Source organism: Scyliorhinus canicula, chromosome 20 (assembly GCF_902713615.1).
Source record: "Scyliorhinus canicula chromosome 20, sScyCan1.1, whole genome shotgun sequence".
Classification (NCBI taxonomy): Eukaryota; Metazoa; Chordata; class Chondrichthyes; order Carcharhiniformes; family Scyliorhinidae; genus Scyliorhinus; species Scyliorhinus canicula.
This window is the reverse complement of record NC_052165.1, coordinates 31,056,005-31,632,720: the sequence shown is the minus strand read 5'-3', so window position 1 is coordinate 31,632,720 and position 576,716 is coordinate 31,056,005.

Here is a 576,716-nt window from a genome sequence, read left to right as displayed (position 1 = left end):
CTTGCCCCTTTTTTAGTAGCTGGTGGAGGGGTTCTAGGATGGACGCCCTATTTTCAATAAATTTTCCATAATAAGTTACCAATCCTAGAAATGATCGTAACTCCTGGACCGTGGTGGGAGCTGGGGCTTCTTTTATTGCCCTTACTCTGTCTTCTAATGGATGTAAGCCTGACTCGTCTACTTTATATCCCATCCTCGTCGCCACTGTAGTAATACACGGGAGGCAGGAGTTCCGTCACCAGACTAATATTTATTAACAGTAACGATATTACAGGAGCAGCTACAAACAGTGCTGCTAGCAGTCCAGTCAACTTAAGACTGGCTCACAAAGCCTGCACAGGTGATTATATGGGCCCCCTCAATGAGCTATCATTGAGGGAGCTCATACTGCAATTGGCCAACCAATAAAGCCAATTGGAGTTCATTACAGTGTGTTACAAATTATTTAGAGTAGACAAAAGCGCCCATGGCAGATCTGGCTGATTGGCAAGGAGGGTATAAGGACAGAAGGTAGTGGGTAGAGGGCGTGAATTGCAACTAAATTTTGCATGGGGGCTATAAGAGGGCAATTGGGTGGACACAGGGTGTGGGTTGGCATGAGCTGGCAATATGTTGTCAAAGGGGACCATAGGGGCCATGCAAGAGGGAGGGGTCATGTGTTGGCCCTCAGTTGGTATTGGAGCTATAAGGGGGCCATTGGAGTTAGTGCAGACAAAGGCTGGCATGAGTTGGCACAATGTTGGCATGGGGCTATAAGTGGTCAGGGAGGTTGGTGGTGTTATGTGTCGGCACTAAGTTAACATAGTGGCTATAAGGGTGGGGGCATGGTTTGCCATGGATTCACATGTTTGGGCTTGAGGAATGGTTGGCCAGGTGAGGGTATGTGAGGGATGCGGCCCAGAGAACCAAGGCAAGCCCTTTAACTATCCCATTTTGGCATTCAGCAGCCTGTGTGACCACCTCCAGTCTGTGTCCAGGAGTGGCAGACCTGACTCCATCCCACACCCATGCCCCTCCTACCTTCTCCACACATGAAGGTCCCGCCGTTCAGGCCACATTTTTCCTGGCGGCAGTGGAGCAATTGGGAAGATTTTCCTGTCCTGCACACCTACCTCAGGAGTGGAAATGCAGTCCTAAGTATCTGATAAAATATGAATAGAAAGACCTGAGATGAACCACACTTTGGCGTGGGTTTGGGTTTTATTGCTAACTCTCAAAGCCCTTCACAGGTTAACTGAAAGCTCAGCATTTGGTGATTTCTGTTCACTTCGAAAATATGTAACCTGGTGTGAATTGTATTTGCACTGCCTAATTTGTATTCAGATCAGCCATGATCTAATTGAATGGCAGCACGGGTTCGATGGGCCGAATGGCCTTTTCCTGTCCCTATGTTCCATGACTTGTAAATTGGGCTCTTCACACTTATTAACTGTATACCAACCTTATTCATAAAGTAACGGTCATGGTTGCATGGTTGCTGTGTATATCCTACACAATATGTCTGCCAGTGAGTCATAAGGATAGTAATTCAACTGAGTCCTACTGATAACATTATAAACTAGAGATTGAAGGTTGAACACTTTATGAACATCAGTCAATCCCTGAGACTGAATTACATTCACCGTGAGACATTTGTTGTTCTTTATAAATCTACTGTGTATATTTTTTATTAAATTAAAATGTTTACATTTCATTTTATTGCCTTTTTTCAGCAGGACTCCTAGAATTACAGTGATATATATGGAATTATGATAAAGATAAAGATGACTAGTTGCAGATGAAAGTTGCATAACTAGCTCTATAGATTATTCCTCTTTCGTTAAACATATGCCATTCATGTGACATTGTTTATATGCCACCCAAAGCTGTTATTACCCAGAGGGTGATTGTTGGCTCGTGACTAAGGTCAGGGCATGTGGAGTCAGGGGACAGGTAGCAGAATGGATAGGAAACGGGTCACAGGCCGTGAAATGGAGAGTAGGGGTTAAGGGCAGCTATTCGATTGGCCAAATGTGCCAACTCCACAGGGATTGGCAATGGGATCACCATGATTTATATTCACGATATGAATCCTGTAATAATAGGTACATTTTCTAATTTTGTGGACAACATCATATTGGGAGGTGTCCAAAAGAAGAAGACATCAATAAATTGCAGATTGGGAGCTTAACTGGCAAATAAATTAGTATTAGTGTATTTTAGTACGAAGTATAAGAGAGCTCAAACTATCTGGATAATAAGTGCCGAAGTGGGTTGAGGAGCAAAGTGTTCCAGGGATACAGATACATAAGCCACCAAAAGTAGTTTCTTGGTTTAATAAATGCATTAAAATTTTCAAACCAAACTCTGGGATTTATTTTGAGAGGGATAGAAGTCATGTTAAATATGTACAGAACATTTATTTGACTACACTTTGAGCACAGCTCTTGTCTCCACATTAGAAAAAACGAATGGAGGCATTGGAGAAGGTGGATAGAAAATTACTAGAATGATGCCAGAATTGAGAGATTATAACAGGGAAGACTGAAGAGGCTGATGTTCTTTTCTCTGGAAAAAAGCAGGCTGAGAAGTGACCTGCTGTAAGCCTTTAAATATATCAAGTGGCTTGACAGTGTAGGTGTAGAGATATTTCCACTTGTGAGGGATTCGGAAACTGGAGGCCATAACACTAAGATAATAATGAATAAATTCAGTAGAAAATGCACAGGCAACTACTTTACCTAAAGGGTAGTAAGAATGTAGGACATCTTATCTGAAGGGGATAGATGCATTTAAGAGGAAGGTAAATAATATACAATCAGCTGGACTCCTGGTTGGGGGCGATGGTTGATTTTCCGCCTCCGTTTTCGATGGGCGGGAATGGCGGAGGGCGTGGAGAATTGGGCGGGAGACCTAATACAGCGTTTACGCCAGCGGGATTTCCCTGCTCGATTGTCCCTGCTCCGCCAGTGACGTAATGGGTTTTGCCATCCAGTGACAGGAACCCAATTATAATACATTTAAGCAAGATTAATGGGTCTTGCCGCTGTAACATCCCTCCCTGTCCCCCATCCCTGCGGTGTGACATCACGTTGGCGTGGTTTACAACAGACCCGCGGGTCTGTGCCACCAGCATGTTGTCATGGAACCCGTTGCCAAGATTTATTTTTTTACAGGCTACATCCGCCTTTGACAAACAACAAATATGTCCACACTATATGTATTCTGTATGTTATTATAACAGCAACAATTTCCATTTATATAGCACTTTCAAAGTAGTAAAACCTTTCAAAGCACTTCACAAGTGCATTAGTGACAAAATCTGACTCCATTAGATAGGTGGCCGAAAGTTTTGTCAAAGTGGTTGACTTTAGAAGGTCTTAAAGGAGAAGAGAGGCTTGGGGAGGGAATTCAAGAACTTAGGGAGCTGAAGATGCGTTGTTTTAAGTTATAGGGGAAAATGTTGTATTATTGTTTCAATTGACTGTACAATCTATAGGTTGTGGTTGAGATTTTTCCAACTGGGCAGTTAGCTGAAGGAATGCCTGTGTGTGTTGCTACAAGAGGCACAGTCCATTTTAATGGCTGCACCTTGGTGAACCTATATAGCTGTGGCGTGAGCTGCCTTACCGAAAAGGGCATAGTAACAAATGGCAATGGTATTTTCATCAAAACTTGTGGCTGAGACTTGTGACGGGAGGAATTGTGGTATCAGCAGTTTGAATGAAATACAGAGTGCTCTGCCATATTGTTAACTGGTATTCCTGCCAAGCAAGGAGAGATAGAGGTATAGTGGTGATGTCACTGGACTAGTAATCCGGAAGCCCAGGCTAATGCTCTCGGAGCACGGGCTCAAATCTCACTACGGCAGCGAGTGGAATTTATGTTCAGTCAATAAATCCAGATTTTAAAGGTCTATAATAATTGTCATCAATTGTGAAAAAAAAACCTATCTGCTTCACTAATGTCCCCAGAGGGAAAGAAATCTGGGCCAGAATTATCCAGCTGTTGCGATTCACTTTTCCCTCCGGAGCGCCCCCCACCCTTGTGTTTCCCGGCAGAATGCGGTGGCTTCAGTGGGAAATCCCATTGACAGGCAGCGGAAAGACAGAATCCCACCGCCAGCGGACAGCATGCTGCCTGGAAACATGCGGCTGGGCACCTGGAGAGCACTCCTTACCTAAAGTGACTCCAGATCCAGGCTGACAGTTAACTGCCCCCTGAAGAAGCCTGGCAACTCAGTTCAAGGGCAGTAAGATAGCCAGAGATGCCCACATCTCTTGAAAGATTTGTTTTTTAAACTGAGTAAAGGCACCAAAGTTTAATTCGAGTTTTGAGTGCTGCATCCCTTTATTTGATGGGAATACCAGTTAGCAATAGAGTAACATATGTACAATGTTACATACTACAATGCTGAGTGGTTCCAATTGGTGAATATTTTTGCAGCTCCAATTGCAGTTAGTCAAATGGTTGGGGTATGGGAGAGAAGGGTGGAGATGATGAGACTACCTCAGGGCCGGTTTAGCTCAGTAGCTCGTTAGCTGGTTTGTGATGCAGAACAAGGCCAACAGCGGTGGTTCAATTTCCATACCAGCTGAGGTTATTCCTGAAAACCTGCCTTCTCAACCTTATCCTTCACCTGAGGTATGGTGACCCTCAGGTTAAATCACCACCAGCCAGCTGTCCCCCTCAAAGCAAGGAGAGCCTCTGGTCAGCTGGGACTACCATGACTTTACTTACTTAACTTAAAAGTACAAATGCACCGTTCAGCCATGTATTTCATTCTGCCTCACAAAAATCCAAAGTTTGATTGCTTCAATAAATCATTACAAGTATAAAGACTGAAGTGTAAAATGTGCAGAAGTTACCAAGAAATTAACTTTTAAACAAGTTTTCCAGACAAGCTAGTTGAGCAAACATGGATGTAATTCTTTTTAAAATGTGCAATTAAACCTTTGCTTCTTATAGTGAAACTTGGAGATACAAGCACGGTTATATCCATTCTAGGGCAGTAGAATTATACATCAATCTTGTTAATGCCAGGAATGGTTGTCCCATTGAATGCGGATGTACCAATTTTCTCCTTTGTTTTATTACCTACTATTTCTTGTGTCCAGGAGTTTCATTAATGTATTTGCCTGTTACCTGGCTAGTTAAGTGGCTGTTAAATCATTTGGAAAGTAGCAAATGACTGATCTTGCAGACCATATTTTTGCTCCTAAAGGTAATGGAATCATACAGAACCAACTCACCCAGCGGAAAATTGAAGTAATTAGAATTTCTATTCATCACCCTGATAATAAGAAGAGAAAATAGCAAGATCAACACACTGATTAAAGTGGAAAATATCCCCATTATAACCTTCGGTCGCATTTGCAACAAGAAATTGATTCAGCTTTCTTTAAAATGGGTTAAAAGCAGCATTAACTACATTTATCTATAATCTGTTTCACTCTGAGTGGAAAATAAATTATCCATCCACATTTTCTAGGACGACATTTGCTTTTGCACGATTTCTCCCATCTTCCGAACTTCCCCACACCTCTGATTTTGATCATGTCAAAATGTAGGAACTTAAGCCTTTTGAAAAAACAGTCACAGGGCGAGGCCATTTCCGGGACCCGACAACGCCTTGCTGGCAGCGCACCTAATTGGCAGCATCTGTGACTGCCTTCCAACCAAGGATGGCAAATGGGTTCCTGAGTCTACAGGCCCAATCACAGCCTTGGAAGAATGAAAGCCCAACTGGCAGGGCTGGAATTTGCCGCTGTCGGATAAGGACGATGAGGGTGCCTCCATCTTCAGAGACTTGCCAAAGAGTTTTATATCTTGTTACAGTCATGTCATATGTCCGTAAGGCTGACTGACAGACGGACACTTTGGGCTGGATTCTCCAAAAATGGTGCTATGTCCCCCATGTCGGTGTAAAAACGCTGGCGTTTCACGTCAGACTTTCCATAAAAAGATTTACAGCTATTCACCTCCCATGAAGGGGCTGGCAGGGCCTCGGAGAGCATCTCACAGCTTCATAGAACCTAGAACATAGAACATCACAGCACAGTACAGACCCTTCAGCCCTCGATGTTGCGCCGACCTGTGAAACCAATCTAAAGCCCATCTACACTATTCCATTATCATCCATATGCTTATCCAATTACCATTTAAATGCCCTTAATGTTGGTGGGTCCACTACTGTTGCAGGCATGGTATTCCATGCCCTTACTACTCTCTGAGAAAACAACCTACCTCTGACATCTGTCTGATATCTATCTCCCCTCAATTTAAAGCTATGTCCCCTCGTGCTAGCCATTACCATCCGAGGAAAAAGGCTCTCACTGTCCACCCTATCTAATCCTCTGATCATCTTGTATGCCTCTATTAAGTCACCTCTTAACCTTCTCTCTAAATAAAACAGCCTCAAGTCCCTCAGCCTTTCCTCGTACGATCCTCCCTCCATACCAGGCAACATCCTGGTTAATCTCCTCTGCACCCTTTCCAATGCTTCCACATCCTTCCTACAATGCAGCGACCAGAACTGCACGCAATACTCCAAATGCGGCCACAGCAGAGTTTTGTACAGCTGAAACATGACCTTATGGCTCTGAAACTCAATCCCTCTACCAATAAAAGCTAACACACAGTACGCCTTCTAAACAACCCTATCAACCTGGGTGGCAACTTTCAAGGGTCTATGTATATGGATACCGAGATCTCTCTGCTCATCCATACTACCAAAAATCTTACCATTAGCCCAGTACTCTGTATTCCTGTTACTCCTTCCAAAATTAATCACGTCACACTTTTCTGCATTAAATTCCATTTGCCACCTCTCAGCCCAGCTCTGCAGCTTATCTATGTCCCTCTATAACCTGCAACATCCTTCCGCACTGTGCACAACTCCACCGACTTTAGTGTCATCCGCAACTTTACTCACCCATCATTCTACGCCCTCCTCCAGGTCATTTATAAAAATGACAAACAGCAGTGGCCCCAAAACTGATCCATGTGATACACCACTAGAAACTGAACTCCAGGCTGAACATTCCCATCAACTACCACTCTTCTTTCAGCTAGCCAATTTCTGATCCAAACCGCTAAATCACCCTGAATCCCATGCCTCCGCATTTTCTGCAATAGCCTACTGTGGGGAACCTTATCAAACGCTATTTACTGAAATCCATAAACACCACATCAACTGCTTTACCGTCGTCCACCTGGTTGGCCATCTTCTCAAAGAACTCAATAAGGTTTGTGAGGCACGACCTACCCTTCACAAAATCGTGTTGACTATCCCTAATCAAATTATTCCTTTCTAGATGATTGTAAATCCTATCTCTTGTAATCCTTTCCAAGACTTTGCCCACAACAGAAGGCTCACTGGTCTATAGTTACTGGGGTTGTCTCTACTCCCCTTCTTGAACAAGGGGACAACATTTGCTATCCTCCAGTCTTCTGGCACTATTCCTGTAGACAATGACGACATAAAGATTAAAGCCAAAGGCTCCGCAATTTCCTCCCTAGCTTCCCAGAGAATCCTGGATAAATCCCATCCAGCCCAGGGGACTTATCTATTTTCACACTTTCCAGAATTGCTAACACCTCCTCCTTATGAACCTCAAGCCCTTCTAGTCTAGTAGCCTGTATCTCAGTATGCTCCTCGCCAACATTATCTTTTTCCTGTGTGAATACTGACGAAAAATATTAATTTCCGATCTCCTCGGACTCCACACACAACTTCCCACTACTGTCCTTGACTGGCCCTACTCTTACCCTAGTCCTTCTTTTATTCTTGATATACCTATAGAAAGCTTTAGGGTTATCCTTGATCCTACCTGCCAAAGACTTCTCATGTCCCCTCCTGGCTCTTCGTAGCTCTCTCTTTAGGTCCTTCCTAGCTAACTTGTAACTCTCAAGCACCCTAACTGAACCTCCACGTCTCATTTTTACATAAGCCTCCTTCTTCCTCTTGACAAATTATTCAACTACTTTAGTAAATCACGGTTCCCTCGCTCAACCACTTCCTCCCTGCCTGATAGGTGCATACTTATCAAGGACACGCAGTAGCTGTTCCTTGAACATGCTCTACAGTTCAATTGTGCCCATCCCCTGCAGTTTCCTTCCCCATCCTATGCATCCTAAGTCTTGCCTAATCGCATCATAATTGCCTTTCCCCCAGCTATAACTCTTGTCCTGCAGTGCATACCTATCCCTTTCCATCTCTAAAGTAAACGTAACGAATTGTGGTCACTATCACCAAAGTGCTCACCTACATCCAAATCTAACACCTGGCCTGGTTCATTACCTAATACCAAACCAATGTGGCCTCGCCTCTTTTTGGCCTACCTACATACTGTGTCAGGAAACCCTCCTGCACACATTGGACAAAAAATGATCCATCTAAAGTACTCGAACTATAGCATTTCCAGTCAATATTTGGAAAGCTTCAGCTGCATGAACGAGCCCCCGCACTTCCAGTTGCCAGTCCGCACATACGCACGATGGCGGCCTGCAACGGCCGCGCCGAACATGATGGCGGACTCAGCCGGCGGACCTGGAGCAACAAAGAAGGTCCCAACAATCTGCCCCGCACTGCTTGATCTATCCCGCCCGATCACCACCCCGGCTACTAATAAGTCCCCCCCCCCCCCAGCGATTCCCCAGCCCGCGATCGGCCGAGTGGCCACCCATTTTCGGTGGGTCCCGCCGGCGTAAATCACAACAGGTCCTTGCCGGTGAGAATTGGCTCCATGGGCAGCCGCAGAGTCCTCGGGGGGGCTCAGGTAGATCTAGCCCCAGGGGGGGTGGCTCCACGGTGGCCTGGCCCGCAATCGGGGCCCGCTGATCCGCGGGCGAGCCTGTGCCGTGGGGGCACTCTTTCCCTCTACACCAGCCGCTGTCAACCTCCGCCATGGCCGGTGCATTGGGAGGACGCAAGCACCCACTGACGCTCCCGCGCTTGCTCCAACTCGTGCCGGCTGAAACCCTTCGGTGTCGGTTGGCATGGCGCCAAGCCCTTCCGTGCTGGCTGGCGCTGCGCCAAACACTCCGGCACCAGCCTAGCCCCCTGAAGGTGCGGAAGATTCCGCTCCCTCGGGGCGGCCCGACGCCGGAGTGGTTCACGCCACTCCTCGGAGCCCACCGATCCACGGGTGGGCTGGTGCCGTGGGGGCACCCCCCGGGGCCAGATTCCCCCGCGGCCTCCCGAGGACTTGGCAGGCCGCCCGTGGAGCCATGTCCCGCTGGAAAGGACCTGTTGTGATTTACGTTCGCGAGACCCACCGAAAACAGGCGGCCACTCGGCCCATCGCGGGCCGGAGAATCGCCGGGGGGGGGGGGCACTGCCAGCGTTCGCTGACTGGTGCGGCACAATTTCCACCCCCGCAAAAACCCGGCGCCAGAGCATATGGTAGCCGGTGGGAGCGGGATTCATGCCGCCCCCCCCAGCGATACTCCGACCCAGCAGGGGGTCGGAGAATCCCGCCCAAGATGTCTAATCAAGAGTCCAGAGGCACATTGCTTTCACCAGGAATGCCAGACCCGAAGTTGACCTCCTTCCCCTGTCACATGCTCGCTGACACAGTTGATCACGTTTGCCACAGCTTGAAGTCCTATCTTAAACAATTCTCAAATGAATTGGCCAGGGGCTGGGTGCATCAAGATCTTGCTCTAATTTCTGGTTCCTCTGCTACACTCTCAAGTGGGTTTATGGTGGGTGTTCTGGATTTTTGGTAATTTTTATTTCATTTTCAAAAAGAAAACTAACATAGTGTATTGGTTTCACTATTCATGTCAAAGCTGTAAATCATGCCACTGTTGAGTATAGTTAATCTGCGCTGTTATTTTCTATTTGAAATCAAACAGAACCAATTAAACAGTAGTCCTGTTATAAATGTGTACTATTTACATGTGCATTGCCTCTGCTATGCGTCCTGTGTGAAAATCAATGAAGTTTAATTACAAAAGAAAATACCTTGGAATAATTCAACCCAAGAAAAATGAATCAAATTAGGCAAACAGAAAGTGTGACCGAAATGTTATTTAATGGAAATCCTTGTGGCGTGACTTCCTCCAAGGCAATGTCTGACCCCCTCGCCCATCCCAACCCTTTTTGATTCACAATGTTGAATGGAGTTTTGGACACAGTGAGATAAAAGCAGTCGACTTCAAAGCCCAAAGTTGACTATCACTCACTTCAGCAAGACTATGTGCCACGCTGGAAGACACTGCAATATATCATGCTGGAAGCAATCTCGACAAAGCATATAATGAGGTGTGTTTCATTGAACGTGATGCTGGAGAGAATTAAACAATGTAATTCGAATGATTACATTACAAGCTTACACTTCAAAATGTTCTTCATTAGCCGCAAAATGTTTTGTTTTTAATTATTTCATGGTAAGTGGGAATTGCTAGCAACGCCAGCATTTGTAGCCCATCCCTACTTGCCCTTGAATGCTAGGCCAGTTTAGAGTCAACCGCATTGCTGTGGCTCTGGGGTCGCATGTAGGCTAGACCAGGTAAGGATTTTCTTCCCTAAAGGACATGAGGGAACTAGATGAGTTTTTAACGACAATGATTTCACCTTTATCATTAGACTTTTAATTCCAGATCTTTACTGGATTCCAATGTCACCATCTGTGATGGTGGGATTTGAACCCAGGTCCCAGAGAATTACCCTGCATCTCTGGATCACGACGATACCACGCCTCCCCCCACCCCCCCCCCCCCCCCCCCGGGATTTCCTGAGATGCAATTCCTATCCTTCTTTTATTGTCACATGGAAGAGCTTGGGATTATTTTTAAAAAAATATATTTTATTAAGGCATACATAATTTTAACTATATTCAAGAGGAAAAATAACAAAGTAAATAACACCCAACAATCAATCGCAGCCAACATGGTTTACAAACATAATTCCCCAATAGAGAATGGGATTATAACCATCTGTCCTCTCTGAATTGTAGCTAATAAGGTAGATCTAGAGAATGCAGATAAAAACAGTGAATGAAAATCCTGGACTCTCTGAAGGATCTGAATTTAGTAGATGAAGCAAACTCAGTATTAGGTGCAGTAACCTGCGGTTGGATGGCCATTTCAAGGAGGCAGCTCGTCATTCCCAGACCTGAGCTCATCGCCCCCAAAAGGTACAGCAGGGAATAGATATTAATAACAACTTGAATTGATACAGCACCTTAATTCATTAAAATGTCTGAAGGTACTTCAGAGGTGCGTTATAATATACATTTTGACACCGAGCCACATGATTAGGGCAGATCAAAGAGATAGATTCTATGGAGTTTGTTAAAGAAGGAAAAAGAGGTAGAAATGCAGAGAGGTTTTAGGGAGGTTTGGTGGTTGCCTCTTTAAGGGCAGCACAGCACAGTAAGGGTCACCTGGCCTGGGTGAACAAATGGGATTCAGAGTGGGGAGTCTCTCCAGTGGGAGAAGCTCTGTTAGGCAGAGGAATTCTGGGACTAGCTGCAGACATGCTGCTGCCCTTGTAGATCCCTGTAAATCAATCCATTGTTGTTCACTAATGAAGTTTCATTACAGAGGGATATGCAGGGGTCAGTAGTTGAAAGCACAGCTAGAATGCTAAAGAGGCTAGAATTAGAGGAACGTAGATATCTCAGAGCGATTTTGGGTTGTTGGCCTGGAGACGATTGCAGAGATAGGGAAATACAAAGCCCTGGAGAAATTTGAAAATAAGGATAAGGATTTCAAAATCAAGACACAGCTTGACTGGGAGCCAATAGAGGTCAACGAGCACCAGCGGTGGTGGATAAATTGGACTTGGACCAGTCAATGGAATTTTAGATGACCTTAAGTTTATGGACTATGCATTGGAACAGATGGGTCTAAGAGGCAACAGAGGCATGGATGGGGGTTACAGCTGCAGATGAGCAGGTGCAGGGGTGAAGTCGGGTGATGTTCTGGAGCTGCACATAAATGGCCCCAGTGACAGAGCTGGCATATGGTGAGAAACCCAACTCGGGGTCAGATGTGAGACCAAAGGCTGTGAACACCCTGGTTCACCCTTCGCTGATTGTTGGAAATGACAGGTTAGATACTGAGAGACTCATGGCTGAAAAGTCCAGAAATAGAAACTTAGTCACAGGGGTTGGTCATTTAGGACTGATCTTCATTCTTTGGAATTCTCTACAGTGAGTTGTGGAATCTCCATCTTTCAATACATTTAAGATTGGCATAGACAGAGTTTTGATCTCTCTGGGAATCAAGGGATGTGGGTAGCAGATGGGAAAATAGACTTTAACCCTAAGGTCAGCCTTATTGTATTGGATGTGGAGTTTGCACATTCTCCCCATGTCTGTGTGGGTTTCACCCCCACAACCCAAAGATGTGCTGGATAGGTGGATTGGCCACGCTAAAATTGCCCCTTAATTGGAAAAAAAATAATTGGGTACTCTAAACTTATTAAAAAATACAAATACAATAGTTGTATTGGATGGCAGATTGAATGGATATGGTGACAGGCAGTGCTTTCGTAGAGATCAAACATAATCTTCTTGATGGCGGAGCAGCTTTGAGGAGCTATCTGGCCTCCTCCTACTTCATCTGTGCAGTGTGAAATAGAACTAATATTACAGGCCAGTGACCCTTCATGAGAACTGAAAAGTATTCGAGAAGCAACCACCAGTAAGCAAGTTCAAAGCCAGGGGAATCAGTGAGAGAGGAAGGAGCGAAAGGTGACATGCTCTTTCTTGACCTTCGATTGAGTTCAGCAGAACAGCAGAGGAGGCTGATGATAGTGATATTGGAGTGGAGTGTAAAATTAAAATGGGAAGCATCTGAAAGCTCAGAGTCATGTTTGCGGACTGAATGGAGAGGTTAAGCAACGGGATCACCGAATCTTCACCATTGCTAGTGCAGTAGAGATCACACTATGAGGAGCAGATAAACAATGCTCCCTCCCTCTTTAGGATCCTATATCATCCTCTGCTTCAATTCTGCACCTGGAGATTTGGCCTTTCGAGTACTTTACTGATTGAATAGATAGCAGATCTCACTGAGAGAGAGTATACTTCACTTTCAGGATAGATTTGACAACGTTCCACATGAAAGACTTCCAAATAAACAGAAATAACCCCCCACATAAATCCAGCATAGAACATGGAATATAATAAATTGATGAAAAAATAGGGAATGGAGACTAATCCGGGGAGATGTAATGAGAGTCTGGAGGCAAATGTTCAGTGGGGCTCTGGGCAGGCTAATGCTTAGACTGCTGTTGTTTCTAATCTATATTAATGACATGCATGTTGAAATGAAATGCAAATGAACCAAGTTTGCTGACAGCACTAACATAAGAAGTGTGTTTGAGATAGAGAAGGCAGTAAAGATTTGCAGGAGGACTTAAATCAGCTGTGCGTGCACTAGGGCATAAGTTTGGCGACTGAAATGTAACAATACTGCATAGAGAGCAGTGCACCGTGTGTGGATGAAACATGGAAAGTAAATAGATAGATAGATAGAGAAATACAGCACAGAACAGGCCCTTCAGCCCACGATGTTGTGCCAAACTTTTGTCCTAGGTTAATCATAGATCATAGAATATTGGACACTAAGGGCAATTTATCATGGCCAATCCACCCAACCTGCACACCTTTGGACTGGGAGGAAACCGGAGTACCCGGAGAAAACCAACGCACACACGCGGAGGATGTGCAGACTCCACACAGACAGTGACCCAAGCCGAAATCAAACCTGGGACCCTGGAGCTGTGAAGCAATTGTGCTATCCACAATGCTACCATGCTGCCCTTAAGAACAAATTAATCTACACTCCATTATTCTACCCTAATCCATGTACCTATCCAATAGCCGCTTGAAGGTCCCTAACGTTTCCGACTCAACTACTTCCACAGGCAGTGCATTCCATGCCCCCACTACTCTATGGGTAAAGAACCTACCTCTGACATCCTCCCTATATCTTCCACCATTTACCTTAAATTTATGTCCCCTTGTAATGATTTGTTCCACCCGGGAAAAAAGTCTCTGACTGTCTACTCTATCTATTTCCCTGATCATCTTATAAACCTCTATCAAGTCGCCCCTCATCCTTCTCCGTTCCAATGAGAAAAGGCCTAGCACCCTCAACCTTTCATCATAAGACCTACTCTCCATTCCAGGCAACATCCTGGTAAATCTCCTTTGCACCTTTTCCAAAGCTTCCACATCCTTCCTAAAATGAGGTGACCAGAACTGCACACAGTACTCCAAATGTGGCCTGACCAAGGTTTTGTACAGCTGCATCATCACCTCACAGCTCTTAAATTCAATCCCTCTGCTAATGAACACTAGCACACCATAGGCCTTCTTCACAGCTCTATCCACTTGAGTGGCAACTTTCAAAGATCTATGAACATAGACCCCAAGATCTCTCTGCTCCTCTACATTGCCAAGAACCCTACCGTTAACCCTGTATTCCGCATTCATATTTGTCCTTCCAAAATGGACAACCTCACACTTGTCAGGGTTAAACTCCATCTGCCACTTCTCAGCCCAGCTCTGCATCCTATCTATGTCTCTTTGCAGCCGATAACAGCCCTCCTCACTATCCACAACTCCACCAATCTTCGTATCATCTATAAATTTACTGACCCACCCTTCAACTCCCTCATCCAAGTCGTTAATGAAAATCACAAACAGCAGAGGACCCTGAACTGATCCCTGCGGTACGCCACTGGTAACTGGGCGTCAGGCTGAATATTTGCCATCCACCACCACTCTCTGACTTCTATCGGTTAGCCAGTTCATTATCCAACTGGCCAAATGTCCCACTATCCCATGCCTCCTTACTTTCTGCATAAGCCTACCATGGGGAACCTTATCAAATGCCTTACTAAAATCCATGTACACTAAATGTAGAGAATAGAATGGAATTCAAAGAATAGAACTGAAGTGAATGAAGCTGAGAAGTAAAAGTGTGCTCAGGCGAGGTGGGCCTCCTGGACTGGCAACGCCAGGTGTCGGTGGAGCCTCTGGAGCTCACTCCAGCCTCACCTACGTCCCTTGAAGTAGCCCGGGAGGCCATTGGGCCAAGGAGGAGGAAGTGATGGGGCCAATGCTGGTGCCTCTGGCAGGGGAGGTGCTGGAACTCGTCAGCATTTCCAAATCCCCCACCCCCGCCCGCCAACCTGACACTGGGCTGCGGGGAAAGGGTGGCACATGGTCACCTGTGACACTCAAAGGTTGGTTGGAAAAATCCAGTGCCAAGCTATCCAGAGGACGGTCTCCAAAGGCATCTCAGGTCAGAGAGCGAGACACGCAACAAGCCACCTCCCCATCTGCTGTGCTGTCTGGGGTAAAATGAGCATTAGAGTATAAAAAATTAGAAAATTAGACACCACTTAATTTGGCACAGTGTAAGGGGTCAGGGCACATCAATAAAATAGTCACCCCAAACTACCTCTATCCTCTGATGATCTAGGGATGGTCTGCGGCTGTGTGCGGAGGGTGGGCCAGGTTGGGGGTGTAGGAGGTTGGGGGGTGTTGGGGTGATCTTGCGAGGGGCAGAGGGGGTATGCTTTGCTTTGTGATGAAGGGTTAGGTTTTTTTTATTCGTTCATGGGACGTGGACATCGCAGGCTGTGCCAGCATTTGTTATGAAATGAAATGAAATGAAATTCGCTTATTGTCACAAGTAGGCTTCAATTAAGTTACTGTGAAAAGCCCCTAGTCGTCACATTCCCATCCCTAATTGCCCTTGAGGTGGCAGTTAAGAGTCAGCCACATTGCTGTGGGTCTGGAGTCACATTTAGGCCGGACCAGGGAAGGATGGCAGATTTCCTTCCCTGAAGGACATTAGTGAACCAGAAGTGTTTTTATGACAATTGACAATGGTTTCATGGGGCGGGATTCTCCGACCCCCCCGCCGGCGTCAATCCCGCCCCCGCCGTGTCCCGAATTCTCCGTCCCCTGAGATTCGAGCAGGGGCAGGAATCGCACCGCGCCGGTCGGCGGGCCCCCCGCGCAGGTCAGCGGCCCCCCCAGCGGCGATTCTCTGGCCCGCGATGGGCCGCAGTCCCGCCGCTGACTAGCCTCTCCTGCTGGCGTGGATTAAACCACCTCTCTTACTGGTGGGATTGGCGGCGCAGGCAGGCGCCGGGGTCCTGGGGGGGCGCGGGGCGATCTGACCCCGGGGGTGCCCCCACGATGGCTTGGCCCGTGATCGGGGCCCACCGATCGGCGGGCGGGCCTGTGCAGTGGGGGCACTCTTTTTCTTCCGCCTTCGCCATGGTCTTCACCATGGCAGAGGCGGAAGAGACCCCCTCCCCTGCGCATGTGCCGGTATGATGTCAGCAGCCGCTGACGCTCCAGCGCATGCGTGGGTCATCATTCGATTTTTAATGAATTCAAATTTCACCATCTGCAATGGCGGGATTTGAACCTGGGCCCCCAGAGTACATTGGACCTCTGGATTACTAGTCCAGTGACAATACCACTATGCCACTGCCCCCCTGGGGCGGGGCAGGCCCCCCAAGACACTTGAATGTCCCACTGGTGTCACCCTCAGCGAGGTGTGGCAGGGAACAGGACCGGACGTGTGAGGCCACCTTGAGTGACAGTTTATCCAGTGCGTGAGCCCTAACCGCTCATCATCTCCAGAATCCTCACCCTACCCCCCACCCATCCATCCATCCCAATCCTCCCAGATATATGGGCCTGTGAGATGGATTGGCCAGCACACAAGAAGGGATTACCTGGGTGGACAGTGGAAGGGGATCCTAAATGCAGGTGTCAGACTTTAACAAATGATAAGGAGCATTGGAGCTCCTCTCCCAGCGAGTCATCAGGATCCTCCATCCCATGGACAAGACCTGCTCGCTGATACAGCTAATCCAGGGCCAATACCCTGTGGTGATGCTGGGAGCTGGGCTAGTTGGAAGAATCAAAGGGCTGTGGGCAGGGAAGGAGGAGTGAAATGATGTGGGACAGGGAAGGTGGCGTGAAGGGAAGAGGGACATGGAAGGAGGAGTGAAGGGAGGAGGGACAGGGAAGGAGGAGTGAAGGGAGGAGGGACAGGGAAGGTGGACTGAAGGACTGTAGGACAGGGAAGGAGGAGTGAAGGGAGGAGGGACAGGGAAGGAGTGAAGGGAGGAGGGACAGGGAAGGAGGAGTGAAGGGAGGAGGGACAGGGAAGGTGGACTGAAGGACTGTGGGACAGGGAAGGAGGAGTGAAGGGAGGAGGGACAGGGAAGGAGGAGTGAAGGGAGGATGGACAGGGAAGGTGGACTGAAGGATTGTGGGACAGGGAAGGAGGAGTGAAGGAAGGAGGGACAGGGAAGGAGTGAAGGGAGGAGGGACAGGGAAGGAGGAGTGAAGGGAGGAGGGACAGGGAAGGACGAGTTAAGGGAGGAGGGACAGGGAAGGTGGACTGAAGGACTGTGGGACAGGGAAGGAGGAGTGAAGGGAGGAGGGACAGGGAAGGAGGAGTGAAGGGAGGATGGACAGGGAAGGTGGACTGAAGGATTGTGGGACAGGGAAGGAGGAGTGAAGGAAGGAGGGACAGGGAAGGAGTGAAGGGAGGAGGGACAGGGAAGGAGGAGTGAAGGGAGGAGGGACAGGGAAGGACGAGTTAAGGGAGGAGGGACAGGGAAGGTGGACTGAAGGACTGTGGGACAGGGAAGGACGAGTTAAGGGAAAGGGACAGGGAAGGTGGAATGAATGGAGGAGGGACAGGGTAGGTGAAGTGAATGGAGGAGGGATAGGGAATGTGGAGTGACGGGCAGTGGTACAGGGAAGGGGTGGATTAAATGGAGGAGGGATAGGGAAGGGGGCTATGGGGAAGGGGGTTCCATTTGGAAGGTTGGGGGGTTGGAAGGCAGAGATGGGAGAGGGCGACAGAGCTGCTGGTGACCAGGCCTCTTATTTTCAATATTGAGAGGTGATGAGCCCAGTCTCAATGCTACGTACTTCATGGACACCCTCCTCATCCTCCTCGTCAGGTGAGGTCAGTTCCACTTGATGGGCTGAATGGCCTCCTTCTGTACTCTAGGGAGTCAACGATCCCGCCATACTAAATACTAATATTTCGCTGACGTGACATCATGTCGGGAAGATTTATAACAGCTTTTTAAATACTAGATTCAGTCGAGGGGGTCCCTTGGCGGCACAAAGGTAAGTATAGCCTCTGGAGGGAGAGGGTCATGCCTGGCATAGTTTGGCACTGTCAGAGGCGGGCAAACTTGGGAGTCACATGGGGGGTGGGGTGCTGATTTCAATTTATATGTGTTGGAGGGAGTGCGGACAGTAAGAGGGGGACTTGTAGCCATGGGGGCAGTGGCCACTGAATGGGGAAAATATGGGTGATACACCCGTAATGTGGGGGGAGCCACTGATGATTATCCAAGATGGGGGGGGTGCCCCAATGATTACCTCGGGACGGCGGGGTGAGAGTAACACTTCAGTTCTGATCAGGCCGCTCTATAAAGATGGCGGCCCAATCTCTGTGGGTGCTGGCTCGAACAGGCCCTGCCCCACCAGGGAGCAGCATAACGAACATCCATTCATCTTTTTTCTTCAAATTTGTTCAAGATCTGGAGAGAAAACTTAATGCTTGAGACGTCTCACGAGATTCATCTGAACCTTGCGAGACCTCATGATCTGGATATCGCCAGGGTTCGGGAAGCCTGAAAAGGAAGGGGGCCTTCAGCGACCAACAACGGGGTGTCCGCATTTAGGAGGCTGGTGGGGTAATGCCCTTGTGTGTGGAGAGATATATTGCCCTTGGGTAGGGAATGTGGGGGACCCTCAAGCTCACTTAGTGGGCGAGATTCTCCCAAAACGGGAGAAATCGTAAAGCTGGCGTAAAACCCGGGCGGGTTTTACGGCAGCGCGCCCCTTCCTGACCGGGGACCGATTCTGGTCCCCGGTCGGGGCTAGCAGCCCGACGCCGTAGGCTCCGGCAAGACGGGCTTAACGAAAATCGTTAAGCCCGCTTGCCGGAGTTAGCGCCGGCTGACGCGTCATATGACGTCAGCCGCGCATGCGCAGTTTGGAAGACTCCAACCCATGCATGCGCGGGTGACGTCATCGCGTTTTTGCGCGAAACCCGCGCATGCGCGGGCCGGGTTGCCCCTCAGCCGCCCCGCGAATGGATACTGCGGGGCGGCGGAAGGACAAGTAGTGCGCGGGCATCGGGCCCGCTGCCCGCGATCGGTGCCCACCGATCGCGGGCCCATGGCACCCTTGGCACGGCCGTGGTACTGCCGTGCCAATCGGTGCCATGGTTATAAAAATCGAGTTTGTGACGCCGTTTTTACGAACGGCAAGACCAGGTGTGTTTGCCGTTCGTAAAAACGGCGGAAAGGGCTGGGACTTCGGCCCATCTAACAGCTGAGAATCGCTGCCGGCCGTAAAAAAACGGCGGCAGCGATTCGGGTCGGGACTTCGGGGGGGGGGGGGGGGGGAGAATAGCGGGAGGGCGGCAAAAATGTCGGGAAGGCCCTCCCGCTATTCTCCGACCCGTCGTGGGGGTCGGAGAATTTCGCCCAGTGATTGGGGAACCCTTTCAAAATGGCGGCCTGATCTCTAAGGAGCCGGCCTCGCTGGCCAGTCTAGCTCCCAGAAATGAAATGATGGGGCCTCACGGTAGCAGGGGCCTCACGGTAGCATGGTGGTTAGCATCAATGCTTCCCAGCTCCAGGGTCCCAGGTTCGATTCCCGGCTGGGTCACTGTCTGTGTGGAGTCTGCACGTCCTCCCCGTGTGTGCGTGGGTTTCCTCCGGGTGCTCCGGTTTCCTCCCACAGTCCAAAGATGTGCGGGATAGGTGAATTGGCCATGCTAAATTGCCCGTAGTGTAAGGTAATGGGGGGATTGTTGGGTTACGGGTATTCGGGTTACGTGGGTTTAAGTAGGGTGATCATTGCTCGGCACAACATCGAGGGCCGAAGGGCCTGTTCTGTGCTGTACTGTTCTATGTTCTATGTTCTATGATTGTATGTGCTTGACCAGGGAGAAACTCCCCAAGACCCCTAAAAATTATGAAGGGCGCAATCTAATGGCCTCATTGGGCCCAACCCGGAAAGCAACGCAATGCAGCCAGTAAATCTCACGGTAGATCTAGCAGAATCTTGGGAGATGTAATGATCCGTACCTTGCACAGAATCGGCAAGACCTAATTTTGCCACCAGAGCTAATTGCACCTGGAATCTTACAGCCTTATCGAGATTACTCCAGCTGGGAGGTTGGCCTCTCGGCAGGGTGGCACCCTGGCACTGTCAGCCTTCCACACCAAGGCCCAAAAAAATAAGAGTCTGTTCAATAGCACCGGGAAACACACGCCAACCCTCCCACAACGGGAAGTAGTTTGTTAAATTGTGTCCAAAGTGTGGTTGAATAGTGGTGTGGGACTCACCCAAAAAGCCAGTGAGAAACACCCGCCAAACTCACCCAACGTTTTGCTTGAATCGAGTCCAGAGTTAACGTTTCGAGTCTGTATGACTCTTATTCAGAGGGTTAAGAAGACTCTGTTTCTTTCTCCACAGATGCTGCCAGACCTGCTGAGTTTTTGCAGCATATTCTGTTTTTGTAACCGATTAAAGCTTCTCTACTGTCATGCCAAAATGAACCAAACTGCAGTATTACCAGTTTTATGGATGGTGATTCGCTTGGGCACAAGGTTTAATGGTTGTGCTTAAATATGATGGATACTTGGCTGTGCTGGACCTGCTTATTTAACTCGCTGACGCCCAATTTTCTGCACTTTATGAAGATGTGTAATTGTGTATCTGGGTGCCAGTCAGAATAGCAACCCCAATATTAGTATAAGTTACAGCAGACGTAACGTTATGGTCAGGGATTGTTCACCTGAAGTAGGTGATGAGTAGTGAATCAGTAGGAACTAGTTCTGGGAGCCATGGAGTTAGTTTTGATTAGATGAACATTTGTTAAAAAGCAGGGAACTTAATGAGTATCCTGATGAGTATCATTACAACCTTTTACAAAAAATCGGTAGTCTATAAACGAGGAAAAGGGGGCAAGGTTTCCTGCGAGTGGTGAATATTTGCATCATTAAAGAGCTGAATTATGTTTTCACCACCTTCAGAGGCCAGTGTATCTTTTGTATGCACCACTGGCAATCAGACATTTGCATTATTAAAACCACTAAACTTCATAACAGCTCCCTTCTGCGAGGATAAATATATCTGCAATAGAAATCTAAGATGTTCATTCTTTTAATAACCCTGTCAACCAACGTCGAACTATTATTATTTCATACCTTTTTTTTTGCTGGGTTTCAGATGTTAGAGCAGCTTTAGCGTTGAGCGTGTCTCATGCTTCATTTGAATTTTAATAACATTAATGTAATTCATTACTGTTACAATTGCTGGTCAATCACTCTGACTGTTAAATTTTACATGAGCAAAAATGATGAATTTGAGAAAGTAATTCAACACACAAAACTGATGGGAAATACAATATGCCCTTAACTTTGGAGAAGGTTGGACAAATCTCTTGCAGTTTCATAAGTGTTTGCCTTAAGGTGAGATCCTTTTCAGCATCACGATCAAGTTTAATTTTTCTTTTTTATTCGAATCTTTGTCTACTTATGCTCAACTATTCTGAACATTAATAATTTAGCCTCCAGTTGCCTGTGGGGACATAGGATTTTGTTACACAGTTACCCTTACAATCTGTGTCAATGCAGAGATGCCATTTTCTCTTTTCCCCTTTTTTGAAATAGTCCTGAATTTCACGGTGACAGCTATAGAAGTGACTGCTCCCACTGATGCCTACGTGACCCACTTTGATTTTTATTCCACAGTAGAAAGAACAGAGCTCCCCTTGTTGAAGGCTTGACAGTGAAACGTTACCTCATGAATGGAATGGGTGCCCAATGTTTTAAAATGCTCGGGAAGAATTGTCTCAATCTGTGATAACAATGTTTTTTGTTGAAAAATAGCACCATACATTGTCAAGGGTTTTTTTTTTCCCCAGGTATGGTATAATTTAAATGCAAACCAGCTTTTCTGAAATATTTAGCTCATAACTTGACTTTCAACCGCGTGTTTGATTCCTGCCTGTTCAGTAATGACTTTTCCATCAAACGAAAAATTGGAATAGGTTGTCAGGTAGCGCAGATTCAACTCATCCTCAGATAATGTTCTATGTGCCTTGGAGGTTTATTTTTCCTGAAATGTAAAATGATTTAGAAATGATAGCCACTCCTAAAATATCTAAACGTTCGTCTTCTATTTTTGACAGTGAATTATGGATTTTTTTTTGTTCCAAAAAAAGCTCTGTTTGCGTTTGTCTGATTTTTGCTTTGAGTGATGGCATGACCAACATTCAGTTTAACAGGGTATTCAGCACCTGGCTGTCGAATTTGAAGAATATCCAGTGAACAACAATAAAAGTCAGGCCAGAAAAGGGTTATTTTTTCTCTCCCCAGGAGTAAGATACATATCACGTAACTAATGGCAGCCGACCCTCTGCTCATCTTGAATAAGATGTGAGAATATCAATCTTTTTGCAATGTTCAAGTGCAGATTGAAGACGGAACAGCTAATTAAGGTGAAACCACATAAGCAGGGTAGAATTCGTTCAAATTGGGCTGGATTCTCTGTACCCCGACACCGAAATCACGACGGGGCGGAGAATCCATTTTCGCGGACGAAATCGGCGACAGTTTTACAATTCTCCGCCTGCCCTGAAAATCGGCGTCCTCATGGAGTTTGAAAAATCGAGGTTTGCGCCTGGCGCCGATTCCAACGCCATGTCCGGTCCCTCGCGGACGGCGATATCGAAGTTTGTGCCCCGCACCAGCAGGTCCATACAAAACCATCATTTGCATGAATTATAATATCATTAGCGGGTTCGACACATTAGTCTACACAGTCCGCGATGCTCCTCCCCTCATAAGTCACGGGTGCGTGAATCGGAGCAAGTATTTACAAGCGGGTCCTGGGCACCATGGCTGTCGAGGGGGAGCGAGAAAACTTTTTTAAAACTGTCCAAAATGGTTGGTCTTTCTGGGGGGGGGGTGTCTACCTGAGTCGGGGGATTAGTGAGGAATGACAAGTCTGTGGTCTCGGGGTGTCTCCCTTGGGATCAGGATGGTCTGGCTCAGACTGCCATTGCTGCAATATGTGGATTAAAATGCACCCTTTGATGCTACTTACAGGCCCCTGGCTGCTCACTCAGTTGATTGCTCACTGTGTCCTGTAAATGTTCACAAAGCATCTGGTCATCTGGGAGCCCACCCAGGCCACCCCTACGGCAACTCTCATACCCCAGCAGTATCATCAATGGGATTGACGTGGCCAAGCTCAATCAGTGGCCCACCACTCCTCAGTGCTTTCATCAGGAGCTCAGCCCCACTGTAGGGGAAGCAGGGGATTAGCAGTGCTCACCCCAAACAAAGGACACATGCACCATGGCCGTTGGCCCCCCCCGGCACACTGCCCCTCTCAGGGAAGAGGCCTCACCAGTGACACTATCAGTTAGCCCACCCCTCAGGACCATCAGCTGTCTCCAAGCTCTGCCTGCCCACTGCATTCCTGCTCCCATCCTTCCTGCTGCTGGTCAGGTTGTCACAACCTGTGTGTCACACCCAGGACCCACATCACACTGCAGCTACACTCCCAGTAGACACACACTTCCCTGACTCACCCCCATCTGTGGAACCTGCCCACACATAAGCCTCTGAGCATGGAGGCGATTGGCGACATATGGTCACCCTCTCAACCACAAAATCAGGTGCCACCCTGCTGGCAGGATGACACATGGCGCACCCAGTGAAGAACCCCACAGTAGACCCAACTGAGGGATCGGGGACACAGAGCCAATTGCTGACATGGGTTGCGGCAGCCACCTGTACCCCTGTAATGATAGAGGATCCCGACATCTCAGGCTCCGAGCCATTGGGGTTCAGGGGTGCAGTGCAGATTGCAACATACGAAGGGGGCCGGATGAGGGGCGGGTTTGGGGGAGACATCATGTTGAGGGTGGCGATGTGGTACAACTCAGGGTGAGTATGTAATCCGTTGCCGTTGTGTGGGCAAGGATACTCATCAAGTCAACATGACTTCTCTTTTCCTTGCAGGGAATAATTCTGGAGTACAGCCAGCTATGCTCGCCATCTACCTGTCCACAGCTGCTGTTGCAGATGCTTAGAGGCTGAAGGAGCAGGACCAGCTCAGGAAGGACCCTGCACAAGGGGAACCTGCCCTAGGATAGCAGGGGCCAGCCAGTCAGGCATCAGCCTACATGTATACGTCAGCACCTGTCCCTTGAGGAGGTGCTGGACCACGTGTGCCATCAAAGATTTCAGCTAACCATGGACACCTTGCGCCACCTGTGCCAGTTGGTGGTGCACCTGGCACTGCAGGATTTGGAGGAGGAACCCCGCTCGCAGTGGCCATCAAGGTAGTGGTGGTCCTGAATTTTTACGCCTTTGGGGACTTGTGCGGGATCTCGCAAATGTCCGCACACAGGTGCATCCATGCTAAATTGCCCCTTAATTGGAAAAAAAATTGTCAGGAATTCCATAGATTCAAGACCCTTTGGGTGAAGAAGTTCCTCCTCAACTCAATCCTAAATCTGCTCCCTTTAATTTTGAAGTTATACCCCCTAGTTTCACCCGCGAGTGGAAACAATGTCTCTGCATCTATCTTATCTATTCACTTCATAATTTCATATGTTTCTGTAAGATCCCCCCTCATTTTTCTAAATTCTAATGAGTATAGTCCCAGTCTACTTAGTCTCTCCTCATAAGCTAATCCTCTCAACTCCGGAATTAACTTAATGAATCTCCTGTGCATACCCTCCAGTGCCAGTACATCCTTTCTCAAGTAAGGAGACCAAAACTGTACACAGTACTCCAAGTGTGGCCTCACCAACACCCTATACAGCTGCAACATTACCTCCCTGTTTTTAAACTCCATCCCTCTAGCAATGAAGGACAAAATTCCATTTGCCTTCTTAATTATTGCTGCACCTGCAAACCAACTTTTGCGATTCATGCACAAGGACACCCAGGTCCCTCTGCACAGCAGCATGCTGCAATTTTTATCATTCAAATAATAATCCATTTTGCTGTTATGCTTACCAAAATGGATGACCTCACATTTATCAACATTGTAGTCCATCTGCCAGACCCTTGCCCACTCACTTTAACTCTCTATCCCTCTGCAGACATTCAGCATCCTCTGCACACTTGGCTCTACCACCCATCTTAGGGCCATCAGCGAACTTTGACACATTACACTTGGTTTCCAACTCCAGATCATCTAGGTAAATTGTAAACAATTGCGGACCAACACTGATTCCTGAGGCACATCACTAGCTACTGATCGCCAACCAGAAAAACACCCACTTATCCCCAGTCTTTGCTTTCCGTCAGTTAACCAATCATCCATCCATGCTAATACATTACCTGTAATGCCATGCATCTTTATCTTATGCAGCAGCCTTTTGTGCGGCACCTTGTTGAATGCCTTCTGGAAATCCAGATACACCACATCCACCGGTTCCTCATTGTCCACCACATTCGTAAGGTCCTCAAAGAATTCCACTATTCAAACATGACCTGCCTTTCATAAACCCATGCCGTAACTGGCCAATGGGACAATTTCTATCCAGATGTCTCGCTATTTCTGCCTTAATGATAGATTCAAACATTTCCCCCCACTACAGAAGTTAAGCTCACTGGCCTATAGTTGCCCGCCTTTTGTCTACCTCCTCTTTTCATCAGTGGTGTCACATTTGCTGTTTCCCAATCTGCCGGAACTACCCCAGAGTCCAGCAAATTTTGGTAAATTATCACGAGCGCATTTGCTATTTCTCCCACCACCTCTTTTAGTACCCAGGGATGCATTCCATCAGGGCCAGTAGACTTGTTTACCTTTAGCCCCATTAGCTTGCCCCACACTACCTCCTTAATGACAATGATTGTTTCTCTGTCCTCACCTGACATAGCTTCCTAGCCAAAAATTATTGGCATGTTATTTCTGCCTTCCACTGTGAAGACCGACACAAAATATCTCTTCAATGCCTCGGCCATTTCCTCGTTTCCCATTATTAAATCCCCTTTCTCATCCTCTAAAGGGCCAATGTTTATCCGAGCGGTTCTTTTTCGATAGAGTGTGCAATGGGGGGGAGGGGAGGGATTCGGAAGCACTGAGGTATTCCAGCACCTCTCCTGTGGAAGACACTGGCATGGCCCCCATCACTTCCTCCCTCAGGGTGCTCAATGGCACCCGAGCTACTCAATGGGATGGAGGGTAGGCCAGAGTGAGTTCCGAAGGCTTCACTGTCATCTGTGCTGCCAGCCCTGGAGGCCAACTCTCATCTGAGTCATGGTCTCGATTAACTCAACCAATGAACACTCAGAGTGAGACAGGTCCTTCAGCGAGTGAGGCATGTTCATCAGTTCCTTGGTCATTACCCTCTGGAACTGTTCAATGTCCCTCTAAGACTGTGCTATGTCCCTCTAAGATGGTGCCATGTCCCTCTGCACCTCAAATGCCCCTTCGTGTCTGACCAAGGACAGTCAGCGCCTGGCCAATGCTCTCAATGCCCTCAGCCATGGACCTTTATGAATTGGCAAAGCTCTGATGTGCCTCAGCAATGTTCATGTGGGCCCGAGACATGTGTACCTGTGACTGGGCTCCACTGTCCTGCGCCTCAGCCATCGACAGCAGTATGTGCCCCAAGCCTTCGATGTCATGACCCATTGGCTGTGACCTCTTTTCACAGACCTTCCACAGTGGAAGCCACCCGTTTGATGCTGACCTGGGTACAACACATTGTTGGCACCATCTCCTGCACCTGAAGATGGTTGAACTCCTTCAGCTGTACACAGAGGTGGTGACTCGCCCAATTCGCCATAAGGAGTTCATTCATCTTTTTCCCGCACTGGCTTCCAGTCCTTCTTGTGAGGCTGGCAGCACCTACCACCTATGCTATCTCCTCCCAGGCTCTGTTGACAATGGCAGGCTCTAGTCTATTGCCCCTCTCCTCCATTGTGGCCAGCATTCGATTGAGCTCCCTCATAGAATCTGCGGGAAGGTCTCCTCTGAGCCATCTTCTTAGCTGGAATGAGAGTGCGTGGGGAGTGAGTGCTTAGAAGCAGTTGTTATTATATTGTCAGGCTCTCCAGTCCCAATTCCGGCCCCAGCGAAACAGACGCCAAAGAAAATGGGAATAGTTCTAAATTCACGTGGGCAGAGCGCTGATCCATTTCCATGTCCTGCATGGAAGCACGGATCGTACATAATTCAGTCCCGATGGCAACACTTAGGGCTGGATTCCCCGATTTTCAGGCTATGTCTGGAGGATGTGTCTGGTTTTATGACTAAAAGGTTGCTGCCTCCCTCCGAATGGTGAGGAGCTAGAAGCTGCGCCATGTAAAACACACGGCCTTACCGATATAAATACCTGGCGAATTGCTGGGTCCATGTCTGAGCATGCGCACGGTGCCACCCCCTCGCCAGCCTACACCAGTCCCCCCAGCCCTTGCTGAAGCCCCCCAGCCAGCAGCACTGCTCCTGCCCGACTGTGGCAGCGCTCGACGCAGTTCGCAGCCGCCATGCCGGGTTCACGAAAACTGAGGACATGCGTGCCCCGCGCAGTCGGGAACTCGGCCCATCAGGGGCAGAGCATCGGAGGAGGGCCTTCAGGTAACGTCCTGAGGCTACCCCAACGCCCTGCGGCATACTCCTTGATGAAACCATTTTGGAGGGGGCGGGGCATCTGAAAACAGGCACCACCCTCGATTTGGTCGTAAATAGGGATTCTCCTCCTGATCGCCAATTACGATATCGGCGTCAGGCAATGGAGAATCCCAAGGTCTCCCAAATGGAGAATCCTGCCCCTTATCCTTTGATCAGAATAATCCTTCTGGACAAAATTGTTCAGGAAGAGCAAAGATAGACTTAGCTCACTGCAATATTGATTGGGGACTTTGAGCAGGTTGTCTGCAACCCGTCATTGCAGCCATCAATCTGATTTGTTTTTCAGTGTGGACAGTAATCACCAAGCCGGACATCAAATTCCTGAGTGGCTAAACAGAGCTCTCTGAGTCCTTCGCTCAATTTTGTGAGGGGGTGGTCTTCAATGTGAGTCTTCAATGGGATGTGAATCAATGATTGGAGGCATCACAGCTGCAGTCCAGATTCCCTGCAAGGCCCCAAAACCGGCACCAGTGGCCTTTGACGCCTGCCGCCTGGCGCCGGGGCTGGCCGAAAGGCCTTCGCCGGATCGCGCATGCTCCAGTGGTGACGTATGCCACTGTATCGCTGACGTCACCACCGTCACATGCGCGCTGGGGGATTCTCTTCCACGTCTGCCATGGTGGAGGCCGTGGCAGCGGCGGAAGGGAAAGAGTGCCCCCATGGCACTGGCCCGCCCGCAGATCGGTGGGCCCCGATCGCGGGCCTGGCCACTGTGGGGGCACCCCCCCCCGGGGTCCGATCGCCCCGCGCCCCCCCCCCCCCCCCAGGACCCCGGGGTCCCGCTCGCGCCGCCGATCCCGCCGCCACCAGAGGTGGTTCAAACCTCGGCGGCGGGAGAGGCCTCCCAGCGGCGGGACTTCAGCCCATCGTGGCCGGAGAATCGCCGCAGGGGGCTCGCCGCTCGGTGCGCCGTGTTTCCCACCCCCGCCAATTCCCCGGTCGCGGAGAATTTCTACCACGGCGGGGGCGGGATTTTCGGCGGCCCCGGGCGATTCTCCGACCCCCAGCAGGGTCGGAGAATTTCGCCCCTGATTTCTCAATCTGATGACCTAAGGATCGAAAACAAGCAACAAAGTTAAACTCTGCAAATATTAGGCAATGAATGCTTGTTTGTAACTTGGTATAGAATCGCAGAACAAGGCTTCACACAATTAGAAACGAAGAGGTACCATTTCCATTTGAGAATTATCTGGATAGACAATTAAAAACCGAGTCTACATAACCTCAAAACATTAACTCTGTTTCTCTCTCCACAGACGTTGCCCGACCTGTTGCGTTTTTCCAGCATTTTATGTTTTTAATTTAGATTTCCAGCATCTGCAGTATTTTGCTTTTATTGACGAGATAGGAAAGTTCCTCACATGAAAATTTCTTAATACAAGCCTACATTTACTGCTCTGAACATGATACATAAAATCCCTGCAGTGCAGAAGGAGGCCATTCGGCCCTCTGAAAGACTACTCTACCTAGGCCCACTCACCTGCCCTATTCCTGCAACCCCACCTAACCCGCACATACTTGGACATTAAGGGGCAATTTAGCATTGTTAATCCTCTTAATCTGCACATTTTTAGACACCAGGGGACGATTTATCATGACCAATCCACCTAACCTGCACAAGTTTAGACTGTGGGAGGAAATCGGAACACCCGGAGGAAACCCACGCGGACACAGGGAGAAAGTGCAAACTCCACACGGACACTCACCTGAGTTCGGAATTAAACCTGGGTCCTTGGCATTGTGACGCAGCAGAGTTAACCACTGTGCCACTGTGCCGCCGTGAATGTTTTGAAACAATAATAAATTAAGCTAATTGTCAAAACTGTCTCCAGTTTTTGTTTTTAAGAGAAGGAATATCCGAACACCACAGGGAATCGAGCTCACCTGCTATATTCTTCACAGTGGTCTAGCAATAGGCGAAAGATTGGTGTCTCAAGTGATAGGGAGCAGCAGTGAGAAGTAAGATTGCTGCTTGCACAAGACTTTTAATGGATTAATAAACATATGCATACTACTACTTGAAAAAAATTATTCTCGTCATATGATTTAAAACTGAGAGGGAGAAAAACAATTTGCTGACCGCACACTCCAGCACAAATCTTCACCCTTTGGAAGCACATTTCCCTGGTCTCAGCCATGGCTCAGTGCTAACGCCCTCTCCTCTGAGTAAAGGAGGATGAAGGTACAAATCTCACTCTTGAGGCTATGATCTAGACTCTAACACTATAGTGCAGTACTGAGGGATTGTCATCATTTGGATCAGAAGGCAAATTGATGGTCAGTCTGCCCTCTTGCATGGGCACAAAATATCCCATGGCAGGAGTATGAAGAAGTGATGGGGAAGTTCTCCCTACTGTCCCAGTAAATATTTTGTCCTAAGTAAGATTTGGTCCTTTATTGCACTGCTGTGTGCCATGCTTCCCCACATTACGAAAGCTTCAATTAGCAATAATGCACTTCGGGATTCCCTGACATCATGAAAGGTGCTATATAATTCAGTTTTTTTTCTTTTTGCAGATCAGTAAACTGCATGTGCGCTCTGGATTTAACGGGAAAAATGTTAGGCATTGAATATGCAAGAACGCTGGATTATACCAAGTGTGATGTGTCAGTCTTGTGCCATCAAGGGAGGCACCATTTGAAAATTTGCCCAGAGAGATTCAAGTTCCTATTTTCCTTCACTTTGGAAAACGTGATCAATAGCCGGCATGACCTCGTGCATGCGTGGACCGGCCGGTGTATTTCCGCCCATGCGCGAGCGTTCTCTTCTCCGCGCCGGCCCCCAGGCAATATGGCAGAGCCTGACAGGGGCCCGCCGTGGAGGAAAGAAGTCCCCCCACATAACAGGCCCGCCCGCAGATCGGTAGGCCCAGATCACGGGCAAGGCCCCCGGGGTCGGATTTCCCCCCCCCCCAGGACCTCCCCCGCACACTCACCTGCCAGGTCCCGCCGTGCGTGAGGTGAGGAGGTCACGCCAGCGGGACTGGCCAAAATTGGTCGGCCGCTCGGCCCATCGGGTGGGGACGCTGTCAACGGCCCCCGACCAGCGTGGCGGGAATCCCACCGCCCGCCGCCCGAAAATCGGCGGCAGAGAATAGGACAGGCGGACGGCAGGGCGGGATTCGTGCCTCTTCCCAGGGATTCTCCAACCCGGCGGAGGGTCGGAGAATCCCGGCCCTGATCTCTGCCCTTAGCCCCATCAATGTTGGGTCAGTCAAGAGATGGGCACAAATGCCTTCAGCAGACTGGTGAACATCTGGGCATTTCCCTACCCAACAAGCTAGAGAATCTGAAAGAAATGTCAAGCTGCAGGGGTGATTCAGTACTCACCCATCCCACCACCGCCCCCAAAGGAAACACGAAACATCCTGTGGCGTCACCCCTTACAAGAAAATTAAGAACACAAGAGATAGAACAGGAGTAAACTGCGCGGTCTGTTGATCCTGCCCTATCATTCAATGCCTTAATGGTTGATCTTCTTCTTCAACTGCATACTTTCCCACCCACTCCCACATCCCTCAGGTCCCTGAGGAACAAAGGATATGTCTATTCCTGCCTTAGTATAATTAACGGTAGAGCATCAACAACCCTCCGGCATGGAGAATTCAACAAGTCCACACCACTCTGGGTGGAGAAAGTGCTCTTCCTCTCAGTCCTAAATTATGAACCCTTATCCTGTGTCTGTGCCCCTGTGGACTAGGTTTCCCTGCGGGCAAGGAACAACCTTTCCGTATCTTTCCTTCCCTGCGAAATCTTGTTTTGCAATGGGTTCAGCTCTAATTTTTCTGAATTCCAGAGAATATGGACTCGATTTACTCCGTGGGTGGAATTCTGCCCCCCCACGCCGGGAGGGAGAATCGCCGGGGCGCCGCGCAAGTCCCACCACGCCGCCCTGGCACCCGCATGCGATTCTCCCACCCATCCCCCCCCCCCCCAAACCGGCGCGGCGAGATTCACGGCTGGCCGGTGGGGTAATCGCCGCTCGCGGTTTGTAACGGTCGAGCGGCGATTCTCCGATCCCGGATGGGCCGAGCGGCCTGCCCAACATGACAGGTTCCCACCGTGCACACCTGATTGTTGCCGGCGGGAACAGCCTGTGGGGGGGGGGGAGAATCGCATGCGGGTGCCAGGGCGGCGTGGTGGGACTTGCGCGGCGCCCCTGCGATTCTCCCTCCCGGCGTGGGGGGGGGGGGGGGGGCAGAATTCCGCCCACGGAGTAAATCGAGTCCATATTCTCGGGAATTCAGAAAAATTAGAGCTGAACCCATTGCAAAACAAGAGGTGACACTAGATTTTAAGTGTGCAACAGGGTAATTTACCAGAGTTTTTAAGTATCTGTGAAATCCCAAAATGTCTGCACTCATGTTGACAGCTCAGCTTCTAGTAGCTTCTGCTGTGTTTGTTCACTTTAGGTCTGAGTCAACACCGAAGCTTAATTAATCAAGTGTGGTAAACATAGATCAGTTACCACACTCGCATAATCAAGCATAGAACAATTGAACCATTGAATGCTGCAGCTAAAATTTTACGCAGTTGGGTCCGAGCCAGGTTTTTGAACCTGATACAAACATTCGAAGGAGGAGCAGAAGTAGACCATTTGGCTCCGTGAGCCTCCTTCGCCATTTGATACGATAATAGCGTTTGTTATGCCTGCCAAAGTTCTGATGGGTGTCCACTGAAAGACCTGCAGGTTTTCAGATAAAATTTTATGAACGCAAAATAGTGACTGGGCACGATTTTCTTGCCGGCCACTTCACAAAGCCTAAATTCATCCATGAATTTGATTACAAACCAGTAAATCATGGTAAATTTGTAGTAACGTATGCTTGGTGTTTCCCAAACACAATAGCTACACTAACCAATAACTGATAAAGAGTTTTACCCTCAAGCCTTGTACTCAACTGAGGCTGCAGTATTATGTAATGAGGTAGCATAAAATGGAGATAGCCATTTACTCAGTCAATATAGCACACAATAAGAATCGCAGTATAGTTCTCAAGCAAGGCCATCTCCTCTCCCACCCCCCGTCTATGTCCTCCTAGTTCTTCATCACCCTCCGATTCTTTCTGTACTCCATTCATTTCTCACCCTTCCCTCCCACCTACTTTATCTCTCCTTTCTGATCTCCTCTCCTCTCCTACACACGGTGGACTAGTTTTATAAACATAAGGGATAGACAGTACAATATGGGAATTGAACGGTGGCAATGCAAATGTTTCTGCCTTGCACCATCACCACTTGATTCATTTCACTCCTATCACAGACTTTTCCTTATTGCACTTTGCTGCCCACTTTTCCCAGGCTTGCTTAAAGTTTGTTCATGAATCTCTGACATTTGTTAGTTTTGGTGAAAGGTCATTGACCTGAAACATTGATGGGAATTTTTTGTCCATCAGGTGTGCGCACTCGGTGGGCATGGGAATGGACATGATGCATGTCCCCGGCCGCAGTACACCACAACCACAATTTCATGTGAGCTGGCCAATCAACGGTCATCCAGTGTGAAATGAGCTCTGTGAAAGGCTAAGCACTGTCGGGGTGGGTGGGAAGAGACCGGGCACCAAGGAAAGAAAGGGTGGGCGGGCTGGCGTTTCTAACGTGCTCCCTCAGGGGGACAGTCACTGCGAAGCTGTCTCAGGGAACTGCTGCCGTGAAACAAAAATTGATATCAAAACTATGCCACGAAGGTCAGGGCAGAACATTCAAGCACAGACCTCAGGCCCTAGGCACATTTGTTAATTTTATTTCAGCCTTGGCAGTTCATCCTGCCTTGGATCGAGGTTGCAGCCGAAATGTAAAGACTGCCTGACCAATCGGTCAACCATAAAAGTTGAGCGAGTGAGCGATGAGTGTGGGACACGCGGTTGACGTTTTCTCAAATCATTTCACACGCTTGCTGGTCGGGTGGACTCCCGCCCGATCAATGTACAATTTTGGTCATTAACTCTGTTTCTCCCCGCGTCGATGCAACCTGATCTTTAAAATCATTGTTCCCCTTTCTTTATCTCACTTTCAGGTTTCCAGCATTGTTGCTAATTTTGCTAAGTGTGCTTTGCACTTAATTTGCTCTGTTTAATCACCTTGCCCTAGAGTCGCCAGGTATCTTTATGATACCACCACGAGGTTCAAGTTCAAGTGCTGATCAATAACTCAATACACCAGTTAGTAAGGTTCAAATCAAAACACATTTATTATATACACAGTCAATCGCTACTCATGCATAAAATACAACTCACTAGACTATATCTAACACTAACAGGCCAATATTTAGCTTTTGAAAAGGGACCCACTAGGTCAGGGGAACAATTGGCCTCTCGTTCGATCCTGAGTCTGCAGGCTTCCAGCTGGTATGGACTAATGGTTAGGAGCGCCTATCTTGTAGCGTGCGTTGACTGGACACTTACTTGGTTGGTGCAGCTGCTAGACAAGTCTCTCCGAGTTGAGAGTCACGGTCAAGAGTTCTTTGAGAGCTGCCAAGAAGAACAAATTGAACTTGGGGACTCTACTTTATAGTCCCCAGGGGCTTCGCGCCCTTTTGGGTGGACCCCTTCCTGGTTCCAATTGATTGGACTGAGTTCTGATCACTTGGATTGATTTCTCCAATACTGGAGCTGTTCCCTGATCGCTGGGCGGTTCCTAAGTGTCCGTTGGCCTTCCTTTGTCTTGGCTCCCGCTGGCGCCGAGGAGTCTGGTTTGGTCTTGATTACTCTTAATGTTACCAATTGTTCCCGGGGATCACTCATTACTATGCAGATGGTTTTTGGTTTTGCGTCTGTCTGCGTTCTGCAAGTTCTAATATACAGGAAACTTTGCACCTGCTTGTTTTCCTGTCCTTGGCTGAATTTCCCTGCATTCTTAGCGAATCTCCATTTTAAAGTCGGGAAGTGGCCAACCCAGGTGGCTACAGAATCTAGTGTTTTGCTTTTGCAGTATCCTGTCTTAACCTAGTCGACCTCACGGATTTGTTCTCCTCGTAATTGGCCAACTAATTGCATCGGTCTTGCCTTTGCATGTGCTGCACTGAGCCACAGTGGTCTTTCAGGCCTTTTGGTTCAAATGTCGGCTAGGTACAGATGGATTTCACAAAGCCCATAACAGCAGTTTACCATATGCCAGCTCCCTGGATAAATCGAATCCGCAGACACACCTAGTGCGAACCATTCTATTCAATGGGAATGTACAAAAATTATACACAGGGAGCAATCCATGTGCATCCAAACAGTGAATGTGGGAACGAGCAAATGAGGGAATGAGACACATGTTGGTTTATGTGAGTAATAATAGGAGTCGTTTGCATTTACAGAGGATAATAATTTGGCTGATGGCTAATAGAGAAATGTAAGCATTCAGAATCTAAAACAGATTTCACAATTTTCCTGAAAACTGCACAGCTAGTCAAACAGTACCGTTTTTATTTCACAACTTTGGAAGTAAAATTCCTTCTGTTGCTAATTTAGTGAAAAATTCAGATTTTTTGGCCAAATATTAGTGAATATGCTAAACAGGGAAAATTTCATTCTCATTCATTTATGCACACAGGCAAATTACTTGCTTAACTACTTGAAGAGGGCTGCTGTAATCATCAAGAGTAAGAGCTGAGTTTCCTTTAATTGGTCTGTAAGAACAATGTTAAAACACACTGTTGGCTTTTAATAGCAGGAAATGTGGGGCGGGTTTCTCCGACCACCCGCCGGGTGGGGAATCCCCAGTGGGAGGCACAAATCCCGCCCCGCCGCCGTATTCTCCAGCGACGTTTTTCGGGCGGAGTTGGGATTGCCTCCACGCTGGTCGGGGGCCATTGACAGCGGCCACTCCGGCGATTCTCTGGCGCACTAATGGGCCGAGCGGCTGTCCATTGTTAGCCAGTCCCGCCAGCGTGAATCACTCACCTCACACACTGGTGGGACCTGGCAGGTGAGTATGCGCGGGGGAGTCCAACCCCGGGGGGGGGGGCATGGTGGCCTGGCCCGTGATAGGGGCCCACTGATCCGCCGGGTGGGCTTGTTCCGTGGGGGCACTTCTTCCTTCCGTGCAAGGCCCCTGTAGGGCTCCGCCCTATTGCCCAGGGGCCAGAGCGGAGAAGAAACCCCCCCCTCGCCAATGCGGGAGAATACGCCGGCCTGTCCACATATGCGCGGAATCACGCCGGCCGTTCTGCGCATGCCCGAACTCGCGCCGTCCCTTTGGCGCAAGCTGGAGTGGCACCAACCCCTCTGACATCAACCTAGCCCCCTAGAAAGGTGAGAATTCCTCATCTTGGGGGGCCGTTGACGCCGGAGTCATTGGCACCGGTTTTCCCGCCGGCGTGGGGACTTAGTCCCCAGAAGGGAGAATCCCGCCCGTGGTTTCCTAACTTGCTGAAAACCACCAATGAAAGTAAATTGTAGAAATTTCCAGGGGTGGGAGAAGGGACAATATTTCAATGCCCTCTGTATCTGTACTCAAAGGTATTTTCTTACGTATTTGCGAGAAAGGGTTCATCCAGTGGCCTTGCTGTGAGCATGTTGTGCTGTTCACGACGTCTTCGATTCAGGGCAGCACGGTAGCATAGTGGCTAGTGTGGTGATATGCATCATTGTAGATACACAAGGGGTTAATGTAAGTACACGTAGACTAGCTAGACACTAGAGGGAGCACCAGAGACATGACACACATGTCTTGTTATGCTCTTGGCATAGCATAAGCTGCTTCCTTGATGTGCACTCTGACAAAGGAAGGTTCAGTCGTGGAGATAACTTCAACACATTTATTAAACTGTTAACAATTCTCCTACTCGGATTCACCTCTACTGTTAATCCTTCAATAGCTACTCAGACTGACAAACCAGTCTGCTACAATCCACGTGGTGGGTGTGATGTTCAATCAACCCTGTGTCTGTACTCACTGAGTGTCTCCACTGGAAAGAGGAAGATCATGTGTGCTGTGTCCTTTATACCCTGTGGTAGTGTCACCTCTGTGTGTATCGTGAATGCCCATTGGTCATGTCCTATCTTACTGACCTATTGGTTGAGTGTCGGTGTGTTATGTCTCTGGTGCCCCCTCTAGTTACTGAAAGACTTCATTAAAACAGGGACTGGCTTGTTCATTAATTCATGTTATCCGTGCCAGTAATAAAATATCGGCTGGGATTTCCTGCCGCCTGCCAACCATCCACCACGGCAGGTCTTCCGGTGGCAAATGCGGCGAACCGTTGGCCATTGGAGGGATCTTCTGCTCATACCAAAGTCATTGGACTTTTGCATGGCTCACCCGCCCTGCCATTGGGGAACCCACCGCAAAAGGTGGGCAACGATGGCACCTGATGATCCTGCTGGTGGGAGAGGGCAGAAAATTCCACCTGTTGATATTTTTTCATGTCAGTAACTTCTGGGAAAGTCACTTAATTTCAAAACTATAGCCATGCTTCCCTCTTGAAAAACAATGACTGACATAGACTAGATGGGTCAAATGGGCCTTCTTCTCTGCCCCAATGACTCCATAACTCTGTTTGACGTTGCATCTTCACTCTGTGGGCCTGGCCACAACCAAATCACATACATCAGCAAATGGACATTTAAATCACACCAATCTCATGCCTGCACCTTATTCTGAATATAAAAGACATTTCCCAAAATCGCAATGCAATTGTGAACATCCATAAGGCGAGCAGAAGAGTTTACATGCTTCCACCATGACACGAAAATTGAAAAAAAGACAACTGTGTTCCCGAAATGGCATCTCTCTCTTTGTACTCGCATCTTTCTTTTCTAAAATTAGCGAATGGAGGAAATGGATAAGCCATATTTTTTAATTGCAATCCGCATCTACTTGTTGCTGGGATGTTCACTGCAGAACCCTGGTGGCTGTCTGCGCTTCAGTGCACGCACGGCCTGCGAGTCGCAGATAAGGATGGGGTTGCAGCATGCGTGCCAAAAGTGGAATGCTTGCGGTGGCCAAAATAAATAAAAAAACACCAAGCAGCTGCTCGCTCAGGCAGAACGTCATCTCATTTCATCCAGGACGGACGCATCATTCATTCTGAACAGGTCTTTATCCCAAAGCCTTGTCCGATTGTCAACTATGGAGAAAAGGAATCATCGCTATCGTGCTTTCTCAGAAGTGCCTTACAGAATTGGCGGTGACAGTTGATATGGCGGAGAACATGCACAGCGGGTGGTTCTTTAGCAATGATTAACAGATCTATGCAAGGTCAATTTGTCACTGCCTCAACTCCCTACCATTGCCATCCTTTTCCTACTCTGCCCCCTTTATGGCCTCATTATAGAGCTACATAGATCTAGCACAGCAAAAGTAATTTGGGGATTGGCAATATTGGAATATATGGGACTAGGACCCATTCCAAATACAAAAGCCGCTTAATCTGATCAGATACACTATTTTCGCAACATGCAATATTATTTATTCAGCAAACAAGTTATAAAAAATGAGTTACAGTGAGTGACACATTGGAAAACCTATAAATCCCGTACATTACATCTGGCAGTGATTTAAAACTCCCATTCATTGTTATCAGCACTACATTCTCCTCTTGTAATTCTATTATTTTCAAGCCTCAGGCTAAAGAATAGATGCAGAATCAATACGTTTCTTATTTGTTCATTTTGTCCTTATTAAGTTTGTTCTGCTTCGTGTGAGACCAACATGTATATTATTTAACGCGTTGCGCCAGCGAGGACAGTCAGAAGGGTCACAGTCCTACCGATCACAAATCCAAGGTCACCGTTTTCAGATTGAAAAAGTAAATGACCCATTTCTTTCCCGTGTTAGTCTTGCAGATACAGTTAATCATTCTGCGCTGCCAGCGTTTCTTGTGCCGGTGCTTTTCTTTCCTTTAAAGATCTTGGAAGATGCCAATGCCAGTGATGTTGGGGGTTGTGGGGGGAGGGGAGTTGGGGGGGGGCGGGGGGGGGGGGCGGTGTGAGGGTGGAATGTCAGTGCCATAGATGCACAGGGTGGTGAGTCTGCCAGGGATGTCAAATGGTACGGCAGCTTTCGAGCCAATGGAGCCGGAAGGCAGAGATGCTCCAGTCTCAGCTTCAGCCCAAAATAGGCAGAGGTCTCTGCCATCAAGCGAGAGCTGCCTTCCTGGATGTGGTACACAGGATGATGTTGCGCCCCGCAACCAACATCAGTTAAAAAAAAAGATATTATTTGGCCATTATCCTCCTGCTCTTTGAGGGATCTTGCTGTGCACGAAATGGCTACTGTCTTGCCTTTTTTAGTAACCTTTATTGTCACAAGCAGGCTTACATTAACACTGCATTGAAGTTACTGTGAAAAACTCCTAGTCGCCACATTCTGGCGCCTGTTCCGGTACACAGAGGGAGAATTAAAAATGTCCAAATTACATAACGGCAAGGCCGGGATTCTTCAAAATCCCAGCCAAGTGTTGACGCCGGCAGCAACACCGGAGTGTTGCACGCCGGCATCAACGGGCCTCCTGGTCCAGCGATTCAGTAGGCCACAGGGGACGAGCACCGCGCTGGAGTGCTGCGCGCTGCTCCAGTGCCGATACGCAGCCCTGCACTGCCGGCGCGGGTCTGCGCATGGGTGCGGTGGCCATTTCCGTGCTGGCGCATGCGCGTGGTGGCTGTTTCTGCGCTGGCGCCGGGCAACATGGCAGAGCCACACAGAGGGCCCGCGCGGAAGGGTCTCGGCCCCCTCCAGATCACATGGGCCCGCCGATCAGTAGCCTCTGATCACGGGCCGAGCTCCCGCCGGGTGGCACCAGGTTGGAACCCGCTGGCGGAACTCGGCGGGAACTCGGCTGGTTGACTGTGGAGAATACAGCCCCTGACCGGCGTCGCATCGACTACGCGCGCCAGACTGGCACCGATTCTCCAGTCGCCAGAGAACCGTGCCCGGCGTTGTCATAATATACATACAAGTATATAATGGTGCACAGACAGACATCGATTGACACACAGGATGACCAATAAACACACAGAACACAGCAGTCAATCACCAGACAGGACACGGCCACTATAAAGCCAGAGGGCACTAGTTTTCCCGCTCTCTTGGGATGCAGCCTCTAAGACAGCCAGAGCCTGTGAGCAACAACTCAAACATCCACCATGTGGTAGTAAGATAGTCTGGTCAGGTTAGCCTCAGGTCTCCAGTCAACTCAGCATAGTGTCAACCTACAGTTAAGCATGTAATATAGTTAAGAGTTCAATAAAATAGAGTTGCATTTCTTCAAGTGTTGGAAGCCTGTCTCTCTCACTGCTATGGTAAATCCAGTCCTCGCAGACCCAGTGTACCCAACACATCAGGCGTCGGACCGGCATGGCGGGTATTTCCAGACTGGCAATTCTCCGACCCGGCGCGGGCTCGGAGAATCCCAGCCCACATCTTTCAGGACTTGTGGGAGGAAACCGATGCACCCGGAGGAAATCCACGCAGACACAGGGTGAACGTACAGACTCCGCACAGACAATGACCCAAGCCGGGAATTGAACCAGGCACCCTAGAGTTGTGAAGCAGCAGTGCTAACCACTGTACTACCGTGCCGCCCCTCACATGACCGCAGTAGATTTAATCAGCTGTAAAGTGCTTTGGGGTATCTTGAGGTGGTTCCTCATTTCCGCCAATGTTACCGTAGGACAACCATGTGAAAACGCCAGCAGCCAGGGGCTGAATGATTATTCTGCAAATGGAAGCCATGTTCTTGCACTCATTAAAGGCACAGGAACTACATATTAGATTGTCCGTAACACTGCTCTTGATAAATAATTGAAAGCAGGAAAGATGTAGGGGTGTGGGTCAAAATGGAGATTTACTCTTCAAAAAAGGATTTCTCTTCAAAAGAGCTGGCATTGACCTGACGGGCAAAGTGGTCTCATTCTACGACCCGTCACTCCATGAATCCATGATAGCCCTGGAGTTGAGAGACAGGCCTTTGAACTCCTTATGACCAGAGTCTGCAATTAGCCCAGCGCAGCTGAATGGAAAATATTGATAAAGCAATTTACCACTGCAACTGTTGATATAAGTATCTCAACAAAAAATTCAATCACAAACGGAAGTAATGTTTGCAGACAAAGTGCAAGCCGAAGACTTATTAGGTGTTTTATTAAATATGCAATTTGTCGTGATATGCAAACATACAACCAATGAACACTCAGAATAGGACACAACCAATGGGCAGTCAGGACACTCAGAGGTGGCATCACCACAAGGGGGCATTACATAAACACTATAAAAGGGATGAGGCACTCACACCCTGCCTCTTTCCACAGATAGACACCTAGAGAGTTAGACAGGATTGATCAGCGGCATCACATCCCAGCACGTGGCTTAGAGCAAGTGGGTACAGTTCGACTGAGTTACTACAGTTAGATTAGCAGAGAGTCGAACTCATTTGAGAACTGTGTTAAACCTCAATAAACACGTTGCACTCATTTCAGAGTCTGGAGCATCCTTCAGTTAAGATTGCATCAAGTAGCAGCCTGTGTTATCTGAAGCAGCATAACACAACAGAACTCAGGCTGAACGAGTTAATACGATAAGAACCAATGGCATTACCACTTGTATTATATGGACATGGAGCATACTCTACTGGGTGGACAGAGGCCTCACGAGCACTTGGGTGCCTTTTTGGTTCATGGTGCCAGGCACATGGCAATGATCTATCAAGTCAATGAATATGAATGTTTTGTGAGTATTGTTTCCTCTGGAATCTAGTGCAAACTGATTCCCAAAGTCCTAGTGTGAATAGAACTGCACATCATGTTTTAGCTAGTTTCTTTCTATTTAGGGTAATAAAGGTTGGAGATTAGAAAGTGCATTGCAGAAGCAGCAGAGTGTGCAATGAGAGATTAAAGGTAAGGGGTTAGGAGATTTCGAGGGGATTTGAGGAAAAGCTTTTTCACCCAGAGGGTGGTGGGAATCTGGAACTTACTGCCTGAAGGGGTAGTAGAGGCAGGAACCCTGACACATTTTAAGAAGCATTTAAATGAGCGCTTGAAATGCCACACCATATAAGGCTATGGTCCAAGTGCTGAGAAATGGAATTAGAATGGACAGTTGCTTGATGGCCTGTCCACACACGATAGGGCGAATGGCCTCTTTTTGTGCTGTGTGACTATGACACTGCCGGCCCAGCAGAGCCTCATCAGTATTTACAGCCTTGATTCCATTATTCTCTCTGCCAATTAGTCCATCACGAATTAGAACATTGCTCGGGTTTCTTTCTAGCAGTTTTTAATTAGGTTGCTTAATCACTTTTATCAATCAGCACTCCAATTTTCATGATTACCGTGCTTATTGGGTTAGAATGATTTGAATAAGAAATCATTAGAGGGCTATGGTCAGCATCCTGGAGGATCACTAACCTAGCCTGGGAGTAACAGGCCCTTGGGGGTGATTCACCCCAATATTTCTGTCATTTTGGGCGGGTTTGGAAGAGTGTTTCCCACCGGCTTTTTGGATGATATCTAGTCCTGGATTCACCCACACAGTAGTCATTTTTGTGGGGGGGGGGGGGGGGGGGGGGGGGGGGGGGGGTCTTGGGGAGTGTCTCCCCAGCTTAACCCATGCTCAGGAATTTTTTCTGCAGTGAGGAGCTGAACGCACCAGTGAGACCGGCTCCTAAGAGATTGGGGCGCCATTTTAAAACCCTAACCAATCTCTAAATGAGTTTGAGGGACCCCCATGGACAATGTCACCCCCCAACCCCGCCCCCCCACCCCCCCGGAGACATGGGCATTACTGCCCCCCCCCCAAGGGAGGACACCCCGCTATGGGGTCGCTGAGGGACCCCTTTTCAGGCCTCCCCAGTCTCCTTTCAGGACCCCTCTCTTTATCCCCCCCACCCTTCATACCCTCCTCACCACACTTTTGTGGGAATGGTCCCCCTCAGATGCCAACCTAGCACCGCGGCGGTGCCCCAAGTTGGCACTGCCAAGGTGCCTGCTTGGCACTGCCAGGGTGCCGTGTACCAGGGGGACTGCCAGATTACTGCCCTTCCCTGTCCCCGATCACCCGGAGGCTCCAATGGTCCCCGAGTGGCCATCACGCCTGGCCTCCGCTTGTGGATCGGCACCCGGGTGAAGACTCGCCTGTGCAGTCGTTACTCCCAGACGCCGGGAGAATGTGGCCTCAAATAGGCTACACATATTTAAAATGAGCCTAATGGAGATTTTAAATATGATTATCTGGAGCACACCCAATGAGGGTGGTTTTTGGGTCTCTTCGCACAAAGTTGCTTATAATTTGATTTACTGGATAATTTGGGTTTTTTTAAGCGCTGAATTTTCACTTGCCGAGCTATTTATGTTGACAAATTTAAATTACCGATTGATTTGAATTCTTTCATGAATGCATTGACCCAATTAGCAGGAGCTGGCAACGCAATGCAATTACCACAGAAAAGGGTGTCTTTCTTTTCAGAATGATTTGTTGCTGATCAGCTTGGAACTATATTTTTGCCGCACATGTTATTCTGTAAAGGAGTAGTCCATAACCTCTCCCCTGCCTTGTGTCTGTTATGTGAAGCAAAATGGATTTCTATTATGCAGAAAAAATTGTGTATCCAAAACCCGCATAATATAAGACAATATACTCCCTCATGACCAATCTTCACAGCATCGAAATGGATTCTGTGTTTTTTAAATGGGGATGATGAGGCACTCACAGCCAGGTTTGGCTTACTGGGTGTCATAAACAACACAGAATGGTTCCAGAGTATTGGCTTTTCTCTGGAATATCAGTCTCACAGGCCTTGGGAGGACAGTGAATTGTATATCCCCTTACATTAAATACAGAATAGATCATTCTGCCTTCTTACGGAAATGACATTTTGTGTCCAGTTTTGGTTGAGAGAATGATAACAGAAGCATCACAGTGGGAGTAATGTGTTACTGCCATCAATAATTAAAGTTACAGTGGGCTTTTACAGCGCAGAACAGAATCTGATAAAAGCCTTGTTGTACGCCTGTACACGTTTCCAAAAGCTTCATTTGTATAGGATTACTTAGGATCTGTCTCTATCACGGCTAGGAAATGTATTTTCAACACTCTCATGTTGAGAACGTTTCAAGTTTTGTTTTATTTTAGCGATATTCCATTTAACGGAATCTAATCATTCTCTAATGCAAAACCAAAACGCTGATGATGCTGGAAGCCTGAAATAAAAAGGGAAAGTGCTGGTAATGCACAGCAGACCTGGCACCATCTGTGGAGAGCACAGTAGAAAGTCTTACAACACCAGGTTAAAGTCCAACAGGTTTGTTTCAAACGTAAGCTTTCGGAGCACTGCTCCTTCCTGAGGAAGGAGCAGTGCTCTGAAAGCTCGTGTTTGAAACAAACCTGTTGGACTTTAACCTGGTGTTGTAAAACTTCTTACTGTGCTTACCCCAGTCCAACGCCGGCATCTTCACATCATCTGTGGAGAGAAAGAGTTAATGGTGACCTTTCATTAAACATCAGAAGCATAATCGGTGTTGTGATGAATTTGCATAACTGGACGGAAGGAGACCATTCAGCCCATCAAGTCTCTTCTTTCCTTAAATTCAATTTTACTGGATGTGTGGGCGTCACTGGTTAGGCCTGCAGTTATTACCCAGTTATTACCAGTTATTACCTAGTTGCCCTTCCGAAGGTGGTGCGTGCGATGCCTTCTTGAAGCACCCTGCGGTGTAGGTACACCCACAGTGCTGATAGGCTCAGAATTCCAGGATTTTGACTCAGCGACGGTGAAGGAACGGCGATATATTTTCAAGTCGGGTTGGTAAGTGACTTGGGAGGTAACCTCCAGCTGCTGGTGTTCCCAGGTAACTGCTGCTCTTGTCCTTCTGGGACCTCATGGGTTAGGAAGATTCCACCTAAGGAACTTTGGTGAGTTCCTACAGTGCATCTTGTAGATGGTACATCCTATTGCCCTGTTCATTGGTGGTGGAGTGATTGACAGCAGGATTCTCCAACCGCCCCCCCCCCCCCCCCCCCGCTGGGTTAGATAATCCCGGGGGGGGAGGGGGGGCGGGCGATTCCCTCCCCGCCGCCCCGCTGCCAGCTGCCGTATTCTCTGGTTTTATCGGCCTTCAATCTCATCAATTTCCCCAACACCATTTATCTACTAATAGCGATTTCCTTCCTTTCATGTCCAAATGCAGCATGATCTGGACAATATCCAGGCTTGGGCTCTCACTAAACCCTGTGTTTTCTAACACTTCTAGTATCTTATGTGTGTCCTCCTTTGTTAAGACAGAACCAAAGTATGTATTTAGTTAGTCAGCCATTTCTTTGTTCTCCATTAAAATTTCCCTGTTTCTGACTGTAAGGGACCTACATTTGTCTTCACCAGTATTTTTCTCTACACATACCAAGAGAAACTTATACAGTCAGTTTTTATGTTCTCCGCAAGCTTCCTGTGCTATTCAGGTTTTAACTTCTGAATCAATCCCTTTGTTCTTTTTTGCTGAATTTTAAACTGCAGCACGGTAGTACGGTGGTTAGCACTACTGCCTCACAGTGTCAGTGACCGGGTCCAATTCCCAACCTTGGGTGACCATCTGTGTGGAGTTTACACATTCTCCCCATGCCAAGTTTCCTCCGGGTGCTCCATTTTCCTCCCACTGGCCAAAGATGTGCAGGCTAGGTGGATTCGCCATGCTAAATTGTCCCCTCCTGTCCAAAGTTTAGGAGGTTTACAGGGATGGAGGGGGGTGTGGGCCTAGGCAAGATGTTCTTCTGGAGGATTGGTGAAGACTCCGGCTGAATGGTCTCCTTCTGCATTGTAGGGATTCTATGATTCAATGCTCCCAATATTCAGGTCTTTTGATAATTTCTGTGCCTCTTTCTTGGATCTAACACTACCTCTAATTTTCCTTGTAAAACAGGGTTTGGTCATCTTTCCCATTTTACTTTTGCACCAGACAGGAACGCACAATTGTTGCATTTCACCAATGTGAATGTTTGCCATTGCTTATCCACCGTCATTCTTTTCAGTAACTTTTCCAATTGATTATAGTCAACTCGCACCTCATACTGTCAGAGGTTCCTTTATTAGGATTCAGGACCCTAGTCTCAGAATCAACTATGTCACTCTCCATCTGGATGAAACAAATCTATCATATTATAGTCGCTCATCCCAAAGAGTCTCACACAGCCAGTTCAGTTCCTGGTCAATTGTAACTCCCAGGATGTTGATAGAGGGGGATTCAGTGATGGTAGTTCCATTGAGTGTCAAGGGGCAATGGTTAGATTCGATCTTGGAGATGGTCATTGCCTGACACTTGCTTGGCGTGAATGTTTTTTGCCACTTGTCAGCCTAAGCTTGGATATTGTCCAGATCTTGCTGCATTTGGACATGAATTGCTGCCTCTTTGAAAGCACTATCCAATTAGTCCCACTCCCGTTTATCTTCATCTGTAGCTCTGCATTACGATGGTTCTGACTTGGCATGTCAGAAGTCCGGAGAGGCACCAGGATCAAAGCAACCCAAAGCCTCAGGTTATTTCTTCCACGAATGAAAATATGGGATTTTAGTTACTGGGGAGTCGACACACCAGGGTTATGTATTTGTCAGTTTCTGTGTAGTTCATTAATTTTTCAAGTGAAGTCCATCCAATGCTATGCTACTGAGAAATGGTGTATTGTCTGTCCTTGTATTCACACTGAGTGCACCACTTTAATAAAAATAGTCTTGGCAACATCCAAGCTCTCTGTTCACATGGCCCTCAGCCACTCACTCCTGGCACTCTGTAATAGACATGCAATGTCATAAATTGAAAAGGAAACGGGATAAAGCGAATCACTCCAGCGTTTATCTGTGAGCTGTAAAGAGAATCTGACAATTCTGTTTTTGGTGAAGCAATTAAAATATGATCAAACACTCTCATTCAATTAGGAGAACAAGTATCTTCAAATGACATTGAGCATAACAGCCAAAAACCTCAAAAATAGAATGACCTTTTTCACAGGGGCCGGTTGAATTGGTCAGAAATGGAATCCTCATACCAGATGAGATTCATAAGTCAAATAAAAGGGGAAATCTTCAAGTGCTAGAAATCTTAATTTAGAATCATAGAGTCACTACAATGCAGAAGGATGCCATTCAGCCCATTGGGTCTGCACTGACCCTCCGAAGGAACACTCAACCAAGGCCAACTAACTCCCTAGCCCACCCCTATCCCTGTAACTTAAGCTGCCCATCCCTGGATACCAAGAGGCAATTTAGCATGGCCAATCCACCTAACCTGCACACTGTGGGAAGAAACCGGAGAACCCGGAGGAAACCCACGCAGACACGGAGAGAACGTATAAAACTCCGCACAGGCAGTTACCCAAGGGTGGAATTAAACCCGCGTCCCTGGCACTATGAGGCAATATTGCTAACCACTGTGCCACCAATTAGAACAGAAAATGCTGGTGTGATCTCACAAAGAGGATGAAGCATTCAAAATGCCGTCACCATCCTTCTTCTTTACTGCCTGGCTGTGTAGCTCCATGCTTTTCTTCTGATGTTCATCAGTTCTAGGAGAAAGCTCAGTGAACTTTCATGCTTCATCGCTGCCCAACCAAGGAATGATTTATGTAGGACTAGCTACAGGAAGCAATGTCCTGTTCAGTTTGGGGCCTTGTGGTGGGCAGCCGCAGCTCGCCAGGCCTATCAAGGTGGAACATGTTCCCAACTGTACCTCAGGCCAAGACCGTGGTTGTTCCTCGTGCCCAGTTTGCTGTGTAAGAATGAACCAATTCCTACTTGTACATTTTATTTTTAGGGTGGTTAACTCACATTGCTACTTCATTGAATCAGGAAAGGAGGAGGCTATTTAATAATAATAATAATAATAATAATAATAATCGTTTATTGTCACAAGTAGGCTTCAATGAAGTTACAGTGAAAGGCCCCTAGTCACCACATTCCGGTGCCTGTTCGGGGAGGCTGGTACGGTAATTGAACGCGTGCTGCTGGCCTTCTTCTGCATTCCAGCTGCCTGTGCTAAAGCAGCCCCTAGTTGGTCACTAGTACCTGTGCCAGGGTCTTCACGTCATTTTTACAGCCCTGTATTTCATTCCCTTTCAAGCACTTTAATTCGCTTTTATCAGTTACAATTGAATCTGCTTCCACCAACATTCCAGATCATAACAACCCGCTGCTTAAAAAAATATTCTCCTCATCACGTTTCTGGTTACCTGTCCTCTGGTGACCCTCGGGCATTGGAAACAATTCCTCCCGATTTACCCTTCATGATTCTGATCACCTCAGTTATATCTCCTGTTTAGCTTTCCTCTTTCAGAGAAAAACTTAGCTTCTGTCATCTTTCCATGTAACTGAAGGCCCTCATTTCTGATACCTCTCCAGCAAATCTCCTCTGCACCCTCTGTGAGGCCTTGACATCGTTTCTATAGCATGGTGCCTGGAATTGGGCCAAATAGAACAGTACAGCACAGAACAGGCCCTTCGGCCCTCGATGTTGTGCCAAGCAATGATTAACCTACTCAAACCCACGTATCCAACCTATACCCATAACCCAACAACCCTCCCCCCTTAACTTTACTTTTAAGGACACTACGGGCAATTTAGCATGGCCAATCCACCTAACCCGCACATCTTTGGACTGTGGGAGGAAACCGGAGCGCCCGGAGGAAACCCACGCACACACGGGGAGGACGTGCAGACTCCGCACAGACAGTGACCCAGCCGGGAACCGAACCTGGGACCCTGGAGCTGTGAAGCATTTATGCTAACCACCATGCTACCGTGATGCACCAGTTTAGGCTCAATCTGTGATTTATTAAGACCAGTCCAGTTGTATAGATCGGGCTGGGCATCTAACGTTAGATCCCTTTTGTGACTTCAATGGGAAATCCATACTTTCTGTTTGGATATTTTCTCAATCTCTTTGAAGTGCCGGCACTCAGATTGAGTGCCAGATGTGACAAAAAGTGTTAATCTCTCTTTATCTCTCATGAGAGATGGTGGGGTTTAGGGGGAGATGAGGATGCAATGGCATCATCTCTGGACTATTAATCCAGAAACCCAGGTTACTGCGCTGGAGACATGGGTCCAAATCCCACCATGTAGCTGGGGCTGGAAAGGAACTTGCAGTGGGAGGGGGAGGAGCCAGTCATCATGGTCCATGTAGGTGCAAACGACAGAAGCAGTATGAGGGTCTTGGCACCAAACTAAGAAACAGAACTTCAAAAGGTCATTACCTCTGGATTACAGCCTGAGCCATGTTCAAATTGGCTGAGCACAAATTAGATTAGGGAGATGAATGTGTGGCTCAAAGACTGGTGTGGGAGACAAGGGCTCGAGTTCCTGGGATACATAGGGAAAGTGGGATCTGTTGGGACAGTCTGCACCTGAACCATGTTGGGACTGTCCTTGCCAGCCGCATAATGAGGGAAGTTGAGAGGGTTTTAAACTAAATAGTGGGGGCAAGGGATCAAATTTGGAAAGATGTGGTCAATCAAAGAGTAGAGACAAGAGTAGAGAAAGAGAAAGATATTCATGATAAACAAATGATAAACAGACTGTGACAGAAAGGGATAGACAGTACAGACATGATCAAGTGGCCCGGGTCACCGTGGGCGCAAATCCCGTTATGCCTGTTAAATTTTGAGAGCTGCCAAAAATGTCCGATGAAGGTGTGCTGTTCAGACGCAATCGATGAGACCTGCTAAAGGTTCCACTTCCAATGTTAAATCTACATGACTCACTCACTCGACAACACTTGACACCATCAGCTGGTGAACAGACGGACATTAAAACCTCAGTGTCTCCATGCCCACTCAGGAGATCAACTCGAATCAGACGCAAACCTAACCGTCTGAACCTGTGAGCATTGGACTGATGTACTCATTGATTTCTGTAATGCATTTACTCACGACATCAACTATATTTGTTCCATTTTCTTAACAACACTGAAACTATGTAACACAAAAAAGGGGGATGTTTTGATCTTTGTATGGGTATGTACATAAGGGGTTAATGGGAAACTGGAAGATCACTAGAGGGCAGCACCGGTGGGTATAAAAGCCAGACGCAAGCAGCCCCCCCTCTTGGTGATTAGACTGTGACGAGAGCAGGAACATTGATCTTGCTCAGGGTGACTAGTGTGGTCAGACATAGCTACTGTATATAAACTTGTAACCTTTTTACTGGTATTGATCTTAAAGTAAAGAGCTCATGCAGTTGTTAACTTTGTTACTCAATAAACCTTTCAATACCTCTGGACAACTTTGAGCCTTCTTCATCAAGGCACAGAAAGCCTCTACAAAAACTGGATTGAGTAATGGATGTTACGCACAGTAGTACTACCAAGCACACTACAGTAAGGTAATGGGCAGCACAGTAGCATAGTGGTTAGCACAGTTTCTTCACAGCTCCAGGGTCCCAGGTTCGATTCCCAGCTTGAGTCACTGTCTGCGCGGAGTCTGCACATTCTCCCTGTGTCTGCGTGGGTTTCCTCCGGGTGCTCCGGTTTCCTCCCAGGGTCCAAAGATGTACAGGAAAGGTGAATTGGCCATGTTAAATTGCCCTTAGTGTCCAAAAAAGGTTAAGTGGGGGTTACTGGGTTACGGGAAAGGGTAGAGATGTGGGCTTGAATAAGGGCTGCTGCAGACTCGATGGACCGAATGGCCTTCTTCTGCACTATAAATTCTGTGAATTCTGTAACAAAAGATTACTCAGAACTTCCAGCACATTATTCATGTCTTCCTTTGTGAAGGCAGAAATAAAGAACAAATTTAGTTCCTCAGCTATTTCTTTGTTCCCCATTACGAATTCCCGTGTTTCTGACTGTAAGGGGGCTACATTTCTTTTTATCAATCTTTATTTCTTTACGTACCTATAGAAACTTATACAGTTAGTTTTTATGTTCCCCGCTAGCTCACTTTCATATTGCATTTTCCCTTTCTTAATCAATCCCTTGGTCTCCTTTACTGAATTTTAAACTGTTCCCAATTCTCAGGTCTATTGCTTTTTCTTGCTAATTTGTATGCCTATTCTTTGAATCTAATTTCCCTTGTAAGCCATGGTTTGGCCACAGTTCCTTTTCTACTCTTGTGCCAAATCGTAATGAACAACCTTTCGAGTTCCTCTCTTCGTTCGTTGAATGTGTGCTATTGCCTGTCCACTGTCCTTCCTTTCAGTAATATTTCTCAGTCCACCATAGCCAACTCATGTCTCATAGTTACCTTTACTGAGATTCAGGACCCTGGTCTCAGACTACCTTACTATCCAGCTTGATAAAGAATTCTATCATATTATGGTCAACCATCCCCAACGATTCTCTCACAACTGGACTACCAACGAATCCTTTCTCATTGCACAACACCCAGTCCAAGATGGCCTGTTCCCTTGTTGGCTCCTCAATGTATTGGTCCTGAAAACCATCCCTTGTACACTCCAGAATTTCCTCCACTATTGTGGCCGAAGCCAAAGGGTGGTTGTGGAGTGTTGTTTTTCAAACTGGAGGCCTGTGACCAGCGGTGTGCCTCAGGGATCGGTGCGGGGTCCACTGTTATTTGTGATATATATTAATGATTTGGATGAGAATGTCGGAGGCATGGTTAATAAGTTTGCAGATGACACCAAGATTGGTGGCATAGTGGATAGTGAAAGGGTTATACAAGATTGCAACAGGATCTTGACCAATTGGATCTTGCCCAAATGGGCAGGTGAATGGCAGATGGAGTTTAATTTGGATAAATATGAGGTGATGCATTTTGGTAGATCAAATCAGGGCAGGACCTATTCAATTAATGGTAGGGAGTTGGGGACAGTTATAGAACAAAGAGATCTAGGAATACAGGTTCATAGCTCCTTGAAGTCACAGTAGACAGGGTGGTGAAGAAGTCATTATATTGGTCAGAATAATGAACACAGGAGTTTGGGATGTCTTGTTGAAGTTGTACAAGACTTTGGTAAAACCATACATGGAATACTGTGTTCAGTTCTGGTCACCCTATTATAGGAAGGATATTGTTAAACTAGAAAGATGGTCTGAGTTATAAGGAAAGGCTGGATAGGCTGCAACTTTGTTCCCTGGAGTGTAGGAGGTTTAGGGATGACCTGATAGAGGTCTATAAAATAATGAGGAACACCGAAAAGATAGATAGTCAACATCTTTTCTCAAAGGTAAAGGAGTCTAGAAATAGGGGACATAGGTTTTAGGTGAGAGGAGGGAGATACAAAAGAGACCAGAGGGGAAATTTCTTCACACAGAGGGTGGTGAGCATCTGGAACGGGCTGCCAGAGGCATTGGTAGAGGCGGGTTCAATTTTGTCCTTTAAAAAGCAGTTAGACAGTTACATGGACAGGGTGGTTATAGAGGGATATGGGCCAAATGCGGGCAAGTGGGACTAGCTTAGTGATAGAAACTGGGCGGCATGGACCAATTGGGCCGATGGACTTGTTTCCATGCTGTAAACATTTATGACTCTATGACTATGACTCTATGTACTCTGACTAATTTCACTCATCCAATCTATATGCAAATTATATGTGAATCACTACTGGTTTTCAAAAGCAAAAAACAGTTGTGATGACCACACCAGGGTTGCGGAGATGCCTGTAGGCCTCGGGGTTTAAAGGACAAGGCTGAGCATTGCCCTCTGCTGGCAGGATCCACTGGCAATGCCCAAGGGGATAGTGCCAAGGGGACAATGTCAATGGGGCACATGAAGGGGCAGTGCCAAGGGGGCTCTGGAGGAGGAGGTATTATTTGTAGTGGGGGGAGAGGGGAGAGCTTCAATGCGTGCAAGAGGAGGGGGAAGAGGCGAAAGGCCCAAGACCTGCGAACGCGGGGAGGGGTCGAAGGCTGTGAATGGGGAGGGTGACCCCGTTACTTGTGTGAGGATCTGGGGAGAGTGGGGTGAGAGTGCTTGCATTACTTCCCTGGTGGTGGGGTTGGTCCATCGGGGGAACTATATTTTAAACTCAAATTGGGGTGCTCCTTAAAGATAGCACCCTGATCTTTGTGGAGCCAACCTTTCTGCCTCTATCAGGCCCGGCCCCGCCACAGTGACGGCATAAACCGGCTCCCAGATTTTCTGTACAGTAATTACCAGAATTCCTGGTCTGAAAACACAGCTGTGTTATGGAGAGAAACAGCCTGACACTGACAGGTTTTGAGAAAATTCCATCCTATAAATATAACAGTAAATCAACAGCTGAGACTACTAAATTTATAAAAAGAATAAAAGGATAAAACTAAAGATTCTGGGCGAGTTTCTCTGGCCAGATTCTCCGACCCCGCAGGAATCGTGCACTGCTGCTCGCTGGCTTCCCGATTCTCCCCGCCGATTCTCAGGCGCCCACGGGATACCTGGCGTGCTGGCCCGGCGATTCTCCGGGCCCCGATGGGCCGAGTGGCCACCGAGTTCGGCCGTGACCCACTGGCGTGGATGACTCAGGTCTCACACGGCGGGACCTGGAAGGTGAGTCTGAGGGGGCCGTCCTGAAGGGGCGGGAGTGTCAGACACTGGGGTTGGGGGGAGGCCCCCAAGGTGGCCTGCCCCACGATCAGGGCCTACTGATCAGCGGGCGGGCTGGTTCCGCAGAGGCCTATTTTACTCCATGCTGGGCCCCTGTAGGGCTCCACCATATTGCCCGGGCGCTGGCACGGAGAAAGGAACCTCCGCGAATTGTCAGAAATACGCCGACCATTCTGCTCATTCGCGGAAATACACCAGCCGTTCTGCGCATGCGCAAACTCGCGCCAGCCGTTCTGCGCAGGCTTGAGCTGTAGGGACCATTCCGGCACCGACCTAGCCCCCTAGGAAGGGGAGAATTCCTCACTTTTGGGAACCGTTGATGCTGGAGTCGTTGGCGTCAGTTTTCACGCCAGTGTGGGGAGATAGCCCCATTATTAGAGAATCCCGTCCCCGTTTGGCAGATTATGGGATGGATTCTCCATTCCTGCGGCTAAGTGCCGATGTAGGCATGGGACCCATGGTGTTTCATGACCGGCAAATTGCCACCAACCTCTCACCAATTTTGGTACCAGTGATGGGCTAGCACCGGCGCCACGTGACATCCCGGTGGATCGCGCAGACAATGGCTGGAGAATGGCCGATCCCGGACCGTGCATGCGCATTGCTGACGATCTGCAGCGGTTGCACCGTGCAACATGGCACCAGCAAATCGCGATCTCTGGCCCCTGAATTGCTTCCTGATTTGTGCTCCCGGGGGAATGTAAATCGGTGGCAGTTCTCCTCTGGCAGAAGAACATCGAGCTGGATTGTCCATAGCCCAATGCCGAAATCATCTTTGGCAATTGCCGGAGAATCAGCAGGCTGTCCTGCGATGCTCCTCCCCCGATGGGTCCAGTTTCTGACTGCGCGGGATACGTTTTGGTCTCAGCCATGCAGGAATCCGGCGTGTCGGCTGCAGACTGTGTCCAGCGCTGCCATACTCGACCGGGATCTGTGTACGGCATGGCCGTTGCAGGTCATCACCCGTGCGTATGTGGGGCCAGGAACCCGGCCATTGTCCAGCCGTTTTCGGCGTGGGAGCTGGGAGATTCACCCGATGTTGGCCCCTGACTGGTCCCGGAATCGGTGAGGGCTTTACGCAGGTTTTTGGTCATTAAGGACCACACGTGCACCGCTGGCGCCAGCACTTAGCCCTCGAAACGGAGAATCCAGCCCACCATCTGTGGTGAACAAGAAAGGTTAAAGATAGTAACAAAATTAAAGGAAAACATTTAATTGAAGGCATTATTCAAAAAGGAAGGAAAACAGAAAGTGGGAAACTGCAGGTCAGTTAGCTTAATATCTATTGTAGGGAAAATGCCAGAAGCCATTATTGAAGAAGTTATAGCAGGGCACTTGATAAGTTGAGAGTAATCAGGCAGTCTTCATGCTTTTGTGAGAGTGGAGTTCTGCATTCTGGAGACAGTGGGCGGGATTCCCGTTCCCCAATGTCGATTTCGGAATCGGCAATTGGGTGGTGAATCCCTTTTTACGATGAAATTGGGGGCAACGCTTGTTTTCAGATCCTCAGCCCCCCTCCAAAACGGCGTCATCATGGAGCAGGCTGCATGCTATTGGGATCAGCCTCAGAATGCCACCTGAGGCCCTCCCCCAATGCTCCGCCACTGATGGGTCAAGTTCCTTACCGCGCGGGGGACATGAGGGGCGGGATTCGCCGACCCCCCGCCGGGTCGGAGAATCACTGGGGGTCAGCGTGAATCCTGCCCCCACCGTCCGCCAAATTCTCTAACCCCCCCAAAATTTGGCGCCAGGTGAATCGCGCCGTCCGTCTCGGAGAATGGCAGGGACTGGCGCGACGCTATGGGCCCCGGGGCTGCCCGAATCCTCCCGGCCGGATGGGCCACAGTCCCACCGATGTGACCACGGGTCACTTTGGCGTAAATTAAACCACCGATATAACACGTCAACCAGTGCTGATGGTTGACGCTGGACAGCACTGAGGTAGGTCACGGCGTGGGGTGGACGCAGGAGGAGTGATGTCGCGGCCGCAATTGGTGTGGAGGGGGGGAGTGTGTGTGTGGAGGGGGGGAGTGTGTGCGTGGAGGGGGGGTTGTGTGGAGGGGGGAGTTTGTGTGTGGAGGGGGGGGTTGTGTGGAGGGGGTGTGTGTGTGGAGGGGGGTGTGTGTGGAGGGGGTGTGTGTGGAGGGGGGTGTATGAGGGGGCGGGGTATGTGGAGGGAGCGGGGTGTGTGGAGGGGGGCGGGGTGGGTGGAGGGGGGGCGGGGTGTGTGGAGGGGGGGCGGGTTGAGTGGAGGGGGGGGCGGGGTGTGTGGAGGGGGGGGACCGGGGTGTGTGGAGGGTGGTCCGGGGTGTGTGGAGGGGGTGCGGGGTGTGTGGAGGGGTTGTGTGTGGAGGGGGGTGTGTGTGGAGGGGGAGGGGGGGCGAGTGCCGGGGAGGGGGGAGATGGCGAGTGTCAGGGAGGGGGGAGAGGGCGTGTCGGGGAGGGAGGAGAGTGCGAGTGTCGGGGAGGGGGCAAAGGGCGAGTGCGGGTTGGGGGGAGAGGGGGCGAGTGCAGGGAGTGAGGGGAGAGGGCCGGGGATAGGGTAGAGGGTGAGTGCCAGGGAGGGTGGGGGGGGGGGCGAGTGCCGGGGTGAGGATGAGTGCCGGGGAGGGGAGGGCGAGTGCCGGGGAGGGGAGGGCGATTGCCGGGGAGGGGAGGGCAAATGCCGAGGAGGGGGGAGAGTGCCGGGGAGGCAGGCGAGGGCCGGGTAGGGGGGGGCGAATGCCGGGGAGGGGGTGCGAGTGCCAGGGAAGGGGTGTGAGTGCCGGAGAGTGGGGAGAGGGCGAGTGCTGGGGACGGGGAAGAGAGGGCCAGTGCCAGGGTGAGGGGGCGAGTGCCGGGGAGAGGCGGGGGTGGCGAGTGCCGGGGAGGGGGAGCGAGTGCCGGGGAGGGGGGGGGGGGGCGAGTGCCAGGGAGGGGGGGGCGAGTGTCGGGGAGGGGGGGGCGAGTGCCAGGGAGGGGGGGATAGTGCCGGGGAGGGGGGCGAGTGCCGGGGAGGTGGGGGGGAGAGTGCCGGGGAGGGGGGGGCGAGTGGCGGGGAGGGGGGGGGGGAGTGCCAGGGAGGGGGGGATAGTGCCGGGGAGGGGGGGGCGAGTGCCGGGGAGGTGGGGGGAGAGTGCCGGGGAGGGGGGGGGGGCGAGTGGCGGGGAGGGGGGGGGGGGAGTGCCAGGGAGGGGGGGCGAGTGCCGGGGAGGGGGTGCAAGTGCCGGGGAAGGGATAGAGGGCCAGGGAGGGGGGAAAGGGCTAGTACCGGGGAGGGTGGGGGAGGACATTCTCTCCCCGTGCCCGTCAAGGTTACGGTGGCCCTGAACATTTACGCCATGGAGTCATTCCAGGCGCCGAGTGGGGACCTGTCCAGCATCCCTCAGACATCGGTGCACCAGTGCATCCGGGCAGTGACAGCCCTATATGCCATTGCGGACCGCTACATCCAGTTCCCTGTGGACCAGGCCAGCCAGGATGCCCGGGCCGTGGGCTTCGCTGCCGTGGTCGGGTTTCCCATGGTCCAGGATGCAGGTCGCTGTGCGGCCACCTGCAGATAACAGGGCCGTGCTCACCAATAGGAAGGGGACCTATTCCATGAACATTCAGGTGGTCTGCGATCACCGCATGATGATCCTGCACGTCTGCGCCCGGTACCCGGGAAGTGTACATGGCTCATTCATATTGGCGAAGTCTTATATCCCCGGCATGTGCGAGGGACGCCACCCCCGGCTGAGGGGCTGGTTGCTGGGCGACAGGGGTTACCCATTGTGGTTGTGGCTGATGGTGCCTATACGGAGGCCACAGAGTGACACGGAGGACAGTTGCAATGATGCCCATGCAGCGACAAGGGGTGTGATAGAGAGGGGCTTTGGGCTGCTCAAAATGCATTTCAGGTGCCTGGACCGCTCTGGAGGGGCCTTCCAGTACCCGCCAGATAGGGTCGGCCACATCATTGTGGTGTGCTGCGTCCTGCACAACATAGCCCAGCAGAGGGACGATGTGCCGCAGGCAGAGGAGGGGGGAGAGGAGGAGCAGCAGGGCGAGGCGCAGTCCTCCCCAGATGAGGAGGATAGGGGCAATGGTCAGGACAGACGGGCTGGACATGGACGGGAGGCTGCCCACCGTTACCGGCTGGGCCAGCAGGCACGGGATAGGCTGACAGCCGCCCGGTTCACTGACTAGGGGGGCATGGGAATCGCCGGGTATGGGCACAGACTGCACACCACGGCACCAACCGAACACCCTCACCCCCCCCCCCCACCCACCCACCCACCACCAACCACCCCCACCCCATCCACATGCGCACCACCACTCCATTGCACATCCACCTGCGGCACAACGGGCCGGGCTCACACGGTGGAAGCGTGTCTATTGCAGGCCATGGAGGATGATGACGACCCGCTCTGCGGTGAGCTCCTGGCTCCACATCATTGGACTATGTCTGACCCATGGCCACAGTACCACCATCCACCTGCATGCGGCAGTGACATTGCAGCGCACGGTCCCATCCTCTGCCCGGGGGGATGGCGAGGGCGACCCGGGGGGAGGGGGGTGGACACACTCACTTGGGGCCGACGCAATACCACCCTTCACACTGGCGCTCACCGCACATAGCCCCGCACGTTTCGGACAGAGCACAAAGGCAGCTTCTGAAGGTGTGAAAGTGATTTTAATAACTAACAGTCCATACACGTGCTCTCGCCCCTAAAACTCGTCTGTGTCCTGCACCTGTACCAATTTACTCAGTGACTAATTGTTTGGCCTTATGGGCCCCTTGACTATGTTTAGGTGGTTCCCTAGATGGTACAGCAGAACTGGAGGTGGACTCCTGTGATTCCTGCCCTGTGACTCGGGATCCCTTTGGCAGCCGTTTCCTGGGGCGGCCTGGCCTAGATGGGCCAGGCTGCGGCTCGGGCGACTGGGATGGCGAGCTGCCAGCCTGTCCTGCCTGCTGCCCACCAGATGCACCTAGGACGGAAGTGGGAGGAGTCCGAGGTGCCACGGTGTTCCGGGACCTCCCCTGCAGGGGGACCCGGAACAGGCCACAGCTCCTTCTCCTCCCTCGGGGTGCCCGATAGCCCCCGGGCCTCTCCATGGGTCGGGGGTGCGAACGGACTGACCATCCGCTGCCTCCCCGACACCTGGCACTGTCAGTCCTGGAGGCTCGCCCTGGTATCGACAAGGGTCTGCAAGTTGCAGCCATGGAGCTCAGGGAGTTGGCCATTCCTGTCTGTGTCTGAGCGACACCGGCCAGCACCTGGGCAATGGCGCCGATGCCCTCAGCGATGGCTGGCTGAGACTGGGCCACGGCGTTGAGCACTTCTGCCATCTGCCACTGGCTCTGGCTCATGGCTTCCTGTGAGAGGGCAGCCATGTCCTGGGCCACAGACGCCGCCTGCACGGAAAGCCCCAGGCCTTGCATACTGCTCCTCATGTCTGACACCGTCTCACCCATTGCCTCCACCACGGATGCCACCCATGCGGTTTCAGCCTGCGTGGCATGCATGACGGCACCACTCCCAGATCCTGGATGCGGGTGGACTCCGCCACAAGCCGGCCATCACCCCCTTCGATCGTCCCTGGTTCCGTGACTGCATCGGATCTATGGGTGGGTGTGGTAACTCCAGGAACCCGGGACCAGTCTGAGCGGCTGATGTTTGCTCGCGCCGGTCTGCCCTCCGACCTCCTGGCCCCTCAGCTGCTCCTACCTCTACCTGCTGTACCGGTACGGCTGTGTAGTGCGCACCAGTGACTGTACCAGAAGCCTCATCACTATAGTGCCCAACCGAGGTGAGTGTCTCTGCGATGGTGGAGGGTGTTGGAGACAGGAGTGGCGTTGTTTTCGTGCTCCTCGTCTGACCCAGAGTCCATGGTCCCCTGGGGTGGCGGTTCCTGCCCACCCATCCACTGTGTGTCAGTGTCCTGTGTGTTGGTGTCATGTGTGTCAGTGTCCAGGGTAGGAGTGTCCTGGGTAGGGGTGTCCTGGGTAGGGGTGTCCAGGGTAGGGGTGTCCTGGGTAGGGCTGTCCTGGGTAGGGCTGTCCTGGGTAGGCGTGTCCTGGGTAGGGGTGTCCTGGGTAGGGGTGTCCTGGGTAGGACTGTCCTGGGTAGGGGTGTCCTGGGTAGGGGTGTCGTGGGTTGGGGTGTCCTGGCTCGGCTGCGACGGGGGGGCTGTGGCTGTCTCTGGGTGTCGCCGCACTCGCATGAGATGGGGGCATCGTCTCCCTGTTGCTCCGGGCCTGTCCCTGTCTTGTGGCCGTTCTGGGGCGTCCTGGGGGCAACGCATGCCGGAAGGGCCGGGCCACTCTCTCTCTCGTGGCTGCCCTGGATCGCTCTGGGGGTGGTCGGCATCTGCGGGGACGGGTGCCTCGACGTTTGGTCTTGCAATACACAACACAGCAGCATGGTTATCCACACAGGCGGTGATCGGGGGATATGGGGGAGGGGGGATCTGGGGGATATGGGGGGGCGGATATGGCAGGGGGGATATGGGGGATATGGGGGGGATATGGGGGAGGGGATATGGGGGAGGGGGATATGGGGGAGGGGGAATATGGGGGAGGGGGATATGGGGCAGGGGAGATATGGGGAGGGGGGATATGGGGAGGGGGATATAGGGCGTATGGGGAAAGGGGGACGGGCTGTGGGGGGTCTCACTTGGTGGTGCGCCCCCCGACCTCTACATCGGCAACCTCCCGGTCCTTGGGTCCGCCTGCAAGTTCCAGGGCCCTCTCCTCATGAATGCTGAGTCGTCTCTCATCCGGTCCCCTCACGCTTCCTGTTGTGTGTGCGCGTTTCTCCTATGGGGGTGCGGGCGGGTGGGTAGCAAGGATAAAGGGAAACAGTGTTAGGCAGGGATATACATGCAGGCCAGTGGTTGTCCGTATATTGGCAGAGGCACGCAGCACATTAAGGTTAGGGTTAGGTTTAGAGTTAGGCTTAGGGTTAGGGCTAGGATTAGTTGCACCTGGGGCTTATAGTTTTATAGAATTTCATAGAATTTATAGTGCAGAAGGAGGCCATTCGGCCCATCGAGTCTGCATTGGTTCTTGGAAAGAGCACCCTACCCAAGCCCATACCTCCACCTTATCCCCATAACCCAGTAACCGCACCTAACACTAAGGGCAATTTGCACCCTGAGGGCAATTTAGCCTGGCCAATTCACCTAACCTGCACATCTTTGGACTGTGGGAGGAAACCGGAGCACCCGGAGGAAACCCACGCACACACGGGGAGAACGTGCAGACTCCACACAGACAGTGACCCAAGCTGGGATTTGAACCTGGGACCCTGGAGCTGTGAAGCATTTGTGCTAACCACTATGCTACTGTGCTGCCCTTAGTTGCACCTGAGGATGTGCCGCACATGGCTGGGGGGGGGGGGTTAGGGTTAGGGTAAGGGCTAGGGTTAGGGCTAGGGTTAGGGTAAGGGCTAAGGTTAGGGTCAGGGTTAGGGTTAGTTCTGGGGTTAGGGTTAGCGTTAGAGTTAGGGTTAGTTGCACCTTGGGGTGTGCCACACCTGGGGGGTGGTAGGGTTAGGGTTAGGGCTCAGGTTAGGGCTAGGGTTAGGGTTAGGGTTAGGAGTAGGGTTAGGGTTAGGGTTAGTTGCACCTGGGGATGTGCCGCACATGGGTGGGGGGAGCGAGTTTAGGGTTAGGGTTAGCGTTCGGGTTAGGGTTAGGGTTAGTTGCACCTGGGGGTGTGCCGTACATCGGGGGGGGGGGCGAGTTTATAGTTAGGGTGAGGGTTAGGGTTGGGTTAGTTGCACCTGGGGATGTGCCGCACATCGGTGGGTGTGGGGGGGGGGTAGGTGTGGTACTCACCCTGGCTGCCCTGACAAGGTCATTCACCTTCTTGTGCTGGCAGAGCACAGCGCTGGCAGCCTCTGCCACCTCCCTCCACAGGCGCCATCTGATGCCATGTTGCATGGCGCGACCGCTGTAGGTCGTCACCATGTACATGCCAGGGGTTGGCCAGCTGCTGGCCTGGTCACTGCCTGATTGGCATGCGGTTTGGAGGGCCCTCTTGAGTGGTGGAAGCGTGGATTTCTCACTGACTCTCCAGTCAGTAGCTGAGATCCCCGATGCCTCAACAAGATTTTGTCCCATGAAACTATCATTGATTGTCGCAAACTTCCATCGCTGTTGTCCTTTAAAGGGGGAAATCTTCCATCCTTACCTGGTCTGGCTTCCATATAACACCACACCCACAGCAATGTGATTGATTCATAACTGCTCTCTGAAATGGCTGAGCAAGCCACTCAGTTCATGCACAGTTCGGGCTGGGTACATCCTGACCAGCAATGCCCATATCTCACGAAAGACTAAATAAAATGTCACCGTCAGTTGGGTAAACAGAACAATAGCAGTATTCTATTTCCATCCATAAAATGTGTCTCCACATAATAAATGAAATTGTTGTTACACCACTATAATCAGTCATGTGAGTTGACAGAATGTCAACTTCCCATTTTCCAGCCTCTTCCCATCCCTTTGTTGTCTGATTGCCATCTCTCTGACTTTTCTCCACTTGAATGAAGCATGCATGCGGACTTCCATACCGTCAATTCACTGGGAGACCGTGAGAAGGAATGAACGTTAGGCTTTAATATCCATGAACTCGCAGCCAGAGTCGGCTGAACCAATGAGTGCCACCCACAGACGGCCGGACTATATATGGCCCTGGTGAGGGCGGAGCCAGAGGCGGAGCCCACCGGGGTTCTAATACAGTACCTGGAAGTAGCCTGTATCACCACTTCCAGGTCATGGGTCACATCATTATACAGACAGTACAGACAGCTCATGCATTCGGTGAAGTACATTCACCACACGGACATTTTAGCCAAATTGACTATGTCGCCCTCAAGAGTGGAATCTACTGGCCCATCCTCGTAATGAGAGTTGCTGAGTTTACTGGTTCCCAGAGCATCATGAGTCTTTGGAACTCTCTTCCCCAGAAAGCTGTGGAGGCAGGGTCATTAAATATTTTAAAGGGAGTGGTAGATAGATTCTCAGCCAAAGGGAGTCGAAGGAATGTGAGGGTTGAGGTTACAATCAGATCGGCCATTATCTTGTTGAAGGAACAAAGAACAAAGGACAATACAGCGCAGGAACAGGTCCTTCGGCCCTCCAAGCCCGTGCTGACCAAACTACAATCTTCTACACTTCCTGGGTCCGTATCCCTCTATTGCCATCTTATTCATGTATTCGTCAAGGTGCCCCTTAAATGTCACTATCGTCCCTGCTTCCACCACCTCCTCTGGCAGCGAGTTCCAGGCACCCACTACCCTCTGTGTAAAAGAACTTGCCTCGTACATCTACTCGAAACCTTGCTCTTCGCACCTTAAACCTATGCCCCCTAGTAATTGACCCCTCTACTCTGGGGAAAAGCCTCTCGCTATCCATTCTGTCTATGCCCCTCATAATTTTGTAGACCTCTATCAGGTTGCCCCTCAACCTCCGTCGTTCCAGTGAGAACAAACCGATTTATTCAGCCGCTCCTCATAGCTAACGCCCTCCATACCAGGCAACATCCTGTTAAATATCTTCTGCACCTCTAAAGCCTCCACATCCTTCTGGTAGTGTGGCGACCAGAATTGAACACTATACTCCAAGTGTGGCCTAACTAAGGTTCTATACAGCTGAAAAATGACTTGCCAATTCTTATACTCAATGCCCCGGCCAATGAAGGCAAGCATTCCGTATGCCTTATTGACTACCTTCTCCACCTGTGTTGCCCCTTTCAGTGACTTGTGGACCTGTACACCTAGATCTCCCTGACTTTCAATACTCTTGAGGGTTCTACCATTCACAGTATATTTCCTACCTGCATTAGACTTTCCAAAATGCATTATCTCACATTTGTCTGGATTAAACTCCATCTGCCATCTCTCCGCCCAAGTCTCCAAACGATTTAAATCCTGCTGTATCCTCTGACAGTCCTCATCGCTATCTGCAATTCCACCAACGTTTCTGTCGTCTGCAAACTTACTAATCAGACCAGTTACATTTTCCTCCAAATCATTTATATATACTACGAACAGCAAAGGTCCCAGCATTGATCCCTGCGGAACCACCACTAGTCACAGTCCTCCAATCAGAAAAGCACCCTTCCATTGCTACTCTCTACCTTCTATGTCGAGCCGGCTCAAATAGGCTCGAATGGTGAGCAGGCGCGAGACCCGAATGGTTCACTCCCGCTCCAAGGGCACGATTCTCACAGCCACGCGCCGGGCCGGGGAATTGCCGCAACCGAGCCACGCCGCCTCGGCGCGTGATTCTCTGAGGTGCGGAGAATTGGCGCCATTTGCGCCGGCATGTTTGCCGCGGCGGGGCCGCTGATTCTCCGACCCGCATGGCCGCGCAGAAAAAGCTCTGCGCAAAGGGTCGGAGATCGGCCTGTGGGGGGGGGGGGGGGGGGGATCCGGGGGTGGGGGGGCCTCCGATGGTGTCTGGCCCGCGATCGGGGCCCACCGATCGGCGGGCCAGCCTCTCCCCCTCAGTCCTCCAACTTTGTTGCGCGTCTGGCCCCAGAACGCCCATGCCACGTTGCGTCGGGGCCGGAGCGTTCAGTAAGGCCACCGCGTATGCGCGGGTTGGCGCGTCGCCACTGCGCATTCGCGGGTTAACGGGGCACTAATTTGGTGCCGGGAAGTTAGGCTGAACCGCTCCAGCGCCGTGCTGGGGCCAGAATAGGTAGTCCCCACGCCCGTTTTGCGCTGTTGTGCACAAACACTCTGGGCAGGATTCTCCGACCCCCCCCACTGGGTTGGAGAATCGCCGGCGGTCGGCGTGAATCCCACTCCCGCCGTCCTCCAAATTCTCCAGCCCCCCAAAACTCGGCCCGGCATAAATCGAGCTGCACGCCTTGGAGAATGGCGGGTACCGCAATTGGCCGAATTCCCCTCCCGTTTTTTGCCAGTCGCGCCGGTGTAAATTAGAGTAGGTCCCTTATCGGCGGGACCTGGTGGCGCTGGCGGCCTCCGGAGTTCTTGGGGGAGTACGGGGGCATCTGGCCCCGGGAGGTGCCCCCACGGTGGCCTGGCCCGCGATCAGGGCCCACCGATCCGCCGGCGGGCCTGTGCCGTGGGGGCACTCTATTGTTCCGCACCGGCGGCTGTAGCAGTCTGCCATTGCCAGTGCGTAAACAAAGCCCTCTGCGCATGCGTGGGGATGACGCCAGCACACGCTGGTGCTCCCGCGCATGCGCCAACTTGCGCCGGACGACGGAGGCCCTTCGGCGCAGGTTGGCGTGGCGCCAAGCCCCTTTCCCGCCGGCCGGCGGGGCTCAAACCACTCCGGGGCGGGCCTAGCCCCTGAAGGTGAATCCCGCTCTCTGTCTCCATTTTGGATAATCCTGCCCCTAATATTCATCTGATGAAATCCTGGAACCTTCGCCCTTACAGCACTGTATGTGTACCTACACCACATGTACTGCAACAGTTCAAGAACCTGGGAAGGCAATTAGCAATGGGAAATAAATGCTGTCCCGGCCAGTAATGCCCACATCCCTGGAATTAATTTTTAAAAAATTTAATTGGTGCAGGAACAATGGGCTGGATTCTCCGCCGGCATGATTCTCTGTTTTGCCGGCGCCCGGGGGTTTTCCGACGGTGTGGGGCTGCCCCACAATGGGAAACCCCATTGACCGGCCAGCGTAATGGAGAATCCCGCCGGCGGGTCGGGGTAGAAATGTGGCGCAGTGGGGCGGAGAATCCAGCCCAATAGGTGCGCAAAATCTCCGGAATGGCAAACCACCTTTCACTGGGGGAAAAGTTTAAATTTGGCCAATAGTGTTAACTGGGCAACAGCGAATCATCAGGCCTGCTGTACAATTCTCCCAAATTTTAATAATCTCCATTGCTGTCAATGAAAGTCCCATTGAGAAGTGACGTAAAATGGCTGTTGATTGACTGTCATCCATCCTGCAACATCGGCAAGTCTATCCTATTTTCTCCATTGTTGGTTATGATGCCTCATCTGCAATCTAATTGACATCTGCAAATCTAAGCCGTTTTGTGAATTTAACCCCCGGACGACTAAGTTTGATTCTGCAGTAGTATTTCTTAATGTATATTACCATAAGATCTTCAGAGGGCTGTATTGTCAGAAATCCTGACACTGGTCCCTGGGTAAAGTGTACAAGCATTGTGCAAGAAATAGACTTTTAAGCTAAATGCTCTACACATCCGCATAAAGAAGTAATAATGATATTACCTTTCACACTCATCAGTCTGTCGCCTATTTATTCCTTCTGACAGTATAACCCTGAAAATTCAGTTATACACTTAGCAGGAGTTCAGTGTGTGAATAAAAAAAACACAATTCGACAACCTCCACAGCAAAGAGGTTAAGTATTTGCTGTAGACTTATAAAGAAGGTTTTCATTTACAAATCGACTGTAGTTCTGAGGAGCAGGTTGAGATCAGTAGAGAGCTGTGGAGGAAGACAGCTGGGATATGATGAAAGAGACAGTATTCTTTCTGAAGGTCTACGTGCCTGGAAATGAAATTTATTCAAAGGAATTTTTAAAATGTCCATTATTAAATTCCACATGATAAGATTATTGATCATTATCCAGTTTTTTTCAAGCTCTTCACAAATGCTCTTCCGCTGACGTAAAGCAAATGTGTTAGGGACCTGGCGGTTAAGTGTTAATAGTAGATTTTCTGCCCACCTTGGGTTTAAACCATTCTCCAGAGAGTTAATCAGTACAACGCATAATAACAAACAGAGTTGTTGCTATTAGTGGAATTGTGGTTTGTTTACAATAACTTGCCTCTACATGGTGCCTGGAATGACCATGGTACTTAACAGCTATTCAAACACAAACCGACACTAAAACAAAGGAGACATGAACACAAGTGGGCAAGGCTCCATCAAAGCAGTAGGTTTGGAAGATAATTTTAAGGTAATGAGATGGAGACCGGGATTTTCCTTGACATTGGTAAAGTCCAATAGTGGGATGAAAATCGGCATTGCACTCACTGACCGCAGTGGCGAGTTTTGGTGCTGTATCGGCATCACACCTGGATGTCCATTGCGCTCCTCAGATTGCAATGCATGCTGTCCGAGGTGATAGCGCTGGCATGCCAAAACACCAAAGTCAACACTGGTAGGAAGGTGGCTGACATGGACCTTGGTCCAGGATATCAGTCCTGCACTCCATCATTGAGGTCCCTGGTGACATCCATCAATATCAGCTCGAGAGGGAGAAGGGGCACCCCCATCTCACTCCACCTGCCCCTTCTCAGGAAGTCAGCCTGGGACCTTCAGGGGACGAGCAACTCGACACCCGAGGGCCATTCTCCCAGTTGACTCTGGGAATGTCCGACTGATCCAAATCCCCTCTTCTTGGGACCCCATCAGCTCCAGCTCCACGTGCAATTGGCCCACAGCAGACCCCAAAAGCAGGCTGGAGCCCTCCAGAGGATGTCCGCCAAATCATCACAGGCAACAGAGTGTAGCAGTCAGCAGGTTACCCCCACCCCCACTGTGAACGGTGGGGAGCATCAAGGTGTAGCAGCAGGCTAAGGACAGTGGAGAAGATGTACTTGCACAACATGGGCAAACACTTGGACATAATGGTCACAAATATAAATACACTCCCAATCATTTCATATCTCCTTAGAACATAGAACAGTACAGCACAGAACAGGCCCTTCGGCCCTTGATGTTGTGCCGAGCAATGATCACCCTACTTAAACCCACGTAACCCGTATACCCAACAATCCCCCCATTAACCTTACACTACGGGCAATTTAGCATGGCCAATCCACCTAACCCGCACATCTTTGGACTGTGGGAGGAAACCGGAGCACCCGGAGGAAACCCACGCACACACGGGGAGGACGTGCAGACTCCACACAGACAGTGACCCAGCCGGGAATCGAACCTGGGACCCTGGAGCTATGAAGCATTGATGCTAACCACCATGCTACCGTGAGGCCCCTATTAAACAAGGAGAGATTTGGTCACCATTACCGAGACTATATTCCAGATTCATTAATTGAATTAAAACTCCACCAGCTGGTCCATCCTTCTTTCTTATGATGTGCTAGGTTGATGTCAATCCAGTGTGAATCCTTGTTTCTTGCACACACTAATGGCAATTGCTTGTGTCCTGGGCCTCTCTTTTGTGCAGTACCTTACCTTCTCACCACAATGAATGCTCTGTTTGAACCTCACTCTCCAGATCAGTAATGCCTGCACCTTAATGTAGTGTGGGGTTGCTGTGAAAATCTCATACCCATGCCTCGCAGGGTCCTGTGATGTGCTATGTTGGCTCTACACAATTGACACGGAGATGTCCCCCTATCTAATCTGCACTCTGAGAGGCGAAGGTGTGGTTTGAGAGGACCAGGTGACCATGCTTGCAGAAAGCTCACATACTCTCAAAGTCCATGGGCCAGATTCTCCATTTATGGGACCACGTCCCCACGCTGTCAGGAAAACTGGTGTCAAAAGGCCACTGATTCCCCGATTTGCTGGGGGCTAGCAGGCAGCTGTCGTGCAGCTCTAGCTGCCGATACGGCCCCCCCCCCCCGCATGAGTCAGAGGCCGCGCATGCGCACCGCGGACTCAGACCGCGGACCTGGAACTTGGAGATAGAACCATCAATCAGCCGCTCGCCCGACCTGGACCACCCGCACACATTGCCCCCAGCCCCTGCCCGCCGATCAGCCCTCCCCCAACTGTGGCGGCTCTGGACTGAGTCCGCAGCTATCAAGTGAAGATCCTGGATGGTGAGACCACACGAGTACCACGCAGTTGGGAATTCGGCTGGTCGGGGACCTCAGACAATGGCCTGAGATGGTGGATACACGGCGTGGCGAATGAGAAACCGGCGCTGCTCTGATTTCATGCGCCAAAGCGGATTATCCGCCCCATCACTGAACGCGATTTTGGCGTTGGGGGAGCGGAGAATTCAGCCCATATGTCCGCTATCTCTCAGCAGCCTCATCTTGACGTATCTTCTCAGAGATTATGGGCAGGATTTTCCGAGCCTCTGAGCCAAAACCGCGATTGTCGTGGGGGCGGAGAATGGGCATCAAACTCGAGATCGGGTCCGATGTCGCTCCCGCGATTCTCCGGTCCCCGGACAATCACCACCAATCGGGCAAGTGCGGTCGACGTGGCAGCAGTCGGGGGCTCCAAGTCGGGGGTCAGTTCTCCAAGTGCAACTGGCCGGGTTCCCGATGGCATGGTTCTCTCGTGGTTCGACCCATTGAGACCATGGCCGCCCTGGTGGGTGGAAGGTGGATCATTCACTGGGGGGGGCCTCCAGGACGGCCAGGATACCGATCGGGGGTCACCGATCCGTGGGCGCGATCTGGGGGGGGCCTTTGTTTTCGGTGCCGGTCCATGGTGTGGGTCGGCTATGTCGCGCGGGGCCGCCGCCATGTGCATGCACGGACCCCCCCGACCGGAAGTGCAGTGCCCCGTATCGGCAGCTGGAGCTGCAACGACTACTCCGGGGCCCTGCTCGTCCCCTGCAAATTGGAGAATCACCCTGGACTTTCTCCAGGTAAGTCCAGAGTGATTCGCGCAAATTTTTCCGCAGGCATGGGGACATAGCCCCATTATTTGAGAATCCCGCCCTACAAGTGTTGCCCTCAGCCAGATAGATGTCCAATTTGTACAGATGCAATATGCTGATCTCAGCTAAACGTCAGGGCACCTTGCCACCTCAAGGTGTTGAAGCAATGGCGCACTTGTGTGCAGTCACTGAGATGTCCAACTTTGAGTGTCTGTGACCTTGAAGTTGTGACTATTGCAGTGAGAATGGTCTCTTCATAAAGTTGGTGGACAGTGATATTTGGCCCATCACCGTGACTCCCCAGTAGGGTACTGATGCTGCTTCCAAATGGTGATCTCTGTGGGCTACATCAGCCCTTAGACCTGCACTGGATCATCCATCAGGTAGTTTCAGTTCGGGTTAAATTCACTTTTCAAAATGTTCTGAGGCCCAATGTGAGAGCACCGAGTATCCAACGAGCTAGAACTAGGGGCGGGATTCTCCGACCCCCGCCGGGTCGGAGAATCGCCCGGGGCCGGCGTCAATCCCGCCCCCGCCGTGTCCCGTATTCTCCGTCACCAGACATTCGGCGGGGGCGTGAATCGTGCCGCGCCGGTCGGCAGGCCCCCCGCGGCGATTCTCTGGCCCGCGATGGGCCGAAGTCCCGCCGCTGTCAACCCTCTCCCTCCGGCGTGGATTAAACCACCTACCTTACCGACGGGAGCAGGCGGCGCGGGCGGGCGCCAGGGTCCTGTGGGGGGCGCGGAACGATCTGACCCCGGGGGGTGCCCCCCCGGAAGCCTGGCCTGCGATCGGGGCCCACCGATCGGCGGGTGGGCCTGTGCCATGGGGGCACTCTTTTTCTTCTGTGTTCACCATGGCGGAGACGGAAGAGACCCCCTCCCCTGCGCATGCGCCGGGATGACGCCGGAACCCCCCCCCCGCCCGGCCGGGTAGGAGAGAATCCCGGCCAAAGTTCCTCATAAGTCAAGATGTGTACCCTTGAGGGTTTCATGTTGTCTGATCATCTTGCAGTTCACAACGGAAAGATCTGGCCATGAGGATGCACTGCTTGTGTGTCAGAGCAGGCGTCTCAATGTTATGCAGCGAACTATCTGGCCTTGTCATTCTCAGGTGTTTCGCCAATGTTGTGATTAATGGAACTATTTAACCCGAACTGAAACTATCTGATGGGAATCTGTCATTTTGGAAAGTATGCCAGAGCTGACTGAGTCATCTGCATGTGCTTTCATACCAGCGGGATTTCATCAGGGCCCTTGTTCCAAGTGCAATGTTCATCTCTCACTAACACATTGTTCTTAGCTGCCTTGGTCATGGTGGATCTCACTGAGGAGCCTTGTCAGATCGAAGGCATGGAGTAATTAACACACTCATGATCATCCCCAAGTCTGCCTGCTCAACTAGGGTGTTGCTGTGATTGGGCTGCTGGATGAACGTGTGAGGATGGCGCAGTGTCTGATGTAAGAAAAACCTCCGCCAGGTACCGCCTCATCTCAGGGCTGACACATGACCTCAAGGTGCCTTCATCCGTCAATGTATCATGGCGATGTTAGCAAGCTGTGCAACGGTGCAGTGCCGTCTGAAAGTTCATGACTGAAATGAGAGGAGTAACAATGATCTGTTTTTGCTGGTCCTTGATGGAGGAGGATTGTCCAGGAGTCTCCTCACTGCATCTCATCATCCTCCTGCTGGAATATTCTGGCAATGAGGGTTTCACAAGCATGCCTGCTGAGTTTGGCCAGGGCAATGGCCTCTTTACCTGCCTTCTCGGCTTCCAGGCCCTCATCACCATCATCCCCTTCGAAGTCCTCCACATTGGAGGAGGTGTGTAGCCTCTCCATCTTCGCATCAGTGAGGTCATTTGTGGGTGGCCCTTGGTGTCGACACGTCAACCGTGTTTCCTGTTTGCTCCCGAGAAGATGTCACGGATTTGCGTCCAATGAGGATGTAGGTGTTGTGGGCGCATCCAGGTTATCTTGCACAAGCCTGCATGATACGCTTGTTATGGGCTCAGATCAGCTGAACATTGAGAGTGAACGCCTTTGCGGCCGATGTATTGGGCTGCTTGTTGCCAGTAAGATTTGCCATTTGAGTTCAATTCTAAATTAATTTATAGGATATGGAGATTGTTGGTTAGGCCACCATTTATTGCCCATCCCTAACTGCTGTTCAGAAGGTGGTGGTGAGCTGCACCATGTACACCCACCATGCTGTTAGGGAGTGAGTTCCAGGATTTTGACCCAGCAACAGTGAGGGAACAAAGATATATCTCCAAAGCATCCACATCCTTCTGATAATGTGGCGACCAGAACTGCACACAGTATTCCAAATGTGGCCTAACCAAAGTCCTATACAACTATAACATGACCTGCCGACTCTTGTACTCAATACCCCGTCCGATGAAGGCAAGCATGCTGTATGCCTTCTTGACCACTCTATCAACCTGCGTTTCCACCTTCAGGGTACAATGGACCTGAACTCCCAGATCTCTCTGTACATCAATTTTCCCCAAGACCCTTCCATTGACCATGTAGTCCGCTCTTGAATTTGATCTTCCAAAATGCATCACCTCGCATTTGCCTGGATCGAACTCCATCTGCCATTTCTCTGCCCAACTCTCCAATCTATCTATATTTTGTTGTATTCTCTGACAGTCCTCCTCGCTATCTGCAACTCCACCAATCTTAGTATCATCCCGAAACCTGCTAATCAGACCACCTATACCTTCCTCCAGGTCATTTATGTAGATCACAAACAACAGTGGTCCGAGCACGGAACACCACTAGTTACCCTTCTCCATTTTGAGACACTCCCTTCTACCACTACTCTCTGTCTCCTGTTGCCCAGCCAATTCTTTATCTATCTAGCCAGTACACCCTGAACTCCATATGACTTGACTTTTTCCATCAACCTGCCATGGGAAACCTTATCAAACGCCTTATTTGACATCTACAGCCTTTCCCTCATCAATTTACATTTGTCACTTCCTCAAAGAATTCTATTAGGTTTGTAAGACATGACCTTCCCTGCACAAAACCATGCTGCCTATCACTGATAAGTCTATTTTCTTCCAGATGTGAATAGATCCTATCCCTCAGTATCTTCTCCAACAGTTTGCCTACCACTGACATCAAGCTCACAGGTCTGTAATTCCCTGGATTATCCCTGCTACCCTTCTTAAAGAAAGGGACAACATTAGCAATTCTCCAGTCCTCCAGGACCTCACCCGTACTCAAGGATGATGCAAAGATATCTGTTAAGGCCCCAGCTATTTCGACCCTCGCTTCCCTCAGTAACCTGGGATAGATCCCATCCGGTCCTGGGGATTTGTCCACCTTAATGGCTTTTAGAATACCCAAAACTTCCCCCTTCCGTATGACAACTTGACCTAGAGCAGGGGTGTCAAACTCAAATACACCGTGGGCCAAAATTTAAAAATCGGGACAAGTCGAGGGCCGGACTGGTTCAATGTTTTTTTGCAAAACTTATTGAAATTAACTTATTGAACCTGGAACTAATAAAGCTTAGGTTATTGCCTATAAAAACAACATTAAATATTAAATAAATAAAAAAATTAGTTGCATTTATTTCTTATTGCTTTATCTGGAGCTTTTCCAGAGTAATTTCTAATGAAAACATTTTTCCACAGGCCAACACTTTGTGATTCACACTATACCTGAATAAACTCGGCATCAGCCATATCACACGCCATAGGCACTTCAATTGCTGGGGCCAGCTTTAATAGTAATTAGATATTATTAGGGCAGCATGGTGGCCTAGTGGTTAGCACAACCGCCTCACGGCGCTGAGGTCCCAGGTTCGATCCCGGCTCTGGGTCACTGTCCGTGTGGAGTTTGCACGTTCTCCCCGTGTCTGCGTGGGTTTCACCCCCACAACCCAAAAATGTTCAGAGTAGGTGGATTGGCCACGCTAAATTGCCCCTTAATTGGAAAAAATAATTGGCTAATCTAAATTTTAAAAAAAAAATTAAAATTAAAAACAAAAGTAATTAGATATTATCTCGCGGGCCAAAGATAATTCCACCACGGGCCGGATTTGGCCCGCGGGCCTTGAGTTTGACATATATGACCTAGAGTATTTAAACATCCATCCCTCGCCTCAACATCCGTCTTGTCCCTCTCCTTTGTGAATACCGATGCAAAGTACTCATTTAGAATCTCACCCATTTCCTCTGATACCACGCATAAATTCCCTCTTTTGTCTTTGAGTGGGCCAATCCTTTCTCTAGTTACCCTCTTGCTCCTTACATACGAATAAAAGGATTTGGGATTTTCCTTAACCCTGTTAGCCAAAGATATTTCATGACCCCTTTTAGCCCTTTTTATTGTGCATTTGAGATTCGTCCTACTTTCCCGATATTCCTCCAAAGCTTCATCAGTTTTGAGTTACCTCGATCCTATGTATGCTTCCTTTTTCATCTTAGCTAGTCTCACAATTTCACCCGTCATCCATGGTTCCCTAATCTTGTCATTTCTATTTTTCATTTTCACAGGAACATGTCTGTCCTGCACTCTAATCAACCTTTCCTTAAAAGATTCCCACATTTCAAATGTGGATTTACCCTTAAACAGCTGCTCCCAATCCACATTCCCTAGCTCCTGCCGAATTTTGTTATACTCTGCCTTTCCCCAATTTAGTACTCTTCCTTTCAGACCACTCTTGTCCTTGTCCATGAGTATTCTAAAACTTACGGAATTGTGATCGCTATTCCCAAAGTAATCACCGACTGAAACATCAACCACCTGGCTGGGATCATTCCCCAATACCAGGTCCAGTATGGCCCCTTCCCGAGTTGGACTATTTACATACTGCTCTAAAAAACTCTCCTGTGTGCTCCTTACAAACTCTGCTCCATCAACGCCACCAACACAACACGAATCCCATTCAATGTTGGGGAAGTTAAAATCTCCCATCACAACCACCCTATTGCTCCTACATTTTTCTATAATTTGTCTGCATATTTGTACCTCTACTTCATGCTCGCTTTTGGGAGGCCTGTAGTAAAGTCCCAACAATGTTACTGCACCCTTCCTATTTCTCAGCTCCACCCATATTGCCTCAGTGCTCGAATCCTCTATTGTGCCCTCCTTAATCACAGCTGTGATATCATCTCTGACGAGTAATGCAACTCTTCCACCCCTTCTACCTCCCTCTCTATCCCTCCTGAAGCATCTTTACCCTGGGATATTCAGTTGCCAGTCTTGCCCTTCCCTCAACCAAGTCTCAGTAATAGCAATAACATCATATTCCTAGGTACTGATCCAAACCCTAAGTTCATCTGCCTTCCCTGCTACACTTCTCTCATTAAAACAAATGCACCTCAAACCACCTGTCCCTTTGCATTCATCATCTCTTCCCTGTCTACTCTTCCCCTTAGTCACATTGAGTTTATTGTCTCGTACCTTACTGGCTTTAGTTGCTGCTTCTTTACTTACCTCTAACTTCCTAATCTGGTTCCCATCCCCCTGCCAGATTAGTTTAAAACCTCCCCAACAGTGTTAGCAAAAACACCCCCTAGGACATTGGTTCAAGTCCTGCCCAGGTGTAGACCATCCGGTTTGTAATGGTCCCACCACCCCCAAAACCGGTTCCAATGTCCCAAAAATCTGAACCCCTCCCTCATGCACCATCTCTCAAGCCACGTATCCATTCTGACTATTCTTGAATTTCTACTCTGACTGTCCTGTGGCACTGGCAGCAATCCTGAGATTACTACCTTTGAGGTCCTACTTTTTAACTTATCTCCTAATTCCCTAAATTCTGATTGTAGGACCTCATCCCCTTTTTTACCTATATCATTTGTGCCTATATGCACCACGACAACTGGCTGTTCACCCTCCCCCTTCAGTATGTCCTGCAGCCGATCGGAGACATCCCTGACCCGAGCACCCGGGAGGCAACATACCATTCGGGAGTCTCGTTTTCGACCACAGAAACGCCTGTCTACTCCCCTTACAATTGAATCCCCTACTATAGCTCTGCCTCAAGCAGCCTCAATCATCTTCCTTTGTGCCAGGCATGGCTCTAACCAATGGAGAGCTTTCTCCCTCATTCTCATGGGCTCCAGTTTTGCTAGGGCTTCTTAATGCCACACTTGGTCAAAGTGTGCCTTGATATCAAGAGCAGTCACTCTCTCCTCTGGGATTCTGCTCTTTTGTCCATGTTTGAAACAAAGTTGCATTGAGATCAGGAACTGAGGATGTAATTCAGCCATCGCATTCTGCCCGGCACTGAGCCGGGTGCGGCATGTGACTCCAGGGAGACCCCAAATTGCCTGCAAAATCTCGCCAGGACACTGTTTAGTCTGGTCTACACAAACGTGGATCTGATGTCACAGCACCACAGGGGATCGTGCAGAGCATTAGAGACCTCCGGGTAGTCAGGGACAGGGTAGGGTACCTTGGCACTCCCCCTGGCCTCCGGGCCCATAGGCTGCCAGTTCCAGGTTGCCTGGGTACCAGATTGTCACTGCCAGTGGTGGAGCCTGGGGAGAGTTTGCAAATTGAAGGGGGAGGTGAGGGTTGGTTCCCAGCGGCCTCGGCAAGGTTCGGGAGCAAGGGGGTTGGGGGGGGGGGGGGGGGGGGCAGAGAGCAGGTGGGCATGAAATTGGGTGGGGGGGGGGGGGGGGGTGAAGATTGGGGCTGCCGCTCAAAATGGTATCCCCATCTGAGAACAGCCATTCCTGTTGACGAGATCAGCTTGCCAGCAGGAAATCTATTCGGACGGGATTCTCCGGCCCCGTCCGCCCGGTGACGGGAGAATCCCATCCGAGGTCAATGAAGTTCCCCAAGATACGCGGCTCGCCCGTGCCGTTATTGCGGTGGGCGGGAACAGAGAATCCAGCCCTCTATGTGTGGGCTCGACAGGGAGAAATTCACTGAGGCCAAAAAAAGCAGCAAAGTGCCGTTGAATAGTGGGGAGAATCTTGGCCCTGTAGCTACCGATCGGGCTGCCATTTTTAAAGGGTGCCCCAATTTAAAAAAAATTTAAATAAAAACACAAACCTCCCACGGAAGCCCCAACCCCATGACACTCGACCCCCATCCCAGTCACCTTGAACCATACCAATGGACGCCCCCCCCCCCCCCCCCCCCCCCCCCCCCCCCCCCCGCACTTCCTCCTTGTGCTGCACCCTTTCTCTTCTGAGTGCTGTACTGACGTTTGCGCTCCCCGGCGAGGCATTGTCCCCAGTTCCCCATTTATCAAATGCAGTTGCAAACCTCGCCAGCCTGACATCACGCTGGCAGGGAATGGAAATTCTCCAAGTGGGGAGATGTTGCAGTGGGCCTCCAGCTAAGTGCATGGAATTGGGTTCCCATCATTGCATGGCGGGATCTCTTGCATCAACGGGATAATTGATGGTCGGCAATAATCGATTTCCAGGTCGCCCGCTGACATTCCCACCTGTCGGAAATCCTACACCCCCCGCCCGATCCCAACATGCTGTGTCCACACTCACCTCCACACAATTGGCCAGAGTTGGAGGAATTCAGGTTTAAAGATCTCAGAGGGTTTCAGAGCAAGACAAGAGTTAGGGGAAAAATGGAGGCCTTGGAGGGATTTAATTCAATGTGAGTTAAGCATGCACATTACTGACAGTGAAACAAATGTGCTGGTAAAATAATAAAAAGACTCAGCAGAGGTTCATTACCAAGCAGAGAATAATTTTACAGGAGATTTGTGTAACCCACACCAAAATGTGACTTTATCTTAAAGTTTGTTTTCAAGGGTTTATATTCACAAGCCAGCTGCCTGCTGGAGATAGAAGCCACAGCATTGACACAACATCAATAATGACATGTTTAGCCTTTGAAATATCCCCACAGAAAATACAGTCAGCATTTGAATTTTAAAAAAGCCAATGTTCCCATTACATTCTCTTTGCAAATGTTTAAATGTTTTAAAATGGTTTAGGTTTGTTTTCAAATGTTTGGATCACTTCCACAGCTTTGTAGCTGCGTGTCTGCTTGACTTCAGAAAGGCTTGACGTCAAATGAGCTACATTGAATGCCAAGAAATTTGAGCACAGTAAGAAGTCTTACAACACCAGGTTAAAGTCCAACAGGTTTGTTTCAAACACGAGCTTTCGGAGCACGGCTCCTTCTTCAGGTGGCATCTCCACATCAAGAAATTTGAGGGCTGAGTGGATTTATTGGGCCTCAGACATGATAAGTGGAAGAGAAATGGCGTTAATCATGTGCCTATTATTCGCATCTTTATGAGTAAATTCAGGAAACTGCATTGAAGAGTTCCTGAGTCAGAGAGAATCAACTTTACAGCGTTGTTTCTCCAACCAATAACACACTTGCACCTGTTGGGAGAGAAGGGGGTCAGTTTGAAAGAGTAAAGAGAGCGCTATTAAATCAGCTGCTCATTATACATGCCATCCCAAGGACGGTACATGGCACAGTGGTTAGCACTGGGACTACGGCGCTTAGGACCCGGGTTCGAATCCCGGTCCTGGGTCACTGTCTGTGTGGAGTTTGCACATTCTCCTGTGTCTGCGTGGGTTTCACCTCCACAACCTAAAGATGTGCGGGTTAGGTGGATTGGCCAAGCTAAATTGCCCCTTAATTGGAAAAAAAAATTGGGTACTCTAAATTTATATTAAAAAAAATACATGTCATCCCATTTTTGATTCCATTGGCTGCGATGAGGCTGTCATGGTCTTTGCTGCCTTCTTGCAGATGGATTATTTTTAAAAATGAGTTTCTACTGTTATGACGGTTAATTTCACAACTAATTAGCAGATAGGGCATCAATAAATGATCTACTTTGATGGTGTTTATTGAGGGCAAATTATTCACCAGGACTTTGAAAGAACCCCCTGGGATCTTTTACACTCAACTGAATAGGCCAACAGACCTCAGATTAACCTCTCACCTGGAAGTACTGCCTCCAGTCATGCATTCCATTCTCCTTGTTCTGAGTGTTGATTTAGATTATGTGTTTTAATCCTAGAGTAGGGATCGAATCCCCAATTCTGTGACTCCAGGTTCTACCACATAAGGCAACCTGATTATGAGGACTGGTACAGATATGCAAAAGCTTCCTGCAGCATAGGAACATAAGAACATAGGAATTAGGAGCAGAAGTAGGCAATTTAGCCCTCCGCGCCTGCTCCACAATTCAATCAACATAATGGCCCTGGACCTGTTTCAAGTACAGGAACGAGTTGCTGAGGGAAGTATCTGGTACATGAAATGAAGTTAGGTTTCACTTTTTATTTACCCTCACAAGGGTTGTGAGCATCACTGACCAGGCCAGCAGTTGTAGCCCACCCCTAATTACCCCAGAACTGAGTGTATTTTCTCAGCCATCCATTGCAGAGGGCAGTTGAGAGCCAACCGCATTGCCGTGGGTCTGGAGTCACATGTGGGTAACTGTGTAAGGATGGCAGATTTTCTTCCTGAAAGGACATTAGTGTTTAACTGAGACTTGCTTTCAATTTCAGATTTTTTATTAATTGAATTTAGATTCCACCAGCCGCTTTGAACCCTTGCCCCCAGAACACTGCTGGGCCTCTGGTTTATTAGTCCAACGGCATTTCCATTACATCACCTGCTCCCCTTCAGGGAATGACTGGAAGCTTTCAGGATCCTTTCCATGAGGAAGTGGGTCGAATGCATAATGAATCAGATTAATAATAATCGCTTATTGTCACAAGTAGACTTCAATGAAGTTACAGTGAAAAGCCCCAAGTCGCCACATTGCGGTGCCTGTTCGGGGAGGCCGGTACGGGAATTGAACCTGCGCTGCTGGCCTTGTTCTGCATTACAAGCCAGCTGTTTAGCCCACTGTGCTAAACCAGCCCCTGGAGACATTTCGAAGGAAGGAGGCCTGTTGACTGAATTCTCACCTTTAATTTTCCTCTGTTGTTGGATATGGTACTACACTCGCGATACCAATGGAAAGTCACTGAACCATTTTATCCCAGCCCTGTGCCATGTTTTGGGTGACAAGCTAAATGGCTCAAAGTTGCCCAGTTGTCACGAAAGACAAATAATACACATTCACATGAATATTTTCTGATCATAATGTGACATTTGTTTTAGTTTTCGTCAAAGGAAGAAAACTTTGTCTTATTCTTGACCTTCTCCACAGCTGCGATACTAATACATAATATATTTGAATGACATTTCCATCTTTCAGACGCTGTGTTTTTACTTACAAATTAATATCCACCGTTCCAAAGCTTTCTTTTGTTTCATTGTGAAAGCTGTTCTCTCATTTCCTGGTCCCTTCATAGTGCAATCTGAAAAATGTTGATTTGACAACAAATTGACACAGATTTGATTGGATTCAAGTAATTTGGGAGCAACCGATGTTTAAATAAAGATAGACAAAATGGAAAAGGTCAGGCTTACCGCTTGAGTAGATGAACATCTATGTACTTTTATTTCTCATTGTAAGTGCATTATACTACATCCTGCAAGAGGATGTTGAGGTTCTTTCACAATACGTCAATTTATTTTTCCAAATCTATTCTTCCATTTGCACATCCCAAATCTGTATTCGCCACGTAATTCTTGCCTGATCCCTTGTGGGTCATTTTCATGCTTGACAGCTCAGAGCCTCTTATTTTTATCCACATTCACTCTTCTGGTGCAGGGGGAATTTTAACTCTCCCAACTGGCAGTAATCAGGTTTGGGGGATAGGGTAGGGGTTTTTGCAGTGGAAGTAGAAGGGTGCAGGAGGTCAGTAAAAATGTAATGGATGAGGAGAGGTTTAGTAGATTTAGATTTATTGTCACGTGAACCAAGGTACAGTGAAAAGTATTGTTCTGCGTATAATCCAGGCAGATCATTCCATACATGAAAAACAGTGGACATACGATAAATTTAGAAAAACAAATTTAGAATACCCAATTATTTTTTTTCCAACTAAGTGGCAATTTAGCGTGGTTAATCCACGTAACCGGCACATCTTTGGGTTCATAGATCATAGGATTTACAGTGCAGAAGGAGGCCCATTTGGCCCATCGAATCTGCACCTTGGAAAGAGCATCCTACTTAAGCCCATGCCTCCACCCTATCCCCGTAACCCAGTAACCCCACCTAATCTTTTCGAGCACTAAGGGCAATTTATCATGGCCAGTCCACCTAACCTGCACATCTTTGGACTGTGGGAGGAAACCGAAGCACCTAGAGGAAGCCCACGCAGACACGGGGAGAATGTGCAGACTCCGCACAGACGAACCTGGGACCCTGGAGCTGTGTAGCAACTGTGCTAACCACTGTGCTACCATGCTGCCGGCGGAGGGGGGGGGAGGGGGGGGGCTTTGACAAAGAGTCATCGGACTCGAAACATTAGCTCTTTTCTCTCCCTACAGATGCTGCCAGACTTGCTGAGATTTTCCAGCATTTTCTCTTTTGTTTGTGTAAATTCCACACAGACAGTGACCTAGGGCCAGAATAGCACTGACCACTGTGCCACTGTGCTGCCCAGGACATATGATAAATACACAATGTAAATACATAGGCATTGGGTGAAGCTTACGGAGTATTGTGCTACAACAGGGTTGGTTAGTAGACTGGGCCTGTACCCATTGGAATTTAGAAGGACGAAAGGTGTCCTTATTGAGACAAATAGGATTCCCAGGGGGCTTGACAGGCTAGATGCTGAGAGGTTGCTTTCCCTTGCAGGAGAGTCAAGGACCAGAGGGCGTAATCTCAGAGTCGTGGGTCACCCATTTAAGACAGAGGCCCAACATCGCCATCCATTCGCTGGCGACGGACGTCCCGGCAGCTTGGGGTGGCTTCATTGGGAATTCCCATTGGCTGCAGTAGGAGCAGAGACTCCCACCACCACTGAACAGCCCACAGCTGAGGAACACATGGCAGGGAGACCAGAGAACCTAGCCCAGCAATGAGGAGTTTCTTCTCTCAGTGGGTAGTGAATCTGTGGAATTTTTTTACCACAGAGAGTTGTAGATGTTGGATTGTTACGTCTGTTCCAGTCTGAGATGGACAGATTTTTAATCAGTAAGGGAATCACGGACTAAGGGGATAAGGCGGGAAAGTAGAGTTGAAGATTATCAAATCAGATCAGTCATGGTTTAATTGAATAGCGGAGCAGACCTGTTGGGCTGAATGCCGCACTTCTGCACTTACATCTTATCGCCTTATTCTCTTGCTACTTGATTGTCATTTTTCAAGTGCTTGGTACACACATGCAAATTAGGAGGGAACCTCTTATATTTATGCAAATCAAGGGCGTATTTCACCAATAGGGTGACCAGCAGCACATTAATCAGGAAGGAAGTAGGAAGGCCATAGTGACCACCCCGACAGCAACAACCTGGTCGGTCTAATAAAGATGCCTATCCAGACAAGGTTTTAAAACTTCCTTTAAAATGGCCCTCCACCAGCCCTTTGAAAATGAAAACTATTCCAGATTCTGTATAATTCCACCATGTGCTCCTGCCACCAGCACATCTTCTGTATCCAACATGGCGGGTGGCACACTTCAATCTGAAAATAGACCTTACTGGTGTCTTCTCCTGACAGGGCCTTGAACATTACGTTCTCTTTCCTGCTCACCATATTGGTTCTGAGGAGACCAGTTAGCCCCTGGCATGGGCCAATTTCAAGACCTGTATCCTTAATGGAAATAAATACGATTAAATGGATCTGCTTCAAATCACAGCCTGAAAAAGCAGTCCCGACAGTATAAATTATGGAGCCTAACTGTGGTGAAGGTCTGGATTCTCCGTTTAGGAGACCCGTTCTCCTGCCAGAGCTATTCTGTTTGATGCTGGTGCCAGGAGTGATGCCCAGAAGTGATTCCCTCTCCCTTGCCATGCAAATTGCTGTATGGCGGGGATCGAAAAGCATTTGTTTCCGAATCCTGTTCCCATGCCACATTTTGAGCGGCCGGCTGAATTGCGATGTCTGGCAGCTGGCATTCCTCCCCACCCACCATCAAATCCTGCCCCCCCCCCCCCTCCCCCGCATCATGGAGGCATGGAGAATCCGGTGTCTGGCCCTTTAATGAGTTGCAATGACCCATTTGCATCCTCTCACTGGTGCTGGATGTGAACCTCAATGCTGTCACCAGTGAGGGACCAGAGCATTGCAATGGGATCAGTGCCTGGCGTCAATCCTATTTTTTGCCTGACACGAGATTCACCATCGCATCAGGAACTCCGCTACCGGCGCCCGATGGCAGAGAATCCCCACCACCCCCGCGAAGTGTGACAAAGATTCTGCAGTTGCGGGAAGATTGACAAAAAGTACATAGACATTTGTACCGAAGGCACATTGGTGCACAGACTCAGGCCAGGGTGCTGAAATACACGCCCGCATTCTTTGCAGTAAAATTTGGTTAGATACATACGCACAATAGTCACTGTCCCCATGATTTACTGCTACATGACAGCCCCTTATTAATGCATGACATTTCTTGAACAAAAGCCATTGTGTTTGTCTCTGTCAGATTGGCCAACAAACTTCACGTGAATGGACCTTGCTGGTGTCCTCTCCTGACAGGGACCGGCACGTTACGTTCTCTTTCCTTATCTCGTCCTTATTTTCTTCTGAGAGTGGAAACATCCTTTTGTTGATTTGACTGCTCTTGTCACTGGCTGAGGATGATTTAAGAGCTTCTGCTCCTTTACAATTTACCCAGAGCACATACATCTTAGTTTGGGCTCCGTTTCTAGAAATAAACCTGTCAGGAGTACAATGCATTTTGATCTACATTTGTAGCTCTTGCATTTGAGTCGTGTGTGTACATGACAAAAATATTCAAATTGCTGCAAAACATATGAATAAAGTCAAAAGACTGTAGCAGAATTGCTTTATCAAAGACACATTAGTTTCCTACTAAACAGTTGCTCCGATGCACAGTCCTTGCAACCAGTGGGGATTAAGTCCGTCAAACAGGCAAGCTTAAAATTATTCTTGCCTGCCAAGCCTAAAAGGATTTTTTTTGCTTCTCCTCAGTTTGTATGCTGCAACTGCAAACACAATCCTTCCCATCCTGGTTGGTGTTGTGTTAGGTACACTGGTCTAACACTGGCTGCAACTGGATGCAGTTTAGATCAGGAAGATACTCCAGACCTTGAAGTTAGTACAAACAGTTAGCACAGTTCTCTGTGAGTTTGACTCTCTGCTAACTTAAGTGTGGTTACTCTGTCTGACTGAACAAGACTAGCTCTTAGCCACGTGGTGGAGGTGTGTGTGATTGTAACAACACCCTTGACTGACTCTCTAGATGTTCATCCGTGGAAAGAGGCGGAGTGTGAGTGCCTCGTGTCTTTTATAGTCAGATCCTACTCCTGAGTGTCCTGCCTGCTTATTGGTCATGTCCTGTTCTCTGTGCCCATTAGCTGCTTGTCTGTATATCATTATGTGTGTGTGTGTGCCTGCATTTCATGACAACTGGGGGTGTAGCAACAGCCAATATCTATGGGATTGATTCTAATGCTGTGCAAGTGGATGAGTTTTGAATAGGTTATAAACTCATGCTTATTTACCAAAAGGTTTCCATCTGCCGTATGTCTGTAGGGTGGAAGAGGTGTTTGCATGACGGGAAGAGGTAGCGTTTTGGTTTTGTCTCTTCCTCCCTAAGGTTAATCAGAGGTAAAGGTAAGCCAAGGCTGGGAACATTTCTAACCAATTGGCTTTAACACACTAAGATACAAGAAGCTTTACAGATTAGAGTTTCAAACAACTTTAATTAAAAGTATTGTTCAAAATTCAGAATTTTGCAATTCTTCTCTTTCGGTCTACAGCGTAGCGTTCTTCTGGTTGGTCTCTGCTCTGACTGAGGTCTGCGGCGTGGACTTTCTTATTTTGGCCTCTGGGGCGCCTCAGGTCTGCGTGGCGGAAAGACCTGTCGTCCAGCTGTCTCTGTACTTTCAAAAACATGCAATTACCGTATATACTCGCGTAACATGCGACTTTTGAGCACCTAATTTGAAGCCTAAATTTCGGGGGTCGCATGATACGCGAGGTACAAAAATCGTGGGTGTGAAGTGCTGGCCAAGATAAGTCACATAGCATCCAGCTGGCTTTACTAGCGTCGTTCAGCCACTTGCCGTTTCCATTCATAAAAACATGAATGGAAACGTCAAGTGGCTGAACATCTTCCCATCAGAATACTGTGGTCAAAATCTGAAGAGTAGTATTCTGATGGGAAGATGTTCAGCCACTTGATGTTTCCATTCATGTTTTTATGAATGGAAACGGCAAGTGGCTGAACAACGCGAGTATAGCCAGCTGGAAAGCTGTTCGAATCGCGAACAGCTTTCACAGCAGAATCAACTCTGCAGAAACCACACACAATGATACCATTTGGAAGTTTTAGTTTCCAAAATTAATTTCCAAAAAAGTCACTCGCATGATACATGAGGTATACCATAAAAGCATGTTTTTGGGCCGAAAATTTAGGGGTCGCATGATACGCGAGATCGAAAGTTACGCGAGTATATACGGTAATACTTATTCATGCAATCTCTCTCTTGTTGTTTCAAACAGTTTTGATGCAACAGTTCTGAATTTTCCAACAGTCCCTCTCAGATTTACAAGTTTTTGCTGCTGCATTGCCTTCCAAGCAATCTGCTGAGTAAGAATTTTTGAATGTGGCCAACCTTCCCAGCATGCCATTGTACAACTTTGCTGACTTAACGCAGCACGGTGGCACAGTGGTTAGCACTGCTGCATCACGGCGCTGAGGTCCCAGGTTCGATCCCGGCTCTGGGTCACTGTCCATGTGGAGTTTGCACATTCTCCCCGTGTTCGCGTGGGTTTCACCCCCACAGACCAAAGGTGTGCAGGGCAGGTGGATCGGCCACATTAAATTGCCCCTTAATTGGAAAAAAATGAATTGGATACTCTACATTTATTTAAAAAAATAAAAAACTTTGCTGGCTTAACACTTAGAACCAATCTTAGCTTCTTTAGCGGGTAATTATTCCCTAATAGTCCCTAACCTTTTGATAGTAGGCATTAAAATTAGCCTATATTGAAGTCAGATTTTAATTAAGTGTATAACATGAACTAATCAGTATGCGGGTAATGGCAAAACTGGTTAAAGAAAGGAGATGCTCTTAACACAGATTTCATATATCCGCAAGCTCTGGAAGTACTTGGCATAGCAACAAACTGACATTTGGCCCAACTTTTAAGAGAGACTTTAATCTTGATAGTTGTAAAGATAACAAGAGGTCAAGATACTAAATGAATAAAAAAAGACTTGGCCAGGAAACCCACTTCAAATACAACTTACACTATCATAGAGCTGGATTCTCCGACCACCCGCCGTGTCCCGAATACTCTGCCACCGGTCGGCGGGCCCCCCACGGCGATTCTCCGGCCCACAATGGGCAGAAGTCCCGCCGCTGTCAAGCCTCTCCCACCGGGGGGAATCAAAACACCTATCTGACCGGCGGTATTGGCGGCGTGAGCGGGCGCCGGGGTCCTGGTGGGGACGGGGGACGATCTGACCCCGGGAGGTTCACCCACGGTGGCCTGGCCCGCGATCTGGGCCCACCGAGAGGCGGGCGGGCCTGTGCCGTGGGGGCACTCTTTTTCTTCCACCTTCACCATGGTCTTCACCATAGCGGACGAGACCCCCTCCCCTGCGCATGCGCTGGGATGATGCCGGACCTACGCCGGCCGGGGAAGTCCTTTCGGCTCCGTCTAGCGTGGCGCCAAAGGCCGTTCACGCCAGCCGGCATGATGGGAACCACTCTGGTGCGGGCCTAGCCCCTCAACGTGAGGGCTTGGCCCCGAAAGGTGTGGAGACTTCCGCACCTTTGGGGCGGCCCGACGCTGGAGTGATTCATGTCACTCCAAAACGCTGGAAAATCCCGGAGAATCCCGGCCATGGTCTCTTTATGTGCAGAGGCAAAGAGAGAATTGAAGAATTGAAGGTGAAACTGCCAATAAGGAAAACTCTGTGAAATACCTCAATGCAATGAAACTCCATGGCCGGAATTCTCCTATATCCGGCGGGCGGGCCTCACTGGCGCCAAAGAGTGGCGTGAACCACTCCGGCGTCGGGCCGCCCGGAAGGTGCGGAATCCTCCGCACCTTCGGGGGCTAGGCCGGCGCTGCAGTGATTGGCGCTGAGGCAACCGGCGCCGAAGGGCCTCCGCTTGCCGATGCGAGTTGGCACATGCAGGAGCGTCAGTGTGTTCCCAGAACTGCTGCCGTGATCCCAGTGCATGCTCAGGGGGTTTTCTTTGCGCCAGTCATGGCGGACCTTTACAGCGACCGGTGCGGGGGGGAAAGAGTGCTGCAGGCCCCCCCCCCCCCCCCCCCCCCCCACAGGGCCACATCCCCTTACGCCTCCACGAGGATTCCGCAGGCCGCCCGCAGGCCGCCCGCAGAGCCAGGTCCCGCTGGTAAGAATCTTGTGTAATTTACGCCGGCGGGACAGGCTGAAAATGGCCGGCCGCTCGGTCCATCACAGAGGAAAATCGTCGGGGGGGGGGGGGTGCAGGGGTGGTGCAACAGCCCCCGACCGGCAAGGCGCAATTTCCGCCCCACAAAAAATCTGCCGCCGGATAATTCGGCATCCGGCGGCGGTGCGTGATTCATGCCGCCCCCCGGCGATTCTCCGGCCCGGCGGGGGATCAGAGAATCCCGCCTCATGACATTGACCTAATGGCCACTATTCTCCGATCATCGGGATTATCTTTTCTCGCTGGCAGCCCACCCCTGCCAACGGTTTTCCTGGAGGTGTGGGGTGACTTCAATGGAAAATCCAAGTGACAAGCGGCGGGAAGAGAGAACCCTGCCGCTAGCAAATGACAAGGCCGCTGAGAAACAAGTGGCTGGGGGATTGGAGAATTCAGCCCAACACCTTAATTTAACTTTTTCCTCCACGGCTGGTTTGATTCCAGAGATATCATTGCCACGGTCAAAACTGAAGTAGAGTCAAAGTATTCTGTGAAGTATTTGATCGTTTATGCCTATACTTATCCCTATAACCTTCAATCCCATTCATAACCAGATACTCATCGAGCTCCCTTTTAAATGGGTTAATCAACATAGTATTCAATGCTTTAATGGCAATCTATTCTACACATCCTTTACTCTATGGGGAGAAGGATCATGTAATTTCCAGTCTTGCTTGAGGCTGGGCAATTTCATATCCATGTCCTCTAATCCTGCATAACAGTTAAAGTCAAATCACCTGCTTATACCCACCTTATCCATGCCTTTCAGCAACAGAAAGATCTCGATCATGTCTCCTTTCAATCTATTCTCAAATGAGAACAAGTAAAACTCTGTCAGCATATCCTCGTGAATTCTGATGTGAAGTTCTGGATTATCCTCCACACTCTTCTCTGAAATAACCCACTGTAATGCTGTTCACTTATTCAAACCCAAACATAACATTTCAACTGCGGCATGAAGTGGTCCCCTCGACAATGGGGAGACAAAATGCAAACTGCGTGACCCCTTTGCAGGAGGCCTCTGTTCAGCCTGCGAGGGCGACTCAGCTGACTTTCCAGTCCCTGTCATTTTATTTCTCCACCTTGCTCCCACTCTGACCTTCCTGTCCTTGGCCTGCAACAGTGCTCCAATGAAATTCAGCACAGTCACAGAACCTCAACTTTCAACTAGGCACTTTACACACTTCTGGACTCAACACTGAGTTCAATATCTCTTTGCCTCCATTTTGTTTCATGTTTCTTTGCTGGTCTCTCTCCTATTTCTCTCTTATTTCCCTTACCTTGAAATCAGATAGACATAATCTTCATGAGGAGATACTTCATCCATTTTGACCAGGATGAGGCAAGGGCAGTGGGATTTACACAAATCTCTGGGTTTCCACAGGTCCACTGTGCCATCAATTGCATTCACATGGCACTCAAATCTCCGTGGCATCAGGCTGCAAACTATATGAACTGGAAGGGTTCAGCTGTTCTATGTCCATACCAAATACATCCTGCAAGTGTGTACCCGATTCCCAGACAGTGTGCACAACCTCTACCTTCTGGTCTACTCTCAGATCCCATGATGGGATAGAGAGGCACATACCTAAGTTTGTTGATGAAACAAAGATAGATGATAATATAAGAAGTGCAAATGAAATCATAAAATGACAAAGAGATGTTAATACATTAATTAATTCATCAAAACATTGAAAATGCATTCCATTGTAGCCATGTGCAGGGCCATCCATTTTGGACCTAATAATCGATAAATCTTTTAGTCTTTTTGTCGTGCAGAATTTGAGTATTTCAGAAAAAAGAAACATGCTGTCAAAACTTTTTGTCTTGCACTCATCAAGATAGATGTGCAAAAACGCTAGTAGTAAAGGGGACAACAACTTATACTGCATGAGAAGAGAGTGCTGATGTGTTGACAAGTAGTGGTAGAGGCGTTGCCATGGAAAATGCACCAAGGAATAGTTAACTACTAAACATTTGTTTAAATTCAAACCAGGCAGGTAGACTCTGTTTGATCAAGGCATTGCCCTGGGGAATGAACCAGGAAATGGATGTCCCATTGAAAAAGGTACAATGTGTGAACATACTCCTTCTGTCTGCAAAGGACAGGGCCCTGTGTGTGAATATATGAATTTATGATAGATCTTTCTAAATGCTGAAAAATGAGAAAAATGGAGGTCTGTAGACACCTGGAAGGCAAGGTGCACAGATCGTTGCAATGTCATGGATAGATACAGAAAATATTCAGAAAGGAAAATGGAGCTCCCTGGCAAGTTTTCGGACAGAGGGGAATAGAATCTATATCACCCATGTCTGGCAGTAAGTGGTCTGTGCATAATTCTTGAAGTCGGAAACAAGGCCTTCACCATATACTGCACCATTCACTATAGATTTCAACAACTTTAAATAACAATGCAAACCACTAAGCACATTTACTAACTCAGCAGTAGAATCAATCAGAAAATATTTTTAAAATGTTTCTTTAATGTTGATCCCTTTAAATAGCAATGTTGAGGGTGGGCTGGGAGAACTGAATGCATCCTCATATCAGAGGACTAGAAAACAATGGGGTAGAAGATATGTTACAGCTCTACAAGCTATACAAAGTATGGGTGGGTCACATCTGAAGTACAATATTCAGTTCTGGGAATTAGACCTTTGGAAGCATTCCCATTAAAACTGATAAGGGCGATAAATAGATAATGGCACGTGATTGCAGCACATCCCAGAATTTCCATCTGTAATGTGTCTGTGTTCAGTCAAAGGCACCTTTCTGTCAGGACATTGGGGTTTTGTACCCCTTTAAGGTAGGAACAGACGGTGTCAGGAATATCTCACAAACGACCATCTGATACCGAGTAGAATAAAAATAATAGGCGGATTTACCGACCACCCCACCTCGTGTTTTTCAACGGCGGAGATGGCCCACCAACGGCATCTACCAGCACCCCCCATCACCGGAAACCCGTGTGCCGTCTGGGACCAGAACTTTCTGCCGGTGTGAACAGCCAGTAAGTCCCACCCAGTAAGCGGTGGAAAAAACGTTGGCAGGTTGAACTGAGGCTCCAAGAGTGCATTAGATGGCTATTTTGATAGAAACAAGGAGCAGGAATATGGGGAAAGGGGGGGGGGGGAATGGCATTAAGTCATAATGCTAATTCGGAGAGCTGATACAGACATGGTAGGCCAAATGGCCTCCTTCTGTGCCATAACCATTCTATGAGATCCCGCCCTCAATGGGAACAAAATCCCATAACGAACACATTTAGCTACGTGTTCCCGGCGCTTACAGCACCGAGAAACACATGGCTATAAAACATCACTCGTGATAAATAAGCGATCTCAGCAGGGGAGCATGCGGCCGAGGTCGCACAAAGCCCCATGTTCTACACTGAGGAGCTCCGCTCCCCAGAACTCTTCAGTATAGCGAGAACTCAGGACACAATTTTTTAATGGCATCCCAATCTCTGAGGCCCCCAACCTCCCCCTCCCCCCCCCCCAACCCCCCCAAAGTGCCCGCCCCCTCCCAACACTTGTGGAGGGCATCCCCAGCCCAATCGCCAGCACAAAAAATGGCAGTGTCCCTGCCAGCTACACCTGGGCACTACCTTTTCAAAGGTCCTTCAATCCCCTGGGAGACCCCTGTCATAATATACACATACGTAAATGATGGTGCACAGACAGACACTGACTGACACACTGAGTGACCAATCAACACACAGAATACAGCAGCCAATCACCAGACAGGACACGACCACTATAAAGTCAGAGGGCACTAGTTTTCCCACTCTCTTGGGACAGCCTCTGAGACAGTCAGAGCCCGTGAGCAGCAACTAGAACATACACCATGTGGTAGCAGGATAGTCTGATCAGGTTAGCCTCAAGTCTCCAGTCAACTCAGCATAGTGTCAACCCACAGTTCAAGTATGTTTAACAGTTCATAGTTCAATAAAATAGAGTTGCATTTCTACAAGTGTTGGAAGCCTGTCTCTCTCACTGCTATGGTGAGACTATCTTCGCAGACCCAGCATACCCAACACATCAACCCCCACAAGTGCTGATGCTTTTAGTCACGTTGTGGAGATGAGTACTGTGGAGATGCGTTTGTGGTGATGAGTACTGAACGCCGAGGTCTGCAAGGTGAGGGAGATTGATCCCATGCCTCAGGTAACTCAGGAATCTGGAATTAAAGTGAGACTAGCTGTCTTGCTCTAATATGCAAATATGCTAAAAAGAGATCACGCCCTCAATGGGCGAGATTTACATCTCAACGTCTCGCAAGATTGCGATAAATCTCGCAAGGTGCTGTGAGCTGGGTAGATCCCGGGGGCGGGGCCTCCTGGCTTCTGTTGTCCATGTTGCACCGTGGCGAACTTGCCTTTTGGGTGCAGCGTGGTCGTTGGATCGCGCCCAATGTTTTCAGTGCAACACGGCATGTTATTTGTTGTAAATAGACATTATTGAGACAAAGTCGGGACAAGTTTATTAATATCTCTGATCAATTCTGTCAATAAACTGGGCTGATGATTTACAGTTCAATGTAGATTATATACACATATTGAGATTTGGGCCAAAAAGTGCACTCATGGTTTATTTTGCAGTTTCTTTCGGTCTTCCAGACTCTCCTTCCCTTTCTTACCATTGTATCTTGTCTTGTTTGTTCTGTTTTTGGATTGTCACCTTCTCTCCACGGCACAAAGTGGACATCTTTTGTTATGACATTTATCCAATTAACCCCTCCTTCAGTCCAATCATTTTGGCCCTGTGTGTGAGGATGCTTTCCTTGACCAACCAAGAACAGTTCATGTGGCTGTTGCTATTCTTACACATTTAATGATGTGGAGATGCCAGCGTTGGACCTGAGGAAGGAGCAGTGCTCTGAAAGCTAGTGTTTCAAACAAATCTGTTGGACTTTAACCTGGTGTTGTAAGACTTCTTACATTACAAATTTATGTAAGTTGTGTCCTTTTTCGGTATTGCTCTATCTCAATATATGCTGTGCTTTCTCATAATGAGAGACATCAGCGATTCATTCTCACATAAATAGTTGCTCTCAGATGGCCTTCAAGATACCAGTCTTTTTTGCTGCGAGAAAACTCTTAAAAAAGTTGACACCATTTTCCCAGCATACCCCTGCCCTGGCATATTTTCTATTTTTTTAAAAATCAGTCAATGGGTGTGGGCTTCGCTGGCTACGCCCACACCTCATTGCCTTCGAGAAGGTGGTGGTGAGCTGCCATCTTGAACTGCTGCAGTCCCTATGCTGTAGGTACACCCACAGTGCTGCTAGACAGCGAAGTAACAATGATATATTTATGGGTGATGAGTGGCTGGGAGGGGAACTTTCAGGTTGTAGTGTTCCCAGGCATTTGCTGCTCTTGTTCTTCTCGATGGTGGCGGTTGTGGCGGTCTGGAAGATGAGGTCTGGAGCCTACTCTTAAAAAATTACTCCTAATTGTTTCCAATTTACTGTTAGAAAAATAAATCTAATAAAGATGAGTGTAGGTAAACTATAAGGTTATCCGTGTTTTTTTAATAATAAAGTGAATTTTTACGATTAGTATTCTTGTTAGCAAACTAATCATCTATCATTGCAACATGAGGAAGCTCTCTGTCCTGACAAAGCTGCAAAATTGCTCTGTTTTCTCCTCTCTGACAAGAAAGAATTAAGTTTCTTGGAACACAGAACCTGTGCGTGTGCTCCCAGACGTAACAGCGAATGGTGAACTGGGAAATGTTGCAAATATTCCCTGATTCAGGATGGAATCATGCCAATACATAAAGATTCATTGGTCTTCGTCATTTTGTAGTCATTGGCAATGCCGTCCTCACCCTACGGAGGCTGCAGTTGGGGCTGCCCTTTGTGGCATTATTGGCGAAGTGGATATGTCCAGCACAATGTTCATTGCTGGGGTTGATACAGGAGATATCTTGAAGATCCTGGGTGCATATGGTTTTCAATTGAGAGCTCTTCTTCCCCTTCCTCCTCCTTGCTCTTGTCTTCTTATGCAGCACCTCTCCTCGTTCTTCATGCGTTGCTGCCAAGAGGAATAGAAATAGAATTAGGAATAGAAACTACAGCCCCCATATGAAATGAAATGAAAATCGCTTATTGTCACAAGTAGGCTTCAAATGAAGTTACTGTGAAAAGCTCCTAGTCGCCACGTTCCAGCACCTGTTCGGGGAGGATGGTGCAGGAATTGAACCGTGCTGCTGGCCTGCCTTGGTCTGCTTTCAAAGCCAGCGATTTAGCCCCTGTGCTAAACCAGCCCCTGGTATCTGGCAGCAAGTGTTCTGTGCACAACCCTTGAAGTTAGAAGTAAAGCCTTCGCCACATGCCGCAACATGTAGACCATCCAATTTAAATAACAGTACAATCACTGAACACATCTACTCACCTAGAAACATAGAAAATAGGAGCAGGAGGAGGCTGTTGTACCATTAATTCACTACGAGATGAAGAGAGTGAGTGAACAAAGAACAAAGAAAAGTACAGCACAGGAACAGGCCCTTCGGCCCTCCATGCCTGCGCCGACCATGCTGTCCGTCTAAACTAAAATCTTCTACACTTCCAGATGCCCCTTAAATGTCACTGTCGTACCTGCTACCACCATCTCCTCCGGCAGTGAGTTCCAGGCACCCCCTACCCTCTGTGTAAAAAACTTGCCTCATACATCTCCTCTAAACCTTGCCCCTCGCACCTTAAACCTATGTCCCCTAGTAATTGACCCCTCTACCCTGGGAAAATGTTTCTGGCTATCCTCTCTGACCATTCCCTTCATAATTTTGTAGACCTCTATCAGGTCGCCCCTCAACCTCCGTCATTCCAGTGAGAACAAATTGAATTTATCCATCCTCTCCTCATAGCTAATGCCCTCCATACCAGGCAAAATCCTGGTAAACCTCCTCTGCAGCCTCTCCGAAGCCTCCACATCCTTCTGGTGGTGTGATGACCAGAGAACTTAGGCTTTATTAACCAAGAATTAGCCTGACTGTGCCTGCTGTACAAATGAGTGCGGCCCCCAGGCGGCCGGTCTATATACCGTCCGAGGGGGGGCGGAGGCAGAGCCCACCAGGATCCAGTACAATGCCTGTGAGGAGATCACATTACTATTGGGCCACAGTGCTACATAGACAGCTTATACAGTGGTGAATACATTCACCACAGAGGCTTTTTGGCCCTTCGAGCCTGATCCACCATTCATTATGATCATGGTTGATCATCCAACTCAATAGTCTGATCTCACCTTACCCCACATATCCTTTGATTCCCTTCGCACCAAATGCCAAATCTAACTGCTTAATAGAGTCACACAATACAGAGGAGGCCCTTCAGCCAATCATGTCTGCACTGACAAAAAATAACTATCTAATCTGCATTACTCCCACTTCCCAGAACCTGGCCCATAGCCTTGAACATTATGACATTTCAAGTGCTCATCCAAATACGTCTTAAAGATTGTGAGGATTCCTGCCTCAACAAGCCTCCCAGGCAGTGCATTCCAGCTTCCCACCACCTGCTGGGTGAAAAATAATTTCCTAAAATCCCGTGCGGGATTCTCCATTCCGGCGCTGACGCCAGAACAGGAACGGTGGACTTCCACAACAGCAAAACCAGCGCCACCCTGGTGTAATTCAACTAATGGGTTAGCACATGCGCCACACGGAACACGATCGACTCTGATAAGAAATGGTGTCGGACACGCCGGAGTCGGGAGCGACACTCAAGAGGCTGACAAGCCACAGCTGCACAGTAACACTCCATTCCCCACACGCACTCATCCCAGCCAAGAAGACGGCAGCACGGAGAGCGGCACCCCGTCCCGCGGACACAGAGCCGGAGATCTGTGGAGGAGAGGCAGGCCACCCTGCACCCCAGGATGGCAGCAGGCCATCATCCGCCACCGCACACCGGGCACGGGCACAGGCAGTGGTGGCCGCGAGCGATGTGGGCCCCACCGCCAGGACTGGACAACAGTGTGGTGAATTCATACTGTATTGTAATTCACACTGTATTGTATTGCATAGTATTATGTCCTTGTGGGCTCTGTCTGTGAGCCGTTGCGCGGTTCTGCCCATAGGGGGAGATGAGGAGCTTATACAGGGCTCCACCCTTGGCTCCGCCCATGGCTCCACCCATGGCCCCTCCCACTACCGGAAGTATAAATTGCTGCAGCGGTGAACCTGCCCTCAGTTCTTCTGGTCGCAGGCAGGCTCAGTTGTAAGACTATTAAAACCACAGTTTACTTCCAATTGTTTTCCGAGTGAATTGATGGTCACATCAAACAGGGTCGCAAAAAAACTGCACAACCTCCTCAGGGCGTCCAGGATTAGCAGCCAATACAGTGCTACTGACACCAACCCCTTAGCAATAGCCATTAGAAATCAATCAGCAAATAATCTGAAAGTTGGTTATTTCATTAAATAGCAATGGTGGGGATTCTGGGGATAGGCTGGGGGTGGGCAGGGGGTTATTTTATTTTACTGCAGAATGCATGTTCAGCTGTTAAGAGGACATTAGCTGGAGAGTTGAGGTCGAAATTAGCACCATTATGAGTGAAGTCAGTGTTACAGCTGCCTGCCGTTACAATCCTACTACTCTGCAAACTACCAGCACACTTTGCCTGCACCGTCGCACTATGCCCTTACCAAAATGGCATCCGGTACTGCCAGCACCAGAGGTGTCCACGTGATGTCACCATTTTTGCATTCAGAACATCACTGTAGCAATTAAAATATATGTGTTTTGTAACTGAATTTTGTGGACCGTATATTGGCTTTGGATGGAGTACAATCTTATCAAGGGTCAAAATACGAGGAGGCCTTATACAAAAATGAGGACTGGAATCCTGGGATTGAGAAGGTTAAGGGTGATTTGATCAAACTTTAAAAACTATTAAAGGTAACATTTTAGAGTAGTCTGATTCAAATACTTTCAGCAGTTTGGGCATGATCAATAAATTAAAGCCAGGTCTTCCAGGAGAGAAGTTGGGATGCTGCTTTACGCACAAAAGAAGGTCAATGCTTGAAACTCTTTTCAGCAAATGGCAATTTATTCTAGATCAGTTTTTAATATAATGGCTAGAATTCTCTGGCCATTGGGATTCTCTGTTCCCGCTGGCAGCGCACTCCCGCACTCCGGCGGTGTGGTGGCATCAATGGAGTAGAGATTTCCACCACCAATGAATGGGATGCCACCGAGAGACACACAGCTGGGGATGGAAGAATCTCGCGCTATATTTCAGATTGATGGATTTTTCTTATCCAAAGGAATTAAGGGATATGGGTAATGGTGGGCACATGCAGATCATCCTTAATTACATTGAATGTTGAAATTGGCTCATGGTGTTAAATGGCCTCCCCTGTTCCTCTGTTCCAATTTCCAGTAAACTGACTCACATTGCTCACTTCTTTATCATAACACAAATCGATGCTATGGCTGCTCAGTGGGTGAAATTCTCCGCCTCTGGCCCCGTGGGGGTGGAGAATCCAGCTGTCGCGAAGGAAACAGGATCGACACCCTGCACAAGACCCCTGCTGAGGTCATCATCGAAGTTCATGGAGGGCCAAGGGGGTAACTCTTTAAGGCGTTGCCCCAAACTCCATTTGAGGGCCACCATCCCACCCACTATGCAGGACCTTCCCACCTCACCCCCATCAGATCCCCCCCCCCACAACATCCCCATCAGAGACCCCCTAATAAAGAGATTCCCAGAGACACCCGAATGAGAGAACCCCCCCCCCCACAGAGACCCCCAAAATAAAGAGACACCCACAGAGACCCTCTAAATAAATAAATTCCCCAGAGACCGCCCCATAGATCCCCCCAAAAAAGTGACCCCTGTCAGGAAGCCTCCCAGAAGAGAGACTCCTGTCAGGAATTCCCCCAGAAAAGAGACTCCTTTCAAGTTAGCCCCCCGGAAGAGAGACCCTTGTCAGGAAGCCCCCCCAGAAAGGACACACCTGCCAGTAAGCCTCCCAGAAGAGAGACATCTATCTGGAAGCTACAGGGCAATACACCTGCTGGCTCAGACAAAGGAAGCAGCACCTGTCAATTCCTGGAAAGAGAAAACCAGTCAACTGTGTTTAAACCCCCTCAGATTTTTCTGCTGGAAGCCATTCATTCATTTCTCTTTGATATTGATTTTACTAGGCTGTGATTGACAGCTTCCATTAACCCCCAGGTGTCATCTTTGATCCATTCATCTCCCTTCATGGTTGAGTAACTCTGAAGTGCTCTCACCGCAATGTTTAAAACATTAAGCTTTAATTTACAGCACCTGGACCACTTCAAACAGAATTACGTGCTTTCCAATCATCACGCTTCACATTTGAGTGATGTAGAAGTGGTCAGCTAGAATTTGACAGAACTGTCAGAAAGCCCCAGAAAAGAGATCCCTGTCAGGAAGCCCCCCAGAAGCTAGAGAGCAGCCCAGACAGAGGCAGTGGCAAAAGTTTGAAGTGGTCCAGGAGTGTCAATCAAAGCTTGATGCTGAAATTTGAAATCGACAAAGATCTGGAAATAATAGTCTAATTATGGCCATGAAGCCATTGTTGATTGTCATGAAAATCCACCTGGTCACTAATGTCCTTTATGGAAGGGAAACTGTCATCCTTACCTGTTCTGGTCTACATGTGACTCTTAAGTGCACTCAGGGATAGGCAATAAATGCTGGCCCAGCCAGCCATGCCCAGATTCCATGAACAAATTTTAAAAACTAGCACAAAGAAAGGTTTAACTTTCTTTCAAAAAAGAGCTCAGGCAAGTAGTTAGCTGTGGTCAGAAGTTAATGCACAAAACAGACCAGTAGTTTATGGGCTCAGTCTGTCTTGTAGCCACCTGGGTTGGCCACTTCCTCACACAAAATGGAAGAACGCAAAGGTTACAGGGAAAAATGGACATTGGCAAAGAAACAAGCAGTTTGCAGAATCCCCTGTATTCTAGCTGCTAAAGAAACCAGACAGAATTGTAACTAACGAGCTGTGCATATTAAGTGAGCGATTCACGGTGATTCCCAGGCACAATGGACACAACAGTTAACTGCAATCGCTACATTCTATAGAAGGTCAGACATTCCGGCGCCAGTGGAGTCTGAGACAAAGGACCCAAATAAGGTGGAAGGAACTGCCCAGTGATCAAGGAACAGCCCCGTTATTGGGGAAATTCAAATCAATCGATTGGGAAGTGACCCAATCGATTGCAGGTTTAGAGAGGGTCCATCCAGAAGGACGCAAAGCCCCGGGACCTATAAAAGTCAGGTCCCAGGACTGATTCTTTCTTCTTGACCAGCCAGCCCTCCCAGCAGAACACCTTTGCAGCAGAAGACCTTGCGAAGGAGAGGCCTGGTCAGCAGCCGCCATCAAGTAAGTATCATACAACGCACGCTATGGGAGTAGATACTCCTTACTCCTTTAGTCCACACCAACTGGAAGCCTGCGGATCCAGGACAAAGCAAGAGGCCATTGTTCCCTGATCTGGCAGTTCCCTTATTCCAGATAAGTATTGGCCTGTTAGTGGTAGGAATAGCCTAGTCTTTTAGTTTTATGTGCATAAGTAGCAGATAACTATTATAATAAACGTGTCTTGTTTGAACTTACTAACTGGTGTATTGAGTTATTGGTCTGAACTTGAATCTTGTGGCGGTATCATAACGATACCTGGCGACTCTAGAGCTAAGGAATAAAACAGAGCCAAATTGAGCGTAAAAGCACACTCACCCAGAACGAGCAACAGTCTGCATGATGTTCAACTGAGATAGGCAATTGCCAAACTCACTCTTTGTTTACAGGGAGCAGAACCAAGATAGGACCAATACAAGACTTTCTGGCTACATAACCACTGCAGCAGTGATATGTGTCTGAATATCTTGCCTTGCTCAGGGCCTACAGTATAATCACCTTCTCCGTTATCTTTGTTTGAAAACATGTTACAACTATGCTGTAGAACTTGAAAAAGTAAAGCATCAGTAAAGCACATGTGGCAATGCAATGAAGTCGAGGCTCAGCCAAAACAGGATTGGTGACCCCAAAGCATTTGCTTAAATAATTTTCGTGGTGCTTTCCTAATCTCAGAAACTGCCAAAGCACTTTACAGTCCAGAAAGTATTTTTAAAGTGTGCTCAAGTTGTAATTTAGAAAACGCAGCATTTCTTTGAATGGTAGTGTCCCATGAACAGCAATCTGATAATAGAACATAGAACAGTACAGCACAGAACAGGCCCTTCGGCCCTCGATGTTGTGCCGAGCAATGATCACCCTACTCAAACCCACGTATCCACCCTATACCCGTAACCCAACAACCCCCCCCTTAACCTTACTTTTTAGGACACTACGGGCAATTTAGCATGGCCAATCCACCTAACCCGCACATCTTTGGACTGTGGGAGGAAACCGGAGCACCCGGAGGAAACCCACGCACACACGGGGAGGACGTGCAGACTCTGCACAGACAGTGACCCAGCCGGGAATCGAACCTGGGACCCTGGAGCTGTGAAGCATTTATGCTAACCATCATGCTACCGTGCTGCCTTTAATGTAACCTTTGTGTAATGTAACAGCAACCATCTTCAGTTGTTTCATCAATGACTATCCTTCCCCCATAAGGTCAGAAGTGGGGATGTTTGCTGATGACTGCACAATTTTCGATTGCAATTCCTCAGATGCTGAAGCAGTTCATGTGCAAATGAAGCAAGCCGTGGACAATATTGAGGCTTCGGCTGACAAGTGACAAGTAATATTCATGCCACACAAGGGTCAGACAATCTCCAACAAGAGCGGATCTCACCATTGCCCCTTGTCTCTCAATGGCATTATCATAGCTAAAACTCCCACTGGCCTGGGGGTTACCACTGATCCGAAATTGAACTGGAATAGCCATATAAATACTGTGGCTACCAGAGAAGGTCAAAGGCTAGGAATCTTGGATTGAGTAACACACCTCCTGACCCCCAAAGCCTATTCACCATCTATAAGACACAAATCATGAGTGAAATGTAATAAACACCACTTACCTGGATGAGTGCAGCTCCAGCAACACTCAAGAAGCTCAACACCTCCTGGGCAAAGCAGTCTGCTTGATTGGCACACCTTCCACTAACATTCACTCCCTCCACCACTGACAAAAGTGGCACCTGCATGAACCAACTACAAGGGGTATGCAGGGGCTCACAAAGGTTTCTCAGACAGCACCTTCCAAATTCATGACCGCTACCATCTAGAAGGACAAGGGCAGCAGTTGCATGGAAAGGCCACCACCTGGAGGTTCTGCTCCAAGTCACTCACCATCCTGAGTTGGAAATAAATCGCCGTTCCTTCACTGTCACTGGGTCAAAATCCTGGAATTCCTTCCCTAACAATTCTGTGGATGCATCTGCACCTCAGTGACTGCAGCAGTTCAGGAAGACATCTCACCCACCACCTTCTGAAGGGCATCTAGGCATGGGCAATAAATGCTGGCCTAGCCAGTGACAGAAACACTCCATAAACTAAAACTAGAATAAAAACAGAAAGTGCTGTAAAAACACAGCAGGCCTGGTAGCATCTGTGGAGAGAGAAACAGAGTCAATGTTCTGTGTCTAATAAGTTTCAGAATTGGCAATAACTAGTATAGTGCTATTGGTTGAGGGGTAAATAGTGGAGAACTCTTCTTTAAAATAGTACCAGGGTGCCTGAGAAGGCAGACCAGGAGACAGTTATTAAATATGGCACCTCAACCAGTGCAGCATGCCTGATGTACTTCATTGGAGTGTTGGCCTCGATTTTCTGCTCATGTTCTAGACTTGGATTTGAACCCATGATTAGGTGAGTGAGCTATTAGGTGACCCACAGCTGACAGGATTTGCTTTAATGAACAAATTTCCACAAAAAAGGCACACAGGGAATTTTTTACAAAACTGCGTCTGCCTCATTTGCCACCTGAGAAGTGATTACTGGCAAAATCCATCATTTAATGGTTCTCAGGTTGGGAAGTGGGGAACACCTGACTGGCTCTATTATAACTCGTCAGATGCGTGGATGCCAGGAACATTACGAGTAGCACAATATTCGTTTCCAGGAATCTCCTCCAAGATTGCTGCAATAGTGTGATTGTTAAAATCAATGCCAAAGTTTTCTGGAGGGAAACCATCTCAACAGATGAAATGAAATGAAATGAAAATTGCTTATTGTCACAAGTCGGCTTCAAATGAAGTTACTGTGAAAAGCCCCTAGTCGCCACATTCCAGCGCCTGTTCGGGCAGCTGATACTGGAATCGAACCGTCCTGCTGGCCTGCCTTGGTCTGCTTTCAAAGCCAGCGATTTAGCCCTGTGCTAAACAGCCCCTGAGCCATAATGATGCTCGCAATTAGTGAGCATGCACCATCAATGAAATGGTTGTCCCTGTTGTAATGTACCTTTAAGGGATATCAGCATGACATCATCGAGAAGGAAATGTGTCATGTGATCCAGTCTTAGTTTCATTTTCCCTTTGAGCAGAGCACACACAGCTCTGATGTCATCAAGTTTCATCCCTATCTATAACTGTTCTCAACTACCTTGTCTTACTAAATGAACCCACTGTGTGTTTACCCAATTTCTTATGAGCAATTGGTGCCTTGTGTCATGTACAGTAACTGAGCTCAAGTATTGTATAATTCGAATAGCACAACAGTCCCTTAATAATAAACATGAGCAGCTGGGTCCATCGAAAAGTGCTATTAATTTAATAAGAATCAACAGTTGCAATCAATCAAACAAAAATAATTACCTAGGCATAGATTTAACCCGTGTTACCTTCACAGGAGTCTGAACATCCTCTAAGGCAGTTTGCCTCTATTAATATGGTTTGCCACTATACTTTAGGACTTTGAGTATAATTACATTAAAAGGCAAGTTGAATGTTGGTATTTATTGCAAGGGGGATCGAGTTTAAAAGTAGGGAGGTCTTCTTCCAGTTATAGAGGTGAGACCACAGCTGGAGTGCTGTGCACAGTTTTAGTCTCCTTACTTAATAAATGATATAATTACCTTAGAAGCAGTTCAGAGAAAGTTCACTCGTGATTTCTGGGATGAAAACTTTATCTTATCAAGAAATATTGAACAGATTGGGCCTTATCCATTGGAGTTTAGAAGAATGAGAGGCGATCTTATTGAAACGCCCTCTCGCAAGATTTACCAACCCCATGAGATCTATCAGAGTCTTGCAACTCGTCGTGATCTGGATCTCAACCTTTGAGGTCAGGACCAGGTTTGTATATTTAAATGAGCAGTTAGTCTCACTTAAATATGTCTGCTCTGGATCTACCGAGCGCCTGGGATTAGACGGCCTTGCCTCAGAGGCCCTGAGCAGCGAGTATCAGGCATACAGGGAATTGGGGGCATTTCCCAGATGATCGAGGACCCCGAGTGGCTGGGCTCTGGGAAGGTCCCCAATTCCACCTGGTACCCTGAGAGTTCCACCCTGACCGAGGTGGCACTGGCAGGCTGGTGGTTCCAAGGTGCCCAGGTGTGTCAGGGCCAGGGGTGCTTTGATCTTATGAGGTGAGGTACAGGGGGCGTGATGACTTCTTATGTGTGAGTTGGGTGTTTGAAGGGGGTCCAAGACCGAGGTAGGGGGTCAAGAGATCAGGGTGTCATTTCTCTTCCTGCACTGGCGAGTGGAGCTCACTAGTGCAGGAAATGGGACGAAGTGCGGCCTCAGTAGTGCATTCCTCGCTGAGGCCCCGAAATTAAGTAGAGTCCAGTTTAATATTGGGGTCGGTTTCGGAGCTGCCAGCACCAGGAAATACCGGCTAAATGCGTTTGACACTGGACTTTGTTTCATTTCCGTTAAATCGCGCTCTAGAGCTAGCAGACAGTTCAGGAATGAGGGGTCTCCCATTTCAGGTGGAGGGGAGGGGAATTTCCTAATCTCCGAGGGTCATTAGTAAGTGGAATTCCTTTCCTTAGAGAGCAGTGAAGGCAGCGTCATTTAATATTTTTAAGGCTGAGTTCGGCATTGACCCTGTCAAATCAAATCTCTTTAGGATCTTATATGGGATTCGGCACTTTCCAGATTTCAGACTCAATATTGAATTCAACAATATCAGGCTAGAACCTCTGCCCCATTTTTTTTACTGAGAGTAGCAGTTGGCGAAGATTCTGCCACTCCACCGGGCCCATCTTTTGTTTCTTTATATGTCTGATAAACTCTCATTCTCTTGCACGTCGCTGTGTCATTGAATCACTTCAACCTTCCGCCCTATAACAGAGCTTCTTTTTTGATCCATCTTCCCCTCCTCCTTTCTCTGTCACTATACTTACTTCAAATCCATTACATCTGTAACTTTTTCCAGTTCTGAAGGAATGTCATTGGCATGAAACATTGGGCTTGGTTTTTAACTGTGTATAAGGGAGTGGTGATGTTACCTGTCCTCTGGGTATTTCCAGCATTTTCCATTTTTATTTCAGATTTTCAGCATCTGCAGTATTTTGCTTTCCTAATCCCTGTTAGTTCTGTTGGCTGAGGGATAAACATTGGCCAGGCCACAGAGGAGAACTCCACGCTTCTGCTTAGAATATTGTCATGGGAGTTTTGACACCCCCCTCGAGAGGGCATAATCTCTGATGTTTACTGTGCTGCGCCTGCAGCCTCAAATTGACAGTGGCTTTCTGATCCATATAGCACAGCAAATTGCTCAATCGATATATCACAAGATTGACACAAGATAAAGTCATTATATATATATTGCTTTGTCCTGAAAGATGTAGGGTCTCAATCTTTGCTATATATTGACCGACCACGGTGCCAAGCTAGGAATTTTAGTGCTTTCAACCACAAAACAAATTTAACTGTAGTTACTTACATTGTCATTTATTTTGCATTTACCTTCTGTGGTAAACATGCAATATTTGTTTAAGATGCTTATTGTTCCGTCCTTAAGCAATGACCGACTTTTCCTTTCTTTCCTTTATTTGAGTGATTGAAGAAGGAAACGTTTCCTCTCCCTTCATACTGCGGTAGAATGGCAGCTCTTGCTGATGTTATTGTTGGCATAAAGCTGCCCTGAAAGTATTTTTCTCTCATCAAGCCTCCACTGCCGGAATGCGAAATAGATCATCGTTGCGTGGGTTTTGAAATGGAACCAGCCTGATCGACAGCTCAGGCTTTCCATAGTCATGTGGCCGTGCCACGAGTCTGCCTCGAGAGGCTGACATCTTAAGACTAGTTCAATCAAAGCCTCTCACCGAAGCACACTGAAGAAGAACTTATACATAGATACAGAGAAGATAGGAGCACGAGGCCTATTGGCCCTTCAATCCTGCTCCACCATTCATCACGATCATGGCTAATCATCCAACTCAATAGCCTAATCCTGCTTTCTCCTCATAGCCTTTGATTCCATTCTCCCCAAGTGTTATATCTAGCCGCCTCTTGAATATATTCAAAGTTTTACCATCAACTACTTCCTGTGGTAATGAATTCCACAGGTTCACCACTCTTTCTGTGAAGAAATGTCTCCTTCTATCTGTCCGAAATGGTTTACCCTGAATCCTCAAACTGTGACCCCTGGTTCTGGACACACCCATCATCAGTAACATCTTCCCTGCATCTACCCTGTCTAGTCCTGTCAAAATGTTATAAGTCTCTATGAGGTCCCCCCTCATTCTTCTGAACTCCAGTGAGAACAATCCTAACCTAGTCAATCTCTCCTCATATTAAGAAGACTTACAACCAGGTTAAAATCCATGTTTGTTTCAAACACTAGCTTTCGGAGCACTGCTCCTTCCTCTGGTGAATATTGTTTATATTGCTTTGGACTGTAGAAGTCCACTCCTCATATTTTTTAACAGAGGCATTAACACAGAGATTGTAGACTTGGCTCAAAATGACAAACCAAGGAATGTGATCATCATAATAATAATAATCGCCTATTGTCACAAGTAGGCTTCAATGAAGTTACTGTGAAAAGTCCCTAGTCGCCACATTCTGGCCTGTTCAGGGAAGCCGGTACGGGAATTGAATCCGCACTGCTGGCCTTGTTAACATAGAACATAGAACATAGAACGATACAGCGCAGTACAGGCCCTTCGGCCCTCGATGTTGCACCGACATGGAAAAAAAACTAAAGGCCATCTAACCTACACTATGCCCTTATCATCCATATGCTTATCCAACAAATTTTTAAATGCCCTCAATGTTGGCGAGTTCACTACTGTTGCAGGTAGGGCATTCCACGGCCTCACCACTCTTTGCGTAAAAAACCCACCTCTGACCTCTGTCCTATATCTATTACCCCTCAATTTAAGGCTATGTCCCCTCGTGCTAGCCATGTTCTGCATTATAAGCCCACTGAGCTAAACCAGATATAAACATGCGAAGCATTTATATACCGATCTTCATACAAGATAATTTCAAAGTCATTATGTCTTAAGTAATTTCTGACAATGTAATCCAGTCTCTGCATTATAATTGGTCTGCAATTATGCCGTACAGTACAATTGATAGTTTGAAATTGCTTTTCCAAACCGACAAAGCGCAATTGGAATGTAACCTCTGTGTTCAATAAAGTTTTTTCACATTACGGGCAACAGCTAATTTCAACCAAATGTCCTGCCTTTAATAAAGGACTTTCCAAATCAAAAGCATACATATTCTAAAGTACTCTGACTAGCTGCATCACAGCCTGCAATGACAACTGTTTGGTCCAAGACCATAAAACATTACAGAGAGTCGTGAACACAGCCCAACCATCACGCAAGCCCACCTCCCACCCATTGACTCTGTCTACATCTCCTGCTGCCTCGGGAAAGTGGACAGCATAATCAAAGACCCCTCCCACCTGGGTTAATCTCTCTTCCATCCTCTTCCATCGGGCAGAAGATGCAAAAGTCTGGGAACATGCACCAATAGATTCAAAAACAGCTTCTTCCCACTGTTACCAAATTTCTTAGTCACCCTCAGGGTCAGAACTGATCCTTTGGCCAGGACTGACCTTTCTACGCACCTTCTCTACATTTGAAGCACTATATACCGTATATTTCATTCACTGTCTATGTTTATGTATTTTCATTATGTGTCCTCATGTATTTATCGTATGTTTTATGTTTCCATGTATGGAGCTATCTGCCTAGACAGTATGCAGAAGAATACTTTTCACTGTACCTCGGTGCATGTGAGAATAAATCTAAATCCAAGTTAATGTGAGACGGAATTTGCTCCTCACAACTGTACCCAAAGGCAATTTGGCAAAGAAATCCCAACATATGGCAAACTCTGGACGAAGATGTGCATTTTGAATCCAAAAAAAATCTCTGACACTTGGGCTTTTTGAGATGCTGCTCTCAAGGTCATCTAATCAGTTCCTTTTTTTTTTGCTGAGTGTTTGAACAGAACGCCACGTTTGCAAACATTCACACTCATCGCATTCCCATTCTCCTGAGAGTCCCTCATGCTGACTCTTTAACTTAACATGTAACACAATCACCAATTAGTGTCAAAGTTACCATAGCCAACAGACTTAAATTTGCATTAACCTTACATGCTCTTTCATGGAAAATGTAATCAATTCACTTGAAAACTAATTACTAATTTTGAACTTGTTATTAAATGATTTGGTCGAAAATTGACTTAAATTATGTAGATAAGTATCGGCTGAGCTGTCAGCTGCAAGCTAAGAATGTTAACCTCAAGTTCAGGTGGTCACACAATGTCCTAGAGTTCGAATTGTAGGAATGCTTTGAAGTCACCACTATAAATTTACACAAGAATATTACATGACAAAAAGAATTGTGAATTATAATTGCATTGAACTCGGTGAGCAATTCATATAATTCCATTACATATTAATTAGCAAAAGGACTTGGCCCTTATGTGGCTAATTTTAAATATGATATATTTTTGAGATTAGAAAAAGGACTGTTTTAAAGTTAAATTAATTAACTGCACCCTGACTCACAAGATTTAATAGAAGTGCTCTCCATTTAATGCCAGTAATGTGAAATATAAAATGGCTTCACTGATTGAAGCTGTACATAGTCAACATAGTTCCCCATTGAATTTTAACTCATTTAGGTTGAACTGGAAAAGCAGACTGGGTTGTAATAAAATATATAGTGATTAAAGCTCGCTGAATGATAGCTAGGTCGTTAATGTTCTGAAATTACTTCTTAAATTCAGGAATGGATGTGCTATCACTTATCAGATTAAGCAGAGAATCCTTCATCTTCTTAAATATTCACATTATCTTTGTTTTAACGTTATTTTTTTCCTTTTTAAGTGTGTCACAGACAAAAGACTCAACAGATAACCATCCCAAAGCCTCTGACAGATAGCTTCAGGGTATGTTGGAATTTTGATTCAGCTGCCGTAGTTGGTATAACACAGAAGAGTTTTGCAGCTATTCTTGGGTAAAGTGGAATCCATAGAATCCCTAAGTGCACAGGAGGCTATTTGGCCCATTGATTCTGCACTGATCCTCCGAAAGAGCACCCTACCTGGGCCCACTCCCCCACCCTATCATCATTTAAATATGATATATTTTTGAGATTAGAAAAAGGACTGTTTTAAAGTTAAATTAATTAACTGCACCCTGACTCACAAGATTTAATAGAAGTGCTCTCCATTTAATGCCAGTAATGTGAAATATAAAATGGCTTCACTGATTGAAGCTGTACATAGTCAACATAGTTCCCCATTGAATTTTAACTCATTTAGGTTGAACTGGAAAAGCAGACTGGGTTGTAATAAAATATATAGTGATTAAAGCCCACCAAACTTGCATGTCTTTGAATGCTAAGGGGCAATTTTAGCATGGCCAATCTACCTTATCTGCACTATCTATGGACACTAATGAGACATTTTAGCATGGCCTATCCACCTAACCTGCACATCTTTGGACACTGAGGAACAATTTTAGCACGGTCAGTCCACCTAACGTGGACATTTATCCGCTTGTGCACACTACTCTTTAGCAATTGGATTTTAGACCGATGTACTTTCATGCTGGCATGACGCAAGATTGCCAGGCTTTACTGGATGCTGGCGGGCAGCTGTTTTAATGAACGTTCATGTGACACAAATGAATGCAAATCGTGTTCACACCACCATTCACAGCCAGCAGGAAGACTGACCCATTATTAACCCGCCATTGGGAAAATTGTAATATACTTTTGTGCCGGTGAGACTCTGACCTTTTTAGGCACTCGTGAGGATGCATTCCCTGTTTAAAAAGGCAGACGTGTGGAGATGTAAGGACCAAGGAGTTGCCAGGATACTGTAATTGGCAATCTCACACCTCTTTCCCAACCCCACCTTCCTAACTACCCCCACTCTCTACACACACACACCGATAAACAACACAGATGGAAAAGGGTGGTGAAAAGGGAAAGAAAATATTTTTAAAAAATAAAAGGATAAGGATCTTTGATGCAGGGGCAGCACGGTAGCATTGTGGCTAGCACAATCGCTTCACAGCTCCAGGGTCCCAGGTTCGATTCCGGCTTGGGTCACTGTCTGTGCGGAGTCTGCACATCCTCCCCGTACGTGCGTGGGTTTCCTCCGGGTGCTCCGGTTTCCTCCCACAGTCCAAAGATGTGCGGGTTAGGTGGATTGGCCATGATAAATTGCCCTTAGTGTCCAAAATTGCCCTTAGTGTTGGGTGGGGTTACTCAGTATGGGGATAGGGTGTTGATCTTGGGTAGGGTGCTCTTTCCAAGAGCCGGTGCAGACTCGATGGGCCAAATGGCCTCCTTCTGCACTGTAAATTCTATGTAAAAAAAAAAATATCTGGTTAGTGTCTTTCTGTAGTTCAGTTTCCATTTTGACACTCTTCCTTCGAGGCGCGAGATGGTTTTCTCTGGCAAGGTTGTTTACCTTCTCTGCAGACTCCATATTATTTCAGGTTTATGGTAAAGGATGTGCCAGGGACTCACTTCTTTCAGAACAATAGAGCAGTTCTTTCCTTTAGCAAGCAGGAGAGAAAGAGAGTGTGTTCATTTCACTTCCAAGGTCGAAAACTTCTGCCCAGGTCTCTCAGAAAGCATCACGCAGGAGCTATTCATTGACAGCTGTCAGGCAGGACACCATCCCTGGCCAACCCACCGGTTGCGAGGCAACCAATCAATCCAACTCCCTCCAAATCGGGTTCCTAAGGTCCACTCGATGCTGAGCAGTCTGGCTTCTCCTCTCAAAAATAAAACCTGGGAACATAGTGGCCCTGGCAAGCAGGCTGCTTCAACTTTGACACTTCTGCTTAAAGGCACATTCCAATTATGGGTCCACGGACCAAAATAATAAAATCACAAAAAAGAAATGGGAATAAAGGCAACAAACTGGAATTACTCTTACAACCTGTTCAAGCTGGTGGGCGCTTGCATAAAAGGCTTTCTCCTTGCTGCGAGTATGCTGTAATGATTATATGTGGCTTGGGACTTTTGGTTGTGTTAATAAGTTAATGCGGAGTATTTTTTCTGTCTTTCAGTGCATTATTACCTACAAAATAATTTTTAGCCCATATTAATTTAGTTTGTTTGCTAAAAGTAAAGTCTTAAAACCTGAATTCTTGTGAACCATTGTATTGGTCCCTCAGAAATTCATATCCCTTTCAAACAGTTATCAGTCTCTATGGTGGTGGTAAAAATACAGTGATACTATTTCCTCTGGCAAGGAAGATCAAGAAGATGGGGGTTGTGGAAGGTGGTGCATTATCTTATCGGAGTAATTAGAAGGGAAATCAGGAAGCATGTTTTCATAAGAAGGATGATGGGAATCTCTAATTCTCTCCTGCAAAAAGGTTTGGAAAGCTGCGACAATTGAATCTTTCAAGATTGAAATTGAAAGGTTTGTTCAGTAAAGTTTTGACGGATGTGGAGTAAAGGCAGAAACTCAATTTTGAGGTCCTGGTCAGCCAGGATCTAATTGAAGGGCAGAGCAGGGTTGAGGGGCTGAATGGCCTCCTCTTGTTCTGATATTCCTTTTTCATTTCTGTGCTCTCATTTATATGCAAGTAATGAAAAATGATGCCATTGCTAAAGGGGCAAGCTGCACTTTGCCTTGAGCGATACACGATTGCATTATTTCCACTATAGATACTACTACCTACAAATTATTGGTCTGTGTTTGTTCTAAATGCTGCTTTGGGAATGAATGTAAGTGGCGTTTAAAAGGCCCAGTGTGCATAACAATCTATAAAAATCGGGATTCCTAGTATTGAACATACAAATCAGAGCCACCAACTGAAAACCAGCTTTATTCAGGCACTTCTCAAATGAAATAGTTCCAAAAACAGATGAGCATACGCAACTTTTCCAATACCAGTCTTCAACAGTACTGAAGGCCATGATTTCCTCATTAGGTCTCCTGAAGCAGGAGCTAAATACTCTACTTGTAAATGACCTTCTCCCCACTCAAATCCATGCGGGCCTGTGCTTCCCAGAAATAGTTCTTGGATCGCACAACGAGTTCCTTAACTTCCATTCAGATTTCTCTGTGTTTCATTGACGTGAAGAGAACAAGCTGAAGAATAGACACAATGGACAGGATTTCTGGTCCTTCCCACAGGCAGGAGCTTCCAGTTTCCAAAGGCAACTCCCTATGTGGGTACCCCGGTGGCATGACAGCACGGCACCATAGTGGTTAGCACAATTGCTTCACAGCTCCAGGGTCCCAGGCTCGATTCCCGGCTGGGTCACTGACTGTGCGGAGTCTGCACGTCCTCCCCATGTGTGCGTGGGGTTCCTCCGGGAGCTCCGGTTTCCTCCCACAGTCCAAAGATGTGCGGGTTAGGTGGATTGGCCATGCTAAATTGCCCTTAGTGTCCAGAAAGGCTAAGTGGGGGTTGCTGGGATAGGGTAGATACGTGGGCTTGAGTGGGTTACTCTTTGTAAGGGCAAGTGCAAACTCAATGGGCCGAATGGCCTCCTTCTGCACTGTAAATTCTATGAGCCATGCAAAATGCCGCAGACATCGGTGGGACAGGAAGGTCCCACTGGCGATCAATGGCGATCCTCTGCCGCTGGAAACATGCCGTGGAGGGGGCCAAGGGGGACACCAAAATTCATGCATTTCTCGAACACCTGTTATAATCTCAGGATGCTCTAAAGATCTTGATTACCAATGAATTATTTATGAATAAAACCATTGTTGCAAGGTAGGAAATTCTTCTGTTCATTTTATAATCCCATAATTGACACAATCTTGTCAGGCACGCCTGTGCTGAGCTAAGGGATGCTGTGACGGTGCTAATTCAAAGACAATCAGGGAAGTTCTTCCTCGTCTCCTGCCCAATATTTATGCCTCAACCAACACCATTAAAGTAGATTATCTGGGGCAGCACGGTGGCCTAGTGGTTAGCACAGCTGCGTCACGGCACTGAGGTCCCAGGTTCGATCCGGGCTCTGGGTCACTGTCTGTGTGGAGTTTGCATATTCTCCCCGTGCCTGTGTGGGTTTCGCCCCCACAACGCAAAAATGTGCAGAGTAGGTGGATTGGCCATGCTAAATTGCCCCTTAATTGAAAAGAAATAATTGGGTAATCTAAATTTTTTTAGAAAAGTAGATTATCTGGTCATTATTCCATTGCTGTTTGTGGGAACTTGCTGGGCTCAAATTTCCTGCTCCATTTGCCTTTTTAAAGCTGTGTAAAATGCAAGCTTTTTTTAAACAATTAAGCATTCATACTGAGAAAGCATGAAATGGAAAATATAATTCAATAGATGCTGTTTCAGCTCAATTCACAGGATACCCTGATATATTTACAATTCATCCTCATTATTTCCAACCCTCTGCTGTCTTGCTTCTCCTTACAGTTTACGCTACTTTTCAATCTGTTGTTAATATTTGGCCATCAAACTGCACTTCTGGATTTATTCTGAAGCCTGGATTTTCGCCCCGGTTTGCCAACGTGCCGAAAATCCCGGATATGGCTAAGGGGGGGGGGGGGGGGGGGGGGGGGGGGGGGGGGCAGGGGGAGGGTGCGGAGCAGCCTGGTGCCTGTGAGACAGTGGAGCTGATGCCTGTGAGGGGAGAGTGCCCTGATGGAAGAGTGTGAGAAGTTTGTTTGGTGCGGAGGTTCCCATTCTGTCTACCGTGGTTGGGGGTTGGGGGGTTTCCCTTCTCTGCTGGGGTCCCGATTACCGCGGGGGAAGGGGGTGGTGGCAGTCCTTATCTCAGAATCCCGGCTTTGTCATTCTAAAAGGCCGCACTCCCTCCAGCTGCCTGACAATCTTAGCCACAACTTTGAAATTGCAGAGTGCTGTTAAACCAGGCGAGAAAAGGTGTCTGTGAAGTTGGTGAGTTTTGTGAGGGCCACGAAGAATCCAGCACGAGTTTTCAGGATACAAAGGGATAACATTTATTTACAATAACATATATATACAACAGCAGCAACAACTTCCCTTGCTGCCAACTCCACTCTCTCTGGTTCCAAACTGGCCAGCTCTATGTATGCAGGGAGTCTGCTAATGATTTCTCCGCCCCCCTCATTGGGGAAGCTCACACTCCCACAGGATTGTGGGATTGTCATTAGTCCCCAGCCAATGGTAAGCAGGCAGGTTATAACATCCCCCCCCCAAAGTCCAAGGAATCCACCGAAGACCCTGGCGAAGGAGGGAGTCGGACTCGTTTTGCCGCAGGCCGGACACCATTTGCACAAGGCGCTGGATCGAGCGGCATGTAACGAGATGGAGACCGGCGCTTACGTGATGAACGGCATAACGGTTGTACATCCACGGCCCGTGGGCCTGAGGATTCCCCCTCTGAGGCGTCTTGTGTCTCCATCTGGGAGTCAGGGTCTGCTGCCTCCGTCATCTCGGTGTCTTTATCTCCACGCGGTTCTGTCACGACCTGCGCAGGCTTTGAGTGAGGCACCAGAGGAAGGTCGTGAGGAATACTTTCCATTGTGTCTGGTCTCTGCGGCTGTAGAAATGAGCTCCTGGGGCGGACAATCATTGGCAGAGATAGTCTTCTGGACCGAACATGGTCTACATGTTTGCACTGGAGACGCCCCTGGGCTTGTAACTGGTAAGAGATAGGGCCCGTTTGGCAAACGATTACGCCAGGGACCCACTGGGCACCACCAGCAAAATTCAGAACGAACTCTGGGTCACCGGACGTAAACTGCTGTATCGGCCGATGCCCAGAAAAACCATGTCCCTGCCGTTCTTGAGTGCGGCGTACTTTTGCGGCAATGTCCGGGAAAACCATGCTAAGGCGGGTGCAAAGTCTCCGGCCCATTCGGAGTTCTGCGGGAGCTATCCCAGTCACCGCATGGGGGGTGGTCCTATATGAAAACAAAAACCGAGCCAGTCTCGTGTCTATCGACCCGGAAGACTGCTTCTTTAGGCCTCGTTTGAATGTCTGCACTGCACGCTCCACCAACCCATTTGAAGCCGGGTGGTAAGGGGCAGTGCGGATATGGCGTATGGCATTCATCTTCATGAGCCTTGCAAACTCCTCACTTGTGAACGGAGTGCCATTGTCCATGACCAGCACCTCGGGGAGGCCATGCGTACTGAAAGACAAACGCATCTTCTTGATTGTTGCGCAGGACGTTGTGCCTCCCATCTTATGCACCTCTAGCCATTTAGACTGAGCGTCGATTAATAACAGGAACATGGATCCTTGAAAAGGGCCCTCGAAATCCGTATGCCAGCGCGCCCAAGGCCGCCCTGGCCATTCCGAATGATGTAGGGGCCCGGCCGGCGGAAGCTTCTGATGCTCCTGGCAAATGGAGCAGTTTTGGGCCACCTTCTCAATGTCGGTGCCGAGGCCTGGCCACCAGACATAACTCCGGGCCAACATTTTCATTTTGGTCACACCTGGATGCCCATTGTGCAAGTCTCTCAGTATCAGCTCCTGTCCTTTTTCCGGGACAATCACACGCGTCCCCCACAAAAGGATGCCGTCTTCCACGCTGAATTCGGACAGCTTGGAGGAAAATGCCCGCAACTCGTCTGGGAGCTGTCTATGCTGCCCACCATACAGGACTATGTGCCGAACCTTTGACAGGACAGGCTCCGTCTGGGTCCACTCATGGATCTGTGATGCCATGACAGGCAAGGTGTCCATAAAATTTAGGGTTGCAACCACCTCACCGGTCGTGGGGGTCGACATTGGGCCAGTCGATAAAGGCAATCGGCGCAGTGCATCGGCATTCCCTATCTGGGTTCCTGGTTTATGCTCCAGAGAATACTCGTATGCAGCGAGCAACGAAGTGCAGCGCTGGATCCGTACGGAAGCAATGGGCGGTATTGGCTTATCCTCTCTGAAAAGACCCAGCAGAGGCTTATGATCAGTCACGATAGTGAAGTGGCGGCCATATACATACTGGTGGAAACGTTTCACCGCAAAGACCACTGCCAGGCCCTCCTTCTCGATCTGCGTGTACTTTTTTTCCGTTGCAGTCAATGTGCGGGAGGCGAAAACTATTGGCCGCTCGGCCCCCTTCTCCATCTTGTGGGACAGGATGGCCCCAATACCATACGGGGATGCATCACATGTATCGAGCAAAGGCTTTCCAGGATCATAGTGGGTTAGTAACCCAGACGACGCCAATTGTTGTTTTACCCGCCGGAAAGCGGTTTATTGCGGCTGACCCCAAACCCAGGTGTGATTCTTCTTTAGCAGAAGGTGCAACGGGGCCAGCATAGTTCCCAGATTGGGGAGGAACTTTCTGTAATAGTTTACAAGGCCGAGAAACGAACGAAGACGCAAAGTGTCAGTCGTGGCGGGGGCCTGTTGAATCGCGCGCACCTTTTCTGCGACGGGGTGCAAACCTTCGCGGTCTACCCGATAACCCAGGTAGACTACTTCCTTCGCCTGAAAAACGCACTTTGTGCGACTTAAAAGGACTCCAGCCTCCGAAAAGCGCCTAAGGACAGCCTCCAAATTTTCCAAATTTTCCTGCTCCGACGTCCCTGTGATCAAAACGTCATCTAATTAGACAGCAACACACGGTAAACCTCTCAAAATGCCCTCAATAAAGCGTTGAAAAATAGCGTAGGCAGAGGATACTCCAAAGGGCAAACGTGTATATTCATACAGGCCCCGGTGTGTATTAATCGTTACATATGGCCGGGAGGCAGGGTCCAGCTCCAACTGCAGGTAGGCGTGACTGATATCTAATTTTGTGAACGAGAGTCCGCCTGCAAGTTTCGCGTAGAGATCCTCTATGCGAGGCATTGGGTATCGGGCGAGTCGGGAAGCCGTATTCACTGTAAGTTTATAGTCTCCGTACAAGCGAATGGTGGCATCTGGCTTTATTACAGGTACAATTGGTGCTGCCCAGTCAGCGTAACGGACGGGCCTGATGATACCCAAAGTCTCCAAACGAGTGAGCTCCCCTTCTACCTTCTCGAGCAAGGCGTAAGGCACCGGGCGCGCCCGGAAATAGCGCGGCGTGGCTCCTGGTTCGACTTGGATACGGGCTCCAGCCCCTTTTATTATCCCCAAACCAGGCTGGAATACATCTGGGTATCGTCCTAGCACCTCAGTCAACCCTCCAGAAACTGTTTGGAGGATGAGCTGCCACTGCAACTGCAAATGGTGCCACCAGTCCCGACCCAACAGGCTGGGCCCATGGCCGCGCACCACGTGGGAAACGCCCCTCCTGGCATCCATAAACAACTGAGGCCATCGTAGTTCCTGCAATGTCCAATGGTTCGCCCGTGTAGGTGGCCAATCTGGCCTGTGTGTCGGTTAATGTAAGGGTCTGTATACCCTGCTTGATGCGGTCGAATGACCTCTGGGCGATCACGGAGACCGCTGCGCCAGTGTCCAACTCCATCTCAAACGGGTGACCAATGACCCGTACTGTCACTTTAATGGGGGCCACACGGGGAGCTGCCACACAATACAGCTGCAGGCAGTCATCCTCCGTCTCCACATCCTCGGGAGTAGTCGCCGCAGGTTCATCCAAATGAAAGGTACGGCTCCTGGTCTAGCCCCAGTTTCGGGTGGAACGACAGCGCCTCTGGCGCCCCCAGGACCGGCGTCCACGACGGGGTCGGCGCCTACAAGTCTGACATGGACATGGTTCCTCATCCATTGGTTCTGGAGAAGGCTCCCTTCGGGGAGGAATGTCTGATGACCATTGGTGTCGATCCGGACGTCGCATCGCCCAAGGTACCGCAGGGGTGCGGGGGGATGCTTTCGGACGGAAGGGGTTGCGCCCCAAGGCATGCACCTCCATTCCCTGTAGCTCCTGCACTTCCCGTTCTGCGCTCTCTCGGGACAATACTATTTGAATGGCCTGTTGAAAAGTCAATGTTGGCTCGGCTAACAACTTTCTCTGGGTGGCCGCATTGTTAATACCGCAAACCAAACGGTCGCGTAACATTTCTGACAAGGTCTCACCATAGTCACAGTACTCCGCAATCCTGCGTAACCAGGATAGAAAGTCGGCAAGGGATTCTCCTGGAGTCCTCTCAGCGGTATTAAACTGGTAATGTTGGACTATCATGGATGGGGTTGGGTTAAAATGTTGCCCCATTAAGTTCACAAGTTCATCAAATGTTTTGGTGTCCGCCGCAGCTGGGTATGTAAGGCTCCTAATCACCCCAAATGTATGCGGGCCGCAGGTGGTGAGCAATATGACCACATGGCACTCGTTTTCAGTGATGTTGTTTGCCCGGAAATAGTAACGCATCCTTTGTGCGTACTGGTTCCAGCTTTCCAGCGCAGCATCCAAAGCATCCAAACGTCCATATAGAGGTATGGTGTAATAGAAAACAACTTCCAACCTGTATCCAACAAAAATCCAGGGAGGTGGCTTCAGCAGTGTAGATAGCTATTCACTTTAACCCTCGTCGCCAGTTTTGTGAGGGCCACGAAGAATCCAGCACGAGTTTTCAGGATACAAAGAAATAACATTTATTTACAATAACATATATATACAACAGCAGCGATAACTTCCCTTGCTGCCAACTCCTCTCTCTCTGGTTCCAAACTGGCCAGCTCTATTTACGCAGGGAGTCTGCTAATGATTTCTCCGCCCCTCTCATTGGGGAAGCTCATACTCCCACAGGATTGTGGGATTGTCATTAGTCCCCAGCCAATGGTAAGCAGGCAGGTTATAACAGTGAGCTTCGCACATCTTTCCTTGCCTGATGCAAAACTCTGTCAAAATTTGGGAAAATTGCACCCATAATTCCCTCTGGCGCAGGGGCAGAGAATGGGGCCTCCGACCCACGATCGGGTCCGACGGCAAGATGCGATTCTCTATGGACCAGAGAATCACGGTTGGCGCAGTGCCGGTCAGGGGCTGTTGAAAGAGCCCGCCGCAGCGATTCTCCGCGGTCGATCGACCGAGTCCCCGGCGAGTTCTGCCGGCTTGGTTCTATCATGATTCCACCCGGAATCGTGATACGGTACCAGTGAAGGGGATATAGGTGGGGGCGGTGTCTGTGATGCAGATGAGGTTGGTGCCAGTGAGCACCAACTCGCGGGAATTCTTTGGCCCGGAATCGCGACCGTGATGGCCGTCCTGGTGGGGGGGGGGGAATTAGACTTGGGGTGGGGGAGGGGGGTGGCATCCACAACAGCCAGGCCCGCGATCGGGGGTTACCGATCGACGTGCGCGCACGATCCGAAGGGCCTATCTTCTTCCACGCCCGCTCTGTGGCTCCGCCATGTTGCGCAGGTCCAGTGCGGAAGCGGCCGTCGCGCACATGCGCGGACCTGCGGCCCAGAATTGCAGGGCCCTGTATCAGCAGCAGGAGCTGCATGGTGCATGCCGGGGCCCTGCTATCTCTCTGAAAATCGGAGAATCACTCCGGACTTTTTATAAAAGTTTGGAGTGATTCGCGCCCGTTTTCTGGCAGGCATGGGGGACATAGCCCTGTTATCGGAGAATCCCGGCCATTAGCTTAAAATTAGAGTCAAGCGTGAAATCAAGAAGAATTTCTTCAAACAAAAGCTGAGAGAAATCTGAAACTCATTCCACGAAAAGGCTGGTGATTCTAGGCCAATTGACTCATTGAAATTGTACATAAATGGATTTTTGTTGGGCCAGCGTACAAGGGATTGGAAGCAAAGGCCGGTCAATAGAGTTGAGATGCAGATCAGCCATGACCAAACTACATGGCTGAACAAGGCTTGAGGGGCTGAATGGCCTATTCCATTTCTGACATTCCTATTTTTAGCACCGAGTTTTAAATTAAGTTACTATCCATATTGACAATTTAGACGTCAATTGGAATGATGCCATAACACAGCAAATCATCGCAGCAAATGCCTTTGAATGCTGCAGAGGGAGAGATCAAAGTTCAAGACTTGCAATTTCGTTCCATTGATTGGCGGGAGCTATTTGGTGCAGACTGCAGTTGTACAGTTGACGTAAAGTGAACAAAGCAAATCATTAAGGTGAAGTGACAATTTATAACTGGGAAGAACACTTTTTGTTTTTCCCCTGAAGGGTCATAAGCAATACTGCTCATGTAGAGGCAACGGTGTTGTTACGATTAACCATTAGTCAACAGCTCCATTATCATTGCATCATGTGGCTAACAGGCTGGTAGAAGGTGAACTAAACAGAGCTCAGTCTATTTTCATCGAACTGTGTTAACAATCCACAGAGCAGAAAGCAGCTGCTTCTCCTTCAGATTAAATATGTACACTGTCCAACTGTGATCTATGTACCAGCTAAAGTCACCAGATACACTGCATCACGTATAGCTGTGCATGTCACAGGCCAAACACACGAGGCAGCTGTGGTCAGTCAACGTCAAATATGACGGTCATATACTCCAGCACTGCGAGTGCCACTGTTCATTGGATGAACTTGCTCGGTTGAACGTATCAAGAGAGGATGAGTTTTAAAACTGTATCACCTTTACAATGTCAATCTACGATTGTAATATTGCCCTGGTAGAATCATGGGCCCAGACTTTTCTCGGACACCTTGCCATTCTGTGCCGGGCCAGAGAATTCCCGTGACCGGCGCAAATCGCGCCACGCCGCCCCGACGCTGTAGTGATCTGTACATCTGTACATACACTAGGGACTGTAGCACAGATGTAACAGTCACAGCACCACTTGAGGGCAGCATCAGAGACGGGTATAAAGGGTCGAGCCCAAGGTAGGATCCACCTGTTTGAGAAGCACAGAGCTAGAGAGCAGAAGCACACAGAGATAGCTCAGCATAGACAGTTTACCTTAGTTTCACTGGTCATACTCCTTGAGTGTTTTACATCTAGTTGAGCTCTGGAAGCAGAACGAACCCTTTGAATTAGGGTTAGGCTTGTGTTAACTGTAAGTCTTCAGTCTTCATTCGGACCTAGAGAATAACATAGACGCCAGGAGACAATTCTCTCCAGAGTGCAGAATTGGTGCCATTGGCACCGGAGTGGTTGGCGCGGCGCCGGTCGGGGGCCACTCTATGCAGCCCCCCCGCCGATTTTCGGGATGGGCCGAGCGGCCATCATTAAAAACCCGTGTCCCACCGGCGCCGTTCACACCTACTCCCAGCTGGTGGGACCTCGGCATGGGAGGGTCCGGGGATGGCCTGTGGGGGGGGAGGGGGGGGGGAAGCGGGGGGGGGGAGGGGGGAGGCGGGGGGGGGGGGGGGCTGAGGGGGTGTCTGACCCCGGGGGGGGGGGGGGGGCACTGATGAAGCCTGGCCCGTGATCGGGGCCCACTGATCGGCGGGCCAGCCTCTCTGGCTGGTTGCCTCCTTTCTTCTGCACCGGCCCCTGTAGCCCTGTGCCATGTTGCATCGGGGCCGGCGTGGCGAAGGGAGCCACTGCGCATGCGCGCGTTGGCGCTGGTGCCACTTTGCGTGCGCGGACCCCGCGGTGCCCAGTTCATGGCAGAATCAGCAGCTGGAGCGGAGTGAATCGCTCCAGTGCAGTGCTGGCGCCGTCGAGAAACGCGACGGCGTTTCTGACGGCGTCAACACTTAGTCTCAGGCTCACAGAACCCCGCCCTGTATTTTTGACAAGGATGAATGGAAGCCAATGTTGGGCTATCATCAGGCTACACATAATCTTCGCTCCGTTTGTGCTGGAATTTTCTGTGAGGATTGAAACAGGGCCATTTACCAGTCAGAAGTGCAGTGGAATACTGTCCACTTGCCTGTATGAGTGCAGCTCCAACAACGTTCCAGACGCTCAATACCATCCGAACAAACTTCCCCGCATGATTGTCATCACATCCAGCACCTTAAACATTCACTCCCTCCACCACTAGTGAAATGTGACAGCAGTGTGTACCATCTATTAGATTTACTGCAGCACCTCGCCAAGACTCCTTCGGCAGCCCTTCCCAAAACTTGGACCCCTATCACCATGAAGGACAGTAGATCCATGGGGTCACCACCACCTGCAAGTTCCTCTCCAAGTCACTCACCATTCTGACTTGGAAATATACCGCCGTTCCTTCACTGTCACTGCATTATAATCCTGGAACACTCTCCCTAACAGCACTGTGGGTGTACCTACAACACATACACTGCAGTGGTTCAAGAGGTGACTCGCTACCATCTTCACAAGAGCAATTGGGTATAGGCAATAAATGCTGACCTTGCCAGCAATGCTTGCATCCTGTGAATAAATTTCTTCTTGCTTTCAATTACTATCCCTCAAAATGTAATATAGTCGATGGCGCAGTTCAGACCTGAAGTACGCATTGACACCAGGGACACAAAATCCAAATGTGTGGTTCCACTAAAGGTCTCCATGGCTTCGGCTGCACTACTGACCATGATGAGCATGACCTTCATGCTGTTCTACAGGTATATGGGCACACACAGGTGAGTCCCTGGTGCCGAAACACATTGAATTGGTGCCATACTGATATAACACAACTGATATGGTACCAGGATAAGATTAGAGGCCACGATGTTGGAGGTAGTATATTGGCCTGGGTAGAGAATTGGCTAATGGGCAGGAAACAATGAGTGGGAACAAGGAGTTCTTTTTCAGGATGGCGACCTGTAAGCAGTGGAGTTCCAGAGGGATAACTGCTGGGACCGCAACTATCGACAATATATACGAATGACTTGGAGGAAGGAAGCAAATGTACTGCAACTAAATTTGAAGATGACATAGAAATTGGCGGAAAGGCAAGTTGCGAGATGGACACAGTTTGCAAAGAGATATCAATAGGTTAAGTAAGCGGGCAAAAAGTTGGAGTATAATGAGGGAAAATGTGAAGTTGTTCATTTTGGAAGGGAGAACAAAAGAACAGAGATTTATTTAAATGGAGAAAACCTGCAGGAAGCTGCAACACAAAGAGACTTGGAGGTACTTGTGCATGAAACACAGAAAGCTAGCACACAGGTGAAGCAGGTAGTCGGGAAGGCTAATGGAATGTTGGCTCTTATTTAAAGGGGGTTGGTGTATAAGAGTAAGGAAGTCTTGCTGCAAGGTAGTGGTGAGACCACATCTGCAGTACTGTGAGCAGTTTTGCTCTCCTTGTTTAAGGAAAGATTTTGGGTCTGATTCTACCACTGTGATGGTTGAATTATGGGAGAGGCTCAAATCAGGCTTCGCTTTGGGCGTGAAACCTCACTCAAGTCGCCCGACTGGTGGTGCCCTGCGTGATCTGTCCCTCATATGAACCTTCCCTTTCTGGGCTCCTTCCTTTAGACACTCAGGAACTGTTAGCTACCCAGACATGGGAGATGAAGAAGCACCATCCCTTAATCTGACACTCACAGCTACCAACTCGGATATTAGAACTGCTCTTCCCCTGGGGATCTGTATCGATTTGGAATCACATGGGGAGCAGCTGCGCACAAAATGGATTGTAAGCAGCCCAGGGGTAAAGATGATTCATTTGCCAACTCACTGGAAGAAGAGTTGAAAAGTTTTGCTTCAGGGGACACAGGTATGGACCTAAAAGGAGCATGACACAGGAGAGTGATGATGGACATGTATACCAAGCCTGGTACATTGACAGACCTGCAAGAATGTCTCCTGCCACTGTCAAGGAGCATGGAGGAGTCTAGCTCCAACCTAGAAGAACAGATGGCAGAGCTAGTTTGCCCTCTTCGCAGCCTCCTACAGACCCTGAGGAGCTGGCACTGCTGCCCTCATACATGTAACAGCTTTTGTGCACGCAGGTCATATACTCTTCTGTATCGATATTGAATCCCTGTAAGGATACAGGAACTCAACGCAATAAAGGGGCTTTGTAAGAGAAACAGATTACTAATTCATCTGAAATCAGCGTACCTCCTTGAAGAACATCATTGCGAGGCTTATGTTGCTGCTTCGTGCTGCTCTTTTTACAATTAGACAATGCAGGCTTTGTCCAATTTTGGTATCATAAGACCACAAGAAATAAGAACGGGCCTGTTCTGCCATTCAATAGGATCATGGCTGATCTGACATTTCTCCCATCCACTTTCCTCCCCTTTTCCCATAACCCTTAATGATTAAGAATCTATCTATATCATCAAAGCAGGGTAATGTATTCAAATGTGAAGGAAAAGATAGATGGGGTTGTCTGATGGTGGATCTGATGTTGGGGTTTGATGGGGTTGACTGATGGGGACCTCTGATGGTGGTCACTTATGGACGTCTGATGGGTGGTTCTCATGGGGGTCTCTGATAGGGGTTTGGTAGGCTCAGATGGGGGTTTCAATGGGTGGGCAGGATGGCCCAGCACATCCTCATGCATACATGCTGTGTTGCGGGTGTGACCTGTTATTCTCATGGTGGGGAAATGGGTACCTCTCCTTGTTAGCGGGGGAAGGCAGAATTAACATTGTTGGAAGGACGGGAGGCGACTTTGGACCCCGGAATTGGACCACCCACTCAAATGGCGGTCTGATACCAGGATTCCAACAGAATCCAGTGAGCTCTCCCCGCTCCCCCATGCATATATTTGCATGGTTAAGGAGAGAGATTCACACCTGGGCACCACTCCCAGTGCAGACCAGTCCAATTCTCTACTGGTGGGACCACTTATTTTCAAGAATGGAGAAGCCAGGCTGAGGTTTCAGTCATCTCAAGCAGCTACCTCCCATATTATTGGTCTGGAGTCTTATTTATTAGTTCTGGTTGTCATTTCTGCTCGCGATCCTCGTACCTGCCCAGATCAGGTGGAGCCTGTTCCAAGAGTACAGCTTCTTTCCATTCGAACGCTGGTGCGAATATCCCATTAATTGGAACTTTTCTTTTCCTCAAAACTCCTTTCATTACATGTTAACTTTCCTAATCTATTTCTCCCAACGCTATTATGGATTTGGCTCAGGTCATAATCAGAAGATGATTGGCTGTAAAGTCTGTCTTTTCAATTTAGCTCCTAACTCCTGATGCTGCCTTAGCATCACCTCTTCAATAACCTTTCTTACATCACTGGTTCCAAGATGGGGCACAATTCTCCTTCCTTCGCAGACCTCTTTCGACCATTTCAAGATGCTCTTATCCCTGGCACCAACTTGGAAACATATCCTTCAAGACTCTGAACCTGGATGCAAATAATAATATTTTTCTCTAATAATAGAATGTTCACAGCTACTATCTTCCTTTTCTTTGTCTCTGCCTCTTTGGCGGGTTCCTGCTCCATAGTGTCTTGTTCAGCATTCTGACTGCCTTTTGCTCACAGAGATAAACTCCGCTGATCTTGGAGTACAGGAGCTGGATTTCCTTCATTAATTTGTGTATATTTCATTTTCTCCAGTTGGCTGACATTCAGACTCTATCCTGTATCTGGCATGTCACTGCACGCTGGAATACATTATCCAATAATTCTTTGAAGTGGCATAATTATGATCTTTCAGTGGCTCGTGGTCAATGAGTAGAAACCATTGATGAATGGCCTTCATTGTTAACCTGTGCCTGCCCTTCACTGATGGGATATTTTGCAGCTTATGCCCTTCATTATTGCTTTCACTCTTTAAGGCTGTATTGCTGTCTTCCATTGTTGATGTTGAGATACTTATGGGAAGCTAGTGAGTTCTGTCTATCCCTTTAACAATGTTGAATGAAATTATTGGCTTTCTTTTGCTTCCTGGGCAATGAAGTATCTCTGCTTTATAACTAACCTGGACCCTGTCCTCCATAGTGGCACTAACAAGTGAGTGTGTATCCCAAGAAGGAACTCCATAGTCCAATGAAGAGGTCCTTCCACTTTGCCTCATACCCCTCCCAAACAGACCTGATGTTACTTTCATTTTTTGCATGATGCCATTGTTCTGGGATCTCAGTATGGTGCTACCTGTACTTCAGGACCAGATTCAACCCTCCCTCCCTCATTGTCAGCATGTCTCTAATTTATCTGGAGCCTCCCGATGTGCAGGTCGAACTACCTCCTGTTATTCTCCAACCTTCCCCATTAATACTGGATGCCATCATTATCATAGTGGACATTCCAACCTTCTCCCCTGAACCCATCATTTGCGATGCGCCCATGCCCCATGTGGACCTCCACCCACCCCAACTCTGGGTTTTGTGTGCTGTTACGCACAGAGGTACCCCCCCCCCCCCCCCCCCGCACCTCCACGGCCACCTAAGAGCTCCATGGAACCCCCCCCTCTCCCCCTCTGTATTATGTCTGTCCTATCTACAAACTCTCCAGTGACCATCACCATTCCCCTTGCAGCCCAGTACCGAGCCCTCTATGCCCATTGATAGTAGGATGGCCCAGCACACCAAGCTGTGAATTTTTCCTTTGAAGCACCCAGCTCTTTCCCCTCCCTGCAGCTAGGATACACCATGCTTCCAATAATTGCTCTTTCTGCATGGACACTGCTCTTCTGCACTTTCTCTGACTTCATATTGAGGTCTGGTGCTGGACTGCTTAACATCTTTGAATCTTTCAATTTTTCAGCAGGAATGTCTGTGCTCTCTGACTCCTGTCTGCCAGCTCCTGAATCTAAATGGGAGCCTTGACGTAGTTCCCATTTCCAAAGAGGACAACAGCGACCCTCCCAAAACCACACCATCCCCGACTTCAGAGTGCAGGTCCAAACCATCCCTAATATGCCATTATTTGCCCTTCAGCCCCTGCCCTTGTACATCCCTCCATCCACATTGCCCCCCCTTGTCTTCATCAGCCCCACCCTCACCTTGCACCACATCCCTGGTCGAACTTCAGCCACTCGAAGTGGAGGCTGTATGAGTCCCGCAACACAGTGCTGTCCATACAGACAATGATGTACGGCACCAGGGGCAGAAGACCCCTGCACACCCCAACCCTGGGCCCAGTACTGATTTGAGTGGGTGAAAGAGGAGGGTTCATGAGTACAGCAGCACATCGCTGTACATTTAGGCAAACCTGGCATGGAGCTGGAGGGCACAAACAGGTCTGCCCCAGCAGATTAATATTCAGCACATCAGGGGCGGTGCAACACTACGGCAAGTAGGCTATGTGCATTACACTCAACTCAAAGTCACGAGTGAACTGAGGTCCAGCTTGCACACACCACTCTTTTCAAATTGGTCTGAGGCCAATGTAATTTTCCTCGGGCACGATGCAAGATTGGAAGATGTGGGGAGATTCCGCGAGCAGCTGTTTTAATTTACATTCATGCGATGCAAAGGGTTGCAAATTTTGTTCACGCCACCAGGCAATGTGATCACCGCCCCGCCATTAGGACAATTGCAATGTGTTTATACAGTGGCAGGTTTTCGACTTTTTGGCTCCCACTAGATTCTTCGCTTTGGTCCACCATCAACCCGCCGCAGGCTGATGTGACAGTCTGGAAGATTCTTGTTAAAATGGCCACGTAATTCTGATTGTCTGCACTGCCATGTTTTTAATTAATGAATTTACTTTTGAGTAATCTGTAGTTTAATCATTGAAATAATTGGTCACTTGAGAGCCAGATTTATTAAATAGGTGGACTTAACTTGATGTAAAATAAATTTGAAATTACTTCCTGTGATTAATTACTCTTGCGATTTGACAATTATTACTGTCTTTCAATGCAGTTTAATCACTTTGACTTGCACTAATATTAAATTCTTACAACCTCAAGTTTAACACTAACCATTAAAGATACCAAAGGGATATCTGGGTCCCTACCTGACCTTCATTGATCAGATTCTCCCAGCTCTGTGCACTTTGAATCAGTCCAGCCATCCATCACTCCTCTCCATGTGGTCTAGCTTCTTTGCTGGCGTGACTTCCCTTTCCTGCAGGATTGGACAGGAGATGGGAACGTTCTCTGCTTAGGCTACCTTGAACCACGTCAACCTAGAGATCATCTTGGACATAGTTCAACAAGCTGTGTTCTCATGCTCGTCCTTGCTGGAGCAAAGAATGCCTGCTTTTCGAACTGTGTCCAAGCTGTTCGTCTTTTGTTTCACAATGGGCGACGAACTCAAAGGCGGAATCTCCCACTCCTTAGTGATGTCCACTTTCCACTTCATGCCATGGTTTTCCACTTGCTACATCAAAATGCTGTTCTATCCGATCAACAACATTTTTCATTTCCCACAGCTTTAGCCATGCACATTGGCTTTACAGATCATTTCACACGAGAGATCTCAATGTCAAATGACGGCTTGCCCAGCGCTCTACGCTTTTGTGTTCTTCTGTGGTCTAACTTTGCTCTAATTGGTCAATTCAGTCATATGACAAGCTCAGATATTTGGTTAATTTTAAGTTACCGGTGCTGAAGTTCAGCTTAGCACAGGCAATGTTTCTGGGATTTGCACTTCTGCCAGTGGGAAAGGGCAGTCTTGCTACAATTGTAGAGGGAAATGAGGAGACCACACCTAGATAGTGTGTATAGTTTTGGCCTACTTATTGAATGAAGGATGGAATCCATAAAATTCCAACAGTGCGGAAGTAGGCCACTTGGCCCATCAATTCTACACCGACCCTCTGAAAGCGCACTCCACCTAGGTCCACTCGCCCGCCCTATCCCCGTAACTCCACCTAACCTGCACATCTTTGAACACTAAGGGGCAGTTTTTAGCAAGACCAATACACCTCACCTGCACATCTTTGGACTGTGGGAGGAAACCGGAGCACCCAAAGTAAACCCACGTGGACACGGGGAGAAAGTGCACCCAAGGCCAGAATTGAACCCGGGTCTCTGGCGCTGTGAGACAGCAGTGTTAACCAATGTGCCAACGTGCCGCTCGGATATACCTTCATTGGAGATGTTTCAGACAAGATTCACAAGACTGATTCCTGAGATGAATGGGTTGTCTTTTGAGGAAGAGTTGGGCAGGTTGGGCTTGTCAGTGTGGATGCTGAGGTGATGTTTCTCCTGGTGGGGGAATCTAGAACTGGAGGGCACAGTTTCAAAGTAAGGGGTCTCCCATTTAGGGTGATTAGGAGGAATTATTTCTCTCAGAGGGTCATTCATTTTTGGAATTCTCAACCCCAGGGAGCAGTGGAGGTGGAATCTTTACAAGACACCACTGAAACTCATGTTGAATTTCATTGAACCACATTAACTAACGGCCTGCAACGTCCTCAGAGTGGCAATTAGAGCCGGATTGCCATTCCGTAGTGACTTACCTTCACTTGAGCGTGCTCCGGTTCCCTCCCACAGACCAAAGTGCCTGCCTCGCCCAACCGTCCTGACTCAGGCCGGGTAGGCGGAACACAGAAGCAGGTCAGTGGCTCCAGTAGTGAAGTGTAAAAGGAAGACACATCCCCCTTTGTACAAGTTGCCGTAAGCAAGTTAGCTTAAAGGGACCATTGAAAGAGAGAACGTAAATTTCAAGGGTAAGTGAATGCGAATGGTTCATACTTTGGCGAGGGAGTGGGGGAGGGGGGTGGCGGATCGGTGGGAGAACAACATGTTCTTCCTCTGGTACATATTTTACCAATACGCTTTCTTTTCTGGATCACTTAAATGCCCTTTCCTTATTTTAAGGAAAGGGTTTATTAGGAATAACCAACAACCAGTTAAGAGTACAAATGCCTGGTAAAGCATCACTCACAGCACACCAAATAAGACGCAGGGTGATAGCTCCATTCTGCAAAATCAATAACGAGATAAGAAACAAAGTAACTGCATTAGTTAATAAATTGCATGGCAATATTAATGAGAGGAGAGGGGCGCTCTTGTGGAAGATCCCCTTTCTGGGGAAAAGCAGGCACAAACTCAACGAGAAATGTTTCTCCCTGACTTCTGTTCACGAGGTATAGGCATCTCAGTAATCCCTGCGTCATCGCGAATGTAAATACACCAACATGCACAGGGTTGATTTGAAAAAATAAGTAGCTCCTGGTTCCCTGATGTACAGCTGCTTTATTTATTGTCATCATCTTAATGTCTTCATTTTCTCAATCTAGACCAAAGGGTGGTCAAGAGGGAATTTGGTTTCACTTAACGAAGGCAGAGGCTATGCAACATGTTGGCAAGTCGATGCTTTGTTACACAAAAGCCTCCAAAATCTAGGCAGAGAATATTGAGTGATTTCTTCGGAATGCTAATTCACATTTGATGTACAATTTCCCTGCAACTTTCCACATTACATAGATAATACCAGACAGAATCACCCATGTCTTGCGATGACAATGCCTTAATGTAGGAAGCCTTAATAACACACAATCCCCATTTCTTCTCTGACGACCATTAAGAAAGCAGCCTATTGCATGCTCAGTCAATTGTATTTGACAAGCGACTTTCGGAGCTTGAACTGTCTTTTAGAAGACAGATTGCTCTGCTTGTTTGTTCAATTTCCTCTTTTTTAATGGAGCAGCAATGTAGTGACATAATATTAATCATCACACTGCAGTTTCTTCATGTAGCAGACTGCACAGCAGCTAAATGAGGCACTCAGAGTATCACCTTAAATGCAATGTCCTACCTGACCTAAACAGAGTGCCTATATTTCTCAATTAGAAGAACTCAAAAATTGAAACATGAAACAACTTTAATAATTGGCCTATTTCCCAATGATAATCTAAGAATGGCCCCAAGTATTTGATCAGCTGATGATGTTTCCACTCTTATGTTACCCTGGGCTGGATTCGCTGAAAACCGGCGCGATGGCCGGGACCCGGCGCCAAAAACAGCGCGGATCACTCCGGCGTCGGGCCCCCCAAATGTCGGGAAGTCTCTGGGCCCAAATAGGCTAGCATGAGGCCGTTCGCGACCACGTCACCCACCGTGGATGCACCGCGTCACAGCACAAAAGACGTGCCCCCCACCCCCCCCGGAAGGCCCACTAATATGGACGCCCGCCGCGCAGCCCCGAGTTTCCAGGAGCGTGACATCGAGGCGCTCCTGGAGGCAGTACAGGAGAGGAGGGAGGCCCTGTACCCCGGACATGGCCGCAGGGTCGCCCCACGCCTCAGCCGGCGCCTGTGGAGGGAAGTGGAAGAGGCCGTCAGCGCTGTGGCTGTGATACCAAGGACAGGCACCCAGTGCCACAAGAAGGTGAACGACCTTGTCAGGGCAGCCAGGGTGAGTACCCCCCCCCCCCCACCCCCCGCCCCTCAATGTGCAGCACACCCCCAGGTGCAACCAACCCTAACGCTAACCCAACCCTAACCCTAATGTGCTGCGCACCTCTGCCAATATACGCGCAACCGTTAGCGTGCATTCATATACCTGTCTAACACTGTTGCCCTTTACCCCTGCCACCCACCCACCCACCCCCCCAAGGGAGAAGCGGCATACAACAACAGGAAGCATGAGAGGACTGGAAGGGGCCCAGCTGATGAGAGGACACTCACCGTTCATGAGGAAAGGGCCCTGGAACTGGCAGGCGGACCTGTGCCCCGGGAGGTTGCCGAAGCAGAGATCGGGGTAGTCAGCAAGTGAGCCATCCACGGCCCGTCCCCATTCCCACATACCCCCCTCCCCATACCCCCCACCCCATATCCCCCTCCCCATATCCCCCATATCCCCCTCCCCATATCCCCCACATCCACCTCCCCATATCCCCCTCCCCATAACCCCCCTCCCCCATATCCCCCCTTCCCCATATCCCCCATATCCCCCTCCCCATATCCCCCTCCCCCATATCCCCATATCCCCCTCCGCATATCCCCCATATCCCCCTTCCCCATATCCCCCATATCCCCCCTTCCCCATATCCCCCATATCCCCCTCCCCATAACCCCCCTCCCCATATCCACTCCCCCATTTCCCCCTCACCCATATCCCCCTCCCCCATATCCCCCTCCCCCATATCCCCCATATGCCCCTCCCCATATCCCCCTCCCCCATATGCCCCATATCTCCCCTCCCCATATTCCCCCCTCCCCATATCCCCCACATCCCCCTCCCCATATCCCCCATATCCCCTCTCCCCCATATCCCCCATATTCTCCCTCCCCATATCCCCCCCTCCCCCATATCCCCCATATCCCCCGATCACCGCCTGTGTGTATAACCATGCTGCTGTGTTGTGTATTGCAGGACCAAACGGCGAGGCACCCGTCCCCGCAGATGCCGACTCCCGCAGGACGCCCCAGGGCGCCACGAGAGAGAGAGTGGCCCGGCCCTTCTGGAATGCGACGCCCGCAGGACGCCCCAGGGTGGCCATGAGAGAGGGAGAAACCCGGAGGAACAGGGAGATGACGCCCCATCTCGTGCGGGTGCGGCGACGCAGGCGTGTGATACCCAGCGACGAGGGGAGCAGCTACAGATCCCAGGACAGCCTACCCAGGACACCCCTACCCAGGACAGACCTACCCAGGACAGCCCTACCCAGGACACCCCTACCCAGGACACCCCTACCCAGGACCCCCCTACCCAGGACACCACTACCCAGGACAGCCCTACCCAGGACAGCCCTACCCAGAACCACTACCCAGGACAGCCCTACCCAGGACACCCCTACCCAGGACACCCCTACCCAGGACAGCCCTACCCAGGACACCCCTACCCAGGACAGCCCTACCCAGAACCCCTACCCAGGGCAGCCCTACCCAGGACACCCCTACCCAGGACAGCCATGCCCAGGACACCCCTACCCAGGACACCCCTACCCAGGACAGCCGTGCCCAGGACACTCCTACCCAGGACACTCCTACCCAGGACACCCCTACCCAGGACAGCCCTATGCAGGACACCGACACACATGACACCGAAATACAGGACATTGACACACAGTGGAAGGGTGGTGACGAGGCGCCACCCTAGAGTACCATGGATTCTGAGTCAGACAATGCTCACGACACAACACCACTACTGTCTCCAACACCCTCCACCATCGCACAGATACTCACCTTGGTTGGGCACTTTAGTGATGAGGCGTCTGGTACACTCACTGGTGCGCACAACACAGACATACTGGTACAGCAGGGGGAGGTAGGAGCAGCAGAGGTGCCGGGAGGTCGGAGGGCATCCTGGCGCAAGCGAACATCTGCCGCCCAGACAGGTCCCGGGTTCCTGGAGTTACCACACCCACCCATAGACCCGGTGCAGCCACCAAATCTGGGACGCAGGAAGAGGATGATGGCTGGCTTGCAGCGGCTGCAGACGCAGGTGGAGGACTGCGCCTGCATCCAGGCGTTGGGAGTGGTGCCAGTCATGCGTGCCTCCCAGGCCAAAACCGTATGGGTGGCGTCCGCGGTGGAGGCAATGGGTGCGACGGTGTCAGATATGGGGAACAGGATGCAAGGCCTGAGGTGTTCCGTAAAGGCAGCGTGTGTGGCCCAGGACTTGGCTTCCCTCTCACAGGAAGCCATGAGCCAGAGCCAGCGGCAGATGGCAGAGGCGCTCAACACCGTGGCCTAGTCTCAGCAGGCCATGGCGCAGTCCCAGCAGGCAATGGCCCAGTCTTTGCAGGCCATGGCCCAGTCTCAGCAGGCCATTGAGGGCATCGGTGCCATTGCCCATGTGCTAGCAGCCTGGCCCATCTAGGCCGGGCCGGCCCAGGAAACAGCCGCCAAAGGGATCCCGAGTCAGAGGGCAGGAATCACAGCAGTCCACCTCCAGTTCTGCTGTACCATCTGGGGAACCACCTAGGCGTAGTCAAAGGGCCCGTAAGGCCAAACAATTAGACACAATGTAAGTTGGCACGGCTGCAGGGCACAAACGAGTTTTAGGGGCGAGGGCACGTGTTGATGGAACCATCAATTCTACGGACACGTGCTTGTAGGATTAGAATAGCGATTTTAATATACTTACAACAGAGCCAGCCTGTTAGCCGTTGAACTTTCGATGAACTGGCTGGCTGACTCTGTGGCACGGATCTTTATACAGCAGCTCCAGGGGGAGGAGTTCTGGGCGGAGCCAAGGGGGAGCCCAGTACAAACTCTCTTGTACTCCCAGAGCTATTCCCCCTGGTGGTCAGGTAGTGCAACTGCACTTACAATATCGGTACATATATACAATGGGAACAGAGTGACATTGGTAACTTATAATACCGTGTGAATCTCATTCACCACATTCACGCCCTGTGAAAAAAATCAAGTCCGGTGGGGGTGGTGGCTCACAGAGTTAGTCTGTCCGGTGGACGAATTGTTCGTTGCGACCTGCGGAGCACCAGGGTTGCAGCCTCTTGCGGTGGCTGGGTGGGTGTTGAGAGCTGGGGTACGATGGCGGACTCCGGGGCGGGTCTCGTCCAAACTTCATACACCTCTGGCACGACCGGAGACTGGGGGCGCCGGGGGCGGGCTGGTGCTGGCGCGTGGAACCGGTGGGGCGTGCTTGCGGGATCGGGGGCGCGAGGGGGCGGCAGCATAGGGAACGGGGTAAGGGGTTCCTCAGTGGGGGTAGGGGGGTGGCTGGATCCAGCAGGGGTGCCAGGTCCCGTACTCCACGAATGCGTACTGGGGGTTGGAATGGAGGAGACGCACCTTTTCAACAAGGGGGTCAGTTTTGTGCGCCCTGACGTGCTTCCTCAGGAGAACCGGGCCTGGTGTCCTCAGCCACGCCGGAAGTGAGACCCCCCTGGTAGTGCCCCTAGAAAAAATGAAGAGCCGCTCGTGAGGTGTTCGATTGGTCGCTGTACAGAGGAGTGATCTAATTGCGTGGAGCGCGTCTGGGAGGACTTCGTGCCATTGGGAGACTTGAAGTTTTCTAGACCAGAGGGTCAGTAGGATGGTCTTCCAGACCATCACGTTCTCCCTCTCCACCTGCCCGTTCCCCCTGGGGTTATAGCTGGTAGTCCTGCTCGAGGCAATGCCCTTGTCGAGCAGGTACTGACGCAGCTCGTCGCTCACAAAGGACGAACCCCGGTCGCTATGCACGTAGCTGGGGAAACCGAACAGGGTGAAGACACTATGCAGGGCCCTAATGACTGTGTGGGAGGTCATATCGGGGCATGGGATGGCGAAGGGGAATTGGGAGAACTCGTCTATGATGTTGAGGAAATAAATGTTCTTGTTAGTGGAGGGGAGTGGCCCTTTGAAATCGATCGCAAGGCGCTCAAAGGGCCTAGAAGCCTTGACCAGGTGGGCCCTGTCTGGTCTATAGAAGTGCGGTTTGCACTCCGCACAGATCGGGCAGTCCCTGGTGACCGCTTTTACCTCCTCGTTGGGGAAAGGCAGGTTTCGGGCTCTAATGTAGTGGGCGAGCCGGATGACCCCTGGGTGGCAGAGGTCATCGTAAATGGCTTTCAGACGGCTGATCTGCGCGCTGGCGCATGTCCCACGGGATAGGGCATCCGAGGGCTCGTTGAGCTTCCCCGGTCGATATTTAATATCGTAACTATAGGTGGAGAGTTCGATCCTCCACCGAAGGATTTTATTGTTTTTTATTTTGCCCCTTTGCGAGTTGTCAAACATAAAGGCAACCGATCGTTGGTCGGTGATGAGGGTGAACCTCCTACCTGTGAGGTAGTGCCTCCAGTGACGAACAGCCTCCACGATGGCTTGTGCTTCCTTCTCGACTGAGGAGTGTCGGAGCTCTGAAGCGGATAGGGTACGGGAGAAAAATGCAACGGGCCGCCCTGCCTGATTTAAAGTGGCTGCTAGCGCTACCTCTGAGGCGTCGCTCTCAACCTGAAAGGGAGTGGATTCATCCACTGCCCACATGGCTGCTTTGGCGATGTCCTCCTTGATGCAGCTGAAGGCCTGGCGCGCCTCAGCAGACAGGGGAAATCGTGTGGCCTTAAAGAGTGGGCGGGCTTTGTCCGCATATTGAGGGACCCACTGGGCGTAGTATGAAAAGAACCCCAAGCACCATTTGAGGGCCTTGGGGCAATGAGGGAGGGGGAGTTCTAAGAGGGGGCGCATACGGTCCGGGTCTGGGCCCAGGACTCCGTTCTCCACGACGTAGCCGAGGATGGCCAGTCTGTTTGTGCGGAAAACACATTTCTCCTTGTTATAAGTGAGGTTTAATTTCTGTGCCGTTTGGAGAAAACGGTGGAGGTTGGCTTCGTGGTCCTGCTGGTCATAGCCGCAGATGGTAACATTGTCCAGATACGGAAACGTGGCCCGCAGCCCGTACTGGTCTACCATTCGGTCCATTGCTCATTGGAACACCGAAACCCCGTTAGTGACGCCGAAGGGAACCCGGAGGAAATGGAAGAGGCGGCCATCGGCCTCGAACGCCGTGTAGTGGCGGTCCTCCGGGTGGATTGGGAGCTGGTGGTATGCAGACTTCAGATCCACCGTGGAAAATAGCCGATATTGGGTGATCTGTTTAACCATGTCTGCAATTCTGGGGAGGGGATACGCGTCTAGGAGCGTAAAGCGATTTATGGTCTGACTATAGTCGACGACCATGCAAAATATTTCCCCGGTCTTGACGACCACCACCTGAGCTCTCCAGGGATTAGTACTAGCCTCTATGATCCCCTCACTGAGCAGCCGTCGGACCTCCGATCGGATAAAGACCCTATCCTGTAGGCTGTATCGTCTGCTGCGAGTAGCTACTGGCTTGCAATCTGGAGTGAGATTGGCGAAGAGAGGAGAGGGGGAGATGCGCAGCATGGCTAGGCTGCAGATAGTGAGTGGGGGCAGGGGCCCGCCGAAGCTGAGGGTGAGGCTCTTGAGGTTGCACTGGAAATCCAGGCCTAATAAGAGTGGCGCGCAGAGGTCAGGTAGGACATAAAGTTTAAATTTTGAATAACTAGCGCCTCGAATTGTGAGCGTAGCGATGGTGCGTCCTTGGATTTGGACTGAGTGGGAGCCCGAAGCGAGGGCGATAGTTTGGCTCACCGGAAAAATAGGAAGCGAACAGTGTCTTACCAGCTCTGGGTATATGAAGCTCTTGGTGCATGCTGTACCCGTTGATCGGGACCACCGCCATCGAACTTCGTAGGTGCGTGGGGCGGGATTGATCTAAGGTGACCACGTTGAGTTGCGGGCCGCGTAATGGGTGCCCGGGGAAGTCGTAGTCTTCTGATGAGCTATCTGAGCATGATGCAGATGGGGCCCGTGGATCGCACGTGGTGAGCGGCGAGGAAGATGGCTTCCAAGATGGCGGCCCCCATGAGTCGCACGTGGCCGGCCGCATGGTGGGGGTTTGCCAAGATGGCGGCCCCCATGGATCGCACGTGGTGGGAGGGGGCGGAGTCGGGGCGTAGGCCACAGCGATTCTGGCCCCGCGGCCCCGCTGGTGCTGGGAGCGATTTGTTCTCTCTACTGGGGAGTTAGAAACTGGGGCCCTTTTCACGAGGCACTCTCTGGCATAGTGGCCTTTCTTCCCGCAGCTGCTGCAGGTCGCGGATCGGGCTGGGCAGTGCTGCCGCGGGTGCTGGCTTTGGCCACAGAGATGGCAGGCTGGGCAGCTGAGTAGCTGACTGGGGCAGCAGAGTAACTGGCTTTGGCAGCGCGGTAGCTGGGGGGCCGTGCGGCTCAGGCCTGGGGGAGTTGTTGGTCGGGGGCCCACGATGAGGTTGCGGGGTCCGCGGGAAACGAGGTGAGGCTGCAGAAGGAGACTTCCATAGTGGTAGCAGCCTCCACAGTAGTATCTAAGTCCTGGGCCCCCTTTTCTAGCAGTCTTTGGCGCACATAGTTCGATCTAAGGCCCGCTACGAAGACGTCCCGCACAGCAAGCTCCCTATGTTCAGCCGCGGTAACGGCTTGATAATTACAGTCATTAGAGAGATTGTTCAGTTCACGTACAAACTCGGCTAGCGTTTCTGTAGGCCACTGACGGCGAGTCGTAAACACGTGACGTGCATAAACCTCGTTAATGGGCCTAACATACATTTTGTCCAATATCGCCAGTGCTGCGGTGTAAGAACCGTCCGGATTTAGCTGTGTGGAGATTCTGTGGCTTACCCTCGCATGCAGTAGGCTGAGCTTTTGTTCCTCCGTTGTTCCAGTGGTGCTGGCTTCTGCCAGGTAGGCCTTAAAACATCTCAGCCAGTGGGAGAAAATTTCTTTAGCCTCTGCATCCTGCGGGTCGAGTTCCAGGCGTCCGGGCTTGAGGGCTGCTTCCATGATTTACTTCGACTGTTTCGTAAGTATATTAAATTGATGGAACCATCAATTCTACGGACACGTGCTTGTAGGATTAGAATAGCGGTTTTAATATACTTTAAGCAGAGCCAGCCTGTTAGCCGTTGAACTTTCGATAAACTGGCTGGCTGACTCTGTGGCACGGCTCTTTATACAGCAGCTCCAGGGGGAGGAGTTCTGGGCAGAGCCAAGGGGGGAGCCTAGTACAAACTCTTGAGTACTCCCAGAGCTACTCCCCCTGATGGTCAGGTAGTGCAACTGCACTTACAATATCGGTACATATATACAATGGGAACAGAGTGACATTGGTAACTAATATCGTGTGAATCTCATTCACCACACGTGTATGGACTGTTTGTTATTAAAATCACTTTCATACCTAGAGAAGCTGCCTTTGTGCTCTGTCCGAAACATGCGGGGGGGGGTGTCATGTACGTTGAGCGCCAGTGTGTGTGAGGGGTGGTCTTATGTCGGCCCCAGGTGAGTGTGCCCTCTCTCCCCCTGGGCCGCCCTCCCCATCCCCCCGGGCAGAGGACGGGACCGTGCGCTGCAGTGTCACGGCTGCATGCAGGGATGGTCCGGGTGGATGAGGTACTGTGGCCATGGGTCAGACATTGTCCAACGATGTGGAGCCAGGAGCTCATTGCAGAGCGGGTCGTCATCATCCTCGATGGCCTGCAATAGACACGCTTCCACCGGCGACTGTGTGAGCCCGGCCTGTCGTGCCGCAGGTGGATCTGCAATGGAGGGGCGGTGTGCATGCGGGTGGGGTGGGTGTGGTTGGTGGGTGTGGGGGGAGGGGGTAAGAGGGGTCGGATGTTGCCATGTGTGCGGTATGTGGCCATACTCGCCGATTCCCACGCCCCCTAGTCAGTGAACCTGGCGGCTATCAGCCTGTCCCGTGCCCGCTGGCCCAGCCGGTAACGGTGGGCAGCCTCCCGTCCATGTCCAGCCCGTCTGCCCTGACCATTGCCCCTATCCTCCTCATCTGGGGAGGACTGAGCCTCGTCCTGCTGCTCCTCCACTCCCCCCCTCCTCTGCTTACGGCACATCGCCCCTCTGCTGGGCTATGTTGTGCAGGACGCAGCACACCACAATAATGTGGCCGACCCTATCTGGCGGGTACTGGAGGGCCCCCCAGAGAGGTCCAGGCACCTGAAACGCATTTTGAGCACGCCAAAGCACCTCTCTATCACACCCCTGGTCGCTGCATGGGCATCATTGCAACTGTTCTCCGTGTCACTCTGTGGCCTCCGTATAGGCATCATCAGCCACAACCGCATCGGGTAACCCCTGTCGCCCAGCAACCAGCCCCTCAGCCGGGGGTGGCGTCCCTCGAACATGCCGGGGATGTAAGACCGCAACAACACATATGAGTCATGAACACTTCCCGGGTACCGGGCGCAGACGTGCATGATAATCATGCGGTGGTCACAGACCACCTGGATGTTCATGGAATAGGTCCCCTTCCTATTGGTGAACACGGCCCTGTTATCTGCAGGTGGCCGCACGGCGACGTGTATCCCATCGATCGCCCCCTGGACCATGGGAAACCCGGCCACGGCAGAGAAGCCCACGGCCCAGCCATCCTGGCTGGCCTGGTCCACAGGGAATTGGATGTAGCGATCCGCAATGGCATAAAGGGCGTCTGTCACTGCCCGGATACACCAGTGCACCGATGTCTGCGAGATGCCGGACAGGTCCGCACTCGGTGTCTGGAATGACCCCGTGGCATTAAAGTTCAGGGCCACCATAACCTTGACGGACACGGGGAGAGGGTGTCCTCCCCCAGTGCCACGCGGTGCCAGGTGTTCCAGCAGGTGGCAGATGTGTGCCACCGTTTCCCGGCTCATCCGGAGTCTCCTCCTGCATTCCCGGTCCGTGAGGTCCTGGTACGATGAACGGGGCGGGTACACACGGGCCCTCCTCCGGCGTGTCCATCACCGTGGCGCCACAACGTCCTCCACCCTCTCCTCGTGCTTCTCCTCCTCTTCATGCTCCCCCGGCTCCTCCTCCTCCCCCAGGGCAACATGTAGAATAGCGGCTGCTGCCACGGTGGCCAACATCGCTGGCTGATCAGAAAACATGACAGCCTGCGGTGGGGGTGGGGGGGGGGGGGGAATGACAACATGTCATCATTGCCCGTACCCCCCCGCGCAGCCAGGTGCCATGGGCTGCATGGGCGTGACTGTTGGAGGATGGCACCTGGCCAGGCGGACGACCTCCCTTGCTCCCCCCCCCCTCCCCGGAACTCCCCCCCCCCTCCCCGGCACTCTCCCCCCCTCCCCAGCACTCAGCACTGTCCCCCCTCTCCCCGGCACTTTCCCCCCCTCTCCCCGGCACTCGCTCTCTCCCCCCCCTCCCCGGCAATCGCTCTCTGCCCCCCTCCCCGGCACTCCTCCCCCCCTCCCAGGCACTCAACCCCGCTCCCCGCACTCTTCCCCCCCCCCCCCTCCCCAGCACTCTCCCCCCCTCCCCGGCACTCTCCTCCCTTCCCCAGCACTCTCCCCACCCCTCCCCAGCACTCACCCCCCCTTCCCCGGCACTCTTCCCCCCCTCCCCGGCACTCTCCCCCCCTCCCCGGCACTCTCCTCCCCTCCCCAGCACTCTCCCCCCCTCCCCGGCACTCTCCTCCTCCCCGGCACTTTCCCCCCCTCTCCCCGGCATTCGCTCTCTCCCCCCCTCCCCGGCAATCGCTCTCTCCCCCTCTCCCCGGCATTCGCTCTCTCCCCCCCTCCCCGGCAATCGCTCTCTCCCCCCCTCCCCGGCACTCTCACCCCCTCCCCGGCACTCTCCCCCCCTCCCCGGCACTCTCCTCCTCCCCGGCACTCTCACCCCCTCCCCGGCACTCTCCCCCCCTCCCTGACACTCTCCTCCCCTCCCCGGCACTGTCCCCCCTTCCCCAACATTCTCCTCCCTCCCCGGCACTCTCCTCCCCTCCCCGGCACTCTCCTCCCCTCCCCGGCACTCTCCCCCCCCTCCCCAGCACTCTCCTCCCCTCCCCGGCACTCTCCTCCCTCCCCGGCACTGTCCCCCCTCCCCAACATTCTCCCCGGCACGGTCCGCCCCTCCCTGGCACTCTCATCCCCTCCCCGGCACTGTCCCCCCTCCCCAAAATTCTCCCCGGCACGGTCCGCCCCTCCCTGGCACTCTCCTCCCTCCCCGGTACTCTCACCCCCTCCCCGGCACTCTCCTCCCCTCCCCTGCACTCTCTTCCCCTCCCCGGCACTCTCCTCCCCTCCCCAGCACTCTCCTCCCCACCCCGGCACTCTCCTCCCCTCCCCGGCACTCTCCTCCCTCCCCGACACTGTTCCCCCCTCCCTGGCACTCTCCTCCCCTCCCCGGCACTCTCCGCCCCTCCCCGGCATTCTCCTCCCCTCCCCGGCACTGTCCCCCCCTCAATGGCACTCACCTCCCCTCCTCGGCACTCTCCTCCCCTCCCCGGCACTGTCCTCCCCCACCTGGCACTCTCCTCCCTCCCCGGCACTCTCCCCCCCTCCCTGGCACTCTCCTCCCCTCCCTGGCACTGTCCCCCCCTCCATGGCACTCACCTCCCCTCCCTGGCACTCTCCTCCCCTCCCCGGCACTCTCCCCCCCTCCCTGGCACTCTCCTCCCCTCCCTGGCACTGTCCCCCCCTCCATGGCACTCACCTCCCCTCCCTGGCACTCTCCTCCCCTCCCTGGCACTGTCCCCCCCTCCATGGCACTCACCTCCCCTCCCTGGCACTCTCCTCCCCTCCCCGGCACTCTCCCCCCTCCCTGGCACTCTCCTCCCTCCCCGGCACTGACTCCCAGCACCCCCACCCACAGAGCCACCCCCCACAGCCGCTCCCCTCCCCCCCACAGCCCCCCCCCCCCCCCACAGCACCCCCCTCCCCTACACTCACAGTCTGCGGCCACGCCCCACACCGTGACCTACTTCCATGCTGTATGGCGTCAACCATCAGCACTGGTTGACGCCGTTATATAGGTGTTTTGATTTACGCGGACGTGACTCATGCTCAGGTCGGCGGGACATCGGCCCATCCGGCCGGGAGAATACGGGCAGCCCCGGGGTCCATAGCGTCATGCCGGCCCTGGCCATTCTCCGAGGCGGGCGGCAGGATTGATGCCTCGCCAACTTTTTAGCGTTCGGAGACTTCGGGAGACGGCGGGGGCAGGATTCACACCGGCCCACGGTGATTCTCCGACCCGGCGGGGGGTCGGAGAATCCAGCCCCTTGTCTTTAATGAGGGTCAAATGTGATAGAATGTCCAGGGTAATTTGGGGAAAAATAACATCCATTTAGCTGCAAGCGGTCTTTATTATTGTCCACCTTTGAAAATACAACCTGCTCCAGTGCTCGAAACAATGAAAAATTGCTGGAACTGTGGGAATTATTTCTAAAATGAGAATGCAGATCTCTAGAGCGGTTATGAAGGGGGTGGAGTGTGGGGGGGTGGCAGAGAAGCGGGGGGAACGGTGACGGTAGTGTGGTCAAGTTAGTTGTGGTTTAGAACAGCACTGGCAGCACATCGTTCAATCCCTGTTCTGCCGAAGTTCGACTTAGGGCCTGGCTCTGAAACGCGGCCTGAGCTACGGTTCAGCGACACTCAAATATTTGATGATGCTACTTGGGGATGAAGAAGACCTGTAAAAATCCAGCGTCAGCCATGGCATCTTGTTTTTGGTACGCACTGTTGCCATTATGCAGTAGTAAGTGATTGTTCAAGGGGGTGGGGTGTCAATCTAACAGGTTGCTTGGTATTCAGGATCTTGAGGGTTATTGGAGCTATAGTCAATAATACTGAAGCTGTGGATTTATACCTCACTTCAGGACTTGAGCACAAAAGTCCAGGCTGGTTCTCCAATGCAGTACATGTTGCCTTTTGGAGGAGTTAAACTGAGGCACTGCCAGTCGGACGTTAAGCACCTGGCACTATTTCAAAGCAGAGGGGTTTTTCTTGGTTGCCTGGACGATATTTATCAGTCAATTAAAAAACACAGAAACAGACTTGTTATCACATCACTGCTTATGGGAGCTTGCTGTGTGCAGAATTGGTTGCCATGTTTCCCCCGTTATCGCATAAATGACCAGGCTGCAAAAAAATTACTTAATTGGCTCCAAACCACTTAGGATGTCTTCTGGTCACGAAAGGTGCGATATAAATGTATATCTTACTTCCTTTACCGTATATTCTAATCCTTGCTTCAATTTGTAATATTAAATTTTTGTTGCACATGTGGACATGCAAAATGTGGTTACAATTTGTGCATTTTCGAATTGGTTGTTTCAAAACAATGCTTGCAGGGATAGGTAATAAATTGATTGACCATAGAATCTCTACTGTGCAAAAGGAGACCATTCAGCCCATCAAGTCTATACCAACCCCTTGGAAGAGCACGCTACCTAGGCCCACTCCAACACCGCATCCCCACAACCCCACGTGACCTGCACATCTTTGGACACTAAGTAGTAATTTTTAGCATGGCCAATCCACCTAACCTGCACACCTTTGGACTGTGGGTGGAAACCGGAGCGCCCGGAGGAAACGCATGAAGACACGGGGAGAAGGTGCAAACTCCACATGGACAGTGGCCCAAGGCGAGCATTGAATCTGGGTCCCTAGTGGTGTGAGGCAGCAGGGCCAACCACTGTGCCACCATACGACTCCCGTGGAACAATAAATGGCTGTTTATGAACTAAAGGTTCCTCAACTGTACAGTGCCATTCTAGTTTTTTCTACATTCATTAACGGAATGCGGGCATCTCTAGCTCGGCCAGCATTTATTGAACATCCCTAGCTGCCCTTCAGAAGGTGGTGGCAAACAGTTAAAGGAAAAATGGTGATATACTCTATAGTTAATTTGTAACTAGATAGATAATGCATTATTCTAATGTTTTCCCACACTCTATTATGGCAATAACTTGATAACTTTACAGTTATGTCACTACTTTTTGCACACTTTAACTTTCAAAAGTAGGCTGGTAAATAAAAAGGCTTTGTCATTGCATAAGGACACCATTTATTTTCACATAACCTTTGCACAATGAGTGACAGAAATATTGAATGAAAATGAGGCGCCACTGTCACCATTGTCCCCTTTTCTATTTAAGTAGTTACAAAGAGTCACATTTAATATCGTTTTGTTAGGGCTGCCTTTTTGTTGTTTCTTTCTGAATATTGCTGTTTAAACATGAAAGCGATTATACTCGCTGACAGTCTGTAGGAAATAAGCAGGCAGAAGTGGAAAATTCAGTAAGGTGTCGAGGCTTCCACTGTGTTAACTCAGCTCATGTTGAGCTGTTTAAGATCTCCTTCAAGTCAATTCTCCGTGTCAGCAGCGGCTGTTAAAGCAGCCAGTAAAAAATCAACAGATGTAAGTTAAATAATGAAGTGATTGCTTATTTGAAACTCATTTCATTTTATCAAGGGATTCTGGTAATAATGTTCATTGTAATTCAGCTGACTCAGAAAGGAAACCCCATTACTGGCAGAGATGAACTTTAAATTCTATATGAAAGGAAACAGACATGGAATTTTTATTTTCAGATATGACCGCAGCGAGGCTTGGGGCCTTATGATTGACATTTGTGAATGAATAATGAGAAAAGAGAAGAAAGGAGAACATTAAATCCTAAATAATTAAACCAGAGTGCCATAGAAACTGGACTGCTCTAAAATGGCTGCCTAAGGGTCCAATATGGTGGGCAGCGGGTGCACACTGCGGCAAGAGGGCACTACCCTACCAACCATCTTGGTTAGGAATTCTCAGTATCCATGCCTTAACCAGTGTGTGTCCACATGTATAATCGGGGGGCAGGGGTGGTCTGGAGGGTGGGGGGGGGGGGGGGGGGGGGGGGGGGGGGGGGGGGCTTTCCCCTTTTCGGGTCCCCTTTTCAAAATTCAATTGTAAATCTCTGTGGCCTGTGGTTAATATTTTCAGGCAGCTAAACCAGTGACCATCAAAGGGACAGATGGAGGCTGCTACATGACAGGTGAATTTAAACAGAGGGGTATGCTTACATAGAACATACAGTGCAGAACGAGGCTATTCGGCCCATCGGGTCTGCACCGACCCACTTAAACCCTCACTTCCACCCTATCCTCATAACACTTTGTGCAATAGTTCACCTCCCTTTATACATTGAATCAGAGGGCTTCTGGCGACTGTCGCCAGGTGATAACTCCAACCCAGGCTTGGTTGAGGATATCGGCAGCCTCAGACGCTGGCTGAATATACCACCATTTCACAACCAGCGCGCTGTCACTTGTACCCACAGAACATGCCCACAGCTTGTACCAATTCAAATCGCATCCCATTCATAGGCCAGTGGACGAAGGTCAGGTCGGGATAATGGAAAGGGTCGGGAAGACTAACAATAATCTAGCACTGTTTATCCAGGACTCTTAAAACATACCCATGAGGCTGTTTGCCATTGGTTTGCAGAGTGGATTGAATTTGTGGAAAAGTGAAATGGTTTCCTTGGTGGCATAATTTTATTTAATGAGAAGCTTTATTTGGTGCATCATGAAACTAAAATGTCCCATAGCAGATTGTAAAAAAAAAAAAAAATCCATTTCACAGGTCACTCTAGGTAAAATCACTTAATCTCGCTGGAACCTGACCCCATTACTTTCTTTTGGTTGCTTTTGTGTAAATGTCAAAACCAACAGAGGCCTCTGGAAGAGGAGCAGTCCACTGAGAGGAATAAATATTTTTTAAAGGCATGCCTTTCAGAATCCATGTAATTGTCCATATTGTCTAGTGACTGTGCCAGTCACCATGCTCTTGACCGTTGACCCTGTTGCCCCATAACCCTTCCAATTTATTTCTGAGGGCCTATGATTGGAAAAATCAGATCATATTTTTTTCCAACAGGGGCTCGGTTACCATATTAAGGTACCTGGAATTAAGTTATTGTGTGCACCCTAAAGTTTTAACATGACAAAGCATTGCAAGAGATAAATCAGACTGTCGGACATGAGATTTATTACAAACAGCAGTAAATTCATTGAAGTCTACTTGTGACAATGAGCAATTATTATATTATATTATATTATATTAGGGGCAGCACGGTAGCATTGTGGATAGCACAATTGCTTCACAGCTCCAGGTTCCCAGGTTCGATTCCGGCTTGGGTCACTATCTGTGCGGAGTCTGCACATCCTCCCCGTGTGTGCGTGGGTTTCCTCCGGGTGCTCCGGTTTCCTCCCACAGTCCAAAGATGTGCAGGTTAGGTGGATTGGCCATGATAAATTGCCCTTAGTGTCCAAAAATTGCCCTTAGTGTTGGGTGGGGTTACTGGGTTATGGGGATAGGGTGGAGGTGTTGACCTTGGGTAGGGTGCTCTTTCCAGGAGCCGGTGCAGACTCGATGGGCCGAATGTCCTCCTTCTGCACTGTAAATTCTATGATAATCTATTACATTCACAAATCCATTTAAGCCTGGGAACAGTTTATTTTTCAGAATGTAGCAAGTCAAATTGGGTTATGCATTCAATCCAAAGGTAGTAAAGGTCGTGACATGGTGCCTTTTAATTTCGTAGGTAGAGGTCATAGCGTAATGGTATTGTCGCTGGACTTGTAATCCAGAGAATTCTCTGCAAGGCCGGCGCCGGAGTGTTTGGCGCCATGCTAACTCGCGCTGAAGGGCCTCGCCAGCTGGCGCGACTTGGCGCATGCGTGGGAGTGCGAGCGTGTGCTGGCATCATGCCACCGCATGCGCAGGGGGGTTCTTCTCCGCACCGAGCATGGCGGAGGTTGGCAGCGGCCGGTGCGGAGGAAAAGAGTGCCCCCACGGCACAGGCCTGCCCGCGGATCGGTGGGCCCTGATTGCGGGCCAGGCCGCAGTGGACCCCCCCCCCCCCCCCCCCTCCCCCCCCCCCCCCCCTCTCCCCCCGGGGCCAGATCTCCCTGCGCCCCCCGAGGACTCTGCAGGCCGCCCGTGGAGCCAGTTTCCACTGGTAAGGACCTGTTGTGCTTTACGCCGGCGGGACCCGCCAAAAACGGGCAGCCACTCGGCCCATCGCGGGCCAGAGAATTGCCGGGGGAGGGGGCACCACCAGCGGCCGCCGACCGGCGCGGCGCGATTCCCGCCCCGCCAAAACCTCGGCGCCGGAGAATTCGGCAGCCGGCGGGGGCAGGATTCATGCCGCCTCCCGGCAATTCTCCGACCCGGCGGGGAGTCGGTGAATCCCACCCCAGGGTTCAGCTCTGGGCACCCAGATTCAAATACTACCATGGCAGATGGTGAAATTTGAATTTAGTAAAAAAATCTGGAATTAGAAGTCGAATGATAACCATGAAACTTGTTGGCGATTGTCGTAAAAATCTGTCGTTCAATAATGTCCTTTCGGGAAGTAAATCTGTCATCTTGACCTGGTCTAGCCTATGTGTGACTCCAGATTACCCACAGAATCCCTCAATGCAGAAGGAGGCCATTCAGCTCATTAAGTCTACATTGACCCATTGAAAGAGCATCCTACCTAGGCCTACTTCCCTGCCCTATCCCCGAAACCCCAACTAATCTGCACATTTTTGGACACTGAGGGACAATTTTAGCATAGCTAATCCATCTAACCTGCACATCTTTGGACTGTTGGAGGAAACCAGAGCACCCGGAGAAAACCCACGCAGACACGGGGAGATTGGGAAAACTCCACACAGACAGTCACCCGAGACCCAAATCAAAGCCGTGTCCCTGGTGCTAATATGATTAAATGCCACAGGGAATGGACAATAAATGCTGGCCCAGCTAGCGATAAGCCCACAGCCCATGAATGAATAAAGAAAAAAACAGTAAAGGGTTTGCAGTTCGACAGGTTATAAATATTAATATCAAAACATAATTATTTAACCATTGGTAGGAAAACAGTTGCAGGATCCGGCAGAGTCAGCTTGGATTTCTGAAAGGGAGATCATGCTTGACAAATCTACTGGAAATCTTTAAGGGTGTAACTCGTAGAGTTGACGAGGGGGAGATAGTGGATGTGGTTTATATGGACTTTCAGACGACTTCCGACAAAGTGCTGAATTAAAGCGACATGGGATTGAGGTCATGTATTGAGATAGAAAACTGGTTGGCTGACAGGAAACAGAGAGTAGGAATAAACCTGTCTTTTTCCAAATGGAAAACCCTGACTTGTGGGGTACTGCAGGGATCAGCGTTAGGTCCGAAGAAATTCACAATGCATATTAATGGTTTAAATGAGGGAACGAAATGTAATATCTCCAAATTTGCAGATGACACAAAGTTGGGTGCAAGTGCCAGGTGTTGGGAGGATGCAGAGATGCTTCAGTGTAATTTGAGCAAGTTGAGTGGGTGGGCAAATGCATGGAAAATGCAGTATAAGTGGATTATTGTGAGGTTATCCACCTTGGTAGCGAAAAGAGGAAGGCAGATTATTATTGGAATGGCTATAGACTGAGAGAGGAGAATGTGCAATGAGAACTGGATATCCAGTTGCTGAAAGTAAGCATGCTGGTGCAACAGGCAGTAAAAAAGGAAAACGGTATGTTGGTCTTCAGACTGAGAGAATTGAATGCCGGAACAGGGACGTCTTGCTTTAGTGACACAGAGCCCAGGTGAGGCCACACCTGGAATATTTTGTGCAGTTTTGGTCTCCTTATCTGAGGAAGGATGTTCTTGCTCTAGAGGGAGTGAAGTAAAGGTTCACCAGACTGATTTCTGGGATGGCGGGACTGATGTATGAGGAGAGATTAAGTCGGTACCGATCATATTTGCTGGAGTTTAGAGGAATGAGGGGGGGGGGTATCTCGTAAAAATCCATAAAATTCTAACAGGAGTAGACAGGGTAGATGCAGGAAGGATGTTCCCGGTGGTGGGGAATTCCTTAACAAGTTGTCACAGTCTAAGAATATGGGGTCGACCATTTAGGACTGAAATGATGAGAAATTTCTTCAGCCAGAGAGTGGTGAGCTGTGGAAGTCACTACCTTAGAAAATAGTTGAGGCTAAAATGTTTTCAGGAAGAATTTATATATAGCTCTTGGGGGACCAAAGGTTACAGGAGAAAGCGGGAACAGGTTACTGAATTGGATGATCAGACATGATCATAATGAATGGCAGAGCAGGTTCGAAGAGTTGCATGGTCTCCTTCTGCATCTATTTTCTATATTTATTTTCTTTTACTTTATCCAATCTTTAGTGAAAGGCTCTTTTATGAAATTATGAATTCAAAGAAGAAGGAGAGCATACGTTAAAACAGGGAAACCCGATTATGGCGAAGACCAAACAGAAGTATCCCACTAATATTGTCCTCATTCTGCTTCAACCGCCTTGATTGGCCCATATCTTCCCTTTAAGATACATTTTCCTCTCTGCCGGATCTTCACCTCTCTGCTGTCACCTTGGCATCCACCTGGAGTACCAGTCGAAAAGGTCACTTTCACCTTCACCCGTTCAGGTGGCAAACTGGTGGAAAGGAGTGCCTACCCGGCATACAGCCTGACTGCTTTCCCTTGCCTTGGATGACAATGAGAAGGGAAATCATGCCACGTGCACAGTGGGGCAGGTCCTCTGAGAGTGCCAGATGACATGTCCCACCGCCTCACCCCAGTTATCTCCGATGGGAATGAAATTCAGATCAGTGATAACATGGCGTTTGGCATTCATCTCAGTCAGCCCACTGTCCAAATGGGGCAAGTGAAATTCTCCACAGATATACAGAGTACAGCAGAAACTAATTAACACTATGGGCGGGATCTACCAACCCCGCCATTGCCAAAGGGATTTCCCAGTGACATCACCCCTCGTCACGGGGAATCCGTGTGCCGGTGTGGGACCAATTTCCGGCCAGTGTGAACAGCCGGTAAATCCAACCCACTGGGTGCCTTTGTAATTCAGGATACAGAGCGGCAGAAAGGTATAGTGATATTCCCCCAAGTTGAATGCCTTAATTCCACTCACTTTAGTATGACAAAGTAACAAAGAATGCCAACAAGATAATTCACTGCTCAAAGTTTTCTTTTGCTCCATTATTTCAGTGCCTTGTTACACAAAAGCTCCATTAAGATTTCAGCTCATGCAATATTTACCGTTTCTGCCTCAGCCAAGTTAGGCTGCAGTACTAACTCAAAGAGTGCTGGCAGAACATTGCCTTTACAGGTCAATGGATAACAGTAAATCAGGCCACAGCAACCCTCTGGAATTACTATATCAGGGAGCCACTTAGCAACTGTCATCAGTAAACAGTATATGGTCCAGACCACAACTGCTGAGCTTCTTATGAATTTCAATTTATTCCGTAAGCAAAAAAAAATAATTTCCTAAATTGCAAGGAAGAAAACAGTATTACAGTAATGGTAACTTGAATATATATTTTGTAATATCCCTCATTGAAGGAAATGTGCCTGGCATGGCCTGAATGGGTTGAATGGCCTACTTCTGTTCCACACTGATTCTATGACAGGTGACCAAATGGGAGCTGGCACAAGTTGGAAGACTGAATATATTGCTGATGATAGGGTCAAAGGACCTTTCGCAGGAGAACCAGCAAAGTTAAGTTCTTGAAAGATAAATATTTTTATTACAAATTTCCCGATCACTGAGCAGGCCAACCTACATCCAACAATCTGCTCTGAAAACGCTGCCCATGTTTTGACAGCTCTGACCAATGTTACCATAGCAACTGAGACAATCCAAAGCATTCTAAAACAATCAACAAAATAACCCACAGCATGCAAAAACAAAGGGCAGGTATCTCCACTTCCCCAGCCGGGTGTTTCGCTGGCAATGGAATTCTATCTTCCTGCCGCTTGTCAATAGAATTTCCGATTGAACCACCCCAAATCATTGAGAAACCCAGAGGTGAGGGGTGAGCTGCTTGTGGGAAAAGTGAATTGCAACAGCCGGAGAATTCCGACCAAAGTCAATTCACCCTATCTGTCAATGTTAATGGATTAATTTACAAAATCTAGGATCTGGATCCACACCTTTGCTAAAAACTAGTCATTTCTTTGCTCCATACCCTGTCTGTGTAACAAGTTTCATGGAAACCTGCCCAATAGATTTTGAGATCATTTATAGACAAACATCCTGACCAACAAACAAGCACTGCTTAGACATGGCTTTTTAAAAGTTACAATCCAGATACCAGCATCATTGGTGAGGCTGGAATTCGTTGCCCGCCCATAGCTGCATTTGAAAAGGTGGAAGTGACCCCGTGACAATGAGGGAATGGCTCGAAGTCAACCCATTTGTATATGGGCCACACCTCAATTATAGCTTGGGTAATTCAGAAGTTTTATATTCTACAAAAACAGAATCGTACAAGCAAAGATTGCAAATTATTTTTGGCAGCTATGACTGAAAATAAATCAGCTCTATTTGAACATTGCTAACACAAGGAACACCAAGCTGTAGCAACAACAGGCTTTTACAGTTTTATAGTTAGAACCATAGAAAAGATACAACACAGAAGGGAGCCATTCATCTCAGCTTGTCCATGCCAGCCCAAAGACACCCATGTGCCCTTTCTAATCCCATTGTACTGCACACGGCCCATAGCCCTTCAGTTTACAGCAGTTAACAATGTTTCTACCCTCCCAGCTCCCCCAAACCGCCAATATTCCCTCTCAGTTGGTAACTTATGTTGGAATGCTAGCAATTCTTTACTACTTCAACTGTGATCAATGAATGCCAGACAGATATTTGACCACGAGGTGCTTCTCGACTGACTCTCTTCCTAATGAACTTTCCAGTCGCAGGAGAAGAAACAGTTCCAGAGGAACATAAGAACTAAGAGCAGGAGTCAGCAAATCAACCCCTCGAGTCTGCTCTACCATTCAAGATGATCATGGCTGATCTGATCTCGCCTCATCTCCAGCTTCCTGCCCACTCCCCATAATCCTTCATCCTGCTACGATTTAAAAACGTATCTATCCCCTCCTTAAATTAGTTTAACTTTCTTTGATCGCATCCCTCCTGAACCAGAAACAGTGAGGTCAAATAGAACAACATGTTTAAAACATCTACCCTATTGCTCAAACTGGTTAACTCAGCACAATACCAAAATCTGCATCCTCTATTTTCATAAAATCGGTAGAACCCCTACAGTGCAGAAGGATGCCATTCTGCCCATCGAGTCTGCACCCCCCCCCCCCCCCACCCCCTGAAAGAGCATCTTATCTAGGTCCATTCCACCACCCTATCCCTTTAATTCCATCTTTGGAGACCATGCCATTTAGCATGGTTAATCCACCTGTTTATCTACTGAGTTGTTTGGAGACTATTTTTCTCGCAGATATGTAAAGTTCTTTCTTAAGTAAGCATTTGGGACACTTTAAGGTGTCACAAATACTCACGGAGGTTCACAGTGTGCTAAAAATGAAACCTTGAATGTGGATCAGTGATGGGCACCCTAGACTAGTGACTGGGCCGTGTGAATTGCCCTCCTTCATCTCAGTGGTCCGCAAGATTGAAATCGAGCATCTTCACTATCCATGAATAAGACTAAATATATTTAATACACACCAAAATTCAACAAAATGCCTCATGGGCCGCGCTCAGTATCCTGATAGGACACTCGTTGTCCACCACTGATTTGGGCCAATACTGTTGTTGGAATTTTAAAAAACAAAGATGAAAAACCAAGTTTCTTTTGGCTGTCAAACAGACCGCACTTAAACAGCTTTCAGCACTTCATTATCACTCATGGAAGTCGTGTAAAAATGGATGATTACGACCTGCATTGGTAAGTGTTGTAATTGCTAAATGACACCAAATAAACAGGCGTGAGAGCAATTTTTAAAAATACATCAGAGTCTAATTCTGTTCTAGCTCGGTAACCTCTTCCAGCCATAAATTCTCCACGAGCTTAAATTCTGGCCCCTTGCGCGTCCCTTACTTTTCATCAATTCACCATTGGAGTCCATTTGCGTCCAGTTACCTGGGCCAGAGGTTTTGGAATCGCCTCCCTGCCTTTCTAATGCTCTCTCCTCCTTTAAGATGCTCCTTACGACCCACTTATTCAACAAAACATGAGGTTGTTGTTCTCCTCGCATGGTTTGGTCTCAAATTTTGAATAATAATCCTCCTGTGAAGCGCCTACGGTTGACTTACTGAGTGTTTCTGTTGTTGGTTCCCATAATGATTCGGAGGTGGATGCAGTGCCGCACTTTGACCTTTCCGTTTCTGGCTTGGGAAAACTTCACATTGCCCCTTTTGAGCAAATGATATTATACAAATCTTAGGATCTAAGCAGTTTTGCATTCCTTTAGCAGAATCAAACCAACTGGGTCCCTGATTCCAATACTATCAGCTCCTTCCACAATTGAAATAAATGAATGGGTTGGATGTGAAGCATGTTAGGCTAAAACATTCAAAAACGCTCCTTTCAGATATTGTCTTTAGATTTGCATTACATACGACATGAAACAAGGCATTTAGTTTGTCATATCTGGAGACCTTTTTTTAAAAGATTGGATTTTGCAATTCAGATAAACCAGGTCAGTCAATCACAAAGGTTTATTCTTCAAACCCACATCCATAAAGAACGTTCAAAGATATTTTGGAAGACTTTCTACCCAGGAATCAGCCCCACCAGGTTTAAGTGCGATAGAACTTGGCATTGATAATAAACCGAAGGTCAGAGTACTGTAACTTGCGGGAATCAATTATGCAATGCTGTGGATTTGCTTTTCCCTGTCACTTGACCACCAAGTTTTTCAATACTTCAGAGGTGATTTTTTGATTTTCATCTTTGGAAACTATCAAGTCATTCATTACATAAACAACAGTGTGTCTGGCGAAACTCCATTCTTGTTCCCATGTATTCCGGTGTGAGGCAAATTTATTTGAACGAGTTGTAGTTTTTAGGTTTGCAGGCCAGCTGCTCCGAAAAAGAATAAAGCCAACAGTTTTCTTTTAAAACTTGGCTGGCTTGATAAGTGCCCTTTGCAGAGACCCTGATATCTCTCCTTCCAAGCAGTTTACAGCCATTTCCAAGGAAAGATTCGCCTCGGAAGATCTTGCTGCGGGGCAGCAACTGTGGTAGATCTTATCGTCGCTTCAACTCTGAGACTCTAATTGAACCAGTCAACATCTGTTAGGGAATGATTTTTCTCAACTACTCAGAAGTACTAATGCACCTTGCAAAAAAACCCTTATCTCGATAAGCTTTGCAGATAGGGGTGGTTTAGCTGAGCAGGTTGTGTTTAATATCATGCTATCTATGTGGCTAAATAAGACGCCTGCTACAGGGTATCTTTTATTTAATTAGGACACTTTACAGTCTGGAATGTGTAACAGTTTTGTGTGGAGGGTACTGGAGTGTCGTCAAATTCATGATTTTTTTTCTTCGGATAGTTTTTGCAGGACGCTTTTTATAAAAATAATGGTCTCACTGTACTGTGATAATGCTCATGTCTTCCCACTCTCAGTCAGGATAAGGAAGAAACTTCCACAGTCAAAGTGAAGAGTAACGTTCATGCCAAAGACAGACATGAGATGAAAAAAAAATACAATTTCATAATTTTTTATGTGTTCAGAATATTGGGCAGAATTTCATCTTGGGGCGGAGGCAGATTTGAATGCGGGCACATGCCAGTAATTTCTTATTACTGGCTGGCATGCCGATCTGCTGAGTTATTCCCACCTATAGTAAGAAGTCTTATAACACCAGGTTAAAGTCCAGCAGGTTTGTTTCAAACACGAGCTTTCGGAGCGCAGCTCCTTCCTCAGGTGAATGAATACCTCTTCTCTTCACCCAGAATCCACTCCCCCCCCCCCCCCCACACACTCAACGCCGTCCAACCAATGAAAGAGTACCGTATGTGATACCCAAGAGTTGTAAACCCCTCCCCCCCCCCCCCCCAACTCCTCCCGCCCACTGCCTCTTGTAAAACTCCTTCCCCCAACCTTGGTTCCTTCCCCCCAACTTTCCACCCCGGCCAGCGCGGAGGCCCCCGCCCGGGTCCCTTTCTCTCTTGCCCGGCCCAAGAAAGCCCAGAAATCCCCTTTTAGCATGCACGCCCTGCATATCCACCTACACCCCAAAGAGCCCTCGCTTCGAGTGCAAATCCCATCACTTCCCTTGTTCAAATATATACACCATTGGCTCCTTTAGCCCATACACCCGGACGCAGTGAAACAAAAAAAGAAGAGACAAAAAAGAAGAAAATACAGTCCTGAGGTTACATCGGCACATGGCCATTTCTCAATTTCTCAGTTCTGCCACAGTCTTTCTGCCTTCGCAAACTCCTCAGCTGCTTCCGCTGTTCCAAAATAAAAGTCCTTGAGCTTATAAGTCACCCTCAGCTTCGCTGGATATACAATTCCGCACTGCACCTTGCTGATGTACAGTGCCCTCTTCACCCGGTTGAAAGCAGCTCGCCTCCTCGCCAGCTCCACCGTAAAGTCCTGGTATACACGTATACCAGCTCCAGCCCACTTCACCACCCGCCTCTGCTTGGCCCAGCACAGGACCTTCTCTTTCACACAGTACCTACGGAAGCACAAAATCACTACTCTTGGTGGCTCACCGGCCTTTGGTACAAGCCTCCCCTACCGATGCGCCCGATCCAGTTCATATCGGGAGGGATCCTCCCCCTGCCCCAATAGTTTCGCCAGCATCGCGGCAAAATACTCCGTCGGCCTCGGCCCTTCAACTCCTTCGAGCAGCCCCACAATCCTCAAATTCTGTCGCCTGGACCTGTTTTCCAGGTCTTCCAATTTTCCTTGCAGATCCTTGTTCACCTCCATCGCCTTCCGCATCTCCTTCCCCATCGAGGTAAGTTGATCACCGTGCTGCGCCACCATCTCTTCCACTACCTTCAGCGCCTCCCCTTGCACCCACACCTCCGCCATTGCACTCGCCACTGCCGTCGTCACTGGGGAAATCGCCTCCTTCACCAGCACACCCAAAACTTCCCTCATCTCCTTCCTCATCGCCTCCAGGTGTTTTGTAAACTGCCTTTCAAATTCTGCAGCCATTACCTTAGTCATTTCTTCAGCCTTCAGCAATGCGGCCTCCCCTGGTGCTCCAGCCTCCTTTTTCCTTGGTGACCCCGTGGTGACTCCTCTCCCCAACGGGCCCTCAGCTGTTCTTTTACCGGCCTTTTCTTGCTGATCCTGGACATCTTCTTCTACTGTGCCTCCTCCGTGCCTCCTCCGTGCCTTCTCCCTGCCTTTGACGCCTCCGTGGACCCTGGGACCGGGCTTAAGGCCCCGAAAATGCCGTTCCCGATCGGGAGCCCTCCGTTGCACGGCCGCCTCCCGCCCGCCGTCACCGGAAGTCGGGCGAGCACATATTTAAATGAGCGTTTAAATGAGATACAATCTCGACCAGCAAATGTATCCAGGAGGTCATAGAGACCATTTTTCCCAAGGCCTACTATTTTTTCATGTTGACAGAGACGAGGCAAACTAGGACACAAGAATACTGGGTTTTGCTAAGACTTCTGGATTTTCACAGGGGCAGAGTGCCATTGATTGTGCTCAGGTGGCCATAAAAGCTCCCTGGCAACAGGTTCTGATGCCTGGACAGATTTGGCAAAGCACTACAGTGACCTCCACAGGGGGTGCCATGCATCATCATCACTTGCTGCATGCTACAAAACTTTACGGTGCAAAGGAGGGAGGACCTGGCAGATAAAGAGATGGAGAAGCTGCACATTTCCTCCGATGAGCAGGACCTCAAAGGGGATAAAGATGATGAGGTCTTCAAAGCTGAGGAGGCAAATGAAGGAGCCACTGCACTGGCCTGATGAGACAGGGATGTGGGGTGAGCCACGTATGGCTGTTGTATACAAGTCCAGGACACGGGCAATTGCCATTAATGTGTGCAGAAAACAAGGGGGGCACTTTTGAGCATGTGTTAGCTGTCAGCGAGTAGTGACATGAGCACAAAATCCCACGAGTGTCGCGATTTTCGCTGGTGGAATCCCGTTTCCCAATTTTCCATGGCCTCTCGGCAATAACGTAATGAGTTTGATGCCCAGGAAGGTCGGGTACCTCATTCAAATACTGCATGATATCCTTGGCGAGCCCTCCTGCTGGTGCTTACTGCTCGCTAAATATCTATTGTGCACCAGCGTGATGTCACGCAGATGTGATTTATAACAGCTTAATAAAAACAAGAGCCTAGCGACTTCACCTCCAAGGGATAATGGACGTGAGGGCTCAGCTCACCATCACCCTCCAGGATATAACTTGGAGCAGGTCCACCGGAGAGGAGGCAGAGGGACCCAGATAAGTGAAACCTGGGCCCAGCAGGGTAGAGGTGGGGAGTGTGAGGGGTTTGTGTCTTAGCATTCTGGGGGGGAGGGGAAGTGGGGGGAGGGGGTTTCTCACGGGCTTTCACTGCTTTGGTCCTCCAGGTCTAAAGGAGTCTGGTGGCAGCTGTGCATAGTTTGGCTTTGCGTGTGCCCCTTGCTGGACTTGTGGCTGTTTCTCTGCTGAGGGATTTTCCTTCCAGAGTGACAGCTGGAGGAGGGTGGCATCAGGCACAGTCACTGGGTCAGCACAGGGGGCGACTGTGTGGTCCCTGGGTGGGGTTGCGTGATATACCAGGCTGCATGGGCAAAGTGGGGGGACTCTGACAAGGGGTGGTTTCCAACCTCATGAGGGCAAAGACCCTCACACAGGGGGTGGATAAGTGCAGTCAGAATGAACCCCCGACCCTCATGCTGCAAAGTGCATCCTCAGGTTATGGGTTGTCTGGAAGGGAAAGGCCACTGGATTTGGAGGCCAGGCCATCAGGGGACAATGTCTGGGTGGCTGGTTGTTCAAGGCGGGAGGCTCGTTTAATCTGCAGCCCGTGAGAGCTGGGGGAATAGAGGTGCCTCTAGGATGGAGGTGACTGCAGACTGCTGTCTCACCGGGAATCAGGTCTGCCGCGCCTGCACAGGGGAAGCCAGTTGCTAATTAGCTCCAAGACCCTTCCTTGACGAGTTAATTGTGCTAATTCAATCAGCCCTGCAAAGCATGTGTGTGCCACTGATTGGCACCGATGGTTAACCCTTTGAGAACTGAGCCCCAAAGCACTGAACACTAAGGGCGAGATTCTCCGCAAATGCGGAGAATTGTAAAGGCTGCCGTGGGACAGGTTGTGACCCACGGCAGCCTTCATGGCCACTTCCGGGGCCAATTCTCCCCCCCAGGCGGGGCTAGGAGTGCGGCCCCATGCATCACAGCGGCGCGGCCTTGACGACGGTCATCAAGGCCGCATGTCAAGCGTCACAGCGGGTGACGCGGCCAATCCGTCAGCTGCACATGCGCAGATTGGACAACGCCAACCCGCGCATGCGCAGTTGGCGTCTTTCTCCTCAGCCGCCCGGCAAGACGTGGCGGCTTGATCTTGCCAGGCGGCGGAGGGGAAAGAGTGCGTCTGTTTTGGACGCTGGCCCGACGATCAGTGGTCACCGATCGCGGGCCTGTCCCCTCCCGAGCACAGTCGTGGTGTTCCCGTGCCAATCGGGCCTCTAGCGCCCGTTTCACGATGGCAGCGAGCAGTTGTGTTTGCTGCCGTGGTGAAACGGGCATGAAGGGCCGGCTGCTCTGCCCATCGGCCTCGGAGAATCGCCGCTCGCCGTAAAAAATGGCGAGTGGCGATTCGTGGCGTGGGTCGGGCGTGGGGGGGGGGCATAATAGCGGGAGTGCGTGAAAAATGTCAGGAGGCCCTCCCGCTATTCTCCCACCTGGCGTGGGGGGGCGGAGAGTCGCGCCCTAAGGCTTACATCCACCTATCCATGACAGAAAGGTGTCAAACCTGACGTATCTAAAGCAAAGTGGGGAGGCTAGAGACGCTCTTGAGACACCCTGTTCAGGACATGACAGGTGGTCGTGTCTCGTTCCTGTTCTCTTTCACCCGTGAGATTGGAATGCAGGTCTATTGAACGCAGCCAACTACCCTCAGTCCTCACTCTTGGGTTGGGGCATGTAGCCTATTGAGGCTCTGAAGTGTCGAGATGCTTCTGCCAGGCGGTGGGAAGAACAACTATGGGGATATGGCCATTGTGTGAGAGAGGAGGGAGTGGACATCATTGGAAAGATGCTCACAGGGTGGGATGTGTAGATGTGGATGTCCCACTTGTGCCTTTTGCCCTGACCGCACTCTCTGCACAGGAGCAGTCCTGCTCTTCACCAGCTAGCTTAAAGGCTCACTCCTCACATGTGGTTAGTGTTTTGAGCCCTGGCATCAATCTTGCTGGCTGCGCTTGCTCAATGCTGTTGTGCTTGAGTTTGTCCTGCATCGAGAAGATGGGGAGAGTGTAGGTGGGAGTCATGCGAGGTTAAATAGGAATGAAGTCTGGTATGTGTGAGAGGTGAGTGGGAGCGGACATTTGAGGGTCACCAGCTATTAGGGGGAACCATGGGGAGGGGGAAGCACATGACAAGTGCTGTGATCCCATGAGGTGACTGGGAGAGAGGTTACCATGGAGGTGCGAGGGGTGTGTGAAGGGGTGCAGCGGGAGACAAATGGAGGTAGACTTACCCTGGCTGCATGAAGAGGTTCATTGATCTTCTTTCGGCACTGTAGTTCCGCCCTCTTACAGAGAGAGCTGGCACTCACTATTGTGGCCACAGCCTCCCAGGTGGGGTTGGTGACCTTGCTTGCTAAACGTCTAGCCAATCGCAGTTATAGAATGTTGCACCGCTGCTGAGGTCCTCCTCCGTGAAAGGTGGTGCTGTCTTCCTGGTAGCCATCTCCCCGACTGGAGTTGGAACATGTGCTGGGGACTCGCTTAAAAGGAGCGCCCCACTGATAGCAGAGATTAGGTTGTAGATTAAGAGAGAGCGAATCAGATGCAGGTCACCAGTGGCGCGAAGCTCGTAAAAAAAATGTTCTCCAAATGCAGCAGAGTATGCAGCGATTATGCTCGCTGAAGGCATTCTCCTCTGTTTAGGTCAGGTTTAGTATTTAAGTTAATTGTGGGTTGTGTGTTTTTGTTTTACCTTTATATTTGATTGTGATTTTTTATTCCTTTTGTATTCTGGTTTGTATTGATTATTATTAAAATATTTGAATAAACATTATTGCCGGGATTCTCCGATCCCGCGCTGGGTCAGAGAATCACCAGGTGGTGCGCGAATCGGACCACGCTGCTCCGACGCTGGGCCGCTGATTCTCTGCCGACCAGAGAATCGGCGCCAATCACGCCAGAACGGTTGCCGTGGTGCCGGTCAGGGGCCGTTGAAAGCGCCCCCGCCGATTCTCCGCACTCGATGTGCTGAGTGCCCACCGGGTTCCGCCGGCGTTGTTTACGTATGGACCTACCCGGCAGGACCTCGGCATTCTGGCTGCGGGGGCTGTCCTGATAGGGGGGAGGGGGGGGGGAGCCAACACCGGGGGGCCTCCACGGTGGCCAGGCACGCGACCGGGGGTAACCGATCGGCAGGCGGGCTCATTCCGAAAGCGGGGCGTGCTATGTTCCTCTGCGCTGGACCCCTGTAGGGCTCTGCATGTTGCCCGAGGGCTGGAGCGGAGACGGCCGTGGTGCGCATGCGCTGACCCATGCTGGGCATGGTACGCATGCCGACCCGTGCCGGCCGGCTATGGCGGGCCGGCTTTCGACGCCGGAGCAGCGCACAGCACTCTGGCGCTGTTCTAGCCCCCTAGGAAGGCGTGAATGCCTGGGCCTGGAGCCCCTTGAATCCGGCACCGCTCGCGCCGGTTTTGACGCCAGCGTCAACACTTGCCTGCCATTGTCCGGTGGTGTGATCTTCTGGTCCCGCTGATGTCAATGGAAGTATCTCATTGTTTGCACCCTCCTGGGGAACCCATGGTGGGGAAGGGCGGGGGGGGGGGGGGGGGGGGGGGGGGGTCGCCTCGGTGGGACAGGAAGATCCAGCTGGCGGGAACAGCCAAAATATCCTGCTCATCAGCTCTGGTTCCCTCTACACAGATGTTACCAGACCTGCTGAGTATTTCCATTTAGGATGGTGATAAGACATTTTGTTCTCTCAGAGGGTAATGAATCTTTGGAAATCTCTTCCTCAGAGAGTGGTGGAAGCTGGGTCAATTAATATTTTCAAGGCAGAAGTAGATAGACTCTTGAGTAACAAGGAAGTCATAATTATCCTCCGGGTGCTCCGGTTTCCTCCCACAGTCCAAAGATGTGCAGGTTAGGTGGATTGGCCATGATAAATTGCCCTTCGTGTCCAGGGATGTGCGGGTTAGGTGAGGTTATGGGGCTGCAGGGATAGGGCAGGAGCCTGGTTCGGGTGCTCTTTGAGAGTGTCGGTGCAGACTTGATAGGCCGAATGGCCTCCATTTGCATTGTAGTTATGGATAGGTAGAATGTGGAGCTGCGCTCACAATCAAATCAGATCTTATTGAATAGTGGAGCAGGCTTGATGAACCAAATGGCTTATTCCACCACCTAATTTGTAAGTTTGTATGTCCATCATTGGCTGTTTTTAATTCAGCTTTCCAGCATCCACGGTATTTTGCTTTTCAAACTGTGGCATCACTTCGGATGACATTCATTGACTGCAAAACATTTTGGCGTCTGCTGAGGGAGTGAAAGACTCCATACAAATGCAAGTTCTTCCTTTATTCTTTCTTGCTATCTCTTTTTTTTGCAAGAGAAAGGTGTTGTTTTCCTTAAGGTGGACAAATTTCCCAGTTCCTTCATCTGCCCTTCATTCACTCATACCCAATCCCTCATTGGGCTTTTTGTAACACATTTGTCATCTAAAAATGGTTTAACGTGTTCATTAAGAAACAGAATCACACGGGCCATGTTCAGTATAAGCACCGTAACCAATTGTACAGAAACTACATTCAGTTGGAACAATATCTCCAGAACATATTCCAGGTAACTGACATTTGATTGGCTGTAATGTCATCCCACGGAGTTATTTTGCAGCAAATAAGAGAGCAAAGTGCAAAGATTGATGTGATCAGGTTACAAATGTGACAAGGTCAAACAAGGACGTTTAAGAATGTGTCAAATCCACTGAAGCACCTTCTGAACAGGTAACTTCAATTAGGTTGAACGTACAAACTGAAAAATTGATCTAATTATCCATGAACAGTCATAGAAATCCAAATGTAGCTGTCCTACTTACAGGCTGGTTTCACTTATAGGATGGTTTCACTTATGTAATGAGTTATGGGCATCGACCCTTTGACATTTTACCTCTGCGTACGAGTAAAGTTAATCGGAGTTGGTTAATATCTGTTCTAGCTCAATTCCACAGAGGCTTTGAAAGGCTTTAAATTGCAACATTCACAGTATGGGCTGTGGGTGGTGGAGGGAAAGCGATTCCACTTCGGAGCAGAGGACAATTGACAAATTTGAAGCGATAGTTCTCTCTCCACTCCAGCACAGAACCCTTTGCTTGTGTGCTGCAGCCTAACGAAGGGAAAACGCACTTTAAGAAAGTGGAGATTTATTAATAATATCAGAATCGTGGCACCTGGCAAAGCTAATTACTACTTGCACGATAAATTCTGCTTTGTGACAGTTCCATGAAGTGTCAGGGCTGGTGAGGATTATACGTTGTTTTCAAGCGTCAAATAATGGGGTAGGAAAATGTAGTAATACCACACAAACAATTTTTTAACCTTCTTTCCAGGATAAAACCAACTTTGACATCTAAAAAATGTAATTAATTGTATTTTTAAAAAGCCTTCCACATAGTGTACTGTTGAATTGTAAATTACCTCAGCAATGCTATTGATGCCAATGGCGTATGCAAACATGTTGAGGTTTTATTCACTGTGGTGAGGCTTTACTTTACTCTGAAAGCATCTCTCCTGTTCCCAGGTTATACACTGAATGGAACTCACATTTCCACTGTCCTGTGTCTATGATTAATTCCTAGCTCACAACGCTGCAGGCAAAAAGCAGGAACATTAATCCAAGGTCAGATAGTGGCAAAAAAATTAGAATTGCCAATTGAATTCATTTCATAGTCCTTTTGCCAGAAATGAATGAAGGGTTTTTGTCTGCCATATCCATTATTAATTTAAAAAAATGAAAGGATAATGGTGTGACACCTCGATTGTGAAGGCTCCGTTCACAGGAACTGTTGCTGACTTTTATAATATTCCGGTTTATGAATGTTTTTTTTTACGGTAGGCTTAGAGAAAGTGTTTCGACATCGAGAAATTGAAACACTTGCAGCAAAAAGGAAGGTTATTCGGCCCATCGGGCGCAATTGTCCCACGGGCTCACCGGTGGGTTCAATGAAAGGTGGGGCGGGGGGTGGTATTTGAACCCATTTACATCCTATTAATGGACTGGACATAGAATTCTCCACACCTCCATGATGTTCCAGCCCTCTAGGCCGGGATTCTCATGGGCGTGGGTTGGTGTAAGTATTTGCCAGCCTGGCCCTGAGGCAGTGGACCTCGCAGTGGGCCAAGGGGGTAAATATTTAACGTAGTTGTCCCCAAAGTCCATCGGAGGGCTCCCTCATGCTCACAACGCAAATCCCGCCACCACACGCTCATCCGCACCAACAGCAGACCTCCTCACAAGAGATCCATGAGACTGCCTCACCAGAGACTCCCACTGGAGACATCCACCAGAGACCCCATCAGACCCACCATGATCGTTCCCATTTGAGACACCCACCCAACAAAGAGCACCCATATCAGAGACCTCTCCCATAACAAAGATCCCGCATCAGAGAGCGCTCCCTCTCCATATCAGAGAACCGCACCCCCTTCCATCAGTCACCCCTGCCTGGGAGCTAAAAAGCAGGCCAGGCAGAACAGTGAAAAATTACTGCTTTTTCACCGAACTGTCCCTCCCATCTGCTGTCTCAGACAAAGATGGTGATAGCAGCAGCTGTAACTTCACAGAAAGCCAAAACCACACCAGAAGGCTGTAATCCCCATCAGATCCTTTGATCTGCAAGGCCTTTATTCAATTTCAAAGAGAAATGGATTTTAGTAGGCTATAATTGACAGGGTAATAACTTCAGACAGCCAGGTGTCTGGATTGTTTATTTTAATTTCTCTCCATGCTTCAATGCACCTCCTGCATCTTGCTTTGACCCTTACCTCAATATTTATAAACATTTTGGAGTTAACTCCTTTCACTTCCTCTTTTTCTCTGCAGAAAGCAGTTAACTGCTTTTTATTTGGTCAGGAAGTGTCAATCATAGCTAGATGTTTATAAACATTGAGGTTAGTTTCAAACCAGGGTACTTGAGATGCATTCAAGCATGAAGGAAAATGAAAACAAACAATCGAGACAGCTGGTTGTCTGGAAACTATTACCCTGTCAATTGTAGCCTCCAAAAAACTTTTTCAATTTGAAAGCAAATAGATGCCTTGCAGATTGAAGGATCTAGGGGCTTTAAAGCATTGTGACGTGGGTTTGGCTTTCTATGAAGTTGCAAATGCTGCTTTTTACATCTCTGTCTGAGGCAGCAGGTGTAAGGGATAGCCCAGTGAAAAAGCAAAGGTTTTTCACTGTCTGCCTGGACTGCTTTTTAGCTTCCAGGCAGGGGTGACTGATGGGGAGTGGGTTCTGAAATGGGGGACCTCTAATATGGGGGAGTTTCTCATTTGGGGGTCCCTAATAGTGGGTATCTTATATGGGAGGGGTTTCTGATTGGGAGTCTCTGATATGGGGTCTTTGATATGGGGGTTTCTAATATGGGAGGGGTCTCTGATTGGGAGTCTCTGATATGGAGGATCTCTGATGGGGAAATCTGATATGGGAGGGGCTCATGGGGGTCTCTGGTGAGGATCTATGGTCGGGAGGGTCTGGTGCGGGGTCCTGATGGGGGGGATCTGATGGGGTGTCAGATCGTGATCTCTGATGGGTTCTCTTGTGGGGGGTCTGATATGAGGGTCTCTGATGGAGATTTCGGATGTGGGCATCTCTGATGGGGGGTGTCTCTTATATGGGGGTCTCTGATGTGCAGTGTCTGATATGGGAGGTCTCTAATAGGGCATGTCTGATATGGGAGGTCTCTAAAAAGGCATCTCTGATATGGGAGGGAGTATCTGATTGGGAGTCTCTTACTAGGGGTCTCTGGTGAGGGTCTATGGCCAGGGGGCCTGATGGGAAGGTCTTGTGGGGGGATCTGATTAGGGTGTCTGATACTGGCCTCTGATGGGGTGCCAGTGGGGGGTTGGATCACCCACATTTTGTGCGATGGGGGGGGTGGTGACTCAGCAATTCCTCTGTAGTGGAGAATGCCCGCAATTGTCAGTGGGCAGAGCAATATTTGCATTGTGGGAGAGAGGGGGGGGGGGGGGGGGGGGGGGGTGCAGACCTCGCTATTGGGCTGCCTGTTCGAAATAGCGGCCCAATAGCGGGATTCAGAACAGAATCCCTTGCGTACCCCGCCATGCATACATTTTCATGGTGTGGGGCACTACTCCCAGCACCAGAGCAGACCAGAAGCTTTTCAACTCCGACAGGAGAACGTAGTTTCCCAAATATAAAATACAGGTCCAGAACTCCAGGACAGTGGACTGGAGAGCACTTGACTTCAAGTATGTCCACCTTCCAAGCTGAGTGTCTTCCCAGAGATCCATCTCGTTTCTCAGGAGGTCCATCTTCTTTCTTCAGTAGTGGGTCAGTGATGTTGGGTGCTTTTTCAATTACGACGGTGGACTGTACACCAATGGGCCTGCTCCGCCACAGAATGCGGTGCAAAACCCCGGTCGCATAATTAATGAGGTCCGGCCTCCAGAGCGGAAAACATTCCACGTTCCAGATGGAAGAACTCCGCCCGTCGTGTGACTGTTGGCCTTGTAGAGGAATCCAAACTGGGAGTCATAAATATTAAGATAATCACCAAAACATCCAATATGGAATTCAGGAGAAATCTCTTTACCAGAGGGTGACTAGAATGTGGAACTCACTACCACAGGTGAGTAGCACTGTTACATTTAAGGAGAGGCTAAATCAATACATGAGAGAGAAAGAAATAGGCAGTGCCTTCCAAAACCCGGCCTCGACCACCGAGAATGACAATTGTAGTAGATACATGGAAACATTACCGCTGGCAAGTTCCCCTCCAAGCCACACAGGATCCGGATTTCAAAATTTATCACCGCCTTCACTGTTGCTGGGTCAAAATCCTGGTATTCCCTTCCTAACAGCACAGTGGGCGTACCTACACCACACAGAGGCACCTCACTACCACGTGCTCAAGGGAAGTTAGAGATGAGCAATAAATGATGAGCTAGCCAGCGATGCCTTGAAAGAATAAAAACAAAAGATGAAGAGGTTCGGTCAGAGGGTTATATGGAGCATGAATATCAGTATGGATCTATTAGACTGGCCTGATTCTGTGTTATCAATGCTGTGCAATGTGTTCCAATTCCACTTCCCACACCTAATGGTGCACTAAGGCAGACATTTGCTGTTTCCATAGCTAGTAATTCCTGGGACAGATCACTATGTCTGTCGCCAGAAGCTTATAGCTTGAGGGGCTCCCCTCCGCATCAAGAGCGGCCAACCAGGAGTCTCTTCCACTCTTCACATCAGCCTTTGGTGTGTCTGGAAGGATGTTCAGGTTGACACGCTGAACATGACACGCTGAAGGGCAGCACGGTAGCATTGTGGATAGCACAATCGCTTCACAGCTCCAGGGTCCCAGGTTCAATTCCGGCTTGGGTCACTGCCTGTGCGGAATCTGCACATCCTCCCCGTGTGTGCGTGGGTTTCCTCCGGGTGCTCCTGTTTCCTCCCACAGTCCAAAGATGTGCAGGTTAGGTGGATTGGCCATGATAAATTGCCCTTAGTGTCCAAAATTGCCCTTAGTGTTGGGTGGGGTTACTGGGTTATGGGGATAGGGTGGAGGTGTTGACCTTGGGTAGGGTGCTCTTTCCAAGAGCCGGTGCAGACTCGATGGGCTGAATGGCCTCCTTCTGCACTGTAAATTCTATCTATCTATGTTTGACCTTCATCGGTGTTTCTGGAGTGGGACTCAAACCAGGGGCTCAGAGGCAGAGCCCCTGCCTACTGCACCACAAGAACTCCAGTGTTACCTATTGAAAACTGAAATCTTCCACAGTCTTGGATTCAACCCTTTGTCCAAAATAAAGAACCAACAGTCCGTTTAATAGCATTATTAAACAACATGCTTGACAAAAACACGACTCTGAAAGTTTTATAAAAAAATATTTTCAGAGTTCTCCTATGTTTAATGCAATAGTTACTTGTTTGTGTTTAATCTTACGAAGACAGAGACTGAAGAATTTTTGCATTTTAAAATCTAGTGTAACATTTCATAGGTAAAAAAAAATAATTGGCAGCCTGTCTGATGACACAGCATTTGTCTCCCCTTCAGGCTCTCTCTCGGTATGTATCCCAGTCTCAGGCTCGATTATTACTCTTCCATTTTTCAGGGGCGCAGCTGGATTTCCTGAACAAGCATTTTGGGGTCATGGATTATTCGTTCATGACAGGAAATGTATCCCACTCCATTGAGCAGCACCTCCCGCTGTTCAGCAATGACAACAACTGCACGCAACTCTGTGACCTAGCCGCTTCCAATCGGGAGGGGTGGAACAAAAAAATCGCGGAGAGAGAGAGGAGGGGAATAAAACAGGATCTAAATGAGGAGACTGAAAGGTAGGGAGTTATCAAAGTTTCCTTTTCACTTCGGAGAGTTAGACATGAGTGCAACCGAGAATGATGGGATGGTTAGAAGGTGTCTGAATAGTCTCAATCCAGTTAATTCTTGACAGATTGCATTTGGAGTTGGTTTATCTTTGACTTAAAGTGCATTGAAGAGAGAGCTTTGCCCTGGATATAACTTGTAAGTAACCAGACCAAATAACCTTTTGAAAATATATATATATATCCACATGCCAGTGTTCAGAAGCACTTGTGAAGAATTTCCAAAGTTGATAAACAGCCTCAGACATTAAAAGCATGCACAATAAACTCCAGCAGCCAAATTGATGTATCAAAGCATATACTACATTATCAAATCCATAAAAGTTGCAAAAAGCTGGAGCTCACAAGGAGTTCCAACCGAGTCCAACCCACACAGGAGGTATGCGGGATTTATTGTTATAACTGGTAACTGTAATTCATACACACTGCAAACAAGGGGATTATTATGCCATTTAATTAATTTGATAAGATAGCACTGCATTTGTATGGTGCCTTTAACATAATTAAACACACCAAGGAGCTTCACATGAATGTTATGAAGCAAAATTTGATGTTGAGCCGCATGAGATGATATTAAAGCAGATGGCCAAAAATGTGGTCAAAGAGTTAGGATTTAAAGAGCAGTTGAAAGGAGAACAGCGTGGTAGAGAAGTTCAGGGAGACAATTCCAGAGGTTAGAGCTCAGGAACTGATGTCACGGCTGCCAATAGTGGAGCAATCCCATAACTTCCTCAGATAGGAAATCACTGGTGAATTGCCACTCTGGAGGGACTTACCCTCGTTTTAATTCCAAAGCCAATGGAGAGAATTCTCCGTGGGCTGATGGCGAAATTCGGAAAGGCGATTGGGCGGAGAATCGGTCGTGAAGCCAAAATCGTGGCGGGCGCCGGGTTCACGCCAAATTGCAATGCTCTGGTGCCTCGACGGCGGCGTCAATGCATTCTACTCCACATGTTCAGTAAACGCCATTTGCACAGATTAGCATATCATTAGTGGGAGGTGACTGGGTGACCAAGGGATGGGCCATGGGGCCGAAGTCACCTTCCATGGGACTGGGACTGAGCGTAGACTGCCATTACCGTGGCCTACAAGGCAGCCATCTTGCTGCGCACCCCAGTGTCGTGCAGTTTCTTGCGGCATTGCTGACCAGTCCTGGTGGTGTTGCCCACGGCGCTCACAACCTCTCCCACCTGCGCCCACCCAGGCTCGGTGCATGATGGCAGGTGGTAACCGCCTCCCCATCCTAGGGTACAGGGTCACCCGCCTCTCCTCCATTGCATCGAGTAGTGTCTCCAGCTCGGTGTTGGTGAACTGCAGTGCCGCTCTCCTTGCTGCCATCTTGTTGGCTGGGATGGTGCCTGTGGGGAGTGGAGTGCTTATATGTTGCTGCAGTTTGCCAGCCTCTCGAGTGTCAATCACGAATCCGGTGAATTAAATACGATTTTTCACTGGAATTGGTCATGTTCCACGTGGCCCCAGTGCTAGCCCTTAACAGTTGGTGGAATGATATGGGAATGGTGCCGATTTTGCTATCGTAGAACACCATCGATTCAGTCCCGGTGTCTGAACTTAGTTTGTGACACAGAAAAGTCCGCCGCCTGTCTCACCCTCAGGCTGTGTGAGAAAAGAGCAGTGAAGTGTGCCCACAGCTGCATCGGCGCAAAGTAACTGGACACGGAGAGGTAAAACACGCCCCCTTTTGGGCACCTTCTGCCGTAAAGCAAGTGTTTACAGGGACTAATTAAAGGGAGAAGGAAAGTTTGAAAGGTAAGTGAGGGTTCGGATATCGGGGGACACCTGGTGGGGGGCCGGGACTTAAGGCGGAGTCAGAACAAGGGGGAGACATGGGTTCAGGGTTGAGCTGGGGGCTGTGGGGAAGTGGGTCTGGTGCCAGGTTGGGTGTTGGCTCGGGTCATGACTGGCAGGATGCTTGTTTGTGGGGACAGTGTGGGGGGTGGCGGGCAGGGGTGGAGTGGGAGTCCTAGGGAGGTGGGGAGGGGGGGGGGGGGGTGTGGGGGTGACCCATCCAGGGCTCGGTCACGGTGTTTAAAAGAGTTACTCTGGAGTTAGAAGTGTTTTTTTCCCTTCAAACTCTTTCAGAGTAATTATCAGGAGAAAACTGGCAGAACCATCTGGTTGGCGATTTAAGTCAATTTTGTAAGATGGTTCCCATCCCTGTGTGATTGTCCTTCCGTGGGATCTTCCTCGAGAGATTCCCCAGGAGATCTTTGGGGTACCCACCAAATCTGACTCTGGGGAACCAGGAATTTATAGGCCAAACTTTTATAAACTCAACACATCTTCGATTCACAAATGATAAATAATCAGGGTGCAGAGTAGTAATTTTAAAAGCAATATGCAGTAAGTCTCTAAATTGTTCACTATTTGGTTACTCATCTGAGGAGAAGCCATTAACCTCATGGTAACGACGCATGACCTACCGAAGCAGGGGATGAAAAAATATTGCAAATTTATTTTCATCTGATTTTAAAAACACACACAATCAGCTTTATGGATTCTTTTCTCCTTTCACATCAGCCATTGTAATTTTCCAGGCGGCTAATTTTTAAAGATTTCACATGATGACAACAGGCCCATGATGCACAAGACTGCTATGGAAACTCTGATCACAAGGAAAGAATGCAAGCAACGAGCAATCGCTTCATTATGCGACAAATCTCTGGAGACCTGAAACTTGGCAAGATGGCATATAAGCCCACACAGTGGCGAGAAAGAAATGAATGGTTTTTCTCACATAAAATGCATTTACTACCCAACAATCCGCAATTGGGCTTCATGAATAATCTGCAAGGTAGTATTGTTCAGTATTTAGTATTGAATCCATTATCAAATATAGGAACAACAAATAGACTTAATATGTTCTGTAATGACTATGGACATGAGAGATATAGCACCTTATCAAACCACAGGAAATTAAGCCATATAAATATCTTGGGGTTATGGCGCATGAGAAAGAAAAAAAAACAAGATAAATTGCAGTTCCAGTATGTGTGTTGCCGAATGTGTTACAGTCATTATTGTCTACCCAGCGACCGACTGACAGAGCATCTGTGATAATATTAAATATCTTTGCTTCCCTCTCAGCTATTGATTGGGTACTCAAAGCTGTCGGTTGTGTGAGAGTGACAAAGCACTGATGATTTCATTAGATTGGATGTGGGTGTGTGATTTTTCTCCCCTCAAGTAAAATTACATACTTTTGAGAAACCAACGTTAATAAAATCAGTAGTCAGTGGGATCGGGAAGCTGACGGATGCCACACTGTTACTTGAAGCAAAGAAATAATTGTGGTCTTCCTTCACAGGCCAGAGGAAATATGCAAATATTTTTATATGCAAAATGATTGGGTGGCAGATAAATTCAATAGTTGACATTAAATTTGACCAATGGTGTTTCTTTCAAGCCTAATTGCTACATTCCATGGGTTAAGGAGAGAAGTAACCTATTAAGATATTAATAGTTTTGCATCTGTGATCACCACTCATTTGAATAATTCTGACTTATTCAGTGGTTCGAGGGGGAAAATACTCTTTCTGTTTTCATTTGCTGGCGGGTTTAATAAACAGAATCAGCACAATAATGCAATCACATTTAATCACCCTGACTCTTTTTTTCACTGAGCCAGACTTGCAGTAACTTGTAGGCCATTTTATTGATTTTAGCCCAGCGTATTATTTATATTCACGGCAAAGGAGAAAAGTACCCGATTGCATGACAATTGCAAGACTTGATCCTCAGGATATCTGATTGGTTACAAGTTGGAAATGCACTGGTCAGCAAGACACCCCAATGGCACAATGGTTAAGTACTGAAGCAAACAGATCAGTGTCCATTGTCAGTGCTGGATAATTTTTTTTATTTGTTCATGGGATGTGAGCCTCGCTGGGTGGGCCAGCATTTTATTGCTCATCCCTGAAGGCTTTTAAGAGTCAAACACATTGCTGCTGGCCTGGAGTCACATGTAGAGCAGATCAGGTAAGGATGGCAGATTTCCTTCCCTAAAGGACATTAGCGAACCAAACGGGTTTTTAACCACAATCGGCAATGATTTCATGGTCACCATGATACTTTTAATTCCAGATTTTGTATTGAATTTAAATTTCGCCATCTGCCATGGTGCATCAAACCTGGGGCCCCAGAGCATTAGCATGGGGTGTCTGGTTATTAGTTCAATGACAATACCAAGACGCCACTATTTCTCCTTATCTCAATCATAACAACAGTTAATCATTATAATTGACTTTAGTGGCCACTGCCATAAGGAGAAGTTGATATCCGTTTGCTATGTAATGATCTCCAGTTGAAATTATGTGAATGAGATAGAATATGGCTTGACTGAAATCCCTTATGTTGTAGAGTAGCACAATGGTACTCATTGGGGTACATTTTTGAATTGCCGTTGGTGGGACAGAAAATTTGACAAGCCATTTAAAGGTCCGTTGACCTTGGGCAGGAACTTCCGGTTTCAGGGCAGGTGCGACCGGAAAACCCCGCCCATTTTGTCTATTCTCATGTATGAAGAATGGCCACTTTGATAAGTTATCTGGAAGACTGCCCATACCTCTTGCCCCAGTGTGACCGTGTTACAGCGGTGGCTTCGCCTCAAAAAGTACTTCATTGGCCTTCAGCATTTGAGACTTTGCAAATCAAATAAAAGCAAAACACTGCAAATACAAAAAGCAAAATCTGCTATCTGACCTTTATGCCACTATTTGCACTTCTTCAGTCCTTAATGCCACCATTAACACCGCCTTTTTCTTCTGTCCATGCCAACTTTGTCAGTCTTTCCTCAGGTCCGACCTATTCCTGGCCTACTATTCCGACGTACCTCCTCCACCCAGCTCTCCAATTATATAATTCATCACATTTTTATACCCCCCAATTCTGTAGAAGAGTTGTCCAGACACGAAGCATTAACTCTGTTTCTCTCTCCACAGATGTTGCCAGACCTGTTGGATTTATTCAGCATTTTCTGGGACTTTGCAATGTTGTGAAAAACACTGTATAAAGGAAAAAGCGTTCCTTTATACAGTGTGCAAGGAATAAAGAGAAAGAGAAGGGGCGAGATTCTCCATTTGGGAGACTCCGCTGAAGAAGAATTGGTACGGATTTACATTCCAATCACTAAGGGCATTTCAATCACTCAAGCGTGTGATTGCAATGCATGTACCTCTCTTTGACGTGGTTGATGTTTGTAAACATTGGTGTTTCAGTACTTAGGGTCACTCACCCATGAAGGGAGATGAATGAATGAAGGCTGTTTTGTGGAACCTTTCAATCACAGCCCACTACCCAAAATGAATGAATGGATTGCAGCTACAGGATCTGAGGGGTTTAAACACAGGTTACAACTACTCTCCTTCCAGGAATGGACATTGGGGATGACGTCAGCAGACGCTGACGCTCCCACGCTTGCGCGGACCTGCGCTGGCTGGCGGAGTCCCTTCGGCCCCGGCTGGCATGGCACCAAAGGCCTTCCACGCCGGCCGGTGGGGCGCAAACCACTCCGGCGCCATCCTAGTCCCTGAAGGTGCGAAGGATTCCGCACCTTTGGGGCGGCCCGACGCCGGAGTGGTTCCCGCCACTCCACTGTCACCTGGCACTGCTAGTCCTAGAGGCCCACCCTCAGCCATGGAGTACTGACCCGCAATTCTCCAACCGTTTATGTTGAGAATGCCGGGAATTTTACGTGGTGTGGCTTCTATCCCCCCACCGGGCGGAGCATCGGTGCGGGGGCAACGCCGACATTTTCATCGTATAACTAGACACTTCCTCCGGACATAGCCTCAAAATTGGAGAAACCAGCCCTTTATCTGTTGATGCATTTGTCTTTAAACTTTGGATTGAAATAACAATTTCCAGATGATTCAGTTTCAGAAATTGAACGACATTTCAATCAAGTTATAACTCAGGAGGACATTTGGAGGAATAACTACGGCTGCCTGTGAGTGCCAAATTCAAACTCTCAGCCATAAAATCAAAGTAACAAAATAAACGACATGCAACTCAAACTTAAGATTCATTCCTTTAAATGAACATTTTGTATTGTGCAATGCATAAACAAATCCACAACAAGTCTACAATCTATTAAGTCCACAAATACAAAGCACTGCTCTCGAATTAAGTACCAATTAAGTTGTGAGAATTTTCTTTTACATATTGAGAGGTGCATGGATTGATTTGCTACATCAGGTGGTTGAGGTCAAAATCATTGGAGCTTTTAAGGAAAAATTGGACAACAACTTGAGACTAAGAAGATATCGGGGCCCTTGGGAAAGAGCAGGGCAGGAAGATGGTTATGAATTCCTTTAGCAAAGGTTTGGTGCAAAAATGGTGAGCCGAATGGCCTCTTTCTGTGCTGCAGACCTCCATGAATCTGTAGACGATACGCTCAAGTCCTTGAATGAGGCTTGAACCCACAACCTTCGAAATCGGGACAACAGTGCTACCAACTGAGCGGAGAAAAAAGGGCTATTATGCTGCTCAAGGTGATTATGGTTACACCACAGAACAGGTTGACAAATCAAGAGGACAGAAACACAAGAGCATAACTGCATATTTTTAGCATTTTCTCCCTTGGTCATTTCTAAGGCAGATGTCTTTCATTGTGATTTGTTGGTAAATCCCTGGATATTTTCAAGTTATCTCACACTGTGCAGTGCTGGGTATTACCGGATTTTTTCTGCACATTGGACAGTGGCCACTTTTGCTGAGTATAATGGCTTTATATATTCACTGACACTCGACTCCTGAGTGTATAAAAATCTGTGATTGATTTCAGATTTCTGAAACAGATTTGAAACTGACAAGGAGATCGTTAGAATTTGATACAGCTGGGTTAACCTCTTCCTGCTTAATTTAGATCCCGGAGATTTGGGGAAAAAAAATGCATTGACATTAATAGATTAGCAAGGGTCAAAGTATCATTGAATACAGCAATCCAAAAAAAAGACTACATTGTTGATTCGGCTGAATTTCCTTTAATATTTCATTGCACAGAAATGTTGATCTCCCTGACTGTCAATGTATTAAAAATATTACAGCTGTGCATACTTCCAATCAACTTTTTTTCCACTTTGGCTTTCTATGTCCCATATGTATAACGGAAACTGCCTCTGTAAACTTGCCATGCGGTAGATACACCTTCCCATTAGCCATGGCAATATCAGGGAGGTAATTACTGAATGGCAAGTTCATACAGGCTTATAATTGTGAGGGTAGAAACATTACAATGGAAAGTTTTAAAAGTATGGACATGGCAAATGACTTTAAAATACAGACTGAATTAGCATCTTTCTGCCCTGGATTTCCTCTTCATGGGAAAATGATTGGGCTAGACAACATGGTCAAAATTTCTCTCTGGTTTAAATGGGGCAGATTTGACCAATGCAATATTGTAAGCTGGCAGCCCATTTTCCTCCCCTTCAATTTGTTTCTATTGACTTGCTGTTTACCCAGCGTCTACCCTGAATTTCTATTGATCTTCTGCTGAGACTACAGACTGGTATAACCCCGCTGAGAAAATTCCCATTTCCTGGTTACGTTTTGACTTTAGTCGGTGAGATTGGCTTGTATTGAGAATGATGCAGTTTTCATATTCAAACTCCAAATCATTCATACTGAGGCATGATTGTGGACTTGATTAAGGCTGCTGAAGATGTCCTTGAATGGAGGAAAAAATAAACTTACCCCTCTGCGGCTCAAAGGTCATCAAATTAGGAAAGTTGCTGGTTAACCTGAGAGCGGGTGATGACGACTAAGTGTTGTCGTTTGCCATAATTGTTTTAACTGGTGTCCATTCTTCCTTCTCATACCTCCGTAAAGCATGTTGTTATACTTTTCCACATTAATGGCGCTATTGTTTTAGTGATGGTTGCTGTCACTGAAGAGCAAGATATTTGATTAAGCTATTTGAATTGTATTACGGCTGATTTGAAAATATACTGATAACCTCGGCCAGAAGGTTTGTTTGTTCAGAGTGATATGTGATAAGCATGAAAGTCCGATGATGTGCTTCCCAATGGAGCAAAACCAACAATGTTAGTGACTAGACTGATGCTGGAAATGGCCTTATGCACTATTCCTGTGAACGGCTTTCTGCTCCAAGTCCTCAGTGGGATGAGCATTTATCTGGAGGTGATGCTCTGGTATCGTTTCCTGTGTATGTGCAATTTTCAAGGACAGACAGGAGGCACCTGTCAGCAGGAAGTAAAAACAACAGGATGAAGGCTGCCTGCCGCCAGAAGCCTGGCTTTGATTCGGAGGGGGAAAATAAATTCCAAGCTCTGCGGACCTCTCTTGTGAGAAAAATGACGTGCGTCTCACTCTTAAACTGTCACTTCAAGAATAAGGAGGAAGCCGTTTTCTCAGATTGGACGTGCTCCCCATCTTGTCACTGCTCCAGCTGTGTGTTGTGTAACTGTGAACAACATTTAAAAGACTATCTATATCAATAGTGTCTACACTCTTCAGTCAGTTTCTTCACTCATGCCGTGGCCTATCTGGGTTGATAAACCTGCATTGATCTCAAAAGGTCAAATCATTTCTATTTGTCTTCCATAAATGCAGTCAAGAGATGAGCACGTACCAGTTTTATCCCTTATATTCTTTTTCAATCATGAACTAGTCATATATTAATGAACATATGGGGCGCGATTCTCTGATCCTGAGGCTCCCCTACAGGGGGCCAGCATGGCACTGGAGAGAACCACGCCACTCGCAGCTGCTGATCTCAGCGTCGATTGGGCGCCGTGGGGTCCGCGCATGCGCAGTGGCACCGGCGCCAAGGCGCGCATGCGCAGTGGCTCCGGCGCCAACGTGCACATGCGCAGTAGCTCCCTTCTCTGCCCCGGCCCCAAGCAACATGGCGCAGGGCTATAGGGACCAGAACGGAAGAAAGTAGGCCCCCAGTCTGAGAGGCCGGCCCACCGATTGGTGGGCCCCGATCGCGGGCCAAGGCACAGCGGAGGCCCCTCATCCCCCACAGGCCGCCCCCGGACCCTTCCACGCCGGGTAAGACCACACGTGGATGACGCCGGCGGGACTCTGGTTCTTTGTTACGGCCGCTCGGCCCATCCCGGGCTGAGAATCGGCAGGGGGGCCCCAGCCAGCACCATGCCGACCATGCTGATGCCAATAGGGCTGATTCTCCATGCTGCAGAGAATTGCGTCCAGGCAACGGGGCGGTGTGGCACGATTCCCGCCGGTTGGGGCATTTCAATGGCCCGGCCCCGGGCTGAGAGAATTGCGCCATGGTTTTGATGTTAATAGTGCCTGGTTGATTGTAATTTATTGGGTTGCAACGTATTTTTCTCATAATCAAAATTTTCATAAATTTTGCCCTCTTTTAGTTTATTTAATTGTGTTCTTGCCTCTTTAATCAGATATCCATTGGGATTTGGCTGGGAGGGTGAGGGATGTGTATATAGGTCTTCATCAATGTGACTCTTGTGGCATTGATGGTAATTATGGTGGAGCATTAACTGATCTTGCTATGTACCAGCAAGACTTGCTTCTTTTAACTTCTGCATCCTGTGGTGAAGGTAAAATAGGTGGGGAAGCATCTGCAACCAATCCCAAATGCAGCTATTGGATGAGACTGGAATTCAAATTGGGAAAGTACATCTTACCGGCTATGTTAAAATGAATTAACATGTTGGACTTGCAGGATTTCTGACCTTTTCATTTATTTATCTGATAGTGTCAAAACTTACCTCCTGTCATTACACTTTAATTATTTACTTTGTCACAATGACCCAGGTACAAGTGCTCGCAGGTGGACAGTGCCCAATATCAAACTGCAATAGCAGTCAAGGTAACAGTATTTATCCATTTTGTAGAAGAGTCATTACATGACATCTCGGAGGAAAACATCAGGGGCTGGATTCTCCGGTTCTCCAGCCATGTGTTTCTCAGCAGCGTGCCGTTCGCTGGCGGCGGGATTCTCTCTTCCCGCCACTTGTCAATGGGATTTCCCATTGAAGCCACCCCCACGCCATTAGGAAACCTGTGAGCGAGGATGCACTGCCAGGGGGCAAAGAGAATCCCGACAAATGGAAAATTGTTGCTCCTATTAGGAGGGAGACCCACTTGTGCCACTGTATCTTTTATTAGACTTTATGCTTTTTGTCAGTTTTCAGTTCTACACACAGAAATCATCAGTAATTAAGATATTTCCCAACAATTACAACACTTGGAAATTGGACCTGTCACTGAGAAAAATGCAATCATACAGTAAAATCATACAGTTGCTGCAAAGTAGATTACTATCATATTTGTCTTTCTACCATTATAAATATACAGTGCTCTTTGTCTGTAATAATAGTCATAAACCTATAAACTATAAACATCTATGTGAGTATAGCATTTTCCGTTTAGTTTTCACTTTGCTGCATTCAAAATTTTTTTGTTTTAGAAATTTAGAGTACCCAATTCATTTTTTCCATTTAAAGGGCAATTTAGCGTGGTCAATCACCTAGCCTGCACATCTTTTGGGTTGTGGGGGCGAAACCCACGTAAACACAGGGAGAATGTGCAAACTCCACACGGACAGTGACCCAGAGCCGGGATCGAACCTGGGACCTCGGCACCGTGAGGCAGTAATGCTAAGCACTGCACCATTCATAATATTTTGCCTTTGTTGCAGGCTGTTTCTATATCTTGTCACCTCTGGCAATTGATGTTATTTATTCTGGGACATCACACACCAATCGTCTTCATCATTGCTGGCCACTAGAAAATCAACAAAAATAATAACTTGCATTTTAACATCGTAAAACATCCCAAGGTACTTCACAGGACTGTTATCAGAACAAATGTGGCATTGAGCCTCATGGTTAGGTGTCCAGTTCTGCTCTGTAAGCTACACAACAGTTTATTTCATAGGGGCCAATGCAAGACAGTTAAATCTCACTCTCACACTATATAGTTCATCCCCGACCCAAAGGCAACTTCCAGAAAGTAACCCTTGTAGATCATAACCTTGGAAACAAAAATAACTATGGTTGAATGTTAGTGTCTACTTTCTGCTGCTCATTTATTGATATCCTGGTTCTTTTTTTTCACATTATGTGAAATTATTTGGATAGTGCAAAGTACACTTTGATCCTTAATAACTGCATTTTGGTAAATATCATGAAAATGCATCATATTTCAAGCACAATTGCATTTCATTCACTCCGCCTACTGTTGGGGGACATTTATTTTTATTTTTTTATAAATTTAGATTACCCAATTATTTTTTCCAATTAAGGGGCAATTTAGCGTGGCCAATCCACCTACTCTGCACATTTTTGGGTTGTGGGGGTGAAACCCACACAGACACGGGGAGAATATGCAAACTCCACACGGACAGTGACGCAGAGCCGGGATCGAACCTGGGACCTCAGCGCCGTGAGGCGGTTGTGCTAACCACTAGGCCACCGTGCTGCCTCTGTTGGGGGACATTAACTTCAGGTGACTGAAATAAGACTGCCAACATATTACACATATAGAGAAGAAAATTGACAATATTTTGGGTTGATTAATCAGGGAAGCCCAGAAGGAATAAACAGTTTGGACCAGTATTCGTATTTGAGGAGGAATGCAGTTGCATTACAGGCAGTTCATAGGAGGTCCACTAGATTGATTCCAGAGATGAGGAGATTGTCTTATGAAGAGTGATTGAGCAGTTTAGGTCTATGCTCTCTTGAGTACCTAACTGAGTTATATGAGATGATTTAGATTTAGATTTATTGTCACGGGTACTAAGGTACAGCGAAAAGTATTGATCCGCATACAGTCCAGGCAGACTGCTCCATACATGAAAACATAGAACATGCGATCAATACATGAAGATACATAATGAAAATACATAAACATAGACAGCGGGTGAAGTATACGGCAAATAGTCCTACAACTGTAGAGAAGATGAGTAGAAAGATCAGTTCAGCCCATAAGATCAGTTCAGATCATAAGAGAGCCATTCAGTAGTCTGGCAACAGCAGGGAAGAGGCTGTTTTTGAATCTATTGGTGCGGGTTCTCAAGCTTTTGGATCTTCTGCCAGAGGGAAGAGGTTGGAAGAGAGAATAACCCGGGTGGGAGTGTTTTTTGATTATGCACCCGCTTTCCCAAGGCAGCGAAAGGTGGGTGTAGGGTAGACAGAGTCAATGGATGGGAGGCGGGCTTGCATGATAAACTGGGCTGCGTTCACGATTCTCTGTAGATGATAAAAGGCATCGACAAAATAGACACAGAGCAGATGCCTCCTCTTGTGTCACAATCTGGAACAAGAAGTCATAGTTTTAGAATAAGGGTAGCAGATTTAAAACAGAGATGAGGAGAAATTACTTCTCTCACAGGATTGTGACTCATTGGAGTTCACGGCCCAGAATGAGGTGAATACTGAGACTTTGAGTAAATGTAAGAAGGAGGTAGACAGATTTTTATTCAGTAGTGGGTTGAAGGAATATGGAGAATGGGCAGGAAAGTGGAGTTGAGGGCTGAGAGGAGGTCAGTCATGATCCTATTGAATAGCGGAGCAGCCTCGAGGGGCTGAATTACACACCTTCGCTGAGGTAAAATGACTTATTCGTGAGTAAATTTTCCAATCTGGAGAATTTGCACCTCATGCTATTAGATAGTTCGGCTCGTTTCTCCAGATAGATTTCAAGTCGCTCCCCAGAAGACGAGCAGAATTATCAAAACTTGAGTACTTGAGTAGAGTTTCATTTTGTTCCTTGCAAATGTCATCCTGCGACCTCAGATAACCGTATTCTTTTGTCATTTTGCCCGCTGATAATTTGTTCAATTAAAGCAAATGTCTGCTGGCTGGAGCATTAGGAGATAATCGTTAAAAAAAAAATATGTTTTGACACGTGACCTCCTTCCAGCCACTGACATTTAAGATTCTTGCCCAAGGATGTAATAATGTGTAATAACACTCAAGGTTGCAGTTTATTGTCAGTTAGCCTGTGAGCAACTGCATCTGTGCTCTAGTAATATTATTTGTTTGTATGATTTTAAATACTGACAGAAGACATTGCTTAACCACATGTTTTTAATCTGAAATTTTATGATCCTCGAAGCACATTAGGTTTTTTCTGGGTTTCTTCACGTTTGTCTTGGGCAGTTCCAATTAGGGCAAATTTTAATTAGTTTTGCATCATGACAAGAAGTTTAAATGGCATTCATCAGATATCAGATTTTGTGTCCTTGAAATCGTTAATAATGATTTTTGGTGGGTGCACAATGGGAGTAATTAGGACTCAGTCAGTGGATATCAGGAGTGCTAATTTTGGGATATTTTCATATTCTCCGGGCCTGTTCTGGGGTACCTAGATGTTCAGACAGTTTTGACTATTGTATTGCTTCAATTACATAATTGGCTGTAGGTTGGGGTGGATTGTCAGGCACAGAAGCCTATTAAAAATGCTGATGCCTCCAGCCTCATCGAGATCCAAATGCTGTTACGAAAAGAGTCCCTCATCTCTTGCAAATATAAGACGCACTTGCTCGAACCTTAATGATGTCTCAAGGAGTTTGTCCCAGAAACACCTTGTCAATTTTTGCCAGCTTCACCTCAGACATCACTCCATTAAAACCTAACAGCTGCCATTTCAAAACAGCTTAAGGGGCAGTTAGATAATGTATTCAGAGTCATCGGGAATTTCATTCTTTTTTTAACATCAGGATAGTGCCACTTGATTTGAAAAAAAAAACATACCTTAAGAGAAAATAAGCACGACATTTGATATTGAGATTTAGATTCCTGGTTTTGCTTACACTGTATTCAGTTGCAATCACAAGTCAAGCCTCCTCCTCTGCATTTTTGCAGAGGAATTGATCAGTGATGCTTGGGGGAATTGTTTCTGTGCCATGTATCTGCAAATGCCAACGTTTCTTGAGAACCAAGTTAATTTAAATTGACTGCTTGTTTAAGACTGGAGAAACAAGCTGCATTCTAGATCCTTCTGAAGGGACACGGCAAATACATTGCAGCCTGATTGAAAAAATAAAGAGTTGACATCTTGCCTTTGATTGATGTTTTACTGACATACTCGGGGGGGGGGGGGGGGGGGCAGCCCTAAACAGTGGCAGAGTTAAGGGGGGGTCATTCCCCCCAGTCGTGTGCTTGTGATGATGTTATATTGGATGTACAGTGCAGAAACAGGACATTATCAGCACAACCTCTTTATCCAAAAGGGGTAAGAGTGTGGAACTCATTACCACAAGGAGCAGTTGAAGGAAATGGCATAGAAAGGGAACCAAGTTAATTGCACGAGTAAGAAAGGAATAAAGATTTGCGCTGATAGGCTACGAGGAAGTGGGATGGAAGGTCCTCATGTGGAACATAAATCGACATCGACATATTGGGCCAAATGGGGCGGAATTCTCCCATTTTGGGCGACTAAGGACATGAATTTCCCATCCCGTTGCACCCAATGTCGATCCCGTTGTGCTGGGTCAATAGCAGGAGAGGCCAAAATCGGGATTCGCGCCAGACGTGAACCATTTTGTAATTCACCCGCCCGCTCCTGATGGCGAGACCCTGATCTTGCCCAAAATTGGCGAACAGGTCATTAAGCCTAAATTGCATTCATTTCAATCTCAGTAACGAGATTGAAGTCGGATACCGTGGCCTCCCAGAAGTCACCAGACTCCGCAATGAGAAGTCACGCCGGCATGGTTTAGTACTCCTGTACAAAAACGAGAACCTGACTCAATGGCGATTGAGTAGAAGTGAGGAGCCATCTCCAGTTACTGGCATGCAGCTCAATGGCGGTGGAATTGTTTGGGGGGGGGGGGGGGGGCTGGATAGGGCCAGGTCAAGGGTCACCGGGGGGGGGTGAGGGGGTTTGCATCTGTGAGGCGTTCCAGACATTTTATAATATTGTGGACACCCATAACAGGGGCAACCAGAGCTGCAGCCTGTCTATCCTCCCAAACTCTCCCAGTACAGAGCCCTGCTGCAGCTTCTCCCATGAAAGACAATTTCGCCCCTTTGACTGTGAGCAGCTGGTAGCTTCACAGCTGAAAGTTATTTCAAAGGAGGGATTGGCCTTGTTAGTTGTGATAGCACCTCATGCTCCTGCACTCTCAAGTGCCTCCTTGAAGGAACAGGTGCCCGGTCTGATAGGATGATTAGTGGACTGGATATCCAGCAAGCTTTGATGCCTGCACAGTGTGTCTGTACTCTAGGGGTGTGAGCACCACCGAGGCAGCTGTCAACAATCAAACACAAAAGAACAGGACTTCACCACTGAGGAGCCTCTCGTGGTTAAAGCTAAGTGTCTGAATGAGCGGAGGACAACTGAGCATGATCTCCCGAATGTTGCTGGCAGATGTCTGGGACCTAAAGGCTCCTGATCTGATTGGGAGTGAGTGTGCAGAGTGAAGTTTACCAGCACAAGTGGCTCACTGAGAGAAGGCGGCACAGTCATGGTAAGGGTGGAGGAGCCTTGGGAGATATGAGGGTCCCGGGATGGAAAACCAAACTGATTGCTGGTCTCTCTCCTTTCACAATTCCTTCCAGATACAAAGATTATTGCTGGTGTTGATCGCGTGGGAGGTGCCCTCACTGTCCCTGTCATGGCCCCGTAGCGGGCAGATGCTGAAGAATACTGCAAAATCAATGCACCACATGTGCAGAGGTCCACGCTCACCCTCAAGACCCAATCGCCAAAGGCTGAGATGGGGTCAGAAGGGGAGCCCAGTGACGTGCCAGGGCGTACAGGAGTTGTTGGTCACTCAACGAGACAGCATATGCTGCAGAAGACCATGTCTCAACTGAAATTTTGATTCCTGGCTTGGGTCACTGTCTGTGTGGAGTCTACATGTTCACCCCGTGTCTGCGTGGGTTTCCTTTGGGTGCTCCAGTTTCCTCCCACAAGTCCCAAAAGACGTGCTGTTAGGTGAATTGGACATTCTGAATTCCCCCTCCATGTACCCGAACAGGCGCCGGAATGTGACGACTAGGGGATTTTCACAGGAACTTCATTGCAGTGTTAATGTAAGCCTACCTGTGACAATAAAGATTATTATTATTTATATAACCAGGTGCCTCACGCCATATGCAGCATTGCCTGATAGGACGGTGGACTACACACCATCAGGATGCTATATTGAAAAGGCGCACAACATCACTGACCTATCATTGAAGAAAGAAGGTGGACTGCCTGAGAAAGAAAATGGATCTCCAGGAACAGTCTGAGGCTGGAATGTGCCCTCCAGGACACCAAATCGAGAAGATCTACCTGCAGATGCTCCCTCCACCCATGGGCATTGTGTTTTAGGGTGCTGGGTTGCCGGCGGCCTCCATCCTGCACTCCGAAGGCAGTCCTAGACATTGTTCAGGTGAATACCGATGTCTGCACACCTCATTATTCCAGACATGTTTTCTCATTGATGCCACAGAGAATAGGGAATGGGTGGTCAGGCCTTCAGCTGCATCCATTAGCCGGATGCAAATGAGTTTCACGTTGGCTCCTGGTGGGTTTCTTGATCTGCCATGAGGAAAATCTTTCCTTGGAAATCCATGCCAGTGTAAAACTGACTTTTGGGCCTCTAGCCAAATTCTCCTCCCTTCCCCAATATTGACTCTACTAACGGGACCTTGGAAGAATTACGCCCACTGAAAGCTAACAGACAGGTGCAGCAAACAATTAGGAAGGCTACGTTAGCCTTTATTGCACCAAGGAGTAGTCACAGAGTAGTTGACTGGCTGGGAGGATAGTTTGGGTATTTGAAGGTGTGGGGGGCTAGTTGAGGGCATGAGGTTGGGTATTTAGTCTGGGGGTGGGGGTAATTGCAGGGTAATTGGGTGGTTGAGGGGGTGGTCTGGGGGTTGGTTTAGCTCACTTGGCTAGACAGTTGGTTCATGATGCAGAGCAAGGCCAACAGTGTGGGTTCAATTCTCGTACCGGCTGAGGTTATTCATGAAGGTCCTGCCTTCTCAACCTTGCCCCTCGCCCGAGGTGTGGTGATCCTCAGGTTAAATCTCCACCAATCAGCTCTCCCCCCTCAAAGGGGAAAGCAGCCTATGGTTATCTGGGATGATGGTGACTTTACCTTTAGACTATGGGTCCAGTGGGAGTAGGGCTTGGAGTAGATTTGGTGGGGGAGGGTTTGCTCTCCAACCAGTGGGTATTATAGTTACCCAGATATCAGAACTGGTTTTAAATTCTGTTAAGAATAAAAGGTAATGGGAATCATCCAAAATCACCAATTTAAATCATCACGTGCCACTATTGCTCCAGGTTCAAAGTATTGTCTATAAGTATATCATCAGGGAGGCGGCGGACTAGGGAAGGAAACCGGAGCACCTGGAGGAAACCCACGCAGACACGGGGAGAACTCCACACCGGCAGTCACCCAAGGCCGGAAGAACCCCGGTTCCTGGTGCTGTGAGGCAGCAGTGCTAACCACTGTCCCACCGTGCCACCCTTCGTATAAGACTTTGGGTAAATATGTCCTGTGATGAAGTTCCCACTTTTGAAATTGCCAAAAGCCATCCTTTTTAAATATTGCCCTTTTTCCATTTTAGCTTCACATGCAAGCTGGCCTTGGGAGACGGGGACTCGGTTCGGAATGTAAATCCTTCCCACAACCAATCTTAATGTCATTCCTAGGTTGAAGTAGCAAGCTATGGCCTTGAGTTTCTTTCAGCCTATTCTATTTTCACCCCCTCCAACCCCCCCCCCCCCCCCTCCTTACTAGTCCTGTCAGCACTGACAGCTTATCTTCAAGGGAAATTTGATTGGAAGGCCATGATTCAAACAGAGGGTCCTTTCTCCAGAGCACCCCACATCATACAGCACGGTATCTGCTGGGCTCCCTCTGCTAAAGTTAAATTGCAGAACAACTAGCATCTCTACCATGAGTATAGGCTGCTTGTGATATTATTGAGCAGAGCTTTTCTGTACACTGTGGCTTTCACATGTCATACTGTGACTGATGCAGTGCTAAGTACTGTTATTACACTGTGGTAGCAGATTAAGCTGGTTTGAGCAGTTACAAACAGCACATTACCTCTCCACACTTGATATAAGGTAATGTACCCACTTTAACAACAAAAGTCTAACTGGGAACTGTGAGATCTGTTCAATAAGCCTGTGATATTGAAATAACAAATTAGTCTGGACTTCTATTTAAAACCGGGCATTTGAAGAGAAATAGAGTCTTAAATATACTTCTATAATTTTATAAATTGTCGCCTGTTTGTAAAAAAAATTGGATGCTGTATAATTTGTCCTCAAATGAGAAATTAGCCACTGGCACTAAGTGACACATATTCAAAAGGCTGAGCATATGGAACATAGAAACAGGAGTAAACCACTCAATCCCTTGCGTCTATTCTGCCAATCAATTAGATCATGGCTGACATGTATCTTAACTCCATTTGTCTGCCTTAGTTTTGTGCAAAAATAAATCGAATAAACTTAAGGATGGTATGTTAAAAACAGTCACTATAAATGCAAAAGGGAAAGATCCTCAGCTTTTTTGGCAAAGGGACAATCTGAGTGGACTAAGTCAAGTGACTTAAAGAATTGTAGAATTGACAGTGCAGAAGGAGGCCATTCGGACCATCGAGTCTCCACCGGCCTTTAGAAAGAGCACCCCACCCAAGCCCACAGCTCCACACTATCCCCTTAATCCAGTAACCCCGCCTAACCCTTTTGGACACTAAGGGCAATTTAACATGGCCAATTCACCTAACCTGTACAACATTGAACTGTGGGAGCAAACCGGAGCATCCAGAGAAAACGCACGCAGAGAACGTGCAGACTCCACACAGACAGTGACGCAAGCTGGGAATCGAACCTGGGACCCTTGGAGCTGTGAAGCGAATGTGCTAACCACTGTGCTGCCATGCTGTGGAAAGACTTGCATTTAACACTTTGCATGACCTCAAAAAGCTTTACAGACGATGGAGTTCTTTTGAAGTGTAGTCACTGTTGTGACGTAGGAATTTCTGCACAGCAAGCCCCCACAGCCAACAACACGATAATGGCCTGATAATCTGTTTTTGTGATGTTGTTTGAGAGATAAATATTGCCCTGGAGACCGGGGATGTTTCTCCTGTTTTTCTTTGAAATAACACCATAGTATCTTTTACATCCACCCACATAGATAACTGGCACCTCAGTGTACCATCTCATCCATAGGAAGGCACATCCAACAGTGTAGCACCCCCCTCTATTGCATTGGAGTGCATTGGTTCTACTGCGTCTATTGCATTGCTTACATCCTGGAGCAGGGTTTATTCAGGCCGACGGGGGTCTTACCTGCTGGAGAATCAATGAGGAACCCCAGTGTGGTAGCATGGCCCCTTTAAGGGGGCGAGCTTAGCGCACCATGTGACCATTTCAGGGCCAAATGTGTGGGAGCACGTGAACCCCGGACAATAGTGAGTATGCACGGGGCCCTGGGATCAGGGACCCAGGAAGTGGGGCCCTGGAGCTGGTGATAGGACCCATCCAATTGTCTTCTGGGCCTGTATATACATATACACAACAGTCTTTGCCTTTCATTAATAAACCCTTTTGTTACTAGCCTCCAGAGTGCTTTTCAAGCCATCACATTAGTGACAAGGTAAAAGGTTCGATTGTGTTCTGCAGGACTTAGCGATTTGAGGGAGGAAGAAAGGAGCAATTGTAAAAAGGAAGAAGGACCAATGAAGCAACCATCAAAAATCCAAGTGTAAATGCTTATCATTGGTAAACTAGACCTGTTTAACCAAATGGCTGAAGTTTGGAATCAGTACATCAAAAGCCTCCGCCACTTTTACACCAGGAGCAGGATCATACGGACCCAAATGTATAATCTGATTAGGAACATCATGTCGTTGAAAACACCAGTAGTTTATAAACAGCAAAGTCAGTCTACCCCTGGTTGTTGTGGAAGGGCACAGACCCTGCCCCGTGGGAAGGGACTGATTACAGCGAATCAACCTTAATTGGCTGGAAATGTTATTAATATCTAGTGTCCTACAAGATGTCCCGAGAAGATTATGAGGACATTTTTCCCAGTGAACACGGCTAGATCAAAGCAAGCCAAAATCTACGTCAATCCAGATTTGACCCCCAGGTTCATTAGAGCCAGACCATTCCCCTGTGCCCTCTATCAGAAAGTTGAAACTGAGCTCAAGTGATTAGAAGAACTGGGCATAATCAGACCGGTTCAGTTGTCCGAGTGAGCAGCTCCCATGGCCACTTTCTCAAACTGGATCATTCCAAGATAATCTGCGGGATTACAAATTAACTATAAATCAAACTGGCTAGGTGGATAGCTTCCCAATTCCCCCTGGATCAAGGACCTCTACACCAAGCTGGCAGGAAGCCTCCCCTACTCTAAATTAGATCTCAGCCATGCAGACCTTCAATTAGAATTGGACAAAGAATCCCAGAGGTTTGCCACTATCAACACCCATAAGGTTGCCACTTGGTATTGTGCCAACCTGCGCACAATGTAAGATGTTCCAATACGATGGAAAACCTCCTCCAAGGAATTTTCAAGGTGATGATCCGCCGTGATGGCGTTTTGGTCACCGCCATCACCCCTGAAGAGCACCTATCTAGCCTGGAGGGAGATGTTAACATGAAAAATGCATGTTTCAGGTTTCAGAAGTGCCATATTTTTTTCCCAATGCTTGGTTGCTTTGATATGTGATAGAGCACCGGATAGTGTGGGATTTTCCTGGGAGGTTGCTGGAAAACCCACTGGGCGCGATTCTCCCAAAACGGGAGAAATCGTGAGGCTGGCGTCAAACCCGGGCGGGTTTGACGCCAGCCCCCCACTTCCCGACCGGGAACCGATTCTGGTCCCCGGTCGGGGCTAGCAGCCCGACGCCGTAAGCTCCGGCATCACGGGCTTAACGAATTTCGTTAAGCCCGCTTGCCCGAGTTTGTGCCGGCTGACGCGTCATATGACGTCAGCCGCGCATGCGCGGATTGGAAGACTCCAACCCGCGCATGCGTGGATGACGTCATCGCGTATTTGCGCGAAACCCGCGCATGCGGGGGCCGGGATGCCCCTCAGCCGCCCCGCGAATGGATACTGCGGGGCGGCGGAAGGAGAAATAGTGCGCGGGCATCGGGCCCATGGCACCCTTGGCACGGCCGTGGTACTGCCGTGCCAATCGGTGCCATGGTTATAAAATGCGAGTGTTTACGGCCGTTTTTACGAACGGCCAGACCAGGTGTGTTTGCCGTTCGTAAAAACAGCCGTAAAGGGCTGGGAACTCGGCCCATCTATCAGCTGTGAATCGCTACCGGCCGTAAAAAAAAGGCGCCAGCGATTCGTGTCGGGAGTTGGGCGTGGGGGGGGGAGAATAGCGGGAGGGCGTCGGAACAGCGTGGCCGTAAAATTTTACGAGCCACGCTATTCTCCGCACCGTCGGGAGTGCGGAGAATCTCGCCCACTGGGTTTTCTGGGCGACCTATAGGAGGTCTGGGAAAGTCATGCAGCCCCCATTTAATCACTGAGCCACCACTAAATTGTGGTAGGCTGAGGGATAATGGGTGTTAATTGGGTCATTAATGAACCTACTTGACATATCACCACTGGGTGAGGTAGGCACTCAAGGACTGTAAGGCTGCTTCAAAACACAGCATAAATTTAAACTAGAAATCTAAGGGACTAAAAAGGCAGGTCCATGAAGCAGAGGGGAAATCCCTCCAGTGATATCATTTGGGCCATAGGTGTTACCTTTGTAGTCAGCAGGGTAGATGGATTGGCCACACTGAATTGCCCATTGGAGGGGAACATACAGTTGGTGATGATCCCATATATCTGAAACATTAAGAATTAATAAATGTTTTTTAAATGAATGTTTTTTCTTTGCTGTTAAAATTAATTAGTAGTCCTGTGACTCTGTTCCTCCATGTTTTATTAAAAAAAAGGTAAAAGTTACGGTCTTTTGAGCCAGGTTTCCATTCTGGAATTTTGCCGTCCAGTCATAACATCAACTGGGATCATGCCAGTGAGTTCCTGCACTGCTTCTTGTAGAAGGTGCACACTACTGCCACAGTTCCTCGGTAGTGGAGGGATTGAATGTCTATGAAAGGGATAGCAATCAAGTGGGCTGCTTTGCCTTAATTTTTTTTAAATTCCAATTAAGAGGCAATTTAGTGTGGCCAATCCAATTAAATGGTCTAATGGATAAATTTGGCTCAACTGTTTGTACTCTTTCCACACTCCAAAGCTTGTGAGATGAAGCCCCAAAGCAGTTGAAGGAGATTGTCCAGGTTGACACTCTAGTGCCGTGCTGAGGGAATTCTGCATTGTAAGCAGTTTGGGGATATGTTGAATAACATGATAAACTGAGGATATATCTGCCGACTCAGGTATTTGTAGAGCATCCCATGGTAATATTCAAAAGAAGAGCAAACGGCTTTTCCAATGGTCTAGCCAACAACAAAAGACAATTTGGTCATTGATGCATAACAGGGTTTGGACACCATTTCTCACTCGCAGGACAACAGTGACTTTGCTTCAAAGGTTATCCACTGATTACAAAGCACTTTGGGATGTCATGAGGTCATCAAAAGTACTTTGTGAGCAGAATTTCTTTCTTTAAAAGCTGGGCCAGGCTCCTGCACCGAGCAGCATTGGGGGCATACCGTCAGCACATGGACTACTTCATTCACCAACAATCTCAAGGGCCTCAGGGAAGGGCGATAACTGCTGACATTTCCAGCGACCAGAAGGAACGGAAGAACAACCATGGTCTTGTTCTATGAAGAAAATCGCAGGATTTGTTTGTACTTGGAGAGCTTGCCCTTAATTTGAACCTTACTTCACATTTCCATGCAAGAAGTTTTTTTTAAAAAAACTTGTCATCTTTAGGCAGTGACCTCCTGACGCACCATTTTATTTTCAGCTTGACTGGGAGAAATGTAATTCCCCATGTAATAAAAACGCCATACACCGTTACCTCCAGCTCTGAAACCTAAAGACTACACAAGTTAAATATAAGATGGACACTAAGCTGGCAAACACTGCAGGCCGACTCGTCGGAACCCTTTCGAGTACAACACTGATTTTGGCGGAGGCTACAAGTGCTGCATTCTGGAAGCATGTTTGTGCAAATTAACAACAGGAGATGGCTGCCAAAAACAACCTGGCAAAGAAAAGCCTTTATGCAGCCTTTTATTTTTTTACCTTTTAACACAGCTTCAGGCATTGTACTGCTTTTTTTTTTGCTAATAATGTGAAGAGAAATTCTGCCTACATTTTCTAGGCTGGCTGATCTTCACTTAATTTATTGAACTACCATGTTGATTAATAAGCCGTTCTTTGATTAATAAGCTTTTATTTTGAATGAGGGTTTTTATTTTGTTCAGTGGAATTACGAAACCTTCTTTGCATACATTATGTGACTGACATGGAGTCTATGGATGGAATCTCATGCAGGTGGTGTTTGGGGTGAGGAACACCATGTGGGAGTGGGGGGGGGGGGGGTGTTGGGTGCAGGTGAGTGTGGTTGGGGTGTTCACTGTGGGGAAGGCAGTTTGTGTGTGGGGTGGGGGGGGGGGATCCTGTGCGGGGACTTTTCTGGGGGTTTAAAGTAGTTACATAAGAACATAAGATCTAGGAGCAGAAGTAGGCCATCTGGCCCCTCCAGCCTGCTCCGCCATTCAATGAGATCATGGCTGATCTTTTGTGGACTCAGCTCCACTTTCCGGCCTGAACACCATAACCTTTAATCCCTTTATTCTTCAAAAAACTATCTATCTTTACCTTAAAAACATGTAATGAAGGAGCCTCAACTGCTTCACTAGGCAAGGAATTCCATAGATTCACAACCCTTTGGGTGAAGAAGTTCTTCCTAAACTCAGTCCTAAATCTACTTCCCCTTATTTTGAGGCTATGCCCCAGTTCTGCTTTCACCCACCAGTGGAAACAACCTGCCCGCATCTATCCTATCTATTCCCTTCATAATTTTAAATGTTTCTATAAGATCCCCCCTCATCCTTCTAAATTCCAACGAGTACAGTCCCAGTCTACTCAACCTCTCCTCATAATCCAACCCCTTTAGCTCTGGGATTAACCTAGTGAATCTCCTCTGCACACCCTCCAGTGCCAGTATGTCCTTTCTCAAGTAAGGAGACCAAAACTGAACACAATACTCCAGGTGTGGCCTCACTAACACCTTATACAATTGCAACATAACCTCCCTAGTCTTAAACTCCATCCCTCTAGCAATGATGGACAAAATTCCATTTGCCTTCTTAATCACCTGTTGCACCTGGAAACCAACTTTCTGTGACTCATGCACTAGCACACCCAGGTCTCTCTGCACAGCGGCATGCTTTAATATTTTATCGTTTAAATAATAATCCTGTTTGCTGTTATTCCTACCAAAATGGATAACCTCACATTTGTCAACATTGTTTCCATGTGCCAGACCCTAGCCCATTCACTTAACCTATCCAAATCCCTCTGCAGACTTCCAGTACCCTCTGCACTTTTCGCTTTACCACTCATCTTAGTGTCATCTGCAGACTTGGACACATTGCCCTTGGTCCCCAACTCCAAATCATCGATGTAAATTGTGAACAAATGTGGGCCCAACACGGATCCCTGAGGGACACCACTAGCTACTGATTGCCAACCAGAGAAACACCCATTAATCCCCACTCTGCTTTCTATTAATTAACCAATCCTCTATCCATGCTACTACTTTACCCTTAATGCCATGCATCTTTATCTTATGCAGCAACCTTTTGTGTGGCACCTTGTCAAGGGCTTTCTGGAAATCCAGATATACCACATCCATTGGCTCCCCGTTATCTACTGCACTTTTAATGTCCTCAAAAAATTCCAGTAAATTAGTTAGGCATGACCTGCCCTTTATGAACCCATGCTGTGTCTGCCCAATGGGACAATTTCTATCCAGATGCCTCGCTATTTCTTCCTTGATGATAGATTCCAGCATCTTCCCTACTACCGAAATTAAGCTCACTGGCCTATAATTTCCTGCTTTCTGCCTACCTCCTTTTTTAAACAGTGGTGTCACGTTTGCTAATTTCCAATCCACCGGGACCACCCCAGAGTCTAGTGAATTTTGGTAAATTATCACTAGTGCATCTGCAATTTCCCTAGCCATCTCTTTTAGCACTCTGGGATGCATTCCATCAGGGCAGGAGACTTGACTACCTTTAGCCCCATTAGCTTGCCCATCACTACCTCCTTAGTGATAACAATCCTCTCAAGGTCCTCACCTGTCATAGCCTCATTTCTATCAGTCGCTGGCATGTTACTTGTGTCTTCCACTGTGAAGACCGACCCAAAAAACCTGTTCAGTTCCTCAGCCATTTTCTCATTTCCCATTATTAAAACTCCCTTCTCATCTTCTAAAGGACCAATATTTACCTTAGCCACTCTTTTTTGTTTTATATATTTGTAAAAACTTTTACTGTCTGTTTTTATATTCTGAGCAAGTTTACTCTCATACTCTATCTTACTCTTCTTTATAGCTTTTTTAGTAGCTTTCTGTTGCCCCCTAAAGATTTCCCAGTCCTCTAGTCTCCCAGCAATCTTTGCCACTTTATATGCTTTTTCCTTCAATTTGATACTCTCCATTATTTCCTTAGATATCCACGGTCGATTTTCCCTCTTTCTACCGTCCTTCCTTTTTGTTGGTATAAACCTTTGTTGAGCACTGTGAAAAATCGCTTGGAAGGTTAAACATAGAATTTACAGTGCAGAAGGAGGCCATTCAGCCCATCGAGTCTGCACCGGCTCCTGGAAAGAGCACCCTACCCAAGGTTAACACCTCCACCCTATCCCCATAACCCAGTAACCCCACCCAACACTAAGGGCAATTTTGGACACTAAGGGCAATTTATCATGGCCAATCCACCTAACCACATCTTTGGACTGTGGGAGGAAACCGGAGCACCCGGAGGAAACCCACGCACACACGGGGAGGATGTGCAGACTCCGCACAGACAGTGACCCAAGCCGGAATTGAACTTGGGACCCTGGAGCGATTGTGCTATCCACAATGCTACCGTGCTGCCCCTCAACAGTTATCCACTGTTCCTCAACTGTTCCACCATAAAGTCTTTGCTCCCAGTCTACCTTAGCTAGTTCTCCTCTCATCCCATTGAAATCTCGTTTTTTTAAACACAATACACTAGTATTTGATTTTACTTTCTCACCCTCCATCTGTATTTTAAATTCCACCATATTGTGATCGCTCCTTCTGAGAGGATCCCTAACTATGAGATCATGAATCAATCCTGTCTCATTACACAGGACAAGATCTAGGACCGCTTGGTCCCTCGTACCTTCCATTACATACTGTTCTAGGAAACTATCGCGGATACCTTCTATAAACTCCTCCTCAAGGTTGCCTTGACCGACCTGGTTAAACCAATCGACATGTAGATTAAAATCCCCCATGATAACTGCAGTACCATTTCTACATGCATCAGTTATTTTTTTGTTTATTGCCTGCCCCACCATAACGTTACTATTTGGTGGCCGATAGACTACTCCTATCAGTGACTTTTTCGCCTTACTATTCCTGATTTCCACCCAAATGGATTCAACCTTATCCTCCATAGCACCGATGTCATCCCTTACTATTGCCCGGATGTCATCCTTAAATAACAGAGCAACACCACCTCCCTTACCATCCACTCTGTCCTTCCGAATAGTTTGATACCCTCGGATATTTAACTCCCAGTCGTGACCATCCTTTAACCATGTTTCAGTAATGGCCACTAAATCATAGTCATTTACGATGATTTGTGCCATCAACTCATTTACTTTATTCCGAATACTACAAGCATTCAGGTAAAGTACACTTATGTTGGTTTTTTTACCTCTGTTTTGAATCTTAACATCTCCAGTTTTATTCCTTTTAGTATTACTGGGCCTATTCACTGAGCTCCCCTCAGTCACTACCTTGTACTGTCGCCCTTTTTGATTTTTGACTATGTCTTCTCTGCCTTGCACTTTTCCCCTTACTTCCTTTTGCTTCTGTCCCTGTTTTACTACCTTCCAACTTCCTGCATCGGTTCCCATCCCCCTGCCACATTAGTTTAAACCCTCCCCAACAGCTCTAGAAAACATCCCCCCTTGGACATCGGTTCCAGTCCTGCCCAGGTACAGACTGTCCGGTTTGTATTGGTCCCAGTTCCCCGAGAACAGGTCCCAATGCCCCAGGAATTTGATTCCCTCCCTCTTGCACCATCTCTCGAGCCACGCATTCATCCTATCTATCCTGACATTCCTACTCTGACTAGCTCGTGGCACTGGTAGCAATCCTGAGATTACTACCTTTGAGGTCCTACTTTTCAGTTTAACTCCTAACTCACTTAATTCCGCTTGTAGGACCTCATCCCGTTTTTTAAATCTTATATCGTTGGTGCCTATGTGCACCACGACAGCTGGCTGTTCGCCCTCCCCCCCCCCCCCCCCCAGAATGTCCTGCAGCCGCTTGACCCTTGCACCAGGGAGGCAACATACCATCCTGGAGTCTCGATTGCGTCCACAGAACCGCCTGTCTATTCCCCTTACGATTGAGTCCCCTATCATTATAGCCCTGCCATTTTTCTTCCTGCCCTGCTGTGCAGCAGAGCCAGCCACGATGCCATGAACCTTGCTGCTGCCTTCCCCTGGTGAGCCATCTCCCTCAACGCTGATATTAGGAGTGGTTTTATTTCTCCTAACTCTTTCAGAGTAACTTTTCATATAACACTGGCAGAACCACCCAAAGTTAATGATTTAAATCTCCTTGCCAGATGGTTCCCAGTGCAATGCAATTGTCCTGGGGAAGTTAGCCCTTTCTGGACAAATGCTGGATAAACCCCTTGCCCTGAAGCCTCCAAGAAGGATCCCCAGTGCATCTTTAGGGGTACCCCCAAATCCAGTGCTGGAGCACCAAGAGGTTACAGTTTGCGTCTCAGAGATTCTCTGGGCGACATTCACCGCCGTCAGGATTCTCCATTTTGCCGGCAGCCCGGGGGTTTCCCGACGGTGTGGGGCCGCCCCACAATGGGAAATCCTATTGACCAGCAGGCGAAACAGAGAATCCCGATGGCGTGCCGCACTAGAAATCTGGTGCGGCGGGACAGACAAACCCACTCTCTGCCTTTGTACTTTAATGTTGCACATTGACTTTGTAATAACTCCATTGGAAACTGTCATAAACATAAGTAGATTTATTGATACACATATATATTATATGTGTAAATATGTGTGTGTATAGCACTAGGTGCTGGGTCTCTGCCCCTACCTGGGGAGCTCGTATTCAATACGGAAGATCAGTAATTATTGTCTCGTAATCCTCACTGGGGTATAACAGACTTTTATCCTGATTCCTCCTGGACCTTTTAAGTTTGATTGATGAAGGTTTCAAAGAAACCTGTTGCAGCCACTTAACTCCATCGGACATAACGGAGACTCCAGTGCCCATATCTAATTTAAATTCTGTATCGTGTCTGTTGACTTCGATGTTAGCACTCCAGTATTGGCTTTTGCTCTCTTTGATTTCATCGAGGAAAGTGGTTTCCGGGCTGTCTGGTTCCTGTACTATGCTTCCTTAAAAAGATCTTTCTTTTTGCTTCGCAAACACAGGCTTTTCTGAATGACAGACTGTTCTAAAATGACCGACTCTGCTGCATCTGATACGTTCTGTGGCTGGGCGCGGAACATTCTTCACCACTGTGGACCCTCTTCCCACCACAGCGGGAATATCGGAATCAGCTTGGCTGTTTGCTACCACAATGCACATTCTGTTTTGTCGCCATAAACTGAATGGCTGAAAATGGCTTTTCCCATGGGAACTCTCACTCAACCCTTACAAACCCTCAGTTTTGCTTTCACATTTTGGGCTACCAAGCCAGTTGTATTGCTTTGCTCCAAATCAAATCTTCTTTAGTTTGCAAAATGTCTGACAGGGTTTCTTCCAAGACATCGACAATTATTCTGGGCACGATTCTCCGGCCTTCGTGCGCCTTGCTCAAGCACTCCAGTGCTCGTTGGGGATGTGGGACCCTTGGCTGGGGGTGGGGGACCCTTTGCAGGGGTGATCCATCATGGGGGGTGGGGGGGGGGGGGGTGGGGGGTTGTGCTGGAGGGGGGCAACTGGGGGGCAACAGCTCGTAACATCACCATGGCAACCCCTGGATCGTGTGCACCCATTCCTGGGCAACCCTTGGCCCTGCCCGTCTGTCCCACTGACCACCCAAAAGCCCACTGATTGCTGAGGCCTCTGGCTGCGTGGCTGAAGGCTATTGCTAATAGGGAATTGGCAATCATGGCTAAGTGAGCACTTCACACATGCCAAGTGGATTGTCATGGTTAGACGGGCCATGTAGCATGCGGAGTTCATTGTCCAGCATCCCTATCACATCCTGGTGGCTGGACATTGTGCTTGAACACTGTGGGAGGCAACAGGCACACAGAACAACCAAACACCCAGGCGATGGTACACAGTGTGGCATTATGTGTAATGTCAGACACATTTAAGGGCGGCGCGGTAGCACAGTCGCTAGCACTGTTGCTTCACAGCTCCAGGGTCCCAGGTTTGATTCCCAGCTTAGATCACTTTCTGTCCGGAGTCTGCACGGTTCTCCCCATGTTTGCGTAGGTTTCCTCCGGGTGCTCCGGTTTCATTCCTTAGTCCAAAGAAATGCAGGTTAGGTAGATTGGCCATGATAAATTGCCCTTAGTGTTCAAAAAGTTAGGTAGGGTTACTGGGTTACATGGATAGGGTGGGGGTGTGGGCTTAAGTGGGGTGCTCTTTCTGAGGGCCGTTGCAGACTAGATGGGCTGAATGGTCTTCTGCACTGTAAAGTCGATGATTCTATGATTAAGAGTTAATGTGACATTGTATTCTACCACTAGATGGAGCTGGGTAGCAGATCTATAAAAAGGAATGCTTCTCAGGCTTCTCGAAGAGTGGAGGCAGACTAGGAGCAGAGCAGAGAACAATTTAAGATAGTGTGCATGAGACAAGTGTTAGTATAGTGTAGATTGTAGATTTAGATATAATACAGTTCAAACTGTATAATAAGTGGTGCAATAAATTTAGCTTTGTTTATTTGACTTAGCTTTTTGTGGTCATTGTGCACACTACAAATCCATCCTGAGTATTAACAACACAAAGAACACCATACACAGCTCCGGGGACATGTTCAATGCCGGAGGGTGTCTCCTCAGGAAAAGGTCTCCCGTCAGGGGAGGGCCCAGACTTGTGGAGGGGAGCTGGACACTCCTTTGAGGAGCCTCCAGGGCCGGGCACTGTGAAATGTTATTGCCTTATTGACTGACCCATCCCCAGTGTGAGTGCGCTGGTGTATAATGTGATTGCTTGAACCCAGTCCCGCATTGAGGGCACCTGAATGGTCCCTTGTCAGTGTGACCACATGTCCATTCTCCCACAGGTCCTCCAGCTGACGACGCCGGCCCATCCTGGATGACACTCTCTCCTGACTCCAAGGAGAACTCCTCGGATGAGAGCTCTGAGAATGCAACTGTTATAGTCGCGGCACAGCTGTCACCCGCACCCTCCATCAGCGCACCTCGGTGGGACATGTTAGTGGATAGGCTTCTGGGGCATACTCTGGTGTGCACCGTACTGTTGCTGATGCACATCGGACCGAGGCAGGAACCCCCAGGTGAGACAGCGGTCAAAGGTCTGCTGGGTCCCAGCCTGATGCTGAGCCTGTAGTACAGAGGTACTCGGAGCTGATGGAGATGATGGGGACCAACCTGGCTGTTCAGAGGGCGATGTCAGCGTCACTCCAGCAGATCCAAGCTGGAGGAGTCCCAGAGGCTATAGATGCAGGATATGGCACTGGCAATGCGTGGCACCGAGGCCAACACTGCTAGGGTGGCGACCATAGTGGAAAAGCCTGGTGCACGACGTCGGCATCACGAAGATGTCTAAGACGTCGTGCAGTTGGTGACAGCCATGGCTGAGGATCTCGGCAGACTGTCTGACTCACTGGGGCATGTCACCCAGTACCAAGCCAACTTTGATGAGGTTCTGTAGGACATGTCCTGCTCTCGGATGGGATTGGCCGAGGCGCTGTGGAGTTTGTCTCAGTCGCAGGTGGTCATTGCTGAGGTGCTGCAGAGCATGTCACAATCACTGAGGAGCATCGCTGAAGGCGTCAACACGTAGGTGTAGATTATAGGGAGCCACCAGGGCTGGCAGAGCCAGATGATGCAGGGGCATCCGGGGCTTGAACCAGCTGCCCCTCCGTTCCAAGGTGAACCCCTAGATCCTATGGACACCAACTGGGAGGAGGGGGCGCTGAGTGCCAACCCGGATACGTCCCATGGTGTGGCGATGGTGGCCACCAGCTCTCCCCGAATTCCACCCTCTGATGAGGCTGCATCTCGAAGTCAGCATATGGGACAGGGCAGCACAGCTGTGCCTGTACTGCGACAAGTGTGCCGGGGCCCTCGGGCCTCAGAGCCACCAGAGGATGCCCGCCAGGGACATCGAAAGCCATAGGACGAGGTAGGTAGCTGGCTGCCTCCACCATAGATGTGCCTAGACGTAGTGATAGAGTTAGGATGATCAAGCACGCAGAGGATCACTGAAGGCACCGCGAGAGGGGGTAGGGGGTGGGGGTTGGTGGTAGGTAAGGGGTGGGGAGGGGGTGGGAGTTTGGGGGGTGGGGGAGCAGCAGCTTCAGAAGTGGTGGATTGTAAAACACATTAAACACCTTTTTGCACAACCATTATAATACCTCTGTCACTTGTTTCTGCAATGCAGGCTGCTCATCTCTCCGGGCATCCCCCCAACACCCCTCCCAGTGGCACTCACCCGCCCTCCAGCCATAGACATGTCCCCGGAGCTGTGTTCCATCCCCTGAGTGTTTGGATGTTGTCTGCTGTGTGTGTGGTCTTGCCTCCTGAAGTGTCCAGGTATCAAAGTATGATTGGGATGCAAGGCAATGACTCCCACATGCCCGATGGTCCGTCCACCCATGGGGATCCACTTAGGATGTGCGAAGTGCTCACTTATCTATGATTGCCAATTCCCTATCAGCAATAGCCCTCAACCGCAAGGCCAGGGGCCTCAGCAATCGGTGGAGTTTATGGGTGGTCATTGGGGCACTTGGGCAGGGACAAGGGTTGCCCGAAGAATGGGTACACACAATCCAGGAGTTGGCATAGTGGTTCCACGAGCGTTTGGCCGTCAGTTTCCCGCCCCAACGCCCCTCTCCCCATTCTCCTATGACGGCCCACCCCTGCAGAGGTCCCTCACCCCCAGCCGCAGGTCCCTCACCCCCCCATCAAGCATTAGGGTAGCAATCCCAGCACCTCAAGACTTTGCCTGTGAGCAAAGATGGCTACTCACCTCCTTGGCTCTCCAGAAGCGCTTCTGTCGGGTTCCAGTTTTCAAAAGGAGTACTAAACATCGCCAGCATGAGCACTTGTTGGGGAAGCCGCTGAAAGACAGGAGGGCGTTAATTGTATGGAAATTGCGCATACGTGGTGATTATTGCTTCCTCGCCTCGCTATGGCAAGATCCGGATTTCACCTACGGGAGTGGGCTGGTTGCATCACAAACTGTCTGGCACCAGGCCCGGTTCTCGGTTTTGGGTTCTCCTGCTATTCACCAGTCTCGTTTCACTTGACCGAGAACGTAGCGAGGCCGGAGAATCGCGCCCTTCGTCATTACTTGGGTGAATAGGCAGGAACTGAAGAACCTAGATTGGGGGCAGATGTTTGAGGGTAAATCAACATCTGACATTTGGGAGGCTTTCAAAGGAATTAAAGACCAGCATGTTCATGTGCGGAAGAAGGAGAAATACGGCAAATTTTTTAGGCCTCATCAAAAAGAAAAAGGAGGCATTTGTCAGGGCTAGAAGGCTGGGAACAAATGAAACCTGTGTGAAATATAAGGAAAGTAGGAAGGAACTTAAGCAAGGAGTCAGGAGGGCTAAAAGGGGTCACAAAAAGTCATTGGCAAATAGAATTAAGGAAAATCCCAAGGCTTTTAGATAGCCTGGGTCACATTGAGATCCAAAAAGACGAGGTGTTGTGCGTCTTGAAAAATATTAAGGCAGATAAATCCCCAGGGCCTGATGGGATCTATCCCAGAATACTGAAGGAGGCTAGAGAGGAAATTGCTGAGGCCTTGACAGAAATCTTTGGATCCTCACTGTCTTCAGGTGATGTCCCAGAGGACTGGAGAATAGACAATGTTGTTCCTTTGTTTAAGAAGGCTAGCAAGGATAATCCAGGGAACTACAGGCCTTATGTCAGTGGTAGGGAAATTACTAGAGAGAATTGATCGAGACAGGATCTACTCTCACTTGGAAGCAAATGGACGTATGGACGTATTAGTGAGAGGCAGCACGGTTTTGTGAAGGGGAGATCGTGTCTCACTAACTTGATAGAGTTTTTCGAGGAGGTCACAAAGATGATTGATGCAGGTAGGATAGTGGATGTTGTCTATATGGACTTCAGTAAGGCCTTTGACAAGGTCCCTCATGGCAGACTGGTACAAAAGATGACGTCACATGGGATCGGGGTGAGCTGGCAAGATGGATACAGAACTGGCTAGGTCATAGAAGGTAGAGAGTAGCAATGGAAGGGTGCTTTTCTGATTGGAGGGCTGTGACTAGTGGTGTTCCACAGGGATCAGTGCTGGGACATTTGCTGTTCATAGTATATATAAATGATTTGGAGGAAAATGTAACTGGTCTGATTAGTAAGTTTGCAGACGACACAAAGATTGGTGGAATTGCAGATAATGATGAGGACTGTCAGACGATACAGCAGGATTTAGATCGTTTGGAGACTTGGGTGGAGAGATGGCAGATGGAGTTTAACCTGGACAAATGTGAGGTAATGCATTTTGGAAGGTCTAATGCAGGTGGGGAATATTCAGTGAATGGTAGAACCCTCAAGAGTATTGACAGTCAGAGAGATCTTGGTGTACAGGTCCACAGGTCACTGAAAGGACAACACAGGTGGAGAAGGTAGTCAAGAAGGCATATGGCGTGCTTGCCTTCATTGGCCGGGGCATTGAGTATAAAAATTGACAAGCCATGTTGCAGCTGTGTAGAACCTTAGTTAGGCCACACTTGAAGTATGGTGTTCAATTCTGGTCACCACAATACCAGAAGGATGTGGAGGCTTTAGAGAGGGTGCAGAAGAGATTTACCAGGATGTTGCCTGGTATGAGGTGCGGTTGAATAAACTCGGTTTGTTCTCACTGGAATGACGGAGGTTGTGGGGCAACCTGATAGAGGTCTATAAAATTACGAGGAGCATAGACAGAGTGGATAGTCAGAGGCTTTTTCCCAGGGTAGAGGGGTCAATTTCTAGGGGGCATAGGTTTAAGGTGCGAGGGGCAAGGTTTAGAGGAGATATACGAGGCAAGTTTTTTACATAGAGGGTAGTGGGTGCCTGGAACTCGCTGCCGGAGGAGATCGTGGAAGCAGGGACGATAGTGACGTTTAAGGGGCATCTTGACAAATACATGAATAGAATGGGAATAGAGGGATTTGGACCCCGGAAGTACAGAAGACTTTAGTTTAGATGGACAGCATGGTCGGCACAGGCTTGGAGGACCGAAGGGCCTGTTCCTGTGCTGTACTTTTCTTTGTTGTTTGAATTACAGCCATGTTCTTTGTCACACTCCACAACTTAGGTCAGTTGTAAATGGTAGCATTGTCTGGTTTAGCTCACTCAGCTAAATCGCTGGCTTTTAAAGCAGACCAAGGAGGCCAGCAGCACGGTTTGATTCCCGTACCAGCCTCCCCGGACAGACGCCGTAATGTGGCGACTAGGGGCTTTTCACAGTAACTTCATTGAAGCCTACTCGTGACAATAAGCGATTTTCATTTCAATTTTTCATTTCATCCTGGAAAGGTAATGGAGTAGTTCTGCATCAACTGTCCCTATTTCTCAGTGAAAGTACTTCAAGTTGCAGCTAAGAAGAAACAATTTGCACTTGTTTGGCACCTTTCACGGCCTTAGGGCACCCAAAGTGCTTTACATCCAATGATGTACTTGTGAAGTGTCGTCAATGTTGTAATGTTGGAAACTTGACAGCCCAGCAAGTTCACACTTGCACCACCTAGTTTATACCAGTTAATCTATTTATGTTTTGTGATGTCAGTTGAAGGATAAGTATTGGGAAGAGCATCAGGGAGAATTCAAAGAGTAAAGAACAATACAGCTCAGGAACAGGCCCTTCGGCCCTTCAAGCTGTACCGGTTATGATACCAACCTTGGCCAAAGCCCTCAGCACTTCCTTGTGCCGTATCCCTCTATACCCATCCTATCCATACATTTGTCAATGGCCTTTTGAATGCAGTTAATATATCTGCTTCCACACCCTCCCCTGGCAATGCGTTCCAGGCACTCACCACCCTCTGTGTAAAAAATCTGCCTCGCACATCTCCTCTGAATCTTGCCCCACGAACTTTAAACCTATGCCTCCTGGTGACTGACCCCTCCACCCTGGGAAAGAGTGCCTGCCCATCTACTCTGTTCATGCTGCTCATAATCTTGAAGACCTCTATCAGGTACCCCTCAACCTCCGTCGTTCTAATGAAAACAGTCCAAGTGTATTCAGCCTCCTTTTCAATTCCTTGAATTTATTTCCAAGCGAGAGGGTAGGTGACTGTGATGAATGGTATCGGTAACTGCTGTAACTGTACCTTGCCTTTAATACATTGGCCCTTTAAGACCGGGCTTGGAACCCTGGGGGACTCCGCCTCTGGCTCCGCCCCCAGGAAACGGTATGTAAGGTGATGCTCACTGGGCAGCATGCTGTGACCACACTTAGAACATAGAACAGTACAGCACAGAACAGGCCCTTCGGCCCTCGATGTTGTGCCGAGCCATGATCACCCTACTCAAACCCACGTATCCACCCTATAACCGTAACCCAACAACCCCTCCCTTAACCTTACTTTTTAGGACACTACGGGCAATTTAACCTGGCCAATCCACCTAACCCGCACATCTCGGCAGTTGTCTGGTTCTCTGGTAATTAAAGCCTTTGAATTACCAATCTTCTCTCCTGTGTCGTAATTGAGGGTGTCTCAATGACATCTCAGCTTAATGTGCCTTTAAAAAAGCATCACCTCTGACTGCGCAGCCCTCTCTCAGTTACTTCACTGGAGTGTCAGCCTGGATTTTGCACTCAAGTGGTAAGAGTGCTGTACCAACTGGAGAACAACCTAAACCACCTTTAATCTAACAAAAAGGTTTAAGGTGCTTCATATAAAACAAAATAATAAGTAAAGTCACGGTAGTCCCAGATGACCATCGGCTACTTTCCCCTGTGAGGGGGAATGGTAACTGATGGTGATTTGACCTGAGGATCACCACACCTCAGGGCAGGAGCAGAGTCAGGTGATGGAAACAGGCATTCAAGGGGAAAGATCCGTACAGCTCATGAATTAGTCATCACACATATATGACTTCTGATGCAGGATTTTACGGTGCAGTTTTGCAGCCGAGAGCGGTGGCCATAAAATCCCTCAGTTGGCCTGCCCACTGCCTTCCTGCCTGCCCCGACCCATCAGCAATTTTACTCGGGGCTAGCGAAGCCTAGGACATTCAAATTGTCCAGCGCACATCTCCGACGCAGGATCTCCTCCTGAGTGCGAGGCAGAAGTCCCATTTCCAGCTAATTCACATTCTCGGAGATTTGAGACTGCTGTGATTAGTGCGAATGCGTTCCCTGCCGACTCGTCAGGTAGCAGGGTGAGAACCCCACCTTCCGAAAAATTCTGCCCCTGTTATTTATAACTTTGTACCCACACGTAAAATCTTCCTTTTCGCTTTGCAATCTCTTGCACTGCCTTCTGCATTAACCTTATTCTCTTCCAAGTGGAAATGAGTCTCACTTTGTGGGTGACGATTATAGCATCAGCATTGCGACATCTGATGATAATTTCCAAGAGATTCATCCTTGAACTGTAATATCAACGATTATAGAGATACCCACTTAAATACATCGAAAATACTCTCCTAATAAAATCATATCACCTCTTTATCATTCTTAGCGTAATCCTTTGTGTTCTCACCTTTGCACACTTGTAGCATTCATCTGAACTCTTTGGGGCCTGTGTAATGAAATCTCAATTGTTGATTGAATTACTTCCGTTGAAACTCTACCTCGGCAATCACTATTGTACGAGACAAAAGTGTGTCTTGAGCTTGTAATCACCTCTGAATTGTTGGATTGGGTTCAATAATAGCTAGGACCTTGGAGGGCAGCAATGAACCATTCTGTGAAAACCCATCTAATGTGGTATCAGTTACAGGAAGAAAACTATTATTTCTTGGGTGTCGGAAGAATTTGATTCTTCAGCACAAAAAAAATCGCCGTCTTCAAAGCGACAGTGGCTCCATTAGAAAGACCAGTCTGAGTACAGACAATTGAGTTTGAGAGTGACCCTGAGGATTCAACATCCTGAAAACAGTTTTAAAATTAAAGGATTGTTAAGGGTTATATGATGTGAATATAAATTATGGCAAGCTGCAATAAAGCTCTTTATTGCTGAAGTATTTAATTGCTTTACGCTATGGAAGCTCTCACTGTCACAATGGCTATTTCTTCCTCGATTTGGAAACAAGAAAACTTGCATTGATAGAGCACTTCTTACAAGTGATCAGGGAGTGGATTCTCCGATTGCTGACGCCGAAATCGCGTTTGGTGATCTGCCAGAGAATCCATTTTTACACTGGAATCGTGGGCCGGTGCCATTTTTCGATGCTCCGCCCCCTTTAAAAAGGCCGTACTCGAGGAGTACGCCACACGCCGTTGGGACAGCCTCAGGACGTCACCTGAGGCCCTCCCCCGATGCTCCGTCCCAATGGGCTGAGTCCCCGACAGCGTGAGACACGTGTCCTCACAACTTTCGGGGACCTGGCGTGGCGGCTGCAGACTGTGTCCAGTGCCTCCATAGTCGGGGGAGGGGGGGGGGGGGGGGGTGATGAGCCATTCCGCTGGCAGGGGAGCAGGGGAGGCTTCGGCGGGGGTGGGGGGACTGATGGGGGGTGACGCGAGGGGCTAAAGGGAGGGCAGTTTTTGGAGTCTCCGCACGGCAGATGCCATGCTGTATGGCGCGGCTGCCGCAGGCCGCCACCAGGCACATGCGCGGCCACGGACCCGGCCATTCTGCTGCCATATCCACAGTAAAGCTGGGGGCTTTATACCGGCGCCGACTTTCTGGTCGTAAGACCAGACGATCCTGAGGACATAGCTGCAGATTCAGAGAATCCAGACCCATATCTTTTCATTGTTTCAGAGGGTAGTGAGCACTGATTAATATATATTTTTAAAGCATTAGACTTTTCCTGTAAACATCAAACCATCCAAAGACTTGCATTTATTGAGTGTCTTTCATGGCCCCAGTTTATTGCAAAGCAGTTAACAACCAAAATAACACTTTTGAAGTGGAATCACTGTAGGAACAGTGGCAGTCAATTTGCACGTAGCAAGCTCCCACCAATAGCAATGTGATAATGACCAGCTACTATGTTTTAGTGATGTTGATTGAGGAATAAATATTGGCCAAGAAACCTGGGATAACTGCCTGGCTCTTTGAAATACAGTGTCAAAGTAAGCAGCATCTGTTTAACATCTTGCGTGGGGTTGTCGGTCTCAACCATAGTAAGAAGTCTTACAACACCAGGTTAAAGTCCAACAGGTTTGTTTCAAACACGAGCTTTCGGAGCACGGCTCCTTCTTCAGGTGAATGGAAAGGCTTGTTCCAGAAATGTTTATATAGACACAGTCAGAGATGCCCCGGACTGTGACTGTGTCTATATAAACATTTCTGGAACAAGCCTTTCCATTCACCTGAAGAAGGAGCCGTGCTCCGAAAGCTCGTGTTTGAAACAAACCTGTTGGACTTTAACCTGGTGTTGTAAGACTTCTTACTGTGCTCACCCCAGTCCAACGCCGGCATCTCCACATCAGGGTCTCAACCATAGCTTTGCGAGTGACAGCGGAAAATTTGGCCTTCCAGCCAAAAACTCCATTCACTTGCAGCAGCACCTGAAAGTCCCAGCTGTGAGCAAGAACAGAATATTTTGGCCTTTATTGGGAAGACGGCGCGTCCAACAGTGCTGCAACTCCTCAGTGCTGCACACCCTCGGTATTAGAGTGTCAACCGAGATTTCGTGCTCAAATCTTTCGAGTAGGACTTAAACCCACAATCTTCTGACTCTGGAGATTAGATTTCTGCCAACTGAGCCATGGCTTTAATAACTCAATGATATATCCTGGCCAGTAGTGAGATATATTATACATCTTCACCATAAGGGCTGACAAGATAAATGCAAAGCAACAAATTCTTGCATATATCATTGTCTATTCATGAAGATTTACTTCTTTTTCACAATTGACCATGCTCATTATTTGTATTTTTGAAGTGAATTAAAGGCGAATATATGTTTTATAATTTTGACATAGTGATATTAGAACATAGAACATAGAGTGCAGAAGGAGGCCATTCGGCCCATTGAGTGTGCGCCGACCCACTTAAGCCCTCACTTCCACCCTATCCCCATAACACAATAACTCCTAACCTTTTTTAGGACTGAGGGCAATTTATCATGGCCAATCCACCTAACCTATACGCCTTTTGTTTAGCCCCAGATATTCCCTGTGCTCAGCTGAGTAGGGACAATAACAGAACTGCAGGTTTCCTGGTGGCAGGAGAAGGGGGTAGGGGGGGTGGGGGGTGGGTACAGCAGGGAGTTTCCACCTCTGGTCCTTATTGCATGACTCCAGCACGTGTTAGACGTTGAAATGCAAGATGAAGGCAAGTTACCAATGCTCTTTTCTGTGTCCTGTCTGCTCTACTGGCCTAGGTGCACAAACGAGAGAGGCAACAGCTGGCAGAAACCAGCGGAAGAGCAGAAAGTGGGAGTGTGTGGAAAAATAAACATATTCTGCACTTTACCTTCCATGGCCAAAGCTGCACCCGAGACCACCCATGCTCCAATCCCTCACTGCGAGTGTCCAATCACAAAATAAGTGCTGCCAAATAATTTTAATGGTAGGGTATCTAACAGTGCCTACGCTTGCCCTTGCATCTTCAGGTTTTTAAAATTTGTGTGTGGCACATTGCACATTTCCTCGGATGGTGATGGCTAGCACGAGGGGACATAGCTTTAAATTGAGGGGAGATAGATATAGGGTAGATGTCAGAGGTAGGTTCTTTACTCAGAGAGCGGTAAGAATAGTAGTAGAAATTCCCTGCCTGCTTTAGTGGACTCACCAACATTAAGGGCATTTAAATGGTCATTGGATAAACAAACATATGGATGATAATGGAATAGTGTAGATGGTTTTTAGATTGGTTTCACAGATCGGTGCAACATCGAGGGCTGAAGGGCCTGTACTGCGCTGTAATGTTCTATGTTCTATGTTCTTTGGGCTGTTGGAGGAAACCGGAGCACCCGGAGGAAACCCATGCAGACACGGGGAGAACGTGCAGACTCCGCACAGACAGTGACCCAGCGGGGAATCGAACCTGGGACCCTGGCACTGTGAAGCCACAGTGCTATCCACTTGTGCTACCATGCTGCCCATATTAAAAATAATTTCTGAAGTTCATGATGACATAACGAACTTCAATTCGTGATACATCCACCAGTTATTCTGAGCAGATATTTTGGCGCGTTTTTCCCCTGAATGCTGCCTGACCTAGTGACATGATTCCCAAATCCTTAACTTACAGACAAATATGCGCATCATGTTTGCCTGGTTTTGAAAATATTTTAAAGTGGACCAGCTCCATAATTGTAGAATCATTGAATGATCCAACATAAAGGAAACTGATTATGGGCAGCATGGTAGCAACAGTGGTTAGCATAGTTGCTTCACAGCTCCACGGTCCCAGGTTCGATTCCAAGATTGGGTAACTGTCTGTGCGGAGTCTGCACGTTCTCCCCATGTCTGCGTGGGTTTCCTCCGGGTGCTCCGATTTCCTCCCACAGTCCAAAGATGTGCAGGTTAGGTGGATTGGCCATGATCAATTGCCCTTAGTGTCCAAAAACAAAAAAGGTTAGGTGGGATTATGGGGATAGGGTGGAGGTGTGGGCTTAGGTAGGGTGCTCTTTCCAAGGGCCGGTGCAGACCCGATGGGCCAAATTGCCTCCTTCTGCACTATACATTCTATGATTCTATGATTAGTCTGATGAGCATGTCCTGACTCTTAAAAAAAGCTATCCGCTTTGTTCGACTTGACTCTGCTCTTTTACAAAAGCCCTACAAGATCTTCTCCTCGGATAGCCCCTGAAAACAGGCCTGGTGGTCACAATATGCCATTAACCCCTGTCCGTTTGGATAGAATGTAAGCAGGATGCTATCTTTGTGCTGCCTGCTTATTTCTATGTTCGCTGCATGTTTGAAATTCCCTATTCATCCAATTCCTTTTTGAAAGTTATTGTTCAAAATTGTTCACCTTTTATGCAGTGCATTCCAGGTCACTATGCCAATGTTATTTTTCCTCATGTATACTCTGTTCCTTTTTCAATTATCTTAAATTTATGACCTCTGGCCACGTACGCCACTGGAACGAGTTTCTCTTTATCTACACTTTAGATTTCCAACACCTTAAATTAATCTCTGCTGTAAGGAGGGAAAGCCTGGTTTCTCTCAGCTCCATTTCATTGAAGTCTTCCAAACCAGGCTGCTAATTTAATACATCTTCTCCACATCCTCTCTGAGGCCTTGACATTCTTCCTAAAGTGTGGTGTCCAGAATTGTTCGTAATACTCCAGCTGGGTTCTAATCAGTGATTTATAATGGTTGAGTTTAAGTTCATTGCTTTTGCACCATATGATTCGATGTATAATCTGTTAGAACAGAGGAAGCATAATACTGTAGATTTGCACTGTAGTGGAAATGTGTCAAAAGCTATGAGGATTAAATTGGATAGCCCCTGAAAACGGGCCTATTGGTCGCAATATGGCATTAACCTCTGTTCATTTGGATGGAATGTAAGCAGGATGCCATCTTTGTGCTGCCTGCTCATTTCTACGTTCGCTGCATTTTCGAAATTCCCTATTGATATGCTGCATGCATCAGCAAGGGGCCCAAAATCAATATGTGCTTGCACTATACTTAAAGCAGAACTGTGGGAAATGTAATGACCTCACATGAGTATCAAGGTCAGTGAACATATCGTCAAATGTCACAACCTACCAGCTGCACCAAGACACTCTGGCACTGCCCGATCCATCATAACTCCATCATTTACCTACCAACAATCACCATTACTCAGGACTCATGGCAGACATGCACTTCAGCTCACCCTCAGATAATTAGAAATGTGGTAAGACTAACTCCTACATCCCACAGCTACCACAATTACCAGTTTTATTCAACCTGTGGTGAATGGAGGATTTGAGGAAAATTGGATTGTAAATGTATTGGGCAATTTAAAGATGAGGGACACGCCTGATGTATTAATCCTCATGGAGGAGACATGCTGGTCATCATTGGAAGGCAAGTGCTGGGACCATTGGCAGGGGCAGGGCTGAAGCTATTGACCACATCGAATTTCCTCCAGTTGAATATTGGGAAGAGTTGAGCCATTACTTATGCACCCCCCCACTCCAACACCACCAAACTTCGTTCCCTAGCTACTTCCTCCATCCCTCTCGCTGGCAACAGTCTGAGACACACTGGGCTGGATTCTCCATTATTCGGACTTTATCCCCACGCCGGTGCCAAAACGGTTGAATTTTACGGCTGTAAAACATAGATCAAAGGGACACGAATTCCCAGCCCTGCAGGGGCTAGCAGCAACCCGGAGTAGATCTCGCAACTTTTGCTGCAGATATGGGCCCCCGCACTTCCGGGTCGGAGGCCGCGCATGCGCATGGCGGTGGCCTCCAGTGGCTGCACCGTGTGCCATGGTGGACTCGGATCGCGGAGCTAGACCCACAAAAGAGACCCCCTGATCGGCCATGCGCCCGACCCTCAACCCTCGTGCAGGCATCCTCCAGCCACCTATAAGGCCCCCACTGGCCCCCGATCAACCCGCCCACAACCAGGATGGCTGCAGACAGATTCCGGTTGGGGACGGGAAATGGCCGAGCGGGCCTCTGGCAATGGCCCCGGGTAGGTCCCAGGCAGCGTGGCATACTCCCAGAGTACGCCTCTTTTCGGGACCCGCAGAATCAGTGAACTGGCGCCGGACCCGATTTCTTGCTGGAACATGGATTCATCGCCCCCGCGCCAGCCGCGATTTCAGTGTTGGGGTTCGGAAAATCCAGCCCACTGAGTTTCATCACCCAACTTCGCCCCTGCCTCATCATGTCTGCTGCAGGAACCTGAAACCTTCATGCCTTTGTTACTGCTAGACTTGACTATTCCAATATGCTCATACTGGTGTTCCACATTCTACTGTCGGTTATCTTGAGATCATCCAAAACTCTGCTGCCCTAATCTTAACTCATAACAAATCCTGGAAAGTCATCATCTCTCTCTTTGCTTGCTGACTTACATGGGCTCCCAGTTAAGCAGCACCTTGATTTGAAAATTCTCATTCTGTTTTCAAATCCCTCCACGGCCAGACTTTTTAGGATGGCAAGGGTCCATCCCCGCCATCTGAAGAATCAGCGGGAAAACACATCCCCGGAGACTACAGCAACTCACTACTATTTTATGCTCTAACGCATAGTAATTGGCAGTAGGCCAAACGTCCGTCCCTCACTCAGCAAGAAGCCCCTCCTCAGAGAACTGTCGGTCAATTACAAATTCTGGTCCATGACCTCACGCTCTTCATCTCTGCTAACTCCTCCAGCCCCATTAACATTTGAGATATCTGCTTTCCTCTAATGGTGGTCTCTTGAGCACCTCCAATTTTAATTGCTCCACTATTAGTGGCCATGCCTTCAGCTGCCAAGGGTTAGAAGTTCTGGAATTTCCTCCCTGAATTTGTTCACTTCTTTCCTTCCTTAAGATGCTCCTTAAAACCTACTTCTTTGGCCCTTATTTCAACATGTACTGTGTTTCCTGAATAGTTCCTGCACTGCCACGTCACTCGGCCATGACATCTCCTTGCCAGGGAAGGAAAATTGGAATGGTGATTTACCCCTCTAGAGTAAGGTTGGCTCCTTGCATTCTTTAGCAGGAGGAGAGTGAATGTCAAATGGACTTCAGGACAAGGAGAAATAAAATAGGAAAGTTGCAAAATATCAATGGACTGCTTTACATGTCTCAGGCCGAAAAGATGAGACTTCAACAGGGTCAAGAGATTGAACTTCCTCAATGCCTACTGTAAATGTACAATACTTGCAATCCCACAAATGCGCTGGAGCTTCAACAGAGCGGTCGGCAAACTGGTCTTTAGCACATGATTGTATCAGTTACTTTATAACAGCTACTCAGGAAATCTATAAGATTAAATTGGTTACATTTCACAACATTGGCAATGTCATCGAAGGAGAAAAAGACAGGAATGAGAAATGGAGTGGGCTTATTTAAGTGTTTGATAAGCCAATGAAGCAACACAGCAGTGTATTCATTTTCATTTTGCAATACGTAACGCTTCATGTGAAACTGTTGAGGGCAGAATCAGACATTCAGCTGTGTAGAAGGGAAGCAAGGGCAGAATACAATCGCTACATAAGCATGGCCTATTTTCTTCAAGTCACCTGGAAGCATGCCATGCTTGTGCAGTGCCAAAACGAGCCTTGTCATGCAAAGCTGGCTCTGACAGTTGTCACTTGTGCTGCAGAGCGCATCCTGAAGAACTGATGAGGTGGATTTTTTTGAGTTGTCACTAAAGCGATGATCGTTACCCTGGGCTTTCGTTGCCATTGATTAATGTTCTCAAGAGAGGTTATTCAAATCGGAAAGAAAGCTGGTTGTACTTGCCAAGTATAAGCTGTCAGTGGAGAGACTCCAGCCAGGCAAAATTAGAAGAGTAATTATCGAAGTCCTGAACATTCTGACTGTCCCTGTCTTTTACCTAATTCCTCCCTGCCCCAGATCGGAACAGGCAGAATAATTTCTGTACATATTGAAACTAAACATGGCACCTGACTTAGATTAACCTTGTCAAACAATGCTTCAACTGTATCATCGATGCACGATTGCATTGAGATAGTGTAAGGAATTTATTAAATTCTTTATGATCCGGCAGATCCCTTAGATTCAGTATGCTCTGTGGCATGGCCCGTGATGTCATTTTGATGGACTCGGCGTCCAGCCAATCACCTCTTCTGTTGACTGGTCAAGCACTTTGGAATGTTCTGGAAAACACAGGCAAGCCATTTTTTAAATTAGTTTCACTGTTGAGGCTTAAACCCGGAAGGCAGCACATAGCAGATCTCTCTCTCAGTTCTCAGCACGGCGAGTTAAATTGGTTCCAGCCAGGTCTGTGGAAGTCCCTCCTGTTTAAAAGCCTGCAGGCTGTAGTCAGAACTGAGAATTTTTAATTTCTGTTTGGGAGGGCTGGTGATCTTTCTATCAGCTAAGGCTGGCAATTACAGTACCCTCAAGCCGGCCTGTGAAGGTTTCATGTCTGAATAAGAGACTGAGGAACTAAAACTGACTTTCCTCAACTGATGACCTGTGGCTAAAGACCTTTCTGCCTGCAGTTATTTCTATCTGTGGAAGAACCAGTCCAGCACCACCTGCAGGAATAAAGGGTTATTTAAAAACCGAGGGAAATCCTCAGGTGAACAGTAGGTCTGAGGGTTAGAATGACAGAGGTCCTATCAATCCAAGTGATTCTCTGGAGGGAATTCTGCCACCTCCATCTTCTAGTTGAAGGCAACCATTAGAAGAGGCAAACCAACTGGGGAGTTCAACACTTCACATCCTTGGAAGATTACAAACGACACAATCTCAGCAGCGGGGATCCTCAAATCTCACATACCTCTTAATACTGTTTTTTTGAACCTTTCCTACCCCTTCACCATGTGTCTGTCCTGTGTGTGTCTGGGTGGAGGGTGGGATAGGGTTTTGGGAATAGTTGGTACATTTATCAAACAGGAATGGTACACATGATTGTTTCTAGTCAGGAAATTCATCTTGTAGCTACCTTCCCAAATTTCCTACATTAAAAAGTTTCCTGTGAGTTTTATCACACTCTTTGAGCTTTTCCATCATCAGACTGCCAAGTTGCTACTGACCTAATCTGCCGATTTCTCATAAGATCCACTGGTGAATTTCCTGGGCTTGGACAGTGTTACGAACGCAAGATTTTATAAGGTGGTTATATCTTAAACCTTCTCTTTTAATGTAAGGAAAAACAAGATGTCCTAGAATGTTGAAATCAAATTCAGATTTTCGGGGAGGCAGACCTAAGTGAGTTGGTTGCGATGAGGACAAAGGCCCATGTCAAAGGCCATGTCAAAGTTCATAGTAACTCAGGTGCCAGTTTTCACACCGAGACAAAATGGTTTCTTAATTATTAAGTCTACTGTGCCTTTCTTTGCTGACACTGTTTCTTCTAAGCTATATCGAACTGCTACAAAGTCAAAAAGCAATGAAACTGGACCAACCAGCTGGCATTGACCTTTGCACCAGAAATGACAACACACCCAAACCCTGTTGACCTATTTTAAAAATCAATTTACAGGATGTGGGCATTGCTGGTTAGGCCAGCATTTGTTGCCCATTCCTAGTTGTCCTTCAAAAGGTGATGGTGAGCTGCCTCCTTGAACTGCTGCAGTTCCTGAGGTGTAGGTATACCCACAGTGATGTGAGGGAGGGAGTTCCAGGATTTTGCCCCAGTGGCTGTGAATGAACGGCCATATATTTCCAATTCAGGGCGGTGAGTGACTTGGAGGTGAACCTCCAGATTATGGTGCTCCCAGGTATCTGCAGCTCTTGTCCTTCTACATGGTAGCAGTCGTGGGTTTAGAAGGTGCTGTTGAAGGAACCTTGGCGAGTTACTGCAGTGCATTTTGTAGATGGTACACATGGCTGCCACTGTTGGTCGTAAGAAGTCTTACAACACCAGGTTAAAGTCCAACATGTTTGTTTCAAACACTAGCTTTTGGAGCAGTGCTCCGAAAGCTAGTGTTTGAAACAAACATGTTGGACTTGAACCTGGTGTTTTAAGACTTCTTACAGTGCTCACCCCATTCCAATGCCATCATCTCCACATCATGGCTGTTCGTCGTGGTGAAGGATTTGACTGTTTGCGGAAGGGGGAGCAATTAAGTGGGCTGCTTTGTCTTGGATAGTGTCAAGCTTCTTGAGTGCTGTTGGAGCTGCACTCATCCAGACAAGTGGAGAGAGTATTCCATTGGACTCCTGACTTATGCTTTGTGGATGATGGACAGGCTTTAGGGGGTTCAGGAGGTGAGTCACTCGTCGTAGGATTCCTAGCCTTTGACCTGCTCTGGTAGCCACAGTAATAATGTGCTAGTCCAGTTCAGTTTCTGATCAATGGTAACCCCCAGGATGTTGATTGTGGGGGAATTCAGCGATGGTAATGTCATTGAATGTCAAGGGGCGATGGTTATGCAGGAAATGGTGTTGTAGGATATGGTCATTGCCTAGCACTTGTGTGGTGTGAATGTAACTTTCCACTTGTCAGCCCAAGCCTGGATATTGCCCAGGTCTTGCTATATTTGGACATGGACTGCTTCGTTATCTGAGGAGTCACGAATGGTGCTGAACATTGTGCAGTCATCCGCAAACATCCCCATTTCAGACCTTATGATGGAAGGGAGGTCATTAATGAAGCTGCTGAAGATGGTTGGGCCTAGGACCCTGCAAAGTTCTCTTTAATTACACCTGGAGTCTTATTCCAAAATTGGGAGATCTGTCCCACAGACTAGACAAATAACAGCCTGGCATAGTCATTCTCATGGAAGCATACCTGACAGGCAATGTCCCAGACACTACCATTACCAGCCTTGGCTATATCCTGCCCCACCAGCAGGACAGACGCACCAGAGGTGATGGCATGGTGGTGTACAGTCATGAGGGAGTCTCATGCTACGAAGTCAAATGTAGGTAAGGAAACTTCCGACTGATTACCACCTATCACCATGAGCCATCTCCTACACCCCCACCCCCCACTCCATCTAATGAATCAGTCCTCCCTCATGTTCACCATTAACTGGAAGAAGCACTGTTGGTGGCAAGGGCACAAAATGTAGTTTGGATGGGGGACTTCAATGTCTATCACGAAGAGTGGCTGCGACCTGAAGGACACAACTGCGAGGCTGGGATCTGCAATAGGTGGTGAGGGTAAACCTACTTGACCTCATCATCACCAATCTATCTATTTTAGGTAATTGCCTATATTTTAAAACCCAGAACCAACATAAGTTAAAAATTAATTAGCAGTCAAATTGAAATGAATGAAAATTGCTTACTGTCACGAGTAGGCTTCAATGAAGTTACTGTGAAAAGCCCCTAGTCGCCACATTCCGGCGCCTGTCCGGGGAGGCTGGTACGGGAATCGAACCGTGCTGCTGGCCTGTTGGTCTTCTTTAAAAGCCAGCGATTTAGCCGAGTGAGCTAAACATGCCCCAATTGTGGTTGATTATAGACTATAAATTACACATTAAATGGCAGATTAGACAGATCTTCCAAATTGAATCAGGGGTCCACTCAGCATATATGTCACCAATCTCAGTCGCAATTCCTTCAAAATCTTGGCTGGGATTTTGCACCCCCTTTTTTCAGGGAAGCGGCTAAGGTGGCAGGGATAAAGAATCCCGCAGGAGTCCCAAAACAACTTTTACACTGGTGGGATTTCCCCGATTGTTTGTCTCCACCAGTGGCATGATGGGGATCCCGATCTTCAATGTTGGGATCTCCATTTGAATACATTTAAATTACATCATCAGACCTTTATACCTGATAGTCCCTTCCCCATGTTAAATAGTCCATTCATGTCAGTGTGAGGGCATGTCGCCCTGTATCAGAACACAACCCCACAACGAGCACCTGGTGAGCAGAATCTGCCGGAGGTGCATAGATGAGTACAGCAATCGGGAGGAGGAGGAGGGTCATGCTCATGGTGTGTCCTGGCACTGCCCTGGCACTACTTCCTGCCACTTCCCCCAGTATTGCCCGGTCTGGACAATACCAGGGGCGTGTTCTGTGGCGGAGGGGGCGGGGTTGTTATTCCCTGGGAGGGTTATGTTGCCTTGGGGGGGGGGGGGGGGGGGAGGGATCCATGGAGATGGAGAGGGTCGATATTCCATGGGGAAAGTGCTGGGGGGGGGGGGGGGGGGGGTGGGGGCGGGCGTTCTGTGGTGGGGGCAGGCTGGGGGTTCCATGGTAGTGGATGGGAATGGTTTCCATTTCCTTTTGGGGAGGCTTTGTGCATGATATGGGTTGGAATTCATTGGGGAAGTGCCGGAGGGAGAGAGTAGGAACTGGGGGAGGGTGTTAGTAATGGTTGGGGTGAACATGTGGGTGGGGTGGTTATATTTTTACTCTTTTACATTAAGGCACTGCATAAAAGGCATCCCGACCTTTTAAAACTTTAAGTTGCTGGCAAGAAGGGCTCAATGAGAGCTCGGCCCACCACCGTTCCTTTGTTGCATCCACTCTGACGATTGGTTACCCTCACCTTTTCCTGCCTGAAATTACACTGCACTAAAAATGGCAAAATTCTACCCTCTGCCTTCTGCACAATGAACATTAGCTCACCTTCTCCTACTGCTTAAACTGATCAAAACTGAATGCAGCACACAACCAGCCCAGGTCCACTGGACAGGATCTTTACCAAAAATATCTCATACCTGCAGAACTTCCTCAACTCCGCTTACGACGATCTAGATGATGTACCAATGCTGGACGGGATCCTCTGATCCTGAGGCTAAGTTTTGATGCCGTCGGCCCACACCGCTCCAGCTGCTGATTTGAAGTCAACTGGCTTTGTGGGGTCCGCGCATGCACAGTTGCACCGGCACCAATGCGTGCATACGTCGTGGCAACGGCACCAACCCACACATACACAGTGGCAACGGCACCAACACATGCATGCGCCGTGGCAACGGCGCCAACGTGCGCATACGCAGTGGCTCCCTTCTCCACACTGGCCCTTACACAACATGGCGTAGGGCTAAAGGGGCCGGCATGGAAGAAAGGTGGCCACCAGCCCGAGAGGCCGGCTCGCTGATCGGTGGGTCCCGATCGCGGGCCAGGCCACATCGGAGGCTTCCCCGGGGTCAATCCCCCCTCCCCCGCCACAGACCACCCCCTTCCACGCCGAGGTCCCACCGGCTAAGAGCAGATCAGAACGCTGCCGGCGGGACTCGGGTTTTTTGTTATCCCGGGCTGTGAATTGGCAGGAGTGCCACATAGAGTGGTTCCCGACCGGCGCCGCGCTGACCACGCCAGCGCCAATGGCGCCGATTTTCCACTCTGTGGAGAATTGGGTCCCGGCGTCGGGGCGTGATTTGTGCCGGTCAATTCTCCGGGCAATTCTCTGGCCCGGTGTCGGGCTGAGAGAATTCCGCCTGCCATCTTCATGCAACAGATGTAACTGCAGCAACTGTATATTTGCCTAGTCTGGGCTTCTGGCTCCAGTCCCCATCATCTTCAGCCTGCCTGTACTGCACCATTGGAATTGTCATCTGAGCTCTGATAGCTTTGTATTCTTTTACAGGTTTTGACCAGTTTCAGTTTCCAATCTCAGTTTCAGGCGTAGATTCCGCTGAAAAAGAACGCGTCAGTTTCCTTTCAGTTTTCTTTTTAAATTTGGGTCTGTCTCTAAATGAATTACAACCTTTGAAACCACAGATTCCAAGACTCCCGAGAAGCCCCATGGACTAAAAAATGGTCCATTGGTGTTTCCACTACTTTGTGGCTCTGATTGTAACATGTCAGAGGCGAAGTGAGACCAAGCAATAAGGTCTCCTGGAGTCCAGCACTACGGATTAATGGCAGTTTTAATATCAAATGACAAGCAATGACATGTACAGTGAGTCTCTGCAAAATATGGATGACTGTGAATCTTTCAAAATGTCAATGAGTTAATGTTCCATTATCATGCTATAAAAGCTTTCTGGTATAAATTCCATTATAGCCTGTTTAGATATTTAAGAAACCACATCCTAAGGAAAGTACAGAGAATTAATGGAGTGCAGTGAGGCTAATACAATGAGCACATTTCTGTGCAAGATGAAGTTTATTTCACTCAGTTAAGATTTGAAAGAGAAATAGGTCGTTATATCCAGCAAGAACAGTTCTAAGGGCAGTTATTGCAAGGGCTTTACACATTACATTATTCTTTTATATTCATTCTTGTGTTGTGGTAATGGTAGTGAGGCCAGCCCAACTTTTTTTTGATCTATCCCTAGTTGCCCTGGAGAAGTTGCTGGGAAGCCTTCCGCCTAACCTTGCAGTCCATGTAGTGAGATGCTCCTATAGTGCTGTTTAGAAGGGAGGAGTTTGAGTTAGTGATGGTGAAGAAACCGGTGCTATGTCTGAGATGGAACAGCTGGAATTGGACAGATTTTGACTGACGAGGGAGTCAGGTCTTGTGGGTGGTGATGCAGTAAAAAAAGCCCCAATCAGATCAGAAACAATCTTATTGAGCAGGCTCACGTGGCCGAATGGCCTACTTCTCTTCCTATTCCCTATGATGTGGAGATGCCGGCGTTGGACTGGGGTGAGCGCAATAAGAAGTCTTAAAACACCAGGTTAAAATCCAACAGGTTTGTTTCAAATCACTAGCTTTCAGAGCACTGCTCCTTCCTCAGGTAAATGAAGAGGTAGGTTCCAGAAACATGTATATAGACAAAGTCAAAGACATCAAACAGGCATGATTTGTACATTAAAGAACATTGATATAGATTTTCCATTGCCGACAGCACATTAAGCTATGGGTGAGCTGACCAATTTGCATTGATTTTAATGGAAATAAAAAGTAGGCAGTCTCTACTAATGGGTGGCAGATCTGCAACTTAAGTTAAAAACCCTGAAGGCAAGTTCAAAATCTACCATGCTCGTCTTGAGACCAGAAGACACTCAGGCATCAGGCTTGCTTTGCACACTCACTTAAAGAGCATTCCGTTTCCATAGCGACATTCGGCAGCCACCATTCATCACGTGATTCCTTCGCTTCACCACGTCGAAACGTTGAATGAATTGAGATCTTGGGAATATGAAGCCACAATCCTAAGTGTGAGAATGATTCAGTCGTAAAACTCGCACCAGACTCAGAAGTTTGGAGTTGCCTGTTGAGTGAAAGCATTCCTTACCCAAAGCCTTCCTGTTATTTATCTCCCAGTCTTTGCCACCAAGCTGGCATCCAGTCCTGATGAATCCCATTGCGAATCACCTTGTCACTCTTCCCCAATGAACAGCACAAGTTGTTGTAAATCATAAACAGCCAATTTGTTCTGTTGAGACGGGCTGTTCTCCCTCATAACCTCATTCATATTCAGTTTTTGAAACTTGCCAATCCTTACGTAACAGTAGAGTTGATTTTGAAGTGCGAGTGATCTTAATAAGACCAGTGTTACCTCACAATCTAGCTTGGAGGTGTTTGTAGTAATGACTATCAAAACCAAACCAGGAGAAAGGAGTAATACCTGGTCCTGACGCTGATTGACAACTGGTGACATTTATCGCTTCACATTATTCAAGGCAGAGTAAACAGGCAGAGAATTTAGCAGAATTGTGAATTTTGTGGTTTGCATCTCAATGGGATGTTCAGGATATGGTGAGAGCCTGTTCCTAACATCTTTTGTATTGAACATAAGTGTATTACGCAGCGTTTTCACCACAGATCAGCCAGAATAATCCTACTCCACCCACGCACTTGACTGCGTATCATTTCTCTGTGAGAAAAAGGATGGTACATGGCAGTGTATTAGCAAGAGCAAGTAGCAAGTAACACAATGCAACTAGTGCTAAATGGCAAGATGCAGAACGTAGGGATAAGGAACCGTTGTTTGAACCCCATATTAAATTATATTTTGATCATATTTTTCCTGGACCAAAATACAAATGATGACTATTATGGCATAAATAGCAAATAGAATCGTTTGTCGCTGTTGGATATTGAATTTTTACTTGTAACATTACCATAACTCATTTGTCCACCTTCAGTTATATATCTGTGATAACAAGATCTCCGGTCACGCTGTCCCGCATTGAAGTGCCCTCCATATATTTTGAATACATCACAATTATGCCATGAAATATGGACAGATGTGGATAAATGCCCTGCACAATTGCATACTGCTCCAACTGCATCAATGCTTTGTTGATATTTGCTGGCTGAATGTATTCTTTTCATTTGTGGCCTTTACTTTTTAAAAAGGTTTCTTTTTGCCACACGGTAGTTGAATGCTCTCATTGTAAATTTATTGACTAATCATAAAAACATTAACAAGATGCTTAAGTATATGCCACAGTCAATAAAATACTTTTGAAGTCGTTTCTGCAGCTTTACTGCCAATAGCTTCTGATTTTAAATAGGGATGCGTGTATTTTCATTTTGGTTCTCTTTTATTGCTCCCTGGGGACCAGCCTAGCGGGCAAAATCCTCCTCAGTGACAGAGTATTGAAGTGTTTTCTAAACTGGAAAGACTGTATTTGTCATCAGTGTCTTAGAGGTGGGAAAAATATACACAGTTACAGTGAACAACAGTTAAAGAAATAATTAATTCTGACCCACAGGATCACTGCAATCACTTCACATTCGCGAGAAGAACGTCGCTGATAGTCAAATGCAGCAACAAGCTTGCATGCAGCACGCCCTGGCGATTTGGCGAGAATGGCTGTGTAGGTCGGATAGTGATTATGTTGCCGGACTAGTAGTCCTTTGACGCATTAATCCAGCAAACCTGTGTTCAAATTCCCCCACTCCTGTGGAAATTAAAACGTGACTCTGAAGCTCTTGTTTGCCTTATGTTACAAATCTTAACTGCTTCACTAATGCCCCTATTTGACCAGTTCATATGTGACTCTAATCTAATACCAATCTGGTTGACTCAGAGGTGCCTCGCAAGATACTGTTTTCCCGCGGCGGCATCAAAGGCACTCCCCCCCCCCCCCCCCCCACTGCAGCAGGTTCTCCGATGCCGCAGACGGCGAGCAAAGTGAATGGCCACTGGCTTCGGCAGAACCTTCTCAGGGCAACCAGGGCTGGGCAATAAATAAATGCCAGCCTTGTCTGCGAAACCCACATCCTGACAATTAATTAAACACAAGACAGAGGATGGAATGTATGATGCATAGAATCCCTACACTGCAGAAGAAGGCCATTCAGCTCATCGAGCCTGTAACGACCCTTCAATGAGTTCTCTCTCCATTCCCATTTCTCCCCATGTTCCCGTCACCCCATTACCTAACCTGCACATCCCTGGACACCAAGAGACAATTTAGCATGGTCAATCCACCAAACTTGCACATCTTTGGACTGTGGGAGGTAACACGGGGAGAACGTACAAACTCCATACAGACAGTGACCCAAGCTGGAATTGAACCGGGGTCCCTGGTGCTGTGATGCTGCAGTGCTAACCACTGTGCTGCTTTCAGGATTGATATTTGGAAACATTTTTACATACAAAGGTCATAGAAATTAGGATCCTCCTTCCACAAACTGGAGTTGAGACTGGATCAATTGTTAATTTAAAATTTGAGATTGATTGATTTCTGCTAAACAATGGTTTCAAGGGAGATGCTGCAAAGGTAAGTTTGTGGAATTAAGTCACAGATCAACCATAATCTCACTGAATGACATGAAAGGCTTGAGGAGCTAAATTGTCTACTCCCGATCCTGCGTTTTGATGTTTTTGGTTGTATTAATCAAACTTCTGCATTTCAGAAACCTTCCACTTTAAATAGTATCATCTGGGGTGGGATTCTCCTTTCCGGGGACTAAGTCCCCACGCCAGCAGGAAAACCGGCACGAACCACTCCGGCGTCAACAGCCCCTAAAAGTGCAGAATTCTCCGCCGAGGGGTTGGCGCCACATCAGCCGGTGTCGAAGGGGCTGCGCGAGTTAGTGCATGCGCTAAAGGGCCGGCATGATCTCGCGCATGCGCAGAACCGTTAGTGTGGTTCTGTGTATGCGCAGACCAGCCGGCGTATTCTGGCAAATGCGCATCTTCTCAGCTTCAGCCATGGCGGAGCCCTACAGGGGCTGGCACAGAAGGAAGGAGTGCCCCCATGGCACAGGCCCGCTCGCAGATCGGTGGGCCCCGATCGCGGGCCAGGCCACTGTGGGGGCCCCCCGGGGTGGATCCCCCCACGCTCCACCCGAGGAGCGCCCAAGACTTACCTGCCAGGTCCCACCGTGTCCCACCCATGCCAGTGGGATTGGCCAGAAATGGACGGCTGCTCACCCCATCGGGGCCCAGAGAATGGCAGGGGGGGCCGCTGCCAACGCTCCCCGACCGGCATGGCGTACACCCCATCCCCGCCCGAAAACCACCACCGGTGAATACGGCAGCCGTTGTTGAGGCGGCAGAGTGGGATTTGAGCCGCTCCACCACCCTCACCCCCCCCCTCCCCCGGGATTCTCTGACCCGGCGGGGGGTCGGAGAATCCTGCTGCAGATCTTTTTTTTAAATCAAACAATTTTATTGAGGTATTTTCGGCATTGTAAACAGCTACAGATAACAGCAAAAAAAAAGCAAAAAAGGCATAATTGTGCAAACATCAATGTAAAATCAATACTTCAATCAAACCATACTGCACAAGCCCGCTCCTCTCCCATCAACACTACCCGCCTATTTATCCCTCCTACTCTACTCTAATCGCCCTCCTCCACACCCCCCCCCCCCCCCCCCCCTGCTGACGCTCACTCTCCCACGAAGAAGTTGATGAATGGTTGCCACCTTCGGGTGAACCCCAGTACAGATCCCCTCAAGGCGAACTTAATGTTTGCCATACCCAGAAAACTTGACATGTCCGAAAGCCAAAGCTCGGTCTTCGGGGGCTTTGAGTCCCTCCATGCCAGCAGTATTCATAGCCGGGCTATCAGGGAAGCAAAGGCCAGAACATCGGCCTCTTTTTCACCCTGGACTCCCGGGTCTTCCAAAACCCCAAAAATTGCCACCCCTGGACCCATCACCACCCTTGTTTTTAGCACCCGGGACATGAACCCCGCAAATCCCTCCCAGTACCCCCTAAGCTTAGGACATGCCCAAAACATGTGAACGTGGTTTGCTGGTCCTCCCCCGCATCTAGTGCACTTACCCTCTACCCCAAAGAATTTGCTCATCCGAACTACCGTCATGTGGGCCCGGTGAACAACCTTAAATTGATTCAGGCGGAGCCTGGCACATGTTGCGAGTTAAGCCCTACTCAGGGCTTCTGCCCACAACCCGTCCTCCATCTCCCCGCCAAGCTCCTCATTCCATTTGAGTTTCAGTTCCTCCGTCTGGGACTCTTCCCCCTTCATGAGCACCTTATAAATATCTGAGACTCTACCCTCTCCTCCTTCTCCTCTAGACACTATTCTGTCTTGGATCCCTTTTGGCGGGAGGCGTGGGAAGGATGGGACCTGTCTGCGGACAAAGTCCCGCATCTGTAAGTACCTGAAATCATTTCCCCTTTCCTGACCAAATTTCTCCTCCAAGCCCCTCAAACTCGCAAAGCTCCCCTCCAGGAACATATCGCACACCCTCCTCACCCCCGCCCGCCGCCATGTTCGAAACCCCCCATCCATGCTACCAGGGACAAATCAATGGTTATCACATATTGGAGCCCAGACAGACGCACCCACCTCCCCTACATGCCTCCTCCACTGGCCCCATATCCGCAGGGCCGCCCCCACTACCGGGCTGGTGGAGTACCTGGCCGGTGACAGCGGTAGGGGAGCCTTGACCAGGGCTGCCAAACTGATGCCCCTGCACGAAGATGCCTCCACCTGCTCCCAAATAGACCCCGTACCCACCATCCACTTCCTTATCATAGCTATGTTAGCCGCCCAGTAGTAGTTGATCAGACTCGGCAATGCCAGCCCTCCCTCGCTGCGGCTCCTCTCAAGCATCGCCTTCTTCACCCACGGGGATTTTCCCACCCAGACAAAGCTCATGATGATTTTGCCAGTCCTTTTGAAGAAGGACTGTGGGATAAAGATCAGGAGGCACTGGAAGCTGAACAGAAATCTAGGGAGGATTGTCATCTTTACAGTCTGCACCCTCCCCGCCAGTGACAGCGGGAGTCCATCCCATCTCCGAAACTCCCTCTTCATTTGTTCCACCACCCTGGTCAAATTTAACTTGTGCAGCCTGCCCCAGTCCCGTGCCACCTGTATCCCCAAGTACCGGAAACTTTCCCCAACCAGCCTAAATGGCAGCTCCTTCAGTCTGTTCTCCTGGCCCCTTGCCTGCACTACAAACATATCACTCTTGGTCATATTTAAATTGTACCCTGAAAACCGGCCGAACTTCCTCAGTGTTTCCAGTATGTTTTCCATCCTGGCCAGAGGGTCCAACATGTACAGGAGCAGGTCATCCGCATAGAGAAACCCTATGTTCCACCCCGCCCCTGACCATTCCCTTCCATCCCTTTGCAGCTCTGAACGCAATCGCCAACGGCTCTATGGCCAGCGCAAACAGCAACGGGGAGAGTGGGCATCCCTGTCTGGTCCCGCGATGTAGTCTGAAATAATCTGACACTACCCTGTTCGTCCTAACGCTAGCTTTTGGGACCTGGTACAGTAGTCTGACCCAATTCACCAGTCCCTCCCCGAACCCACCCGGTCGAAGGCCTTCTCAGCGTCTATTGCCACCACTACCTCCACCTCCTTGCCCATCAGGGGCATCAGGATCACATTAAGCAATCTTCTCAAGTTAGCTGTCAGCTGCCTGCCTTTCACGAATACTGTCTGATCGTCCCCAATCACCTCCGGTACGCAGTCCTCAATTCTAATCGACAGGACCTTTGCCAGGAGCTTGGTGTCTACATTGATCAGGGAGATTTATGACCCGCAAGATTCCGGGTCCTTGTCCCGCTTCAATATCAGCGAGATGGTGGCTTGCGACATCGGCGGCGGCAGGGTCCCTCTGTCCCTTGCCTCATTAAAAACCCTCGTCAAGACCGGTCCCACTAACTCCGAGAACTTCTTGTAAAACTCTACTGGGTATCCATCCGGCCCCGGGGCTTTCCCCGACTGCATGGCCTTTAGGCCCCCCAATACCTCCTCCACTCTAACCGGGGCCCCCAGCCCATCCACTAGTCCCCCACCTACTTTTGGGAATGTTAGCCCGTCCAGGAACCTTTTCATCTCCTCCGGCTCTTCCGGGGGCTCCGAAGTATACAGCTTACTAAAGAAGTCCCTGAATACCTTATTCAGTCCTGCCGGGTCCTCCACTCTGCTCCCCTCCCCATTAATCACTCTACTTATTTCCCTGGCCGCCTCCCTCTTCCTGAGTTGTTGCGCTAGCAATCTGCTGGCCTTCACCCCATGCTCATACACCACTCCCCTCGCCTTCCTAAGTTGTTCACTGCCCTACTCGTGGATAACGCCCCCAGTTCTGCCTGTAATATCCGCCTCCCCCGGGGACCCCGCATGCCCCTCGTCTATCCAATACATTTCCCTAACCAATCTGTCCATTTCTGCTCTGTCTGCCCTGACCCTGTGAACCCGAATTGATATCAGCTCCCCCCTCACTACTGCCTTCAGCGCCTCCCACAGGGTCGCTGCTGAAACCTTCCCCGTATCGTTCACCTGCAAGTAGTTTTGCATACACTTCCGAAGTCTCTCACATATCCCCTCCTCCGACAACAATCCTACGTCTAGCCTCCATTGCAGGCGTTGGTAACTCCCTCCCCCCCGACCTGCAGGTCCACCCAGTGCGGGGCATGGTCCGAGATAGTGATTGCCAAATATTCCGTATTCTTTACCTCCCCTACACAGTCCCTGCTCAGGATGAAGAAATCAATCCTAGAGTATACTTTATGAACATGTGAGTAAAACGAGTAGCCCCTTCCCGTCGGCTGTCTGGCTCTCCCTGGGTCCACTGCCCCCATTTGCTCCATGAACCCTTTCAGCGCCCTTGCCATTGCTGGGAGTATACCCGTTCTGGGACACGACCGGTCTAGCCCCGGGTCAAGAACCGTATTAAAGTCCCCCCCCATTATCAACCTCCGTGAGTCCAGGTCCGGGATCTTCCCCACCACTCTTTTGGTAAAGTCCACGTCGTCCCAGTTCGGAGCATACATGTTCACCAGCACCACTCTTCTCCCCTCCAGTTTGCCCCTTACCATCAGGAATCTGCCCCCCCTGTCTGCGACAACGCCTTCCGCCTCAAATTGAACCCGCTTATTAATCATAATTGCTGCCCCCCTGGACTTAGAATCCAAGTCAGAGTGGAAGACCTGGCTAATCCAGCCCTTCCTTAGCCTAGTCTGGTTAGACACTTTCAGATGTGTCTCCTGCAACATAATTACGTCCGCCTTCAGAGCCTGCAAATGCGCGAACACACGTGCCCTTTTAACTGGCCCATTTAGTCCCCTGACATTCCAGGTGATCAGCCTGGTTGGGGGGCACAACCCCCCCCCCCCCCCCCCCCCCCCCCAACGCCGGTCAGCCATAACATTTCTCGAGCCCGCCCCCGGCCCTTGCGCCGCGCCATTCTTGGCTCGCCTCTTGGCTAGCCCCACCCCTGCCATCCATTGGCTGTATTCTCCCCCCCCCACCTGACTCCCTTGACTAGCCAATCTGCTGCTAGCCAGGTGACTCATCACTCCGGCACCCACCTGTCTCATTCCCATTGTTTCCCCGACTTTATCCCCACTCCCCAGCACACCATCCCCCCCTCTAACCCACTGGAGCAATCTCACTAACACAGGAAGGTCAAACAAAATGTAAACCTCAAACCGCCCCGCGAGGCTGCTCCAGGTACAATACAGTTCCCGCCGCGTACACAGAAAAGTGTTAACCCACGTCCCTTTCCGAGCATTAATAAGATAACCCCGCAATATCCCATTACCCATACAACCCCCACCCGAAACAAACCTAACAAACCATAAACATAAATAAAACGAAAGCCCCCAAACCACGGGCGAAATTCTCCGACCCCACGCAGGGTCGGAGAATCGGCCGGCAGCGGCGTTAATCCCGCTCCCGCAGGGTTTTTAAATCTCTGACCGGCCAAAAACCGGCGCTGTGCAAATCCCGCCGGCAGCCTCTGAAAACAGCTGGCGCCGGCGGGATCTCATTTTTTTTTTAGTTTCCACAAATCTCCGGCCCGGATGGGCCGAAGTCCCGCCGACGTGGCCACGGGTCACGTCGGCGAAAATCACAGTTGCTTTAAAACGGCGTCAACCATTGATGATGGTTGACGCCGTTCAGTGTCGGGGGGGGGGGGTGGGTTGCGGCAACCGGGGGGGGGGGGTGGGTTGTGGCATCGGGGGGGGTTGCGGCATCAGGGGGGTTGCGGCACCGGGGGGGGGGGTGGGTTGTGGCATCGGGGGGGGTTGCGGCATCAGGGGGGTTGCGGCACCGGGGGGGGGGGGGTGGGTTGCGGCATCGGGGGGGGGGGTTTGCGGCATCGGGGGGGGTTGCGGCATCGGGGGGGGTTGCGGCATCGGGGGGGGTTGCGGCATCGGGGGGGGTTGCGGCATCGGGGGGGTTGCGGCATCGGGGGGGGTTGCGGCATCGGGGGGGTTGCGGCATCGGGGGGGTTGCGGCATCGGGGGGGGTGGGTTGCGGCATCGGGGGGGGTTTGGGGGCAGCGGCGTGCAGAGAGGGGGGGGGCGACGGATGCCCGGGGCCAACGCACCGTCGCTCCCCCCTCTGTACGCCGCTGCCCCCTACCCCAACCACCCCCCCCTCACCACCCCTACCTCCCTCCAACGCCCCTACCCCCCTTCCCACCACCCCTACCCCCCTCCCCACCACCCCTACCCCCCTCCAATGCCGCCCCCCCATCTCTCGCAACGCCGCAACCCCCCACCCTCAACGCCGCAACCCCCCCTCATCGCCGCAACCCCCCCCTCTCAACGCCGGGTCCCACCCCTCTCCTCTCAACTCAACGCCGCAAACCCCCCAACGCCGGGTCTGTCTCTCTCCTCCTCCCCCCCCCCCCCAAATGCCGGTCTGTCCTCTCTCCTCCTCCTCCCCCCCCCCCCAAATGCCGGGTCTGTCTCTCCCTCTCCCTCCCCCCCCCCCACAATGCCGGGTCTGTCTCTCTCTCCCCCCCCCCCCCCCAAAATGCCGGTCTGTCTCTCCCCTCCTCCTCCCCCCCCCCAAACGCCGGGCTGTCTCTCTCTCTCCCTCCCCCCCCCCCACAATGCCGGGTCTGTCTCTCTCTCCCCCCCCCCCAAAATGCCGGTCTGTCTCTCTCCTCCTCCTCCCCCCCCCCAAAACGCCGGGTCTCACCACTTCCGCAGCTGGTGAAACTGACGCGTATCGCGTCAGTCAGCTGCTGGCCCCTCCGGGAACGGAGAATAGTGGCCTAAAAGAAGGCCCCGACGCCGGAGTCATCTACACCGATTTTTCTCGCCGGAAATCGGCTTTACGACGGTCTGCAGAGAATTTCGCCCCACGTCTTTAATCCCCATTGCTGACTGGCCACCTCTTTGTTGCAATACCAGCTCCAGTGCACTCAGCGAGCCCAACAAAAGGTACCCATCACAGCAGAAAGACCCAGGAAAATAAAATAAAAGAAACAAAAACAGGTAAAAGACCCTACGAGAGGGGGGTGGGGGGGGGAAACTCCCCTCTCCCACACCACCCCGCCCCCAGGCAAAAATTGCCCACACAAAAAAACAGAAAATAAAACCCCAAATACCCCACATGGCAACTTTAAAACAGTAAACAGTTGACCAACAGTCTAGGCACAATCGGCGTCCCTTCAAACGGTAGTTCTCGGACCCTAGTTTGCGTCCGTGGAAAGTCCCTCGTAAAGTCCATCGCTTCTTCGGGCTCGGAGAAGTAGTGGTGTTGACCCTGATGCATAACCCAAAGACGGGCCGGGAACAGCAGACCAAACTTCACATGCTTCTTGAACAACACCTCCTTAACTTGTTTAAAGGCTGCTCACCACCTAGCCAGGCTTAGGTCCTGGTATATGCGAAGAACACTGTTATTCCACGTGCTGCTCTTGGCGCTCTTTGCCCACTGCAGCACCCGTTCCGTTTCCACAAACCTGTGGAACCTAATCACCATCGGACGGGGGGGGGGGGGGGGGGGGGACCCACGGCCGCCCCTGCCTCGCCTGCACTCTGTATGCCCCCTCCAGCTCCGGCGGTCGCGGAAAGGCTTCAGCCCCCATCAGCTGCATCAACAGGACCACCACAAACGCTGTGGCATCAGCTCCCTCAGTCCCCTCCAGGAGGCCAATGATCCTCAAATTTTGTCTGCGGCCTCTATTTTCCAACTCCTCTACTCTGTCCAGCAGTCTTCTCTGCCTCTCCTTCAACCAGTCGACTTCTAGCGCCGCAATCGGCTGCGCATCCGCCTGCTCCCCCACCGCCTCTTAACTTTTTCGTCCTGGGCATCCAGCCTCTGGTTCAGCTGATCCACTGCCTTCTGAAGTGGGTCCAAGCTATCCCGCTTCAACGACTCAAAACTGCTTTTAATGACCTGCAGCATACTTTCCAGCGCTTGCTGGATTGCTGGGTCTGAGGTCCGCAGGTCCGCCATCTTGGGTCCCGGGTCAGCTTCCCCTGCACCTTGCCTTTGTCCCTTCCTCTCCCGTTTCCGTAGCTTCCTGCTCTCCCTCGGTTCCATACAGCGCTGCCCGCTCTTCCGCACCTCCGTGGCTGTCCTTTTGCCGCTCCACAATCCCGCTATCTCGGGGAACCAGGTCCTTAAGCCCCGCTGGAGTGAGAGCCCCCGAATGTGCGGCTCACTCACTCATTACCGCAACCGGAAGTCCTGTGTGTGTGGGTCTTTTACCTGAACTGTTCAGGTCAGTGTAAACCTCTGATCTGGCTCCAAAATTCAGATTGGGCCTGATGTGTAAGTGAGGCAGCTCACCGGTCAATAGATCAGAAAAGGGATCCGAACTCAGCGGATGAGATTGTCCGGTTCCCTAGCTGCCCATTTCTCAGTGGTGTGCCTTTCATTGTCATTCGATACTCCTGCTGCTTGTCAATGGGATTTCCCATTGTAACCACCTGATGCCACTGGAAACCCCACGGGAGTGGGTGTGTTGCCGGTGGGAAAAGTGAATCGCAATGACCAGAGCATTCTGACAAGTGTTCAATATTCCACCTCGTTTCTCAAATTCCAGTGCAGCAGCAAATCTTCTGTCTTCAAATCATGATGTAAACCCAAAGGCCCCATGAATTTCTGTCTGCTCCTAAAAGGCTTTATCAATATTCTTGTCGATGTGAGAGCTCAAGTACCAATGAGGACCAAGAAATGTTCCTTCCAGCTATAGATGGTTGGAGGTGGGTTCATATCGATGAATCATGAAACATCAGGGCCGAGATTCTCCCCCAACCGGCGGGCGAGCAATACCGGCGCCAAAGAGTGGAATGAACCACTCTGGCGTCGGGCTGCCCGGAAGGTGCGGAATCCTCCGCACATCCAGGGGCTAGGCTGGCGCTGAAGTGGTTGGCGTCGTGCCAACCAACGCCGGCGATAGTTGCCGCATGAGCGGGAGTGCCAGCGTGTTCTGGCGCATGTGCAGAACAGCTGGCGTGATACCTGCGCATGCGTAGGGGGTTTCCTCTCCACGCTGGCCGGCGCGGAGGGAAAGAGTGCCCCCATGGCACAGGCCCACCCGCAGATCGGGCCCTGATCACGGGCCAGGCCACCATGGGGCCCTCCCCCGGGGCCGGATCCCCCCCCCCCTCGAGGACTCCGCAGGCTGCCCTCAGAGCCGGTATGGACCCTGTCTAATCCACACCGGCAAGACTGGCCGCTCGGCCTATCGGGGCCTGGAGAATCGCCGGGGGGGGGGGCACTGCCAACGGCCCCTGACCGGCGCGACGTGACCCCCGTCCCTGCCAAAAAAACGACGTCGGAGAACTCGGCAGCCGGCGGCGGAGCGGCGGGATGGGATTCACGCCTCCCCCCCGGCGATTCTCCGACCCGGCGGGGGGGCCGGAGAATCCCGCCCCAGGTTCTGAGTTCATCATTTAAGCATTTTACTATCAAATAAATGGGAATTGTCCACATTCTCGCTGTCTGAGCAGGAAAGGCATCCTGGCAAAGAGAAAATAAACCAAACTGATGAATGCAGTGCCCAAGAGATAAGAAGCTTCATTGCTGCCATTGATCCTCCATTTTCACCACCAACACGACTGACGGTTTGAATGTGCATCAAATGTGACAGGGTTACATCCAGTAGCTATTCCACATGCCTGAGGCCCACCTGCCTTGGGTGACATATAACTCAAGCATGGCGAATGTGTACCATGTATAAATAGATATGTACCATTTGTAAAGATGCCTGAGATCCTGGAAAAGCAATTACCAGCTCCCGCTTCACCAATGAATTGTGTCGTCTGTTCAAATAGGCTTTCCTACTGTTTCCTCATCGCTGTGCATGGGGAGGTCGGCACTGGGGTAAGAGCAAGTCCTCCACAAACAGCTGTGTGTGAATTACCAAAATGTCTATGGACGCTTGTTTGATTAAGTTTATAATGAGAATTAATTTTCCTTTTAATTGTACAGGTTTGCAGCCTATATACAGAATATGCACTGAGGAGGCAGATTAATTACTCTGCTCTACATGCCCACCATTACTAAAATCCCATCATTCTCATCTTTGAAAATGCTCATCTATTAACCGTTCCTTTAATGGACTGGTTTGACATGTAATTATTCACTAACTTTAATAACATGGCCAGTATTTTCTTTTTCATTAGCAATTTTGCACCCTTTTATATTACAGAAATAAGATTGTGCGAATTAGGAGCAGGAGTAGGCCACTCGGCCCAGCGAGCCTACTTTCTCATTCAATAAGGCTGACATGACTGTGGCCTTAACTCCACTTTTCTGCCTATTCCCATAATCTATGTCACTCTTGTTGGTCGAGACTCATACAGTGAGACAACAACTATGGCAACACTTTAGCCTGGACTTTTGCTCCTGGGTCAGGAAATTGCTTGGCTCACCACACCAGCTTTGAAAACTAGCTGCTGAATGTTGGGATCTTCATTTTGGGGCGGGGCAGTGGAGTCTGGCTTATTGCTCCCGGGCACAAGTAGTCGGCAGCCACAGGAGCTGTTGGGTGCAAAGGTTGTTCAAACCTTTTTCTCTGGGACTTTTTCCCAATTGTTTCCTTCAGCATCAAGCCCTCTAGCTTTTAACCTTCACACTCTTCACTTTGCACTGCCTCACCCACTCCCCATGTCCATACAAACCAACCCAATGCCCCCATCCACCTCCATGGCCCCATATAGCACCTTTGTCAACTTAGTGCCAATTTATGCCAATTTACTGAGTATCTCATGCTACGTCCAACTATTTAGTTTGGTATTGTATTGTGTTAGTACGCAGTATGCAATTACACAATTGAAGGTAATTGGCAAAGGAAGCAATGGTGAGAGGAGGAAAACCTTTTCACACATTGAACTGTTGAGACCTGGGATGCCCTGCCTGTAGTGGAGGTAGGTTCCATCGGGGTATTTAAAAGGAAATTGGATTGTTATCTGAATAGGAAGAATGTACAGGGCAAGGGGGAGTAGGCAGGTGAATGGCAAAAGGTAAATTGCTCCGATAGAGAGCTGATGAGAAGCTTCTTTCTGTAGCTGTAACATTTCTATGACCCACCCATTACCTTACACCTTCTATTCCAACTTCCCAAGTGTCACCATGCGCAGACATGCTCAGATGAAATAAAGCGAAGTTCTAAAAATCTGTTGCAGATTTCACTCAATACAAAAATCACTCAATATATTTAAACTCCCTCATGTACTGTTAATCAGTTATTAAAACAAATGATTGCAATCCTAACCCCACATCAAATGCATCGGCCAGAATACTCCAGCCATTCGCTGGCAAAGGGTTTCGTGGTCTGGCTGGCAGCATGTTTTGCCGCAGTGTGGCGTTGGCTTCAATGGGAAATTGAATTGACAGCGGCGGGTGTGCTATGCTGCCGTCCTGCTAACCCCCAGCAAAATCGGGAATCGGTGGCCATTTTGCGCCAGTTTCCCTGCAATAAAACACCACCGTTCCCACAACAGCGTGGGGACACAGCCCCAGAATCGGAGAATCCAGCCCCAGGTCTTTGTGTTCCTTTTCACTCGCTATCAGGAATTTGACTGTTTTGTCCAACTTCCCTTTCCACTTACCCAAGGATGGGAGGAACTAAAATTGTACCTCGCAGTCACTGAGAATGATTGCTTTTGTTGCTTTCTTTCTGACCATGAGACATCCCCCTAGACCTTCCAACCCATGAACAGCAGAATCTGTGCTTTCTTTCATACTAGCACCCTTGTCTGTGGTGCCCCGGAAGTACTTGTGTAAATGATTTTTTTCTTCAGTCTCAGAGGTTGTACCAGGTCTGGGCTGCATTGGCTATAATGTAATGAAGCAACTGCAACATTGATTAACTAATCAGGCTCTTGCCAAGGTATATGATGCTCCTATTTGAATGCATATATTGGAGAAATGTGCAAAATCTATCATACATTCAAGGATGAGCATTGTATATCACATAATGTGTTGTTGAGTTCTAGTATTGACTGATCAGTGGGTTTGCTATCCCATAACTGAACTCTGAAAAGAGTTATACTGCCAGCAGCAATTTGTTTGGAATCCTCTTAGCTGCCAAAGGTTTCACTCTTCCTGCTTTTGGAGAGTCAAATTGTAAAATGTAAATTACACCACCTCCGCGAGCACATAGGAAGACAAGTACAATGTTGGCTCTTATAATAAGGTGTTTGGATGACAAGAAAAAGGAAGTCTTTTTATTCATTCATGGGATGTGGGCATCGCTGGCTAGGCCAGCATTTGTTGCCAATCCCTTGTTGTCATCAAGAAGGTGGTTGTGAGCTCCCATCTTGAACCGCTGCAGTCCATGTGATGTAGGGAAACCCACAGTGCTATAAGCGAGGTTGTTCCAGGACGTTGATCCAGCGATAGTGATGGAACAGTAATATATTTCCTGGGCAGGATGGTGTGTGGCTCAGAGTGGAACTTCCAGCCAGTGGTGTTCCCACACATTTGCTGCCATTGTTCTTCTCAATGGCAGCAGTTATGGGTTTGGAAGGTGCTTTCTAAAGACCATTTGTGAGTCCATGCATTGCATCTTCTACATGGTAGATTGTTGCCATTCTGCATTGCTAGTGGAGGGAGTGACTGGGTGGAATTCTCCGCAAGGCCTGACGCCGTCGTGAAACCTGGAGAGGTTCACGACGGCGTCGGAAGCCTCTCCCGGCCCCCTATTCTCCCCTCCCCGCTGGGATAGGAGGGCCGTACCGGGAAACTCGGCGGCCGGGCCTTGTCCCTGGCTTCAAGGCCCGGCCCGCCAAGAATGACACCGCGGCGGCGCCTAATAACGCCAGCCGCGCTGGAGCGGGTTGGACAGCTCAAACTCGCGCATGCGCGGTTGCCGTCTTTCCCCTCAGCCGCCCCGCAAGACGTGGCAGCTTGATCTTGCGGAGGGGAAAGAGTGCGTCCCCTTGAGACGCCGGCCCGACGATCGGTGGGCACCGATCGCGGGCCAGTCCCCTCCCGAGCATGGTCGTGGTGCTCGATCCCCGATCCACCCCCCCTAGGCCCCACACTTACCTGGCGCGCCACGTTCACGACGGCAGCGACCAGATGTGGTTGCCGCCGTCGTGAACAGGTCGTGAACGGCAGGCCACTCGGCCCATCCGGGTTGGAGAATCGTGGGCCGCCATGAAAAACAGCGGCCCGCGTTTCTCCGAGCGGCGTGTCGGAAAACCGGACATGCCATTTGGGGGGTGGGGGGGGGGGGGTGGGAGAATAGCGGGAGGTGCGAGAGAGGACCTCCCTCTATTCTCCCACCCATCGTGGTTGCGGAGAATCGCGGCCAATGTCTGTGGATGGACTGCCAATCAAGTGGGCTGCTTTGTCTTGGATGGTGTTGAGCTTCTTTAGTGTTGGAGCTGCACTCAACCGGGCAAGTGCAGAGCATTCCATCATTCTCCTGACTTGTGCCTTGTAGATGGTGGGCAAGCTGTGGGGAGTCAGGAGATACTCACCAGAGGATTCCTAGCCTTTGACCTGCTCTGGCAGCCATAATATTTATATGGCCAGTCCAATTCAGTTTCTGATCAATGGTAACACCCAGGATGTTGATAGTGGGGAATTCAGCGATGGTAATCCCATTGAATGTCAAAAGGCAAAGGGTAGATTCTCTCTTGTTGGAGATGGTCAATGTGGGCACTTGTGTGGCATGAATGATATTTGCCACTTGTCAGCCCAAGCCTGGATATTGTCAAGTTTTGCTACCTTTGCACATGTACTGCTTCAGTATCTGAGGAATCACAAATGGTGCAGTCATCAGCCACTTCTGACTTTATAATGGAAGGAAGGTCATTGATGAAGCAGCTGAAGGTGGTTGGACCTGGGACACTACCCTGAGAAACACCTGCAGTGATGTCCTGGAACTGAGATGATTGATCTTCAACAAGATCTTCCTCTGTATGATGACTCCAACCAGTGAAGAGTCTCCCCCTGATTGCCAGTGACTCAAGCTCTGTTCTGGCTCCTTAATGCCACATTCAATCAAATGCTGCCCTGATGTCAAAGGCAGTTACTCTCAACGTACCTTGCTACAATTGCACAGATCATTGGTGAAGCTACACCTAGAGTACTGTGAGCAGCGATTTTTAAGGAAGGGCCGTGGGGATTGTACAGCGAAGTTTCACTAGATTGGTTGCCGGGATGAGAAGGTTGTCCAGTGCTGAGGGGCTGAGTAAATTGGGGCTATGCTCTCTGAAGTTTAAAAAATTGAGAGGTGATCTCATTGAAACATACAAGATTCTGAAGGGTCTTGACAAGAGGCACTGAGGTTGTTTCTGTTGGCTGAGAAACCTAAAACACAGAGGGTCCAGTCTCAGGATATGGAATCAAGAATTTTGGACTGAGATGAGGAGAAATTTCTTTGGAAATTCACTACCATCGAGATTTATGGATGTCCAATGATTATGTTTAAGGCTGAGTCAGACAGATATTTGGGTCTTTCCGAGAATGGAGGGATATGAAGAGTGAATAGGAAAATGAAGTTAAGGCAGAACATTAGCCATGATTGTAGTGAATGGCAGAGAAGGCTAGGGGCCATCTGGTCTATGCCTACTCCTATTTCTTACATTGTTACATTACGTCCTTATGCATTTGATTTACTTGCAAAGCAGAAATTAACTACAGTGGGCGAAACCTTAACAGAATTTGGTAAAGTGACAGGTTCAATCAGAAAACTGACCTATAAATCTCCAATTGAACAGACCAGTTTTCACACACAATCTTGAACCTCTTTGCCAAAAGAAATGAGTGGGCGTGGTTTATGTCATCACTCTGGCGGAGCCTCATAGAGCCAGGAATCGTCTCCAAAGAGGTCGGGGTACCATCTTTAAAGGGCATTGTGATCAGCTCTAAATATTCCCAGCCCACATCATAGAGGTATTGGTGGGGGCTCTCCCTATACCCCAACATTCATCACCGGCAACCTGCCACCCCCATCACCGACAATCCTCGCCGGCATCCACCCCTCCATTCAGTTTCCGCTCTACCTCCCACCCCTTCCTGCCAGTGCCATGGCATTGCTCGGCCGTGTCCCTCTACCCATCGCCCCACCCCCAGGCTCTATACTTCCCTCTACGCCCTGATGGATACCACCCCCCCCCCCCCACACACACACACACACACCCCCCCACCCCCACCCCCCACACCCTGACTGCCTCAAACCTGGCCAAACTTGTTGTAAGCCTTACCGATGTCATGTGTGAATATTTACTGAGGGGGACCTCACATTTCCCGAATCGCGTGAGACCATCGTCGATCCCATGATGGCGAGTGCGGGCTCAAGAACGTGCCCAGTAAGTGTAGGGTCATAGAGGTCTACAGCACAGAAAATGTCCTTCGGCCAATCACATCTGCGCCGGTCAAAAACAACCTCCTAAGTATTCTAATCCCATTTCGCAGCACTTGGCCCAAAACCTTGTATGACATGGCATCGCAAGTCATAGCAACAGAAAAGCTCCAGCCTAAAGGAGGTGGCTCTCATTCAAATCCTTTGCAATTCACCTCAGAAAAAGCAACTGCAGAACAAAAGAAGAAAAACATTCCTTGCCAATATTTGTTCAACTGGAGAAATTTGCCAGCAGCATCTTTTCAGGGTCACTGCTTATCGTGCCCTGCATTCACTGAGGGAAACGGGACAACCAGAAGGATCAGGATTTCACACATCGCAGACTGAAGCAAGTTCATTCGGAATTGGAATGCATGTGATCACCTGGGCACAGTTTGAGACTCAAAAGAACAGGAATGGGACAGCATAGTATTTGAAAATCCTTTGAGTGCTGCTGATGTTCAGCTGACCACGTTTACAAGGGGCGGGTTCTGCTCAGGTTGCAGAGAGAGTGAGAAAGCTCCAATCGGATGAGCATTTTCAGGCTCAAACACTTCACCATTCACCTCCGGAAAATGAAAGGAACAGGAAATCAGGAGAACATTTCACCCAGCTGTTTCCAGAATCGCAGAAAGGCCAGGAATCAATGGACATTGATAATTGGCAAAAGCACCAAATGACATGAAGAGAATTCTCTTTTCTTCTGGAATCCACGGCCTGAAACAGTGGTCGAAGCAGATTCAAAGGTAGTATTCCAAAAAATCATTGGATAAATAATAAGAAGTGGCCAGGAGCTTTGCACAAGAGGTGGGACAGTGCTTCATGTCACTTTGAAGTCCAGGGCATGCTGGTTTGCACATGACAGTGAAAATTGGCAGTAGACAATGCAACAAACAGACCTCCAGATGAAGGGCATCTAGAAGTCCTGGACATTTTAAGGGATGGTATCAAGGCTTTTCTAGTCACTCCTGTGGTCACATCCGAAATCTCTGCGAGAGAGAGGTCGGCAAGCACAATTTGTCAGAAGGCTAGGGCTCCTGTTGATAATGGATGTGCCAAATGACATTGTCTGGTGACAATGCAGTAAGATGTGAATGGCTGTCTAACCTTATTCTGGAAGATTTATCAGAATATCCCAGATCACAGCACCTCTTGCTTCACACCATATTATATGAAAGAAGGCATTGGGTGATTGAGAGCCAGTGTTTCCTGAACTTGCTAAGATTTGGTCAACCATTTCTCCAGGCCCCAGCCAATAGAACTGGTTGGCAGCTCTGGAGTCCCAGCAGAGCCAGTGGCAGCAGTAGCCAGGACTAAAACTATAAGCAGCTGCCTGATTCTGAGTACAGGATTCCAGAACCGGGTGACTGTGAGGGTCAGGGAGATCTCATTTCAGGGAGGGAAGATGAGCCCCCAGTGTAGCGAAACAGGGATGGGGGTCTTGGTGGAGAGGCTTGAGGCAGAGCACCTGCAGAGGACAGACTTGGAGACAGGCACCCAAAATGGAAAGAGGGCCCTTGATGGAGGTGTCTCCACTCATTTCCACAGGGAGACTAAGCAGGTGACCTGTTTGGCTTCCTCTGCCCCTGAACTCCTCCTGGCAGTCTCAAATTTGAGACCACGGGGGAATTATTGGCCAGTTAAGGGCCTTGCATACGAACATCCTAATAGGTAGCAGGAGTATGCCATTAAACCCCTCGAGCCTGCTCCATCACTCAATGCGATCATGGTTGGTCAATTTGTGGCCTTAACTGCATATTCCACCTAATTCTTCACAACCTTTGACTCTATTGTTAGTCAAGCATCTATCTCTGCCTTAAAAATATTCAATGACCCTGCCCCCACTGCTCTCTGAGGAAGATAGTTCCAGAGACTGTCAATCATCTGAGAGAACAAAATTCTCCTAATCTCCACCTTGAATGGGAGACCACTTATTTTTAAATTGTGTCCTGTAGTTCTAGTGTCTCCAACAAGAGGAAACATCCTTTCAGCATCGACCATGTCAAGTCCCCTTGGGACCTTATATATTTCAATAAGAACATCTTAGGGCAGCACGGTAGCACAAGTGGTTAGCACTCTGGCTTCACAGCGCCAGCGTCCCAGGTTCGATTCCCTGCTGGGTCACTGTGTGGAGTCTGCACGTTCTCCCTGTGTCTGCGTGGGTTTCCTCCGGATGCTCCGGTTTCCGCCCACAGTCCAAAGACATGCAGGTTAGGTAGATTGGCCATGATAAATTGCCCTTCTTGACCAAAAATGGGTAGATGGGGTTATTGGGTTACGGGATATGTTGGAAGTGAGGGCTTAAGTGGGTCAGGGCAGACTCGATGGGCCAAATGGCCTCCTTCTGCGCTGTATGTTCCATATCTATGTCTAAGAGCACCTTTGATTCTTCTAAACTCCAATGGATACAGGCCCAATGTGGCCAACCTTTCCTCATAAGATAACTCCCCAACCTTAGGTATCAGTTGAGTAAAATATCCCTGAACACATTTATAGCTCTTCTTAAAGAAGCAAACCAAAATTGTACACAGATGTGGTCTCGCCAACATCCTGCTCAACTATAGCAAAACATCTTTATTATTGTAGTCCATTCTCCTTGCAGTAAATGACCAATTCCACTTACTGTGCCTGTGTACTTTTAGTGATTCCTCTGTATCTCAGAGTTCTTCAATCGCTCCCCATTTACCTAACACACTGCTTTTCTATTCATCCTGCCAAAGTGGGATAAGCTCACATTTTCCAACATAATACTCCATCTGCCAAATTTATGTCCACTCATTTAACTTATCGATATTCCTTTGTGTTCTCCTAATGTCCCCTTCAGAACTTATTTTCCTGTCTATCTTTATGTCATCAGCAAATTTAGCAACTATACATTCAGCCCCTGCATCCAAGTCATTAATGTAAATTGTAAATATTTGAGGCCCCAGCACTGATCCCTGTGACACCACTCATCACATCTTGCTAGCTCGAAAATGACCCGTTTATGCCCACTCTCAGTTTCTTGTCAGCTAACCAATCCTCTATCCAACTGAAGATTTTACCTCCTACACCATGAGCCCTTATTTTGTGTGGCACATTGTTAAATGCCTTCTGCAAATCTAAGCACAGCACCGTTAGTTCCTCTTAGCCAAGCAAGCCATTCCATTCAAGGGCAATTAGGGATGGGAGTAAATGCTGACCTTGCCAACGACACGCACCTCCAATGAAAAATAACTAAAGTAAAAAGGTCAAAATTACATTGCATTTAGTTTTGAAATGGAAACTAATTTCTGTGGCACCAAGCGTTTGCTCAGCAATGTCATCATCATCACAGCCAATCTGGTTAGAAAGCTGGATGGGCAATTTACAAAACTCTTTCTCACTTAAGTGAAATCCTAGCTGCTCCTTCGTAAAAGATAAATTCAATTTACTGAAGAATTACTTAACCACACGTATAGAAGTGTCGGTCAATACTGTCACAGCCAACAGTGCAGACTGTTCTCTTTATACTTCTTTGTAATTGAGGCTGACGGAATTAATAATTCACATGCCTATCAGAGTAAATTACATCTCAAAGCGGCCAAGGAAAGCACAGCAGCTGTCTTTGCTTTGCAAATAATGGGAAAGCTTAGACCAGGATCATGCAAAGCAGCCAACGAATGGCTAGTCAGAAAAGACCCACTCACCATTCGATAAATTTGATGAATGGGCTCCAGAGGGTTTTCTTTTTCTCGTTAATGTTACATCCCGTGGTTTGCCATAAGGTGTCCCCGGGTTTCTGGCCTCACACTGTTTGAAGTGAGGTCGGATCAAAGGCCGTTTTGCATACTGGGAAATTAGCATATAAGAAATTACCTCTTGTGCAGCAGAGTCAGCTGTTGACAGCAACCTGGAATGGCCCTGTCATTTCAACTTAGCTCCTTTTTTCTGTAATGACACTTCTTTCATTTTAACCGAGCACTGGGAAATGCAACACCTTTAATCTGCTCGCCCTCAATATCTACTACTTCTGCTTCTAATGCGTTCTGCAAAAGATCCCGTCAATTTGTCTAGCATCAGTTCAAAGTAGTGAGGCCAGGTGGGTTAACTACGATGCTCTTTCATACATATTCGCTCTGTCGGAAACCGTGCCTTGAAGTAACACTGGCAGTCGGATTTTTGGCTCTTCAAGAAACTCTTGTATTTGACACTTCAGAACAGAGGTGTACAATGTAAACAATTTTGGAGGGCTTGGACCTATGAAATGTCCTTCTGAATGTCGGGCTCAAGAACCGAAATGGTGACTTGAAACTATCACCCTGTTCATGTGCTGACAGGAAATGGGCTTTGGAGATTAAAGGTCAGTCTGGCAAAAGGCTGATGGCTTGCGTTTGTAAACTGCAGGATAAAAACTTGGTGGCATAATGCCAAGATTTTTCAGATGTTTACCTGATATACGGCACAGAAACAGGCCATTCAGCCCGATCAGTCCATGCTGGCGTCTATGCTTCACTCAAACCTCCTCCCATCTTTCCTCATCTAAATCTATCGACGTAGCCCTCTCTTCACCTCTCCCTCAATGCACGGCTGGCTTCCCCTCAACCACTCCATGCGGCAGCAAGATCCACATCCATTTAAAAGTATTTTACAGGGCAGGGCACTGGAAAGATTGCTCAGGAGCGGAATTTATAATGGATAAATTCTGCTGTGAAAGAAAGGTTAGTTACATTTGTAACTAATGTGCAAATTAGAACATTATTTGTGTAATAATGAGTGAGCAATCAAGTAATCTGTTTTACTATAGTGTTGTTAGAAGATAAATGTTGGCCGGTGTATCGCAGAAGAATTCACGTTCTTCATCAAAAAGTGCAATGAAACTTTAAAAGTCCACCTTAGGAGGTAGGCAATAAATCAGTGTAACATCTCTTGCAATTGGCAACATTTCCAACAGCATTCCTTACACTGCAATTGCACTGAGCTGTCAGTTTAGATTATGCATTTGAGTCTCCGGAGCAGGGTTTAAACCCACAACTCCAAGGCTCAATGGGTAGAGGACAACCATCGAAGCAAGGCTGGTCCTTTCTTGCCATTTTTGATCCTACCTGTTGTCCGCGGTCGCAAAGCCCACAACTTGTACCCTGATTGACATCCAACAAAACATTACAAAAGCAAAATACAACTGGAATTCCAAAATAAGAAATGAAAATGATGGAAAAACTCAGCAGGTCAGGCAACATCTGTGGAAAGAAAATAATAAGGGTTGACATTTCAGGTCGATGAACATTACAGCTAAGTCTGGAAAATTTGTGAAGGAGCATGCTGGGAGCTGACAGTGAGTCCTCAATATCAGAGTGTTCACCTTGGTTTCCCGTAATAACAGAGTCCTCAGTCTTATGGTTCCTGTAAGTTTGAAATAACCACACTTTGAACTCAAAATGCTGGATCTTCATTTCCAACAGCTCTCCATGCGACTGCTCGACTAATACATTGTTGCTCACTCCAGACTGAAGTACAGCAATAAATTGTGGCACCCTGGTATACATTCTCATACCAATTAGTTCCTATCTCTTTACAAGAGATCCTTAAAAGAGCGGCATGGTAGCACAGTGATCAGCACTTTTGCTTCACAGCTCCAGAGTCCCAGGTTCGATTCCCGCTTGGGTCACTGTCTTTGCGGCATCTTATGAATAGCTGCTGACTTGAGAAATCCTACCCTGTACAGTAATGAATGTAGAAATTGTCATATATTATATTTCATTTTTGTGGCAGTAATGTTGTTAAAAATGCTGGTTTAACATACACACAAGCAGTGTGTCTACTAAACCTGTAATTAAGGTGTTGTAAAATGTGAGGTAATTATTGATTTTCACTATTTACTATTTACAGAGAGATGGCTAATGGGATATTGTTTTGATTGCCAGAGATTCCCTGAAGGGTAGATAATTTATGAGTGATTATATTTAGCCCTAGCTAAGCAGGTGATGGGGCATCTTAGTAGGATATAGATGATGTAATTAATGTGTGGAGCCAGGTCTATCTGTAGTTTGTAATTTTGCCAAATGTTGTTAGGTTGAGCAGAAGGGTCTGACAAGACCGAACAATTTTCAGATTGTTCCTGAAAAGGTCTCTCTCTCCAAAGATCTGCACAGATAAGCAAGTAATCTGTTTTGCAAACTTGATTTATAAGTGGCACTTGAACTGTATTGGGTTGCTCAATCGGAATTAGTGGCAGGTGTAGATAGTAAGTTAAGGTTTTTCCTTTTATTTAAGAACTGTTTGACTGATAACTGTAAAGCTATTCCTTTGATATTAATGTGGTTAATTCTGTGTTTAAATTAAAGTATGTTTTCACATAAAAGATATCTATTTGTCAGAATCATTGGATTGGATTGGTTTGTTGTCACATGTACCGAGGTACAGTGAAAAGTATTGTTCTGCGTGCAGCTCACAGATCATCCTGTCCATGAAAGGTAAATACATAATAGGGCAAACATAAAATACACTATGTAAATACATAGACACAGGCATCAGGTGAAGATGTATGAAGATCAGTCCATAAGTTCGTCAGTCCATAAGGGGGTCGTGGTAACAGTGGGGAAGAAGCTATTTTTGAATCTGTCTCCCCATTACTCCTGGCATGAAGTATCCTTTCCTCACAGTTTTACAAATAGAAAAATTGTTTGAAGTTCTCATCTGGCATCCTAACAAAAGTTAGGGTCTGGTCCGGAATCTTAACACAATTTAAGGTCTGGATTGGTATCCGAGCACTGACCTCTCACCACATGTGCCCGAGATCAGTTTTAAAAATGAAAACATTAAAGTTAAAAATGATCTGATGTTATTTGAGGGATTTCAATCGCTTAATTCCAATGCATAATCAGTCCCCAAGATACAGTGCGACGCCGGTATTATTCACCCTGCCATTCTCATATTTTATTTATTTTGCTTTTGTTTGTTTTGCTTTTGTTATAAATTTGGGGTTTTGATCACGAGTTTGAGGATTAACTGGTCTAAATAATGCATTGCAAAACATCAAAGGCATTGAAATGGAATAAATAATTCCTTGTTATTTGAAATCTCTCGGACCTGTTCTCCCTCCCTGTGCCATATGTTTGAAAAACTGCACAGCGGCACAGCCCCTGTCAGGTAGAAATGACTGCCAGCTGTTCACACAAACAGTAAGCATTATGGCCACATGTCACTGTACTATATCCCGGCATGTGGTGGCGAGGCGAGTTGGATGTTAGTTGCAGGCAGTTTCAACAGAGGCATGAATGATGAGGAAGGGCTGTCCTTGGAGTATGAACGGATTACTGGCAATTTAAGGTCACAAAGGAAGACAGAATTAATGCCACAAGCTGCTCCAGACACCAATGGCAGCTTGCTTCTTCAGATGCTGTAGATGGGGCAGCACAGTAGCATAGTGGTTAGCACAATTGCTTCACAGCTCCAGGGTCCCAGGCTCGATTCCCGGCTTGGGTCACTCTCTGTGCGGAGTCTGCACATTCTCCCTGTGTGTGCGTGGGTTTCCTCCGGGTGCTCCGGTTTCCTCCCACAGTCCAAAGATGTACAGGTTATGTGGATTGGCCATGCTAAATTGCCCTTGGTGTCTAAAATTGACCTTCATGTTGGGTGGGGTTATGGCGATAGGGTGGGGGTGTGGGCTTGGGTAGGGTTCTCTTTCCAAGAACCGGTACAGACTCGGTGGGCCAAATGGCCTCCTTCTGCACTGTAAATTCTATGATTAATTGCAACTATTGCAATCATTTTGCTTTTCAAAATCTTTTAATTGAAGAGATGTGGACTTTCTTGGCCAGGCCATCCCTAATTGCCCTAGAAGGGGTGGTGGTGAACCACCTTCTTCACCTGCTGCAGTCCACGTGATGTAGGTCCACCCACTGTGCTGTTAGGGAGGGCGTTTCTGGATTTTGACGTGGTTATGATGAAGGAATGGCAATATTGTTTCCTGTTACGATGGTGTGTGACTTGGAGGGAGCTTAGAGATGGTCCTGTTCCCGTTTTCCTGCTGCTCTTGATCTTCTAGGTGGCAGAGGTCACAGGTTTGGGAGATGCTGCCAAAAAGCCTTGGTAAGTTGCTGAGAGATACGATTACACACTGCAACAATAGTTCATCGATAATCGAGGGAATGAATGTTAAAATGGTGGCGGGGAAGCTAATCAAATTGACCTCTTTGGCCTGGATGGTACTGAGCTTCTCGAGCAGTCGGAGTTGTGCTTCTCCAGGTAAGTATTCCTGCCTTGTGCCTTGTCAGACAGGATTGGGGAATGGGAGGATGAGCTGACAATGATACAGAAACAAAATGCTGCAGATGCGGGAAATCTAAAATAAAAGCAGAAAATGCTGGAAATACTCAGCAGATCAGGGAGCATCGGTGGAGGGCAACAGAGCTAACCTTTCAGAACTGTTCTGATGAAATGTCTTTGACCTGAGAGGTTAGCTCTGTTACTCTCCATAGATGTCGCCTGACATTTCCAGCATTTACTGTTTTTCTTGAAGGTTGTAAGAGTGAACACTGGCCCAGCAACATCTCCAGCAGTGACTGCCTCTGCCTCTTACTTCCCAAGCATCTTAGTAGCCTGAAAATTGTGTTGTGCTTTTCCTCTAACTTGAATAGCATTCGGTGAAGTTAATCGTCTGAAGGATATCTCTGAGGTGGCAACAGACAGGTGACATAGTAGGAAGGCATGAATAATCCACTAACTGGAGAGGCCAGGATTCGAAGGGATTATATGCAGGAAAAGGCTTTATAATGAGAATTTCAAATATCAGAAGTGAAAGATGGTCATTTTATACAAATAGAATGTAAACTCAAACAGTAGCAAATAGCATTTAGAAACATCTTTAAAATGGTAAAACATCCCTAGATACTTTGCAAGAGTATTATCAAACAAGATTTGACCATCCAAAGAAGGTGATGTACCATCAATTCGACTCAAGACACATTTAGGATCCGAATAGTGCCTTTAATCTGCTAGTTGTTAGCCCGGTGGTCGACTACAGAGAATGGCCGACCGCCGGGAACTCTGGGTACTTATACCCCACCTCAGAGGTGGGGCCTACTTGCCTCTCGACCAATTGGAGAGTAGTCACATGACTAGTCCCAACCAATCGGATGAGAGGCACATGACCAACCAGAGCCAATGGGAAGCCAGTACTCTGCACCAATGGCAGTGCTCATATCCATACCACCACAGAAGGTTATCATGATAGATAATCAAAGGTTTGATCAAAGAGATCGGTTATGATGAGCATCTTAAAGGAGAAGAGAGAGTTAGGGAGGAAGAGTATAAAGGGTTAACACATGGGATATACGAATCGTGCATGACGTAGATAATGACATATGACTGGTACCAATCAGCCATGTGTTAAATTCTCTCTCCCTCTCTCTCTGCCCTTGATGGAGCGAGAGAGGGGTAAAGGATTTGGAACACAATGCCTAGGAGCAACATACCTATTTTGTAAATGTTTAGGTTCAGTACTGTAATGAACAAGTGTTAAGCAGATACCAGAATATGTCCACAGCCTGTCGAAAAACCAAGTCCCACATCTAACGCGGGATTCTCTGATCCCTCCGCGGTGAATTTTCTGGTGGCATTGGCCACCCTCCATTGGCTGGTGGCAGGATCTTCCGTTCTGCCAATTTCTATGGGGCTTTGTGCGCCCCACACCCTCTGCTGCTGGGCAGCTCAGTGTAGAAGGTCGCCATCCCTAGGAATGGAAGATCCTGCCGGAGGGAAAGGCCAGAAAATGTTGGCCCCAGTGTAGGAGACAGAAGGACCAATCTCAGAGCATGGTGGTGGCAGAGGAGACATCGATGTAAAAAACATAACAATGTTACCACAGAGAGAAAGCACCTTGAAAGCATTGTGGAGGAAATTCCAGAGGTTGGTCCTTGACAGCTAAAGGTATGGCCTTTAATCGCAAGCCCTGAATTGGAGGAGTGCAGAGATGATGGAGGGTTGTAGGATTGGGGAATGTTGGAGAGAGAGAGAGAGAGACTTGACATTCAATTTTAGAAATGAGGATAACAGTGGAAGAGCATCCACAGTTAAAGTAAAAAGGTGAAGGCCTCTGTATTGTGCCTTCTCCTCTCAATAAATCATTAAACGTTCTCGGGCACTGGCCTTTTGCCCTGGGGTCGAGACAAGAGACTCTATTGCTATTGCCACCTCCCTCGTAGCATTGTCCCTTATCTAGTGGATCTCATCCCGGAGCACCTGTAAACCCAAAGATCCAAATGTCACATGCCAAGTCTTTCCTTATGTTAACTAATACCTGGTGCAGATGTCATGGTGAAATCTTGAGAAAGCAGAAAAGTGAATCGATTTGCAATTAGAAATCGCTGAAGGCAAACATCCTTGTCAAGCTTTTAAGAACCAAACAGATCACCTCACCTCGCCAAAGTCTTCAGAAACCTACTGCCACCTTAACTCATCATTGCTGGTTTATTTCCATTCTGCGGCAGCAAGCTTCCATTTCCTCTCATGCAAAGATTTATTACCATACTGGACAAGAGTATGCTAAAAGCAGACTTGACAAATTCTGACTAGGTCAATGGAGCCCTTCACTGCAAGCAGGATTTCCGCCCCATTGGTATTAAAGCAACATGAGCAGCTTCATAAATCTTCAGACCCATTAATTTTTACCCTTGCTACTGAGTAACTTATGTTTCAACATCCTGGCAGGAAGACTGAAAATGTCTGCACCATAACTCAAGAAGCAGGGGTACGAGATATTTTGGTGGGGGGTGTAGGGGCACTCTGATCACCTGATATTGTTAACGTAAATGTATGTGACTTCAATTGGCCTGTAATTTACACTGCTTTGTCCTCTCAGACGCAACAAGCAGTCAAACCATGGAGAAAGTTGAGTTGGCAGTGCCCCAGGCACACAATACGACAGAAGGATTAGTGCCAATGCTTTTCTCTGCATTGCATCCAATCTTTTAAGCTCCGAGTAAGGAGGCGGGTAGAGAAAGATTTACTCCACTGTCTCTAGCTGCAACTGAAGTGTCAGGTACAACAAGTACCTCGCGATCTTCACCCTCATTTGTTTGATATGTCACTATTGCAACACTGTCAAAAACTAAGACTGCAATATTTGGATCTAGAACACATTGTGTACGAATTTCAAATTAGGCAGAGCTGTCTAAAGGTAGACATCCCTGCAATCGCATGACGTGCCTCAGATCTCCTTCAGACTAACTTGCAAATGCTGATGTTGCTCTGTCTTGTCAGCTTATCAGAAATTACATTATTAGTATGAGCGTCCTTGAGTTCCTTTTGTTTATATTCGATGGATGCAAAGTTTTGGAGCCATAGAGCTGACTTGAGATATTTGACTATGTTGTAAAGGTGCCATTGGATGTTTTACAATAACTCGAGAAGCAGGAGTACTAGATGGCTTCACAGAGTTACTTCAGTACAGTAAAATGTCGCAGGCAACATCACAGGAGTTTTATCATTGATCCACATAACGAGATAGTAACCAAAGGTTTGGTCAAAGAGAGGCAGATAGGTTTAGATAGGGAATATACTAGATAAAAGGGCTATTGGGACAGTTTATAGTTTTACAATGGGCTATGTAAATGCAAGTTCTTGTTGTCTATTTTCTGCTGATTGCTGCTGATTGTTCTGCATTCCATGCAAAGCAATATAATTTCCTCACATGTATGACTGCCTGAAGGTGCTTGTTATAAGATTTCTCGGATCATCATGTAACGTCTCAAGTATCGAACAAAACAAAGACGTTTCTTACTGACATTACAGAAGATCCTGCATGTATGGTGGTCAGCTGTTTACTATTTTGAAACAGTTATAGACCCATACTGCCTCGTTTCGAGAAGGCCTGCTGAACTCCAAGCAAACCAGGCAGTGGTGAGGCCAGTGCTGGGCCTTCCCCTGGGACAAGAACCGGAGGTGAAAGCCTTGGCTCTACCGAGAGTTACCGGCCTATATGAGGCCAGAAGCTCTTGTGCTCAACAGTGCCACTGGAGAGGCTGTGTCTGCTGCTGGAAGGACAGGCACCAAAGTCCCAGAATCACAGAGCAACCCGGGAGTGGGAGGGGGGGGGGTTTATTTCATGGGGTGGGTGTCATGAGGAGTGGGGAGGGGATCTGCAGAAAGGCCACGTTTCTGGCTTTGAGCAGCCCCCCTCCGCTGCTTCCTGATGATCAAACACTCTGGCTTTGATTGAGGAACCCCACTCTAAGAGGTGACAAGCTGGCTGCACAAATCTCTACCAGCGCACCAAAAAGACCCCAATATCTCAATACGATTCTGACCTTTGGGTCTGGGCACTATTTCATTTCCCCGGGACTTGGCCTTTGTTCGCCACATGGTTACAGGCCCACCTTTAGAAGGTAGCAGGCTGAGGCCCTTATGTAATCAACAATTGGCCACTTAAGGACCTTAATTGGTGGCGGGAAATTTGACCATGAATCATCCTCTCCAGAATGTACCTCTGGCAGAGGCAGGAAGGAAGTTGGACTCTGGTACACCACCATCCTGCCTAATTAAATTCCCTTCCGCCTCCAAGATTATCACCAAAGAGAGAAGGCTATTTTGCCCAGTGTGATGGGGGAAGAGTAGGATTATTGAACTTTAGTTGGCATCATCTTCAACTGCCCAGGCACTGCAAGATCAGCAATCTTCATCATTAAATTGTGTGGTGGTTGTGCACAGTTCAGATGGGGAAGGTTTGTGGTTGAAAATAGAACCTCAGGAGAGATAAATGGGAACATGTTAACTACGACAATAGATAGTATTTGTATAGCAACTTTAACACAATACAAATTCACAATGCAAGAGAATGAATATGCAAAATTTGATACCAAGCCATGTAAAGAGATTTAACGTCAGGTCTCCTGGTCAAAGAGGTGAGTCTTAAGGAGGATAGACAGGTGGAGAGGTGGATAGCTTTGTGCATGAATTCCAGAGCTAAGGACTTAGCAGCGGAAGGCCCAGCTATCAATGATGGAGTGATTCAAATTCAGTCTGCTCAAGAGACCAGAATTACAAGATTGCAGATACCTTAGAGGGTTGTAGAGCTTGGGGAGATAATAAAGATAGTAAGGGAAGGAAGGGAAGTGGTGTGGGGTGCGAGACTGGAGAGATTTGACAATAAGAATTAGAACTTTAAAAAGCATTGCTTAAACAGTATATGTCAATGAGCATGAGGGGATGGGTGAATGGGACTTGCGAACAAAGACATAGGTTGCAGGGTTTAGGATGAGCTCAAATTTAGGATGAGGGTAGACTGTGGAAGGGCAGTCAGGAGTGTATGGGAATAGTCAAGTCTAGAGGTAACAGACATCCATAAAGCTTTCAGTAGCAGATGAGGCAGGGGCGAAGGCAGCTGAAATCACTGAGATAGAAAGAGGCTGTCTTAATGATGGTTCAGATTTGCGGTCGGAAGTTTATTTCAGAGTCAAACATGTTACCAATGTTGCAAACATTCTGGTTCAGTCTCAGAAAGTTGCTAGGGTAAAGAATGGGGTTGGTAGCAAGGGAACAGAGTTAGGAGTTGGAAGCGAGGGAACAGAGTCGGGAGTTGGTAGCGAGGGAACAGAATTGGGCTCATGACAGTGGCTTCTAATCTAGCAGAGCTGGCTTGAAGGGCCAAATGGTCCCCCTCCTGCTTCTATTTTCTATTTATGTTTCCTGATATTTAATTGGAGGAAATTTCTGTTCATCTAGCACTGGGCAATTTCATTGGAAATTCTGCAAAGAACTCACCTCCAGACATCCCAAAGATTGTCCACCACCTCCAAGACACAAGTCAGGAGTGTGATGGCATACTCTTTACTTTCCTGGATGAGTGCAGCTCCAACAACAGTCAAGAAGCTCAACGCCATCCAGGACAAAGCAACGAGCTTGATTGGTACCTCTTCCACCTTCAAGAGTGAAGAAGAGTTGGTGCCGAGGAGATGAAAGCTATGAAATGGTTGATTTTAAATGCACTTTTCCCCTTCCTTTGCAAACAGGGTGGAAAAGACAAAACAGCACCAGCTGTGCCTAACAAAAAGAAAAATATTTTGTATTTCTCAGCAACAGCTCAAAAACTTTGTTTCAAATTAATTCTGCTGTGCAATGACTGCTATTATGTTTGGTAACAACAGCAACCACTTTGCACACAGCAAATTCTCATTAACAACAATTTCTGTCCATGTTGGATGAGGAAGGGATGGGATTTCAGTTATGCCTGGGATCGCTAATATTGAACAATACCACTACACCAGGTGGATAAGGCCTCAGGTTAAAGTCTCATTCGAAGGCGAATAATGTCAATGATTACAGTACTTCCTCACTGCAATGCCGATGTCGAACTAGATACTGTGCTCAAGTCCCAATGTGAGGCTTTCACTAACATATCTTGCTCAGGGATAAGAGTGCTGAAATGTAGAGATGGGAGTGGTTGCCCCTCCCTCCTGCCAATCAAACAGTGGGCAGAGCTAGTACTGTGCCCAAGGGTAGTAAAACGGCATAAGCCTCTCGATGTGTGTTCCCAATAAATTTTACATTTGTTGGCATCAAACCCGCTCCAGCCTCAAGAACCACACTGGCTAGAAGGATAAATCTGACTGTGGTAAAATAATTGGTAAACATGCCAAAGTAAATACAGCACCAGCAGAAGCAAATAGAAAAAGGAAGACTTACTGATCATGCCATGTGATGTAGATGCTGAGGACTGGAGCTAGTACGTCGAGAGGCTCAGTTGCTATTTCATCGTGAATCAAATTACTGACAAAATAAACGTGGAGCTATTCTGATAAGCATGTGTGGAAGTAAAATGTATAATTGTGTGAGAATCCTAACTGACCCGAATGCACCTAGAATTAAGTCATCTAATGAGCAAGAGGAGAACGTGTAGTCCCATTTTCAGTCAAAACCATCCGTAATTATGCAGACCTTCAAGATCAACATGAGAGTTTGTGCTCCAGGATAATCTATTACCTTTGTGGTGAGTCTGAAACAGCTCACTGAATATTGTGAGTTTGGGGATTTCCTGAATGATATGCTGCATGACAGGATGGTATGCGCGGTGAATGACAACATTATGCAGCACCCTTTGCCTGCTAAACTGGATATTGATTTAAAATGCACTCTAGAGCTTTCTCTCCCCATAGAGAGTGCCACAAAAGATTTTCAGGATTTACAGCACGCAAATGGAGCACTGCTAATTAGCCTGCCATAGAGCACAGTGTAAAGGGCAGTATATAAGTGTTGAGTTCTAACGACTGGCGACTAAGGACTTATAACAACAATAGTTTATTCATTACTATGAGAGGTTCTTACATGCTTCTAACCTGCCTGTTCTCCAGGGAGAACTCACATGCTTCTGACATGTGACCCTTTAAGTAGCCATATCATCATTTCATCACTTGATCACTCAGTCTACATTTTCCCCATTTACGTTGGCACAATCGGTGGTACTGAGATATTACAACATGAGTGAGCCTTAACTGTTTTCAAACCATTTTATAACATACAGATTGAACATGCAAACAACACTTAACTATTTACATGGGGTGAAACATGGATTCAGCTGCTGAAGCTGGTGCATAGCCCATCAAATCTCCTTTCCCCACCCCCTATTAAGTTGTTTAAAAGATTAAGGCCAATTGTCGACTAGATTGTTAAGTAATCCTGGAACCTTGTATTTGATTTGGTCATACACCATGAGTATGTAATTATGCCAGTGGGTTGTACTGGAGATGTTGTTGGGCTGGTGTCTTCAGTGCAGATGACCAACGGTGTTCCTTTGGTATATCCGGGGGGTGCAGGACTTGCTGTGTAGGCCTCTGGAGGAGCCTCCATTTCCACTGGTGTAGGGAGCCTTTATTGCAGGCTGGATGGCTGGGGAACTGTGTCATTTGCTGGTGCGGTTCCGATACCTATTGAAGGCGACGCAACTTTGTACATAGTGGGCACTGTCTGAGGTCACCACATAACTGTTTGACTATGAGGCATGGCTGTGTACCACCACCAACCTGTCATCGCTGTGTGGGGTCTGGATCCTAATAGTTTGACCATGTGTTAAAGGGCCGAGTCTGTGGCAATTACGAACATCGTACATGTCCCCTCTTAGTCAGCATTTTATGAGGGCACCAATCACATTGGTTTCGAATATTGGGCTGCAAGAGGGTCTTGGCAGTAAGAATTTTGGTCCTGGTGCACCTTGAGAATAGTTGTTGTGCTAACGAGGGCAAATCCCATCTCGGAAGATTTTGCAGGCAGAGGAGTATAGCATAGTAATCTGTGTGATCTCGGGCACATTACTGTTCTTCATAGGGTGATGAGGTCTGAGCAATGCCTTGTTTAAGTGCACTGAATTAATGCAAATCCTGAATATGCTATCTTTCTTCACTGCAGCCACCATTACTGCAACCCATTCTGTGGTCTTGTAGATGGGAGTTATGCCACCCAGTGTCATCATCAGATGTATCTCATTGACTACTTTCTGCTTCATAGTTATTGATACTCTCCTCGCAGCACAGACTGTTGGTGTTATGGAGTCATCTAGCCTCATATTACAGGTAGTTTTCCAAGGATGTCGCAGTTGAAGAGATATTTGTATGCTATCACTTGCAGGGCCTGGTATTGCAGAGCAGTGCTTAAAAAATAATTGGGAGGATCAAGTGGGGCTACATAATAGCATTGGTAGATAGAATTAAGGAAAATTCCAAGATCAGGGAAACAGTGGGGCCCATTAAGGATCAAAGGGGCAATCTATCGGTGGGGCCAGAGGATGTGGCTGAGGTCTTAAATTAACATTTTTCATCCGTATTCACGAAGGAGAAAGGTATACTAGCTGGAGATTTCAGTTGGGACGGTGAGGTTCTGGAGCACTTTAAGATTAATAATGTTGGGCAACACGGTGATGTAGTGGTTAGCATTGCTTCCTCATGACGCTGAGGACCTGGATTCGATCCTGGCCCTGGGTCATTGTCCGTTGGAGTTTTCACATTCTCCCCGTGTGTACGTGGGTCTCACTCCCACAACCCAAAGATGTGCTGGGTAGGTGGATTGGCCACGCTAAATTGCCCCTTAATTGGAGAAAAAAATGAATTGGCTACTTTTAATTATTTTTAAAAATATTAATATTAGGTTTTTTAGTAGACATAAAGGTCCATAAATCCCCAGGGTTCTGATAAGATGTATCCCAGGCTGCTATGAGAGGCAAGGGAGGAAATTGCTAGGGACTAATGGAGACATTTAAATCTTCGCTGGCCACAGGTGAAGTTCCAGATGACTGGAGGATCGTCAATGTGGTACCTTTATTCAAGAAGGGCAGCTGGGACAAACAAGGAAATTACAGGCCAGTTAGTCAAATATCAGTGTAGGGAAACTATTGAAAAAGATTCTGATGGACAGGATTAATCAACACTTGGAAAGATAGGGATTGATCAAGGATAGTCAGCATGGATTTGTTGGTGGGAGGTCCTGTCGAATTAATTTAATTGAATTTTTTCAAAAAATTGTAAATCTTATTGACTATATTGATGGGGGTGGCAGTTGATGTGGTTTACATAGACTTCAGTAAGGCCTTTGACAAGGTCTCACATGGAAGGCTGGTCCAAAAGGTTAGAGTCCATGCGATAGAAGGCAAGTTGGCTGATTGGATCCAAAACTGATTTGTTAATAGGAGGCAAAGGGTGATGGTGGAGGGTTGCTTTTGTGATTGGAAACCTGTGACCAGCTGTATACCACAGGGATCGATGCTGAGACCCTTGCTGTTTGTTACACACATAATGACTTGGATGTGAATGTAGAAAGTATAATTACTAAGTTTATAGGCTGCACAAAAATTGTTGTTGATAGTGAGGAGGATAGTCTGATGCTTCAGAATGATATTGATCAGCTGGTAAGTTGCCATATTGGCTTCTAAAGCTACAGAGACAGGATCCACTGATATTAATAATCAAGATGTGGAGATGCTGGCGTTGGACTGGGGTGAGCACAGTAAGAAGTCTTACAACACCAGGTTAAAGTCCAACAGGTCTGTTTCAAACACAAGCTTTCGGAGCACTGCTCCTTCCTCAGGTGAATGAAGAGGTATGTTCCAGAAACATATATATAGACAAAGTCAAAGATGCAAGACAATGCAATGCGAGCATTTGCAGTCAATTAAGTCTTTACAGATTCAGAGATAATCAAAAGCTTGAAGTAAAAGAGTGTATTCAAAGCTACATACAACTACAAACAACCGCATTGTCCTCAGGAACACCGTTATAAACAGCCAAGGGCTCTGATACTTAATCCATCAAGAATATTGAAGACTTTCAATACCAGATGGAAATTAAACCTGATAAGTGTGAGGTGATGCATTTTGGTTGGTCTAATAAGGGTAGGATATACACAATGAATGGCCGGTCCCTAGGGACTATTGAATAACAGAGGAACCGTGGTGTACAAGTCCATGGATCCCTGAAGATGTCAGCACAGATTAGTAGGGTGGTGAAGAAGTTATACGGAATGCTTGCCATCATTCTTCGGAGCATAGACTATAGGATCAGGGCGTTCTTGGTACAACTTTATAAAACATTGGTTAGGCCACAGGTGGAATGGTGTGTGCAGTTCTGGCCACAACACCATCAGAAGGGCATCATTGTACTGGAGGGGATGCCGAGGAGATTCACCAGGATGTTGCCTGGGATGGAACGTTTCAGCCATGAGGAGAGACTGGATAGACTGGGTTTGTTTTTCCTGGAGCAGAGGATGCTGAGGAGGGATCTGTTAAAGGTATACAAAATTATGAGAGGCATATACAAGATAGATCATACAAATCTTTTCCCCATGGCAGTATCTAAGATTAAAGGGCATAAATTTAAGATGAGGAATAAGTGGTTTAGAGGGAACCTGAGGAAACATCTTTTCACCTAGGGGGATGGTGGAAATATGGAATGCGCTTCCTGAGAGGGTGTTGGAGGCAGATACTCTCACAACCTTTAAGAATGGATGAGCACTTAAATCAGCAAGAAATTGTAGGCTATGGGTCAAGTGCTGGTTAATCGGATTCGTATAGATTTGTATTTGATGGTCAGCATAGACTGAAGGGCCTGCTTCTGTGCTGTATAACTCTATGTCTCTATGTACCTCTGGAGCAAGTTGGAGACCCCCAGTGTGATGCTGTCTCCAAGACCCAAGAGTGGCCTTACATTCTGGTCGACTACATGAAACCTGAAGCTGCCTGTGTGCAACGGAGAGTGACCAGACCTTCTGTGTGGATGGTTTGTCCCACATAGGTATACCTGGTGTTGGGTTTGGTGCTGCATATGGGTCTAGTTTCTACAAGAATTGCCTGTGCAGTACTGCTTTGCTGCAGTGTCAATCTTTACCTTTAGTTTTGCATTCCAGCAAACAATGTTCAGGGTGGTGAAGTTCTCAGCCTTTCTCTATGATGGTGTCGACAGTAAAGTGTTGTTGGAGGCTCATTGGTTTGGTTGCTCTGACTGAGTTCTCATTTGTTTACCTTGCTTGTGTGTCAAATACTGCAGGAATAACTGGTTGCAATATGGCTGGTAGCAAAAGAAGGCTGTTATGGCTTAGATCAACAGCATTTTGCAAAATGGTTCCATTTGCCACATTTGTTGCGTTTACCAAATGTCAAACCCGATGCTCCGCTCTGAGTGTGATGGCCACCACAGTTGGGGCAGACTGTGCCCTGTGCCGCAAAAGCTTCTGTTTCCTGCCTTAATTCCTTGCTGTTTTTTCAAATTAGCTCGCTTAGCATGCAGTTGCTGATGTCTGATTGCAATGTTGAATCCTTCTCTTGCGGCAACTGCTTGCGAATAAGATAGCCCCACAAACTATGCAATCCCTGACTAACTCATCGGTAATGCACATTTTTTGTTAAAGTCTTGAAAGTTGCTTTAAATTACTGTATCAGCTAGCCAGATAGTTTTAATAGTTTTAATAGAATTTACAGTGCAGAAGGAGGCTATTCAGCCCATCGAGTCTGCACCGCCTCTTGGAAAGAGCTCCCTACCCAAGGTCAACACCTCCACCCTATCCTATAACCCAGAAACCCCACCCAACACTAAGGGCAATTTTGGACACTAAGGGCAATTTATCATGGCCAATCCAGCTAACCTGCACATCTTTGGACTGTGGGAGGAAACCGGAGCACCCGGAGGAAACCCACGCACACGCAGGGAGGATGTGCAGACTCCGCACAGACAGTGACCCAAGCTGGAATTGAACCTGGGACCCTGGAGCTGTGAAGCCATTGTGCTATCCACAATGCTACCGTGCTGTCCTAATCTTTGGTTTGTAGTGTTAAATTTATGCCTGTTGAGTATTAAGTTCTTAACTGGCAAGAAAATGTTCTCAAACTTTTTAACAGTCCTCTTTCTCCTCCTCGATTTGGAAAATAGAAAGATTCAATCTTCTTAACCGCTTTGGGGCCTACTAAATTAATGTAGTAGATTTTGGTGCCCGTCTCTTTAAGACAGCACAGCAGAGGAGGGTCACCTAGTCCCGAGGACCAATGGGGGCTGAAAGTGGGTGATCACCCCAGAGGTGGAGTCCCCTCCCGGGCAGAGCAAGGATATAAAGACTGGAGTAGCAGCTCTGTGCTTCTCTAGGGCAGCAAGGCCAGTGGCCTCTGTACCATTATTTCTTGTTATCAATAAACTCTGTTTGTTCATATGAAGAGCCTCTGTTTCATAGCTGCCAGGCCGCCACATTGGTGATGAGGATAAAGTCGATCACAGGGACACAACCAACCTGTGAATATTTGGTTAAATTGAAGCCTGATGGAAGGAAAGTCTAACCTGAATGCTGTTGGGCGAATAGATAGCGTCGGACCCTGAGGGACAGGTATGTGCAAACGTGAATAGACTAGGACAGTCAGACGTTTGGGAAAATGTAAAAAAGAAAGCAAATTAAGAGAAAACAACTGTCAGAAGCAAGAGCTTGTGGTCCTGAGTTTAAGAAAAAGGGAACCGAAGTTAAAAGAGAAAAGCAAAGGAAGGAGAACACAGGGAGCAGTGTCAAAATAAAAAGGGAAAATGCCCCAAGGAACTGCGGAACGTGCCCCAAAATCACTGGAAAGTGAAAAGGCTGAGGCTCCAAGCTCGCAATCTGAGAGGCGCCTGTGTGGGGGAGGCGGTCTGGGTACGTTCCCTGCATTAGTGGACTGCAGGCAGCGGGGTCTGAGGTTTACGGCAGAGAAGAACTCCATCTGTTCAGGAACAGTTTTTTATGACAGCCCTGTGGATTTCATGAATGCTGGATCCACTAGTGTAACTGCCAACAAATAAAACAGCACATCGGGAGAAAACAGGCGTTTTGTTCAGGTAGCTGAGAGGCTCAGAAGAGAGCTGTGGAAATCATTGAGAAAGTTTTCCATCTAAACAAAAAGAGGAACAGAAGTGAAAGTTGAGAAGGGTGTCCATAAGGAGGAGCTGCAGGATCCCACCAAATCTCCAGAAGTGCAGAAAAGCACAGACCGAGAGAGAGAGAAATAACAGCTGTGAGTGAATTTTTAAAAATGGTTTTGACAATCTTAAAGCGATAAGGCATTTAAAGTTGTACAACATTAATGCAACAACCACCTGAAGGAACAAAGGACCAAGGATAGGAAAATCAGAGAAGACCCCTGACAGAGGGCAACTTTAAAATGTCCGTAAGCAAAGAATTACTTCCGAGAAGGGAATGAAGACCTCGAGGAAGAGGCAACGCTGGGATTCAGAGGCGATATATCCTCAAGAGAGAAACAACGCAGACTCCAAGTCGGCAGTCAAAGAAACCTCGGAGAGGGTGGAGCAGTGGAAGACCCCAATGTCGGAGGGAGGGGGTGTGGGAGAACCCATGAAGTGGGCAACAGAAGACTCAAAAGATTAAATGAAGAGCTGAAGACAACGGGGCTCAGTTGCATTCCATCCCTTTGGATCATAATGAGTTCCTTGGAAGTTTTGGCAAAGAACTACAAGCAAATTATGAAGCTGTAATCAGCCAGAAGGTAAGACAAGCCACAGCAGAAGAGCTAAGAGTTGGGCAAACTTATCCGAAATCTACAGCAAGAAGGCAAAGAGTTAATGGTTTGTAACCCTGGTCTAAACGAGAATTAGCCCAGCTATGGCCTCACGGTAGCATGGTGGTTAGCATCAATGCTTCACAGCTCCAGGGTCCCAGGTTCGATTCCCGGCTGGGTCACTGTCTGTGTGGAGTCTGCACGTCCTCCCCGTGTGTGCGTGGGTTTCCTCCGGGTGCTCCGGTTTCCTCCCACAGTCCAAAGATGTGCAGGTTAGGTGGATTGGCCATGCTAAATTGCCCGTAGTGTAAGGTTAATGGGGGCATTGTTGGGTTACGGGTATACGGGTTACGTGGGTTTAAGTAGGGTGATCATTGCTCGGCACAACATCGAGGGCCGAAGGGCCTGTTCTGTGCTGTACTGTTCTATGATTCTATGATTCTATGTCAAAGTCCAGAAGAGAAAAAAGAAAGCCACTAAAAGAAAGCCACAGAGGGCAGCACGGTAGCATGGTGGTTAGCATAAATGCTTCACAGCTCCAGGGTCCCAGGTTCGATTCCCGGCTGGGTCACTGTCTGTGCGGAGTCTGCACGTCCTCCCCGTGTGTGCGTGGGTTTCCTCCGGGTGCTCCGGTTTCCTCCCACAGTCCAAAGATGTGCGGGTTAGGTGGATTGGCCATGCTAAATTGCCCTTAGTGTCCTTAAAAAGTAAGGTTAAGGGGGGGGTTGTTGGGTTACGGGTATAGGGTGGATACGTGGGTTTGAGTAGGGTGATCATTGCTCGGCACAACATCGAGGGCCGAAGGGCCTGTTCTGTGCTGTACTGTTCTAATTCTAAGTCTAAGCTAAAGGTGGAAGTGGCTAGGAAATCTATCAAAAGTCTGTAATAAATAGGCCATTTTCCAGCCAGCAGAAGGGGAACCAGAGTTCGAGCCAGAAGATAAAAAGGGATTAAGAGAAAAAGCACAAGCAGAACCCAACAACAGATGTCAGAGAATGGAACTCGAATAGAGTGAAGGAAATCCCATTGTAATGGGGGCTATCAGGCATGATGAGTGAGAGAACTGTGCTCAGAGTGAAACAAATCAAAGATGTGATCCATGGCATGCATGTGGAACATCCTGTATCATCAACTACAAGTCATTCAAAGTTCATAAAGTAAAATTGATCAGTCAAAACAGAATTTGTCCAAGAAGGAATCCGAACTCCTTGCTTTACGAATCAAGCTTCAAACATTAAACAACCAGAATTCTGATTGTAAGGGCGGAATGGTGGTGCAGTGGTCAGCACTGCTGCCTCATGGCGCTGAGGACCTGGGTTTGATCCTGGTCCCGGGTCACTGTCCGTGTGGAGTTTGCGAACTCTCCCCATGTATTCGTGGGTCTCACCCCTACAACCCAAAGATGTGCAGGGTAGGTGGATCGGCCATGCTAAATTGCCTCTTAATTGGGTACTCTAAATGTCAAAAAAGAACATCCTGTTTGTAAACAATACATTTGGGGTCACCCATATGACCCGTGGCCCTAAGTTCACAGTGTGCTGTCAGTGGCTGACTTGCCGACTGCGGCAATGGTGTTCTGTGCCGGCCACGCCAACCTCCTGGCCACCCCCCTCGCTACCACTCCAGCCCTGGCAAAAGCCCCCCGGCCAGCAGCACGACAGTCAGCAAACTATGGCGATGTTCAATACTTTCAATACCACCTCTCTCTCCCTCAGCAGCCACGATGTCGGGTTCATGATTATTAAAAGCACAAGTGAGTCTCGCTGTCAGGAACTCATCCCACTGGAGGCGGAGAAACGTAGAGGTCACGGAGAATACTGGGTCAGGCCTGCTAATGATATGCAAACAGTATGTGTGTTCTGGACCGCATTGAAGCTGCTATCGAGGTGACGGAGAATTGCGTTTTGGCATCAAATTGCCACCCGCCACGATTTTTGCATCGGAACCTATTCTCCGCCCAATCGCGTTTCCCAATTTCGGCGTCGGCCAACAGAGAATCCTGCCTCCTAAATATTCACTTCCACTCACACTGATGCACAATGGCAACAATGTATGTCATCTACAAGATACACTGCAGCAATTCACCAGGCTCCTTTGACAGCATGTTCCAAACCTACAATGTCTGCAACCTAGAAGGACTAGGGCTGCAGATGCAGGGAAACACCGTGACCTGTAAGCTCCCCTTCACGTCTCTCACCATCCTGATTTGGAAATATATCAGCCGTTCCTTCACTGTTGCGGGATCAAAATCCAGGAACTCGCTCCCTAACAGCGCTGTTGGTGTACCTACAAAACATGGATTGCAGCGGTTCAGGAAGGTGGCTCACCCCCTACCTTACCAAGGGCAATTAGGGAAGGGTATGTATCTAGCAATGCCCATCTCCCATAACAAATATATTTTAAAAAATGGAACAAGCTGCCAATTGAAATAGTCACAGCCCACCACTTGAAATCTTGAAGACCCATCTTTAGATTGTTGGTAAATTTTCAATATCAGGATTACCTCTCAGCAGGTCAGGCCTGGTTTTGTCAGCATTACCCATGTAAATGTTGGTGAAATGCGGATACTAAAATGGGATGACAACACAACCAAAGCAAAAGTTAATGGCAGCTGAGCAGAGTTAAGGTCAGGTCAGTCACAGTCACTTCTACTGTACCAAACTGGTGGGAGAAACAGGCATGGTTCATGAGAATCCTTGGTGCTGATCCTCTTTACTGACTAAAGTCGAAGGAGAAGAGGTTCAGGATTCATATAATCAATAAGGTGTGAGGGCTGTGGCTCCATATAAGATTGTGCACTGACCCGATGCAATCAATCATGTACACTGAGCCAGCAGAATGGGGAGCGCGAGCAAGCGAGTCAGAAGGAAATAGTGCTCTTCTGACCCTGTATACTAATACACAGCAGGACAAGATATATATGGCTATTGAAATGATCTTTGTCGTGAACCTTACAGTAAAGAGAAAGGACAGCAATCATAGGAACCTTTTTGTGCGGATCCTATTCACTGAGTAAACAATCAAGGCACAGAGCAAGTTTCAGAGGGAATCATCTTGCACTGCGCATGCAAAACAATTGCAACGTGTGTTTCCAACATCCTGTAAGAAATTGTAAGAAATATTTAATGCTTTCGGGGCCTTATAAGATCCAAACTTTACAGTTTGCTTATCCCGATAAACTTCAGTATGATTTGTCCTAGTGTACTCCATAATTATTGAGAAATATCAGTGGTACAAAATACCTTGTGGCGGGTTGTGTATCATACTGCTATTGATAGCTGCTTTCCAACCCAACTCTGAAAGTCACAACTATGCTGGAGATGATTGAAAGGTCCTCTTTGGAGGTCCAATTATGCAGTGTTTCAAAATCACAAAGCTTGCATATTTTAAATCTGGAATCATCTCATTGTTAATTGTTTCCACTTTTGGGAATTTTTATTGCACCATGGTACTTTTAAGTTGTTGTAATTGATTGTAAATGTTTTCAGCGTATTGGATTGGATTCGATTTGTTTATTGTCACGTGTACCGAGGTACAGTGAAAAGTATTTTTCTGCAAGCAGCTCAACAGATCATTAAGTACATGGAAGAAAAGGGAATTAAACAAAATTCAAGAAAATACATGAGAATACATAATAGGGCAACACAAGATATACAAAGTAACTACATAAGCATTGGCATCGGTTGAAGCATACAGGGTGTAGTGTTAATGAGGTCAGTCAATAAGAGGGCCATTTAGGAGTCTGTGACAGTGGGGAAGAAGCTGTTTTTGAGTCTGTTCGTGCGTGTTCTCAGATTTCTGAATCTCCTACCCGATGGAAGAAGTTGGAAAAGTGAGTAAGCCGGGTGGGAGGGATCCTTGATTATGCTGCCCGCTTTCCCCTGGCAGCGGGAGGTGTAGATGGAATTAATGGATGGGAGGCAGGTTCGTGTGATGGACTGGGCGGTATTCACGACTCTCTGAAGTTCCTTGCGGTCCACGGCCGAGCAGTTGCCATACCAGGCTGTGATGCAGCCCGATAGGATGCTTTCTATAGTGCATCTGTAAAAGTTGGTAAGGGTTAATGTGGACATGCCGAATTTCCTTAGTTTCCTGAGGAAGTATAGGCGCTTTCTTGGTGATAGCATCGACGTGAGTGGACCAGGATAGCTTTTTGGTGATGTGCACCCCTAGGAATTTGAAACTGCTAACCATCTCCACCTCGGCCCCGTTGATTCTGACAGGGGTGTGTACAGTACTTTGCTTCCTGAAGTCGATGACCAGCTCTTTAGTTTTGCTGGCATTGAGGGAGAGATTGTTGTTGTTACAGCACTCCACTAGGTTCGCTATCTCCCTCCTGTATTCGGACTCGTCGTTATTCGAGATCCGGCCCACTATGGTCGTATCGTCAGCAAACTTGTAGATGGAGTTGGAACCAAGTTTTGCCACGCAGTCGTGTGTGTACAGGGAGTAGAGTAGGGGGCTAAGTACACAGCCTTGCGGGGCACCGGTATTGAGGACTATTGTGGAGGAGGTGTTGGTGTTCATTCTTACTGACTGTTGTCTGTTGGTCAGAAAGTCAAGGATCCAGTTGCAGAGTGGAGAGCCAAGTCCTAGGTTTTGGAGCTTTGATATGAGCTTGGCTGGGATTATGGTGTTGAAGGCGGAGCTGTAGTCAATAAATAGGAGTCTGATGTAGGCGTCCTTGTTTTCGAGATGCTCTAGGGATGAGTGTAGGGCCAGGGAAATGGCGTCTGATGTGGACCGGTTGCGATGGTATGCGAATTGAAGTGGTTCAAGGCGTTCCGGGAGTATGGAGGTGATGCGCTTCATGATCAGCCTCTCAAAGCACTTCATTACAACTGACGTCAGGGCCACCGGGCGGTAGTCATTGAGGCATGTTGCCTGGTTCTTCTTTGATACCGTATGATCAGTTAATTAGCTGTCTAATTATTCATAAAGTACAAGGTACATATTATAATGTCCACAACCATGCCCCAATCTGTCAACACCCCCTCCTCAACCTTCTGATTGCAAAATCCAAATGTTTCTAAAACAATGTATGTTTATGTGGCGCCTTCAACATAATGAAACTTTTCAATACGCTTCACTGCAGCATTCTAAAACTATGACACCGATTGCATAAGGCAATATCAGGTCATGTGACTAAAGTCTTGGTCAAAAAAGTAGGTTTTAAGAAGTGTCTTCGAGGTGGGATGCAATGTAGAGAGGTAGAGAGATGGAGGGAGGTAATTCCAGGGTATGGGGCCTGGGAAACTGAAGGCACGATCAGCAATGGTGGAGCGATTGTGACTGGGAATGCAGGAAAGGCCAGAATTCTAGGAGCATAGATATCTCGAAGGGTTGTCGGAGGATTGGAGGAGATTACAGAGATTGGGAGGTGATAAACTGTGGGATTGGGTTGAAAACGGGGGTTAGAATTTTAAAATCAAGATGTTGCTTGACCGCGTGTCGATTTAGGCCAGAGAGATACAGGGAACGGGACTTGCCACAAATTGGGACATGTCAGCAGAATTTTGGATGACCTCAAGTTTCAGAAGGTAGAATGTGGGAGACCGACCAGAGGTGTATTGGAATAGTTGGGTCTGGAGGTACTGAAGTCATGAATGAAGGATTCAACAGCAATTGAACTGACACCGACAAAGCTGAGTGATGTTACAGAGGTGGAAATAGACGGTGTTAGTGATGTAAAGTTGAAAGATCATCTCAGGATCAAAAATGACACCAAGGTTTTGAACAGACTGGACTCATTTTAGACTGTTGCCAGGGAGAGGAATGAAGTTGTAGCTATGGAGTAGAGTTTGGAGAGGGACCAAAAACTGGCATTAGTCTACTACTTCAATATTCCACCAATGGGTCCATTCCATCTCCTTTGCCCTGTTCTTGATGGCTGCGCCCTCTTGAAATTCCTTCTTTAACCTCTCCACAACTACACCTCTCTTTCCTCTCGTGAGTCACTCCTTAAAACCAAGATTTAGACCATCTATCCTAAATCACTTCATGTCACATTTTCTTTGATAGCTCTGACGTATTTTCTTTGATAGCTCTTTTGTAAAACACCTTCCGAGAAGGGAAATGAGGTAAAACTTGTGAAAAGACTGGTTCTGGTCTGAAATGGCCCTGTATGCCGTAAAATGGAACCAGTTCGAATCAGTAGCAGTCCTTTCCAAGTTTTACTGTTTTTGTTCTTCTGGATCGGAAAAGTCGCAGTTATGCAAGTTGTTCTTGATCACTCTTTGAGCAATAACTTCCTAACATTGACCTTGACATTTCTCTTTACTAGTTGTGGTCTGTGTCTAAAGGAGATTAGTCTGAGGTAGTGATGGGTTGGTGTGAGGCTGTGGGTGGGGTGGAAATTGAAGCTGAGTAGAGCTGCAAATTGAGCAGGAACCTGTTACTCACCCCACTTGGGTTTTCTACTGAACTGAAATCAATTGGGTCAGTGCTCCAGATCTACCTTTTCAATGCTCTTTGTCATCTTATGAACCTCAGCAAAGCCTTTCAAAATTGAAGGGGCCTTTCGCTTCCCTCATCATTCTGCACCTTTCGGACCTTGTATATCTCCCCTGTTTGTCAGTGAGTAGAACTGCCTCAAGACGTGGTCTGATCAGAGAATTACACCACGTGGGCCTAATTTCTTGTCACTGGCATTCCATTATGAAGGGAATTGTTGAGAATTAGTTGTCGTTGGGATGTTCACATGCACATGATGCCAGCCAGGGCAACGTTTCTTTTTTTTTTGAAATTAGAATGAAAAACCATCAAATGAAACAAGTTATCGAATGAAGCCTTGAAGTAAGACACTGGTAATTGCTGTAATGAGGTAACAGTTTTCAGGATGGTGTTACTGTCTGTTTTTATTCTTATACACCACACTCACAAAGCAGTTCTGTGGAGTTACTGTTGATCAAATGTGGAGTTGGCCACCATATGGAATAATTGAGGTGAATTCAGGGGAAGCTACTTAAGTACACAAGGGAGTACCTAAGAATCTAAAGATCTCTGTCTTGAATATACTGAATGTTTGAGCACCACAACCCTCTGTGGTAAAGTACTCCAAAGACCCCTGACCTCTCTGCTAAGAAATAGCTCCTGATCTCAGTCCAAAATTGCCAACCCCCTTCTCCTGCAACTGTGACCCTATGGTGTGGACTCTCCAACAAGGGGAGGCATTCGTCCAACATCTACCCTGTCAAACATCTTAAGAATTTTATGTTTAAATTAGATGACCGCCATCCTTCTAAACTCTAGTGAATGTATGCCCAATTTACTTGATCTTCCTCACAGGAAAATCCTCTCATATCCCAAGCATCAGCGTAATAAATCTTCGTTGCACTGAGTACTCTAGATGTGATCTGTGTAATCACAATAGGCCTTATTTCCTCTCATACTCCAATTCCTTTGTGAGAAAACATATGTGTCATTTGTTTCTTTAATTGTTTATTTTAGACAAAATGTATTGTTTTGACTTACCTTTGTGTTAACCTTCTATGATTCATATCCAAGGAGATACAGATGCCTCTGAATATCAATGTTTCCCAGTCTTTCATAATTTCAAAAATATTCCAGTTTTTAAGTTTTTCCTACCACCTCACTTAATCTGTTTACATCCCTATTGCAGGTTTACAAGTATCCTCCACACCCCTTACCTTCCCACTGGCTTTGTCCCATTAGCAAATACGTTTCACTTGGTCTCCTCATCTAAATCATTGATAGGTTGCGTATAGGTGAAATCCCAGCTCTGGGGAGAAATTCTCAGACCCCACGCAGGGTCGGAGAATCGGCCGGCGGCGGCGTTATTCCCGCTCCCGCCGGGTTTTGAATTTTCCGAGCGGCCAAAATCTGGTTAGAATGCAGAGGGAAATGCTGGGATCCCGGGGTGGGAGATGTGTCTGGATTTGTCTATTTCAGCTTCAGCCTCTGCGATTTCAGGTGAGTTTCACAACAACAGGAAAAACACGCGGAGAGAGAGGGAAAACTTTTGGCAAAGTTTCTGGGTTCTGCCTTTATAATTCACAGCGCAGAAAGTTTTCTGCGCTGTGAATTATCAAGGCACCTTTTCTAATCCTGGGGAGAAACAACCTTTTGAAAAGTCTGAGGAAATAAGCAGGAATTTGGATTAATTCTGCCTCCCCACCCCCTGGGCCTCTTTCTCCTTTCTGCGCTGTGAATTATAAAGGCAGAACCCAGAAACTTTGCCAAACGTTTTTCCGTCTCTCTCCGCGCGTTTTTCCTGTTGTTGTGAAACTGACCTGAAATCGCAGAGGCTGAAGCTGAAATAGACAAATCCAGACACATCTCCCACCCCGGGATCCCAGCATTTCCCTCTGCATTCTAACCAGGCAATATTCCTGGGTTTAGGCAGATTGCAATACACTCACCAAAGCCCTGCTCTCAGTCAGAGGACGGACGGGACTCCCTCTCTCTGTCTCTCTCTCTCTGTCTGTCCCCACAATCTCCCTCTCTCTCTCTCTCACAAACAAAGACAAGGCAGCTGGGAGGAAGGGGAGCCTTGAGGAAGATCTGCTGATGCCCCCATCCAATGGATGCCAGGGGCCAACGCACCGTCGCCCCCCTCTGCACACCGCTGCCCCCTACCCCATCCCCCTACCCCTACACCCCACCCCTACCCCCCCACCCCTACCCCCCCACACCCCCCCCACCCCTACCACCCCACACACCCCCACCCACCCCTACCTCCCCCACCCCTACCCCCCCACACCCCCCGCCACCCCTACCCCCCCACACCCCCCCACCCCGCCCACCCCTACCCCCCCCCACCCCTACCCCCCCCTACCCCTACCCCCCCCACCACCACCCCACAAATGCCGGTACTCTCTCCCCCCCACCACCCCCCCACAAACGGCGGTACTCTCTCCCCCCCACCACCCCACAAACACCGGTACTCTCTCCCCCCACCATCACCACCCCACAAACGCTGGTACTCTCTCTCCCCCACCCCCCCCCCACAAACGCCGGTACACTCTCCCCCCCACCACCCCACAAACGCCGGTACTCTCTCTCCCCCCCACCACCCCACAAACGCCGGTACTCTCTCCCCCCCACCACCCCACAAACGCCGGTACTCTCTCCCCCCCCACCACTCCACAAACGCCGGTACTCTCTCCCCCCCACCACCCCACAAACGCCGGTACTCTCTCCCCCCCACCACCCCACAAACGCCGGTACTCTCTCCTCCCCCCCCCCACAAACGCCGGTACTCTCTCCCTCCCCCCCCCCCCCCCCCCCCCCACCCCCCCATTCTAACCAGGCAATATTCCTGGGTTTAGGCAGATTGCAATATTGCAATATACTCACCAAAGCACTGCTCTCAGTCAGAGGACGAACGGGACTCCCTCTCTCTGTCTCTCTCTCTCTGTCTGTCCCCACAATCTCCCTCTCTCTCTCTCAAACAAAGACAAGGCAGCTGGGAGGAAGGGGAGCCTTGAGGAAGATCTGCTGATGCCCCCATCCAATGGATGCCCGGGGCCAACGCACCGTCGCCCCCCCCCCCCTCTGTACCCCTTGCCCCCTACCCCTCCCCCCTCCCCCCACCCCTACCCCCCCACCCTACCCCCCCATCCCCCCCACCCCTACCCACCACCCCTACCCCCCCCCACCCCCCACCCCTACCCCCCCACCCCCCACCCCTACCCCGCACCCACCCCCCCACAAACGCCGGTACTCTCTCCTCCCCCCGCCCCCCACCCCCCATTCTAACCAGGCAATATTCCTGGGTTTAGGCAGATTGCAATATACTCACCAAGCCCTGCTCTCAGTCAGAGGACGGACGGGACTCCCTCTCTCTGTCTCTCTCTCTCTGTCTGTCCCCACAATCTCCCTCTCTCTCTCTCAAACAAAGACAAGGCAGCTGGGGAGGAAGGGGAGCCTTGGGAAGATCTGCTGATGCCCCCATCCAATGGATGCCCGGGGCCAACGACCGTCGCCCCCCCCTCCTCTGCACGCTGCGTGCCTCCTACCCCGACCCCCGCCCCCCACCCCTACGCCCCCCACCCCTACCCCCCATCCACCCCCACCCCTACCCCCTACCCCTACCCCCCTACCCCTACCCCCCAACCCTACCCCCCACCCGACCCCCCCCACCCCCCACCCCCCACCCCTACCCCCCACCCCTACCCCCCCCACCCCCCACCCCCCCACCCCTACCCCCCCACCCCTACCCCCCCCACCACAACCCCACAAACGCCGGTACTTTCTCCCCCCCACAAACGGCGGTACTCTCTCCCCCCTCTCTCCCCGCTCTCTCCCCCCCTCCCCCCCTCCCCTCCCTCTCTTCCCCCTCTCCTCCCCCCTTCTCCTCCCCCTCTCTCCCCTCCCTCTCCCCCCCCCTCCCCCCCTCCCCCCCCCACACAACCGCCGTACTCCCCCCCCAAACGCCGGGCGATGTTGATGATGTCGCCCGACGCGCCACTTCCGCAGCGCGTGAAAATGACGCGTATCGCGTCAGTCCGCTGCTGGCCCTTTCGGGAACGGAGATTAATGGCTTAAAAGAAGGCCCCGACGCCCGAGTCATCCGCACCGCTTTTGCCCGCCGGAAATGGGCGTCACGCAGGTCTTTGGAGAATTTTGCCCCTGATCCTTGCCGTATCCCACTAGTTCCAGCCTGCCAATTGGAAAATGAACCATTTGTTCCTACTCTCTGATCTTTGTCCTTTAACCAATCCTCAATCCACGCTAATATATTACGCTAATATATCAGCTCTTGCGTGTTTGTGGCTCATTTTGCGCCATGGTGGCACAGTGGTTAGCTCTGCTGCCTCACAGCTCCAGGGGTCCGGGTTCAATTACGGCCTCGGTGACTGTGACAAGTTTGCACTTTCTCCCCGTGTCTGCGTGGATTTCCTTCGGCTGCTTCGGTTTCCTCCCATGGTCCAAAGATGTGCCGGTTAGGTGGATTGCCCATGATAAAATGCCCCTTAGTGTCCAAAGATATTCAGGTTAGGTGGGGCTGTGGGGATAGAGTGGGGGAGTGGGCCTAGGTACGGTCCACTTTCAGAGGGTTCGTGGTAACTGGATGGGCCGCATGGCCTCCTTCTGCACTGTAGGGATTCTATGAACATTGCACCCAATGGTTTCCCCCTTATCTAGCCTGTAGATGTTAAAAAAAAACTCTAATTGAGTCGTTAACCATGATTTCCCTTCCTTAAATCTGTTAGTTAATTTGGACAGTATTCTCAATTCTCCCTCCGTGCACCCAAACAGGCGCCGAAACGTAGCGACTAGGGGCTTTTCACAGCAACTTCATTGTCAATGTCAACCTACTTGTGACAATAAAGATCATTATTATTGTTATTATGTTCATTCTGCCTGAATTTTGTGTATCTTGCTAGTTTACTCTCATTCTATGTTCTGTCGCTTTGTTAATTCTTGGTGATCCTTTGCTGAATCCTAAGACCCTCTCAATCACCAGACTTACTCTTTTTTGGCAACATTATAAACCTCATCCTTTAGTCAAATGACATTCATTTCCAACTGCCTAACTGAATGAAGAAGTTGCCTTTAATCATAAGGAGATGATTATGTGCATGTTTGTGATGATGTGGATTTAATAACTGTTGAAAATAGTTGTAATTAACAACAGAATTGAAGTAGGAGTTATGTAGGAGGGGATGGGAAAAAAACTTGTTTTAAATCTTCTAATTTAACAAGCTGATGAAGATGTAGGTGAGTAGCAAAGAACATGAGTTTAATTCTTAAATATGTCTATTATTTGGCAGTGATTTTTACATTTGAAAAATATATTAGAATTTCAGAATATCTGAGATAGTGCGAAACTCTTACACCGTATATATTAAGCTAGATCTTTGAAACAGGCTGTGAGAATGAAGTCACATATCACTACAGTATGAATCATGCAGTGTAATGTGTTAGTGTGAATCATATGGTTTTTTACTGATAACCTATAATAATAATCTTTATTGTCACAAGTAGGCTTACATTAACACTCCAATAAAATTACTGTGAAAAGCCCCCAGTCACCACACTCCGGCGCCTGTTCGGGTACACGGAGGGAGAATTCAGGGTGTCCAATTCACCTAACAGCATGTCTTTCGAGACTTGTGGGAAGAAATCGGAGCATCCGGAAGAAACCCACGCAGAGACAGGGAGAACATACAGACTCCACACAGACAGTGACCCAAGCCGGGAATCGAACCTGGACCATGGATCTGTGAAGCAACAATGCTAACCACTGTGCTACCATGCCGCCCATCTAGGGTCTGTTCAAACTATTTCATTCAATTAATGTGTGCAACCTCAGCCAATTTGTCCAACGTATTAAGGAATTCTCACTAAACTTGGGAATTTGTTGCTAAGTTTATGAAGATGTCATATCCCTGATGGGGGTTTTGTAGGTACAATTTTGTGACATTCTTGGCCGAGAAATTCATCCTGGCAATGCTCATTTTACAGACAATAAATGGACTCCTAAGCCTCCAACGTGGCAGGTAGGACTTGCATGTTTAAGAGCTGGAAAGGCATGATTCATCTTATTAGTAAAATCTAAATCATCTGCTTGGTTGCCCATACCTGAATATTCATATTAAAGGGCGTAAGACTAATTTGAGGCCCACACCATAGGATTAGCTTGCCTTGATACACTCGGGTCAACGAAGCCAACCTCGAACTTAACAGTCTGTGAAAGGTTCATCTTTGAGGCCACTATCAATAGGTTTATAAAATGTACAGGTATGTTCCTCCTGACCTCACAGGAATAGGGTGCAGGTGGTTGCTGGGTTATCCCTTCCCCCAATCATCAAAAACCCACCTATTTCCCATCTCTAATCACCATTACCTCTCCATCTTTGGGAACAAATTCCACACACAGAACACAGCAGCCAATCACCAGACAGGACACGGCCACTATAAAGCCAGAGGGCACTAGTTTTCCCACACATTCGGGATGCAGCCTCTGAGACAGCCAGAGCCCGTAATCAGTAGCACGAACATCTACCATGTGCTAGCAGTATAGTCTGGTCAGATTAGCCATAGGTCTTCAGTCAACCTAACATAGTGTCGACCCACAGTGCAAGTATGTTTAACAGCTCATAGTCCAATAAAATAGCGTTGTACTTCTACAAGTGTTGGTAACCTGTCTCTCTCACTGCTATGGTAAATGCAGTCCTCACAGACCCAGCTTACCCAACACATCAACTCCCTGCATCCTTATTTGCCTGAGAGCCATTACAATAGCCTGATTTTCCATTGTATTTCTCAGCACAGTTTGAGTACAAAACTCCTGGCAGATATTTCAGTGTGGTGCTGAGGGAGTGCTGTAATGTCCAAGGTGAAGCCTTTCAGATGAGATATTAAACCAAGGCCCCATTATGCGCTGTCAATATTTATCACTCATTCAAAATCACAAAAATAGATTATCTGGTGATTTGAACATTGCTGTTTGTGAGAGTTTGCTGTGTGTAAAATGGTTGTTGCCTTTCCAACATTATAATAGGATTATACTTCAAAACTGTCTTCATTGGTTGCAAAGCACCTGAGGACATTGTCATTGACCCCATGAGGACCACGGTTAAACCATTGCTGATCTCCCCATTGGACACATGGAGTACGAGCTTCCCAGGTAGGGGGTGGAAGCCACCCAGCTGGAGATCGTTAGACCTATATATCAAACCGGCACATGCAGGGCCCAGAGCTGTTTATTACTATCCCAGAACATGTGGACATAAAAGTTCAAGATGGCATTGCTCGGTAAGCTAGAAGCCTTCAATGCAGGCCTGGAAAACTGCAGCTAGTCTGTTAAATGCATGAGGTACTTCTTCAAGGTTAATTTGATGAAAACCATCAGAAAGTCAGCCTCCTGACGCCTGCAGGGTCCCAACCTTTGGAATTATAAAGAGTCTCACTTACCCGCTGCACTAGACTGCAAATTGTTTGATGAGCTCGTCGCGTTGGTAGTTGAACATTATGACCCTAAACCTTCCGTTATCGTGCAGCCCGACAAAGGTTTTTATGCGGCCCGCCAATGAGGTGCCCGGAATCATAACCGGCATTTTTGAAAAGCCGCCGGGGAAAAGCCGCTGAAGTAAATGCGCTTTTTCAATAAGCGCATTTACTTCAGCGGCTTTTCCACCGGCGGCTTTTCAAAAATGCCGGTTATGATTCCGGCCACCTCATTGGCGGGCCGCATAAAAACGCGCGTAGTGGGGTGGATGAGTGGGGCTGTCTCATTGGTCAGTTTAGTTGGGTGTGCGACCAATAGGAGTCCAGGTTACAAACAATAAGCCTTATTATTGTTTGTAACCTGGACTCCTATTGGTCGCACACCCAACTAAACCGACCAATAAGGCAGCCCCACTCATCCACCCCACTACGCGCGTTTTTATCGTTGACTCAGGTAGGCTGTGCTTCTGCCAGTGTTAAGGATCAGCACAAGCAACTTGACACCTGATTTCAACAAACTGGTAAAAGACTGCAGTCAGATGCATCATTCTCATTGACATGGTTCTGTTACTTACTGAGTTACTTTGTTTTTCAAATAAATGTGCTTTTTTATCTTTAAAGACCTTTTATTTTGGCTATTTAAAATATTAATTATTTTACTTAATATACTATGCAGCCCTTTAAAATTGTGAATTTCTGAATGTGGCCCTTGCACGGAAAAGTTTGCCCACCCCTGCTCTAGGTGCATCGGTCACTGACTTTTTGACCTGCCTTAGGCGACTGGCATAGTATTGCGAATTTGGGCCATTCCTCTGCAAAATGTTGGGGGATCGGCTGGTTTGTGGAATAAACATGGCCACTCAGAGGAAGATGTAGGTCGAGGCCACCTTAAATTTAAAATGGGCCATTGTGCTGTCACTGCCGCGTGAGCACGCAGAGAAAGGAGTGTAGGAGCTGCAGAGGTCCATGCACTGTGGCGTCCATAGTTAGCCCCACCCTCTGTTTCAAACTCCCAATGCATCATGGGGCAATGCCAGTCAGGCCAGATCACCTCCCAAAGGGAAACTCCAGAGGCAATTCCACAGCCGGGCCAAGCACCCGGGAACCACTTACGGCCCAAGGGATACCGCTGCTGAGGGCGAAGGGGAGAGCCGACCACATTGCCAAATTTGTGATCGGGGGACATATGATGGGCACAGCCACCACGTTTGGTGCAGAGAACACCATCCAAGGCAGCTACCGAGATCACCGCGAGCCAGGGCCTTGCACAGTCACACCCCCTGCCCCGGATGAGGAGGACATTTTGCTGCAGCTGAACAGCGTCATGGCCCCGAAAGGTTGTGCCTATTCGAGTCACATTACAAGTAAATGGTCTACCTGTAGTGATGGAAATGGACACTGGAGCTGCTGTCTCCATCGTGGACCATGAGACGTTTCAACGACTTTGCTCAGGATTCATGCCGCTGATGTTGCGTGACACCAAGATTAGGTTGATGACCAATACTGGCAAGCCAGTAAGCATCGTGGGGACCACCGTAATTCTGGTAATACACGGGCAACAGTCTGTCCGAATTCCCTTGGTTTTGGTACGGGAACTGTGGCCCAATGTGCTGGGGCATAACTGGTTGTGAGTCCTCTGTTGGTCAATTATTATGACAGGTTCATTCTGATTTTAGCCACTATCCTGGCACTTCATTTACTTTTCAAGAAACATCAGCCTTGGGTGTGGAGAAAGGCCCTGCATGAGGCATTTAAGGAATTGAAACAGCGGTTGTTCTCTCCGGGGGTTTTAACACATTTTGATCCTTCAAAGCCATTATTCATCATATATGATGCATCACCCTACTGGATTGGAGCAATCATGTTAAAGGACCTTCACAAAGGCCACCCCAGAGTCTCCAAAATGAAGATATTGACTGGCTATATCTTACAGCCAGGTTTGAACACGGATATTGAGACTTTGGCTCAACAGTGCTCCATCTGTCAAGAGCACCAGAGGCTCCCTGCGGCAGCACCCTTACAGCCTTGGGAGTGGCCAGGCACCCTTGGGCTCTCATACAGGCCGATTTCACTGGTCTGTTCCTGGGTTCGATGTTTCTCATCCTGGTGGGTGCCCAACCCAAGTGGCAGGAAGTCCACAAGATGACAACATTTCTTTTTCCAACCATGGAATCCTAAAGGTGTTTCTGATAGATAATGAGGCCTCCTTTACAAGTGAAGAATTTGCCACATTCATGAAAAGCATTGTGATTCAACAGGTCCGCACTGCCACATACCATCCGGCATCAAATGGCTTGGCAGAGAGGTCCTTGCAGACTTTAAACTGGGGCTAAAGAAAAAGACTTGGAGCTCGATAGACACCGGGCTGCGTGTTTTTTTAATCTCACACAGGACCATGACACACGTAATAGCTACGGTGTCCCCTGCTGAGATGCTAATGAGTCGTAGGCCTCGTACCCGACTTAGTTTGATTCTCCCGGACATCGGCACAAAGGTGCGCCGCCACCAGGATTTGCAAGGGCATTGCCTGGTTCAACATCAGCCTCTCCGACTCTTCACACCTAGCGTCGCGATGTTCATCTGCAACTTCAACGCCGGTGCTCGCTGGCTCTCTGGGATTGTCGACCGTCAAATGGGACCAATCGTTTGCCAAGGGGTAACAGATGAGGTGGCATTTGGATCATAGTCACTTACAGAGGTTGGCGTTTTGTGAGGTTCCTCGGAAGAACCCTGTCCTGGATTCTCCAATCCATTGCCGAACCAGCCTGCTGTGATGCCTCCAGCCTGTCGACATGCTCAATGTTGTATCTTCCGATTCGGAAATGGAGACATAAACGTCTGAGGCCTCGGACGCCAATTGAACAGTTGAGCCGCCTCCTGCTGATTATACACCAAGACATTCATGCTGCAGATGCCGTTCACCTCGAGGTATATGGCGACTGATCTGGCGCACCAGCTACATGGTGACTTACCGGAATTGAAGAGAACCCAACATCCTCCACCTGCTCTTCCTTCTCCTCAGCGGTTGTCGAGGGGGTCTTCGGACTTTCAGGGGGAGGAATGTAATATTCCGCACAGGTCTTATGGGGTGGGAATGATTTTTTTCACTGTTCTCGCAGAGTACGAGCTCCCCCACTGAGGGGCGGGGAACTCCATTAAGCATTGCATAAACGGTCGGCAAGTAAGGCACCGATAGAGAGAGACCCATAGGGATCTCCTGGGAAGAGTACATATCGTTATTGTGAATATATCAAAGTTCTTTACTCGGTGTGGACTCCCCGTGTCCTTATTAAACCTCTGACAGCTGACTGCCTTGGATGTTCCTGCCGCCACCTGATGTGCATAAGCATCTGTGTGGTGCTCAGCAGATTATTCCCCACAAGCCTGTCCACTAATGCCGCGCACAGAGGTATGTATCTCTGCACTGGCGGAAAGTGGGGGAAATAGCTGTGGCACCTCAATGGTGGTCTCCTTGGAGCACTCCTGTGACGTGGCCACTTGGGTGTTAGGGGAGGATGTGTTGTTGCCTATCCTTACTGATTGTAGTCTGTGGGTTAGGAAGTTCAGGATCCAGTCACAGAGGGAGGAACCAAGGCCCAGGCCATGGAGTTTGGAGATGAGTTTCGTCGGAATAATAGCAGAAACATAGGAAAGGTTCCACTTTCTTATACCCCTCTGTACATGTGTTCAAAATATGTGGCAATCAGGGATTGGTTACTCCTTACATGGCCAACTCTGTGTGTGGTCAAAAGCAATGTCACCCCTCAAGGACAGAGTCGCTGTGAACTGCTTCAATGTGCCCTCTTTGACTGTTACACAATGCCCAAAATCTCCACATGGTTGATAACCATCCCACAGGTGACTCCTTCCCACTATTTCAATGGCTCCTACTCCTCTGCCACAATGATGACCCTATGAAATCAAAGGCGGGATTCCCCCAATTCGGCGTGGTAGCCCGACGCTGGCATAAAAAACGGCGCGCACCACTCCAGCGTCGGCCCGGCAGGAGGTAGCGGAATTCTCCGCACTTCCAGGGGTTGCCGCCGCACCAGCCGCGCTGAAGGGACTGCGCGAGTTAGCGCATGCGCAGAACTGCTGGCATGGTTCCGCACATGCGCAGACGGCCGGCGTATTCAGGCGCATGTGCGGGGGGGGGGGGTGTGTAGGGCTCTGCCATGCTGGCGCGGAAGGAAGAAGTGCCCCGATGGCGCAGGCCTGCCCGCAGATCGGTGGGCCCCGATCGCCGGCCAGGCCACCATGGTGGCCCCCTCGGGGTCGGATCCGCCCGTGCCCCCCCCCCCCCCCCCCTCCCCGAGGACCGCACCAGCCAACTTACCTGCCAGGTCCCGCCGTGTGGGACCATGTCCAATCCACACTGGCGGGACTGGCCAGAAAACGGACGGCCGCTCAGCCCATCAGGGCCCGGAGAATTGCCGGGGGGGGGGGCGCTGCCAATGGACCCCGCCCGAAAACCAGCACCGGAGAATACAGCAGTCGGCATCAGAGCGACAGGGTGGGATTCACGCCGTCCCCCGGGTATTCTCCAATTATGCGGAGGGACGGAGAATCCTGTCCCATAAGTTTAAAAAAACTTTCAATAATACACTTCTCATGAAAGTCTTGATTATAATAGGCATTGAGACACTTGGCATTCTTCCTGAACCTTTGGAATTCTCGGCTTCTTCGCCATTTTATTGCCTACATCCTATTTAAGATATCACGGGTGCGATTCAGCAGACAAACGATGAAGTCAACTTTTGGGTTCGTTTAGCGGAGTGTTCCCCGGCACTTTGCCGTTTTGTTTGCCCTTGGGGTGTTTCGCCCCTCCGAGGCCGCACTTTGAGTGATTTCCTGCTGGCGAACTGATCTCGCAGTCACAGATCGGATCACCATTTTGATTGGCAGCCCTGGTTTCCCCACCCCCCTTTCAGGGCTGCCCTGCTTTCTGGCCCCATTTCCCCCTCACCCCCTCACCCACCCCCCCCCCCCCCCCACCTCATTATGCCCCTAGAAACTCCCCGCCCTCCAACTGGCAAGGTCTCCTCCCCCCGGGCCTAACCCCTGGCACTGCCAGGCACCACCCTGCCTTGTCCCCGACCACCCGGGGGCCTCCAATGGCCTGCAAGACCCTCCCCCCAAGGTGCCGGTACACGTGGTCCACATTTATGTCGACCAGTACTAAATGCCTCCCTGGCGAGGGGTCTCGCAGGCGTGCCCATTGAATCCCGGGTGCCGGGTGTATCCGCCTGCCCGGGTATTTACATGATCCATGAGGCTCATTTAAATTTGCAGATCTGGATCTCACCAAGTGAGTGCAAGATTCAGATCATGCCAGGCAGAGTGAGTCAGGTGAATCACGATCTGCCCAGTGCCCGGCATGGAGCCCGATTTGAAGCTCATGGCACGATTCACCCGTTGCACCTGGCTCCACATGAGGCGCAATGGGGTCGCTGAATCACGCACACTATCTAGCCTTATATTACTATAAGCCTGAATGCAACTTTCCCACATCCTCTCATATTCATCATTTCCAACGCACAATTTAATTCCTTCACAAAAGAATTGATGAACCCGTCGACAACAATGGCCATCTGACAGTGGATTTTACATTCTAGTCACCCTCTGTGTAAAGAAGATTTTTTCTAATCAGCTTTTTAATTCTTCCCATGATCATTAAATTTTAATTGTGCCCTCATTAATGTCCCTGCAACCATTGAAAACAATCTGTCACTATTTATCCAATTATAACCCTTCATAGGCTAAATCATTATAGATTATTTCCGCTGATCAGCAAGATGATAATAAGATGGTGGAAATTTAAGATGATCAGTAAAAGTATTGAGGGCTATGAATAATATTTTTCTTAAGATCCACTTCCCCTATGTAAGATTTGAACTTCAGATACTTTCTCTCATGGCCTGGTCTAAAGAGTCACTTCCAAAGTAAGCCCACCCTCACTGGGTTCTCCCACATCCTAAAGTACTGTGGGAGATCATGTGACAAGTTGAACAATATGCCTCATATCCTGCCAATATACTCACCATAAACATCAAAAGATATTTTGTGCTCCCCGGGGACAACATTCCTATGCTTGAAGGCTGGGGAATGGGGGAAAATATTGTAAAAAACTGTGAGGAAAAAAAATGCATCAGGCTGGGCGGAGCCAATGTCAATAACCCAACTGTCCCCAGTGGGAGGCTAATTAGGGTGGTTAAGGTGTCAATTACAGGCAATTTTCAGATAGAAAAGCAAGTTTGCTGAGGTTGCATGGAATCCCCATTGTATCAGCAGTCTGGCAATGGATTGGAGGGATATTGGGAGCTCAAGAGCCTTATCATATGATCTTGTGGATTAATGTGTAAGGAAGTAGAAAGGTTGTATGCAGTTCTTCCAAAGGCATTTGGAACTGTTTCCCTCGCACACCAATCTCAGAGAAGGATCAGGCCTCTGGCACCTTTACGTCAACGACCTCATCTTGTGGGAGACTCTGTGCTCTCTTTCTGAGGAGCAGTCACCTTTCACACTGGGACTGTTGGCCAGCCTTCCCTTTATCCCCTCCAATAGGTGCTCCTATGTATGTGTGCTGCCCGCCATCCCAAAAATCGGGTGGGGAATGTTGAAGCTGCTGACTAATTAGAAAAGTAAACTAGTAAGTGCATTGCCAAAGTGAGTGGGCTTGGAGCCGAGAAATGGTCCTATAGCCTAAGAGAAAATTCAGCCCCTAACCTGGTCAGCGGATGGCAATAATGGTTCGGAATTCATCATGTGTGACTATGCAAATGGGCAGGATCATGTTGATTCACCAATTATTCATTCACGTTGATTTCAGTTGAATAGGACACCAAGCAAAGAGTATAACAGGCCATCTATTGGATAACGCTACCTGTGCCATCAATGACAAATTTCCACCCCCGAATACTCTGCCAAGGTATATGTTACAATGGATGGGAACCCCTTGACAGGCGCTGGCTTCCATGCACAGATTTCTGATTGTATATCGCGATCAATGCCTGTATGCCCCAAAGTGATAACGACGGACTGATGTTATCTTTTCACAGAACTCTCATGGGCTTCGCCTGCACGAGGAAGCTGAACACTTTCAATCATGATGAAAATCGACCCAGGATTAAACACTGAGGCACTTGGGGTAGCAAAGGAGATAACAGAAGATATTTTACTTTGACCAGAGTAGCTTGAAAACTGAGATAACAGTACTGCAAACTCAAGAAGTGGAAACGTTTAATGCATGTGATTCTGGTACTCTGGAAATCTACTTTAGTGTTAGTGTTATTAATGCATAATTGCACAGAATGAAAGGACATGACTTAACGTGTTTTTCTACCATTATATCAACAATTCAGAATGATCAACAAATGTATTACTGTAATTTGCTTTTATATTGTTGCATAATAATGTGTTACAATTCATTCGATTATAATTAATTTATAGCGTAATAACATGGTTGTTTCTTTATATTAATTACCATGCTTATAACATGCTTAATCATACTGAAATATTACATAATTACAATGCCATTGATATGAAATTGTGCTATAATTGTTACAGCATTAATGTGCAATTGCAGAGTTATTAATTAGGCTTAAAATAAACTGTTTGTATTTTCCGCACCCTCTATCTCCTGCTTCAAGCATCATTATCCTCACGGAGAGCAAACCCCTGCTAATGTCATTCTCGAACTGATGGCTCGGCTGTAGGAAAAGCACCATGGGTGTCCGTCACCTTCCCCACACAATCTGGCTGAGATCTACGCACATTTTTGTATGATGATCAAGGCATGCCTTCCTAATAATATCCCTTTGATCACCCCACATCCCCCAGTGTCAGCCCTGAACACAAATCTCACCTGGAGTTATACTATTTTTCATAATGTTCCATGGAATAGATGGATTCAAATTAAGGTTCCAGGCTCCACCATGTAAAATTAGGGGTGCAAATCTGCATCACCCCATTATTCCTGATTACAAGGTAATTGTATGCTGCAGCCACCGAATGACACTCAGACTGAGTGTACAGCCTAAGATCAACTGTACCGACTCCATGCCTTTGTCTTGTGTCTTTAATGTAGCAAAAATCTCCCAAGACACTTTACAGCAGTGATGTCGGACAAATTCCACATTGAGCGAAAGAAGGTGGCTGAAAGTTTGATCAACAAAGTAGGTTACAAGGAGCACAGATCATAGAATTTACAGTGCAGAAGGAGGCCATTTGGCCCATCGAGTCTGCACTTGCCCTTTGAAAGAGCTCCCTACTTAAGCCCACACCTCCACCCTATCACCGTAACCCAGTAACCCTACCTAACTTTTTGGACACTAAGAGCAATTTAGCATGGCCAATGCGCCTAAACTGCACATCTTTGGACTGTGGGAGGAAAACTGGAACACCCGGAGGAAACCCACGCAGACACGGGGAGAGAACATGCAGTCTCTGTGACCCAAGCCAGGAATCGTCTCTGGGGCCCTGGAGCTGTGAAGCAACAATGCTAACCACTGTGCTACCATGCCATCCTAAGGAGCATCATAAAGAATCACAGAATACTTACAGTGCAGAAGGAGGCCATTTGGCCCATCATGTCTCTACCAGCTCTCCAAAGAAGCATCATGACTTAAATCAATCCCCTGCCTTTTCCCCAAACCTCTACACATTATTTCCATTCAAATGATGATCTAACGCCCTCTCGAATGCCTCAATTGAACCTACCACCACCACACTTTCAGGCAGTGCATTCCAGATCTAAACCACTTGTTGTGTGAAATAGCTTTTTCTCACATTACGGGCACGATTCAGCGGAAATAATTCAAAGTCTGCTTTTGGGTGCGTTTGGCAGGATGTTTCCCAGTGGCTGTAACGCCGAGATTCACACTGTTAATCAGCAGCACATTCCCATTTTTTGGGCCTCAGGCGTTTCTCCCCACCGAGGCTGTAACCCTACAGGAGGCCCAGGGCTCTCCAACCTCAGAGTTCCTGTAGCCTCACCTGAATATGATCTACCCAGATGAGGAGGTGGGGCTAACCCCTCTTTTCGTCGGACTGCTGGGATATAAATACCCTGGCCCAGGTGCGGACCGGGCATGGGGAGGCACATTGGGGAGTAGGACGAGTGTATAGAAACCTGAATAGAACCAAATGTTTCTGCAGACATCACTTCTGAGTGGTCACTTGCTGGAGAAATTACATTGCTGTTCCTTGTGGATTGGGCAGCTACCACCCCCACCTTTCAGGCCACCCCCCCCCCCCCCCCGGCTTTATTAACCCTACACCGCTTCACCCTCCAACATTCGTAGAGGGGCCTGGAATCCCCCTCTACTGGGCAAGGCCCCCCTGGGCTCTACCTCTGGCAGTGTCAACAGAACCTGAGAAACTTGGCAATGCCAGCCTGGAACCCTGGCAGTGCCACCTGGGTACCCTGGCTGTGTCAGGGTGGCACTGCCAGCAGGTTGCTTGGGTGCCAGTGTACTACCTTGTCCCCAACCATCAGGATATCTCTAATGGCCTGCAAAACCCACCATTGCACCTGGTCCACCTTTGTGGAAACCAATGCTAAAGGACATCCTGTCAAGGTCTCTCAGGCGCGATCATTGACAGCCGGGCCTGATGGCTCATTTAAATACCATTATCTGGATCATGCCCAGCAAGTCAAGTGACTCGAATTGGGGTTTCACACCCAATGCGAAGCCCGATATGTGGCTCGCGCACTATTCACCCGGCTCCGTGTTAGGTGAAACACAGTGGCTGAATTGCGCCCTATATTTGCTTCTTTTACAAATCACTTTATCTCTAGATCCTCCTGTTCTTGATCCTTTTGCAAGTGGGAACAGTTTCTCCCTATATACTCCATCCAGCCCACTCAATGAGTTTGAACATCTCTATCAAATCTCCTCTTAGCCTTCATCTCTCTAAACAGAACAGTCCCAACCTCTCCAATCAATCCTAATAACTGAAGTTTCTCACCCCGGTACTATTCTTCTAATCTTCTTCTGTACTCGCTCCAATGTGTTCACATCCGTCCTATAGTGTGGCACCCAGAATTGTATATAATATTCCAGCTTGAGGTCTAGTTAGTGTCGAGGGAGAGACGGAGGTAGAAAAGCATAGAGGTTTAACAGGAGATTCTGGAACTTGGGGTCACAATATGGAAGGCACAGTCAACAATTGTGAACCTTTCAAAATTGGGAATGTGCAAAAGGCCAGAATTGGAGGAACACAGAGATCTCGGAGGGTTGTAAGTCTGGAGTAATTTACGAAAGATAGTGAGAGGCAACACAAGATGGGATTTGAAAATGAGTATGAGAATTTTTGAATTGAGGTGGTAGCAGACTGGAAACCAACGTGGATACGCAAGCACAAAGAGGTGGATGAGGCCAAAGCTCAGCTTCTGGAAAACAATGCATTTGCCTTTGAAATTCCTGAAACATATGCCTTGCAACACAATCTGTTCTTACTTGAGCAGACATCCTCTGCACATTCTGCACTGCTGCGTGATGGGCCGCAGGTCCAGCGGTCCCCCTCGGTTTTCTCCCGCTCCCAGCGTTTCTGTGTACTTTCTCCTGGGTTAGTGCCAGGGGCTGCCTACTCACCCTGGCCGCCCTCAGGAGGTTGTGCAGTTTCCAGTGGCCGGTCCTAGCTGTGTTGCCCAAGGTGCTCACAACCTTTCCCACCTGCGCCCAGGCGCGGTACAGGGGCGGGTGGCAACCGCCTCCCCATCCCCATGGTGCAGGATGGTCCTCCTCTCTTTTACTGTGTCTAGAAGGGTCTCCAGTTCAGCATCAGTGAAGTGGGGTGCTGCTCTCCTTGTTGGCTGAGATGGTGTGTGTGGGGAATGGCGTGCTTATATGTGGCTGCAGCTTGTCAGCCACAGGAGTGCTAATCCTGAATCCATCGAATCAGAAACCGTTTTTCATTGGAATTGGTAGTGCTCCACATTGCCCGCTGGATTGATCTGGGAATGGCACTGATCTTGCTATCATGGAACATCACCAATTCAATCCCAGCGTCACCATTTAATTTCTGACATGGAGAATTCTAACGCATGACTTCCTGACTGCTTATGTAAATTTTTCACACTGCAATATTCCTCACCATGGAGGGTGGATACTCAGTTCCAACTCCATACTCTGTACTGGAGAGAAACTTCTTTGCTCCAACCAATTCAACTTCTTACAAAACTTCAATAGGATTTTCTACTTAACTGTAAATAATAATGTCAAATCAATACATAATAATAATGGCAGATGAATAGCTTTAATATAGGGAGTGAATTACATCTGTGCGCCCTAATCCAGTTGTTCCACTCCTCTGTAATCGTCCTTCACCTGAATACGACACTTGGCCTTGACTCCCTGAGGGTAATTATAGTGGAGTCACAAAGTGGGTGGAATAAATCAACTTCTTTCTCCTGCTGCTGTGAAGTTCAAGACAATTTGAGACCAAGGCTCATTTCTATCATCTAGTGAGCTGTTTGTGCTGAACAAGTACTCTAATGGAGTGGGGCTCTCCATGTTACGGAAAGCAGGCAACTGGTAGGATCCTGTGTGGATCCCATCAATAGTGTAGGTTAGCTGGTGGCAGAGGGAGAGATGTGATCCGATCCTGAGGGGTGCACGCACAAGCCAACGGCATAATGGGACATTCTTGTGGGGCCAAGAAGAGTATTAATTTACTCACGTCGGTAAAAGCTGAAAAGGGGCTTTGGGCCGTCTCTCAAGCGGCCTCCAAGAGATCGTTTAGAGAAGACAGGTTCAACATTGATACTAATGGACAGAGAGTAAATATAGTGTTTGTATCTCAAAACTGCAATCAACTCGCCTATACCTCATGAGACCCTGATTTGCATATTAAAAGTGACCTGTCAACTGAACGAGAGACAGACTGACCACCCATCTCAACTAAACAACCCGGCTAACAAAGGAGCAAGGAATTAAGGGCCAATGTCAGACCACTATTGTCCCTTTACACTAAGGAGGGTGATGGGACAGGAGGGCTGCAGTTTGCATTGGCCTTAATTATCTATAGTTCCATGGGAGGTTAACTAATTCAAGGTAATTATAATCTTACCTCAGTTAATATTTAAAATTCAATGAATAACATTTGAGTATCATATCAACCATTTATATTTTCTATGAGCATTCCAGTGCTGTTCTCTTTGTCAATAAGATATGAATACCTAGCATTACATTGAGAATTAATAACACTAACATGAAACTTCTTCAAACCCCGTTAAAGAAGGGTATCTCTTTCCCTGATATTACCTCCATCAATGAACCAACGTCCTCTTCAAATTATTTAATTTCAATTGAGCTTGGGGAAAAATAATTTTTGCTGTTTTTCATTTGCACACTAATTGCGAAACATTTAACCTAATTATTTTGCAGCATTATATTTTATGACAGGTATCTATCCATGCTTACTGTTCGTTGGTGAGCACAGCAGACATTAATGCAATAACAGAAATTTAATGTGTTCGAAATGCTGTTAAATTCCCTTGTAATATGTTAAAATATAAGACATGGATATGATATGTCAAGCGTTTATTTTGGAATGGGGTCAATTGAATTGCTATCCTTGTGAATGTAACCTCATGATGTCCCAAAGTGCTACACAGCCAATGAAGTACATTGAAATAAAATAAAGAAAACACTGGAGAATTTCAGCAGGTCTGACAGCATCTGTGGAGAGAGAAGGGAGCTAACGTATCGAGTCTGGATGACAATCGTATGCTATCAGACCTGCTGAGATTGTCCAACATTTTCTGTTTTTGTTTCAGATTCCAGCATCTGCAGTCCATAGATTTTACAGTGCAGAAGGAGGCCATTCGGCCCATCGAGTCTGCACCGGCTCTTGGAAAGAGCACCATACCCAAGGTCAACACCTCCACCCCATCCCCATAACCCCATAACCCAGTAACGCCACCCAACACTAAGGGCAATTTTGGACACTAAGGGCAATTTATCATGGCCAATCCACCTAACCTGCACATCTTTTGGACTGTGGGAGGAAACCGGAGCACCCGGAGGAAACCCACGCACACACGGGGAGGATGTGCAGACTCCGCACAGACAGTGACCCAAGCCGGAATCGAACCTGGGACCCTGGAGCTGTGAAGCGATTGTGCTATCCACAATGCTACCGTGCTGCCCAAAAGTCATTTGCTTTTAAGTACTTTGAAATATAGGGTGGGAGGCCCTGCCTGTGGGAGTGACTGGAAATCCCACCATGGTCATTGTTGTGTTTGTTACCATCTCTGTAGAGACTGGTAAATTTCAAAAAAGGCATTTTAAACCTGATTATTAACTGAGAGAGCTATGCCACGAGAGTTCACATTTAAATTATTACTGTGTAACAGTTGAAGGAAACAAGCACTAGTAATCTATTTTGTCGTGATGTGGAGATGCCGGCGTTGGACTGGGGTGAGCACAGTAAGAAGTCTCCCAACACCAGGTGAAATTCCAAGAGGTTTATTTGGAATCACTAGCTTTTGGAGTGCGGCTCCTTCATCAAGTGATGAATCACCGGATGAAGGAGCGATGTTCCAAAAGCTAGTGACTCCAAATAAACCTCTTGGACTTTTACCTGGTGCTATAGAACTTATTTTGTATTCACTATTTAAACTGAAAGTGAGTGGAGTACCACAGGGATCAGTGCTGGGACCTCAGCTATTTACAATTTATATCAATGACTTGGATGAAGGGACCAAATGTCTGGCTGCTCAATTTCCCGATGACACAAAGAGAGGAAAGTAAGTTGTGAGGAGGACATTTGTAGTCTGAAAAGGAACATAGGTAGGTTAAGTGAGCGGGCAAAAATTTGAGTATAATGTGGGAGAATGCGAATTTGTCCACCACTTGTACAAGAAGAATAGAAAAGCAGCATATTATTTAAATGGGGAGAGATTTCAGAATTCAGAGGGGCAGAGGGATCTGGGTGTACTGGTACATGAATCACAGAAAGCCAGTATGCAGGAATAACAAGTGATCAGGAGGGCAAATGGAATATTGTTGTTTATTGCACGGGGAATGGAATACAAAAATGTTTTTTGCTACAGTAGTCCAGGGCGTTGGTGAGACCACATCTGGGGTACTGCGTACCGTTTTGGTCTCATTATTTACAAAAGCATATCAATGCCTGCAAAGCAATTCAGAGAGATTTCACGTGACTGACACCTGGGGTTGGGAAGCTATATTATGAGGAAAGGTTGGCCAGTTTGGGCCTGTATCTAATGGAGTTTAGAAGAATATGAAGGTAATCTTATTGAAACATAAGGTTCTGAGGGGACTTGACAGGGTGCTGAAAGGATGTTTCTCCTTGTGGGGGAGACACAAACTAGGGGACAGAGTTTAAAAATTAACAGGTCTCGGATTTAAGATGGAGCAAGAAGGTCCACTTCCTCAAGGACAATTAGGGATGGGCAATAAACGCTGGCCTGGCCAGTGGTGCCCAAATCATGTAAAGGAATAAACCAAAGATTAGTCTGATGGAATTATCTTCCTCAGGGAGCAGTGGAGTCTGGATCATTGAATATACTCAAGACTAAGTTAGATATCTGATGAACAAAAGAGTCAAGAGTGTAATGGTGTGTGTGTGGGATGTGGGGGGGGGGGGGGGGGGGGGGTGCATGGGGGCAGATAGAAAATGGAATGGAGACCACAGTCAGATCTGCCCCAATCTTATTCAATGGTGGAGCGAGTACAAGTGCCAAACAATCTACTCCTGTTCCTAATTCTTGTGTGTTCTTATACAGTCTCCAGAGAGCTTCTCTGCTCCTGTTTGAAAAGCGCCATTTGATCATTAACATTGACTTGAGAAGATAATTAGGATAACACTTTAATGTCTCTACGATACAGTTCGGCATGGCCTCTTCACTGCACTGAGGCATTGTCCTAGATTTAGTGCTTAAGTCCCTGTTCTTCGACCCACTGATCCACATGGCAGAGAGGTAGCAACTCAGCCGCCACCGACACCAAAAGTACACCAGCATACAGAAGCATAGTTGCAGCACCCTGTGGGCTGTTTGACCATGCTTTTGAATAGTCTAAATTATTTGAGTTCAGCTCTTCGAGAAAGAATGCTGGAGGGAAATTTACTCCACGCGCCATGTAGCAAAAATAATTACGGTGTTCTTGATAAATGGTTTTTCTGCTGTATGTAACACTCAGAGGGATTTATTTCCCTGCTGTCTTATTAGCTGCAAGATAATACTAATTACAAGGGGATCCTTTCATGAACAAGTTGAGATCGGCAACAAAGCTGTCAGATTTGCATATGACAGCCTGTTTGTACCACTGCTCCTACAAGGAGTTAAACTCCTTGAGTTAAACTCAAGATGATACGAAGATTGGTGGAGTAGTGGATAGTGAGGAGGGCTGTTGTCGGCTTCAAAGAGACATGGATAAAATGCAGAGCTGGGCTGAGAAGTGGCAGATGGAGTTTAACCCTGACAAGTGTGAGGTTGTCCATTTTGGAAGGACAAATAGGAATGCGGAATACAGGGTTAACGGTAGGGTTCTTGGCAATGTAGTGGAGCAGAGAGATCTTGGGGTCTATGTTCATAGATCTTTGAAAGTTGCCACTCAAGTGGATAGAGCTGTGAAGAAGGCCTATGGTGTGCTAGCGTTTATTAGCAGAGGGATTGAATTTAAGAGTCGTGAGGTGATGATGCAGCTGTACAAAACCTTGGTCAGGCCACATTTGGAGTACTGTGTGCAGTTCTGGTCGCCTCATTTTAGGAAGGATGTGGAAGCTTTGGAAAAAGGTGCAAAGGAGATTTACCAGGATGTTGCCTGGAATGGAGCGTAGGTCATACGAGGAAAGGTTGAGGGTGCTAGGCCTTTTCTCATTAGAACGGAGAAGGATGAGGGGCGACTTGATAGAGGTTTATAAGATGATTAGGGGAACAGATAGAGTAGACAGTCAGAGACTTTTTCCCCGGGTGGAACACACCATTACAAGGAGACATAAATTTAAGATAAATGGTGGAAGATATAGAAGGGATGTCAGAGGTAGGTTCTTTACCCAGAGAGTAGTGGGGGCATGGAATGCACTGCCTGTGGAAGTAGTTGAGTCGGAAACGTTAGGGACCTTCAAGCGGCTATTGGATAGGTACATGGATTAGGGTAGAATAATGGAGTGTTGGTTAACTTCTTAAGGGCAGCACGGTAGCATTGTGGATAGCACAATTGCTTCACAGCTCCAGGGTCCCAAGTTCGATTTCGACGTGGGTCACTGTCTGTGTGGAGTCTGCACATCCTCCCCGTGACTGCGTGGGTTTCCTCCGGGTACTCCGGTTTCCTCCCACAGTCCAAAGATGTGCAGGTTGGGTGGATTGGCCATGAAAAATGAAAAGTCCAAAATCTATGATTAACCTAGGACAAAAGTTCGGCGCAACATCGTGGGCCGAAGGGCCTGTTCTGTGCTGTATTTCTCTATCTCTAAACTTGTACTCAGCAACAATAGTAAATGCACATCAGTGACATTAATACTGCTTCATTCATAAAGGGCCACCCAGCTAAGATTTATTTCAACCATAAAGGTTTACATCAACAAACGTTTTGTACAACAAACTCTGGGCTATTAGTGTGAAAATTAATTTATGCACAAAAATTGATTATTTTAAATTCTCCAAGCTAATTGAAAGAGCATTGATGTGAAATAATTTGATGACAAACCATCAGGATCTTTCCAGGAATGTTTGCTTCTCATCTGAATTCAGCTGCACTTCTGCAAAAGGACAGGGTACAGTGGCATATTCACAGGCACAGTTTTGTTTGAAATTAGCTTTCTGTATTCCTCTGCAGCACATGATTAATTACTGAAGGTTACAAGCAAGCATCAATAGTGGAGGCTCCCTGTCCTGCCATTATAATGTGGTCTGCCTGCTGTGTGCATTGTTGGAATGATCCCTGTCAGCCTTGTGTGTTCATTTAAAACTCAAATCCACATGCTGTCGCATCATTTTTCACAGCTTTTTACGTTTTTGGAACGTGGGCTTTTATTTCACCTCCCTGTTCAACAGACCTTTCCTAACTCTCTACTCATAAATAATACAGCTGGCGGCAAAATCAAACTCTTTCCGGACGAATACAAACGATAAGCACGATTTTGCTTCCTACAGAAAAGAAAAGAGAATAATGTAGCATTAAATGGGCATTTATCACTTTAATTCATCTCTGTTTACATATCGCTGCTCAGGCAGTCGGTTAGCTCTTGGACTGTCAAGTGTAACCCATGCTCAAATATTGACACACTGTCAGAAACATTCAGAACACTTTTAACCTTGTATTTAGGAGCAGGTAACTCAATCAATACTTACAAAAATGAAAAGCTTCATACAGCTCTACAAGTGATCTTACCCAACTCAAGTTTTTTTTAGAACTGATAGCTCACCATTCATTCCTGATAACATTTTCAGCTTTTTTTGTTGTTTGTTCATAGGGTGTAAGCATTGCTGGAAAAGCCAGCAGTTGTTGTCCATACCAACCCGTTCTTGAGATGGCAGTGGGGAGCTGCTTTCTTGAACAGCTGCAGTCCATTTTCAATAGGTGCTCGCACGGTGACGGTCGGGAGGGTTGTAGACTGGGTCATCATGTGACTATGTGAAGGCGCGGTCACCTCTAGCGTCACGTGGCGGGAACGTGCCAGATTTCCCCTGGACCTCGGGCGGGGCACAAATGCTTCTTCCAGCCGCAGAGTTAGTTAAATAAACTTACTGTTACTACAGTCCTTGTTGCAGTCACTGTAACCCCAGAAAACTACATGCTGTCAGTGAAAGGAGCATGACGCAAGGGCTTTGAACTATTGACCCACTAATCTTCGATGAAACCTTGGCAGACAACTGGGAGAGGTTTAAACAGAAGTGGCACATTTACTGTGGTGCAGCGCCTACGACTAGGCAAAAATGATACCGGCATACACTTTGCTGAAATTAGCGGGTCCCGAAGAGGTGGTAAAATTTCAATCATTCACCTTCCAATCTGACGACAAGAAACAATACCCTGAGATAATCGTGAAAAGATTCAAAGACATATACCTCCCGATTAAGAACACGATTATCTTATTTTTCATTTCTCCAACCTGCTGTGTTTGGTCTTCTGTACCTTGCAAAGTAATCCACCAAACACCTTGACTTGTCCAAAACAGTATCTTTATTGAGTCTCGTGTGGTAAGATAACAATCGGTTACAGAGCATGTTATTATGGAGTCTCCTTATTATCTCCTACACCGAGCACTGACCATTCACTTGACGATGGCCAGATGAGTCCCCACTTATAAGGGAGTAGTTGGTTACCTGACTATGGTCTTGATACCGCATGGGGAGTCTGCACCGCCACCTGCTGGTTGGAGGTCGCATACCATCCATCCATGATATTGCCCATAAGCATGTCACGACACAACTAAAAATGAACGAGTAAGTGACTGTCATGTGGGACTCCCTTTAAGAACTGGGTGTTTATAAATGGGTGTGTATAAAATATCTGAAGTAAGTGTACCTTTAAGAAATGTGTGTTTACTACTGCAGTGATGTCAGAGAGTGAGTGGAGCTGGCCTGTCTGTCAGCTTTTTACTTTTTGTTTTTGAGCAGGCTGTAGGGTGTGTTTTAGTTTTGTTTTCAGTGTTGGAGCTGAAGCCAGACCAAGCAGGTGTCCTGCTGTTCTCTCTGCCATCAAAAGACTATCTCTTGATCATTTGGTGAATTCAGAATTATAAATGTTTTCAGTAGTGACTTTAACCTGATGTGCTTCTGATAAAGGTTTTGTTTTTAAGTCGTATGGATGTTAAAAAGGAAAGCTTAAAGGATTCCTTGGTGTTGTATTCTTTGAGGGTTGTATTTGAATTAATGGTTGCGAGGATGTTCACTGTATGTTTTAAAAAGTTTAACTTGAGTTCATAGAATAAACATTGTTTTGCTTTAAAAAATACTTTTCCATTGGGAAGCCCTGAAGGCAGTGATTCATGGGGAGCTGATATCCATCCGGGCACACAGGGAGATGAGAGAGAGGAGTGAGAGGGATAGATTGGTGGGAAAGATGCTGGAGGTAGACAGTAGATACGCAGAGGCACCAGAGGATGGACTGTTGGGGGAGAGGCGCAGCCTGCAGGCTAAATTTGATTTGCTGACCACTAGAAAGGTGGAGGCACAGTGGAGGAAGGCACAAGGGGCAGTGTACGAACATGGTGAAAAGGCGAGTAGGATGCTGGCTCATCAGCTCCGCAAGCGGGATGCGGCTAAGGAAATTGCTGGAGTGAGGACAAGAGTGGGAATGTGGTGCGGAAGGGGGTAGAGGTGAATGAGGTCTTCAAGGACTTTTACGGGGAACTGTACCGGTCGGAGCCAACGGGGGAGAGGAGGGGAATGGAGAGGTTCCTCGACGGGCTTTCTTTCCCGAAGGTGCAGGAGGAGCAGGTGGAGGGGTTGGGTGTGCCGATTGAGCTGGAGGAGGTAGTTAAGGGGATCGGGCAGATGCAGTCAGGGAAGGCACCGGGGCCGGATGGGTTCCCGGTGGAATTTTATAAAAAGTTTGTGGACCTAGTGGGTCCCTTGCTGGTGCGGACACAATGAAGAGTGGGAAGGGGGGACTTTGCCCCGACGATGTCGCGGGCGCTGATCTCGTTAATAGCACCAAGAATGAGAATACAACAAAAGCCAGGAATAACCCCTTCGAGCAAAGAAGGTTAACGGGAGGCTTGCTTGAGCTGTTCAAAATTACAAACGCTATGAATGGAATTAATAAGGAGAAACTGTTTCTAACGGTATAGGGGTCAGGGGACACAGATTTAAACAGCTGGCGAAAGACCCAGAGCGGCGATGAGGAGCTATTCCTTTGCACTTAGTATCAGCTGTTTCTCTGTTAATAGCCCCATAGCCTCTAACTCAGAGTCTCACTCTAGGGACTTGTACACAGAAATCCAAGCTAATGCTACCATGCCGTACCATCCAGTGCTGGCTTTTGGCTGAAATGTCAGGCGGGCATTAAAAAATCCAGTTCTGTTCAAGTCACATGGGCTCAGAACGTTAACCTTGTTTCTCGCTCCACAGATGCTGCCAAACCTGTTGAGTTTTTTCCAGCATTTTCTATTTTTAAAATAAGAGATAGTTAATAACCTGAGTATTTTGCTTTTATAAAATAAAATCCTATGGCATTGTTTTGAAAAGGGAAAGGGGATTTCTCCCTGGTCTCCTGAACAATATTTGTCTCTCAATTAACAGCACAAAAACATATGGGCCGGGATTCTCCAATCCCACGCCGGGTCGGAGATTCACAGGAGTGGGGTGCGCGAATCCTGCCACGCCGCTCCGATGCCGGGCCGCTCCGACGCCGGGCTGTTGAAAGCGTACCCCCGGTGATTCTCCGCACTCAATGGGCTGAATGCCCGTAGATTTCTGTCCCGTCGTTTGCATATGGTACTACCTGGCGGGACCTCGGCGTTCTGGCTGCGGGGGCTGTCCTGGTGTCCTGGTGGGGGCCGGGGGAGCTGTCTCCGGCAAGGGGGCGGGGGAACTGCCTCCACGGAGGCTAGGCACGCGATTGGGGGCAACTCATCGGCTGGCGGGCTCATTCCGGAGGGGGGTGCCTATGTTCTTCCATGCCGATCCCCTGTAGGGCTCCACCATATTGCCCGGGGGCCGGCGCAGAGACAGCCGTGGCGCCCATGCGCGGACCCACGCTGGCCGTGGCGCGCATGCATGGACCCGCGCCAGTCGCGGCAGGTCGGCTTTCAGCACTGGAGGAGCACACAGCACGCTGGCGCCGTTCTAGCCCCCGAGGAAGGGGTGAATGCCTGGGCCTGGAGGCCCGTTGACGGCGACGTTGCTCACGCCAGTTTTGACGGCGGCACCACCTGTTGCCCAGTATTTCGGAGAATCCCGGCTATGATCTGGATGATAATTATCGCTGTGTGCAGATTGGCTGCCGCAATTCCTACATTACAAAAGTGACCACCGAGAAGAACTCCGTTGGCTGCAAAGTGCCTCAGATATCCTGAGGTTGTGAAAGGTGCGGAATAAATGCAAACCTTTCTTACTTGTTATGATCTGGAATTCAATGGCTGATAGGGTGGTAGAGGCAGACTCCATAGGAACTTAAAAAAGGAATTGGACATATGATTTAAAAGGAAGAAACTGCAAAGTTTTTGGGAAGAGCAGGGATTAGGTCTAATTGATTATCTCTTTCAAAAGAACCATCCCAGATACAATGGACTTAAATACCTTCTACTCCTTTCCTTCTCTCAATGATTTTTAAAAAAAATATGTAAAATGTATACAACAAGGATAAGGTTCAAATAGTTGGTAGAAAAGTAAAGATGTTCACAACCATTCACAATGAGGACATGGGGTGTGCGCCTTCTCTAGTATATACCTTTAAACCTCAATATCATATTTTTAAAATATATTAACTGTTTCAACTTTACTATGTATCTCTCAATTTTAAAGGCCAATTTTCCAAGGCTTGTTGGCATGGAGTGTTGCTGGCATTGTGATTTGGAGAATGGGTGTGAGGATCTGTGCTGCTCTGATAAGCCCTGCTCCTAATGTTCCAGAACCATTAGAGTTTTACCTTTCGAGAGGCCTCATGCAGAGTGAGCAAGTCTCATTATTGAATGCAAATCTATGCAAATGTATGCTAATAAGTAGGGGCCAGGCACTGTTTCATGAGTTTGGGGAATTTCCCTCTCTCCTAATGGTTGCTCTTCCATTTAAAACAAGCTCTTGCAATTTGACGCTTGAGAATTCAGTTTGTAAAGGCACATTCTACGCTGCTTTTTTTTTTGCATTTACCTTATTGCGATAGTTCCTGCTGCTGATTCAGGTTACGTCTTTGAACTGCAACACGACTGTTCCCTGCATGGCAGCTTTGGATGTCAGATGCGATTTAACTTGCAGCAGCTAAGTCATTTGTAAGAATTCCTAAGGGATTTAATTGGCACCGCCAAGTTTGGATGAGGAGTTCATCAACCAAGGAAGGTCAGTGCAGAGTTATACTTGAGCTTTGCGGCCCATGGTCTGCCTCTGTAGACTGAGGCACAGCTACCTTGGCATGTCAGAGACACTCGTTGCCACTTACTATGCTACTGGAGGAAGCTATCACCAAGTTATGCAGTGTTGTCAAGCCAACGCTGCGGAACATCCTCCATAACAGGGTGGCTAAGGAAGTCAGCACGGGGGTAAATACCTTTGCTATAGCATTCTCTTACACCATGTCAAAGTCAGCCATCTTCTTCAGCCAATGCAGTAAATGAGACAGAAGCCGGATTTACCAGGGGAGCGGCTGCTTGTCCAGAAAAGCAAGACAGGTGACAACGGTACTTTTACCTATGGACGAGAATGCTGTAAGTGCACCATAGATGGTGCATTGTTGGCCAGCGAACCCTCCCCATCAAAGCTCAGAACCTTGATGAATAGGAGTTGCCTTCTTTTCTGTTAATGGGCTGGTGTTATATGACCACTGGTATCAAGCGAATTCTCAATGGTGATACCACCGTTACCGTTATTTGAAGGAACGGAGATATTAGGTGGAATTTTCCCATCTATCAGGGTGTGACTGAAAAACATCGTGCAACTCTCCATTTGCACAGCTGGGTTTTCAGACCAGATCTTGAGACACACAGTCAGGAAAAAAATCAGTGGGTGCATTGTTTATCGCGTTGGTCTGGAGGGGTAGGCCTATTACAGCCGTGAAAGTCAGCTCTACAGTGGCGGTAAATCTCCCCTTAGTAGCCCCCCACCATCGGGGGATCTCCCCCGCCCACTACACAAGTATCGGAGGCTCTCCCGCCCGCACCATACAAATATTAGCTGCTTCCACCATGACCTCCACCATAGGTAGCACAAAGAGGCAAGTCCTGAATCTGCTCCAGCCAGAGCAAGGATCGAACTCCGTATTATTAGCACCAATCAGGTTCACATTGACCATCCAGCCAACTGAGCCAACCAACAACCCATGCCACCCACCTCCCAAGGAATTTGCATTGCTGCGATGCATTTACATGCCTGCTATAGCTTGGAACTATGGATAGTGATGGTAGCAGCTCCGATATTCTTTTCATCACATAATGAGGACTCAGGAACTCTCCCAATCTCACCACTTGCCATCACCATATGTTGGAAAGATTTAGAAGTTAATGCTCAATTCGCTAATCCCCTTCAGGGATTAGTCCTTATCTGGCCTGATCTACATGTGACTCCAGATCTACAGCAATATGGTTGACTCTGAAATGGCCTGGCTTAGCAAGAGCAATTAGGGATGGGCAATAAATGCTGACCCAGCCGTAGTGACATACCATGAACGAATAGAAAAAAGAAAAGCTGATATTTTCAGGTAACTGTTAGCCAATGTTCCTTAATATGTATTACCTAATTGATAAACAATTGTTGCCCTATTTGTAGGTTGCAGAGAAACACTATAATTTGTTGTCCAAGTGCCATTTTTGTCAAGTAACGTTATCCTCTAGAACATGACAGAAATACACCCAACCTCTCAATCCTCTACAAGGTCCTGATTGGAGAAGCCCCATCGGAGGTGTTAGTCCTCTCCATCCTTACTTGCGAACTATCTGTGGAACCTGTGAGGAGCTCACATTTTGATACAGACATACTGTGCCCCGGCTGCATCTCAATATTGCCCATGCAGAACACCACTGGGTCCTTACACACTACTTCATGTGGGACAGCACGGTAGCATCTTAGAGGAGGATAGAGAGGCAGAGAGATATAGGGAGGGAATACTAGAGCTGAGGGATTTGGCACTGAAGGCCTGGCAACCAATAGTAGAGTATTTAAAATGAGACTTGTTTAAGGGGCCAGAATTACAGGAGCACAGATATCTTGGAGGATTGCGAGGCTGGATGAGATTACACAGACAAGAAAGGGTGAAGCCATGAAGGGGCCTGAAAACATGGACGAGAATATTAAAATGGAGGCGTTGCCTCAGCCAGATGGGTTTATACCCCAAATTCTGCGGCCGTTTGGGAGATTCTGTTCAAATTACAGCCACGTCTAGCTGTTTCCTCTCATTAGCATAGATGATAGGATGAAAGAAAAATGTCAGATTTGATATTCCTCCATTCAGTTTAATTGGATCAGAAAAATAATACATTTGTCTGCAAAAGAGTGCAAATTATGAAAAATTGCAGTGTGAGTCCAGACTTTTTCTCATAACTTTTCTCCAGTTCCTTAACAAAAAATAAAATTAAGCACAAGTGACAAAGCATTGATACAGTGCTGACTATTAAAGTCACTTTAAATTATCAATGACACAAGAAAATCAATGCGATTTATCTTCAGGTTAGTGCAGTCTGTCCAGCATCAATAGATAGGATTGGTCAGTTCCTGACCCTGTTAAAATGCTTTTGATGCCATACATTACAGACATCACAATGTTAGGGTAACCATTATTCCCATCAAGCTCTTCCTTCTCAGGAAATATAATAGTTTCACCTCCTCAGTATCCAACTGGCTCTTGGGATGATTCATCAGCAGCAGCTTCCACGAGTAATCATTCCGAGTATTGACCACTAAAGCATTTTTTGGTTTGTATTGATGGCCCATTGCCTTACAGTTGTGGGTTAACATTGCTTAGTACTCCAGAGTAACCTTATCTATCATATTTAGCATAGGGAAGGCAGCGGCAGCAAAGTAATAATGTGACTGGGCTAATTATCCACAGACCTAGGGTAATGCTCTGGGGTCCCGGGCTCAAATCCCACCACGGCAGATGGTTGAAACTTAAATTCAATAAAAATCTCAGGGTGACCATGAAACTATCGACGATTGCCATTAAAAAAAAACATCTGGTTTACTCATGTCCCTGAGAGAAGGAGATCTGGCCTAACTCTAGATCCACAGCAAACTGGTTGAATCTTAAATGCCCTCTAAAATGGCCCAGCCAAAATCAGGGGCAATTAGGGATGGACATTAAATGATAGATTCCATTTTAAAAAATGCTATTTCATGGGCCGTGGTATACTTTTGGGTAGGTCCAAGAAAGAATGAACAAACTGTCAAGGTTCTGTCAGATAATGGAACCCTTTGGGGGGGGAGGGCAAGGAGGCCAAAGTTAACTGAGTTTTCAGCAGAACCCTTTCTAAAGAGTTAAATGAATAGCGCTCACTTTGCTTAGTTTTGAAAATTTACACAACAACATTTGTTTTCGGTTAAAAACGTGATATGATTCTGTCAGCTATTTACCAGGTGTGGTATTTGCATTTCTCTTTAACGTTAATGTTCCTTAACAGGATCATAACAATACCTCCTCCAAGATTTTCATAGTCCAACTGAACAAATAATTGGTTTGATTAAACAGTGATACATGCTGAACATATAACAGATTGGAATCTGAACAAACGGGAGGAGGAGTGGTGGTAATGTATCCAAACCACTAATAACTGTCATGACGATGGAGTAACTATGGAAACTAAACAATAGGGAGTAAGAACACGGGATGTAAATACCATTTTAAAAGTGTTCTGTACCATTTGCTGATATATCCCAAATCAAAGCGGAGCAAAACTTTGGGCATGATTCAACGGGATAAAAACATAGTCCCCAGGCTGGCAGTGCCAAGGTGCCCAGGTGCCAGGAATGCCATGCTACCACCCAGGAGTCTCTACTGGCCTGGGAGACTTCCCTCCCTCAGGTGCCATTACGCCTGCTTCACTAACGGCTCATTTAAATATGTTCATGACCTCCGAGATCTTGTAAATCTTGCGAGGAGCTCAATGGCCTTATTACATCACCAAGTCGGGTGACATGGCTGCGTCTGTTTTTAATTTACATTCCAACATCCGCAGTAATTTGCTTTGATCAAAATCTGGGAGACAGCTGAGGCAGTGGCCTAGTGGTATTGTCACTGGTCTGGTAATCTAGAGACCAAGGGTATTGTTGTGGGCACCCAGGTTCGAATACCACCACGGCAAATGGTAACATTTCAATTCAATAAAAATATTAAGGATGATCATGAAACCATCGTCGATTGATGTTAAAAAAAACATCTGGTTCACTCATGTCCTTTAAGGAAGGAAATCTGTCATCCTTACCTGGTCTGGCTTCCATGTGACTGCAGATCCACAGCAATGTGGTTGATTCTTAACTGCCCCCTCACAGGCAATAACAGATGGGCAATAAATGCCACAACCAGCGATGCCCACGTCCCATAAACTAATTTTTAAAACATCAGGCTGGAGAGAAAGGCATTGTGAGTAATTCAGTCAATAGTCTAAAATTGGGAGTCCAGAAGTAAGTCAGGGTCAGCAATAGCCAGTTCAGTTAACATTTTGAATGATATGTTTTGGAATAACTACAGAGCTGGTGCTCATAGTGGATGTTGGCAACAACAATGAACCACCTGAGAACGAGATTCAAGGGACACAGCTAAGAGAGGAAGGAATCTGAATTCTGTTGTTCAATACTAAGACTTTCCCAAACCAGGAGAAAGCACTTGATACAATACCACATGGCAGGTTGGTTAGCAAATTAAACATGTTTGTGATTGATGGGTCCTTGGCAGCATGGATCAAAGGTTGGCTAAGAGATAGGAAACAGAGGGTAGGTATAGATGGGCATTTCTCAGACTGGAGACGAATTGAAAGTGGTGTTCCCCAGGACGCAGTGTTGAGATCCCTGCTTTTTCTGATTTATATAAATGATTTAGAGGTGGGTGTTGAAGGCAAAATCTTTAAATTTGCAGATGATACTGAGCTAGGGTGAATTGTGAGGATAATGCTAAGCGACTTCAGAGGTCATTGACAACTTGGCCAATTTGGTATTATGTGAGGAAAGAGATGGTTTGCACTACTGCCTCACAGTGCCAGGGACCCGGGGTCAATTCTGGCCTTGGGTGACTGTGCGGAACATAGAACATAGAACATTACAGCACAGAACAGGCCCTTCGGCCCTCGATGTTGTGCCAAGCCATGATCACCCTACTCAAACCCACGTAACCACCCTATACCCGTAACCCAATAACCCCCCCTTAACCTTACTTTATTAGGACACTACGGGCAATTTAGCATGGCCAATCCACCTAACCCGCACATCTTTGGACTGTGGGAGGAAACCGGAGCACCCAGAGGAAACCCACGCACACACGGGGAGGACTCCACACAGACAGTGACCCAGCCGGGAACCGAACCTGGGACCCTGGAGCTGTGAAGCATTTATGCTAACCACCATGCTACCGTGCTGCCCACGGAGTTTGCATGTTCTCCCCATGTCTGCGTGGGTTTCCTCCAGGTGTTCCGGGTTTTCTTCCACAGTCCAAAGATGGGCAGGTTAGGTGGAAGCCCATGCTAAATTGTCCCCTAGTGCCCAAATGGTTAAGTGGGGTTACTGGGATAGGTTGGGGGCATGGGCCGTGTTAGGGATCCCTTTCGGAGGGTCGGTGCAGGTAGGCTGAGGCATGAGTCGAGGAATTAGATGGCAAAACAGCCAGCAATGGCAAGAAGCAAGTGGAGGCTAATTTTCAGCACAAAATGGCGTTAAATACGGGCTGCGATCTCACCAACACAGCCGTCCATCACAGATAGTGTTAAAGTTGGGAACAAAGAATACTTTTAAATGATCAAGCAACAAATCAGGGGTATAAATCTTGCTGTTGGACCAACAGTCAAAATTAGACACCATCTTAAAGGCTCCACTGCTGCTGAATGCTTGCAATTTTAAAATTATATTGATTTAGTTTGATTGATTTTTCGCAAGGGAATCTCAGAATGCATGGATAAAGGATATGTTGGATGTTATTTACATGGGTTTGTAGTCAGCGTTTGACAAGGTGATTCATCAGAGACTAGGTGCCTCGCGACGCCAGCAAAGTGGATCGCAACCTGGTGGAGAATCGGATTCCGACCAAAATCGAGGTTGGCGGCAGGCGCTGAACCAAGCTCTATGCTCTGGTCCCCGTTGGCAGTGTGTTTGGGGTTTACGCCCGCACACCAACGGGTGGATGCTAACAGTGTGTCCTAATGAGCCATTTACATCCACTTAGCGGAGCCAGATTATCTGGGCCCCCACAATTCTCCGGCCCTCCGGAACTGGACTCACGTTGGTGCGGATCGCTACAATCACCAAACATGGACCCGACATGGTGGTCCCTGCAATGGGTCAAGGGGTTACTCCTTCAGGGGGATTCTCTCAAAGTCCACCCCATGGCCATCCCTCCACTTACAATGCACTACCTGCCCCCCCCCCCCCCCAAACAGGTCCATCATTCCCCACCCCTCTGGAGACCCCCAAAACCACAAGAACCTCCAGACGGACCCCCTAAATAGAGGGACTCGCTTGAGTGATTGGAGTGCACTTAATAATTGGCATGCACATACCTCTCTTTGATGTAGTTCATGTTTGTAAACATTGGGATTTCAGTGCTTAGAGTCGCTCACACATGAAGGGAGATGAATGAATCAAGGCTGCAGCTGTTTTGTAGAAGCTGTCAGTCCCAGCTCACTACTAGAAATGAATGAATGGCTTGCAGCTGCAGGATTTGAGGGATTTAAACACAGGTCACAGCTGTTTTCATTCCAAGAATGGATACATGGAGCTTCCAGGTACATGTTACAACTGTCATTGCCCCTGTTTGGACTGCTCTCCAGCTTCCAGACAGGGGGTCTTTTTTTCTGGAAGGTCTGTTATGGGGGGAGAGGGCTCTCTAATTAGGGGGCCTCTGTGGGGGTTTCTTTAGTTAGGTGGGTCCCTGATGGATTCTCCCTATTAAGGGAGTCCCTGGGAAGGATCTCCCTATTACTGGGGTCCGTGGGCACTCTCTATTTTGGGGTGCCTGAATCTGCACATTCTCCCTGTGTCTGCGTGGGTTCCTCCAGTTTCCTCCCAGAAGTCCTGAAAGACGTGCTTGTTAGTGAATTGGACATTCTGAATTCTCCCTCTGTATACCTGAAAAGATGCCAGAATGTGGTGACTGGGGAATTTTGACAGTAACTTCATTACAGTGATAATGTCAGCCTACTTGTGAATGTCACTCAGGAATGTTCCTCAGGATTCACCTGAGGAAGGAGCAGTGCTCCGAAAGCTAGTGATTCGAAACAGACCTGTTGGACTTTAACCTGGTGTTGTAATATTTCTTACTGTGCTCACCCCAGTCCAACGCCGGCACCTCCACATCATTATTATTATAGTTAGGGTGTCCCTGTGGGGGTGTCTCCTTAGTTAGTGAGTCCCTGAGAGTGGGGTGGGTCAGGTCACCCCCTGTACTTAGGGGAAAGGAGGGGCAGCCATAAATTCTGGGGTTGGGGCTCCTTTGTGATGCCGGGGAATAAGGGGTATGAGGCTAATTTGCGGTGCAGCGGCTTTGCGATGCGGGGGGTGTAGGTCGGGGGCTGATTTGTGATGCGGGGGATAGGGGTGTGAGGCTGATTTGTGTTGCCGTGGAGGGGGTCACTTCGCTATCCGGACACCCATTCAAAATGGTGGCCTGATAGCGGGATTCCCTCGAGAACCCCTCCTATTCCAGGCCATGCCTAAATTGGCTTCCTGATTTGCGCTTCTGGGGGAACCTAAATCGGTAGCATAGTCTCCCCTACATCTAGATCCCACTGCTAAATTTTTGGGGCCTATCTTTTAGGAGCCCCAGGCCTTCCCTCTTTGATTGTAAGGTTGTTTTGGAGAAAGGATAGGGGAATCAGATTCGAGAAGCAAGCTTCAGTTAAAAGCTGGCCTCCTCCTTTGCTGTCGCTTCTATGGCTGTCTGGTCTGTAAATCCCGAACCATCCTTTCGAGTGGCCATGTGAAAAAGTACATTATAACTTTTCTGTTGTTGTGCAATTTTGAAATAATTTAACAGCTGGTCCACATTTTATTGTGATATTGGCTTGTTAAGTTGTGATGACAATCTTCTAGACATTGTTAAACAATCAAGCACTTAAACCTCCAGCTCCTTGATACCTCAGCACCGAGATACTTAAGCAGAGAAGCAGCACCAAGGCGCATCATTAGGCGGAGCACTCACTGACGGCTTGACAGGAAAATGCTAGTCTCAGCCATTATTGAAAACTAATCTGTCAATCTACACTAGATTTGAAGTGTCAGAGTTTTATTATTCCTCGCCTTCCAGAACTTTATATTCCATGTTTGGTTGCATTAAAGAAAAAAAATGACAGTGAAATGCAAGCATCTTGTCGTTGTAGCAAGTCTTCATGAATTAGTGGGATGTGTCAGGGCTAATATTGAACCTGTAGAATCATAGAATCATAGAATAAGACCATATGACATAGAGCAGAATTAGGCCACTTGGCCCATCGAGTTTGCTCAGCCATTCAACCATGGCTAATATTTTTCTCATCCCCATTCTCCTGCCTTCCTCCCATAACTCCTGATCCCCTTATTAATCAAGAACCTATCTATCTCTTAAAGACTCAGTGATTTGGCCTCCACAACCTTCTGCGGCAAAGAACTCCACAGATTCACCACCCTCTGGCTGTTTTAAAGGATTGTCCCTTTAGTCTGAGATTGTCTCCTCTGGTTTTTCCGACAAGTTGAAACATCCTATGCATGTCCACTCTATCCAGGCCTCGCAATATCCTGTAAGTTTCAATAAGATCCCCCCTCATCCTTCTAAACTCCAACGAGTACAGGCCCAGAGTCCTCAACCGTCCCTCATACGGCAAGCTCTTCATTTCAGGGATCATTCTTGTGAACCTCCTCTGGACCCTTTCCAAGGCCAGCACATCCTTCCTTAGGTACAGGGCCAAAAACTGCTCATAATATTCCAAATGGGGTCTGACCAGAGCCTTACTCAGCCTCAGACGTACATCCCTTCTCTTGTATTCTAGTCCTCGCGAATCATAGAATCATAGATTCTGCCCTGCAGGAACCACCATGGGTCCCACAAAGCGAACGTCAGGGTTTCACTGACCCGACAAACCATTGTAGTTTTCCTTCCACTTCCCCTCATGACTTCCCCAAGTTCATCTCACGATAAGATCCATCTCTTGGCCCAGTCCTACTAAACTGTTGTTCACCCAATTTTGTTTCTTGGCCAATGGTCCCTGTATGGTACTGCCCCCACCCTCTAAAAATCAGCACATTCCCTGCTTAAAAACATATGCAACACTCTCTAATCACCCTTCCACCTCTAATGTCCTTGAACGTATTTCATTGCAGCCCAAATCTTTCCCCCAATTTGCCACAACTCAGAATCTCAGAATTGTTACAGCATAGAAGGAGGACATTTGGCCCATCCTGTCCATGCCAGCTCTCTGAATAAGCGCCGCACCATGTGCGATTCCCCTGCCTGTCCCCCGGAACTCTCTCCTCAAACCTGACAACCCTGGGGCACCTCTCTCTCCCTGCTTTCAATAGCCTCCTGACTTGTCCTATTAATCCAGGCTTCAGGCTGACTGCTTTTCCTGTTTTCTTCCTTCTTCTGCCTTCTGTCCTTTCTCTTTTTCGTGCAGAGGCAGCATAATGTGCGAGGGGGCCACTGTCAAACTGCAAGATGTTGTGTTGCGAGTGTGCCAGGGCAAACAGTTCTGTTCCAGCATTGCTGGTGCAATTAATGGCGTCGGGGAAATTTTCAGCTTCCTCCCACAAGTTGCCTGGCAGTCTGGATCACCCCCCTTTGCGGAACCTGCCCAAGAAAATCAGGTCAGGCCCCACCAGATTGATGTCATGTGAACACCTGGGTAGGTGGTGGAATGATTCATGAATGAATTTCACCACTGAAGTGAATAAATAACATTGTATTATTAACATCTATGTTCTATGACTTTAAAATAAGGTATCAATTAAATAGCTAGTTCATGCAAATGTGTGAGAGTTTTACATTCTTCAATAAATCTTAGTAACAATAGACAGCTGAATGGGCATCTTTTGAGTAAGAGGCTTTGTTCATTAGACAGCAATTTTCTTTTGGCTGGTTAAAAGGTGTTTTTTTAATATACGAATGGGTTTGTGATTGTTAAGGCTTTTACTTGCTGTATGATGACTGACTAACGTTCCTGCAGATTCCTGCAGTTTTCTGTCTAGAAGCTTGTGGTTGGGTTATGTTATGAAAATGAAATAAGCAGTAATGGACATGAATAAAGATGCTAATTAGTTGAATATTGCTGTGATTTAACAAAGGCTGCTATGTCTACATAGACTAATCATATATGAATAATTAATGCCTTTGAAATGAATGTGCTTTGAATATGTTCACTGGGCATTAGAGTTTACATGAGTTTTCTTTCGACTGATAAGGTAACCTAATGTGGCATTCTATGTTAACAAGCGCTGAAGTAGTTGACAGATTTTTGAATTAAACTTTGTGAAAACATAAAAAATCTGTCATCAATAACAATTCCTACTTATATAGGGCCTTTCATATAAAGAGCTTCTCAAGGTGCTTCCCTGGTGATTGCATGGAAAACCAATGGATGGAGCAACCAAAAGTGATTGTCATGATATGCAGACACACACATAATGATATACAGGCAGGCACAGGCAAGCAGCTAATGGACACAGAGAACAGGACATAACCAATAAGCAGGCAGGACACTCAGGGGTGGGATCTGACTATAAAAGACACGAGGCACTGACACGCCGCCTGTTTCCACTGATGAACATCGACAGAGTGAGTCAGGGTGTATTTACAGTATCACCTCTCCACCACGTGGCTAAGAGCTAGACTAGGCTCAGTCAGACAGAGTAACCACACTTAAGTTAGCAGAGAGTCAAACTCACAGAGAACTGTGCTAACTGTGCTATTAGTTCAATAAACCTGATTGAACTAACTTCAAGGTCTGAAGTATCTTTTTGATTTAAGCTGCATCCGGTTGCAGCCCGTGTTATGCCAGCGTACCTAACACAACAGTGACCATCAAGGAGATGGATTTTGAAGAAACTGCTAAAGCAGATGGAGCCATGAATGGAGTGGGTTGGAAGGTTCCAGGGCACGTTCCAGCCAGCTGAAAGCTTTGCTGCCAATTGTGGAGAAGGGGAGTACGCAAAAGTTTAGAATCAGATGAGGGTTTGGAGGATGGCGTATGGCATTGGCAAAATATGCATGGAACGAGATGTGCTGGAGAAGAATGAAGCATGGAAACCTAGCCCCAACGTGAGTCATTGGTTTTTGTGAAGGGACAGATACATGCAATAGGTGTTTCAACATGGGGCTCATTATGAAGAATGGATGGAGGAAAATGAATGGCAAGCTGGGAGCATTTTGGAGCCTAAGGGTGGTCAAATGTGTTTCAAAGGTGAAAAATATCAAGGAGGCGGGAGCAAGCAGCTCGCAAATTGGAAAGAATGTGGTCCCAGAATTTCCTGGAAGGTTTCAGTGTAATTGACACAAGTGGAGTCGTATTGCTGTTTTGCTGAGGGGAATCCCTGTTTTACTCTGAGATATTCCGGCGTGTGAATTTCAATCATTGCTCGTGCCACTTCTGAGAAATGTCTGCTGCTCATTCACACAGCAACCTTCCCCCGTGCCAAAGACGAGCTTACACGACTTTCCTGGAATTACCCACATAACACTGCATGACACAAACTCACCTGACAGCGACGCAGATGAGCTTTCTGAAATTTGATGGCAATTACCTTCTCAGTCACACTTCCCCATGTGGCTTGCAAACCACTGCCAGAGAATGGACAAAGTTTATGACGGACAGTTATGGAACCATTTGCCAACTCCTGCCTGGAGCTCTGCTTTTCCCATCGAGAAAAAAAATTCCAAATGGCATAAAACTGAACATATCAACATCCCACCATATCTGTTTAACATTCTAAATTTCCAGGCCATCTGGTTTCCCAATACTATGTTAACAAGAACTAGTCTTCCCACACATATTCACACGCCAAATCATACACCTGCTAATCATATAAATAAGCCTTACAAAAAGTTTGCTAAATAAAAATGTAACAGGTTTCTGATATGGCAAAGGGATGTTTCCATCTGTTCCAACAATTCAAATTTGCAATATTGCTGTTTGGAAATTTACGGACCTATTCTCCATTATTATTGTGAGGATCAGTTTGAGATGGTACTTGCTTGAACTTATGCAAGACCATAAAACCTGTAACCTCTCAAGCTGGTCCCACATTGCTCCCAGGTAAGGGAATATTGGGTTCCACTCAGTAGCAATGCTGGCCATTACAAAGTCAATAAAATGCTGACAGCACACCCAGTTCTTTCTCAAAGAAAAGCCCTCGCATCCTGGCCAATGATTATCCTTCAACCAACAGCTAAAATAAGATTATCTGACTATTGTCTGATTGCTGATTGTGGGACCTTCCTGTACACAAATTGGCTGCCAATTTCCTGACATTACATCAGTGACTATGCTTGAAAAGCACTTAGTTGGCTGGAAAGCATTTTGGGGATGTCCAAAAGTTGTGAAAGGCACTCTAATAATGTAAAACTTTATTGTTCAAATATGTTTCATCTTGGAGTGTTTTAAGCATTGCTGTTCACTTGTTGCTCTACAGCAGTAGAGGGAGATGACGCCCTGATGGTGCTTTTGAAGATCGGGTCACGATGTTCAGCTCCCTTTGGCAAAGTATGTTTGAGTGGCCTTGCTTCTGAAATATGATACAAATTGATGTCGATCCAGAAGCAAGACAACACTGTATTGATACAAGATGTGAAGGATAAGTGGCCACTACGTCTTCCCTGGTAAATCTGTAAGGGTATCTGGAGGAGATAATGGAGATCAACAATGGAAAACAATATTTATCTTCCTATTAATGTACAAGAAATGCTATTTTTATAGTTCTTGGTTTTCCTGTTAAATGGTATTGGTCTGGCAAATCTGCTGTATCTCATCTCATCCCCGCGCATGCACAGGGGAGGGGGTCACTTCCGCGTCCGCCATCGTGAAGACTATGGCGAACACGGAAAGAAAAGAGTGACCCCACGGCACAAGCCCGTCCGCCGATCGGTGGGCCCCGATCGTGGGCCAGGCCACTGTGGGGGCACCCTCTGGGGCCATATCGCCCCGCGCCTCCCCCAGGACCCCGGAGCCCGCCCGCACCGCCTGGTCCCGCCAGTAAGGTAGGTGGTTTGATTCCCGCCGGCGGGACCGGCATGTCAGCAGCGGGACTTCGGCCCATCGCGGGCCGGAGAATCTGCGGGGGGGGGGGGGGGGGGGGCCAACAGGCGCGGCGCGATTTCCGTCCCCGCCGAATCTCTGGTGCCGGAGTCTTCGGGAGACGGCGGGGGAGAGATTGACGCAGGCCCCGGCGATTCTCTGACCCGGCAGGGGGTCGGATAATTCCGCCCCAGATAATCTTTTGTTTTGCGATGTTGGGTGAGGGGGTAAATATCAGCCTGTATGTCTACAAATGGTGTCACAGGATCCTCTCTATCCACCTGAGGGGCACATAGGGCCTCAGTTTAATGGCTCATCTGAAAGATGGTACCTCCAGCAGAGCACCATTCCCTACCGCATTGGAGAAAATCAACTCCTTCGGGCAGACCCACAATCCTCAAATTCTGTCGCCTGGATCTGTTTTCCAGGTCTGGCATTTTTCCTCGCAGATCCTTGTTAATCTCCATCACCTTCCGCATGTCCTTCCCCATCGAGGTAAGTTTATCACCGTGCTGCAGTAATGTCTCCTCCACTTCCTTCAGCACCTCCCCTTGCTTCCGCACCTCCGCCACTGTGTTCGCCACCGCCGTCGACACCGGGGAAATCGCCTCCTCCACCAGTACATTCAAAACCTCTCTCATCTCCTTCCTCATTGTCTCCATGTATTTTGTAAACTGCCTTTCGAATTCCGCAGCCATCACCTTATTTATTTCTTCAGCCTTAAGCAATGCGGCCTCCCCTGGTGCTCCAGCCTCCATTTTCCTTGGTGACCCCGCAGTGACCTTTCTACTCCCCAACGAACTTGCAGCTGTTTTCACAGCCGTTTTTTTCCTGGCCTTCCCTGTGCTTTCTCCTGACCTTTACCTCCTTCGCTGCCCTTAGGACCGGGCGTCAATCCCCGACAATGCCGTTCCCGAACGGGAGCCCTCCAACGTGAGGCTGCCTCCCGCCCGCCGTCACCGGGAGTCATGGTCCCTAGAGCTCTGAATAATGTCAAGTCATGAAAATGTTGCTGCTAATATTTAAAATGTTACTTTCCTCTAAAACTTCAAAATTAAACTGTACTGTAACCCTTACCTAGCATTGGAAGCAAATCTGATTCAAGAGTCAAAGAACTCAATTTCTCTCCCAAATTTTAAGCAGTAAGAATCTACTTCATGCGGACTATTCTGTCAAATATCAGTTTGGTAGGAAGAACACAGAGAAACAATATAAAGTAAAGGGCAAAATTCTAAAGGAGGTGCAGGATGAGAGAGATGTAGATGTACAAGTCATTGAAGGTAGCAGGACAAGTTGAGAAAGCAGTTAATACAACGTACAGTATACTTGACTTTATTAACAGGGAGATAGAGTACAAGAGCAAGGAGGTTATGTTAAGCTTGTGTAAAACATTGGTTCAGCCTCAACTGGAGTTTTGCATCTAGTTCTGGGCGCAACATTTGAGATGTGGGGCGGGGTTCTCTGACCCCTCGCCGGGTCGGAGAATCATCGGGGTATGGTGTGAATCCCGCCCCCACCGACTGCCGAATTCTCCAGCGCCGGAGATTTGGCGGGGGCGGGAATTGTGCCGCGCCGGTCGGCGGCCGCTGATAGCGGCATCCCCGGGCGATTCTCCGGCCCGCGATGGGCCGAGTGGCCGCCCGTTTTTGGCCAGTCCCGCCGACGTATGATACACCAGGTATTTGCCGGTGGGACCTGGCTGTGCGGGCGGCTTCCGAGGTCCTCTGGGGGGGGGGGGGGGGTGATCTGGCCCCGGGAGATGCCCCCAAGGTGGCCTGCCCCTCGATCGGGGCCCACCGATCCGCGGGTGGGCCTGTGCCGTGGGGGCACTCTATTCTTCCACACGGCGGCTGTACCGGTCCGCCATTGCCGGTGCGGAGACTAACCCTTCTGCGCATGCGCTGGGATGACGCCAGCACACGTTGGCGCTCCTGTGCATGCACCAACTCTCGCCGGCCGGTGGAGGCCCTTCTGTGCCGGTTGGCGTGGCGCCAAGCCCCTTCCCCGCTGGCCGGCACAGCGCAAACCACTCCGGGGCCGGCCAAGCCCCTGAAGGTGCAGAGGATTCCGCACCTTTGGGGATGCTCGACACCGGAGTGGTTCATGCCACTCCTCTGCGCCGGGACCCCCCCGCCTCGCTGGGTAGGGGAGAATCCCGCCCCTGAAGTCATAGCAGAGAGCGCAGAAGATATTCAGAAAATGGTTCCAAGGACGGGGAACTTCAGTCAAGTGAATAGTTTGAAGAAGTTGGAATGGTTTTCCATGGAGAAGGAACAGTAAGTGCAAACTATTAACAATTAAGAACATCAATTCCAACTTAAGTACGAGGGAATATTGACTCTTTCCTGACAGATTCTTCCTCTTAAAAGAAAAAAAAAAATCTTTCATTTTTGACATGAATCACAATATACCATAACGCGGATGTACATTTCTATTTTCTTCTGCAATAAATGCACACTATTTCCCCTGTGTATTTATCAAGGTTCTACATTACAAAGAATAATGCAACAAAATCACAAGTAATACATCCCACCAACAAGGACCAGGAAAAACAAAATGGCTCAGCACACATGAGTACAGAAAGGGAGACTGGAGAACAACTTAACAACTGGCTCGACATAATCGGCAAACACAAATGGATACCTGTCCAACTCCACCAGAGTTCTTTACCGAGTAAGGGCGGAAGGTTTTGTTTCTAGTTAGGGCAGCATTGTCGGTACAGGCTTGGAGGGCTGAAGGGTCTGTTCCTGTGCGGTACTTTTCTTTGTTCTTTGAAACCAAGGGAGAAACAGGATAAGTCGGTGAAAATCATGGGAACAAAAACTCACGCCGAGCCAGCCCACAACCACCACAAGAAATCAGCAGAAACCTTCTGCGCCATGCTCAGGTACGCACAACACAAACACCCTCGCTTCAAATCCAGAAGGGTTAAAGGCACCAGCATTCCTCCAAAGCTTCTTAACCTCAGACACAACACCCATCAGCACTCATAAGCGAGCCATTAACAGACCCTTCAGACCCACCATCACAAAAAAAATTTAAAATCCCATTAAAAGCCCAGCTCCAAGGGGAGTCACATATACCACACAATGTGACCCAATCCTAAACTAAGGTTCAGTGCCAAACTGACATCATTCCACACGATTATCCAGAGAGGACCACAAGGCTAATCGCTGGCTTTTAAAGCAGACCAAGCAGGCCAGCAGCACGGTTCGATTCCCGTACCAGCCTCCCCGGACAGGCGCCGGAATGTGGCGACCAGGGGCTTTTCACAGTAACTTCATTGAAGCCTACTCGTGACAATAGGCGATTTTCATTTCATTTTTCATTTCAACAGCATGCTGGGATTATGATCAAACCATCAGAGCCTCCCAAGAAGAAAGAAGAAGAAAAAGGAATGAAAGGCTCGAACTACCAGAACTAACCTACAGCGTATAAAGGGATGAAGACCCAATACAGGCTCCACACTACTCCGGCGATTGCCAATCAATAACCAATGAAGAGAATAGGTTGCCCTATCAACCAAAAGGGTGTCCCTTGGGGAATGTCAAGTTCAAATGGTAACTCTATAATAAGAAGTCTTGACTTCTTCAACTCCAAGTTTAATGTGTTCAGTAATCACTTCCCGGAGAATCGCCGAGGGCCGGCGTCAATCCGGCCCTCGCCATTTCGCGAATTCCCCGCCACCAGAGATTCAGCTGGGGCGGGAATTACGCCGCGCCGGTCGGCGGGCCCCCCGTGGCGATTCTCCGGCCCGCAATGGGCCGAAGTCCTGCCGCTGTCAACCCTCTCCCGCTGGCGTCGATCAAACCACCTACCTTACCGGCGGGAGCAGGCGGCACGGGTGGGCGCTGGGGTCCTGGGGGGGGGCAGGGCGATCTGACCCCGGGGTTGCCCCCACGGTGGCCTGGCCCGCGATCGGGGCCCACCAATTGGCGGGCGGGCCTGTGCTGTGGGAGCACTCTTTTCCTTCCGCCTTCACCATGGTCTTCACCATGGCGGAGGCAGAAGTGACCCCCTCTCCTGCGCATGCGTCGGGTTGACGTCAGCAGCCGCTGACGCTCCGGCGCATGCGCGGCCTTACCTGGCCGGCGAAGTCCTTTCGGCCCCGGCTGGTGTGGCACCAAAGGCCGTCCACACCAGCCGGCGGAGCGCCAACCATTCCGACGTGGGCCTAGCCCCTCATGGTGAGGGCTTGGCCCCTAAAGGTGCGGAGACTTCCGCACCTTTGGGGCGGCCCGATGTCGGAGTGGTTCACGCCACTCCATCACGCCGGGACCCCGCCCCCCGCCGGGTAGGGGAGAATCCCAGCCCTTATCTTTTTAGTTTCCTATCCCATAGGGCAACATTTTCCTTTCTTTCCCAGGGGAAACATGATATGTCTTCCTGGATTGGAAAAGCCAACACAGAGGTAATCATAAGATGCATCACTATAAACAATCAGTTTCAGTTCTGTAATATCAGCTAAATATGGGAATTTCATAACACAATTCTCCAATTTGAATTATGCCAACGTTTTGTTTGCCCTAACAATTTCTTCAACCTCAGGATCGTTCATTTTAGTACTGGATTCGAAAACATCAAAACTCGCATCCTGCCTCATTTTTTTGGCTAAGCAATTCAGCTGCCCAATTAAATTTCGGAGTTCCCCTTTTTCCACTCTAGAAGCCACTGTATCCTTTTGTGTGGCCCTACAAAGAGTAATTGCTATGGAGTTAATAGTCTGCAGAAAGGCTGCTGATGTAGTGACATGTCCGATTTCTAACCCAATGTATTTGAATGCTCCAGTGGCCTGACTTCCAATCTTATGAAGTCTGTTCTACGCCCATTAATAACAATATTTTCAAATTTACTACTATGATCCCATAAACATGCATCATAAAGTTGCCCGAAAGCTTCCCTCCTTTACTGGGGCTCTTCCTGTGGTCATGTTCACTGCCAGGTCTACTGTCTGACATTCTGTTTTTGTGCTTTCCATTATTGTACTTCATGTTCCCAATCCATAGGCCTAACCTCCTTCTCTTTAGCTTGTACATTCAACCAGTTTTTAGATGTACTAATGGCCTCACCTGCTCGACCAATGATAGTTACGTCTTTCCACGTCTTTCCACAACTTTTGGCAGTTGTCCTTTGTGACAAATAGGCCTCCCCCAGCTCATCAGAATTATTATGTACCTCATCAGATACTCTGCCAATTTCTGCAATCTGGTCCTCATAATTCTGAAACAAATTCTATTCTGGCCTTGAGTCACTGTGTGAACTTTGTACATTCTCCCCATGTCTGCGTGGGTTTCCTCCGGGTGCTCTGGTTTCCTCCCACAGTCCAAAGATGTCAGGTTAGGAGGATTGGTCATACTAAGTTGTCCCTTAGTGTCCAAGGTTGTACAGATTAGGTTCTGGGGATAGGGTGGGGAGTAAACGCAGGTAGAGTACTCTTTTCAGAGGTTTGGTTCAGACTTGATGGGCTGAATGGCCTCCTTCTGTGCTGTAGGAATTCTTTGGTACTATTCCATGGTTCTGGAAACTCATGCAGGCTGAGGGAGAATGTACAACACCAGACAGTCACCCAGTCCGAATTGAACACGCGTCCCTGGTGTTGTGAGGCAGCAATGCTCACTAGTGTGCCACCCTGTTAAATGTGTTCTGCCTTGTTTACTTCAATTTTCTTTTTAATTTGTAATTATCTCAATTAAATGTTGTGTTCTGATGTATCAGTCAGACATTTGTGGAAGGTTGTAAAATGTAATGTAAAGCATTTATTAACAAACATTATTTTATAAATACAAAACTTTGAAACCAGTTAACATTTAACTGAACATTTAACTTTATCAGCTGAACAAGGACAGAAAACTGCCTCAACTTTTCACAAATTTCTTGCAATAAAATATATTTTCTCACTTAAACATAACAGTTCCATTAATTGTAAAGGGGAGGGAGGGAAGAGGGGGAAGGGTTTTGACAATTGTTCAATGACATGCTCAACGTCCGAAAGCAACAGCTGCTGAAGCGCAGTGTCCTGATGCACATCTCCTTTGACATCATTTTGGGATGTCCTTTGGCTGTACACTCTTAGAGGTGGGCGATTGATTCACTGCAATACCTGTCAGACAGATAGTTCAGGAGGTTTGCATACATCAACTAAGGCATTAAACTTTATTAAACCATTCAAAGTAATCACGGAGGCTTCTAAGGATGAACATTACATCAGGGAGACTCGTAAACAACTCAGCATAAAATAAATTGCCAAAATGCAAATGTACTTTACCTCTGAATCAGCTGTGAGGGTGGGCATCTTAACATTAGTGTCCTTGAAGTAGCCAATAACACAACCATCGAGGCCATGATCATCCAAAACTAACTCTGCTGAGCTGCCCAGATGCTTAAGACGTCAGAGTCCCGACTGCCAAAGCACATCTTCTTCACCCAGCACAAGGAAGGATCCAGAACAAGAGGAGGACAAAGGAAGCACTTCAAATACATCTTGTAGACTTACCTCAAGAAATGGAACAGAGACGTGAATGCCCGAGAAACCTTTGCTCAGAAGAGACCTTCTTGGAGGACCCTCCTGATTGAAGGATCACAATTCTTTGAAAACACCCGACGACAAGAGGAGGCCCAGAAAAGGAGCCTGAGAAAGGAATGCCCATGACGCAGCAGCCAAGGACTGATCCCACCTTTTGGAAACTCCTGCCAAGTGAGTGATTGAAGATGCGGCTTTAGGATGGGGTTCACCAGCACCCACAGAACCCCTGTCCAGTAATTGTAAACAATAATTTTAAATTTAGAGTACCCGATTACTTTTTTCCAATTCAGGGGCAATTTAGGGTGGCCAATCCACCTACCCTCCACATTTTTGTGTTGTGGGGGTGAGACCCACACAGACACGGAGAGAATGTTTCGGTGGACCATCATACCCTATAGCGAGTAATCACCATATTCTATCCATTATAGTTCCTTCAATGGAATTAACATTCTCAGGACAAACCAGCGTTTTAAAAAAATAATCAAACTCACTGGGCGAAATTCTCCCAAAACGGGAGAAATCGTAAAACTGCCGTAAAACCCGGGCGGGTTTTACGGCAGCGCGCCCCTTCCCGAAGGGGGACCGATTCTGGTCCCCCATCGGGGCTAGCAGCCCGACGTTGGAGGCTCCGACAAGTCGGGCTTAACGAAAATCGTTAAGCCCGCTTGCCGGAGTTAGCGCCGGCTGACGCGTCATATGACGTCAGCCGCGCATGCGCAGGTGGGAAGACTCCACCCGCGCATGCGCGGGTGACGTCATCGCGTTTTTGCGCGAAACCCGCGCATGCGCGGGCCGGGTTGCCCCTCAGCCGCCCCGCGTATTGATACTGCGGGGCGGCGGAAGGACAAATAGTGCGCGGGCATCGGGCCCGCTGCCCGCGATCGGTGCCCACCGATCGCGGCCCCATGGCACCCTTGGCACGGCCGTGGTACTGCCGTGCCAATCGGTGCCATGGTTATTTTTTGCGAGTTTGTCACGACGTTTTTACGAACGGCAGGACCAGGTGTGTTTGCCGTTTGTAAAAAGGTCGTAAAGGGCTGGGACTTCGGCCCTTCTAACAGCTGAGAATCGCTGCCGGTCGTAAAAAAACGGCGGCAGCGATTCTTGTCGGGATTTCGGCGGGGGGGGGGAGAATAGCGGGAGGGCGTCAAAAAAGTCGGGAAGGCCCTCCCCCTATTCTCCCACCCGTCGTGGGGGGGGGAGAATTTCGCCCACTTTCTGCAGTAAAGTATCCTTTTAATGGAATTAACAGCCTCATGACAAACCAAACTTTAAAAAAATATATATTTCCCGTTCATTTTAAACATATTTATAAACACTAAATTACTAATAAAATAAAACTTTAACCTAGCAAAAAAACTGGCAGCACGGTGGTGCAGTGATTAGTGCTGCTGCCTCACGGGTTCGAGGTCCCAGGTTCGATCCCGGCTGTGGGTCACTGTCCGTGTGGAGTTTGCACATTCTTCCCGTGTCTGCGTGGGTTTCCTCCGGGTGCTCTTGTTTCCTCCCACAGTCCAAAGATGAGTGGGTTAGGCCATTCTAAATTGCCCTTAGTGTCCAAAAACATTAAGTGGGGGTTACTGGGTTATGGGGAGAGGGTAGATACGTGGCCTTGAGTAGGGTGCTCTTTGTAATGGCACATGCAGGCTCGATGGGCCAAATGGCTTTCTTCTACACTGTAAATTCAATGATCTATGAACTCTTTCCTAACTGGGAATACCAAGATATTTATCCAGCATAGAACTCGGCTTATCCCCAGGCCCCGTGCACTGGGAAAGCAAAACCTAAATTCCCAGGATTCCCCGAACAGGCACCCGAGAAAAGGGACACACTACTGACACACCAGATACTGTGCTCCCATAGCCTCCGGCGCATTCCAAAACGTACCTCCCATCTGAATCCATACACCTCCCACCTCATCCAGAGCAAAGCATCGGCCCCCCAATACTCAAAAGAGAAGGATGATCATTCCTGCCCGAGTTGGGGGGAACCACAGCCCGAGAAGAATAAGAACCATCAGGACCCCCAATAATTGGGCATCCTGGGAGGGAGTGCCAATTCTCTCCACCCCAGTATAACCAGGGGAACCTCCCCCAGACCAACAGACCAGACCAGGAGCACCCTGCTCAGCCAGATGACAGAAAGAAAGAAGCCACCCAGGGAAGAGACCCCCAAAATAATTCACAACACTTCATCGCAAAAAGGATACCAACCGTGATCACTCTCCTCAACAACCCAGCCATGGGGCAGAATTCTCCGACCCCCCGCAGGGTCAGGGAATCGCCCGAGGCCGGCGTAAATCCCGCCCCCGCTGTGGCCGGAATTCTCCGCCACCCGGGAATCGGCGGGGGCGGGAATCGCGCCCCGCCAGTCGGCGGGCCCCCCGCGCCCGCGATGGACCGAAGTCCCGCCGCTGTCAGGCCTCTCCTGCCAACGTGGTTTAAACCACCTCTGTGCCGGCGGGAACAGGCGGCGCGAGCGGGCCACGGTCTCCACCATGGCGGAGGCGGAAGAGACCCCCTCCACCGCGCATGCGCCGGTGGTGACGTCAGCGGCCGCTGATGCTCTGGCGCATGCGCGGACTCACGCCGACTGGCGAAGTCCTTTCGGCTAGCCCCGACGCCAGGTGGCGTAACGCCAAAGGCCGTTGGCGCCAGTCGGCAGAGCGGGAGCCACTCCGGCACGGGCCTAGCCCCTAAAAGTGCGAAGAATTCCGTACCTTTGGGGAGGCCCGCGCCAGAGTGGTTGGCGCCACTCTGCTACGCCGTGACCCCCCCGCCCTGCTGGGTAGAGGAGAATTTCGCCCATGATTCACCAGTCTCACCTCTGCATGCCACAATATTTAATCTTCTTGTTCTAATAGATCAAAAGAGGACCACAGAGAGACACCCATATGAAGGAAGACTCAATCTCAGGAGTCAGAAGGAACACCCAATCCCCCTCCCCCCACAATATCTGCCCACACCATCAAAGGATTGTTATGGGCCAGGATTTACAGAACCCCAAAGTGTACCATGGAGTTCCCCTGACCCACAACATTTAATAGGTTGTGGTATGGGGAGCACACAGCTTACTCTACAGGTGTGGCACAGCAAAAATGGAAAGTATTTTTTAAAAGCAGAACAATTTTTATTCTATGAACTCAAGTTAACCTTTTTAAAAAATACAGTGAACATCTTAGCAACCATTAATTCAAATACAACTCCCAAACAATACAACACAAAGTAATCATTTAAGCTTTCCTTTTAACATCCATAAGACTTAAAACACCTTTCAACAGAAGCACATTAGGTTGACATTCACGACTGAGAACATTTATAATTCTGAATTCACCAAATGATCAAGAGATAGTCTTTTGATGGCAGTGAGAACAGCAGTACTCCTGCTTGGTCTGGCTTCAGCTCCAACTCTGAAAACTACAACACACCCTGCAGCCTGCTCAAAAACGAAAGTAAAAAGCTGACAGACAGCCTAGCTCCACCCACTCTCTGACATTACTACAGTAGTAAACACACATTTCTTAAAGGTACTCTCACTACAGATATTTATATATACACCCATGTTTAAAGGTACTCTCACATGACAGGATAAAGGCTGGAATTTTAAAATTCAAATACCCACACCTGAGAAACAAAACGTACCAGATGAATCCAAAAAACAAACGGATGTGAATTACTTCTAACTGGGGGGTTATCCTTAATCTCAGAGAGAACTGAAATAAGCCTACCACCCCCAATCAACCACTCTTCACCCCGTTCCACCTCCACTCATCCTCTTTCTAAACAAGATAGGAGGTGATAGAAGCAAAACACTCCTACCATTTCCACAATTATAAGACACATAACAAAAACAGAGAAAAACTGTGCACAGATTACATTTCACATAATTGACTCAACATGACTTTGATAAAGCAGGATGATTAACACCCGCCCTTACACGCACATGTGAGACAACCTTAAATATTAAATAATCAGCAATAGAATCATAAGCGAGCAATGTCCAGTATTGTAGAAGAATTGCAGAGTAAATTACAGGATAAAGAGACCATCCACGTCAGAATTGGAAGGACTGGTTCAATTGGACTGTTTGTGCATTGATTTGTTATTGTAGATAGTCTCAGGAAGACTTGAACACACACAAACAACACCAAGGCACCGGGGGGAAAATTAATCACAAATCCAAATCCATTCTGCCACCAGAGTGATCGAGATGTCCCTTTGTTCGGGTGGTTTGTTGAGCATTTATTCATCTAATCCCTCCCCAAACAATTAGTACAGTTAAATAGACTGGTGCTGAGAGACCTTTATTACCTGTAGCAAATCCTCTAAGTGATGTCACCTCTTTGTATTTACTCCACAAATGTCACTGCAATTCGAGTTAGATAGCTGTGGAGCTGTGGGGCTGGAGTGGGGAGGGGGACAGGGCGAGGGAGAAAAAAAAATCCCTCATGCTGTAGATCAAAAAAAATGTTATATACATCAACTCAGTTAATTAGGGAATGTATGGCTAGCCCAGCCAACAGGAATATACATGAATCGCAACTAATGATTCATCTCTGTGCTGAACGTTTGTGGCAGAGAGTTTTGCAACTTGAATCGTTTATTTCTCTTGGGATGATGTTCAGTTCAGACAGCGCATGAGCAACATTGGGAACGGCAGCAATGCTAATGGAAATAGATGCAGTCTACGGGGCAATAATATGATCAGTAGGGTCCAAACAATAGCAAGAAGATCGGTGCAGTAATCGGAGCAACTAAAGAATAAAAGGCCTGAGGTTTGGAAATGGCCCTCTGTTTCATCATGGAAGCATCAAGGCTCCCATCTTTAATCTTGCAAACATAAGAGCAAAAATAATGATGGGCAGGAAAAGACACTGTGCTCCATTCAGCCTGCCTCACACAACTATGATATATTGTATAGCATAATATATATTGGCCGGAATTCTCCAGCCGTTGAGATATTCTGTTCCTCCCGGAAACGCATCCCCATACATGGGTTTCCCAGTAACGTGGGGGTGGTTTCAATGGCAAATCCCATTGCTATGCGGCGGTAGTATATAATCCCACCGCCAGCGTACGGTCCGTCGCCGAGAAACACGTGATGGGGTGAAATTGTGAATCCCGCCCATGAGGTGTATATCCTCCCCCCATTCAAAATGATAACATCTGCGGGGAGAGACGATAAACTAGGAATAAATATTGCATTAAACTGGAATAGAATTGTTCCTACCAAAAGATGTCTTTTGGGCGGCACGGTAGCACAGTGGTTAACATTGTTGCTTCACAGCGCCAGGGTCCCAGGGTCGATTCCTGGCTTGGGCCACTGTCTGTGCGGAGTCTGCAAGTTCTCCCTGTGTCTGCGTGGATTTCCTCCGGTGTGGTGATGTCTATCACTGTAAATACACGAGGGATTCATGTAAATACATATAGACTAGCTAGACACTAGAGGGAGCACCAGAGACATCACACACACACACTCAACCAATAGATCAGTTAGGTAGGACTCGACCAATGGGCATTCACGATACACACAGAGGTGACACGACCACAGGAGGGCATTACACCAACCCATATATAAAGGACACCACACACATGATCTGCCTCTTTCCAGTGGAGACAGTCAGTGAGTACAGACACAGGATTGATTCAATATCACTCCAACCAGAAGCATGCCGAACGGGAAGGTCCATTTCCGCATGCGTGAGAAGCCGTGAATGCAATGGCGAAAATGGCCCCCTAGTACATGAACAGCGATTTGCGCATGCGCAAACGCTTCCTACATCTGACGTCACATGCGTCATGACGTCAAAGGCCCCGGACCACGCCCATTTAAAGGGGAACCGTCCCAAATCAAAGAAAAAATCTCTTAAAGCCGTAAAACAACCCTCTTTCACCTGGAATGACTACACAATGCCTCAAATTGAACCCGAACATGAAATTTACCTCCAAAGATCCCTGCAACAAGCAACCCCTAAGCCCAAACAGATGATTCTGACCTTGAATACTTCGATACCGACCTTTATGTTTTCTCTGGACCTCACGGGCCCAATGCCAGCTCTGACGCAAACAGTGATGATATGGTCCCAGAGGACTACGACTCGGAGGAAGGTTTCTTCATTAGAATTGGCGACCCCCGTACTGAATCCGACACAGGCGCGGATTCATTCTTCGCATTTGAGGATCTTCAGCCCAGCATCTACGGCATCCCGACTCGTGGGTGCAGGATTATGCTGTGGCTTGAAACCAAGAGACAGACAGCAGTACAAGCCCACAGAGAGCGGCCTGCTGCCACACAGAGCGTGGTCCATGCACCGCTAAGGGTTCCCGACTCTATGAAAGAAGACACGCAAGACTCCACACCGCAGTACTTTCCTAAACAAGAAGTGACTCCAGTGTCACAAGCCTCCACAGCGAGCTCGTGGACAGACTCCACGATTGCAGAAACGCAAGACTCCAGAGCACAGTCCTTGCACGAACAAGAAGTGACTCCATTGTCACACGCCTCCACAGCGAGCTCGTGGACAGCCTTAACGATAGAGGAAACGCAAGACTCCAGAGCACAGTCCTTGCACGAACAAGAAGTGACTCCATTGTCACACGCCTCCACAGCGAGCTCGTGGACAACCTTAACGATAGAGGAAACGCAAGACTCCAGAGCACAGTCCTTGCACGAACAAGAAGTGACTCCATTGTCACACGCCTCCACAGCGAGCTCGTGGACAGCCTCAACGATAGAGGAAACGCAAGACTCCAGAGCGCAGTCCTTGCACACACAAGACGTGACTCCAGTGTCACGAGCCTCCGCGGCGAGCTCGTGGATAGCCTCCACGATAGAAGCAACACAAGACTCCAGCACGCAGTCCTTGCAGGAACAAGACCATGGGGTCTAGCAACCTCCTCTGACCAACGAGCAGCAGACAATGCAAGCCTGCCATGCTCAAACAAACAGCAAGAAGACAATGACAGTCCACCACGCTCCAACGCACAGCAGGACGACCCTCACGGTCGATCATGCTCCAGTGCAGAACAAAGCGACGGTGACAGTCCAAGCCCAAGTGAAGAACAACAGCAAGAAATGACAGTCTACCCACATTGTTTGCACCACCAGATGAAGACTCTGACAATTTACCCAACCCAAGTGAACAGCAAGCAGCTACTGAGGCTCTACCCACGGTATGTGAGACGAGTGACGACAGCATCACATCTCCCATGCAAGATGTGCAAAGTGACAGACCTCAGCTAGTGTGCACAGAGGCACTCGATGATCACTGTGAGACCACTGGTGACTCCGGTGACACCACGGTACTTCCAACCTCATTCGCTCGAACCTCTCTACAAGTCAATGCATTCCTGCATGTTCCAACTCCTGACGTGCAGCTTCCAGAAATATCAGCGGACTCCAGTGAACCTGCTAAGGCTCCGGACGAGGAGCACCGACAAACCACAGGCGACACAAACGAGACTCCAGACGGGGAGCACCAGCGAACCAACACTGACTCAGTTAAAACAGACCAGACTCCAGATGGGGAGCAACCAAACACTGAGTCTGATTCACGTAAGCCGGACTTTACTCCAGACAGGGAGTGCCGCAACCTCAGTGACGGCATGCTCAGGGTGACAGCAGATGCCACAACGACAGGAGATGGATCACTTAACACTTACGCTGGGTCAGTAATAACAAGCAGTGGCTACAGTCCAAGAGGAATACACCAATATTCACCACAGCTATATTCACACATTTCTTGCACACCAGCAGTGCAGCCAATGACAGCTTATGCTGGACAAACCCAGTATTCCGGCATGCAGCAGCCAGCTGTCTAAACAGCATCTTCTCAACCAGGCCAGCACTACGGATTGCCCACTAATGGAATCGAGACCGAAGGAGGACTACCGCAAGCGCAATCTGCACGACAGACTGGATGCCTTAGTTACAGCCCAGGATTTGCTGCACCTCAGCCTTGCCAAACGGCATATTCCTATCAGATGCAAGGCTCTAGTTTCACGCCATCACCAGGTATTTATGCGAGCATCAATTCTGTTTCCAATTTGACAAGCTTCAACAGTTCTCATCAGGATTACCCTTCCTGCACACCATTTGGCCAAAACCAGTACGTACAATATTTTCCAACTTCCACATATGGCACATACATGACATCGAATGATACTGTTGATGGTACCTCTTCAACGCCAACACCTTATCAGCTACAAGATGCCATTCAACATCACCATCACAAACATCGAAAAAAGAAGGGACTCCAAATCAGACAGCGAAGTGATTTGACCACTTCTTGGTTCCTGTGGCACAGTGACGTTGATGGCGTTCATAACCAAGAGAGACATTTGACCATGCTGATTGATGGTTTTTGGACTCACACAAATGATTTGGACTTATTGTTTCATCACTGTTCTCATGACTTGTATGTATCTTAACTTATCTACCTGTTTTGTGTTCAATTTTCTTAAAGTGTACAGAAAATATATAACATATAAAAAAGGGGATGTGGTGATGTGCATCACTGTAAATACAGAAGGGGTTAATGTAAATACATGTAGACTAGCTAGACACTAGAGGGAGCACCAGAGACATGACACACAAGACACTCAACCAATAGATCCGTTAGATAGGACACGACCAATGGGCATTTACGATATGCACAGAGGTGACACGACCACAGGAGGTCATTACACCAGCCCATTTATAAAGGACACCACACACATGATCTGCCTCTTTCCAGTGGAGACAGTCAGTGAGTACAGACACAGGGTTGATTCAATATCACTCCCGCCACGTGGATTGTAGCAGACTGATTAGTCTAGTTTCAGAGTTTCAGAATCTCCGACCATTTTAAAACTATTTTCATCATCTCACATCATCAGGATGTGACAGACATTCTGTGGCCACTGGTCTTACTCCAAGGGTCAGCTCACTGGACAATAGATGGGGTAAAACTGACCGGATGAGTGAGTCAGGCAGTGGGTAAGCAAGCTGAGTGAGTTAGAGAGTGGGGAAGGTGATCGGGAGGGCGGTGGGGTGAGAGAGTTGCAACCGGAAAAAGCCCGCGGTTTCCATCCTGACAGCTTTTAAAAGTTAACCTTCGTGTTTCTTTCACGGTTTTTAAGAACTGCTGTTGCACCATCTGAAGAATGAAAGAACTTACATAGGAACATAGGAACACGAGTCGACCTTTCAGCACCTCGAGCCTGTCACACTATTCAATTAGATCATGGCTGATCTGTGACCTAACCTGTCTTTGGCCCAAAGCCCTTAATATCTTTGCTCAGCAAAAATATATTTATCTCAGATTTAAAATTAACAACTGATCTAGCTTCAACTGCTGTTTGTGGGAGAGAGTTCCAGACATATACACCCTTTGAGTGAAGAATTTCTCCTAACATCTCTCCTGAACGGTCTGGCCCTAATTTGTAGGCTATGCCCCCTAGTTATAGAATCTCCAACCAGTAGAAATGGTTTATTTTTATCTACTCTGTCTTTCCCTGTTAATAGCTTGATTCCTGAGTGCCCAATATGGCCAAAGGGACGTGCCACAGGGACTGGGCCCTTCTTTGCATAAATATCAAGCATCCTCATGTCAAAGTGGTAAACCTTGCACTAGGTTTACACCCAGTAAACAGATGAAACGGACTTAATTTTTGCCGCCTCTAACCAGTGCCCCAAATCTAAAGCAATCTGGTTAAGAATTGGCAGCTTCTTTTTCCATAATATTGACATGCAACGGAAGAAGTAGGTTGTTACAATATATGTCACTCCTTCGCACATGACTTGTGAAATTATTCATGTTGCTGATCTTCATCCTTGTTCAAACCAGCTGGGCAATGTTAGAGGTGAAAATATTCACACAAAGGCCCGAGTATAAGTAAAAAAGAGCAGTTTATTATGTCAGAATTCTGGGAGAGAAGGCCTGAGACTCCGCAGCCTATTGACAGCACCTTTTCTCACTTGAGCTAAGGCTCACACGGGTTAATATACAGATTCAAGGGGCGGACTCTTATTTACATACAATCAATCAACTATATTCGTGTCACACTTTATTACATTTATTACATCAATTTTCTTACTCGCCCCTAACTTCACACAGAAGTCATCCAAAACTAACACAAGGATATGTCGTGTCTACAGCTGTGGACCTTGAGCTTTAACAAGGATATACTGCAGGGGCTGGTTTAGCTCACTGGGCTAAATCGCTGACTTTTAAAAGCAGGCCCGCAGCACGGTTCGATTCCCGTACCAGCCTGCCCAGACAGGCGCCAGAATGTGGCGACTAGAGGCTTTTCACAGTAACTTCATTGAAGCCTACTTGTGACAATAAGCGATTTTCATTTCATTTCATGTCTTGTTCTGTGAAGCTGTTATGAGCGGCTGTTGGGATACTCCCTATACATACCCACGGTTGGTTCTCATTGGGTAGTTTACAGGGAATGTGGCCTATTCAGCAATTTTGTGTCTTTAACATCACAAAATAGCTAACAGCAATTTTGTGTCTTTAACATCACAAAATAGCTAACAGCAATTTTGTGTCCTTTCTGATATTAACAAGCATTGTGGGCGAGATTCTCCGCACTCCCGACGGTGCGGAAAATAGCGTGGCTCGTAAAATTTTACGGCCACGCTGTTCCGACGCCCTCCCGCTATTCTCCCCCCCCCCCCACGCCCGACTCCCGATACGAATCGCTGCCGCCGTTTTTTTACGGCCGGCAGCGATTCTCAGCTGATCGATGGGCCGAGTTCCCAGCCCTTTACGGCTGTTTTTACGAACGGCAAACACACCTGGTCTGGCCGTTTGTAAAAACGGCCGTAAACACTCGCATTTTATAACCATGGCACCGATTGGCACGGCAGTACCACGGCCGTGCCAAGGGTGCCATGGGCCCGATGCCCGCGCACTATTTGTCCTTCCGCCGCCCCGCAGTATCCATTCGCGGGGCGGCTGAGGGGCATCCCGGCCCGCGCATGTGCGGGTTTCGCGCAAATACGCGATGACGTCATCCGCGCATGCGTGGGTTGGAGTCTTCCAATCCGCGCATGCGCGGCTGACGTCATATGACGCGTCAGCCGGCGCTAACACGGGCAAGCGGGCTTAACGAAATTCGTTAAGCCCGTGATGCCGGAGCTTACGGCGTCGGGCTGCTAGCCCCGACCGGGGACCAGAATCGGTTCCCGGTCGGGAAGGGGGGGGGCTGGCGTCAAACCCGCCCGGGTTTGACGCCAGCCTTACGATTTCTCCCGGTTTGGGAGAATCGCGCCCTACGTATACCCTATCTATTTCTACAAATTGCCTCTTCTAAACAGGCATCTAAGCCAATGAGTACCTTTGGCTCATCAGAACTATTCAAAAGTAATATGGGAGCACAAATATAGTTACAGGGCCACCTATAATTTATATCATAGTCCAGTATCAGAAAGTGCCCTCCAACATTCCTTTCTTTTGATCCTGGAAGAAGTTTACTGAATCCCAGATGACCACAATGATTCGATATGAGGGCAGCAGGGTGTGTTTAATACGGCCTTTGGGGCATGTAACCTCCCAGATGTTCCGTAAGTACACCGTGCATGTGATTCAATGATCACTCCTCAAACGAACCCATATATATCACATTTAATGTCTTGATATCAATCATTCCTGCCTCCCTGACTATCTCTACTGTCTGTCATTAAATGATGTTATTCATAGCAGTTTTCAAGTAAGCTCATCTAACAGTCCCACACTCTCTGCCACCAACCTTCACTCTGAAGTAGTTCCTCTGTTTTTTTTTCCAAAGTATGGTTTTTCGTTAACTGGTGGTAAAGCTTAACTGATTGACTGATCTTGAGTCTTCGTTCCCTCCGAGTTTCTGCAAGATGTGGGACCGTCTCTGACTCTTTATAATCCTAATTCAAATGATCCTTGCTGGGCCTATACTGGTGGTCCTAAGGAGTACAAAAGTTATAGCGATAGGCGGTTACCGTGGCGGAGACGCAGTATTTCCTTTTCCCCGTAAACTTAAAATGCATGAGGGCAGGTGTAATCTCTAAGACACAGCCATGAGTTCTGATTAACCCACATTCGTCCAGCTCTCCCTGTCCCACCGGGTGGTTGCAACGTGAGGGAGATCCCATATATTATCCCTGCGTATAGCAGAGGTCTCAATGACATAGTATCTGAGGGAGGTGTTAACCCGTACGATTCCAATGTTGGTTGTGAGGGTATGGCCCCGAGTCCGGTGTGATGATAGGGATCATCAGGACCATCTCTACCCCCGTTATCTCATCCATTTTGCACTCGGGGATCGCTGAGTATACTCTGGTTGCTCCCTTCAGGGTACGGTTGTCCAGCGTCCCTTGTCATTTGGCTAGCTTAGCCAGTTGCGGGCTGTCTATTCAATCAGGCACCTCACCCCTTTAGATCAGATCAAGGTTGTGTCTTATCCACCCCTGTCAGGGCCTTCCGGCTGTCTCCCTTTCTTGGTCGATGAGTTTGTTCATGAATGTTGATTATCTTAGTGTGTCTCCCTAACACTGTTGTCCTATTCAATTATATATCCAGGCCCTCTTCCCCAAGCTGGCTAGACCTTTCTCTGCTTTCTCAAATATTCTCTTCCTTATTCCTGTAAGTTGTTCCACGTTGGCAATTCACCTTTGTATGTCTAGTGACTACCATAGAAGTTTCTGTGTTAAGTCATGTCACTGCATCATTGATTATGCCTCTTCTAACCCTGTGTAGGTTGTCATGCCCTCAAAACCTTGTGGCACCCCATCATTGGCAGCCTGCTTCACAACAAACTTACTTATCATAGAATTTACAGTGCAGGAGGAGGCCATTCGGCCCATCGAGTCTGCACCGGCTCTTGGAAAGAGCACCCTACCCAAGGTCAACACCTCCACCCTATCCCCATAACCCAGTAACCCCACCCAACACTAAGGGTAATTTTGGACACTGAGGGCAATTTAGCATGGCTAATCCACCTAATCTGCACATCTTTGGACTGTGGGAGGAAACCGGAGCACCCGGAGAAAACCCACGCACACACGGGGAGGACGTGCAGACTCCGCACAGACAGTGACCCAAGCCGGAATCGAACCTGGGACCCTGGAGCTGTGAAGCATTTGTGCTATCCACAATGCTACCGTGCTGCCCCATTTTTTTTTTTCCACTCCCACCCAAAGCGCCCCTTGTCCAGCCCCACCCAAACCACCCCTTTCCCCCACCCCACCCAAAGCACCTCCGCTGCACCAAAGTTCCCCACCAAAGTTCTCGGCCCCCAAATCTCCTCCTCCCTGAACCCCCCTACCCCATCTTTTGATCTTCCAGGGAAGATCGTGGAACGGCGCTCCTACCTCCCGTGACTGGTCGGAGGGTGACTTGGCTGATCCCCAGTTGGATGAGAAGGAGGATGAAACTGCTGAGCACCAACACTTCCATCTTGTCCCTTCCTGGACTCTCGGGAAAGCCCCCCGGGCCTTACTTAAAACACTAAACATATTTATTTCAAATTATTAACAATACCAGAATATGCGAGAAGTACAGACACATGTTGTATACACATCTGATGTCTTTCCCCGAATGTAGATGCAGGCAAGCATTAATATAAGCTATATCATTGTTCCAGTCTCTGGCTGATGGGATGCACATCTCGTCAATAAAATTATATAAAGCACCATAGTTCATATAGCCACGTTCATTCTGTGTCCGTTGTGAAATGCTGCTCTCTAATGTACTTGTAGTTGTTCTGAGATCTCAAGAGCCATCATGAGTAACCACAGCTGCTGCTGTTGTTCCAGCCTTTTGATGAGTTGGGTGCTGTGGATCCGTGAAACACATACAGGCCACCAACACTTAAAATAGTACAACACAATTTTATTAAACTATAAACTGCTGAACATACTATTACTGTGGGTTACACGATGTTAGATTAACTAAAGACCTGAGCTTGTCCTAATCAGTCGAATTACTCAGCACGTGGTGAGAATCTGTGCTGTAAACTATAAGCTCTTGTGCTTTTGAAAGGCTGCATCCCGAATGAGCGGGAAAAGTGATGCCCTCTGTCTTTATAGTGAGTGTGCTCTAACTGGTGATTGGCTGCGGTGTTTATGCATGTTGATTGGTCCTATTGTATGTCCATCAATGTGTGTGTCTGCACCATGATATACTGGTGTATATTATGACACCTTTCTTGAATGTTTAACCTAAAAATTTAAAGGAAAAGTGGAAAAGTGTCCTGGTCGTCACCAGGTGTTAGATGTTGTCCATATAAAGCTTTTCCTGTATGGGCCGCACACGTGTGTTATTCAGGGGTTAGTAGTTTGCATATTTTGCAACCATTTCATACCTATTTTCCTCGTGGTTACGCGCCTAATTCTGTTGCGCTTGAACCCGACCTTGACGCGCTTTTGCCTGGTTAATTAGCCAGTTTACAATAACTCAACTATCTCAAATTTCTGAAGCTACTGCAAATATTGTGCAACTTGTAGTTACTTGTAAAATAAAACACAAAAGATCCATTCTGCATGGGACAGAGTGGGTTAACTAATCTGAATATATCTGACAATTCAAAACTTAAGATTTGTAAGTTCCAATTAAAAATATATCTTCAGCTGTTTTTATTTATTTTTTATTACTTTATCAGAATTACAAAGCCAGAGCTCAGAGTGTGGACAGGGGCAAACCCCAGCACAGGTCAATTCTCTGCTGGTTTGAAAAGGGGGTGGGATAAAATTTGGATTGCTGCCACGTTCCCGTTATCAAGTGTCTTAGAACGATGTGTTCTCTTGGAATATAGATCTGCTTTTAATCAGAGTTGTGCGTCTTTTAAAAAAAAAACAGCTTCCACATTGTCTGAAGTTTTAATTTCCAAGCTAATGTAAAACATTTATTTTAAAATATCAGAGACAATAACTCATTGAATATATGACTGAACCAATTTTGCGTTGTACCTTGGTTCTCTACCAGAGTTCTCTACCAAACGTCATTTTGTCACCACCCTTCTTTTGTTTGAACAAAAAACATGATCATGGACATATTTTATTTACCCTTCTGTCCTTTGCACTTAATTCTGCAATCTCAGAATTAATACATTTGTGTTGTGTCAGGGAAGTTTTAACCCTGGACTAATCCAACACCAGATTGGTCGTATGTATTTCAACTGTCCTAATTTCCAATGAACACCATAAAACTAATATTTTCTTATTAGAACATAGAACATAGAACATAGAACACTACAGCGCAGTACGGGCCCTTCGGCCCTCGATGTTGCGCCGACCTGTGAAACCATCTGAAGGCTATCTGACCTACACTATTCCATTTTCATCCATATGTCTATCCAGTGACCACTTAAATACCCTTAAAGTTGGCGAGTCTACTACTATTGTAGGCAGGGCGTTCCACACCCCTACTACTCTCCGAGTAAAGAAACTGCCTCTGACATCTGTCCTATATCTCTCACCCCTCAATTTAAAGCTATGTCCCCTTGTGTTGGTCATCACCATCCGAGGAAAAAGATTCTCACTGTCCACCCTATCTAACCCTCTGACTATCTTATATGTCTCTATTAAGTCACCTCTCAGCCTTCTCCTCTCTAACGAAAACAACCTCAATTCCCTGAGCCTTTCCTCGTAAGACCTTCCCTCCATACCAGGCAACATCCTAGTAAATCTCCTCTGAACCCTTTCCAAAGCTTCCACATCCTTCCTATAATGTGGTGACCAGAACTGCACGCAGTACTCCAGGTGTGGCCGCACCAGAGTTATGTACAGCTGCAGCATGACCTTGTGGTTCCGAAACTCAATCCCCTTGCTTATAAAGGCTAGCACACCATATGCCTTCTTAACAGCCCTATTAACCTGGGTGGCAACTTTCAGGGATTTATGTACCTGGATGCCGAGATCTCTCTGTTCATCTACACTACCAAGAATCTTGCCATTAGCCCAGTACTCTGCATTCCTGTTACTCCTTCCAAAGTGAACCACCTCACACTTTTCCGCATTAAACTCCATCTGCCACCTCTCAGCCCAGCTCTGCAGCTTATCTATGTCCCTCTGTATCCTATAACATCCTTCAGCACTATCCACAACTCCACCGACCTTCGTGTCATCTGCAAATTTACTAACCCATCCTTCTACACCCTCTTCCAGGTCATTTATAAAAATTACAAACAGCAGTGGCCCCAAAACAGATCCTTGCAGTACACCACTAGTAACTGAACTCCAGGATGAACATTTGCCATCAACCACCACCCTCTGTCTTCTTTCAGCTAGCCAATTACTGATCCAAACCGCTAAATCACCTTCAATTCCATACTTCCTTATTTTCTGCAATAGCCTACCGTGGGGAACCTTATCAAACGCCTTACTGAAATCCATATACACCACATCCACAGCTCTACCCTGATCCACCTGTTTGGTCACCTTCTCAAAAAACTCAATAAGGTTTGTGAGACATGACCTACCCTTCACAAAACCGTGTTGAGTATCGCTAATCAACTTGTTCTTTTCAAGATGATTATAAACCCTATCTCTTATAACCTTTTCCAACATTTTACCCACAACCGAAGTAAGGCTCACAGGTCTATAATTACCAGGGTTGTCTCTACTCCCCTTCTTCAACAAGGGGACAACATTTGCTATCCTCCAGTCTTCCGGCACTATTCCTGTCGACAAAGACGACATAAAGATCAAGGACAAAGGCTCAGCAATCTCCTCCCTGGCTTCCCAGAGAATCCTAGGATAAATCCCATCTGGCCCAGGGGACTTGTCTATTTTGACATTTTCTAAAATTGCTAACACCTCCTCCTTTTGAACCTCAATTCCATCTAGCCTGGTCGACTGAACCTGAGTGTTCTCCTCGACAACATTGTCTTTCTCCAGTGTAAACACTGACGAAAAATATCCATTTAATGCTTCCCCTATCTCCTCTGATTCCACACACAACTTTCCACTACTATCCTTGATTGGCCCTAATCTTACTCGAGTCATTCTTTTGTTCCTGATATACCTATAGAAAGCCTTAGGGTTTTCCTTGATCCTATCCGCCAACGACTTTTCGTGTCCTCTCCTCGCTCTTCTTAACTCTCCCTTTAGGTCCTTCCTGGCTAACTTGTAACTCTCAAGTGCCCTAACTGAGCCTTCATGTCTCATCCTAACATAAGCCTTCTTCTTCCTCTTGACAAGTGCTTCAATTTCCTTAGTAAACCACGGCTCCCTTTCTCGACAACTTCCTCCCTGCCTGACAGGTACATACTTATCAAGGACACGCAGTAGCTGTTCCTTGAAAAAGCTCCACATTTCGATTGTACCCATCCCCTGCAGTTTCCTTCCCCATCCTATACCTCCTAAATCTTGCCGAATAGCATCATAATTGCCTTTCCCCCAGCTATAATTCTTGCCTTGCGGTATATACCTATCCCTGCCCATTGCTAAAGTAAACATAACCGAGTTGTGATCACTATCACCAAAGTGCTCACCTACATCTAAATCTACCACCTGGCCGGGTTCATTACCCAGTACCAAATCCAATGTGGCCTCGCCCCTTGTTGGCCTGTCTACATACTGTGTCAGAAAACCCTCCTGCACACACTGCACAAAAACTGACCCATCTATAGTACTCGAACTATAGTATTTCCAGTCAATATTTGGAAAGTTAAAGTCCCCCATAACAACTACCCTGTTACTCTCGCTCCTGTCAAGAATCATCTTTGCAATCCTTTCCTCTACATCTCTGGGACTATTCAGAGGTCTATAGACAACTCCCAACAGGGTGACCTCTCCTCTACTGTTCCTAACCTCGGCCCATACTGCCTCAGTAGACGAGTCCTCAAGCGTCCTTTCTACCGCCGTAATACTTTCCTTGATTAACAATGCCACACCCCCCCCTCTTTTACCATCTTCTCTGTTCTTACAGAAACATCTAAATCCTGGAACCTGCAACAACCACTCCTGTCCCTGCTCTACCCATGTCTCCGAAATCGCCACAACATCGAGATCCCAGGTACCAACCCATGCTGCAAGCTCACCCACCTTATTCCGGATGCTCCTGGCGTTGAAGTAGACACACTTCAAACCAGCGTCCTGCTTGCCGGTGCCCTCTTTCGAACTTTTAACCCTATCCCTGACCTCACTACTCTCAACATCCTGTACACTGGGTCTACAATTTAGGTTCCCATCCCCCTGCTGAATTAGTTTAAACCCCCCCGAAGAGCACTAGCAAATCTCCCTCCCAGGATATTGGTACCCCTCTGGTTCAGGTGAAGACCATCCTGTTTGTAGAGGTCCCACCTACCCCAGAATGAGCCCCAATTATCCAGGAAACCAAAACCCTCCCTCCTGCGCCATCCCTGTAGCCACGTGTTCAACTCCTCTCTCTCCTTATTTCTTACTTCGCTAGCACGTGGCACGGGTAACAACCCAGAGATAACAACTCTGTTTGTTCTAGCTCTCAGCTTCCACCCTAGCTCCCTGAATTTCTGTCTCAAATCCCCATCTCTCTTCCTACCTATGTCGTTGGTACCTATGTGGACCACGACTTGGGGCTGCTCCCCCTCCCCCTTAAGGATCCCAAAAACACGATCAGAGACATCACGAACCCTGGCACCTGGGAGGCAACACACCAACCATGAGTCTCTTTCGTTCCCACAGAACCTCCTGTCTGTTCCTCTAACTATGGAGTCCCCAATGACAAGTGCTCTGTTCCTCTTCTCCCTTCCCTTCTGAGCAACAGGGACAGACTCTGTGCCAGAGACCTGCGCCCTATTGCTTACCCCTGGTAAGTCGTCCCCCGCAACAGTATCCAAAACGGTATACTTGTTATAGAGGGGAACGACTACAGGGGATCCCTGCACTGCCTGCCGGTTCCCTCTGCCTCCCCTGACGGTAATCCATCTACTTTCTTCTTTTACCTCAGGTGTGACTACCTCCCTATAACTCCTCTCAATAACCTCCTCCGCCTCCCGAATGATCCGAAGTTCATCCAGCTCCAGCTCCAGGTCCCTAATGCGGCTCTCGAGGAGCTGGAGTTGGGTGCACTTCCCGCAGATGTAGTCAGAAGGGACACGAGAGGTGACCCTTTCCTCCCACATTCTGCAGGAGGAACATTCAACTGCCCTAGCCTCCATTCCCACTGAACTAACTTCCCAACTAATGAAAAATAAAAAAATAAAAAACTTGTTAGTTTAACAATAACTTGTTAGTTATTCTTACATAGATGATTTTTTTATCCTGATTAAAATTCCTGGTGTATCAAAATTACCCTGGAAATGTCAATGATAACAGTTGAAAAGAAAAATTTGTTAATTACACTCAAATTATGATCTTTAAATCACAATGTCAGACGACACACCAAAATAAGTTTGGTAAAAATCTTTTTGGAGCCTATTCTAAAGTTGCAAATTATAAAGTCAAGGTTATTTCTCAGAAGATAAATTTTTGCAGAGAGATATTAACATTCACAGACCAAACACACACATTCTCACAGGTCACAAACATCAGAGTTAACTGTTTGCCCTCTCTCATGGCTACAGATTCTCAACGAGACAGCAATTTCACAATTACTTAATTAAAATACTGAACAAAATCTTCCATTCTCCTTCGTCAGAAAACGTTATCTGTGTTATTCCATTTAAGTCAATTTCCACTGATTGATTTTATAGCATAAGCTACTGTTAGAGACGTATTTTTTTTATGTACAGGTGACCTGCTTGCTGAAATGGTTACATTTTTCTCCAGAACCGAAGGAGGCGGAGAACTTGGAATGATGCCATATGCGTCTGTTACATGATCTCAAACATTATTTATTCTTTCCTTTAATGTTACTCAAAGTTCTTTCTTGTTTTTTAAACTGAGTTCAATTTTCAATGTTGGCTATTTAACTAGTGTTTGAAAGAGATATTCAAATTAATTGAATTACTGCCACTTTTATTAACTGGGTTACAACCTTTCTGGGACATTGGGCGCGATTCTCCACTCCCCACGCCGGGTGGGAGAATCGCGGGAGGGTCGGGCGAATCACGACACGCCGCCCAAGCACCCCACGTGATTCTCCCACCCACCCCCAAAATGGCGTGTCGCGGAATCGCCGCTCGCCATTTTTCACGCGACCGCCGATTCTCCGGCCCAAATGGGCCGAGCGGCCTGACGTTCCCGACCTGTTCACACCGGCGGCAACCATACCTGGTCGCTGCCGGCGTGAACATAGCGTGAAAGGTAAGTTTGCGGCTTGTGGGGGGCGGAGAGAGGATCGAGCACCACATCCGTGTTCGGGAGGGGACTGGCCCGCGATCGGTACCCACCGATCGTCGGGCCGGTGACTCTAAGAGACGTACTCTTTCCCGTCCGCCGCCCCGCAAGATCAAGACGCCATATCTTGCGGGGCAGCGGAGGGGAAGATGGCAACCGAGCATGCGCGGGTTGGAGCCGGCTAACCTGCGCATGTGCGGCTGACGTCACTTAGGCACCGCCGTCACAGCATTCTCGGCGCGCCGCTTTGACGCAAGCGTCAAGGCCCGGCGGCCGAGTTTCTCACAACGCTGCTCCTAGCCCCCCGGGGGGGGGGGGGGGGGGGGGGGGGGGGGGGTGAATAGGGTGCGAGGAGCGGCCTCCAACGCCGTCGTGAAACTCGGCCGAGTTCACGACAGCCTTCCCGATGCCGCGCGGGAACGGAGAATCGAGCCCATTGTACCTTCCCCTCCTCATTCCTCAATGACCGCGAGGTCTGATCTCTTGGATTTTTACTTTATTTGATTTTTTTTTTCTATTCCTTTGGACATGTCTAAACTTTTAGTTAATTTAAAATGTCCATTCCCAGGAAGCCTGTTTCTTTCCCCTCTTCTTGAGACATTCCAGGACAGTCCTTAGCCGTAATTGTAGCAGTTTCCTGTGATTCTTTGCCAGTTTGCATAATCTGTACTGCCGCTATTTTTTCTCGCTTTATTGCTATGCTTAAAATGATTTGTTGTGAATGTGGGAGAGTGAGAGCTCAATTCCTTTAAACTAGGCTGTTTTTCAAACGGTGTGAAGGCTTTGTATCTGTCATTTACATTATTAGCTTAACACTGCACGAGGGTGCACTTAATTTCTGTCATTTATTCTTCTAACTGGTGAACTAAGATGACTCCTGCTTTATTTGTCGTATCTCGCTTCTCATGTATCTCACCATTTTCTCTGTTCTACAGGAGCTGCGTCGAGATCCCACCCATCTTTGATCATTGTTTTTTTTGGAGCAGAGTATTTTGCTCTTATCCGTACGCCAGACTCATGGATCCCCGGGGATCCCAGAAAAGTGGCCTTGTGTCTCTCTTTTCTTTTCCATGATGTGTTAACCGTGTCGTCTCTATCACCCGCGTATCCGCTGTGACTAGGCGACTATGCTCAGAGGCTTTTACCTTTCGTCCACTCCCGTAGGGTGGTGGTCCTGGCTTGGCAATGACACGGCAAATTCCGCGACCGTTCACACTCAACAGTCTGTGCATCTCGGATTCCCAACTAACTCTGGCCGTCACATGAGAGCTCAATTGCCCCCTTAATTTAGGCTCAGCATGTGTCCTCGAGCAGCCAATTAGTACTAAAGAAAATGGTACAGCGGACCAACAAAACAAAACCAAAAAAGAAAAAATTTAAACTGAGTCTTTTACTCACTTGGCCTTGATACCAGATTCGTTGGATGTTGCTTCGCTATCCGTCCGTCTCACCGTGTGACTCTAATTTCTGGCGGTCAAAGGTTTAACTACTCACCTCATCCACTGGCTCAAGCGGCATCCAGCTCAGCAACATTCCGCCAGACTACGCCAAATGTTAGAGGTGAAAATATTCACACAAAGGCCTGAGTATAAGTAAAAAAGAGCAGTTTATGATGTCAGAATTCTGGGAAAGAAGGCCTGAGACTCCGCAGCCTATTGACAGCACCTTTTCTCACTTGAGCTATGGCTCACACGGGTTAATATACAGATTCAAGGGGCAGACTCTTATTTATATACAATCAATCAACTATATTCGCATCACACTTTATTACATGCAGTCAATCAATTTTCTTAGCATCCCAGTTATCACATATATGGGTAAAGTGGGTGTTGTCCTAATCACCCCTAACCTCATACAGAAGTCATTCAAAACTCACACAAGGATATGTCCTGCCTACAGCTGTGGACAAGCTTTACCAAGGATACGTTGCATGTCTTGTTCTGTGAAGCTGTTATGAGCGGCTGTTGGGATACTCCCTATACATAGCCACGGTTGGTTCTCATGAGGCAGTTTACAGGGAATGTGGCTTGTTCAGCCATTTTGTGTCTTTAACATCACAAAATAGCTAACAGCCATCAGAAAATGCCCTCCAACAGGCAACATCTCAGACCACAGACGAACCACGGAGGAAACGTAGGTACAATTATAATCGAGATAGCTAGCCAGAAATAGAAGCAATGATCAGCATATTATTCCAAGAGTTGTTAATTGGGTACTTTTGCAGTAATTGTAATAATTACGCTGCCTTATGGTGCTTAATTATTTCTACAATTGTGACTAATAATTTCAGGGTCCATCAAGTTTGTTTCTACTCAAATGATGTGTTTATTCAACTGCGAACTGATCACTATTCAGAAGTTGGTCATGGAAGCGTATACATGGTTAAGGAGAAAAACAGTGCAGCGACACACTACTGTGTGCACAAGCTAACATCCCACCGACAGTGAAACTCGGACTTATGGACACTTGCATATCATAGACAGCATAAAATAAGGGACCGTCCCAAATATTCTACACGATAAAAATGGTACACTGCAATGATGGGCACTCTTAAATGATGGAGAACAGTCAGATTTCAATGTACCAAGTCCTATTTACTTCACAGCTCAGAACATCAGGCAGTGTACCTTTCCCAAGGTGAACTGAACATAGTGTTCCAAATGATCAGCGATCTGTGTGACTACTGACAACTTTTTAACCTCGATATTTGAAATGACTTTTTATTGTCACACAACAGCACGGTAGCATTGTGGATAGCACAATGGCTTCACAGCTCCAGGGTCCCAGGTTCGATTCCGGCTTGGGTCACTGTCTGTGCGGAGTCTGCACATCCTCCCCGTGTGTGCGTGGGTTTCCTCCGGGTGCTCCGGTTTCCTCCCACAGTCCAAAGATGTGCAGGTTAGGTGGATTGGCCATGATAAATTGCCCTTAGTGTCCAAAATTGGCATTAGTGTTGGGTGGGGTTACTGGGTTATGGGGATAGGGTGGAGGTGTTAACCTTGGGTAGGGTGCTCTTTCCAAGAGCCGGTGCAGACTCGATGGGCTGAATGGCCTCCTTCTGTACTGTAAATTCTATGATTCTATGAACACAATGTCCGGACAGCCTTTTTTGTTACTTTTTGAACAAGTAAACAAGTTGTTCATGTTAAAAGCAAACGAGCGTGGATGCTGGAATCTGAAACGAAAACAGAAAATCCTGGACAATCTCAGCAGGTCTGACAGTATTTGTGGAGAGAATGGAGCTGACGTTTTGAGTCTGGATGGCTCTTTATCAAAGTTTTTCAGGACTTTTGTCCATTTCAATTTGCACTGCACTTATTCATTATTCTTTCCTTGACCTCATAATGTACTTTCAATGCTACATTTTGCACTTTTCATCGACTGCCTACAGTGCAGAAGGATGCCATTCAACCTATCGGGTCTGCACAACCCTCTGAAAGAGCTCCCTCCCACTCCCCCACTCTATTCTCGTAACTCCACCTAACCTGCACATCTTTGGCACTCAGGGGCAATTTAGCATGGCCAATCCACCTAACCTGCACATCTTTGGCACTCAGGGGCAATTTAGCATGGCCAATCCACCTAACCTGCACATCTTTGGACTGTTGGGAGGAAACCGAAGCACTGAGAGGAAACCCACACAGACAAGGGGAGAACATACAAACTCCTCACAATCACCCAAGGCGGGAATTCAATCCAGGTCCCTGGCTCTGTGAGGCAGCAGTGCTAACCACTGTACCACCGTGCTTCCTATCTCGCTACTTTCCTCTTGCATCCTGCGTGAGCTTCACTTTTGACATATTTAATGTCTGGCTGACTTGCAGGGATCCCAGAATTGAGTTGAAACTCTTATCGAGGTATTAGGCTCTCACAGGACTTCCATCAATATGGCTCATGGTATGATCCAGAAGAAGGGGTAAAGTGGCTGATTATATTAATTGTTCTGACATTCCATACCAAAACACAACCATCGCAAGCACAGAGTGAAACAAAAGTACCTAGAACTCTCGTCACTGTACCATGATACTGCCCCAGGAGCCAACTTCTTAAAATACAAACAACTTATACTAGCCTCCTAGTTCTCCACAATGCACAGGTTATAGAAATATAGAATTTGCCTCTTATCTAAAATTTGATCTTGGGGTCAAGGATGTCTTGCTTCCACTCTGGGGTGGTGGGGTTTGTGATGGCTGAATAGTCCGATCCTGGATCCATAGACACAGCCACAGGTTTGGCAGGTGAAGTTTGATGAGGTGGGTGGTGGGACGCTCTGGATCCTGTGCTGCCTTTCCGCTGATCATGCTTGGTCTCCGTATACTCCACCCTGCGACACTCGCCATCTTCACGGATGCTTCTTCTCCAGTTTGTGCGTTCTAAGGCAAGTGATCCCCACGTGTCGATGGGGATATTGCATTTCTTTAAGAAGGCTTTTGGACTGTCCTTGTAGCATTTCCTCTGCCCGCCCAGAGATCACTTGCCATTGAGGAGCTAGGAGTAAAGCACTTGTTTCGGGAGTCTTGTGTCAGACATGCAAAAAATGGAGCCCACCCATTGCAGCTGGTTGAGCGTGACCTCTACACTGGGTATATTGGCCTGGGTTGTTCTTCTGTCAGGATGTGCGGGTCTTCAAACTTCTGTACCTCTGCCTGATGGAAGGGTCTGGAAGAGGGCAAATTCTGGGTGTGAGGGGTCTCTGACAATGCTGTCTGCCTTCCTGAGGCAGTGGGAGGTGTATACAGAATCAATGTGGGGGTGGCAAGCTTGTGTGATGCGCTGGGCTGAGTTCACCACACTGCAGTTTCTTGCGATCTTGGACCAAGCAATTGCCATATCAGGCAATGATGCAGCCGGATAGGATGCTCTCTGTGGCACATCAGTCGACACTTGTGAGAGTCGATGCAGACATGCTGAATTTCTTTAGCTTCTGTAGGAATTAGAGACATTGTTGGGCTTTCTTGACTGTTGCATCAATGTAAGTGGGCTAGGACAGACTGTTGGTGATGGCGACATCCAGGAACTTAAAGCTATCAACCATCTCCACTTCAGAGCCATTGATGTAGTTGGGGGTGTGTGTCGCGCTGCACTTCCTGAAGTCGATGATCAGTCTTTTGATCTTTCCAACATTTAGAGAGAGGTTGTCTTCTGTACACCATGCAGCCAAGTGTTCTGTCTCCCTTCTGTAGTCTGATTCATCGTTGTTTGACATACAACACCCACAGTCGTATCATCTGCAAACTTATAGATGGATGATACTGATTTGACCCTAGTTTGCACACATATCGGGTCCGTGGTAGTTCCGTTGGTGAAGATCATGGCTTGCATGTTATTATGGCGTAGATGGAGAATCCTAACAAATTTGAGGAGGATGTTCCACAACCCCTCATGGTCAACAAGAGTCAAAGGCCTTTGCAAGATCGAAGAAGGCCAAGTACACAGGGTGATGCTGCTACCTGCACTTTTCCTGGATTTGTCACGCACTGAAGATCATGTCCATTGAGCCGCTTGATGGGCGGAAGTTGCACTGAGGCTCAGGGAGGAGCTCTTCAGCCCCTGGGAGGAGGCAGTTGAGGAAGATTTTCACGATGACCTTGCCTGTGGCAGAGAGTTGGGATATTCCTCTGTAATTTCCGCAATTGTACCTGACTCCTTTCTTGAAGATGGTCACAATTAAGGCATCTCTGAGATCACCGGGCATACTTTCTTCTTTCCAGACAAAGCTGATGAGGTTGTGGATTCTTGTCTGGAGTGCCTCTCCACCACATTTTAATCCTTCTGTGGGGATTCGAAGGCCAGATGCCTTGTTGTTTTCCAGCTGTCATTGTGTTACAATATAATCCAATCCCATTTTAAATTCTTACCACTCTCCTCCATCCTGTAACCTACAGCCTTTATGATGGTCTAATTGTTTGCGGGACTGATAACACCCATTTTGTCTCTCTAAGAGGATGTGAGGCATCACTCAACTTCCCTGTTCAATGGCCATTTGTTTTAATTTGTTCACAGGATGTGAGTGAAGTTTGCCACCCTCGTTGAACTCAGAAGGTGGCGGTTCTTGAAACGTTGCAACCTGTACCAATTTCTGAGAATATTTGAGCCTGTGCAAAAGCTCTTATTATCATTAGACAGCACAATGTCCTTTTTTAATGAACTGTTTATTCAAAATGAGAATGGCTGATCCCTGAAACATACTTCAGTCATTAGTGTTGTTTTGCATGCTGTACTCCCTTTGCGGAACCTAAATCACACTCGCTAGCAAAGATCAAGTTGCTAGTTTCTGATTAAACAGTTATTTAATTGGCATTATTACGTGCTATGTTCCATTGAATGACTTAACTCACTGGTGGCAGTACATTGCCATGCAAAAATAATGCCTCACTAATAATTCAGCACTCAGTATGCAAGGTTGTCTTAACGCCTGCAGACAGAACGGCTCCAGCCAAGAAGGTTGGCTGTTTATCTAAATGGATTCAATCAAAAGTCCCTTCAATAATTGCCATAGATGCGGCAATTTACTGACTATCTCCTCTTTAACGAATCCCAAACTGGCTTGTTATTGGTAATTCAAGCTCACTTTTTTAAATGCAGTAAAAAAGGATTGGTTACTAGAAAATTGAATGTTAAAAATTGACTTTTGTGAGCTAAATGTAGATATTTTCCTTTGAACATCCTAAATTGCTAAATTACTGTAGGATTTTAGATATAATGGGCGGGATTCTCCCGTACCCGGCGGGGTGGAAGGTTCCCGGCGGGACGCAGTGGCATGAACCACTCCGGCATTGGGCCGCCCCAAAGGTGCGGAATCCTCCACACCTTCAGGGACTAGGCCGGCGCTGGAGTGGTTTGCGCCCCGCCGGCCGGCGTGGAAGGCCTTTGGCGCCACGCCATCCGGGGCCGAAGGGGCTCCGCCGGCCGGCGCGGGTCCGCACGTGTGCAGGAGCGTCAGTGGCTGCTGACGTCATCCCCACGCATGCGCGGGGGGGGGGGGTTCACCTTCGCGCCGGCCATCGCAGAGGCTTACACGGCCGGCGCGTAGAAATAGAGTGCCCCCACAGTATAGGGCCGCCGGCGGATCGGTGGGCCCCGATCGCAGGCCAGGCCACCGTGGGGCCACCCCCCGGGGCCAGATTTTCCCCCCCCAGGACCCTGGAGCCTGCCCGCGCCACCAGGTCCCGCCGGTAAGGGACCTAGTCCAATTTACGCCAGCAAGACCTGCATAGAACGAGCAGGACTTTGTCCGATCGCGGGTCGGAGACTCGCCGGGGGGAGGGGGGGGGGGGGGGGGCTGTGAGCGGCCGCCGACTGGCGCGGCGCAATTCCCGGAGAATTCTCCATCGCCGGAGAATTCGGCAGCTGGGCGGGACGGGATTCATGCCGCCCCCTGGCGATTCTGCGACCCGGCGGGGGGTCGGAGAATCCCGCCCAATAGGTCAGGAGAAGTGACTTTTTTTCCTGATACACTGTGCTCTGTTACTATATAGTACTTGGGCTAGGTGCTTAAGATAGATTTTGCAACAGTTGGCGAGTGATAGTAATTACTGCCCTAAAGCAACATTAACATTGACCAGAAACTGAACTGGACTAACCGTATAAACACTGTGGCTACATGAGCAAGTTAAATGCTTGGAATCCTGTGGTGAGTAACTCACCTCCTGACTTCCCAAAGCTTGTCTACCATTCAGGAGTGTGATGGAATACTCTCCCCTTGTCTGGATGAGTGCAGCTCGAACAGCACTCAAGCGGCTTGAATTAATCCAGGGCAGGGCAGACCACTTGATTTGCACCCTTTCCACAAACATTCACTCCCTCCACCATCGACGGACAGTAGTAGCAGTGTGTGCCATCTACAAGATGCACTGTAGGAACTCACCAAAGCTCCTTCAGCAGCACCTTCCAAACTCATGGTCATTACCATCTAGACGGACAAGGCCAGCAATCATCTGGGAACACCACCAACTGGAAGTTATCCTCCAAGTCACTCACCATTGTGGCTTGGAAATATCTTGTCGTTCCTTCACTGAAACGGAGTTAAAATCCTGTACTCCCTTCAAGCGGAGTACAGGAACCAGCGGTTCAAGAAGGCAGCTCATTATCACCTTCTGAAGGGCAATAAATGTTGTCCTGTAGCCCATATACCTGAAATGAATTGAAAAAGAAGCAAATTGAAGTATTGGGGGATGCAGGGATTAAATCACAACTACCAATCCTGTTTGGAGCCAACAATAAACTATATATGGGCACAATATATTTCTCATCAGTATGTGTTTGGATCATACGTTATGGATCTAACTTTTAGCAAAGCTGTTAAAACTTTATTTTGGGCATTAGCTGAACTCTTGCCTCTTGAGTCAGAAGGTTGATAATTCAGGGCCAATTCCAGAAACTTGAGCACAAAACCCAGGCCCAGAGCAGTACTGAGGAAGTGCTGCACTGTTCGAGATGCCACCTTTTAGATGAAACATTCAACAGAGGCCCTGACCAGCTTCTCATGTGAACATAAAAGATTCCATAAGACTATAAGAACAGAAGTAGGCCATTTGGCCCCTCCAGCCTGCCCCGCCATTCACTACGGTCATGGCTGATCCAAAATTCCTCGTCTCCAATTTCCTGTCCTATCCCCGTAACCCTTGGTTCCCTTACAGATCAAGAATGTATCTATCATAATATGCACCGGTATATCATGGTGCAGACGCACACACTGATTGACACACAGCAAGACAAATCAACACACACACCGCAGCCAATCACCAGTTAGAGCACACTCACTATAAAGACAGAGGGCATAATTTTTCCCGCTCATTCGGGATGCAGCCTCTCAGAAGGCATAGGTCTTTAGTTTAATTTAACATAGTGTCGACCCACAGTGAAAGTATGTTCAACAGTTTCTAGCTTAATAAAATAGTGTTGTACTATTTCAAGTGTTAGTAGCCTGTATGTGTTACTGCTGAGGTAAACGCAATCTCCACGGATCCAGAGTGCCCAACACATCAGGCACCATGCTACGATTTTGATGAAGGACAGGAGAATTATCCCTCTTGTCCTGACCAACATTTATCCCTGAACTAACATCAGTAAAACATCAGAATGTCTGCTTATTTCACATCGCTGTTTGTAAGATATTGGTTGTCAAAATTCCTACATTTCAACAGTGCCTACAGTTCGAAAGCAATTATAAATGTATATCTTTTTGCTTCAGCTGTCCAATAGAATTCTCCCTTATGGACACCCAGTGTAGAATGTAACATTTACCATTTTGTGGAAAATAGACAATGCGAGTATGTTCCCTGTTAAACTGTTTTGATGCAGTGTAAATTGCTGCCAGGCTATTCAGAGTCAGACCTGTTAGTGATTAAATATGCAGCGAGAAAAGCTCTCCTGATTAGCAAACGGCTGTTGATGCTCAGTTTCTCCCCGAACAGTTCTGACTGTAGCAGTTTTTTGTTTTCAAAATGGGGGAAGAGAGATCGAAGGTGATGGATGGCAAAGGTCAGTTAACGGGAATTCAGTAAGTTGTGCTGCTGAAGAAAAAAACTATTGAAAGTTCAGAGCTTGAAGTATCCTCAAAATTGATCTAAAGCCTCAGTGGTCAAGTCAGTGACACACAGAAACTGTTGGACTTGTGATATTCTCCTGATGTTTCCCTTCCTCCTCCTTGGATTGCCATCTTGATGCAGTGGAGTGCTCCTAGAATTTCTTGTTTGCTCCTGATTAGGCCACCCATGGCATCAAGCTCAGGGGGAAGTACCAGACAAAGCGCAGTCCAAAACTAAGTCCTCAACAGTAGAACAGCAAAGGAAGACCGTGCGTTTCTCCGGCTGCAAAGGCAGAAGAAGGTTGGAGCGTCAGGTTGGTCATGGTCATTGCGGCTCAAGGTGTCACTAAACTCGAACCATCAACCCATCAAATTGTATGGACAATGACTGCTTCCCAAGGCCCCCACATTAAACAAAGTTACATGTCAGGCTTCTGTGAGGGCCCATTTGTCAAGTCCTGTGGCAATGAAAAAGTAGTGACATGGACAAAGCTGTGAACCTCAGAGTCTCTAATCAAGAACCTGCACACAGGCAACAGATACATGAAGGTCATTGGACACCTGTTTTGGGACACAGGTGTCTTTAGGCAGCAATATCCTCTTCAGGATCCCCTCTGCTCATCCCAAGTGGCGTTGGGGGCTAGAAAGGATGCCCTAAAAATAATCTGTCCCACCTTCTCCCTGTTGGGGAGCCACACTCTGCAGGAACACCATCCTTGTGGTCAAAGAAATAAAACTTCAAACTTTGCAATTTAGAATGTTAGAACAATCATGGACAAGCTCAAGAGCAACTGTCCGGAAAGAAGAAGTGTAATCGTATCACCTGAGCTAGCAAGACTCTAAATGACTATCATTGCCTCATTGAAATCTGCCTTTCTGGGGATGGGAAGCCAAAAGGAACAAGCAGGAGATACACCTTCTACTGTAACGGAAAGGCTGACAGTAACTTCTGCATCCATGGGGTTGGTTTTACCATCCGGAATGTTCCATAGACGAATATCCATTGATCAAATTAGGCAGGAGAAGACATACTGATGGTTCACAACTGTTTCATTGTGATATTTTGTTCAGTACAAACCCTGGTTGCTACTCTTCCCTTCTGGATCCTCTGGCCTAGAAGCACATCGGGGGAAAACCCAACTTTTAAGTACAAGCTTCAATGAGCATCACCTCAGAGCCATAAAAACAAATTACTGCGGATGCTGGAATCTGAAATGAAAGGGAAAATGCTGGAAAATCTCAACAAGTCTGGCAGTATCTGTAGGGAGAGAAAAGAGCTAACGTTTCGAGTCCGATGACTCTTTGTCAAAGCTCAGACAAAGCTCAACCTTAGAGCCATAATCATTATGCTGCCATCATCAATGTTTATGCCCCCACCCTTGTCTCTGATAAAGATGTTAATGAAAAGTTATATTCTGGCCTTGATGTTGTTGATGAAGAAGAGCAGACCTTCCTTGTGGGGAAATTTAATGCCAGGTTGCCCATGACTGGAGATGTCTGGAGAGAAACCATTGGGAAAATAGGGTGGAGAAAGTCAATGAAAATGGTATGCACCTGCTGATAAATGGTTTGCTCATCTTAGAATGAGCATGGCCTCATTCTAAGAAGCACCCTCTTCCACCAGAAAGACGGATATGAAACCACATGGAGACATCCTGAACAAAAACACTGAACCTCCTGGATTGTTCAATTCTTCAAGTCAAAGAACTAAGTGGTGTCTGTAATAATTGATCCAGATGGAAGACTGTTGCCTGCTGGTCAGATCATCGACTTGTTCGATTGGTGGTGAACATCCACCTTGCACCAAGACATCACAAGACCCAAAGGTCGAGGAGGAAGAAGATCAATGTATCAGCCAAAAAGCAACCTGCCCAAGAGAAGACTTCCAAGGGCAACTTACAACTAATCAGGAAATTCTTCACACATCCAAATTAATTCTGGAACATTGGTATCAAACAAAGTGAGCTGTACTCAGCTCCTATGTCCAAAGCATTGTGTTTGAGCATCAGCATCGCCAGGACTGGCTCAATGAAAATTGGGCTGAAATATGTGTCCTCACAGAAGATAGCATCCTGACTACTACTAGGGGCTGTACATAATAAATAATAATAATCTTTATTATTGTCATGCAAGTAGGTTTACATTAACACTGCAATGAAGTTATTATAAAAGTCCCACACTCCAGTGCCTGTTCGGGTACACAGAGGGAGAATTCAGAATGTCCAATTCACCCAACAAGCATGTCTTTTGGGACTTGTGGGAGGAAACCGGAGTACCTGGAGGAAACCCACATAGACCCGGGTGAACGTGTAAACTCCGCACAGACCTGGGACCTCGAAACTGGGATCCTGGCACTGTGAAGCACTAATTCTAACCAGTGTGCTACCGTGCCACCCTAGCTCCCATCATGGGCATTTGTTCTTTGCGATTCTTCAACTCTACCCACACTGATTCTATATCGTTTCAGAGATGTGGCTGCAAGGCGAGCAAGGCTGGGATCCAAATACCCAAGTTTATGCTTCCTATCAATAGGACAGTCATGTGGGCAGATGGGGCAAGGTTGCATTGTTAGTAAAGAATGAAATTAAATCGATAGCAAGAAGCGATATAGGATCGGAAGGCATCGAATCTGCGTAGGTCTAGGGTACCAGGTTCGATTCTCGCTTGGGTCAGTCTGTGCGGAGTCTGCACGTTCTCCCCATGGCTGCGTGGGTTTCCTCCGGGTGCTCCAGTTTCCTCCCACAAGTCCCAAAAGATTTACTTGTTAGGTGAATTGGAAATTCTGAATTCTCCCTCAATGTATCCGAACAGGCGCCGGAGTGTGGCAACTAGGGGTTTTTCACAGTAACTTCATTGCAGTGTTAATAAAAGCCTACTTGTGACAATAATAAAGATTATTATCACTTATTATATACAGCCCCTAGTCGTAGTCAGGATAAAGGCAGAAAATAAATCAGGAGATAGAAAAGGCATACAAGAAAGGCAATATTACTATAATTATGAGGGACTTCAATATGCAGGCGGACTTAGAAAATCAGGTTGGTAGCGGATTCCAAGAAAAGGAATCTGTGGAATGTCAACTAGATGTTTTTTTGGAGCAGCTTGTGGTAGACCCCACTAGGGAACAAGCAATTCTGGATTTGGTGATGTATAATGTGGCAGACCTGATTCGGGAACTTAAGGTGAAGGAAACCTTAGGCGGCAGTGACCACAATATGATAGAATTTACGCTGCAGTTAGAGAGGGAGAAGCTGGATTCAGAGTCATGGTATAAGACATGGTGTATAAGATAAATGTATGGTATAATGACATGAAGGAGGAGATGGCCAGAGTTGATTGGCAGGAAAGTCAGTGGCAGGGGTTTTGGGGATTAGGGAGGCACAACAGAAATTCATCCCAAGGTGGAAACATGCTAAGGTGAGGACAAGGCATCCATGGCTAACGCGGGACATCAAGTACACCATAGAGACAAAAGAAAAAGCATCCAAGGTGGCGAGGATTAGTGGGAAACCAGAGGATTGGGAAGCCTTTAAAAGCGAGCAGAGGACAACTAAAAAAGCAATAAGGGGGAGAAAATGAAATTTGACTACAAGATAGCTAGTAATATAAAAGAAGATAGCAAGAGTTTTTTTTTCAATATATAAAAGGTAAGAGAGAGGCAAGAATAGACATTGGACCACTGGAAAATGAGGCTGGAGAAGTAGTAATAGAAAACAAAGAAATAGCAGAAGTCCTGAATAGTTACTTTTGCATCGGTCTTTGCAGTGGAAGACACCAGTGGGATGCAAGAAGTTCAGAATAATCAGGAGGCAGAGGTGAGTGTATTCGCCATCACTAAGGAGAAGGATCTGGAGAAACTGAAAGGTCTGAAGGCAGATAAATCACCTGGACCAGATGGACTACACCCCATAATTCTAAAGGAGATAGCTGAGGAGATTGTGGAAGCATTTGTAGTGATCTTTCAGGAATCACTGGAGGCAGGAAGGGTCCCAGAGGACAAAAATATGGCTAATGTAACACCCCTGTTTAAGAAGGGAGGGAGGCAGAAGACAGGACATTATAGGCTGGTTAGCCTGACTTCGGTCGTTGGTAAAATTTTAGAGTCCATTATTAAAGGTGAGATTGTGGAGTACTTGAAAGTGCATGATAAAATAGGACTGAGTCAGCACAGCTTCGTCAAGGGGAGGGCATGTCTGGCAAAGGAGAACCAGCGGACATGATCTATTTAGATTTCCTGAAGGCCTTTGACAAGATGCTGTCACGGAGGCTGTAAAATAACTTAAGAGCCCATGGTGTTAAGGGCACGATAATGGCATGTATAGAGGATTGGCTGACCGGCAGAAGGCAGAGAGTGGGGATAAAGGGGTCTTCTTAGGATGGCAACTGGTGTGCCTCGGGTCGGTTTTAGGTCCACAGCCTTTCGCAATATACATTAATGATCTGGAAGAAGGAACTGAGGGCATTGTTGCTAAGTTTGCAGATGATACAAATATATGCAAATAGAGAGGTAACATTGAGGAAGCAGGGGGGCTGCAGAAGGACTTGTACAGGTTTGGAGAATAGGCAAAGAAGTTGCAGATGGAATACACTGTGGAAAAGTGTGAGGTGATGATTATTAGGAAGAATAGAAGCATAGAGGCATAGACTATTTTCGAAATGGAAAAGACTTCAGAAAGCAGAAGCACAAAGGGACTTTGGAGTCCTTGTTCAAGATTCTCTTAGCATTCATGAATGTTAGTATTCATGTCGAGAGGACTAGAATACAAGACCAGGGATGTACTTCTGAGGCTGTATAAGGCTCTGGTCAGACCCCATTTGGAGTATTGTGAGCAGTTTTGGGCCCCCTATCTAAGGAAGGATGTGCTGGCCTTGGAAAGGGTCCAGAGGAGGTTCACAAGAACAATCCCTGGAATGAACAGCTTGTCATATGAGGAGCGTTTGTAGACTCTGGGTCTGTACTCGTTGGAGTGTAGTGTAGAAGGATGAGGGGGGGGGATCTTATTGAAACTTACAGGATACTGCGAGGCCTGGATAGAGTGGGCATGGAGAGGATGTTTCCACAAGTAGGACAACTAGAACCTGAGGGCTCAGCTTCAGATTGAAGGGACAATCCTTTAAAACTGAGATGAGGAGGAATTACTTCAGCCAGAGGGTAGTGAATCTGTGGAAATCTGTGCCTCAGAAGGCTGTGGAGGTCAAATCACTGAGTGTCTTCAAGACAGAGATAGTTAGGTTCTTGATTAATAAGGGGATAGGGGTTATGGGAAAAGGCAGGAGAATGGGGATAAGAAATACATCAGCCATGATTGAATGACGGAGCAGACTTGATGGGTCGAAGGCCTAATTCTGCTCCAATGTCATATGGTATTATGGTCTGATGAAAAGGAATAAAGTGCCTCCCCAGAATGCCACTGCCGGTGAGTACTAAATGTTCTAACCTGCTGGGATCCTGAATGAATGATTCTGAAAAGAAGACCATTACCAGTTGTAAACCAAGGACTTTAATCAACCAGCTTGCTGTGGGGAAAGCATGCTAATCAACCACTATTTGAAGCAAGGACTCTTTTCTTTTAACCTTCACCCTTATTATTTTTACACCTTCCCTCCTCTGTGTTTGTCTGTCTTGTGTGGGTGGGTAGAGGATGGAACAGTTAAAGGTGTAGGTTAGCTTGTTGTTTTCCAATGTGCCAACTGCATATTTAATCATCATTCTTGTCATAATTAAACAGTAATTACGTTTTCAACTTACAATCCTGGTGAGCATAATCGTTGAGCAGCTAAGGGTGCAAGACTTTGGGAATTTTGATAAGAATTATTGGTTAATTAATTTGTTTTGTATCTCCTGGATGAGTGGGGCTGGAATTGACTGTGCACTTGCCCAGGATGTCACAATAACACTATATATATAAACATATAAATAAGCAATAATATGTTTAACAGTTTTCCAAATGGAATATTCATGACTGAAAATAAAAGTTAAATAAAAAATGAAAGCTGTCAACTTTTACTTCTGAGTTAACCCGTGTCAATGAGAACCAGATGTTAAATCTTGCATTTGTGCAGTGTTCATAACAATAACATCTGTTGAAATGCAGTCTTTTTGAGGTTGAGGAGTTCCCTGCATCGTACATGCCACCTGAAGCATGCTTGAATCTTCCTTAACCATATCAAGAAGTCAGTCGGAAGATGTACATGTCAACCTCAGTTATGCTGTTTGGTACTAAGCAGCTGAAAGCTGTAAGACCAGAACGCACCTGCATTTTTTGCCGGTGAATCTGATATTCCCCTTCCACGAGAAAGCACATATCTCCCTTTCGGGTGTGCAATGGATGTGTGTTCACTCTTGCTGCCAAGCTAGCCAAATTTCTTCTGACAATGGAAATTGAATTTACCAGATGGTGTACTTCTACCTACCAAGCTTCAAGGGGAATAGTCTGTGACATGAAGCAAAAGTATTTTATTAAAGGTTGTAAAACTCTATATGAATGCCCTCCTGTCGGTGGCTTACCATAATTTGCAAACAGTGATCCAAAATGAGCACTTTGGAGAATTACACAGAAAAAACACTTAAGAGCATTCTGTAAAATTTTTAAAAATGCTATTTATTTCAAAAGGAATGGAGCATAAAAATAGGGAAGTCTTCCTAATACTATATAAGGCATTAACTAGACCACATCTGGGACACCGTGATCAGTTTTGGTCGCCTTATCTCAGTAAAGATATACTGGCATTGGAGGTAGTCCAGGGAAGATTCATGAGGTTGATCTTGGGTATGGAGGGATTTTCTTATGAGGAGAGGTTGAGTAGGTTAGACCTGTACTCATTGGAGTTTAGAGGAATGGGAAGCAACCTTATTGAGACATATAGGATTCTTAGCGGGCTCAACAGGGTAGATGCTGAGAGGATGTTTCCTCTTGTGGGAGAGTCTTGGACCAAAGGGCATAATTTCAGAGTAAGTGGTTGTCCATTTTTTCATTTCATTTAAAACCGGTTGAGTGTTAGATATATGGAAATTTTTCTCTTTTGTTTTTATAAATTGCTATTTTCTATTAACAAGACACTTTTTAAAATATAAATTTAGAGTAGCCAATTCATTTTTTACAATTAAGGGGCAATTTAGCATGGCCAATCCACCTAGCCTGCACATCTTTGGGTTGTGGGGTCGAAACCCACACAACCACGGGGAGAATGTGCAAACTCCACACGGAGAGTGACCCAGAGCTGGGATCGAATCTGGGACCTCGGTGTAATGAGGCAGCAGTGCTAACCACTGGGCCAACGTGCTGCCCCCTTAACAAGATATTTAAGGCCAAGCTTAAAAGTTGAGAAGTGACAGAATCTCAGAATTGTTATGGTGCAGAAGGAGGCCATAAGGCCCATCTGTCTGCACAGGCTCTCCAAATAAGCATTGTGACTTTGTGTCATTCCCCTGTCTTTTCCCTGTTTCTATTCAAATGATCATCTCATGCCCTCTTGAATGCCTCGATTGAACCTGCTTCCACCAGACTTCCAGGCAGAGCATTCTAGACCCTAACCAATCACTGTGTGAAAATGTTTTTCTCACATCACATTTGCTTCTTTTGCAAATCACCTTAAATCTGTGCCCTCTCGTTCTTGATCCTTTTACGAAGGGGAACAGTTTCTGTCTATTTATTCTGTCCAGTCCCCTTATGATTTTAAACTTCTCTGTCAAATTTCCTCTCAGCCTTTTCTGCAGGGAGAACAGCCCCAACCTCTCCAATCTATCCTCATAAAGGATGTTTCTAAGGGACAAAGAGTCATCTGGACTCCAAACGTCAGCTCTTTTCTCACCCTACAGATGCTGCCAGACCTGCTGAGATTTTCCAGCATTTTCTCTTTGGTTTCAAGGGTACAAACTGCTCAGCCAGTAAATAAAATATTGTTTATTGCAAGTCCTTGGTCGACAGCCTTTGGGAACCCAGCACTTCTCCAGTGAACATTACTGAAACAATCTTTCTATTTCAGATTTATTAACTGCATTTGAATTCTATCAGCTTTAGTGGTGGGATTTGAGCTAATGTCCCCAGAGCATTAGTCTGGGCCTCTGGTTTACTAATCCAGATATTACTACTACATCATTGCGATAAACCTGCCAAGGCCAGTCTTCCAACACCATACTATTTTATTTACATAATGGAAAAGGTCGCAGCCGTGACTTACAGCGCACATGTCCAACCCCGGGGACCTACAGGTTAAAGCAGTGGGTTCTAACCTCTGCTGCTAATTTTCCATTGGATGAGCTCTTGACCGCTCAATAGGTACGTTCATACTCCACAAATCCTGCAAGAAGATTTATTGATGATTCACCATGCCCTTTGTGGCCCCCGTAACATCCCTCCCTCCCATACGTCCGTTTCTACCCCAGTGCCCCCAGTGCGGAAATGTCCTTTCGCCACTTCGCGATCAGTCTGAGGTCAGTTGAGGGTGGGACCGGGTCTGGTGCTGCAAACCAATGTCCTCTGCTTCCATCACAGTGTCCGTGTCCCCGTTATCCGGAGGGATGAGTGCTGGATCGGCTTTGAGCTGTTGCCCAGTACTGGTGGCAGTACCTCGGTACACCTCCGTGGCCGGTAAGGAGGCTTCCTCGGTGGTGGGCTCCCTGCTCCTGAAGTGGCCCAGCTGTTTCTTTACTACCTTACTCTGGACCTTTTCTTTGTATGACACTGAGACCGTTTTCTCCATTATGATCCCATGGTCCCATCTGGGACCATCTCCAAAGTTCCTCACATAAATCTGATTGCCTATTTTGAATATTCTTTCTGTTCTTGCAGAGCCATAATTTTGTTTCTGGTTCCCTTGTTGGGACTCCTGCCTACCTGCCAAGTTTGGAAATAGTAGGACTAGAATCATAGAATCATGGAATTCCAGCAGTGCAGAAGGAGGCCATTCAGCCCTTCGAGTCTGCATCAATCTTCCAAAAGAGCATCCTACCTAGGCCCACACCCCCACCCTATCCAAATGGCTAGACATACATCGCATGTATGTAAAGGCTAGTCTGGCTAGTAAAGGCTAGTCTGGCCTTTGTGTCTTCTAAGCTCAAGAGTTGAATACTAGTTTGGAGGTGATCATATGTCAGCTCCCCGATGATGGAGACCACAGCACCCATGACCACCTCCATTTTCAATGGAAGCCCATTTACCAGCACTCCCACTATTATTGGGGTGATATGGTTTTGTTGCATTGTTCCTGTTTCTGGTGCTGGGTGTACCTGCATGGTGTGTGTCAGTAATGGGCTTGACTTCTTCCCTGAACAGCACGCATTTTGCCTCTTATTATTTTGTCTTGGCTATGCCCTTTGTAAGTGCTTGCAATAATCCATTGTCTGGCACCTGTACCTTTCCGGAGCAGCTTCCCTCAAATTCTCGGGGCTGTCATTGCATTTCTTTGACTGCCGTGTGATGCAAATTGAGATCTGATATTGTCATGAACTATCTGACATTACACAGTACCCTCAGTTGAGGAATGCTTACTGTAGTGCACAAGGCCCCTCCCATTAACTGGAGGACATTGCTGTCTGATGCCCCTTGTAGCTCCTGAGCTCCTTTTTCTGCAGTTTCAGTGCTAAGCTATTTCAATGCCTGTTTTTAAATCCAGGTTGAGTTCTACCAATAATTATTTTTGGATTGTCAAGTTGTTTATTCCGCATACCAATCTGTCTCACAGCATTTCATTCAGGGATGGTCCGAATTAACAATTTTTTGCAAATTTTTGTAATGTAGCTAAAGATTCAGTGGCAGGTTCTCTCTGCTATAAAACGCTATTTCTAGAGTATAATCGAGGGCTTTGGATCACTTTAAAAGTATTCGAGTCAGGGGCATCTGGATGGGTTTGACTTTTTATCATGATAAATATCGGGGCCCCATATGCTGTCAGTAAAATAATTTTCTGTTTTTCAATATTATTAGCACGGAAGATGTAATGCATGTGCTCTGTTAATGGGACCCTATCTTCTCCACTTACATCATAGGGTTCAAGATTACTGAAGGGCGGCATTATTTTTTTTCTTACTGGAGAAACCGCTTGTCCCCTACAATGAATGTTGCTTGGAGAAGAAAACTTGTTTACTCCTCATTGCCAATGAAATAATCTTGCCAAAGCCAGTCTTCCGACACCATACCGTTTTCTTTATGGAACAGAAAAGGCTGCAGCCGCAGTTTACAGTGCAGAAGTCCAAGCCTGGGGACCTATAGAATACCGGCGTGGGTTGAAGTCACGGGTTTTAAAAATGTACCCTGCTTGCTTCCCATTGGCCGAGCTTCTGCTTACTTAATCGGGAAGTACATACTGCATAAAGCATACAGGGAGATCTATTGCTGATTCCCCCATGTCCTTTGTGGCCACCATAACAGACCATCTCCCTGGTAAACCAAGGTGGCCTGCTAACGCGTTCTTGGTGGGACACCATGACCTACAGGCACCTCTAGCAGCAGCAATGCCCACCCCCGAGGCTATGGTGTCACAGGTAGAGGGTGCACCCCACATATCCCCGCAGCACCCCCCCCCCCCCCCCCCCCCCCCACAATTGCTGTGGTCTGCCTGCCTGGCCTAATCAGGCGGGGGAATAAAAAGGTTACCTTGTCTTCTACCCCCAGTCTCAGCAGCGGTCACCTCCATTATGGCATTGCTGAGGCTGTGTCGGCCTGATCCGATTGAGCTTTTGGAGGAAGGCTATCATCTTCACTTAGATAGGAGGCCTGGTGCTGGCCTCTTAACTGTCCACCACTGGTCACATTGCCTTTGGACCTATGTGTCCACACGGTCCTGACAGTGAAACTGCTACTTTGTTGAGAAAGCTCTGGCTTCACTCTGTTTCTCTGTCTCCATAGATGTTGCCAGACCTGCTGCCTGAGACAACATCTGACTGCTGCTGTGTGACATTTTTATTCTTTCCACCAATCACCCATTGCTGAGTTTCTGTGATTGAGATTGCCAATTAGTGCTGTGCACTCACTTCCCCTAATAACGGGGTAGAGGCGACTCAAGCTCATTTCATTTCGGATCAATACGAGCCAGCAGAGAGAGGAAGCTTTTATCACATCAGTCTGAGTCAGTGCTTGAACTCAGATCCCAGAGGAAGAGTTAGCATTGCACAAGTTGGCTCCTAATCAGTTTGTGGTGGTGCAATGGGAATAAATACGATTTGAGATGCAGCTGAAATAATTTTAGCAGTTTTACTGAAACAAGTGTAGATACGAATCAAATTCAGCTGCAAAATGCAGTATACTTGAAATCTGTATTGTAAAATATATTTCTAATTGTTCTAAAATGCAACAGCGGATGGTGCAAAAATATTTATAAATTCTCCACAAAAATATCACAACTACATGTACATAGATTATGCACAACCTCAGGCAAACTTTCTTTGGGCTTCCTGGTTTCTTTATTGCAGAGTCAGACTTGATTCAAGAGGATTAGAAGTTTTTTGACCTGATCCATCCATAAGAACATATGGCCATACAAAATAAAAGCAGTAGAGGTCATGGGGACAGCACGGTGGCACTGTGGTTAGCACTACTGCCTCACAGCTCCAGGAACAAGGGTTCGATTCCGGCCTCTGGTGGCTGTCTGTGTGGGGTTTGTACATTCTTCTCGTGCCTGCATGGGTTTCCTCCGGGTGCTCCGATTTCCTCCCACAGTCCAAAAATGTGCAGATTAGGTAGATTAGCTGCTAAATTGTTGTAGCTGGGATTGCGTGGAAAGAGCGTGGCAGTGCAAATATAATGTTATCATTTATTATGAGAGGAATGTATTACAAAAGTAGGGAGGTTATGCTTCAGAGGTACAGGATATTGGCGAGATCACATCAGTGTACAGTATTGGTCTCCTTGTCTAAGAAAAGATGTAAATATGTTAGAAACAGTTCGGAGAAGGTTTATGAGACTAATACCAGGATTGAGCAGATTATGAGGAAAGGTTGGAGAGATTAGGAGCGCAATTCAGCAGTCTTGGTGTCGGGTCGAGGCCATTGAATCTCGAGAGAGTTTCATGACACACCAAACGCCTTGTGAGGAGTTATGATCTCGCCCAGAGACAGCGAGATCCAGATGCTAGCTTGGCATATAAGTCTTCTATTTGTGACATGAGGTATCTATCCAGTTTGGAAATCTGATTGACCATAATCCTATAATCCCCACAGAGGTGGACCTATTTGTCTGGCTTGAGGATGGGGACGGTAGGTGCTTCCCACTTTGAAAATTGCACAGGTCTATTTTAAGCCTAAATTTTCCAGGCACCCAATCTCTGTCTTTACCTTCCAACAGTGAATATGTAACTAGTCTTGCTTTAAAATATTTGGGCATAGCATCGGGGTCGACATTAATTCTATTTTTCAAAGGCTCTCCTGGAAGACTTCAGGGTATTCGGTGGTGACTTCACGTAGTCCTCTCATGTCCAGCCTGAAAATCTCTATTCAGTTAAGGCTGATCCGCTGAAGCCAATCTCTCCCCATAAGAGTTGGTCCCTGTTCCCGCACAATGATGAATGGTGGTCGGACTGATTGCTACCTGTAGGTCACCTGAGCTGCTGTGGTGCCCTTGATCCACAAAGGCTCCCCCGTGGATTTGGCTAGTCTGGCCCTGGTGCCTTCTAGACTCAAGGGTCGGATAGCAGTTTGGAGGTGATCAAATGTCTGCTCTCCAATGACAAAGGGGGTATCCCCCGTGTCTACCACCATTTCCAATGAGTGACCATTTACCAGAAGTTCTAGCATTATTGGGGCGACCTTGGTCATGATACAGTTTAGTTGCATTGTCTCTGCTTCCAGGAGTGTTTATACCTACATATTACAATCCTGTGTTGGCCTTGGCTTCTTCCCTAAGTAGCACACATATTGCCTACTCCTACCGCTTTGCCTTGGCTGTGCCCATTGGCAGTGCCATTCAATATTCTCTCGCCTGACATCTGCAACCTTCTGGAGCAGTTTCCTTAGCATCCTGAGGACTGTCACAATATTTCCTTGTGTGCAGGGAAATGCGAGCTGCGCTCTGATTTGGTGATGGACTATTTACACAGGCACCTTCAGTTGAGGAATGGTCACTTCTGCACGAGGCCCCTCTCTCTAACTGGAGGGCATTGCTGCCTGGTGCCCCTTGTCGCTCCTGAGTCTATTTTTCCAGGCACAAGGCTATCTCTATGGCTATTTTAGATCCAGATTGGGCACTGCCAGGAACTTTTTTTGAGTTATCATATTGTTTATTTCGCACACCAATCTGTCTCGCAACATTTCGGTCAGGGATGGGCCGAATTTACAATGTTCTGCTATTTCCTCAATCGGGTCAAAGATTCTCCCTGCCATGTCAATGCAGTACCTCTGGAGGATAATAATAATCTTTATTATTGTCACAAGTAGGCTCATATTTACACTGCAATGAAGTTACTGTGAAAATCCCCCAAGTCGTCTGTTTGAGTACACAGAGGGAGAATTCAGAATGTCCAATTCACCTAACAAGTATGTCTTTCTGGCCTTGTGGGAAGAAACCGGGGCACCCCATGCAGACACGGGGGGAACGTGCAGTCTCCGCACAGACGGTGACCCAAGCGGGAATCGAACCTGGGACCCTGGCGCTCTGAAGCAACAGTGCTAACAGAGGCACGCATGCGTGGGGACAGCTAGCATTCTGAAAGCCGGTCGCGGTCGATATTTTTAAAAGCTGGTCGCGGCCATTGGGCACCTTTTCCCGCAATCGGGAACGCTGCGATATATGGCCCCGCGACCCTCCCGACAACCGTCCACAACCCACGTGTAGTTCGCGACCGAGTTTGAAAATTACTGTATTAAGAGGTCTTCTTTAAGTAGTGTGGTCATTTTCAGTGCATTTCATGTTGTGTGGTGCTACAATGATCAGATTTGTGCATAACATTCACAGAAGGCTGGTTAGTGCCTTTAATTTGGGGTGTAATTGTGGCTGTTGCATAATCTACCCAGAGAGTTATTCACCAGAATCTGCTGTGAATAATCTCCAGCTAAACACAAAGGAATCCCACAGCTACAGATTGACATGGTGCAGGATCTTACACCTTCATTTAATAAAGATATTGAGCCATCAGCCATTCAGTTAAGTGGAATACACTGGATTAGTAGTTAGTAATTGAAAAGTGATGGAATTAACAAGATAAGGGAAACTCTTATTGATGAAACACTAACCCATTACTTTACCTCATGAGAATTTAATTAGTCACATGCAGAGTAACAGAGGGACAGGGTGCATTATTGATACATCTGCACACTCAGATTGCTATGGAGATGTTCACTTATAAAGCTGTTATATTTAGAGTTTTACAGCACAAAAAAAGAGGCCCTTCAGCCCATCATGTCTGCACTAGCCATCAAGATCAATCTATTCTGATCCCATTTTCCAGCACTTGGTCTGCAGCCTTGTGTTTTCTGGGCCTCAGCCATATGAAGCGGTGCAACTGAGTAGCAGATCCTCTGAACGTTTATGAGGGAAAACACACATTTTTGTGATTTTATAATTGTGCATCACTTCTGGAACATAAGAGCATAAAGACAGAGCTGGCCATTTGGCTCCTCAAGCCTGCTCCACCAATTAATGAAGTCAACACTGATCTTTAACCTCAGTTGCACCATCATGCACTATCCCTCTATATCTTTTGATTTCCTCAGTAAACTCGAAGGCTGAGACTCCGCATCCCATTGGGATAGAGAGTTCCAAAGGTTCATATCCTTTAGAGTGAAGATTTTTTTTTCTCATCTGTGTCCTAAATGGCTGATACCTGTCATAATATCCACTCATGTATATAATGAGATGCAGACAGGCAGTGATTGACACATAGGATGACCAGTAAGCATACAACACAGTACAGCCAATCACCAGACAGGACGCTACCACTATAAAGCCAGAGGGCACTAGCTTTCCCGCTCTCTCGGGACCCAGGTACTGAGACAGTCAGAGTCCACGAGATAGCAAGTGCAAACACCATGCGGTAGCTAGTAAGTCTGGTCAGGCTACTACAAGGTCACCAGTCAGATCAGTATAGTAGCGACCCACAGCTGAATATGTATAGCAGTTCTATAGTTAAAGAAAACAGTGTTGGATCTTCTCCAGTGTTAGACGTCTGTTTCTAACTTCCCTGCATCGAGTGCAGTCCACATCGAACCAACCTGCCTGACACATCAATGCCTTATTCTGAGATTGTAGGCCCTGACTCCCCAGTCAGGAGAAACATCCTCCCACCTGCTACTACTTCAAGCTGGTGTGTTCAGGGACAAGACCAGCGAGTTGCAAGAGAACCTTTGGTGGAATTGATCATCCGTACAAATGAGAACATATGTGTCTGAAGAATTGAATGGGTGGATGCAGTTCAGGAATCAAAGGAGCCGCATTTGCGTCGATGTTTGTAAGTAAATGCTGGCACAACAAACCGTTAAAAGAACACCTAGGTGTGCTGAGATGGGAGCCTTGACCATTTTCTCTCTCTGGGTCAGACTTTCGAGTTTCAGAGTAGAAGAGGGCAGGTACAGGTCCATCCACCTAGCTACAGAAACAGTCAAATGCAAGTCGGAGACTATTTCATGACTCTCTCGTTGACAATGGAAATAAAAATGTTGTGATGTGTAAAGTGGGCTGCTGATTAGCTGGGGAGCATTTTACACTTGTCTACAAAGTCAGAATGACCTTGTTGCCAACAGGAGCCATGCCCTGTCCTTCCCCCGCTCCCATGCTGATTGTGAGATTTATCTGGTGAGCTTAAACCAGGGCTGGTTCTTTTCACGCTGACTCAGTGAAGCTGAATTCAAGAAATGCAACAAGGTCAGCCCAGCTCAAACCGGTTGAGTTTGACACCCTGTGTCAGCTTAACGTGCAACACAAGTCTCTGCAAAGGAAATCTTTCAGCAATAAGTAGGCTGAGCAACCAAATAAAACTGGCAATCCCTTTCTTCAGTTTAAGAGCTGCCTCAGCCAGGTTTGATCCAAATGTTCCCTCTATACTGGAAGGTGTATTCAGTGTCTCAATCCGTTGAATGCAAAAACCTTCAAGTCAGATTGAGGACACTGAAGTTCAATTGAAAATCACCTCATGAGACATTCCAGCAGATGACAGAGTGGGCAACCAAACACCCCCTTTGGCATATCAGCAGCAATTGAAAGTTCTCTGCTCCTGTTTAGCCCACCACAGGCACTGAAAGCAGCACAGGACTGGAAAAATAAATAGCTTTCGCAACAAAGGCAGTGGAAAAGAAAATCTGCGAATCCTGGGGCGCCTACATTAAAAGCAGAAAATGGAGTGTAGACTAAGCACATCAGCATCTGAAAAGGGAAAGGAACGTTTGCTCTTTTGGGTGTTCAGGCCCTACATTAAAACCAATAAGTGATTATGGGAATGTCCATTTGCAAATACTGACCAATCAACATTTGTAGAATCATTGAATGGATGTCGCACAATTGGACGCTCGTTGGTCGACTGTGCCAGCTCTCTATGTGCGCAATTCAATCACCGCGTTGTGCCTGGCGCCCCTCCCTGCGTGCTGGGTGAATAGCGGGAAAGACCAACATCGAGATTTGCGCCGGAGAAAACCCTTTTGCGATTCACCTGACTCGCTCCCAATGGCAAATTCCAGATCACGCCCAAAAATAATGAGAATATCATTAACCCTCATTTGCATTCATTTCAATCTAATTAATGAGATTGAAGTTGAGTGCAGCGACCTCTCAGGAACTACCAGACTCCCCAGCGGGAACTCACGGGGGAGTCGTTTAGTACTTTTCAAAAACAGGAAGCCGGGGGGGGGGGGGTGGAGCCCTCATGGTGGTTGGGCTTGGTTGGGGGCTGGAGCATTCCACATCTGGGGTCACCCTGGGCTGAAGGATGAGTGAATTTGCATCTGTGAGGCCTTCAAACCATCTTTAAATATTATGGAGACCCATAACAGGGCAACCACAACTGTAACCTGTCTGTCCTACCAGACTCTTCCAGAACAGAGCCCCGCAGCTTCTAACCTGAAATTTAATTTCACTCCCTTTGACTGTGAGCAGCCTCTAGTTTGACAGCTGAAGGCTATTTGAAAAGAGGAATTAGCCTTGTTAGTTGTAATAGCACTTCACTCTCCTCAACTCTCAAGTGACCTAGTGAGATCACGTGCCATGTCTCAGAGGATGATTAGTGCATGGCCTGTCCAGCGAACTTTGATGCCTGAATAGTGTGCCTGAACTCTAGGAGTGTCAGCACCATAGAAGCAGCTGCAACAATCGAACTCTGAAGAGCAGGGTGTTAGCACAGTGGATTTCTCATGACCAAAGGGTAAGTGCATGGGTGAACAGAGGACAGTTGAGCACTTTCTCCCTAATGTTCCCGGCAGACGTCTGGGGTCTAGGGGCTTCTGATTTGGCCAGGAGTGAGTGTGTAGAGCAAGATTTGCCAACGCAACTGGCTCACTAGATAGCACTCTGAGTGTAAGCCGGACACGGAAGGGTGGGGGATTTTGGGAGAGCTTGGGGGATTTGACGGTCCCAGGGCAGAAGTCCTAACTTATTGTCGGTCTATCCCCTTCTCCAATTCCTTATAGATATAATGATGTCTGCTGGAATCGGACCTGTGGCACCTGCCTTTGCATTACTTATGGCAGCCAAGGTGCAGATGCTGGAGATAGAAGCAATGCCAACACAGATGGGAAGCAGCACCCTGTGTGCAGATTCGGCCGCCCGTCAGATTGAGGAGGGAACCGGAAGGGGAGGCCAGTGATGCCCAAGGTGGACTGGCATCGTTGGTCATTCAATGAGCTGCTGGTCGCCATGTGCTGCAGAAGACTGTGTCTCAGCAGAGAGACAGTGTGGCACCTGTACCATGGTCTCATGGACTTGGCACCCCTTGGAGGAGGAGGACACCAGCTCCCAGGGCCTGGTGGGTCACTGTCGGCCTTAACCTTTATGCCACTTGGTCAATCGGTGATAGGTGTGGCACATCAGTCATTTGCCCACAGGTGCATCCAGGAGGTGACAGATGTTCTGTATGCGCGGGCATCCAACTACATCATCTTTTAGCCTCACCAAGCTGCTCAGGCTGCAGGATTAGCTGCCATTGCCAGGGTGCGGCAGGTCCACGGAACAATTGATGGCACACATGTTGCCCTGCGAGCACCTGGGCACCAGGGAGTGCCCCATATTAACAGAAAGGGGTTCAACTCCTTGAATGTTCAGTCGTGCGTGACCACTGCCTCAGAATCATGCAGATGTTTGCCCGTTATCCAGGGAGCATGTGTGACAGCTACATCCTGGGGAACTCAGAGATCCTCGGTGTCTTTAAGGACCACCCCAGGATGACAGGTTGGCTCTTGGGGGACAAGGGATACATGCTGAGGACATAGTTGATGATATTAGTGCGGAGGCCTGAGACCGAGGTGGAGACCCATTATAATGAGGCCCACGTTGCCATTCATATTCTCATTGAGCAGTGCATCGGCCTGCTGAAAATATGGTTCTTGTGCCTGGACAGCTCTGGTGGTGCTTGCAGACACTCTCCAGAGGGTACTCCGCATTTTGATGGTCTGCTGTGCCCTCCACAATCTGGCACAGCAGGGGAGCGATGTGCTGGAGGAGGATGTGAAGGAGGAGGAGGGACATGTGGTCTCATCTGAGGAGAAGGCAGTCCAAAAGGGGCTGGAGAATCCGCCTGAACAGGAGCCTGAAGATGAAGGACAGGTGGTAGCAAGGATCTGACATGCGAGAAACACCAGGGAGGCCCGCATTGTCTCCAGATTCTTCTAGGATGAGGTATGTGTCTGTCAGCTCAACCCCCATGCCCTACCAAACCCACCAATCCCCATCTCCATTTCTCTACCTCCTTAATTCCCCTCCCCTATTTCCCTCCCTCCCCCAATTCCACCTCCCTCACCCCCATTTGCCCCCCATTAAATCCCCCCTCCCCCCCTGTTGCCCAACCCCATCACACCGCTCCCCTTCCCGACCACCTTGTTTCCCCCTCCGAGGGTCTGTGCAACACCAATCCAGGGTGACTCTGTTGGCACTGTTAGCGCATCACCATACAAGGCAGGAGAGTGTTGATAACTCGCTGTGAGGACAGCTCTGGTGCTCCTCAGTTACTGAAAAAGTCTTGACTCCTGTCTTTCTGCTGATAGCACACACACCCATCTTCTCAGCTCGGTCTGCATCAGGAGCTTGTGATCTTGGACCACAGTGCCCCGGGACGGGAAGTGGGGGGAGCGGAGGACAACAGGTCGGAGTGCAGGCAGGCCCGCTGTGAAGATCAATGTGACAGAAGCTTCACATGTATCAATCATGACCTGTTTTAATAGTGAACATGTTACTGTGACAAATTTCCATTTCCCCTAGCTACAGATAGTAACCACAACCCCCCCACCACCCTCCCCACTCAGTGGCCCACTCCGTATTCCTCACTCTTCTTGAACTTTCATAGTCTATTGTTAAGTCTAGGTGTGTTCCCAGTATGCACGTCAGCGGAGGCAGCCTGCTGCTTTCCAGGCTCTGTATCCTTCGATGTCCTTCACTGACGTCCTTTGGAGGGCCTGGAGCTTGGGGGTACGAATGTCTGGAGAAGGGATTCGGAAGAACTCGAGAGCAGTCTCTTTGGTGGCAGGCCCCAGGTTGGCCCTGGGGGACTCCAGAGGACAGAAGGGCAGCTGGAGTGAGCCGCAGGGGCTTGAGTCATCTGGCGCTGCCAGTCCTGGAGGTTCCCCTTGTTTGCACCATGGTGTTGACACTCTCAGTGATGGTCCTCAGTGAGTGCGCCATGCTCTGGAGTGCCACAGCAATGTCCTCCCGAGTCTGGGACATGTCCTTCAGCAACTGGGACATGATGTTGAGGCCCTCAGTCAAGGACGTCACGGATTGAAACCATGCATTGGTCACCACCACTGAAGACGCGGTCACCACTTTAGCAGTGTTGGCCTCCTTGCCACAATTGTCGTCAACATCTCCTGCGCCTGTAGGCTTCGGGACTCCTCCAGTCGGCCTTGCAGTCAGCGGAATGGTGCTGACACCACCTACTGAATGTCACGGCTGTGTCCTATCACCTGCATCAGCTCTGGGAGAACCTTGTCCAGAGGCTTTGCATCGGACTGGGACCCAGCTGAGTCCTGGAATCCAGCAGACCTCCGACTGCTAACTCCTTTGGATGTTCCTGGCTCGACCTGATGTGCATCAGCAACTGTGTGGCGGTCACCCGATCGTGTCCCCGAAGCCTGTCCACTAATGTCGCCCACCGAGGTGTGTGTCTCTGTGATGATGGAAGGTGCGGGTGAAAGCTGCGACACCTCGATGGTGGTCTCCTCGGACCTCTCCTCAGTGGTGGTCTCTTGGGTGACGGAAGGGGCACGACTCCCAATATCATCAAATAGAAGTCCTTCAAGACAATGGACATGTGGTCAACGAGAGGGAAAGATCATTTTGTCTGACATGAATGACACTTGAGGCAGGTCATCTGGGTGAAAGGACAGTGGATACTCACATCTCTGGCACAGGCCAATCTTGCAGTCGGTTACTGCTGTCTCCTCAGGCAACCCCATGAATTCCAGGGCCCGTTCCTCATAGTGGGTGAGGATTTGAATCACTGGGATTCCTCCCCATTAGGTAATTTCCTCTTTATTATGGGCTATCTTCTCCTACGGGGACAAAGTGAGGGTATTGTGAGCTACAGGCTTGATGGGTCAGGGGTGGTCTCTGGTAAGTGGCAAGTGTGAGCACCACATCTGAACATGAAGGGGTTGTGTTGGTGGGTGCTAGGGTTCTGAGGAAAAATGTACAAAGGTCGGATATGGGGAGAGTGCGAGGTGATAGCCAGAGGATTGGGGGGGGGGGTTTGGGAATTTGATGGGTGGCAGACGGAACTGATGAGAGGAGGGAGGCGGTAACTTACCCTTGCAACTGGGTGGACGTAATTTGTGTTTTCCCTAGGTTAGACGGTGGTCCTCCATATCATGCTGTCCCCCACTTACAGTCACTGCCACTGCCTCCCAGTCGGATTGCTGAAGCTGCTGCTGGCCCTCAGATCACCTCGGGGGAACAGGATTGCCCACCTCTCATCAATACCATCGCAAAGCCTGACTAGGTCGGTATCCTCAAAGCGAGCAGCAGGTCTGCATACTTTCACTCTTGCGCGTGGACTGGGAGTGAGTGTTGGGGATAAGCCTCAGGGCAGCACGGCGGTGCAGTGGTTAGCACTGCTGCCTCACGGCGCCGGGGACCCGGGTTCAATCTCGGCCTGGGGCACTGTCCGTGTGGAGTTTGCACATTGTTCCTGTGTCTGCGTGGGTCTCACGCCCACAACCCAAAGATGTGCAAGGTAGGTGAATTGGCCACGCTAAATTGCTCCTTAATTGGAAAAAATTCTAAATTTTAAGAAAAGTAAGTTCGCAGATGATACAAAAATTGGTGGTGTGATAAATTGTGAGGAGTGAAGCCTTAGATTACATGACAATATAGGCGGGCAAAAGAGTGGCAAATGGTGTGACGTAATGCATTTTGGGAGGACTAACAAGGCAAGGGAATATGCATTGAATGGACGGACCCCAGGAAGTACAGAGGACCAGAGGTATGCAGGTTCATAGATCTTTGAAGGCAGCAGGACAAGTAGATAAAGTAGTTAAGAATGCCTATGGGATCCTTGCCTTTATTAACAAAGGCACTGAATATAAGAGCAGGGAGGTTTTGCTGATGGTTAGGCCCCAGCTGGAGTACTGTGTGCAACTCTGGTCACCACACTATCGAAATGATGTGGAGGTGCCGGTGTTGGACTGGGGTGAACACAGTTAGAAGTCTTACAACACCAGGTTAAAGTCCAACAGGTTTGTTTCAAACACCAGCTTTCGGAGCACTGCTCCTTCCTCAGGTGAATGATGAGGTATGTCCAAAAAAAAATATATATAGACAAATTCAAAGATGCAAGACAATGCTTAGAATGCGAGCATTTGCAGGTAATCAAGTCTTTACAGATCCAAAGATAGGGGTAACCCCAGGTTAAAGAGGTGTGAATTGTCTCAAGCCAGGACAGTTGGTAGGATTTTGCAAGCCCAGGCCAGATGGTGGGGGATGAATGTAATGCGACATGAATCCCAGGTCCCGGTTGAGGCCACACTCATGTGTGCGGAACTTGGCTATAAGTTTCTGCTTGGCGATTCTGCGTTGTCGCGCATCCTGAAGGCCGCCTTGGAGAAGGCTTACCCGGAGAACAGAGGCTGAAAGGGTGGTAGAACCCTTGCAACTTTCAAGAAGTATTTAGATGCTCACTTGAAATGCCATTCCATACAAAGCTACGGACCAAGTGCTGGAAAATGGGTTGAGAATAGTTAGGTGCTCGATGCTCAGCATGGGCATGATGGGACTTAAGACCTCTTTCCATGCTGCAAAACTCTATGATTCCAAGGGCGCAATTTAACAGAAAAGTTTCCAAGTGCCATTTCAGGTGGACATGGCTGCCAGCCTGGCCGGGTGATAGGGGAGAGACAGGGGGCCGCCCTGCCCCGATCACCAGGGCCTCCAATGGCCTGAGAGACAACCCCCCCCACCCCCAACGGGAGGACCCCCCTCACCCACCCCCGACCCCCACCCCCTCAGTGCCATTTCACCTGGTCCATATTTGTGTGGACCAATACTAAATGGCTCCCAGCTGGGGTCTCCTTGGAGAGGCGAATAGATGCCGGAAGCCGGTTAGATCCAGCATCAGCACCGTTAAGTGGGTTCTTAAACCCATTTAACCATGTGGTTGGGTTCCGCTGTCTCGCGAGAACTGGTTAGATCTCACAAGGTGTAAAAGTCCATCAGAAACCTAGGGAAAGGCCGCTCCCAGCATTTACCAAACATGTCCTGCTCAGATTCCGGTGGGACACAGCCAGGAGATCACTCCCTATGGCTCGCACTGGACAGTTTGAATAGTCTAAAATAACATGGAGCTAATTTACAATCATCAGTGCTGTGGGTGAAGGTCATATTCAAAAATCACAGCAATTTAAAACTCCAATTAAAGTAAAAGGAAATCACAGATTAACGTCCAAGTATGGTCAGTAACGGGATAGATTTTTATTTGTTATTCATTAAATAACTAAAAATGCAAAGCACATTTGCTCAAGAAAAATAAACTATAAACAGCTATGACTTGCAGCAAGTAAACCGGTGAGCAATATTGATTTTTTAATGAAAGGAAAATGTTGAAAATTTTCACATGGAGTCAACTTCAAAACTGAAACAGCTTTGTGCTCAGCTGCAGGATCTCACCTGGCATATAACCCCTGCTAAGTGTTATGCGTTGCCCAACAGTGCAGATCAAGCTACATGGCAGAAAGTGCCACTTACACAGCGGAGTAGACCCTATGTATAGAACGAAGGCTAAGAATGGGGAACATTAGCATCGGCGCTGACTGACACCTCCCCAAATCCATACCCACAGAGGCAGTCTGCAAATATTAGTGCTTAACTACTTCCAATCCAGACAACACAACAACAAAAAACAATTCCCGATGTAGAGAAGTATGTGCACAGCTTAGGGAAAAAAAAGAGGTTAATCAAGATGTCACGTTGAAGGTCTGTTGTTGAGGGCACTACTTCGCTAGAAACTAACTTTGATTTTTTTTAAAAACCTCATGATTGTGAGAGGAAGAAAAGAATACGGGAATAATTTTTATCTTCATTGCCTGGGCAGCAATTTTCCAAGCAGACCACCCAACCATTGCAGAACTCATCAACTTTCATCATAACGACCTGAGGTAAACTCCACCGGTCCAATATCATAAATTAAATCTTGGGCCTGATGGATAGGTGGGAGCTACTGAAGGGAAGAGAAACGTTTAAAAATGTTCCCCAGAAAGAGAAAGAGTTCCATCGAGAATGCCTCAGCAATGGAAGAGATGTGCAAGTCTCAATTGAGGCCAGAGACAACAGTGCAATAGTGCAACCATCAATACATTCTTATGGGCATAATGCACCCACTATGATCATGGATAGAACACATTCTCAGGATTTGGGAAAGGGCTTACGACACACAGTTGCATTAGCAGACAGAACTCCCAGGGAGATGGTCAGACAAACTGACCTGTGACCCTTCCCATAACACTGTCTTTATGGACTGTGCCACTGAACAGCCAATCAAAGCCAGTCTTTTGAATGAGACACTTGCACCAATTGATTACTCATTTAACTAGACGAGCTGCACCTACAAATTAAACCAATCTAAGGTTATAGCTGCAATCTTCTTGAATGTAGTAATGACTCCTCCTTCCATTGTCTCAAACTGACATTGCCAGAGTATACCATACAATTAATTACTAGGTCTGATATCCCAGCTAATGGACTTTATCAACATCCAGGAGAACTTACTTTTCTCTGGGTGTGGACCCCTTTGAGCTAAATTCAACCTCATAGCAAAGCCATAAAGTAACATTAATTCCCAAATCACTTGACTGCCACACAGGCAAAGATCTCAAAATGTAAAAAGAGGAAGTGAAAATTCACAAAAATTACAAACGACAACTGTGACCAGGACTTGAAAAGAGCAGCTATTGGGTTTGGGGTGGGTGTTGGGAGCAAAAAGACACTCCTAACTTGCACTTAGCTACTTTACTAGTGATTTTACACATGTTGCAAGCATGGATAGGATTAGCTTCATATTGATCAAGGTGCCAAACATGAGGTTTTTTTTTAAGATGCAGAGATAGAACCATGGGGATAAATGAATTATTTAACCAGTTTAGTTCCAACTGTGCATTTTCACCAGGAAATCATACTTATATATTGCTCTACCTCTTTACAGAGAGGTGTTGACAACTTTAACCAGTCAGCCTCATTATCTTCAATGTTAGGACTCTTTTCTCTTGAAAAGAGAGGGTGAAGGGGTGACTTGAGAGACCACTATGAAGGGATTTGACAGCATTGACACAGAAAAGATGTTTCAACTTGTCAGCAAGTCCAATAAATCCAATAAGAAATTCACTCTTCCCCATAGCTCAAGAGCCAGTGCAATTTATGGTACTGTCCCTTATCATCCTCTAGTGGCTAGGCTTAACAAACCATTAACTCTTCACATGCTGTACATTTGTATAATGTCACACACCTTACCTGGTCTGGCCTGCATGTGACTCCAGGCTCAGCAACGTTGTTGACTCTTAAATCTCTTAAATGTTCTGCAAGGCCTGTGATGCCCACATCCCATCAAATGATTTTTAAAATGGCTAATAACGTAGAAGCATTCAAGGCGAAGCTAGATAAGCGCATGCGGTAGAAAGTAATATAAATATGTTGACAGGGTTAGATTTAGTAAGGTGGTTTCATACTTGTGCAGCATAAAGATAGTCATTGACTGGTTGGGTTGAATGGCCTGTTTCTGTGTTGTCAATATTCTACATTCGTGAAGCTTAGTGGAGTGGTGCAGTGACAACAATCTCTCCCTCAATGCCAGCAAAACTAAAGAGCTGGTCATTGACTTCAGGAAGCAAAGTACTGTACACACCCCTGTCAGCATCAACGGGGCCAAGGTGGAGATGGTTAGCTGTTTCAAATTCCCAGGGGTACACATCTCCAAAAATCTGTCCTGGTCCACCCACGTCGACGCTACCACCAAGAAAGCACAACAGCGCCCATACTTCCTCAGGAAACTAAGGAAATTCGGCATTTCTACATTAACTCTGACCAACTTTTACAGATGCACCATAGAAAGCATCCTATCTGGCTGCATCACAGCCTGGTATGGCAACTGCTCGGCCCAACATCGCAAGAAACTTCAGAGAGTCGTGAACACTGCCCAGTCCATCACACGAATCTGCCTCCCATCTATTGACTTGATCTACACCTCCTGCTGCCTGGGGAAAACGGGCAGCATAATCAAAGACCCCTCCCACCCGGCTTACTCACTCTTCCAACTTCTTCCATCGGGCAGGAGATACAGAAGTCTGAGAACACACACAAACAGACTTCAAAACAGCTTCTTCCCCACTGTTACCAGACTCCTAAACGACCTTCTTATGGACTGACCTTATTAACACTACACCCCTGTTTGCTTCATCCGATGCCGGTGCTCATGTAGTTACAATGTGTGCCTTCTGTTGCCCTATTATGTATTTTCTTTTATTTCCTTTTCATTTCATGTACTTAATGATCTGTTGAGCTGTTTGCAGAAAAATACTTTTCACTGTACCTCGGTACACGTGACAATAAACAAATCCAATCCAATCCTCCTTTTGTTCGTTGTTTCATAGTTTATTATCATTCATGACTAGATGCGGCAGGACTTCAGAGTTGGTTGGGGGATCATTTAGCGACCTGCTTTGAGCCAACTTGCCTGGATTCAAGGAGAGGCCTAAAGTTTCCTTATGATGCACCAGAGAGGTGGCAAAGTTTGGATTACTCCTACTCCCCTGGGTGAAATTTAAAAAAAAGACTTAGATTAGCTTTTCTCTGCTCCTGGTTCTCTTCTGACTGGCCCTCACCGGGCAGTGGTTTCTCTACTCAGACTGGAGTTCAAACCATAGTTAGGGCCAAATGACGACCTTTGGGCTCTGAGCTGCATACGGAAAAAAAGGACCCCCAGCTCAGGGAAGCCAGCTTACCTGTCATGCAGTAAATGATAGAAACAGCACAACGACAACCCAGGGTACTGGGTAAGTCAGCTGGTGGATTTTAACTCTATACCCACTTGATTTCAGCTGTGCGGACAGGGTTAAAATCCAGCCTTCCCGCTTTTCCCTTGTACTGAAGCACGTGCTAATCACGGCTGTATCTCAGCCCAATACAGAGAATCTCTGATCTAAGTTTACCAATGGATAATTAGGGGCAACAAGTGCTGGACCAAGACTTGAAAGTTTAAATGATGGAAGTCGATGGATTTAGCTGGATTCACACTGGAGAAAAGAGGATTAGCGTGAACATGATCCAGGTCTTTAAAATGCTAATGCCATGGGTGTTGCAGTTTACTCAACTTCGTTAGAGCTTATAGGATAAATGGATCATGAATACGACTTAGCAAAGCTGAAGTCACAAATTGGCAGATGTGTGATAAAGACCCACACGTTAAGTTGATGTGCTGGAAAAGTCGGCTGGGGGAAATGTTTTTTTTATGGGGAGGTACGGAGAGGAAGTGAAAAAGTACTGGCAGAGTGGATGGAACAGTAGAATTTAATCCTTTTGGAACTATGGGGAATGTCATTTGCAGCACATGGACGGTAAGGTTTAAAAATGTATATTCATATTCTTAAGCTTATGTTCGACTGCAGGAGGACGTTCCTCAGAGTCCAACCCATCTGGGAGGCTGAGATCAGGAACTTGGCAGAGTGGAAAGTGAAACCTATATCCTCCCACTCTGCACCATGCTAATGCTACTTCTTGACACTCTAGTATTTGCATAAGACCCACTTTGGCATCGTACCATGAAAACATGTCCACTGCAGATTACTCACGATAAGCAGGCCAACAAAACAGGTCCCAGACGAATATCCTGAGATATGTGGGAACATATTCTCACACAGTCCTGTCAGCAATGCGGCAAAGTAAAAATAGAAACTCCATTTAAGATCAGATACTAAATCTACTTTAATCACCAATACCAAATCAAATGCAGAACCACATATATTGCAATACTGGAGGGGGGTGTGTGAAAGAAAAAGTTTCAAAATTTGTGCATATGCTCCTGACATTGGTGTTATAAGTTATAGTGCATAACCAAGATTTGCCACTGAAGACAATAACAGTCACTTCAAGATATTGGGCAGGTTTTTCCATTTGGCTTCGGGGCCCCGATGGTTCCGCAGATAGATTGTGTGCGTGCCTCAAAATGGAGGTGCACTGAAGAGGTGAAAACTGGAAATTATTATTAATGGTAGTACAGAAGTTGAGTACTGCTGAAAAAGAGATGTGCCATTGAAGCTTTTCATCTTGCACTCAACAGGACAGATTTGCAGGAATGCAAAACCTAAAGTGTGCAACGATCTACACTGCAGGAGAAGAAGGTGCTGATTGGTTGGCAAGAGGACTCTGATTGGTAGAGCTGCTGCCATGGGAATGCACCATGGAACAGTTAACTGCCAAGCTTTTGTTTAAATCAAACTAGTCGGGTCAATTTTGATTGGTCAAGGCATTGCCATGGGGAATGAACCAGAGAATGTCTGTCACCCCAGCTTTTCTTTAGCTGAGACTTAGGGGACAGCCATTCTTTGTTTTATTCCACCTAGTAATGCCTTGACAAATTAGAGTTAATCTGCCTGGTTTAAACAAAAGTTGGCAGTTAACTGTTCTCTGATGCATTCTCAGGGCAAAACCACCACAAATCAGAGTCCATTTTCCAAAACAATCAGCACCCTCTTCTCATGCAGTATAAATTGTTGTTCCCTTTGGATTTAGTTTTCTTGCGAATCTGTCCTGAGGAGAGCAAGATGAAAAGCTTCAACAGCATGTCCCTTTTTTTCAGGAATACTTAAATTATTATTTTAGAGTGTTGGGGCGCGGAGAATGACAAGCCTCTCGGATTGAAGAGAAAATCCCTCCACTTGGATCGTTGGGTTCTAATGGCCCCTGAAATGCTGCAATGTGATTGAATCCATTGCACTGGCAGCCACCACATGCAACGCAGGTCAGCCCTGCCACTGGCAAAACATAGTCAGGCCCTAGAAATCAGCCCTAATGTAGCCTTAATTATATAAATTTGCTACCTTTCTCCATGGAGTGTGCAGTTGCTTTGCATTCATGCCTGCTCCTGAGTTGGGGAGCCAGCGCACTCTTTTGCCGGACCCCAATCTCTGTGCCCAGCATCCCGAGGTGAGGGAAAATCAATCACATGACCCTCATCATTACTTGGAACATGTAGAGACTGAGGGAAGTTGCACCTGGGTGCCGACAGGCAATAGATTTCCCATAGCTTCATCCATGTTATTTTAATCTAACGCAATAGGTGGGAAACCTGTTAGATTTATGTTTTGAAATCTTTTTGTCGGCATTTTCAAAATTTATAAACAGTTATATATATATTGTTAGCCGCGCTTATTTACTGTATTGTACAGAAAGGTTTGTCTTGTCCTTCCCTTAGTTTCCCCTATTTACATTCTGTCGCCCTCTGGCTTGGCTTGTGGCCCCTCCCCCTCCCAGACTGCCCCTCTCTGCCCCCCCAGCCCACCCCTCTCTGCCACCCCCTTGTGCCCCCCCCTTTCCCTCCCCTTCCTCCTCCCCCCTCTCGTTTCTTCCCCCGTCCACTTCTGCTGAATTTCCCCTGTGATTGGCGGGTGTTTGACCCCCACCCTCCCACGTTGTTCCCTTTTGTGTCTTTCCATCCCTTTCTCCTCTTCCCCCCCCCCCACCCTCCCCCCACGCTGTGCATGTGTATGGTCCGTCTTCCCCCCCCCCCCCCCCCCCCCGGCTTTTTATTTTCCCTTATCCTTTCTCTTTTCTTTTTTCTTACCATTGTTGCTGGCCTTGACCAGGTTTTGGAGCAGGCCGGCGAACTGCCCCCATGCATCCAGGAAGCCTTCCTCTGACTCTCGGATGGCAGACTTAATCTTCTCCAGGTGGAGAAATTTTGCAAGGTCAGCGAGCTAGTCTGCAGCCGTGGGTGGTGCTGCCGATCACCAGCTGAGCAGGATCCTCCGGCGTGTGATTAGGGTAGCGAAAGCTAGGGCGTCGGCCCTCTTCCCCATGTATAGCTCTGACTGCTCTGATAACCCGAAGATTGCCACTGTCGGGCATGGCTCCACCCTCACCCCCACAACCTTGGACATTGCCTCGGAGAAGGCTGTCCAAAACCCAGCAAGCTTGGGACAAGCCAGAACATGTGGGTGTGGTTGGCCGGGCCCCTGGCACTGTTTACACTTGTCCTCCACCTCCAGGAAAAACCTGCTCCATTGAGGTTCTGGTCAGGTGCGCTCTGTGCACCACAGAGCTGCATGAGGCTAAGCCTTGCACAGGAGGGAGTGGAGTTGGCCCAGTTCAGCGCTTTGCTCAAGAGTCCCCACCCCACTTCTGTTCCTAGTGCATCCTCCCATTTCTATCTGGTCTCATCCAGTGGTGTTCAGGCTCTGTCCACTAGCTGTCCATGCATTTTCCCACATAGTCCCCCTTTTTTACAGTCTGCACTTACCATGTCCTCTAATAGCGTGGCCAGGGAGAATGGGAGTGAGCCCCACCTCTGTAGGTCCTTTTTTACTTCCTCCAGCATGCTGGTCAGGTTCCATTTGTGGATCCGTGACCAGTCCCTGGCTATTTGGATCCCCAGGTATTGGAATCTGTTCTGGGCTGTTTTAAACGGGAGCCCCTTCAGCTCTGCCCCTCCCCCATTTGGGTTCACAGGGAACGCCTCACTTTTGTCCAGGTTAAACTTGTATCCCGAGAAGGTTCCAAACTCTTTCAGGATCTGCATGATTGCTTTCAGTCCTTCCTACGGCACCAGGACATATAGGAACAGGTTCTGCGCATCAAGTGAAACTCTATGCTCGCTGTCTCCTCTCTGGATGCCCTTCCAGCTTTTCACGTCTCGCAGGGCTATCGCCAGGGGTTCAATCGCCAGTGCAAACAAGAGCGGGGACAATGGGTAGCCTTGCTTTGTGCCTCTTTTGTAGCTGGAAGTATTCAGAGCTGGTGGTGTTAGTTCGAACGCTCACCTTGGGAGTCTCACCCAGGAGGTGAATCCTGCTCCTACCCCAAACCGTTCCAGTACCTCAAGGAGGTACTTCCATTTGACTCTGTCAAAGACCTTTTCTGCGTCCAAGGAGACGATCACCTCTAATGTTCTCTCCCCAGGGTGGGGTAATTATTGCATTCAGCAGCTGCCTGATGTTCGTGGAGAGTTGCCTACCCTTGACAAAGCCGGTTTGGTCCTCTACAACCACTTCTGGTACAAAGCTTTCCAGCATAGAACATAGAACATAGAACATAGAACAGTACAGCACAGAACAGGCCCTTCGGCCCTCAATGTTGTGCCGAGCCATGATCACCCTACTCAAACCCACGTATCCACCCTATACCCGTAACCCAACAACCCCCCCTTAACCTTACTTTTATTAGGACACTACGGGCAATTTAGCATGGCCAATCCACCTAACCTGCATATCTTTGGACTGTGGGAAGAAACCGGAGCACCCGGAGGAAACCCACGCAAACAGGGGGAGGACGTGCAGACTACACACAGACAGTGACCCAGCCGGGAATCGAACCTGGGACCCTGGAGCTGTGAAGCATTTATGCTAACCACCATGCTACCCTGCTGCCCCAATCTTGGCCAAGACCCTTGCAAGTTTTTTCATGTCTACATTCAGCAGCGAAATGGGTCTATATGATCCACTTTCCGTCGGGTCTTTATCCTTTGGGTATAAGTGAGATTGTGGCCTGTGCTAGCGTAGGTGGCAGAGTGCCCCTTGCTAGTGGGTCCACGAACATGCCCCTTAGGCGTGGAGCCAGGGCTGGCACAAATGTTTTATAGAAGTACGCCGGGAACCCGTCGGGTCCCAGCACCTTCCCCGCCTGCATGGAGCTATTGAATTCTCCCAGATCTATTGGTGCTACCAGCTCCCCCCGTCTGTCTTGCCCTACGACTGGTAGTTCCAGTCCGTCGAGTAACTGTTTCATCCCTGTGACCCCTTTGGGGGGCTCAGAGGTGTACATCCCTTGGTAGAAGGTCCCGAATGCCTGATGGACCTCTTTCAGTTCTGCTACCAGTCTGCCTTGCTGTTCTTTATCTGCACTATCTCCCTCGTGGCTGCCTGCTTTCTCAGCTGGTGAGCCAGTAGGCGGCCAGCCTTGTCCCTGTGTTCATAGAAGGTCTCCCGTATCTGGCGGAGTTGGTACATTGCCTTCCTAGTGGATAGCAGGTTAAAGTCCTCTGTAGTCTTTTTCCTCTCTGCCAGCAACTCTATGGTCGGGGCCTCGGAGTACTTTTTGTCGACTTCCAGAATGGAGTCAGCCAGCTGCTGCCTGGCCACCCTCTCTTCCCTATCTCTGCATGCCTTGAAGGCTATAATCTCTCCTCTAATCGCGGCCTTCAGTGCCTCCCAAAACGTGGAGAGTGAGACCTGCCCATTTTGGTTGTTAGTAAGGTAATCGCCGATGGCCTGCAATGTTTTTTGTCAGAAGGCCTTGTCGGCCAGGAGGTCCTCACCCAGCTCCATGTGAGGCGCTGGGCACGGCCTGTCTCTAACCTCACGTCCATGTAATGTGGCGTGTGGTCGGAGATGAAATATTCCGCTGCTATGATCCCTGGAAGCACCGATTTCCCCACTGCAAAGAAGTCGATGCGGGTGTACACCTTATGCATTGTAAAAAGAACGAAAACCCTTTTTCTCACGGGTGTAGGAACCCCCATGGGTCCATTGCCCCCATCTGCTCCATGAATGCCCCTAGTTCCCTAGCCATGCCTGCCTTTTTCCCCCTTCTGAGGTTCAATCGGTCGATCAGTGGGTCCTGCACGCAGTTAAAGTCACCCCCCCCCCCCCTCCCCCCACCCATAATCAGTTGGTGTGCGTCAATGTCGGGGATTTCCAGCATGGTCTTTTTTATGAATTCTGTGTCGTCCCAGTTGGGAGCGTACACATTTACCAGTAACATCGGTATCCGTTCCAGGACACTGCTGACTATGACGTACCGTACCCCGGGGCCATCTTGGTCTCTGTAAACCTCGTCCTCTTGCTGATCAGTATGACTACTCCCCTAGACCTTGTCCCGTAACATGAACGGTACATCTGTCTCACCCAGCCCTTCCTTACCAGCAGTCGGTCCTTCTACCTCAGGTACGCCTCCTGTGGGTAAATTATGTCGGCCTTCAGGCTTCTTAAGTGGGCGATGATTCTGGATATTTTCACCGGGCCATTAAGTCCCCTTACGTTCCAGGTAACAATTCTGCGGGATCACCCATACTTATCTGTTGGACGAGCCCCTGCACTCCAGGGTTTCCCTTTGTTAGGGGGTCGTCCAAAATGGCCACGGTCGCTGCTCTCCCCATGAGGTCGGGCCCCTGCGATTCGGAGTTTCCCATTGTCCAACGGGCACCCAACATGGTCGCCAACTTTGTGTATGCCACTTGGGAGTGCCCCTGTACAGGGGTCTCCCTCTGTCCAGGAGCCCTCCCGAGTGGCTGCTTCCGGCGCCATCTTGATTTCTCGCCCTGTTCCATGCCTGCCGAGGCCTGTGACTGCCTTGTTGCCTGTCCTGACCAATCTTTTTGTTCCCTTTCTGCCCTGCTTCCCCCTTCGCCTATCCCTCGTCCCTCCGTCCCCCCCTGTGTTCTCCCCCCCCCCCCCCTACTTCTGCCCTAGCCCTCCCCCCCCCCTTTGTGGCCAGACGCTCCCTCTCCCCTGAGAGGTGCGCCACGCCCTCCCTTACAATCTGTCTTCCCGTGCTAGCCCTCCTTGCTAGTACATTGCTCCCCTCCCAGTGCTGGTCTAGCTCTAGCCCCATTTTACCCACCACTCTCTACCCCTTATCTTACCCCTTTGCCTGCTTTTCCTCTTCTCAGTCCCCTTGCCCTGTTCTCCCTCCTCAAACTTAGAGAAGAGACGGGCCGGAAAACAAGGCAGCACAGTCCCGCATTAAATGATAGTTCATATCATAATCTTTGTTTGCGGTCTCTCCTCCACTCTCAATCCCTTTCGTCTTCTGTCCCTGCCGCTTTCATCGTTGCCACGTCTGCTCTCCCTCTAGGTTGTTAATTTAATGAACTCATCAGCCTCTGCCGAGGTGCTGAAGTAATGCTCTTTCCCTAGTATGTCACCCAGAGTCTGGCCGGGCATAGCATGCCGAATCGCACCCCTTTTTCGGCAAGCGCCGATTTCGCTCTATTGAATTCGGCCCTCTTTTTTGTCAGGTCGGCCCCAATGCCCTGGTACGCCCTGATTCTATGCCCTTCCCACGAGCATGACTTCATCTGACCGGCCCACCTCAGGATTTTTCCCCGGTCCTGGATTACATTGTGAGCATTCAGTGACAAAGGGGGTACCTTGGGAAGCTTCAATTGAGGTAAAAGATAAACCATGCTCTTGTTGAAATGCTCTTGTTCAATGGTAGAGAAGGTTCAAAGGTCAAATGGCCTATCCAGCTCCTATTTCCCGTACCAGCCTCCCCGGACAGGCACCGGAATGTGGCGACTAGGGGCTTTTCACAGTAACTTTATTGAAGCCTACTCGTGACAATAAGCGATTTTCATTTTTCATGTCATATTTCTTATGATCTTATGAACGTTTACAATAGAAGACCAATCAAACTATTGTAGGATATGGATTATTGAGTGTAGCAATATGGGGCTTTCGCACTCAACATGCTGCGGTGCTTCAGGAATTACAGCACATTATAGACCTCTTTATGCCTGCTTTTGTACTGTCCAGTAATGTCTATATTTATTATCAGTTATTTGGCCAGTGTTTCTTTGTCAGATGGAGAGTTAATCACCTGCTAGTGTTAACAACCCGCATCACTTCCCCTTTGAATGCATTGACCAGGGTTCCTCTGTTGTGATAAGAAGGTGAACATTCATTCCTCATGCTCCTGCAACTTCTGGAGGAAATGTATCCATCACAGCTGCTCACCGGATATGTCACGAGAGGCTAGCTTTCCAATGTTGGGTCACACTATAATTAGAGATTTGAAATGATATCTGTGGGGCTCCCGAGAGACGGAGTAGTCTATGGCACTGAAACATTAGTTTTGTTTGCTGTCTGCAACTACACAATGTACGCTACTTAAACGGAGATCTGTAACATGACCGAATATCAATTTATGACTTTAAAATCTATCCAGGTGGGTGGATTTTAAGCTTTGGCATTCTCAGTATCCACTGAAATGTATGGCAGGAAGCTGTATGTCCCAGCCTGTGATTTCCAATCCATTATGGAGCCCCTGTGGGGTGAAAGGAGAACATCTCTCTGCTAATGAGGCACAAGAATCAATGTTCATCGATCCTCGGGCCTCTCGGTTTAGCCACACACCGGTTAGGATGGACTAATTTCCAGGCTTGGAGTTAAATCCCTCTTCGGAGCCTCTATTCCCTTTCTGACGTCGGTCAGGATGCATGTCTTAAGGGCCTGCTGCCTTGTTCCCTTGGAGTTTGCCCGATATTTTCACTGCTTTTTCCTAACCGATAGCGGTCTTCCTCTTTGTACTGCTGCATTCCCACTGTCATGGTCGTACACCAGGATCAGAAAATTCCTTGTAGCTGCTCCTGCTCTTGCTCGATGGCAGAAACTCGAGGCCAGTGAGCGAGTTTTCCACTGCATTACCAGCAAAGTAATGCCAATGAAGCGGGAGGTACTCAGCAGGTTCTCAATTGACAGTAATGTTAACTACAGAACCAAATCCTCCAATAGACTGGGATGGAATTGAATTTTTTACTGGAATGCTAGAGAGATTGGGGACTTCAATTATGAGGAGTGGATGGAGAGGTTCGGACTGTTTCCCTTGAAGTTAAGGGTTTTTAAGATTAAACAATCCAGTTCAGGATCAGTAACTATTTGGGAATAGGGGAATTTTGAAATTCTAGCGCCGGTGCTTTATGACCTCTCCCGTCGAAAGGTATTTCTGGTCCCTCCAATGTCAATGGACTTTTGAACGGCTCACTGTATTTTATCGCTCTGCCTCTGCTAGGATGGGGGCCTAAAATTCCACCCCAGGTATTTGCTAAAATATGAAAGCCACTGGCTTCCACAGTTTAAAACAGAATAACTTTTGCTATACAAGAGTCAACAAAATAAACACTAAAAATTACCGACATTATACTCCAACATCCCAAATTAAGATGAGTTAAACATGGATTAACAGTAAAAACATGGAAAGATATGGGGCAGCATGTGGCACAGTAGTTAGCACTGGGACTGTGGCTGAGGACCCGGGTTCGAATCCTGGCCCTGGGTCACTTCCATGTGAGTTTGCACATTTTCCTCATGTCGGCATTGGTTTCACCCTCACAAACAAAACGATGTGCAGGGTAGGTGGATGGGCCACGCTAAATTGCCCCTTAATTGGAAAAAAAATAATTGGGTACTCTAATATTATTTTAAAAAACATGGACAAATATAAATCATAAGTTGCATTTTTAAGTTACAGGTAGCATAGTTCTTATGAATTGGCATGGTGGTTCACTCAGATGTAGCAGATCACCAAATTCTTTAATAGTCTGTCTTCCTCACACGGCATTTTAGCATCAATCCTTCAAAAATTTCCATTCAACAGCAGTAAATGGGGCGAAACCCATGCAACCACAGGGAGAATGTGCAAACTCCACACGGACACAGTGACTCAGAGCCGGGATCGAACCTCGGCGCTGTGAGGCAGCTGAGCTAACCACTACGCCACCGTGCTGCTCTTCACATTTTTTTTTAAAGAAAATGCTGGAGCCTCGGCCCACACCATCACATTGGCGGGGCTGGGCCGGGAAAAGCAAGCAGACAGGAAAGCTGGTCACCCTTTTTTCTGATATAATAAGAGGGAAACCCCTCACCATGTACAAGGTGACCCACCCTCCCTCCCCCCCACCCAACGCTTACCCCTGACACTGAGCCCTGACACCCTGGCAATGCCACCTTGGCACTATCACCCAGGTAGCACCAGGTGGCAGTGCTGAGTATGTCCCCCTTCCCAGCGGTTATTCTTACCTGTGTGCCCCAGGAAGGTTTCCCTCGACCGCTTCACATTTGTGAAAAGCAATTGTAAACCTTACCGACGTAATGAGGAATTCTAAATGTGGGAGGCACATATGGCGGGGAAGCCCACTAATGATATTTAAATTCATGAAAATGTATTGAAATGGGGCAGCACGGTGGTGCAGTGGTTAGCACTGGGGCTCCGGCGCTGAGGACTTGGGTTCGAATTCCGGCCCTGGGTCACTGTTCGTGTGGAGTTTACACATTCTCCCATGTCTGCGTGCATTTCACCCCCACAACCCAAACATGTGCAGGTTAGGTGGATTGGCCACGTTAAATTGCCCCTTAATTGGAAAAAAATAATTGGGTACTCTAAATTTATTTTAAAAAGTCTATTGGGCAGCACAGTAGCATTGTGGATAACACAATTGCTTCACAGCTCCAGGGTCCCAGGTTCGATTGCGGCTTGGGTCACTGTCTGTGCGGAGTCTGCACATCTTCCCCGTGTGTGCTCCAGTTTCCTCCGGGTGCTCCGGTTTCCTCCCACAGTCCAAAGATGTGCAGGTTAGGTAGATTGGCCATGATAAATTGCCCTTCGTGTTGGGTGGGGTTACTGGGTTATGGGATAGGGTGGAGGTGTTGACCTTGGGTAGAGTGCTCTTTCCAAGAGCCGGTGCAGACTCGATGGGCCGAATGGCCTCCTTCTGCACTGTAAATTCAATGAAATGAAGTGCCCGCCCATTTTGAGATTGCGCCAACATGAATCTCATTTTCCAAACCCCATAAGATTTTGCACACACGTTGCTATTTGCACCCACAGCGAATGCTGGTGCAAAATAGCCCCCCTGGGTGCCATTGTCAATCGTTTACCCCATCTCCCCATGCAGGCACACCTTTATCTCTGACTGAGCCCTTATGGATCCATATCTTCCCATATCCTTCAACGTCTGTTTCAAGGCAGGGCTCACCTCAAAAACATACAAAGTGAATTTAAAATGTCATGTGAGAGTACCTTTAAGAAATGGGTGTTTATAAATGGGTGTGTATATAAATATCTGTAGTGAGTGTACCTTTAAGAAATGGGTGTATACCATTGCAGTGATGTAAGAGAGTGGGTGGGGCTGGGCTGTCTGTCAGCTTTTTACTTTTGTTTTAAGCTGTTTGCTGCAGGGTGTGTTTTAGTTTCATTTTCAGTGTTGGAGCTGAAGCCAGACAGAGCAGGTGTACTGTTGATCTCTCTGCCATTAAAAGACTATCTTTTGATCATTTGGTGAATTCAGAATTATAAATGTTCTCAGTAGTGAATGTAAACCTAATGTGCTTCTGTTAAAGGTGTTTCTTTTGTCTTCTGGATGTTGTTTGGGAAGTTATTAAGGATTACTTAGTGTTGTATTCTTTGGGGGTTGTATTTAAATTGATGGTTGCTAAGATGTTCACTATGTTTTAAAAAGGTTAACTTGAGTTCGTAGAATAAACATTGTTTTGCTTTAAAAAATACTTTTCCATTTCTGCTGCACCACACCTGTAGAGTGGACCGTGTGCTCCCCATACCACAATCTATTAAAAGTTGTGGGTCAGGTGAACTCCATTATATACTTTAGGGTTCTCCAAACCCTGGCCCATAGCAAATACACAGAGTCCCTGACAAAGATGATAGAACAGGTAGAAACATGACTGTCCCTCTGGTGAGTGGGTCAATAATCAGAGGTCACAGATTTTGGAATCAATAGCAATAGATCTAGAGTGGAGGTGAGGAGAATTCTTTTTCTTCACTCAAAGATGTGAGAGCATGGAACACTCTGTCTAGAAAAAGTGGTGGGAGCTGATTCCGTAAATAATTTCAGAAGGAGTTGGAGAGGTACTTGAAAATGAGGAAATTATTGGTTTACGGATAGAAATGTGGTTTTGGGACTTAGCGTGGCTGCATTTCCTAAGAACTAGCATGGGAACAATGGGCTGAATAGCCTCCTTCTGTTCTACAAGTGTCCATGATTGTCTGATTCCATGAATTAGTCCTTCCCTTAGAATACCAGGGATCAGATAGAACACCACAGGTGTGATGAAGGGAAACTTCAAATCGAAAACTGAATATGAAATGAATGTCTCTCTCCAGATGTACATCGCCATTTTAAGAAAAAAATTGTCGTTTGATCCAAATCCGCAGCAGGTTTGTACCACCTTGCTCTCGTTTTTTGAGCTGATATCAGCGCAATTTGCAGTTATGGTTCTAATTCAATGCTCATCCTTAAGTACCGAGGTTCTCTTGAGAGATTCATAACATGCCTACTAACAAGGCATTCAGTGAGGCCCCAACAAAGGTGATGGTGCCAAATTCAAACATTTTCTCTGGTTAATCTAGTTTTAATCTATGCATTTATTCATTTCTGCAGGAAAACTAAACATGGCCAAAGGCAAAAGCATAATAAGTGTTCTGTAGCTGCTCTGAAGATAGAAGCTTAAGTTGTACCAGGGAGTGCTATTTATGCTTGTCATTTTAATTGTGACAAGCACAAAGCATAACCTAGGACACCTTATTAATCTAGGTGGTTGCAGTTGCTAGGTGCAGGCAGATGCAAATTTAAAGAGCCAAACACAAACTATCTGCTGAAGTCTTGCAGAAACCCTTATTTCTGCTATCTTGAGCATTTACATTTTTGGCAAGAATATTTGCACTGACCGTTCTGACAATTGTCCTTCGGGTAGACCTCAGTAGGGCTCCTCGCCTAGGATTCTTCCACATCACTGAGGATGTTTGAACCAACGGCCAAAGAAAACCATGCAGAGATGCATCAATCAAGGCATGCGTGCATTGACCCCCGTGCAGTTAATTTGAACATCCATGGGGCCAAGCGATAAGTTGAACCTCTTATAAAGTTGCATGGACAGTGTGTTGTTGTGTTCTTTCACTCATAGAACAGGCACCAAGGCTGGTCTGCATATGCTGGGAGAGATTGCATATATCCATTCCTTCTATGCAAATAGAACTCAACACTATCTCTGTTTGGTCACTGATCTCTGAGACCAGACCCAATAGAATCGTTATGGTAAAGACTTAATTACCTGCAAATGCTCGCATTCTAAGCATTGTCTTGCATCTTTGAATTTGTCTATATATATGTTTCTGGAACATACCTCTTCATTCACCTGAGGAAGGAGCAGTGCTCCGAAAGCTAGTGTTTGAAACAAACCTGGTGGACTTTAACCTGGTGTTGTAAGACTTCTGACTGTGCTCACCCCAGTCTAATGCCGGCATCTCCACATCATGAAACATGGTAACAGTGGTGGTGGCACCAAAAAAGCATTGGCACGATTGACGGAACACCTGATTGAAGTAACAATCTGAAAATGTGCCTAAGAAGGAGGCAAACATAAAAATGGTAGTGAAGGGAGCACCAAGCAAGCAGTCCCCACGCCTACCCCATCTGTTTGAAAACTCGAGGGCCAGCACATAGGCCAAAATTGGAAGTCATGGTGAGCGAACCTCCTACGTTATCAAACAGTCTTGTGTCTCCTCACCAAAAGGCAGAAACACCAGGTTAGTTCATTCCTCTCTGCTCTGGGGCCTATTGTCGACAAAGTCCATCTGCGATAGTGGGTAGAAGAGACCTCAGCAGACGTCAAAACTGTCATAAAAGCCATTGATGCTTTTTACTCCAAAGCAGAACCTCATCATTGAATGAATATGATTTAATCAGAGATCCCAAAGACCAGGGGAATTTGTCAAGTCGTTCCTTACCAACCCATACAGGTTAGCTAGTTGTGAGTATGGGACTTTGAAATACACACTTATTCATGACCATATTGTCTAACCAATAGATTCTTTATATACAATATGCGAACCCGGATTTAATCAAGTGCTTCAATATGTTCGTCAGGCCGAATTGAGGAAGAAAATCGGTCTCTCATCTACAAACACACAGAGTCGTCGGAAATGTCCGCTCATTGCTTCGGCCCAAAGGGGGCAGCCCCGCCCACCCAAAGGCTTGCAAAATGGCCAAAATGGCGGAAAACCCTACAGCAGCCACCTTGAGGTACTTACACTTCGGGCAAAGTAACAGCACAGGTGCTAAGATTTCCCAGCAGGGGTGCAGAGTGTTTCTGATGTGGGAAGACAGGGCACTTTAAGTGGTTCTGGAAATTTAAGTAAGCGAAAAAAGCAACAAAATGAATATGGCGCACAGGTCACTCCAAAAATTGAGCATAAACAAACAAATGCCATCGTAGATTTCCCTGGGGGAAGTAAAGGGCCATGAAAAAAAATCTTCTGGCCTGTCGCTTTGAAAGTTAAAGGTTTCAAAGCGAACTTTAAGCTTAACACTGAAGCTGGTATTGCAATACTTTCCAATCATTTGGCATGGTTCAAGTCTATTCCTGTCCAGCCCATCAAACTTCATGGTTCAAGTGGAATAAATCTGCAGGTGAAGGTCAGATCATGGCCACCCTACATCACAAGAGACCCTCTGTACCTTTCACAATCAAAGCACCTTTTTACTCAGCGTGTATGCAACTGAATATTCTGGCAAGAGCGGAGGAAGTCCTACAACCAGATAACAGGATGGAATTCAGCTAAGAATTCCCACTACTCTTCCAGTCGCTTGGTAAGTTCAAATATGAATGCTATATTTACATTATTTCCAGATGCCACACTGGTATGCTTATTTACACCAGGAGGGTACCACATCCACTATTGTCAAAAGTCAAAGAGGAACGCAACAGAATACTACACACGTAAACAAAGCAGTCCAGGGATTAATCCATCTGTTGGTGTCAATGGATGACAGCTTGGCAAAAATTGGCAACAGTATCCTTTTTGCTCAACTTAATGCTTCCAGTGGCTTTTGACAAATACTCCACGACTAGGAGTCCAGACTATTCACAACATTTATCACACCATTTGGAAGCCTTTGTTTTAACTACCTTCAGGATAGTCTAGCAAACCATGTCAAATATTGTAGAAGGGTCATTTGTCATGTGAATTATGTCCTTATCCATGGAACCACAAGACAGCAGCAAGACGACAAAGTCCTACAAGAGGCATATCTTAGCTTAAATAAGAAATGTAAATTTGCCAAAATCTGGGACACATCATTCAAAAACAAGGGAATCATGGGAGACCCTAAAGAAACAAAAGCCACCAGCGACTTCTCACTACCATAGTGGGTCACTGATATTCTTCGGAATTGTCAATTCGGTTGACAAATTTATTTCAAATCAAGCTAACATCACTAAACCTTCAATAGATTTTTTGATGAAAGGGCCACCAATGGTTTTGGGGCATTGAGCAAATCCATGAATTTCAACATATCAAGGAAAGGCTTGTCTCTTCAGATGTGCTGCCACATTATGATCCAACATTGCCCATAATGGCAGCTGATACATCCTCAAGAGACATTGCAGCTGTCCAGAAGAATGACAACAGAAAGCATGTATACTTTGCCTCCAGAATGTTGACAGGCACTGAGTGATAAGATACAACCATAGACAAGGAAGCATAGATCATAGAATTTACAGTGCAGAAGGAGGCCATTCGGCCCATCGAGTCTGCACCGGCTCTTTGAAAGAGCACCCTACCCAAGCCCACACCTCCACCCTATCTCCATAACCCAGTAACCCCACCCAACACTAAGGGCAATTTTGGACACTACGGGCAATTTAACATGACCAATTCACCTAACCTGCACACCTTTGGACTGTGGGAGGAAACCAGAGCACACGGAGGAAACCCACGCACACACTGGGAGAATGTGCAAACTCCGCACAGACAGTGAACCAAGCTGGGAATTGAACCTGGGACCCTGGAGCTGTAAAGCAATTGTGCTAACCATTGCTTTCCATTTCCCTCTTGGTGTTTGACAAAGTGTTTGCCAAGACAGCCGCAGCCACATTCCCTCCTCACTGACTTTCTCTGTCTCAGACTCACCCCACGTGGATTTCACCTCAAGTTCCATCCTTCATGTTTTGAATCCACCCCGGATTACAAGTGTCACCGGAACATTTCTCGGAATGCTGTTCTCACTGCATTCTGAGATCCACACTCAATGCTGCGCACTGTTATATGCACCCACTCACCCCCAGACTCCGGCAGCACCGATTCACCTTTTTCCCCTTCCTCCGGGTGAGCAAGGTGCTGTTTCTAACTGGTCCGGGCTGGTGGTTTGTGGGAGGTTCCCCTGGTCTTATCAGGGAGGAAGCAATCAGCCCTTCTTCCCAGGGTGACCTATTGTTGGGTATCTTGATGATTCTTCTTCTCCTCAGGATGGGGTATCCCCAGTTGCCGCTGGCGTAACTATCCTTTCCTTCTTAGTATAAGTGGAGATGGTGTAGTGCCCTGGATTATCCTCTGAAACATCCTTTTCCGACCAGCTATTAGCCCATTATGGAGTCTGGTAATTTCTTTGTTCATCGTTGGTCCTGCTGCAAAGTTGATCATTACTGTCTCAAAGTTATATATTCACAGCATGGTCTTTTGTCTTGTTGTGTAAACATGATAAGTACTGTAAATAGCTAATCACAAAGTTACACATAACGATGATAAGTTTCTGTGTTGACTTGAGTGCTCTGGCAGATGGCCAATATCGTTTCCAGACCGGGCTTTATTTGTTAGTTCCTGTTTTAGGCTTATATGTCTTTTCCCCTTTGTCTGTCTGTCCAAAGTGCCACAATGGTATGGAATGATGTTGGTTCTTCACTGGGCCTGAGATTTGGGTTAAGTTGTGTTGTGTGGTATATTTGTAACTCTCCTTAACTGGTGTTCTAACATTTTTTGTTTGTTTTTTTTGTAAGAGTGGGTATGAAGAATCCGTCCTTGGCACGTGCATGGGTGCAGATCGGTCTGTTGCCAAGTAAAGGAGGCTGTGGTAGCTCGTTGCTGCCATTGGTGCTGCTGGTGTTGGTGCACGCCCGAAGTTGGCACGGGAAAGTAATCCTGAAATTCTTATGTTGATTGTGAGCTGATGTGGCACAGGAGGCTGTGCACCATTTTATCATACTTCCATGTTTTCATGGCCTCGTCCAGTTTCTCTCTCGGTCTCTAGTGGGGTTGTATAGGTATCCCGTTATGTCAAATGATTGTATCAAGCCAGTTGTGATGTTGTTCCCCTGTCCTTTTTTCCCTTGCTTATGGTGATGTATTATTTTGAAATTTTGTTGCCTCATTTTTATAATGTATAACCTTGAATAAACATGGTTGAAAAAAAAAGTAAACAGAAAGAAAATTAGGAATTGGACTACGAGAGAATAAATTTCAACATTAGCACAGGGCTAAATCGCTGGCTTTGAAAACAGACCAAGGCAGGCCAGCAGCACGGTTCAATTCCCGTACCAGCCTCCCCGAACAGGCTCCGGAATGTGGCGAATAGGGGCTTTTCACAGTTGCTTCATTTGAAGCCTACTTGTGACAATAAGTGATTTTAATTTCACATGAGCCTCATAAAACAAAGTAATAATTGTCAAAATTGGCATCATTCCACATAACAAGACACTAGGACAGGTGGCAAAAAACTTGGATCAAAGAGGAAGGTTTTAATGGTATATTACAAAAGGAGAGAGAGGCTGAGTGTCAATGGAAGCAAGGAGGTTGACAATTCTCCTACCATCTCAGATTCGATTCCCGGCTTGGGTCACTGTCTCTGCGGAGTCTGCACGTTCTGCCAGTGTCTCCATGGGTTTCCTCCAGGTGTTCCGGTTTCCTCCCACAAGTCCAGAAAGATGTGCTGTTAGGTAATTGGGACATACTGAATTCTCGCTCCATGTACCCAAACAGGCGCCGGAATGTGGCGACTAGGGGCTTTTCAGAGTAACTTAATTTGCAGTGTTAATGAATGCCTACTTGCAATAAATATTCTTATTCTTATTAAATAGGGAGGTTGCAGGAGAAGGCACAGATACAGGAGGCCAGAGTCAGATCTTAGGCCAGAGACTTGGGGTGAATGAGGTTACAGAGATTATGCAAGACTACAGAGAGATATGTAGGGGCTGGTTTAGCTCACTCCGCTAAATCGCTGGCTTTTAAAGCAGACCAAGCAGCCCAGCAGCACGGTTCGATTCCCGTACCAGCCTCCCCGGACAGGCGCCGGAATGTGGCGACTAGGGGCTTTTCACAGTGACTTCATTGAAGCCTGTGGCAATAAGTGATTTTCAATTTTTTTCATAAAAAAGGACAAAGATGATCTACTTTTAACTTTGATTACTTTTTGAATTAACTTTACATTTCAACAATAAGTATTATTGCATATCGATCCCTAGCTATAGGACTAGAGTTCAAAGGGGGTAAAGTCTTGTTCCAGCTATACAAAGTCCTGGACAGACCATATCTGGACTACTCTGAGCAGTTGTGGGCACTGCATCTTAAATGGGTATGTTTAAGAGGTAAGTGTGGGTTACATTTACCAGTATGATACCTGGACTCCATGGGCTAAATTACGACGATCACTACGTATAAAACTAGGATTTGTTCTCGAGAATTTAGAATGTTAAGGAGCAATTTGGTGAAAATCTTCAGGATATTACAGGGAACTAGATTAACAGAGAGAAACTCTTCTCGTTAGTTGGGGGGTCTAAGACTAGGAGTTAGAGTCTTAAACTTAAATCCAGACCTTTCAGCGATGAGATTACTTCTACTCTTGAATAGTAATGGAGGCTTAGAATTCGCCTCACCAAACAGCAACTGAACCTAGATCCACTGTTAATTTTAGATTTGAAATTTTTGAGAGCCCAAGGTATTAAGAATATGGGACAACAGCAAATGGAGTCGCAAATCAGCCACAATTTCATTGCTTGTCGGAACAGGCTTGGGAGGACTAAATCGCTCACTCCTGTCCCTATGGGGTGTATTTTATGAGCTCTCATGTGGTGGGTTGAGAGTTGAGGGGAACAGCTGATAAGATCGCAGGGAACCATGTCGGAACAGCTCCTCAACGCAGTCCCATCACAGCAGAGGACTGTGAGATGAATCGATTGCCTGGTCCAACGTAGCAAACAGTCGATTATTATTATTGTTCTTACCTGAACTCCATGGGTAAATTATAGGAAGACAATACAAAAACTCAGATTGTATTCTTGAGAATTTAGAATGTTAAGGAATGATTTGATGGAGATTTCCATGTTAACAAGTGGAACTGAAAGGGAGGACAGAGAGAAACTATTTCCATTGCTTGGGGAGCCGAATTACTGCTTGAGGACATTTTATCGATGGCGGAGTGACGACCCCCTACTGAATGGGTAAGGGAGCTGCCAGTTTCATAAAGGTTTCCCTGCAGCAGCCTGGGGCCCATTGGAGCAAAAGGCCATAAGGCTCAAAGAGAGGGCTGCGGGCGGGGAAGGCATTCATCAAAGCCACAAAATCCCCAGAGAAGGGCTTCCCCTCTGACTCTCAGCCCCCACATTGTTTATTTTTATCGTACTTATTTGGAGACACATCCTGAGATCTCCTGTGTACCTCAGCAGGACCTCCCTCTCTTGGCCATCAGAGTTGTCAGGCCTGCACTCTTTTGAGCAAAACTAATTAAACTGAATCAACCAAACTGAGAGCTAAATTAAAAAAGCAGCCCCTTAAAGGGATACCGCCAAACAAAAAACAAATCACAAAGAAAACTTAAAACATTAAACCAAAATATGATTAACGGGGTCCATACAGCACCCCAGCCCCCGCGGTGCCCACTGGGCACAGAAGTATCGGACCTATGATTGAAACAGCTGCATCGTGAGCTCACCTGCTCTCCTTGTTTAGATGCCTCAGCCGACCAAATGGAGGCCTCCTGCAATAAAATCATCCAGCCGATGCTGCTGACTGCTATTGCAGGCTCAGAACACACCTTTTGTCTTTTGAAACACATCTTTGGTGCCTGAAACCTTTGATATAATTCAACCCTTTGTTCCTACTCTTTATATCTAAGAAGAAATTATTTTTTTAAAATTCTGATTGGATTCACATTCAGTACTTTTGCGCGTGATTTCAACTACCTAGAATTGATTCTTAAAACTTGTGGCATCAGGATCAAGTTGTCCAATAATTGAATCTTTAGCTGTGAACAATGCTGGCAGCAGACACACACTACTCTTTTCCTACTCTCTTCAATGTCATCTGCTAGGGCATCCGGCAAAGCCATAAAATCAATTGAACGGTTACGTAAATACTTTACCTTAAAATTGGTAGAGCATGAGGAATTAGATTCAATTAAATCAGTGGGAAGATTAAATATTGGCCATACAAGTTTTATAAATAAAATAACTTAATTTGGAGCTCTGCTGGCTTTGCGTTTTCGCGAATGATGACATTCTCGGAAATCTGTCTGGGAGACTCCATCTCTGATACTATGGTTACAGCCCCTGGGTATGTCTTATATAGATCTGACAAGTGCACCGAAGGAGGGTGGACACCTATATCTCTGACAGACACATCCATCATGAGTTTGAAATACCCACAGAGAATCCAAAGTTCCCAGTTGTTTTTATTAATTTATTGGGTAACATGTCATTCTTAATCAGTTACTCACGCCAAGCTTTAAATTCTAGTATAGATTGTGGGGCTGAATTTGAATCAGCCTTGAACTACTTTGGCATTCATTTGGAGGTATTGATTTTGGTGATTTTAATTTCAGATTGTGTGTCTGATATTCTTAAAGCATAGATGTTGACATACTTCCCTTGCTGTGGAACAAATCGTGTTTGCATCCAAGTGCAATGCATTGTTGGGTCCATTGCAGAAAGGATTTATTTCAATGTAAGCCTGGAGAATATTTTAAAGCCACTTCAAGGAACAGCGCTTCATTTTTCAATGAAGCACATTATAACCTCTGTCAGAACGTTTGGATTAACAACCTTAGTATTTAACCATCACTCCCATTTTCTCTCAGACACTGGGCTGCACTAAAGTCACTGGACTGGAAGAGGGCTGTGGACTGCTACTTGAGATGGGGATGTCCTCCCATTGGTACATGGCCAGTGGAGTGTTTTGCACATCTAGAGTCTAACTACTACACTTCTGCCATATATTATTAATGTATATCTTCTCTTTGGCTATTCTCCTGTAACCATTCACACCTCCTTTGTGCTAAAAATACACATGTTGGTAAATTAATCCAAGGCTCAGAGACTTTCTTTGTTCAGAGAGTTTATTGACTTGCTCAGTCTCACAGCTCTTCTCCCACTTAACCCAGTATCCTAGCTATCCCCTATTTATATGGGGTGAGACTCTCCTTTTGGGAGACCCTGCCAAGAAATGTTGACGCCGGGACTGAATCGCGTGAGTTCTGCGGCCCTGAAAGTGGCACGGGTCCCAGAACGATTCAGGACATCCTAATGGGCTAGCACAGGCGCCACATGGAATTAGTATTCCAACAAATGCTGGGGGGGGGGGAGGGGGGGGTTCCTTTTCTCAGGGAGTTCTTAGTGAGGGGGTGGGCTAATTCATTTAGTTAGCGGGTCTTTGTGGAGGGTCCCTCTTGTTAGGGAGTCCCTGTGGGGCACTTTGTGGGGTTCCTCTTGTTAGGTGGGTCTCTGTGAGGAGGTTCTTTCAGTTACGGGTCCGGGGTTCATTCTATTCAGAGGGTTCCGGAGGAGGGGCATCTCCCTCTCAAGGGAGTCCTTGGGGCCTCTCTATTGAGGGGGTCTCTCGCTGAGGGAACTGTGTGTGGGGGGTCTGGTAGAAGAGGGGTGTGCGGCTAATGCATTGATAGACTTTGGGGGCAATTCCCTCAGGGCGTTGCTCCCCTTGGCCACCACAAGGTCCACCATGTCAGGCTCATGTTTGATGAGACCTATAGTAATCCCTGCCCACGTGATTCCCGGCCCAAGGGTGTGCAGAAGCATGGAGGGCCAGAGGATAGGTGGCCGGGCCAGCTAAACATTTGCAAATGGGTCATTAAGCCAGATTTTCATTCATTTACATGCTCCCTCAGGCGTGAACCTCGATCTCAATGCCACTGGGTTGATCAGAGCACCATGTCTGCCAATCCCCGGCACTGATCCCAATTGTTCAATTCTCTGCGGGAGGCAGAGAATCCAGGCCAGAAACCTCTGTGTTAGCTCGTGCCCAATATGTGGGATTGACCACTGAGAAACACCCTGGGCTAGATTCTCCGATTATGAGGCTATGTCCTCACACCAGCATGGGAACGGTGTCGTTTTACGATCGTAGATTTGGTGCAGAACGGCCACCGATCCTCTGTTTGCCTGGGGGCTAGCATGCCGTCAGCGTAGAGCATCTGCCTCTAGCTGCCGATACGGCCCGGAGAATTTCCGGATCCGTGGCTGCGCAAAAGGCACCGGCCGCACGTGGATCCGGCCTGTAAAATGGCCCTGCAAGCCCTGGACCACACCCAGTAGTGCCCCCCGCCCCTGATAGTTTAGCTCTCTGGTTTAGCTCTCTCAGCTAAATCGTTGGCTTATAAAGCAGACCAAGCAGGCCAGCAGCACGGTTCGATTCCTGTACCAGCCTCCCCGGACAGGCGCCGGAATGTGGCGACTAGGGGCTTTTCACAGTAACTTCATTGAAGCCTACTCGTGACAATAAGCGATTTTCATTTTCATTTTCATAAAGTCCCCCCTGTCCGCGGATTGGCCTTCCCCTGACTGTGGCGGCAAAGGACTGAGGTCTGCAGCCGTCATGTCGGGTTCCCGACGGATGATAGCACACCCGACCGACGCCGTCGGGAACTCGGCCCATCGGGGGCTGACCCTCAGGCAATGTCCTGAGGCCGTCGATACGGTGCACGGCTTATTCTGTGAGTATGCCACTTTGGTGGGGGTGGAGCATCGCAAAAGCAGAGCCGCCCCTGATTTCATCGGAAACGGTTGTTCTCCGACGATCACCAAACGCGATTTTGGCGTCGGCGCCCAGAGAATCCCGCCCAAAGCCCCAAATCAATGGCCGGAATTCTCCATTCTGGATGTTGCCTGAGGAGAATTGATACCAATTTGTGTTCAGGCAAACGTATGCGTGCTGATGAATACGAGGGATTGCCAAGGGGATCATGCTATCACATCGCCTGCTCAAATTTAAATTAATTAGTAAACTGTCCAGCCCTTCCTAAAATTGGCAGCAGCGTATCTGCATCAGATTTAGCGTTTACCCATCCTCCCCCTCACCTTGCCCTCCTCCAGCCTACTGTTCATCGTTACTATCAAGGATTATATCCAGTTAGTTGTTGAGTTCCACAATATTCCTCAGTGTAAAAGTTACTAGTCCTACCAGCTGAGGGTAATAAACGGGATTTCAAATTCTCACTGTTCTTTGAGGAATAGTCTCCTTAAGGAAGACATCCCACAATTACACCAAATAATTGTGCCTAATCTCTTGATGGGGTGCATCCTGTGGTGCATCATGGGGAAATTTCACTCTCAGAGTCTGTTCTTCAACTTCAGGACCATTGAAATAACAATGTCCAGCTCACTGTAGATTCTGACTGAAAGAGCATAGAAATTGGCCACATGAGGTTTATGGAAGCCTGCTGTGGTGATGTGTTCATCACTGGCCTCTCCACTCATGGTGACAATTTGGTCAGTGCCCTCAGATATATTGCCGTAGGTGTGAAATGGCTAGCACTACAGTGAAAGTCAGAGGTTCTAACTGGCCTTTGTTCCTCTCCCAGGTTACACGGCTAGTGGGGAGGTGAGACATAAGGAAGCATTAGATATGACGCACCAGCCAAAATGGTGTGAATAAGGCTTGACGAGTGATCTTTTTCTTCTCATCAATTTCACATGAGCAAAACCGCCTTCTTTGTCGTTTGGCTGGGAGGACTTCCAGGCACATTCCTTTTGATGCTTTGGTGAATGTTTGAACATAGTTTTGCTATTATATTGACAGGTATGGAACAAAATCCCAGCCAGCACCAAGTGGAAGGTGGGAGTGGATGGAGTTTCTGTATTCCGGTATAAACAAAGAGGGGGCTCATTGTTTATCCTGTTAATTTGGGGAATAATCGAACACAGGCTCGATTGGGACAATCCTCCCCCCCTCCCCCCCACCAATTTTCAAAGCAATTAACTTCAAAGTCAAAATTACTTGCAATCTGTTAACATCAATTTTGCAAGGGGATTTGAAACAGCTATATAAACTGAAAAATTGCTTTCTTATATGACTTAATTGGAATATAAGAACACTACTAAAGATTTATTGGTTACTGTCAACATTGTAAAATATTGCTCGGCATGATAAACTGATTTGTGGCCTGTGATCATAATTTGATATTATTCCAAATCAGGAAAATGAAAACTTGCATTGTAACCTCTGTGTTTTATTCGTGAAGTTAAGCCTGGTATATAATAATAATAATCTTTATTGTCACAAGCAGGCTTACATTAACACCGCAGTGAAGTTACTGTGAAAAGTCCCTGTGAACAGTCCGGCGCCTGTTCAGGTACACAGGGAGAATTCAGAATGTCCAAATTACCTAACATCTTTCGGGGCTTGTGGGAGGAAACCGGAGCAACCGGAGAAACCCACGCAGATACAGAGAGAACGTGCAGACTCTGCAGACAGTGACCCAAGCCGTGAATCGAACCCGAGACCCTGGAGCTCCTAAGCAATAGTGCTAACCACTGTGCTACCGTGCCACCCTATAGAATGTCCAAGTGCAATACTTGGAGATAATTTTGATTTTGGGTAATAGTATAATGTGGATTCAGCTGCCAGTTATATATCTCTGCTGGCTTTTATTTCCATATTTCCATTCCAGTCAACGGACTGGTAGTGGCCAATCGCAGGAACAATATCATGGCAGCTCTATGTAGAATGAGGCAATAATTATGGTAATGGTAATAACCTGCACAGGGCGGGACGATTGTTTTCCCCCTGTGGCTCGAGGAATATGAGGTCACTGCTAACTGCGGGGCTCATAACCATGTTGTATAAAAAGTCGGCCAGATAGCAACCGACTGACGCAGAGAGAGGGGACTCAGTGAGGTTTACCAGGCTCTGTGTGAAAAGATGTTCTTATAAATAAACGTTTTCTTCTGTTTACTCTGACTCCCCTCACCTTTACTAAACAGGCGACAAGGATAAACTGGAACTGTCGACCTGGAACTCTGCCGACTACACTGTCTCTCCATGACTTTGTTTCTCCTCGGACTAAGGTACATAAGAACATAAGAACTAGGAGCAGGAGTGAGCCATCTGGCCCCTCAAGCCTGCTCCGCCATTCAACGAGATCATGGCTGATATTTTGTGGATTCAGCTCCACTTTCCGACCCAAACACCATAACCCTTAATCCCTTTATTCTTCAAAAAAATATCTATCTTTATCTTAAAAATATTTAATGAAGGCGCCTCAACTGCTTAATTGGGCAAGGAATTCCACAGATTCACAACCCTTTGAGTGAAGAAGTTCCTCCTAAACTCAGTCCTAAATCTACTTCCCCTTATTTTGAGGCTATGCCCCCTAGTTCTGCTTTCACCCGCCAGTGGAAACAACCTGCCCGTATCTATCCTAACTATTCCCTTCATAATTTTATATGTTTCTATAAGATCCCCCCTGTATCATTTTAAATTCCAATGAGTACAGTCCCAGTCTACTCAACCTCTCCTCGTAATCCAACCCCTTCAGCTCCGGGATTAACCTAGTGAATCTCCTCTGCACACCCTCCAGTGCTAGTACGCCCTTTCTCAGATAAGGAGTCCAAAACTGTACACAATACTCCAGGTGTGGCCTCACTAACACCTTATAGAATTGCAACATAACCTCCCGAGTCTTAAACTCCATCCATCTAACAATGAAGGACAAAACTCCATTTGCATTCTTAATCACCTGTTGCTCCTGTAAACCAACTTTTTGCGACTCATGCACACCCAGGTCTCTCTGCACAGCAGCATGTTTTAATATTTTATCATTTAAATAATAATTCCTTTTGCTGTTATTCCTACCAAAATGGATAACCTCACATTTGTCAACATTGTATTCCATCTGCCAGACTGTAGACCATTCACTTAACCTATCCAAATCCCTCTGCAGACTTCCGGTATCCTCTGCACTTTTTGCTTCACCACTCATCTTCGTGTCGTCTGCAAACTTGGACACATTGCCCTTGGTCCCCAACTCCAAATCATCTATGTAAATTGTGAACAATTGTGGGCCCAACACTAATCTCTGAGGGACACCACTAGCTACTGATTGCCAACCAGAGAAAAACCCATTAATCCCCACTCTTTGCTTTCTATTAATTAACCAATCCTCTATCCATGCTACTACTTTACCCTTAATGCCATGCATCTTTATCTTATGCAGCAACCTTTTGTGTGGCACCTTGTCAAAAGCTTTCTGGAAATCCAGATGTACCACATCCATTGGCTCCCCATTATCTATCGCGCTGGTAATATCCTCAAAAAATTCCACTGAATTGGTTTGGCATGATCTGCCCTTTATGAACCTATGCTGCGTCTGCCCAATGGGCCAATTTTCATCCAGATGCCTCGCTATTTCTTCCTTGATGATAGATTGCAGCATCTTCCCTTCTACCGAAGTTAAACTAACTGGCCTATAATTACCCGCTTTCTGCCTACCTCCTTTTTTAAACAGTGGTGTCACGTTTGCTCATTTCCAATCTGCCGTGACCACCCCAGAGTCTAGTGAGTTTTGGTAAATTATCACTAATGCATTTGCAATTTCTCTAGCCATCTCTTTTAGCACTCTGGGATGCATTCCATCAGGGCAGGAGATTTAAATACCTTTAGCCCCATTAGCTTGCCCATCACTACCTCCTGAGTGATAAAAATCATCTCAAGGTCCTCACTTGTCATAGCCTCATTTCCATCCATGCTGGCATGTTATTTGTGTCTTCCACTGTGAAATCCTACCCAAAAACCTGTTCAGTTCCTCAGCCATTTCCTCATCTCCCATTATTAAATCTCCCTTCTCATCCTCTAAAGGACCAATATTTACCTTAGCCACTCTTTTTTGTTTTATATATTTACAGAAACTTTTACTATCTGTTTTTATATTCTGAGCAAATTTACTCTCATAATCTATCTTACTCTTCTTTCTAGCTTTTTTAGTAGCTTTCTGTTGCCCCCTAAAGATTTCCCCGTCCTCTAGTCTCCCACTAATCTTTGCCATTTTGTATGCTTTTTCCTTCAATTTGATACTCTCCCTTATTTCCTTAGATATCCATGGTCGATTTTCCCTCTTTCTACCGTCCTTCCTTTTTGTTGGTATAAACCTTTGCTGAGCACTGTGACAAATCACTTGGAAGGTTCTCCACTGTTCCTCAACTGTTCCACCATAAAGTCTTTGCTCCCAGTCTACCTTAGCTAGCTCTTCTGTCATCCCATTGTAATCTCCTTTGTTTCAGCACAAAACACCAGTGTTTGATTTTACCTTCTCAACCTCTATCTGTATTTAAAATTCCACCATATAGTGATTGCTCCTTCCGAGAGGATTCCTAACAATAAGATCATTAATCAATCCTGTCTCATTACACAGGACCAGATCTAGGACCGCTTGTTCCCTCATAGGTTCCATTACATACTGTTCTTGGAAATTATCGTGGATACATTCTATAAACTCCTCCTCAAGGCTGCCTTGACCAAACTGGTTAAACCAATCGACATGTAGATTAAAATCCCCCATGATAACTGCTCTACCATTTCTACATGCATCCGTTATTTCTTTGTTTATTGCCTGCCCCACTATAATGTAACTATTTGGTTGCCTTCTCCTATCAGTGACTGTTTTGCCTTACTATTCCTGATTTCCACTCAAATGGATTAAACCTTATCCTCCATAGCACCGATGTCATCCCTTACTATTGCCTGGAAGTCATCCTTAAATAACAGAGCTGCACCACCTCCTTTACCATCCACTCTGTCCTTCCGTGTAGTTTGACACCCTTGGATATTTAACTCCCAGTCGTGACCATCCTTTAACCATGTTTCAGTAATGGCCACTAAATCATAGTCATTCACGATGATTTGCAGCATCAAATCATTTACCTTATTCCGAATACTATGAGCATTCAGGTAAAGTACATTTATGTTGGCTTTTATACCTCTGTTTTGAATCTTAACACCTTAATCAGTAACCTCTCCTAAGTTATTTTTCCTCTTAACTTTTCTCCTAATTTTCCTTGTCGTTGAACCCATATTGTCATGTAACAACCTGCAGCATCACTTTCCATTTATGCTTTTACTTCCCGTTTTATTCCTTTTAGTATTACTGGGCCTATTCACTGAGCTTCCCTCAGTCACTGTACCTTGTACTGTTGCCCTTTTTGACTTTTGACTGTGGCTTCTCTGCCTTACACTTTCCCCCTTACTGCCTTTTGTTTCTGTCCCTGTTTTATTACCTTCCGACTTCCTGCATCAGTTCCCATTCCCCTGCCACATTAGTTTAAACACTCCCCAACTGCTCTAGCAAATAGCCCTCCTCGGACATCAGTTCCAGTCCTGCCCAGATGTAACCTGTCCAGTTTGTACAGGTCCCACCTCCCCCAGAACCGGTCCCAATGCCCCAGGAATCTGAAACCCTCCCCCTGACACCATCCCTTCAGCCACGTATTCATCCTATATATCCTGTCATTTCTACTCTGACTAGCGGGTGGCACCGGTAGTAATCCTGAGATCACTACCTTTGAGGTCCGATTTCTTAACTTCCTTCCTCGCTGTTAAGTACTTCATTATGCCTTTGTTTGGTTGATTGTATGCTTTTGACCCTGCTGTTGGATCTTGAAATCAGTGTGCAGAATGCCTGCGATACCTTATCAGAGCAAACAACATTACCGAAAATGAGCTGCAGAAAGTGATCCTGTTGACAACACGCAGAGGGCACATGTTCGGTGTAATTATAGGCCTAATATTTCCAGCGGCACCGAATACAGTAGTATTTGACCAGTCGATCGCAATGGTGCGGAATCATTTCAACTCGATTCTAGTCGTTCGTTGTGCAAAGGTACAGATTCAATACGGCAGAAAGGGGGAGTCAGTTGCGGAGTATATTTTCCGTTGCAAAAAATCACTGAATATTGCAAATATGGCGCTGTACTGCCGGAAATACTCCATGACTGACTGGTTTGCGGTATTAACAATCTCAAAATCCAAAAGAAGCTTCTAGGTGAAGGTTCCCTAACACCCCAGCAGCCTTTGCAAATTTATTTTTCACTGGTGAGTGCCGCTCGAGCGTACAGGAACTCCAGGGAATGGAGGTGAATGTTATCCTGGGCCACGCCCCTCGCCGTCCTTCAGCAACTGGAACGGACAGCTGCGATGCTCTAGGCCTGAGGTCTTGAGGCCCTGGACCACGATACGAGCCCTCTGCAGATTGTGGAGGTGCTGCCTCTTCCACCTGTGAGAAGTGAGGGTGTCGAGGTTGCCAAGGATGCCAGCAGTGTGATGGACGCCGCCTTGATCACCCTGGACGTGCAAGGCCCTGTGTTAGGACCCTACATTTGGATGACCCTAAAGAAACTGTCAGAAGTGCAGCTGATCTATGTGGCAGTGCAACTGGTGGCCCCTATTTGTATCCCTGTGTGGGTTCATGGACACTTAATCGAAATTGAGCTGCTATAGCTGCTGCCAGCTCGGTCGTGCCGCACCACATGTTGAACCGGATCCAACACGGGGTGAGTTAATTATTGTAGGCTGATTCGGCCGCCCCCCCTCACCATATATACAGGGGAGTGTTTGGTTATTGTCGGCTCCATGTTCAACCCAGTGGTCTGCGAGCGTCAGTCCTTGCACCTTCCCCTCATTGTGGTTTAGGGGTCGGCCCCAAACCGCTGGGTCGGGATTGGCTGCACCATAAGCTGATCGACTGGCAGCGTATCCTCTGGGTGGACTCGCCGGTGGGGGCGAGTGGGAGGGTGCTTATATACGGTACTGAAAAAGTTTCCCATCGTATTCGTGCCTGGCCTTGGGAAAATTAAGGGAGCTATGGTGAAAATCGAAGTGAGCTGCAAGCCAGCCTGCAGCTGCAACATCTTACTGACGGGCCACACAGAAGGAGCTCAGGCGAGACTGGGCAACTACCCTGCCTTTGTTAAAGATTCAGGCCCATCACCTACAAACTGACTAACTCTGCATATCACCTTGTGTAGTCAGCACCACTGCAAAACCAAATTTTACACCATCGCTTATCAGCCTCCTAATCAGAGAATTTACAGAATTTACAGTGCAGAAGGAGGCCATTCGGCCCATTGAGTCTGCACCGGCTCCTGGAAAGAGCACCCTACCAAGGTCAACACCTCCACCCTATCCCCATAACCCAGTAACCCCACCCAACACTAAGGGCAATTTTGGAAACTAAGGGCAATTTATCATGGCCAATCCACCTAACCTGCACATCTTTGGACTGTGGGAGGAAACCGGAGCACCCGGAGGAAACCCACGCACACACGGGGAGGATGTGCAGACTCCGCGCAGACAGTGACCCAAGCCGGAATCGAACCTGGGACCCTGGAGCTGTGAAGCAATTGTGCGATCCACAATGCTACCGTGCTGCACCACAATGCTACCGTGCTGCCTAAGAAAGAACAAAAAACATTACAATGCAGGAACAGGCCCTTCTGCCCACCAAGTCTGCGCTGATCCAGATTGCTTATTTAGACCTACTACATATTGTCCAAATGATCTGTATCCCTCCATTGCCCGCCCATTCATGTGTCTACCAAGATGTATCTTAAACGTTGCTATCATGCCTGCCTCCACCACCTCCACTGGTAACATATTCCAGGCACCCACCATCCTCTGGGTGAAAGACTTTCCTTGCACATCTCCCCCAAAGTTTCCCCGTCACACCTTGAACCTGTGGCCCCTCGTAATTGAGTCTTCCATCCTGGAGAAAAGCTTCTGATTATTCACCCTGTCTATTCCTCTCGTAATTTTGTAGACCTCAAATCAGTCCTCCCCTCAGCCTCTGTCTGCCCAACAAAAACAATCCGAGTTTATTCAACCTCTCCTCATAGCTAACATCCTCCAGGCCAGGCAACACCCTAGTAAACCTTCATTGCACTCTCTCCAAAGCATCCACGTCCTTCTGGCAGTGTGGCAACCAGAACTGCATGCAATAGTCCAAATGTGGCCGAGCTAAAGTTTTATGCAGCCCTAACATGACCTGCCAACTCTTTTACTCAATGGCCCGGCCGATGAAGGCAAGCATGCCGTATGCCTTCTTGACCACATTATCCACCTGTATTGTTATGGAACTATAGACCTGAATGCCCAGATCCCTCTGTATGTCAATGCTCCTCAGGGTTCTGTCATTTACTGCATAATTCACACCTGAATTTGATCTTTCAAAATGCATCACCTCACATTTGTCCAGATTGAAGTCCATCTGACATTTCTCTGCCCGACTCTCCGATCTATCTATGTTCTGCTGTATCGCTGAAACTATCTATGAAATGAACTGAGATCTACAATCTCCTATGGAATCCAGATGCTTTGGTGATAGAGACTGACTCGCTACTTAATGAATAAACCTCACCAGCTGTAAACTTCACTATCTGTAACTCCACCTATCTTAGTGTCATTTGCATAGGAATTTGATTTTGGGTACTAGACCTTATGTGAGCTAATATTTATTTTCTCTGTGGTCTCTGTAGTGTACAATCTTTTCTCTATTCATCTCTTTAGTTGTATGTGGAGTGGGATATGATGGACTGTCCTTTGAATGGGTTTTGAATGTGTGCAATATACTAACGTTCTTGACTTCATCCTACCTTGGGTTTTCTGCAGGATTATTAGTAAGAATTGGATCGCACAAAAACTGTGGGGTTGGGGAAATATGCTGTTTATTAAAAATGGATATGCCTTTCTGTTTTGGTGGTGAGAGAAAAAAAAGTGGTGTTTGAATTACCCCGACAAAGTCCTACAGCAGGAAAGCCAGGCACCATGCAGGGAGGAATTCCAAAATTCGGTGAAGAACCAATAGATTCCCATTCAGCAGCAGCTGGTGAGGTTTATTCATTAAGTAGCGAGTCAGTCTCTATCACCAAAGCATCCGGATTCCATAGGAGATTGTAGATCTCTCAGTTCATTTCATAGACTTACTAGAATACATGGGACTAGAAGGCGTTGAAGAAAAAGGTGACCCTCCGCTCGACCTAGATTAGCTCTTCCTTGAAAAAGATTATGAAAGGGACCACTGTCGCAATGGGTGATGCATTGAAAGATGAGGCCCCTGAGATTTTTTCCTCTCCAGGAGCTGCCTGTTGTTGAAAAGCACCCAGAAGAAAAAGAAAGGGGGTGGCGAAGCTGCACACAAATAATTAGAATTCTAGAGACTGTGGGGAAGCTGCTAAGTTTGCTATATCTGTGGCAAAGTGAGTGAAGAGATATAAGTAATATATAGACCTTATGCTTGGCTATGTTGTTAGAATCTTCTGGGTTTGATATTTTACCATTGTCTGGGCCAGTGACCTCCAGTGCTTCCTGTTCTGTCCATGTGTTGGCAACTCCTCCACCCGTCCTGTCCATATACATGGCATTATGTGTTTCTGTGTCCTGTAGAGAGGACAGGTGTATGTTGGAGAGTCAATGGGGAGATATTGGGCTGGTCAATGAGGATCTAGAAAGGGAAATGTGTGTAATGTGAAGGAAGGAAGCGAGTGTTCAGAGTAATTGGTGGTACTACGAGAACAAAGCATTGCTAGTGTGTGATATGAAGACAGAAAAGTGAAAGGTACGTATGTTTGGAATGAAAAAGCATGGTAGCACAGAGGTTAGCACTGTTGTTTCACAGCGCCAAGGTCCCAGGTCGATTCCCAGCTTGGGTCGATGTCTGTGCAGAGTCTGCACGTTCTCCCCATGGGTACGTGGGTTTCCTCCGGGTGCACCGGTTTCCTCCCACAAGTTGCAAAAGACGTGCTGTTAGGTAATTTGGACATTCTGAATTCTCCCTCTGTGTACCCGAACAGGCGCCAGAATGTGGCGACTAGGGACTTTTCACAGTAACTTCATTGCAGTGTTAATGTAAGCTTGCTTGTGACAATAAAGATTATTGTATAAAAAAAAGTTTGCAATGACAATACCTTGGTGCTTCTTTCTTATTGTTATGTGTTGTGGAATCACTTTAAGAGCATGTGGATTTAATTCTACATGCCCCTGACTGATGTGTTTCTCACGGGCAGGGACACGTGAAATGGGGTGGGCCCCTGTCCCACCACGATCCTGCCCATCCCTGAGTTCACTCTCAAACTATGTCCCCAGCAGGCTGTAAAATCAGCTGCCCGCCTGCCATTATTTATTTAAGCAGTTAAGGGTCACATACACTTGTTATCAAACCTATTGATCTGGATAAAACACCGTAATAACACCAACATATACTTGGTGTGGGCAGCCTCTTCTCAAGGGCAATTAGGGGTGGACAACAAATGCTAGCCGAGCCAGCGAAGCCCACATCCCGGGTAAAATGAATTTTAAGAAATGGGACTGGAGCAGGAGGAACTGATAGATAAGTTTAAAAGGCTACAAGGAAACAAGGGTGCCCTGCAACCATAGACTGATCCGTTCCCCGACTTCCTACCAATTCCCTCCCCTAAATCCATTACATCTCTCCTAACCCGACTCCCACTGCCTCATAAGAACATAAGAATTAGGAGTAGGCCATCTGGCCCTTGAGCCTGCTCCGCCATTCAATGAGATCAAGGCTGATCTTTTTGTGGACTCAGTTCCACTTACCCGGTCCCTCACCGTAACCTTTTATTCCTTTACAGTTCAAAAATATAGCTCCCTTTGCCTTAAAAACATTTAACAAAGTGGCCTCAAGCCTCAACTGCTTCACTGGGCAGGGAATTCCACAGATTCACGACCCTTTGGGTGAAAAAGTTCCCCCTCAACTTAGTCCTAAATCCCCCTTATTTTGAGGCTATGCCCCCCAGTTCTAATTTCACCCGCCAGTGGAAACAACCTCCCTGCATCCATCCTATCTATTCCCTTCATAATTTTATATGTTTCCATAAGATTCCCCCTCATTATTCTAAATTCCAATGAGTAAAGTCCCTCTTCTCATAAAATAATCCTCTCAACTCCGGAATCAACCTAGTGAATCTCCTCTGCACACTCTTCATTGCCAGTACATCCTTTCTCAAGTAAGGAGACCAAAACTGTACACATTACTCCAAGTGTGGCCTCACCAGCACCCTATACACTGCAACATTACCTCCCTGTTTTTAAACTCCAACCCTCTAGCAATGAAGGAGAAATTCCATTTGCCTTCTTAATTACCGACTGCACCTGCAAACCAACTTTTTGTGATTCCTGCACCCAGGTCCCTCTGCACAGCAGCATGCCGCATTTTCTTTACCATTTAAATAATAGTCCATTTTGCTGTTATTCTACCAAAATGTATGTCCTCATATTTATCAACATTGAACTCCATCTGCCAGACCCTTGCCCACTCACTTAAACTCTCTATATCCCTCTGCAGACTTTCAGTGTCCTCTGCACACTTGGCTCTACAACTCAATTTAGAGTCATCTGCGAACTTGGACATATAACACTTGGGCTGGGATTCTCCCATACCCGGCGGGGCGGGGGGTCCTGGCGTACCGGAGTGGCGAGAACCACTCCAGCGTCGGGCCTCCCCAAAGGTGTGGAATTCTCCGCACAGCTGGCTGAAAAGCCTTCGCCGGTCGGCGTGAGTCTGCACATGCGACGGAGCGGCAGCGGCCGCTGACGTCACTCTGGTGCATGCACGGTGGAGGGGGTCTCTTCTGCCTCCGCCATGGTGGAGGCTGTGGCAGCGGCGGAAGAAAAAGAGTTCCCCAATGGCACAGGCCCACGTGCCGATTGGTGGGCCCCGATCGCGGGCCAGGCCACTGTGGGGGGCACCCCCCGGGGTCAGATCGCCCCGCGCCTCCCCCCCCCCCCCCCCCCCCCCCCAGGACCCCGGGGCCTGTTCGTGACGCCTGCTCCCACCACTGGCACCAGAGGTGGTTTAAACCACGTCAGCGGGAGAGACCTGACAGCGGCGGGACGTTGGCCCATCGCGGGCTGGAGAATCGCCGCGGGGGGCCCGCCGACCGGCGCGGCACGATTCCCGCCCCCACCGATTCTTTACCCTGCAGGGGGTTGGAGAATTCCGCCCTTGGTCCCCAATTCCAGATCATCTACGTAAATTGTAAACAATTACGGACCCAACACCTATCCCTGAGGCACGCCACTGTCATAATATCCACTCATGTACATCATGAGATGTAGACAGGCAGTGATTGACACACAGGATAACCAATGAACACACACGACACACAACAACCAATTACCAGACAGGACATCAGGGTCCCAGGTTCGATTCCGGCTTGGGTCACTGTCTGCGCGGAGTCTGCACATCCTCCATGTGTGTGCGTGTGTTTCCTCCGGGTGCTTCGGTTTCCTCCCACAGTCCAAAGATGTGCAGGTTAGGTGGATTGGCCATGATAAATTACCCTTAGTGTCCAAAATTGCCCTTAGTGTTGGGTGGGGTTACTGGGTTATTGGGATAGGAGGTGTTGAACTTGGGTAGGGTGCTCTTTCCAAGAGCCGGTGCAGACTCGATGGGCCGAATGGCCTCCTTCTGCACTGTAAATTCTATGATCTATGATCTATGACACCACCACTATAAAGGCCAAAGGGCATTCCGGCTCTCTCTCTCTCACATGACACAGCTCGGGAGATAGTCACAGTGCAAAGGCCAATGAACATCATCACCATGTAGTAGAAAGCTAGTCTGGTCAAGCCAGTAGGAGGTTATCAGTTAGGTTAATAGAATGTGAACCTACAGCAGATTATGTACAGCAATCAACAGGTTCAATAAAACAGTGTTGGACCATCTCCTGTGTCGGAAGCCTGTTTTTCGTTTTACTGCATCCAGTTGCAGTCGATGTTACATCAGCCACTAGCCACTCATCGCCAACCAGAAAAATACCCATTTACCCCCTCTTTGCTTCCTGTCAGCTAACCAATCCTCTATCCCTGCTAATACATTACCCGTAACGCCATGCACCTTTATCTTATGCAGCAACCTTTTGTATTGCACCTTGTCGAATGCCATCTGGAAATCCAGATACATAACATCCACTAGTTCCCCGTCGCCACTGCTTTCATAATGTCCTCATAGAATTCCACTAATTTAGTCAAACGTGACCTGCCTTTCATGAACCTATGTTGCGTCTGCCCAATGGGACAATTTCTATCCAGTTGTCTCGCTATTTCTTCCTTATTGAAAGGTTCAAGCATTTTCTCCACTACAGAAGTTAAGCTCACCAGCCGATAGTTACCCGCCTTTTGTCTACCTCCTTTTTTAAACAGAGCCATCAAATTTGCTGTTTTCCAATCTGCTGGAACTGCCCCAGAGTCCAGCAAATTTTGGTAAATTATCACAAACGAATTTGATATTTTCCCCGCCACCTCCTGTGATGCATTCCATCAGTTTCAGGAGTCTTATCTACCTTTAGCCCCATTAGCTTGCCCAACACTACCTCCTTAGTGATAATGATCATTTTAGGTCCTCACCTGCCATAGCCACCTTGCCAACAATTATTGGTATGTTATTTGTGTTTTCCACTGTGAAGACCGACACAAAATACCTGTTCAATGCCTCAGCCGTTTCCTCATTTCCCGTTATTAAATGTCTCTTCTCATCCTCTAAAGGACCAATGTTTACCTTTGCTACTCTTTTTCGTTTCAGATATTTGTAGAAACTTTTGCTATCTGTTTTTATATTCTGAGCTAGTTTACTCTCACAATCTATCTTACTTTTCTTTATAGCATTTTTCCTAGCTTTCTGTTGACCTTTAAAGGTTTCCCTCTCTTCCAGGTGCACACCTTCCTGAGTCGATTTTAAAATTCTCATCTTCATTTACAAAGCGCTCCATGGCCTCACCCATCCCCATCTCTGTAAACACCCCCAGCCCTGCAACCCTCCAAAATATCTGCGCTGATCTAATTCTGGACACTGTGGATGTGGTATTTTCACAATTGTAACCTTTACGTGAAGTCAATCGGATCTGGCGTATCTCAAAACTAATTTCCCTCAACTTCAGCCAGAGGGAGCTAGACGCCAGGGGATATAACTTGAAACCGCAGGGTCCATCTTGCCCTCCACCCAAAAGAAAAAGGTCAATCCAGAGTGTTACCCTTCCCCAGATAGTCTAAAATTCAATTTTTTTTTGGATAGATTGTAATTTCCTGGATATTATAAGTGTGCAGATGAGATCTCGTCTTCAGAATTATTACCCCACCAAAGGGAATAGGAGTTGGGTTCATGGAGTGTTTGATGCAGAAGGGTCAGGTGAGACAATTTAAGTTCTAAGTAACCACATAAATTTAGTATCATGAAAAAGTATGCATCTTGGTGGCTATACAAAGAGTTCAAATCACCACACTTACATAAATCCCGAAAAGATAACTCATTCTTATTTCTATGAGAGAATCCCAAACGTAAACCTTTATTTCAGACAAGTACGAGACTTTCAAAGAAAACTCGGATATCCATCAAACATCAAAGCAATATTATTTTGATCCCCCAAAGTGTTAGACTTGTTCGATTTAAGATGGACCTCTCATGGGGGTGACCGCTACCACCCTCTTCCCTAATTAAACTAATAATTCAAATTCAATGGAGATTCTTATAATGGATTTTTGGTGTTATATAATTAAAAGGTGGTGTGGAAAATGGTAATTTGTTCAATAATGTTTTTCTGAAGTTCTTCTTGAAAACTAGGGTTGGGTCATGGTCATGTCGGTCAATCTGTTTGGTCAATGTATTACATCCAGTAAGATACTGAGAATTGGTGCCTAGTGTCTCTTTATCAAATTGTGTTTTTTTATCCAAACTTTAGTGTGAGCTGTCATTGTCAGGACCCTCAGGATAGTGGCTTCTAGATGCGTGTAATTATTTATCAACAATGTCACATTGATGTGAAGGGAGTTGACCATGTATATGCTTGGTCAACTTTGCTCTCAGATAATGCAGCTTGCTGTAGGTTTTGCTGAAAAGTAATTTTTAAATTAATTCATTGTATCTATCCCATAGTTTATAGCCTCTGCTCCTTTAAAAGGCATCCCCGACTTTAATCACCCTACCATCAGTGGTGACTGTGCCTCCAGCAGCCTCGGATCATAAGCTCTGAAAAATTCACTCCCTCTCCACCTCACTTTCATCCTTTGAGATGCATATTAAAACCTACCTCTTTGATAAGCACTCGGCCAACTGGTTCAATATTACCTCATGCTGTTCAATGTCAAATTTTGTTTCATAATGCTTCTGGAAAGGGCCTGGGGACATTTTATTATGTTAAAATCACATATATGTATATATATTTATACAAGTTTTGCTTGACTCATCTTTACAGCTTTTAACAGGTACTGAAGGAAGGATGCAAGTGGCGGCCGCAAACCTTTCGATGGGACGGTGGCACAGTGGTTAGCACTGCTGCCTCACTGTGCCAGGAATCTGCGTTTGATTCCCATCTTGGGTGACTGTGTGGAGTTTGCTTGGGTTTCCCACGGGTGCTCTGGTTTCTTCCCACAGTCCAAAGATGTGCAGGTTAGGTGGATTGAACATGCTAAAATGCCCTTAGGCTGAGATTAGAGGGCGGGGGATTGGGCCTAGGTAGGGTAGTCTTTCAAAGGGTCGGTGCAGACGCAATGGGCAGAATAGCCTCTTTCTGTATTGTAGGGATTCTATGATAAGAAGCGTAACCCTTGCTTTATGTAGAGTTAAGGATAGGGTACAAATTGAACAGGTCACATGGGGACTGGGAGCGAGGTGGAGAAGGGCACTACCCTGTCTCAATGAAGTAGGGAAGGTAGCCTATCTGCCAAACCTGAGGCTCTGGCGCTATAATGTCCCAAACGTCAGGCTGTGAACTTTGCCTTGTTCTCTGCTTTGCTTTACCTGGGTGGCTTGGATGCGTAGTGTTGAACAACGAACAACAAGCTTTGTTAACAACAAAACTATAAATTTATTTACATTACTTATTGTGATTCATTCACATTCTTAAAGTAGAAGGTCACTGTATTATGAAATGAAAATGAAAATCGCTTATTGTCACGAGTAGGCTTCAATGAAGTTACTGTGAAAAGCCCCTAGTCGCCACATTCCGGCGCCTGTCCGGGGAGGCTGGTACGGGAATCGAACCGTGCGGCTGGCCTGCTAGGTCTGCTTTAAAAGCCAGCAATTTAGCCCAGTGAGCTAAACCAGCCCCATATTAAACTATGTTATCTCTAACTGTAGAACTGTCAAGTGCACAACTGCTCTCTCTCTCTCTCATGCCTCACCATCTTCTGCAACCTTCTGTCTGTCTCTGTCGATATCTTCTGACCCACAAGGCTGTGTCATCCCTTATATACTTATAGGACTAGCTCCCTCTACTGGCTGTCTGTATAAATTTCATTAACCGTTCACTGTGGTACAGTAGTCCCCCTTTATAACGCGGGTGTTGGGGTCCAAGACAGCCACCCGCGTTGCATCCGAGCCGCGGATATCCACGATGGGGGTTTTAAATTTATTTAAAAATCTATGCTAGCGCTTCCCCTTGTGAGTCTACGGGGGGTGGGCGGAGAGGTCAGATCCCCATAGACTCACAATGGGAAGCGCTAGCATAGCTTTTTAAATAAATTTAAAACCCCCATCATGGATCTAATTAAAACAGTGTCAATTTCAGCGGCCGGCTCACTTTGATCCGGAGAGGGAAGCTGCTCTCTCACTGAAACAATCAGCCGGCCGCTGAAATTGACACTGCCGGCTGCTCTCTCCCTCCAATCAGAAACATTAAAACTTAAAAGTTGGATTGGAGGGAGAGAGCAGCCGGCAGTGTCAATTTCAGCGGCCGGCTGATTGTTTCAGTGAGAGAGCAGCTTCCCTCTCCGGATCAAAGTGAGCCGGCCGCTGAAATTGACACAACTGACAGTTGGGGTCCATAAGCCCCCCCCCGCGGTATATCGCGAACCGCGGTATTGCGGAGCGCGGTATAACGGGGGACTACTGTAGTGTGTTACAGCACAAACAAGTCATCAGTCCAATCTATCAAGTGTTTGAATGGTTGAGCCATGTTCGTTATCTGACGTGGTTTCTTTCTGTGCTTGTGATATTGCTTTTGTGTTTCCTTTGCCTTCAAAACTTGTTTGGTTTCTGGTCTTTGAGCAAATACCAACTCATTAAATTTGTTGGCATGACCTCTTTTTGTTCTGTTCTTCCTGATATTGGTGCCATTAGGCGTGAATTTTATATTGTCTACACGTGCATTTGTCCGTGTTACCTCGACCGGTAGTTGTGTTTCACTCACTGTCCTGCAGTCCCTTGCTCTGTTGCCATCTGGACTTCTTTCCATACTGTATGGTCTGTCAATTGTGACTGCAAGTTTCAGCACTTTGATGTCATTCAAGTGCCATGTGTCCTTTAATTGTCCTTTGGCATCACAGTCGTACCTGTGAGTACATACTGTAGTGCCATAACTATTCTAGGTGCGCTCAGGATCGGTTCCTTGCTGCTTGATTGATTCAATTTTAACTTGTTTACTATCCTTATCTGCTGGATTATCTGACGTCTCATCAGGCTTTGTGATATTAGTTCCTGTTGGATGTTCAGATGTATGCATGCACTCTTGATGCTTCCATCTGGAGTCAACTTGTCCAAGATATCATTTTCTTGTAGGCTGTTCATGATTGTTGTGCTCTCAAGTGATCTGTTCATTGTTGCAGTCTCATTATGTTCTCGTTGGCTGTTCACAATTGATGAGTTCTCAGTTGATTTGGTCACTGTTGCACTCTAATTGTCAGCCTTTGTAGAGTCCAGCTGAGATCTATCAGTGTCGCTATTGTCCTGCACAGCTTGTATGCTACTTGTGATCACTTTGTCACTAGTTGCAAATAAAGTGGATAGATCATCATAGTCTTCTTTTTGTTGCTCATCATCTGTTTCTTCACTGTTACCTTTACCGGCAAATACAGTGGATACACTTTTGTCATTTTCATTTTTTTGCTCATCAAATATGTGATGCACTATCAATTACGATGAGAGGAGAGTAGGATGTAATTGAGGCTTTATTACACAGAGATGTGTGGCCTCCTACAGCAGCTGGCGAATGGCTGCTGTTCGGAGAGCACACATATTTATACTCCACCTACTGGGAGGGGCCAGCAGGCAGGGATCTACCCCCGTACCTGTAGTACAAGGGCCTTATCGTAATACCAATATATACAATATAATACAACAGTGGTGACTATCACAATATGCAAGATGGACCTTCATAGTCTTCTTCTGGTTCTTCATTTGTCAGATTACTGTCCTCATCGGATGATTGCAGTATTATGTCTCGTAGACAGTTTCAACGATCCTCTGTCTTCATGCTGTCTGGAACTTGCAGTCGTTTCACGAGGTAGCGCACGCATTTGATCCCAATATGGACTCTCGCTTGATGTCCACAATGGCGAATTGCACAATGTGACTTTGATTATGCATCCATGCTTCTAGGTTACATACCCCTAACGTTTCAATCACATTCCCACTGTAGTCGATCAGCCATTTCTGGCGATCAAAATCTGTCGGAGGAACTCTCAGAAAGTTTAATTCGGAGAGACAAAGGAAATTTTCACTTGTTCCGGTGACAAACTAGCATTTGATTAATGTGCCATTCAGCAACACTGAAATGGTCCATTCATCAAGGTTTGGAACAATTGTGATTGGATTTATTTTTTCAGCTTCTGAAATTTCCTGTGTACCTTTGTCTACACTTTCAATTATGTCCATATAGAATATATCTTGCAAATCTATTTCATCTTCTGTGATGCTGAGCTTATGCTCTTTATTTTTAGATTTGTGAAAATGTTCTTTTTTCATGCTGCAGACTTCTTTTTCAGCTGTTGGTTTGAATTTCATCCCTGTGCTGCATTGCGAGGCAAAATGGTTCTGTTTTTTGCATGTCAAACACATTCTTCCGATTGCCAGGGATCTTTTTCTTAAGTGGCCGTGGCCAAAACGTCTGCACGTCAACATGTTCATGATGCATGCACAAATCGACCGTCGTCCGGAGTGAGCTCTTTTGACAAGTGCGCATGCGCAATCTTCTGCGCACCAGAATGGTCAACTTTCAGATCGCGTCCTCTTTCAAAGAGCTCATGTGCAAACTGGTCCCGCACATGCACAGAACATTCAACATCTGAATTGCGATTTAACTGTGCATGTCTGAAAATGTCCAACTTCCAAAGCATGCGTTTTTTTCAGGCCCACACAAACTGGTTTTCTATTCCAGCACACTTAATTTTTTGCTGCACCACAGCTTCAATGGAGGCAAAGAAAATGTTACTTTGCCGATTCAACATTTCAAAACTTATATTTTTAATTGCTTTACACGCATGGGACATTTTAATAGAATCGTCCAGTCTTACTTTTTGTTGCTTTTGTAATCGTTTACTCAGCTTTTCATTTCTTTTAAGCTCACAATAGCTATCAAATATTTCAATGACCAGATCAAATTTATTTTTTCAATTTCATTGTCAAAGTGGAAGGAGTAATACAATTCTGTGGCCAGCGGTCAAGCCCAATTTAGTAACAGCGCAATCTTTAGCTTTTCACTGACTGCTTCGAGGTTTAAGGCTAAGAGATACTGCTTAAACTCTTGTTTGAAAATGTTTCTACTTTATCTACTTTACCCGATGTCCTGAATGACTTTGGAGTCTGCAGACCTTTCATGAAGCTTCGGCTGGGTATTTCTTTTTGTGATACTGCTGTTTGTTGCTACTAGAGTCTGGTTGAGATTGTTCTTCACACATTTTTTTTCTTCCTTCGAACAGAGATACTTTCTCTCGCCCTGAACCTTACTAATCTACTCTACTGCTCTCACTCTCTCCCATGCCGCACCATCTTCTCGAACCTTCTGTCTGTCTCTTCTTCTGACCCACAAGACTCAGCGTCATCCCTTATATACTCATAGGACTAGCTCCCTCTAGTGGCTGTCTATATACATTTTATTAACCTTTGCATTGCCTTCATGCATAATACCACAAACGTCATTAGGCATTACTGCATGCATTGTCCTCCATCTCTGACCCCACGCGCTATACCTGTGATGTGTTAAAATTAGGTCTTTGGAGTTTCTCTAGGCTCCTATGGAGATTGTATCCAGCTACTTTCATGATTCACATTGCTGATTATTGCATTGTATACTAATTGCCACCAAGTGTACATTTTACAATTGCTCCACTGATGTGAAAGTGTTCTCCTGCACATCAGGCTCCCTTTGCCTGTTCAGGATGAGCACATCAACAATGGTTAGCACTGTTGCTTCACAGCGCCAAGGTCCAGGTTCCATTCCCGGCTTGGGTCACTGTCTGTGTGGAGTCTGCACGTTCTCCCCGTGAGTTCCTTTGTTATCCAAGTTACTCCATTCAGAACTCACCTGATTGGAATGGTTAATGAAGAGCACAATCCTGCCATGGTGCTGCTCCTAGCTAATAATTAGATTTCTATCAGGCAGATAGGGGCTGCTTGATACCAATGGATCTCCGCTGTCCTTATGGATCACCACTGTGTTCAACTATGTTCATTGATTAAACAAGTTTCTCAAGCTTCCGAGCGAGATTCATTGAAGCAATAGTGGTGTCGGGGCCATCAGCCAAATAAATAAGTTATAACATTCTCCAGTTAATCCGCCCTGCCTTAGAGTCCAAAAGCTGGATCTCAAATTTTAAAAATGACGAGTTCAAAAACCTTTCATCATTCAACCTTGCCGGAATTAACTGGAATATCCACAAGTGAGGCTGGCTATGCATTTCAAGATTATCCCCTCACAATCTTAACTCACCACTTCCTAGTAATCAGTTGTAGATGTGAAAGCTGGCGGGATTTACAGGAGGTAACCATCAAAGCAATGAAGAAAGGCAAACATCTCAAGCGGAAAGGGATTCCGCTTCCCTTTTTGTGTTTCTTTCCCTTGAACAATCACAGTTGCACAGTAAAGCATTGATCACAGGCCGACTGCCATATTATTGTTATATCCATAAGCTGCTGGCCATCTCTTACATTTTAAAGTGCAATAATATTGGGTTATCATCAAATATTAAATGCTTGATTTACAAGTGTTGATGTCCTTTGTAGGATTTTATGACTTGGAAGATATTACTTATAAGAACATAAATAGGAGCGGGAGCAGGCCATTTGGCCCCTTGAGACTGCTTCTGTTATACGATCGCAGCTGATCTTCTGCCTCAATTCCATTTTCCCGTATACTCGCGACCAAAGGTTGTTCATCCCAATCTCAAATATACTCAATGATGGAGCATCCACAACCCTCTGGGATAGAGAATAAACATTCACAACCCTTTCAGTGAAGAGGATTCTCCTCACCTCTGTTCTTCTTTTTAATATAAATTTAGAGTACCCAATTCATTTTTTCCAATTAAGGGACAATTTAGTGTGGCCAATAGACCTAACCTGCACATCTTTGGGCTGTGGGGGCAAAACCCACGCCAACATGGGAAAATGTGCAAACTCCACATGGACTGTGACCCAGAGCCGGGATCGGACCTGGGAACTCGGCGCCGTGAGGCAGCATTGCTAACTACTCTCACCTCGTTCTAAATGACCTTGAGACTGTTCTACCATATCTTAGTTTCCCCAGCCAGGAGAAACAATCTCTCAGTGTCTACCCTGTCAAACCCCTTTAGAATCTTGTATCCTTCACCTCTCATAAACCCCAGGCCCAATTTACTCTCATCATAGGACAACGCTCTCATCCCAGAGACCTGTCTAGTGAACCTTCACTTGATCGCCATCAAAACAGCCATGCCCTTCCTTAACTATGGAGACCAACACCAAACACAGTATTCCAGGTGTGATCTCACCAAACACTGTACAATTGTAGCAAGGCTTCGTTGTACTCAAATTCCCTTTATCGAGAGACTAACCTCCCATTCGCCTTCCTAATTGCTTGCTGCACTTGGCGGAATGGTTCAGATGATGTGATGTGAATTGCAGAGATTCTGTACAAGGAAGGGGATTAATCATGAATGGAAATGAATTTTAATCAGAATTGAGATTTTTATGATGGTCTGAAATGAAAGGAAAGGTGTGAGAAAGGAAAGATGAATCTTGGGCTGGATTCTCTGGTCCCTCAGCCACATGTTTCTTGGCGGAGTGCCGTTCGCTGATGGTGGGATTCTCTCTTCCCATCATTTGTCAATGGGATTTCCCATTGCAGGCACCCCATGCCACCGGGAAGCCATGGGCAGGGGGGTTCGCTCCCGGTGAGAAAAGAGAATCCCAACGGCAAGAGACTCTGCTGTGGGATCATTTACATCCACCTGAGAGGGCAGATTATTGGAATTTGGGGTAGACTCAATTGACCTTTGCTCCTGATTCACAAATTCCAAAATAATTCAAAGCGATACCTTTATTGGTGACAGTGGTTTTATTTAGCATAAAGAAGATTTGACTCATGCGGAGTCTGAGGAGTGGCATCAAAATGCAACAGCATCACCGTAGCACAGATGTACAATCTACAGATTTTATTTTCCAATTAAGGGCCAACCTAGTGTGGCCAATCCACCTACCCAGCGTATCTTTTGGGTTGTGGGGTCGCGCGCAGTCGTGGGTCGAATGTGCAAACACCACACAGACAGTGACCCGGGGCCGGGATCGAACCCGCATCCTCGGCACAGTGAGGCACCCATGCTAACCACTGCACCACCATGCCACAGGTAACCACTGGCCATACCCCAAGTGATGTTACATCAGTCAATGCAGTTCGCAATACCTCTTCCATCTCCTGTGCATTTTTACACACCAGAGCATATAGAGGTCAATTGAACCCAATCATTAACAGGCTATTATTTGAACTGCTCAATTGTAAAAGATACCCTGTATCCACCAATGTCAGTTAGTGTCTAGACCGTAGTTCTGGACTGCACCACCTGGGATTGTGGTTACAGCGGATTCAATCGTGGCTTTCAGAAGCAATTTGAATAATTACCTGAAGAACAATAATTGCAGGGTTGCGGGAAAAAGACAGTGGAGTGGGGCTAACTGAATTGCTCTTACAGAGAGCTGACATGGAGATGAAGGCTGAATGGCCTCTTTCATTGCTGTAACTGTTCTATGATCCTATGATTTTTGCCATCACCTGTTTTCTCTCCCAATATTGGACCCTTATCAACATGTTGACATTTTGATGCAGGTGCCTGAGTAAAACAAAACAAGGTGGCCTTGGTGTGCAATTATTCTTTCTTGATTCGACCCACATCTGGGCCTTTTGGATTCTGTCAGTCGTCAAGCAGAAACCTGCCAGTTTGCACAACCGTTGAAATTCTGCCTACATTTATTTTTGGACTAGATGATCAATGAAGGCCAATATCACAGTTTCCATTAAGCTAGGGTAGCAGCTGTTTCTCCAACAGCAATTTTTTTAAATGAGTCTGAGGAAAGAACAGCTGTGGGAGCTGCCCCTTCACTTTCTGGGAAACACTTTAGTACAAAGAGGCAAACTCATTAAAAAAAATTGAGATTAAGAGAAACAATTGCAACCCTGCCTTGGTGGATCCTTGCAGAGCTATAAAAATAAACCATCTGATTCATTGTTTTGAAGTTCCAGCCAACTGCCAATCACGATATTTTTATCAGGCAATGGACTGTGAATGTCAATGTAAACAATCCAGCTCAAAGCATTCAGCCTGCCAGCCATATGCACTGCCTTCAATACTTCAAAACTATTTCAAGGTTTCCACCACTTTAAAGGCATTACTTTCATGTTAACCTCACAGACCTTTAAATATGGCATACTGACAGACTTTTTAAAGGGTTTAAGGGTACAGATGGAATCACTTTCACTTTATTATGAGAAAACATTACTGACATACTGTTTAATGAGTTTAGGAGTGCAGATAAGAACACTTTGACTTTATTAAGAAGGATGCATATTCATGAGATAATAAGCGACTGTTTAAATACTATAGGGGTACAGATGAGAACATTTTCACTTTAATATGGGACATCTTTAACTTTTACATACTGAGTGACTGTTTAATGGTTTTAAAGCTTGCAGAGGGGAGAGCATCCAAATGAACCCCATTCCAAGGAAGACACCTGCTCTGAGTCCCTGCAGCCGAGCACAAGCCCCCTTAACCATCACCTCCCTCACCTCACAGGAAAGACCTGATTTTTCCCCACCACAGGATTCTCCGCCCGATCGTGATTCCTAATCTTAACTGCAGGGCGTGGAGATCTGCCCTTTGTCATTCTTTGGGAGAATTCCCCCCACTGTTAAGGGACCAAAATCTCTGGGAAAATATCCTTGGTCTCGCTCCACAACTTAACTGGAATCACGGCAAATTCAGAAAATGAGGGAACTTGCTGAAACCAACCATTTCTTGGAATCTCAGGGCAGTTATGCTTTACCCTCTTCTTTCTTCCCTCTTTCTCTGGGCTTTCCCCCTCATTTGTTTATGCAAGTTAATCCCTATACAGCTTGGAAATGTGGGGCTTGCTACCACAGTGAAAGCTAAATGCATAACTGTTTTTAATGGGAGTTTGAAAAATGCATGAGGGAAAAAGGAATGAAGGTTATCTGACAGAGTTAGATAAGTAGGACGAGAGATATTGCAAAAGAAAAAGGAGGCATTTGTCAGGGCTAGAAGGCTGGGAACAGACAAAGCCTCTGTGGAATATAAGGAAAGTAGGAAGGAACTTAAGCAAGGAGTCAGGAGGGCTAGAAGGGGCCACGAGGTATTAAATGAATACTATGCATCAGTATTCACCAAAGAGAAGGAATTGGTGGATGTTGAGTCTGGGGAAGGATGTGTAGATAGCCTGGGTCACATTGAGATCCAAAAAGATGAGGTGTTGGGCGTCTTGAAAAATATTAAGGTAGATAAGTCCCCAGGGCTTGATGGGATCTACCCCAGAATACTGAAGGGTCCAGAGAGGAAATTGCTGAGGCCTTGACAGAAATCTTTGGATCCTCACTGTCCACTGGTGATGATGTGGAGGACTGGAGAATAGCCAATGTTGTTCCTTTGTTTAAGAAGGGTAGCAAGGATAATCCAGGGAAGTACAGGCCAGTGAGGCTTATGTCAGTGGTAGGGAAATTACTGGAGAGAATTCTTCGAGACAGGATCTACTCCCATTTGGAAGAAAATGGACGTATTAGCGAGAGGCAGCATGGTTTTGTGAAGGGGAGGTCGTGTCTCACTAACTTGATAGAGTTTTTCAAAGAGGTCACAAAGATGATTGATGCAGGTAGGGCAGTGGATGTTGTCTATATGGACTTCAGTAAGGCCTTTGACAAGGTCCCTCATGGCAGACTGGCATAAAAGGTGGTCACATGGGATCAGGGGTGAGCTGGCAAGATGGATACAGAACTGGCTAGGTCATAGAAGGCAGACAGTAGCAATGGAAGGATGCTTTTCTGATTGGAGGGCTGTGACTAGTGGTGTTCTGCAGGGATCAATGCTGGGACCTTTGCTGTTCGTAGTATATATAAACGATTTGGAGGAAAATGTAACTGGTCTGATTAGTAAGTTTGCAGACGGCACAAAGGTTGGTGGAATTGCGATAGCGATGTGGACTGTCAGAGGATACAGCAGGATTTAGATCGTTTGGAGACTTGGGAGGAGAGATGGCAGATGGAGTTTAATCCGGACAAATGTGAGGACAAATGCATTTTGGAAGGTCTAATGCAGGTAGGGAATATATACTGAATGGTAGAACCCTCAAGAGTATTGACAGTCAGAGAGATCTAGGTGTACAGGTCCACAGGTCCATGAAAGGGGCAACACAGGTGGAGAAGATAGTGAAGAAGGCATACGGCATGCTTGCCTTCATTGGCCTGGGCATTGAGTATAAAGTTGGCAAGTCATGTTGCAGCTGTATAGAACCTTAGTTGGGCCACACTTGGAGTATAGTGGCTTTAGAGAGGGTGCAGAAGAGATTTACCAGGATGTTGTCTGGTATAGAGGGCATTAACTATGAGGAGCGGTTGAATAAAGTTGGTTTGTTCTCGCTGGAACAACGGAGGTTGAGGGGCGACCTGATAGAGGTCTACAAAATTATGAGGGGCATAGACAGAGCGGATAGTCATTGGAGGCGATTCTCCGAGCTCGTGCCGAACACCCACCCCATGTTATGTCGATGCCGGCGCGCGTAAGAAGTTCCCCACGCATGCGCAGGATTGAGCTGGCCCAACTGTGCATGCGGGGGTTGGCGTGGCACCAATTTGGCAGTGCGTAAGAGGCTGGAGCGGCGTGAACTGCTCCAGCACTGTGCTGGCCCCCAATAGGTCGTGCCCGGGCCCTGTTCGCGCCGTTGTGAAACACGAAGGCGTTCACGCCGGCGCGAACACTTGGCCTCAATATCGGAGAATCGCCCCCAGAGGCTTTTTCCCAGGGTAGAGGGATCAATTACTAGGTTTAAGGTGCGAAGGGCAAGGTCTGGAGGAGATATACGAGGTAAGTTTTTTACGCAGAGGGTAGTGGATGCTTGGAACTCGCTGCCGGAGGAGGTGGTGGAAGCAGGGACAATAGTGACATTTAAGGGCATCTTGACAAATACATGAATAGGATGGGAATAGAGGGATACGGACCCAGGAAGTGTAGAAGATTTTATTTAGAGGGCAGCATGATCGGCACAGGCTTGAAGGGCCGAAGGGCCTGTTCCTGTGCTGTACTTTGTTCTTTGTTCTGACTTTATTAGTATGAGGAGCGGTTGAATAAACTCGGCTTGTTCTCACTGGAACAACGGAGGTTGAGGGGCGACCTGATAGAGGTCTACAAAATTATGAGGGGCATAGACAGAGTGGATAGTCAGAGGCTTTTTCCCTGAGTAGAGGGGTCAATCAGTAGGGGGCATAGGTTTATGGTGCGAGAGGCAAGGTTTAGAGGAGATGTACGAAGCAAGTTTTTTATACAGAGGGTAGTGGGTGGTGGAAGCAGGGACGATAGTGACATTTAAGGGGCATCTTGATAAATACATGAATAGGATGGGAATAGAGGGATACAGACCTAGGAAGTGTCGAAGATTTTAGTTTAGACGGGCAGCATGGTCGGCACAGGCTTGGAAGGCCGAAGGGCCTGTTCCTGTGCTGTACTTTTCTTTGTTCTTTTTTGTTCTTTGAAAGGAGGCTCAAGTGCAGAGAAAGCACTAGTTGGGCCCAATGTCCTGTTTCTGTGCTTTATGTCTGTAATTTTAATCGAATCTTGGTGATTTTAAAACTGCTGAAATGCATATAAAGAACATTATGCCAGTTCCCAATATGCCATGTGTAATGAAATCATATACTTGTCTCTTTATAAGCAGAGTTATGATTTTGTTGCACATGACACATTGAGAAAACCATCTTCTTTATATTTGTATTTACACAGGGAATGGGATTACAGCATTTCTACTTAAAGCTGGTTCTGTCTTTGCTCCATAATTATCTGTGATTTACTGTTTTAGGCCAGAAAAGGCACATGAAATAAATGGTCTGATCCTAATTCAATGCTAAAATTCTCTTCTTGATTTTTAAAATTCTTCCATGCTCTTTCCTCTTCCTGCCTTTATAACCTTCCCCATTCCTGCAACCATCCAGGAGCTCTGCACTCCACCAATTTTGACCTCTAGTGCATCCCTGATTTTCATCTCTCTGCCATTGGTGGCGATGCTTTCAACTTTGGGTGCTAAGTTCCGTTTTGGAACCTTTTTGTCTCTTTCCCTCTGTCTCTGCCATGTTATTTTAATAATAAAGGCACCAATCATGCACAAGAGTTGTATTTATTTAGACTAGGTGCATAAGACCATCTATACATAGGTAGAAAGCTTGAAGACATCTGCAAAAGAGTTGTGCGTGCTTTGTTCAAAAGCAAAAGGGAAACAAAGACTGGATCACATGACACACTTCCCTTCTAGTGATGCAGACTGTGATCCTTTGTTACATTTTACAACACTCTCCTCCTTTAAGACGGTCTTCATCCCTAACTCTTTGATCAAGATCTTTTGGTTACCTGTCCTAATATCTCCTTTATGTTGTTTGCTCCTCCTTGCACAAACACTCAAGCCCTCCATCACCACTGAACAATGGCAGCCGTGTATACCATCTACAAGATGCACTACAGTAACTCACAAACGTTCCTGAGACAGCACCTTGCAAACCCACAACCACTACTATCTAGAAGGACAAGAGCAGCAGGTACCTGGGAACCCCACCACCTGGAGGCTTCCCTCCAAGACACTCACAACCCTGAATTGGAAATATATCACCGTTCCTTCACTGTTGCTGGGTCAAAATCTTGGCACTTCCTCCCTAACAGCACAGAGGATGTACCTACACCTCAAGGACTGCAGTGGTTCAAGGCAACTGATCACCACGTTCTAAAGGGCAACTAGGGATGGACAATAAATATTGGCCGAACCAACGACATCCACATCCTGTAAATTAATAAAATAATTTTTAAAATGTGGCTCAATTTTACCTCATTGTCCTCCTGCGAAACAGCACTAGAAAGATGCTTGCTATCATTATACACAGGATAATTTAATGTTTATGTCTGCAAAACATTTGTCAGTCTTCATAAAATCAATGAAACAATCGTAACATGCTTCAATTACTTCACAGCGCCCAGTGTTGAAACCCTTTACAATTCTCAATGGCGACCAACTCATTGGCCCAGAGGTTCTGCAAGGTTCAGTGATTTGCTGGAATTGGCTGGCCCATGGTGGAAGAGCGAGGAATTTCAAGCACAACTGATGCCCAGTGGAAATTGGGTTTTTTCAGTCTTGCGCACCATCTAAAAATTATCAAGTGAGATGGGGCAGCACGGTAGCATGGTGGTTAGCATAAATGCTTCACAGCTCCAGGGTCCCAGGTTCGATTCCCGGTTGGGTCACTGTCTGTGTGGAGTCTGCACGTCCTCCCCGTGTGTGCGTGGGTTTACTCCAGGTGCTCAGGTTTCCTCCCACAGTCCAAAGATGTGCAGGTTAGGTGGATTGGCCATGCTAAATTGCCCGTAGTGTCCTAAAAAAAAGTAAGGTTAATGGGGGGGTTATTGGGTTACGAGTATAGGGTGGATACGTGGGTTTGAGTAGGGTGATCATGGCTCGGCACAACATCGAGGGCCGAAGGGCCTGTTCTGTGCTGTACTGTTCTATGTTCTATGTTCTATGTCGCACCCACCCGCAAATCTGGCCAAGCCCTTGGAGTGTAGTAATTTACACTCAATGCGCCTCTCGCAGTTCAGGTGCATTTATAGATTCAACGATCAACACGTTATAAAATCTTTGAAATATGCTCATTTATTCTGAAATTAATTTTTGTGCACCAATCAGACTAGTAAATTGTTTCGAAAACAGAAAATACTGGACAATCTTAGCAGGTCTGACAGCATCTGTGGAGAGAGAAAGGAGCTAACGTTTTGAGTCTGGATGACTCTTTGGTCAAAGCTGGAGAGAACAGGAAATGAGGTCAGATTTATACTGTAGTGGGGGAGGGGTGGAGCGGTGGCTTGGATAGGGGCCGGCAATAGGTGGAGATAGACAAAGATGTTGAGGACAGAAGATAAAAGGAATGTAAATGGGGCTGATTAAGAATCATAGAGTCATAGAATTTACAGTACAGAAGGAGGCCATTCGACCCATCGAGTCTGCACCGGCTCTTGGAAAGAGCACCCTACCCAAAGCCACACCTCCACCCTATCCCCATAACCCAGTAACACTAAGGGCAATTTTGGACTCTCAGGGCAATTTAGCATGGCCAATCCACCTAACCTGCACATCTTTGGATTGTGGCAGGAAACCGGAGCACCCGGATGAAACCCACGCACACACGGGGAGAACGTGCAGACTCCGCACAGACAGTGACCCAAGCCAGGAATCAAACCTGGGACCCTGGAGCTGTGAAGCAATTGTGCTAACCACTATGCTACCATGCTGCCCTTAAGGCTCAGAAAAATGATGATAGTGGCACATAAAGAAATTAATATGTGTGCACGGCAGAACCAAAGTGAGAAGAGTGTCAAAGGGCAACTAGGAACAGTTGGCCCAAGTGGAGTGGGAGGAGGGGAACAATGGTGAGGGAAAAACAGATCAATGGAAGAAATGAAAATAAAAATAAATTGATAGAAATATAAATGGGGTAAAGGTGGGGAGAGAGTTCACAGTGTGAAGTTGTTGAACTCACTGTTAAATCCAGAAGGCTGAAACGTGCCTAATTGGAAGGTGAGGTGCTGTTCCTCTTCACTGGAACCTTTCAGAAGAACAAAGACGGACAGGTGGACGTGAGGGCAGGACGGTGAGTTGAAATGGCAAGCAACAGGAAGGTCTGGGCCCTGCATGCGGACGGACCTGAAGTTTTCTGCAAAGCAGTGCCCAATCTGCGTTCAGTCTCTCCAATGTAGAATAGACGACATTGGGAGCAGCAAATGCAAGAGACCAGATTGTAGGAGGTGTATGTGAAGCACTGCCTCACTTGAATAGAATGTTTAGGGCCTGAGATGGTGAGCAGGGAGGAGCTAAAGGGGCAGATGTTACACGTTCTGCGATTGCAGCGGTAGGGGCCATGGGAAGAGGGTGAGGTGTTGGGGATGGTGGAGGAGTGGACCAGGGTATCCTGGAGGGAACGGTCCCTGCAAAATGCTGACAAGGGGAATGAGAGGAAGATATGTTAGATGGTGGAATCATGCTGGAGTTGGTGGAATTGGCGAAGGATGATTCTTTGAATGTGGAGGCTGGTGGGGTGAAAAGTGAGGACAAGGGGGACCCTATCATGGCTCAGGGAGTGAGGAAAGGGGGTGCGGAGATGGGTCGGACATGGTTGAAAGCCTGTCGACCACCGTGCCAGTGAAGCCATGTTTGAGGAAGAATGAAAACATGTCAGCAGCACCATTTTGGGAAGTGGCATCATCAGAAAAGATGGGACGGAGACGGAGGAACTGCGAGAATGGGATGGCGTCCTTACAGGATGTGGGGTGTGAAGAGCTGTAGTTGAGGTAGCTGCTGGAGTCAGTAGGTTTGTAATGGATATTAGTGGACAGCCTGGGCGGGATTCTCTAATCCCCCGGCAGAGTGCCCATTCCGTCGTAAACGCCGTTGCGTTTTACGACGGCGTGAACGGGCCGAGACGAGGACTAATTATAGTTCACTCCGCTCCAGCTGCTGATCCTGGCGTGAACTGGGCGCATACGCAGTGGCGCCGGCGCCAACATGCACATGAGCAATGGCGCAGGTGCCAATGTGCGCATGCGCAGTGGCCTCCTTCAAAGCGCCGGCCCCTGTAGTCCTGCGCCATTTTCCATCGGGGCCGGCGTAGGAAAGGAGGCCCCCAGCCAGAGAGGCCGACCCGCCGATTAGTGGGCCCCGATCGTGGGCCAGGCCACATCAGACACCCCCCCCCGGGGTCGGACCCCCCTCCCCTCCCAAAGGCCGCCATTCCGATCCTTCAACGTCGAGGTCCTGCAAGCTGAGAGCAGGAATTGGCGGCGCCGGCGGGACTCGGCGTTTCCACAACGGCCACTCGGCCCATCCCTGGACGAGAATCGATGGGTTGGCCGCGTAGAGCACCCCGACCGGTGGTGCACCAACTACGCTGGTGCCAATGGCTCTGCGGAGAATCGCATGTCTGCGTCTGGCCGGCGTGGCGCGATTCGCGCCGGTCACAGGGATTCTCTGGCCCGGGCTGAGAGAATCCCGCCCCCTATCCCCAAAAATTTCAATAGAAAGGTCAAGGAAGGGAAGGGCTGTGTCGGAGATGGACCATGTGAAGGTGATAGAGGGGTGGAAACTGGAAGCAAAATTAATATTTTCTTCCAGGGCCATGTATAGGTTATGTATAGTTTTCCAAAGTTATTTTCAGTAATTTGCAATAAGGTTATCCACAATTTGTGGATTGACACTGTGATTTAAAGTAATTATTTGTTGTGATAAACCCATTTCAGTTTTATTAATCAACTTTACCAATTTAACACTCCTAAGTATATCAAGAGATATTTTTAATGCAACAATGTATAAATTATGTGCAAAATTACTGCTTAATTGCACAGGTTCACATTCGATTTTATATTTGACAATATGCAAATAAGATAAGATGACACCTTAAGCAAAATAAATTTCTGACAAATAAAAACAGAAAATGCTGCAAAAACTAAGCAGGTCTGGCAACATCTGTGAAGAGAAAAACAGTTAACGTGTCGAGTCCCTGTGCTTCTTCTTTAGAGCTGAAGAGAGCTAAAGCTGTGATGGATTTTGTATTGCGGAAGAGGTGGAGGAAAATAGAAGTGTGTTTTTCAAACTATTTTCCCGGGATCCACTTTTACCAACGGCCAACCAACGAGACCCATGCTGGTTGGTCTTTGCGACCCACAACGGCTGGCCTTTGGGACCCACGCTGGTCGACCTTCTTGACCCACGCCAGGTGACCTTCATGACCCACGCCAGCTGACCTCCATGACGCACCATCTTCACTTACCTTTAATCTCACTTGTTTTGTCATTCAATGTTACATTTCCACTAATAAAGTCAGAACAAAGAACAAAGTACAGCACAGGAAAAGGCCCTTCGGCCCTTCAAGCCTGTGCCGATCATGCTGCCCTCTAAACTAAAATCTTCTACACTTCCTGGGTCCGTATCCCTCTATTCCCATCCTATTCATGTATTTGTCAAGATGCCCTTAAATGTCACTATTGTCCCTGCTTCCACCACCTCCTCTGGCAGCGAGTTCCAGGCATCCACTACCCTCTGCGTAAAAAACTTACCACGTACATCTCCTCCAGATCTTGCCCTTCGCACCTTAAACCTAGTAATTGACCCCTCTACCCTGGGAAAAAGCCTCTGGGGGCGATTCTCCGATATTGAGGCCAAGTGTTCGCGGCGTCGTGAACGCCTTCACGTTTCACAACGGCGCGAACAGGGCCCGGGCACGACCTATTGGAGACCAGCACAGTGCTGGAGCAGTTCACGCCGCTCCAGCCTCTTACGCACTGCCAAATTGGTGCCACGCCAACCCCCGCATGCGCAGTTGGGCCAGCTCAATCCTGCGCATGCGTGGGGAACTTCTTACGCGCGCCAGCATCGACATAACATGGGGTGGGTGTTCGGCACTAGCTCGGAGAATCGCCTCCAATGACTATCCACTCTGTCTATGCCCCTCATAATTTTGTAGACCTCTATCAGGTCGCCCCTCAACCTCCGTTGTTCCAGCGAGAACAAACCGACTTTATTCAACCACTCCTCATAGTTAATGCCCTTCATACCAGGCAACATCCTGGTAAATCTCTTATGCACCCTCTCTAAAGCCTCCACATCCTTCTGGTAGTGTGGCGACCAGAAATGATGACCAGTCAGCTGATGACTTAAGTTGTCGCTGCATCCTTTGAAAAAAAATCAAGACATTTATCCTGCTTAATCTTCAAATGCTTTTGAAGTTTTGAGGGTTTTAAACTTTAATTTGCCAAGTATCTCCTGGCCTTCCAACTATCTCTGACCTTCTATTTTGCTCCGCCTCTCCCACAGTATAAAATTCCATCACATTTCTTTCTCTCTTTGGCTCTGAAGAGAAGTCGCACGGGCTCAAAACGTTTCTCTCTCCACAGACGCTGCCAGGCCTGATGAGTTTTTCCAGCATTTTACTTGTATTTTGGATTTCCAGCATCCACAATAATTTGTTTTGATTTCTTACAAGTTGTATATTTTTTGGGCGTAATTTGCATACAGATTGCGATTGCGCCCAAAGTGGAAACCCTTGATCATTATGTTTTTGATTGCTTTAATTCACAAGATATTTTTAACTTTTTCTGCATTTAATAATCTGCCGAGTACAGAAAGGTGCAGTCATTAACGGGAGGGATATGAACCCCTTTGATCTGCTGGAATCCTATCAAGCATTTCGTGTCAGGTTTTTGCAAAGGATGAGGATATTGTGAGCTTTGCGAGGTTGCAGTCTGATACAAAGCTATGATTCACTTTGAACCCTGAGCATTTCTGAGGCAGTTAATTGGAAATCTGCCACATGTGGTGACCAGAAAGATTCTCCACGTTGTGTCATTACAGAGCTTCCTGACAACTTTTTTTTCAAAGGTTCTGAGACTTTGCAAAAAAAAAGGATCCATTTTCAATTATAGAAGTCGGTGGGGTTGCAATTAAATAGTTCCAGTGGGTGACTTTTGACTTGTTTAACAAGACCGAAACATGTATTCCCGTAATGGAATACATTGTGCTTGAATAAGTGCATGCACTCAAGGATGGGCAATCTTTTGTCATGGCTATTAAAGCACACTGACATGTGAGTTGTACAGATATTTTAGCCTTTGCCAGCTAAAGAAAAGGGAGAGACCCTACATTTGAAGATTTTTCTTTAGTGATCATGCAGCCTTCCCTTGTGTTCTAGTTGGAAGCCATTTTGTGGCCTGCACATGAAGTAATATGAGGTGATGTTCATTTACTCATTTCTTCAACATGTTTTGGTCACTCGTGAGGGCCAGGGTGCAACTATGCAGGTTTTCTATTCTTCATTCTTCACATATTAAGCCTGGGATTTGCCTGAGTTAGTTTTTTTTCCGGCCAGGAGATCACATGACCATGAACACTTTGACTTTATTATGAGGGATGTGCATTTGTGCAATAATGAGTGATTTTTTAAATGGTGCAGGGGTACATATGAGAACATTTTTATTTTTTTTTAGTGGGGAAAACGTTAACTTTTACATACTGAGTGTCTGTTTAATTGTTTTAAAGGTTGCAGATGGGGAGAGCAGCCAAAGGAGCCCCATCCTGGGGAAGACCCCAGTTCTGAGCCCCTCCAGCCCAGCACAAGGTCCCTGACCCTCACCTCCCATAAAATACCCTGCAGCACCCTGGCAGCAATTGCTAGGAGGGTATGTACCACCATGCCACCCCTCAGACCACCAGATCCACGCTCCTCAATACTTGCATCAATTCACGGCAGCGGACTTGGACTCTCGGGGGGGGGGGGGGGGGGGGGGGGGGGGTACGGAGCATCCCACTTGGCTTGCGAAACGTACATCCTGCCCATCAATGACATGCAAAATATTCCAATGAGCTGTTTACATGGCATCACTGAGATGGGCAGGATACCTGACTGGGCAGGCGGGGAAACCTCGTGATGGCAAGGCAGACATGGAAACTCATGACTGGTTTGCTGCCCACTGCAAATCCCAATTTTTTTCCCCTGCCACTGGATTCTCCGCTAATGTTTGCTGTATGGAATGGAGAATCCAGGCCCTGTATGGGTCCCAACCCAGCACTATGTCAGGAACAGTCACCCGGTTGTGATCCTCTCTGGATTTGCCAATTAGTGGACAGAAGCCCAGTTGGCCATCCTTAATTGAATGGCGGGCAGGATCTTGAAACTGGACAGACAGTACAGAGGGTCTCCAGCACAGAAGAAGCTGCAGAATGCACTTGCAGACAATAAAAGTAGGCAGCATTGTAATTGGGTGCCCTGTGACTTCAGCTGTGTCCAGGTAGATGGTGGAGGGTGGTTTGGGACACCCCCTATAGATGGGTGAAATCCCATCCATGCGGTGGAATCTTCTGTTGGTGGCGAGGGTCTTGCCTGCCAGCTGGAGAGCTGGCAAGAGGCCAACGCTGCCTCTTGTCTGGAAGGCCCACTAGATCCTATGCCAATCAGTCAGATACAAGGGCAATAGAATCCTCCAGCGATTCCAACAGAATCAAGTCCCTGAAGGCGGAAGTCCCACACCAAGATCAGCTGGGTACTCAGAGGGTGGCTGCTCCTGTGATTGACAATGCCACAGAAGAGGCTGTGGCTTCTGTCGATTGGAATGGTTACGATTCTCTGGTGACCGGAGAATCAGCGGACCAGCGCGGGTGGTGTCGCGTGAATCACGCCCGGCCCGGCGATTCTCTGACCCGGGGTCGGAGGATCCCATGTGTCTTTGACTAAGTAATTTCCCCCACCCATCCTCAGGTGACAAACAGCCTACATTACCAGTCAATAGGCTGTATATCTGCCAAGCCACCTGAAACTGGGTTCATCTCAACTGTGGCAGGAAGAGGCTCTTAAGTGGTCATTAATTAGCCACTTAAGGGTTTTAATAGGCAGTGGAGCTATGAAGGTCTATTATAGGCCTTCCTGCAAAGAATATAATGATGGGAAACCTATGGCGGAATTATCTGCCGACGCCGGAATCGCGAAACCCGATCAGGCAGAGAATTGGGCGCCCAGTTCACGCCAAATCGCAATTCTCTACGGCAGCGTCAATGGGTTTGTGGTAGGCTATATTAAGGGTATCGCGGTACCTAGATGGGATGTACCTTATACTGTAGTATGAGTGGTAGAACCTGCCTGCTGGTTCCGCCCAGCAGGCGGAGCATAAGAGTCTGTGTTTCATTCACAGCAGTCATTCTGTACCGGAGCTGCTGGGGTAACTACTTGTTCATTAAAGCCTTCAATTGGACTACAATCTCGCTTCAGTAGTGATTCACCGTGCATCAGTTTGATTAACAAAATTGAAGAATGGCTGCTCTCCGCATCAAGCCAGAGTGTCTACAAATCAACCCCCGCGCGGCAAATGCAGCAGCAACTTTTAAACATTGGCTGGCATGTTTCAACAGGTACATCAGGATGGCCCCGACTACCCCCAGTAAACACTGTTTGCATATCAATAGCGGGCCAGATATTCTCCGGGGCCCTCGTGATTCTCCGCCTCCGATGGGCTGAATTCCCGACTGCAAGGTTCACTTGTGCTTTTAAAAATCGTGTAACTGGTGTCGTGACTGATGAAGGGGGAGGGGGGGGAGTGGTTTCTGCCAGGGATGGTGAAAGTAGTGTGAGGGGCTTGGCCAGGATGTGGGCTGTGGGGCCGGGGTGGACGGGCAAGGAGCAGCATTGTTGTGGCCTGCAAAGCAGCCGTGCAGCTACGCATGCCATTGACTGCCCACTCTGAACTTAGGGCTATGGGTTGTATTGGTGTCCCCTCCCCTTGGCCACCACCCTAGGTGTCGTCTGGCCTCAGCTGACCCATCAACCAGTGCCATCTTGTTAGCTGGAATGAATGTGTGCGAGGAATGCATTGTGTATATGCGGCTATGGCTTGTTAGCCTCCTGAGTGTCAATCACAGACCAGGCGAATCCAGCACCGTTTCTCATTGGAATCGATGGTGTTCAATGTGGCGCTGGTGCTAGCCCCTCCACTATCACTGAATCGATTGAGGGTCGGCGGCAGTTTTGCTCTTGTGGAAGTCCATGAATCCTGCCCCAGCGTCAACACTTAGTCTCAGTGATTGAGAATCCTGCCCCCGGAGTTTATAATGCCGTCATCCCACTTATTTAAATATCCACCTCCAAGTTCACCATTTTCAGAAGCATGAAGATTCCACCTCTAATCTTGTCTAAGGGATGTATGAATTTGTCCTCCTGTACCTCAATCCTATCTGGAGTGCTTTTGTTTGTCTTTATGGGGTCTAACCATGATGTATTGAAAGTCAGATCAGATCAAATTTATGACAGGAATTTGAATCCCCTCCCCCCAGTTCCACTGTAGTAATCAGCAATTTAAATGACCTCCTGCATCTGCTCAGTGGTGGGACTGTGTAATCCTGACCGTGGTCCTCCAGCAGTGCAGATACAGAATGCAGCTGCTAGGGTGACACAGGCTCCTATACTCCGCATTACTGGGCGGAACCAGCAGGCAGGCTTCACCAATGATATTGCTGTCTCAGGTACCTTCCACACCAGTGGTCTCACAGCATCGACCTGGGTACCGTAATACCCCTAATACCGACTACCACATTCACCCCCTGTTAAAAAAAAGCATCCGGCGGGGGTGGTGGTCTCACGTTATACAGTGGTAGAGGTTGAGGGTATGGTGGTACCCGATATATATTAGCACAGTGTTTTGTCTCGTTACATGTGGCAACTATTTACAGTATTTATTTACATTCAAAATGAAGCAATTAGTCGATCTGGTCGTCCTCTACGATCGTCGCAGTTTCGGCGGTGATGCAGGCGCTGGCACAGGCATCCGTGGCTCTGGGAGCATGGCTTTGGCTTCTTCGGCAGCATAATCACCCCTGGGTGGGACCGGTGGAAGGACTGATTCACCTGGGAAGGGGGCGGCTATGGGGTGCGCCCGTGGGAGGGAGGATGCGGGGGTTGGTGGGGGTGTGGGTGGGGATCGAGCGGGCGGCAGGTCCCGAAGGGAGACCGTACCCTGTCGGCCATCGGGGTACGCCACGTAGGCGTGTTGAGGGTTAGCGTGAAGGAGGTGGACCCTCTCGACCAATGGGTCCGACTTGTGTGCCCGCATGTGTTTGCGGAGCAGGATGGGTCCAGGAGCTGCCAGCCAGGTTGGGAGTGAGGTCCCGGAGGAGGACTTCCTAGGGAAGACAAGCAGACGTTCGTGAGGTGATTTGGTTGGTCGTGGTACACAGCAGTGATCGGATGGAATGGAGAGCATCGGGAAGGACCCCCTGCCAGTGGGAGATTGGGAGATTCCTGGACCATAGGGCCAGTCGGACAGTCTTCCAGACCGTTCCGTTCTCCCTCTCTACCTGTCCGTTTCCCCGGGGGTTGTAACTGGTCGTCCTGCTCGAGGCAATGCCCTTGCTGAGCAGGAATTGACGCGGTTCGTCGCTCATAAAGGAGGACCCTCTATCGCTGTGTATGTAGGCGGGGTAACCGAACAGGGTAAAAATGCTGTGGAGGGCTTTTATGACGGTGGCTGCGGTCCTGTCAGGGCAGGGGATGGCGAATGGGAACCGGGAGTACTCGTCAATCACGTTCAGGAAGTACGTGTTGCGGTCGGTGGAGGAGAGGGTCCCTTCGAAGTCCATACTGAGGCGTTCAAAGGGACGGGAAGACTTTATCAGGTGCGCTTTCTCTAGCCTGTAGAAGTGCGGCTTGCACTCTGCGCAGATTTGGCAGTTCCTGGTGGCGGTCCTGACCTCCTCGATGGAGTAGGGGTCTTGATGAAATGGAAGAATCGAGTGACACTTGGCTGGCAGAGGTCCTCGTGGAGGGCCCGGAGTGGGTCCACTGGTGCGTTGGCACATGTGCCGCAGGATAGGGCATCAGGAGGCTCGTTTAGCTTCCCGGGATGATACAAGTTCTCATAGTTGTAGGTGGAGAGCTCGATCCTCCACCGTAAGATCTTATCGTTCTTTATCTTGTCCCGCTATGCATTATTGAACATGAAAGCATCCGACCGTTGGTCAGTGAGGAGAATGAATCTCCTGCCGATAATGCCTCCAGTGCCGCACAGCTTCTACTATGGCCTGGCCTCCTTTTCAACTGAGGAATGGCAGATTTCAGAAGCGTGGAGGGTGCATGAGAAGAAGGGCATGGGTCTGCCCGCTTGGTTGAGGATGGCCGCCAGAGCTACGTCGGACGCGTTGCTCTCGACTTGGAAGGGAATGGATTCATCGATTGCATGCATCGTGGCCTTTGCAATGTCCGCTTTGATGTGGCTGAAGGCCTGGCGGGCCTCTGCCGACAGGGGAAAAACCGTGGACTGAATTTGTGGATGGGCTTTGTCCGCATAGTTGGGGACACACTGGGCATAATATGAAAAAAGTCCCAGGCAGCGTTTGAGGGCATTGGAGCAGTGTGGGAGGGGAAACTCCTTGAGGGGTTGCATGCGTTCGGTATCTGGGTCTATAACTCCATTATGCACTACGTAGCCGAGTATGGCTAGACGGTCGGTGTTGAACACGCATTTGTCCTTGTTGTAAGTTAGGTTAAGGATTTTTGCGGTATGGAGGAATTTATGGAGGTTGGTGTCGTGGTCCTGCTGGTCGTGGCCGCAGATGGTGACGTTATCGAGGTACGGAAACGTGGCCTGCACACCGTACCGGTCAACCATTCGGTCCATCTCCCGTTGGAAGACCGAGACCCATTTGCGACACCGAAGGGAACCCTTCGGAAGTGGTAGAGCCGCCCATCTGCTTCAAATGCAGTGGGCGGAATTCTCCACAAGGCCCGACACGGTCGTGAAACCTGGAGAGGTTCACGATGGCGTTGGAAGCTTCTCCTGGCCCCCTATTCTCCCCTACCCGGGGGATAGGCGGGTCATACCGGGAAACTCGGCAGCTGGGCCTTGTCCCTGGCTTCAAGGCCCGGCGCGCCAAGAATGACGCCATGGCGGAGCCTAGGACATCAGCCGCGCATGCGCAGGTTGGATAGCTCAAACCCGTGCATGCGCGGTTGCCGTCTTTCCCCTCAGCCGCCCCGCAAGATGTGGCAGCTTGATCTTGCACGGCGGCGTAGGGGAAAGAGTGCGTCCCCTTGAGACGCCGGCCCAACGATCGGTGGGCACCGATCGCGGGCCAGTCCCCCACCGAGCGCGGTCGTGGTGACAATTGAAGGCTTTATTGGACTAGATGTTTCCCCCAGCAGCACAGGTACAGAATGCAGCTGCTAGAGAGACACAGGCTCTTATGCTCCGCCTTACTGGGCAGAACCAGCAGGCAGGCTTCACCAATGATCTTACTGTCTCAGGTACCTCCCACACCAGTGGTCTTACAGCATCAACCTGGGTACCGTAATACCCCTAATACCGACTACCACAAAGCCTACTTGTGACAATAAGTGATTTTCATTTCATTTCATTGCTTGACTCACTGTCTGTGCGGAGTCTGCACTTTTTCCCTGTGTCTGCATGGGTTTCCTCCGGGTGCTCCGGTTTACTCCCACAAGTCCCAAAATACGTGCTTGTTAGGTGAATTGGATGTTCTGAATTCTCCCTCAGTGTGCCCAAAGAGGCGCCGGAGTCTGGCGACTGGGGGATTTTCACAGTAACTTCATTGCAGTGTTTTTGTAAGCCTACTTGTGACAAAAATAAAGATTATTATTAACTCCTGCACATTGTAAATCGTCCTGAGCCTTCCAGGTGTTTTGATGAACCGTTGGTTTCAGTGATCGGAACTGTGTTTCTATTAATGCCCAGGGACTGAATAAAATGGAGGTATTGTGGTGCAGTGGGCATCGTCCCTGTCTCTGAGACAGCAGCTCTGGGTTCGAGTCCCACTCCAAGACTTGATTACGACAGAATAGAATGTGGGAATATCACAGGGAGCATTGGAAGATTTCAGTATCTTGACCACTCTGAAATCCACTGGGGACAGGCACCGGATGAGCTCATTTTGAATTAACATGCAGAAATTAATACTTAGCAAATGGCAGTAGTCAATCAGCAGCCTCTGTTTCTCGAATCACTGGAGGGTTATATTCTGCTGGATCTTCTGGGCTTGTCCTGTCCCAGGTCTAATCTTCAAACTTTGCCAACAATGTCTGAAATTTTCCCTCTTTTATCCTCCTGAGCGGCAAATACCCTTGCCATTAGGCAAGCTAATTGGCTCACACTGGTGTCCTCATTAGTCCAAAGTTTGTCAACAGCACATACACCGAGCAGAAACTGCCTTTCATCTTCGCAACAACCTCCGAGTCTGCATTTTGACCTAATCCATCCAGTCTTTCCTTACATTAACCAGGTTTCATAACAAGGTTCTTAACAAAGCATTACAAAAGTTCATGTCAAAAAACGTAAGTCATTACATTTTAAGAGTTTATTTCATGAAATATTAAAGTAAGGGACAAAAGTGCTTTTGAGAACTTATTGGCCCATAACTTCCTGGTTCCCCAGCGTCGCATTTAGGGGGTACCCCAATGATGCACTGGGGAATCCCTCTAGGAAGCTCCCATGTAATGGTTTACTCGACAATTGCCCAGAATTGCTATGTAGCCATCTAACTTTCAACCGTGCTGCCAGTTATACCCGATAGCTACTCTGAAAGAGCTAGAAGGAAAAAAATACTTCTAACTCCAGAGTAGCTATTTAAAAAAACACATTCAGCCTCACATGGGACACCCGCCCCTCCATCCCCATGACCCCCGCCCCTCCATCCCCATGACCCCCTAGGGTCCCATCACACTGCCCAACCATCCCGCCCATGCCCCCCACCCCCCCCCCCCCCACCACCCCGACTTACCTGCCACGACCCACCGGCTGGACCCGGGAATTTCTGAGCCATTATAATGTTTTCTGAAAGCCTATCTTGTTACATCCTACAGCATAAGAATTAGGAGGATCTGGACCCTTGAGTCTGCTTCGCCATTCAAAAAGATCATGGCTGATCTTTTTGTGGACTCTGTTCCACTCACCCGCCCGCTCACCATAACCATTAATTCCTTTACTGTTCAAAAATCATTCTATCTTTGCCTTAAAATCATTCAAGAAGGCAGCCTCAACTGCTTCACTGGGCAGGGAGTTACCCTTTGGGTAAAGAGGTTCCTCCTCAACTCAGTCCTACATCTGAAGCAGTTGAAGTGAATAGCATTGATGCTTCAAACAGGAAGCTAGATAAAAACGTGAGAGAAAAAAATAATAGGATATCTTGTTGGATGGAGGAGGCTAGCCTGGGCAGGATGGTAGAACAAGTGGAGAGCACTGTGGCTTCACAGCGCCAGGTTCGATTCCCCGCTGGGTCACTGTCTGTGCGGATTCTGTACGTTCTCCCCGTGTCTGCGTGGGTTTCCACCGGGTGCTCCTGTTTCCTCCCACAGTGCAGGTTAGGTGGATTGACCGTGATAAATTGCCCTGAGTGACCAAAAAGGGTAGGAGGGTTTATTGAGTTATGGGGATAGAGTGGAAGTGAGGGCTTTAAGTGGGTTGGTGCAGACTTGAAGTACTGAATGGCCTCCTTCTCCACTGTATGTTCTATCAACACCAGCATGGACCAGGTGGGCCGAATGGCCTGTTTATGTGGCGCAAATTCACTATTAATATAAGACACTCTCCTGTATATTTCCTGGATGTGACATAGCCTAATAAGAACAAAAAGAGAAAAGGATAAGAGAGAGCTTTTTCACTGATTTGAAGGGTTTTTATTCACAATTGAATGACACGGAGATTGAAGGGACTGGGCAATGATTGTACAATAGTCATGCCTGCTTTAATAAAGAGAGAACACAATTAAGTCAAAGACTGACTGAAGCAATAAAATGTGATGTTCAGATAATTAATGCATGCTGTGTAACAATGTAAATATTATACACATTTATTTTTATTTAATTCATTCAATTTAGCCAAGTATTAGAATTGCCTTACGGTTCTGTGCAATTCAGACAAATGAGCTTTTTACCAGCATACATAGCTTAATTAAATCTTGATTATATCCAAATTGAAATAACATTTTTACAACTGAACTATCAGAGTATATTAATAAGTACATTTCAAAAACACTGGCTCGTGGCTGAAATGCAAAAGCTTTCAATTTGTCCTCTCCCTTCATTGACAAAAGTCCCCTCCATGGAGCAATCTATGCTGATATCTGCATCTCTCACAAATGATTTGCACGTATGGAGATGAACGCAGCGAGAATTAGTTGTTAAGGAATGGTCAAGGTGGCTATGCCAATCAGTTACAGTTGGATATTGAACTATCCATGAGATATGATAAGAGATCAGAGTTAGCCGCAAGTATTTCGAACAAAAACTGGATTTAGTGAGTGCACAATGAGCTAATATTCCAGGAACCTCTGCCCTAAAATGGCATATTGTCAACACTCAATGCAATTCTTATCTTTGCATGCATCCATATACAAAGGGAATTATGTAAGAGTTCTTCAGTTGTGATTGAACCACATGGAGTGTAAAGTACATTGGGAGCTGTTGCCAGAGGGAGTGCCAGGCACCATGTCTGGGCCTTTTTTCAGGCCTATACCCAGAACTGTGTGACCAGTATGTGCCAAACTAGAAGGCTCCAGGACCTATGGAGCATGTATGGTCCTCCAGAAGGGAAGAAAAACTGTTCAGACAGGGGCCGGGATTCTCCCCTACCCGGCGGGGCGGGGGTCCCGGCGTGTTGGAGTGGCGTGAACCACTCTGGCGTCGGGCCGCCCCAAAGGTGCGGATGTCTCCACACCTTTAGGGGCCAAGCCCTCACATTGAGGGGCTAGGCCCACGCCGGAGTGGTTACCGCTCCGCCGGCTGGCGTGAACGGCCTTTGGCACCATGCTAGCCGGGGCCGAAAGGACTTCGCCGGCCGGCGTAAGTCCGCGCATGCGCCGGAGCGTCAGCGGCTGCTGATGTCATCCCGGCGCATGCGCAGGGGAGGGGGTCTCTTCCCCCTCCGCCATGGTGAAGACCATGGCGAAGGCGGAAGAAAAAGAGTGCTCCCACAGCACAGGCCTACCCGCCGATCGATAGGGCGGCTGGGGGTCGGAGAATCCCACCCCTGATTCTTATTTCCCCGTTTTACTGGTGTTCCATTTTAAAGTCCAGTTCAAACCAGTATTCTTATGTCCCCGTTTTACTGTTTTTCTTTCCTTTGCGCTCACCTGGCCAAGAGGGGATGGCGAAGCAGTCATGACTGCTGTGGAATTTGGAGAACTCCTGTTCACCTCAACTCTCCACAGAAATATTAGCCCTTGCTACCCAGCAGCCACCCTCTAGACTGACATGGTGACTGAAATATTGCTGAAACAGAGGACAGGCAGAGGAAGAACACGTCAGAATTGTTCCAGGATAGCAGGCACTCACCAACATGATGTGCTGAGCAGGGCCGCACATTAGTGGTAACCTTTGTGGTTCCAGAAAATCTCAGGGTTAAGATGTACATTAAGATGTTCGTATATTTGATGGCACCTTGCATTATGGGTAGCTGCCATCCTGGCAAAATCCACACGCGCACTCCGCCTGCTTCTCTCCATTTAAAGAGAGAACAATAAACTCCTCTCTCCTGGCATGAAGAGCCCCTGCCTCTTCTCAGCTGCAGCAATGATCAGCAAGCTACGAGATGTAGCATTGTTGCCGGTTCCAGCCTTGAGGTTTCCTAACTGGTAGAAGCTGGGGTTCAGTCACCACGCCTCCTGGCAACAGGGTCCTCAACCTGCTCTCAGTCTAAAGGTCTGGTCCAAGTGGCAAGGTTCTGTCACCACTTCTTTCACAAATACAGCCGCCGAACACACTCCTCCCGGCTACGGTAAAGGTACCGAATGTGCTCCCGGGAGTCCTATGTGGTGAGACCTCATTTTGAAAATATTTGTTTTCTTCCTTCTGTTCTCTCTGAGCAGCTTGTCTTTCTCTTTGTTGCCTCTACATCACATTCTGCATACTCTGCATCCTTCTGGTGCACAGACAAAATGCCCGTGCCCGGGGGCACGCGTATGAAGTGAGATAAAAACCGCGTGGAGACCATTTTGTATTAAACAAGAGCACTGAAACTACCAGTGCCATAGAGTCGAATTTCAAACCCCAAAACCCTGCAGAAAGACTTCATTTATGACAAGTGATGATGACATGAGGAAAATCTTTCTTCGGCAGGTGAGTGGTTCGGATCTTAAAAGCATTGTCTGAGAATGTGGTCAATGCAGATTCGGTCTTTGCTTTCGAAAGCAAAGCACATCCCTGCTCAGCACATCATGTTGGTGAGTGCCTGCTATCCTGGAACAATTCTGATGTGTTCTTCCTCTGCCTGTCCTCTGTTTCAGCAATATTTCAGTCACCATGTCAGTCTAGAGGGTGGCTGCTGGGTAGCAAGGGCTAATATTTCTGTGGAGAGTTGAGAGGAACAGGAGTTCTCCAAATTCCACAGCAGTCATGACTGCTTTCGAAAATAAATGAGATAATTATCCAAAGGGGAAAAATAATTGCAGGGCTAGAGGAAAATGGTGGGGGGGGGGGGGTGTGGAAGTAAATATTTTCCTCTCAGGGGGTAATGAGTCTTTGGAACTCTCCTCCTCAAAAAGCAGTGGAAGCAGAGTCTTTCAATGTTTTCAATGCAGAGCGAGATAGATTCTTGATTAAACAAGCGGGTGAGTAAGCTATTGGGGCAGGCGGGAGATTGCAGTCAGATCAGATTGCATCTTACCAAATAGCAGAGCAGGCTCGATGGGGTCAAGTGGCGGACTCCTGTTCCTAGTTTGTATATTCTTATGTAGCTCGTACAGCGAGCTAACATGGGCACAATGGGAAAAATTGGCCTCCTTCTATGCTAGTACCCTTCTGTATTCTATTCTGTAAGTTTTTCAATAAGTGGAGGACCACTCCACCACGCTTTGTGCTGAACAATGGATGATAGCTTGAGCTATATTCACAACTGTCTCGGGGATGTCTGCTCCACTGAGGTTCTGTTCGTTTATTTGATGCTGCTCAACTTCTGCCCATTTTATTTACCTGCAATAACTGGCCAAGAAAATTGCAGAAGCAACTTCAGATCATGTTTAATATCGACTGGAGATCTAGCCTTCAACCTGTCACGCTAGTTCATATTGGTTCTTAATGAAGAACAGTTCTTTAATCACAGCAACGAGAGCTAATTATATGCATGAAGTGCAATTTAAATGAGTCGTATTTGCTGCTTCCCTAGGTTCCTAGAACATAAAACAGGTGTGACATGGCTGCTGTTCCTCAGCTGGAGACTGTAGAATTAACAGCTACAGACATAATCCAATTAATGAGCAGATCCTCATGTGGCATGTAAAAATACTGCTGACAGTCATTGGGATTTTCATCAAGGATCTCATTCCTCTCCTTTTTCTTCATCTAATTATTCCCTGGCCGGTGTTGTAAGATATGATTCATGCAAAGTCTTTCGATGACATATGACGGTCTGATTTAATCAACCAGCAGTAACAGTAGCAGGCAGCCATTATGTCACACCGGCAGAGTAGAATCTCTGTGGAAATTTTTTCCACACATTGGAGATTGATTTTGAATGCCCTCAATCTGCTGTTTCTGCCCTCGAATGGGATCGGACGTCTTACCGCCCTGTTTGCCATATGGCCAGCCCATTTTAAAAGGGGGCCTACAACTGATGGGTCTCCAAAACACCCGCCTGACTCGGGTGTGACTGGCTTTTGGATATGGTGATGGATACTGATCCAATGATGTAAATAGAACCCCGACAGTCATTTTAGGTGAGACCTAATTGGGGCCTGCACAATGGAAGGGAAAATATAAGTCCCAGCAAAGTCGCCATTATGGAAGCAGAAATCCCCACAAGCCAAATTGCCATGTACCTGTGAAATGAAATGAAATGAAATGAAAATCGCTTCGTGTCACGAGTTGGCTTCAATGAAGTTACTGTGAAAAGCCCCTAGTCACCACATTCCGGCGCCTATCCGGGGAGGCTGGTACGGGAGCCTGTCCCATCACCCCTGCACTTTACCGTGCTGGCTGCAACTCTGCTTTGATTTTTAGGTTTCAAAGCAGTGAGCTGTATCATGATGCCTACTTATAACCAGCCATTTGGCAAATGAGCCCCCAAATCACAAGGCCCTCACCCGTGCTCCATTGGGCAGCCTAACACTGTGCTCTCCTAATCAGTCACCCTAAAGTCAAAATCTATCTCAAGCTCACCCAGACATAAGACTGGTAGCAATGTTTTACACTGCATGTAAGAATCCACTCCCAATAACTTTTTGTTTCAATGAATCTTCACCGCATATTCCTAGAATGGATTGCAATTCAGGAACACAGTGTTCAGAAGAATGGCATTTATGGACAAGTGTGAGGTGATGCATTTTGGAAGATCAAATTCAGGTGTGAAATGTGCAAGTGGCAGAACCCTTAGTAGTATTGACATACAGAGCGATCTGGGCGTTCAAGTCCATGGTTCCATGAGAGTGGAAATGCAGGTGGATAAGGTGGTCGCAAAGCCATATGGCATCTTACCTTCATTAGGCGGGGCACTGAGTACAAGATTTTGCAGGTCCCGTTACAGTTGTATTAAACTTTAGCTCGGCCACATTTGGAATATTGAATGCAGTTCTGGTCGCCACAGTACGATGCTTTGGAGAGAGTGCAAAGAAGGTTCATCAGGATGTTGCCTGGTCTGGGGGTGTTAGCTATGAAGAGAGGTTGAATATATTCAGATTATTTTCATTGGAAAGACAGAGGAGGAGGGGAGACCTGAGAGAGGTATACAAAATTACGAGAGGTATAAATAGAGTGAATAGTCAGAAGCTTTTTCCCAGGGTGGAAGATTCAATTACAAGGGGGCAAAGATTCAAGGAGAGAGGGGGACAGATTAGGGGAGATGTGCGGGGTACGTTTTTCATGCAGAGTGTGATGGGTGCCTGGAATGCATTGTCAGTAACGGTTGTGGAAGCAGGCACGATACTAACATTTAAGATATATCTTTATAGGCACATGAACAAGCAGGGAGGAGAGGGATACAAATCATTTGGGCAATAAGTAGTTGATCTAAATAAGGAATCTGGATCGGTGCAGGCTTGATGGTCTGTTCCTGTGCTGTAACGTTCTTTGTTCTATAACTTCCAGAAGTGGCAACTTATTAAACAGTAAAAATGTTTCCTCTGAGTCAGGCGGTCACCTCAGTTAAGTTCCAGTCCAGTCTAGGTGGTCATCTCAGTAGAGTGAAGAATGAGTTGATACGCAGCTTAAGTACTTAAAACAACTTTGTGCTTGAATCTAAAGGACACATCTAAATGGGGTCTCAAATATTTGTCTGCAAAGAAGGAATTTCATCAATTTAATTTCAGAAAGTTAACTAAATCATGTCACAAGTTCACCTGTCCGATATTCTGTTGATGAAAAAGCCGGAAAAATACATGCAGAAACTGGGAATGCAGTGGCACCTGTGGTTCATAGCCATGGAGACCAGTCTATGGGTAATATATGCTATGTAAACTGGAGAATGTTTTTTTTTTCATTTTATTTCATTAAAATTGCAATGCTATACTCTCCGTTACAAAGTTCAGTGCAAAGTGCAACATCACAGCATAACCTCTAACATTTTGCTCTATTATCACAAAGCCAATGGTCGGAACCTTTCTTTCAAATTCTCTAATAATAAACTGTTGAAATGTCAAGCACCGTAAGTAGCTGAATTACCCTTTTTGACTGTCCCACTGAAAGATACTGCTCTACTAGTTGAATTAAAACTTATAGCACATAGCCAGGGTTAGTATTCAGGTTATTTATACAACAGCAGTATGGATCTCCATTGAGGCAAAGTATCAAACTGTACTGGTGAAGTATCAACTCTGGAAGCAGAAGGGAATAATTTATTAATTCAGCGTTCTTTGTCTTATCTCAAGAGGAGAGAAGAACCAAACTCCACACGGGCAGTGACCCAGAGCCGGGATCGAACCTGGGACCTTGGCGCCGTGAGGCTGCAGGGTTAACCCACTGTGCCACCGTGCTGCACCTTTTGAAGAATTTCTGGGGAGGCGCTGGCGTGGTGGTATTGCCACTAGTAATCAGAGACATAGGATAATGACCCCAGTTCCAATCCCACCACGGCAGGTCAATAAAATATCTGGAATTGAAAGTCCAATGAAGACCATGAAACCACTTGTTGTAAAAATCCATGTGGTTCATTCTAATGTAATAATAATAATTAAAAACGCTTATTGTCACAAGTCGGCTTCAAAGAAGTTACTGTGAAAAGCCCCTGGTCACCACATTCCGGAACCTGTTCGGGGAGGCTGGTACGGGAATTGAACCCGCGCTGCTGGCATTGTTCTGTATTACAAGCCAGCTCTGTAGCCCACTGTATTAAAACAACCCCTAATGTCCTTTAGAGAAGGAAATCTGCCATCCTTACCTGTCTGGACTACATGTGACTCCAGACCCAACAATGTGGTTGACGCTTAAATCACCTAGCAAGCCACTCAGTTGTATTCAACTGCTACAAAAACACAAAAAAGAAATGACAGCGGATGGCATCGAACCAGGCACTGGAAACAACAGTGGTAACCCCACTCTGTCAATCCTGCAGAGTCCTCCTTACTAACATCTGGGGGCTTGTGCCAAAGTTGGGAGAGCTGTCTCACAGACTAGTCAAGGAACTCAACTGCCTGACATAGTCATACTCATTGAATCACAGACAATGTCCCGAACACCTCTATCGTCATTCTTGTGTCTGACCTGGCTCACCGGCAGGACAGAACCAGCAGAGGTGGCGGCACAGTGGTATACAGTCAGGAGTTCTGGAAGTCTTCAACATCGACTTTAGATCTCATGATGTCTCATAGCTTCAGGTTAAACATGGGCAAGGAAACCTCCTGCTGATTACCACATGCCGGCCACCATCAGCTGATGAATCAGTACACCTCCATGTTGAACACCACTTGGAGAAAGCAATGAGGATGGTAAGGGCACAGAATATGCTCTGAGTTGGCGACTTCAATGTCCATCACCAAGTGTGACTTGGTAGTGCAACCGCAGACCGAGTTGGCCGGGTCCTACATAACATAGCTGGTAGAATAAGGCTGCAGTAGGTGGCAGGGAAAGACATACTTGACCTCATCCTCACCAACTTGCCTGCTGCAGATGCATCTGTCCATGGCAGTATTGGTAAAAGTGACCACCGGCCAGTCCTTGTGAAGACAAAGTCCCGTCTTGGCATTGAGGATACCCTCCATCATGTTCTGTGGCACTACCACCGTGCTAAATGGGATAGACTTTGAACAGATCTAACAACTCAAGACTGGGAATTCATGAGGCACTGTGGGCCATCAGCAGCAGCAGAATTGTATTCAACCACAATCTGCATCCTCATGGCCTGGCATAACTCCCACTCTAGCATTACCACAAAGTCAGGGGATCAACCCTGGTTCAATGCAGACTGTAGGAGAGCATGCCAGGAGCAACACCAAGCATACCTAAAAATGAGGTGTCGACCTGGTGAAGCTACAACACAGGACCTACAATTCCTGTACCGGCCTCCCCGAACAGGCACCAGAATGTGGCGACTAGGGGCTTTTCACAGTAATTGAAGCCGACTTGTGACAATAAGCGATTATTATTATTACTTGTGTGCCCAACAGCAACAGCATAAGCAGCAAGTAATAGATGGAGCGAAGCGATTTCACAACAAGCGCATCAGATCTAAGTTCTGCAATCCTGCCACATCCAGTTGTGAATGGCGGTGGACAATTAAGCAACTTACTGGAGGAGGAAGCTCCACAAATATTCCCATTCTCAATGATAGAGGAGCCCAGCACATATGTGCAAAAGAAAAGGCTGAGTCATTCGCAACAATCTTCAGCCAGAAGTGCAAAGTGGATGATCCATCTTGGTCTCCTCCGGAAGTCCCCAGCATAACAGATGTCAGTCTTCAGCCAAGATGAGTCACTCCAGATGATATCAAGAAACGGCTGAAGGCACTGGATACCGCAAAAGCTATAAGCCCTGATAAGATTCCGGCAATAGCACTGAAGACTTATGCTCCAGAACTTGCCGCACCCCTAGCCAAGCTGCTCCAGTACAGCTACAACACTGGCATCGACTAGCAGTGTGGGAAATTACCCTGGTTTATCCTGTGCACAAGAACCAGGACAAATCCAACCCAGCCAATTACCGCCCTATCAGTCTACTCTACATCATCAGCAAAGTGTCATCAACAGTGCTATCAAGCAGCACTTACTCAGCCATAACCTGCTCACAGATGCTTAGTTTAAGTTTTTTCAGGGTCACTAAGCTCCTGACCTCATTACCGCCTTGGTTCAAATATTGACAAAGGAGCTGAATGCCAAAGGTGAGGTGAGAGTGACTGCCCTCGACATCAAGGCATCATTGGATTGGATTTGGATTGGATTTGTTTATTGTCACGTGTATCAAGGTGCAGTGAAAAGTATTTTTCTGTGAGCAGCTCAACAGATCCATTAAGTACATGAAAAGAAAAGGAAATAAAAAAAAAAATAATTGGACAACACAAGTTACACAATGTAATTAGATAACACCAGCAACGGGTGAAGCATATAGGGGTGTAATGTTAATCAGGTCAGTCCATAAGTCGTTTAGGAGTCTGGTTAACAGTGGGGAAGAAGCTGTTTTTGAGTCTATTCATGCGTTTTCTCAGACTTTTGTATCTCCTGCCCGATGGGAGAAGTTGGAAGAGTGAGTAGGCCAGGTGGGAGGGGTCTCTGATTATGCTGCCCACTTTCCCCAGGCAGCGGGAGGTGTAGATGGAGTCAGTGGATGGGAGGCAGGTTTATGTGATGGACTGGGCTGTTTTCACGACTTCCTGAAGTTTCTTGCGGTCTTGGGCTGAGCAGTTGCCACACCAGGCTGTGATGCAGCCAAATAGGATGCTTTCTATCAGCATATGACCGAGTATTGCATCAAGGAGCCCTAGCTAAACTGGAGTCAATGGGAATAAGTGAGAAAACTCTCCGCTGGTTAGTCATGCCTGGCACAAAGGAAGATGGTTGGAATTCAATCATCCCAGCTCCAGGCCATCACTGCAGGAGTTCCTCAGGGTAGTGTCTAGGACCAACCATCTTCAGCTGCTTCATCAGTGACCTCCCTTCCATCATAAGTTCAGAAGTGGGGATGTTCGTAGGTGACTGCAAAATGTTCAGCACTATTTGTGACTCCTCAGATAATGATGTCCATGTGCAAATGCAGCAAGACCTGGACAATATCCAGGCTTGGCTGACAAGTGGCAAGTTACATTCGTGCCACACAAGTGCCAGGCAATGACCATCTCCTACAAGAGATGATCTAACCATCTAACCATGATCTAACCATCATCCCTTGACATTCACTGGCATTACCATCGCTGAATCCCTCACAATAAACATGTTATACACCAGATACATCGATGACATTTGTTTCCTTTGGACCCACAGCGAAGAATCACTGAAACGACTACACGATGAGATCAATAAGTTCCATCCCACCATCAGACTCACCATGGACTATTCTCCAAATTCAGTTGCATTCTTGGACACACTCATCTCCATCAAGGACGGTCACCTTAGCACTTCGCTTTACCGCAAGCCCACAGATAACCTCACGATGCTCCACTTCTCCAGCTTTCACCCGAAACACATTAAAGAAGCCATCCCCTATGGACAAGCCCTCCGTATACACAGGATCTGCTCAGACGAGGAGGAGCGTAACAGACACCTACAGATGCTGAAAGATGCCCTCGTACGAACGGGATATGGAGCTCGACTCATCGATCGACAGTTCCAACGCGCCACAGCAAAAAACCGCACCGACCTCCTCAGAAGACAAATACGGGACACAACTGACAGAGTACCCTTCGTCGTACAGTACTTTCCTGGGGCGGAGAAACTATGACATCTTCTTCACAGCCTTCAACACATCATCAATGAAGATGAACATCTTGCCAAGGTCATCCCCACACCCCCACTACTTGCCTTCAAACAACCGCGCAATGTCAAACAAACCATTATTTGCAGCAAATTACCCAGCCTTCAGAACAGCGACCACGACACCACACAACCCTGCCAGAGCAATCTCTGCAAGACATGTCAGATCATCGACATGGATACCACCATTACACATGGAAACATCACCCACCAGGTACGCGGCACATACTCGTACGACTCGACCAATGTAGTCTACCTCTTACGCTGCAGGAAAGGATGTCCCGAAGCGTGGTACATTGGTGAGACCATGCAGACACTGCGACAACGAATGAACGGGCATCGTGCGACAATCACCAGGCAGGAATGTTCCCTTCCAGTCGGGGAACACTTCAGCAGTCAAGGGCATTCAGCCTCTGATCTCCGGGTAAGTGTTCTCCAAGGCGGTCTTCAGGATGCGCGACAACGCAGAATTGCCGAGCAAAAACTTATAGCTATGTTCCGCACGCATGAGTGCGGCCTCAACCGGGATCTTGGATTCATGTCGCATTACATTCATCCCCCACCATCTGGCCTGGACTTGCAAAATCCTACCAACTGTCCTGGCTTGAGACAATTCACACCTCTTTAACCTGGGGTTACCCCTAACTCGGGATCTGTAATGAATTGATTACCTGCAAATGCTCGCATTCCAAGCATTGTCTGGCATCTCTGACTTTGTCTATATAAATGTTTCTGGAACATACCTCTCCATTCACCTGAGGAAGGAGCAGCGCTCTGAAAGCTCGTGTTTGAAACAAACCTGTTGGACTTTAACCTGGTGTTGTAAGACTCCTTACTGTAATAAACATCCTGGGGGTTACCATCAATCAGAAACTGAACTGGACTAGCCACAGAAATACTGTGGCTACCAGGACAGATCAAAGGCTAGGAATCCTATGACAAGTAACTCACCTCCTGACCCTCCAAAGCCTGCCAACCATCCACATGAGTCAAGAGTGTACTGGAATACTCCGTTACACTGGCTTGGATGATTGCAGCTCCAACAACGCTCAAGACGCTCAACATCATCGAGGAACAAGCCGTCCGCTTATTTTCTCCTCCTTCCACAAACATTCCACCGCCGAAGAACATTGGTAGCCGTGTGTACCATCTACAAGATGCACGGCAGTAACTCGCCAAGGTTCTTTCGATAGCACCTTCCAAACCCACGGCCACTACCAAGGGGTTGGTTTAGCTCACGGCTAAATCGCTGGCTTTTAAAGCAGGCCAGCAGCACGGTTTGATTCCCGTATCAGCCTCCCCGGACAGGCACCGGAAAGTGGCGACTAGGGACTTTTCACAGTAACTTCATTGAAGCCTACTCGTGACAATAAGCGATTTTCATTTTCATTTTTCATCTAGAAGGACAAGAGCAGCAGATATCCGGGAATCCCACCACCTGGAAATTCCCCTCCAAGTCACACACCACTTTCACTTGGAATTATGTCACTGTTCCTTCACTGTCACTGGGGCAAAATCCTGGAGCACCCTAACAGCATAATGGGTGTACCTACCCCCCAGGGTCTGTGAAGGTTCAAGAAGGCAGTTCACCTCCACCTTCTGAAGGGAAAGTAGGAATGGACAACAAATGCTGGCCTAACCAGCGATATCCATATCCTGTAAATTAATAAATAAATAAATGTTATCCCTCAACATTTACCACAAAACAGACTAATTGGTCATTGTCAAAATGCTCTTTGTGGGGCTTTGAAGTTCACAAGTTGGTGTTTCCTACATTACAACAATAACTATACACATCAAACAGTTCTTCAATGTGTGTGCAATGCTGTGGGATGTCATGTGGTCATCATCACAAAAGATGCTGTATAAATGCAAGTTATTTCTTTCCATTTCAATCTACAAATGCAAATTGAAGGCTTTGGACAGCTTTATTTGACTTTGGTATTGCTGTAAAAAAGAGACATGCTGTTGAAGCTTCTTGCTGAGCACCCATCAGGACAGATTCAGAAGAATACTAATTGTAAAGGGGAAACAATTTATACTGCAGGAACAAAGTTGATTGATTGGCAATTGGACTCTGATTGGTGGAGGAATTTCAATGGAGAATGCAGCAGGGAACAATTAACTGCCAAACCTTTGTTTAAATCCATACCAGGTAGGTCGACTCTGATTGGCCAATGTGTTGCCCTGTGGAATGAACCTGAGAATGGCTATTCCCCAAATTTTTATTCAACTGACAAAGGAGCTATGTGTGGGCAAACTCCTTTTGTCTGCTGGTTATTTTAAAATTAAGATTTAAGGTAATCATTTGGGCTCACTATATCGCCCACTTACATGTGCTAGAATGTACATATATACATATATTCACCTTCAAGGGCCCTGCTTTTAGCAGTCTGAAGGAGCATGTTGATGCTGCATTTTTTCAACTGCACTAAAGCTTGAGGGTCAACCATTACCTGATTCCGTACCCTGGGCAATACCTTGGCCAATCAGAGTTGATCAACCTGGTTTGAACTTAAACAAAAGCTTGGCAGTTAACTGTTGCCTGGTGTATTCTCCATAGCAACACGTCTACTAATAAGAATAAACTTGCCAGCGAATCAGCAGTTTCTGCTCATGCAGTATAAATTATTATTCTCTTTATAATGGTATTCTTGTGAATCTGTCCTGAGTGCAAGACAAAAGGTTTTGTCAGCATGTCTCATTTTCAGCGATACTCACATTCTGTACTACCAACCAACTACTTATTTAACCTTCTTGTTAACACCATAGTGTATCAAAAATCCAAACTTGCCATTGACCATTTAAAATTGGTAGCCCATTTAAGTTCAGTGGGTACGATCATTGTCTCTGGGGTGATAGATGGTGGGCAGTGTGTGGAGGGCGATGAGTAGGGTGACTGCTTTGCCCACCCAAAGGCATTGGCAGAAGGGCCCATTCAATGCTTGCCATCCAGCATTATATAAATACAATGGACAAGCTTCCACCACCAAGCTGATCACTTATAAAGACTTGCCATTCAGGAGACCTGAAAATCTGACAGGGCAGCCAATTGCCACATAAGCAGAACATTAGAGAGAATGGAAGGATCATGATTTCAATGAAGCAGGAGCTTTCAACAGGAGCCCAATGTTAGCAGCAGCCACAGGTCACAAACACATGAGCTGATGGAAGCCTGAAAGTGAGGCTGTTAATATGGAGGAGACTGTAAAAAGAGCGAATGTCACACCTGTTTCCCACCTTTGCCCAGGCTGCAGCTGATTCCAATTCTCTTCCCTCACCTAGTGACTTTCATCTGTTTGCATAGCTAATTCCTGGGACTGTTTGACACTCAACCTGTTTGGCCACTTAACAAACACACCTTTCTTGGTCATCAAGTCCTGGGCTGGGCCTCAAACCAGAAGATTCTGGTTCAGAGGCAGGGAGGCTACTCACTCTGCCATAAGCCTTCCAGTCACTGAAACTAAGGATGAAAAACCACTGACAATGGAGACCTTGCAACCTGTGTTGTCAAGGGTTTGTTGCTGAACGGCAGGAGTGGCAGGGGTGTGGTCTGAGATTAGGAAATCACTGAGGGCGGGAGGGATCCAGACAGCCGTCGAGGGGGCAGCGGTGAGACAATTGGGACAATTCTTTCAGGAGGCACAATGCTCAGCCCCATCCTCATTTTCATGTGGCAGGAGATTTGTGAAGCTCTAAATGGACATCGCAAAACAATCCAGTGGATTCAGTACAGGAAACCCTGGCAGAGATAACCCCGGGAAGGTAAGTCATAGGGCATCTGATGAGAGGCCTGTAATTGAGGTGAGATGCCAGCAGTGGCCCAGATTATTTTTATGAGCCTCGGAGATGCTCCTATGAGGCCGACAAAACTATCCTTGGTGGATCTCTTCTCCTTCCTCACCCGTGAAACTAAAACAACAATTTAAATTTATCTACAGTCTTTAATGCAATAAAACCTCCCAAACGGGCATTAAAAGATAAAATATTACACTGAGCCACTTAAGGTGACTAGGGAAGATGGCCAAATGTTTCATTGAAGGGGTGGGTTTCAGGGAGTGCTTTAAAGGAGGAAAATGAGGTAGAGATGCAGTGAGGTGTGGGGAGGGAATGCCAAAGAACAAAGAACAAAGAAAAGTACAGCACAGAAAAATGCCCTTCGGCCCTCCAAGCCTGCACCAACCATGCTGCCCGTCTAAACTAAAATCTTCTACACTTCCGGGGTTCTGTATCCCTCTATTCCCTTAAGGCCTAGGCCTAGCTTAAGGCCTAGGTAATTGAAGGCACGGCCACCAATCGTGGAGCGATTAAATTTGGGGACGCTCAAGGGACAAGAATCAAAGGTTTAGCTCAGGGAAGGGAGTAAAATGGCAGAGGCAGCTGATAAAATTGCTTCAATCTTAATGATTTTTTAAAAATGTACAATTTGCTCGCGCATGTTGGAGGTGAGGGTACAGGCGAGAGGGGGAGGATTTGAAGAAGGTGGGCTGCAGTAGAGAAATGGCAAGTTGGGCCTAATGTTTGAATTAGGTGAGTGCTTCACACCCCAGCACGACGGTCCTTTTACAAAAAGGTGCTGGCCACATCGCCAATGGTAACAGGGCAAGAAAGCTACCATCCCTGCATGCCAAGCCATGGAATTCAAAATTGAACTCAATCTCTGTTAGAGTTGCTGATACAAACCACAGAGCGTACAGCTATTCACAGTCTCCCCAGAACTAGAGGCCTGAATGGCTATTTTCTCGACAGAACAAGGTTTTATAATGGCTGGGACTCAGTGGGTGGAATCTATTGGCCTCGCCGCACCCAGTTGAGGCCGGTAAATCTCGCAAAAGGCCTCTTGCGAGATTTACTGGCCTTGTCACGCCTCGCGAGATCTTGTTAGAACTCCCAAGGCTTCATGATCTGTATCCTGCCCATTGAGGTCGGGACCCAGATTTGCATATTCAAGTGAGCCGTTTGTCTCATTTGAATATGTTTACGCAGGATCAACCCAGCGTCCAAGGCCTAACGGACTCACCTCGGAAATCTCGAGCAGATGTTGTTTGTACTGATTTCCTGCACACCTTTGGGTTGTGGGGGTGAGACCCACACAGACTGTGTCGAGCTTTTAAACTTTTAAAGCGTTTAAATGAGGTCCACTCGCCAGTGCAGGAAGAGATCGGGGTACATGTAGACCAGGTGTACCATGACTTGGGGGGTCTCCCAGAGGATCTGGGTCCCTGGGTGATTGTGCTCATGGCAGGATAGTATCCTGGCACCCCTGTTGCCACCCGGGCACCCTGGCAGTGCCAAGGCCGAATGGCCTCCTTCTGCACTGTAAATTCTATGATGATTCTATGATGTCGGGGTTGGTCGCACCCAGGCAACACCCAGAGGGACTCTGTTTCATTTCCATTAAATCGTGGCCACTGTTCGAGTTCCTGGCAAATGGACTGCAGGAGGTTTGCCAAAGTCTTAACAGACTGTTTTGTTCACTAAAATGTATGCTTAAAAGATGGACACAGTTTTTGTGGGCCTCACCCCCACAGACCAAAGATGTGCAGGGTAGGTGAATTGGCCACTCTAAATTGCCCCTTAATTGGGAGAAAAAATGGGTACTCTAAATTTACAAAAAAAGCTGGACACAGGCAAATGGGGAACAAGTGAATAATTTTACTGGTTTAATTTTCAAGAGCGTGTTCACTGACAACAACATTTGGTTAGGTTTCTGTTAATAGCCCTGGAATAGAACATTGGTCATGAGTCATTTAAAAATGTGCTGTATTTAAAATGAAGCATGCATTATCTGAGCTCTAATGAAAGGTCATTGGTGGAGGTTTAGCCCTGTATAGGTTGACTGGCAAGTGAATGTTCAGTAAAACTGGGTGCCATGGCAGTGGTGCCATGCCCATCACCTCTCCATCTCCAGTGGCAGAGATATCAGGCAACCTGTTGAACTTTGGGCTAAGTGATCAATTAATGGCCATTGCTGGCATTTTACCAGTGAAGTAGGTGTCAACATCATGTGATAAGGTCACCAAGAGGACCCCAGTGACACTTAGGTTGCATAGGATGGGGAAGGAAACTGCAGGGGGTGGGCACAATTGAAATGTGGAGCTTGTTCAAGGAACAGCTACTGCGTGTCCTTGATAAGTATGTACCTGTGAGGCAGGGAGGAAATGGTCGAGCGAGGGAACCGTGGTTTACTAAAGTAGTTGAATCACTTGTCAAGAGGAAGAAGGAGGCTTATGTAAAGATGAGACGTGAATGTTCAGTTAGGGCGCTCGAGAGTTACAAGTTAGCTAGGAAGGACATAAAGAGAGAGCTAAGAAGAGCCAGAAGGGGACATAAGAAGTCTTTGGCAGGTAGGATCAAGGAAAACCCTAAAGCTTTCTATAGGTATGTCAAGAATAAAAGAAGGACTAGGGTTAGAGTAGGGCCAGCCAAGGACAGTAGTGGGAAGTTGTGCGTGGATTCCGAGGAGATAGGAAATGAATATTGAAGCCTACTCGTGACAATAAGCAATTTTCATTTCATTTCATTAATTTCATCATTGTCCACAGGAATAGTGCCAGAAGACTGGAGGAGAGCAAATGTTGTCCCCTTATTCAAGAAGGGGAGTAGAGACAACCCCGGTAACCAAAGACCAGTGAGCCTTACTTCTGCTGTGGGCAAAGTCTTGGAAAGGTTTGTAAGAGATAGGAATTATAATCATCTAGAAAGGAATAATTTGATTAGGGATAGTCAACACGGTTTTGTGAAGGTGACCAAACAGGTGGACGAAGGTAAAGCAGTTGATGTGGTGTATATGAATTTCAGTAAAGCGTTTGATAAGGTTCCCCACGGTAGGCTATTGCAGAAAATACGGAGGCATGGGATTCAGGGTGATATAGAAGTTTGGATCAGAAATTGGCTGGAAAAAGCTGGAAGAAGACAAAGGGTGGTGGTTGATGGGAAATGTTCAGCCTGGAGATCAGTTGCTAGTGGTGTACCACAAGGATCTGTTTTGGGGCCACTGCTGTTTGTCATTTTTATAAATGACCTGGAGGAGGGCGTAGAAGGATGGGTGAGTAAATTTGCAGATGACACTAAAGTCGGTGGAGTTGTGAACAGTGCGGAAGGATGTTGCAGGTTACAGAGGGACATAGATAAGCTGCAGAGCTGGGATGAGAGGTGGTAAATGGAGTTTAATGCAGAAAAGTGTGAGGTGATTCATTTTGGAAGGAATAACAGGAAGACAGAGTACTGGGCTAATGGTAAAATTCTTGGTAGTGTGGATGAGCAGAGAGATCTCGGTGTCCAAGTACATAGATCCCTGAAAGTTGCCACCCAGGTTGAGAGGGTTGTTAAGAAGGCGTACGGTGTGTTAGCTTTTATTGGCAGAGGGATTGAGTTTCAGAGCCATGAGGTCATGTTGCAGCTGTACAAAACTCTGGTGCGGCCGCATTTGGAGTATTATGTGCAGTTCTGGTCGCCGCATTATAGGAAGGATGTGGAAGCATTGGAAAGGGTGCAGAGGAGTTTACCAGGATGTTGCCTGGTATGGAGGGAAGATCTAATGAGGAAAGGCTGAGGGACTTAAGGCTGTTTTCGTTTGAGAGAAGAAGGTTGAGAGGTGACTTAAATTGAGGCATACAAGATGATCAGAGGATTAGATAGGGTGGACAGTGAGAGCCTTTGTCCTCAGATGGTGATGTCCAGCACGAGGGGACATAGCTTTAAATTGAGGGGAGATAGATATAGGACAGATGTCAGAGGTAGGTTCTCTACTCAGAGAGTAGTAAGGGTGTGGAATAACCTGCCTGCAACAGTAGTGGACTCGCCAACATTAAGGGCATTTAAACGGTCATTGGATATACATATGGATGATAAGGGAATAGTGTAGATGGGCTTTAGAATGGTTTCACAGTTCGGGGCAACATCGAGGGCCGAAGGGCCTGTACTGCGCTGTAATGTTCTATGTTTTCTGTGGGCTAAGAGATCAGGGTTCCTCCAGTATGCCCCACCCCCCCAAGGTAGTCCTATCATCCTGTGTTCCCACTCCCTCTCCCCCACTCCCTGCTGAACCCATATACCCCCCCCCCCACCCCGCCCTTCACCAGGGCCTGCCAGATTGACACTGGCAAAACCCTGGACTTATCTGCATGTCCGGCAACATGACGTCTCTTCATTCGGCACTACCTGTAATCCCAGCAGTGGCCATCTCGCCTGAGTGGCACTGCTGGGACTAGATCGCTGCTGGCTATTTGATTGGGTACCCAGCCTTGGAGGCGGATTCCATGCAAGGTGGGAGAGAACGTTCCACCATCAGGCTAATGAATTGCTGCAGGGTGACCTGACCAAGGCTTTTCAGCCAGATACATGAAGCCAGTAACTGTGCCTAAATCGTGGACTATTAACTCTGTTTCTTTTTCCATGGATGTTGTCTGAGCTGCCGAGTATTTTCCAGCAGTTTCTGCTTTTATTTCAGATTACCAGCATCCTCAGTATTCTGCTTTTGTATTTTTACATTATCTCAGTTTTGTATCACTACTTGCTAAATCTTTCTGAACTTGCAGCTAAAGATCTTGCGGCCTCGTTCTATTTAAAGTAAGAATATCTGATGAACTGTAGCAGCCATCAGCATTCACTGTGAGGGGGCACAAAGTAGTGTCAAAGGAATGCAGACAGAATGGGTAATTTATAGAGCTTAATGTGGAGAGATTGGTTGACAGAGCAAAATATGGCTCTGTGGTGATTCATACCTTTTAAATATTATTGCAGAATTTATTGAGATGGTTTAACTACAGAACTGATCTGGAAGAAAGTAAGTGTAAAGGATGGAAGTTTAATTATATTAGTATTGCTACAGTTTACACATTTTGAGGAAACATTTTTTGAAGGCCCATGATCAGAAAGTGTTGTGGGGGGGATCAAAGTTTACATTCTATCTACATCCATTCCTGTTCAGGCAGACAGCACGCAAACTTGGTGCTGTCTCCTTGTTTACAAGATTGTAGTATTGACTCACACGGGCACACGCTAATGGCCACATGAGAGTCCAGGAAGGGTCTGATCAGAATCCTTGATAGCTCATAGATCAGTCAACCTGCCATTCTTAAAAGCAGCCTGTCCAAATTGAAAAGGAAGTTGTACACAGTGGAACGGAGCTACTACTGACAGCTACTGCCGGAGCTGACTGCAAGCAAAATATGCACAATTGAAGCACTAGCTAAGATAGAAAGCTCCTAGTTGAATGGTTCGAATCTTAAATAAAGATTAGTAGGGTGTTTCATATTCAGGGAAGAGCGGTTATTGGGTAATTCTCATTAGTGAATATTCGGTACTCGCAGGATCTGAATCTTCATCTTTGGATCTGCACACTGAGACAAAGAAGAAGAAAAAGAAAAAACTTGCTTTTGTATGGCATCTTTCGCAAGCTCAGAATGTCCCAGAGCACTCCACAGTGAATTAAGTACTTCTGAAGGGGAGGAAATACAGAAGCCAGTGGCTCGATTTCAGAATATCAGGTGTGAAAGGTGCCACTGCATTTCGGGGTAAGTCACTGGGAGCGGAGTGCCAATCCAGCTGTGGTTCCCATTCCACCCACGTTATGGCCTGAGCATCTCTGACTGAGGAGTACATCCTCAGGATGACACTGGAGTGTCAGCTTAGATTTTTGTCTTCAAAGTCTCTGACGTGGGACCTAACCCAGTGTGAGCGTGTGTTAACCCACACTGGAGGTGAGCTCACTAGCAGTAAGCCACAGCTGGCACAGAGGCTGATGGTATGTGTCCTATTCCAGAAAGGCAGCTGGTGAAGGATAATGCTGGAGCCAATCTTTATACAGACTTACATTAATTTACAGCATGTAACATTACGAACAAAAATCTCCCAATTCAACCACATCACAGTTTCAGTAAATTCCTCTACATATGTGCCCAAGTGAAACCCCAATTAATATCCTCCATGTGCATATAATTAAACACGATTGATATACAATAGATTAGTATCAGGAAGCAAAAGTTTGGACAGAACAGGATAAACAGCACTTTGAAGAAGTCATATTTGACTTAAAATATTAAATCTGTTTCCCTCTCCACAGAGGCTGCCAGATCTGCTGAGTTTTTCCAGCATTGTCTGTTTTTATTTCAAATTCCCAGCATCCACAGTACTTTGCTTCTATTTTAGTGTTGGCATCCATTGTTTTGATGTTTCTATATGGAGAGCGGGTGCTCTGGGGTTGATTTTCAGCTGTGACATTCATTGAATGAGTAGTAGTTGGAGGCTACTGCGGAGGCCCAAAATATTCCGTTGGTCAGGTCCAATCTAAATTGAATTGGTCGTGGATCACAGTGCTTCATGGAAGTTGGTTTATTTGGAAGGATGGAAAAGGGGGGACGGGGTTTTCATTGGGGGTGTCTGGAAAGCCACATTTCTGAAGCAGTGGACACACGACAACGAGGGCATCACAATCTTCAGACATTGTCGGGGAGGTGCTTGTTGAAGTCAGAATCAGCAACTTTCTTGTCAGATGGCAGGCAAGTGCGACACCAAATAAGTCATCTGCCATGGAGAGATTCAGGAGCAGGTCTAGGCCAGACAAGCTCTCTGGAGAAAATTTTATGACCTTGTCAGGCCTACCAAGGCTCCTTTTCACACTTCTCTTCCTCTAAACACAGCCATGTAAAAAATATTATATTTCCCAGCCAATTCTTATTCCCTCCTGTGTTGCATAAGCCTCTCTTTCAGTCACAATAGGACATTTCACTTAACCTTCTGACATTTTAATATAAGGATTAGCCCTCCTCCTCTGTCAATGTTTTGGGCTTTTGTTATCTAAATGGAAGGTGAGCTACTGGTGGTAAGTCGTTAATTTGTTCGATAAACCATTTTCATCTGTCTAATGTCCTGTTCATACCAATACAACATGGGCCAGTAGACTGGCTTCATTAAAATGGAAAGGTTTTAGAAAGCAATGACATGCAAAAGCTTCATCCTGATAAAAAAAATATGTTATCACATTGAAGATTGTGTTGAACGTTATGTAACTTTGTCTTGAATATTCCATTCAATTTTTGTTCACATATTAATACACTCTTCAGGAGGTTAATGCAGTAATAGTTTCATAAGAATACTGCTATGTTTTAAATTACTTTTATTGACAATAGAGGTAAAAATTTAGAAAAGATTGGTCTGAATTTTGCTCTCAAAAAACTTGTCTTTTCTCCTCATTGTTGTTGATAAGATAAGAAAACACTTTAGAAGCATGGAATTTTCTTCAAGCCACCGGTGGTGGAAGGGCAGGTCATATAAAAGGCAATTGCACGGAATTTCAACAACAAAGAAATAATAGCTCTTACCATTCACCTCAATAAACAGCTTTTTAGCGAAAGCGAGCTCACCTCCAGCATCTCATCCAGTGTGACACCCTCTACAGGGGATTAATGGCATTTATGAGCCACTTTTTAAAAAAACGCAAGGATTTTTAAACAATCAGATTTACAGCCGACACCAGGGAATATAAATTCGATTTAAATTATGTATAAAAAGCAAAACAGAGATTGGGAACAATAGTTGGGATTAAGAGAGAGGGAGAAATAAGTGAGACAGAAAAAAACAAAGAACAGTTAATCTCCAATACTTGTCCTGGTTGAACTTAATGGGCAGTTTCTATGCCATATAGCGTTTGTACCTAATTGAGTTCTGAAGGAATGAGAATACAGGCTTGTAAAATAAAAATCCTCAGAGCCAGCGACATTGATTGGCTCAGTCAGCAACCTCCTGATTTCCATATTTACCTGCGCATGTGAGGACACCAAAAGTTTGCTGTCCAATTTTTGTTTAATCCATCCATGGGATGTGGATATTGGTGGCTTGGTCAGCATTTATTAAAATGCTAGGCCATTTTAGAGTCAACCACATTGAAAAAAATGAAAAATGAAAATCGCTTATTGTCACGAGTAGGCTTCAATGAAGTTACTGTGAAAAGCCCCTAGTCGCCACATTCCGGCGCCTATCCGGGGAGGCTGGTACGGGAATCGAACCGTGCTGCTAGCCTGCTTGGTCTGCTTTAAAAGCCAGCGATTTAGCCTTGTGAGCTAAACCAGCCCCTTGAGCTAAACCAGCCACAACAACATTGTTGTGGATTTGGAGCCACATTTAGGCCAGACCAGACCTAGGTTGGCAGATCTATTTCACTAATGGACATTAGTAAACCAGATGGGTTTTTACAACATGTGCCAATTGTTCCATGGCCATCATTCGATTTTCAATTCCAGATTTTATTGGATTCAAATTGCATCATCTGTTGAGGTGGATTCTGAACCCAGGTCCCCAGATCATTATCCCTGGTCTCCAGATTATTAATCTAGTGACAATACGACTGCATCATCGCCTCCCCTAAAACATAAATTTAACCCAAAACATCAGTGAGATCTGACAGTTTCACCATTATAATAAACACAGTATAATTGAAAATTACTTGAATAAAATGTCCCGTACCATTTATCAGTTTTATTGGTATATAGAAATTAGTAATGAGTAAATTTTATGTATACTAAAAGCTGTTAAAATATATCTTTCAGTGTCCTTGTGTCAAAAAAATATTTATGTGTGAGCTTCCTCAAAGGCTCACAAACGAGCGCAATTAGTGGGAATGCACAATGGTAATTGATTTGATCCAGGATCATGGTCAGTTTTGAGCGGGGGCCAACCTCTAATGCTAAAGATTGCAGAATCTTAATTTGCACTCGGTGTAATTTGTGATTGCAGCTCCAAGATCATTAGCGCTGATTTGTTTGAGTTTGGGTGGAATGCGCTGGAAAATAGAAAACAACCTGGTGGAAATTCCAGGTGTCATGTGAGTACCTTTAAGGAATAGGTGTTTATCAGTGATGTCAGAGTGTGGGTGGAGCTGGGCTGTCTGTCAGCTTTTTACTTTCGCTTTTGAGCAGGCTGTTATCGAGTGAGTTTTTGGTTTCGTTTTCAGCGTTGGAGCTGAAGCCAGACAAAGCAGGTGTACTGCTGTTCTCTATGCCATAAAAAGACTATGGGCGTGATTCTCCGCTGCCCACGATGGGTCGGAGAATAGCGGGAGGGCCTTCCCGACAATTTTCACGCCCTCCCGCGGCCGCCCCACGACACGAATCACTGCTCGCCGTTTTTTTACGGCGCACAGCGATTCCCCCAGGCTGATGGGCCCAGTTCCCAGGCCTTTACGGCCATTTTCACGAACGCGATCACACCTGCTCTCACCGTTCGTGAAAACGGCCGCAAAGTACCCGTCCCGGACAACCATGGCACCAATTGGCACGGCCGTGCCAAGGGTGTCATGGGCCTGCGATCGGTGGGCACCGATCGCGGGCAGCGGGTCCGATACCAGCGCACTATTTGTTCTTCCGCCGCCCCGCATGATCAGTCCGCGGGGCGGCTGAGGGGCATGACGGCCCACGCATGCGCGGGTTTGACGCGTCTGCGTGATGACGTCATCCGCGGGTTGGAGCCGTCCAACCCGCGCATGCACGGTTGACGTCATCGTGTGCATCAGCCGGCGTGACGCTTGGCACGCGGACTTAGCGATGGTCGCTAAGCCCGCGATGCCATGCTTCACGGGGCCCCGCTGCTAGCCCCGCCCGGGGGGGAGAATCGGGTCCTGGGAGGGGGCGCGGAGGCTGCTGTGAAACATGGCCAGTTTCACGGCAGCCTTTACGACTCGCCGCATTTGCGGAGAATCGCGCCCTATCTGTTGATCATTTGGTGAATTCAGAATTATAAATGTTCTCAGTAGTGAATGTAAACTAATGTGCTTCTGTAAAAAGTGTTTCTTATGTCTTCTGGATGTTGTTTGGGAAGTTATTAAGGATTACTTAGTGTTGTATTCTTTGGGGGTTGTATTTGAATTGATGGTTGCTAAGATGTTCACTGTATGTTTTAAAAAGGTTAACTTGAGTTCATAGAATAAACATTGTTTTGCTTTAAAAAATACTTTTCCATTTCTGTTGTACCACACCTGTAGAGTGGGCCGTGTGCTCCCCATACCACAATCTAGTAAAAGTTGTGGGTCAGGTGAACTCCATGATACACTTTGGGGTTCTCTAAACCCTGGCCCATAATACAGGCCACTAATCTTTGGATGTGGGGCTAATCTGTGCTACTCTGTCTGGTGAGTTAGATGTTTTAAGATTAATGTTTTGTCAATAATAAATGAAGTGAATTATTAAACATGTTGCTGTCTCCAGTTGTGCGAAACTATTAAATGGGTAAACGACTTATCAAACAGTTTTTCTCTTGGATTTATTGCAAGAAGGAACTTTGGGGCCAAATCACTGTTTTGCGGTCCTCGTTGCCGTTATGTTTAAACGTAAAATTGGACGGACTCAGGAGGGTATGTCATTAATGACGTTTAAAATTACCTACTGAAGCTTTCCCCTGATATTGCACTTCCTAACTCATACATAACTTTGTACTAAGCTTATTCAAGAGAGACATTTGGGGCCATTGTTTTATGGAACCATCTCTCTGCCCCAGTTGTGAGCACTAAGATCACAGAACTTTCTTTCAAGAATCAGTCACTGAGAATATCCTGCGTAATTATATAATATATCTAATTCATAGCGCACGCTGAGCACTCATTTTGACCATTCTAAAGTCATACACAATACACATCAGAAAATAAACAGGGCAGATTCACTTTACTCTCTAGCATTCTAGATATCTTCTGTGCATTAACTCTTCCAAATGAATTTTACAAAGTGGGTAGAATGAGTGTCAACAAAAATGAGAAAGGTTAACATCGAGAACAGCACGGTTTGTGTAGAATGTGTATTCATATTGCCATGACCTGTACACATGATGTGGTGCGTTGGTAGTGCAGGGGTTCTCAGCAGTGTGGTTACAGGCACAGTGTGTAAGAACTGCTGAAGATATTACAATAAACCATTTAAGTTGTAGTCCTTTGTCATCATTGCTACACATCCCAGTACTTTACAGTGTGTATCTAATTTTAAGATAATTGACAAAGAACCACAGGACGTGATGGTGATTTTGTTTGATGCTTTGAGTCAGGATCTGGAATGCAATGCCTGAAAGGGTGCTGAATGCACTTTTAATTGTAACCTTTGAAAGGGAATTGCATATATACTTAACTAGGACATATTTTCAGGGCAATGATGAAAGAGCGGGAGAAGTGTGTCTCATTGGATGACTTACAAAGAGCTGGTGCGGGCAGGGTGGGCTGATTGACCTCCTCCTATGCTGTAAAGTTAGATGAGAGTGCTGGCATTAACTTGCCAGCAACTTAGATACTTGGCTGCCAACTGCCTCCCCTTAATGGTGATTTATTCAGGTGGCATAGATCTCCCTTATACATAAGGCTCCCACTGCCTCAATAAGCAGCGGAAGCAGTCTTTGAATATTTTTTAAGGCTGAACTAGATAGATCCTTGATCAATAAGGGGAGGCATTTTTTTTGAGGGCCACGAAGAATCCAGCACAGGTTTGTAGAGACAAACTAAAAGTAACTTTATTTACAACAATATGTATACAGTACCAGCGGTTCACCACTGATTATCTCTCTAGCCAGCTGTATTCATACAGCTGCACTGCTAATGGTTGCTCATTGGGGAGCTCATATTTCCCAAGGATTGGGGTAATCAATTGTCCCCAGTCAATCGGCAGGTTATAAAATCGTTGGATGGTGAAAGGTTATCAGGGGTCAGCAGGATTGTGGGGTTGAGTTTAGCCAGATCAGCCATGTTCTTATTGAATTACAGAGCAGGCTGGAGGGGCCGTGTGGCCTACTCCTGCTCCTAATTCGTTTGTTCGTTCACATGTGCAAGCATATTACTCAACTTTTTGGTTATAATTGCGCTTTTCAGAAAACAATAAAATTGTTCTGCAGTGTTCCAAAGACCACTTCTTCGAAAGTGCAATCTTATAATAATACATTCAAAACATTCAATCAGAGAGGGAGTTGCCATAATAACCACATTGTTTTTGTCTTTTGTCAAGATAACAACATACTCCTACTCCAGCGTTTCTCCATCATCTTAACCTCTCAGCGGTTCCTGAAATAGCACAGCAAAGGCAGAGGCCAACAATGTCCTTTTACCCTATCATCATGGGCTGCCAACACACAGTAAACATTAATTATTAACAATACATCTGGTTTGGGCTCTGTTACTGATGTCTGCTCCACTAAGTGCATTAAGTACTTGCACTGCGCTTATAAAAACTGACAGACACAAAGGTTTTATTTTATTATAATGTGTGGTTTCTGTATATCCTGCCATTAATATGGTACAACACTAGTGAATAAGGAATGCAACTGCTTTTGAGAAAAGCCATTATTACCTGTCAAACCATTCCAGCTCTTTTGTTGTGCTCAACTTTTTATAACAGTTCAAAAAATACCAGAATTTGTCTCTGGTGAGTGGTGCATTGCACAAAGCATGTGTCACACTCTATAAAAATAAAGAATTGGACCAAACTGGGAAAGCAATGCTCAATTTTTTGTGTGTTGTACTCATTGCACCATTATCAACCATTTATGCTCTATTCTCTTGAAGTTATATTTTCACAGGCTTTGCGACGATCATAAATGCTCGGTTGTCCCTTGGTATAATTCAAAATGCTTGTGGACTGTGAGTGGCTGTGACCAGATTACATTGACATTGCTTGTAAAATGCCAAATATGTTTTAGAAAGAAATTACTGGTGCATCAGAGACTGAATCACTAAACTTTGCAGAGATTGTGTGGCTTATGCAGAGACACATCCATGATGCCTCTGGGATGCATTGGCATTTATCAAGTGCAACATCAGGCTTTGAAGGGAAAAACCTGATTCATCTTGCGGGATAGATTCAACACAACACATCAGGCATAAATGTTGTTTCAGGAGGAACTTCAATGGATACGGTTCAGAACTTCTATGAGGTTGGTTGGCTGTCGCAATCTTCTCCATGGAAGTTTTATTTAACATTCATTTTGAGGATGTGGGCATTGTTGGTGTGGCCAACATTTACCGTTGATCCCTAGTTGTCTTTGAGAAGGTGGTATGGAATCCTCTTGAATCGGTGTAGTCTACGTGGTGTAGATACTCTCACAGTGCAGTTAGGGTGGGTGTTTCAGGATTCTGACCCCGTCACCATGAAGGAATGGCAATTGATGAAGAGCAGGAGGTTTCGAGTATAGAAACAGGGTTGTGTTGCTGCAATTGTACAGGGCCTTGGTGAGGCCACACTTGGGAGTATTATGTGCAGTTTTGGTCTCCTTCTCTGAGGAAGGGTGTTCTTGCTCTCGAGGGAGTGCATCAAAAGTTTACCAGACTGATTCCAGGGATGGCGGGACTGTCATTGAGGAGAGATTGACTAGGTTGGGATTGTTCTCGCTGGAGTTCAGAAGAATGAGGGGGAAATTCATAGAGACTTATAAAATTCTAACAGGACTAGACAGGGCAGATGCAGGGAAGATGTGACCAATGATGGGTGTGTCCAGAACCAGGGGTCACAGTCTGAGGATTCAAAGTAAACAATTTCAGACAGAGATGAGGAGACATTTCTTCACACAAAGAGTGGTGAACCTGTGGAATTCATTGCCACAGGAAGTAGTTGATGCTAAAACTTGGAATATATTCAAGAGGCGGCTGGATATACCACTTGGGGAGAATGGGATCAAAGGCTATTGGGAGAAAGCAGGATTAGGCTATTGAGTTAGATGATCAGTCATGATCGTGATGAATGGCGGAGCAGGCTCGAAGGGCCAAAAGGCCTCCTCCTGCTCCTATCTTCTGTGATTCTATATATGTATCTGTATACCTCCAAGTCAGGATGGTGTATGGCTTGGAGAGATATGTGGAGGGGAAATTGAAGTTGTTCCAAATATTTACTTTGCTATGTATGGGTTTCAAAAAGCCAGTGTTCTGACAATTTGGAATTTTGTTCAGCAACGACCATGTAGAATTTAGAATCATAGAATTTACAGTGGAGGAGGAGGCCATTCAACCCATCAAGTCTGCTCTGCCCACTTGGAAAGAGCACCCTACTTAAGCACATGCCTCCACCCTAACCCTGTAACCGAGTAACCGCAACTAACCTTTTGGACACTGAGGGGCAATTTAGCATGTCCAATTAACCTAACCCGCACATCTTTGGACCAAAATGAGGAGTGTAGTGTCCATTCACACTCCGCAAGTCTTGTCTCATTCTGTCTCCTGCAATTCCTAATCCAGTCCCTAAAATGGTCAGAAAGAAAGAGCTTGCATTATTATGGCACCATTCACAGCATGAGGACATTCTAAAGTACGTTAGAGTCAATTAAGTACTTTAGAAATGTAGTCACTGTTGCAATGTAGAGCGAGGCTGCTGCCAACTTGTAGAGAGCAAGTGCCTACAAACAGCAATGACGTAATGACCAATTAAAAGGCTTTATTTGGTGATGTTGGCTGAGGGAAAAATATTGGCCATGTGATAACCCTCACGAGGACCACGAAGGGGGAGGGGGATCCCTGATTGATCTCCCCGTGGGCTCCATAGAATACGAGATCCCATGGTGAGTGGCTGGAGGCCCGTCGAGCTCGGGCTCATTAGTGGGATCTTTAAATGCAGTTTGGCTATTCACACCTTGTCTCCTGAAATTATTACAGGCCATCGGGTGAACGCTCCTGCTCTTCATCAAAGACTGTCATGGGATCTTTTTCCAAGGCAGATGGTTCATCAGATGGGCAGCAAGGTAGCACAGTGGTTAGCACTATTGCTTCACAGCGGAAGAGTCCCAGGTTCTATTCCCGGCTTGGGTCACTGTCTGTGTGGAGTCTGCACGGTCTCCCTGTGTCTGCGTGGGCTTCCCACGGGTGCTCCGGTTTCCTCCCACAAGTCCTAAAAGACATGCTGTTAGGTGAATTGGACATTCTGAATTCTCCCTAGTGTACCCGAACAGGCGCTGGAGTGTGGCGACTAGGGGCTTTTCACAGTAACTTCATTGCAGTGTTCAGGTAAGCCTACTTGTGACAATAATAAAGATTATTATTAACATTGCATTCAAAGGAGAGCACCTCCAACTGTGCAGAGCTGCCATAGTACGGTATTGAAATGTTAGCCTCGATTATGTGCAAAAGGGCAGCACGGTAGCACAGTGGTTACTGTTGCTTCACAGCTCCAGGGACCCAGGTTCAATTCCCGGCTTAGGTCGCTGTCCGTGCGGACCGGTCTGCACGTTCTCCCCATGTCGGCATGGGTTTCTTCCGAGTGCTCCGGTTTCCTCCCACAGTCCAAAGGTGTGCAGGTTAGGTGGGTTGGCCATGCTAAATTGCCCTTTGTGTCCAAAAAATATTAGGTGGGGTTACTGGGTTACGAGGATAGGGTGGAGGTGTGACCTTAAATAAGGTGCTCTTTCCAAGGGCCTGTGAGACTCGATGGGCCGAATGGCCTCCTTCTGCACTGTAAATTCTATGATCTATGATCTATGACACCACCACTATAAAGGCCACAGGGCATTCCGGCTCTCTCTCTCTCACATGACACAGCTCTGAAGATAGTCACAGTGCAAAGGCCAATGAACATCATCACCATGTAGTAGAAAGCTAGTCTGGTCAAGCCAGTAGGAGATTATCAGTTAGGTTAATAGAATGTGAACCTACAGCAGATTATGTACAGCAATCAACAGGTTCAATAAAACAGTGTTGGACCATCTCCTGTGTCGTAAGCCTGTTTTTCGTTTTACAAGTGGATGTATTGTTTCTGAGGAGAATTAACTTGATTCCCATCAGCGAATGTCTTGTTCAGGTTATGTGAGCCGGTTGCCATGGTTTTAGGATGCAAACATTGCATCAAAGACGGTTGAAGGAAAGAAACTGAGCAGAGAGAACAGCAAGGATGCCGAAGGAAGCTGTCACCAGCAATGCATGTTTAAAATAAATGGAAAGCTACATGCTGTGCTTCAAACTTTTACCTCAAAGCATTTTAGGTAAATATTTGCAATCGCAGCACAAAGCAGACTCAACATGCTATGGAATGACCTTTGCGCTCTTCTATTGACTGTATTGAGTTAAAAGACCCCAGATTGAACAATTAATCTCCAGTTATGGAATATTGCTCACATGGGATGATGACCATCCTCTCCATTAAGTGGAAAACTATGCGCCCTCAGATCAACGCATAACATTCTTTTGTCAGGATTATTATACTTGTGAAATAACAAACGTAACATGAAGAAAAAGAGTGACATCGCAGGAAATAGGTAAATTGATTGGCTTGTAAGTGGTCAGTGTAAGGGGCAATGTGTGAAAAAAATGATGTCTGGAATAAGGGAAAGTTGGGGCCAAGGTAAGGGAAGGCGACTAATCCAAAATAGAACAGAGTTTACGCAAGAGGAGTAAAGTTAAGACTTGGCAGCTCAGTCAAGTCAAATGCGTGTCCTGTAGTATGTGCAAAGTCCTGGACGGTATCGGTGTCCGAGATGACCACATGAGCAGGGAGTACTTGCCAGCTGCAGAAGCTTGAGCTCCAGGTTTCAGGGCTCGAGCAGCCGCTGGAGTCACTGTGGTGCATCCACGACATTGGGAGCTCAATGGATAGCATATTCAGAGAGGTGGTGACACTGCAGCTTAAGTGCCTGGAGGCAGAGCGGGAATAGGTGATCACCAGGCAGGTAGTGCAGGAGCCCTGCCCTGGCGACCCACTCAGAAATCAGCTTTCTGTTTTGGAAGCTAGTGAGGACACTGGTTCCTCAGTGGAGTCGAGTCAGGGTTGGGTTTCAGGCAGCACAAGAGGCTCGGCTATCTGGGAGGGTAGGAAGAGGGAGGGAAGAGCATTAGTGAAGGGGATTCGTTAGTTAGGAGAACAGGCAGGCGTTTCTGTGGCTATGGACGAGGTTTCAGGATGGTATGTTGCTTCCCTGGTGCAGGGTCAAGGATGTTACAGGGCAGCTGCAGGACATTATTCTGGGGGAGCTCATGGTCCATATTGGTGCCAATGACTTTGGTAGGAAGGGAGATGGGGTCCTGCGATCAGAACTTATTTACTTATTAAATATTTTAATTAAAGTTTGCATTTTTACACTGTAGAAATAGATTAAATAGTGACAATTTTCATGTTGTTCCTTTTTGGCACCATCCCCTCCAACCTCCAACACCCCCCCCCCCCCCTATCCCATGCCAACACCCTCTCTCCCCAACTGTTCCTCCCCACCCCTTTTATGCTGATTCCGGGTCCTACCCTCGGCCTTTTATTTCACTACAGGTGGTTTGTTTGGTGTTTGTCTTAGTCTTGTGGCTTTTGGCTTTTAAAGCAGATCAAGCAGGCCAGCAGCACAGTTCAATTCCCGTACCAGCCTCCCCGAACAGGTGCCAGAATGTGGCGACTAGGGGCATTTCACAGTAACTTCATTGAAGCCTACTCGTGACAATAAGCGATTTTCATTTCATTTTCATTTGATGAGCCTTTTGGTCTCTCCCTGGGCTCTCCTTTTGTGTTTCCTTGGGACTCTCCCCTCTGTTGGCCGACCCCCCCCCCCCCCCCCTCCACCCCTTATTCCCGTCTGCTTCCTGAGGCCCTGGTGGCTCCCGTGCGTCCCCCGTTCTATCAGTGGTTGACTCTTAACTGCCCTCAGGGATGGGCAATAAATGCTGACCCAGCCAACGATGCCCACATACCATGAATGAATAAAAAAACAATTCCCATATCAGCTGATGCCTACTCAACCTTGCCCCTCGCCTGAGGTGTATCACCACTAGTCAGCTCTCACCCTCGAAAGGGAAAAGTAACCTCTGGTCATCTGGGACTGTGGTGACTTTACCTGTTATCCTTACTTCCAATGGCACGTGAAAGTGAGTACAGAAATAGGAGGATAGGCAGGTGAATGCACGTCTGGAAGGTTGGTGCAGGAGGAAGGGCTTTGGATTCCTGGGAAACCGGGACTGGCTCTGTGGGAGACGGCACCTGCACAAGCCAGACGAGTTGCACCTGACCAGAGTTGAGACTGAGTTCCTTGTGGGGCGTTTTGCTAGTGCTGTTGGGACAAACTCAGCAGGGGTATGAGAACAAAGAGGTAATTTTAGAGAGGAATACCACAAAATACTGGGAGAGATAGAAAGCATTAGTATAAAGAATAGTAAGTTTTGAGGTGAAATCAGAGTAAGGGAGAAAGTAATGATCATAGAATTTACAGTGCAGAAGGAGGCCATGCAGCCCATCGAGTCTGCAACACCCCTTGGAGAGAGTACCCCACTTAAGCCCACGCTTCCACCCTATCCCCGTTACCTAGTAACCCCACCCAACCTTTTTTGGACACTAAAGGCTATTTATCATGGCCAATCCACCTAACCTGTGGGAGGAAGCCGGAGCACCCGGAGGAAACCCACGCACACAGGGGGAGAACGTGCAGACTGCACACAGATAATCACACAAGCCAGGAATTGAAACTGGGACCCAGGAGGTGCTAAGCAACTGTGCTAACCACTGTGCTACCGTACTGCCCTTAATCAGGGTTACTGCGCAAGAATGGGAATGCACAAAGTATAGTAAATGAGATTGGGGAGTTACAGGCACTGATTACATTGTGGAAGTATGATGTTGTGGTGTTCACAGAGACCTGGAAGAATAGAGCTGAGTGTTAAATATTCCTGAATACTCGGTGTTCAGAAAAGATGGGAAAAGAAGGTTAGTGGGAGATGGGGCGATATTAGTTAAGGAGAGCATTGCATTGTTGGAGAAAGAGGATGTCCCAGAGGATTCAGGGGCAGAATCAATTTGGCTCGAACTAAAGAACAAAAAGGGAGCAATTACATTGTTTGGTGTAGTCTATAGACCACCAACTAGTGGGGAGGAAGTAGAAGAACAAATCTGCAGGGAAATTACAGAGAGGTGCAAACATTATAGAGTAGTTTGACTGAGGGATTTTAATTACCCAGAAGTAGACTGGGACAGTGGGAGTGTAAAGGGCAGAGAGAGGCAAACGTTCATAGGTCGTGTTCAGGAAAATCTTCTGCAGCAGTGTGTGTCCAGTCCAACAAGGAAGGATGCAATGTTGGACCTGGTTCCAGCTGGGCCAAGTAGATCAATTATCAGTGGCAGTGCACCCCTGTCCATGTGTTTCCCAGTGGCGTGGGGTGACTTCAATGGGAAATCCTATTGACAGTGCAATAGTTATAGGGGATTCAATTGCCAGGGGAGTAGACAGGCGTTTCTATGGCCGCAAACGAGATTCCAGGATGGTATGTTTCCTCCCTGGTGCTAGGGTCAAGGATGTCCCTGAACGGGTACAGGACATTCTGGAGGGGGAGGGTGAACAGCCAGTTGTTGTGGTACACATCGGTACAAACAACATAGGTAAAAAAAAGGAATGAGGTCCTAAAAGCAGAATACACAGAGCTAGGAAGGAAGTTAAGAAATCGGATCTCGAAGGTAGTGATCTCAGGATTACTACCGGTGCCATGTGCTAGTCAGAGTAGAAATGACAGGATATATAGGATGAATACGTGGCTGAAGGGATGGTGTCAAGGGGAGGGTTTCAGATTCCTGGGGCATTGGGCCCGGTTCTGGGGGAAGTGGGACGTGTACAAACTGGTTACACCTGGGCAGGACTGGAACTGATGTCCTAGAGGGGTTATTGGCTGGAGCGGTTGGGGAGTGTTTAAACTAATGTGGCAGGGGGATGTTAACCGATGCAGGAAGTCGGAAGGTAGTAAAACAGGGACATAAACAAAAGGCAGTAAGGGGGAAAGTGTAAGGCAGAGATTCTCTTTTATGACAGTGTACAGTCTCTTCAAAGAACAAAGAACAAAGAAAAGTACAGCACAGGAACAGGCCCTACGGCCCTCCAAGCCTGCGCTGACCATGCTGCCCGTTTAAACGAAAATCATCTACACTTCCAAGGTCCGTATCCCTCTATTCCCATCCTATTCATGTATTTGTCAAGATGCCCCTTAAACATCACTATCGTCCCTGTTTCCACCACCTCTTCCCGCAGCGAGTTGTTCTTATGCTCTCTTTTTCATCTCCGATTTCCTATGCCACTTCCCCTCCAAATTTTTCATTATTCAGCCAGGCTCCCACTTATATTTAGCAGCCTGACTTCTCTCATAACCTCCCTTTTTCTGCTTCATCTTACTTTCCATTTCTATTGTCATCCAGGCAGCTTAAGCTTTGCCTGCTTGACTTTGCGGGAATGTAGCTCAACTAAGCCAAAAGGCAGCCCTTTATTCCATTCTAGCTTCCCCTGCCAATCTCTGATTCCTATTTAGCCGGGACAGATCTGTTCACACTCCACTGAAATTGCCCTCTGTGTTTCTAACCTGGATCAACCTTGGTCCTTTTCCATGGCTAACTTAAATCTTTGATACCACGATCACTGTTCCCTAAAATATCCTAAACTGACACTTGACCCACTTGACACGCCATTCCTTTTTTAAAATAAATTTAGAGTACCCAATTATTTTTTCCAATTAAGGAGCAATTTAGCGTGGCCAATTCACCTACCCTGCAGATCTTTGGGTTGTGGGGGCAAAACCCAGGCAGACACGGGGAGAATGTGCAAACTCCACACGGACAGTGACCCAGGGCCGGGATTCGAACCCGGGTCCTCAGCGCCGTAGGCAGCAATGCTAACCACTGTGCCACCGTGTTGCCCCACGTCATTCCTTAGAACCAGACCTTTCCCGTTGGACTGGGAACATATTAGACAAGAAAATTTTCCACAATTCAAAAACTCTTTCCCCCTCTGCCCTTTACATTATTACTCTCATAATTGAAGTCTTCAATTGACCTTTTTTACCCTTGCATTATATCCTCCCATCTTGAGGTATGTCATTTTCAGCAAAGATGTTTGTTCCTTGCTTCACCACCATCTCAGTGTCATGCCACATGGTATAGGTGACTATGGTCTTCCAAAATTTCCGATCATAACAGTTTCTTGCTTACCAATGCTATTAAACCATAATCCTCTGGATTAGTTCTATATTCCTTTTTGATGAATGACATTTTCTGTTACTAATTCACTGGCGTAGTGGTTTTTTTTCTATTGCTTTTTTTGTAATGAATGGTTACAAGTTTCTCTGCTCTAAGCTCCCCAGTTTTGTCGAGTATCGATTGCATAGTCCATTGGGAGCTGCTCCTGAAGTTTATACAGTATTTGCTTTCCCTCTCTCTTTATGGTTGTAACATTCCCCCTTGGCTTTGTCCAACTGTAGACATTTCATTAGGTTTAAAGCCTCTTCCGTGAAAACTGGGCCGAAGTATCTGTGGAAAGCCAGACCTTTCAAGAGTGAAATTTGGAAACATTTCTACACCTACAGGCTGATTGCAGTTTGGATCGCCTTTTCACAAATTACAATTGATGCTACCTCAATGGTAAATTTTAAATTTTAAATTGATGGATCTTTGCTATCAAACGGTATTAAGGAAAGTCGAGCAAAGGTGGGTATATGGAGTTAGGTCGCAGATTGTACATGATCACTCTGGATAACAACGGAATGGCCTCAAGGGGATAAATATCCTATTCCTGTTCCTGTGATTGAGTAGCTCTGCCGTTACAATATCACCTTCTGCGCGTTTATCTTACTAACCTTGTAGTGGCTCCATTTTTCTTAATTTTCCAATCGTATCTATAGTATACAGTCTTTTAACGTTCTTTGATATTTTCATTTCCTATTTCCCCTTTGCCTTTTTAACAGTCTTTTCTCAGCCCTATCCTTAGCTCGACATATTCACCTTTGTCATTGTCCCTATTATTTTCCGACTTTTTATTGTTCTGAAGATTCAGTTTTAACCTCACCACTTTATTTATCCAAGACATTTCACTTTTGACAAGGTTGTTCATATTTTGCAGCAAAGTATATTTCTCCTGAGAGCTATTGATCTTTCCTTCGAAAATTATCCACTTTTGTGCTACTTCTTTGTCAATATTTATCACCGGCTGACTTGTTTTGATCCATCCCTTTCTCTCATAGTTGTCTTTTCAAACACTTTGGTCCTCGTATTATCTATACCTTTAATAGAATCATAGAATCGAATCATAGAATCCCTGCAGTGCAGAAGGAGGTCCTTTGGCCCATTGAGTCTACATGGACCCGTCAAAGGAGTACTAACCGCACCTTCGAACACTAAGGGGCGATTGATCATGGCCAATCCACCTAACGTGTACACCTTTGGACTGTGGCAGGAAACTGGAACACCCAGGGAACACCTATGCAGATGTTGGGAGAATGTGAAAACTTTACAAAGGCAGTCATGCAAGGTCAGAATCGCACCTGGGTCCCTGGCACTGTGAAGTAGCAGTGGTAACTGTGGTGTTCTTTGTGATTCTGTTATCATAATGGATGTTGTAGTGTTCACAAAGACCACAGAAGCTAAGTTCATTAACAAAACTAACATTTATTTATACTACTTATTAAAACTCGACCACTTACTCCTATAGTAAACAATAATCTAGTGATCTACAATCTACATTCAACTAACACTAGTCTCTACACTCTGTAACTGTACTCTGATCTCTCTCACTGCTCCTCTGTTCTCCTCTCCAGCCTTCTCCCAGAAGTGTGTAAGTCAGTGCTTTATATCGTTCTGCATCGAGCTCCATCTACTGGTTAATTATGACATGACATTAACCCTTTGTGTTCTGAACATTTCCCATAATATCACACTAACCACTGTGCTAATGTGCCGCCCCTCAATCATTCAATTTCTCAAAAATTGTCTGAAACCCATCACTGCTCACTAGATATGTGGATCATGACAATTTCCCCCTTTGCACATAGAGCCTATAATCTTTACCAAACCTACAGTGCTTTCAGCCAGCATGAAGACGTTTAGGTAATTTCCCTGCCAATCTCCCTCCTGTAAGTGACCGGGAATGATTTAATGTATAATATTTATAATATGCGCCTATCCTCCAATTACCCCATTTTGCTGGAAAATCCACACAGCTTTTACGGGGAGACATTAAGACACTTTTTGTCATGGGTTCTGTTTCTCCAAGTTCATGGTGGCTCTTTTTAAATAGACTCTAGCCTGTTTGATATACTGTACTGTTTAAACAGGCTCTGCTGAGTAAATAGACTTTGTTTGCTGTGAGATCTGCTGCCAACTCAGTGGCTGACATACTGGTGACAATGTGCACTCTGGTGATTTATTCCCTTGGATGCTTTTCATGTTATAATCATTTCCTTGACATAAAGAGTGTTTAACTTACCTCCCAATTCATGAGGTGAGGTGTGAAACGATTTTTGTTGTTTCCTTCTTCCACTTCTCTCAATGACCCAGCAACTGTAGATGACAATTGGTTGCTCCACTCTCTGTCAATCAATACAAATTAACATTTTCAACAGGCAATGGTCTGCTTTGGTTGTGTCCAAATCAATGACAAGCATCGGTATGTCACCAATATTTCTGAATGTGGTTCGCCAGATGATCTGTTCTTGTGATGTTAACTGAGGGATAGATATTGGCCAGGAAACACTGCTTTTCTTCACAATAGTGCCATGGGATCTTTTACAGCCACTTGAGCAGATAGACGAGACCCCAGTTTGACGTCTCATCCAAAATATGGCACTGCTAATACTGCAGCACTCCTTCAGTACTAGCACCAGAGTGGGACTTAAACCTGGAACCAGATGACAGTGCTACTAACTGTGCTACTGCAAACATACATGTGAAGCAGCCATCCCCATCCCAAGTGAAAAGATGGAGTTTGAATTGCACAAGATTTAAATCTGAGGTTGTATCTGGTCCCTACCACTTCCAGAGGATTTTTGGCTGTGAATGTGACTTGTCTGCTGTGAGAACTGGATGATAAATGATGAGAGAACGGATAAATATTTTCCATTTTGGGGACAATGGGCGGGATTCTCCGGTTGCCAACGCCAAAATCGCGTTTGCCGATCGGCCGGAGAATACCTGTTTCTGACAAAATCGGTCAAAGCTCTGTCCCCTCCAAAGTGGCGTATTCCAGGAGTACGCTGCATGCCGTATCGACAGCTTCAGGACGTTGCCTGAGGCCCTCCGCCCGATGCTCCGTCCCCGACCGGCCGGGTTCCCGATATGTGAGTCTCTCATGGTCTTACCTGTTGGGAACTCGGAGTGGTGGCTGTGAACTCAGTCCAGCGCCATCACAGTTAGGAGAGAGCCGATCCATGGGCAAGGGGGACTTTGGCAGAGCTGGGGGTACTGTTGGGGGTGATCCAGGGCTCGTGACAAATGGGGGGCACTATTTTGAAGGCCGGATCCGTGCACGGCTGGCCCCATGTTGCATGGTGCGGCCGCTACAGGCCGCCGCTGTGCACATGCGCAGCTATGGGCCCAGCAACTTTCCGTGCCATATCGGCAGCTAGAGCCGGGTGCTCTATGCTGCCTTCCTCCTCGCTTCAGCCAAATGGAGGATCGGTGGCCATTTTGCATCGAATTTTCGGTCATAAAAGGCCACCGTTCCCACACTGGCATCAGAACAGAGCTTGAGAATCAGAGAATCCAGCCCTATGTTCTCCTGTCAGAGCTGAATCATACCTGATTTGCTTTCATGCTGGAAGCACAAATCAGGAGGTGATTCCCAATCCTTCGCCATGTAATTTTTGCATGGTGAGGATTATGTGGGATTCCCTAGGGACTCCCGCTATCAGCCAGCGGTTCAGCCGCGGCTGGCTACCCCCCGCATCGCAAATCAGGCCGCCACCCGCATTGCAAATTAGCTCCCCCCACCTCCGGACATTCTGTGTCGCCCCCTTCCTCTACATATGGGGATAACCCGCCCGCATCCCAGAAATCTTAATAATGGGGATCCCCAGAGAGGCCCCCTAAATAGGGAGATCTCCCACATGCTTCCTGACAGGTTTCTCTTTTTGGGGTCTTCCTGATAGGGGTCTCTTTTCTGGGGTGTCTATTGGGGCCCCCTTTATTTAAGAAATCTCAGGTGGGGTCCCACTATTTAGGGGGTCTCTGGGGGAGGTCTCGTTAGTTGTCACTGTGGTTGTCTCCTTATTTAGGGGATCTTGGTAAGGGTGTGGGGGGGGGGGTAGTTCTGGTGTGGATGGGGAGGGAATGTCTGGCATTATGAGGGGGATTGGGTGGCCCTCTGGTGGACTTTAAGGGCAACCCTCTCAAGAGGGTACGCCCTTGGCCACCACGAGGGCCTCACTGGGAAATACCAGTAAGGGGGGCTGGTTTAGCATAGTGGGCTAAACAGCTGGCTTGTAATGCAGAACAAGACCAGCAGCGCGGGTTCAATTCCCATACCAGCCTCCCCAAACAGACGCCGGAATGTGGCGACTAGGGGCTTTTAACGGTAACTTCATTGAAGCCTACTGGTGACAATAAGCGATTATTATTATTACTATTATAATGATTCCCGCCCACGTGATTCCCGACCCAGAAGACCAGAGAATCACAAGGGCGCAGAGAATATGGTGCCTGGCCAGCTAAGTGGATGCAAATAGGTCCCAATGGCTAATTTGCATCCTGCTGCTGGTGCACGGTTGAGAACCCCGATTCCACTGCCAGTGGAGGGGGGGGAGTCTGCACCGATCGCTTTTTTATCCCACACACCCGATCCTCAGCGTATCGAGAACCTTGCTACCGGCGCCAGGCAGCAGAGAACTGCTCTGAACCTATCAGTGCAAGAGCTGTGTTTTTGTAAGGGCACTTTGATCTAATTAATTCAACACAAATACTGTATCACCAGAGCCTCTCGGTAATGCAGCAATGGCCATTGTTTTAACTATGGAAATCTCTTTTTAATTAAAAATGCCACTTTATTTCCTTCCCAGAATCAAGGAAAACTTATCATTCTATTGGAACCGAATGGTAACCGCACTTGTAAATGGAAATACTGTCGAGATGAAAGGCAGATATTGGCAATATTTTTTCTGAAATTTTCACCCTGTGACACATAAAACGTAAAAATGAGTGTAGTAATGGACAGATTATAAATATTTCATCCCGTCTCTCTGGCTTTGCACTCCAGTATCACAACAGTAATGGCCACTATTAGGTCTGGAATTATCTGAAATACCTGTCTCTCTAAATGGGTTGGAAATGTCACTTTTGTAATTGAATTCAATGAAGAGGAGGGGGAATCTCCCCAAAGTCCAGGCCATTAGCTATCTGTTAATCAACGTCACTTAATCAGGTCATCAGGCCGTTATCTCATTGCCATTTGTGGGATCTTGCTGTGCGTGGTTTGGCTGCCATGTTGCCTTCATTTCAACAATGGCTACACTTCAAAAATAGACTGCAAAGCACCTTGGGACATCCTGAGACTGTGAAAGGCGCAGATATTATGAAAGCAAGCTCTTTCCTTTTAATTTATTTTCTTTATACTGCTAGTTTGGTAATGATTTATCTGTATCATTACACCGCTGCTTTTCACTGATGCAAAGGAGGTTTGCAAGCACATCACACAAGAGTGGTAATATAATGTGAGAGGCAATCTGAGAGCACGGAAACCAGCTGAGGAACTCACTGGCGAGAAGACAAACGTTGAAAGAAACAGCAAACAGCATGAGTGTCTGATCATAAAGAAAGAAAGGCTTATGTTTAAAAAGTAACTTTCAACACCTCAGGACATCCAAAGCAATTACATTTTTTTTGAAGTGTAGCCACTGTTGTAATGTAGGAAACGGGGCTGCCAATTTGTGCACAGCAAGCTCCCACAAACAGCAGTGGGATAATGATCAGGTACTTTGTTTTATTGATGCTGCTTTGGGATAAATATAAGCAGAACAAAACTCCTGACCCTATCTTCTTTGAATAGTACCATAGAATCTTTTACATCCACCAGAGAGGGCAGATCAGGGGCTGGATTCTCCGTTTGGCAGACCAAGTCCCCACGCCGGCATGAAAACTGTGGTGTTTTACGCCAGGAAAACTGGTGCAAAACAGCCACCGATTCCCTGCTCCGGAGGGGGGGGGGGGGGCCTAGCAGCAAGGTAGAGTAGAGTTCCCAGCTCTCACAGCCGATATGGCCCGGAGCATTGCCGGGTCCGTGCCGCGCATGCGCACTGCGGCAGCTTACAGCAGCCATGCTTCATGGTGGACAGAGCCTGTGGGCCCGGACAGCAAAAATAGTCCCCCCTTTGGCTGGCTCGCGAGCCCCACACCTCCCTCCACAGAGCCCCAGCCCCGATTAAGGCCCCCCTGCCCGCAGATCGGCCCTCCCTCAACTTGCGTGGTGCAGGACTGGGCACGCAATAGCCACACTGAGATCCCGATGGTGAAATCACACGTGTCCCACCACACTATCGGGAACTCTGCCGGTTGGGGATGGATCATCGCGGGACGGGCCTCAGGCAAAGACCTGTGACCATGGATACTGTGTGCGGCGCACTCCTAGAGTATGCCGCTTTTCAGGTGGCGGAGCATCACGGAAATGGTGCCATCCCCAATTCTGTCGTCATTGGAGATTCTCCGCCCCGTCGCCAAACGCAATTTTGCCGTCCAGGATCGGAAAATCCAGCCTCAGGCCTCATCATGAATCATCAAAGACTGAGCTTCCAATTGTGCAGTGCTCCCTCAGCACCACACTGAAGTGTCAGCCTACGTTTTGTGCTTAAGTCAATGGAGTGGGATGTGAGACCCCAATAGTGTAACTCAAACAAGAATGCTACCAACTGTGACACAGCTGACACCTCAGGGTATTTCTCCGCACCTTGAACAAATGACTCTTAAAGTTGTCAGGAGAATCTCAGTTACAGATTGATATGTCTTATAGAAATCTCCATCGTCTCCTGTTGGTTAACCGTAAGCCTTAATCAACTACTAGAACTGTTTACACATGTCGAAGAAAGGGTACAAGTTTTGAGCTCTCTCCATGCTTAGGCCTATTCATGTCTCTGCTCAACGCTGCACATCTTGGGTCTTACATCGCTGCATGGGTGGTACTGTACTCAGTCCCACATTAATCCTGCATGTGGCAGAACCTTATGCTACAGAAGTGTTATGGAAGAAAATTCAACAGTCATTAATTGGGTGACCAATTCATCCAGTATGGTGGTGTTGATTAAGGACTGGAAGAATGTTGGTCAGCACATGTGCCGAATGTCCTCTTCTTTCTGAACAGCATCATTTTTACATCCAGCTCTGCAGACACCTCTTACCATCACACTGCCTCAATATGGCACAAGAGTGTCAGCCTTGATTATTTTTTGCAGAATGTTGCAGTAATGAAGAGATCTGGCTGTCCTTTTCCTTCTTCAGTTCTCTGCACAAAGACCCCCCTCGCCGTGAATAAGGCAAGGAGGCAGCTCCCGAACCCACCTGCGCCGGTATGGGGATGGAACCCTGGGTCATTGGTGCCAATCTGATCCATAACAGCTGTCCAGTGAACTGTGCCAACCAACCACACAAGGGGTCCAAGGACTCTGAATTGCAACCTGCACATTTACATGCATGTTGTAGTCTGGGGCAATGAATAGCAATGGGAGAAACTCCAATTATCTTTCGATCACAATGCTGGCCAAGAATGTCTCCCACTCTTACCACTTGGCTCATGTTGAAAGGATATGCTGGTTGATGCTCAGCCTGTTCAGCCATGCTATGACTACACCTTCCTTGGCTGTCACGTCTTGGGGTGGGACTCAAATCCGGATCGACCGGCTCAGAAGCAGGAACGCTGTCCAGTGTGCCACGAGACCTCCTTAGCCTCGACTATTTGCTCAAATCCTCATTTCGGTCTCAAACCCGCAACCAAATCACTCGCAGAAGAGGGCACGTGGACTTTGTCAAGTTATCACTTTGCGACTCAAAAGCAAAATACAGCAAATACTAGAAATGCAAAGTAAAAACAGAAAATAGAGGAAATGATCAGTAGGTCAAGCAATATCTGTGGAGAGAGAAAGAGAACTAACATTTCAGATCATTGTATCTATCATCAGAACTGGAAACAAATTTGAAATGTAACAGTTCTCAAGGAAGTATGGAGATTGAAAATGGAAATGTCAAGGCGATGAATTAACAAAAATGGTGGTGGGGGTGGCAAACAGAAAACAATGAAGGCGAAGGAGGTAAAAGAGACAAATAGAAATTCCACTGATGGGAAGAACAGAACTTCTTTGAAGTAGGCATGACTCTTTTGATGTTGTTTCAATTTGGTTGGAGTAGATTTAGCTTACTGTGGCTTCAGTAGTCTGCTGCGTGATCAAGGAAGCTGGATTTAGTGGTGAACTGAGTCATGGGTGCTGCTCTCCTGCAATCTAAATTAAAACAACAGCAGTATAAAATCAGACACACTCTTAGAGATCTGAGGTCTGTTGCTGCTGTCATTTCTTTTAATACATTCACATGTCGCTTGCCAATACCAAGAAACATTCATTGTGAAGGTTGAGGTCAGGAGGCCAGGGAGAAGCGAAGAGAACACATGACATGAAATTGAGGCGGCTTGTTAGAAACATATTTCCAAATTTTGAAACAAAAGGTTCTTAATGCAGAGTCTTTCAACATTAAGATGTAGCTGTTCCACTAAAACAGGTTTTCAGGGAGAGCTTTTCTCAAGCGGTGTTGCCAATGGTTATGTGTAACAAATCTTGAGAATTTTAAAATTGCATTATGAAGGTCATTGAACTTTTAAGATTCAATGGAATTCTCTCAAAGACCGGTTGGTGTATCGTTCAAAGAGGATGTGAACGAGAGCACGTTTCAATCTATCGGCCTTTCTAATACGACTCTTTCACATTCAGCTGGAGCTATTCCAAGGCGCAATATCTCAAAATAGATTACAGTCATTTTAGCACTGTCAATTCTAAACCAGTGCTTTATGCTGAAAACAACCAATTGCCGTGTGGAAATAATTAAATATTGATTCTTTTTTAATGTCCTCTGACTTTTTCACTGATCAAAAGAGCAGGACAAAGACAGTAGAATATACGTATAATCTTGCCTGTGAACGCTAGTAATGAGCTTAATGGGAAAATGCAGCTTCAACATTGGGGGGAAAAAAAGTTTGTATTCCCTTCCTCTCAGCAGACTGAAGTGACTGGCCACTTAGAGCAAAGTCTTCTTTTAAAGTGAGGGAATGGATCATTTGAGGAGGTACTTCACTTAATATACAATATATATTTTTCTCCTCCAAAGCCAGTCAGTCATGTATGTAACAGGTCACTTCACATTAACTGCCACATCTGAATGAATGAGATCGCTAAAATTCCAGAAACCACATTATCAGAACAACACCAGTTTATCTACGCTACAGAGCTACCGTCTCAAGACCAAATAAAGGTTTGGAGGATGGTCGGAAACATTCACTTTGGAAGTTTAATAAATCAATACGATTTGATATAGAACATAGAACAGTACAGCACAGAACAGGCCCTTCGGCCCTCGATGTTGTGCTGAACAATGATCACCCTACTTAAACCCACGTAACCCGTAGACCCATAACCCAACAATCCCCCCATTAACCTTACACTACGGGCAATTTAGCATGGCCAATCCACCTAACCCGCACATCTTTGGACTGTGGGAGGAAACCGGAGCACCCAGAGGAAACCCACGCACACACGGGGAGGACATGCAGACTCCACACAGACAGTGACCCAGCCGGGAATCGAACCTGGGACCCTGGAGCTGTGAAGCATTGATGCTAACCACCATGCTACCGGGATTCCTAATAAAGCAACAGGGCTAGTTGTTGTCATATCTTCTTACTTTTACATTGCAGAATAATGCAATGTGGTGATCATATTTGAAGACTGATTAACAGTCCAGTTGGGCAGAGAGAAGAGCCAATGAACTTGTCTGCAGGCATTCAAAGTTCTACCATCTCACGGGCTTTTGAAGAACCAGGAATTGTGAAGGTCCGACCACTGGAAAAGCAGACTGAGAGACTATGTTGGTAACAATAGAAGGTGAAACATCAGGAAAGAAAGCATCAGGTCGGAGAAGGACTGGATGGGTGGACAATTTTTGGAACTCGATGGAGGGAGGCACTGCAGAATTGCAGTGAACAGCAGGAGATGCCTACTTCCCCTCATGAACTCTGACTAATTCTGGATGAGTGGATGGTTTAACAATCTGACCGGCTGCAAGTTGCAGATTGTGGGCTGGCGCTTGGCATGGGGTTCCCTCTCTGTGTATGACTGGCAGTGTCGTGGGTGGAGGGGAGGGGTGTGCGGGTATGCACGGTTATGGATGTCTGCGCTGCTGATAGCTACTTTCTATTTCTGCCTGCCATATTCTTGAGCCATTCCACTTTGTCAGGTTTTATTCCATGTTTGCTTCCCCCCCCCCCCCCCACACTAAAATTCTACTTCAACCATTCACACATCCTTTGGGCCTCATAAATATCTTTCATTTTTCCAGCTTTTGTTATCATGTCTCCTTTTGTCTTGTGCTATTATTACTCCTGTCATTGAAGGTGTAAATAATATAATTTTAAAGGGTTGTAGCAACCGAGAGACCAGAGGCTTTGAGCACATGAATCCTTTAAGGTTTTAGGATAACTTCTAAAGGCTGTTTAAAAAATACAGGATTTTGAGAGTTATTAAGAGAGGCTTAGATTACAAAAGCAAAACTGTTGCATAAAACCTTAATAAAGCATTAGCTTTGGTGTTAACGGCCCGCAGGGAATGTTCTGGGAAGCAATTCAATGAGTAGAGTTTGGCATATCCATTCGCTTCCAGTCATAGAATCCATAGAATCACTGCAGTGCAGAAGGGGGCCATTTGGCCCATCAAGTCTGCTCTGACCCTCCAAATGAATGCTGCACTCTGGTCCACTCCCTGCCCTATCCTCATAACCCTTCACATTGATCACAGCCGATCACAGCCAATCCACCTAACCTGCACATCTTTGAACTGTGGGAAGAAACTGGAGGACGCGAAGGAAGCCCATGTGAGATACCCTCAATTACTAGGTAGAGTAATAGGTAATTCAAAGGCTTTAATCATCTAAGAACTGAACAGCAGCCAAGAAGTGTGCTCATCACATGCTGCCGAGTGAGCCTCACCTTATATACCGTTTCCTGGGGACGGAGCCAGAGGCGGAGTCTCCCAGGGTTCCAAGCCCGGTCTTAAAGGGCCAATGCATTAAAGGTAAGGTACCGTTACAGCAGCTACTGATACCATTCATCACACCATGCAAACATGGGAAGAAGTGCAAACTCCACATAGACAGTCGCGCAAGGCAGGAATCGAACCCGAGGCCCTGGAGCTGTGAGGCAGCAGTGCTAACCACTGTGCTACCGTACCAGCAGCAGGAGGACATGTGGTTATATGGAAGACTGCCAGGTATAGCATGGTAGCTGCTTTGCCACTTCTGTGAAGCCTTCCAGATTAGTGGGCCACGGAGGGCACACTCAGTGACAAGGACCAACACCTTGGAAAGATCCCCCATTGCCCTCATCAATGATACCACCTCCCATCGCAAGATTGGCCATGATAAGCCTGGGTTTGGGAGCTTTCTCCATCATCACGGCTCCTGCCTGGCTGCAGTCCCAACTGAGGACATGGCTCCCACATCTGCTGTCACCACCTTTCCCATTTGAAGCATAATGCGGTCAGGGATGAGGAACTTCGGTTACATGGAGACATTGGAGAACATACTTATAGAGTTGTTATGACATGGAACAGGTTATTCAGTCCATCAAGTCCATACATGCTGTCTGTGCAGCAATCCAATCAGTCCCATTCCTCGTAGCTTGACAGGTTAGTTTCCCTCATACCCAATTTCTTTTGATCGTCTCCATTCCACTCACCTCTTAAGCACCAATTTGCAGGTCATTTTCATTTGCTGAGTAAAAATGTTCTTCCTCACATCATTCCTTTATCTTTTGCCCAAAACTTATGTCCTCTAATCCTTGTACTAGCAACTAATGGGAACAGATTTACTGGGTCTACCTCATCTAAACCTCTCATAGTTTTGGCCACCTCCTTCAGATCTCCTCTCAACTTCCTTTGCTGCAGAAAAACCTTCCCAGCTACTCCAACCTAACCTTGTAATTAAACCCCCCCCCCCCCCATCCCTTTGGGTGGGATCTTTGTAGACTCACAGGGACTTTCACATCCTTCCAGAAGTGCGATGACCAGAAATGGACACAGTGTTCAAGTTGTAGCTCAATCAGAGCTTCAGGGAAGTTCAGAATAACTTTTGTTCTCATCACCTTTATTTATGAAGTCCAAGATCCCATATGCATTGCTAACTATTCTTTCAATATGTCCTACACCCTTCAAAGATCTATGCACATAAACTGCCAGTAATCTCTGTCCCTGCAGACTGTTCAGTACTGAGCCATTATGTGTATATTGTGTCTCCGTTTTCCTTCTGCCAAAATGCATCATCTCACACCTCTTTGAGTTAAATTCCATCTGTCCCTTGTCTTCTTATTCTGGTAGTCTATCTATGTTCCTTTGCAGTCAGTTGCTCTCTGCCCCGCTGTAGGGGCGGCATGGTGGCACAGTGGTTAGCACTGCTGCCTCACAGCACCAGGGACCCGGGTTCAATTCCAGCCTCGGGTGACTGTGTGGAGTTTGTACTTTCACCCTGTGTACGCATGGGTTTCCTCCGGGTGCTCCGGTTTCCTCTCACAGCCCAAAGATGTGCAGGTTAGGTGGATTGGCCATGATGAACTGCCCCTTTGTGTCCAAAAGATTAGGTGGGGTTACTGGGTTACAGGAATAGAGTAGAGGCATAGGCTTAATTAGGATGCTCTTTTCATGGGCAGGTGCAGACTCAGTGGGCCAAATGACCTCCTTCTGCACTGTAAATTCTATGATTCTCTGATTGCCATAGCTCCAGTATTGGTATCATCGGCAAATTGTGAAATGTTTCTCTGTATTCCAATGCCCAAGTCATTGTTCTATATATGTTCTAACACTGACCTTTGGGGAGCACCACTGTCTACCACCCTCAGTCTGAAAAAGAACCATTTAGCATGACGGTTCATCCCCATTTAGCATGGAGACATGCTATCCACAAGACAGTTTTTAATCCAAGTTGACACAGAACCTTCTATTCCATCAGCCTCAAGTTTGTTAATCAGCCTTATGTGTGATACTTTGTGAGGCACTTCCTTAAAATCCATACAGACAACTGCATTCATTTCATCAACTTTCTCTGCTATAGGTTATGATCGTTGATCAGATCCCAATTTGGTGGTGAGATCTGATGTGTTCAGCAGGTTGGTTCGACGTGGACTGCACTTGATACAGTGTGGCGAGAGACAGACCTCTAACACTGGAGAAGATCCAACACGATTTTATTCAACGTTATAACTAATATACTGATCAGCTGTGGGTTGACACTATACTGAACTGACTGGAGACCTAGTACTAGGCTTACTAGCTACCGCATGGTGTTTGCACTGGCTGGCTCGTGGACTCTGACTGTCTCGGTGGCTGGGTCCAGAGAGAGCGGGAAACCTAGTGCACTCTGGCTTTATAGTGGTAGTGTCCTGATTGGCTGCACTGTGCTGTGTGCTCACTGGTCATCCTGTGTGTCAATCACTGCCTGTCTGCACTTCATTATATACAGGAGTGGATAATATGACATCTCCCCCCTTCTTAATTTTTAATTTTTAGATAAATAAATATTAAGGTGTGCGTGCGGACATATGTCTATGTGCCTGACTATATACAAAAGGTGTCGAAATGAACGGATATACATAGGAAGGTGTCGATAGTACAGATACATGGCAAACAAAACAATATTTACAGAGGTCAAATCAATGAGGTAACAAAATGTACAAAAGTTCAGTCTATACATTTAGTCTTTGTGGGGGGCACCGAATTTTTGTTGACCGTCGGAGAGGTGGATCAGGAGCCGCCTGCACTTGGATGGGCGGGATCGCTACCATTGCGGTGATCGCGGGGGCCGGCAGCATTGCTGGCAGATCGGTGGCCTCGTGGTAGGGTACGTCCGGAGGAAGCATTGAAGGCGGCGGGGCATTTCTGTCCGGTAGCGAGCGTGGAACTCTTCTCAGTGCCCGTCTTTTGCGCCATAGCAGGAACCCATCAGCCACGCCGACAAGGAACGATCTTGGGGCCACTTGTTTGATCATCACAGCTGTGGCTGATCAGCCGGCCTCTGGCAACTGGACATGAACATGATCAGTTGGGACCAGCTCGGGTAGATTCGTGGCATGAGCATCGTATGTGGCTTTCTGTTGGGCCCGTGACTGCTGCATTTTCTGTACGACCGTGAGGTGGTCAAGGTCTGGAACATGGATGGCTGGAACTGTGGTCCTCAGAGTGCGATTCATGAGCATCTGCGCTGGAGACAACCCAGTGGACAGCGGGGTTGCCCTTTATCCCAGCATTTCCAGGTTGAAGTCGGAGCCTGAGTCTGCAGCTTTGCACAGCAACCGCTTTATAATATGGACCCCTTTCTCGGCCTTCCCGTTTGACTGTGGATAGTGGGGACTGGAGGTTACGTGATGGAAGTTGTGGGACTGTGCAAAATCAGACCACTCCTGGCTGTAAAAGCAAGGATCGTTGTCGCTCATTACCGTGAGCGGTATCCCATGCCTGGCAAACGTTTCTTTGCAGGCTTTGATCACTGCCTTTGACGTGAGGTCGGACAGTTTCACCACTTCTGGGTAACTGGAGAAGTAGTCGACCAGGAGGACGTAGTCATGCCCCTTGGCGTGGAAAAGATCGACACCAACATTGGACCACGGAGAGGTTACGGTCTCGTGTTGCTGCAACGTTTCTTTGGGTTGAGCTGGCTGAAACTTCTGACAGGTAGGGCAGTTGAGGACTGTGTTGGCAATGTCTTGGCTGATGTCCGGCCAATAGACCGCCTCCCGAGCTCTGCGTCGGTATTTCTCGACCCCAAGGTGTCCCGCATGGAGTTGGCTGAGCACCATAGTTCAAATGCTCTGAGGAATCACGATCCTGTCGAACTCACGGAGGGTGCCTTCCACCACCCTCAGGTCGTCCTTTACGTTGTAGAACTGGGGACATTGTCCCTTCTGCCAGCCATTAGTCAGGTGCTGCATCATACGCTGCAGCAGAGGATCCTTGGCCGTTTACTCACAAATTTGGACCACCCGCTCGTCAGAGGCCGGAAGGTTGGTGGCACACAATTGCACTTGCTCTTCTATGTGGCAGATGAAGTCAGTTTGTTCACACGGTGTGGTAATGGACCTGGATAGGGCATCTGCAACAATGAGCTCTTTGCCTGGCGTGTAGACAAGTTCAAAGTCTTAGTGGCGTAGCTTAAGAAGAATTCGCTGTAGCCGAGGTGGCATGTCATTTAAATCCTTCTGGATAATGTGGACTAGAGACCTGTGGTCTGTCTCTACCATGAATTTTTGCAGGCCATAAACATAGTCGTGAAACTTTACTATCCCTGTTAGGAGGCCCAGACATTCCTTCTCAATCTGAGCGTACTGTTGCTCAGTGGGCGTCATGGCCCTGGAGGCATACCCAACTGGGGCCCAGGATGAGGAGTCATCTCGCTGGAGGAGCACCGCCCCAATGCCTGGCTTGCATCAGTTGATATCTTGGTTTCCTTGGTTGGGTCGAAGAACGCCAGAAACGGGGCTGTGGTGAGCTTCGCTTTCAGCTCACGCCATTCCTCTTCATGCGCGGGCAGCCACTGGAATTCCGTTGACTTCTTGATGAGATGGCGAAGGGCCGTGGTGTGGGATGCCATATTGGGAATGAATTTCCCGAGGAAGTTGACCATCCCGAGAAAGCGGAGGACTGCCTTCTTGTCCTCCGGGGTCTTCATGGCGTTGATCGGCAAGAATTTGTCGGTGTCTGGCCGCACGCCCTGCTGTAAGATGTGGTCACCAAGGAATTTGACGTCCGATTGACCAAATGAGCACTTGGCCCTGGAGCTGGAGACCATGCTCATGGATTCTCTGGAGGCAAGCGATGTGTTCCTGGGGCGTTGTGGACCAGATAATGACATTGTCAACGCACACGCGCACCCCCTCGATGTTTTCCATCATCTGTTCCATGATGCGGTGAAATACCTCTGAGGCAGAGATGATGCCGCTTGTAACAGTAGCGACTGAATGGGGTGTTGAACGTGCACAGTTTGCGACTGGACGCATCCAGCTGTATTTGCCAAAAACCCTTGGAGAAGTCCAGCTTTGTAAAGAACTTGCCATGAGCCATCTCACTGGTTAACTCTTCACGTTTTGGTATCAGGTAATGCTCCAGCATGATGTTGCAGTTTAGATCCTTGGGGTCAATGCAGATTCAAAGCTCCCCTGATGGCTTCTTGACGCAGACCATGGAGCTGACCCAGTCTGTGGGCTCTGTGACCTTCGATATGATGCCCTGGTCTTGGAGGTCCTGTAATTGCTTCTTCAGACGATCCTTGAGGGGTGCCGGCACCCGGCGTGGTGCATGAATTACAGGGGTGGCGTTCAGCTTGAGCAGGATTTTATATTGGTATGGGAGCGTGCCCATCCCATCGAAGATGCTGTGGTACTGCATGATGATGTCATCTATGTCAGCTTGGAAGTTTCCATGTGGACTCGCTGAACCAGGTTCAGGAGCTTGCAGGCTCGAGCACCGAGCAGGATGCTCTGTCAGGCCCGACAATTTCAAACCGTAGCGTCGCTTTGATCGCCTTATTGGACACTCCTAGTTGACACAAGCCACTGGCAGCTATGGCATTGCCATTGTAGTCAAGGAGCTGGCAGGCCGGTGGAAGGATACTTGGTCTGACGCGGATGGTGTCGATATCGGATTTCGAGCTGAGGTTCGCCGATGCGCCGGTATCCAGTTTGAACCGGATGCAAGCCTTGTTAACTGTGAGGACAGCACACCACTCATCGTCGGGATCCACGCTGAGGATCGAGAGGTTCTTCGCCATTGTGGTGAAGGGCAGCGCCTGCTTTGTTCTGATGCCCACCCAGTATGGGGACTTGAGGCACTCAGCATCAGGATCTGTTGGGCTGTCGGGATCGGAATCTGGCATTCCTTGCTGTATTGAACGGACACTTCTGCGCCGCAGCAGGGATCGCTGGCTGCTGAGCGGTGGAGCAGATCTGCAAAGTGGCCAAGCTTGCCACACTGTAGACACCTGCGACTTTTGCCGGACATTGCCACTTTAAATGGGCGGAGCCACAATTCGGACATGTCATGACGCCAATATCAGCGCGTTCCGTGTGCCATCGCGAATGCGCAGTGCGGTTGATCGATGTACGCACCTGCGTAGTCGTGTCGTCCCCTCAGTCGTAGCGCGCACGTGCAGGGACCAGGAAAAGCACGCAAAACCGCCACTCCCCTCGATGCTCAGGCCCTGCATCTGTGCGATGGCCTGTACCCGTTCCGCCTCATGGAAGGCCAGCTATGATATGATTAAAGCTTTGCAGTCTCTGCCGCCCTGATGTGGGACTAACGATTTTTAGCATGTTCATGGACAACGCACGTCTTGGTAGCGATAGTGAGGGTCAACTGCTTGACTTTCAGGAGCTGCTGGCGCAGGGAGTCGGAGTGGACCCCGAAAATGATCTGATCCCGGATCATGGAATCAGCTATCGAGTCATAGTTACATGACTGCGCGTGGATGTGGAGATGGGTCAAAAAGGACTGTAAAGATTCATCCTTACCCTGAAGCCTCTGCTGGAAAACGTACCCGTTCAAAGCTCTCATTCACCTCAATGTCGCAGTGGCTGTCGAACTTCAGCAGGACTGTTTTGAATTTCGTCTCGTCTTTGCCTTCATCGAACGTAAGGGAGTTGTAGATGTGGATGGCGTGGTCCCCCGCTGTGGAGAGAAATAGCGCGATCTTCCTGGCATCCAATGTGGCCTCGAAGTCGGTGGCCTCGATGTGGTCAATGCTGATTCACTCGAGGTTGGTCCGTCAAATTTCAGTATCACTCCGTGGTACTATGATGTGTTAGGCAGGTTGGTTCGACATGGACTGCACTTGATGCAGTGTGGCGAGAGACAGACCTCTAACACTGGAGAAGATCCAACACGATTTTATTCAATATTATAACTAATATACATGATCAGCTGTGGGTTGACACTATACTGAACTGACTGGAGACCTAGTACTAGCTGACCAGACTTACTAGCTACCGCATGGTGTTTGCACTGGCTAGCTCACGAACTCTGACTGTCTCAGTGGCTGGGTCCAGAGAGAGCAGGAAACCTAATGCCCTCTGGCTTTATAGTGGCAGTGTCCTGTCTGGTGATTGGCTGCACTGTGCTGTGTGCTTACTGGTCATCCTGTGTGTCAATCACTGCCTGTCTGCACTCCATTATATACAGGAGTGGATAATATGACAAGATCTGGATTGGAACCAACAATATTTTGTTTAAAGTCAGCAAAGTTCAAGATCCAAGGCAGTTGCTAAGCGAAGGAAGCCCTGAGATTGCATGGGTTTTGAACAAAAAAAACTTTGATCTGAAACGTTAGAAAGATTAAATAATTTACAATATTCATCTTACACTTTAACATTTGGGTTTACTACGAGGTACTTGTGAATTAACAAGCCAACTCTGATCAAACACACCACATTGCACAACAAATGCAAAATACGCTTGATGTGTTGGGTAAGCTGGGTCCACGAGGACTGCGTTTACTGTAGTGGAGAGAGAGACAGGCTTCCAACACTTGAAGAAATGCAATTTGATTTTATTGAACACTTAACTATAATACATGCTTTAACTGTTGGTTGACACTATGCTGAGTTGACTGGAGACCTGAGGCTAACCTGACCAGACTATCTTACTACCACATGGTGTTTGTTCTAGTTGCTGCTCACGAGCTCTGACTGTCTCAGAGGCTGGATCCCGAGAGAGCGGGAAAACTGGTGCCCTCTGGCTTTATAGTGGTCGTGTCCTGTCTGGTGATTGGCTGCTGTGTTCTGTGTGTTCACTGGTCACCCTGTGTGTCAATCACTGCCTGTCTGCACACCATCATATACCTGGATGTATGTTATGACAGCACTCAAAGCAATTTCCATGGATTTCTCAACAACCCACCCGGATGTTAATAACACTGCGAGCCAACCAATCTTGCAGGAACTTTGTTTCTCTCTCACAAGAGTTTCCAAACTCCATATGCAAAGTTCTTCCCTTTGAATTCTCTCCAAACATTGCTCAATTTGGAAAGCTTCAATGATGGCCAACCTTGTACGGTTTGAACTTTGCCTTCTGAGATTCAGTTCAACTAGGTTCCTGAGTTCACTCAAGTCAATTTACAAGCGTTAATTTCAGATCTTCGGCCATGCCAAGCTGCATACCACTATTTCAACAGCCCCAATGGCTTGCAACATGGAGTCACCAACTTTGGCACTCGTTTTGGATCTTCTTTTTTTTTTAAATGTTCTTTTCTAATTCAGGGTTCAGGGACAATGTAGCGTAGATGATCCACCTACCATGCACATCTTTGGGTTGTGGGAATGAAACCCCTGCAGACACGGTGAGATTTTTCAAACTCCACACCGGTAGTGACCCGGAGCCAGGATCGAACCTGGGTCCTCGGCGCCATGAGGTAGCAGTGTTAACCACTCGCCACCGTTCTGCCCGTTCTTGGATCTTCGGGGCTTTTTCTTCAATTACCAGGGCTTCTTCCAATCCAATTTCACTTAAAGTCTGCCATCTCTCGCCCTTTTTATAATTGGAGCCTGTTCCTCTGCTCCACTCATTTTATTAACTTAACAGGGAACTGTTTCTGTCCCCTGTTTCTGTCCCTTACCTGGAATTTCTTTTTGGAACCTCTCCCTGTTCCTTTCCCTTGACCCTCTCTCTGGGACACTTCTTGAGTCCTGTGATTAAAACTGCCCGACTGACTAAAAACTGAATCCTCAGGAACTGAAGCCTTCGGGCTGCATGGTGGCACAGTGGTTAGCACAGCTGCCTCACAGCGCCAGGGACCCAGGTTAAATTCTGGCCTTGGGTGACTGTCTGCGTGGAGTTTATCTGAACACATTCTCCTGTGACTGCGTGGATTTCCTCCGGGTGCTGCAGTTTCCTCCCACAATCCAAAGATGTGCACGCCAGGTGGATTGGCCATGATAAATTTGCTCTTAGTGTCCAGAAGGTTGGGTGGGGTTGCTGGGTTACCTCTACTATCTCCATTTCTATCAATAATTTTGTCAGCATGCTCTTTCTCAGTAAACACAGTGAAAACATTCTCAAGTATCCCAGGCTTGAGCTGAATCTCTGAACACATATCACCATATCACGAATTGACACCACCTCAGTTCTTACTACCTGCTTATAATTTACATGTGGAACATTACAGCTTCTACCATCATTATCCTTAGTTCCAGATTACAACACGCAAGTGAAAGTACATGTTGCCACAGCCACTCGGACTTGAAATGAAATGAAATGAAAATCGTTTATTGTCACGAGTAGGCTTCAATGAAGTTACTGTGAAAAGCCCCTAGTCGCCACATTCCGGCGCCTGTCCGGGGAGGCTGGTACGGGAATCGAACCGTGCTGCTGGCCTGCTTGGTCTGCTTTTTAAGCCAGCGATTTAGCCTTGTGAGCTAAACCAGCCCCTCAGGACTTCCTGAGTGAACCATAATATACCAACATTGCGTACATGCCAGTAAAAGATCTTGGTTACGTTTTAGCTTACCTGCCATTCTATTGTTATATTTTCTCTTTGCCAGTCTTATTTTCTTCTTCAAATTTCCTCTCACTTTATTATATTTGACCTGATTCGCCAGACATGCAGGGTACACTTTTTCTGTTTCATTGTAATCCCTTATTAGCCAGGGAACCACGATTTTGGCTTCCTTATCTAACCTGCCCTTGTTGGAATGTGCGTAGCTTGTAGACAAAATATCTCTTCCTCTAAGATCACACATTGTTCTGTTACAGTTTTTCCTGTCAGCCTTTGGTTCCATTTTACTCGTTCATCGCATTGATGTTAACTCTCTTCCAATTTACAGTGGCACAGTGGTTAGATCTGCTTCCTCACAGCACCAGAGACTCAGTTTCGATTCTGATCTGAGCTTGGATGACTGTCTGTGTGGAGTTTGCACATTCTCCCTGTGTCTCTGTGGGTTTCCTCTAAGTGCTCCGGTTTCCTCCCACTGTGCAAAGATGTGCAGGTTAGGTCGATTAGCCATGCTAAATTGGCCTCTAGTGTCCATAAAAAGTTAGATATGGGGATAGGGTGGAGTGCTGTTTCGAAGAGTCGGTGGAGACGTGATGGGCTGAATGGACTCCTGCACTGTAGGGATTCTGACGTTCTTGCTGATTGCTGTTACTGACCCAAATATTATGACAATCTTTCTAATGCAAGTGTTCTCCAACGGATAGTTGGTTGACTTGGCCTGCTTCTTTCCCCAGTGAGCTGAGAAGGTTAAGAGGTGATTAGGTAGAGGTGTTCAAGTTCATGAATGGTTTTTATAATAGTAAATAAAGATAAATAAGGATAAACTACAACAACATGTTTGCTGATGACATGACCATAGTGGGTTGTCAGGTATGGCAACTGATTGGCCAAGACTGTAAGAAACTACAGAGAGTGGTGAACACAGCGCAGTCCATCACGCAACCCTGCCTCCCATCCATTGACTCTATCTGTACCTCCCGCTGCCTTAGGAAAGCAGGCAAAATAATCAAAGACCTCTCCCACCCAGGTTATTCTCTCTTCCAAACTCTTCCATTGGGCAGGAGATACAAAAGTCTGGGAACACGCACCAACAGATTCAAAAACAGCTTCTTCCCCGTTGTCACCAAACTCCTGAATGACCCTCTTATGGGCTGAACTGACTTCTCCATGCATCTTCTCTACTGTTGTTAGCACTACACTCGATATTCTCACCCCATGTCTATGCACTTACATTATGCATCCGATATTATGTCCTATGTCGTTCATGTATGGAACGATCTATCTGGACTGTACGCAGAACAATACTTTTCACCGTACATCAGTAAACGTGACAATAAATCTAAATTATTTCCAGTAGCAGAAGGATTGCCAACCGGACGACAGTTTGAAGGTGATTGGTAAAAGAACTAAAGGTGACGTGAGGGAACATTATTCAAAGCAATTGCAAAATTGTTGTGATCTAGAATGCACAGCCTGGAAACGTGCTGAAAGAAGATTCAATAATATATTCAAAAAATAAATTGGATAAATACTTGAATAGAAAAAGAATTGCAGGGATTTCGGGAAAGTGGATGTGTGACTAGCTCGACTAAGGAGCTAGCATAGATATGAAGGGTTGAATGGCCTACTTCTATGCCCTACCATTCTGCAGTTTTCTGTTTTCCGCTAATTACTCTATAGATTATTCTTTGCATGTAGTCAACTCATGCCCAGCACCTACTTTCTGCAGACAAACTATGATAACATATATTCTGCAGATTGGTCAAAATGCCTGAGACATTCACCTCAGCTTCATGTCTCCAAAACTGCGGCCTGATCTGTTGAATGCTTCCAGTAGTTTTTGCTCTCGTTCAAAGTGATTCTACTTATTGTGCAAATTGCGATTCTTGCACCCCGCTCCACTTGCCACACTCTTCACAGCATCGCAGACCAAACAGGTGTAATACTGCAAATGAGAGATAGCTGCCACGATTTGAAGAAGCTACTAATTAAAATAACAAAGAGACTCCCACATGCTGTGGACTTGCTAATTAAGATGCTGGCAGCCCTGCAACTCCCTGGGAACTCTGAGTTCCTCCGGCTCAAAAGAAGAGTGCTGGTCCGAGGTATGGGTAAATTATACAGCCCATATGAGAGGCCTCGAGGTCAAAGCCGGTCCATGTATGTCACAATGAACAGCGCTTCATTCCTGAGATTGAAGTATTGTTGGCCAAACAAACAGGTTCAGCAAGTTTCACGCAAGGCTAACTGGCCAGCTCTTAATTCAGGACATGGTTCGCATGCAGACCATTAATAGACTTTTCCGGTTTACTTTTGTAAGAATTTAGATTTATGAATCTGTTGCTGTGTTTAGTGGTCAGAAATGGATAAGGAAGATATTCTTGGATTTGGATTTGGATTTGGATTTGTTTATTGTCACGTGGACCAAGGTACAGTGAAAAGTATTCTTCTGCGATCAGCTCAACAGATCATTAAGTACATTGTGAAGAAAAGGGAATAGAAGAAAATACATAAAATGGCAACACAAGGTATACAGTGTAACTACATAAACACCGGCATCGGATGAAGCATACAGGGTGCAGTGTTAATGAGGTCAGTCCATAAGAAGGTCATTTAGGAGTCTGCTAACAGTGGGGAAGAAGCTGTTTTTGAGTCTGTTTATGCGTGTTCTCAGACTTCTGTATCTCCTGCCCAATGGAAGAAGTTGGAAGAGTGAGTAAGCCGAGTGGGAGGGGTCTTTGATTATGCTGCCCGCTTTCCCCAGGCAGTGGGAGGTGTAAATGGAGTCAATGGATGGGAGGCAAGTTTGTGTGATGGACTGGGCAGTGTTCACGCTTCTCTGAAATTTCTTATGGTCCTGGGCTGAGCAGTTGCCATACCAGGCTGTGATGCAGCCCGATAGGATGCTTTTTATGGTGCAGCTGTAAATGTCGGTAAGGGTTAATGTGGACATGCCGAATTTCCTTAGTTTCCTGAGGAAGTATAGGCGCTGTTGTGTTTTCTTGTTGGTAGGTTCGACGTGGGTGGACCAGGACAGATGTTTGGAGATGTGCACCCCTAAGAATTTGAAACTGCTAACCATCTCCACCTCGGCCCCATTGATGATGACAGGGATGTGTACAGTAGTTTGCTTCCTGAAAATGACCAGCTCTTTAGTTTTGCTGGCATTGAGGGAGAGATTGTTGTTGCTGCACCACTCCACTAGGTTCTCTATCTCCCTCCTATATTCTGACTCGTCGTTATTCGAGATCCGGCCCACTTTGATCGTATTGTCAGCAAACTCGTAGTTGGAGTTGGACCCAAATTTTGCCACGCAGTCATGTGTGTACAGGGAATAGAGTAGGGGCTAAATACACAGCCTTGCGGGGCCCCGGTATTGAGGACTATTGTGGAGGAGGTGGTGTTGTTCATTCTTACTGATTGTGGTCTGTTGGTCAGAAAATCGAGGATCCAGTTGCAGAGTGGGGAGCCAAGTCCTAGGTTTTGGAGCTTTGATATGAGCTTGGCTGGGATTATGGTGTTGAAGGCAGAGCTGTAGTCAATAAATAGGAGTCTGATGTAGGAGTCCTTGTTGGCGAGATGCTCTAGGGATGAGTGTAGGGCCAGGGAAATGGCGTCTCCTGTGGAGTCTGCTGCTTTTTAAAATAAACTTTACTTAGCAACATCCATTGACAGGTTACCAGACAAAGCAATCGGACAACAACACCGTACATTTATACGGCGTATTCAATGGTGCAGTAACATTTCAAATGTCTTTGGAGGAAAGAAGTTAACAAAATTTGACATCAAGCCACATATGATTCACCTGTTAGGATTGGTGATCAATAGCTCAATCAAAGTGGTAAGTGAAAAGGAGCAACTTAAAGGAGAAGTAAAGGATGACTTGAATTTGCAATCACTTGCAAATACAGTCTACAGAATTCTCCGCCGGCTGGATCCTCCACTGTCGGCAGCACACCCATGCCTGCAGGTTTCCCAATGGCATAAGATGTCCATGATGGGAAACCCCATTGACCGGCTGCCAGAACAGAGGATCCTACTGCTGGTGGGGGCGCTCCGGCCGGAAGACAGGACTAGCGAGATGGAGAATCCTGCCTTTGACAACCACAGAGTGCCCCTTAGCACTGTACAGATCATGAAGTGCCTTTGGACTGTTGGTCACTATTGTAATGTGGAAAATGAGGCAACCAATTTACACGCAGCAAACTCCCACAAACGGCACTTATCGATGACCAATTTCCCAGCCTTTGTGATTTTGATTTCATTCTTTGATCCTTTTTGAATTTAACATCATTTCAATCCTTCACATACTTCTCCTCCTGGATGTACACACCACCAGAGTGGCAGTAGAGTGGTCAACCACTAGCTGGGAAAAGGATGATGTGGTCAGTCAAAGAACACCTGGAGCAGTTCATTAAGGAGGGCCTTTAGAAACGTGACACCACCTGGGTTGGAACGGAAGAGCTTGCAATGGATTGGGGCCGTTGGTGGAGTCTTGCTGCCCATTGTCCCGCATGGGACCAGAGGAAATGATAATTCTTCACTATGAAATACAAAGAAAATTATAGAAGCATAATTAGGATTGGTCCTTGTAAGGCAGTGGAATTTCAATACCTATCAGGGGAATACCAGAACTGGGTTACCACAAACTGGACAATGACATTTTCAGTGGGGTCTTGCAAAGGGGCTAAGGTCCCATTGGAATCCCACATCATTCAGTATTATAACCATACCACACTGCACATATTAATAAGCTCCTTAAATACAAAGCAATGTTCAGCCTATTTTTAGTATCAATTCATTATATTTCCTAGAGCCCGCAGCTGCATAAGTGGAATGTGTAAGTAAGTGGAGAGTTGAAAATTAATCCCCATCAAAGGTTTGCTTGTGTCAGAACCTTAATAGAACCTATGAAGGTCGGAGAATGAAGGACTGGAGAACAGATACTTAAAAATGGGCCGGGGACAAATGGTAGCCTGTTAACTTTTCATTTGTGGGCCTCAGTAGATTTGCCACCTGATGTATTTCAGGCTCATTTGGCCTTGGGTCAGGGATTGAATACTGTGCATTGCCCTCAGAGAGAAATTAGGCAAATTCATTGGTGTTGAGGAATGGAGGACATCCCTGGTGCCTGCGGGTAAGATAAAGAAGCATTCATTAAAGGTGATGTTCCTCTCTTTCTGTCCCCTCTGAGTTTCCATTGGAAAGATTGCCAAGATTGATATATTGGAAAACGTAAACCCTGTATGTGAGCAAAGAAAGAAAGATTTGCATTTAAGTAGCACCACTGGACACCTCAAAGCACTTTCCGGCCAATGAAGTACTTTTGAAGTCTCGTCACCGATGTAAGGTCGGAAATGCGGCCGCCAATTTGCGCACAAGTTCCCACAAACAGCCATGTGATAATAACTAGATAATCCATATTTTGTGACGTCAGTTAGAACATAGAACATAGAACAGTACAGCACAGAATAGGCCCTTCGGCCCTCAATGTTGTGCCGAGCCATGATCACCCTACTCAAACCCACGTATCCACCCTATACCCGTAACCCAACAACCCCCCCTTAACCTTACTTTTATTAGGACACTACGGGCAATTTAGCATGGCCAATCCACCTAACCCGCACATCTTTGGACTGTGGGAGGAAACCGGAGCACCCGGAGGAAACCCACGCACACAGGGGGAGGACGTGCAGACTCCACACAGACAGTGACCCAGCCGGGAATCGAACCTGGGACCCTGGAGCTGTGAAGCATTTATGCTAACCACCATGCTACCCTGTTGCCCCGGAGTTGAGGGACAAATATCAGCCAGGACACAACTCCCCTGCTCTTCTTCAAAATAACGTCCACTCAAGCAGGCAGATGGGACCTCGGTTCCTGTGAAACACAGTGGGCAGGATTCTCCATTGCCCGACGCCGATATTGTAATTGACGATCGGGCGGAGAAGCCGCTCCGACACCCAAATCGGAGCCGGCATTGGTTTGCCGCTGGTCAGCCATGCTCCGCCCCCTCGGAAATCGTGTTGCACGACACACGGCATTGCAACAGCATTGGCGAATCATCGATAGGCCATCCCGCGATGCTCTGCCCCTGATGGACTGAAATCTCGATGTGTAGTCTGAGCATGGTGGCTGCAGACTGTGTCCAGCACCAGGGATCCGTGCCTCCGGCCAGGGATCTACCGTGAGAGCTGGGAGGACTGGTGGGGTGTGGCCAGGGGGTGGCCTGTGGGGTTGCGGATGGCGGGTCAGGTGCGCGCACGGTCGGCGCCATGTTGTATGACGCGACCGCTGCAGGTCATTGCCGTGTGCATGAACGGCCATAACCCGGCCATTCTCCGGCCAATCTCCGGCCATTTTCAGCGCAGGAGCCGGGGTTTCACCCTGCATCGCTGCTATCCCCTCACCGGTCCCGGAATCAGTGAGAGTTTGGCCCCAGTTTACGGGTCGTAAAACACCCGCATTCTCCATTTGAGCCGGCACTTAGCTGCTGAAACGGAGAATACAGCCCAGCGTCTCCAAAAGTGCAACACTCCAGAGGCACTGCACTAGAGTGTCAGCTTGGACTATTGTGCTCACATCCTGGAGTTGGACTTGAACCCCGAATCTTGTAACCCAGAGATGAGAATGCGACCAACTAGCAGTACTGAAGCTACAGCACAAAGATTTCAATGGGCAGCATTTTAGGCCATCGCATAAAATCCCCTCCTCTGCCTTTCCAGCCAAACATACTCTCTCCGGGGGATAAAGTTGTGGCTTGCTCGTTACCATGCCAATATAAATTCCGCAGTTTTTTCAGCGCTCTCCTTGATCACCGGATCAATTTGGCGACATATCTGCCGTTATTACAATTACCTTTTGAGTGTTGTCATGGCACCCAGCAAACATAAAAAGGAAAATTACAACAGAGGTCAGCAGTTAACAACTAAATTATCCTTAAACTAAAACCACTATAAAAAATGCTCACTTAAATGCAGGAAAGGAAATGTCAGCTTGGGATATATTCGCCGTTGCATAGAATAATGTGGACACTGCGGGATGAATTTTAATATGGGAGAGTGTGTGGGTTTGCAAATGTGTGCATGTGGGTGAAGTGGGGGGGGGGGGGGGGGAGGAGTGTGTGGTTTAAACTGGAGACACCTGGCTCCAACCTGTTGGATTTAACTGCAGGTAATCCCCTTTAGGTGCGGTGTGTTGCCCATTTCAAAATATTAATCAGTCGATTACATCAAAATGACTTTTGCGATTTAACTTTAGGTTCACAGATTTCCCAGGCCACCTGGGACTCACCAGTGAAGGCAAAGATGAGTAAGTATACAGTGGCAATTGGGAAGGCTGTGGACATGACAGTGAACGATACCAATAAAGTGCTGAAACCATGCAGCTACTTCCTTGCCTGTTTGTGAGAAAGGCCTTGTTCACAGCGCTCGTGCTGAGAGTTTTGCGTCACACACTGCTGATGTTAGGCCGCTACTTTGGAAGTTTATACATCTGACCTGGACTTTTGAGTCTTGATCTCACAGATCTGGGTGTGTGTTCCCCATGCCATGGTGTGGGACCTCAGCTTGGGGACTGAAATTACCAGCAGCGCCAGCAGGAGCTGCAACATCTGCAGCCAAATGCTGACAGACCTGCAGCTCCACAAGAGAAAAAGGACCAGCAGAGAGTTGCGGTTTTCAGGAGGTCATACCTGGCATGCAGAGTGCACAGGCAGGCTATAAGCTTCCTTGACATGTCAGAGCACTAGTGTGTCAGGAGACTCCGGGTGTCACATCAGGGGGGGAACAGACATTTGCAGCCTTCTGGAACAAGACCTGCTGCCACGTGGACCTGGTGGCCATGTTTTAGCAGTGCCTGCCAAGCACGCCATCATCCTCAATTCCTTTGCCTCTGGATCCTCTGCTGGAGATATCTATCGAATCTCGCACCCAGCTGCCAAAATGCAGAAGATCTTTCTCCCCAGGGCCGGCAATCACATGCACTTTTCCTGCGATGATGCCAGTCAGCGTGGATTGGTGTTCGGGTTTGTGTCTCTGACTGGCTTCCCGCAGGTTCAGCGTGTCATCAGCTGAATGCAGGTGGCAAATGAGGCACCTCCCCAGATCATCCAGAAGTATTCGTCCACTGCAAGGGCTTCCATTTCATCTATTGTGCAGCTGCTGAGCCAACGCAATAACATGTTTAAGCCGGGGCACACATGATGCTTTTGTCTGGGGACAGTCCACCTAACCTAATCTCATCACGCAACAAAATAGAGCCACCAGCCAGCTATTTGGAGATCCAGCGGTTGATGACACCTGTGAGGAAAACAATCAATGAGTGTTGCAACTGTAGTGATATTTTTTCTTTTTGTTTCTTTTTATAAATTTAGAGGACCCAATTCATTTTTTTCTAATTAAGGGGCAATTTAGTATGGCCAATCCACCTGTCCTGCACATCTTTTGGGTTGTGGGGGCGAAACCCACGCAAACACGGGGAGAATGTGCAAACTCCACACGGACAGTGACCCAGAGCCATGATCGAACCGGGACCTTGGCGCCGTGAGGTAGCTGTGCTAACCACTTGTGCCACCGTGCTGCCCGCAACTGTAGTGATATAATGAAAGCCATACGACAGATCGGTGTGCCATTGAGCAAGCCATTGGCACACTGAAGATGTGTGCCCGGTGCCTGGGCAGGATTGCAGGTCCTTTCTGAACGCACCAGTCAGGGTCTGCAGAATAGTCACAGTGTGCTGTGCTCAACATTATACAACACCGAGACTTGAACCCGCAGGAGGAACAAGGTGCAGAGCGTTTCCTTTTTTCCAAACCAATTAGCATGAGCGGATGTTATAATGACCCGCACGAGGCTACTTCAACTGCCGTATTTCAATGCACACTCCAGCTTGCCATTTCATGACATTCTGGAGCTGGGGGGGGGGGGGGGGGGGGGGGGGGTAACAGAATCAATTGGTGGCATGGATTCCAGACATTCAAAGGTTGCACCTCATTTTAGGGATGCCTTCCTTGATGTAATGCAAGGGTCCCAGGGAGATATTCTTCCCTACTGATACGAAAAAGAAGCTATAGCTAGAGGTGCCCCTCCCCCCACCCCCAATAAGGTCAATAACAGGAGTACAGTGCTGCGCTCTTCAATTCAATGCTGACTGACGTCGGCAGGAACGTTGAGTACAGTGGCACTTTCAAACACAACCTGAAATGTGTTATTCCAAACCACTCACACTGCCTTCTCAAGCCTGCACCACACCACTCCATATTTACCGTGCAGGTACAGCCATCCCTCTATGTCTATGTACTGCCCCACAACTCCACCTGTCCACCCAGCATCAACACTTACCTCATCCTTATGCAATGTTGTGTTTCCTCCATATATGGTCACCCTCGATATATTCTTGTCATCCATCAGCGTGTTCTTAAAATAAACTCAATTCCAAAAGCCCAGTGTTCAAGAAAATTTCAAACAATGCAATAACATGTGATGAAATAAAAAGATTTTTAAAGACAGACCTGCATGAAATAAGGGAAGTAAATTATTCTATGATGATGTGTATATATTTTTATATTTCTGTGTGTATATTGTGTATATATTCTGTGCATGTAAGAGTAAAGCTCTGCCTGCATAACCAGGGTGGAGCAATTTCTTGGTTTGAGTAATATTTTCCAGATTTTGTAGCGAAGAATCTACAAGGTCTGCGGCCAAAAATACAGTCCTATCGTGTAACTTTGATAAAGCATGTTAGGATTTATTTTGTAGGTTTAATTACCCTGTGTATTTCAGTTTTATCTTTTCTTTGAATGAACATGTTAACTTTTCACATTCTAAAGGTTATTACTGGAATCATATGCTTTTATGTTCAGTAGCTTTCCATCCTCGGTTCTACAATGCAGGGGGAAAAAAGTTATGATCAGCTGAGACGGATTTCAATCTGAACTTTAAACATCAGGTGCCATCGTAATATTAGAGTAATGCAGAATTTGTTACATTTGATAATTCGTCATTTCAGTTTCAGCTGAAAGTTTAAATTGTACTTTTTTACCTCAGCTGACTGCAATCTTGGTTGAGTCTGACAAAATGGGCTCAAAGATTTATATCATACAATCCCAGAGCATCTCAAAGTGCTCTGTAGACAATCCAGCATTTTTGAAGCGTAGTCACTGTTGCAATGGAGGAACTAAGACAGCCAATTTGCGCACAGCAAGCTCCCACAATCAACAAGGAAAGAAGTGACCAGATCAATTCCATAGAAGAGTCATATTGGACTTGAACTGTTCGGTGGAATTTTCAACAGAGGCCGCTACTGAGATTTGCGACCCTCGGAACACCGCGCAAGTTCTAACGGGATCTTGCAAGACGTCGCAATCTGGACCTCACACACACTGGGCGAGATCCAGATTTACATAAAGTGGGGCACTTAAATATGCCTGCACCTGATTCTCCCAAATCTGAAAAGGATCGCCCGCGCCTGGGAGACCTCGCCAGGGTGCCGTTTACCACTGGTCCAAAGAAACGTGGCCATCAGAGGCCCCTGAGTGGCCGGCCTCTTGGTAGGGTGGTACCCTGGCACTCTAGCTGACATCCCGGGCACCTTGGCAGTGCCACCCAAACACCCTGGCACTGTCAGGGTACTCGGGTACTGTCAGGCTGGTGGGGGCGGTGACAGGCTGGCAGTCCAGGGTGCCTGGTGCCAGATTGCCCATGCCAGGGAACAGGACTGGGGGTGTCCAGTCCGTACGAAGTGGGGTGAGGGGGGTTCGAGGACCCCCGAACAGGTACGTTGGGGCATTAGGGAGGTGTCCGGAGACAGTGGTGAGGAGTCCGAAGGTGGTCGAGAGATAGGGGCGGTATTTAAAAATGGCGCCCTGATATCTTCTTGCAGTGATGAGCTCAATGACGAGCATGGGTAGCAAGGCAATTACAGCCTTGGTGGGGCCTCACCGAGGCAAAAAAAAAAGTCCCGTTTGTGAGCGGCATCGTTCTAGACGCTGCAGCACTGAGAAACACCCAGCTAAAAGTGCCCGAAACAAGACTCGTTCTTTTCCCGTTAAATCGCGCCCTCTGTTTCTCCGTCCACAGATACTGCCAGACCTGCTGAGTATTTCCAGTATTTTATGTTCTTATATTAAATGACTAGATCACTTGTCTTAGATGCTGCTTGAGAATTAAATGCAATGACTGCCACAAAGACCCATTGTGGATTTGAGTGCGAACTACAGGCTGAAACTTGAGGAGTGTGTACCATTGTCAGAGGCGCAGCATTCCTATGCATCACACGGCTGAGGACAGCCCAGAATTAATCCTCAAGCTTCATTAAAATGAATGTTGATCCCTGACATGCTCCCAACAGACAGCGCACTCTATGGATGAAAATGAACTTTGGATGCCTTTAACATTGGCAGCAGCCCAAGATGAACTCTCAGGGTGTCCAGAGATGCAGGATGGAAACTGGGATGCTGAGGATACTGCAGATAAATTGAGAGCACTCCTGCTCCTCCAGGCATCTTTGTTCTTCAAACACACTCCAGCTGATGGTGTGTCCAGTGTTCAGGCCACAGCAGCAGCAGTGACCCAGATTGGGCAGACACAATCCCAGAGCTAAATCTGCCAATTGTATGCTTGAAAAATAAGCACAATGCATACCAACTCTAACTCCATGAAAAGTTCACCTTAGTCTGCTTCTGTTTATGACTGATAAAATTACCCTATTGTGTAAATGCTACCACATTATTGCCAGAGCACAGCATTACGCAGAATACACACAGAAACAGAGATTCAGCCAGTAGTCTAGATTGGTTGTTTGCCCTCCACATGAGACACCTCCCATTCTATCTATCCAGCTCAGCCTTTCAACATTCCTTTTCTCTTTTCTCAACATTCCCATTTCTCTCTTGTACTCATCTAGTTTCATTTTGAAACTGCCTACTCTGTTTTCCTCAACTATTTCTGTGATAACAAATTCCACATTCTAGCCATTCTATGAGTAAAGAACTCTCTCAATGTATTAGTGGCTATAACCGTCTATCTATTGCTGAATATTAGTGAATAAAACTCTTATATAATTCAGACAAGAGTAGAGAATCCAGCAGATAACTCTGCTAAACAGTACTGCATTAGGCCAAAACAGATTATATGTCCAGTTGCTATCTTCTGGACCTGACTCTGCGCAGGTTGGCTACAGCATTCACCTACATAGCAAGTCAGCAGAGGTTGTGGAATACTAAAGATGTGATGATGCATGTTTCCTATTTCAATAACTTCCCAGTGTGATTTCAGGAAATTTCCTTTCATCTGACTCACTTCAAAATTTGTGAAATTATTTCCAAGAACAGACGAAAGGTTTGTTACACTAGCAAGCTGTCTAACTTTTATCTTCACAATGTCGGTTTCGAAAAATCCCAACAGATGCACATTTTCATATATCATATTCTATCACACAGCACCAGGTCAAAGTGTTTTCCAAATATATTTTTCGACCGTACATCACAGAATTGAATTCCCTAATCCGAAATACAAATTAGCAACAACACATCTTAATTATCATTAGCTGCAGACAGTGTAACATAACGGGTGGAATTATTATGTTTATAGAGCCATACCTTGGAGACTGATCACTGTACCGAGTTGTGTTCCATTGCTGATATACTGCATCACACATCTGGTAGGTACAGCAGTAATGTATTTTCAATGATTTATCATGCTCACAAGCCACAACAGGATTTACAGATGCATCTATTGAATGAAACATATGTAAGGCCACTACTCTAAACATTGTGAAAATTTCTGAACGGCTTTCCATATCCATTCATTTGCAGTGTCAATTGAGGTGACATTCATGTCTCCAAGCCAAATGGTTCAACTCCCGCTCCAGGGACATGCTCGAGGCTGATACTCCCAGTACCATACTGGCGGAAGCCTGAATTGTTGTTGGTTTTGAGATGATTTTTCTGGGCTCTGTCTTCACTCCCAGGTTCTGGTAAGAGACCCCACAATTTTAAAGAACAGACCATAAAGCGTGGAAGCAGAAGTAGGCCACTCAGCCCATCGAGTCTGCTCCGCCATTCAATGAGATCGTGGCTTATCTGATAATCCTTAACTCCACTTTCCTTTCCATAGCAATTTTCATTCCATTTCTCCAAATAGCAAACATACCTCTTCATTCACCTGAGGAAGGAGCAGTGCTCCAAAAGCTAGTGTTTGAAACAAACCTGTTGGACTTTAACCTGGTGTTGTAGGACTTCTTACTGTCCTCTGAAAAAAAGACATTCCTCCTCATCTCTGTCTGAAATGGATGATCACTTACTCTGAGATTATGCCCTCTGGTCCTAGATTCGCCCACAAGAGGAAACATCCTCTCAGCATCTACCCTGAGAATTCTATATGTCTCAAAAAGGTTGCCATGGTGGGACTTGAACCCAAACCCTGGAGCATTAGCCTGAGCTTCTGGATTACTGGCCCAGTGGCATGACCATTATGCCACCATCAGACTGGTGTTATAAAACTGCCACCTGGTGGTTACAGATTGGCTGTGAAGTAATGTGGGATGTCCTGAGGTTGTGAAACTTGCTGTATCAGTGCAAGTCTTTCTTTTCTAACATTAGCCCATTGCATTTTAACTCCTTATATAGTTGCTATGTTTTCATATACGGCTCAAGTCCGCGCAAATTGTTTTTAATTCATTCTTGGGATGCGAACATCAGTAGCGAGGACAACACTGGTTTCCCATCCCTAGTTGCCCTTGGGAAGTTGGTGGTGATCCAGCTGCTTGAACTGCTGCAGTCCATGTGGTGCAGGGTACTTTACGGCAGGGAGCTTCAGGGCAGTGACTAAGAACTTACAGGCAAATCAAATCAAAGAAATCAAAGTGGCACAGTGACTAGCGCTGCTGTCTGACAGCATCAGGGACCTGAGTTTGATTCTGATGTTGGGTGACTGTGTGGAGTTTGCGCATTCTCCCAGTCTGCGTGGGTTTCCTCTGGGCACTCCAGTTTCCTCCCAACGATCAAAGATGTGCAGGTTGAGTGGATTGGCCATGATAAATTGCCGCTTAGTGTTCAAAATTGTTCAGTTAGGTGGGGTTACGGGGGTAGGGCACGGGAGTGAGCTTATAAAGGGTGCTCTTTAAGAGGGTCGGTGCAGACTCGATGGGCCAATTGGCCTCTTTCTGCCCTGTAGGGATTCTATGAATAGTTGAAATCAAGAGCGGATTCTCTCAGCCCGGGGCCGGCCTGAAGAATCCCCGCAACCGGCGCGAATTTCCCCGCTGCCGGGACGCGGTGAATCGGCACCATTGGCACCGAGCAGCCGTCGTTAAAAACCTGGGTCCCGCTGGCGCCATTCACACCTGCTATCAGCTTGCGGGACCTCGGTGTTGAAGGGTCGGGGGGCGGCCAGTGGGGAGGGAGGGTGGGTCCGACACCGGGGAGTGGAGGGGTCTCCGATGTGGCCTGGCCCGCGATATCTCAGGCTGGGGGCCTCCTTTCTTCCGCGCCGGCCCCTGTAGCCCTGCGCCATGTTGAGTCGGTGCAGTGCGTTGAAGGGAGCCACTGCGCATGCATGCGGTGGCGCCGGTTCCACTGCGCATGCACAGATCCCGCGGCGCCCATTTCACGACAGGATCAGCAAGCTGGAGTGGCGTGGTCCGCTCCAGTGCCGTGCTGGCTCCCTGTAGGGGTCAGAAATGCTGATCCTGAGGCCGTGTTGACGCCGTTGAGAAAGGCGACCCCGTTTCCGACGGCGTCACCACTTAGCCTCAGGATCACAGAATCCCGCCCCGCATTTGCTGGATTCTTCCAAAATTAATTAGCAGCAGCAGGTTCCAGCGAAGTTGCTGAAGAGCCTTCTGAAGCATAAACAAAGATTACCCATGTTTATCATTGAGCAGATTAAGCATGACAGCACCTTCCCTATCACCGCACCACAGCAGAAATGCTGAAGAAAGACATCATGTGTCTGACTTTGGGCTAAGCTACCACCTGCCCACCCGCTATGGGATGGGTAAGTTGAATCAACCACTCCGGTATAATTGAGCAAAAGTACAAACAACTGTACCTGGTTAATTAGCCACTAAAACATAACATATGAATGCTTATCATAGTCAACAGGCACAATCGGTCAACGTATGCGTCACACTTGCCTTTGCAAAATGTTTTAAGACCAGCTTCACCTCGGTACTCAAATAATCAGTGACTATATAAAGAGTCCCAGTATTGCAGACTGCGCTATACAATAATAATTCTGTCAGCAGTCAAGGATCTGTGAAAGGATTTGTAATTGAACTGAGGGGGCTGAAAAAAATTGAAACATTTAACAATTTCATCTAATAACACTGCAATTAAGCAGCAGTTCCTCTTTTTTGTAAATTGAATCCATTAACCATTCTCTGTGCCGTGGGTTTTCAAACTGTGATTTGCTGGGTTGTGATGCACTGTTACGCCCATGCTGGTACAATGGTAGTACTTCTGGAAAGCAAAGAGGAGTATTTTCTCCATTGGCTGTAATTTAGTTTGCTTGTACACCTTTATCTTACCATTTTCCACTGTCCAGTTGCTTACTTTTAGCCACTGCAATGACTCAGTGCGGGGTTTTAACCTGGGACAACATAGAATTAGGACGTAGAATTCCTGTAGTGTAGAAGAAGGCCTTTTGACCCATTGAGTCTGCACTGACCCTCTGAAAATGCACCCTACCTAGGCCCACTCCCCTACTCTATCCCTGTAACCTCACCTAACCTTTGAGCAGTAAGGCATGGGCAATCCACCCAACCTGCACATCTTTGGATTATGGGAGGAAAGAGAGTACACAGAGGAAAGCCACGCAGACACGGGGAGAAAGTGTAAACTCCACACAGGCAGTCACCCACAGCCAAAATTGAACCTGGGTCCCTGGCGCTGTGAGGTAGCAGTGCTAAATACTGTGCCGCCAGTGGACTAAGAGAGCTGTATTTCTGTCTCCACAGATGCTGCCTGACCTGTTGAGTGTTACCAGCACTTTATGGTTTAATTCAGATTTCCAGCATCTGTTGCAGTTTGAATGTACATTTCTATTGATGTTTTCGCTCTCTGGGGACATCTCAAAGTGTTTCACAGCCAATTAGTTACATTAGTGCAGCAGTTAGCAAAGCATATGTGATCTTGGGTTTCATCCACTGAGGTATTGAGTACTAAAGAAGAAAAGTGATCCTGAATCTGTATAAAGGATTGTTGGGGTTACACCTCAAGTATTGCATCCATAACTTTAGAAAGGATGTGAGGCTCCTTGAGATAAGACCACAAGGAATAGAAGCAGGAGGAGGCCGTTTGGCCCTCGGCCTGCTCCACTATTCAATAGGATCACGGCTGATCCGACATTCTTCACCTCCACTTTACTCTGTAACCCTTGATTCCCTTACCGATCAAGAATCCATCTATCTCAACCTTAAATATATAAGGACTCTACTCCCACAGCTCTCTGTGGCAAGGAGTTCCAAAAACTCACAAGCCTCTGATAGAAGGAATTCTACATCATCTCAGTCTTAAATGGACACCCCTTTATTCTGAGTCTATGCCCTCTGGTCCTAGACTCTCCCATGAGGGGAAACATCCTCTCAGCGTTTACCCTGTCAAGCCCCTTAAGAATGGTGTATGTTCAATGAGATTGTGGTGATGTGCATCACTGTGAATACACAAGGGGTTAATGTAAATACATGTAGACTAGCTAGACACTAGAGGGAGCACCAGAGACATCACATACACACACTCAACCAATAGGTCAGTAAGATAGGACACGACCAATGGGCATTCAGGATACACACAGAGGTGACACGACCACAGGAGGGCATTACACCAACCCACATATAAAGGACACCACACACATGATCTGCCTTTTTCCAGTGGAGACAGTCAGTGAGTACAGACACAGGGTTGATTCAATATCACTCCCACCACGTGGATTGTAGCAGACTGATTAGTCAGTCTGAGTAGCTATAGTAGGATTAACAGTAGTGTCGAACCCGAGTAATAGAAGTGTATATAGTTTAATAAACATGTTGAAGTTATATCCACGTCTGAACCTTCCTTTGTCAAGTGCACCACAAGGAAGCCGCTTATGCCCGACTTACAGCATAACAAGTCAGAGATCACCTCTCATTCTTCTGAATTCCAATGGGTAGAGTCCCAGCCTGTTTAACCTTTGCTCATAAGACAATCCCTTCATACCGGGATCATCCGAGTGAACCACCCCCAAATGAAATAGTAAATGCCCTTAAATAAAGGTGTCAGAACTGCTCACAGTACTCCAGATGTGGTGCTCACCTTGTAATTGTCCAAAGATGTGCAGGTTAGGTGGATTGGCCATGCCTCACTGCCCAAAGGTTGCAGCAAGACTTCCCTACTCTTATACTCCAACCCCCTTAAAACAAGGGCTAACATTCCATTAGCCTTCCTGATGACCCTTCTGCACCTGTGCACTAACTTTCTGTGTTTTGTGCACAAATAGATCCAAGTCATTTTGTGTTACAGTTTCTGAAGTTTTGCTCCATTAAAATAAAATTCTGTTCTATTGTTCTCCCTTCCAAAACGAACAACTTCACATTTTCCCACATTGTTCTCCATTTGCCAACTTTTTGTCCACTTACTTAACCTATCAAACCTCGTTGCAAATTGTTCGTGCCCCTCTCATAACTTGCCTTTCCATCTATTTTTGTGTCGTTGGCAAATTTGGCTACACGTTGTTATGGGCCAGGGTTTAGAGAACCTGAAAGTGTATCATGGAGTTCATCTGAGCACACGGACCATTCTACAGGTGTGGTACTGCAGAAATGGAAAAGTATTTTTTAAAGCAAAACAATGTTTATTCTATAAACTCAAGTTAACCTTTTTAAAACATACAGTGAACATCTTAGCAACCAACAATTCAAATACAACCCCCAAAAACTACAACACTAAGTAACCCTTTAAGCTTTCCTTTTAACATCCATACGACTAAAAAACAAAACCTTTAACAGAAGCACATTAGGTTAAAGTCACTACTGAAAACAGTTATAATTCTGAATTCACCAAATGATCAAGAGATAGTCTTTTGATGGCAGAGAGAACAGCGGTACACCTGCTTGGTCTGGCTTCAGCTCCAACACTGAAAATAAAACTAAAACACACTCTGCAGCCTGCTCAAAAACGAAAGTAAAAAGCTGACAGACAGTCCAGCTCCACCCACTTTCTGACATCACTGCAGTAGTAAACACCCATTTTTTAAAGGTACTCTCACTACGGATATTTATATACACACCCATTTATAAACACCCATTTTGTAAAGATACTCTCGCAGGACAACATGCATTCGCTTCCTTTCTCCAAGTCATTAATATATATTGTAAACAGTTTCGTACCAGCACTGATCCCTGTGGAACCCCACTGGTTACAGGTTTCCAACCTGAAAAATAATCCTTTATCTCCACTCGCTGCTTACCACCCATTAGCCAATTCTCTATCCATGTCATTATAGCACCTATACTACCTCCAACATTACAGAAGGAGACCATTCATCCCTTCGAGTCCATGCACACTCTTTATGGAGCAATCCAATCAATGGCTATAAATTAAGAGAGGGGAATATGCAATATGACCTAGATGTCTTTGTCCACCAGTCACTGAAGGTAAGCATGCAGGTGTGGCAGGCAATAAAGAAGGCAAGTGGGATGTTGGCCTTCATAGTGAGAGGATTCGAGTATAGTCTTGCTGCAATTATACAGGACCTCGGTAAGGCCACATCTAGAATATTGTGTGCAGTCTGGGTTCCTACCCCCACCCCTCCCCCCTTTGGGCCTGCCTGACTAACCCCAATGAAATCTCCCCACCATTTACCTTTGTATCTAGTTCCAGTGGCTGCCTTCATGGTGGACTGGCCGCAATCCCAGCAGTGGACCACTCCCAGTGATGCTGTGACACTGGACAGCTTCCAGCCATCTGAGTAGCCATCAACTCTCTGAGGCAAAGCTTCTTCACAGATTGGTGAGGAATTCTAGACCTGAGCCAATTAACAGGCCAAAAGCCATCAAATCACATTCCATTCAGCCTTCCCAGCCATGTGGAGATGGGCTCTCTCCCAAATCTTTTAGTTGGGGTGGAGGGGGTCATGGGGCCACCAGCTCCATTAGAATTCAATCTGAAGACTCTAACAATTAATTTGCAAGCTAAGCGTGGCAGCCACAGTAAGATCCCACAATGATAAATGACCAACTAATCAGTTTTCCAGTTGTGTTGAGTGAAGGATGAATGTGGACATAACGGACTGTCTTTTTCCTTCTTTTAACCTTGCTATGGATTTTTTTTAATGCCTACCTGAAATGGTAAATGTCTGTTTGTTTTAACACCTTATCCAAAAGATGGCATCTCCAACAGTGCAACATTCCTGAGGTCTCAGCCATTACTTTACAGGTCAGCATCGTACTGTCCTGCAGGGAGATGCAGCTGACTGCGAATAACTCTGAATGTCCCAATTCTATTCATTGTAACTGCCACAGACGCGAGGTCTGCACACAGTGCACCTCTGGTAACCCAGACCCTAAGAAAACTGGCTTTCATGGCCATTTTCACAGTAGCTTCATTGCAGTGTTAATCTAAGCCTACTTGTCACAATAATAAAGATTGTTATTATTATTATAATCATCGGCTATTACAAAGAAGAGTCATATTGGACTTGAAACATTGGGTGAGATTCAATGGGCTCAAGTTAACTTGCATGTACAGCCAGTAGAAAATTCAAGAATGTTGTTTGTTTGCCTCAGAATCACATATATGACGGAAAATCATTTGCAGATATGTTGCTGTGGAAACTGAAGGGTATGTCACACTCTTCAGATATGACATAAAATACATCCTTCATTCTGGTGTCTTTGAATGAGATTGGCGTTTCAAACGTCCTGGGAATTTTCTGTAGTTTGTCGCTGCTGTCAGGTGAAATTGTCACATTGCCTGTTTTGAAGTGAATGGGGAAATCCCAGAGTTTCTTGAATGTTTTCTGGCCCACAATGACTGGTGACCCTCATCTATGAGAGCATCTACATGTGAGCAAGCAATGGTCACTGTCACACGTGTCTGGTTGCAGTGTCTGAGAGTGCATAAAAATGCGTTCAGGGTCATCTGCTTCCACATTGGCTACATTCTCATACCCTTTATCCATGGTATGTACATAAGGCATCCTTCTGTTAGTATTGGTCTTAGCGGTTAATCATGCTGATGAACACCCAACCTGAACAAAAATGGTTGCTGTTTCCGCAAGTCTTAACATATTTACTAATAGCAGGACACTCCATCTAGTGTGGGTAAACATCACCACAGTGGAAAATCTCAGCAAGTCTGGCAGCATCTGTAGGGAGAGAAAAAAGCCATTGCCAATATTGGGCCCAAGTGATCGCGCCCTCGTGAACGCCGTCACGTTTCACGACGGTACGAACTGGGCCCGGGTACGACAGATTCTGGCCGCCACAGGGGGCCAGCATGGCGCTGGAGCGGTTCACGACGCTCCAGCCTCCTTAGGCGCCGTGCCAACTTGCGCAAGCGCGGGGACTTCTTTTGCACACCAGCCCCGACCAACATGGGGTTGGTGTTCAGGGTCCGGCCGCGCCCGGAAGTAGGCCCGGGGGGGGGGGGAGAGGCCGACAGACTGATCGGTGGGTCCCGATTGCGGGCCAGACCCCATCGGCGGCCCCTCCCAGTGAAGGAACCCCCCTCACCCCCCTACAGGCTGCCCCCCGACCGTTCCCACAAAGTTCCCGCCGGCAGCGACCAGGGGTGAATGGCACCGGCGGGACTCTGTTGTATCGGCGCGGCCGCTTGGCCCATCTGGGCTGGAGAATCGGTGGCTCGCCGATTCCAGCAGCCCGCGGCCAACGCCGCGCCAATTGCGCCGGCGCGAATGGTGGCGATTCTCCGCACCTCGGAGAATCGTGCGCCGGCGTCGGGGCATCGTGGCGCGGGTGTAGCGATTCTCCGGCCTGACGCAGGGCTTGGAGAATCGCCCCCAATGTTTCAACTCTTTGTCAAAGCTAACAGACAGAGAAAGTGGGAAATATTTATACTGTGGAGTGAGAATGAAAGGTGAGTCATAGTCACAGAAACCCAGGGAAGCCTTGTGCTAATGGTCACAGAAACCAAGGGGAAAGAGTGCTAATGGCAGTCCCCAGAGAGAACAAAAGATGTGAAAGGCCAAACAGCAGAGAAACTAACATCAGAGGGTGAACTGTCGATGTGGGGGGAGGGGAAGGGGGAAGCAAAGAAGAAAAAAGGTAAGGAAAGGTGGATAAGATGGGGAGGGATTTTAATATATATTAAGAAACACAAGAAAGAAAGAATTGGTAAAAGACAGTTAAAATGAAATGGGTCGAGGTGCGGTAGATCTAATCATCTGAAGTTGTTGAATTCGATGTTGAGACCGGAAGGCTGTAGCGTGCCTAACCGGAAGATGAGATGTTGTTCCTCCAGTTTGTGTTGAGCTTCACTGGACTATTGCAGCAGGCCAAGGACAGACATGTGGGCATGGGAGCAGGGTCTTGTGTTAAAATGGCAAGCAACGGGAAGGTCAGGGTCCTGAATGCGCACAGACCGAAGATGCTCAGCAAAGCGATCACCCAGTCTGCGTTTGGTCTCTCCGATATAGAGGAGATCACATTGGGAGCAGCGAATGCAGTAGACCAAATTGGAAGAGATGCAAGTGAAACGCTTCTGAACCTGGAATGAGTGTTTTGGGCCTGGGATGTTAAGCATGGAAGAGGTAAATGGGCAGATGTTACACCTTCTGTGATTGCATGGGAAGGTGCCCTGGGTGATGGGAAAGGTACTGGGCATGGTGGAGGACTGGACTAATTATCTCGGGGGGGAACGGTCTTTCTCTTTCGTTTCAGATTCCAGTATCTGCAGTAATTTGCTTTTAACCAAAGTGGAAACATTGTTTGGACAAGTCCAACTCTCGTGAGACTGCTTTTGTTGCTTTGCAGGTAGTTTCTTGGCACACGAGTGATGAACAGTGTTCACAGGAGTTGAACTTGGGAGTGTGGTCGTTATTTTCAGCCGACTCAATTCAGTATCACTGGAAAGCAATAGCGATCTTGCGAACTCCAACTTTCTGTCTTCCTCACGTACTTTTTGGCATAATTGACCATCCAGAGAGACAACCTTTCATTGATTTATCTTTCTACATATTCCACATCACCAAAGTCACATTTATTTTCTGGTTATCTCAAATGTATACAGTGTTGGTCAATGATCTAATTTTCTTTTTGCTTCATGCGTCAGAAGATAATTGTTCCATATATAATACTTTGATGAGGTGTTAAATAAGATGCATGTTGTAGCTGAGTCATAGTTATTTTGCTCAGGTGTTCATACCTCAAAAACATCTTCCAATTCTTCACCACCATAGTACAGAAATGGGGCTGGATTCTCCATTATTGGGATTATGTCCCCACGCCAGCGTCAAAACTTTCAAGCCAGAAAAATTGGCGTGAAAGGGTCACATTTTCCTCGCCCTGCAGAGGGCTAGCAGGGACAAGCCATAAATCTAGCAACTTTTTCTGCAAATACGTGCCGCCACACTGCCGGGTCGGAGGCTGCGCATGCTCACAGTGGCGGCGTTCAGCAGCCGCGCCATGCTCAATGGCGGACTCGGACCTTGGAACTGGACCCTGAAAACAGACCCTCCCGATTGGCCACTTGCCCGACCCTGACCGCCCCCACAAACATTTCCCGGCCACGTATAAGGCCCCCCCTGTGCCCTCTGATCGGCCCGCCCCCGACCAGGGCGGCCGTGAACTGAGTCCGCAGCTGCTAACTTCCTGACTGGCAGGACCATATTAGATCCACGCTGTCGGGACTTCGGCCAGTCGGGGCGGAGAATGGCGGAGCGGGCCTCCAGCAATGGCCCCAGGTGGGTCCTGGCGGCCTTTTCGGGGCCCACAGAATTGGGGAACTGCCACTGGTCCAGATTCCGTGCGGGGAAACGGATTCTCCGCCCCCTGCACAAGCCACGATTTTGCCGTCGGGGTGCGGATAATCCAGACCATGGTCTTTTTCCTTTTGTCACATGTGATTGGAAAACTTGCCATTGGACCTTCAAAACGTCACAGCCACTTTCACCAACATGAGAATACAAATGATTCCAGATGCACTTCAAAAGGTGATGGATTGGGCACAAGAAATGTTAAAAATATTCATCGGCAACAGGGATGAATCTATCTGCAAAAGCGTTCCTACTTGTTTGATCAGAACTTGTGTGCAATTAACACAACCTGAGAGTATCTCTTAGTCTGCAGCTTGAAATGCAGTCGGCAAAATAAAATGCTGTCTCCTCTTCAGAAAATAGGTCTGAAAAGCTTCATACGTGGTGTGGTGAATGTAATATATGTTAATATATATGTAATTCACACTGTTGTTTTAAGCGCAGTAGTGCTGTCCTACCACTAGGGGGAGTAGCGCTGGGAGCACCTAGGAACTTGTACTGGGCTCCACCCTTGGTTCCGCCCACGACTCCTCCCCCTAGTGCAGCTGTATGTACCCGTGTCCAGAGTCAGCCTGGGTCACTACGAGTTCATCGACAGGTAACAGGCTGGCTCTGAAGTAAGTCGATTAAAGCCTAGATTCACATCGGAAACACGTGTCTGGTGAATTGATGGTTCCATCACCTGGAAAGAATGCTGGTTATTTTCCATGATCTCCATCCCCAGTGTGAGGCTCTTGGAATATAAAACAGGCACTGACAAGTAGAATAAAAATTTCACAAGCAATAATGACTCCCCTTTATTAAAACTGCTTCTGCAGACTCTAGCAGACACCCTCTGCTGGTACAAATTTGTTTGATAACTTCAAGTGAACGAAACAAACACCTTTTCAAATGACTATACATATGTTTGATAACTTTGCTTGGATGCACCGAAACTTGGTGTCCAGCAAATATCCCACCTGCAGAATGGAGCTGCCCACTCCTCTTTTTAATAAAGTAGTTAAGCTTCCATCTATCTTTGTGGGGACATTGAACAATCACCCCATTCTCAGATGAAGGGTTAAGCAGACTGAAGTTCGGCTGTACTAATTCCGTGCTCCACCTGAATCTAAAATCAGGTGACCCAGACACTAATATCACCCTTTTCTTTTCACCCTCGGAATTGGGAAGATCTTCTTCAGGTTGATTTGGTTGGGTGCAACTCAAAGACACTGCGCCATGATCTTCAAGGCAAAAATCTCAGAAACTCACGCACAAAAAATGGAATGTGAATTTGTCATCCTGTCTAAAGCAAAGACCCATTTAGTAAGGGATAGAATCCAGAAGTCCGATTCACGAAAACACCAGTAAAAATTGAAAAATAATTCCATGGGATATAATTTGAATTGAGCATAAATGGGTGATTCAGAGCAACGTTGTGCCAGTGAGTGGATGGGTGATTCTCTTTGTTTGCAGACAATGAAGAAACATAGCTGACAACACCAGTTATGAGCAGATTGTCATCAGGCACATAGATGCTTGACCTGAAGACAGGTTATCTAAAAGATTTGTCCTGTGCTGACCAATCTATGTTGACATAGAATTAGAACTAAGTTCTGTTACTGCATCTGATGGACTTCCTGGATCACCTCGGTACAGTATTTCAAGGAAGATCTGTCCAAGAGCAGCACGGTGCATAGAGGTTACCACAGTTGCTTCACAGCTCCAGGGTCCCAGGTTTGATTCCCGGCGTGGGTCACTGTCTGTGCGGAGTCTGCACATTCTCCCCGTGTCTGTGTGGATTTCCTCCAGCTGCTCCAGTTTCCTCCCACAGTCAAAAGATGTACATGTTAGGCGGATTGGCCATGCTAAAATTGCTCTTAGTGTCCAAAAAGGTTGGGTGGGGTTACTGGGTTACGGAGATAGGGTGGACGTGTGGGCTTGGGTAGGGCACTCTTTCCAAGGGCTGGTGTAGACTCAATGGGCTGAATGGCCTCCTTCTGCACTGTAAATTCTATGATTCTATGATTCTATGAAGTAGCACGTCACCCTCCCTCATGTTTTTCTATTCATTTCATCTATAAACCTGGGTACAGGAAAAGGAAAATCCCTTAAACCTTTAAAATATTCAATTCATGTTTGCCCTGACATGCATGCTGTCAATATTACAGGCAATATAATCTTAGTTGTTTACAAAAAAGCGTCACTTATTGGTTGAACCTCATAGCCCACTGTTTCCGAAGGGATTGTGGGTTTATAGATGTTAAAATTAATCTGGGTCTCTTCTTCATAAAACATCAAACTCTGCCATGCACCTGAACAATGGGCTTGCATTTGACAGGTAAATGATTTGCCCTTCAAACTAGATGTAGTGTTAAGACAGGAATTTAGTGCTCACTGATGTTGACTCTGTGGTTAACTCTGAAATTTACTCGCGCTTGGAACAGTAACAAATGAGAAATCTTTCAGAGAAGCAGCAGGCTCCTTCAGTCCTTCTAATTGAGGTGTGAATTGTGTGGCTTCCTGGGCATCGCAAAGTTCAAGATGAATATGCTGCCTGCTTTGAAGATGAAAATTAATGCAAATTAAATTCTTTCAGTAAACCTTTAACAGAATCCCAGGACGTCAATGATCAGCATTAACGAATCCTAACACCCTCCCAATTCCTCCATCTGCAATGTCGCAACAGGCCCTTTACACTTGCGGAGCGTGCAAACTAAGGGAAATGTGTAATCTGTCAGTAAATTCATAACTCTCAAATTATGTCAGGATCACTTAATTTGATATCAATAACACTGAGCGTTGCAGTGTGAAGATGAATTCCTGCATTTCGCATTGAATTAAGTGAAGACTGTTGATCTCACCTGGGAGAGCTGGGCTTGGAAGGGATAATCATGCTACCTTGCAATGGTTTGATATATTGCAAAGGTGGTGAAAGCCAGGCTCTTAAACAGAAAAAAAAAACAATGCCTGTTTGAGAAAGTTGCGAACACACGAGAATACTGCATTAAATCGTGTTTTATGCTTGAGTGGGACGGTAAGATAATGTGTTCAATCCAGTTTGCAAATTAACTAGTGTTATTGTGGGTGGAACTGCAAATGAACACAGATTTCTTCCCTCTCACTATTCTCCTCCAGAATAATGTACTTTGATTAATGGCGTCATCCTTGCATCCTACTGCTTGGCTTGACTTGTTTGCTTGAGGCAAATATTTCAAAGTTGGTTGATCCAAGGGATCAGTCACCGTGTATTTTTGCTCGATTATGCATTAAGTGTGCCAGTGGTTGGGCAAAGCTTCAGTGGATAAATCCCACAGTCAATAAATAAATACACCCCTTGCTTTAAATGACATCTGAGCTAATCTAGCGACTAAGGAGGACAGAACGCACAAAAGACCTTTCCTTTGAAATGCTTTGTAAGGTTTTTCAAGGTGTCATAATGCCAGAAGGCATTTCTCTTTTTTTTAATCATTGAACATGCTGTTAGAACCCACAACCAGAAATAATTAATGACAAATGGCACCTACACTTACTGGAGCCATTGTGGAAAGACTGAATTTTCAGGTTTAAAACACTCACTTTATTAGGTTCTATTTTTAATTTTTTCATGTGGTGAAGGGTTCTGCTTGTGAGTGATATTAGGATGTGAGGTATCATCTTCTCTGGACTGAATTCTACTGTATTCCAAAATAAATAATAGATATTTAGGAGACATTGGCCTTGATCGCCCTGTCAATCAGCAGGACTGGGTCAGGGTTAAAAAATTAAAACCTCGGGGCATTTAATTGCTGCTGTACAGTTTCCCTAAAATTGGGAAACTGACAGTGAAATGGGAAAGTAGTCAGTTTAGAAAGGTTAATACAGTTTACAGCACTTCTTGTGATCCAGTGGGTGCAGAGTGCTCCCCTCCACCTTTAAGGATGCCTCCGCTCTACCCTTCTACAATCGTGACCTCTTTTTCTGCCCACTTACACATTCTTCTCACCCCGCCCACCGACCCCATCACAATCACCAATGTCCACTGGAGGCCGCATTTTTGGCTGACCTCCAACCCTGCCTTGCCCACTTCTCCAGCCCCACCCCAACCCGGCCTCACTCTAACCTGGCACTAATCTTCAGCATTTCCCCTCCCCTAATTGCTAGGGATCAACCCCAAGTTGGTTGTGTCAAACTGATGCTGGAAATGGAACAAAAATAGTACAATAAGATCCTCCTGTTTAATTCTTCAGCATCTTCCCTTCCATGACCGTGATGTTTCCCTAGCCATTTTCACCTTACCCAGCTGTTATGACATCCTGGGTTAAAGAGCGGTCAAATCCAGCCCTACATGCCACAACACAAGTGAACTGACCAATAATTCTTATAAAAATTCCCCAAATCATTGGCCATTGGCTGCCCAATGATTACATTCACCAGGTTTGTAAATTGAAACACAATTACAGTTTATTTATAACAAGAACAGATATGAAATGCACAGTAAATACTTGGGCGCGATTCTCCGCACTCACGACAGTTCGGAGAATAGCGGGCGGCGCAAATTTTCACGGCGCGCTGGTCCGACGCCCTCTCGCTATTCTCCGAACCCCGCACAAACTACAAGTCGGCATTCCCGGCAAACGCCTCGAACGCGCCCCCGACACGACCAGAATCGCTACTCATTGGCCCCCCGCTATTCTCCGGCCCGGATGGGCCGAAGCCCGACGTCATCACGCACTGTTTACACGCCGGCCAACACACCTGCTTTTCAAGTTCGTCAACCAGTCGTGCTGGCTGACGAGAGCTTCGAGGAGGTGAGCGGTGCGCTCAGCGCACAGCTCAGCGCACTGCTGGAGTCTGGCCACAGGCATCCCCGAGAACGGGAGGGGGGCCCAGAGCAGGGGGGAGTGGGGGAGACTGAGGGGGGAGTGGGGGAGACTGAGGGGGGGAGTGGGGGAGACGGAGGGGGGAGTGGGGGAGATGGAGGGGGAGTGGGGGAGACGGAGGGGGATAGTGGGGGAGACGGAGGGGGGGAGTGGTGGAGATGAAGGGGGCAGTGGGGGAGATGAAGGGGACAGTGGGGGGGATGAAGGGGGAGTGGGGGAGATGGAGGGGGGAGTGGGGGAGATGGAGGGGGGAGTGGGGGAGATGGAGGGGGGTGTGGGGGAGATGGAGGGGGGAGTGGGGGGGATGAAGGGGGGAGGGGGGGGGGGAGAGTGGGGGGGATGGAGGGGGGAGTGGGGGAGATGGAGCGGGGAGTGGGGAGGGGGGGAGATGAAGGGGAGAGTGGGGGAGACGGAGAGGGGAGTGGGGGAGATGGAGGGGGGAGTGGGGGGATGAAGGGGGGAGGGGGGAGGGGAGAGTGGGGGAGATGGAGGGGGGAGTGGGGAGATGGAGCGGGGAGTGGGGGAGGGGGGAGATGAAGGGGAGAGTGGGGGAGACGGAGAGGGGAGTGGGGGAGATGGAGGGGGGAGTGGGGGAGGGGGGAGATGAAGGGGGGAGTGGGGGAGATGTGGGGGAGATGGAGGGGGAGTGGGGGAGATGAAGGGGGAGTGGGGGAGACGGAGGGGGGAGTGGGGGAGACGGAGGGGGGAATGGGGGAGACGAAGGGGGAATGGGGGAGACGGAGGGGTAGTGGGGGCGCCGGAGGGGGGAGTGGGGGCGATGGAGGGGGGAGTGGGGGAGACGGAGGGGGGAGTGGGGGAGACGGAGGGGGGGAGTGGGGGAGATGGAGGGGGGAGTGGGGGGGATGAAGGGGGGAGGGGGGAGGGGAGAGTGGGGGAGATGGAGGGGGGAGTGGGGGAGATGGAGCGGGGAGTGGGGGAGGGGGGGAGATGAAGGGGAGAGTGGGGGAGACGGAGAGGGGAGTGGGGGAGATGGAGGGGGGAGTGGGGGAGGGGGGGAGATGAAGGGGGGAGTGGGGGAGATGTGGGGGAGATGGAGGGGGAGTGGGGGAGATGAAGGGGGAGTGGGGGAGACGGAGGGGGGAGTGGGGGAGACGGAGGGGGGAATGGGGGAGACGAAGGGGGAATGGGGGAGACGGAGGGGTAGTGAGGGCGCCGGAGGGGGGAGTGGGGGCGATGGAGGGGGGAGTGGGGGAGACGGAGGGGGGGAGTGGGGAGACGGAGGGGGGGAGTGGGGGAGACGGAGGGGGGAGTGGGGGAGACGGAGGGGTGGAGTGGGGGAGATGGAGGGGGGAATGGGGAGACGAAGGGGGAATGGGGGAGACGGAGGGGGGAGTGGGGGCGCCGGAGGGGGGAGTGGGGGTGCCGGAGGGGGGAGTGGGGACGATGGAGGGTGGAGTGGGGGAGACGGAGGGGGGGAGTGGGGGAGGCGGGGGGGAGTGGGGAGATGGGGGAGTGGGGGAGACGGAGGGGGGAGTGGGGGAGACGGAGGGGGGGAGGGGGGAGTGGGGAGACGGAGGGGGGAGGGGGGGAGACGGAGGGGGGGAGTGGGGGAGACGAAGGGGGGAATGGGGGAGACAAAGGGGGGAATGGGGGAGACAAAGGGGGGAATGGGGGAGACGGAGGGGGGAGTGGGGGAGACAGATGGGGGAGTTGGGGAGACGGATGGGGGAGTGGGGGAGACGGAGGGGGAGTGGGGGCGGCGGAGGGGGGAGTGGGGGAGACGGAGGGGGAGTGGGGGAGACGGAGGGGGAGTGGGAGTGGGGGGGTAGGGAGAGAGTGAGCGAGTGACCCGTCCAACCCCGGTTACAAAATGTCTGCCACCATGCCATGGCGTGCCGGTCACGAGGACACGGCCGCTGGTTTCCCTGTGGCTTACGGCCACAGGCCACTGACGCACCGGTGAAGAGGATGTAGTTAACTGCCCGTTGGATGCAGAAAGTGATCAGGGGTTAGGCTGCCCACGTGTCAGCAGCGCTACCAGGCCACCGGGACACACAGGTATCCCGTGGCAGGCGGCTGCCGAGGTGTCGACTAACCTCCGTCTAACATGTCCCGTTTCTCTGCCCCCCACCACCCTTCTGTAGGTTAGCACAATGTCTGCGAACAGAACGGCTATGTTCTGCGCAGTGGTTGGGGCCGCTGCACTGCGGTTGGAGATGGAGCAGCGTCCACAGCCACAACCCGCAGTGGACGCAGGGCCAGCTGCAGCAGCAGAGGGAAGGGCCGAGGAGTTGCCAGTCGTCGAGCAGCATGGGGGGGAGGGGGAGAGGAGGAGGAGGGGGAGGAGGAGAGAGTGAGGGTGCAGCCACGGCACCAGAGGCGACGGCCAAGGCCGAGGGTGTACCGTGCCCGGATCTCTTTCCTAACAATGATGGACATCACCTGCAGGAGAAGACTCCGGCTGAGTAGGCGGACGGTGATACATATCTGTCACCTCGTGGCGCACCTGGCCCCACGTGGGACGGGGGGAGGACACGTGATCCCGGTTGCCATCAAGGTGACGGTCGCTCTTAACTTCTATGCGACCGGCTCCTTCCAGTCTCCGAGCGGGGACCTCTCCGGGATCTCCCAGTCATCGGTCCATAGGTGTATCCGGGATGTGACCGACACCCTCTATGCCATCGCGGACCGCTACATCACCTTTCCCGAGGACCGAGCAAGTCAAGACTCACGAGCTTGTGGATTTGCCAGCGTGGCCGGGATACCGACGGTGCAGGGGGCAATCGATTGTGTTCACGTCCCCATGCGCCCGCCTGCAGGGGACAGGGAGGTGTTCACAAACAGGAGGGGGACATACTCCACCAGGTGGTATGCGACCCCCACATGAGGATCATGAACGTCTGTGCAAGGTTCCCAGGGAGTGTGCATGACTCCTACATACTGGCGCAGTCGTACATCCCTGTGATGTTTGAGGGACGTCCCTCCCGGCTGAGGGGCTGGTTGCTACGCGACAGGGGTTATCCGCTGAGTTCTTGGCTGATGACGCCTATACGGAGGCCTCAGACCAATGCGGAAACACGATACAACGAGGCCCATGCAGCAACCAGGGGTGTGGTGGAGCGCTGCCTTGGCCTCCTGAAGATGAGATTCAGGTGCCTGGACCGCTCCTGAGGGGCCCTGCAATACCAGCCCGAAAGGGTCGCTCGCATTGTTGTGGTCTGCTGTGCGCTGCACAACATCGCGATGCAGAGGGGAGATGGCCTGCTGCAGGGGGCGGAGGGAGAAGCCAGTGACAGTGGTGCCAGCACAGAGGAGGAGGAGGAGGAGGAGAGGGAGCAGGAGGAGGAGGCTGGTGGAGTGGCAGGCGCAGCACGCAGACACGACCCAGGTGCTGGTGATGTCCAGGAGGCGGCACGACGGACACGGCGAGGACAGCGGGCACGCGACGCCTTGGTGGCAGCACGGTTCACACGTCGCATGCGACGTCCCCGCTGAACACCAAACCACCACCTGCATCGCTAGTCATACAGAGGGTCAACACACAACTTCCACCACCACAGCCCCCCCCCCCACCCCCTCTCAGTGTACACTGCTCCACTTAGACATCACCCTTACCACTGGGTCCAGACGGTATGGCACAACATTGATGGCTGTGTCAGCGGGTGTGATCAGTGCCATGTGGAATGATGACAGCCCACTCTGCGAAGAGCTGTGAGCTCAGAAACGTTAGAGAGAGTCTGACCCATGGCAATAGCTGAACCATCCACCTTGGTGGCCGCTGAGATCGTCACGGACACTCTATCACGTGCCCGCATGGGCTAGCTGTGGGAGGGGGTGGGGGGAGGGGCAGGGACTGCACACCCGGCACCAACGTTTCACCGCTCGTCAACCCCAGCGACACTCGGTCACCATCACGATTCCTGTGGCTGTGGAACAATCACACGGTATTACAAGTAAGGTGGAACAGTGCGTTTAATGTGAACAAACATTTACAGGTGCCCTAGCCCCTACAACTAAACTGTGCCCTTCACCCGTGTCAACTTACTCAGTGTCTATCTATGTTGCCTTACGGGCCCTACCACTACGTCTAAGTGATTCCCCAGATGATACAGCAGGAGTGGAGGAGGATTGCTGCGAATCGCCTCCTTCGACTAGTTTCTCCTTCGGCAAGCGTTTCCTGGGGCGACCCGGCCTCGATGGGCCAGGCTGCTCTGCGGGCATCTCGGGTGACGTTGTGCCACCCTGCTCTGCCTGCTGCCCACCCGATGCACCAGGGATGAGACGGGGGGAGGCCGAGAATTCCGGGACGTCCTGTGATGGAGTTAATGGGACGGGCCCCGAAACCTCCTCCTCCCTCGGGGAGCCCGGTGGCCCCCGGGCCTCACTTTGGGGCAGAGGTGCAAGCAGGGAGGTGCCCCGTTGCGCCACCGACACCTGGCGCTGCCAGTCCTGGAGGCCTGAAACGGTATCCACCAGGATGCGAAGGTTTGCAGAGACGGAGTCCAGGGAGTTAGACATTCCCGTCAGGGACTGTGCGATCTCAACCTGTGAGTGCACGACGCCATCCAGCACGTGTGTCAGGCGGTTGATGCTCTCCGCGACTGATTGCTGCGACTGGGCCATGGCGTGCTGCGACTGGGCCATGACCTGCTGAGACTCGGCCAAGGCCCGCAGCGCGCCGGCAATGTCATTTTGGCTCTGGCACATTGCTGCCTGTGAGAAGGCAACCCTGTCCAGGGCCGAGGATGATGCCCAACGTCTTGCATAACCTGACCCATGGCCGAAACCGTTTCACCCATTGCCTCCACCGCGGATGCCACCCATGCGGTGTCGGCCTGGGTTTCTGCCATGAGCGGCACCACTCCCTGCTCGTGGACGCGGTTCGACTCCTCTAACAGCGTCTGCAGAGTCTGGAAGACAGCCCTCATCCCGTCATTGAGTTCCTGGGTTTCTTGATGCATCGGCTGTGCGGGTGGGTTGAGAAAGTCCAGGAAATCTGAAAACGTCTGGGAGCCAGCTGCATGCTGGGCCTGGCCTGGCCTCCGCCAGTCCGGGCTCTCGGCTGCTGCGACCTCCACCTGCTGTACCTGCTCAGCTGTGATGTGCGACCCAGACTGTGACCCAGGAGCCTCATCACTAAATAGGCCAGCCGGGGTGAGAGTCTCTGGAATGGTGGATGGTGCGGGAGAAAGCTGTGCCGCTATCTCGAGGTCTTCTTGGGTGGATGCCTCCTCAATGTCATCGGCCCGCTGAGAGGCCGCAGGGCAGCCACCTCATGCCAGGCCTGGCGCACCGCGCTGGCAGGGTGGCGATGCCCTCTACGCGGGCAGATGATGCCCCTCCTCTGCTCGATGGAATCGAGCAGCATCTCTATGTCAGCCTCCACAAATCACGGGGCTGCACTCCTCAGCTCTGACATCTTGGCCTACAGTTTCTGTGCTCGCCCGCGCCTTTTTACGGCGCGGGCGGCGTCACGTGGGCGTGTTCGTAGCGTCGCGGCGTTCCGGCATCATCGCGCACGTGATTGACGCGGCCCCGTTCCTAGCCCATTTCCCGGACATGAATACCTCGGGAAATGGGTCGTGTCGGGCCGTCGCAAAACCCGGCCGTTTTCACGGCCAACTTCGCGAATTTCCGCGGGTGCGGAGAATCGCGCCCCTTACTCCTCTGTTAAATGCCCCATCTTCTACCCACACACACCAGACAGGCAAACACAGAGGTGTGGAAAGGGGTAAAAATAATAAGGATTAAGGTTAAAAGACAAGAATCCTTGCTTCAGATGATGGCTGCTTTACTTCACTTTATTCACAGTATGAGTGTGGATTATGGTCTGCAGTTTACAGACTGTAATGATCCTCCTTGCAGTTAGCAATACCTTACTCACAGCTTTTCCAGGAGAGGCCCCTGGCTTCACATCAGCCTATTCTCAGAGAGAGTAATCAGATTCTGGTCACTCCTTTCATCAGCCTTTTCTGCAGACAGAATTATCAGATTCTAGATTCTGCTTGCGCAGCCTTTTCTGCAGAGAAAGCTGGTTTCCACCGTGACCTTTTGTGAAAATTAAACGGTTATTTCTGGAGAAAACAGAGTGTGAAAAATATTTTTTTCCCCTTAGCGCCAAAGTGAAACTGAAAGCTTCTTCGGTTTCTGAACCATTTCAGCGGGAAGAGATCGAATCACCACCTATTACTAGGCAAAACACAACCTTTTGGGCCAATTCATTGGCCATTAGCCAAATCAATCAAACCGAGACTCAGCCAATCTCTTTCATTGGTGCCAGTCAGTTCACCACTCCACTCAAAAACAGCACAGGCTTCTGCTGAAATTAAAAGCACGGGCCACTTCCTTAAAGGCAAATGCTCATAAATCATCCATGAATCTAAAGTGCGAAAGCAAGCTAAAATAAGGGGACAATAAGGGAATAAATAGGGAGCAAACAGGAAGGACTCTTACACTGCACAATACTCACCTTCTCCTCAATATTGTGCCATTGGTTTCACTTAAAGTGACAGGTACATATGCCAAATACTTAAATTCAAAATGTTCCCTCTCATAGTCATTACTTAATTGTAATGTTGCAATGGTCGATTTTGAAATGACATTGATCAAATGTCAGCTAAAAGTGGCACAGATAATAACAATATCAACGTGAAGGATTGTACAACAGTGGAAACAGCATTGAGTGCAGCTGAATACAGTCAAATGCAGCTCTCCAATATTAATCCAGCGCCAGAGAGCTACAGATGACATTTGGCCAACCAGTTCCTTTTTAGTGATAACACGTATATCAATTTTTTAACAGCTCTGTTGCTAGGACACAAAATGTCACACTGTGTACAGTATACCACTCCATCTAATAACGAGACTTGAAGTCTTTAAAGATATCACACGTCACCAAAATTGCTGTAAAATTATACATAATCTTTTTCCTAAGGAGCAGGCCAGGCCTAGATGGATAAGATCATTATGGTAATCACCCAAATCAGACAGAAAGCCTTTATTTTGCATAAAGCTGTTAGATCTTGCAAGTCATCACAAAACAGAACTTACTGGCAACATTGAATCTTGAAATAGTCTGTTGTTTATAGACCTGTGCATGTCGTATTTTTACACCTGTGAAAGTCATTTAATAGGGCTTCTGGCATGGGAACTTTATTTAGATAGTCACATCTTTCTATAGCACCAATAATGTGAAGATTTCAAGACATGGGATTGAATGGGTGTGTCTCCTGGAGTTGATGGAGATGAGATCATGAGATGCATAAATGCATGATTTGGGTTTGGCAAAGCACATCTCCTGAATTGTTAGATCTGTGATGGAGTTAGTGGGGCACATATCATGAGATGGGTGGAACACGCGTGCTGTATTTAGTATTACGCTCATTAGTGGCCAGATAGTGATTTTATTTTTGCACTGTACCAATAATTCTCATCCCAGGAAGCAGTGAATAAAAACTATGGTTAAGTCAAGAAGCTTTACTTGCAAGTATTTCTCAGCAGCATAAAGTGTTAATGGCAGATCATTATTTCTGACAAAGAATGCAGCTCAACACAGTAGGATGGGCGGAGGAATAAAATTATTAAAAGCAATAGTCGAGATCTTACAATAAAATACCGTGGGGCTATCAGTGTGCTCACTGGAAACAGAATAAATCTTAATGACCTCTGATGACCACAAATGCACTGTTAAACATGGAAATAGTACATTGCTGTTTGAGTTCCACTTCTTCTTCAGAAGGTTTTCTGCAACAATGTCTCATTGAGAGACTTGTGATTGAAATAAATGGAATGGCATGAAGTTGGGCTGTTCACATGAGCTATACCCACTAAACACTCCAGAAAAGGTTAGTGTTTGTTTATTCCAATGTATGTACATATTTAACAGCATGCTAAATCTAAACTATGGCCAAGAGACCTCAGTGACAGAAAATTAACTTCTACAAGTGTGGAGTCCCATTCGTTCAGAGATTAGCTATTGTGGGAGATTTTAAAAATAATTAAATATTTAATCCTGGGCGGCACAGTAGCACGGTGGTTAGCGCTGTTGCTTCACAGTGCCAGGGTCCCAGGTTCAATTCCCGGCTTGGGTCACTGTCTGTGTGGAGTCTGCACGTACTCCCTGTGTCTGCGTGGGTTTCCTCCGGGTGCTCCGGTTTCTTCCCACAAGTCCCGAACGAAGTGCTGTTAGGTAATTTGGACATTCCCAATTCACCCTCTGTGTACCTGAACAGGCGCCGGAATGTGGCTTGGGGCTTTTCACAGTAACTTCATTGCAGTATTAATGTAAGCCAACTTGTGACAATAAAGATTATTATAAATATGGTTTGATAAAAAAATGAATTGTCTCTTTTACCTCTCTTTCAATCTAACTTTTAATTCCATCTCTAAATTTTACTTTCTGGTTTGACATCAAATTTGGTATTTTAACTTACATTTCCTGGTTCAGACTGATTGAATTTTATTTGAATTTGTTTTGATTTATTGTCACATATACAGAGGTACAGTGAAAAGTATAGCTCTGCGTATAGTCCAGACAGATTGTTCCAGACATGAAAAAACATAGGACATGTGTAAATACACAACATAAGTACAAGACACAGGGGTCGGGAGAGCATATGGAGTGTAATATGACTCAGGAGTGAAGAGATCAGTTCAGACCTGAAGAGGGTCATTCAGGAGTCTGGTTACAGTGGGGAAGAAGCTATTTTCGAATCTGTCACTGCGTGTTCTCAGACTTTTGTAACTTTTGCCTGTTGGAAGAAGTTGGAAGAGAGAATAACCCAGGTGGCAGGCGTCTTTGATTATTTTGCCCACTTTCCCAAGGCAGCGGGAGGTATAGACAGAGTCAATGTATGGGAGGCAGGTTTGCGTAATGGACTGGGCTGCATTCACGGCTCTGTATAGTTTTTTACAGTCTTGGGCCGAGCAGTTGCCATACCAGGCTGTGATGCAGCCAGATAGGATTCTTTCTATGGTGCATCTGTAAAAATAGGTAGGAGTCAATGCGGACATGTATAGGAGGTAGCACGGTGGTTAGCACTGCTGCCTCACGGCACCAAGGACCCGGGTGCGATCCCGGTCCCAGATCACTGTCCGTGTGGAGTTTGCAAATTCTGCCAGTGTCTGTGGGTCTCACCCTCACAACACAGAAAGATGTGCAGGGTAGGTGGATTGGCCAAGCTAAATTGCCCCTTAATTGGAAAAAAAGAATTGGGTACTCTAAATTGTTTTTTAAATGTGGGCATGCTGAATTTTCTTAGTTTCCTGAGAAAGTATAGGTGCTGTTGTGCTTTCTTGGTCATAGCTTCAATGTGGGTGGACCAGGACAGACTGCTTGTGATGTGCACATCTAGGAATTTGAAGCTGTCAACCATCTCCACCTCAGCACCGTTGATGCAGACAGGGGTGTGCACGATACTTTGCTTCATGAAGTCAATGTCCTGCTCTTTAGTCTTGCTGACGTTGAGGAAGAGATTGCTGTTACACCATTCCAACAGGTTTTCTATCTCCCTCCTGTGGTCTGACTCATTGTTGTTCGAGATCCGTTCTACTATCGTTGTGTCATCAGCAAACTTGTAGATAGAGTTGGAGCCAAATTCTGCCACACTGTCATGTGTCTACAGGAACTATAGTAGGGGTCTTGCCTACTAGTATTGAGTACCCAGTATTGAGGACTATTGTGGAGGAGATGTTATTGTTTATCCTTACTGAGTGTGGTCTATGGATCAGAAAGTCAAGGATCCAGTTTCACAGGGAGGTGCCAAGTCCTAGGTTTAGGTGTTTTGACATGACCTTGGTTCTGAATGCATCATTAAGGATTCTTCAATCCGATTGGTTAGAAAAATACACACTTTGAGTTTTAGATTGGCAGCAGGCATGGAGCATTCCACAAAACTGCTGGAATAGGCAGAACAATGCACAAGGACAGAAATCCAAGGACAGATCACAAGGTAAAGAACAGAAGTTTCAGAAACTAAGGAAAGGGTCAGAGAAACGTCTCAGGAAGATTGTGAAATCAAAGGAAATTAAATTAAGGAGCAGAGAGGGCAGCACAGTGGCGCAGTGGGTTAGCACTGTGGCCTCACGGCGCTGAGGTCCCAGGTTCGATTCTGGGTTACTGTCCGTGTGGAGTTTGCACATTCTCCCCATGTTTGCATGGGTTTCTCCCCCACAACCCAAAGATGTGCAGGTTAGGTGGATTGGCCACGCTAAATTGCCCCTTAATTGGAAAAAATGAATTGGGTACTCTAAAATTTAAAAAAAAGTAATGAGCAGTGAGAGGTTCCTACTTAAAGTCAGAGCTGCATGGTGCAGACCTAGAAACATTGGCTAGCGAGAAGCCAGATATCTAATGTGATCCGAAACTTGGTGACACCTTGAAATAACCTGTGAAGCAGTGGTGTTCTGTTGGTGTTCATAGAGCTGCAGGGCATCTCTAAAGCTGTGGAGACTCACAGGAAGGCCACTATTGCTGGTTGTATTCCAAAATCCATTGTCTGCAGGGGGTGAAAGGCCAAAATATTAGCATGGTGTGTACCCCAATGCCCAACCAGATCAACCGGGCTACACGGTGGCCCCATTTGGCACTGTGTTCTCTGCCCCGTTTGCCCCCCCCCCCCCTTCTTGCAACCATGCACCAATGGCCCCGTCGGTGGTCGGCACCTTGGGGACACTGGCCCTGGCGCACATCCGAGATGCCAGGGGTACTGTCAATTGGTGCTGCCCTCGCCAGGGGCATACACCGCGGCCCCATAGGGTGTTTCCCTGGGTGGGTCTACGGCCGGTGGTGGGCGGGTGGGTGGGGGGTGGGGGGTGGGGGAGAGGTGTGATGGAGTTGAGGGGATGGGGGTCGTGGGGTGGGGTCACCCATATGGTCAGCGCCAGTGTCCGGCCCGGCAGCCCAAAGTGGTTCCTCTCTGTGTCCTACCTCTCTCTCTCCCTCATCAGCCGGAGCAGCACGGTAGCACAAGTGGCTAGCAGTGTGGCTTCACGGTCCCAGGATCCCAGGATCGATTCCCCTCTGGGTCACTATCTGTGCAGAGTCTGAATGTTCCCCGTGTGTGCGTGGGTTTCCTCCGGGAGCTCCAGTTTCTTCCCACAGTCCAAAGACGTGCAGGTTAGGTGGATTGGCCATGCTAAATTGCCCTTAGTGTCCAAATAGGTTAGAAGGGGTTATTGGGTTACGGGGATAGGGTGGAAGTGAGGGCTTAAGTGGGTTGGTGCAGACTTGATGGGCCAAATGGCCTTCTGCACTGCATGTCCTTTGACACCGGTTTCAGGATTTTTAAAAGCAGAAGTGAACCGTGCCGTTGGGAACTCGGCCAATCGGAGGCAGAGAATTGGAGGCTCTGGAGAATACTGGGTCAGGCCAGGTAATAGTATGCAAACGTGCATTTGGTATGCATTGATGCCGCTGTCGAGGTGACAGAGAATTGCGATTTGGCGTCAAATGGACGCCAATGCGATTTTGCCATCTGAATCAATTCTCTGCCTAATCAAGTTTTGCGATTTCAGCGTCGGCCAACAGAGTATTCTCATCCAGGAACTATCAGGCTGTGTCCCACTTTGGAATCTGACCTGTCCAGTAGTACCATCAACTGGGATCATAACAATAGGAAATCATAACTCAGGAGCCTTCTAAAGAGATGGTTCAAAGGATTAACATTGGGCAATCGCATTACTTTACAAAAGGACTTTTTTTGAAAAATAATAATTGACTATAAAGAGAATCTACTATGAAACAACTTGCTTTTAAGAACATAGTCCACGGAGATAGTTCACTGAAATTGTGCAGGGGCTCTACGATTATATCCCACTGCTGAAATACCAGTAGGGAAGCAAAGGTGATCTGGTTATTCTAGGTGACCCCATTACTTAGAGTTTCCATATAAGGGGAAGAAATTCCATCCCGCTTCTGATTTCTGGAATAATATTTCCGCTGTTTTAGCCATTGAAAACGGTGTCCTGCAGTCAGTATCACAATGATGCAGTCCGGGAACGGTGTCCTGTAGTCAGCATCACAGTGACGCAGTCTGGTGACGGTGTCCTGTAGTCAGCATCACAGTGACGCAGTCTGGGAATGGTGTCCTGTAGTCAGCATCACAGTGATGGAGTCTGGGAATGGTGCCCTGTAGTCAGCATCACAGTGATGCAGTCTGGTGACGGTGTCCTGTAGTCAGCATCACAGTGATGCAGCCTGGGAATGGTGTCCTGCAGTCAGCATCACAGTGATGCAGCCTGGGAATGGTGTCCTGCAGTCAAGATCACAGTGATGCACTCTGGGAACAGTGTCCTGTAGTCAGCATCACAGTGACGCAGTCTAGGAATGGTGTCCTGTAGTCAGCATCACAGTGATGCAGTCTGGGAATGGTGTCCTGTAGTCAGCATCACAGTGATGCAGTCTGGGAATGGTGTCCTGTAGTCAGCATCACAGTGATGCAGTCTGGGAATGGTGTCCTGTAGTCAGCATCACAGTGATGCAGCCTGGGAATGGTGTCCTGCAGTCAAGATCACAGTGATGCAGTCTGGTGATGGTGTCCTGTAGTCAGCATCACAGTGATGCAGTCTGGGAATGGTGTCCTGTAGTCAGCATCACAGTGATGCAGTCTGGGAATGGTGTCCTGTAGTCAGCATCACAGTGATACAGCCTGGGAATGGTGTCCTGCAGTCAAGATCACAGTGATGCAGTCTGGTGATGGTGTCCTGTAGTCAGCATCACAGTGATGCAGTCTGGTGATGGTGTCCTGTAGTCAGCATCACAGTGACGCAGTCTGGGAATGGTGCCCTGTAGTCAGCATCACAGTGACGCCGTCTGGGAATGGTGTCCTGTAGTCAGGATTACAGTGATGCAGTCTGGGAATGGTGTCCTGTAGTCAGGATTACAGTGATGCAGTCTGGGAACAGTGTCCTGCAGTCAGCATCACAGTGATGCAGCCTGGGAATGGTGTCCTGCAGTCAAGATCACAGTGATGCACTCTGGGAACAGTGTCCTGCAGTCAGCATCACAGTGATGCAGTCTGGGAATGGTATCCTACAGTCAGGATCACAGTGATGCAGTCTGGGAACAGTGTCCTGTAGTCAGGATCACAGTGATGCAGTCTGGGAACGGTGTCCTGCAGTCAGCATCACAGAGATGCAGTCTGGGAACAGTGTCCTGCAGTCAGCATCACAGTGATGCAGTCTGGGAATGGTGTCCTGCAGTCAGCATCACAGTGATGCAGCCTGGGAACTGTGTCCTGTAGTCAGGATCACAGCTATGCAGTCTGGGAACGGTATTCTGCAGTCAGCATCACAGTGATGCAGCCTGGGAACTGTGACCTGCAGTCAGCATCACAGTGATGCAGTCTGGGAATGATGTCCTTCAGTCAGCAGCACAGTGATGCAGTCTGGGAACGGTGTCCTGTAGTCAGCATCACAGAGACATAGTCCAGGAACGGTGACCTGCAGTCAGCATCACGGTGATGCAATCTGGGAACGGTGTCCTGCAGTCAGCATCACAGTGATGCAGTCTGGGAACAGTATTCTGTAGTCAGGATCACAGTGACATAGTTTGGAAATGGTGACCTGCAGTCAGTATCACAATGATGCAGTCTGGGAACAGTGATCTGCAGTAAGTATTGCAGTAATGCAGTCTGGGAATGGTGTCCTGCAGTCAGCATCACAGTGATGCAGTCGGGGTAACTGTCAGTTCCAGTTGAAAAACATTACCCGATGAGCACTGGGGATAAGTTAAAGTCAGAGCCAGCATAATAAAGTAAAGTGATAAGTAATTACAATAAGTGATACAAGGGACCGAAGGAGATTTAGACAAGGAGATTAAGCTAAGGTAGAATCAGAGAATCCCGACAATGCAGAAGTAGGTCATTCGGCCATGGAGCATACACCAAATCTCTGAAAAGTCATCCTACCTAGGCCCACGACCACACCCTATCCCTGTAACCTTACCTAACCTTTGCACACTAAAGGGACAATTTAGCATGGCAAATCCACAACATTGGACTGTGGAAGAAAAGCGGAGCACCTGGAGGAAACCCACACAGACACAGGGAGCATGTGCAAACTCCAGATATTCAGTCTCCCAAGGCCGGAATTGAACCCTGGTCCCAGGTGCTGTGAGGCAGCAGTGCTAACCAATGTGAGGCACCTTCATTCAGTTCTGAAGAAGAGTCAGATTTAACTTGAACTATTCATTCTGTTTCTCTCTCTCTGCAGACTTTGTCGTCATTCCTGACTTCCTGCGTTCGCAGGATGATGCTTATATTTAACTTTATATCGTTGCATTTTAATGCTCTTTGAAGTGGCCTGGAATGCAAAAAGCGAGCGCTGCAACGACAGATGGATAACAAACGTGACTTTTCAGTGTTGCCCAAATCCTGAGAGTGGTAAATAATACATTTTTACATCTTTCATATTTTGAATTAATAAAGGCAGGATTCATTAATGGTACATCTACAATCAAGGGCAAGTCACTTTTCTTCTTAATCCTGTGCGACTAGATCACAGAATCAAAAAAGGTGGCCTTTTGGCCCATCTTGACTGTGCCAGCCCTCCATAGCAGAAATTTAACTAGTGCCACATCCACCTTTTCCCCATAAACCTCCATATTCTTCCTTTTCAGACCACCCCCAAAGCAACAAAAATACAGAAGCACTGTGAGCTAAGACCTTCCACTTCAGCAAGGAAGCAGGTGTCCTAATATTTTTACTATTTCATAGGATGTTGGCATCGCAGGAGAGGCAAATATTTAATACATATTCCTAATTGCCCTTGAGAAGGTGGTGGTGAGCTGTCTTCTTGAACTGCTGCAATCTATGTGTGGGTACACCTACAGTGCTGTTAGGGATGGAGATCCAGGGTTTTGACCACAATGAAGGAACGGTGATATATTTCCAAGTCAGGATGGTGTGTGGCCTGGAGGGGAACTTCCAAGTGGTTGTATTCCTGTATGTATGCTCCTCTTGTCTTTCTACGTCAGTCTGATTGGTAGCACAGTGTTTAACACTGTTGCTTCACAGCACCAAGGACCGGGTTCGATTCCCGGCATGGGTCACTGTCTGTACGTAGTCTGCATGTTCTCCCCAGGTCTGCGTGGGTTTCCTCCGGGTGCTCAGATTTCCTCCCACAAGTCCCAAAAGACGAGCTTGTTAGGTGAATTGGACATTCTGAATTCTCCCTCAGTGTACCCGAACAGGCACCGGAGTGTGGCGACGAGGGAATTTTCACAGTATCTTTACAGCAGTGTTCATGTAAGCCTACTTGCGCACTAATAAAGATTATTATTTTTATTATTAGATCATAGAAGTCATGGGTTTGGAAGGTCCTGTCTGAGGAGACTTAGTGAGTTCCTGCAGTACATCTTGTAGATGGCACACTGCTGGCACTGTGTGTAGGTGGAGGACGGAGTCAATGTTTGTGAAAGGCGTGCCAATCAAGCAGGCTGCTTTGTCCTGGATGGTGTTGAGTTTCTTGAGTGTTCTTGAAGATACACTCATCCAGGCAAGGGGGAGTATTTCATCACACTCCTGACTTGTGCCTTGTAAATGGTGGACAAGCTGTGGGGACTCACCCCAGGATTCCTAACCTCTAACCTCCTCTTTTAGTCACAATATTTATATGGCTGGTCCAGTTCAGTTTCTGGCCAATGTTAACTGCCAGGATATTGATCGTAGGAGATTCAGCAATGGCAATGTATTAAAGTCAAGGGGTGATAGTTAGATTCCCTCTTGTTGGAGATGGCCGTTGTCTGGCACTTGTGTGGCGCAAATATTATTTGCCACTTGTCAGTCCAAACCAGGATATTGTCCAGGTCTTGCTGTATTTGAATATGGATTGCTTCAGTATCCGAGAAGTCACCAATCGAGCTGAACATTGTGCAATCATCAGTGAACATTCCCACCTTCGATCTCATGATGCAAGGCAGGTCATTGATGATGCAGCTGAAGATGGTTGGGCCCAGGACACTACCCACTCACACCTCACATCTGGAGTTCAGCTCTATTGTCCATGTTTGATCCATCCAAGGCTGTAATGTGGCGAGCAGCTGAGTGACCCTGGCAGAACACAAATTGACCATCAGTGAGCAGGTTATTGTTGGGCAAGTGCCGCTTGATAGCACTGTTGATGACCCCCTCCATCACATGATGAGTAGACTGATGGGGCGATAATTGGCTAGGTTGGATTTATCCTTTTTGTGTAAAGGACATACCTGGACAATTTTCAACATTGCCTGGTATATTCAATATTTAAAGGTTTTCCAGTCTGTCGATTTCACTGCTCCATCAATCTACAATGTTTTGATACCTTGTTGACCCTGTTCAGTTTCAAATAGCTCAGTCAGCCATGCGCTGGCTGTGAAAGAAAGAAAGCAGGGCTAAAGGCCCAGTTAATTGTTACTCTGTTTCATTATTTCCCACAGCTAAAAACGTCATTCCAAAAATCAGAAGCCGGATGGAACTTTTGTCCTTTATGTGGAAACTCCAACAAATGGTACACACCTCGCGCAACCAGATCGGCATTGTTTCCCGGAGGCATCACTTTCTACTGGTATTACAGCAGTGAAATATAATTGTAGAATCCCTGCAGAAGTTCAGTAACGTTTCTCAGCAGACTACTTGCTGAACAGCAGTTAAGTTGGGCTGGTTTAGCACACTGGGCTAAATCACTGGCTTTTAAAGCAGACCAAGGCAGGCTAGCAACACGGTTCAATTCCTGTACCAGCCTCCCCGAACAGGCGCCAGAATGTGGCGACTAGGGGCTTTTCACAGGAACTTCATTTGAAGCCTACTTGTGACAATAAGGAATTTTCATTTTTTTTCATTTTCAAGTTGTTTCATGATAGAAACTCTTTATCGTTGTTTAAATTACTTTTGACAAAACTTCCTTTGGTCGTATAGTAACGTGAATACCTACTGCTAATGGTTTGAGCTATCTCTTTATGAGACTCCTGGCTTCTGGAGCACAGTCTGTATGTCAATCACCAAGCAATGAGTACCTAGGGAATGGTACTTGTAGAATACCTTGAGCATATTTATAACACTTCTGTGGCAGCATTTATACTTTGGGCACCTTGTTTACTTTTCTATTTTATTGCATGGTTGCCTTGTAAACCGATGTTGCAGTTATCAATAAATTACTTTTATGGGGCGTCTTACATGTAATGAAATGTCCTAAGTTGCTTCATGGGCTGGTTTAGCACAATGGGCTAAATGGCTGGCTTTTAAAGAGACCAAGGCAGGCCAGTAGCACGGTTCAATTCCCGTACCAGCCTCCCCGAGCAGGCGCCGGAATGTGGCGACTAGGGGCTTTTCACAGTAACTTCATTTGAAGCCTACTTGTGACAATAAGCGATTTTCATTTCATGGGGGAGTGGTGCACAGTGAACAGGAGAGCACAGCTATGGCACAGGAGAAAAGGTGGAATAGAAAGACAAAGAGAGATATCATGGCAAAGAGAAATTAAATCAGAGGGAGCTATCAGGATAAAGAGCCCAGGCTTAATGTGACAAGATGGTTGAAGGCTCTGTCAGTACTAATGAAAAGAAAAGAAAAAATGTCATTTCGATAGCACCCATCAGGAATTCGGGGCATTCCAAAGCACTTTCCAGTACTTTGTTGGTATTGTTACTATGTTAGGAAGTTGGAGTGAAATGAAAAGTAGCAAATTGGATAAAAAGAAGGATTTAGCTTCATTGAAGAATTGGGAGATGCAGATGAGCCTAATAGCAGGGTGAAATGGATACTTTGTTAAGCAAATTGGAGACTAGCAGTCTAGGAACCCAGATCACAGCCACGACCAGTGCAAAGCATAGCTCTCTGTCGGGAATCGAGCTGCTGTGCAGAAAAGGAAGCAGCAGAATTTTGTTTGTGTGAAACCCCATAAATTCTAATCGAAACAAGAAGAAAGGTTCACAAAAGAAAGCTACAGGTCCAGTCTGGTAATTATTTGCTGGATTTGGCTCATTGTGTTAAAACCTATAGGATGTTGTTTTGGGCAAGGTAAATTTTGGGCAAGTAGATATATTGCGATTGGGGGATAATTTAAGTATTCTGTCTGGGTAACCATTATTTTAGTTTATTGCAAATGATGTTCTTTACTGTTGCCTTTGTTGTTGCGTGTTGTAAAGGTATATTATTTTAATAATTTACAGCAAGTCCTAGCTCACGATTCTCTTCAGGTTAATGTGCATGTTCAGTCAGTAGTTAGGAAGGCAAATGCAATGTTAGCATTCATGTCAAGAGGACTAGAATACAAGACAAGGGATGCACTTCTGAGGCTGTATAAGGCACTAGTCAGACCCCATTTGGCATATTGTAAGCCGTTTTGGGCGCTGTATCGAAGGAAGGATGTGCTGGCCTTGGTAAGGGTCCAGAGGAGGTTCACAAGAATGATCACTGGAATTATGTGCTTGTCATATGAGGAGTGGTTGAGGACCCTGGGTCTGTAATCATTGTAGTTTAGAAGTATGAGCGTGATATTATTGAAACTTACAGGATACTGTGACGCCTAGATAGAGTGGACTAGTAGGAAAAACTGGACCCAGCCTCAGACTAAAGGGATGGTCCTTTAAAGCAAAGATGAGGAGGAATTTCTTCAGCCAGAGGGCGGTGAATCTGTGGAACTCTGCTGCCGAAGGCTGTGGAGGCCAAATCACTGAGTGTCTTTAAGACAGAGATAGATAGGTTCTTGATTAATGAGGGCAGCAAGGGTTATGAAGGTAGGAGAATTGAGATGAGAAAAATATCAGCCATGATTGAATGACGGAGCAGGCCCGATGGGCCTAATTCTGCTCATGTCTTAACAAGATTGACCACGTTCCTCACCAGGTTTTAGCTCTTTTTGCACATTTTTTTCCAAATTGAAAAAATAATTTGTTCAGAGCCGACATTCCAAGTTTCCCTTCTGGGATTTGGGATGCCTCGCACTGAACTTCAAGGGGTTCACAACAGCTATTGCAACGTAACAGAATGGTGTTCTGTGCAATACAAGAGAATATGAGGAAAAGGATTTCACTCTGGGATATTGATCTGGGTAAGGATGCAACAAAGCCACAAAAGGATTTTCAGATGTGGACCAGAATTGAGGAGCAGTGGAGGTCAACAAGTAAATAGCTCAATGGTCTTTGGGGTCATTGTGAGAAGTGGATAGAAGCTGCAGTGTTCTGATTGAAAAGGGTAAGATAATGTGGGGGAATCCAACAAGGAAAGTATTAAACAACTTCAGCCTTGAGGTGATGAAGAGTTGAATAAGGGGCTTTGGTACTGCAATGGGCTTTGGGGCGTAACAGAAGCAAGCAATATTCCAGAGAACAAGCCTACACCTGAAACATCTCTTTACCCATTGTTCTGTTCCGTTTTTTCTTGTCAAACTTTGCTTCCACTCCATAAAGTGCCCTGAAGTTCTCAGATGTGCAGGAATTGCAAATACCAGGTCTTGGCTGCCCATTCATGACTTTAAAAAAAGATCATCATTCAATTGTTTCAAATCGAGTTAGCACCTTGCTTGAACTATTAATTTAATTAATGCCTCTAGACCTGCTCTGTGCTGATATTTATTATTAATTCACTTACTGTTGTATGCATCCTGAGTGAAATGTTTAATGCCTTGCCTCATAGTTTGAAAGAATGCCCTAGTTAAAGAGAATTTAAAACGGAAATACTCATCCATCAATTACTATTTTCCTTTGATTTATTTCAATTATAATTATTTTTCTCTTGAATATGGTCAGTCCACTCTGAATCCTCTCAGTCTTTCTAGCCTGACCCATTCTCACTCTGCTCCTTTTGAGCCTGCTCTGCCATTGCTCTTTATATCCCACCACCGGTCTTGTACTGTTCTCACTCTCGCTGTTGCTCTCGGGCCTGCTCTACCACTGCTCTCAACACCGCAACAGTGATTTGGCTCTGATCTGCGTTTCTCTGCTGACCAAGGAAATCTTGGTTGGAATGTGGAACTCAGTTCACGAAAATTGTCTGGATGCATTCAAGGAGAAGCAAGAAGGAGATAAATAATATGTTGATGGGGTGGAAGGAGGTTTGGGTGGAACCTAAACACTGGCATTGACCTATTGGGTTAAATGGCCTCTTTATATACTTATGTTTTCTGATAAGTTTTAGTTTATAATATTAATAATGCACCTGTGATTTGCCTTGGATGTTTTATTGCATTAAAGATGCTATATGATTGCAAGTTGTTGCTGTTTAATGCAACTGCTGATAATACTAAGCATTAATATAACAGACAGACTATTTATGTACAATTTAGCCAAATGAACTGATGAGGTGTCACGACAATAATCATTGTATCAATTGTACCTCTTGAACAAAAGTAGGTGGAGTTAATCTTAAATTATCCTACAATTACAATGGGCTATATAAAACTTAAAATTGTATCCAGAGCCAATGAACTACTGATACACTCAAGTCTTTCGTTTTGGAACAAAAGTTAATCAATTTTACCTGTGATTTGCTCCTATCAATGTTGGAGCTATAGGCTGCAAATAACTGTGTAGCATGTGATCATCCAAATATTAAGCACTTGTTCCTCTGTTGACGACTGCAACAGTGGTATTAACACTGTTTAAGATGAATGAGTTGACATCTTTGTTAAAATGAAATAAGTCTGCCACAAGTGCATGAACTGTCTCTGTGATAACATTACCAAAGGCACGTTTCATGCCTGCCTGCCTACCAGTCTACCTCTATTTCTGTCTCTATTCCTGTCTCCCTCTCTATCATACTCTCTGTATCGCACTCTCTATCCATGTATCGATCCTTTGGTCCTTATCTTGTATATGGTACACATTTCCTATTGTATTAACTTCTGGAATACTCTCTTATCATACCCCATTGCCAATCCCCCCATTGTTATCAATCATCCTGGGGCGGCATTTTCTGGCCCCTCCCACCAGTGGGATTTTCCAGTCCGCCGGAGCCAATGGATTTTTGCACGGCTCGCCTAATTTTATACCCGTCCTCTGCTACGGCGGGGCTGTAAATATCTCTGACATATATGTCCAGCTGCAGTTCCACTGGCAATATTATAAAATGGTGTGTATAATGTATACTTCCTGCCTGTCATAGTTTCAAATGTCTGTCACACTCTGTGTACCATGCACTAATACAAACTTTTATGTCACTATTTGAAAATCAAGTATGATCAATTAGAGTGGACAGAGAATTCTTCTGGGAACAGAATACCAGAGTTAAGGTGTCTCCAACCTCCTAACTGATTCCCACAAATGAAGTTAGGATCCTGGTTTTCAGCCTGAATGGTAGTTAACCTTTAAAAGAATCAGTCTTTACTTAACATCAATTAGACTTATCTGGACATAATTTCACTTTGCCTGTAGAATTATGCATGATATAACAGTCAATCCATATGCAACACCACAGGACACCGGCTAGCTTTTAAAATAAAATATAGGGGCCTCACGGTAGCATGGTGGTTAGCATCAATGCTTCACAGCTCCAGGGTCCCAGGTTCGATTCCCGGCTGGGTCACTGTCTGTGTGGAGTCTGCACATCCTCCCTGTGTGTGCGTGGGTTTCCTCCGGGTGCTCCGGTTTCCTCCCACAGTCCAAAGATGTGCGGGTTAGGTGGATTGGCCATGCTAAATTGCCTGTAGTGTAAGGTTAATGGGGGGATTGTTGGGTTACGGGTATACGGGTTACGTGGGTTTAAGTAGGGTGATCATTGCTCGGCACAACATCGAGGGCCGAAGGGCCTGTTCTGTGCTGTACTGTTCTATCTAATTCTATCTATCTATCTAAAAGTGAAAGGTCAGGGAATTAACATCACAGTGGTGAACGATGTCTTCTTCTTCTTAAGCAACCCTACGGGGGTGGAGAATGATTTGTTTCCAGTTCGATTGATGGGTTTTGGGATGGTCAATCAATCCAATGCCTGATCCGCAGATTCTGCCACATGTGGGGCAGGTGGTGCTTGGAGGATCGGGTAGATGGGTTCTTTGGAGGTTTGTGTGCACTCTCCAATACCTCAGCTTTCTTCCGCATGACCTTGAAGTCTCCCGAGGTATGAGGTGTCTTTGTGAAGAAGCCCTCTCCATTTTGGTTGGTCCCAAGCTGACTGCATGGTCTCCCATTGGGATGCTGAGCATTTCCGCTATCTACTCGGGAGTCTCCAGCCGCGACTCTGAGTTCTGTGTGGAACAGTTGTTTCGGGAGCCTGGTGTCAGGCATAGGAGCCCGATGTCTCACCAGCGAAACTGGTTTTGAGCAATTAACTCTTGATGCTGGGCATTTTGGCTTGGGAGATGATACTGTTGTTGGACCATCTTTCTTGCCACCAGATTTGGAGGATCTATTGATGGCTTCACTGGTAGAACTTGTCCAGTGCTTTGAAGTGCCTGCTGTAGATTTTCCAAGACTGTGGAGCATATAGCATAGGGCAGCACGGTAGCATGGTGGTTAGCATAAATGCTTCACAGCTCCAGGGTCCCAGGTTCGATTCCCGGCTGGGTCACTGTCTGTGCGGAGTCTGCACGTCCTCCCCGTGTGTGCGTGGGTTTCCTCCGGGTGCTCCGGTTTCCTCCCACAGTCCAAAGATGTGCGGGTTAGGTGGATTGGCCATGCTAAATTGCCCGTAGTGTCCTAAAAAAGTAAGGTTAAGGGGGGAGTTGTTGGGTTACGGGTATAGGGTGGATACGTGGGTTTGAGTAGGGTGATCATGGCTCGGCACAACATCGAGGGCCGAAGGGCCTGTTCTGTGCTGTACTGTTCTATGTTCTATAGCAGTGTAGAGAGCATTGCTGCTTGGCAAACAACGCCTTACTTTCAGATTTGGATGATCCTCCAATTTGGAAGCCGACCCTTCGAATAGAAAATGATTGAGGTTGTTTTGGCCAAGATTTTAAAAAATGTTAGAAGGTATTGATGCGGCGTATGTGCAGAGAAGCTACTTCCTCCAAAACAATGAATGAAGCACGGGGGACGTAATTTTTAAAAATCAGATGCTGGTCGTTTAGCAGAGACATGAGGAAGCACATTTTTCACAAAAGAGCAGTAAAGAAAATATGGAATTCTCTTTCCTAAGCCCTATTATGTATTCTCATGTACTTTCTTGAATTCTGTTCAATTCCCTTTCTTCCAATGTACTGAATGATCTGTTGAGCTGCTTGCAGAAAAATACTTTTCACTGTACCTCGGTACACGTGACAATAAACAAATCCAATCCAATCCAATCCAAAAAGGCTGTACATGCTGGAAAAATTGAAAAATTCAAGACCGAGATGGATAGCTTGATGTTAGATTACAAATGAAAGGAAATGGCACTAAGGCAAACCAACCATGATCTAATTGAATGGTGAAGCAGGCTAAAGGGAATGAATAATGACATTCTCCTGTTCCTATGTATTGACCTGTGAGCAGGATTAGAAGGTGTTTTCTTCCATGAGTAAGGATAACTACTCTCCTTCTTGTTCATATTAAGGCTTTCTTGAAGGTTATTTAAATGGATGGGGAATGGTATTGTAGCTTGTTAACAGGAAATCCCCATAAGCTGGGCTTCACACGTCATGTTTTGCTGCTGGTATTATTCGAGTGGAAAAGATTCAAGTTGCTCCTGTGGGAAGCTGACAACCATTTTTTTTCCTTTGCCCCCCCTAATGCATTATGTATCTTAAATAAACAAACATATCTGACTCAGTCATCTGCATGCCTTTTAGCTCTGCCTGGGACTCAAGGGATCTCGGCGCGTACTTTCCACCACATTTGACGGAATTCAGGATGACTGTTCTGCTGGCAGTGACCTTTTAATGTGTGCTTGGCATATTCATGCTGACTTACTCCCTCCTCTTCTTTTCAGAATGTGTTATCGCTTCCCTATGGTAAGAGAAGGGAACAGTATAGACGCTACACTTGACGAAAATGCAGGGCTGCACTGTTAGGCTGCCTGGCTGCTGAAGCACTCATTACTGGGCACAGGCTTGTGCCGTGCTCCAGTATAAGGTTTTATCATTAAGGTTTGTAAAGGATAGCAGGGATACCATCCATATTATTCCACAAATCGTATGCAGGCGCTAGAAGGCTATGTTCACCACTGTTAAGCAATGTGGGGAAGGGATAAATAAGGTGAATATGGATTAGTTAGCCTCGCATCAGTGGTTAACAAAACAGCTAGAAAGCATAATGAGGGAGAACATCATTGAGCACTTAAAAAAGGTAAGGGCTAATGAGACCCAGTCATGGTGGGTTTGTCGTGCTTGACTAATTTAATTGAATTTTTTGAGGAAATCATTGAGCAGAATAAGAAAGGGAATTAAATGGATGCGATACAATTGATAATGTGCCACGTATAAGAGACTTGTGTGGATTGAAGCCGATGTTATTGAAAGCAAGGCGGTGGCACGGAGTGAGGGGATACCTGACATGAGAAAGGAGGCAAAGAGTAAAAGTGAATGGATGTTTGTCAGATTAGAAGAATGAGGCCACTGGGGTGCCCCAGAGATGTCTGTGCGGAACTCTTTTGTCCTCCATATTCCATGCATAAATAATGTCGGCATAGGTGCAGCGGAATACCATCAGCATTTTTCCAAATGAGAGATTATGGGAAGGGCTGCAGGAGAATACAGGAGGACATGGATTAGAATGATAAGCAGCTGTGCTATGAATACAGTTCAATGATTGTACAAGTAATGTTGTAGATTTTAGGGAAAAAAGGCAGAAAATAAAAATGTACCTGAAATAGGAGCATGGTAGTTTTGCCCAACAGATACACAGATGTAAATTTTCAGCTTCTTCACTTCACCATTGCTCAGTTACCGTGAAACCAGTTGGATTTTCATTCCATTGATTTCAGCAGAATTAGATCAGTTGAATTCTACAATGGACGGGCGGTCTGCTCCAACAGATTACTGCCCCAGAGGTGAAGATGTAAAGTTAACCCTGCATATTCCTAAAAGGAGAATAACAATTGGAAGGAAATGCCATAAAATAGAAATGGGGCTTCTCTGTAGAATCATAATGCCACAGAAGAAGGCCATTCAGTCCATTGACTCCATGTTGTGTCTCTGTAGAGCAGACCATTCAATCCCATTCCTCTGTTCTAACTCCTTATCAACTCCATACTGGCTCCCTGTACAGCAGTTCATTCAGCCCCATTCCCCTCTTCTAACCCCATATCGAAACCATGCTGGCTCTCTGGAGAGCAATCCATTCAGTTTCATTCCCTTGTTCTATCCCCATAGCCCTATCCACCACTTTTGTATTCAGGGCCTATCCAATCTCTTTTTGAAATCATTCCACCTGTTATGCAGTGAATTCCACATGGTGCCTAACAAAGCATCTTCTTCATATTCTTCTCAAAACCTCTTTCCCAAAACCTTAAGTCTATGTCTTCTAGTTGTTGTACCATCAACTAATGGGAATAGTTTCTCTTTGTTTAGCTTTGTCATAATTGGTATGCCTCTGTCAAATCTCCCCTCAATCTCCTTTACTCCTGAACCTCAGTTTCTCCAACCTAACCTTGTAATCTTTCATCCCTGGAATCATTCTGGTAAACCTCCTCTGAGCCATCTCCAGGACCTTCCTAAAGTATGGTAACCAGAACTGGACCCAATATTCTCAGTGATGTTCTAACCAGAACTGTCAAAATGTATTCACCATAAAACCAAGGAGGCAATGTAATTTGCATACCACTGCAGCCAGTCCACAGCAGGTCCGTCTCCCTCGTCCTACATTCATCCCTGGAGCATCTCGACAATAAGGACTCTTTTTTCTTCTTCAAAATTGAGAGCATCCAATTTTTTTTTTCTAATTCGAGGGCAATTTAGCATGGCCAATCAACTTAGTCTGCACATCTTTGGCTTGTGGGGGTGAGATCCACACAGACATGGGAGAATGTGCAAACTCCACGTGGACAGTAACCCGGGGCGGGATAGAACCTGGGTCCTCAGCGCCATGAGGCAGCAGTGCTAACCACTATGCCAATGTGCCGCCCTACAACAACGACTCCTACGTCAGATTCCTATTCATTGACTGCACACCATGACCCCACCCAAGCTCATATCAAAACTCCAAAACCTAGGACTTGGCTCCCCCCTCTCCAACTGGATCCTCGACTGAGTCAGAATACAGGAGGGAGATGGAGAACCTAATGGCATGGTGTAATGACAATAATCTCTCCCTCAACATCAGCAAAATTAAGCCGCTTTTCATTGACTTCAGGAAACAAAGTATCGTACACACCCATGTTTGCGTCAGTGGTGCTGAGCTGGAGATGGTTGATAGCTTCAAATTCCTAGGTATCCACATCGCCAACAATCTGTCCTGGTCCAGCCACGTCGACGCTATGATCAAGAAAACACAGCACCACGTATACTTCCTCAGGAAACTAAGTCAATTCAGCCGGTGCACATTGACTCTTACCAGCTTTTACAGATGCATCATAGAAAGCATCCTAGCTGGCTGCATCGCAGCCTAGTATGGCAACTACTCGACCCAAGACTGTAAGAAACTACGGAGAATCGTGAGTATAGCTCAGGCCATCACGTGAAGGTGCCTCCCCTCCATTGACTCTGTCTACATATCCCGTTGCCATGGGAAAGTGGGCAGCAGAATCAAAGACCCCTCCCACCTGGGTTATTCTCTCTTCCAAACTCTTGCAGGAGATTCAAAAGTCTGAGAACATGCACTAATAATTCAAAAACAGCTTCTTCCCCGTTGCTACCAAACTTCTGAATGACACTCTTGTGGACTGAACGGATCTCTCCATGCATTTTTCCAACCGAGTAGTGCTACATTCCATATGCTTCACCTGTTGTCTATGTATTTGCATTGTGTGTCTATTGTATGTCCCATGTTTTTCATTTATGGAACTGTCTGTCCGGACTGTATGCACAACAATTCTTTTCACTGTAATTCGATTCACGTGACAATAAAACCAAATCCAAATCCAATCCAATGGTGAATCTGCAATCCAGGATGTCTCATTAGGCATTAGTGTTTTATTCAGCATCTTTCATCACTTCAGGTCACTTCAAAATATTTTACAATCATTAAAGATGTGACTGGAATCATTGGTCTAACATCAGCTAATTCTTGCTGATGTCTATCCAAGAACACTGAACACTATGGGCGCGATTCTCCACAAATGCGGAGAGTCGTAAAGGCTGCCGTGAAACTGGCCGCGTTTCACGGCAGCCTCCACGCCCCCTTCCGGGACCCAATTCTCCCCCCCAGGCGGGGCTCGCAGCGCGGCCCCGTGAAGCACGGCATCGCAGGCTTAGCGACCGTCGCTAAGCCTGCGCACCAAGGGTCACGGCGGCTGATACGCACGATGACGTCAGCCGCGCATGCGCGGATTGGACGGCTCCAACCCGCGCATGCGCAGATGACGTCATTATGCATATGCGTCAAACCCGCGCATGCGCGGGCCGTCATGCCCCTCAGCCGCCCCGCGGACTGATCCTGTGGGGCGGCGGAGGAACAAAGAGTGTGCGGGTTTCGGACCTGCTGCCCGCGATCGGTGCCCACCGATCGCGAGCCCATGCCACCCACGGCCGTGTCAATCGGTGCCATGGTTATCCAGAACGGCACTTTGCGGCCGTTTTCACGAACGGTGAGAGCAGGTGTGTTTGCGTTTGTGAAAACGGCCGTAAAGGCCTGGGAACTCAGCCCATCGGCTAGGGGAGAATCGCTGTTCGCCGTAAAAAACGGCGAGCAGCGATTCGTGTCGTGGGACGGCCGTGGGGGGGGGGGGGGGGGGAATAGCGGGAGGTCGGGAAAAATGTCGGGAAGGCCCTCCCGCTATTCTCCGACCCGTCGTGGGCAGCGGAGAATCGCGCCCTATGTGTGGATTTTGGGTGAATGGGATCTTGCTCAGTTGTGATGCCCTTTAATGTTAAATAGCTAACTCTCCCTGTCCAGGCTAACATATAAAAAATGGACAATTGAGGGCAGGAAACATTTTCCAGCACAGCTGATTATGAAACTCTCTCCTAAAATGAAGCAATAAATTCTCGTTCAATTAATAATTTCAAATCTGATATGAATAGATTTCTGTTCGACAAATTAATTAAGGGATTTGGAGCCAAGATGGGTGGAGTTAGGATTCAAATCAGCCATGATCTCATTGAATAATGGAACAGGCTTGAGAGCTGAAATTTTTTATATATTATAGGGCGTCACGGTGGCACAGTGGTTAGCTCAACAGCCTCACAGTGCCAGGGACCCAGGTTTGATTCAGGCTGTCTGTGTGGATATTGTTCCTGTTGTCTGTGTAGATTCCCTCCTGGTGCTATGGTTTGCTCCCACAGTCCAAAGATGTACAGGTTGGGTGGACTGGTCATGCTAAATTAGTGTCCAAAAATTGGGTGGGGTTACAGAGATGGGGCGGGGGATTGGGCATAGGTGGAGTGCTTCGAATGGACACCTTCTGAACTATAGGGATTCTATGATTTCTATGAATATGCATTCTGATAAAGTGGGCTGAATTCTCTGCCTCCCGATATTGGCAGCTAGAATTGCGATCGGGCACAGAATAGCGAGTCATGCAAAAATTGTGATTTACGCCCCGCATTGATTCCAACGCAATGCTCCAGTCCCCCGTTGGCAGGGTCAGTTCAGTTCGTGCCCTGCACCGGCTGGCCCCCATGTAAAACCATCATTTGCATGGATTTAAATCTCATTAGCAGGTTGGACACAAGTATACTCCACCTGTCCGCGATGCTTCACCCCTGTCGGGTGGAGTCACACGAACATGAATTGTTGCAAATATTTACAATCAGGGCCTGGGGTGCTTGCCTGGACCAGGGGGCATATCAAGAATGACTTTGGTGCCCCCCTCGCGATTGGAGTGCCTGGCTCAGACCACCATTGCTGCAGTTTGTGATTTAAATGCACCACGCTGGTGCTACGTGCAGCCTCCTCAGTGTTCACACTGCTGACTGCTCACTGTGTCCCGTGAATTCTCAGAGAGCCTCTGATCATGTGGGAGCCCAGCAGACTGCACCTCTGGAAGCCCTCATACCCCAGCAGTATCATCAAGGGGATGAGCGAGGCCATGCACAGTCGCTGGCACACCAAGTGTTGGCACTCCTCAGGAGCACAGTCCCACTGCAGGAGAAGCAGGGGATTGGCAGAGCTCACCCCAAACAAAGGACACCAGCACAGTGGCATTTGGAACCCTCCCTGGCACACTGCCCCTCTCAGAGCAGGGGACTCACCAGTGACACCCACCACCCAGATCACCAGCTGTTTCCTTCTCGTGAGGCTGACAGCACTGGCTGCCTCTGCCACCTCTTCCCAGACGCTGTTTAGAAGGGTGAGCATTATCCGTTCTCCCAGGGGAAGAGGGTGTCCCTCCTCTCCTCAATGGGTCCACTCCAGACTCTCAAATTCAAGGGGACATGTCTTCTCTGAGCCATGTTCGGGCTGGAATGAGAGTATGTGATGAGTGGAACGCTCATAAGCAGCTCCAGCTTCACAAGTTCCTTAACGCGAAGTCTGGCCCCAGTGAAACTGCCGGCAACAGGGTTGGGAATTGCTTCCAATTCATGCCAGCAGAGTGCTGGCCCACCTCCTGAATCCCAGAGCAAACAGTGCCCCAAACAGGAATGCAAATTGCACACGATTCAGTTCTGGTCGGGACACTTTAGTCTCCCAAACAGATAATTCAGCCCAATACCTCACTCCAAGCCAGGAAAAGGGAAGGAAGAAAATGTTGCCACAATATGAATAGAAATCCTGTCAGAAACAATATGCATCTGTACTTTCTTGGCTAACAGCCCCGACAACGATCAGACCTTTAGGTTGTATTAGACATTGCAAAGCTTTTGTACAATTTGACACACACTACAGACTGTTTAACGAACCACAACAGGAGGTACGTTAGATGACACGATGATTAAATATAATTTAAACTCGTCTTCAGGACAGTATTCTGTGTTGGTAAAATATCCATGGCAGTTCAATATGAGAAATGCTTGCAGACATAATTAATTTAATGGAATATGATCTGTGGTATTCATTACTTTTGTAACATGCTTATCATATTTGCACCTCAGCGCTGATCTGAAGTTGATTTTGCCAGAAGTACCAAAAGAAAAATCAGTAACTTTATATGAATGTTGCCAAAAAATAGGAATCAGGAATTAAATCAATGAGTGATGTCAGGCATAATAACTATAAAGCCATGCGCTTAAAGGAGCTACAGGCAAATTCCATGGAGTGTTTTACTTAAATAATCAATATTGTATATACATCATATCTTTCGATTGATCCTATTGTTAAATAACAAAGCGTATAATCCAATTAAAATGAGTTGCTATACCAGACAATAGCTTATATTTATAAGACACCTTTAATGCACTAAATTATCCCAGGCACTCCACAGGAACACTATAGTGCAAAATTTGGCAGTGAGCCACATATGGAAACAAGAGCTTGGTCAAAGAGGGAAATGTAGGTGTAGATGTAGATGATGATGTAGATGATGGATGAACCAGACTTTGTGTGAATAAGGACATGAGCATTAACATTTTTGGATAATTTCACATTTAAACTTGGTAGAATGTGGGAGATAGGCTCAGAGTGCATTAGACTGAGAACAGGACCAGAGGAAGACCATATACTCCACCATTCAATATGACAATGGCTAATCTTCAGCCTGTGAACAGAATTTTATTTTTTTTAATAGTTCTGAAGATATTGTGTTGGTCTGTGAAAAGTTGAGAATGTCTGTCTATGTATGTGACGAACATAATTAAGCTGGGAGCGGAGCGTCTATGTAATTGAGACTATGAAATGAGATTGCTGTGAAAAGCAGGCATTTGAAGTGAATATGGCCCACAAGTAAACACAACCTTGGTATGAATTTGACTTAGGAGATAAGTGATGGTTTGAACTTTTAGCTGTTGAATTTCAAGGGAGGTAAGAATGAATTTACAACCTAACAATGGTCATAATAAATAAGGCAAGGTTATTAAATTTTATTTTACCCAAAAGTTGTCAACATAGGGAAACATGAAAGTGGTATTATATCCTGGGAAAGGTACATTTCAAAGAAGGATAAGGACAATTAGAAAACTATGAAAGAGGAAAAAATATATTTTAAACAAGGTTGGAAGAATGCTGGATGTGGCTATGTAAGGTCTCCTGACAAGAGTGCTGTGCTAGGACAGAACTGGAAGCAGTCGTCAACCACCCCACGAAGTGGCCTCCTTGTTCCAGAAAACAGAGTTTTATTTAACTCCTTAGACTTCCAAAGTTGAGTTAGAGAGAGCGAGAGAAAAAGAGAAGCTCAATGACTTATCTTTCCTGTAGCAATAGTGGATTGCACCTTGTGATAATATTTCTGTATTTTTTAATAGATTTAATCTATAGGAACTGTTGCCTAAAGGGATATTTATTTGTGAGTCTAACTAAATGGATTTGTTTTTGGTAGGGGGGGGGGAGGGGGGGGGGGGGGGGGGGGGGGGGGGAAATGTCCTGTATGGCCTATTTAAACGGTATAAATGTAATCTTGTGTGTTAGGTTTTACGCTGTCCTAAATTCTAATGAAACGTATACATGAGTTGGACAATTATAAATCGGGTCATTGAAGGGATTTCCGGAGCGTTGGCGAGCATGCAATTCTGTCGTCTGGGTTCCTTTCCCAGGATCAACATTAAGTGTAATAATGGCTATCTCTTCTAGTACAGAAAGTTCATCGGTATTTGCTGCCAAGAAGACATCAGTTATGTCTATAACAGATCAATCAGATACTTTGATGTTTATGGGATTAGAAACATTTCTTGATGGCAACACTGACTGCTGGAGTTTCTCTCAATTCCTCAAGTGGTCCACGTGTTTACGAACAATCTAACCCTCCACATCCACTTGGTATGAAATGGGTCTGGTCTTCGAGACAATAATTCTGGGGATCTAACTTGATCCGCCCACAAAGTTTCTCACATATTCGGCTTCATTTACCATAAATGTCCATGCTGTACTATGTGACTCATGGCCTGCTTTCCGATTACTTTGGATGGCCTGTACCCTCCCCGTCAAATTTGTAAACATGAGGCTCAGTCTCGTTCTTTGATGATGTGTCATTAGCAGCTCTGTTGTTGTATGGGAGTGGTACAATAGTTGAGGAGGAATCATGAGCCTCTGTTTTCTAAGGTTGTACCTGATTCTTTCTGGAGGCCACACTTGAAAGTTTGGACAGCTCTCTCGGCTAATTCATTTGATGCTGGGTGGTAAGGTGCAGTTCTGAACTGTATACATCTCTCAATAGAACGGAGAAGGATGAGGGGCGACTTGATAAAGGTTTATAAGATGATCAGGGGAATAGATAGAGTAGACAGTCAGATACATTTTCCATGGATAGAACAAATCATTACAAGGGGACATAAATTTAAGGTGAATGGTGGAAGATATAGGGGGGATGTCAGAGGTAGGTTCTTTACCCAGAGAGTAGTGGGGGCATGGAATGCACTGCCTGTGGAAGTGGTTGAGTCGGAAACATTCGGGACCTTCAAGCGGCTATTGGATAGGCACTTGGATTATGGTAGAATGATGGGGTGTAGATTAATTTGTTCTTAATCAAGGACAAAAGTTTGGCACAACATCGTGGGCTGAAGGGCCTGTTCTGTGCTGTATTTTTCTATGTTCTATGTTCTATGTATAGTACATTAGGATTGGTGAAGTTCTGAAATTTAGCACTTGTAAATATGGTTTTGTCTGATACCGTGATTTCAGGTAATCTGGCATAATCTATTGATGGCAGCATGCAATGTAGGTCTTCACCTCACAAATCTCCATCCATTGGCGTGTGCGTCGATCATGAACAAAAATATTATGCCCAGGAATGGACCAACATAATTGATCTTGATTCATGCACATGGCTGGTCAGGCCATTCCCAACGGTACAGTGGGGCTGTAGCAGGCAACCTTTGTAGCAGTTGTCAATGTTGACAGTGCTTGACTAGCTTCTCGATTTCAACATCAAGACAAGACTACCACATATAACCCTCGGCAAACATCTTCATCTCAGCGATGCCAGGATGAGCAACGTATGATTCACTTAGGAGTAGCTCTCTGCCTGGTACAGGAATGACTGCTTGGCTCCCCAGAGTATGATGCCATCCTGACAACTCAATTAATTCATTCGGGCAGAAAGTAGTTTAATTTCCTCCGAAACGTGCTCATTTATCTATCCTATAATTATTTTGTCTCTCACTTTGAACAGAAGTGGATCTCGATTGGTCCCGTTCCTGATCTGCTTCGCCAAGACTGGCAATGTGTCTAAAAAAATTGATGCCAAGATGATGTCTTGTGGGACTGGAGTATATGTGATATCTACCCTTTCTTGCAAGGGAAGGCAGCACATTCATTATCGCTGGTCCAAGTTAGTGCTTGAAAGTATATTCGTAGGCAGACAGAATGAATGGTCATTGTTGAATTCTTGCCAAGGCTATCGACCAGTTAGCTTTTCCCTCTTTGATGAGGCCCAACAGTGGCTTGTGATCCAACATGATGGTCCAGTGTCTCCCATTTAAGTACTTGTGGAATTTCTTGACCCCGAAGACAATTGATAGTCCTTCCTTCTCGATTTGTGAGTCACCTTTTACAGCCTCTGAGAGGATTCTTGACGCATGCCATATCGGCCTTGCAGAGACGTTGTCCATCTCATGGACAGTACGAAGTCTTACAACACCAGGTTAAAGTCCAACAGGTTTGTTTCAAACACTAGCTTTCAGAGCACTGCTCCTTCCTCATCACATCATCTCATGGACGACACTTTGCCAATGCTTTGTGGAGAGGTGTCACAGGACAATACCAGTTCTTCAGATGGGTCAAAGTGTACTAACAGGTTTGAGGACTGCAGCAATTGCTTTTCTATATTGAAAGCTTCCTCCTAAAACAATGGTGTTTTGTTAGCAGAATATGAAAGGCTAGCCAGTAGCTTTGATATGTTTATTAAAAAAAACATTTTTAGCAGCTTGCCATCTCCAAAAACAATTTGAGTTCAGTTCTGTTTGTGGGAGCAGACTCCTCCTTTTATCACCTTGGCCTTGTCTTCCATGGGTGTAATCGTTGAGCATCCACACTGTGGTTTGAAAAATACATTTCTCTTTCTGGAGGTGAACTGCAACCTCTTGAAACATCTTTAACACCTCTTCTAAATTTGTAAGATGTTTGGCCTTTGTTGATGCACTTATAAGGACATCATAAAGGTAAACTATAACCTGTGGTAGTCCATGTAGCAAACTCTCTGTTGCCCTTTGGAATATTGCACATGCTGAAGACATACCAAAAAGTAGGCACATGTTCTGGAATAGGTCTTTTTGAGTGTTTATCATAATATACCTCTCGGATTAATTATCTAATTCAAATTCCTGGTAAGCGTGATTCCTATAATGCTTTGTGTAATATTGACCTCCATTCAAGCTTTGCATATAGGTCTTTAATTCCTGAATATTGGTATTGATCCAGCTTGGTGGCCTGATTACCTGTAAGCTTATAATTGCTGCAAATGCTGATGCTCTTGTCCAGTTTCAATGCGGGGATTATAGGCGCTAACCATTCGGAGAACTCAACTGACTGGGTGATGCCTAGTTCTTCCAACCTGTTTAACTCAGGAAGTATCCACTGGGTGGTCACTCCCCCATCATGTAGGGCATCGTGTTTCCTTTCCTAAAGAGAGAACATTAGTAATCCATTGTTTTCTTTCAACAGTGGTTATCATTAGACTTTTAATTTAAGATTTCTATTTAATTTAAATTCCACTATTTACCATGGATTTGAACCTAGGTCCCCAATAATCTCTGGACTACTAGTCCTGTGACAATGCCCACACTTTCCCACAGCGATGGCAGGTATATCTGATCAGAACCTCATCTCAGGGTCAAATCTGACACCAGGGGCTAGATTCTCCACGCCCCTATGCCAAAATCGGGAACCTCGTGAGGCAGCTGCGGGACTCAGTCTGGGGCCGCCACAGTCGGGGGATGGCCGATTGGGGATAGTGGGGGTTGGGGGGGGGGGGGGGGGCTTCATTCAGGGCTGGGGCAATGTGGGCAGGCGGTCCGGGGCGTGCGAGCGGCCAATGTGGGGCGCTACTTTGCCAGTCCAGGTCCGTGGGCTGAATCCGCCATGGAGCGTAGTGCGGCCGCTTCAGGCTACCGCCGTGCGCATGCACGGCCTCTGACCAGGAAGTGCTGGGGGCCGTATCGGCAGCCAGAGCTGCGAGATCTGCGACGGCTCCCTGCTAGGCCCCAGCAAAACGGGGAATCTGGGGCCTTTTGATGTAAATGACCACCGTTTTCACGACGGCGTGAAGACTTAGTCCCAAAAACGGAGAATCCAGCCCCAGGATTGCAACAAATCTGTTTCAGAGTCACCTTTCAGGCATACTCTGGGGACAAGACATTTGTCCACCAAAATTGGCCTAATTTTGCCTGTTTTACATCCATAAAATCGCTGCAACACAGTTCGACTTCTAATCCTTTTATTCAAAAAATAATTATGATTTCATCTGTGGCACTTTAAGTAGAACAGCAACGGTTTTGCAAAAATTATATTCAGTGATTTATCCCGGTTCTGACACAAAATGGATGATTTTGCTACCAAATGGATGATTTTTGCGAAAAGGATACGCATCGTTCAAATAGTTGAAGATTATGCAATTTTCTAATCTATTCATTCTTTTAATAAATGATTCACCTTGTTGCAAAGACATCTCCATTATAACATTCACGCTGCTATTTGAGCTGTTCAGTTGGTTTTACCAATGAAGAAAAGTACTGTACCTTCAAAATAAGCATTCAATCCAGACCAGCCATGTGTTATTAAGTTAGTCCCTAACATTGGCACCAATGAATATTAGTCATAGCCACAAAAGGATGGTCCAAACAGACTAAATTAGTTTTGTGACAGCTTAATAGAAAACAGAAGCGGAAGAAAGATAAAAACAAGGGATATTTCAGGCAAAGCACATAATCAAGCTGTGCCTATTATTCCTACCTGTTGTTTTTGAGCGAGCCGCAAAACATTTTGGCGGGATAATAACTATTCATAAGCTGCAATTTCATTTGCAAGGCTAAAATAACGAAGTAAGGCCGGTGAAGAAACATTGACCTAAAATGATTTTAACAGCTATGCAATAAAATATTAAATGATCAAGAAGCTTAAAAGCTCATACTTAATATATGCAGGAAGCCGAAAAGCTTTGGTCAAATAGACTCACTTTTGTCTAAGTCTGTGGTACACACAGCAAGTATCTCAATTAGTGGTGTCATACAAATTGCTTTATGTAATGGGTTCTCACCTGTAGACGTTCATGAATGTGATTTCCTTTCCTATTCGCTTGGCTGAGCATTCAGCAGGTGTAAAAATGCAGAATCCTGTTTTGTACCAGGTAAAAGATGACCTGGCAGATGTCTTTAAAGTATTAGAAGGGTTTGAAGGTTTAGAAGGGGCAGCACAGTGGTTAGCACTGTTGCTTCACAGCACCAGGGTCTCATCTTGGGTCACTATCTGTGCGGAGTCTGCACGTTCTCCCCGTTTTCCCTGTGTATGCGTGGGTTTCCTCCTGGTCTCCGATTTCCTCCCACAAGTCCTGAAGTTTATGCTGTTAGGCAATTTTGATATTCTGAATTCTCCCTCAGTGTAGCCGAACAGGTGCCGAAGAGCGGCGACTAGGGGTTTTTCACAGTAACTTCATTGCAGTGTTAATGTAAGCCTACTTGTGACAATAAAGATTATTATTATGATTGTCTAGGTACCAGAGGAAATGCCCAGTATGGAATTCAGGAGAGTCCTCTTTACCCAAAGAGGTATTCCCGAGGAATAGTTCAGGGGTAGAACATAGATAAGGCCATAAGACAGAGGAGCAGAATTAGGCCATTCAATCATGGTTGAAATGTTTTTCACCCCCATTCTCCTACCTTCCCCCCATAATCTCTGATCCCCTTATTAATCAAGAACCTATCTATCTCTGTATTAAAGATACTCGGTGATTTGGACTCCACACCATCTGACTCAAGAAAGGATTGTTCCTTCAGCCTGAGGCTGTGCCCTCAGGTTCTAGTTTCTCCTACTCCTGGAAATATCCTCTCTATGTTCACTCTATCTAGGCCTCTCAGTATTCTGTAAGATGCATTGAAGAGGAAGCTAGATAAGCATGAGCGTCAAAATAATATAAAGATATAGATGAAAGAAGGAGACACATGTGGCGCAATCCCAATATGGATCAGTTGATCACAATGGCCTGTTCCAGGCAGCATACTTAATGGACAGAATCTTATTGAAGGTGAGCTTTCCCAAAGAATATTTGGAAAGTGAAAAGTGTTTACCACATTAAGGTGTTGGCGATTTGAGCATTTTTCAAACTACGAAAGAAAAACTCCTATAATAAAAGTAAAATACTGTGGATGCTGGAAATATGGAAACAGAAAATGCTAGAAAACCTCAGCAGGTCTGGCAGCAGCTGTGGACAAGTCTGTATGACTCTTCAGAGCTAAAGAAAGGGGAAAATGGGATGGATTTTATCCTGTTTAAGAGGGGGTAAATCAGGTGGAGCAATGTGGATGGTCAGTGGTAGGTAGGAGCTGGGAGATATGCAACCAAGGTATGCAGGGCACAAGGCAGATGAAGCGTTTATGGTAGTGTGAAGGATTATAGAAGGTGCTGATAGTGGCTTTAAGGTAAGGTAGCAGAATATGTTAATGGAGAACAAAGTTCAGTGATCAGTGAAAGCAAAACTTAAGAACAAGTGACAGATGGTCCAGTGGGAAAAAGGGGCGGTGTGTTGGGACACAACATTTTTTGAATGTTAAATTCTGACTTGTCACATCAACAACATTATGTATGTAAGGAGCCATGGGTCCAGTAATTTATGAGGGTTTCAAGGCTGACTGTTAGTGGTCAGGATAGCTGGTAACATGGAGAATACAGAGAGGAGGAAAAGGGGAGGATTTATTCCGTGGAGAGAGCTTGTTTTGAATAAGACTATAGTTGTGGGGGGTGGGGGGAGGTCGAGAAGATCACTAAAGGTGATATTTGCAGAGGACTGGAATCATGAGTTGCCAATGGACTGAGGAGGGAATGTAGAATAGATCACAGGATGGGCAGCTGATTGATGGGAAATAGGCAGGTCATGGCAGGTTAGCTCCTCCTCCACCTGGTCCACAAGTCGCGCTGTAAAAACATTTACCTGTTGGATCCTATAGGTCTTGTCTCCATTCGGTTGTCTGGTTTCCTGGGTTGTTTTTGGAGCTTTGCTATGTTCAAATTGGTTGTTAACTTACCGACATTGCCCAGTGACTACACTTCAAAAATAATTCATTGTTTGTCAAATGCTATGGGATGTCCTAAGATTGTAAAGGCACACGATAAATGCAATGCGTTTCTTTTATCATTCCAACATAATGGATATGCTATTTTAACAGAAATATATATTTTGATTTGTGAATAAGTCCAAATAAAGCACATTCTAAAATATTTGTATTGATTTGATAGCTTAGACTAAATAAAATAAATGATTTAAGAATTGTGTGTCGTACTATATTTATGGAGTGTCAGTGTGTATTAACTTTTCTCTCTTCATTCGCGACCGCCGGCATTTCTTGAGGCTTCTATGTGGCAAAAAACAACAAAAAACCATTGACATTTAACAAAAAAAAACAGCCTCAAAGCACAGTAGCCAATAAGGCCTTGTTGTCATATTCAACAGTAAAAATGAAAAGAGCCACTGAAGTAACAGAAATTGTGTCACTGATTTTGGGTTCCTGGCAGATGGGTTCAGTCAGAAAGCCTCAGAGAGCTGGCCTTAATGGATGTGATGAGATCAGCTCTTCCCATCATAATAGAGTTCCAATACATGAGAAATAATCATCAAGTGGCCGATGAGGGATGGGATTGAAGCAATGGGGGAGCAGTTTCCTGCTAGTTCGCAGCTCTTAAAGAGCCACTGGTCTGATTCCTTTTTATTGTGATGGAGAAGATTATTAAATCACTCTCAATGTTTGCAGTGCAAAAATTTGCACTATGGATTGAGTACAATATGCTATTAGTGAAAGATAGGTAAATGTGTTCTGGTCGATGTCAGAAGGGAGGATGTTTTAAATTGACATGAGGAGGGGGTAGGTTTTTGGTACAGGTTAAAACAGTTGAAACTGCCAGGGTGTTGGAAAGTTGATGGGATCCCGTTGACTTTTATTTTTAACTTGAGCGCAATCTACAGAGTCAGAGAGCAGCCTGGTGCCCTTCGCTGAGGCGCTGAATGGCGAGATTTTCCTCAGTCCTCAACAAGGTGACTGTCTGAGTGTGTAGGCCATTGATGAGGGTCAGCTGGTACTTGGTCGGCTGCCCTATCCGGTGGCCCATACAGCTGGCCACTCTTCCTATGGATGTAAACATCTGCTCAAAGGCCTGGGGGCATCATGGCGGTCAAGCTGGGGACTGACTCCTCCAATCTCTCTCAAATAGTTTGAGCTAATTCTAGAAAGGCTGACATAACCTCATGTGTTTTCTGCTGCTGCTCCACAGTTGCCCTCTTCACTAATTGAGAAACCTGGGAAGTCAAATAATGCAGTGGTTGGATTTTAAAAAATGACTGCCAATACTCACAGCTGAAAGTTTTGTGTTCCCACTGCTGGACTCCCTACCACATCCTTCTACTCCCATTCCACTGCCATTGGGACACCCATCAATCATGGCTTTGCAGCCGGTTCCCGGCTCTATGAGGCCCTGTCCTATCATTTTGATGGCATAAACCACACCCGCTCATTTTGTTTTGGCAAAGAGGCTCAAGATTCCATGAGAAAACTGGTCTGTGCAACTGGAGATTTGCAGACCAGTTTTCTGTCTGAGCCTGACATTTTGCCAAATTCTGGTAAGATTCTGTCCAGTTTGTCCAAATGTGCCTGTGCTCAGACTGGGACTCCTCAGACTGGATGTTAACTGGGATTTAGTTCGCATAGCCATTACCACCTGCCAGGTTATAATGCAATATAGAGACAATGGGCGGGATCCTCTCACCCCGGGGCCGGGCCGGAGAATCGCCCCGACCGGCGCAAATTGTGCCACGCCACCCCGACACCGAGACATGATTCTCCGGAGAGCGGAGAATCGGTGCCATTGGCGCAGGCGCAGTCGGCGCAGCGCCAGTCAAGGGCCTCTCTACGGGGCCCTCCCGGTGATTCTCCACCCAGGATGGTCATACAAAAAAAACCCGAGTCCATTCCAACCTGGTCTTATCCGGCGGATCGGTGCCCACCAATCGGCGGGCCGGCCTCTCGGCTGGGCACCTCCTTTGTTCCGTGCCTGCACCTCCATGTTGCGTCGGGGCCGGCGTGGAGAAGGGAGACACCGCGCATGTGCGGCAATCGCGCCGGTCCCACTGCGCATGCGCAGACCCGCGGCGCCCATCTGACGCCGAGATCGGCAGCTGGAGCGGCATGGGTCACTCCAGTGCCATTCTGGCCCCCTGTAGGGGTCAGAATTGCTGATCCTAAGGCCATGTTGACGTCATCGGGAAACGCGATGGTTTTTACGAGGGCATCAAGTATCTTGTCAAACACAAATCTTGTAATACTTGACTTCATTCCATGCAGCTACTAAAAACAACATACATTCTATATATTAATAAACATACACAACTGAGGTGTAGTGAGGTTGCGGGTGATGCTGTGGGTCTGGAGTCACATGTAGGCCAGACAAGGAAAGGATGGCAGATTTCTTTCCCTAAAGGACCAGATGACTTTTTACAAAGTGAAGCAGATGGGTTTTTACAACAATCGACAATGGTTTCATGGTCATCATTAGGCTTTTAATTCCAGATTTGTATTGAGCTCAAATTTAACCATCTGTCATGGTGGGATTCGAACCTGGGTCCGCAGAACATTACTCTGGGTCTCTGAATTACTGGCCCAGCCAGGGCGGAGAATTTGGTGCTCAATCAGATCTCCCATTCACTTATGCAGGACTGGAGACTTCCACTGCCATGAATTGATGGGAAATCCTGCCCTATTCTAAATTATTTGAAGAAGTAGAGGTAATTTGGCCCAGTCAACAGTTACTGAAACAAACTTTGTGCCATTTGTTGGGTGGGCTGAAAATCAGCTCTTTTTCAATGACAAACAGCAACCCTTTAAGAGTTGCTGGACCTCCCTCCCCACTGCCCATCAAGCACACAGATCCTTGGTCTATTGCTTTTCCAGGAGGATCTCACGATGGGAGGCAGGGGGCATGGCTTCATCAGCAATAGTTGCAGAAACCAGACTGGTCTCTAAGCAACCATCGATCAAGATTTTAAAACCATTTGTGCGGATTATTAGAGAAGAAAAATATCTTGATAGCTGCCCAGTTACAAGGAATTGACTTACATATTGGGCACGATTCAGCAGCTCGTTGCGCCTGACTTGGAGTTGGGACAAGGCAGTAGAATCTTGCAAGAGGCCTTCATCGGGAATCGCGACGCTCAGAACATCTCGGGAGATTCTACGGAATTTCGCAGTGGGCCACAATCTGGACTTCAGTCACGCTGGAAAATTTCCAAGCGTGCATATTTAGGCTCGCCCAATTCACCCAAGCTCCGGATTCATCAGCTTCACCAGCAAGCCCTCAACTTGGCATCGTTTGATACTGTTCACAAAGTTGTGGTGGTCTCGCTGGGAAGCTGAGGTCTCCAGGTGGTCGGGCACTGGGCATGGTGATAAGCTGGCACTCCCCATGGCATCTGGGCACATTGGCACTACCAGCCTGGCACTTTGGTGCTGCCACCTGGGCACTGGCACTTCCAGGGTTTTCAGGTGGCACTGTCAGGATAGCAGTGCACTGCCAGGCTGCCAGGCTTGCAGTGCCAAGGTGCCCAGGTGCCAGGTTTCCCCTGCTTTTCCCATAAGAGGTGGGATGAGGGAGTACTCAAGTTCCCAGAAGAGGTAAGTTAGGTGAAGGGGGGGGGAGGACCTTGAAGCCACAGTGGGGGTCGACAGGCCGGGGTTACCTTTAAAAAATCGTCCCAATCCGTGATAGACTTCCTGCACTGGTGAGTTGAGCTCGTCAGTGCAGTAAATGACGTAAAGAGTGACCTTGATGGGGAGTTCCTTGCCGAGGCCAAAGAAAAATGGGAAAATGGAGTTGAATAGCAGGGAATTAATGCCAGGAAACTCCTCTAAAAGTGCTGTCCAACAGACTTTCCTTTTTATCCACTGACTTGTGCCCATTCATGTTGCTGGATCTAATGCCAGCTCAATGTTTATGGAATCACAGAATCCCTACAGAGCACACGGAGGCCATTCAGCCCATCGGGCCACCACTGACCCTCCAAAAGAGTACTCTACCTAATCCCACCACCCCACCCCATCCCCACAATCCCATGCATTGATCACGGCCAATCCACCCAACCTACATTTGGAGAGTAAGGGGCAATTGAGCACGGCCAATCCAACTAACCTGCACATCTTTGAACTGTGGGAGGAAACCGGGGCACCCGGACGAAATCCACGCCGACACAAGGACTGTCACCCAAAGTCGGAATCAAACCCGGGTTCCTGTGAGACAGCAGTGCTAACCACTGTACCACCCATTCATGGAACGAAAGCCCTTTCTATCCATGTTAACTTTCAGTTTGATGTGAGGAGGCTGCATGATCTGACAAGTGCCATATTTCCCTTTCTGAACTTTTACTAATCCGACGACTCTTGTAAAATGTCTATGATGCCTCCATTCCACTAGTGTTATGTATCTGGGAATACATTCTTGCTGGGTCTGCGTCACATGATGTGTATGATGTCTTTGACCAGATCACCATCTTGATTGTATGAGCAGCATCTTTAATAAACCTCTCATCGTCTTCTACAAGAATCCAGAGTGTGGGTACCTCCATACCTTTTCTCTGTGCATCAACCAAAAAATATAACAACTGGGAAACTGATAATGATGGTATCTATTAACTGCATGAGGTGTAACTACAGAAAATTAGCACTGTGCCATTTAGCTCTACTTCCCAGCAATCCATTGCAACTTCTCATCGCTTGGCATGAGCAACTGGGTGAAGTGGAGCAGTTGGGAAAGGGAGAGAGGGAATGGTTACCATTAAGAGCCAAGAAAAAGTAACAAAATATCGGGCCGGGTTTTCCAGCCATTCCCACTGGCGGGATCTTTGGGTCCCAATGACGGTGACCCCCTGTCATGTGTTCCCCAGCGGCGGAAGGTGGGAAAAATGGGAAACCTTGTTGACAGTGGTGGGCCGCCTCTGCCACCTCAAAAAACACATCTCGAGGGGGTGCAGAAAATTTCCCCCATCATGTTTCCATGTCTAGTTTCATATAATGAGATGATAGTCCTGATCAGGAGCAAGCCCAGTGAATTGTAAAGGTGAAATTTGGAAACCTCACAGCTGTACATTCTGACAAATACTCATTGTTTCAGGTCTTGCTGCGTAGATGGCAGCTAGACAGATTTTCGTAGGATCACAGAACCTTTACAGTGCAGAAGGAGGACATTCGGCCCATTGAGTCTGCTCTGGCTCTCTGAAAGAGCAGTCGACCCAGCCCCTCGCCCTTGCCTTCTCCCCGTAACCTTGCACATTCTCTCTTTTCAGATAATAATCCAATTCCCTTTTGAATTCTTCGATTGAATCAGCATCCACCAACGCCCTTACAGGAAGTTTGTTCCAGACTTCAATGACCCTCTGGAAGCAAATCTCTTTCTTCACATCCCTTCTAATCCTTTTGCCCATTATTTTGAAGCTGTGCTCTCAAGTTCTTGATGCTCTTTTGGGTGGGAACAGTTGCTCACTATTGACCCTATCACCCCTCAGGATCTTGAATACCTCGATCAAGTCTCCTTTCAGTTTTCTTTTCTCCAAGAAAAACAGACCTCTCCAATCTATCCACGTAGTTGAAGTTGTTTATCCCCAGAATCATTCTTGTGAATCTCCAAAGCCTTCACATCCTTCCTCAAGGATGATGTGCAGATGCCGGTGTTGGACTGGGGTGGCTTAGTAAAAGTCTTACAACACCAGGTTAATGTCCAACAGATTTGTTTCAAATCAGTAGCTTTTGGAGCGCAGCTCTTTCCTCAGGTGAATCATATTCACCTCAGGAAGGAGCTGCGCTCGGAAAGCTAGTGATTCAAAACAAAGCTGTTGGACTTTAACATGGTGTTGTCAGACTTCTTACTGTTCCTCAAGTATGATGGCCAGAACGGGAAACAGTTTCCTTTGATAACTTTTGATCATCTATTTAATGCATTTTATATTTATAATATGGACTGGAGTACTGAGAAGGCTTAAACTCAAAAAGTTTATTCAATAAAGAAAAGCAAGGCCGCAACCATGGCAGGCCGTGCACCCAGTCCCAACCGGAACCATCCGAAGATTCCGGTTCCAATCCTGGCCGGTTTTTATCTGTTTGATTCAATTGGCCCCGCTGTTAGGCCTCCTCCCCTCAGCAGTGGAACCCATGTTCCACGAGCCGCAGGGAGAGATCAATCAGGCCATTCCGGTGGATTTTGTGGCCATTATTGAAATATTAGTATGGATACCCTTCAACATCAGGGGGTAGAGTTTCCACCTTAAGTGCCATCGGTGATTTTGGTGTAAATTGCACCCAAAACTGTGCCTGCTTTGAAAAAAGTTTTCCCCACTCAGTTTCTGTTCAAACTTATTTGCATATCACCAAATGCAAAATCTGACATAAACCCGAGCATTTACAGTTTTACAAAAAACTTCTTTGTACATTTAAGATTGGCAAATTGGTGAAGTTTGATGAAAGCAGCTGCAAATGGGTTTGTCACAAAAGATAAACATTTTAAATCCCAGTGCCAATCCAGCATCGCTGAGTGAAACTATTTAAAATGAATGGAAGTGGCTTTTAAAATAGATGTCATTTTTTCTCATTATATTGGGGCACAATTTCTGAGTGCATTCAGGCAAAAGTTGCATTCAGAATCATAGAATCCCCACAGTGCAGAAGGAGGCCATTTAGCCCATCACCAACTCTTCAAGAGAGCACCCTACCTAGGCCCACTCCCCCTCCCTATCCCTGTAACCCCACCAAAGACTTTGGACACAAAGGGGAAATTTGTCATGGCCAATCCTCCTAACCTGCACATCTTTGGACTGTGGGTGGAAACCGGAGCACCCGGAGGAAACCCACGCACACACAGGGAGAACGTGCAAACTCCGCACAGTCACCCAAGGCAGAAATCGAACCCGGTGCCCCTGGCGCAGTGAGGCAGCAGTGTTAACTACTGTGCAGCCCAAATCATTTGAAAGTTTTAAAAATGTATCTTTTATCCATTGAGGCCAATGAGCATGATTTTCAAAACCTCCAATGGTGACTACTACATTCTGAAGGCGTGGTCAGACATGTCGGTGTGGCCTGCTTCCTGTGCAGTCTTTTTAAAACTAGCACCAAAAATGTGGAAAGTCACGATGCCCTGATCGCAACGTACAATTCAAATTCCACCATATCTTGCAGTGGTTATGTTGAGTTCAGCTGAATTGTGCCAAAATAACACAATTGAGCAGAAACTCCAAGCTGAGATGTGGCGCTGACATAAATCTCAGTAGGAAGGATCCGTAGAGGTTAATTAGTGAAATGAAAGTACCCAGCATACCCGGGCAAGGGATTCTCCACGGGTCCAGTGCACCAGATGGTTGGGAAACAAACAGAGAAGTCACCAAGTATGATGACCTTCAAGAACTTCAGCAATAACTTCAAACCAATTAACAACTGTTGAGGAAAAATGTAAGATAACAACAAAACTATCAACAGCAAGAATTACTGATCTGCAGGCTGTCTGAAGGGATAGCAATATCACATGTTCGACAAAGATTAGAGGACTTGAGATCTGTGAATCCTGCTGAAAACTAAACACCAAAATCGGCAAACTGGCAGAAGCTAGAATCCCTTGAAAATAAATGTTATCCTTTGATCCTGTGATTGAGGTGGGAAAATCTTCTGTTAACTGAAGAAAATCAACGCATCATAAAACTAAAAGAGTTTGTACTTCGCAGGCAAAACTTAGCAATGTACACAATGTACCAGCCAGCCTTCAGTACAATTTGGGGAATAACACCAAGAGGAAGATCACAGTGAGGAAAGGACTTGCAACCTTTTTTATTCATTCATGGGATGATGGAGTCGCTGCGTACGCCAACAATTATCGCCCATCCCTAATTGCCCTTGAGAATGTGGAGGTAGGCTGCCTTCGTTCTGCCTTCGTCAACCGCTACAGTCCATGTGGTGTAAGTGAACTCACGGTGCTGTTAGGGAGAGAACTCCAGGATTTTGACAAAACGACAGTGAAGGAATGGCGATATATTTCCAAGTCAGGATGGAGTGTGGCTTGGAGGGCAAAATCCAGGTGGTTATTTTCCCAGGTATCTTCTAGATGGTGGTGGTCATAGGTTAGGAAGATACTGTCCAAGGAGCCTTGGTGAGTTCCGGTATCTATGTGCCTTGAATGACCCCGACGTATTTGAAAGCATTTTGAAACCAATCAAGCAGAGTTAGCGTCGCAATATAGGAAATTTGGTAGATAATGTGCAAACAAACTTACACAAATAGAAACATGACAATTACCAGATATTCTATTATTATAATGTTGATTGAAAGATAAATATTGGCCGGGACACAGGAAATAATGTCAAGGAATTCTTTATCTCCACCTGAGAGGGCAGGTGCAGCCTGAGTTGAAAGTATTTTCACAAAGTGGGCACCTTCAACAGTACAGCAGTCCCTCAGTATTGCACTGGATGGCCAGTCTTTATGTTTGCTCTCAGATTCGCGGGCAAGATTGAACCCACAACTTTAAGACCTCGGAGGTACAAGTCACGGCTAGTGGTACAATGGATTGGGTTGGGTGAGGTTTCCAAGAAAATGGGGTGCGATGAGTTTGAATTTAGTGGTCAATCTCCCACATTGTAAAAGAGATGGGCGCATGTTCAATGCCATATATTCTGGGTGATATGGAACCACCCCTGGCAGACACCTAAAAGGAGCATTAGGCCCCTGGATAATGTCAATAATGAGACAAGCCCTTATTTCAGCAACCAAACCAGAGCTTGGTTTGGCATGGGGTCTGCAGTATTCAGGATTACCTGATCTGAAAGTCTATATAGTGGCAGAGCACCATAGGCTGCTCTCCCCTTTGAGAGCGGGAACTGTCTGGTGGTGATTTAACCTGAGAGTCACCACACTTCATGGGAGAGAGAAGGTTGAGAAAGTAAAGTCAGCCAGGACGGGAATTGAACCCAAGTTGTTGGTGACATCATGTCCATCCAACTGAGCTAACCTGGTCCACCTGAAGCCTCACGAATGATCCTTAAAGGGTCTGATGGAGATCACCAGCAAAAAGGTACTTCTGAAAAAATAATCTTTGCCTTAATGTAGAGCCAGATTGAGCAGGAATGCTCCTAGTAGTTTTCCAATTAGAAATGTCAGCCATTGCTGAACACTGCTTCCCTATTGGGCCCTATCTTGCTCACTCCCCATGACTAGCAAGCTACCTTTCAGGCTGTGAGTGGAGCTTGCTGATATTGAATTTAGTGTGCTCCTGGCTGCATTATGTGCAGTACTTGGATCACATCCCAATTCAAATTCGATTGCATTTTGCGGGCTGCAAAGGTGATGGCAAATGACTGTTAACTGATGTGGAACAGGTACCGTATCACTGTATGACAAGCCCATTCTGGGTCTCGATGGAGTGATGAGACTAACCACATTACAGAGAATGTAAAATATACTGCTGGCATCTTAGAAGCCCAGAAATGTAAGCAAAGTACAAATAACTTCCTAACAAAAGAGGATTAACTAATCCCAATTGCAGCGTGATTCATTGATTTCTTTGCGGCATTTTATGAAGGAGACAGTTCCCCCTACGCAAAATGGCAGGCACTGACTGGTGGGGTACCACAGGAATCGGTGCTAGGACCCCAGTTATTCACAATATATATCAATGATTTAGATGAGGAAACTAAATGTAACATCTCCAAATTTGCAGATGACACAAAGTTGGGTGGGAGGGTGAGCTGTGAGAAGGATGCACAGTTGCTTCAGTGTAACTTGGACAAGTTGAGGGCAAATGCGTGGCAGATGCAGTATAGTGTGGATAAATGTGATAAATGTGAGGTTATTCACTTTGGCAGCAAAAAGAGGGAGGCAGATTATTATCTGAATGGCTATAAATTAAGAAATTGAAATGTGCAGCGAGACATGGCGTCTTTGTACACCAGTTGCTGAAAGTAAGCATGCAGGTGGAGCAGGCAGTAAAGAAGGCAAATGGTATGTTGGCCTTCATAGCAAGAGGATTCGAGTACAGGAGCAGGGATATCTTGCTTCAATTATACAGGGCCTTGGTAAGGCCACACCTGGAATATTGTGCACAGTGTTTACCAGACTGATTCCTGGGATGGCGGGATTCATGTATGAGAAGACATTGAGCCAGTCAGGATTATATTCACTGGAGTTTAGAAGAATGATGGGGGATTGCATAGAAACCTATAAAATTCTAGCAGGGCTTGACAGGGTAGATGCAGGAGGATGTTCCTGATAGCAGGAGAGTCCAGAACCTGAGGTCACAGTCTAAGTATATGGGGTAAATAATTTACATAGATACATAGAAGATAGGCGCAGGGAGAGGCCTTTTGGCCCTTTGAGCCTGCTCCATTATTCATCACGATCATGGCTGATCATCCAACTCAATACCCTAATCCTGCTTTCTCCCCATAGCCTTTGATCCCATTGTCTCCAAGTGCTATATCCAGCCACCTCTTGAATATATTCAAAGTTTTAGCATCAACTACTTCCTGTGGTAATGAATTCCACAGGCTCACCACTCAGTGTATGAAGAAATGTCTCGTTATCTCTGTCCGAAATGGTTTATCCTGTATCCTCAGACTGTGACCCCTGGTTCTGGACACACCCATCATTGGTAACATCTTCCCTGAATCTACCCTGTCTAGTCCTGTTAGCATTTTTCTCAGTCTCAATGAGATCCCCCTCATTCTTCTGAACTCCAGCGAGAACAATCCCAACCTAGTCAATCTCTCCTCATATGACAGTCCGGCCATCCCTGGAATCAGTCTGGTAAACCTTCACTGCATTCCTTCGAGATTGATGGAACCATCAATTCACCAGACACATGCTTTCCGATACGAACAGTGGTTTTAATCTACTTACTACAGAGCCAGCCTGTTACCCATTGATGAACTCTCGGTGAACTGCAGGTTGACTCTGGACAAGGGTATTTATACAGCAGCACAAGGGGGAGGAGTTGTGGGCAGAGCCACGGGTGGAGCCCTGTACAAACTCCTGAGCATTCCCAGAGCTACACCCCTAGTGGTCGGATAACGCTACTGCGCTTACAAAGATACAGTGTGAATTACCAAGTTACATTCACCAAAGAGAGCAAGAACATTGTTCCTCAGAGAAGGAGACCAAAACTGCACACAATACTCCAAGTACTTCCCGTACCAGCCTCCCCGGACAGGCGCCGGAATGTGGCGACTAGGGGCTTTTCACAGTAACTTCATTGAAGCCTACTCGATTTTTTTCAAGTGTAGCCTCACCAAGGCCCTGCACAATTGCAGCAACTCATCCCTGCTTCTATACTCAAAACCTCTTGCAATGAAGGCCAACATTAGCCTTCTTTACCGCCTGCTGCACCTGCATGCTTACCTTCAGCGAATGATGCACAAGGACACCCAGGTCCCGCTGAACACTCCCCTCTCCCAATTTACAACCATTCAGGTAGTAATCTGCCTTCCTGTTTTTGCTTCCAAAATGAATAACCTCACACTTATCCAAATTATACTGCATCTGCCATTGGTTTGCCCACTCGCCCAACCTGCCCAGATCTTGCTGTAGGGTCCCTGCATCCTCGTCACAATTCACCCTCCCACCTAATTTGGTATCATCTGCAAACTTTGAGATGTTACATTTTGTTCCTTCATCCAAATCATTAACATATATTGTGAATAGCTGGGATCCCAGCAGCAATCCCTGTGGTACCCCACTGGTTACTGCCACCCAATTTGAAAAGCAGCCATTAATCCCTACTCTTTGTTTCCGCTCTGCCAACCAGTTTTCTATCTACCTCAATACATTTCCCCCAATCCCATGTGCTTCCATTTTGCAGAATAATCTCTTATGCGGGACTTTATCTAATGCCTTCTGAAAGTCCAGATATATCACATCAACTGCACTGGTTACCTCTTCAAATAATTCCAACAGATTTGTCAAGCATGATTTCCCCTTCATAAATCCATGCTTTGACTGATTGATCCGGTCACTGCTTTCTAAATGTTCCGCTTTGAAGTCCTTGATAATGGATTCAAGCATTTTCCCCACTACCAATGTTAGGCTTACTGGTCTATAATTCACTGCTTTCCCTCTACCTCCCTTTTTGAATATCGGAGTGACATGAGCTACCCTTCAATCTGCAGGGACAGTTCCAGAGTCTATTGAATCCCGGAAGATGACCACCAATGCATCCACTTAGATTGAAATGAGGAACTTTCTTCACCCAGGGAGTGGCGAGCCTGAGGAATTTGTTACTACAGAACTCAGCTGAGGACAAAACATTATGGGAGCGATTTAATGTCCAAGAAACAGTCCATTTTGGGCGGGTATCACGGTGTTTCTCGGCACGGTAGCGACCAGAACGATCCAGCTATCAAACTGAACTATCTTTTGGCTTTAGCTTGTCAATGGAGTAAGAGATCGGGCAACCATTTTTAAATGCCACCCCGATCTCTCAACATCACCTCAGATGCTCCATCTTTGGACCCCCAATGCCACAACATACCTCCTAGGGGATCCTTGAGCCTCCCCTCACACCACCTCTTAAGGGCAGGCACCCGCGGGCCCAATCCCTGACACAGGTAACCTGGCATGGGGTACCTTGGTACTGCCAGCCTGGCACCCTGGCAATGACACCCATTCACGATGGCAGAGCCCAGGTGGCACTGACAGGGTGTCTGGGTAGCAGTGTCAAGATGCCAGTCTGGCAGTGCCAAAGTGCCCAGGTGGCCAGAGTGCCCAGGTACGACCCTGCCAGAACCCGACCACACGGGGCCCTTCAATGACCTGGAAGACCCCTCCCAATCCCCATTGTCATTACACATGGTCCATGGTAATGCAGACCAGTGCTAAACGGCGCCAAGGTGAGGTCACCCAGGAAAACGTATTCATTCCCGGGCCTCGGGAGAATTGGGCGCCGACATATTTCGATGAACTTAATGGCTAATTTAAATATGTAAATCTGGATTTCGCCCAGCGAGGGCGTGATCCAGATTACGACGACTTGTGAGATCGTGTTGGACCTTGCCAGGAGTTCCGAGCATTGCAAATCTCGCATGAGGCCTCTCGCTAGATTTAGCGGCCTCATCGTGTCACGTAGGTAGGTACAATGTGGCCGTTCGATCACGCCCTATATGTTTTTAAGAAGGAGTTAGATATAGCTTTTGCGGCTTAAAGAGATCGAAGATATGAGGGAAAAGTGGGAACAGGTGATTGAGTTGGATGATCAGACATGATCATAATGAATGGCGGAGCAGGCTCGAAGGGCCGAGAGGCCAATTCCTGCTCCTATTTTTTGTTCCTATGTCTTTTCCACTATTGATCAGCAAGGGAACAGCACAATCACAAATCAGTCCTGCTCCATCCTGACCATACAGTGAATCATCATCTGCTGTCTCAGATCATCCACTAGCAGATACCTCTCGTTAGGCTTGTTTTGTGTGGCACGTTACCTCACAGCAAGGGAAACAGGGCAGTGACCAGAGTGAAAGGGCAGCAACTGCATATGTCCCTGACCATTCAGATAGAGGGATCGAGTAATTAATAATACAAGGACAGAAAGAAGTATAGAGTGATTGAATTCAATGCTAAAGAGAGGGAAAGAAAAGTTGGATTAAGAAAGAGATGGAAAAGAGGCAGAAAGAGCAAATAAAGTGTTACAAAATTTAACTCACCCCCAACAACCTAAAAAGATCTGCCGGGTAGGTGAATTGGCCACATTAAATTGCCCCTTAATTGGAAAAAGATAATTGGGTACTCGAAATTTAGAGAGAAAAAAAATCTCCATCAACAATTAAAATCTGAAGGAATGACACTCCACATCTGTAACAGTTCATTTTCAGTCCCAGAGAGGTTTATTGGCAATATCACCGTGTTAAAAAAGATTCTTGGACTGGAATTCACAAGACTTAAATATCTGCGGTGAGTTGAACTTGTATCTACTGCAGGAATCCAGCAACATCACGGCATTCAATACATATCATTAATGTAGCATGTGGCAAGGGGCTGTTCTGTGAAGCTAAAAGCAGAGATGCAGCCCAGTTCGGGCAGCAACTTTTGTACATCTATGATTTCCAGCATACCTGCCTCCACTTGCATCAACAACAATGAGCACCATGATCATCACTGTTAATTTGACAGCAAACTCTGGTGCATTGTGCTGTGGTTTCTTAAAGCACATTTGAAGGCTTAGGGGTGAAGCCAATGCCTATTTGTCTGCAAAAATTGGCAGGAAAACGCAAATCTCATCTGTAGCAGTTGCAGCACACTGTAACACCCGTGAGCTTTTGTGGGTTACATTTGCAAAGGCACAACTTTTTATGGTTACTTCACAAAACCCCTTTTATTAGGTTGTCAGTTCAAATTTTAATCAAGCTACATTGGAATGACTGCACCCACCCCCCGTACCTTTTTTCACTCTGGATTGCATTTATGTCTGCCTCAGTGCCTTGTCACTGTGTTGGGGCAATCAGCTGACATGGTTGATGTAACTTCTCTGGAAAATGATCTTGCATTGTGTATAATTACCACGCAAGGTAATTCAAAAACAAATTGGCATCGGGGGGCTCGGGGGAAGGGGGATACTGAACAACTCCTGATCTGTGGGATGCAAACAGAAATCAGCTCTTGCACATTTTTTTAATATGTTTTTTTTTGGATTTTTGCACAGAGTACATTTTGCCATTATGTACACAGGATGTGATATATCTGTATATATGTCAGTAGGCATCCGTTCGTGCCGGCGAGGCACTTCCGGAGGGCAATCCTCGAGTGGGTCTGGTGCCGGTGTTGCCCCTCGCTTCTCCCAGTCGGAATTAGCCTTCGTTGTCTTCTTGTGCGCACTACCGCTTCATCCGGCCCTCCCGTCCTCCGTCTGTGTTCTCTTTTTTCTCTGTTCCTGTGGATGTCAGGTTGGTTAACGTTTCCCTGCCTCTCTCCCCCCCCCCCCCACCCCCCTCCCCCCCAGTTCTTGCACATTTTAAGCACAGACTCGATCCCAGAGTGATTAGCTTCTGTGTCTTTGGAAAGAGCAGGTTTGCTGATTGAGTGATTAAACAATGCATTGGCTGCCCTCCCAAGTGAGGAAGAGCGATAATTACACTGACAGCTGAGACAAAGGATGTCTCTTCCTCTCTCGGAGCTTTATTCAGAGTGGAAACATCAGACAGGTGATAGGCTGGCGCTGCTGCGGGACCTTTTGTTCATTATTGCTCCATCATTCTTCTGGAGTTGATCACGTTTCATCTGCAGTAATAAAGTTACTGCCAGCGAGGCGCAAGAAAACGTGTATCTTTTCTCCCCGTGGAAAGGGCAGGGCGCTGATCATCTGAGAAATGCATTCATGAAATATTGTCAAACACAGCAAAAGAAAATACCAAAGTGAGTTTGTGATGTGGATATGCGGCCAGTTTCCTGTTGCTGTACCTGAAATTCCCTGGACGCAGCAAGACATGGAAAAAGGGCAAGGAAGGGCATGTCAATCAGGAATCTAGCACCATTTTCTGATGATAAGTTCCATTAGGGCTGATCTTCCTGCACGCTCTCTTCCCAAGAGATACAAAGCCCCAATCACAGGAGCAGTAAGTCCCTTTTATCTTCCCATATCCCAGCGAATAGAAACAAGTTGAGAAATTATTGTGATATGACAACACGATATTGTCCCTCTTACACTAATCTGGTTACACCAATGTGGTAATCCCACAAATTTACAGGAGAAATATGCTTTTGGGTTTATTCAAGTTTGAAGCTCGATCTTGTCTAGAAATGTCAGGTTCTTTCAAAAGCTGAAGAAAAAACCATGGGCGGGATTCTCCAACAAAGGGGCTTTGTCCATCAAAGTCCGGAGTGATTTACCCGTGGGCGAATCACTCCGGACTTTGATGAAGAATGTCTGGAGCGATTCACTTACCGGGGGTCCGCGCATGCGCAGGGCGGGGGCCTTTGGCGGCCGCCCCGCATGACATGGCGGACCCACACCGGCACTGAAGACATAGGCCGCTCCCCAGATCGTGTGTGCCCACAGATCGGTAGTCCCCTATCAGTAGCTTGGCCGTCCTGGAGGACTCCCCCCCCCCCCCCCCCCCCCCCCCCCCCCGATTAAGGATCCCTCCGCCTCCCTACCAGGGCGGCTGCAGACCACGCCGAGTTCCCAACGGGTGGGACCATGAGAGAACCATGCCATCGGGAACTCAGCCAGTTGACATTGGAGAATCGCCGCGGGGTCTTCTTTCAATGGCCCCGAGCGGCACCACGTAGACTTCGCACGCGTGATTAGCGGGGAATCTCCAGGGACCAGAGAATTGCAGGAGGGTCGTCGGACCCAATCTCAGGTTTGACGCCCATCCTCCGCCCCTGTGCCGATCGTGATTTCGGTGCGGAGGGTCGGAGAATCCCGCCCCATACCCTTACCAAATTAGATCATCATGGACTGTAGAAACGTAGGAACAGGTCATTCGGCCTTCCAGGCCATTTCGCCATTCGATAATATCATTGCCTAATCTGTATCTCACCTCCATTCACCTGCCTTCCTTCTGTAGCATTTATGATGGAGTCACATGTTCCGTAGGGCCGTTAGGAAAAACAGTATGACATGAGCAAAAAAAAGGAACTCAGTTCCAAATAAATCGTTTTGGATTCGAAACATTGGGCAGGATTTTACGGCCACCCTGACGTGTTTACCGGCAGCGGAGGTGGCTCATCATTGGTCACCGGTTGGATCTCCCCATCCCACTGATATCTATGGCATTTTGTGTGGCCCATCCATCCTGCCACCGGAGAACCTGCTCTGGGGGGTGAGGGGTGGGGGGGGGGGGGGGGGCACCTTTGATGGCATCGGAAGATCCCAACAGCAGAAAGGACCAGAAAATCCTCCCCATTAATTCTGTTTTTCTTTCCATGGATGCTGCCTGGCCTGCTGAGTTTTTCTAGCACTCTGTGCTTTCAGTCCTAACTTTTAACTTAGTTTCCCCTTCACTTTAGCTAGGTCTTGCTTCATACCCTTCGGATTATCTTTACTCAGGTGTAAAACACTAGTCTCAGACCCACATTTCTCCCCTTCAAATTAAACATGAAATTGTATACTACTCACACAGTGAGCTCTAACATTTTCTATTTCTGAACTCTAACCTAAACTGAGTCTATGGGCACAATTTTTGCATCGTGGTTCACCCAGTGCCGATCCGGGTACGCCCGGTGAATTGCGGGAGAGGCCCTAATTGAGATGCGCGGTGGGCACAATCCAGGTTGCAATTCACTCATGGTGACATACGGAATTCGCCCAAAAATGCCGAGAAGCTCATTCAGCCTAATTTGCATTAATTTCAATCTCATTAGCAAGATTGAAGTCAAATGCTGCGTCCTCCCAGGAGTCACCTAAACTCCGCAGCGAGAAATCACACAGGCGCCGTTTAGGATTCCTCCACAAAAACGGGAACCTGGTGCAATGTCAACCAAGGGGAAGTGAGGAGGTGCATAGCAATTTCCATTTATTGGCATGCAGAACTGATTCCAGGAGACAGGTGGTAACTTACCCTTGCAGGTCGTTGGTCTTCTGACATTGTGCGTCGGTCCGCCTGTCATGCTGCCTGCACTGAGAGCTGCAACCACTGCCTCCCAGTGGATATTGGTGGCCCTGCTGCTGGTCCTCCAACCTTCTTGGGGGAACACGATGTCCTATCTTGCATCCACGGCGTCGAGAAACCTGCCAAGGTCGGCAACCCCCAAGAGAGGGCAGGTCAGTGCGTAGCCATACTTGTGTGTTGACTGGGAGTGAGAGGTGAGGGAGTGTTTTAAAGCAGCTCCTCATTGTTAGTGGCGAGACATCACATCACACAAGATAATGACTTACAATTAACACTTAAACAATGCTAATCAATACAGTGATACAATAACCATTAACTGCTATCTTTACTTCCACTCAAACAGAAGCATCTCAGGTTACAATCTACTTTTAAATACAGTTAGCACTCAGGAATACTTGCTGCAAAGTGATGTTTTGTTTTCCTTTTTTTTTCTAAATTGAGCGTACCCAATTCATTTTTTCCAATTAAGGGACAATTTAGCGTGGCCAATCCACCTACCCTGCACATCTTTGGGTTGTGGGGGCAAAACCCACGCAAACGTGTGGGGAGAATGTGCAAACTCCACATGGACAGTGACCCAGAATTGAACCTGGGACCTCGGCGGCATGAGACAGCAGGGCTAACCCACTGGGCAACCGTGCTGCCCAAGGAGATGTCTTTTGAGACTGTTTGAAAAGATAAACCTGAACCCTGTCAGAAAACTGCCTGTATTTCTTCAGAAACGGCTTCTCAACGTGCCTTCCACACACAGACTAACTCTGGGCAAGGGGATTCAGCCTATGGGGGACACGGAGAGTGGTCCCCCCCCAGACCACAGAGAATCGGAGTCCGAAATGGAAACTGAGGAGATTGATCCTCTGCCGGAGGTCAGCTTCGAGCCTCCATCTGTGACCCTTTAGCACTCAACAAGAAAGCGATGATCCCTAGTCTGCCACACACACCCGCAATCTGGCTCCTCCTGCCACCAACTCGAGGCCTTGTGACAAGTGACAAAAGAGGCCTCATCGGCTTGGGAGTGAGGGAAATTATTCAAACTTGAGAGAGGAGGGATGTGATAACCCTCACATGGACTATGGGGGGGGGGGGGGGGGGGTGGTCGGTGATTTAATCCCCCCATGGGTCTTGTAGAATATATGTTTCCGTGGTGAGCGGGCAGAGGCCCATCCAGCTGTGGCTTGTTAGTTGGATCTTTAACTGTAGCTCCCAGACCTGCACCAGCAGCTCCCAATAGTCCTGGGCTGGGACCTTTGTTTTGTGTGTCTCGGTAATGACTTTATTTTCAGTTTAAAATAAACCCGTTTGGCCTTTCTCTCCTTGCTTCCTGGAATTAATACATAGAACATAGAACAGTACAGCACAGAACAGGCCCTTCGGCCCTCAATGTTGTGCCGAGCGATGATCACCCTACTCAAACCCATGTATCCACCCTATACCCGTAACCCAACAACCCCCCCTTAACCTTACTTTTTAGGACACTACGGGCAATTTAGCATGGCCAATCCACCTAACCCGCACATCTTTGGACTGTGGGAGGAAACCGGAGGTCCCGGAGGAAACCCACGTACACAGGGGGAGGACGTGCAGACTCCACACAGACAGTGACCCAGCCGGGAATCGAACCTGGGACCCTGGAGCTGTGAAGCATTTATGCTAACCACCATGCTACCCTGCTGCCCGAATACAGGGCCCAAGCTCATTTTTATCCCACTGAAATTGCTTGGGAAGCATTTTCAGTAAAGAATAGATAGTGTAATCTTGCTGTTTCAAAAGCTTGCATATGCACAGAAACACCAAATTGCATTTATAAAGCACCTTTGCCATAATAAATGCCCCACTCTGTTTCACAGACACATGAGGAGATATTATGTCAGGTCATCAAACGCTCGGTCAAAGAGGTAGGCTTTAAGGATCAGGCCAAAGTATAAAGGCAGAGGAATTATGGAGGGAATTGCTGAACATAAGGTATTGACAGCTGAAGGTACGGCTGCCAATGGTGGAGCAATAAAAATGGGGTTATGTGCAAGAAGCCAGGATTAGAGGAGTTCCTGAGAACTCGTAGACCTTGAGAAGGTTGAAGAGATAGGGAGTGGGTGATGTCGTAAAAGGATTTGAAAATAAGGGTGAATATTGTAAAGTGAAAGTGCTGCCTCCTGGGAGCCAAGGTCAACGAGCACTGAATGGGATTTGGTGCATGTTTTGGATGTGCACAGACTAAAATAGTGCTTACGATATGATAACATTTTGCTTATGAAGTCTTCTTCAGTTATACCTTTGAGGAAAGGAAATAATGAGTGAAACATAACCTGAGGGAATGGCAGGGGAAGGATGTAAAATGAAGGATCCAAATGATTTGATATGAAAATGATATGATGAGTCAAATGGAATGAATGATGAGGTACTTAAAGCAATTATGAACTGGGAGAGGTAGCAATGACAGCTAGAGGGTGTGACAACGAATATGAAGTGAGAGTAGGTAATAAAAAAGCATGAAAAGAAAGGCCTCTCAGCTGATCACATTTATGGAGAAAAATAGAAATTCTACCACGTCTCAACCATATTTTTCAATTTAAATTAAAAGTGGATCAAAATGCTTCACAATGCCAGCACATCAATGTGTGTATGTTTCTATCATTCATCTTAATTTTAGTTGAAGATTAAATAAGCAGTAGTTAAGCATGGCACCCCAGTGAAACCGCCTTTATAAGGTGGCAATCTGAGCATGAGCAAAGAGGCTTTAGGTGGTTATAAACTGCCTACCTAATCCCTTGAGTAACGTCTTTACACATCAAATATGGTACCAGGTCATGAAGTTGATCAAGTTTGAATTTGTTCATCCTTTGATATTGAGAAGACAGCCAGAGTGTCATCTCACCTTCTGCCGTGAGTTGTTGGATGAGCGATGAGACACAGTTTTGTTGGGAAAGCGCATTAACAGTTGTGGAGGCGAGAGGTATTTTTCACACCCGACTTCCTCAGCTAGCATTTACATTCAGCATGAGCAGGATGACAGGCCTCCCTGAAGGTGCCTTCATTGATGCTTTTATGCCAGGCTTTCTCATCTCAAGCAACTTGCTCCCGTACATAGTTGTCAATTCTGCACAGTTTCCGAGCAGCATTGAAAGCAGTCTTTAGATCTCATTTGAGATCCACCAAAAAGATTGCTTCCCATTGTCACTGTGACAGAAGTGATTCTCTGATTGGGAATTCACACATGACCTGATCTTCACAGCCATGCCTCCATCATTAGAGCAAAGAAAAGAAATCAGTATAAAGTTAACTGGTATTAAGACAGAGAGCACACGGTTAAATGTAATGCGCTTAATAATGTGTGACTCTGTGGATAAACAAGATGGCTTCGGACACTAATCCATTTGCCTTG